Source organism: Homo sapiens, chromosome 10, assembly GCF_000001405.40.
Source record: "Homo sapiens chromosome 10, GRCh38.p14 Primary Assembly".
Lineage (NCBI taxonomy): Eukaryota > Metazoa > Chordata > Mammalia > Primates > Hominidae > Homo > Homo sapiens.
Genome location: NC_000010.11, coordinates 258,507 through 804,881, shown reverse-complemented (window position 1 = coordinate 804,881; position 546,375 = coordinate 258,507). Strand labels below are relative to the sequence as shown.

The 546,375-nt window shown below is 48.3% G+C and overlaps 2 protein-coding genes, 4 long non-coding RNA genes, 1 other non-coding gene and 2 pseudogenes across 19 annotated transcripts, besides 44 other annotated features; 7 read left to right on the top strand and 2 right to left on the bottom strand.

Moving 5' to 3' along the window:
• Window positions 15,843-15,987: an enhancer, noted in NCBI's record as "145 bp enhancer 225 fragment used in the MPRA reporter construct; PK_construct_2169". NCBI's record gives its function as "activates an SV40 promoter by MPRA in HepG2 cells {active_cell/tissue: HepG2}" and the evidence as "EXISTENCE:reporter gene assay evidence [ECO:0000049][PMID:23512712]".
• Window positions 15,908-15,921: a transcriptional cis regulatory region, noted in NCBI's record as "HNF4 motif; enhancer activity is reduced when this motif is scrambled". NCBI's record gives its function as "necessary for full MPRA enhancer 225 activity {active_cell/tissue: HepG2}" and the evidence as "EXISTENCE:site-directed mutagenesis evidence [ECO:0005528][PMID:23512712]".
• Window positions 16,283-17,204: an enhancer, noted in NCBI's record as "H3K27ac-H3K4me1 hESC enhancer chr10:833618-834539 (GRCh37/hg19 assembly coordinates)". NCBI's record gives its function as "activates a minimal SCP1, AML or CMV promoter by ChIP-STARR-seq in naive H9 embryonic stem cells {active_cell/tissue: H9 hESC(naive)}" and the evidence as "EXISTENCE:reporter gene assay evidence [ECO:0000049][PMID:30033119]".
• Window positions 44,452-44,951: an enhancer, noted in NCBI's record as "H3K4me1 hESC enhancer chr10:805871-806370 (GRCh37/hg19 assembly coordinates)". NCBI's record gives its function as "activates a minimal SCP1, AML or CMV promoter by ChIP-STARR-seq in primed H9 embryonic stem cells {active_cell/tissue: H9 hESC(primed)}" and the evidence as "EXISTENCE:reporter gene assay evidence [ECO:0000049][PMID:30033119]".
• Window positions 58,138-58,637: an enhancer, noted in NCBI's record as "H3K4me1 hESC enhancer chr10:792185-792684 (GRCh37/hg19 assembly coordinates)". NCBI's record gives its function as "activates a minimal SCP1, AML or CMV promoter by ChIP-STARR-seq in naive and primed H9 embryonic stem cells {active_cell/tissue: H9 hESC(naive and primed)}" and the evidence as "EXISTENCE:reporter gene assay evidence [ECO:0000049][PMID:30033119]".
• Window positions 58,638-59,139: an enhancer, noted in NCBI's record as "H3K4me1 hESC enhancer chr10:791683-792184 (GRCh37/hg19 assembly coordinates)". NCBI's record gives its function as "activates a minimal SCP1, AML or CMV promoter by ChIP-STARR-seq in naive and primed H9 embryonic stem cells {active_cell/tissue: H9 hESC(naive and primed)}" and the evidence as "EXISTENCE:reporter gene assay evidence [ECO:0000049][PMID:30033119]".
• Window positions 78,577-79,077: an enhancer, noted in NCBI's record as "H3K4me1 hESC enhancer chr10:771745-772245 (GRCh37/hg19 assembly coordinates)". NCBI's record gives its function as "activates a minimal SCP1, AML or CMV promoter by ChIP-STARR-seq in naive H9 embryonic stem cells {active_cell/tissue: H9 hESC(naive)}" and the evidence as "EXISTENCE:reporter gene assay evidence [ECO:0000049][PMID:30033119]".
• Window positions 103,919-104,419: an enhancer, noted in NCBI's record as "H3K4me1 hESC enhancer chr10:746403-746903 (GRCh37/hg19 assembly coordinates)". NCBI's record gives its function as "activates a minimal SCP1, AML or CMV promoter by ChIP-STARR-seq in naive H9 embryonic stem cells {active_cell/tissue: H9 hESC(naive)}" and the evidence as "EXISTENCE:reporter gene assay evidence [ECO:0000049][PMID:30033119]".
• Window positions 104,420-104,920: an enhancer, noted in NCBI's record as "H3K4me1 hESC enhancer chr10:745902-746402 (GRCh37/hg19 assembly coordinates)". NCBI's record gives its function as "activates a minimal SCP1, AML or CMV promoter by ChIP-STARR-seq in naive H9 embryonic stem cells {active_cell/tissue: H9 hESC(naive)}" and the evidence as "EXISTENCE:reporter gene assay evidence [ECO:0000049][PMID:30033119]".
• Window positions 113,904-114,839: an enhancer, noted in NCBI's record as "H3K27ac-H3K4me1 hESC enhancer chr10:735983-736918 (GRCh37/hg19 assembly coordinates)". NCBI's record gives its function as "activates a minimal SCP1, AML or CMV promoter by ChIP-STARR-seq in naive H9 embryonic stem cells {active_cell/tissue: H9 hESC(naive)}" and the evidence as "EXISTENCE:reporter gene assay evidence [ECO:0000049][PMID:30033119]".
• Window positions 115,214-530,681, top strand: DIP2C (disco interacting protein 2 homolog C). 9 transcript variants are annotated; one of them, XM_005252428.5, is made up of 39 exons: window positions 115,214-115,388; window positions 318,352-318,423; window positions 319,934-320,101; window positions 332,333-332,443; window positions 363,886-364,011; window positions 381,849-382,058; window positions 385,683-385,817; window positions 388,994-389,113; window positions 390,772-390,969; window positions 395,865-395,956; window positions 405,663-405,773; window positions 414,019-414,142; window positions 414,509-414,618; window positions 414,789-414,891; window positions 417,073-417,137; window positions 420,243-420,336; window positions 420,736-420,855; window positions 422,121-422,235; window positions 435,249-435,388; window positions 438,471-438,607; window positions 440,300-440,508; window positions 441,571-441,685; window positions 442,191-442,392; window positions 446,945-447,054; window positions 448,376-448,456; window positions 455,428-455,551; window positions 456,120-456,241; window positions 459,772-459,883; window positions 459,964-460,073; window positions 463,553-463,683; window positions 475,281-475,449; window positions 477,706-477,876; window positions 493,316-493,345; window positions 494,790-494,851; window positions 516,461-516,518; window positions 518,535-518,609; window positions 521,436-521,610; window positions 523,559-523,682; window positions 527,305-530,681. In XM_005252428.5, exons 1-39 carry the CDS (start codon window positions 115,304-115,306, stop codon window positions 527,555-527,557), a joined length of 4,869 nt encoding a protein of 1,622 aa, XP_005252485.1. In that variant the 5' UTR covers window positions 115,214-115,303; the 3' UTR covers window positions 527,558-530,681. The 9 variants fall into 9 exon arrangements, with proteins under 9 accessions (XP_005252485.1, XP_005252484.1, XP_005252483.1 ...); XM_011519429.4 differs by lacking the exons at window positions 115,214-115,388; window positions 493,316-493,345 and adding exons at window positions 290,012-290,989; window positions 291,259-291,441; XM_005252427.5 differs by lacking the exon at window positions 319,934-320,101.
• Window positions 132,947-133,447: an enhancer, noted in NCBI's record as "H3K27ac-H3K4me1 hESC enhancer chr10:717375-717875 (GRCh37/hg19 assembly coordinates)". NCBI's record gives its function as "activates a minimal SCP1, AML or CMV promoter by ChIP-STARR-seq in naive H9 embryonic stem cells {active_cell/tissue: H9 hESC(naive)}" and the evidence as "EXISTENCE:reporter gene assay evidence [ECO:0000049][PMID:30033119]".
• Window positions 135,307-154,847, bottom strand: DIP2C-AS1 (DIP2C antisense RNA 1). 5 transcript variants are annotated; one of them, NR_187391.1, is made up of 4 exons: window positions 154,704-154,847; window positions 154,440-154,591; window positions 142,764-142,856; window positions 135,307-142,091 (listed from the first exon to the last, which is right to left on the bottom strand). It is a non-coding gene; the product is annotated as a DIP2C antisense RNA 1 (long non-coding RNA). The 5 variants fall into 5 exon arrangements; NR_187390.1 differs by having other exon boundaries at window positions 154,440-154,847; NR_187392.1 differs by lacking the exons at window positions 135,307-142,091; window positions 142,764-142,856 and adding an exon at window positions 152,227-154,094.
• Window positions 140,372-140,899: an enhancer, noted in NCBI's record as "H3K4me1 hESC enhancer chr10:709923-710450 (GRCh37/hg19 assembly coordinates)". NCBI's record gives its function as "activates a minimal SCP1, AML or CMV promoter by ChIP-STARR-seq in naive H9 embryonic stem cells {active_cell/tissue: H9 hESC(naive)}" and the evidence as "EXISTENCE:reporter gene assay evidence [ECO:0000049][PMID:30033119]".
• On the top strand, window positions 150,450-179,710 carry LOC124902361 (uncharacterized). The gene has a single exon (XM_047426106.1). The coding sequence runs from the start codon at window positions 156,211-156,213 to the stop codon at window positions 157,963-157,965; it is 1,755 nt and encodes a 584-aa protein (XP_047282062.1). The 5' UTR covers window positions 150,450-156,210; the 3' UTR covers window positions 157,966-179,710.
• Window positions 153,524-154,346: an enhancer, noted in NCBI's record as "H3K27ac-H3K4me1 hESC enhancer chr10:696476-697298 (GRCh37/hg19 assembly coordinates)". NCBI's record gives its function as "activates a minimal SCP1, AML or CMV promoter by ChIP-STARR-seq in naive H9 embryonic stem cells {active_cell/tissue: H9 hESC(naive)}" and the evidence as "EXISTENCE:reporter gene assay evidence [ECO:0000049][PMID:30033119]".
• MIR5699 (microRNA 5699) lies at window positions 163,104-163,193 on the top strand. Its single transcript, NR_049884.1, has one exon. It is a non-coding gene; the product is annotated as a microRNA 5699 (primary transcript).
• Window positions 164,254-165,160: an enhancer, noted in NCBI's record as "H3K27ac hESC enhancer chr10:685662-686568 (GRCh37/hg19 assembly coordinates)". NCBI's record gives its function as "activates a minimal SCP1, AML or CMV promoter by ChIP-STARR-seq in naive H9 embryonic stem cells {active_cell/tissue: H9 hESC(naive)}" and the evidence as "EXISTENCE:reporter gene assay evidence [ECO:0000049][PMID:30033119]".
• Window positions 171,818-172,752: an enhancer, noted in NCBI's record as "H3K27ac-H3K4me1 hESC enhancer chr10:678070-679004 (GRCh37/hg19 assembly coordinates)". NCBI's record gives its function as "activates a minimal SCP1, AML or CMV promoter by ChIP-STARR-seq in naive H9 embryonic stem cells {active_cell/tissue: H9 hESC(naive)}" and the evidence as "EXISTENCE:reporter gene assay evidence [ECO:0000049][PMID:30033119]".
• Window positions 173,627-176,318, bottom strand: DIP2C-AS2 (DIP2C antisense RNA 2). Its single transcript, NR_147612.1, has 2 exons — window positions 175,985-176,318; window positions 173,627-175,023 (listed from the first exon to the last, which is right to left on the bottom strand). It is a non-coding gene; the product is annotated as a DIP2C antisense RNA 2 (long non-coding RNA).
• Window positions 174,784-175,743: an enhancer, noted in NCBI's record as "H3K4me1 hESC enhancer chr10:675079-676038 (GRCh37/hg19 assembly coordinates)". NCBI's record gives its function as "activates a minimal SCP1, AML or CMV promoter by ChIP-STARR-seq in naive H9 embryonic stem cells {active_cell/tissue: H9 hESC(naive)}" and the evidence as "EXISTENCE:reporter gene assay evidence [ECO:0000049][PMID:30033119]".
• Window positions 177,893-178,684: an enhancer, noted in NCBI's record as "H3K4me1 hESC enhancer chr10:672138-672929 (GRCh37/hg19 assembly coordinates)". NCBI's record gives its function as "activates a minimal SCP1, AML or CMV promoter by ChIP-STARR-seq in naive H9 embryonic stem cells {active_cell/tissue: H9 hESC(naive)}" and the evidence as "EXISTENCE:reporter gene assay evidence [ECO:0000049][PMID:30033119]".
• Window positions 178,685-179,477: an enhancer, noted in NCBI's record as "H3K27ac-H3K4me1 hESC enhancer chr10:671345-672137 (GRCh37/hg19 assembly coordinates)". NCBI's record gives its function as "activates a minimal SCP1, AML or CMV promoter by ChIP-STARR-seq in naive H9 embryonic stem cells {active_cell/tissue: H9 hESC(naive)}" and the evidence as "EXISTENCE:reporter gene assay evidence [ECO:0000049][PMID:30033119]".
• Window positions 184,514-185,013: an enhancer, noted in NCBI's record as "H3K4me1 hESC enhancer chr10:665809-666308 (GRCh37/hg19 assembly coordinates)". NCBI's record gives its function as "activates a minimal SCP1, AML or CMV promoter by ChIP-STARR-seq in primed H9 embryonic stem cells {active_cell/tissue: H9 hESC(primed)}" and the evidence as "EXISTENCE:reporter gene assay evidence [ECO:0000049][PMID:30033119]".
• Window positions 232,592-233,449: an enhancer, noted in NCBI's record as "H3K4me1 hESC enhancer chr10:617373-618230 (GRCh37/hg19 assembly coordinates)". NCBI's record gives its function as "activates a minimal SCP1, AML or CMV promoter by ChIP-STARR-seq in primed H9 embryonic stem cells {active_cell/tissue: H9 hESC(primed)}" and the evidence as "EXISTENCE:reporter gene assay evidence [ECO:0000049][PMID:30033119]".
• Window positions 233,450-234,309: an enhancer, noted in NCBI's record as "H3K4me1 hESC enhancer chr10:616513-617372 (GRCh37/hg19 assembly coordinates)". NCBI's record gives its function as "activates a minimal SCP1, AML or CMV promoter by ChIP-STARR-seq in primed H9 embryonic stem cells {active_cell/tissue: H9 hESC(primed)}" and the evidence as "EXISTENCE:reporter gene assay evidence [ECO:0000049][PMID:30033119]".
• Window positions 247,198-247,771: an enhancer, noted in NCBI's record as "H3K27ac-H3K4me1 hESC enhancer chr10:603051-603624 (GRCh37/hg19 assembly coordinates)". NCBI's record gives its function as "activates a minimal SCP1, AML or CMV promoter by ChIP-STARR-seq in primed H9 embryonic stem cells {active_cell/tissue: H9 hESC(primed)}" and the evidence as "EXISTENCE:reporter gene assay evidence [ECO:0000049][PMID:30033119]".
• Window positions 247,772-248,345: an enhancer, noted in NCBI's record as "H3K27ac-H3K4me1 hESC enhancer chr10:602477-603050 (GRCh37/hg19 assembly coordinates)". NCBI's record gives its function as "activates a minimal SCP1, AML or CMV promoter by ChIP-STARR-seq in primed H9 embryonic stem cells {active_cell/tissue: H9 hESC(primed)}" and the evidence as "EXISTENCE:reporter gene assay evidence [ECO:0000049][PMID:30033119]".
• Window positions 262,642-263,142: an enhancer, noted in NCBI's record as "H3K4me1 hESC enhancer chr10:587680-588180 (GRCh37/hg19 assembly coordinates)". NCBI's record gives its function as "activates a minimal SCP1, AML or CMV promoter by ChIP-STARR-seq in naive H9 embryonic stem cells {active_cell/tissue: H9 hESC(naive)}" and the evidence as "EXISTENCE:reporter gene assay evidence [ECO:0000049][PMID:30033119]".
• Window positions 271,195-271,696: an enhancer, noted in NCBI's record as "NANOG hESC enhancer chr10:579126-579627 (GRCh37/hg19 assembly coordinates)". NCBI's record gives its function as "activates a minimal SCP1, AML or CMV promoter by ChIP-STARR-seq in naive H9 embryonic stem cells {active_cell/tissue: H9 hESC(naive)}" and the evidence as "EXISTENCE:reporter gene assay evidence [ECO:0000049][PMID:30033119]".
• Window positions 280,744-281,244: an enhancer, noted in NCBI's record as "H3K4me1 hESC enhancer chr10:569578-570078 (GRCh37/hg19 assembly coordinates)". NCBI's record gives its function as "activates a minimal SCP1, AML or CMV promoter by ChIP-STARR-seq in primed H9 embryonic stem cells {active_cell/tissue: H9 hESC(primed)}" and the evidence as "EXISTENCE:reporter gene assay evidence [ECO:0000049][PMID:30033119]".
• Window positions 289,867-290,367: an enhancer, noted in NCBI's record as "H3K4me1 hESC enhancer chr10:560455-560955 (GRCh37/hg19 assembly coordinates)". NCBI's record gives its function as "activates a minimal SCP1, AML or CMV promoter by ChIP-STARR-seq in naive H9 embryonic stem cells {active_cell/tissue: H9 hESC(naive)}" and the evidence as "EXISTENCE:reporter gene assay evidence [ECO:0000049][PMID:30033119]".
• Window positions 297,346-297,925: an enhancer, noted in NCBI's record as "OCT4-NANOG-H3K4me1 hESC enhancer chr10:552897-553476 (GRCh37/hg19 assembly coordinates)". NCBI's record gives its function as "activates a minimal SCP1, AML or CMV promoter by ChIP-STARR-seq in primed H9 embryonic stem cells {active_cell/tissue: H9 hESC(primed)}" and the evidence as "EXISTENCE:reporter gene assay evidence [ECO:0000049][PMID:30033119]".
• Window positions 304,257-305,203: an enhancer, noted in NCBI's record as "H3K4me1 hESC enhancer chr10:545619-546565 (GRCh37/hg19 assembly coordinates)". NCBI's record gives its function as "activates a minimal SCP1, AML or CMV promoter by ChIP-STARR-seq in primed H9 embryonic stem cells {active_cell/tissue: H9 hESC(primed)}" and the evidence as "EXISTENCE:reporter gene assay evidence [ECO:0000049][PMID:30033119]".
• Window positions 313,152-313,679: an enhancer, noted in NCBI's record as "H3K4me1 hESC enhancer chr10:537143-537670 (GRCh37/hg19 assembly coordinates)". NCBI's record gives its function as "activates a minimal SCP1, AML or CMV promoter by ChIP-STARR-seq in primed H9 embryonic stem cells {active_cell/tissue: H9 hESC(primed)}" and the evidence as "EXISTENCE:reporter gene assay evidence [ECO:0000049][PMID:30033119]".
• Window positions 333,959-334,474: an enhancer, noted in NCBI's record as "nonconserved acetylation island sequence 51". NCBI's record gives its function as "activates a minimal heat-shock promoter by reporter assays in Jurkat T cells {active_cell/tissue: Jurkat}" and the evidence as "EXISTENCE:reporter gene assay evidence [ECO:0000049][PMID:17135569]".
• On the top strand, window positions 374,378-374,643 carry RN7SL754P (RNA, 7SL, cytoplasmic 754, pseudogene; annotated as a pseudogene).
• Window positions 388,161-389,360: an enhancer, noted in NCBI's record as "CDK7 strongly-dependent group 2 enhancer chr10:461462-462661 (GRCh37/hg19 assembly coordinates)". NCBI's record gives its function as "activates an origin of replication core promoter dependent on BRD2, BRD4, P300/CBP, MED14 and CDK7 cofactors, with strong dependence on CDK7, by STARR-seq in HCT116 cells {active_cell/tissue: HCT116}" and the evidence as "EXISTENCE:reporter gene assay evidence [ECO:0000049][PMID:35650434]".
• Window positions 431,540-432,047: an enhancer, noted in NCBI's record as "H3K4me1 hESC enhancer chr10:418775-419282 (GRCh37/hg19 assembly coordinates)". NCBI's record gives its function as "activates a minimal SCP1, AML or CMV promoter by ChIP-STARR-seq in primed H9 embryonic stem cells {active_cell/tissue: H9 hESC(primed)}" and the evidence as "EXISTENCE:reporter gene assay evidence [ECO:0000049][PMID:30033119]".
• Window positions 434,789-435,728: an enhancer, noted in NCBI's record as "H3K4me1 hESC enhancer chr10:415094-416033 (GRCh37/hg19 assembly coordinates)". NCBI's record gives its function as "activates a minimal SCP1, AML or CMV promoter by ChIP-STARR-seq in naive H9 embryonic stem cells {active_cell/tissue: H9 hESC(naive)}" and the evidence as "EXISTENCE:reporter gene assay evidence [ECO:0000049][PMID:30033119]".
• Window positions 439,887-441,086: an enhancer, noted in NCBI's record as "MED14-independent group 3 enhancer chr10:409736-410935 (GRCh37/hg19 assembly coordinates)". NCBI's record gives its function as "activates an origin of replication core promoter dependent on BRD2, BRD4, P300/CBP and CDK7 cofactors, and independent of MED14, by STARR-seq in HCT116 cells {active_cell/tissue: HCT116}" and the evidence as "EXISTENCE:reporter gene assay evidence [ECO:0000049][PMID:35650434]".
• Window positions 459,099-460,298: an enhancer, noted in NCBI's record as "BRD4-independent group 4 enhancer chr10:390524-391723 (GRCh37/hg19 assembly coordinates)". NCBI's record gives its function as "activates an origin of replication core promoter dependent on BRD2, P300/CBP, MED14 and CDK7 cofactors, and independent of BRD4, by STARR-seq in HCT116 cells {active_cell/tissue: HCT116}" and the evidence as "EXISTENCE:reporter gene assay evidence [ECO:0000049][PMID:35650434]".
• On the top strand, window positions 463,690-469,857 carry LOC124902362 (uncharacterized). The gene is made up of 2 exons (XR_007062030.1): window positions 463,690-464,103; window positions 469,030-469,857. It is a non-coding gene; the product is annotated as an uncharacterized LOC124902362 (long non-coding RNA).
• Window positions 480,121-481,320: an enhancer, noted in NCBI's record as "P300/CBP strongly-dependent group 1 enhancer chr10:369502-370701 (GRCh37/hg19 assembly coordinates)". NCBI's record gives its function as "activates an origin of replication core promoter dependent on BRD2, BRD4, P300/CBP, MED14 and CDK7 cofactors, with strong dependence on P300/CBP, by STARR-seq in HCT116 cells {active_cell/tissue: HCT116}" and the evidence as "EXISTENCE:reporter gene assay evidence [ECO:0000049][PMID:35650434]".
• Window positions 489,836-490,335: an enhancer, noted in NCBI's record as "H3K4me1 hESC enhancer chr10:360487-360986 (GRCh37/hg19 assembly coordinates)". NCBI's record gives its function as "activates a minimal SCP1, AML or CMV promoter by ChIP-STARR-seq in naive H9 embryonic stem cells {active_cell/tissue: H9 hESC(naive)}" and the evidence as "EXISTENCE:reporter gene assay evidence [ECO:0000049][PMID:30033119]".
• Window positions 495,510-496,459: an enhancer, noted in NCBI's record as "H3K27ac-H3K4me1 hESC enhancer chr10:354363-355312 (GRCh37/hg19 assembly coordinates)". NCBI's record gives its function as "activates a minimal SCP1, AML or CMV promoter by ChIP-STARR-seq in naive H9 embryonic stem cells {active_cell/tissue: H9 hESC(naive)}" and the evidence as "EXISTENCE:reporter gene assay evidence [ECO:0000049][PMID:30033119]".
• Window positions 497,686-497,735: an enhancer, noted in NCBI's record as "active region_2892". NCBI's record gives its function as "activates an Ori minimal core promoter by ATAC-STARR-seq in GM12878 lymphoblastoid cells {active_cell/tissue: GM12878}" and the evidence as "EXISTENCE:reporter gene assay evidence [ECO:0000049][PMID:35858748]".
• Window positions 521,000-521,069: an enhancer, noted in NCBI's record as "active region_2891". NCBI's record gives its function as "activates an Ori minimal core promoter by ATAC-STARR-seq in GM12878 lymphoblastoid cells {active_cell/tissue: GM12878}" and the evidence as "EXISTENCE:reporter gene assay evidence [ECO:0000049][PMID:35858748]".
• Window positions 522,757-522,846, top strand: RNA5SP298 (RNA, 5S ribosomal pseudogene 298; annotated as a pseudogene).
• A 2,081-nt stretch (window positions 530,682-532,762) lies between the features above and the next one.
• LOC107984191 (uncharacterized) lies at window positions 532,763-544,710 on the top strand. The gene is made up of 4 exons (XR_007062029.1): window positions 532,763-534,090; window positions 541,224-541,349; window positions 541,505-541,678; window positions 544,673-544,710. It is a non-coding gene; the product is annotated as an uncharacterized LOC107984191 (long non-coding RNA).
• Window positions 534,525-535,033: an enhancer, noted in NCBI's record as "NANOG-H3K4me1 hESC enhancer chr10:315789-316297 (GRCh37/hg19 assembly coordinates)". NCBI's record gives its function as "activates a minimal SCP1, AML or CMV promoter by ChIP-STARR-seq in naive H9 embryonic stem cells {active_cell/tissue: H9 hESC(naive)}" and the evidence as "EXISTENCE:reporter gene assay evidence [ECO:0000049][PMID:30033119]".
• Window positions 535,034-535,543: an enhancer, noted in NCBI's record as "NANOG-H3K4me1 hESC enhancer chr10:315279-315788 (GRCh37/hg19 assembly coordinates)". NCBI's record gives its function as "activates a minimal SCP1, AML or CMV promoter by ChIP-STARR-seq in naive H9 embryonic stem cells {active_cell/tissue: H9 hESC(naive)}" and the evidence as "EXISTENCE:reporter gene assay evidence [ECO:0000049][PMID:30033119]".
• Window positions 539,415-540,614: an enhancer, noted in NCBI's record as "CDK7 strongly-dependent group 2 enhancer chr10:310208-311407 (GRCh37/hg19 assembly coordinates)". NCBI's record gives its function as "activates an origin of replication core promoter dependent on BRD2, BRD4, P300/CBP, MED14 and CDK7 cofactors, with strong dependence on CDK7, by STARR-seq in HCT116 cells {active_cell/tissue: HCT116}" and the evidence as "EXISTENCE:reporter gene assay evidence [ECO:0000049][PMID:35650434]".
• Window positions 544,711-546,375: the final 1,665 nt, after the last annotated feature.

The following is a 546,375-nucleotide window of genomic DNA, read 5'->3' as shown; positions in this document are numbered from 1 at the left end:
CCACGCCGCACGCCGGGGATGTCACCAACACCCACTTAGGCCATGGGAAGCCATCAGCTTCCAGATTCTGAACACAGAGTTTTATGGTACCCTTGACAAGAGCAGTTGTAAAGAAGCATTTAAGTAAGCATTTTCCCCGGGTGAGGAGAATCGGCACAGCTTGAGGTGTGAGACACTGGTACTTCTGTGCAAAACCCGCCCTGTGGACAGTGGGTTTGTGGTATCCTAAGGCTGGGAAGGCATCTCGGAGGTTTTCTCCTTGCTGCAAAAACGCCTGTCACTGCCCAGGATACATATTTTGACCTCATCCTTCCTATTAGAAACTCAGGCGGTCCCGCCCCGTTGGCAGCCAGAGACCTCAGGGTGGCGCCTGGTGGAGGGACCTGCTGGGGAGGTTACCCTTCCTCAGGGCACCCACCATCCCCGGCGTAGGTCTACAGGGTCCTCCCTGAGGAGCCAGGGCCGGGCTCATCTGTGTCACATCATGCCTGCTGCTCTGCTGTCGCACTGGAGCGGCAGAGGCAGAGCCCGCCCCACCCTGCAGCTCCGTGTGACCCCGGCTGTGACCTCCCGGGTGGGTGGCCCTGCCGCAGGAGAGCCACTTTCAGAGATGCCCTGAGTGATCGTCACCAGCTGCATCCTGCAAACTTCATCTTGCTGTCCCTGTGGCTTGGAGAGCCCAGTCAGCTTTGCTTGTAAACATACATGTTACTTACAGTTGTATTTGGTCATGCCAGATGAAATTACTGTTTTTAGAGGTCAAAGTGAGCAAGTAGCAACTTTATATGGTTCCAGCTAATATTTATGTTACATTTATGTTCTGATGAAACACTTTTGTGCTACTGACCCATTTTTGTGGATGACTGCAGAAAATATACTGAAACTTAATGATGACAATGAAAACCTCAAACCTAAATGTAAAATAAAAAACATGAAAAAATGGTGGCAGAGCTCACCATCTTAAATGCTTTAAGAACATAGTATTTCTGTAAAAATCATGATTTTTACATTTCAAGTTTGTTAAATTTTTTGCTTCTTCCTTCTAAACTACAGGCGGCTCACCCACCAACCCTGTGTTCACTCCCACTGGCCACGAATGGGAGGGAAGGTGGCGTGGCCCCTCTGCACAGGACTGGCCCTCCCTCCCAGCAGGGCTGAGCCTGCAGAGGGCACAGAGTGAGCTGGGGGGTGCCCTGCCAGTGACTCAAGTTGGGAGGGGCCCTGCGTGGCAGAGTCTAAGGGGCCACCTGTCCTAGAAACATGCACATCTCGTGGGCTGCTAGTGCAGAGCCCCGAGGAGCTTCAAGGTGAGAAAGGCCAGAGCATGCTCCCAGCCCAGGACCGCCTCGGTGCCCACACCTCCCTTCTGTGCACAGACAGGACAGGGCAGGACAGCCGATGGGAGGTGTGGAGAGGTGGGGATCATGGGCCCTACCCGTCTAGACAGCAGGAACCTAGGTGGACCCTCCACGTCTCCAGGAGAAGCCGCCTTCGTTTCCTGAACAGATGGCCCCACCCTCGTGTCCTTCGCCCGCCTGACCTCTGCTTTGGCAGGAGGAGGTATTTCCTGCCCTGTTTAGATGCCATTCGAGCCCGAAAGACCGGACCTGGAGAGACAGGGCTCGGGGAAGACTGGGTCAGGGTGGGGAGGAGACAAGCTTCACGGTGTGCTGGCCGTTCCATGGGAGGAAAACCGCCAACCCCCCTCTTGGAACTGCCATATGGGCTGCAAGATGGCTGCAGCCTGGATGCCGAGCTGGGCCTGTGGGAGCCAGCCCCACCGGGGTGCGCAGGCCTTCCTGCAGGTCAGCAAGCCGGCCGGTGAGTGCCAGGCAGACACCCCCACAGGCAAGAACCCCAGGCCCTCTTCTCAGTAAACCCAGAGAAGCTTCCAGCCCCACTCTGGAGGGGCTCCTGCAGTGTGAGTGGGAGCGTCCTGTTACCCTAGAAAAGCCCAACAGGAGACAGGGGAAGCGATTTTTGAAATATTTTATTTGACTCTGCCCAAAATAGGACCATTTCAACACAATCTATGTAAAACATGATGAAGGAGACAGTTTGTGTTGTGTGGCCGTGACTGTGTCAGACGGCACGGGGCTGAAGGGTGGTCCTGGCTGCTACAGGCCAGAGCTGTGTCCTGGGGTCTTGTGAGACCTGGGGCAGCACACCGGGTTCACGCCCCTGGAGGCCTGAGGCTCGTCATCCTTGTCCCTGGCTCACAGGCTGGAAGTTGTGGGTAGAGTGGCTAATTGCTGTGGTTCCACACTTCTGTCCTGGGGACATCGGAGTACTGCTGGCTTACTGTGCACAGCTGATCCCCAAAGGACTCTGATGTTTGCAGCCACGTGGGACGGGGTGGAGTGTTCATTTCTACATTTTATTTTGTAGGATGGCGTCTCCCTGTAGGCCAGGACCGCAGGGCCCACATTCCCACCAACGGTGTATAAGCATTCCCTTTTCTCTGCAGCTTCCCAGCATCTGTTGTTTTTTGACTTTTTAATAATAGCGATTCTGGCTGGGCACAATGGCTCACATCTGTAATCCCAGCACTGTGGGAGGCTAAGGCAGAAGGATTGCTTGAGCCCAGGAGTTTGAGACCAACCTGGGCAACATAGCAAGGCCTCGTCTCTACAAAAAATAAAAATAATTAGCTGGGTGTGGTGGCACACACCTGTAGTCCCAGCCATTTAGGGGGTTGAAGTGAAAGGATCCTTTTAAGCCCAGGAGGTGAAGGCTGCACTGTGCTGTGATCGTACCACTGCTTTCCAGCCTGGTCAACAGACCAAGACCCTGTCTCAAAAAAAACCTCAACATCTGAAAGCATAGCCATTCTGACTGGTGTGAGATGGTATCTCATTGTGGTTTTGACTTGCATTTCTCTGATGTTTCGTGATGTGGAGCATTTTTTCACATTTGTTGGTCACTTGTGTCTTCTTTTGAGAAGTGTCTGTTTATGTCTTTTGCCCATTTTTAAATTGGTTTATGTGTTTTTTGCTTGTTGATTTCTTTTTTTATAGATTCTGGATATTAGATATTTGTAGAATGCATAGTTCGCAAATATTTTCCCCTGTTCTGTAGTTTGTCTGTTTACTCTTTTGATAGTTTATTTGGCTGTGCAGAAGCTGTTTAGTTTAATTAGGTCTGTTTCAAGTTTTGTTTTTCTTGCAGTTGCTTCTGAGGACTTAGTCATAAATGCTTTGCCAAGGCCGATTTCCATAATGGTGATTCCTATGTCTTTTTCTAGGATGCGTATAGTTTGAGGTCTTACATTTAAATCTTTAATCCATCTTGAGTTAATTTTTGTAAAAATTTGTGCAAGTAGGGGTCCAGTGTCATTCTGCATATGGCTAACCAGTTATCCCAGCACCATTTGTCAAATAGAGAGTCCTTTCCCCATTGCTTATTTTTGTCAACTTTGTCAAAGATCAGATGGCTGTGTGTGACTTTATTTCTGGGTTCTCTGTTCTGTTCCACTGATCTTTGGATCTGTTTTTGCACCAGTACCATGCTGTTTTGGTTACTGTAGCCTTATAGTATAATTTGAAGTCAGGTAATATGAGGCTTCCAACTTTATTATTATTATTTTTTTGCTTAGGATTGATTTGGCTATTCCGGCTCTTTTTTTGTTCAATATGAATTTTAGAATAGTTATAAAATTTTTCATAATTTTTCTAGTTCAGTGAAAAATGATGTTGGTAATTTGATAGGAATGCGTTGAATCTATAGATTGCTTTGGGCAGTATGGCCATTTTAACTATATTGATTCTGCTGGGCATGGTGGCTCACACCTGTAATCCCAGCACTTTGGGAGGGCGAGGCAGGTGGATCACGAGGTCAAGAGATCAAGACCATCCTGGCTAACACAGTGAAACCCCGGGGGTCTCTACTGAAAATACAAAAAATTAGCCAGGTGCAGTGGCGGGCGCCTGTAGTCCCAGCTACTCGGGAGGCTGAGGCAGGAGAATGGCATGAACCTGGGGGCGCGGAACTTGCAGTGAGCCGAGATCATGCCACTGCACTCCAGCCTGGGCGACAGAGCGAGACTCCATCTCAAAACAAACAAACAAAAAAAGCAACTATATTGATTCTTCGAATCTACGAGCATGGAATGTTTTTCCATTTATTAGTGTCATCTGTGATTTCTTTCATTAGTGTGTTTTAGCTCTCTTGTAGAGATTTTTCATCTCCTTGGTTAGATGTATTCCTAGGTATTTTTTTTTTCTGGCTATTGTGAATATGATTGTGTTCTTGATTTGGATCTCCGCTTGAGTGTTACTGGTGCATAGGTTTTGGTAAAAGGCTGATGCTGGCCTCGTAAGATGAGTTAGGGAGGGGTCACGTCTCAATTTTTTGGAATAGTTTCGGTAGAATTGGTACCATCTCTTCTTTATGTATCTGGTAGAGTTTGGCTGTGAATCCATCTATTCCATGGCTTTATTTGATTGGTAGGTTACTGCTTCAATTTCACAACTCAATATTGGTCTGTTCAGTGTTTTTTTGTTTGTTTGTTTGTTTGTTTTCCTGTACAATCTTGGGAGATTTTAAGTTTCCTTTGTTAATCCAGCTAGCGGTCTATCAATCTTGTTTAGTCTTTCGAAGAACCACTGTTAGTTTCACTGATCTTTTGTATGGATTTTTGCATCTCAAGTTCATTCAATTCTGCTCTGATTTTGGTTATTTCTTTCCTTCTGTTAGTTTTGGGGTTAGTTTGTTCTTGTTTTTCTAGTTCCCCTAGGTGTGATGTTAGATTGCTAATTTGAGATCTTTATAACTTTTTGAGATAGATGTTTATCACTACAAACTCTACTCTTATTACTGCTTTTGCTGTATCCCAGATATTTTGGTATATTGTATCTCTGTTTTCATTTCTTTCAAAGAAATTTTTGATTTCTGCCTTAATTTTGTTGTTTACCCAAAAGTCATTCAGGAGTAAATTGTTTAATTTTCATGTAGTTGTGTGGTTTTGAGAGATATTCTTGGTACTGATTTCTATTTTTATTCCACTGTGGTCTCCGAGTATGATTGGCATGATTTCAATTTTGTTTGAATTTATTGAGACTTGCTTTATGGCCAAGCCTATGGTCAATCTTAGAGTGTATTCCATGTGAAGATGAGAAGAATGTATTTTCTGTGGTTGATAGGTGAAGGGTTCTGTAGATATCTATTGGGTCCAATTGGGCAAGTGTTGAATTTAAATCCAGAATTTCTTTGTTAGTTTTATTCCTTGATGATCTGTCTAATGCTGTCAGTGGCGTATTGAAGTCCCCTACTCCTATTGTGTGGCCATCTAAGTCTTTTTGTAGGTATCGGTGTACTTGTTTTATGAATCTGCGTGCTCCAATGTTGGATGCATATATATTTAGGATAGTTTTTTTGTTGAATTGAACCCCTTATCATTATGTAATGCCCTTCTTTGTCCCCCCTGCTTTTTTTTCTGTTGTTGGTTTAACATCTAAGAATAGTGACCCCTGCTCTTCTTTGTTTTCCATTTGTGTGGTAGATCTTTCTCTAATCCTTTACTTTGAGCCTATCAGTGTTGTTACATGTGAGATGGGTCTCTTGAAGATGGGTTTTGCTTTTTTATTCAATTTTCCACTCTGTACCTTTTAAGTGGGGTGTTTAGACCACTTACATTCAAGGATAATATTGATATGTGAGGTGTTGATCCTATCATCAAGTTGTTAGATGGTTGCTTTGTAGTTTCTATTGTGTGGTTGCTTTACAGGGTCTGTGGGCTACGTACTTAAGGTATTTTTGTGGCAGCAGGTATCATTATTTTGTTTCCATGTTCAGAGTTCCCTTAAGGATCTCCTGTAAGGCTGGTCTAGTGGCAATGAATTCCCTTAGGTCTTGCTTGTCTGAAAAAGTTGTTATTTCTCCATCACTTATGAAGCTTAGTTCGGTGGGAAAGAAATTCTTGGTTGGAATTTCTTTTCCTTAAGAATGCTGATAGTAGGCCGCCAGTCTCTCTTGGCTTGTAAGATTTCTGCTGAGACATCTGCTGTTAGCCTTATGGGGTTCCCTTTGTACATAATCTGAACTTTTTCTCTAGCAGCCTTTAAGATTTGTGTGTGTGTGTGTGTGTGTGTGTGTGTGTGTGTGTGTGTGTGTTGACCTTGGGCTGTCTGTTGACTATATGCCTTGGTGATGTTCATTTTGAATAGATCTCAGAGGCCGACATGGTTTGGCTGTGTCCCCACCCAAATCTCATCTTGAATTGTAGCTCCCACAATCCCCATGTGTCATGGGAGGGACGCAGTGGGGGTAATTAAATCATAGGGGTGGCTTTTTCCTACGCTGTTCTTATGATAGTGAAGAAGTCTCATGAGATCTGATGGTTTTATAAAGGGCTCCTGCACACGCTCTCTTGCCTGCCACCATGTAAGATGTGCCTTTGCTCCTCCTTTGTCTTCTGCCATGATTGTGAGGCCTCTCCAGCCATGTGGAACTGTGAGTCCATTAAACCTCTCTCTCTTTTTTTTTAAATAAATTACCCATTCTTGAGTATTTCTTTATAGCAGTATGAAAATGGACTAATATAATAAGTTGGTACCAGTAGAGTGGGGTACTGCTATTAAGATACCTGAGGCCAGGCATGGTGGCCCATGCATGTAATCCTAGCACTTTGGGAGGCCGAGGGAGGCAGATGATCATCACCTAGGTCAGGAATTTGAGACCAGCCTGGCCAACATGGCGAAATCCCGTCTCTACTAAAAATACAAAAATTAGCCAGGCGTAGTGGCGAGTGCCTATAATCCCAGCTGCTTGGGAGGCTGAGGCAGGAGAATCACTTGAACCCAGGAGGCCGAGGTTGCAGTAAGTCAAGATCGTGCCACTGCATTCCAGCCTGGGTGAAAAAAGTGAGACTCCATCTCAAAAAAAAAAAAATGTGGAAGCAACTTTGGAACTGGATAACAGGCAGAGGTTGGAACAGTTTGGAGGACTCAGAAGAAGACAGGAAGATGTGGGAAAGTTTGGAACTTCCTAGAGATTTGTTGAATGGTTTTCACCAAAAAGTCCAGGCTGAGATAGTCTCAGATGAAGATGAGGAACTTATTGGGAACTGGACAAAGTTGATTCTTGCTATGCTTTAGCAAAGAGACTGGCAGCCTTTTGTCCCCTAGAGATCTGTGGAACTTTGAACTTGAGAGAGATGATTTAGGGTATCTGGTGGAAGAAATTTCTAAGCAGCAAAGTGTTCAAGATGTTTGGTGCTCTTAAAAGCATTCGGTTTTATTCCTTCACAAAGATATGGTTTGGGATTGGAACTTGTATTTAAAAGGGAAGCACAGCACTAAATTTCAGAGAATTTGCAGCCTAACAATGCAATAGAAGAGAAAAACTAATTTTCTGATGAAAAATTTAAGCCAGCTGCAGAAATTTGTATAAGTAACAAGGGGCCAAATGTTAATTGTCAAGACAATGGGCAAAATGTCTCCAGGGCATGTTAGAGGTCTTCATAGCACCTCCTCACATCACAAGCCAGGAGGCCTAGGAGGAAAAAATGGTTTCGTGGGTTGGGCTCAGGGTCCTGCTGCTTTGTGCAGTCTGAGAACTTGGTGCCCTCTGCCCCTGCAGCCACACCTGTGACTGAACATCCAGGCATTTCCATACAACCTCTGAAATCTAGGTGGAAGTTTCCAAACCTTATTCTTGTCTTCTGTGCACCTGTAAGACCAACACCATGTGGAAGCTGCCAAGCCTTGGGGCTTTCAATCTCTGAAGCCATGGCCTGAGCTGTACCTTGGCCCCTTTTAGCCATGGCTGGAGCAGCTGGGACACAGGGCGTCAAGTCCCTAGGCTGTACACAGCAGGGGGGCCCTGCGTCCAGCCCACAAAACCATTTTTAACTCCTAAGCTGCCTTGAAGGTCTCTGATACTCCCTGGAGACATTTTCCCCATTGTCTTCGTGATTAACCAAGTGTTACTTATGCAAATTTCTACAGCAGGCTTGAATTTCTCTCCAGAAAATGGGTTTTCCTTGTCTACTGCATTGTCAGGCTGCTAATTTTCCAAACTTTTATCCTCTGCTTCCTCTTGAACACTTTGCCACTTAGAATTTTCTTCTGCCAGATATTCTAAATCATCTCTCAAGTTCAAAGTTCCACAGATCTCTAGGGCAGGGGCAAAATGCTGCCAGTGTCTTTGCTAAAGCATAGCAAGAGTCACCTTTGCTCCAGTTGCCAACAAGTTCCTCATCTCCATCTGAGACCACATCAGCCTGGACTTTCTTGTCCATATCACTATTAGCATTTTGGTCAAAGACATTCAACAAATCTCTAGGAAGTTCCAAACTTTCCCACATCTTCCTTTCTTCTGAGCCCTCCAAGTCTCTAGTAAGTTCCAAACTTTCCCACATTTTCATATCTTCTTCTGGACCCTCCAAACTGTTCCAACCTCTGCTTGTTACCCAGTCCCAAAGTTGCTTTCACATATTTGGGTTCTTTACAGCAGCACCCCACTTCCGGTACCAATTTACTGTATTAGTCTGTTCTCACACTGTTAATTAAGACATACCTGTGACTGGTTAATTTATAGAGGAAAGGAGGTTTAATGGACTTAGAGTTCTACATGGTTGGGGAGGCCTCACAATCATGCCGGAAGGCAAAGGAGGAGCAACAGCACGCTTTACATGGCGGCAGACAAGTGAGCTTGTGCAGGGGAACTGCCCTTTATAAATCCATCAGATCTCTTGAGACTTACTCACTATCATGAGAACAGCATGGGAAAACCCACCCCCGTGATTCAGTTATCTCCCAGCAGGTCACTCCCACAACACGTGGGGATATGGGAGCTGCCATTCAAGAAGAGATATGGGTGGGGACAGAGCCAAACCACATCAGAGATGTTCCCTGGATTTCTTCTATCTGGATGTCTACCTCTCTAGCAAGATTAGGGAAATTTTCTTGAGCTATTCCCTCAATTACATTTTCCAGGTTGTTTACTTTTTCTCCCTTCTCAGGAATGCCAATAATGTGTAGGTTTGGTCACTTTAAGTAATTCTGTGTTTCTTGAAGATTTTGTTCATTAAAAATTTTTTTTCTATATTTTTGTCTGTCTGGGTTAGTTCAAAAGACTGGTCTTCAGGCTCTGAAATTCTTTATTCTGTTTGGCCCAGTCTATTGGTAAAGTTTCAATTGTATTTTGAAATTCCATGAGTGTTTCAATTCCAGAAGCTCTGATTGATTTATTGTTAAGATTTCTTCCTTCATTTCCTGGGTGGCTTTAGAAGTTTCTGTGTGCTAATTTTCAACTCCGTTTTGCATCTTGTCGAGCTCCCTTTGTAGCAGGAAGAGCTGCAGACAAAACCCCTCGAAACACCGAGTTTAGGAAAGAAAGGGCTTTATTTGGCCGGGAGTGTCAGCAGTCTTATTCTCAAAAAACCAAGCTCCCTGAGTGAGCAATTCCTGTCCCTTTTAAGGGCTTACAGTTCTAAAGGGGTCTGTGTGAGAGGGTCGTGATTGATTGAGCAAGCAGTGGGTATGTGACTGGGGCCTGCATGCACCAGTAATCAGAATGGAACAGAACAGGACAGGGATTTTCACGATGCTTTTCCATACAATGTCTGAAATCTATAGATAACACAAGCAGTTAAGTCAGGGGTTGATTTTTAACTACCAGGCCCAGGGCATGGCACCGGGCTGTCTTCTTGTGGATTTCATTTCTGCCTTTTAGTTTTTACTTTTTTCTTTGGAGGCAGAAATTGAGCATAAGACAATATGAGGGTCTCCTCCCTTACCTTGAAATCCATGCCTACATATCTTACCTGTCATTTCTGAGTTTCTGTTTTGGTCAGGGACCATTGCTGGAGAGCTACTGGGATCCTCTGGAGGTGTCCCTACGTTCACATTTTTCATGGCACCAAAATTCTTCTGCTGGCTCATCTGGAGATGCTGGCACTTCTAATTTTTGTAATTATTTTCTTGCAGGTAGGATTTTTCTCTTCTTTCTCCGTAATATTATCTTTTAATCCCTCCCCCACCCCCTGGTAGGGGGCTGTGACTGTTGTGAGTACTAGGTGGGGTCTTTTGGCTTTGCCTCTAGAGCCTTATGCACTTCTGTCGGCAGGTTTTATATCGGGGTGTGCAGTTTGACCCACAAGCCAGTAGATGGTGTGTATGGGTAGGAGTGGCTGTGGCCACTGGGGCTGGGTATATCCTGGATCTTTGTTTACTGGGAGAAGCTTTCTGTTGCCTTAGGCAATGGGCTGATACTTGGAGTGCACAGAGGTCTGAGCTCCCTGCTCAGCCCAGAGGTGGGGTGGGGAGGAGGGGGTTGTAGGGGTGCAGGGCTAGACTGGACGGGTCCACCACCAGGTCCTCCGTTGGCCAGCACAATCACCAGCACCAAGGGAGAACCCAGGGGGCGGCCACTAGGTACACAGAGGTGGGCCCAGGTGTGGAGCTGGGAAACCTTCTCGGCCCCAAGCCTAACTGTGTTCTTAATTTTCAAGGTAATTTTGGCTATTCTAGGTCTTTTGTATTTCCATGTAAGCTTTAGTGGCAGCTTGTCGTTTCCTGCCGGGGTTCTGATCGGGATTGCAGGGAATCTATACACCCACTGGGTAGGACTGATATTGGGTAGGACCGACATTGGGTAGGACTGACATTGCGTAGGACCGACATTGGGTAGGACCGACATTGCGTAGGACCGACATTGCGTAGGACCGACATTGGGTAGGACCGACATTGCGTAGGACCGACATTGGGTAGGACCGACATTGGGTAGGACCGACATTGCGTAGGACCGACATTGGGTAGGACTGACATTGCGTAGGACCGACATTGCCTAGGACCGACATTGCGTAGGACCGACATTGGGTAGGACCGACATTGCGTAGGTCCAACATTGGGTAGGACTGACATTGCGTAGGACCGACATTGCCTAGGACCGACATTGCGTAGGACCGACATTGGGTAGGACCGACATTGCGTAGGACCGACATTGCCTAGGACCGACATTGCGTAGGACCGACATTGGGTAGGACCGACATTGCGTAGGACCGACATTGGGTAGGACCGACATTGGGTAGGACCGACATTGCGTAGGACCGACATTGGGTAGGACTGACATTGCGTAGGACCGACATTGCCTAGGACCGACATTGCGTAGGACCGACATTGGGTAGGACCGACATTGCGTAGGTCCAACATTGGGTAGGACTGACATTGCGTAGGACCGACATTGCCTAGGACCGACATTGCGTAGGACCGACATTGGGTAGGACGGACATCTTGACGGTATTAGGTCCTCTGATTCTCTATTTAGGTCTTAATGTCACTGTTTCACTTAATTTCAGTGTTTGGTAGTCAACATACTCAAGTCTTACACACCTTTTGTTAAATTTATCTGTAGAGATTTCATATTTTGATGTGATTTTTTCCATTGCTTAACTGTTCATTGCAAGCATATAGAAATATGGTTGGTTTTTTAATATTGAATTTATTTTCCTTCAACTCTCAGAGCTGGTTCCAAGCCTGACTTTTATTCACTGTTGCCTCTGAACACCTGGGTTGAATCTTCTACTCTCTGCATCCTTTGAACTTGTTTAAAATGTGCATGAGCAGCTGTCCCCTGCCCATTTTACGGAGTAGTGAGGGTCGAAGGAGCCCTTTGAGAAGGAAGCATTCTAGGCCTAAAGTACTAAATTGTTTACACAAATATCACAGATCCTGGTCCACCCAGGCCCTAGTGCTCGGCCAGCATTTGGTCCTGTGACAGAGCTGAGCACCAGGGGAAAGTCGGAAGAACTGTTTAAAAATGCTTAATAGCATGGTTCAAAGTTGTGTGCCATTTTTTCCTCAGACTCGTTTACTTTAAGGAAACAAAGCTATAGAGGGTGAGTGCTAGATGGGAAAACCATGGCTGTGGCTCCGTTTTTGAAGTCTGCAACATGTTACACCATTTCTTCTGGTTTCCAGCCCCTTCTCATCCCATTTATGTTTTATTTGGACTGTTTTTGATACACCAGAAATCAGTGACAGCAATAGAACAGCTGTTATCCAGCAGCCCTGACTTAATTTGACACAGCAGTGACTCAGAGTGTGGTCTTTCGGTGCAGCTATCTCCAACAATAAGCATGAAAAGAAACATTAGAGAGCTTTTAAAACACTTTTATTTTTAAGGTTTTTTTTTTTTTTTTTTTTTTCTGAGACACGGTCTTCTTCCATCGCCCAGGCTGGAGCGCGGTGGTGCCATCATGGCTCACTGCAGCCTCCATCTCCCGGGCTCAGTGGATCCTCCCACCTCAGCCTCCCGAGTAACTGGGACTACAGGGGTGCACCATTACACCTGGCTAAAAATTTTAAATATTTAGTAGTGTTCTGTTTTCTAATTCATGTTATTCCCGTGGATGGCCCAGTCCTGAGGGCCACCCCTGCCCAGTGGTGCTCAAGGCTTCACAAGACCTGACCCTTCCCAGTGAACGCTGACTATACTGGGGCCGAGCATTTGACTGCAACACAGCCAGTTCACATGCTGGTAAGCAGCCTGGGACCTATGCTTGTGAGTGAAGACTGGGCCACCAGGTCTGTATTATCAGGTGAACACCCAGAGAGGCACACAGACCCTGTGTGAGCAGACGTCGTGGTGGGAGAGGAAGGGGCCCCACACAGCTGCCCCGCACCCACAACCCTGATGGACAAGCTGTGCCCACCTTTTTGGGAGGACCGACGCCCTGCAGTCTGATCAATACCCGCAGCTCTTGGCCGTTGGCTGTGTCACAGCTGCCTGGAGGCCTGGCCCCTAGATTTCTGATGAAGAACTGACTTTGAGAACTACTGCTCTACAAAGATGACAATCCAGTTTTATTGTTGACATATCACTAGTGAGTCGGCGTGATCTGTTTGGCAACTAGGTGCCTGCACACAGGCACACATACATGCACACCCAGGTAGATGCGCACACATCTGTGCTCACTCAGATGCACACACAGGCACACGTACGTGCACACCCAGGTAGATGCACACACAGGCACATGTACGTGCACACCCAGGTAGATGCACACACAGGCACACATAAGTGCATACACAGGCACAGACATGCACACACAGGCACACACATGTGCACACACAGATGTGAACACATACATGCACACACGCACAAATACATGTACACACACTGGCAGACACAGGAATGCATGCACGCACTCATACATGTACACATACACATGCATGCACACACTCATAGATGTACATAGAGACACAGGTACACATACACGCACACAGGTGCACACATGCACACACATGCACACTCACTGGGCTGGACTGGGGGGCAGGTGTGGGCTTCAGTGCATCTGCATCTGGATCCTCCATAGCTGTTCCTGGCTCCAGGCTTGCCTGTGGCTCAGTGACTCAGAACCACCTGGGAAAACTGTAAAGCTGGGGTGCTCGGCTCCCTGGGGGTCTGGCCTAGCTGGTCCGGTGGCAGGGTTGGAGTGCACTGGGAGCTCTGCGGCAGACCCTGCACAACTCTGTGACTCGCTGGCAACAGGCTCGCCTTGTCTCGACTCCTTGCCTCGACTCCTGCCTGTCCTTCCTTCCTCTGTGAAAGGCACGTCACAGTCCAGTCCTCCTCAAAGTGTGGCCCAATCCGCATCCCCTGGGTGCTGTCAGAGCTGCAGACACCAGGCCCGGCCCTGTGCTCAGGCAAGTCCCTGAGACAGGGATGCGTGGCTGAGACGCCGACAGACACATCTCTTGGAGGCTTTGAGAAGGAGCCGATGGCTGTCCCTAGCAGAGAACGACCCTTCAACCCAGGCAGGAAGCCCATCTGAGACTCCATGTGCTGGACCCCAGTGCCTGTGCTATGGCGTCTCATCACAGACACTAGTGCGCAGGCTGGTGATACAGATGCCGCGGCCAGCCTGGAAGGAGCCGCCTTGGGGACGAAGATACTTCTGAGGACCCCTGGAGGCCTCTTTCTTCCTGGCCCCTGGCTGGCCTCACCCTTAGATGACGGTGCTGGAGGAGGGGAAGTGCAGTGCAGCGGACACAGATGGTGGTCCAGGTAAGAAGCGTCACCCCGACAGTGCCTGGGGGCCCAGCTCAGGGATGCCTGCTGCAGACCACCTTTCCTAGAAGCTCCACCTGAAAGGTTTTTTTTGAGACAGGCTCTGTTGCCCAGGCTGGAGTGCAGTGGCATGATCTTGGCTTACTGCAGCCTCGAACTCCTGGGCTCAAGTGATCCTCCCACCTCAGCCTCCTAAGCAGCTGGGACCACAGGTGCACACCACCATGCCTGGCTAATTATTTTTGTAGTACAGGGTCTTGCCGTCGAACTCCTAGCCTCCCGAAGCACTGGGATTACAGGTGTGAGCTGCCATGCCCAGCCCTGAATGGTTTTTAAGGCGTGCACACACAGTCTTAGAGCTGGATTTTTCCAAAGCCGGCTATTTCAGCCCTGCTCCACGGGCTCGTCAGGTCCCTTTGACTAGGGGTCTGTGGCTGCCAGAAACAGGTTTGGAGGCCGGGACGTGACCTCCTGCTGAGGGCTGACCAGCTTGCTGGGGAGAGACCCGGCAGGGAGACTCACTGGCCCTACAGCTTGCTGGGGAGAGACCCGGCAGGGAGACTCACTGGCCCTACAGCTTTCCCTGCAGCTGGGCCTGGCGCAAAGCAGCTCAGACTTCAGCCTCGCAGGCCACACCCCTCCCCATCGGTGACTGCTGCCCTGAGTGAGGCCGGCACACGGCCCCCTCCTGCGTTGTCTCCAGGTCTCTGTCCACTGATCTCTATCCTGGCAGCCTCTGCCCTGCCTCGCCAGTGCCTGCTGGAGGTCAGGGGGCGGCTGTGGGCCTGGGCACGTGAGGGGCAGTGACTGTGCCCGCTTGGATGTGTGCATGGAGTGGGCAGTGCAGGAGCCCAGCGAACAAGGAGCATGGGGCTGGCATTTGGCCTGGGAGGCCTGGCGCATCTTCCTCTTCCTGCCCTCAGCGCCTCTGCTCCGCTTTCTAGCCATGTCGCACTCGGGGATAAAACCGAGGACATTTGGGGAAATTCTTGGCATCACGTATTGGAAAGGCAAAGGGGTCCCAGGCTCCATCTTCGGGTGCTGTGGCCTGAACTGTGGAGCTCAGACCTCCCCACGCCCCGGTTGCCTCGTGCAGACAATTGGGCCAGGAGGGGGTTCTGCATGCGGCAGATCCAGCCACTGCCAGGGCACCCAGAACCACGCGCGCAGGTTCAGTGTCAGTGCCAGAGAAGCCCGGCCCAGCCGTCCCTGTCCGTGTGGTTGTGGCTTCAGCAGACCTGCCAGTGGCCAGTGCTGCCTCACGAGGGCGTCTGTGGCCAGGCTCACCAGAGACTGGAAAGTTCCCGGAGGACAGGGGGACGGACACCACGCCAGCTGGAGCGATCTTCTGGTGACGAGGCGGCTCCACCATCCAGTGGCAGCTCCTTGATGTTCTTACTGTCATCGTCCCCAAAAATCCCAACAGAATTCCACGTCAGGAAACAAAAAGGAAAGACACACCCGTGGCGAAGGCCCCAGCCCCACCCCCTGCCCAGATAGACAGCCATCGGCGTGCGACAGAGACCCAGGAGAGGCTCCCTTGCCCCCTGCGTCCACACTGGGTGAGCCTGCAGCGCTGGGCAGGGCACCATGGACACCTGGCGAGGAAACGCAGCGGCAACATCTGCCTGCGCAGCCTGTGGCGGGGGCTGGTGTCGAAGGGCGCATGGGCCTTGCAAAGGGGCCCCAGCCAGCGCCCCCTGGCCCCGGAGCAGAGCTCTGCAAGGTAGGACTTCCCCGCGGCCTCCCAGGGCCATGTTTGGTTTTGCTGCCATTCTGGGAAGGCTGTGTGCCTCGCAGTTGTGCTCTGGGCCGAGTTTGTCTTCCTGACCCGTCACAGCAGCCTCAGCACTTTAATCCCGTCCAACGTGGCAACATCAAGGCACGTCCGTCAGGGGGACCTTTGAGCCCAGCGGGGCCAAGCGGCCTCCCAGCTGGAGCGCACAGAGGACAGCCAAGCCGACGTCCCCCTGCCCCAGAGTGGCCTCTGGAGCCAGCGCTGTCTCGGCAAAACATCACCCACCAAGTTATGTTCATGTTGGTTTTTAATTACATTTGTTTTATTTGCGGCTATTCGGCTTTATGGCGGAATACAAGTCAGCAAGAGCTTGTGCCCAGTTTTATTAAGCTGTTTGTACAGCATAAGTAGCCATTAAATCAAAACCCTGGGCAGTGGCAAGACTTTCGTTTCTGTTAAAGAGGGTCTGTGTGTGATTTCAGTCTGAGAAACACTGGGCCCCCGTGCTCCACGGTGACCACCTGCCACACGTGGGTGGTTTGGCAAGAGAAGCCATGTGGTGTTTCCTCCGAGTCCACACCAGGATGATGGTGCGTTAGCGATATGTGGTCAGAGGACACATCACCGTCAGAATTAACCCCGCCCGTCTCACGTTGCTTTTTAATGTGACTCCCAGGAAGCCTAGGATCCCCTGCGCAGCGCGTTCTGTGTATGGAGCAGCAGCACGAGCTGAGGCTCTGCTCCCGGTCCTTCCCTAGACCCCCTGCAGCTGCTGCCACCCTGGGTGCTGACCCTCCAGCCAGGGGTCTCGGCTTGGGCCCTGCAGGAGCGTGTGGCCCGGTCCCATCACCAGCGGGTCTCTGTGTCCAGCTGCACCAGCTCCTTCGGCTGGGGCCCTCCAAGGATGGCTGGGGCTGTGGGCGGCTCCAGGCCGGCTTCTGCCGTGCACCTGGTTTCTAACCCACCCGGAGCCATCCTACTTCCTAAGCTCTGTCCAGCGCCCAGTGGCTGGCCCAGCCTGGGATGAGGAACGTAACGGGGATGTGAGGTCAGTGTGGGGAGAGTGAGGGGCCTCCCAGGGCGGCTCCCACATCCTGCCTGTCCTGGCAGCCTCCCAGCCAGAACTCCTGCGGGGTGAGTCTGAACTTCCATATGGACCTCCGCCTGCTCCCGCCTCTTTGCCATTCAACCCCCGGAATCTGTGAAAAACAAAATAAAACTAAAACCCAACTCTCACCAGGCACGGTGGCTCACGCCTGTAATCCCAGCACTTTGGGAGACCAAGGCAGGTGAATCACTTGAAGTCAGGAGTTTGAGACCAGCCTGGCCAACATGGTGAAACCCTGTCTTTACCAAAAATATAAAAAATTAGCCAGGCGTGGTAGGGCACGCCTATAATCCCAGCTAATTGGGAGGCTGAGGCAGGAGAATCGCTTGAACCCGGGAGGCGGAGCTTGCAGTGAGCCGAGATCGCGCCACTGCACTCCAGCCTGGGCGACAGAGCGAGACTCTGTCTCAAAAAAAAAAAAAAAAAAAAAAAAAAGCACTAGTAGAAGCTGCCACCAGAGAGAGGCTCACATCCAGTTTTCACAGGACGCAAGAACTTTGCAGCAATGGCTGTGATTTCGCCCGTGGCTGGAGGATGTCTCGAGTCTGGACGCTGCCTCGGTGCGTGCAGCCGGGCTGGTGAGCCTGTTTCCCGCAGTCTGTGCTGCGCCCCAGGGATCTAGCAATGGCCGGCACCGTCCCCGCCTGCAGAGGACCTGGCAGCCAGGCAGAGCGCGTGTCAGCCCCAACACCGCAGACACCAGGGATTTGTTTCTGACAATCTGGAGGCTGGAAGTTCCGGGCCAAGGTGCCGGCCGACCTGGTTCCTGGAGCCACCTCGCGCCTTCCCTCTGCACAGGCAGGGAGCACGTGGTGTCTGTTCTTCTCCTGGAGGCCACGGCCCATGGGATCAGGACCCCACACTCCCGGCTCAGTTACCCTAACTACCTCTGAAAAGGCTGCGTCTCCAAATACCACACGTCGAAGCTGAGACTTCAGTGAATGGATTTGGGGGATGCGGTGCTGCCCGTGGCTGCACCTGTGACAGCTGAGGAAGGGACAGGTCTGGGGTCTGAGAGGAGGGCGGGGTGGTTCTGCAGAAAGTGGGGAGGAAGAGGCAGTGCGTTTAGGTAGGGCCTCAAGGAGCAGGTGGACTCGGCCGCGGACAAGGCGAAGTCATCCAGCAAACATGGAGCAGCGTCGTGTGCGGAGACACAGGGACCCTGGTAGCCTGAGGCCTGAGAGCCGGCTGGGGGCAGGCGTGGGGTGTCCACCCAAACGGCTGCACAGAGGGTCTGAGCTGACCCTGAGGGCAGTGGGCAGTGATGTCAGATTTACATTCAAGGCGGTCTCCTGGGAGAAGAGAAAGGCCTGGACCCCGTGCTGGCCACACCCTTACCCGAGACGAGGACCCCCGCCCCACCCCGCCCCCGCACCACAGGCGCCCATGGGAGTCAGCAGAGGCTGGAAGTCGTGGTTGCCTTTGAGCGGGGGAGGGAGGGCGGGGTGGAGGGGCCACGCTTCCCCCTGCATACTTCCCCCTGCATACTTTGGGGTCTTTGGTGCTGTGCACAGTTCTTGCCTATGAAAAGAGTAAAGTAAGTTAGCTGGGTGCAGTGGCTCACACCTGTAATCCCAGCACCTTGGGAGGCTGAGGCAGGCCTACTGCTTGAGCCCAGAAGGCTGAGGCTGCCGTGAGCCATGATCACGCCACTGCACTCCAGCCTGGGTCGAAGAGCAAGACCTCATCTCAAAAACAATTTTTTTTTCCCCAGGAAAGTAAAAGAAATCAATGACCTTTCATTTCATTTTTAAAAGGAAGAGTCTGCACTTGAGAAATGGCATCCGGTGGCAAGGCTGAAACTTCTTCTTGGAGGGGCTCCAGCTGCAATTCAGTTGGGAAAGCTCCTCGAAGGCCGCCTTGTGTCGGCCATAACGCCCTGCTTAGAGCCCTCGCCCTCCCCTGTCTGTGTGCGGCTGGAGGCCTCGTCCGCCCAGGTGCTCTCCCCAGCCCTCCCTCGGTCCTGTCCTGACCTTAGAGATAAGGTGCCCCTGGACCCTGGAGCTTCTCCCCTGGCCGGCCAGCCCCGCCCGGCTCCATCCTGCAGGACGCCATGCATTGAAATCTGGGGACTGGCCTTCAGGGTCCTCCTTACCTCTAGGCCACTTTGTAGCTTAACATTTGTGGTTCGCTGTAAAGTAAATACCCCCCCACGAGGACTTCCCTAGACACTCAAAGCTGGTCTCGAGGTTCGGATCCTACTCCCAGTGTGTTCTCTGTGGTGAGACCCCTCACCCCCATCAGCCTACTCCGCCTCCCATTTATTTATCAGTCCCCCCTCTCACTTGCACACTGGTAAGGAGCACCTCTGGGCCGGAGACCCCACGTGCTCAGGCAGCTGCCACAGGCATCTTGCTTTGAACAATAAAATTGGGCAGAAATGACTGTCACCTGTGGGGGCACGTCAGAGTCGGCACTGACCCTCCAGGCTCCTCCCAGGGCTGCGCGGGGACATGAAGGAGGGCAGTGTCCTGGGGGCCGATGGACCCCTCCAGCCAGCACGCCAGGGAGGCAGGAGCTTTCGCCTGCCAACGCCCTGCCTTGGGGTGTCTGTTCCACAGCCCACCCTGGCCTGTGCTGACACCCCGCAGCTTTCCATGCGGCCCTGAGATGCTGATGGGGCAGGAGAGCGGGCAGGAGGGGCAGGGGGAGGAAGCTACAGCAGCCACTCTTCCCAGCAGGAGACACGGCGGGTGCTGCGGGCAGGGGGCTGGGGGCGGCCAGCTGTGAGTGAACTGGGGACGTTGCTCTCTGGAGCCTTCCTGGAACAGTCCTCGGAGGCCCTGGCCGGCTTCGAGGGCACAAAGGCTGCCCCGCAGCACACGCTGTATGGGGCACACAGGGCTTCTCCGGTCCGGCCCCTGCAGGACGCCAGGTGTGTTTCCTGGAGAAAGGTGCCAGCAGCCTCGGCCCGCATTGATCAGCCACGAGCCCCTCTCGTGCTCACCAGGGCTCCTCAGCGGATTAAACAGCAGAGAGGGGAGCCAAGGGCCCGCCGTGAGACGCTGGGAAGCAGCTGCCGGTGGAGTCGCTGTCGTCAGCGCTCGGAGGAAAGCGCCCAGTGGGTACGTGGCGCAGCCGTGAGCCGGGGATGACTCAGGCCCGATTCACAAAGGACCAGAGAAGCCCGATGCGGGGACGCCGGGGACGCCGATGCCACTCCTGCCCCGGGCGCTGCGGGGGCGGGAGGAAGACGCATCCCCCAGTCCCCTAGACCCGGGAGGCTGGAAGCTCCCACGCGCAGAGGGGCCAGCGGGGAGCCGGCCAGGGGTGTGCGTAGGTCCTGGCTTCTCACTGCTGTGTGCAGAGGCCGGGCTTGGCTGGGAGTTCAGACCCCGGGGCGGGAGGTGGGGGGCAGGTGGCGTCTGCTGCTGGGGATGGGAGGGAGGCTCCCGGAACGCCGGGCGTGGGAGCGGTGACAGCTCTGTCTGCGTCTGGCCTTGGGAGACAGTTTGTCGCCTGCAGGAGGCATTGCAAATCCTGCCCCGGCTGCCGCCTTGGCCCTGTCACCAGGTGCTGGCTGGTCTGGGAGGTGGACAGAGGGACGGGGCCTCTCAATTACCCCCGTCACCAGGTGCTGGCCGGCCTGGGAGGTGGACAGAGGGACGGGGCCTCTCGGTCACCCCCGTCAGCAGGTGCTGGCCGGCCTGGGAGGTGGACAGAGGGACGGGGCCTCTCGGTCACCCCCGTCAGCAGGTGCTGGCCGGCCTGGGAGGTGGACGGAGGGACGGGGCCTCTCGGTCACCCCCGTCAGCAGGTGCTGGCCGGCCTGGGAGGTGGACGGAGGGACGGGGCCTCTCGGTCACCCCCGTCAGCAGGTGCTGGCCGGCCTGGGAGGTGGACGGAGGGACGGGGCCTCTCGGTCACCCCCGTCAGCAGGTGCTGGCCGGCCTGGGAGGTGGACAGAGGGACGGGGCCTCTCGGTCACCCCCGTCAGCAGGTGCTGGCCGGCCTGGGAGGTGGACGGAGGGACGGGGCCTCTCGGTCACCCCCGTCAGCAGGTGCTGGCCGGCCTGGGAGGTGGACGGAGGGACGGGGCCTCTCGGTCACCCCCGTCAGCAGGTGCTGGCCGGCCTGGGAGGTGGACGGAGGGACGGGGCCTCTCGGTCACCCCCGTCAGCAGGTGCTGGCCGGCCTGGGAGGTGGACGGAGAGAGGGGGCCTCTCGGTCACCCCCGTCACCAGGTGCTGGCCGGCCTGGGAGGTGGACGGAGGGAGGGGGCCTCTCGGTCACCCCCGTCACCAGGTGCTGGCCGGCCTGGGAGGTGGACAGAGGGTCAGTGCCTCTTGATCACTCCTTGGCCAGTCTAGTCCTGGCCTTTGCTGCACACAAATGGGATGGTTTGAGGGACAGAGCATCTTAGAGCCTCACAGGTTCCTTCCAGCTTCAGCACACAGCAGCCTTCTGTGCAGAAAGCAGATTGATTCCTGTGTCAGAAATCGGTGAGGGTGCCGCCTGCTCCACGGGAGAATGAGGGCAGCTTGTGGATCAGAGCGGCAGTCGCTGTGGAGACGGGGGCCAGGTCGGGCCGGAGGAGCGCTGGCCGCTGGGTGGGAAGAGTCCAGGGCCCACTGGTCACAGCTGCCTGTCTCAGAGTGGACGGTCCCAGGGTGGACGGCGGCGCTGGTGCCCGGCCCCTCCTGCTTCCCGGCACAGGCACTCCTCACCTGGAGGAACAGGCAGGTCCTCACCCCAGGGCCGCGCTCTGGTTCAAGAATCCCTTATCTTCTTGTGGAGAGGAGGAATCCTGTATTTCCTGGTGGTCTCCGAAGTGTGGTCTGATGGAAATAGGATGCCAACCGCATTCAAGAAAGGAGAAACAGGCTAAGCTCATCTTAGTTCATTCACCCAATACATCCAAAGTATGGCCACTGCACACCGTCAGCACAAGAGATTGCAACGTGGTTTCCGTGCTGTTTTCCACACTGAGCCTTTGGCCTTGCAGATCACACCGGGTGCGTCTTGGGAGCCCAGCTCTGCGGGGCCAGGTCCGCACCCGGACTGCTCAGGTCTCCACTGGGCAGTGTCATCCAAGATGCTTTCACCAGCTCCCCGGGGATTTCTGGTTGGAGGGAACATGGTCACTCTCAGCTGAGCTCCTCCCACTGCTGAGGACCCCAGAAAATGACCAGGAGTAGAGAGGGAGGGCACAGGGGGGCCCAGGGCCATCCAGTTCCCAGCAGCTCCGTTCCTGCCACTACAGGCTGCCACACTCAGCTGCATGTCTGCTGTGTTGACACTGCTGCCCTGGCTGGGGCGAATCAGCGCCTCTTCCTTCTGCGGCATGTCAGTCTCTCTGCCTGGCCCTCCTGAATGTGGTGGGATACACATAACGTGACGTTTGCCATTGCAACCATTTCTAAGTGCATAATGAGTGGCATTAAGCACATTCGCGTTGTTGCACATCCCATCTCCAGAACTTTTTTTCTTGTAAAACTGAAACTCTGGTCCCATTGAACAACTCCTTATTCCTGCTCCCCCAGGCCCTGGAACCCACCGTTTTACTTTCTGTCTGTGAATCTCATGACTCTAGGGACCTCATGTGAGTGCAATTACACAGGATTTGTCCTTTTGGGACCGGCTGATTCCACTCAGCATAACATCCTGAAGGTTCATGCGTGCTGTAATGTGTGTTAGAAAAAGGCTGGAAATTATCCCACTGCATGAACAGACCTCATGTTGTCCATTCGTCCATCAGTGAATGCATGGGTTGCTTCCCCTCTTTCAGCTGCTGTGTGCAAATAGCTGTTCCAGACCCTGCTTTCAGTTGGGGCGGTGGCTCATGCCTGCAATCCCAGTGCTTTGGGAAACCGATGCAGGAGGATCACCTGAGGCCAGGAGTCTGCCACTAACCTAGGCAACGTGGCAAGACTCCATCTCTACAAAAAATTTAAAAATTAGCTGCATATGTGTATTAGAGCGTTCTCACGCTGCTAATAAAGACATACCTGAGACTGAGTAATTTATACAAGAAAGAGGTTTAATTGACTCACAGTTCAGCATGGCTGGGGAGGCCTCAGGAAACTTACAATCATGGCGGAAGGGGAGGCAAACATGTCCTTCTTCAGGTGATGGCAGGAAGGAGAAGTGCTGAGCAAAGGAGAAAAAGCCCTTATAGCACCATCGGATCTCAGGAGAACTCAATATCACAAGAACAGCAGGAGGCTAACCACCCCATGATTCAATTACCTCCTACCAGGTCCCTCTCGTGACACATTGGGATTATGGGAACAACAATTCAAGATGAGATTTGGGTGGGGACACAGCCAAACCATATCAACATGGTAGCGTGCATCTGTAGACCCAGCTCCTTGGGAGGCTGAGGGAGGAGGATCCCTTGAGCTCAGGAGGTTGAGGCTATAGTGAGCTATGGTTGTGCCATTGCACTCCAGCCTGGGTAACAGAGCGAGATTCTGAAAAAAATAAAAGACCCTGCCTTCAATTCTTTTGGGGATACACCCCGAAGAGGGACTGTCGATCCTATGGTAATTCCATCGTTAATTCTTGGAGGAGCCACCAGGCTGTTTCCACAGTGGCCGCCCCTTTCCGCATTCCCACCAGCAGTGCCCCGGCTTCCCCACATCTCCAGCAATGCTTGTTATTTTCCTGTTGTTTGCATGGTCCTCCCTTCTCCATTTACCCACAGAGGCCCCAGGCCCAGGTGTGGGTGTATCCTAGGGGATTAGGTGGGCCAGCCCTGCTCAGCAGAGCAGAGGGCCTCACCTGGTGCTCTCACGTGGAAGCAGGTCAGGACCCTCACCCGTGGTACCAGGGCCACGGAGCTGGCTGAGCACATGGGGTCACCCGCACAGGCTCCGGCGCTCTCACCTGGGCTTCCAGGTGGATGTTCCCATGGCTGGACAAGGTTCAAACATGGTGCCCAGGCCCGTGCTGCCTCCCGCTGAGACTACATCATCTCCACAGGCCTCGTGGTCACCTGCATCCTGGTGGTGGGCAGGAAAGCAGCCCAGGAGGGCAGGTGGGTGTCCCAACAGCGTGTGCAAGTACGGGGGCCAACCTTTCATGAACACATTGAAAAGCAGTCCCATTGCAGGCCAGGGCCCTGCACCATAGACCCTGCACTGTAGACCCTGCACTGAAGACTCAGGTCCCGTCCCCACAGACCCTGCACTGTAGACCTGATTCCTGTCCCTACAGACCCTGCACTGTAGACCTGGGTCCCGTCCCCACAGACCCTGCACTATAGACCTGGGTCCCATCCCCACAGACCCTGCACTGTAGACCTGGGTCCCGTCCCCACAGACCCTGCACTGTAGACCTGGGTCCTGTCCCCACAGACCCTTTACTGTAGACCTGGGTCCCGTCCCCACAGACCTTGCACTATAGACCTGGGTCCTGTCCCTGCAGACCCTGCACTGTAGACCCGGGTCCTGTCCTCATAGATCCTGCACTATAGACCTGGGTCTCGTCCCCACAGAGCCTGCACTGTAGACCTGATTCCCGTCCCCACAGACCCTGCACTGTAGACCTGATTCCTGTCCTCATTACCCTGCAGTGTAGACATGATTCCCGTCCTCATTACCCTGCACTGTAGACATGATTCCCCTCCCCATAGACCCTGCACTGTAGACCTGATTCCTGTCCCCGCAGACCCTGCTCTGTAGACCTGATTCCCGTCCTCATTACCCTGCAGTGTAGACCTGGGTCCCATCCCCACAGACCCTGCACTGTAGACCTGATTCCTGTCCCTACAGACCCTGCACTGTAGACCCGGGTCCTGTCCTCATAGATCCTGCACTATAGACCTGGGTCCTGTCCCCACAGACCCTGCACTGAAGACCCAGGTCCCGTCCCCACAGACCCTGCACTGTAGACATGATTCCCCTCCCCATAGACCCTGCACTGTAGACCTAGGTCCCGTCCCCACAGACCCTGCACTGTAGACCTGATTCCCGTCCCCACAGACCCTGCACTGTAGACCTGATTCCCGTCCTCATTACCCTGCAGTGTAGACATGATTCCCGTCCTCATTACCCTGCACTGTAGACATGATTCCCCTCCCCATAGACCCTGCACTGTAGACCTGATTCCCGTCCCCGCAGACCCTGCACTGTAGACCTGATTCCCGTCCTCATTACCCTGCAGTGTAGACCCGGGTCCCCTCCCCATAGACCCCGCACTGTAGACCTGGGTCCCGTCCCCATAGACCCTGCACTGTAGACATTACCCTGCAGTGTAGACCCGGGTCCCCTCCCCATAGACCCCGCACTGTAGACCTGGGTCCCGTCCCCATAGACCCCGCACTGTAGACCTGGGTCCCAACCCCATAGACCCCGCACTGTAGACCTGGGTCCCGACCCCATAGACCCCGCACTGTAGACCTGGGTCCTGACCCCATAGACCCCGCACTGTAGACCTGGGTCCTGACCCCATAGACCCCGCACTGTAGACCTGGGTCCTGACCCCATAGACCCCGCACTGTAGACCTGGGTCCTGACCCCATAGACCCCGCACTGTAGACCTGGGTCCTGACCCCATAGACCCCGCACTGTAGACCTGGGTCCTGACCCCATAGACCCCGCACTGTAGACCTGGGTCCTGACCCCATAGACCTTGCACTATAGACCTGGGTCCTGACCCCATAGCCTCTCTATTGTACACCTGCGCCCTGTTCCCTGTGGAGCCACCCATGGGCTGGGGCCCTAGTTGAGGATCCTGTCCTGTTGTAGGGCTGTTTGCCCACAGGCCTGTGTGGGAGGCCTTGGTCTCACCACACAGGCTGCGTCCCTCCACGTTCCGCCTGCTGGAAATGAGGCCTTCTCTAAATTCTCGCTCAGTATCAGACTGAGCCTCAGGGAGCTTCTGAAATGCATTTTCCAGCACTCGTCAGTGGTTAATGGAGGACTTGTGTTATGCTCGGCCTCAGGGAGTGGGAAGGAATGACTCACTCTCCTGCCCTGCACCGAAGGTCCTTTGACAGCAACTCAGGCACCTGATGCCAGGTCAGGCTGTCCTCACTCGGGGTCTCTGACTGTGGATGGAGCGGTCGCTGCTTCCCCAGAGTAGGACCCACTCACCTCTCCCCAGGTAGGAGCCGCCCCAGTAGCCAAGGGCTAGAGAACTCGCTGGGCCAGCGCCAGCCGAGCCCCCTCCCCCCAGCTGTGAAGCCGGCGCTCTCACCTGCCCCTCACTCGCGGGCAGGGCGGCCTCTGGAGACTGGTGCTGCTCACGGGGCCGTGCCTTCCACCAAACTGCCAGGCCAAGGTCCTTGGCCCCAGCACAAAACAGGCTTGGGCTTCTCGGCTACCAACATTGTTTCCTCCAGGCTGGACCCAGGCGTCTCCTGAGAGAGCCGAGTTCATGTGAAGACTCTCCCTCCTGCGAGGCTCCCGCCCACTGATCCATCCGGACTAAACTCTTCAGCTCCCAAAGCTGCCCTGGTTCCTGCAGTCTGGGGAGTCAGGGAGTCAGGGAGGACTTGAAGTCACTCACCTGGAAGCCCGTGTGCTGCGGGGCTGAGGTTGAGGCTCCCACAGGAGGAGCTGAGGGTGGCATCTGAGAACAAGTGGTTTATTTGGGAGGTGGCCCGAGGAAGTGAGGCTCCCCACAGGAGGAGCTGAGGGTGGCATCTGAGAACAAGTGGTTTATTTGGGAGGTGGCCCGAGGAAGTGAGGCTCCCCACAGGAGGAGCTGAGGGTGGCATCTGAGAGCAGGTGGTTTATCTGGGAGGTGGCCCCAGGAAGCGGACCGGGGAAGGCACCTTGCCCAGCAGTTTGACCTTGTGGGCAGCTCATGCTGGGCCTGTGGGGCCTCCCGGGGATGCGATGATCCCCACAGGAGGAATCCGTGGTGTTTATCTACCTGCTCCTGCTTGGTGGGGGCAGGAGTGGTTTTCTACTGCTAAGGAGCCCCACTGCGGATGGGATGTTTGGTTGGCACCTTCCAGTCACCTGCACAGCCCCAGGGCAGGCCCTTGGCTTTTCTTCCCATCCTGGCAACAAGAAGGGGATGTGGCTGAAAACACCCCACACCACCATCAACCTCACGTCGACTTGGAAAATGCCGGCGACTGCAGGGATTGGTATCAGAGCCCACGCCAGGGGGAGGCCTGTGGGGTCGGGGTTTCCTTGGTGTCACAGCCCACGCCGGGGGGAGGCCTGTGGGGTCGGGGTTTCCTTGGTGTCACAGCCCACGCCGGGGGGAGGCCTGTGGGGTCGGGGTTTCCTTGGTGTCACAGCCCACGCCGGGGGGAGGCCTGTGGGGTCGGGGTTTCCTTGGTGTCACAGCCCACGCCGGGGGGAGGCCTGTGGGGTCGGGGTTTCCTTGGTGTCACAGCCCACGCCGGGGGGAGGCCTGTGGGGTCGGGGTTTCCTTGGTGTCACAGCCCACGCCGGGGGGAGGCCTGTGGGGTCGGGGTTTCCTTGGTGTCACAGCCCACGCCGGGGGGAGGCCTGTGGGGTCGGGGTTTCCTTGGTGTCACAGCCCACGCCGGGGAAGGAGGCCTGTGGGGTCGGGGTTTCCTTGGGGTCACAGCCCACGCCGGGGGGAGGCCTGTGGGGTCGGGGTTTCCTTGGGATCACAGCCCACGCCAGGGGAGGCCTGTGGGGTCGGGGTTTCCTTGGGGTCACAGCCCACGCCGGGGGGAGGCCTGTGGGGTCGGGGTTTCCTTGGGGTCACAGCCCACGCCGGGGGAGGCCTGTAGGGTCGGGGTTTCCTTGGGATCACAGCACACGCTGGGGAAGGAGGCCTGTGGGGTTGGGGTTTCCTTGGTGTCACAGCACACGCTGGGGAAGGAGGCACCTGGGGTTGGGGTTTCCCACTGACACGTTTCTGTGTCACAGATTTGCACACACGGGAATGCTGGGCGTTCCGGTTCTGCAGAGCACGCAGTGGGCACAGCCTGAAAATCACCTTTCTAAAACGGGCATGGTTTTCCTGACCTCCCACGTCCTCTGCAGCGGCAGGTAGGGGACAGCGGGTCTCTGAGTGCATCCCTGGCTGCCGGCCAGGCCTCGCAAGGGGCGTAGATGGCTTAGATTGGCTGGACTGGACCTGACTTATAAATAATCCAGGAGCTGTGTGATGCCTCCCGGGCCGGGGCTGCCATGGGCCTTGCCTAGGGAAGATCTGCGGGAGGCTTGGCCGAGTGAGTTTGCTTTGATTTCTCAGAGAGTCAGATGGGCCTCTTGGGCTTCAGGACGCCTGGTGACAGCTCGTGCCGGTGTCCTGAACTGACCGCTCCTGCCTCGGAATCAAATCGGGGGCAGAAAAGCCAAATCCAGGCCAGGGGTGACCTCGAACTAAAATCCCCTGGAGAACTTGTTGAAATGCAGGTTCCTGGGCCCCTTCCAGAAAGCCAGCTCCACAGGCGAAGCCGCCCAGGGCATCTGGACGGGGCCCAGGGCCATGCCCTGAGAAGCAAAGTATGATGGTGCTTTTAGAATCGACAAGCTGTGAGGAGGAGAAAACCAAAAACAGGGCTGAGCCTAGAAAGTGCCGCTCATGGGAGGGGCACGGTGGCTCATGCCTGTAATCCCCACGCTTTGGGAGGCCGAGGCGGGTGGATCACCTGAGGTCGGGAGTTTGAGACCAGCCTGACCAACATGGTGAAACTCTGTCTCTACTAAAAATACAAAAATTAGCCGGGCGTGGTGGCCCATGTCTGTAATCCCAGCTACTTGGGAGGCTGAGGCAGGAGAATTGCTTGAACCTGGGAGGCAGAGGTTGCAGTGAGCTGAGCACCACTGCACTCCAGCCTGGGCAACAGAGCAAGACTCTGTCTCAAAAAAAAAAGAAAGAAAGAAAGAAAGAAAGAAAGAAAGAAAGAAAGAAAGAAAGAAAGAAAGAAAGAAGGAAGGAAGGAAGGAAGGAAGGAAGGAAGGAAGGAAGGAAGGAAGGAAGGAAGGAAAGAACGAACGAAAGTACGACTTGTGGTGAGAGCTTGACGGAAGCACCTTCTGCTCCTGCCTCCCGTCTTGGGCTGGCCTTGCCTGGTGGACTTCAGGGACCTCGTCTGGCCATGCAGGGCCTCCCGCCGGGCTGCCAGGGTCAGGGCTCAGCCGAACGCACAGGTGTCGAGGGCTAAGAACAGATCCACCTTGTGGCATTAGAGACCCAGGCCGTCCACCAGGTGACCAGAAGGGCCTCTGATCTGACGGAGAATGATTACCTGAGGCCAGAGGGGAACCGAGGCCAGGGCCACCCCTTTAGACCTGGATGTGGAGGCCTGGGTTGGGCCCAGGCACTCACAGGGCGTCTGTGCCGGCGGCATCTGCACCCACTGCCCGCACCCAGCAACCCCTGACCCTCGCTGCACTGACCCCGGTGCCTGCCCGGCCCCCAGCTTCCTGCGGGCTCCCTCCTGGTTTCGCTCCTTGCTTCCTCCCTGGCTGCCCGCCCCCTCTGAGACTCATGACTCATCTGACATTTCTCAGGAGGCTTCTCTGTGCCAGGCAGGCACACCAAGGCTCTCTTCCAACAATATCTCAGGAGGGCTTGTGGCACCGGCGCTGCCAGCGGCTGGCGCCTCTAAACCCAGCGTGCGATCCGTCTCCACAGCCACCAGCCCTCACGCTGGACACAGGGGCTGAGGCCGGGCATCACAGATGCGTGGAAAGCTGGCCACAGGCTCCTGACGAAGGACCCTTGGACCTCCTCGCCTCCCACCGGATAAGAAGCATCCCCTCTGTGGGCGACGATGCAGTCCAGAGCTGGAGAGGGAGAGACTTCAGAAAGAATGGGACCCAGGCCACTGTAGAAAACGTCTCCTCTCGCAGGCGGTACTGGGGGGTTCTGGGGTGTAGGTGTGGCCGGCACAGCTGACCGCTTCCATCAGTTCCTGAGTGGGTCACTGAGGCTGTGGCAGCAAACCCTGCCCGTCGGGGGATGGCGAGGGTGTGAGTGCTTGGACCTTCATCCTTGGCTCAGAGGAAGTGCTCAGCGCACTTCTCCCGTGTGAAGGTGATGTCTCCGTTTCTGTTGGTTCTTTTGTGAACTGAAATGAGCAAGTTGAAGAGACTAAATAGCTTACTATGACACCCATGTCTCACTGTTATCTTTAAAGACACAGGGAGCATAGTCCCTGTCCACGGGTTAGTCTCGGGGATCTGGGGAGGCCAGTGGTTAGGACAGAGAGCGGCGTGATGGCGTGCATGCTGACGGCCCCGAGCGCGGTGACCCTAACCCTGACACAGCGCCATGGCCCGTCTCCAGGTGTGGCTGCACCTGCCCAAGCGGCGGCAAAGTTTCTGTTTGGGGCCTTGGGCAAACGTTTCGGAAAGAGCTTCAGTGTTAACAAACTCTACTCCCAACCTCCAGTCAGGGCCAGACTTAGGGCCAGTGCCCAGGGTTTGCCCCAGGACACAAAAGCATCTTGAGGGGAAAAAATAATCATCGAGATTATGCAAAACTTCCTGCCCCTTCGCTCTTTAGCAAACCTTGACTGCAGCCTCCAGCCTCGTTTCTCAGGACACCTCCAGCATCTCAGCCCCACCACGAGCCCCCAGAGACGAACCTGGACTTGGGTGAGCTCTGGAGGGATTCGCTGGCAGGGGAAGTGTGGAGCCTGGCCCTGCGCAGGGCTGGGCCTCGCCACCGGCCCTCCTTCCTCAGCATGGGCCTCTGCCCCTGTTCAGGGAAAGTGACCCCCTGCCTGCTGAGGGTGATATCTATGCTTGCATTTCCGGGGTGCACCTCCATTCGCTCGTTTTTAAAACTCCATCTTTAATACCTGGTATTTTCAATGCTGACGCTGCCTGGCAGTCCCAGCTCTATGGTATTTTCAATGCTGACGCTGCCCGGCAGTCCCAGCTCTACTTTCTAAAATGAATAACTGGAGTTGGAGGAAAAAGCAGTTTTCTGAAACTCAGGGCTGCAGCCAACCTTTGTCCATCCAAGAATGTCCCCGAATCACTGGGGCACACCTTGCAGCCACCTCGACATCAGACAGGCCCTCCTGCCTCGGGGGCACGGGGACACGGCCATCGTCTGGAGCACGTGTACCCAGCTTCTCAACACACCGCCACCCGCCTGGCCCAGCCCCTACCCTCTCGCCTCCTGCACCCCTGCAGCAGCCAGAGGCTGGTTTCCCTGCAAAATGCGCGACCCCATCATGTCCCTGCTCACATGCTCCCGCAGGGCCTGCCGCCCTCCCCAGCAGGGCCCGCCACCCTCCCCAGCAGGGCCCGTCACCCTCCCTAGCAGGGCCCACCACCCGCCCCAGCAGAACCTGCCACCATCAGAACCCGAAGATCTCAGGGCGCTCTAGGAGTTCTGGGGGGCCTGGCTCTTCCTGCCAGGGAAAGCACCTCTGACCCGTCTCCTCCCGCATCAGCTCCTGGCTTATTCTCCGCGTGACCCGTCCCTCTCTGTGAGTCATTTGTGTTCCAGGGCAAGGCTGGCCGCTGCCGGGGCCCAGGCACACACAGGCACACTGGGATCATTTGTGAAATAAATGCGTGAATATTAAATATCCCATTTCAGTTACTGCCAAAGTCACTGGACTCTGGATTCCACGTGATCTCCGTCCAAGAGCCCTGGGGGTTGCGTCTACACCTAGGAGCCATGTCTTCCTACCCACGTTAGTGAAGTCTGGGGTTAGTTCAGTGCAAAAACTTACATTTATCAATAAAATGAAATCTCGCCAGGCTGAGCGCAGTGGTTCACGCCTGTAATCCCAGCACTTTGGGAGGCCGAGGTGGGCAGATCACCTGAGGTCGGGAATTTGAGATCAGCCTGACCAACACGGCAAAACCCTGTCTCTACTAAAATACAAACATTAGCCGGGCATGGTGGCATGTGCCTGTAACCGCAGGTACTTGGAAGGCTGAGGCAGAAGCATCGCTTGAACCTGGGAGGCGGAGGTTGCAGTGAGCCAAGATTGCACCATCGCACTCGAGCCTGGGCAACAAGAGTGAAACTCCGTCTCAAAAAAAAAAAAAAAAAAAAATCTTGGCAGAGTCAGTCTTTCCACCTTGTTAGGATCTTTTCAGAGACTGCGTCACCCTCAGCAGGATGGTCCCACCTTGAGTGCCTACACTAATTTGAGGGGTGTCCTCACCTCGCCCCACCTGCTGAGTCACCGTTCCATGAATGGCAAGGAGCAGGGGGCCCAGTGACCCCCGCCTGAAATCCACGGTGGGTCTGCTCCATCTCATCCTCCCAGCCGGCCACCAGCACCCGGGACAAACAGAAGAAGAAGACACCCATGTAATTTTAGATTCCTCGTAGCCATGGTTAAGAAGTAAAAGAAGCAGATAAAATTCTGATAAAATATTTTAAACCACTATATCCGTAGTATTATTTCAACATGTAACCAGTATACAAATCATTAATGAGGTATTTTGTTGGGGGGTGTTGCCGCCAAGTCTCGGAAATCTGATGTGTTTTACGCTGACAGCCTGGCGTCGACCCAGCCCCTCTTTTCAGCCCCAATCTGTGCAGTGAGCTGGTCCCAGCGTCTACTACCCCCAAGGCCCCACCAGGCCTGGCTGTCCGCTTCTCTCCCAGTCACACCTGTGGGGCCTCAGGGCCATTTCCACACTCTGGCCGTCCTCACCTGGAACCCATCTGCGCACAGGTGGGCCAGGGAAGCCCTGCTCTGGAGGCGTGGCGGAGGCCAAGCCCCAGCCAACCCACTTGCCCCAAGTGGCCCCAACAGGGAGAGAGGTGGAGTCTGATGGTGGCCTCGGCCTGCAGGCAGTGAGCAGGTGAGCAACGTGGGGCTCCGTGACCTCCCTCCTCGCAAGCAGCCCAGCCCCTGGGCAGCGGCCGCCGGGAGGGGCAGGAAGCTGGCTGGGGTCCCGGGGCAGCCCCTCCTCCATTTCCCCACCTCCCAGGCACCTTCCCTTTGCAGCTTCCATAGCTGCCAAGCCCGGCCAGGCGGCTGTTTTAAACGCACATTGCAAATGACGCCTTCATCATTATTTTGAAAACCGTCAGAGGTAAAGGTTTGATTGGTCTTTGGCATGAGGGAAAGCACAGTCCACAGAGGAATTTCCCAAGTTGCTTCAGAACTGGGGAAATTTGTGTGTTTGCAAGTTCCCATCAAGACCCCATGAAGAGCCGTGTGGTCTGGTGTTGTCTCTGAAGTCTTTAGTTTTATTAAGTCCCGGGATCCTTGTGCAGGACGTGCAGGTTTGTTACGTAGGTAAACTTGTGCCATGGGGGTTTGCTGCACCCATCAGCCATTACCTGGGTATTAGGCCCCACATGGATTAGCTATTGATTCTGATGCTCTCCCTCCCCCCACCCCACCCCTCCCATCGGCCCCGGTGTGTGGTGTTCCCCTCCCTGTGTCCACGTGTTCTCGTTGTACAGCTCCCACTTATAAGTGAGGACGTGTGGTGTTTGGTTTTCTGTTCCTGCGTTAGTTGGCTGAGGATAATGGTGTCCAGCTTCATCCATGTCCCTGTAAAGGACATGATTCTGAAGTCTCGGGAGCTGTCTCTCTGTTCCACAGTTTTTTTTCTTGTCTTTGACTTGAAGGAACTGGGTCAATTGTCCTGCGGAATGTTCCACCTTCTGGGTTTATCTATGGATGAGGTATGTAGGATATTTTTTAGCAAATAATTCTCTCCCTGCCCTCAGGCTCTGTAGGAGAAGGACGTTTCCTGCCCCAGCACGGCTGGTTGGACGGTGACTTGCATTGACCCAGGGTGGGTGGAGGTGCCTCCCCTTCTCCTGGAGCTTTCCTCTGTGGCCCCTGCACAGCTTGGCTCAAAACGAGACAGCCACAGAGCTACGGGGCTCCCCTCACTCCTGCGGGTGTGACAGACCATCATCAATTTCAGGGTCATTTGTTACGCAGCATGGCTGTGTCCAGAGCTAGCTAACACAGGGGGCTGCGTGGTGCTGTTGGGCTGGCTTCTACATGCCCCTGTCTCCTCTAAGCTGAACGGCAGCCGTGAAGGTGCAGTGTAGCGGAGAGGGAATCTTTCACAGGCGGTGCAGGATACTTTACCTCCTCTCACATGAGGATGCACAGACATCGGCCAACTTCAGCCGCGACTCTAACATTGATCAGTGACATCAGGCTTCTCTTACAGGGCTCCTTGCAGCTCCCGTCCGGGCGTTCATTTTGTGACTCAGTGATGATGTTTGCACAGATCCGTTCTTTCACTGGGGGTTACAATCCCGTGATGCTCTAGCTCTCCAGTCTTTCTCTATTTATTATCTGGAATTCCTCTTTAAAAAGAATATTCCCTTAATATTAAATTAGGATTGTTCAGAAAGAAAGTTTTAACATTTTTCCTTTTCATTGCCAATTTTCTGAGTATAATAAATTGGTGTCCAATTTACCTCCAATGGTAACAAATAAGATTTTTTGTCTTATTCTTTGTGTTTTGCTTTTTATTTTTAAACTAATGGCGTGAACGCATGTTTTGTTAGATCATGTCTCAGTCAATACAGTCATGCTTCCTTTTGACCTTAAGCCTTCCCATCACTGGCTGCGGAGCCCACTTCCCAGAGGTGCCTCTGTTCTTAGTCTAACTGGCCTTTGCAGCTTCTTTGATTTCCAGGACACAAAGGTGTCCTTGGGCTTATCTTGCATCTCCCCTGCCCCTGTCCTGGACCTGCCATCCTCCTCTGAGCCCCGGCTCCCCGCTGCCCCTGTCCTGGACCTGCCATCCTCCTCTGAGCCCCAGCTCCTCCCGCCCCAGTCCTGGACTAGCCATCCTCCTCTGAGCCCCAGCTCCCCGCTGCCCCTGTCCTGGACCTGCCATCCTCCTCTGAGCCCCAGCTCCTCCCGCCCCAGTCCTGGACTAGCCATCCTCCTCTGAGCCCCAGCTCCCCGCTGCCCCTGTCCTGGGCTGGCCATCCTCCTCTGACCTCCTCTGAGCCCTGGCTTCTGCCGAGGGGTTGGTGTCCAGCAACCGGAGCCTGAGTGTGGGATGGCTGCCTCTGCCCTCTTGCTGCTTCCAGGCCGTTCACTGGCCAGAGTTAGGGAAAAAGATGATATGTGTATGCTAATATTTCCAACGCACATTTAACATTCTAGGGTTTTTACTGTTTTAAATGTTATATTTACATCTTTGTGTGAGTCCATTCGGGCCGCTGTCATAGACTGGGTGTCTTGTAAACAACAGTCACAGTGCTAGAGGCTGGCAGCCAAGGTACTGGCAGAATCAGTGTCTGGTGGGGGCCTGCTTCCTGGTTTGTAGACAATGCTTTCCTGCCTCACACATCCTCACATCGTGGAAGGGGAGAGAGAGCTCTCTGGGGCCTCTTTCATAAGGGCACTAATCCCATTCACAGGGGCTCCACCCTCATGACCTAATCTCTTCCCAAAGGACCCACCTTCAAACACCATCCCCTCCGGGGTGAGGATTTCAGTGTATGCATTTTGGGGAGACACAAACATTCTGTCTGCAGCTGTCTCTGCTTTTTGAGATGGAGCCTCGCTCTGTCACCCAGGCTGGAGTGCGGTGGCATGATCTCCGCTCACTGCAACCTCCGTCTCCTAGGTTCAAGTGATTCTCTTGCCTCAGCCTCCCAAGTTGCTGGGACTACAGGTTTGCACCACCACCCCCAGCTAATTTTTGTATTTTTAGTAGAGACAGGGTTTTGCCATGTTGGCTGGGCTGGTCTCGAACTCCTGACCTCAGGTGATCCACCCACCTCAGCCGCCCAAAGTGCTGGGATTGCAGGCGTGAGTCACCGTGCCCAGCCGTCCTTTTTTCTTACAATGAAATGTTCCATTCATTGTGTGGATTCCCTTATTGACCTGCTCTCCCAGTTCTCCAAGTCTCGCACACATTGTTCAATCCAGGATTGAGTATCAGTTGCCGTTATATTTACCAATTTAAATGAAAGCGCTCAACAACATACACGCATTCTGGTTGCTCCAAATACTCATCAGCACTTGGTGTTGTCAGTCTTCTAAATCGTAGCCATTTAGCAGTGTGCAGTAGTCTCTCATTGTGGTTTTCATTTGCATGTGATTAATCTGCATAATGTTAAGCATATTTTGGTTTTTTTTGGCAATTTGTATATTTTATGAAGTGTCCAAATATTTTTCCCAATTAAAAAAATGAGTTGTTTGTCTTATCATTGAGTTGTAAGAGTTGTTTCCATATTCCAGGTACAAGTCCTGTGTCAGAAATTTTCTCCCAGGTTGGGGCTTGCTTTTTCATTTTCTTAATGGAGACTTTCAAAGTACAGAAGTTTGCATTTTAATCTGTGCTTTCTGTGTCTTTATTCTTTGGCTACTTTTTTTTTTTTTTTTTTTAAGACAGAGTCTCACTCTGTCACCCAGGCTGCAGTGCAGTGGTGTGATCTCGGCTCACTGAAACCTCCACCTCCTGGGTTCGAGCAATTCTCGTGCCTCAGCCTCCCAAGTAGCTGGGATTACAGGCATGTGCCACCTCACCTGGCTAAGTTTTGTATTTTTAATAGAGATGGGGTTTCGCCATGTTGGCCAGGCTGGTCTCAAACTCCTGACCTCAAGTGATCCACTCACCTTGGCCTCCCAAAGTACAGGCATGAACCATCATTTCCAGCCCTTTGGCTACTTTTAAGATTTTGGTTTTTTATTATGAGTTTTGAGTATTTTCATTATAATATGTCCTGGTATGATTTTCTTTGTATTTATCCCTGAGGGGTCATTGAGTTTTTGGGTTCTAGGTTTATATGCTTTTTTTAATTTAGAAAATTGCACCATTAAATTTCTCTTCACCCCCATCCCCAAGCTAGGCTTCCAGTTACACACATTTAGACCACGTGATGTAGCCTTGGGTGTTTGAGGCCTCTGCTCAGGTTTTCAGTGTTTTTCTCTCTGTGCTTTATTTCGGATAGATTCTTTTGCTGTGCCTTTAAGTTCACTGATCTTTTCTTCATCAATGTCTAATTAGCTGTTAATACCATTTAATAGAATTTTTGTTTTAGCTATTGTAATTTTCATCTCTGGAACTTTCATTTAGTTCTTTTTCTATCTTTTATATCTTGCATTTTTCTCTCCTCATTATATTCTTGAGAATATTGAACACATCTATAATAACTATTTTAAGTCTTTGTGTGCTAACTCCGTAATCTCTGTCACTTCTAGGTCTGTTTCTATTGACTGATTTGGCTTCACATCTTCTCGCTTTGTTGCATGTCTGGTAATTTTGTTTTAGATGCCAGCCAATGTGAATTTTAGATTTTCAGACTCTAGATTTTCTTGTATTTCTTTAAAAACTATTGAAGTTATTTTCAGTCCTGCTTGATCTTTTCAAGTCTTGTTTTTAAGCTGTTTTAAGGCAGGTCTAAGTTAGTCTTTCCCATAGAACTAGTTTAGGCTCACTACTAAGGCAGTTTACTGACGGCCAATGGACTCAACACAGTCTCTCCCTCCTAGCCATGGAGGATGTAAATGATTCCTCACCTGTGAGCTCTGGACGTTGCTTCCCTTATAGCTCCCCAGTGCCTTTTCTTTCCCTGGAATTTGCTGTTTGCAAACTAAGGAGTTTTGCCTTGGTCATGAGCATATGGTTTCCAGCTGAAGACTCAGGAGAACCCTTATGGATCTTTCTGAGCTCTTTGCCTGAGTGATTTTCTCCTCTCCAGTACTCTGCCTCCTTTATTCAATGAGCAAGGCCAGGTTACTCAATGAACAAGGCCACCTGGCCTTGTTTTCCTTTCCTTTGCCAAGATCACAGTCTGACTTCAGGAGCCAATCTAGGCTGCTTGGAGGACTGACATCTCCACTGTTCCCCACTTCCTAGGGATCACAGTCCTGCACCGTCTGCTGTTCAGTGCCTGTAAACAGTGTTATGTACTGGGGTTATTTTGCAGATAGATTGTTAAATACATGTTATCTAATTTTCTAGCTGTTTTAGCTAGAAGTAGAAGCCTTGGTTTTATGTTTAATGATGATCTTTTTCTTAATTATGAAAATATGTGTTCATTTTAGAACATGTAGAAATCACATATAGACATAAAAAAGGAAAATAAAAATCACATACAACACACACACAAAAAATAACCTTTTGGTGTATATCTTTCTGGTAGAGTCCCTGTGAGTATATGTGTATGAGTGTGAATGTGTATATATACATACACTGGCTTTTTAATTTTTAAAATTCTTTTTGATATATTCTATTTGTACCTATTTATGGGGTACATGTAAAATTTTGTTACACTCATAGAACTTTCTGGAGGGGTCCCTATGAGTATATGTGCCTGTGTAATGATTAAGTCGGGATACTATGAATATATGTGCACGTGTAATGATCAAGTGGGGATACTATGAGTATATGCGCACATGTAATGATCAAGTGGGGATACTATGAGTATATGCACACGTGTAATGATCAAGTGGGGATACTATGAGTATATGCACATGTGTAATGATCAAGTGGAGATACTATGAGTATATGCACCTGTGTAATGATCAAGTGGGGATACTATGAGTATATGCACACATGTAATGATCAAGTGGGGATACTATGAGTATATGCGCCTGTGTAATGATCAAGTGGGGATACTATGAGTATATGTGCCTGTGTAATGATCAAGTGGGGATACTATGAGTATATGCACACATGTAATGATCAAGTGGGGATACTATGAGTATATGCGCCTGTGTAATGATCAAGTGGGGATACTATGAGTATATGCGCCTGTGTAATGATCAAGTGGGGATACTATGAGTATATGCACACGTGTAATGATCAAGTGGGGATACTATGAGTATATGCGCCTGTGTAATGATCAAGTGGGGATACTATGAGTATATGCGCCTGTGTAATGATCAAGTGGGGATACTATGAGTATATGCACACGTGTAATGATCAAGTGGAGATACTATGAGTATATGCGCCTGTGTAATGATCAAGTGGGGATACTATGAGTATATGCACACGTGTAATGATCAAGTGGAGATACTATGAGTATATGCGCCTGTGTAATGATCAAGTGGGGATACTATGAGTATATGCGCCTGTGTAATGATCAAGTGGGGATACTATGAGTATATGTGCCTGTGTAATGATCATGTTGGTATACTTAGGGTATTAGTCACTTGAGTACTTATTATTTCTATATGTTGGGTACATCTGAAGTCCTCTAGCTATTGAAAAACAATGCATAATTGTTAACTATAGTTAACAACTATAGTCTCCCTACCCTGCTATCAAACATTAGACCTTACGTTTTCTAATTGTGCATTTGCACTGTCCCCTTCATATGATTAACTTTTTAAATTTCCACATATAAGAACATGTGATGTTTGTCTTTTTGTGCCTGGCTTATTTTACTTAACACAATGAACTTCAGTTTCATCATGTTGCTGCAAATGACATGATTTCATGCTTTTTTATGGACAAATAGTATTCCATGGTGTGTGTGTGTGTGTGTGTGTGTGTGTATGTGTATATCACATTTCCTTTATCCAATCATCTGTTAATGAACACTTAGACTGGTTCCATGTCTTTGCTACTGTGACTAGTGCTGCAGTAAACCTGGGAGTGCCATGTATCCCTTTGATTTTTTTCCACTTTGGATAAATTCCCAGTAGTGGGATTGCTGGATCGTATGGTAGTTCTATTTTTAGGTGTTTTAGAAATCTCCATGCTATTCTCCATAGTTCCTAAACTAACTTACATTCCCACCAACAGTGTGTAAGAGTTCCCCTTTCTCCATATACTCACCAACATCTTCATGCTGTTCTTCCTAGTTGCTAAACTAACTTACATTCCCACCAACAGTGTGTAAGATTTCCCCCTTCTCCATATACTCACCAACATCTGTTATTTTTTTTTTCTTTTTAGTAATAGCCATTATAAGTGAGGTAAGATGATATCTCATTGTGGGTTTGATCTGCATTTCCCTGGTGATAAGTGATGTGGAACATTTTTTCATATATGTGTTGGCCATTTTTATGTCTTCTTTTGAGAAGTGTCTATTCTCCTTTGACCATTTTTTTTTTTTAATTGGATTACTTGTGTTTTTACTGTTGAGTTGTTTGAATTCCTTCCTTATATATTCTGGATGTTAGTCCCCTGTTGGATGAATAATTTGCTAACATTTTCTCCTATTCAGCTGGTTGTCTCTTCACTCTTGATTGTTTCCTTTGCTATGCAGAAGCTTTTTATTTAATATAGTCCTATTTTTGTTTTTGTTGCCTGTGCTTTTAAGGTCTTTACCATAAAATCTGTGCCTAGATCAATGTCCTGAAGTGTTTCCCCTATGTTTTCTTCTGGTAGTTTTATAGTTTCAGATCTTATGTTTAAGTCTTTAATTTATCTTGAGTTGATTTTTGTATATGGTGAGAGATAAAGGTCCAGTGTTGTTCTTCATATGGTCATCCAGTTTTCCCAGGACCATTTATTGAAGAGGGTATCCTTTGCCCAGTGTATCTTCTTGATACATTGTCAAAGATCAGTTGGTTGTAAATAGGTGCATTTATTTCTGGGCTCTCTATTCTGTTCCATTGGTCTACATATTTACTTTTATACTAATACCATCCTGTTTTGATTACTATATCCTTGTAATGTATTTTGAAGTCAGGTAATGTGATGCCTCCAGCTTTGCTCCTTTTGCTAGGATTACTTTGGCAATTCTGGGTCTTTTTTGGTTTCATGTAAATTTTAGGATTGCTTTTTCTATTTCTGTGAAAAATGACACTGGTATTTTGACAGGGATTACATGGAATCTGTAGATTAGGGAATCATGGTTATTTTAATGATATTCTTTCAATTCATGTGCAGGCAATGGCTTTCCAATTTTTATGTCTTCTTCAATTTCTTTCATCAGTATTTAGTAGTTTTCCTTGGAGAGATGTTTTACCTCCTTGATTAAATTTATTCCTAGGTATTTTATTATTTTTTGTAGCTATCATAATGGGATTGTCTTCTGGATTTCTTTTTTGACTATATTGTTATTGGCGTATAGAAATGCCACTGATTTTTATGTTGATTTTTGTATGCTATAACTTAATTTGTTTATCAGTTCTAAGAGTTTTTTGGTGGAGTCTCTTGGTTTTTCTAGATACGAGGTCATGTCATCTGCAAAAAGGGGCAATTTGATTTCCTCCTTTCCAATTTGGATTTTTTTTTTCAAGACAGAGTCTTGCTCTGTTTCCCAGGTTGGAATGCAGTGGAGTGATCTCAGCTCACTGCAACCTCTGCCACCTGGGTTCAAGTGGTTTTCCTGCCTCAGACCCCTGAGTAGCTGGGATTACAGGCACATGCCACCACGCCTGGCTAATTTTTGTATTTTTAATAGAGACGGGGTTTCACCATGTTGGCCAGGCTGGTCTCAAACTCCTGACCTCAAGTGATCCACCCACCTCAGCCTCCCAAAGTGCTGGGATTACAGGCATGGGCCACCACGCCTGGCCACTCAATTTGGATATCTTTTATTTCTTTCTCTTGCCTGATTGCTCTGGCTAGGAATTCCAGTACTATGTTGAATAGGAGTGATGAAAGTGGGCATCCTTGTCTTGTTACAGTACTAGAGGAAAGGCTTTCATTTTTTCCCATTCAGTATGATGTTAGCTGTGGGCTGGTCATATATGGCCTTTTAATTTTGAGATATGTCCCTTCTATGCCTAATTTGTTGACAGTTTTTCTCATAAAGGAATATTGAATTTTATCAAATGCTTTTTCTGCATCTATTGAGATGATCGTGTGTTGTTTTTTTTTTTTTTTGTCTTTCATTCTTTTGATTTGATGTATCACATTTACTGACTTGTGTATGTTGAACCATCCTTGCATCCCTGGGTTAAATCCTACTTGATCATAGTGTATAATCTTTTTGATGTACTGATGAATTCAGTTTGATAGTATTTTGTGGAAGATTTTTACATCTATGTTCATCAGGGATATTGGCCTATAGTTTTCTTTTTTTAATTGTGTCCTTGTCTGGTTTTGCTACCAGGGTAATGCTGGCCTTGTAGAATAAGTTAGGGAGAATTCCCTCCTTTTTAATGTTTTGGAATCATTTGAGGAGTATTGGTACTAGTTCTTCTTTACACATTTGGTAGATATGACAGGGAATCCATCTGGTCCTGAGCTTTTCTTTTTTGGTAGACCTTTTAATACTGATTCAATCTCACTACTCATTATTGGTCTGTTAAAGTTTTCTGTTTCTTCCTGATTCAATCTTCATAGGTTGTACATGTCCAGGAATTTATTCATTTCTTCAAGATTTTTCAGTTTGTTAATATAGTTGTTCACAAAAGTCTGATCTTTTGTATATCTGTGATATATTAGTTGTAACATCTCCTTTTTCATTTCTGATTTTGTTTACTTGGGTCTTCTGTCTTTTTTTGGTTAGTCTAGCTAGTGGTATATCAATTTTGTTTATCTTTTTGAAGAAACAACTTTTCATTTCATTTATCCTTAATATCGTTTCTTCATCTCTATTTCGTAAAGTTCTGCTCTGATCTTTATTATTTTTCCTTCTGCTAATTTGGGGTTTGGAATGTTTTCACCTTTCTAATTGCTTGTGGTTCATTGTTAGGTTGTATATTTGAAATCTTTCTACTTTTCTCATGTCAGAGTTTATTGCTGTGATCTTCCCTGAGCACTGGTTTTGCAGTATCCACAGAATTGGGTAGGTTGTATTTCCATTTCCATTTGTTTCAATACATTTTTTAAATGTCCATCTTCTTTATTGGCCCAGAGGTCATTCAGGAGCATGTTGTTTAATTTCTCTGTATCTTTACAGTTTTTAAACTTCCTCTTGATATTGAGTTTTAATTTTATTCCATTTTTGGTCTGAGAAAATACTTGATATGATTTTGATTTTTTAAATAATTCACTGAGACTTATTTTGTGACCTAACATATGGTCTGTCCTGGAAAATGTTCCACGTGGAGATGAGAATGTGTATTCTGCAGTTGTCGAATAAAATGTTCTGTAGATGTCTCTTAAGTCCCATTTGGTCTCAAGTCCAGTTTAAATACAACACTTCTTTGTTGACTCTCTGTCTAGAGGGTCTGTATAATGCTGAGTAAGGTGTTGAAGTCCCCCACTATTATTGTATTGGAGTCTCTCTCTTTAGATCTAGTAATATTTGCTTTATAAATTTGGGTGCTCCAGTATTGAGTGCCTACATATTTAGTCTTATTATATCATCTTGCTGGATTGATTTTTTTTATCATTTTATAATGACCGTCTTTGCCCTTTTTTACTGCTTTTGACTTAAAGTCTTCTGTTTTATCTGACATAAGTGTAGCTATTTCTGCTTGTTTTGGGTTTTTGTTTGCATGGAATATCTTTTACATTCCTTTACTTTCAGTCTATTTGTTTAAAGTGCAGTCCATATGTGCAATACCTGTAAAGTGCATTTCTTATAAGCAGCATATAGTTGGATCATGCTTTTTATCCATTCAACAAGTCTATGCCTTTCAAGTGGAGAATTTAATCCATTTATATTCAAGGTTATTATTGATGTGTGAGGTTTTGTTCCTGTCATGTTGTTAGTTGTTTTCTGGTTTGTATTCATTTTTCCTTTCTTTTTATCTTATGGGTTGTTGTGGTTTGGTGGGTTTTATGGGTTGTGGTTTGGTCATACCATTTGAGTTCTTTCTCTTCCTCATTTATGTGTTTGCTTTACTGGTAAGTCTTATATTTTCCTGTGTTTTTATGATGGTAAATGTCCTCTTTTCACTTCTAGGTAGGACTCCCTTGAGCATTTCTTGTAGGGCCATTCTAGTGGTGATGAATTTCCCCAGTGTTTATATAGGAAAGACTTTATTTCTCCTTTACTTATTGAAGATAATTTTGCTGGGTATACTATCCTTAGATAGCAGGGTTTTTTTTTTCTTTCAGTATTTTGAATATGAATATAGAATCTTATTCTCTCCTGGCCTGTAAGGTTTCTACTGAGAAACCCACTGTTAGTCTGCTGGGGGTTCCTTTGTAGATGACTAGATTCTGTTCTCTTGCTCTTTTAGAATTTTCACTTTATCTTTGAACAATTTGACTATAATGTGCCATGGAGAAGATCTTTTTGCATTGTATCTGTTTGGGGATCTCTGAGCCTCCTGTATCTAGATGTCTAAACTCTTGCTAGGCTTGGGAAGTTTTCACTTATTATTTCATTAAATAGATTTTCTAAACCTTTTGTTCTCTCTTTGCCTCTGGGATACTGATAAATATTTGGCCACTTTATGTGTCCCGTATGTCACAAAAGCTCTGCTCATTCTTTTAAATTCTTTTTTCTTTATTTTTGTCTGACTGGGTTATTTCAAAAGATTTGTCTTCAAGTTCTGAGATTCTACTGATCTATCTAGTTAATTGTTGAAGCTTTCAAATATGTTTTGTATTTCATTTAGTAAGTTCTTCACCTCCATAATTTCTGTTTGGTTCTTTTTCATGATGTTATCTCTTTGGTAAATTTCTCATTCACGTGCTGTATTGTTTTTTCTGATTTCTTTGCATTGTTTTTTATTTTTCTCTTGTATCCCACTGAGCCACTTTAAAAATCTATATTTTAAATTCTTTTTCCAGGATTTTGTAAGTTTGTTTTTTGTTGGGGTCTATTGCTGGAGAATTATGATGTTCCTTTGGAGGTGTCATATTTCCTTCCTTTATTCTGTTTCACATTTCCTTATGTTGATATCTGCAAATCTGCTCTAATAGTCACTTCTTCCCATTCGTTGAGTGTGGTTTCATAGGGGAGGATTTTTCCTGAAAATGTATCTATGGTGCTGATTGGATAGGGCCCTTTGGCTTTGATTCTGGGTGCATGCAGTAGTGTCGTCTCCATATTTCCTCTTTAGTTGTAAACAACATCGGTGGTGTCTGTGATTTCCTTTGTGGCTTAGGGTGTGGTTATTAGTGGAGGCTGTGGTGAGGCTTTGCTGGGGACTGGAATCCCAGGTGGGGCCAGTCTTCAGGCCCCAGTGGTGGCAGTGGGGGACTGACCATGCCTGTCCTTGGGACCCAAGGGGGCGTATCCTGGCACTGGTGGTAGCAGGTCCTGGTGGGCAATTTGGGGCTTCCAGGTAGCTTATTTGGATGCCAGTAGTGGTGGTGGTGGACCAGGTAAGTGGGTGGTTCTTGGGCCCCTGGTCAGCCAGCATGGCATGGGTGATGACAGTGGCAGGACGGCCCTCTGGGTCCCAAGCAGTGCATGCTGGTGCTGGTGGTGGCTGCAATGGGCTGGGCAGGCCAGTGTCTAGGCCCGCAGGTGGTACAGGCAGGTAGGCACCAGCTGTGGTAGTAGCAGCAGGGTGGGTGGGCCCAACCTCAAGACCCCAGGAGAAGTATTTAGGTGCTGACAGTGATGGACTGGGATGGGCAATTGCCTGGCACCCAGACTTCATGCTCTGGCATGGGGTGAGGGCACAGACGGCCAGGCAGGCTTGTGCTCAGGCCCCCCAGTGATGTGTGCAGGCGGCAGCTACGGTAGTCTGGGGCAGGGTCATCCCCAGCACCCCCCACGGAATGCTTGGTTTGGGGGCAGTGGCGACCATGCTGTTGCCTTCCACTGGGGAGAGTAGGACCCCCTTCACTGGTGGAAGCTTAGGCAGGTGGGTGGAGAATGCACGTGCCATGTACACCTCAGTCCTGGCAGCACCTGCACCTCAGTCCAAGCTGTGGCAGCCCGCGCCTCGCTCATGCCTCAGCCTGGCGCCACTGAGCCCCAGGACACTGCTTCAGTCCACTGGGGGTGGGACTCCAGCGCAGCACCTTGCTGTAGCTGCTTAGGTCTCAGGGAGTGTGTGGGACCCCTGAGACTCCCTCCCTCGGGCAGTGCCATCGCACAATCTCCTGGCAGCGCCCTGTCAGGTCAGGACCTGGGTGGTCAAGGGGGCTCTCCTGGCGGAGACTGCAGGAGTCCACGGTGGGAATGTAGGCTGCTGAAGGTCCCTCCTTCACCTTTCCCTGCACTAGGGGGTCTGTCCCAGCCCCCACAGTCCTGGGGCAGCAGCAGCCTTGCTCCCCTCTCTTCCTTGCTTTAGGAGTGTCCTGCCACTTTTCTGATGAATTCCAGTGTTCCCTCTTGGACAATCTACTCAGAATGTGATGAGTTACTATTTTGCTTCTTCTTAGTGAAGGAGGCAAATAACTAATGCCTCTAGTTAGCCCTCTTGGAGCCCCTCTCCCCAGTACCTTTTTTTTTTAATAAAAATAAGATGATATTGTACATACTATTTTACAATCTGATTTTCCTTTTTTCAGTTTCCACATCACTAAAGTCTGAGACCATCTCTCTCAGCTCTTTACTCATGAACCCCTTCATCTACCATCCTCCCCACTTCTGTCTTTCTTACCCTAATTATTTTGCAAAACTTCTCTGTAGAGTCAATTCCACTCCTCAACCATGCCAGACATTGCAGTGTACACAAAGGAGATAGAGGCCATGGTCTGCGTGCTTGAGGAGTTCAGGATCTCACTGGGAGAAGACAGAGGAATGCGTGGCTGTCTGGAGGGCAACAGCAACGTGCAGGTGGACACCTGACTGGCTGCGATTAGCCAAAGATGCATCAAGTGGATGCCAGAGTGGGAAGAGTTTAAAAAAAAAAAAAGAGTCACAGACCAAAACAATTAACTCTAGACTCTCACAAATGTCACCTTTTAATTAACTTTTCAGCTATTGAAAGCTTTGACTGATACGCTGGTCAGTTTTTCTCTTGTTTTAGAAAGGACTGTTTTGCCTGGCTTGAGCTGTAAAACCTGCCAATATCCCGCGGCAAAGGTCGGCAACACAAATTCAGAATGCTGCTAACAATGTGTTCACTCAAAATGCAAAGCAGGAGATCACCCATCCTGCGTGGTGCAATGTTTTGGTAACAGGCAGTTACTAGGACTCTCAGAGGTATGAAAGGGAGAATTTTACTTGTGGGATGGTAGTCACGGAGGGGGAAACAAATCCCCATTATGTGAGAGGTGAAATAAGGTAAATGGCTAATATTGAGAAGTCTTCTCTTTTAGGAGGCTGTATCCTTTTTTTTTTTTTTTTTTTTTTTTTTTTTTTTTTTTTTTTTTTTTTTCTTTTGAGACGGTGTCTCGCTCTGTTGCCCAGGCTGGAGTGCAGTGGAGCGATCTGGGCTCACTGCAAGCTCCACCTGCCGGGTTCACACCATTCTCCTGCCTCAGCCTCCTGAGTATCTGGGACTATAGGCACCCACCACCACGCCCAGCTAATTTTTTGTATTTTTAGTACAGACAGGGTTTCACCATGTTGGCCAGGATGGTCTTGATCTCCTGACCTCATGATCCGCCCGCCTCGGCCTCCCAAAGTGCTGGGACTACAGGCGTGAGCCACCGCACCCAGCCGGCGGCTGTATTCTTTAATATGCCAATTACATTTCTGTATTTTTTATTACTCAGATGATTTCACATTTTGTGTCCTATTCATCAGATATTTATATGTATAAATCACAAACATTTAAATTTACAAATATGTTTGGGTCTATTCCTGGGCTCTTTCTGTCCCCTTGGTCTATCCTGAGCCAACACCACACTAGTTGGTCCTTATAACTTGACAAATCTAGATATTGGGCAGGTCCCCACCACACTCCAGATATTGGGCAGGTCCCCACCACACTCCAGATATTGGGCAGGTCCCCACCACACTCCAGATATTGGGCAGGTCCCCGCCACACTCCAGATATTGGGCAGGTCCCCGCCACACTCCAGATATTGGGCAGGTCCCCGCCACACTCCAGATATTGGGCAGGTCCCCGCCACACTCCAGATATTGGGCAGGTCCCCGCCACACTCCAGATATTGGGCAGGTCCCCGCCACACTCCAGATATTGGGCAGGTCCCCGCCACACTCCAGATATTGGGCAGGTCCCCGCCACACTCCAGATATTGGGCAGGTCCCCGCCACACTCCAGATATTGGGCAGGTCCCCGCCACACTCCAGATATTGGGCAGGTCCCCGCCACACTCCAGATATTGGGCAGGTCCCCGCCACACTCCAGATATTGGGCAGGTCCCCGCCACACTCCAGATATTGGGCAGGTCCCCGCCACACTCCAGATATTGGGCAGGTCCCCGCCACACTCCAGATATTGGGCAGGTCCCCGCCGCACTCTAGAATTGGGCACGTCCCCGCCGCACTCTAGATATTGGGCAGGTCCCCACCACACACCCCTTCAGGAGTGTCTTAGCTACTTTTGGTTCTTTGCCTTTCAACGGGAATTTTAGAATTCATCCAATTCCACAAAATCCCTTTTGTGATTTTGATTGAAATCACTCTCAACCCATATATCAATTTGGGAGAAAGCAGCATGTTTGCGATCTTCAATCTTCCTAGCCATGAACGTATTTATCTATTTTAGAGTATCCTTTAGTGGTCTTCAGAAAGTTTCAAAATTTTCTCTGTACTGGTCTTGCAAATAATTTGTTAGATATATACAGAGTTGCCAGAGGTACATCTCCACAGTCTTTTTCATTTTTTGCTAAATACCAAATGGCCAGGGGGCTAAAGAGATGTTTGGCCAAAGCTGTGACCGAGGCTGAATATCAGAAAACTAAATAAATGTCTGAAACACAAGAATAAATATTAAATTTTATTAGAATTTTTATTTTATGCAAAATATTTCAATTTTGTTATTAAAATTTTAGTATCAAAATTTTGTTTGATGTTACGGTATAGGAAGTCGATTGCCAGAAGTGACAGTTGCTTGTGCCCTGGCAGTTACCACAGTGCACATTTGCAATGCCTTTACTTTCAAATTAGGTAAAAAACACAAAAGCAAGATATTTTTGAGGTGTATCTGTTTTTCTCTAAAACTTTCGTCTTCACGTTTTTAATGTATTTTCAATTTGCTCGTGTATTTAGTTTTGAAGACAGATTGTTGCTCCGTCATCCAGACTGGAGTGCAGTGGCATGATAATAGCTCACTGCAGCCTTGAACTCTCAAGCTCATGGGCTCCAGTGATCCTCCCACCTCAGCCTCCCAAGTAGCTAGAACTACAGGTGTGCACCACCACACCCAGCTTATTATTATTATTGAGACAGCGTCTCACTATGTTGCCCAGGCTGATTTCGAACTCCTGACCTCAAATAGTCCTCGCACTTGGAACTGCCAAAATGCTGCAATTATAGGTGTGAGCCACCATTCCCAGACTTATTTATTTATCTATTTTTAATTGACAGATAATAATTGTGTACATTTATGGGGTATAGTGTGATGGTTTGATCTATGTATACATTGTAGAAAGACTCAATCAAGCTAATTAACATATCCACCACCTCACCAACTCATCATTCTTTTTTACTGTGAGAATGCTTAAAGCCTATTCTTTTAGCAATTTCGAAGCATACATTATTATTAACTGTGGTCACCGTGCAGTGCAGTGGATCACTAAAACTCATTCCTCCTGCCTCACTGAAATGTTGTACCCTTTGATCAGCATTTCCCTTTTCCCCATCCTTCTCCTTCCCTACTTCACCCCTCAGCCTCTGGTAACCACCATTCCACTCTCTGTTTCTCTGTGGGATTGACTTTTGAAGATTCCACACGTAAGTGAGATCATGCAGTATTTGTGTTTCTGTGCCTGACCTATTCAAAGTAGCATAATGTCTTCCAGATTCATCTGTGTTTTTGAGAACAACAGAATTTCCTTCTTTTTTAAGGCTGAATAGTATTCCATTTTGCATATGCACAACGTTCTCTTTATCCTTCATCCGTCGATGGGTGCTGAGGTTGCTTCCGCATTTCAGCTACTGTGAATGGTGCTGCGGATGAACCTGGGAGTGCAGACGTCTCTTTGACGTGCTGATTTTAATTCCTGTGGCTCTACAGATGGCTCCTGACTTGTAATGGTTTGACTTACAATCTTTCAACATGACGATGGTGCAGAAGTGATGCACATTCAGTATTATTGGGGCTCTGTCCCAGTGATGCCATCATACGTCGAGGGTCGACTGTATACCTAAAGGTGGGATTGCTGGATTGCATGGTAGTTCTATTTTCAGTTTTTTGAGGAACCTCCATTCTCTTCTCCATAGAGGCTGTACTAATTTACAGTCCCACCAACAGTGTACAAGGTTTCCCTTGCTACACATCCTCACCAACACTTGTTATCATTCATCTTTTTAAAATAATAGCCATTCAAATAAGTGTGAGGTGATACCTTATTGTGGTTTTAATTTATTTCCCTGATGACTAGAAATGTTGAGCATTTAAAAATATTCCATTGGCCATTTGTATGTCTTTTTTTTTTTTTCGAGACAGAGTCTTGCTCTGTCACCCATGTTGGAGTGCAGTGGTGCAATCTCAGCTCACTACAACCTCCACCTCCTGGGTTCAAGTGATTCTCCTGCCTCAGCCTCCCAAATAGCTGGGATTACAGATGCACCACAACACTTGGCTAATTTTTGTATTTTTAGTAGAGACAGGGTTTCGTGATGTTGGCCAGGCTGGTCTTGAACTCCTGAGCTCAAGTAATACACCCACCTTGGCCTCCCAAAGTGCTGGGATTACAGGCATGAGCCACTGTGCCTGGCCTTGTGTGTCTTCTTTTGAGAAATGTCTGTTAATGTCGTTGGCCTATTTTAAAATCAGGTTATTTGTTTTTTTGGTATTGAGTTGTTTGAGTTCGTTATATTTTTGAGTATTAAGCCCTTATCAGATATATGGTTTGTAAATATTCTATCCTCATTTGTAGGTTGTCTCTTCATTTTATTGTTTCCTTTATAAATGACATTTTAAACAAATTACATTTTCTATTTATTGTTAGTATATAGACATGCAATTGAATTTTGCATATTTGTTTTATACCTAGCAAATATGACAATTTTAAATAATTTTGACCGTTTGTCTATGTATTTTGGAGAATCTTTATGAAACTACCATAACAGCTATACATGACAGTTTTGTCTTTTCCTTCACAGAATTACACTTTGTATGGCTTTTTCTTGTTTCAGTGCAATGATAAGGGTCTCAACAATGCTGAATAGGAGCCTGCCTACTAGGCATCTTTGTCTTGCTTCGGACTTTTAAAGAGATTGCTTTTTAACATTACTTCATTCATTACTAATTTTGCTGAGTTTTGCACAGATAGCCTGGGAACAGAAAATTGCAAACCCCATATTCCTTGATTCAATGAGTCTTATATACTATTATTCAGCCTGGCTCCAAAAAAATCAAGTGCATGCCAGAGATTAGGGGCCTCTTATTAGCACTTGATATAAAAAATCTTGGGAAGGTGAAGATGTTTGACTCAGGTAGGATAAGAAATCGAGGATGAAACTTGGAAATATTTGCGGGATATTTGAAGATGCTGAGACTATAAATATTTATTTTTAATTAAAAAAACTGTGGCGAAATACATATAACATAAAATTTACCATGTTAACCACAGTTTTGTGGCTTTAAATACATCCGTTGTTTTGCAACCACCACCAATATTCATCTCCACAGCTCTTGTCATCTTGTAAAACTGAAACTCTGTACCTATCAAACAGTAACTTCCCATTCCTCTCTGTCCCCAGCTCCTAGTTACGCCATTCTGCTTTCTGAACCTATTACTTCGACTACTTTAGGTGCCTCTTCTAAGTGGAATCATACAGTATTTGTCTTTTTGTCTTTTTTGTCTGGTTTATTTCGGTTAGCACAATGTCTTCAAGTTTCATCCATGTTGTAGTGTGTGTCAGAATTTCCATCCTTTTTATGTGTATTAGGGTTATCCTGGGAAACATAACCAGGAGGATAGCTATCCATATCTAAATCTACATCTATAGAGAGAGATTTATTATGGGAATTGGCTCCTGTGAACATGGAGGCTGAGAAGTCCACCATTTGCAAGTCAGAGAACCAGGAAAGCTGGTGATAAAGGAGTGCAGCCTGAGTCCGAGTTCCTAGCGTTGGTTCTTACACTTTTTCCTGGCTTTCCAGGGCTCCCTTGGGGCAGCAAGTGCCTGGAGCTGCCTATCCACCACCTTGCTGATGACACTTCCAGGCTTTCTTTTGGTTAGAATTTGCATGGTGTATCTTTTTCTATCCTTTTACCTTTTAACTGCCTATATCACTACATTCAAAGTCAATTTATTGTAGGTAGAATATGATTAGGTCATTTTTAGGTATTCTGACAATCCCTCTTTTCATTGGTGTACTTAGATGATTTACATTTAGTGTAATTATTGGTACATTTGGATTTAAGACCATGATTTCATTCGTCGTTTTCTGCTGTTCCCTATTCTCTATTCACCTGTTTCCCCTTTTCATCTTTCTTATTATTTGAACACTTTAAATATTCCATTTTAATTTATTGTGATTCTTAAACTCCACCTCCTTGTACAGTTTTTTAAGGACTGCTCTGGGAACTAGAATGTGCACATTTAGCTTTTCACAGTCAAGTTAAAATCACCATTTTAACACTTTAAATGGAATGCAGAAAGTTCATTACTACATACGGCACTTCACTCCTTCTCCTTTATGTTATATTTATCTTGTATGTTACATCTACATACCTTGAAAAAACAAATCAGACAATGCTGTAATTTTTGCTTTCAACTGCCAAACATTTTAGAGAATGCAAGAGAAGACTAGTTTACAGTAGCCCCTCTCATCCAGGTCAAACATCTTAGAGAACACAAGAGAAGACTAGTTTACAGTAACCCTCTCATCCAGGCCAAACGTCTTAGAGAACGCAAGAGAAGACTAGTTTACAGTAACCCTCTCATCCAGGCCAGACATTTTAGAGAACACAGGAGAAGACTAGTTTACAGTAACCCTCTCATCCAGGCCAAACATCTTAGAGAACGCAAGAGAAGACTAGTTTACAGTAACCCTCTCATCCAGGCCAAACATGTTAGAGAACATAGGAGAAGACTAGTTTACAGTAGCCCTCTCATCCAGGCCAAACATCTTAGAGAATGCAAGAGAAGACTAGTTTACAGTAACCCTCTCATCCAGGCCAAACATATTAGAGAACATAGGAGAAGACTAGTTTACGGTAGCCCTCTTATCCAGGCCAGACATTTTAGAGAACACAGGAGAAGACTAGTTTACAGTAACCCCTCATCCAGGCCAGACATCTTAGAGAACACAGGAGAAGACTACTTTACAGTAACCCTCTCATCCAGGCCAGACATTTTAGAGAGCACAGGAGAAGACTAGTTTACAGTAGCCCTCTCATCCAGGCCAGACGTCTTAGAGAAGGCAAGAGAAGACTAGTTTACAGTAACCCCTCTTATCCAGGCCAGACATCTTAGAGAACACAAGAGAAGACTCGTTTACAGTAGCCTTCTCATCCAGGTTTTTCCTCATCCAGGTTTTTGCTTTCTGTGGTTTTAGTTATCTGAGGTCAACCATGGTCCAAAATATTAAATGGAAAATTTTAGAAATAAAGAATTCGTAAGCTTTAAATCGCATGCCTTTCTGAGGCATGCACACCATTGTTCTTCATCCTACCTGGGATGTGAATCGTCCTTTTGTCCAGCGTATCCGTGCTGTATATGCTACCCACCTGTTAGTCCCTCAGCTGCCATCTTGGTTATCAGATCAACCGTTGCAGTATCCCAGGGCTTGTGTTCCAGTGACCCTCATTTTACTTAATCACAGCCCCAAAGCACAAGAGCAGTGATGGTGGCAATTCAGATGGACATACCAAAGAGAAGCAGTAAAATGCTTCCTTTCGGTGAAAAAGTAAACATTTTTTACTTAACAAGGCAAGAAAAAAGTTATATGCTGAGATTCCTAAGATCTTATGGTAAGAACAAATCTTCTACTCATTAAATTATGAAGATGAAAAAAGAAATTCGTATTAGTTTTGCTGTTGCACTTCAAACTGCAAAAGTTACAGCGAGGCTGGGCGCGGTGGTTCAGGCCTGTAGTCCCAGCACTTTGGGAGGCCAAGGCAGGCAGATCATTTGAGGTCAGGAGTTCAAGACCAACCTGACCAGTTCAACATGGCGAAACCCCATCTCTACTAAAAAATACAAAAATTAGCCTGGCATGGTGGCACACACCTGTAGTCCCAGCAACTCAGGAGGCTGAGGCAGGAGAATCACTTGAACCCAGGAGGCGGGTTACTGCAGTGAGCCAGTAAGTGCTTAGCTAAGATGGAAAAGGCATTACATTTGTAGATAGAAGACACGAACAAAATTGTGTTCCCACGGTCGGCAATCAGGTTCAGTGTCATCCATGGTTCCCGACATCCACTGGGGGTCTTGGAATGTATCCCCTGCAGGTAAATGGGACAACTGTATTATATTTACCCAGAAGGTCCAAATGCTTTCTTATTATTATTATCTTTTTGAGACGGAGTTTCGCCCTGTCTCCCAGGCTGGAGTGCAGTGGCGCGATCTCAACTCACTGCAAGCTCCGCCTCCTGGGTTCACACCATTCTCCTGCCTCAGCCTCCCAAACAGTGGGGGCTACAGGCGCCCGCCACTACACCCGGCTAATTTTTTGTATTATTAGTAGAGGTAGGGTTTCACCATGTTAGCCAGGATGGTCTCAATCTCCTGACCTCATGATCCGCCCTCTCGGCCTCCTAAAGTGCTGGGATTACAGGCGTGAGCCACCACGCCCGGCTGGTGATGGTCCAGATTCTTTCTAATGTTATTTCCTTCTGCTTCAGGAACTCCCATTATCACTTCTTCAGGAACAGGTTTGTGGGCAATGAATTCTCTCAGTTTTGCTTCATCTGAGAATGTCTTTATTTCATCTTCATTTTTGACAGATATTTTTCACTGGATATAGAATTCTAGGATGACAACCCTTTTCTTCAGCACATTAAAAATGTTCCATTTCCTTCTGGCTTCCATGGTTTCTGAGGATAAATGGACTGTCATTTGAAAGCTTGTTACCCTATAAGTAATACGTCATTTTACCCTGGTTGCTTTCAAATTTTTTGTCTTTGTTTTCAGCTGTTTAGTTATGATGTGTCTGAGTGTACATTTCTTTAGGCTTATCATATTTTGAGTTCACTGCACTTTCTAAACCTCAGAAGACACTGAGATTTAGATTTTTGTCAAATGGAATTTTTCAGCCATCATTTCTTCAAATGCTTCTTTTTTTTTTCTTTTTTCTTTTTTCTTTTATTTATTTATTTATTTTTTATTATTATACTTTAAGTTTTAGGGTACATGTGCACATTGTGCAGGTTAGTTACATATGTATACATGTGCCATGCTGGTGTGCTGCACCCACTAACTCATCATCTAGCATTAGGTATATCTCCCAATGCTATCCCTTCCCCCTCCCCCCACCCCACAACAGTCCCCAGAGTGTGATGTTCCCTTTCCTGTGTCCATGTGATCTCATTGTTCAATTCCCACCTATGAGTGAGAATATGTGGTGTTTGGTTTTTTGTTCTTGCGATAGTTTACTGAGAATGATGATTTCCAATTTCATCCATGTCCCTACAAAGGACATGTACTCATCATTTTTTATGGCTGCATAGTATTCCATGGTGTATATGTGCCACATTTTCTTAATCCAGTCTATCACTCATGGACATTTGGGTTGGTTCCAAGTCTTTGCTATTGTGAATAGTGCTGCAGTAAACATACGTGTGCATGTGTCTTTATAGCAGCATGATTTATAGTCCTTTGGGTATATACCCACTAATGGGATGGCTGGGTCAAATGGTATTTCTAGTTCTAGATCCCTGAGGAATCACCACACTGACTTCCACAATGGTTGAACTAGTTTACAGTCCCACCAACAGTGTAAAAGTGTTCCTACTTCTCCACATCCTCTCCAGCACCTGTTGTTTCCTGACTTTTTAATGATTGCCATTCTAACTGGTGTGAGATGGTATCTCATTGTGGTTTTGATTTGCATTTCTCTGATGGCCAGTGATGGTGAGCATTTTTTCATGTGTTTTTTGGCTGCATAAATGTCTTCTTTTGAGAAGTGTCTGTTCATGTCCTTCGCCCACTTTTTGATGGGGTTGTTTGTTTTTTTCTTGTAAATTGGTTTGAGTTCATTGTAGATTCTGGATATTAGCCCTTTGTCAGATGAGTAGGTTGTGAAAATTTTCTCCTATTTTGTAGGTTGCCTGTTCACTCTGATGGTAGTTTCTTCTGCTGTGCAGAAGCTCTTGAGTTTAATTAGATCCCATTTGTCAATTTTGGCTTTTGTTGCCATTGCTTTTGGTGTTTTAGACATGAAGTCCTTGCCCATGCCTATGTCCTGAATGGTAATGCCTAGGTTTTTTTCTAGGGTTTTTATGGTTTTAGGTCTAACGTTTAAGTCTTTAATCCATCTTGAATTGATTTTTGTATAAGGTGTAAGGAAGGGATCCAGTTTCAGCTTTCTACATATGGCTAGCCAGTTTTCCCAGCACCATTTATTAAAAGGGAATCCTTTCCCCATTGCTTGTTTTTCTCAGGTTTGTCAAAGATCAGATAGTTGTAGATATGCGGCGTTATTTCTGATGGCTCTGTTCTGTTCCATTGATCTATATCTCTGTTTTGGTACCAGTACCATGCTGTTTTGGTTACTGTAGCCTTGTAGTATAGTTTGAAGTCAGGTAGTGTGATGCCTCCAGCTTTGTTCTTTTGGCTTAGGATTGGCTTGGTGATGCAGGCTCTTTTTTGGTTCCATGTGAACTTTAAAGTAGTTTTTTCCAATTCTGTGAAGAAAGGCATTGGTAGCTTGATGGGGATGGCATTGAATCTGTAAATTACCTTGGGCAGTATGGCCATTTTCACGATATTGATTCTTCCTACCCATGAGCATGGAATGTTCTTCCATTTGTTTGTATCCTCTTTTATTTCCTTGAGCAGTGGTTTGTAGTTCTCCTTGAAGAGGTCCTTCACGTCCCTTGTAAGTTGGATTCCTAGGTATTTTATTCTGTTTGAAGTAATTGTGAATGGGAGTTCACTCATGATTTGGCTCTCTGTTTGTCTGTTGTTGGTGTATAGGAATGCTTGTGATTTTTGCACATTGATTTTGTATCCTGAGACTTTGCTGAAGTTGCTTATCAGCTTAAGGAGATTTTGGGCTGAGACAATGGGGTTTTCTAGATATACAATCATGTCATCTGCAAACAGGGACAATTTGACTTCCTCTTTTCCTAATTGAATACCCTTTATTTCCTTCTCCTGTCTAATTGCCCTGGCCAGAACTTCCAATACTCTGTTGAATAGGAGTGGTGAGAGAGGGCATCCTTGTCTTGTGCCAGTTTTCAAAGGGAATGCTTCCAGTTTTTGCCCATTCAGTATGATATTAGCTGTGGGTTTGTCATAGATAGCTCTTATTATTTTGAAATATGTCCCATCAATACCTAATTTATTGAGAGTTTTTAGCATGAAGGGTTGTTGAATTTTGTCAAAGGCCTTTTCTGCATCTATTGAGATAATCATGTGGTGTTTGTCTTTGGCTCTGTTTATATGCTGGATTACATTTATTGATTTGCGTATATTGAACCAGCCTTGCATCCCAGGGATGAAGCCCACTTGATCATGGTGGATAAGCTTTTTGATGTGCTGCTGGATTCAGTTTGTCAGTATTTTATTGAGGATTTTTGCATCAATGTTCATCAAGGATATTGGTCTAAAATTCTCTTTTTTGGTTGTGTCTCTGCCCGGCTTTGGTATCAGAATGATGCTGGCCTCATAAAATGAGTTAGGGAGGATTCCCTCTTTTTCTATTGATTGGAATAGTTTCAGAAGGAATGGTACCAGTTCCTCCTTGTACCTCTGGTAGAATTCGGCTGTGAATCCATCTGGTCCTGGACTCTTTTTGGTTGGTAAGCTATTGATTATTGCCACAATTTCAGATCCTGTTATTGGTCTATTCAGAGATTCAACTTCTTCCTGGTTTAGTCTTGGGAGGGTGTATGTGTCGAGGAATTTATCCATTTCTTCTAGATTTTCTAGTTTATTTGCGTAGAGGTGTTTGTAGTATTCCCTGATGGTAGTTTGTATTTCTGTGGGATCGGTGGTGATATCCCCTTTATCATTTTTTATTGCATCTATTTGATTCTTCTCTCTTTTTTTCTTTATTAGTCTTGCTAGCGGTCTATCAATTTTGTTGCTCCTTTCAAAAAACCAGCTCCTGGATTCATTAATTTTTTGAAGGGTTTTTTGTGTCTCTCTTTCCTTCAGTTCTGCTCTGATTTTAGTTATTTCTTGCCTTCTGCTAGCTTTTGAATGTGTTTGCTCTTGCTTTTCTAGTTCTTTTAATTGTGATGTTAGGGTGTCAATTTTGGATCTTTCCTGCTTTCTCTTGTGGGCATTTAGTGCTATAAATTTCCCTCTAGACACTGCTTTGAATGTGTCCCAGAGATTCTGGTATGTTGTGTCTTTATTCTCATTGGTTTCAAAGAACATCTTTATTTCTGCCTTCATTTCGTTATGTACCCAGTAGTCATTCAGGAGCAGGTTGTTCAGTTTCCATGTAGTTGAGCGGTTTTGAGTGAGATTCTTAATCCTGAGTTCTAGTTTGATTGCACTGTGGTCTGAGAGATAGTTTGTTATAATTTCTGTTCTTTTACATTTGCTGAGGAGAGCTTTACTTCCAAGTATGTGGTCAATTTTGGAATAGGTGTGGTGTGGTGCTGAAAAAAAATGTATATTCTGTTGATGTGGGGTGGAGAGTTCTGTAGATGTCTATTAGGTCCGCTTGGCGCAGAGCTGAGTTCAAGTCCTGAATACCCTTGTTAATTTTCTGTCTCAATCTGTCTAATACTGACGTTGGGGTGTTAAAGCCTCCCACTATTACTGTGTGGGAGTCTAAGTAATAGAGCTGTGGTGGGCTCCATCCAGTTCGAGCTTCCCAGCTGCTTTGTTTACCTAAGCAAGCCTGGGCAGTGGTGGGCGCCCCTCCCCCAGCCTCGCTGCCGCCTTGCAGTTTGATCTCAGACTGCTGTGCTAGCAATCAGAGACTCCGTGGGGTAGGACCCTCCGAGCCAGGTTCAGGATATAATCTCGTGGTGTGCCGTTTTTTAAGCCCCTCGGAAAAGCGCAGTATTCGAGTGGGAGTGACCCGATTCTCCAGGTGCCGTCCGTCACCCCTTTCTTTGATTAGGAAAGGGAACTCCCTGAGCCCTTGCGCTTCCCAAGTGAGGCAATGCCTCGCCCTGCTTCGGCTCGCGCACGGTGCGTGCACCCACTGACCTGCACCCACTGTCTGGCACTCCCTAGTGAGATGAACCCGGTACCTCAGATGGAAATGCAGAAATCACCCGTCTTCTGCGTCGCTCCCAAATGCTTCTTTTTGCATCATACGCTTTCTTCGCTTCTTCTGGGACTCTGGTAGCATGAATATTAGACATTTTGATGTTGTCCTATGAGTCCCTGAAGCTGTCATTTTTTCAGTCTTTTTCTGTCTCTGTTTAGGTTGGATAATTTCTGTTGGTCCTTCTTCAAGTTTGCCGTCTTTTTCCTCTGTCATTTCCATTCTTCTGCTGAGACTATCTGTTGAGTTTTAATTTTTCCATGATAGTATTTTGTTAAAATTTTTTCCATTTGGTGTTTGGAAAGGCAGTCACATGCATGAAGTCCTTTGACCCCCTTTAGGCTGCATAAAGATGAGCATTGGGCCTGGAATACTTCCTTACCATGAGGTAACGAGCCCACGCAGCCTGTGTTGGGCTCATCACCTTGGGTGGGAATATCTTTCCCTTTTTCAAGCTCCATGTGTGCTTTCTAATTTAATTTAATTATTTATTTATTTTTTTGAGACAGAGTTTTGCTCTTGTCGCTCAGGCTGGAGTGCAGTGGCGCGATCTTGGCTCACTGCAACCTCCACCTCCCGGGTTCAAGTAAAAACCTGGGGCTGGGCGCGGTGGCTCATGCCTGTAATCCCAGCACTTTGGGAGGCCGAGGCGGGCAGATCACGAGGTCAGGAGATCGAGACCATCCTGGCTAACACAGTGAAACCCCATCTCTACTAAAAATACAAAAAATTAGCCAGGTGTGGCAGCATGTGCCTGTAGTCCCAGCCAGTTGGGAGGCTAAGGCAGGAGGATGGTGTGAACCTGGGAGGCAGAGCTTGCAGTGAACCAAGATCGCACCACTGCACTCCAGCCTGGGTGATAGAGTGAGACTCCATCTCAAAAAAACAAACAAAACAAAAAAACCTGGGACACTCCCTAGTAGCTGGGATTATAGGCATGCACCACCACACCCAGCTAATTTTTGTGCTTTTAGTAGAGACAGGGTTTCAACATGTTGGCCAGGCTGGTCTTGAACTCCTGACCTCAGGTGATCCACCCACATTGGCCTCCCAAAGTGCTAGGATTACAGGCAAGAGCTACTGTGCCTGGCCTTATATTAAGTAATTTTGGATTGTATGTTGGACAATTTGAATATTATGGTACAGTATTTGAGGTCTTGTTTAAGTCTTATGAAAATTGTACATATGTTTCAAGTCAGATCTATGCATGCATAGTTCAGAGGTGAGCCCAGACGTTCATAAACAGCTTCATGGATTTGGTGTTCTGAGCTCCTTTTCCTCCACGATGTCCTGGTGTTCTGAGCTCCTTTTCCTCCACAATGTCCTGGTGTTCTGAGCTCCTTTTCCTCCATGATGTCCTGGCACTTTTCAAATGTGCTGGAGCTCCCCATTTCAATCCTCCAGTCAGAAAACTGGAACTTTCTTCACCTTGTCCTGCTGTCCACCTCATGCCACTGCTCCTGCATCCAGGGCCAGCCAACCAGAGAAGAGAAGAAAGGAAACTGAGGTGTGTCTCCACCCAGCCCAGTGCCTCCACCCAGCCCAGTGTCCCCACCCAGCCCAGTGCCCCCACCCAGCCCAGTGTCCCCACCCAGCCCAGTGCCCCCACCCAGCCCAGTGCCCCCACCCAGCCCAGTGTCCCCACCCAGCCCAGTGTCCCCACCCAGCCCAGTGCCTCCACCCAGCCCAGTGCCCCCACCCAGCCCAGTGTCTCCACCCAGCCCAGTGCCTCCACCCAACCCAGTGCCCCCACCCAGCCCAGTGCCCCCACCCAGCCCAGTGTCCCTACCCAGCCCAGGGCCCCCACCCAGCCCACTGTCCCCACCCAGCCCAGGGCCCCCACCCAGCCCAGTGTCTCCACCCAGCCCAGTGTCTCCACCCAGCCCAGTGTCCCTACCCAGCCCAGTGCCACCACCCAGCCCAGTGCCCCCACCCAGCCCAGTGCCACCACCCAGCCCAGTGCCATGGCTCCTCCACGTGGAGAGGAAGGTCTGGCTGCCCACCAGTTTAAGCTCCTGTGGGTGGGTCCTTCTGGCTGTTGTTGCCACTGCTGCCACCACAGAATTACTTAGGGATTAGGACGTGAGCGAATATATACATATATACATATTTGTAATGGGAAATTTCTGAGTGTTAGGAGACCCCTTTCTAATGACTCAACCCAAAACTTGAGGGCATCTGTGGCTGTCTGTATCCATACCCTGTAGTCTAGATTTTAGGCTGTATTGAGTCTAGGCTGGATGACGCTGAAGGAAAACATGGTAAACTCACTGCCCGTTCATGATATTTAAAATTCTGTTCTTCTTCCCAATGTGCCTGTTACTATTTACTGTTCAGAGACTTCCATTCGCTGCTCCATACGTCATATTCAGGTTGTTTAATAGCTGCTGCATTTAGTGGGAAAGACAGGAAGGAGAGTTCCTTTAGAACAGGAACCGGGATTCGACACCCTTCACTCTCACATCCAATCACAGCTGCCGTTTTAATACGTCACATGAAATGTGGAAACTCCACAGTCACATAGGTCAGTATTTCTCCCGCCCACATTCTTTATGGTATCGTTGTTAGACGTATTTTATTTACACCTATTATGAACTCCACAAGGTAATGTTGTAGTATTTGCTTTAAACAGTCACATGCAGTATAAAAGAATTAAAGGCAATAAAGAAAAAAACATCTTTTGTATTTGCCCAGATATTTACCATTTCTTCTGCTCTTCATTCACTTCTAAGGATCCACATTTTCATCTCATCTCAACTCCTTTCATTCTGAAAGAAATTCTTTTAGCATTTCATGTTGTGAGAGTTTACTGGTGAGAAATTGTTTTCTTTGACATGAAAACGTCTTTCTTTCTCTTTCTTTCTTTCTTTTTTTTGAGAAGGAAAACACGGTAAACTCACTGCCAGTTCAGTGATTGATTGACTGATAGATTTTTGACACAAAGTCTTACTCTGTCGGCCAGGCTGGAGTGCAGTGGTGTGATCTTGGCTCACTGCAACCTCCACTTCCCGGGTTCAAGCAATTCTTCTACCTCAGCCTCCTGAGTAGCTGGGATTACAGGGACCCACCACCATGCCCAGCTAATTTTTGTAGTTTTAGTAGAGATGGGGTTTGACCATGTTGGCCAGGCTGGTCTCGAACCCCTGACCTCACGTGATCCAGCCACTTTGGCCTCCCAGAGTGCTGGGATTACAGGCATGAGGCACTGCGCCCGGCCTGCTATTCGTCTCCTGAATTACAATTTCAAAGCTGTTTTATATTTTTAGATCCTGTCAAGGGTGGTGTGTTCTCGCTCTCTTTCCTCATTTTCTAGGCAGACGCACTGCCGGTTACAGGTGAGCTGTCGTGCCTTCAAGGTTCATCCTTCTGTTTATGCTGCCACTTGGCTAAAAATCTATTTTAATTCTTTTCATTTGATTTCATTTTCATTTTATGGAGAAAATTGTAGCCGCCGTAAATAACGACTGAATCTTCTATTTTCATTTCCCTTCCTGTTGGAATATCTCATCTTTTGCTGTTTACTCTTCACTGGAAGCTCCTCCCCACGACCGACCCCCTAAGCCTCCCCAGACCACGCCATGGCCGCCTGAAGATGGACGCGTGGCCTGGTGGGGGGTGTTTAGCACACAGTAGGGTCGTCTCATTTATTTCTTCTCCAACTTGACCAGTTCAGTTAAAATGGCCAAGAAGAGCACACCCTAACAACAAAGCTTTGGAAGAGGTTTTTAGGTAAAAGCAGTAAGAAAGGCTTCGCCAGAGACTGCTGCTGAAAACAGATGAGGTGGAACTAATTTCCAGTGCTAGATTTTTGGTTGTGGTAAGAACAAAGTTGAACAGAGTTTTATTTTAAAATTATTCAGTGAAAGTACAATGAAAATAATCTAAGTTTTCTTGGCTGAAATGGCAAACTAAGGAATTAAGGTAATTACATGGATAGTTCAAATCAAAATTTGCACTTGGAACATCTGGATAATTAAGTACAAAATGAAGGTTTTCTTTTCTTGAATTACCTGCAAAACTGTTTAATCTTCCGTTTCACCTTGATGTATGTAACAGTGGTCTAGGCAATAATATTTTTTGAAAGAAACCGGTAGAGAAACAGGGAAAGTATCGGAAGAGGTAATTCACAGAAGAAATTCAAATAGCCAATATACATATGGAAATAAGTTATACCTCAATATTAGGCTGGGAAATCAAAGTGAAAGAAATGATTAATATGATTTTTTAAACCTATCAGATTAGCAAACATTTAAAAAATTAGTATCCAATGTTGGTAAGCCTGTGGTGAAGTAAATGTTCTCATCTACCATTGGAGGGACTGCACATTAATTCACATGATTTGGAGTGTGGGGTAGATGGCAACATGGCCTCCATCAACACCTTCCACCTGGAAGTCTGCAGCAATCTCCCCTGAGACTGTGGCTCACGTCTGCATACAATAGGATATTATTTAGACTTAAAAAGAACTTATTTTGCAAGAAAATATTGAGGTGAGAATTCTGTAGGTACTCTTTAAATAATAGTACATGAGTTCAATAGTTAGGTTTTTTTTTTGACCCAGTTAATGATTTCTTTTGCTATTTGTATTAAAGTGTGTGGGATGTACGGATGAGTTGAAATGTGTTTCTAATGTTAATATATAGGTAGGTTTAATGTTATATAGTTGTGATTAATGGGTCATTGAAATATGAGTCTTTGTTAATTGTTTGGATTTTCTCATGGGCCTTTGTGGCAGGTCTTTAGGTGTCCTCATTATGTATGTATTCTGCCTTTTGTTCTTATGGTAATGCTATGTTTCTGTGTAAAAGACTTTCTTTCAGCTGGGTGCGGTGGCTCACACCTGTAATCCCCGCTACTCGGGAAGCTGAAGCGGGAGGATCTCTTGAGCCCAGGAGGTCAAGGTTGCAGCGAACTATGATCCGCACCACTGCACTCCAGCCTGGGCAGCAGAGCGAGACCCTGTCTCAAAAAAAAGTCAGTTTTATTCTCTTTGCTAATAAAGAATCAGAGTCAATTTATGTCTGTAAAATTTACCATATAGTCTCATATGGATTATTATTTCCACCTGTCACCCTTTTATCATTATTTCTGGCTGTTTTCACAGTTCACTTTGAATTAAGGAGGGAGACCTGTGAGGGCACAGCAAGTCGTATTTGAGCTGAGGGAGAAAGAATTCAGTCTCAGCATCAAGTATGGTGACAGCTGGGGATTTTGCTTAAAGCAGGCTGGGAAAAGAAGGAAATTCGAACGCAGGCTGCAACACGGATGAACCTTGAGGACGTCGTGCTGAGGTGAATTAAGCCAGACACAGAGGACAAAGGGGCAAACGCTACATGATTCCACTCACAGGAGGTCCCTGGAGTTGCGTGAGATGCACAGAGAAAATGGAAGGGTGGGTGCCCGGGGCTGGGGGAGGTGGGCAGGGAGCAGGTGTTTAATGGCAAAGAGTTTCTGTTTGGGAAGACAGGGCCCTGGGGATGATGGTGGTGATGGTCGCACAGCAGTGCGTGTGTGCTTGGTGCCACTGAACTGTTCACTTAAAAGTGGTTAATTTTATGTTATATGTGTTTTGTTTTTTGTTTTTGAGACGGAGTCTCACTCTGTCGCCAGGCTGGCGTACAGTGGTGCCATCTCGGCTCACTGCAACCTCCGCCTCCCGGGTTCAAGTGATTCTCCTGCCTCAGCCTCATGAGTAGCTGGGACTACAGGTGCCCACCACCACGCCCGGCTAATTTTTTTTTTTTTTTTTTTTTTTGAGACAGAGTCTCACTGTCACTCAGGCTGGAGTGCAGTGGCACAATCTCGACTTAGTGCAACCTCCACCTCCCAGGTTCAAGTGATTCTCCTTCCTCAGCCTCCCAAGTAGCTCAGGTTACAGGCATGCATCAGCACACCCAGTTAATTTTTGTATTTTTAGTAGAGATGGGGTTTCACCATGTTGGCCAGGCTGGTCTTGAACTCCTGACCTCAGGTGATTTGCCCTCCTTGGCCTCCCAAAGTGCTGGGATTACAGTCATGAGCCACCATGCCTGGCCTGTTACGTGTATTTTATCACAATAAAAATAACAACTAATGGAAATAAGTAATAAATCCTCAGCATAAAATAAATTCAAAAAATATAAAAAGTGTAAAGTGACAAGTGAGATGCTCCAGTTCTCCCGTCCTTCCACCATGTGACACTGACACATGCGATCAGTTAGAAGTTAACCCCGTTAGACTTCTCCCATGTGCTCATGTGCACATGCACACACAACACACACAGACACATACATGCACAGACACACAAACACAGACACACACACAGACACATACACACACGCCCAGACACACAGACACATACATGCACAGACACAGACACATACATGCATGGACACACACAGACACGCACACAGACACATACATATATGCACAGACACACAGACACATACATACATGCACAGACACACACACAGACACATGCACAGACACACACATGAATGCAGACACATACATGCACTCACAGACCCATACATGCAGACACACAGACATGCACATGTACAAACACACTCAGACATACATGCACACGCAAACAGAGACACATACATGCACAGACACATACACACACATGCACACACATACAAACATACATACATGCACAGACACACAAACAGACACATGCAGACACATACATACATGCACACACACAGTGTTTTTTGTTTAAAAATGAGGTTATATATTATTCTGCCACTTTGTTTCTTTACTTTATAACATATCACAGGTGTTTCTTCCTGTCTGAGGCTAGGTATCTTTTACAATTATTTCCTGAGCAAGACACTTGTGAGACCTCAGTCTCAGAACACCACCTCCTCATATCCACCTTTTTAAGACCTTAGAATTGTGCCCAGCACACAACAGATGCATGTGGGATGCTGGATACATGGACACAACCCTGAGGATCACATGTGCCTCAAAGGACCCAAAGACGAGTTGTGGTTTATGGATCAGGTGACCCAGGCTGTAATGCAATGCGTCCTTAGTGGCAAAATTAAAACCTGGATGTGTTACAGGTGCTTTTAGTTGAAAGTTTATTTAATTGAAAGTTATTCCCTTAAGACACACAGTTTACACACATCATGCTTAGAGTCTGGAAGTAAAATTCACATCCTATTTTGGATGGATTCATTAGACTTTCCCTCACACACCCCCCAATGGTTTCCTTGTGTTGATCTTTGGATATTCAAGATAAAGTGGCTTAGTGATGCTAGATCTGCAGCCTCACTCTGTCCCGGGTCTGGAGCCTCACTCTATCCGGGTCTGGAGCCGCACTCTATCTGGGTCTGGAGCCTCACTCTATCCGGGTCTGGGAGCCTCACTCTATCCAGGTCTGGAGCCTCACTCTGTCCCGGGTCTGGAGCCTCACTCTATCCGGGTCTGGAGCCGCACTCTATCTGGGTCTGGAGCCTCACTCTATCCGGGTCTGGGAGCCTCACTCTATCCAGGTCTGGAGCCTCACTCTGTCCGGGTCTGGAGCCTCACTCTGTCCCGGGTCTGGAGCCTCACTCTGTCCCGGGTCTGGAGCCTCACTCTGTCCGGGGTCTGGAGCCTCACTCTATCCGGGTCTGGAGCCTCACTCTATCCGGGTCTGGAGCCTCCCTCTGTCCCGGGTCTGGAGCGTCACTCTGTCCCGGGTCTGGAGCCTCACTCTGTCCCGGGTCTGGAGCCTCACTCTGTCCCGGGTCTGGAGCCTCCTTCTATCCGGGTCTGGAGCCTCCCTCTATCCGGGTCTGGAGCCTCACTCTGTCCGGGTCTGGAGCCTCACTCTATCCGGGTCTGGAGCCTCACTCTATCCGGGTCTGGAGCCTTACTCTATTCGGGTCTGGAGCCTCACTCTGTCCCGGGTCTGGGGCCTCCCTCTGTCCGGGTCTGGAGCCTCCCTCTATCCGGGTCTGGAGCCTCACTCTGTCCCGGGTCTGGAGCCTCCCTCTATCCGGGTCTGGAGCCTCACTCTACCTGGGTCTGAAGCCTTACTCTATCCGGGTCTGGAGCCTCCCTCTATCCGGGTCTGGAGCCTCCCTCTATCCGGGTCTGGAGCCTCACTCTACCTGGGTCTGAAGCCTCACTCTACCTGGGTCTGGAGCCTTACTCTATTCGGGTCTGGAGCCTCACTCTGTCCCGGGTCTGGAGCCTCACTCTGTCCGGGTCTGGAGCCTCCCTCTATCCGGGTCTGGAGCCTCACTCTGTCCGGGTCTGGAGCCTCACTCTATCCGGGTCTGGAGCCTCACTCTATTCGGGTCTGGAGCCTCACTCTGTCCCGGGTCTGGAGCCTCCCTCTGTCTGGGTCTGGAGCCTCCCTCTATCCGGGTCTGGAGCCTCCCTCTGTCCCGGGTCTGGAGCCTCCCTCTATCCGGGTCTGTAGCCTCACTCTAACTGGGTCTGAAGCCTTACTCTATCCAGGTCTGGAGCCTCACTCTATCCGGGTCTGGAGCCTCACTCTATCCGGGTCTGGAGCCTCACTCTATCCGGGTCTGAAGCCTCACTCTACCTGGGTCTGGAGCCTCACTCTATTCGGGTCTGGAGCCTCACTCTGTCCCGGGTCTGGAGCCTCACTCTGTCCCGGGTCTGGAGCCTCACTCTGTCCCGGGTCTGGAGCCTCACTCTATCCGGGTCTGGAGCCTCACTCTGTCCGGGTCTGGCGCCTCACTCTGTCCGGGTCTGGGAGCCTCACTCTGTCCCGGGTCTGGAGCCTCACTCTGTCCCGGGTCTGGAGCCTCACTCTGTCCCGGGTCTGGAGCCTCACTCTATCCGGGTCTGGAGCCTCACTCTATCCGGGTCTGGAGCCTCACTCTACCTGGGTCTGAAGCCTTACTCTACCCGGGTCTGAAGCCTCACTCTATCCGGGTCTGGAGCCTCACTCTGTCCCGGGTCTGGAGCCTCACTCTGTCCCGGGTCTGGAGCCTCACTCTATCCGGGTCTGGAGCCTCACTCTATCCGGGTCTGGAGCCTCACTCTACCTGGGTCTGAAGCCTCACTCTATCCGGGTCTGGAGCCTCACTCTGTCCCGGGTCTGGAGCCTCACTCTGTCCCGGGTCTGGAGCCTCACTCTACCTGGGTCTGAAGCCTCACTCTACCTGGGTCTGGAGCCTCACTCTGTCCCGGGTCTGGAGCCTCACTCTGTCCCGGGTCTGGAGCCTCCCTCTATCCGGGTCTGGAGCCTCCCTCTATCCGGGTCTGGAGCCTCACTCTGTCCCGGGTCTGGAGCCTCACTCTGTCCCGGGTCTGGAGCCTCACTCTACCTGGGTCTGGAGCCTCCCTCTATCCGGGTCTGGAGCCTCACTCTGTCCGGGTCTGGAGCCTCACTCTGTCCCGGGTCTGGAGCCTCACTCTGTCCGGGTCTGGAGCCTCACTCTGTCCCGGGTCTGAAGCCTCACTCTATCCGGGTCTGGAGCCTCACTCTGTCCCGGGTCTGGAGCCTCACTCTGTCCCGGGTCTGGAGCCTCACTCTGTCCGGGTCTGGGGCCTCACTCTGTCCCGGGTCTGAAGCCTCACTCTATCCGGGTCTGGAGCCTCACTCTGTCCGGGTCTGGAGCCTCACTCTGTCCCGGGTCTGGAGCCTCACTCTGTCTGGGTCTGGAGCCTCACTCTGTCCGGGTCTGGAGCCTCACTCTACCTGGGTCTGGAGCCTCCCTCTATCCGGGTCTGGAGCCTCACTCTGTCCGGGTCTGGAGCCTCACTCTGTCCCAGGTCTGGAGCCTCACTCTGTCCGGGTCTGGAGCCTCACTCTGTCCCGGGTCTGAAGCCTCACTCTATCCGGGTCTGGAGCCTCACTCTGTCCCGGGTCTGGAGCCTCACTCTGTCCCGGGTCTGGAGCCTCACTCTGTCCGGGTCTGGAGCCTCACTCTGTCCCGGGTCTGAAGCCTCACTCTATCCGGGTCTGGAGCCTCACTCTGTCCGGGTCTGGAGCCTCACTCTGTCCCGGGTCTGGAGCCTCACTCTATCCGGGTCTGGAGCCTCACTCTGTCCCGGGTCTGGAGCCTCACTCTGTCCCGGGTCTGGAGCCTCACTCTATCCGGGTCTGGAGCCTCACTCTACCCGGGTCTGGAGCCTCACTCTACCTGGGTCTGGAGCCTCACTCTATCCGGGTCTGGAGCCTCACTCTGTCCCGGGTCTGGAGCCTCACTCTGTCCCGGGTCTGGAGCCTCACTCTGTCCCGGGTCTGGAGCCTCACTCTGTCCCGGGTCTGAAGCCTCACTCTACCTGGGTCTGGAGCCTCCCTCTATCCGGGTCTGGAGCCTCACTCTGTCCCGGGTCTGGAGCCTCACTCTGTCCCGGGTCTGGAGCCTCACTCTGTCCCGGGTCTGGAGCCTCCTTCTATCCGGGTCTGGAGCCTCACTCTATCCGGGTCTGGAGCCTCACTCTGTCCGGGTCTGGAGCCTCACTCTGTCCGGGTCTGGAGCCTCACTCTCTTCGGGTCTGGAGCCTTACTCTGTCCCGGGTCTGGAGCCTCACTCTGTCCCGGGTCTGGAGCCTCCCTCTGTCCGGGTCTGGAGCCTCACTCTGTCCCGGGTCTGGTGCCTCACTCTGTCCCGGGTCTGGAGCCTCACTCTGTCCTGGGTCTGGAGCCTCACTCTATCCGGGTCTGGAGCCTCACTCTGTCCGGGTCTGGGTGCTGGTATCCTGGGTCTGGGTGCTAGTTTTCAACTTCAACTTCAGGGAAATTGCTGTGCTTCCATTTTTCTCCTTTTCCTCTTTTTTTTTTTTTTTTTTAAACTTGGTTTTATTTTAGGTTCAAGGGATACACGTGCATGTTTGTCCCATGGGTGTATTGCGCACTGAGGGGATTGAGCTTCTAGAGTGCCCATTACCCAAACGGTGAGCGCTGCACCTGACAGGTAGTTTTTCATCCCTCGCCCCCATTCCTCCCTCCCCCTTCTCAAGTCCTCAGTGTCTGTTGTTTCCTTCTTTATGTCCATGTGTACCCACCATTTAGCTCCCACTGATAAGTGAGAACATGCAGTATTTGCTTTTCTGTTTCCGAGTCAGTTCATTTAAGATAATGGTCTCCAGCTCCAACCACGTTGCTGCAAAGGATGTGGTTTCATTCTTTTGTATGGCTGCATAATATTCCATAGTTTGGATGTGCCACGTTTCCTGTATCCAGTCAACCATTAATGGACGCTTAGGTTGGTTCCATGAGTTTGCTACTGTGAGTGGTGCTTTGATAAACATACAAGTATGGGTGTCTTTTTTGTATAATGATTTCTTTTCCTTTGGGTAGATGCCCAGAAGTGGGATTGCTGGGTAGGATGGTAGCTCTATTTTTAGGTCTTTGAGAAATCTCCATACTGTTTTCCGTAGAGGTTGAACTAATTTACATTCCCAGCAAAGGGCATAAGCATTCCCTTTTCTCCACATCCATGCCAACATCTGGTGTTTTTTTTTTTTTTTTGACATTTTAATAGTCATTCTGACTGGTGCAAGATGATATCTCGATGTGGTTTTAATTTGCATTTTTCTGATGATTTGTGATATTGAGCGTTTTTTCATGTGGTTGTTGGCCATGTGTATTTATTCTTTTGAGAAATGTCTGTTCGTGCCCTTTGCCCAGTTTGTAATGGGGTTTGTTTTTTCTTCTTGTTGTTTGAGTTCCTTGTCATTTCTGATATTAGTCCTTTGTTGGAGGCATAATTTGTAAATATTTTCTACCGTTCCATTTCTTGTCTGTTCACTCGGTTGATGATTTCTTTTCCTGCACGTTTCAGTCTTTCATCCATCTGGAGATAATTTTTGTACATGATAAGAGATAGGAGTCCAGTTTTATTCTTCTGGATATTGACAGCCAGTTTTCCCAGCAGCACTTATTGAATAGGATGTCCGTTTCTCATTGTTTATTTTTGTCAACTTTGTTGAAGATCAGTTGCAGGTATGTGGCTTTATTCTGGGTTCTCTATTCTATGCCATTGATCTATGTGTCTATTTTTGTACCAGTACCACGCTGTTGTTACTATAGACTTGTAGTATAATTTAAAGTCAGGCAACGTGATGCATCTGGATTGGTTCTTTTTGCTCAGGAGGAATGCTTTGGCCATTCAGGCTCTTTTTTGGTTCCATATGAACTTTAGGATTGTTTTTTCTAATTCTGTGAGAAATGACATTGGTACTTTGATAGGGATTGCATTGAATCTGTAGATTGCTCCAGGCAGTATGGTCATTTCGATGATACTGATTCTTCCAATTCATGAGCATGCGATGCTTTTCCATGTTTTTTGTGTCATCTACAATTTCTTTCATCGTGTTTTGTAGCTCTTCTTGTAGAGATCTTTCATCTCTTTGATTAAACGTATTCCTAGGTACTGTATTGTTTTTGTGGCTATTATAAATGGAATTGAGTTCTTACACCCCTCCCTGTCCCACCTCGCTGTACACTCAGACACACTCAGAAACACATGTACATACACACTTACGCTCACACTGAACTCACACACTTAGACATGAGTGTATGACATGACGTCTTTCACACACACCCACAAACTCTCACAAACACACATGTACACACACACAAACATACAAAACATGCACACTCACACTCGAACACACACATTCACATGCACTCACCCTCAGACACACACAGTACCTTTGGGATATAAAAACAACTCCCAGTCTCCCTCCTCGTGGAAGAAAAACTGGTCTCAGATGGGATTGGGAGAAAATTCAGCCGCAGGACATCAGAGCAAACCAAGCTGCCGACTGCCCACGAGCACGAGGGAGGAAGAGGAGGAGCGAGACAGGAGGAGGGAGGGAGTGGGTAGGGAGAGAAGGAGAAGGAAGAACGAAGGAAGAAAGGAGGGAGAGAGGAAGGGAGGAAAGATGACAGGTGGGAAGGAGGGAGAGAGGAAGGGAGGAGGGAGGGAAAAGAACCGGGTTAGCAAAACATGAAGAACCCAGGCTAGAAGAAACATTGCAAAAGGAACAGAAGTAAATTCCCTTCAGGGCTTCCCACTTGCTGTGGAAAATATTATTATATGAATGAAATAAAACAGCAGTTCAAAGACGAGATGGCAAAACAACAGGAAGCCGTGGAGAGCTAAGGAAACAATAGCATCAACAAAACAAAACCTTCCCGGTTAATTTAATTTAATTACAAACAAGGGAAGAATAAACATGACTGGAAAGTCAAGTTAAAGGGGAACTTGAGATGATGAAAGAGACAGCGGGAAACGCCCAGGAGCCGAGAGCGGTGGCTCAAAGGTGGAGAAGGAGAAGGTGTGTGTGACCCATGCGAGGACAATGCGCCCTGGATAGCGACTTCAGAGAAGGAGCAGAACACGTATTCAGAGATAGCAGAGAAGAGATTTTCCTTTCTAGAGACATCTTGAATAACATTCACCACATGTTGACAGTGTTTATTTCTGATCAGTGGAATTTGGGATGATATTGGTTTTTTAAAAACGAGACTTTCTGGTATTGCTCCAAGTTTTAAATGTACATATATCATTATTTAACAAATTCATTACCTAAAATGTGTGTGCCAATGGAGATAAACAGCTGACTTCAGACAATGAGGGAAGCTTTTTGCTTTTCATTTATCCTAAAAATTTGAGCAGACCACGTTTTGAAATGTTCATCTCCATCAAATAAATAAATCCTCCATAATATTTATTTCCAATTTCTATATTTTTCAATGTTTTCCTTTCAACTTTTAGGTCTGGGCATACACGTGCACGTTTGTTGCCGCAGGTAAATTGCGTGTTGCTGGGGTGTGGGTTACGAATGACCCTGTCGCCCAGGCACTGTGCACAGTACCCGAGAGTGAGCTTTCAGCCCTTGCCCTGCTCCCTATCCCCCTGGTGTCTCCAGTGTCTGTGGTTCTCATCTTCGTGTCCATGTGTGCTCAGTGGTTAGCTCCCACGTGAACATGAGAACGTGCGGTATTTGCTTTTCTGTTCCTGTGCTCGTTTGCTAAGGATGATAACCTCCAGCTCCATCCATGTTCCCATAAAAGACATGATCTTGTTTTTTCGTGGCTGCGTAGTATTCCGTGGTGTGTATGGACCCCATTTTCTGTATCCCGCCCACCACTAATGGGTATCTAGGTTGAGTCCATGTCTTCGCTAACATGCGAGTGCAGGTGTCTTTTTGGTAGAGAGATTTGTTTTCTTTTGGATACATACCCAGTACTGGGACTCCTGGTTGGAATGGCAGCTCTGTTATAAGTTCTTTGAGAAATCTCCAAGCTGCTTTCCACAGTGGCTGAATTAACTTACATTCCCACCAACATCGTATATATAAGTGTTCCCTTCTCTCTGCAACCTCACCAACATCTGTTATTTTTTCTTTTTCTTCCCCTCCTTTCCTTTCCTTTTTTTTTTTTTTTTTTAAGATAAGGTCTCACTCTGTTGCCCAAGCTGAAGTGCAGTGACACAATCTCAGCTCACTGCAACCTCAAACTCCTGGGCTCAAGTGATCCTCCCGTCTCAGCCCTTCAAGAATCTGAGACCACGGGCACGTGCTACCACGCCCAGCTAATCTGTATTTTTTGTAGAGATGGAGTCTCACCATGTTGCCCAGGCTGGTCGCAAACTCCTGGCCTTGAGCTGTCTTCCTGCCTCAGCCTTCCAAAGTGCTGGGATTATAGGCATGAGCCACTGCACCTGGCCAGAAAAAAAATGTGGTTAAAAGTTTATAGATAACCCTCACTTTAATAATGGGTAAAATAAGCTATACAAAGTCTGTTAGCACTCACGTCCCAGCTGGAGAAAGGTCTTTGAATATCAGTTTCGCACAAGGTTTGAGTAGGGGTCTATTAGCCTCTATTTAATACATTGTACTCAGTTTGAGTAGGGGTGCATTATCCTCTATTTAAATATATTGTATTCAGTTTGAGTAGGGGTCTGTTAGCCTCTGTTGAATTAGGTTGTACTCAGTTTGAGTAGGGGTCTATCAGCCTCTATTTAATTACATTGTACTCAGTTTGAGTAGGAGTCTATCGGCCTCTATTTAACTACATTGTACTCAGTTTGAGTAGGGGTCTGTTAGCCTCTGATGAATTACATTGTACTCAGTTTGAGTAGGGGTCTATTAGCCTCTATTTAATTACATTGTATCCAATCTGTGTTTACACAAATTTCACAACTTTTTTATGGCTCCATGAAACAACAATGACTTTTGGTAGATTTTTCTTGTCTCTTCTGTTACATGGCCTTCATTTTTTTCTTTAATATCACCCTTATATCTGTCTGAGCTGGGAATAAGTTAATAAACCGTCTTTATTCAACACTGATTCTCAGAAAAGGGCAGAGGCAGGTCAAGGCCTAGATTTTCTGATTGCGACATAGAAATAGGATTGCCTGAAAAACTCAATAAATCTCTCCACTTTTCCAATGGGAAATTATTTGAAGAACAAGGCACAAAAATCTTCAAATATTGTCTCGATGAAATCACATAACTGCTTCTTATTAAACTTGTAAGACACTTTACAAAGAGTAATTTTACTCTTAATGGCACATTAATGCAGGTATTTGCCAAATCTGGACCAAATGCATCTCTTGTTTGCTGCTATTGAATAAAAGAGAGGGAGGAAAAAATACTGATAGTAAGGCCGCCACTCCTACTATTCTACTTGCGAATAAAGAAAGAATAGGCCAGGCATGGTGGCTCACGCCTGTAATCCCAGCACTTTGGGAGGCTGAGGCGGGCGGATCACGAGGTCAGGAGATTGAGAACATCCTGGCCAACATGGTGAAACCCCATCTCTACTAAAAATACAAAAATTAGCCGGGCGTGGTGGCACACACCTGTAGTCCCAGCTACTCAGGAGGCTGAGACAGGAGAATCGCTTGAACCCGGGAGGTGGAGCTTGCAGTGAGCAAAGATCGCGCCACTGCACTCCAGCCTGGCGACAGAGCAAGACTCCGTCTCAAAATAAATAAATAAATAAAAAAGAATATTTTACCCAGGAGTTTTATTTGACTTCGGAAAAGGAGAACATGCAAACACAGCCTTGAGTGTCACTCAGCTGCCAGGTTTCTCAGGATCAAATACAGAAGGTCAGGCGGGGGGTAGTGCCTGGTGTCAACGCTCATGCAGTCATGATGGACGGCAGAGGGGACTCCAGAAGACGCTGGCAAGGACGGGAGAGGGCACGTCAGCAATGCAGCCACCCCGCCCGACTCTAAGAAAAAGCTGTTGCTGAAGCTCAGGGCAGAGGGTCCCGTGAGGCGTGCGTGCCCTCACTGATGCTGCAGCCCCAGAAGGCATGGTCACGTTGTCTCGGTCTGGCAGCCGCTCTGGCCTGCAGCAGCCCCCACAGTGTGATCTGCTAGAGGTCCGCAATCGTCCCAGGTGTTAGCTTCAAACCCCAGACAGGTGGAAGCTCCTTGCTGAGGGGGCCTGGTTTCCACAGCCCCTGTGCACTGTACAGCCCTCCCTCGGGTCGTCGGGCACACAGTGGCATCAGGAATGTTTTCTGCTTGCCATCAGCTGGTGGATGTGCAAAGCAATCAGAAGTTCTCACTGGCAGCCTCAGAGCTGGCTTAGGAGTGTCTGACTTGCTGATTTTTAGGGTTTTCCGCAGAGACACAGGCACTATAGGAGCTCTTCCCAGGACGGCCCACAGAACCAGGTGCACAGCAGAGCAGCCAGATGACCGGCAGGTGTGCCCTGCAGCTGCGTCTGTCCTGGTCCTGCCACTCACGCTGCAGAAATCATAGCCTGAGACATGTTTTATGACAAGTTCTGGAAAATTGCAGTGAAGCATTTTGTTCTAGTCAGGGCAGCGTATCACAACCCCTCTGTGTGCAGTGGAGATGGCGTCTTCAGGAAGGGCACGGCAGCATGGGGAGGGCTGGGGCGGGCACAGTAGCACAGGGAGGGTGGGGGAGAGCATGGTGGCACGGGGAGGGCTGGGGAGGGCACGGCTGCAGGGGGAGGGTCAGGGAGGGCATGGCGGCACGGGGAGGGCATGGCAGCACAGAGAGGGTGGGGGAGCGCATGGTGCAGGGGGAGGATTGGGGAGGGCATGGTGGCACAGGAAGGGCATGGCAGCACAGAGAGGGTGGGGGAAGGCATGGTGTCTTGGGGAGGGTCGGGAAGAGCATGGTGGTACAGGAAGGGCACGGCAACACAGGGAGGGTGGGGGAGGGCATGGTGGCACAGGAAGGGCATGACAGCACAGAGAGGTTAGGGGAGGGCATGGTGGCTTGGGGAGGGTCAGGAAGGGCACGGTGGTACAGGAAGGGCACAGCAGCACAGGGAGTGTCAGGGAGGGTATGGTGGCACAGGGAGGGCCAGTGGGGAGCTGCTCTCCCAGGCCCAGTGGGTGACACGCCCAGGCCACAGCAGCAAATGGGCCTTCTGGAGTCCAGGCCTGGTGGAGGAGCCGGGCTAGAATTCTGCAGGCTCATGGCTCACCCGACAGCCAGACTAACTCCAGACACACGAACCAGGCCACGGGGACCAACCAGCCACACCTGTGCCCCAGAGGTCTGAAGGGCACAAGTGACCAGCAGAACTGCTCAGCAGCCTGGAGCAGCTCAAACGCCAACCACGGAACCGTGGGCAAACGCGGTGGCTGTGTCGGCCACTCAGTATTAGAGTTGTTTTGGGGTAGTTGCCATGCGTGGTGAATACAGATCCAGGCATCTTTTTAAATTATTATTATTTATTTATTTTCTCTTTTTTTTTTCCACGATGGAGTCTCACCCTGTTGCCCAGGCTGGAGTGCAGTGGCGCAATCTCAGCTCACTGCAAACTTCACCTCCCGGTTCAAGTGATTCTCCTGCCTCCGCCTCCTGAGTAGCTGGGATTATAGGTGCACATCACCACGTCCAGCTAGTTTTTATATTTTTAGTAGAGATGGGGAATTCACCATATTGGCTAGGCTGGTCCTCAACTCCTAACCTCAGGTGATGCACCTGCCTTGGCCTCCCAAAGTGCTGGGATTCAGGCCTGAGCCACCGCGCCCGGCTGAGATCCAGATACCTTTGCTGCATTTGCACGAAGGGACTAGGTGGGCTAGTGGCTGGGTATAAAGGACCGTCACTTAACAGCCATTTAAATAAAAGTGTTGCCGCTAAAAAAATGCCTGGCAAACCTGTTCTGGTTAAATGTCTTGCTTAACTGAAATTTCTAGCATAAATAAAAATCCACTTTTTTAGAGAATTTGAAATTTGTGATATTCAAATACAGGATAGTAACGTGTACAAAACGTGTGTCACATTAGAGCATCCTCCGGCTGCCCAGGATATGCTCAGGGATGATGGCTTCATCCGATCGAATTCACAGAGTGGGCCTGTTGTTCTCATTTGAGACTGAGTCCATTCTTTCCTCTTCCATGAAGACTTTTCCCCAACAGTTAAATATTTCAGTTTCACCTGTTGTTGTTTCACAGCTCAACATGAAACATCAGATATCCCTCTTTGTCCCCCTGAGGATATTAGCTAGGTAGATTCTTAACATGTCCTGCTCCAATTCTAATATTAGCTCTGCTGCCCTGGCGGCAGCTTCTCTCCTGTTGCAGTGTTTCCCTGCAACGGTGCCGGCTTTCCTTGGAGTTTGGTGACGATTGATATGGATGTGGCTTTGTGGTTGGCTGCCTGCCCAGCTCCCAGGGGCGAGGGGCTCCTCCTGCCCCAGCCCTGCCTGTCAGTGCCCCCGCCTGTGGCCCCACCGACCGTCCCATCCACCCCATCTGTCCACATGGAGTTCACACGTGTCTGAGCCCTTCTTGTTCTTCAGGTCAGTCCGGATGCCTCAAATAACGTCTCTATCATTTCTGTAGCTCTGGTGTGGGAAGAATGAACATGAGGGCATGCTCAGGCCAGCACCTTCATGCTTTAACCGTGGTGCAGGTGTGTGCCTCGTGCTTCAGGAACACCGTGACATCTACCACCCAGGTCCACGCAGACACGTGTTGTCCTGCGAGGCCTGAGAGGCAGATGTACACAGTGGACAGAGGGAGCCTGGCCTGGCCCTCCAGCCTCCCCCAGCACTGCCCCTGGCCAGCATGGGCTGGCCCCGGGTGACCGTCCAGCGAAGGTCATCGAGCCACAGCAAGGGTGAGAGTGGGACCGAGTCTCCAGAGTACGCGCCTCCAGCGTCCACTCCACGCCATCTGCACGGTGGTGGTTGGTTAGTGGATGGGTAAGCTGAAGGGTGCGTGAATGATACGGTGCTTGGTGAGTGGATGAGTGAGCTGATGGGTGCGTGAATGATACGGTGCTTGTGAGTGGATGGGTGAGCTGATGGGTGCGTGAATGATATGGTGCTTGGTGAATGGATGGGTGAGCCGACGGGTGTGTGAACCATACGGTGCTTGTGAGTGGATGGGTGAGCCGATGGGTGCCTGAACGATACGGTGCTTGGTGAATGGACGGGTGAGCCGACGGGTGCGTGAACGATACGGTGCTTGGTGAGTGGACGGGTGAGCCGACGGGTGCGTGAACCATACGGTGCTTGTGAGTGGACGGGTGAGCCGACGGGTGCGTGAACAATACGGTGCTTGTGAGTGGACGGGTGAGCCGACGGGTGCGTGAACGATACGGTGCTTGTGAGTGGACGGGTGAGCCGACGGGTGCGTGAACGATACGGTGCTTGTGAGTGGACGGGTGAGCCGACGGGTGCGTGAACGATACGGTGCTTGTGAGTGGACGGGTGAGCCGACAGGTGCGTGAACCATACGGTGCTTGTGAGTGGACGGGTGAGCCGACGGGTGCATGAATGAATATGGGAGAACACAGGGTGGCCGTCGTCATGGGGCTGGGTGAGGCTCGTCTCAGGGTAAGCAGCTTCACCAGGGAGGGTTGTGGTCTTGCTCAGTCCTGGAGGTGGCTGGTGTCTGCCCCACAGCTGCTGGCCATGAGGACATGCTCGGCCCGGGCACATCCCCTCCACACCCTCAGTTCCTAGGCATGACGCTGCGTTTTGATGAATGTGAGCTGAAATATGCTGTTTTGAGTAGATCAGACACAGTCAGTGTTTCCACTGCACAGCAGCTCGGGAAATGAGGGAAAAGGCGAAGACCAGGACAGTGAAAGGCTGAGGAAGTCAGGGAGGGTGGGGCCGATGGGACTTCAGAGGCCAGCAGGGATGTGGGCTGGGCCTGGTGAAACATAGGGCTGAGGCTTGGGCAGCGCCCACAGGGAGGACCAGGGAGGGGGCCGCACCCGCCTTCTGCGCCTCTCAGCTAGGGCTTTTCCTGCAGAGTAATGTCAGCGAGAACGTGCTATGAACATGCAGACACCCAAAGCAGGGAGTGGTGCTTTCCCAGGATCTGCAGGCAGAATATTCGGGTCCGGGGCAGCTGCTGGGTGGGCTCCAGACACACCCTGCTGGGCTCTGGGCAGGGCTGCTGCCTGGCCCTGGGAAGGGCTGGTGGTCGGCAGGCCCTGGGACCCTTGGGGCCGGCACTGTGCTGTTAAACATCCAGGACCCTCCACAATCGAACAAGGACTGGAGGCTACATCAGAAAGCGTGTGTTTCATCAACATAAATCCAGGTAGAACTCGTATTTGGCTCCATCCACGGCCCTCCCATTGCAGGCCGACGCCAGCCCAGCCCCGGAACTGATCTCATCTTGCAGGAGTTTCTGAAAGAGCTGGAGATGCTTCTACCCCTCCTAGGAATACTACAGGTTTCTAAACATAGAGGAAATGCACCAGCACGTTTTCCTTTAAGCTTCTGAAACCCAGATATCAAAAACAAATAAGTTAACGGGTAATTATTTTCTTTACTCGACCCAAGGATTTATATAGAAAGTTTATATTAAGATGGAATTTCATCTACAAAAGTTTGATGTGCCTAGATTTTATTTTATTTTATTTATTTTATGACAGAGTTTTGCTCTTGTTGTCCAGGCTGGAGTGCAATGGCAAGATCTCGGCTCACTGCAACCTCAGTCTCCTGGGCTCAAGTGATTCTCCTGCCTCAGCCTCCTGAGTAGCTGGGATTACAGGCACCCATGACCACGCCCAGCTATTTTTTTGTTTGCTTATTTATTTATTGAGATGGAGTTTCCATCTTGTAGCTCAGGCTGCAGTGCAATGGCATGATCTCAGCTCACCACAACCTCTGCTTCCCAGATTCAAGCGATTCTCCTGCCTCAGCCTCCCAAGCTAGGATTACAGGAATGCACCACCACGCCTGACTAACTTTGTATTTTTAGTAGAGACAGGATTTCTCCATGTTGGTCAGGCTGGTCTCAAACTCCCAACCTCAGGTGATCTGCCTGCCTTGGCCTCCCAAAGTGCTGGGATTACAGGCGTGAGCCACCATGACCGGCTATTTTTAATATTTGTTCGTAGATGTGGTTTCACCATATTGGCAGGCTAGTCTCGAACTCCTGACCTCAGGTGATCCACCCGCTTCAGCCTCCAAAAGTGCTGGGATTACAGGTGTGAGCCACTGCGCCCGCCTGCCTAGATATTAAATAACGTAAACACTCAACACAGATTGGACCCCCTCCTAGATTGATGCAGGATGTCTGCTTTAGTGAAGCATGGCCTTCGTGGGTCTGAGAACAGCCAGACGGCCACCCTGAGCTTCGTCTGGAGTGACTGGACCGGGCAGCTGAACTGACTTGCTGCAGCCGATTGCACAGGGTGGGTTTGTGGCAGGAACCTGGACACACTGATCCGAGAGAATGGGAGATCAGAGAGCACTGTGGGGTGTTGGGGGTCCAGAGGGACGGAGGCTCTGTCTCCCACCACCGCATCCCCAGAGCTGAATACCAGTGTCCAACACATAGTAGGTGCTCACTAAACATGTACTGAACGTGTGGACAAATTCAGGGGAGAATGGATACACAGAGCACTTGTGTGTGAAGCAAAAGCCCAGGATTCCACGTTCTGTCTGTTACGTCCTGGCCACGTGACCATCTCTCCACACAGTGGTACCCCTGACACGTACTGTATCCATGTCACGTGATGCTGGGCATGGTGATGATGGCGTGACCTTTTCCCACACAGTGAAACCCCTGACACGTACTGTATCCCTGTCACATGACGCCGGGCGTGGTGATGATGGCGTGACCTTTTCCCACACAGTGATACCCCTGACACGTACTGTATTCCTGTCACATGACGCCGGGTGTGGTGATGATGGTGTGACCTTTTCCCACACAGTGATACCCCTGACATGTACTCTATCCATGTCACGTGACGCTGGGCATGGTGATGATGGCGTGACCTTTTCCCACACAGTGAAACCCCTGACACATACTGTATCCCTGTCACATGACGCCGGGCGTGGTGATGATGGTGTGACCTTTTCCCACACAGTGAAACCCCTGACACGTACTGTATCCCTGTCACATGACGCCGGGCGTGGTGATGATGGTGTGACCTTTTCCCACACAGTGATACCCCTGACATGTACTCTATCCATGTCACATGACGCCGGGCATGGTGATGATGGTGTGACCTTTTCCCACACAGTGATACCCCTGACATGTACTCTATCCATGTCACGTGACGCTGGGCATGGTGATGATGGTGTGACCTTTTCCCACACAGTGATACCCCTGACATGTACTCTATCCATGTCACGTGACGCTGGGCATGGTGATGATGGTGTGACCTTTTCCCACACAGTGATACCCCTGACATGTACTCTATCCATGTCACGTGACGCCGGGCATGGTGATGATGGCGTGACCTTTTCCCACACAGTGAAACCCCTGACACGTACTGTATCCCTGTCATGTGACGTGGGGAGTGGTGATGATGGTGTGACCTTTTCCCACACAGTGATACCCCTGACATGTACTCTATCCATGTCACGTGACGCTGGGCATGGTGATGATGGCGTGACCTTTTCCCACACAGTGAAACCCCTGACACGTACTGTATCCCTGTCATGTGACGTGGGGTGTGGTGATGATGGCGCCACCGTTGCTCAGCGTGCTGCACGGGCATGTCCCCTGTTGCTGTCTGTCTCTCGCCACTAGAATTCATCCTCCACAAGGGCGGCAACTTTGTTTTGTTCACTGCTGATTCCCAAGACCTCACACATCAGTTAGCTACAGCAGGTGTGCAGTCCGTGTGTGCCGAATGAATAGAGTGAAAGAGTTCTGGTCACCTCCCCTGGTTTCCAGTGCCCTAGTTTTGTGCTCATTCCTATCTTATCGGTGGTTGTGGCGATGCTGAACAGAAACGTTATGTTAATAACAAGGCCCAGAATTAATGCTGGTAGCTGGCGGGCAGTGGGAGTCACTGCCACATGGACAGTTGTTACCAGCATTTCAGGTGGTGTTGAGTAAGGACAGGAGAACATCTCTGCCCGCGTCATCTTTTGAATCTCATTTTCAGTGAGTCCTTCGCACCTGGTTGCTGCGTCAGGTGGCCAGACTGTGGTCACCTCACCGCCTCTTCCCTGCGCGGGTGCCACCTGGCCCAGGACCACGGTGCCCCTGACTGCCTCTTCCCTGCTGTGTTCTGCTGTCCCTTTGGTGCTCTGGGAACTCCGCTTACCCCATAAGCAGCCCATGTAGGGGTGGAAGGGACGTCACCCTGTTCCTGGGGCACAGGACGTGGATCACATCGCTTTACCTGCACTGCTGCACCTGCCTCACCTGACCAGTCCAGACCAGATGGAGGCCAGCGAGAGGGAACTGGACACCTCTGGGCAAGGGCGCCTGGGGGCCACACGCTCTCTTGCTGAGCTTCAGAGTGAAGAGCAGGTGGAGGACGGAGATAAACCCAGGCTGAGCCGTGCTTCCCCAGGCTGGACCCACTCCTGCGCTTTCCAGCTTTGTGAAGCCACCGTCTCCCCTTTCCGGAACTCTAGTTTCAGAAAATAACCAGAAATATGCAAAAAGCACAATGCACAAGGGCGGTCCTCAGGGGCTTATTAAAATAGCAAAACACTGAAGCAAAGGCAAGTAGATCACTACGCAGCCAGTAAAAATCACGCCGCACAAAACTATTTGATAAATATTCTCAATGTGTCATTTTGGGTTTATTTGGGTTTTGGTATGTTTAAGTATTGGTATTTGCTTGGAAGAGCAAGCTTAGTTTTTTTTCCCCAAATATAAATATATTTTATTTGTCTGGGTTTACTGAGGTAAAACTGACAAAAATGAATACGTATATTTATCATGTACAATGTGATGTTTTGATAGATGTATGCATTGTGAAATGACCACAAACTAGCTAACTGTTCATCACCTCACATAGTTATCTTTGCCTGTGTTTGGTGAGAACATTTGAGATCGCCTGTCCTGGGCCGGGCGCGGTGGCTCACGCCTGTAATCCCAGCACTTTGGGAGGCCGAGGCGGGCGGATCACGAGGTCAGGAGATCGAGACCACCCTGGCTAACACGGTGAAACCCCGTCTCTACTAAAAATACAAAAAATTAGCCGGGCGCGGTGGCGGGTGCCTGTAGTCCCAGCTACTCGGGAGGCTGAGGCAGGAGAATGGCGTGAACCCGGGAGGCGGAGCTTGCAGTGAGCCGAGATCGCGCCACTGCACTCCAGCCTGGGTGACAGAGTGAGACTCTGTCTCAAAAAGAAAAAAAAAAAAAATTAGCAAATATTTCCCCCAACCTGTAGGCTGCCTTTTCATTTTACTGTTTCCTTCGCTGAGTAGGAACTCTCTGGTTTGACGTAATCCCACTTATCTATGTTTGCTTTTGTTGCTTGCTATATTTTATTATGAAAGTGCTGCATTATTATAAACGGCAAATAATTTATAAGATGATATAAATTTGAAAGAGAAGCTTCCACTGTAACCTGGCTGTTGCTGCCGGTTGTTGCCAGCTGGTTGGAATGTGGGGGGCGGGTGAGGCCAGCTCCTCATAAGGTCGGGGTCCCCAGGGATGATCGTCCTTAGAAAGTTGTTGTTTTGATAAAACTCTTTCTTAAATTTATTTTGGAAAATATAAGGCATCAATCAGAAGTGGGAAATTGTGTTTTTATATTTAATTATATTTTTGAACAATTAATGATGTTGACGAACTGCTGTCACGTTAGAAGGTATTTAGTAGAAATGTACAGTGAGGAAGGAGTGCTTGAAGAATCATCTGGGGAAACGTGAGTTTCTTCCATCTGTCCTCTGTTATTTGTAGTGAAACCTAGGAGGCGGTTCTTGTTGGCAAACACAAATGGTTCTAGTCCTTTTTCTTTCATCAAAATTTATTGGCAGCGACTATGTGCCCGTGCTGTTGTAGGTTACTCTTAAGACCCCTGTGCTCTGGAGGCCTGGCCTCTGAGGCTTAGGACCTGCCCGTGTAAAGTCAGGTACGAAGCAGAAACTTCAGCTCCAGTATGTTTTGTATTTCTATCTCTGTCTCTTTTTACTTCTACAAAATGCCATCTCATCCCTTAAATCATGGCACCGAGAATGAAATACACACTCAAAGGAGATTTGTTTCTGACCACACGAAAAGGCTCTCCCCGCTCTTTTTTGTGTTTAAATGATTAGGAACCTAAAGTGGAAGTTCGGATAATTAATTCAAGACTCCATGAAGTGTACAGGCGAAGATCATCTCTTTCCGGCCCTGCTGCGGACACTAGTGCAGTGAGCAGATGCCTTCTCAGTTCCGCAGCCGCCCTCTGAGCCGTCTGATTCCTCCACGTGGACCTGGGTTTCCACACAAGCAACGAGGAAGGCAGAGCCACACACACTGCGGATAAAAAGGTAAATTCCACAGTTTAATTTCTAATCCTTGGTCCTGTTGTTTTTTGCTTCCTGAGTGAATAACCTGGACACCCGAGGTGGGAACGTGAGCTGTGGACCCTTTGCAGGCAGTTTCTGGATGTTCGGGTATGTAACTAGAGGGCAGTGCCAGCGTGAAAACTGTCAGGATGCTCAAAAGGAGAGTAATTTTCTCCAAAATATGGAGCACCTTCTTCCAGGGAGGTGTAGAGACCGGATGAACTGTTTTGGCAGGACCTCAGGACAGTCAAACCACAAGTCTCCGTGGGCTGCGGGCCTTTCTGTTGGGCTGTGTGGTCTTGAATACTCGTTTTTGCCATCTCTTCTTCAATTCTGTGACTCAGGCAGCACGGATGGCAGGGACCAATTCTGCCTGGACCAGCGTGGGTGCTGTGTTGCGACGGTCAACGTTGTCTTCTCTGCTGAGCAAGAGCAGAGCCACCTGTGTTCTGAGGTTAGCAAAACTCACAGTCCACCTTCTGCAGGATGCTTTTCCACGGCACCCAAATCCTTCGTGTATAAAGCATCGTTTTCCAGGACAACTCTTTCTTTAAACTTTTTTGTAGTAACTGCTCTCCAAATGGCATAATGCTTTCCATAAATGTCACCTGAGTGAGGGGATCTCCATTGGAATGAGCTGTGTGTGAGCAGGTTACAAAAGCAGAGAATATGTGCGTCTGCCTACTCTGCACCAATGAACAGCAGGAGTCGTGGTGTGATTTGCAAAATCCACTGCATACTAATTAGAGATTCCCTTTGCTGATTTATTATTATTATTATTATTGACAGTCTTGTTCTGTCACCCAGGCTGGAGTGTAGTGGTACGATCTTGGCTCACTGAAACCTCTGCCTCCTGAGTTCAAGCGATTCTCCTGTCTCAGCCTCCCAAGTAGCTGGGATTACAGGCACCCTCCACCATGCCTGGCTAATTTTTGTATTTTTAGTAGAGATGGGGTTTCGCCATGTTGGCCAGGCTGGTCCCGAACTCCTGACCTCAGGTGATCCACCCCCCTCGGCCTCCCAAAGTGCAGGGATTATAGGTGTAAACCACCACACCCGGCCCAATTCTATTTTTTTAAGTAATAATGACTTTGGATGGAGAATGAAAAAAGCCCATATTCTTTTATAGTAGAAAAAAAGAATAAAATGTTAGTGTTGCTCTGTATACACAGGCTCCTGCAGCAAAGTGGAGCAAAGATTCAGAAACATCATATTTCTTTTCTTTATTCAAAGGACATTGAAAATTGCAAATATTGTAGACACTACACACCCAGAAATTGGAAACAGATAAAATTGACTGGCATATTGATGCAAGCCAGGCAGGACTGGAAATTTTCTTCCTCTTTGTAGGCACAGAAGCATATACACAAGTGTAGATTTTGCCAGAGCTTCTGATTTATCCATTCCTGATTTTTATTCCATTATTCTTAGATGTGCACCTGGAAGATATTCATTGTAAGACTTCTTCTAGACTCAGGCAAACGAAAACTTTAGCTCTACCATTTGTATTCACTGAAACAAGAACACTAAGATATTTGCTAACTCAAAGCAATTGAAATATTAGCTTGTCTTTGGTTCACAGCTGTGGCCCGTTTGGCTGGAATGTGTGATTGGTTGTGAAGTTGCACCTTCCTGTGAGGTATTGCTGATGTTATTCTGGAGAGGGGGAAGGTTACCATACCACGCTCTGTCATATCACAAAGATGAGAGGGATTGGTTTGGCTTGAGCAGACAAAGATATATTTCATAGAGTGGATGTGACGTGATGAGAAAGGAGAGTTGATGCTTCTGGAATTTGGTAATGCCGTTAGGCTGAACCTTCCCACTGAAATGAAATCACACAAGGCCTGCATCTGGGGAAGGGAAAATACCAGAAAGCACTAAAGATCTGAAACTTCAAGGTCAGTTACTGGATGGACACAGAAGGGCTTGGGAATTCCAGGGCCATGGGCCGCCTCTGTCTGGAGGGAGGTATTTCCCTGGATGGACATAGAGGGCTAGAGAATTCCAGGGTCATGGGCCACCTCTGTCCGGAGGGAGGTATTTCCCTGGATGGACACAGAAGGGCTAGAGAATTCCAGGGCCATGGGCCACCTCTGTCCGGAGGGAGGTATTTCCCTGGATGGACACAGAAGGGCTAGAGAATCCCAGGGCCATGGGCCACCTCTGTCCGGAGGGAGGTATTTCCCTGGATGGACACAGAAGGGCTTGGGAATCCCAGGGCCATGGGCCACCTCTGTCTGGAGGGAGGTATTTCCCTGGATGGACACAGAAGGGCTTGGGAATCCCAGGGCCATGGGCCACCTCTGTCCGGAGGGAGGTATTTCCCTGGATGGACACAGAAGGGCTTGGGAATCCCAGGGCCATGGGCCACCTCTGTCCGGAGGGAGGTATTTCCCTGGATGGACACAGAAGGGCTTGGGAATCCCAGGGCCATGGGCCACCTCTGTCCGGAGGGAGGTGTTTCCCTGGATGGACACAGAAGGGCTTGGGAATCCCAGGGCCATGGGCCACCTCTGTCCGGAGGGAGGTGTTTCCCTGGATGGACACAGAAGGGCTTGGGAATCCCAGGGCCATGGGCCACCTCTGTCCGGAGGGAGGTATTTCCCTGGATGGACACAGAAGGGCTTGGGAATCCCAGGGCCATGGGCTGCCTCTGTCCGGAGGGAGGTATTCCCTGCACACCCTTGGCTCTCAGGGTGGAGAGGCCTGGGGCGGGGACGGTGAGGTGAGGCCTGCTCAGGGTGGGAAATCAGGGGAAGACTCATCCACATCAACATGGTGCCCGTCCCTTGCCCGGCCCTGGGAACTCCCAAGAGAGAGATGCCCAACACCGAACCGACTGAAGGAGAAGGAAAAGAGCCTCCCGGCCGGGATTTGTTCTGCATGGCAGACTGTGATTTCGTGAGCTCTAGGAAGGCTTTCAGGAATAACACTGATCTCACACATTTGCTTTCAGAAAACAGGAAAAGCACCAGCACATCCTAACTTGTTGTATGAGACCGGCACAGCCTTGATGAGAAAACCAGGTGAAAACATTGCCAGAAAGGAAAATTAACTGCGGGCTAATCTCCCTCCTCAACACAGTGCAGAAACCCTTAACAAAGTATCAGCAAGTTGAGATCAGTAATAGAAGGAGGAAAAATACCTCATTACCAAAGTCGATGTATTCTCAGAATAGATGTAGCCTTAGAAAACCAATCAGAATAATTCATCACACCGATACGTTAAAGGAGAAAAAGAATATGATCACCTTAGAGATTTATAACAAGCATTGGACAGAGTTCAGCATGTGTTCCTTATTTAAAAAGAAGCCTCTTAGCAATCTAGAAACGGACAGGAACTTCCTCAATCTGATAAAGGATGGCTGCAAAAGGCCCACAGCAAATGTCATACTTAATAGTGAGATGTTAACAATTTGCCTTAGAGAGGAAGACGAGATAAGAGTGTCAGCTGACAACACTCCTTTCTAACTTTGTGAGAGAGGTCCCAGCCAGTGCAGCAAGTGATAAAAAGCAATAACACTTATAAAGATTATGAAGGAATAAATAAAAGTACCATTATTCACAGACTATCACGCACATAGAAAAACCAATCTAGATAAATTACTAGAATTAACAGTAATCGAGTTTGCAAGGTTATTGAATATAAGGATTAAAGTTACATTTCTGTATTCAAGAAAGAAATTAAAAAAAATTTTTTTAGGCCAGGCGTGACAGCTCAGGCCTGTAATCCCAGCACTTTGGGAGATCGAGGTGGGCAGATCAGGAGGTCAAGAGATTTAGACCATCCTGGCCAACATGGTGAAACCCTGTCTCTACTAAAAATACAAAAATTAGCTGGGCATGGTTGTTGGCGCCTGTAATCCCAGCTACTTGGGAGGCTGAGGCAGGAGAATTGCTTGAACTAGGGAGGTGGAGGTTGCAGTGAGCTGATATCGCGCCACTGCACTACAGCCTGGTGACAGAGAAAGACTTCATCTAAAAGAAAAAAAATTTAGATATATAACTAAAGTAGCATCAAAAAATGTCAGATGGCTAGAAATAAATCTAACAAAAGGGCCTCTCCAGGTAAAGTTATGAAACTTCATGTGAGACACTGGAAGAGCCTACAGATACAAAGCCATGAATGTTCATGGATTAGCAGCACCACACAGGTGCCACACAGACCCCACACAGGTGCCACGCAGATGCCACGCCATCATCTGGGCCCTTCCCACGTTAACTGTGCAATTTCACGTGGCCTCAGTCACACTTCCACAGGTTTTTCATTTGTTTGTTTAGTGACATTTTAAAGCCACCTCTAGAATGTATATGGAATTGCAAAGTGCCATGGGTAGCCAAGACAGCCCTGAACACTGTAGGAAGACCGGCTGTGTTAAATGTGAAGTCGTGTTGTAGAGCTGGGTAACCACAATGTGCTAATGGTAGGCGAGCCAGCCACGTGGGTAGAAGAGAAAACTCAGAAACAATCATGTGTGTGTGATTTATGGCTGTGTGAGGATGCACTTCAGGTCAGTGCAGCAATGGTGGATTTTTTTCAACAGACAGTGTTGGGAAAACTGACTAATCAAAATAGTTAAAAACAAACAAAAAGGCTGGGCATGGTGGCTCACACCTGTAATGCCAGCACTTTGGGAGGCCGAGGCAGGTGGATCACCTGAGGTCAGGAGTTCAAGACCAGCCTGGCCAACATGGTGAAACCCCATCTCTACTAAAAATACAAAAAAATTAGCTGGGCGTGGTGGCATGCACCTGTAGTCCCCACTACTCAGGAGGCCAAGGCAGGAGAATCACTTGAACCGGGAGGCAGAGGTTGCAGGGAGCAGAGATTGCACCACTGCACTCCAGCCTAGACGACAGAGTGAGACTCCATCTCAAAAATAAATAAATAAATAAAAATAAAGAACTCTTTTAACTATATAAACAAGAATGAATAAACGGAGTGAACACTGACATGTCGAATCCAGCATCCAGAACCACACTCAGAGCCGCACACAGCTGACTTCCCTTCTCTTGGGAACATGGTCTGCTCTCTTGGCTCCTCATGTGCTGGGTAATTTTGGCTCCTCATGTGCTGGGTAATTTTTCATTGCATTCTGGTCATAAAAACTGAGCTGGGGAGTTCGGAATCGGTTATTTTCCTCCGTGATTATTGCTTCCTTTGCTTGGTAGGTAGTTTCTTTGGCTGGGCATGAACTTAAAACTTGTTTCTTGAGTGGCAATTTCAGTCCATTCATCTCCTCTGTCCTCAGCAGGGTGACTGCGTCTGTTGTATGTGTGGTTCAGGATCAATGGGTTATGAGGAAAGGTGGAGTCTGAGGACTGCTTCTCTGGCTTTTTCACTTACGGGATTTCCCTGCCTTGGCATTCAAATCCTGTTCCCAGCCTTTCCCGTCGTTTCCCTTCCCAACAAAGGCTGCAGGCTCTTCCCCATGGGTTCTCTACCTGCCTGTCCCTGTGCTCACTGTGTGGACTGTGCTTGGTCTAAACTAAAAGCCCGGACATGGGAACTCACTTGCGTAGCTCCTATGCAGCTCCTCCAGAGGGTGGCCTGACCAGGATCCTGTCTGCTTGATTGTGCCACATTTGCTTCGGGTGGAGGATGCTCACCTTCTGTGGTAGGTGCAGGTGTTATTATTTTCTGCAGTGGGGGAGGGGGTCACCTGGTAGAGTCTTAGTCCAGAACTAAGACCAGAAGTAGAAAACATCAAGATCTAAACATGGAAGCGCAAGCTTTTGGAAGGGACTATTGGAGGATGTTGCCGTGGCCTTGGGGGAGGGAAAGATTTCCCCAACAAGACACAGTATGCATCAACCACACATGAAAAAAGATTGCTCAATTTAACACACTAAAATGAAGAAACTTATCCATCGAAGCACACCATAAAAAGAATGAGAAGAGAAGTCAGACTGTTGGAAATGATATTGGAAAAGGACTAGTATCTAGAATACATAAAGAACATCTATAAATCACAGCAAAAGGCCAGGATGATCAATAGAACATGAGCCAAAGACTTGAATGAGCAAATCACAAAAAGGCTGATGCAAAAATGGCCAATCCATCTGTCACTGTGTTTGATCTCATCAGCAAGCAGAGTCCCAAACCACAGAAATGCTCAGTGGTGCTGCCATCTCGCCATCATGTCAGTAAGGTTTACAGCTTGACACCATCACGTGTTAACCAGGATGTGGAGTATCAGGGACCCTCAAATCCACTGAAGGGATTGTAAATGGATGCCATCACTGAGGAACGGCCTCATGTTATCCAGTAAAGTTGAAGACAATCACACCAGCTCTCCCCCTAGGAATATACCTCAGAGATCTGAGTGTGAGTCTGTGTGTGTGTCTAAAGATCTGTGTACCAGCATAGTGTCTCAAAGTGTCATATTATTACTGTTAATAATAGCCCCAAATTGCAAGCCACCCAAATGCCCATCAATAATAGAATTGATAAGTAAGCTGAAGTATATTTATTCTATGGGATTCTGTTCAACAATGAAGATAAGAGAATGGCAGTTATAGATAACAGTGTGGATGAATCTTACAAATATAATGATGAGAGGGAAAAGCAGTCCCAGAAGAGTGTATAGCATGGGTGGCTGGGCACTGTGGCTCCCACCTGCAATCCCAGAGCTTTGGGAGGCTGAGGCAGGAGGATCACTTGAGGCCAGGAGTTTGAGACCGGCCTGGGCAGCATAGTGAGACCCCGTCTCTACAAAAAATCTTTTAAAAAATAATACATAATGTGATTCAATTTATGTAAAATTCAATAACATGCAAAACCAAACTGTATATTCTAGGGAGGTACACACATGTAAAACTGTAAAGAAAAGCAAAGCAATGACCACTAAAAATGTCAGATACCTGTTTGAGGTGGGGGTTGTGATTGGCAAGGGACGCATGGAGACTTGTAATGTTGTCTTTCTTGTTCTGGGTGGTGGCTACAAGTTGTCAGATTTACCAACCTTGACTAAATTGCATATAAATGTCTGTACATATTTGTGAATGTCAACATTACAAATATTATGAGCGATGACTATGTTGTAGTCTTAAAATCAACAAAAGCAAACCCGTGAAGCATGTATTTTAAAGGGACGGCACGAGGAACACATCTGCAAACTCCTCTTTCTGGCTCTTCTCTTCCTTGGAGCCTGGAAAGCTAAAGCTGACCATCAGACACTGCCTCAACCATCCAGGTAGGGGTGGATGTCCCTGGCTCAGGCACTTCTTTGCAAGAACAAGTCCAAGCTTCAAAGGAAGATGTTTCTTTTCCCCTTTACACTTCTCCTCTTTCTGCAGCCACAAGGATGGTGCAGTGGGAAGAGGGGAGGGTCTGGTTCCCAATGGCAGGGCTGAGGTACCCTGTGGCTGCGTGCCCCTACCTCAGGGCTTCCTGTTGGGTCAGAGAAATGGTGTTCTTTGATGTTGTTGAGTTTTCTGTTAGGAGAAGCTGTTACTTAGACAATGGCCTGGAATGGAGAGGACACATCCTAGTTGAAGCTCTGCAATTTAACACTGCAGATTTAATGTGAGGCAAGTCACTTAACCTTGAGAATTCTTCTGTTTCTTTTAAAAAATCAATTGATTGGTTGCTTCAGAAAATCTTTAAGGGTCCTTCCAGCATATGAGTCTCTGATTGCGTAACTGTGCTCACTTTTCCACATTTCCTGGGAAGAGTGCTATGCAGTAGCTTAGGAGATTTAGTAGTAAGCAATGCAGGGACTGTACTGTCTGAACTTCTATTATCTTGATTCCGTGAACTATTTAAAAACAGAGCAATAAAAACCAACTAGGACCTGGAGGCCTATAAAACAATACTATTCAATTTTCTAAGAACACTTATTCAAGGAGAAGAATATATTTTAATAGCTATTGAACTGGATTCTTGCAGAGCCCAGCCTAATCTCCTGGTAATGTTAGGCGTTTTTAGAACCTGCGTTAACTCCTCTGGTCCATAATCCAGAGAAAACTGAAGTAGTGACTCAGAACTTTGACCTTTTGTTTTGAGACAGAGTCTCACTGTGTCACCCAGAGAGAGTGGAATGCAGTGGTGCAATCACAACTCACTGTAACCTCTGCCTTCCAGGTACAAGCGATCCTTCCACGTCAGCCTCCTGCAGCCCCCGCCTTCCAGGTGCTATTGATCCTCCCACCTCAACCTCCTGCAACCTCTGCCTCCTGGGTGCAATTGGTCCTCCCACCTCAGCCTCCTGCAACCCCCACCTCCTGGGTGCTATTGATCCTCCCACCTCAGCCTCCTGAGTAGTTGGGACTACAAGTGCACACTACCACACTATACTAGTCTGTTCTCACACTGCTAATAAAGAAATACATACCCAAGCCTGGGTAATTTATAAAGAAAAATAAGTTTAATGGATTCACAGTTCCACATGGTTGGGGAGGCCTCACAATCATGGTGGAAGGTGAAGGAGGAGCAAAGGCAGGTCTTACATGGTGGCAGGCAGTGAAGCCTATGCAGGGGAACTGCCCTTTATAAATCCAACAGATCTCATGAGACTTTTTCACTTTCATGAGAACAACACGGGAAAAACCCACCCCATGATTCAATTACCTCCCACCGGGTCCCTCCCGTAGGGATTATGGGAGCTGCAATTTAAGATGAGATTTGGGTGGGGACACAGCAAAACCATATCACACACCCAGCTAATTTTTATATTTTTTTTGTAGAGATGGGGTCTCACTATGTTGCCCAAGCTGGTCTCAAACTCCTGGGCTCAGGTGATCCTCCTGCCTCAACCTCCCCAAGTGCTAGGTTATAGGTGTGAGCCACTGTGCCTGGCCTATATTTTTTTCAAAAAACTTTAAAAATGTCAAAAATATGAAAAGACAGTAGGAACCCAAATTACAGTACAAAAGTCTGTAGAGAATTTTCAAGCGTGTGTGTATATTAAATGTATGAAAGGGTCTGTGACCATCAAACCAGGCTTATGCCCTGCTGGGCCCACACTAGATCTTGGTTCCTCGGCCACTTGGGACAAGAGGAGGAGAAATCAGCTCCAGTACCCAGAGTCATAAAGAAGAGCCTCCTGGTGCGAGGCTGGGAACCCAAAGGGAATCACACACACAGCAGAGGTGAGCCGTATCTAAACCTACACTCCACGCACCTACAGGGGATTTTCAAGAAAGCTGCTTTGGAAATGAATCGACAGGAAAGAAATCGGGGAAAAAATTTCCAGAGAATTTCTCTGGGACCACAGACCAGCTCCTGCGTAGACTTGTACTGGGTACATGTGATCTATGACTGGGAGGCCAAGGAAAATCAAGCCGTGGAGTTGACTTGAGATGGTTGAGGCTGTAAGTGCCCCTAACATTCCTAGAAGGAAACAGGAAAGCTTGTAAAGGAGGGTGTATACATTCGGGATCTCGGGTCACCAACAGCAGTAAATTCCAAGATCAGTGGCCAGCAGGTAGCCATTTAATAACATCTATTGGACACTATAGCCAATTGCAGAAGACACATATTTTCTAGTAGGGATTACAAGATACCCAAAGTAATGGCGATGCGGTGGTGGGGAGACAACATGAATGAGAATCAGGAGAAACAAAAATAACGGAAGCAGAACTGGACAGGTTTTAAAGAGTGAAATGATCAGATATGCATTTTGAAACAACCAAACATAGCATGTTTAAAGAAATGAAATAAAAATTTGAAATTTATGCAGAGAAATTTGAAACTATAAAAAATAATATGGTCCACTTAAGAACAGAACTTCTAGGCTGGGTGTGGTTGCTCACACCTGTAATCTCAGCATTTTGGGAGGCTCAGGTAGGAGGATCGCTTGAGGCCAGGAGGTCAAGAGCAGCCTAGGCAATAGAGTGAGACCCTATCTCTACAAAAAAAAATTTAAAACTTAGCCAGGTATGGTGACACATGCCTGTGGTCCCAGGTACTCAGAAGGCTGAAGCTGGAGGATTGCTTGAGCCCAGGAGGTCGAAGCTACAGGGAGCCATGATCGCACCACTGTGCTTCAGGCTGAGCAGTAGCAAAGAGACAACAGAACTTCTAAAAATAAATATAATAACCAAAATTTAAAGCTCAGTGGATACACTATAAGACAAGAAAAAAAGTCTTAAGATCAGCCAATGAAAATAGATCATGTAGAAATAATTGGCAATTATGCACAACTTTTGTTCTTGCAAAAGATATTTCGGGGTAAACAGATTAATGTCATGCAAAATAGACTGCAAGGCAGAAAGCGTTGGGTGGGATAAGGATGCCTCACGATAATGAAGATTTCAATTAGGAAGACACAGTTATCTAAATGTGGATGTACCTCATAAAAATAACGCCAAAATATATAATGCAAAAACTTGATAGCCCTATGAGGAGAAATAGACAAATTCACAATTACAGAGGTAAATTGTGGTACACTCCTCTCAGTGATTGATAGAAGTAACCAGATAAGACACAAAAGGATGAATAATATAAGTAACAAACTAGATTTGATAGCATCTATTGGACACCATAACCAATTGCAGAAAACACATATTTTCTAGTATACACAGAGCATTTGCAGACATGACTATAAGGCAAGATTTAAAACATTTCAAATGATTTACATAATATCCAAATATTCTCTGATCATAATGTAATCAAGGGAGAACTCAATAACAAAAACACAAATGGAAAGATATCTTTGGAAATTAGAAACACTATAATAAATAAATCATGCTATATAATTAATTATAATGAAAACTGAATTTTGAATTGAATAATGAAAATGCTACATATTAAAACTGTGACTGAAGCCAAAGCTTAAACTAGAAGAAAAAGCTTCATATTCATATATTAGAAAAGAAGAAATGCTGAAAAGAAGTTTAATATCCATCAAAGAAGTTTAAAAAAGCAAATGCAAAATTATCCAAAAAAGGAAAAAAATTAATAATAAAGATAGGATCAGTAATCAAAGGAAACGAAAACGAATATACAATAGGAAGGATTGAGATATATAAAAGTTTATTCTTCAATAACACGAATAAAATGGACAAAACCTTGTGATATTTACCAAAATAAAGAGAAGGTACAAATACCAATACTGGAATAAAACAGGGACTATCACTATAGCTGCCACACACAAACGTCATAGAAATAAGGCATTACTAACAACTTTAGGCCAATGAATTGGAAAAAAATAGATGAAATGGGGAAATGTTTAGGGAAGTATACCAAGACTGACTTAAGAGGAAATGGTTTTTTTTCCTTGTGATAGTTTGCTGAGAATGATAGTTTCCAGCTTCATCCATGTCCCTACAAAGGACATGAACTCATCGCTAAATGACGAGTTAATGGGTGCAGCACACAAACATGGCACATGTATACATATGTAACAAACCTGCACGTTGTGCACATGTACCCCAAAACTTAAAGTATAATAATAATTCAAAAAAAAAGAGGAAATGGAAGACTACAATAGACGAAAAACCTTCAAATCCTTACATCAGTAGTACATTTCTTTCCTTAAAACTCCAGGCCCTGCTGCCTCACAAGGTAGTTATTCCAAACACTCAAGGAAAAAACAACTCCATTCTTACACAAACTCTTCCAGACAACAGACAAAGAAGGAACATTTTGGAACTTATTTTAAGATATAACAAACCTTGATACCAAGGACAAATAAATAAGGAATATTTCAGGCCAATTTCACTTATGAACATGAATGTAAAAACTTTTAAATATAGTAATATAGTAAGCCCCAGAATAATATCATGAAATCAAAATAAAAATCAATTGAATAAAATACATGCCCCATTATTCTGAAGTTCATGAATAGTCAAGTCAAACTGGCACAGCTCACTCATTGCAGTTTTAGAGTGAGAGCTGCAGAATTCCAACCATGCCCTGGTTCCTGTTGTTGTTTTATATATGTGGATTTTTCCTTCTTTTCTTTTCTTTTTCTCTCTTCATTCCTTTCTAATTTTTTGGTCAATTTTTGGCTTAAGTATCAGTGGGGAAAATTCTTGTTCTTGCGGCTGACTTGGCTTTCAAAGACCCTGGCATAGATTTCAGAAATCTGATTATTTGGAGTTCATTTATCAGCCTGACTGTGGCTTTTACGTTGGGAGAATATTGGGATGCAGAGACCTATCCTTTACTTCATCACCTCTCAAGATATCTTTGACAAGTGCTGTGGTTTGAGTGTGTCCCCCAAGGTTCATGTGTTAGAAACTTAACCCCCCATGCAACAGTATGGGGAGGTGATGGGGTTACGAGGGCTCTGCCCTCATGAATGGATAAATGCCATTATTGCAGGAGTGGGTTAGTTATAACCCTTCTCTTGCTCTCTTGCATTCTCTGCCCTGAGATGACACAGTACAAAGGCCCTCACCAGACACCAGCACCTTGATGTAGGAATTCCCAGCCTCCAGAACTGTGAGCCAAATAAATTTCTGTTCATTATAAATGATCCAGTCTATGGTATTCTATTCTAACATGGAAAAGGAAATATCTTCACATAAAAACTACACAGAAGGATTCTGAGAAACTTCTTTGTGATGTGTGCATTCAACTCACAGAGTTGAATTCTATTCTAGCAGACTAAGACAGAAAACTAGTAGTGAGAAATCAGATCGTTGCTATAACAAATACCTGAAAATGTGGAAGTGGCTTTGGACTGGGAAATGGGTAGAGGCTGGAAGGATTTGGAGGTATGTGTTAGAAAAAGCCTGGATTGCTATGAATGGGGTGTGAAGGGCAATTCTGGTGAGGGCTCAGAAGAAAAGGAGTGGGGAAAGCCTGAAACTTCCCAGAGATTCCTTAAGTGGTTGTGACTAGAATGTTGGTGGAGATATGGACAGGACATTCTGATAAGGTGTCAGGCAGAAATGAGGAACAAGGTTTGGAAACTAGAGGAAAGGCCATCCTTGTTATAAAGATTCAAAGAACTTATCTGAATTATATCCATGCCTCAGGCTTTATGGGGAGGTGGACTATAAGAGCAGTGAACTAGGATATTTGGCAGAAGAAATGTCTATGCAAAATAATGAAGAATTTGTGTGGCTACTTTAAATCACATACAGTCAGATATGAGATAAATGACTTAAAGATGGAATTCATAATTAAAAGAGAAGCAAAATGGAAGGATTTTGAAGTTTTTCAGCCTGACCATGTAAAGAATAAAAAGGTGAGTTTGGGAGAGCAAACCAAGGGTGTGGCCAAGTGACTGTTCACTGAGGAGATGACTGGGGAGAGAAGGAATCATCAGGACAGGGAGAATGACCCTGAAGGCACCTCCAAGATCTTCAAGGCTGCCCCCATCACTGACCGGGAGCTCCAGGGAACCCACAACCAGTGCAGTGCTCAGTCACCGCAGCTGTGGCTGCAGCCATGGCTCTGGAAAGTACAAGCTATAAACCTTGGTGGCATCCATGTGGTGCCAATTTTTAGGCAAGAAGAATGCTAGAGCTGTGGGGCAGCCTCCACCTAGATTTCAAGAGATGTCATGGACAGCCTGCGGCCCCAGGCAGGGACTTGTCACAGGAGCAGAGCCACCGCAGAGAGCCTGTACTGGGGCAATGGCAAGCAGAAATTCAGGGGTGAACCGCTGCAGAGAGGCCTCACCTGGGCAATGCTGAGGAAAGGAAAAAACTAAGCCACCATTTTTTGTAGATAAAACAATTTTATCTGTAGTACATTAAAAAATATTTTACAGATAAACTATTGGAATTAGTAAGAACGTTTATGGGGGGTTACCAAAAACAATATCAGTATAAAAATTCAATTGTATTCTATATAAAAGCAACAAATAGAAAATGTCATTTAAAAATATACCATTTAAAAATCACCAATAGCATCACCAATAGCAATTATAATAGATAAAAAAGAATAGTGTGAAAAACTTTTATGAGAAAAATTATAAAACTTTACTGAAAGACTGAAAGACATTGCTGAAAACCTAAACAAATGCAGAGATGTGCCGTGTTGTGGAGAATCAAAATGCAGAGAGGTGGTTAATCTTTCAGTTGATTTCTAGATTCAGTTCAATCCCACTCAGATCCCAGGAGGTATTTGGGGTGAGGGAGGTACACATGACAAGGTAATTCAAAATATGCAAAAATTCCAGGCACAGGAAGAGCCAAGGCATTGGAGAAGGAGAAGAAGGGAGGTGGGGAAGGAAGGCACAAGAGATCTTCTGCTATCAGTTTTGTGGATGTTATTGGCTGCATTAATACCATGTAGTATTGGTTCAGGAATGAAAAGATAGATACGTGGAACAGAATAGAGAGCTCATAAATGCTTGGCAACTTCTGGCATAGAAAGCAATTCAGAGTTCTGGGGGAAAAGTGCATTTATGTTCACCAGCGTATCATATATATGATAGTATGTAACCACATATATTATACTACTTATGAAATTATAGTATATTTGTCCTATAATAGCCAAATCTGGAAACAGCCCAAATGTCCATCAACAGTAGAATGATAGAATGAATCAATACACTCTAATATATTCATTCAAAAAATATTTAGTTAGAGGAAAAAAAGGTAGGCTACGTGAAACAGCATGGATGAATCTACCAACCTAAAGGAGAGTGGAAAAAAATATATCAACATTATACAAAGTTCAAAAGTAAGCAAAATTAAACCATATTTTACAGGGATGCATGCAATGGTGGTAAAGAAAAGTATCACTGTGCAAGTCAGGAGAATGGTCTGTCTTGGTAGGAATGAGGGAATTGCAGTCAGGAAGTGATGCATGAAGGACTTTTAGGATGACAATCATGTTCAATGTCTTGACTTGGCTCATGGTTAGTTGGATTTTCAATCATTTAAGTGCTACCTGTAACATTTATTCACATTTCTATATATTTTGCAAAAGAAATGAAAATCAATTTTAGAACCTGGTTGAGAATTAGTTGGATTTCTACTTATTTGTTAAATATCAAAGTATTTATGCACATCTCTGCATATGTTATTTTTCCCCATAAAAATTGTGTACCTGCATAATTAGACTTCCAATGAAGCAATTTCCAGACTGATTCCATTTCCTACGGGCAAGTACACTGTGCTTTTCTGATGTTTCCTTTGGTGTTCACTTCACATTTCTTTTTTCTTTTTCTTTTCTTTTTTTTTTTTTTTTTTTGAGACAGAGTCTCACTCTGTCGCCTGGGCTGGAGTGCAGTGGTGCGATCTCCGCTCACTGCAAGCTCTGCCTCCCAGGTTCACACCATTCTCCTGCCTCAGCCCCCCAAGTAGCTGGAACTACAGGCACCCACCACCATGCCTGGCTAATTTTTTGTATTTTTAGTAGAGGCGGGGTTTCACCGTGTTAGCCAGGATGGTCTTGATCTCCTGACCTCGTGATCCACCTGCCTTGGCTTCCCAAAGTGCTGGGATTACAGGCGTGAGCCACCGCACCTGGCTTCACTTCGTATTTCTAAATAGTAAGCTCATAGTGCTAGGTCTTTATTTTTAAATTTTAGATACTACTTATTGACAGTCTACATCCCCCAGATGAGGACTTGGCTGTCTTTTTTTTTTTTTTTTGAAACGGGGTCTCACTATGTTGCCCAGGCTGGTATTGAACTCCTGAGCTCAAGTGATCCATCCACCTCAGCCTTCCAAAGTGCTGGGATTACAGGTATGAGCCACCTCGCCTGGCCCAGTCGGACTTGGCTTTCTAATTTTCCTCTTGCTCTCTATGCTCACACACAAACATTTCCTATCCTGTTCCTCCCTAAATATTTTGGTTTTTGTTTATGTCAATTCTCAGAATTTACATTATTATGACTATGTAAATATCATTTATCCCCAAAATAATTCAACCTCCATCTCCTCTCAATATGCCAATTCTATCAGTTTCATTATTTTTGTTGGAGACATCCCTCCAGAAATACTTATCCTTTTCCTCCAATCTGGACTTGTGTTTACATTATATGCACATGAAAATATTTTTCACAGACTTCTACTGCCAGCCATGACACAGACTTGTCCACTGGAAACAACTACAGCATGGGCAGCACAGGAGACGAGGCATTTTAGGCTTTGAAAAGTGTGTGTTGGGAGTGTCATCTGGTTGGGCATCTCGACCATGAGCTCGCCCACTTTATTTATTTTTTTTAAAGGCAAGACTGGATGCAGTGGCTCATGCCTGTAATCCCAGAACTTTGAGAGGCTGAGTTGGGTGGATCACAAGGTCAGGAGTTTGAGACCAGCCTGACCAACATGGTGAAACTCTGTCTCTACTGAAAATATAAAAACTAGCCTAGCGTGGTGGCACATGCCTGTAGTCTCAGCCACCCAGGAGGCTGAGGCAGGAGAATCGCTTGAACCTGGGAGGTGGAGGTTGCAGTGAGCCAACATTGCACCACTGCACTCCAGCCTGGGGGACAGAGCAACACTCTGTCTCAAATAAAAGCAAACAAACAAACAACAACAACAAAAAAAAAAAAAACAAGAAAAATGGGCATCACAGGGGAAGAGAAACTTACGAGATGAGCCCTTGTTGCCTGCCACTGCTCTGGCTTTCTGCCTGGGTGCTCTCCTGCTGCAGGGGAGGGAGGTAGAGTCAAGCAGGATGGTGATCTCCTGGAGCTGAGAAGGAAGAGACTGAAGTTCAAGTTTTTGAAGCGGTTGGATTTGTTTGGTGGGGTTTCTGAGAAGGGGAAACACACAGATAGAAGCCCCCAGAAACATGCATGGGGCTTCAGCATGGTCCCTCAGCTCGAGTCTGGGCTGACAGGTGAAGGGCAGGACTCTGTGGGGCTTAGCAGGTATTGCCTACTGCAGGCCATGAGCTAGTGGTGACAAAGGAAGCAGGCAGTTTTGGGAGACACTGGAGTACCAGCCTCAGCAGTGGAGAAACCTCACTGAGAACTTTGGAATGGAGTTGAGTTCCCAGAAAGGCCAAACTTTAAGTGTAAGTCCCACACTCTAGAGTAAGGATCATATCATAAAAATACTTTCTAAACCAAAACAGACCCACTCTAGCAAAGAATAGACCTAAGGCTGAGAAGACCAAAAGTAAGTACCACTAATTCCACTGTCTGCCAGAACAAACACAACACCCTGTAAAGAAAGAAGACATGAGCTTCTCTGTCTACAACATATTGTACACAATGTGCAGCATACAACAAAAAATTACTAGATATGGCTAACAGTATGGAGGTTCCTCAAAAAAACTAAAAATACAACTATCGTATGATCCAGCAATCCCACTGCTAGATATATACCCCAAAGAGAGGAAATCAGTACATAGAAGAGATATCTGCACTCCCACTTTATAACTGCACTATTCAAAATAGCTAAGACTTGGAAGTAGCCTATGTCCATCAACAGATGAATGGATAAAGAGAATGTGGTACGTGTATACAATGAGTACTATCCATCCACAAAAAGAATGAGATCCTATCATTTGCAACAACATGGAAGGAACTGGAGGATATCATGCTAAGTGAAATAAGCCAGGCACAGAAAGACAGACTTTGCATGTTCTTACTCATTTATGGGAGCTAAAAATTAATCAAACTCATGAAGATGGAGAGTAGAATAGTGGTTATCAGAGGCTGAGAAGAATAGTGACGAGTGCAGGAGAAAGTGGAGATGGTTAATGGGTACAAAATACAGTTCGAATGAATAAAATATAGTAATTGATAGTAGACTGACTGCAGTCAACAATAATTTAGCACGTTTAAAATAACTTAGAAATGGGTATGGTGGCTCATGCCTGTAATCCTAGCACTTTGGGAGGCTGAGGCAGGTGGATCTCCTGAGGTCAGAAGTTCAAGACCAGCCTGGCCAACATGGTGAAACCCCATCTCTACTAAAAATACAAAAATTAGCCCAGGCGTGATGGTGGGCGCCTGTAATCCCAGCTACTGGGAGGCTGAGACAGGAGGATCGCTTGAACCCGGGAGGTGGAGGTTGCAGTGAGCCAAGACCGCACCATAGCACTCCAGCCTGAGTGACAAGAGCAAAACTCCATCTCAAAAAACAAAAAAACAACAAACTTACAAAGTATAGTTGGAATGTTCATAACACAAAGAAATAAAAAATGTTTTAGGCAATGGACACCCCATTTACCTCAATGTGATTATTTCACATTGCATGCCTGTATCAAAATATTTCATGTACCCCATAAATGTATACACATACTATGTACCCATAAAAATAAAGAATTAAAAAATTTGAAAAATTAGATGTGCAAATAAATGAGGAAATATAAGCCATCGTCAAGAGAATATGCAGTTGAAGGAAACTGGTCCCTAGATAACCTAGATGTTGGAATTAGCAAGCAGCCCTCTCCAGAAACTATGACAAATTCACATCTTTGTCACGGCTACTGGAGTGAGTGAGCAAATGGGGAATCTCAGTAGAGAATTCTAAACTACAAAAAGAGGGGAAATTAGAAAACTGAAAAGCACAATATATAAAATAAAAAATTAACAGGACAAGTTTAACAGAGGGTTGCAAATGTTAGAAGAAAGGGTCAATGAACTATTTAATCTGCAGAACAGAAAAATTATTAAAATAGAACATGAACAGAGTCTCATAATCTTTAGGACAATATCTATCTCTCCAACACAAGTGTGAGAGAAGTTTGGAAGGAAAAGAAAGAAAGGAGTAGAGAAAATATGTTGGAAGAAGAGCTGAGAATTATGTGAAGCTTTGAAAGACAAGAACCCACAGATCACAGAAGCCCAGCAAACCCTACGCAGGATAAATATGAAGAAAACAGCACCGAGGCACATGAGGGTGAAACTGTTGAAACCAAAGGGAAAGAGAAGGTCTTGAAAGCAGCCAGAGAGAGATGACAATTCTATCCAAGTGGATGATAACACGAATTAGGGTTGATTTTTTCAAAAACAACGGAGGCCAGAATACAATGGGATAAGATTTTAAAGAGCAGAAAGAAGCAGCTGTCAACCCAGAATTCTAAATCCTGTGAAAATATCATTTAAAATTGAAGATGCAGTAAAGATATTTCGCTCCAAGCATAATTGTATTACAAGAATTCTAAAGGAAGTTCTTCATGACCCTAGATAGAAATTCAGATCTATAGGAATGGATGAACAGCCTCTAGAATGGTAAATAGAAAAGACTTCATACTTTACATTTTTTCTTCTAATTTTTCAAAAGTCATATTACTGGTAACCCAAATAGTATCTCACTGCTTTGTGAGGTTTATAATGTACGAATATATAATATATATGACAACAATACAGAAAGCAGTGCAAGGACATGTAAGAAAAAGGGAGTTAAAATGAGATACTAAAAAATTTTGACTAGTCCAAAAGAAGTCAGGAAAGGAGGAACAGAAAAACAAAATACCGAAAACAAATAGCAAAATGCTATCCCCAAGTCAAACCACGTCATCACATTACAAGCAAGGGTTATCCAGAGCTTAGCATCTGCTATCACCATGGATCCTTTCTTTTTGTTTTTCCTAAAGTTAATTGCCTTATTTGTCCTATTAGATTAGTTTCTGTGTAGCCATTTGTAATTTTCCCCATTCCTTAAAAGAGGCTCTCACACAATTTTCAGCCAGGCTAATCACATCCGTTAATATGTCAATTCCAGTTTTTAATTATTTTACTTTTGCAGGGAAGACATCTTCCCATGCGTCATATTTTCTTCCGTGTGGAGGGAGCTCTGTTCATTCCTAGCCTTTCTTTACATACACACACAGGTGCATGCTTATGCGTGCACACACACCACGCACAGGTGCACGCCGATGCCTGCACACACACCACACACAGTGCATGCTCATGCACATACCCACACACAGTGCAGGCACAGGCATGCACACACAGCACACACAAGTGCACACTCATGCATGCACACACACCACACACAGTGCACGCTCATGCATGCACACATACCACACACAGGTGCACGCTCATGCATGCACACACACCACACAGTTGCACGCTCATGCATGCACACACACCACACACAGTGCATGCTCATGCACACACACCACACAGTGCACACGCATGCATGCACACACAGCACACACAGGTGCACACTCATGCATGCACACACACCACACACAGTTGCACGCTCATGCATGCACACACACCACACACAGTGCATGCTCATGCACACACACCACACAGTGCACACACATGCATGCACACACAGCACACACAGGTGCACACTCATGCATGCACACACACCACACAGTGCACGCTCACGCACACACACCACACAGTGCATGCTCATGCACATACACCACACACAGTGCACATGCATGCATGCACACATAGCACACACAGGTGCACGCTCATGCACACACTGCCCAGGAGAGTGGAGGATTGACCCGACTGTTGAGAGTGAAGAAGAAATGGGTGTGCACAGTCCGGAGGTGGCTCCTCTTCTTCCTCGAAGGGGTGACTGTGTGTGCAGGAAACTCCCCCGTCTGTTCTCCAGGGTGGTCTCTGCTTGACAGAGGAGCCAGCCCCAGTGCAGAGGGGCTTCCTGTTACTGCAGCTCATTTTTATGGGCCAGTACTAGGAAGTGCGCTTCTCTGAAGAGCTAAGACACATTCACTAGTAGAAGTTTTATGATAATGAAAGGGAATATTTTGGTCTCAGAAAATTATAACCAGAGGCACTGTCTGTCGGAGTAGCCATCCATTTACTAAGGTGACCTGAAATGTGTGATGTCAAATGAAACTGTCTGGCAGCCCATCAGTTAATCAGCAGATGAGATGAGCAGGATCCGTTTCTCATATTCTAGAAATAAAACCCGTCTCTTTTGTAATCGCCTGTTCGTTGCCTTTTAGTTTCTTTGTTATTCAAAAATTGTAGAAGTTGTGTACCATATGTTACTAATAATTTCTTCCACTGCACTCCACAGCTTTGGTTCATTCATTTACCGTGTGAGAGTTAACCCTCTGTAGTTTCCGATGCTCAGGATGCAAAGTCTCTGCCTAAATTTGTTTTCCCTCATATTAACATCTGTTATGGGGTGAACTGTGTCCCCCAAAAGAAGATAGATGGAAGTCCTAATCCTTAGCACCTCAGAGTGTAGCTATTTTGGAAATAGGGTGTTTGCAGATTTAGCCATGTCAAGATCAGGTCGTTACTGTGGGTCCTAATCCAATATGACTGATGTCCTCATAAAAAGGGGACATTTGGAGCCAGCACAGTTGAGGGAAGACGGCAGTGCGGTCATGGAGTCAGAGGCTGGAGGGATGCGGTGATGAGCTGCCAAATGCCAAGCACTGCAGAGCTCCCAGGAGCTGGAAAGATGGGAAGGATCTACCCCTCCAGGAGTCAGGGAGAGCAGGGCCCTGCTGACAGCTGGATCTCAGACGTCCAGCCCCAGGACTGAGACAAGACCTTTCTGGGGTTTTGTTTTTCCTTTTATTGATTAATTGACTGATTGACAGGGTCTCCTTCTGTCACCAAAACTGGAGCGCAGTGGCACAATCATAGATTACTGCAATCTCAAACTCCGGGGCCAAGGTAGTCCTCAGCCTCCTGAGTAGCTGGGACCACAGGCACGCCACCACGCCTGGCTAATTGTTTTCATGTTAATCTTTTGTAGAGATGAAATCTTTCTGTGTTGCCCAGGCTGGTCTCAAGGGATCTGCCCTCCTTGGCCTCCCAAAGTGCTGGGATTACAGGCATGAGCCAGCGTGCCTGGCTGATGTCTGTTGCTTAAAGTCACCCAGTTTGTGGCACTTAGCTATGGCTGCCCCAGGAATCTGATACAATGTCTAATTTCCAATTTTTAGTATATATGCTGCTGAAGCGAGCACAGTATCTAATTTCCACAGCAATGTTTAAAAACAGCATTTTGGGCTGGGCGTGGTGGCTCACGCCCGTAATCCCAGGACTTTGGGAGGCCAAGGCGGGCACATCGCTTGAGGTCAGGAGTTTGAGACCAGCCTGGCCAAAGTGGTGAAACCCCGTCTCTACTAAAAAATACAAAAATTAGCCGGGTGTGGTGGCACACGCCTGTAGTCCCAGCTACTCAGGAGGCTGAGGCAAAAGAATCGCTTGAACCCAGGAGGCGAAGGTTGCAGTGAGCCGAGATCGTGCTATTGCACTCCAGCCTGGGCGACACAGTGGGACACTGTCTCAAAAACAAAACAACAAAAAAACCTACAGCATTTTGCATCCCTATTGTTTAAAAAAAATCTGATTTATCATATCTTAAAAATCATGAGTTCAACTCTATTTCTGTCTGCATTTGTCTTTTGCTTCATCCATCTCTTCCCCTGTTGCTAACACGGATCTTTCTCCGTGAGAGCACACCCTCTGTGTTCCTATCCCTTGTCTGTCCTTCCCTCCGTTCCTGACCTCTTTCTTTCCACCCTCGAATCTTTTTCTTTCTCTCTTTCCTGTGCTTCAGAGTATTTTCATCTAACGTTCTGCGGAGGCCCATGGTTGGAGGGAGTGACAGCCGCGCCTTCCCGTGAAGGGAATGGAGTAGGTGCCACACAATGGGCGTGCCCACCGGAGACCCGAGCAAGAGTGAATGATTTTCAAATTAACCTCCTCGTTCTTCACCTTCCTCAGGAACACGCTACTCATGGTACTTGCTAAATTCTGCTTTGCTCTCCTGTGAGTTTTTTGCACAACTACTTTTTCCTGGGGTCTAAACTCCTTGAGAAACCACGTGCAGCCCTTGGTGAGGCTGGAAAGGAGGATGCTAGAGGGGCTGCAGGAAGGGGTGCGTGGGTCTGAGCCTGCGGGGCTGGGGCAAGCTGTTACGGGGGCTGCAGGAAGGGGGACGTGCGTCTGAGCCTGCGGGGCTGGGGCAAGCTGCTTTGGGATAGGCGGTCTCCTCAGTGCCCTCCCCTGTAGCTGTGGGGCGTCAGGGGGTGTCTGGTGCAAGTGCTTTGGCCAAGACTCTGTGACTGTCTGCCTGGCCACGCTTTCCCATCTGGGGTCAGATTCCCGAGGAGCCTGTGCGTGCGGAAACCTTGGCTTTGGCGTTGCATGAAGGCCCCGCGGGGAAATGTCCTCAGTGAGCATCCAGAGAGGCGTTCCAGGAACGGGGATCCAGGGCCCCGTGTGCCCGTTTCTCTCTGAGCCAGGGCAGGGTGAGGAGTGGGGAAGGAAACCGGAGCCTGGTCAGGCTCACGGAAGCCGCGTGCAGAGCGTGACAACCTGCCAAGATCCCCCACGCCCACACCGGAGGTCTGACCACCAGAGGGAAACCACCAGCCGGGCAGCACCTGGGGCGGGGGAGATGAGCAGCTGGTCTGGGAGAGGCCCTGGCCATGCACTTCGAGGGCTGAGTGACACAAGGTCCCCATGGGCAGGGGAAGGGTTTTGAATCAGATCTTTTGGACAATCCATGGTTCCTTATAAACTAACCTCTCCTGGCTAAAAAGGCCTGACTTTCCAGGGGTGTCCACCGGCTTCTGTTTCCTTTTGTGTCTGTCGCTGGGACTACAGGCCCTACACGTGTGTAAGCTCCTGAGCCACGTCCTAGGACTGTAGGACCTACCTGAGTGTAAGCTCCTGACCCACGTCCTGGGACTAGGCCCTACCTGAGTGTAAGCTCCTAAGCCACGTCCTAGGACTACCGGCCCTGCATGCATGTAAGCTCTTGAGCCACATCCTAGGACTACAGGCCCTACACGTGTAAGCTCCTGAGCCACGTCCTAGGACTACCGGCCCTACACGTGAAAGCTCCTGAGCCACGTCCTAGGACTACCGGCCCTGCATGCATGTAAGCTCTTGAGCCATGTCCTAGGACTACAGGCCCTACACGTGTAAGCTCCTGAGACACGTCCTAGGACTGTAGGCCCTACCTGAGTGTAAGCTCCTAAGCCACGTCCTAGGACTACTGGCCCTGCATGCATGTAAGCTCCTAAGCCACGTCCTAGGACTACTGGCCCTGCATGCATGTAAGCTCCTCAGCCACATCCTAGGACTACAGGCCCTGCATGCCTGTAAGCTCCTGAGCCACGTCCTAAGACTACAGGCCCTGCATGTGTGTAAGCTCCTGAGCCACGTCCTATATGACATCCAGCACATGGCTTGGCAAAGGATGCTGTCTAAAATTCTTCATGAGTCCACACAAAGCAAATGGAGTCATAAAAATAAAACAAAAAAGAGTAACGTAGAAAATAAACCAAAAAACCCTGAATCATGTACATCCGATGTTCTCCTCAAAGATCACACAGGACCCTCACCCTTTGAGACGCCGTCTGCCCAGACACACTGCTTGCTAGATATGAGGAGCTGTGGGTCCCCAGAGATCACACAAGATCCTCACCCTCTCAGATGCCGTACACCCGGACGCACTGCCTGTTGGATGTGAGCAGCTGCGGGTCCCCAGAAATCACAAGGGACCCTCACCTGCGAGTTCAGAGATCACACAGGACCCTCACCCTCTGAGATGCCGTCCACCTGGACGCACTGCTTGGTGGATGTGAGCAGCTGTGGGTCCCCAGAGATCATACAGGATCCTCACCTGCGGGTCCCCAGAGATCACACAGGATCCTCACCCGCGGGTCCCCAGACATCATGCAGGACCCTCACCCTCTGAGATGCCATCCGCCTGGACGCACTGCTCGCTGGATATGAGGAGCTGTGGGTCCCCAGAGGTCACACAGGATCCTCACCTGTGGGTCCCCAGAGATCATGGGGGATCCTCACCCTCTGAGACGCCATCTGCCCGGACACACTGCTTGGTGGATGTGAGCCTGCGGGTTCCTGGTTTCTGCCCAGCTGACATGTGGTGGTTCTCAGCGAGGCTGCTCGGGCGCTGTAGGCTGGGTGCCCCATCCTCCAGCGGCTGTCATGTGGCCATGGGTGGGTCACAGCCACGCGTGTTCCCAGTGTGATGAGCCGATGGGTGGGCTGCTCTCTGCCCACACCCGGCTGGCCCAGGCCGTTGTCTTGCCCTGAGGACTGGCCCTGTGGTGTCCTGAGTGGCAGGGCCAAGGGCTCTGCTTCTTCCTGTGCTGAGGTGGTCACCCCGTGACAGGTTCTGTCTGCAGCGCACACCCTCCAGGAGGCACCTGCCCCCCAGCCCCTGCCTCAGGCCCCGCTTCCTGGAGCCCAGCCTAAGACATCGGTGGCCAGGACGGCAAGGACCTGAGACACAGTGCCAGCCACAGCAGCACTCCTGCCTGAGTGGGGTCTGGATGTTCCGGGAGGGCCCTTGTCTCAGACTCCCCCAGACCTTTCTCGACAAATGAAGCTTCAACCTCTGGTTTGCCAGGTGATGGTTAGGCAGCCTGGTCTCACAGCTGCTGGACTCCCTGGATCACTGTGGCCTCAGTGTGGACAGTGGAGCCTCACGACCCTCTCTGTTTTTCTTTGCTTTTGTCAGGTGTGGGTGTGAGATGGCCCAGACTTGGGCCACAGCCACAAGCTTCTGTGACTCACGCAACTCAAGAGCACTGTAGTGGGGTCTCACCGCAGAAGCCATCTGGGAATGCTCTTGACTTGGGGTGTGTGCGTGTTTTCCCATTTTGAAGAATAAGGTCAATTTTAAAATTTTCTGACACTTTCTCGCTTTGCCAATTTTTGATGGCAAAATTTTAGTCTCCAGCCTCTCCTTTCTACTTCAGAAGCTTGTGTGTTGCTTGTCTCAGCTGTTAGTGGATATGGGTTCTGAAAATGGTAATTAATTTTAACAATAGCTTAAGTAAGCCAGACATTAATCATAATTGGCAAAGGAAATATGCTGTAAAGTATTATATAATCTAAGATAAAACAGGAGCAATTTTTGCATAATTTGTTATTTTGTACTGCCTGTGTTATCATTAGCACAGTGATTAAGAATTAACTGAAATTACTCAAATTACCAGAAATAATTCAATTATCGATAATTGTATATCGATGTATAATAACATATACAACCAAACACTTAGGTGATTTGCTCAGGATACATTTCACAACTTGTTTTTCCATCAAAATATTTTTGACTCACAGTTGAATTCTCAGTACTTCCATCAATTAAATGGAAAAGCAAATTAATTGTAGTGTGGGAATCTCTGGGAGTATTTCTTGCTTTTTCTCTTTTACTAATGTACTTGTTCTTCAGTAAATAGATTGGATAGTTTGTTACTTCCAGAGGAAGACAGTAACCACCAATAGACAGGAAAATGTACCTCTGGTTTACCAAACTTAGTCATAGTCACATTACAGAGTTAATTCTATAATGTTGTGAAAAACACCTGTGTCACAAAAATGTTAATGATCTCTTGACTGCATAGATGAGTTGCGTTCCGGAGTCTTAAGTTGCTTTCTAAATACTAATTAATTAAACCCAAGCTTTCTGTGTCAGGCGATTACTCACTTTTGTCCTTTCCTTAGTCTACCCAAGCTGAATTTCTGATAATATGGTAAGACAAGAATGAAACATAACCCAAAACATAAGCTTCCAGCCACGGTTCTGTGTGGAAATTGCAGCTTAGGAAGATTTTGTCACAATGAGATGGTAACCCCTGCTTCCCCCGGCCATACAGAGGATTGAAGATGTAAGTACCTGGGGGACGCCAGCCACAGTGTTTTACCACCTACTCTTCCAGTAGCTTTGGAAAAGGAAAAAAAAAAGTCACAGAATTGGGGCACACAGGGGAGAGTGCAGCATGAACAATTTTCCATTAATCTGATAAAGAGGGAGGTAGTCTAGGTGCAGCTCTGAGATGCATTTCTGCAGGGGAGCCACTCCCTGAGAGCTTTGTGTTTCCTTCCTGTTAGCGATCTCATGAATAAATAAACTCTCTGCCTGGCACCGATACCTCCAGCCTGCTCTGATTCAACACATTCCTTTGCTACTCTTTCCCACCCCAGTCAGATTTCCTGAAATCTCGAGCCCATTACACGTAAGTAATTAATTTTTCACTCATTAGAATTGGCTTGGAATTCAGTGAGACAGAAAAAAATAGGTGAGGTCCTGGAAGTTAGGGTAAATAATGGTGACGAATTACCCGTCAGCAGACAGTAAAGCAAGACCTAGAAACGGGTCCTCAAATACTAGCTGGCATGGTAATTAATTAATTGTTTAATTAGATACATGTAGCTGTCGCTCTGTGGAGCTCACAACACTGTTTTCGAGACTTGTCTAGGCAAAACTGTGGAGTAGCTCAAAAACGTGACTTTAATCCCTGATGGAAATTTCGGGGGTTTGGCAGAGCTTTTGAAGCCAACAGCCCTGGGAGTCTATTTGATTCATTCTAATAAACATCTATTGGGCACCTTCATTCCTGCCTGGGCAGACATTTGAACCAGGTTTTTACACTTAGGAACACGTAAGATGGCAAGGTGTTCACCAACCACACGTTCCGCAAGGCTGCTCACAGGTGGAGCAGAATGAGACCGAGGAAGGGGCTGCTCCTCTCCGCTCCTGTGCTGGTCTGCACTTCCAGACAGAGGCACTATGCTGTTTGTGGTGTCAGTCAACACAATGGGACAATTATAGATAAGCCAGCCACCAGACAAAACACACACATAAATGACCAATCCCAGGGAGAGCAGGTGGATAAAGAGGTGTGTAATTCCACAGGTGGGAGAGAATCTTTCTAACCAGGAGATTTGGGAAGGCTGCATGGAAGAAGTGGCGTTTGAACTTGGACTGGACTGGGTGAAATTCCGTGTGCGGCTATGACTCAGGTTGTGGGGAAGGGGAGACGACAGGAGGGAGCACATTAGAAAAACAGACACCACAGGTGGGGACTCTCCATGGACAGCTGGGAATTCTGCAGCTGAACCTCGGAGCTTGAAAGAGACGGGAGGAACAGAAAGCAGGAGAAATGTTTAGTGCAGGGCTCGTGAGACCATTGGTGTCAATTAAGGATTTCTTCAGTTTGCAGGCATAGAATCATGGGTTGTACAGCAAGGGGCCTGTGGTCTGTGCTAAGAGGGACTTTTTAGAAGAGTGATCTGACAGCCGTGGTGGGAAGACTGGAAGGAGGCTCTGAAGGCCTGACATGGGCCATAGCCAGAGGCCTCGACAGGAGCAGGTGGCGCACAAGAGAAATGCTGTGGGTAGAAGTTCTTGAGGGGACTCAAAGTGAAAGGGAGGCTGCTCTCAGAAATAATGTACATGGGGGAAAGTATTGGTAGGTAGGATGAGTTTGATTGTGGACAGCATGAATTTCAAGGAGATGGTAGGAGTTCCAGATAAAGATGATATCTATCAGGCTCCTGGAAATGGCAGTCTAAGACCGAGAGCCCACACTCACACGTGTAATGTGTAGGTGCCCAAAGACCTGCTGAAAGGAACCATCAGCTCAAAATCTGAGTTTGCAATTGATGTGTTTAATGCAAATTACAAGTTTTCTTTGCAACCAACATCAGTCATAGGATCATATGCAAATGATTAAGGCCCATCAAAAAGAATATATATATATATATATATATATATATATATGTATTTTTTTTTTTGAGACTGAATCTCGCTCTGTCACCCAGGCTGGAGTGCAGTGGTGCGATCTCGGTTCACTGTAACCTCCACCTCCCGGGTTCAAGTGATCCTCCTGCCTCAGCCTCCTGAGTAGCTGGGACTACAGGTGTGTGCCACCATGCCCAGCTAATTTTTTGTAGTTTTTAGTAGAGATGGGGTTTCACCATATTGACTAGGCTGGTCTTGAACTCCTGACCTCATGATCCACCTGCCTTGGCCTCCCAAAGTGTTGGGATTACAGGTGTGAGCCACCGTGCCTGGCCCGCGAATATATATTTTTTATTCCGACATTATACCGCCCTAAATGGACTTGACACCATTTATTGCTTGGAATGCACAGTGCATCTTTGCTGTAATGAAATGAACTCAGGGCTTTGCTTTGGAGACTGGGGTTTGAATCCTGGTTCTGCTCCCCTTTCTGTCTCTAAGGACTTTTATCTGTGACGTGTAGGGGCTGTGTGGGATCTTCCCCACGGCCCCTGCATTGCTGGTCGGTCTCTTTATCATGCAAAGGGGAGAGATGATGGTGGGGCCACATGCTTGTGCCACCCGTATCTGTTGCATTGAACGCAGTCTGGAGCGAAGGACGAACCCACGGCGCACACCAGGCGGAGGCACACGGCTCGGCGCAGGAAGCACACGGGTTTGGGGTTCCTGTTTCCCAGCTCATCGTCGAATGTCATTCTCACAATTCCCCACTGAAAGGACCGATCCTTACAGGAAATGCACACACCTCTGGCGGTTGCCACCACTGCTAGATCCATGGGAAGGGCAAAGGTGGGTGAGGCATGGGCTCTGTCCTCCAGGCGCTTACACTCACAAAGAATACAGAGAAGATAAAAAAGGTCAAACGTGATGAGGGCGGGAAGTGGCCGGTGCAGGAAGAGAAAGGAGAGAGATTGTTCTGGACCTGGGGTCAGGGATGGCTGTGGGTGGCAGGGGCAGAGAAGGGGCAGGCTCTCCGGGGTGGAGGCCGGGAGCAGAGGTGCTGCGGGTCAGCCGCGTTGTTTGCAGGAGCCGGAGTGTGGAGGCCGCAAGGCTGCCGTGCAGGTGGGTCCCGGCTGGTGGGGGCTCCGGTCGAAGCGGGGTGGGGGGGTGGTGGGGGGTAGGGGTAGGGGGGTGAGGTGGGGGACCTGTGTTCCTGCGGCCCACTCTGAAAGGGGAGTGAGTGCAGCTGGGCCTCCGGGAGCCAGCGCTGGCCAATGTCCCGTGGAGGACGGGGAGGCGAGGAGGTCTTTAGGAAGCTCTGGGCCTAAGGGAGGGGCCGGGCTGGGAAGAGGGGGTACAAGGATGAAAAGGAGGCCAGGTCGTCGGGGCTTTGTGCAACAGACTGGGGAGGATGTGTGGAGACAGAGGAAGGTGATGATGAAGACAACGGGGGCGGTTCTGAGAAGCAGAACTTCCAGTGACTAAGAGTCACTGGAAGCAGCTGGCTTCATTTAGGGTTTGTGGCGTTTGGGGTGTCTAGGGGCTTCCAGGGAAGTTTGCTCAGTGGACGGTTGGAGATGCGAGGGCCTCCCCAGATGGTCAGGACTAGAGGCACAGACGGGGCTTCAGCCTCGCCGAGGTGGCACTGAGGCTGGGAGCTGATGGCCCCACAAGGAGAAGGACGGTGGGAACCCTGGGGCCTGCAGCCTGTTCCGGGAGGGCTGGAGCCAGGCTTTTCGGGCCCACCTGGCATTTGGAGATTAGGTGACCCAACCTTGTCTTCCCATCCCCTTTTCACAGATGGGGACACTGACCCTCCAGGCAAAGGCTCAGAGTCGCTCAAGGTCATCTGCTGGTCGTTGCATTCGAAACTTCCAGCCTAGCGCTCCGTCTCCGCCTCTTAAAATGTTCATTAACAAAAAACCAGCCCTCCAAGACCCGGGGCACTGCGAGTTTTCGCGCAGACGTCAAGCTGCGGCTCCAGGACGTGATTTTCGCAGGGAGCCGGGTGGACCAGGCTCTGGGGCCGGGCCCGCAGGCTCCGCTGGACGCGCAGAGCCCAGGACAGACAAGACCGCCCCGCCCCGCCCCGCCCCGCGGGCCCCGAGCCCCCAACCCGCCCCCGAGCGCGCCCCCGGGAGCGCGCGCTTCGCCGACGCGGCCGCGCGCCCCCCCGCGCGCTCCCGCTCCTGCGCGTCCTCGCGCCCCGCGCGCGCGCGCCCTGCCCCCGCGGCCCCGTGACGCGCGCGCGCAGAGACGCTCCCGCCGGGCCGGGGCCGAGAGCAGCAGGGCCGGGTCCGGGTCCGCAGCGCCTGCGGGGAGGGGCCGAGCGCGCGCGGGGCGGGCCGGGGACCGTGGGGCGCGGGGGCGCGCGAGGCGGCCGTGGCGGGGCCGCGCTGAGGAGGCGCCGAGGGGAGGGAGGTCCCTGCGCGCCCGCCGCCCGCCTCCCGCGCCCGCGCCGCCGCCTCCTCCTCGGTGCGGTTCCGCCGGGCGCGAGGAGCCGCCGAGACCTCCGCCTGCGAACAAAGAGGAGGCCGTGCGGGGCGCGGCGCCCGCGGAGCATGGCGGACCGCAGCCTGGAGGGCATGGCGCTGCCCCTGGAGGTGCGGGCGCGCCTGGCCGAGCTGGAGCTGGAGCTGTCGGAAGGTAACCGGGCCCCCGCCCCGGGCCGGGCCGCGCTGTCACCGGGGAGGGCCGCGCGCGGAGGGCTGGGGGCGCGGGGCCTGCGGCGGGGCGGGGGCCGGGCCCGGAGGGGGAGGTGCGACCCCAGCCCGGAGCGTGCGCGTCCCCCGGACCCCCAGACCCCGCGCCCTAGGGACGTTTGTGAGGCCGCGATCCCCCGCGCTCTGGGGACGTTTGTGGGGCCGCGATTCCCCGCGCCCTGGGGGTGTCTGTGGGGCCTGGGATCCCCTCGCGCTCTGGGGGTGTTTGTGGGGCCGCGATCCCCCGCGCCCTGGGATGTTTGTGGGGCCGCGATCCCCCCGCGCCCTGGGGGTGTCTGTGGGGCCTGGGCGCCGCGCGGGGACGCAGGATGCAGCGGGCCCGGCGGGATCGGCCTTCCCGTGCGCTCTGCGCTGGAGCCGCGGCGTCCTTGGTGCAGCAGCGCGGTGCGCGCCACCTCCTCGCTGGCGGGTTCGGCCTGGAACGCCCGGCCAGATTTCAATGCGAAACTTGTCGTTGGACCCCGGGTTCGATCTCTGGTGGCTCAGGCCGTGCAGCGGTCCTGGCGCGGCCCGGGGGATCCCACCCCCATTGTTCGCGGGCGCTGCGCGGGGAGGGCTGGGCGGAATCGTCAACCTCCCCCCGGGCCGGGCTCCGGCCTTGCCGTCCTGGTCCTCTCGTAGGAGGGTTTGTGGCAGATCAGCCACCGCGGTCTTATGGAGGGTTGTGTACGCCTCTTATTTGCTCTTCATGGCGGAGATCATGTGCTCAACTGTCATAAGTTTCAGATCGGGCTTTGCCAGGTCTTTTCCCCAAAACCACTGAAGTTCCCAAATCTGAAATGTTTGATGTGCATTTAGCCGTCTCTGGGCTCATCCTGGTCAGGCCATTCCTGTAACGTGGGGTGGGGTGGGGGTGGGCCGGCGCGTCTCACATTTATATTTGGAGCAGTTTAGCATGGTGAACTTTTTTTGGGTAACGGTTTTGTGAGGGCCGGCAGCCAGAAAGTAAACTCATTCGTGCCAATTTTCACCGGCAGGGAGGAGCTGGTGTTGACTTTATGTTTTCCTTTTTAACACTTTCAGGGCAAAGAAGGGAGTGAGCAGGGGCCATGGTGTGCAGCCAACTGCCTTTCCAGACTTCTGGGGACGGGAAATGGTACTGTTTTTCAGTTTCAGATGTGGGGTTCCGCGAGGTGTGTCAGTGTCCTGTAACGTGACACAGTTGGCGGGGGGCAGAGTCTTCCAGGCCTGTGGGCTTGGCTGCTGCCCTCCTGAGGAGCTGAGGATGAGGAGGGCATGGCTAGGAGGCGGGAGCTGCCGTGTGCAGGGTTCGGATGTAAACTGGTAAGTAGATTGTGCAGTGCAGACAGCTCGTTTGGTGGGTAAGGAGTGTATCATTTGCAAAAGGCCCACCCTGGTTATCTGATTGTGTCAGCCTTGGGTAGGTTTCCCGGCTTGCGTCTCGGCCCAGGTGCACCCCTGCCTGCAGCACCCTCCGTGTTCGCTGTCTCAGGACAGGGGCTTCTGTGCTGCCTGCATCACACTGATGTGAAGTGTCAGTGCCCCATCCAGGTCAGCAGAGCGTAGCGCCCCTGAGCTCAGCAGGGCGAGCCCCATCTGAGGGTTCCCCCACCCACTGCTAGCCCAGAAGTTGGACCCACATTTGTTCCCAGAGTCTGGGATGTCTATGGGAATGGGTGTCCTGTGTTGGGCATTGTGGCCTTTTGAGGTGACGACACTTGCCTGTCAGTTGCTCTTGGAGGGTGAGTGATACTGTCTTGCTGCCCAGATGATGGCAAAGCCACTTTCGACGAAGGTGTGCTCAGCCGAATTCCCTGTGAACACCTTGCGTCTGTACAGGTTTTTTAAAAAGGGCTTAATGAGTTAGTTTCTTATTGAGAGACCAGGCAGAGAAAGGGGTGTGTGTGTTTGCATGCAGGAAGCCTAATTATATTTTTCCTTCCACATGAATCTTGCTGAGATCTGAGCTACACATTTAAGAAGAAAGGGTGAGAGGGTTGCTCCGTGGCTCTATTCAGCCTCTCTGCACCCTCCGGCCTGTGCTGGCCCCACTGCCTCATCTGTTTGCTGGATGGTCTTTAACTTTGCTGTGAAGTGTGGGTTTGCCCAGGTTGAGTTTATGGGGGTAGTGCTGTAAGGTCATTTGGAATTCTCTGTCTCATAACCACATAAAACAGTTTTACAGGCTTAAATTAGATGAATCAACTTGTTTTCCAGTATTGCTTAATAGAAATCCAAGAATTGAAGGATCAAAATTCTGTGTTTCTTTATGTTATTGGACTTCAAAAATTCCTCAATGTATCTGCTTTCAGAGTGAAAGCTGAAAACAGCTGTTAATGCTGAATTATTTCCCATCTTCAATCAAAATTCAAGTGGAGAGAATTCTTTAAGTTGGTTGTCATCATTTTATTAAAATATCAGAAAATATTATAGAAACATATGTGGAATTTCCAGTGCTCATTTCCTACAGAGGAGGATGGAAAAAGTTCCGTTTTAAGCACATAACATAGACTGAAGGAAAGAGTAGAGCATTCCCCTGAGGTTCCTGTGTGGGCTGCCAGCCTGCGTGGGTTACGCATTGTGTGGGTTTCTAGACCCTGGTCCAGTTCTGCTGTGCCCGCCTGCTGGGCGCCATTACATGCACTGCTGGTGTCCTGCTTTGCAGGGCTGCAGGGGCACTTCCTGCTGCGGGGCCGAGGGCTCCATCCTTCTTCCACTGCCTGTCCCTGTCCCGTGCCCTGTGCCCCCTCACAGGGGAAGGTGAGGCCAGCTCACACCACAGAGCATGCGGCCAGCAAAACACAAGGGCTCTCTGTGGGGAGAAGTGCTGGGCAGCCCTCTTGTGGGAGCTGATGGCCTCGAATCCATGTGGGGATACATTCAGGTTGTGTGGCCAGGGGGGTCATCTCCTCACATACTTGGGTCTGAGTGTGAGCCAGGGAGGAGGCCATGCAGGTAAGGAGGCCACACGGTCAGGAGGCTGTGTGGGTGGGGAGGTTGTGCGGGTGGGGAGGCTGTGTGGGTGCGGAGGCTGTGCAGGTGGGGAGGCCATGAGGGTGCGGAGGCCCCTCGGGTGAGGAGGCTGTGCAGGTGGGGAGACCACGTGGGGGGAAGGCTGTGCTAGTGGAGAGGCCCCGCAGGTGGAGAGGCCGTGAGGGTGCGGAGGCCCTGTGGCTGAGGAGGCCCTGCAGGTGAGGAGGCCATGAGGGTGGGGAGGCCTCCAGGTGATCTGGAGCTCCATTCTGGGGAGGGTCAAGGAATGAGAGGGCTGTGGCGGCTGCTTTCTCATACTCCTTTCCCCAGAATATTTTCTTCTCCCTTCTCTTCCCTACATTTTTGCCCTTTATAATTGGGTATTCTTTTTTGTGGCTTTAAAGGGCCTAAAAATAATTTCATTAATAACTGATACTTTACATGGAATTGCCAAACAAATTGGAGTGGAAGCAGAAAACTTCCCCATAAAGACAAACTCATGTCTTATTTATTTTTTAATTTTTGAGACGGTCTCACTCTGTCTCCCATGCTGGAGTGCAGTGGTATGAGCTCAACTCACTGCAACCTCCGCCTCCTGAGTTCAAGTGGTTCTCATGCCTCAGCTTCTTGAGTAGCTGGGATTACAGGTGCCCGCCACAATACCTGGCTAATTTTTGTACCTTTGTAGAGATGGGGTTTCATCATGTTGGCTAGGCTGGTCTCGAACTCTTTACCTCAGGTGATCCGCCCGCCTCGACCTCCCAAAGTGCTGGGATTACAGGCATGAGCCACTGTGCCCAGACTCATGTCTTATTATTATTATTATTATTTTAAAAAAGATTGCATTTAGCTGTTGATTCAAATTAGGAAGTAAGTTTCTCTGTTGACTGGTCACTGATCTTTTTGGGCAGTGCATGCTTCAGAAGGAGCTCTTTCCCATTTGTTTAGGAGGTGCTGAATTATTTTGATAGAACTCATAATATAGCCTGCAAAAATTGTTGGTTTTTGGTGGAAGAGAAGTTTTGAAAAATAGGTGCCATGCTTTGTACTCTGTGGCTTTGGTAATTGTCAGCGTGTTCCATGCCCACTGACTCCATCCTCCATGCTCTGCTCTGCTAGTTAATGTAGCCGATTCCTTCAGCGAGCAGTTATGCTCCACAGTAGTGCAGCCTAATGTTTTTTCAGCAGGGGAGAACCTGCTTGCAGAGGGAGGTGAAGGCTCGCGCACGTGCCAGGTCTTCCTGTGTTGGTTGAGGGACCTGTGTGCGTGTGTTTATATATATATATATATATATGTATATATATATATATATATATATATTTTTTTTTTTTTTTTTTTTTTTTTTTGGGGACCAAGTTTCACTCTTGTTGCCCAGGCTGGGGTGCAGTGGTGCAATCTCGGCTAATTGCAACCTTCGCCTCCTGGGTTCAAGTGATTCTCCTGCCTCAGCCTCTCAAGTAGCTGGGACTACAGGTGCCCGCCACCACACCCGGCTAATTTTTTGTATTTTTAGTAGAGATGGGGTTTCACCATGTTGGCCAGGCTGGTCTCGAACTCCTGACCTCAGGTGATCCCCCTGCCTCAGCCTCCCAAAGTGTTGGGATTACAGGCGTGAGCCACCGTGCCTGGCTGTGTGTGTTACTGTTAGCACATATGAATACGTGTCAAGTACAGAGACATGGTCTTCACACAGCCTGCACGTTGCTGTCGCCAAAGAGGGGATCCTAAAATGATGGCCCAGTGGGAGGTTTGTAGGTTTTGGGGGTGGCTTTTTCAGGACACTTGGCACAAGGTCACAGATATTTGTGGCTTTGGAATGGAGTTCTGCCCTCGGCACCCCCAGCCCTGTGCATTTCTTGGAGGTTCCACCCTGCACAGTGAGGAAGTCACACGCCTGTGTAAGAGCTGACCAGGGGACCACCTTCCAGAGCCTAAGAGAAGGTCCTGAGGACTCTGTACACATTATTTTCATTGAAAAGAAATAGTTTACTCTGAAAAAACAAACGTGGGAAAGCTGAGCTTCATTGAGCCTCACGGACAGTTTGTTGTAACTGAGAGGAGGGTAGGAGGGTCAGTGGGTTCAGGAGGGTGAGGACTTCTTGGCCAGGTAGCGTTGTTACATCTATCTGAAAGTCACAGATAACTAAGTATCAAGTCGTCACAGATATTTAAGTATCCTGAATGAGATGGCTACCTGCATGATGCATTGAAAACATCATTACTGGTTGCGTGCAAGATGCATTGAAAACATTGTGACCTGCACAGTGGCAGCACTGATATGTGTGGGCTTTTGAACGTGTGGACTGGAATGTTAAGAGTCCTTCAGAGTTATGACAATAGTTTGATTTGAATGTTCTTTTCTTGGCGAATAAATGCTATACATCAAATTTAGCCAGGAAGCTAGGAAAGCGAACCCACATGAAGGGCACAGGCCCATAGGCTGCTCCAGGTGCCGTTAGGGGCCCGAGCCACGCGCTTCCCGCTCAGCCTCCTGAGAGCCATGACGGCGTCTCTGTTCTGCCTCACACTGGACTTGCTAGTTTCATATTCTTGTTATGGTTCCGAGGCTACAAGCGGTTGGATTCTGTGAGTCACTGTCTTCCTCCTCCCAGCTGCTTTCAAATGGGTCGTCTCTTTTTTTAGAACTGATTTTTTTTAATCAGTGATTTATGGGGTGAGTTGTAGCGCTCTCCTGAACTGCAGAGGGAGCGCACTGAGGAACCTGGGTTTTGATGCTGTGCACATTGGCTGAGTCACCAGCCCAGGGCCCCGTCAGTCCCATTATTAAGCTCATTTCTTGCTCTTCTCATCGTTACTCAGACGCCTTTAAAAAAGCAAACTCCTGCTTGCCGTCACTGGCTGTTTGGCAAATGGGTGTTTACCCTGGAAAGACGGGCATTTTGTCCTCTGGAACGTCTATGGCGCCCTTTGGTGACGTGGTCGGTTTCTGACCACTCTATCTTGTGGGTGTCCTTCCTGCTTCCACCTTCCCTTCCCGAACGCCTCCACCTCCAGGGCTTTAATCTTCCTTCTGTGTGTGTGCCATGCAGGGTTTATGACTATTGTGCCAAAAACTTGCTACATCTCAAAAGAAGTAATTGCATCCATTTGTTGGTGATGATCATAAACAGTGCCCTTTAAGGGAGACTAATTGGTAAACCCGGCTGCTGTGGGTAGAAAGACAGCGGTGGCTGCGGAACGAGGGCTCCGCCTCTTCGGAGCCTGCACAACCGTCCTGCCTTCTTTCTTCAATATCCAGTAGGGGAGTTAATTTTAATAAGCCCTTGAAAGCAACAAGGCAGGAAAGTGCTAAGACATTGAGTTGTGAGATTTACAATTACAACCAGCAGCCTCTCATTTTCCCTTCGCTGGGGGTTGCTGCTTCGGTTTTGGGCTGCGGGGTATGTTGGTAGTGACATCGGCCCTTTGTGCTGCGCGACTCATGAATTGAGATAACTTTTTACTAAGTGCTTTGTGCAGTAGGTATGAAAATGGGGAAAGAAGGAACACTGTCCAGGGTAGAGAGGCGTGGAGAGATGCTGTGACTGATGGTAGGTCTTTTCTTTTGGGCTCCTGGTTTTAAATCATTTTTTGTTTCGCTAATAGCTTGGAAGATGGTTTTTGTGTCTTAATTCAAAGATTGAAGACTGTGGGCCGGACCCAAACTAATTCCATTGGCATCAGAGAGAGGGATTCTTTACATATTTATCTATAGGCACGATTGATTTTTTTTTTTTGCTGAATTATCTGGTTAGTCAAATCATATATTAGAGAAGTAATATACCATTAAAAATTAAAAAATAAAAAATGTATCTGTAAACATATCCCCCTTCCATTCCAGTCTTTGTCTCTGTGTAATTTTAGAACCCTTGAGCCATGACGTACATAGAGTTTGTATTCTTTTAATATCTTGCTACTTCATCGTTTTAATGTTTAATCTTTGGGTTGATGTATCACAGTTTACTTGACCATTTCTTACAGGTGTTTGGTTTAGTTTTTTTTTTTCCTTTAACTTTAATGTAAATTTGGGTGTTTGGCTGGTAGTTTTAGCAGGATTTAAGGCAGAGCCTCAGTTAAGGCCTTGTATCGATTTATGGTCCCTAGTTTGAGGAGGGAGGTGGCAATCTGCCCTTTCTTCTAAAATTGGTATGTTAAATCACAATGGACATTTACTTGATTTTGAGCACTTGGGGCTCCCCTGGGGTTCACTGGTGTTGCAAGGTCAGGGCTGGGGATCTTCTGCTGGAGAGGCCCCAGTGTGCCCAGCGCAGGGTCCTGAGTGCGTTGCTGCAGGAAGAAGCCCTGGCCTTTGTCCTCCAGCGGCCGTTGCTCTGGGAAGAGCTGGTTGCTCCAGGAATGAGGTCTATGCTCTGAAGCCCATGGTCAGCAGACCAGCAAAGGTCAGCACAGAAGACCTTATTATGTGAATCATTCATTTAACAAGCATTCATGGAATACACACTCCATGCAGTTGGAACTTAGAGTGGAAGGCCATCAGCTCACTGTTGCCTGAGCAGAGGCTTGGTCTCTGGGTCCCTGTTGCAGCCTCTGCTCCTAGGAGATACACGGTGAGTGTTGGGGGGCCCTCCACAGGCACAGTTGCCGAACAGGGACCTCTCCCAAGGGCCTTAGCCCTGGGCCCTGAGCTCTGAAGAGGAGGAAGGCGTTCCTGGGGCCAACTTCCCTTCTGGATGCTGAGCTCTGCACAGAGAGAAACTCTTCCACAATCACTGCAGTGAAGTTCATAAAACAAATAACACTTTAGAGACTGGGGTCTGCATTCCCTGGAATTTCCGTGGCCGTAGATGGTGGCTGTACCATGTGACTGAGGGTCTGTGTTCCCTGGAATTTCCGTGGCCATAGATGGTGGCTGTACCATGTGACTAAGGGTCTGTGTTCCCTGGAATTTCCGTGGCCATAGGTGGTGGCTGTACCATGTAACTGAGGGGCTGCATTCCCTGGAATTTCTGTGGCCGCAGGTGGTGGCTGCACCATGGGACTGGGGTCTATGTTCCCTGGAATTTCTGTGGCCATAGATGGTGGCTGCACCATGTGACTGAGGGTCTGCATTCCTCGGAATTTCTGTGGCCATAGATGGTGGCTGTACCATGTGACTGAGGGTCTGCATTCCCTGGAATTTCTGTGGCCACAGGCGGTGGCCATACCATGTGACTGAGGGTCTGTGTTCCCTGGAATTTCCATGGCCATAGGTGGTGGCTGCACCATGTGACTGCGGTCTGTGTTTCCCAATATCCGTGGCCATAGATGGTGGCTGTACCATGTAGCTGAGGGGCTGCATTCCCTGGAATTTCTGTGGCCACAGGTGGTGGCTGCACCATGGGACTGAGGGTCTGCATTCCTCGGAATTTCTGTGGCCATAGATGGTGGCTGTACCATGCAACTGGGGCCTGCATTCCCTGGAATTTCCGTGGCCACAGGCGGTAGCTGTACCATGCAACTGGGGCCTGCATTCCTTGGAATTTCCGTGGCCGCAGGCGGTGGCTGCACCATGCAACTGGGGTCTGCATTCCCTGGAATTTCCGTGGCCACAGGCGGTGGCTGCACCAGGCAACTGGGGTCTGCATTCCCTGGAATTTCCGTGGCCACAGGCGGTGGCTGCACCATGTGTCAGGTCCTCTGTCTCAGGAGTTGGTGCCATTGTCTCTATTACTCCCTCGCCTGACACAGAGCGGCAGTTCTTGACTTTACCACTCCCAGGAAGCACACAGGCAAAACAATTCAGAACAATCTGTTTTGAATCCTTGTTTTATTTCCCCATTCCCTTTCTCATCGCATGGAAATTCACATCCCTGTAAAGCTGAAAATGGTGTGGATCTCCCCTGATGGTCTTTCCAAGGAATTATCAGCAGGTAAACTAGACCGTGTGGGCCAGTTTACCTGAAATGAAAACAGAAACGTCACTGGGCTTTGCTGGGAGATTCAGCGTCTTTGTCAGTGATAGAATCATCCTAAGCAGGTTGTTTGTTGTGCTGCAGATCCACACGGTTAGCTGTGTCAGGATTAAAATTACCCAGTGCGGACAGTGTAGCTTAATCCTCATGGAAGGGTGTCAAGTACATTGAAGAGCAGCTGCCGAGCCTGCCATTGTTGGGAGAGGGGCAGGTGCATCTCTCGCTTGGCCCAGTGCTGCAGGAGGCCGGGCTCATGTCAGGCCGTGCGTGTGAGCGGGTTGGATTTTTAGCATGCTGGGACGGTAAAGCACAAACATCTATTTTTAACTTGTGGGTGACCTTCTTCTGTGCTGCTTGAGTCTCTGTGGGCCTTTCTCTGCTTCCTTCCTGAGGAGTCTGTGCCAGGGTCCCAAGCGTTCTCTGGGCTGCACTTCTGTGCCTGCCTGCTCAGGAGCCTCCTCCTGGTGGCTGTGGGACCGGGCTGGGCCCACACTGTCAGCATCGTCCAGGGTAAGCAAGCCCATCCCTCCCCACCTCAGTGTCCCCAGCTGTTGAATGGGGCTAATAAACCGACTGTCAGGATTAATGTGGATCAGATGCGCTCATCTCACAGCCCTGCTTGGTAAATAGCCGCTTCCACTCTGTCCTCCAATGTGGTCCTCCATTTATTTTCTTTACCTCCATTTATCCAGGCGATTCCAGGTGACAGTGACTATCAAGAAGGGCGTACAGAGGAAATCTGTGGAAGGGAGCTCGAGGAGCAGATATGGGCGCAGGGAACGCAGTGCGGGGAGCACGGGTGCGGGGATCATGGGCATGGGGAGCACAGATGGGCGTGGGGAGGACGGATGCAGGGAGCATGGGCATGGGGAGCACAGATATGTGTGGGGAGCATGGGTATGGGGAGGACGAGTGCGGGGAGCACGGGTGTGGGGAGCATGGGCATAGGGAGCACAGATGGGTGCAGGGAGCACAGGTGTGGGGAGCATGGGTGGGGGGAGGATGGGTGCGGGGAGGATGGGTGCGGGGAGCATGGGCGTGGGGAGCATGGGCGTGGGGAGCACGGGTGTGGGGAGCAGGGGTGTGGGGAGCAGGGGTGTGGGGAGGACGGGTGCAGGGAGCCTGGGTGTGGGGAGTACAGATGGGCGCGGGGAGCCTGGGTGTGGGGAGCATGGGCGCGGGGAGGACGGATGCGGGGAGCATGGGCGCGAAGAGGATGGGTGTGGGGAGCATGGGCGCAGGGAGGATGGGTGCGGGGAGCCTGGGCGTGGGGAGCAGAGATGGGCACAGGGAGCACGGGTGCGGGGAGCAGGGGTGTGGGGAGGACGGGCGCGGGGAGCCTGGGTGTGGGGAGTAGAGATGGGCGCGGGGAGCCTGGGTGTGGGGAGCATGGGCGCGGGGAGGACGGATGCGGGGAGCATGGGCGCAGGGAGGATGGGTGCGGGGAGCATGGGCGTGGGGAGCAGAGATGGGTGCGGGGAGCACGGGTGTGGGGAGCATGGGCGCGGGGAGGACGGGTGTGGGGAGCATGGGCGCGGGGAGGACAGGTGCGGGGAGCATGGACATGGGGAGCAGAGATGGGCGCGGGGAGCACGGGTGTGAGGAGCATGGGCGCGGGGAGGACGGGTGTGGGGAGCATGGGTGCGGGGAGCATGGGCGCGGGGAGCATGGGTGGGGGGAGGATGGGTGCGGGGAGCATGGGCGTGGGGAGCAGAGATGGGTGCGGGGAGCACGGGTGTGGGGAGCATGGGCGCGGGGAGCATGGGCGTGGGGAGCATGGGCGCAGGGAGGACAGGTGCGGGGAGCATGGACATGGGGAGCAGAGATGGGCGCGGGGAGCACGGGTGTGGGGAGCATGGGCGTGGGGAGAACGGGTGTGGGGAGCATGGGCGTGGGGAGCTGGGCACAGGGAGGACAGGTGCGGGGAGCATGGACATGGGGAGCAGAGATGGGCACGGGGATCACGAGTGTGGGGAGCATGGCTGCAGGGAGGACGGGCGTGGGGAGCATGGGCATGGGGAGCAGAGATGGGCGCGGGGAGCACGGGTGTGGGGAGCTTGGGTGCGGGGAGGACGGGTGCTGGGAGCACAGGGTATGGAGAGTGCGTGTGTGCTTCCTCTGCTCTGACAGATGCTGCCGAACACGTACTCTGTGCTCAGATGGGTCAGAGCCTCAGTGCCTCTTTTTTAAAAAATTCTTTCTTTTTTTAAAGATAGGACTTCTCTCTTCCTGGTGGCCCCTTTTAGTCGATACTCTTTTAAGCCTGCTTTTCCAGAGGAAAGCTGGGAAGGATGGCCTATATAGGTTCCAGTCTGGGCATATCTGGAAGAATGGCCTGTTTTAGGTTTGAGTCTGGTGTATCTGGGGACATCTTTAAACTTCCACTCAGAGTTCCAGAGCCACCTGTAGGGACTCCCCAAATGTCTGCTGGGACTTTCCCCACTGCTCGGGGATGATGAAGAGCAGGACCTCACCCTGCCACGACCTCTGAGGTCCTCCTTCCTGGAGGGCAGTGCCTTGGTGGCCAGTGTGTGCAGGAGGCTGGGCTGGCACCTTCGGGCTATGCTCTGCAGCGGGGGCTCATGACATGGGCATTCTTGTGCTCTGCACTGGGACTGGTGACGTGGGGCATCCTCATGCACTGGACCACGCCGGGTGCACATGAGCCAGACAGCTCCTGGAATTCGGAGCCTGGCTCTGTCTCAGGCCACCCACCTGTCTGTGGCACTTCTGGGGGATTGTGGGGACTGTATGAGTCTGGGTCTCCACCCTCACTGGCTGGACACCTGGCCAGGCTGGGGCTTTATGTTTCACCATCCCCTGTTCCGAGTTGTGTGAATATTTATTTTCATTACCTACTCTCATAAGCTTTCCTTTTTAAATAAAAAAATCAGAGACAGACTTTGAAGTTCCCTGGCCCCACCCTTTGTGGACCTAATGGTATTGCAGAAATTATGGCTTCAACTATGTATAATAACTGGGACTACTTTAAAAGTAACATAAAGGAACAAGGTGGAGTGTCCGTTTCAAGCAGTACATCATGCTGGATTCTTAAGTGAACATTATCAGGCTTTCAACACATTTTCTCTTTTTATTTACTTTGGAGAATATAATGGATACTCAGAAGCTGTTGGGATTTAGTAACAGGAAGTCATCCTTAAGGAGCTATTTAAGCAAGGGGGCAGTTGGAGTAAATGTAAGTTATGAACACACACCTATTCCAAACCAGAGAAATAAAGGCTTCAATTGTGCTGGGGTTGAAACTTGGTGGCTAGTGTGTCTTTCCTGCCCACAGTGACTGTGGCAGTGCTGTGGGCAGGAAATTCTGGAAACAAGACTTGGTGCCAGTGGTAGTTTTTGTGGTGATTCATTTGCTTTCAGCTCAAGTGACTATAGTCTTCCTTGCAAGTGGTTAGGTCTCCACCAATGGACCACAACATTGACATAGGACAAATGAGAAATAGCACTTGGGTTTTTAACAATTATTCTTTTTAATGGACACATTATAGTACATATCTATGGGATACAGCGTGATATTTCAATACATGTTTGTCATGTGTAATTAGCAAGTCAGGGTAATTAGCATGTCCATCATCTCAAACATTTGTTATTTCTTAATGGTGGGAATCTTCAAAATCCTCTCTTCTAGCTGCTTGAAAATATACAATAAGTTGTAAACTATAGTCACCCTACAAGGCTATAGAACACTAAACCTCATTTTTCCTATCTAGATGTAATTTTGTATCCATTAGTTAACCTCTCCCTTTCTCCCTTCCCGCCACCCTTTCCTGTCTCTAGAATCCACTATTCTACCCTCAGAGGGTAGAATATTATTTTCCTCATAGAGATCTTTAACCCTCTTGGTTAGATTTCTTCTGAGGTATTTTTATTTTTATTTTATATTTTTGTAGCTAAATGGGATTGCTTTCTTGATTTCTTTTTCCACTGGCTCATTGTTGGTCTATAGAAATGCTACTGATTTTTATATGTTCATTTTGTATTCTGTAAGTTTACTGAATTTGTTTATCAGTTCAAAGAGATTTTTGCTGGAGTCTTTTTTTTTTTTAATATATAAGAGCATATTGTCTGAAAACAGACAATTAGAGCTCCTCCTTTCCACTTTGGGTGCCCTTGATTTCTTTCTCTTGCCTGATTGCTCTTGACTAGGACTTTCAGTACTGTGTTGAATAGGAGTGGTACAAGTGGGCGTCCTTGTCTTGCTACAGATCTCAGAGAAAAAGCTTAGTGTTTCCCCGTTCAGTATTATGTTAGCTGTGGGTTTGTCACATATGGCCTTTATTGTGTTGAGGTATGTTTCCTTCAGTGCCTAGTTTGTTGAGAGTTTTTATCATGAAGCAGCGCTGAATTTTATCAAATGCTTTTTCTGTATCTATTGAAATGATCCTATGGCTTTTGTCCTTAATTCTGTTGATGTGATGTAGCGTGTTTATTGGTTTGTGTTTGTTGAGCCATCCTTGCATCCTGGGAGAAATCCCACTTGATCGTGGTGTATAATATTTTTGATTTGCTGTTGGATTCAGTTTGTTAGTATTTCGTTGAGGATTTTTGCATCTGTGTTCATCAGGGATATTGACCTATAGTTTTCTCTTTTTATTGTGTCCTTGTCTTACTTTGGTATCAGGGTAATGCTGGCCTTGAAGAATGAACTTGGCAGAATTCCATCCTCTTCAATATTTTTGGAATAGTTTGAGAAGAATTGAAATAAAAATTTGTAGAATTCAGCTGTGAAGCCACCTAGTCCTGAGGTTTTCTTTGTTGGGAGACTTTTTATTATTACTTAGTCATACATGTTACTCATTATTGGTCTGTTTAGGATTTCCGTTTCTTCTTGGTTCCGTCTTGGTAGGTTGTACACGTCCAGGAATCTATCGATTTCCTCTAGGTTTTCCACTCTGTTGACATATAGTTGTTCATAATAGTCTCCAGTGAGCCCTTGTATTTCTGTGGTATCAATTGTAATTCTCTTTTTCTGTTTCTAATTTTACTTATTTGGGATTTCTTTTTTTTTCTTAGTGTAGCTAATGGTTTGTCTATTTTATTTATCTTTTCAAAAAACCAACATTTTTTCCCATCTTTTGTATTTTTTAGTTTAATTTTATTTAGTTCCTCTTTGATCTTTGTTATTTCTTTTCTCCTACCACTTTTGGATTTGATTTGTTCTTGCTCTTCTAGCTCATTGCAGTTCATTGTTAGGTTGTTTATTTTAAATCTTTTTTTTAATGTAGGAGTTTATTGCTATAAACTTTCCTCTTAATACTGCTTTTGCTCTATACCGTAGGCTGTGATATGTTGTGTTTCTGTTTTCATTTGTTTCAATAAATTTTTAAATTTCCTTCTTAATTTCTTCATTGACCCACTGGCTATTCAAGGGCATATTGTTTAATTTCTATGTATTTATACAGTTTTGAAAGTTCTTGTTGTTGATTTATAGCTTTATTCTGTTACAGTCTGAGAATATCCTAGATGTGATTTCAATTTTAAAAAAATGTATTGAGACTTATTTTGTAGCCTAGCATGTGATTGATTCTAGAGAATGTTCCATGTGCTGAGGAGAAGAATGTGCATTTTGTATCTGTTGGATGAAATGTTCTGTAAATGTCTGTTAGGTCCATTTGGTCTATACTGTACTTTAAATTCGATATTTTGTTGTTATTTTCTGTCTAGATGATCTCCAGTGCTGAAAGTGGGGTTTTGAAGCCCCTACTATTGTTGTGTTGGTCTCTCTCTCTCTCTCTCTCTCTCTCTCTCTCTCTCTCTCTATATATATATATATATATTTGAGATGGAGTTTTGCTTTTGTTGCTTAGGCTGGAGTGCAGTGGTGCAATCTCGACTCATTGCAACCTCCACCTCCCAAGTTCAAGTGATTCTCCTGCCTCAGCCTCCCAAGTAGCTGGGATTGCAGGCATGTGCCACCATGCTCGGTTAATTTTTTCTATTTAGTAGACACAGGGCTTTACCATGTTGGCCAGGCTGGTCTTGAACTCCTGACCTCAGGTGATCCACCTGCCTCTGCCCCCCAAAGTGCTGGGATTACAGGTGTGAGGCACTGCACCCCGCCTCTCTATTTAGATCTACTAATATTTGCTTTATATATCTGGGTGCTTTGTTGTTGGGTGCACATATATTTGTAATTGTTATGTCCTCTTGCTGTGTTGATCTCCTTATCATTATATAATTACCTTTTTGTCTCCTTTTTACAGTTTTTAACTTAAATTGTGATTAATCTGAAATAAATATAGCTACTCTTGCTCACTTTTGATTTCCATTAATGTGAAACATGTTTTTCCATCCTTCATGTTTAGTCTATGTGTGTCTTTACAGCTGAAGTGAGTTTTTTGTAGGCAGCATAGAGTTGGTTTTTCTTTTTTTAAATCCACTCAGCCAGTCTATATCTTTTAATTGGGGTGCTTGGGGTTATTTTGCTACTGATATCACAGTCCAGACATTAAGATTTTCTCACTTAGTTACTTGTACACAAATTAATATGAAAAGGAAGTAGAGTTTTTCTTTTGTCTCTTTGAAGATAGTGATGGATTATTATTTTGATTTCCATACAAGTGAGGGACTCACCGTCCCTGTTGGGATTTTAGAATTCATTTCCTGTTATTAGGAACAGCAATGATCTGTAATGGGTTCCTGGAATCCTCCAGTGATGGTCTCAATATCTTAAAAGTTTCCTTTCATGCCTCATTTTCTGTTTCGCCCCTAGTAGCCACGCACCTGGGGCAGGAGACGGCCTTGCATTTCCTTGTTTTCTTGATGACTGGTTAGGTTTAGTGTTTGACACAGTTAGGATTCTGGATAAAATCAGCCCTTCTGGGAAGTGTGTAAGTCAAACAAGGACGTTCTGGTGGCGTTATACAGGTTTCCCATGCCCCATGAGTACAGGAATAGCTCCCTGGGGAAGGAGTATGGGCACATGATGGCAGGGAGCCATTCTTGGATGGCCCCGTCTTCTGCAGGAATTCTCATGCAGGGAGAAGCAGCACACGGCGACTGAGCGGGTGGGGATTCTGCTGATAGTTTTGATTGTTATGATTTGCTCCTGAAAGGTGATGTGGGATGAAGAGCAATATTTAGAATGCTGACATTCCTTGAAACAAAGATATAGAAAAAATCTTATAATTGTAGGGTGCCTTTTAGTTTTCAGCCGCTCTCATGTGGATCCTTTTTCGTCCTTCTGAAATGCTTTCCCAGGAGACAGCATTGCTCTCTTTGTACAGATGAGGAGACTGGGTTTCAAATGGTTAGGAATTCATCGCAGGCATTGGAATCTTTGGTTTCCTGGAACATTTTCTATTCAAGTATAGACCACGTGGCCTCTAAAGGCTGGCTCACTCTTAACACCAAGATTGGGGATCCAGCCTCACCTCTGGGGTGGGCGGCAGGAGCTCCACAGCCATCCTGGGTGCTCTGGGGTGGGGTGGCTGAGCTGTGGCAGCCCCTCCCAGCTGAGCAGCAAGGCCGGGGAAAGCTCATTCCATCCCCCTTGGTTCTAACCAGGTACAGGCTTACACTGCACATTTCCTTAGCTGGGAACCTTTAGAACTTTACATTTAAAATCTAATCTGTGATCCAGGGGGTTGATACATGGGTATTCACTGTACAATTCCTACATTTTTTGTACATGTAATTTTTTTTTATGTGTGTCATGGATGACAAAAGAAATGCAACCCCTCCGAGTTAGCTTTTCTGTATAGCACCTTCTAGAATCAGGAGGCTGGGCAGGGTTTAGTTTCATCAGAAATCTTTATGTTTCTGGTCAAGAGACGGCACTATTAAATTCTTGGTTGTGTGGTTTCTGGAAAAGAAATATTCTAAATGAGTTCCAGGAATCACCTCTGTGGCATTTCTACAGGAAAAGTGACCACTCTTGAAGCTTCGCCATCACTCACAAGAATGATTGTGATGGTTTCTAAGCGGTCGCCAGCCAATCTTTAGTTCTTTTATGCAGAGTGCTTTCATTCGAAGTGAAGTGCCCTTCTGTTTAATGGTGACCTCCAGTTATTACAGGGATTGCAGCCGCATTTGATGGATGTGAACCTGCTCATCTCTGGCTCCCCAGCCTCGCCTCTGGGGTGGGCGGCAGGAGCTCCACAGCCATCCTGGGTGCTCTGGGGCGGGGAGTCCCTAGTGGGAGTGGACAGTGCATGGCCGGGACGTTCCTGTCCGATGTTCCACACTGGCGTGTGCGCGTCTCTGGCCTGTTTCCTTCGTCCGTGGGTCTGTGGCGTTTTCTCCATGCGTGCGTGTGTGGCCTGTTTTCTCCGTGCGTGCCTCTGTGGCGCGTTTCCTCCATCCGTGCATCTGTGGTGTTTCTTCCGTCCCTGCGTCGGTGGTGTTTCTTTCGTCCGTGTGTCTGTGGTGTTTCCTCCGTCCATGCGTCTGTGGCCTGTTTCCTCCGTCCATGTGTCTATGACGTTTCCTCCCTCCGTGCGTCTGTGGCCTGTTTACTCCGTCCGTGCGTCTGTGGCGTTTCCTCCGTCTGTGTGTCTGTGGCCTGTTTCCTCCTTCCGTGCGTCTGTGGCTTTTCCTCCGTCCGTGCGTCTATGGCCTGTTTCCTCCTTCCGTGTGTCTGTGGCCTGTTTCCTCCTTCCGTGTGTCTGTGGCCTGTTTCCTCCTTCCGTGCGTCTGTGGCTTTTCCTCCGTCCGTGTGTCTATGGCCTGTTTCCTCCTTCCGTGTGTCTGTGGCCTGTTTCCTCCTTCCGTGCGTCTGTGGCGTTTCCTCCGTCCGTGCGTCTGTGGCCTGTTTCCTCCGTCCGTGCGTCTGTGGCGTTTCCTCCGTCCGTGCGTCTGTGACGTTTCCTCCGTCCGTGCGTCTGTGGCGTTTCCTCCGTCCGTGCGTCTGTGGCGTTTCCTCCGTCGGTGCGTCTGTGACGTTTCCTCCGTCCGTGCGTCTGTGACGTTTCCTCCGTCCGTGCGTCTGTGGCGTTTCCTCCGTCGGTGCGTCTGTGACGTTTCCTCCGTCCGTGCGTCTGTGACGTTTCCTCCGTCCGTGCGTCTGTGGCCTGTTTCCTCCGTCCGTGCGTCTGTGGCCTGTTTCCTCCGTCCGTGCGTCTGTGGCGTTTCCTCCGTCCGTGCGCCTGTGGTCTGTTTCCTCCGTCCGTGCGTCTGTGACGTTTCCTCCGTCCGTGCGTCTGTGACGTTTCCTCCGTCCGTGCGTCTGTGGCCTGTTTCCTCCGTCCGTGCGTCTGTGGCGTTTCCTCCGTCCGTGCGTCTGTGGCGTTTCCTCCGTCTGTGGATCTGTGGTGTTTCCTCTGTCTGTGAGCCTGTGGCCTGTTTTCTCCGTCCACGCTGGAGGCCGTCGCTTCTCTCTAGTCACCACTTACTGATCGCTGTGTGCTGAGCCTGTGTCAGGCGTGTGGCATGTGTCCCCTGTGTGGCAGGGGTTTGCGTGACACACAGGGACACACGCTCGGGGAGCCGCAGGGATGGGGTCATAGCCACGTAGCGGAGCCCTCGGTCTGAGGGGCTTGGTGCCCACCCAGCTCTTCCTGAAGCGGCCTCGGGGCAGATCCCAGCTCTGCTTCCTCTCCTGGAGGCACCTCATGAAGTAAATTAAGCAAATCCAAGGTAGGAAACGGTTTTGAAATGAGACCTGGTTTCAGGTGTGTGTGGTCATTTCTCTCTACATGTTTACTTCATATACCCTGAATGATATACTTTTCCACCTGGTATAACAATTAATTACCAGCCATTACTGGTACAAAATTCCATGAAGAATATTTGAGGAAGACATAGTCTCAAAAACATGCTTCATTTTCACAGCTGTGATTTGCATGGTAAAGCTGTCAGGACTGTGACTTTCTTTTGTTATCTTATATTTTTAGACCCTTGAAAGGAAGTTATTTAGTGATTACTTAAAATTGTGAAAATAATCTAATGATTAGAGAATCTCATTAGAACAAGTATTATATTTTCTGTTCCTTATGTAAATGAAATCATCTTAATCCAGGCCGATGTTGGCAGGAATGGTCACGTTTAAAATGGATAAGATGTTAATGTGATGTGCAGCCGTCCCCCTATGTTGTCTCTGGAACATTCCAGAACATCCATCTCAATTCTCACTTGTTGACACCCTACCCTGTTTTGTGATTATTCTTGTTTGCATCAGAATTTTGAATCCACGTACCTGAGATGATACTTACGTATGCGTGTACACATGCATGTGTGTGCATGTGTGTATGTGTATGTATGTGCATGTACGCGTGCGCATGTGCATGTGTATATGCATGTATGTGCGTATGTGTGTGCATGTGTACGTGTGTATATGCATGCGTGTATGTGCATGTACGTGTGTGCATATGCGTGTGCATGCATGCGTGTGCGTATGTGTGCATACATGTGCACACATGTACACACGTGTACATGTTCATGCATGTGCGCACGTGCATATGTGTACACGTGTATGCGTGTACATGTATGAGCATATGTACACGTGTGGATGTGTGTGTATGCATGTGTGTGTGCACAGATATGCCTTTTCCTTTCATACAGGCTGTTTTGAGTATTGCTGTTAGGCAGTGACAACTTTCCGTTTCCTCAGTCAGAAAATGGGTAGCTCATCATTAATAAAGATGAACATTCGATATCAGGAATCCCTAAAAACAATGGAAATTGTCATATTAAATGAATAAATTCCAAAACAAAGATAGTGTTCTGTACTGTGTGTTTACATTGAACTTTCTTATAAACATTGGTATGAATGTTTCCCACTTATTGGAAATCACATGACTAGTTTAAGCTGAAACGTGGAATATTCTGTCTTCAGATCACTTTTGCATATTTATGATTGATCTGTTCTGCTGTTCTGGAAGCTCTGAAAACCACTCGGTCTTACCCTAGCTGGTGCCACAGTTGTGAGAATTCAGGGAAACAAGGTGTTTGCCAGTTTAAGTATTTTAGATGTCAAGCTGCCTCTTACCTGCATCATAAACCAGTCTTAAAGAAAGACACAGTGTGACTTGTAGTGGATTATATCAGTTTTATTTTCTGTGGCTGAATCATCACTCTACATTGTGAATTAATGTTATTTTTCGGCTCATCTTCATAATGCAGGGAGGTTCTCCAGTGTTGAGTGCAGGTTCAGTGAAAGCGCTAACACTGTTACCACGGGCTTAAACGGACTTGTTTTCTGAGGCGATAACCCTGGAGTCAGGCATTCAGTGTCTGCCCATCACTTGGTTCCGAGTTCTCGGTCCCCTCTTGCTCTCCTCCCCCCGCACCCCCTTGCTTCTGTCTTGTCTTCTTTTTGACTAACAGGCCCTCTGCAGATGGTGTGTTGGGGGCCGGGGTCTGCTGTGAGTCTTTGATAACCTTGGGAAAGAACTTTTTCTTTGGAGCAAGACCCCTCTCAATAAACTTTCAGTAGCCCAACTATTGTCCGTTGTGTGAACTATTTGTGGAAAATGCTCAGCATTTTTCCTTGGATTCTGGCTGATCTTTCTCCACCTGCCAATTTCTCCTCAGTTTGCCGTGTCTGTACCGTCACCAACCCCGTTCCAGCCGCGGTTACATGTAAAGTAATTGAAGCAGAGCTCTGCAGATGAGAGAGTGTGTGTCGCCCCCCGAGTTCCCTTCCTGGCCTCTGAGTGTGAGTTGTGTTTTGTTCCGAGGGATGACTGAGGCTCCTGGCCCCTGTTTTGGAGCACCCCACACCAAAGTGGGTGTAAAATGAAAAAAGGGTTTATGCTATATTATTGTAATTCATGGAGCAGATGATAAACATGCTTGAATCTGAACAGCAGCTGAAAATGAGGACATGTTACCAGTTTGGATGTTGGATGACCTTCTTGAAAAAAGCTTTTGTCATACTTTAGAAACTGTGCATGTGCTGTTTTCTATTTCATACTTAGAATCTGTACAGTATGTGTTGTATGAATGTGTTGTATGAGCGTGTTGTGTTGTATGTGAGTGGCATGGGTTGTATGTGTGTTGTATGTGCATGTTGTGTTGAGTTGCATTCATTGTATGTTTGAGTGTTATGTGTTGTATGAGTGTGTTGTACATGTATTTGTGAGTTGTATGTTTTGTATGTTGTATGAGTGTTGTGTTGTATGAATGTGTGTTGTATGAGTGTTGTATGTGTATGTTGTATGAGTTGCATGTATTGTATGTTGTATGGGTTGTATGTTGTATGAGTGTGCTGTACGTGTTTGTGAGTTCCATGTGTTGTATGTTGTATCAGTGTTGTGTGTTGTGTGAGTGCCTTGTACATGTATTTGTGTTGAGTTGCATGTGTTGTATGTTGTATGTGTTATATGTTGTATGTTGTATGAGTGTGTTGTACGTGCATATTGTGTTGTGAGTTGCATGTGTTGTATGAGTGTGTTGTATGTGTATGTTGTGTTGTGAGTTGCATGTATTATGTGTATGCAATACACATATATGTTGTATGAGTGTTGTGTTGTATATGTTGTATGTTGTGTTGTGCATGTTGTGTTGTGCGTGAGTTGCATGTGTTGTGTGTGTTGTATGAGTGTGTTGTATGTGTATGTTGTGTTGTGAGTTGCATGTGTTGTCTGTATGTTGTATGAGTGTTGTGTTGTATGAGTGTTGTACATGCATGTTGTGTTGTGAGTTGCGTGTGTTGTGTGTGGTACGTGTATGTCGTGTTGAATGTGAGTTGCATGTGTTGTACATGTGCTGTATGAGTGTGTTGTATGTGTATGTTGTGAGTTGCATGTATGTTGTATGTGTTGTGTTGTATGAGTGCATTGTATGTGCATGTTGTGAGTTGTGTATGTTGTTTTGTATGAGTGTTGTGTGTTGTATGTGCATGTTATGAGTTGTGTGTGCTGTATGAGTGCATTGTACATGTGTGTTGTGTTGTATGTGTTACGTGTGCTGTATGTGTGTATGTGTTGTACGTACGTGTTGTGTTGTGAGTTGCATGCATTGGGTATGTGTTGTATGAGTGTGTTATAAATGCATATTGTGTTGTGAGTAGCATATATTGGGTATGTGTTGTATAGGTTGCATGTGTTGTGTGTGTTGTGTGTTGTCAGTGTTGTATATGTTGTATGAGTACATTGTACATGCATGTTGTGTTGTATGTGAGTTGCATGTTGTCAGTGTGTGCGTTGTGAGAGGCGGGGGCATCCACGTGACTGCTCCTCAGCAAGTCCTGCCGTGCAGCCCCTTCTGAGCGTGCGTCCTCCCGAGTAGCCTAGAAGCAGCAGCATGTTTGCCTCTGCCCCTCCCCAGGAGGCCTCAGCCAGGTCCTGTGCTCAGCCTGCCGTGGGCCATCTGCCTCTCTCGTCTCTCTCTCGTCGTCATCCTGCGCCTCCTCCCAGTCCTGAGTAGCTGGGATTACAGGTGCCTGCCACCACGTCTGGCTAGTTTTTGTATTATTAGTAGGGATGGGGTTTCACCATGCTGGCCAGGCTGGTCTTGAACTCCTGACCTCATGTCATCCGCCTGCCTCGGCCTTCCAAGGTGTTGGGATTACAGGCATGAACCACCGCACCTGGTCCGTCTGCCTTTTAGTTACAACCTGTGTGTTTTCTGTTTTAAATTTCATTTTTCCAGGTCAGAGCAGTAGTTTCTTTTTCGTGGTGTTGCTGTGAATGTCTGTTATGATTAGGAGACTGGGTGGGTGCCCTCTCCCTGGTGCCTGGCTCTTTCACATGAGGTGGGGGTCAGCTTAGCTGCTTCTGATTTTGGGAGGCGCACTGCTTCTTGGGGCAGCTTGCCGGCCGGGGTCTGCCTGTGGTATTTCCTGGGGAGCTACATCTGTCCCCGTAGGCCTGGGGAAGTAGGCAGGCCCTGAGTACACGCCTCAACACACGTGCCTTCCACCAGCCCCCAGGCCCACGTCCAGACCCCAGCTGCGTCCTGTGGTAGCCAGTTCAGCTGCTGCCACCACGTTTATTGAACTTTTAATAGCTGTGCGCAGACAGGCCACGGGCAGACAGGCCACGGGCAGACAGGCCACGGGCAGACAGGCCACGGGCCGACCTCGTGGCTTTGCTTACCCCCAGTTCTATGTTACCTGTGTGCAGAAACCGGCTGCTCCCGGAGTCCTGCAGGCTTGGTTTCCCCGGCCCCGACTCAGGCCACAGGATCTCAGTCTTGGGTGATTCTGCTGCCGCGGGCCGGGCTCTGGGTGCCAGTGGATTCCCCACGCGCGGTGTTACTCCCGTGTTCACATCAGTGCGGGAGGGCGGTGAGGGAGGGAGGCGGGGACGCTCTGGATTCTTCTCCCTGCTCCTCACCAGCTCTGAACGCAGACCAGCCGTTCGCCTCGTTGCTTTTCCAGGGATGTTGTGAGTCTTTCGTGGGTAGGGAGTGATGCCCTTTGCTTTCTTCTCGCTTTCCCGGTAGGTGCTGAAGGAATAATTAATAATAATAAGGCCAGTTCGGAGAAAACAAAAACTCACAATTACATATGTCACCCGGACTCGTATTATTCCAGATAGCCCTTCTTTCCCACGAACTCACAGCTGCTCTTCGTTCCTCCACCGTAGCCACGCGTGGAGGGAGAGCTGCGGGACCTGGGCCTTTCCAGGGTGCTGCCGGCCTGCGTTGGTGACGGCCAGCGCTGAGAAGTTAGAGCACCCCATAAGTGCCACGGCAAAGACTTCGGCGTCTGTTGGGGGAGGAAAGCGCTTCTTTGAGTGATTTCCACTTGATTATTTACCTCTTATCAGCAGATTGTGTGGAAGGATGAGTGAATTCAGTGTAAGATTTATGGAGTGTTCCTGTAAGAGATAAGCCTGGCTCTTGTTTTCCTTTCGATCTCGTATATTTCATCGGGTTCGTTTGATTGATGTGTTTTGTTTTGGGAAAGCGGCTGAGGAGGAGTCACGTGAGTCTTTGCTCAGGGATTTTCCAGTGTGGGAATCTGGCGCTGTGGTTTCGCGTAGCGTTTGGTTCTGGAGGGTGGAGGACGATGTCCCAGTCCGCGTGTGCCTCGTCACGTGGCGGCGAAAGCATGGATTCCACGAGTCTTTTGCTAGAGAAAATCCAGGCGCTCCCAACCAACTGTGTGTGCTTTCCTTTTGGAAATGTCTCTAACTCATATACTGAACTTAGAATTTATTTAGTGTTTCTTATGTGAAGTTTCCTGGAACTACTGAAAATATTTTCCATGCTAGATGATCGCGTTACTGGACTCACACAATTAAAACTTTTTCTTTAGATTACATAATTATTTATTACCTATCCCCCGTTTTTCTTTTCAGTTAAAAAAGCACCACCTAGAACAATGTCCTAATGATGCCACCATGATTAGTGTTAGAATTTAGCTGTAGAGTGAGGTTAATAATGAATTAACAATCACTAGTATATAATATAAAGCACGGTTAAGGTATATATGTATATTTTATGAACCATCCAAAGCAAAAAATAAATTAGGGTCAAGAGAACTCACAGGTGCAGAAGTGTTATTTTTATTTTCTGTTTTATTCAGGAAATTTAAATCTTTAAAGCTGTTTTTGTTTTGTTTTGTTTTGTTTTTTTAAATTTCAAGGTCAACTCCAACAGAATTGATCTGTTCCTCAGCAGACCTAGGGGAGAGTACAGGTGCTGAACAGACCTGGGTATCTGCTAGTCGCGATTCAGTAGATATTTTCTTGTTAGTTGGTAATTAAAACATCGTTATAAAGGTTTTAATGTACTTTTTGAGCTTTATTACTATATATTCCTTCAGGAGTCTGTGAGAACTCTCTACTTTGTTTTTTCCCGTCTATTTAGTATTAAGTTAGGAGTTTTAATTCCTTCTACCCTGATATTTATTTAAAAATTCCCTATATATTTGTAGATATATATTTGGTTCATTTTAAAATGCTTGATACATTAACATTTTAAAATATCAAAAATATTTCAGAATATACATTTTTTAAAATGTAAAAAGTAACAGTATAAAAAATTGAGATACATAAATTTTAAAAAATCATCCTTACAACTCTTAGTACCAATGATTTCTCTGTAGCATTGTAATGTTGATTAACCCGGACATATAACAATGATCAATAGTGTTAATGTGTCGAGTGTATAACTGGGCTTATGTGTGTCATTTTATTGGATGATTTATTAACCACATGAAACAGCCAGTGTTACGAAAAGGGACGTTTGAGGTTTAAAGCCTTTCCTGGGTCCCGCTGGGGGTGAGGTGGGTCTGGGCCTACCCAGGACTGCTGATAACAGAACACAGCGGACTTGGTGATTTTTAGTCAAGAACTCACAGAATTTCGGTGAATCTCCCCAAACCATTCCTTCTTTTCTCTCTCCTGGAGCAAAAGAGAATTGTTAGGTTCACGTGTTGTGTCTTGTGAACGTTTATCGATTGCAAGACCCCAGAGTTTGCACAAAAGGCAGATGGGAGTTTCTGTGTGGAGATACCCTGAGCAACGTTGAAAACACTGGATCCTTTGTGTCCGGGCTTTTCCCCTTGGCACTACGGATGCTCTGGCCCAGAGGAGCCTTTGTGGGAGGCCGTCCTCGGTGCCTGCGGTGCTGAGTGTCACCCCTGCCTCCCACCCTCTGGTGTGGCCCCCTGGAGCCCTTGTGGGGAGCCTTTGTTTTTTCCCGTCTTTGTTTTTTCCTCCTGGGAGGAGGCTGTCCTCGGTGCCTGCAGTGCTGAGCGTCACCCCTGCCTCCCACCCTCTGGTGTGGCCTCCCGGAGCCCTTGTGGGGAGGAGGCCGTCCTTGGCACCTGCGGTGCTAAGCGTCAGATCCCTGCTTCCCACCCTCTGGTGCCATCAGCATCCCTCCTCCCAGTAGAATCGCCCCTGCTTGAGAGCCGCTGCCTTAAGTGGTGGCGTGAGACGTGCAGGTTTGTGTTTCTTCATTAGGAGTTTTAAATTTCTGAAAATCTAGTTGTGATGACTGTGAAACATACCTGGATGTGGACCTTCGAGTAGACAAGCTTCCGGATCTGTCATGGCACACGCATTTCAACCTGCCCAGGCGTAAATCCGCGTACAACTTTATTTCTCAGACATCTCAGCCTTTTCGAGGCACGGCTCCTGCTGTCTTTGCGTAGCTACTTATGCCTCTAAATGCTTCTGTGTGCTGGAAGCTGCTGTCCTGTCCCTGCTTCCTGGGATGCAGGGCTGTGGAATTTCTGCTGTGTTCCATGAAGGGTTAAAGCATTCCAGGGAAGGAGATTCTGAGATCTCCCTTTTTAAAGACACTTTTAGTCAGGGAAGTGCTTTCCAGCCATGTCCGTCTGTTCTCTCCTGGGATGGACAGGGCAGCTACTGTCCCTGTTCCCGAGCCTCAAAAGCCATTACGAAGTTCCAGCCAGGCCTTTACTTTCCCAATCCTATTTCAGCTGATCTCAGCCTTCCCTTGTAGATCTTTCTATTCATTTAGTTGGCATCCTTGCTTTCTTGTACCATCTCCCAGTTTTCCACAGTTTATTTACACTGGACATAGAATTGCAACAGAAACTCACCCATGCTGAGGTAGGGCTGCCCCAGGGATCTCCCCCTCTGCAGACCAGGCTGCCCACTGGAGAGTGGTATCACTGGGTCACGGTCACCATCTGCCCCAGCAGGGTCCAGAGTGTTTAGAGTCTTTCCTGGACATAGAAACCCTTTTGTGTGACGTTCAGATAAAACCAATCAGCATGTTCTGTTAATCACAGAGGTCGGAGCTGAGAACCATTAGCGTACATCCACCTCTCCCGAGAGTGTTCACGCCTCTTCCACGTGGGGCTAGGCTGCTGCTGAGTGTGGTTCTGCTGGCTGTGGGTGTGGCCTCTTTCCTCAACCACAGCCATCGCAGGCCTGCCACAGTTTTGGTTCTTCTAAAAGAGAATAGGCAACACAAGAGAAATAAGATAAGTTAGATTTGAAACCTTTAAAAATTATTTCCTCAAACATTGTATATATTTTCTGCCCATACCTAATTTGATAACAATTTTAAAAAGATGAAAAAGAAAAAAAAATTCCCCCATATCAAGTCTTTGAAAGGCATCCATCTTAGTTTTTATCCAATCAATTACTCTCTCTTTGGAGTCATATTTTATTGGTTTAAGTAATGTGTAACAAGTACACTGGCATAAACAGATTTAGGAGCAAACACAGCTGCTTCATGATTAGCGTTCAGCTCGCGGGGCCCAGCTGTGGGGGTGCAGCCTGTGCCTGCCTGTGCGCCAATAGGGCTGGTCACCTTGAACATCCAGGAGTGTCTGGGTGAGTGAGGTCTGGGCAAGGCAGCATCCATACACCTGCGTAGTTCTCACTTTGTCCGCGTTATCTGGCAATGCCACAAAATTATCAAGCAAGTGTTCTCCAAGTGCGTATTCACTTAGCGTTTGGAAAGTGCATAGGTACCTCATACAGTACCTTCAGGAGGAGCTAGGAACCCAGGAATGAGAGCAGGTGTGAGGCCTGTACTCTTTGTGTATAGATAAAATATGCATGTGCCTATCTGAGGGCAGAAAGTTAGATTGGGGTCAGAATGTGGAAGTCCTTACCTGTCAGATACTAGGAAGCCACTGAGGGCTTCGGAGAGAATCGTGCCTTTGATGTGCGGTATGCTGTGGAGCCACGGGGGACAGGCCAGGCTCCTGCGGGGCACTCGCCATGGCGAGAGGAGGAGAGAAGGCAGCCAGTGAGCTGAGCGATTCAGTGCCTGGGTCAGGAGGGGAAGAGGGAGTGCAGGAAGGCAGATGAAGCTGTGAGTCTACACCCTGAGGTCGGCGTTGTGCTTTGCTGGAAATCAGGAGGAGAAGCAAGTGTGGACCTGATTCAGAGATACTTAGAGACACCACCGCAAGCTGCGAGTTTGGAAATATGGAAGGAGGCTTGGGGAAAATCCGGACCAGGGTGGATTTGGGAGCCTCCTACATAGAAGTGCAGGTCAAGGAGCCAGAGTGTGAGGTGTGCATGTCGGGAGAGAGGAGGCCAAAGGAAAGCCCACATTTGGAAATGGAGGAAGGGTCGGAAGACCCAGAAAAGGCCCTGCTTAGAGTCCAGAGAAGAGCTGCACGGTGCAGTTCCCTAAAGCCCAGAGCCGAGAGTTTCCAGGACAAAGTCCCAAGTGTTGCTGAAAACCAGGGGGTGGGACTCCAGCTGGAGGCAGCGAGGGGAGCCTGGTGGCCCTGATTCCTGGGAGCAGCCAGAGCCTGGGGGTCACGGCGGAAGCTGGTGAGAAGCGCAGGGAGCAGGTGGAGATGGTCCTTCGAGGCCTGGAGCCTCACACGGGTAGCCAGCCGTGGACCAAGACACAGCTGAGGAGGGGCCTCAACCCAGAGCGTCTCCAGGTGGAGGAGGGAGCCAGGAAGGGCAAAGGTACACGGAAGAAAGGGGGCAGGCATGGAGCCAGGTCCCCAGGGAGGCTGCAGTCTTCTCTCTCTGTTCAGGGACTGGTTGTTGGTTATTCTGAGTTCTCAAAGTCATCCACTCGGTGCGGTCCAGAGAAAGATCCCAGGGGCCTCAAGCCTGGAGCAGGCCTTGTGCTTTTCCCAACACTGTGCGTGTTGACTCAGGGTTACTGTCAATGGCTAATTCTAGTGTGTCTTTTGTTGAAGTCTGCAGAAAAGCCTCAACCAGCACCAGCTTTTGAAGGACTTACAAAACTTGTGTTCTTCTGATTCTGGGATTTTTGCCTGAAATGCCTCGTATATTTTTGGCTAGGTGTTGTTAGCACTTGTGTTACGGCATTTGGAGCTCTGTATTTTTGTGATGTGCTAGCTGTGAGGATGTTTAAAATTAGATTCCTAGAAATCAGGTTATAGGAGCTCTCGGCCACGCTTCATGGGTTATGTTTTGACACCTCATAGTGGATCCCGTTGCGGTGGCTATTCTTAGTATTTGTGGAACACCTGACTCTTGATGCTAGGAGAATGTTATTTGTTTTCTTTGTAAGCCTAAAGTCTAATGACCTTGTAGAGTCTTTATACCCATCTCTTATAAATCAGCTTTAATATGCTTGAAAAAGTCCTCATTGTGCCCTTGAAAAGCAGGTGCACATTTTAAAAGTCATCCTTTTAAAATCCTTTTCTCCAGTCTGTGCCCTTTGTCTGTTTCGTTTCCTTCACTGCAACATCATGAAACAGGGACAAGAGCTAGAATCTGTTTCATACACAGAGCTTGAAACAGGGACAAGGGCTAGAATCTGTTTCATACACAGAGCTTGAAACAGGGACAAGGGCTGGAATCTCCATTTCATACACAGAGCTTGAAACAGGGACAAGGGCTAGAATCTCCGTTTCATACACAGAACTTGAAACAGGGACAAGGGCTAGGATCTCTGTTTCATACACAGAGCTTGAAACAGGGACAAGGGCTAGAATCTCTGTTTCATACACAGAGCTTGAAACAGGGACAAGGGCTAGAATCTCCGTTTCATACACAGAACTTGAAACAGGGACAAGGGCTAGAATCTCTGTTTCATACACAGAGCTTGAAACAGGGACAAGGGCTAGAATCTCTGTTTCATACACAGAGCTTGAAACAGGGACAAGGGCTAGAATCTCTGTTTCATACACAGAGCTGAACTGGGCTGAGCGACCTGCTCTGCTGACGTCTGTTTCTGTCATGAGAGGGAACCTAGGCCTCTTGACATTTCCTTTTGTACATTTTCAAAAAGATTATTTTTTCCTCTCTCTGGTCCGTTCCACTGTGAGATTCTCTCCTAAGGCTGTTTCTTTGCCTTCCATTTTGACAACTATGATTTAGTTTCCGAGATGATGAAAGGGTAGTAAAAAGGCCTGGGAAAGAGAAAGCAGGAAGGGAAGGAATTATCTCATGATTTTAGTCAGAAGGAAATCACTCAGACAGAAACGCTTTTACAAGTGGTCAGATCCCGGGAAGTGGGATTGAATAAGTGGCATCGTATCACACAACCCTGTTTTACATTCTTGCTGTTGCCAGGGGTAACGAAAAGAACGAGTATATTCATTCCGAGGTCAAATATATATCTTTGCTGACTCTGACTATAATTAGCAGAATTCGTTCAATTCAAGTTTGAGAATACCTTTACAGAAGAGGGTCTTCAGGCATGTGTGCCTATTTCTATTCGTATGTTCACATGTATTTGAGTATGAATGTGTGTATGTGTGCTGTGTGTGAGACCTCATTATTTGAAATCAAGAAATGTGCAGTAAAGTAGAGTTTATTAATTACAAGAAGTTACATTTGGGGGATAAACCATTTTGTATAGAATTGAATAATGGGGTCTTTGAGGGGTGTATATATGTATGTGTGTTTGCATTTATGTGTATGAAAGTGTGTATTGCATGTATATGTGTTGTGCATGTATGTGTCTTGGTACTGTACAGATGCATGCATGTGTATATGTGTGCATGTGTATTTGTGTTGTATGTATGTGTGTGCATGTGTTACATGTTTAGGCATGACATCGCACACATGTGCAAGTATGCATGCGTGGATGCTCCTGTGTATATAGTTATAAATGTATATGTGTGCATGTTATGTGTATGCATTTACATATGTTTGTGTGTGCCAGAATGTATATGCATGAACATGTATGTATATGCATGTGTGTTTGAGTGTTGTATGTGCATGTATGTGTTACATGTTGGTATTATGAATGTGATTATGTGAATGTGTGTGCATGTGTGAATGTGTGTATTGCATGTATGTGTGTGTGCGCATGTGTGTGTGTGAGATATGTGTCTGTGCATGCATGCATATGCACATTTGATTTGTGAGTCCTCTCTGGGAGGGCCATGTTCCTGGAGAGAGTGCATGGGATCCTCCGCTGTCCTCTCAGGGAGAGAGATATTTTAAAGGTTTGAGCCATTAGGTAAACACGCCTGATGCTCTATAAAATATATATTTACATATACCATTGGGGTTAAATATATGTTAAATGGGTGCAAAGCTGTTATATTGCATTAAAAGTCATGTTAATACTTCCTTGTTAAAGGCTTTGTGAATGATTTCCTGCACATGAAACATAATACACCACACAGAATTACAGTGGGTCAGTGGTGATATTTGCCAGGAGGTCTGGCTAATGATTGGTATTTCTAGTTGCAGACATGCAGTTTGAGCTTTTCTGGACTTAAAGGAGGGTCACTGACTGCCCACTGAATGATGCCAGCAGCTCTGCCTCATTCTGTCGGCTTCATCCAGAGCTGGGACAGCTGCTCTCAGATGGATTGTACTTTTCTCTCCATAAAGGTCTGCAGCATTTGTTAGCAGTCCAGTAGCAGACCCAGCGGCAGGTCCAGGGTCAGGTCCAGTGTCAGGTCCAGCGGCAGGTCCAGGGGCAGGTCCAGGGGCAGGTCCAGTGTCAGGTCCAGCATCAGGTCCAGCGGCAGGTCCAGGGACAGGTCCAGGGGCAGGTCCAGGGGCAGGTCCAGCATCAGGTCCAGCATCAGGTCCAGCGGCAGGTCCAGCGGCAGGTCCAGGGGCAGGTCCAGGGACAGGTCCAGTGTGAGGTCCAGGGACAGGTCCAGCGGCAGGTCCAGCGTCAGGTCCAGGGACAGGTCCAGCGGCAGGTCCAGGGGCAGGTCCAGGGACAGGTCCAGCATCAGGTCCAGTGTCAGGTCCAGCGTCAGGTCCAGGGACAGGTCCAGGGACAGGTCCAAGGGCAGGTCCAGGGGCAGGTCCAGGGTCAGGTCCAGTGGCAGGTCCAGCGGCAGGTCCAGCGGCAGGTCCAGGGACAGGTCCAGGGGCAGGTCCAGGGGCAGGTCCAGGGACAGGTCCAGTGGCAGGTCCAGCGGCAGGTCCAGGGGCAGGTCCAGGGACAGGTCCAGCATCAGGTCCAGCGGCAGGTCCAGGGGCAGGTCCAGGGTCAAGTCCAGCGGCAGGTCCAGCATCAGGTCCAGGGAGAGGTCCAGCATCAGGTCAAGCGTCAGGTCCAGTGGCAGGTCCAGTGTCAGGTCCAGCGGCAGGTCCAGGGGCAGGTCCAGGGGCAGGTCCAGTGTCAGGTCCAGCATCAGGTCCAGCGGCAGGTCCAGGGACAGGTCCAGGGGCAGGTCCAGGGGCAGGTCCAGCATCAGGTCCAGCATCAGGTCCAGCGGCAGGTCCAGCGGCAGGTCCAGGGGCAGGTCCAGGGACAGGTCCAGTGTGAGGTCCAGGGACAGGTCTAGCGGCAGGTCCAGCGTCAGGTCCAGGGACAGGTCCAGCGGCAGGTCCAGGGGCAGGTCCAGGGACAGGTCCAGCATCAGGTCCAGCGTCAGGTCCAGGGACAGGTCCAGGGACAGGTCCAAGGGCAGGTCCAGGGGCAGGTCCAGGGTCAGGTCCAGTGGCAGGTCCAGCGGCAGGTCCAGCGGCAGGTCCAGGGACAGGTCCAGGGGCAGGTCCAGGGGCAGGTCCAGGGACAGGTCCAGTGGCAGGTCCAGGGGCAGGTCCAGGGACAGGTCCAGCATCAGGTCCAGCGGCAGGTCCAGGGGCAGGTCCAGGGTCAAGTCCAGCGGCAGGTCCAGCATCAGGTCCAGGGAGAGGTCCAGCATCAGGTCCAGCGTCAGGTCCAGTGGCAGGTCCAGTGGCAGGTCCAGCGGCAGGTCCGGGGGCAGGTCCAGTGTCAAGTCCAGTGGCAAGTCCAGCAGCATGTCCAGTGTCAGGTCCAGTGGCAGGTCCAGCCAACTTTCCACATGGCCCATGTGAAAATGTACCCACTCCCTTGCATTTTTTAAAGCAGTAGTTATTAGTAGAGCCTACTGCCATTTCTCCTTGAGTTCCTCACAGTGGATGTTAAGCATTTGCTTTATTAAAGCAAAGTTCCATGCTCTTTGTGCTAAGTCACCTCTGCCTTTCTGTGAGAGGCTAGAATTGGGATCGACCCTCAGCTGTGCCAGAGCCTTGGTACCTGTCTCAGTTCTGGAATCTACTCTGTCCTTGTTGCCTTCCATTCACCGACAGCCGTCTGTCTTCCTGTCACTCCTTCAACACGGAGTCCAGCAGTGTGCACACAGGTGAGCCTGTGTGGATGCTGGTTTCGTAGGATCTTATCGGGACCTCACTCATCTTTTCACTAGGAAATCAGACACTGCAAAGGACTTACAGAAAAGCCCAAAGAAGCCGTATTGATAGAATCATAGAGACAGAATTCTATAACCATAGGAAACGGCATTGATTATCATGAAATGTGCACTTACGTGTGGCATAGTAAAACATCACATTTGAATACCGCACTGGGTAAGAGCTTGGAAAAGAGATTATGAAAGTATAACTGGCTCTGCTCTTATGTAGTGGGACATGGTAAAGCGATGCCTGATACTGTATAGAATGGAACAAACAGGATAGAATTATACAGAGTAGTGCAGAATAGAACAAATAGTAGAGTGTTCGATAAGGTAGCATAGAGTAGAAGAAACAGTGTAACATATAGTATAGTATACAATAGGAGAAATGGTATAGCGTTATATAGGGTAGCATAGAAGGAACAGTGTAACATTATATAGTATAGTGTACAATAGGACAAATAGTATAGCGTTATATAGGGTAACATAGAATAGAAGAAACAGTGTAACTTATAGTATAGTGTACAATAGGACAAATAGAGTGTTCTATAGGGTAGCATAGAATAGATGAAACAGTGTAACATTATATATATAGTATACAATAGGACAAATAGAGTGTTCTATAGGGTAGCATAGAAGAAACAGTGTAACATTATATAGTATAGTGTACAATAGGACAAATAGTATAGCGTTATATAGGGTAGCGTAGAACAGAAGAAATAGTGTAACATATAGTATAGTATACAATAGGACAAATAGTAGAGTGTTCTATAGGGTAACATAGAATAGAAGAAACTGTAACATTATATAGTATAGTATACAATGGGACAAATAGTAGAGTGTTCTATAGGGTAGCATAGAATAGAAGAAACAGTGTAACATTATATAGTATAGTATACAATAGGACAAGTAGTATTACATAGTCTAGAATAGAACAAGTGGGATAGTATTGTAGAGTATACAGTTGAACTAACAACGTAGTATTGCATAGCATAATGTAGTCTAGATTAGAACACACAGCATGGTATTAATATTACATAGCATGGTGTGCAGTAGTAGAGTCGCAAAGCACAGAACAGAGAGGACAGTGACTATTACATAGCATAGTGTGGAATAGCAGAGTCGCATAGCACAGAACAGAGAGGACAGTGAGTATTACGTAGCGTAGTGTGGAATAGTAGAGTCACATAGCACAGAACAGAGATGGCAGTGACTATTACATAGCGTAGTGTGGAATAGTAGAGTCGCATAGCACAGAACAGAGAGGACAGTGTTCTGTAGCACTGCTGCAGGATTTTTGCTCTTTAGCTCAGCTGGGTCCGGGTTCTTGTCTCACAACCAGGAAGAAACAGACACATGGACATCGAAGACTGAGTGCAGTAGAATTTATTAAGCGAAAAGGAAAGGTCTCAGCAAAAAGAGGGGTCCTGAGAGCAGGTTGCTGGTTGCCCCCTTCCCAGTTGACTACAAGGGCTTTTACATAGAAGCTGATGGGGCTGGGCTCCCTGTTTGCATAAGGAGCGAATTTCTGGTGGCTCCACCCCATTCCCCCATGTGTATGGGGACCCTCAGTCTACTGTGAGCATGTTTAGGCAAGCCCCCTGAGCAAGTTCCCCTATCTGCACAAAACATGGGCTGGAGGCTGTCTGGGACCCTTCGCTTACTGTCTGCCTAAAGCAAGCTGGCTAACTCCTTTCAGTATAGAAGAAAATAGTATAGAATAGAACAGATAGTACAGTATTATATAGTGTAGAATGAAACAGTATAATATTGTATCGTAGAGAATGGAATAGTATAGAATAGAACAAACCGATCATAGTAGTGTAGTATAGAATAGTAGCCTCGCGCAGCATGGGGCAGTGTTGTGCTCCATACTACAGAGTATAACCACCAGGAGAGCGTTCTTCAGTGGGGCGTTACTGGCCCTTCATATTTCTTTAGTTCTATGAAAATGAGGACAGGGAGATAAGAGGGGGAGGAGGTTGGCTTTCTTACTTTTAAGGCACTCATTACTTCCTGGGGATCATTTGATGGTCCTCTTTGGTAGTGTTCTGTGAAGCAGTCTGTATACTCTGTGTAGGATGAAATGAGATGTTTTCTGTAAACAGTTGTCTCATGCCTGGCACATGGCAGAGCCTCCGTGGATCTTGCTGTTGTGAATACACTGATGACGTCTCTACAGTGCCCTCCACGCTATAAATACTGTGCATTGTAGGAAGTCCGGGCCTTTTCAAAGGCTGGGTTTCATTTTAACAAAATTGGAAAGCCGTGCATATTTGGAATGGCCAGATCATCCTGCACCTAAATGACTTCACCTGTCCAGCTGGGTACAGAAACGGGCTTCTGTCTTTTGTCCCATTCTTTCATCTGGCAGTCTCTTCTGAGAAACCTTGACTTTGTTGTCAGAAAAACACTGATTAGCATGAGATCAGATAGCAGCTGTGAAGAATGAAAGCGTCACTACCAATCTCCGGCAGCGTCTGATAAGGAGAAATGCACCTCCCTGCGTGCTGCCAAGGTTTATGGAGCAGAATTCCCTGACGCCACTGCCCTCACTGCCTGTGCGTGCATCTGCTGTGGGGTCATTTCCTTATTGGACTTGGCTGGGGACCTCCTGAGGGGTGGATGGGTCAGGACTGGGTAATTTGGGGAAGGTATTCGTGGTGTTCCTGTTTGCAGTCTGTGTCCCAGTTGGAAGAGATGCTTTTAGTGCATCCATTAATCCAGACATGATTAGCAAGGGTGTCTCTCCCAGGTAAGAGTTGGTGCGTCTCTTCTGAGTGTCTTTCTCAAGTCTGTTACAAAGAGAACTTTGGTTTCTCAAGGTTTAAGAATTAATGTCAAAGAGCAATTTAGTGTTCGAGTCACCAGCCTTGCTGTGGATGATTGCTGAGTCCTCGGAGGTTAGGGCCACAGCACAATTGGTGGGCCGTCTGTTCCCCACCCTGGTGGAGACTTTCTCACCCAAAGAAATGTATTCTGTTAGTATGTCTCAATTAGAATATTTTAGTAGGAGACAGTTATGGCTCTTGTTTTAATTTGTAGTGGATGATTACTGTAGCAGGATCAAGGTTGAGACTTGCAGCGTAGCTCATGTAAAGCATTGATTTTAAACACCCAAAATATATTGCCAGCTTCGTTGCCGTGGCTCCAAGGGACTAGGAATGCATATGTTGTTTTTTGTTATTATTTTTTATTTTTATTTTTGAAACAAGAGTCTCGCTCTGTCACCCCGGCTGGAGTGCAGTGGTGTGATCTCAGCTCACTGCAACCTCCACTTCCAGGGTTCAAGCAGTTCTTGTGTCTCAGCCTCCCGAGTAGCTGGGATTACAGGCACCCGCCACCATGCCCAGCTAATTTTGTATTTTTAGTAGAGACGGGGTCTCACTGTGTTGGCCAGGCTGGTCTCAAACTCCTGACCTCAAGTGATCTGCCCACCTTGGCCTCCCAAAGTGCTGGCATTATAGGCATGAGCCACTGTGCCTGGCTGCCATGACCATTTTAAATGTGGCATTGAATATCTGCTTTTTTTTTTTTTAAGGCAGTACAGACGTCACCCCTCACACCTCTGTTCTGGGGCTGGTCTGGGCTGGCCAGGAGGGCTTCCAGGCTCGAGGCCGCGTCTGAAGTGTTGTTGGACAATGTGGAGCTGTGACCCCTTGGTCTTTGGGGACGTGGGGCACCTTGAGATGCCCACAGTCTTGCGAGGGTTTATGGCTCAGTGTGTGGCTGCTGCGAGGTAGCTGTGGGCGGGGAGGAAGGAGAGCAGGGTCCATCTGTCCTGGTGTGGAAAATGCCCAAGAAAGTCAAGAAATGGTACAAAAAATCATCATCTGCCCTGGTGCCATTTCTGTTTAAAAAAAAAAAAATCACTCTGCGTGCGGTTCTGTGCTTGAGGAGGATAGAAAATACCTAGAAAGACGCACAAAGTGTTCTCATGGGGTCAGCACCGGGAAGTGGGATGGGAGGCTTGGGAGTGTGTGGAAAGGAGGACATGGTGTTATTTTGTTCTGTTTTATTTGGTAGAGCAAGTGATCAAAGTGAAGCTTGAGTGATTGGCGCAGCTTGGCCTGGCCATGGGTAGATCCCAGCATGTCCCGCCTCCCACTGCAGCTCCGTTTCTCGGTCACGGATGAGACAGGTGGCCTGAGGCTGTGGGCGGAGGAGGGGCAGCCCGGTGTCCCCAGCAGGTGATTGTCCAGGCTATTCTTGGGCCAGCCTGAGGGAAGGGGTGGAGGAGAGCTGGGAGGGTGCACAGTGCGCCCCCCCGCCACCCCACCCCGGGACTGGAACTCAGTTCTCAGCCTCGGGCTGGGAGGTGAGCCCAGGCTGCTGTCGATGGAGGAAGATGCCGAGGAAGATGCCCTCAGGATGGAGGAAGATGCCAGTGGAGTTTGGTCAGCAGCCAGCGTGGTCTTTCCCGCAGGGGATACGCAGTGCGCCCACTTGCAGGAAAAACGCTGCTTTAGTTTTTGAATTTTGCTCATTCTGTTTATCGTGCTGCTCATGCTAAGATTTGGATATCGTTGGTAGGAATCAGTGTCAATTGCATACAGTTGACTCTTGTACCACACAAGCTTGAGCTTTGTGGGTCAACTTATATGTGAATTTTTTCAACCAAACTCAGGGAGAAAATACAGTGTTCCTGCCATGTGAAACGTGTGTCGGAGGGCCGACTCTGTACACGCAGGTTCGGCAGGTCCACTTGTGGGGCGTGAGTGTGCCTGGATTTGGTGTCCATGGGGTCCTGGAACCGACTCCCTGAGTACAGCGAGGCCGTTTGCAGTAGCAGGTGGTTTCTTTTGTAGTTTCCCCATTGGTTTCGCCCCACACCATCTCTCTCATGCCGCAGCTGCTGCTGATGATGACTGATGACCTGGGTGGGCGATGCCAGGCCCCCTCTCAGCTCAGGCCACTTCCTTGGAGAGACTCCTGTGCTAAGGGCACCATTTAGCAAAAGTCCAGATTTTGGGATACGGAAAATTTGGGGGACGTGAATTCACTCAAATAAATGTTCAAAGTTGGCCTCAGAGCCTTGCGTTCTTGTTTTATAAAAGATGCACCTTTTGGGGGAAATACTGCTTAACAACATTTAACTGGAAAGGCACTGAAACAAAGTTAAGCTTTTTTTGCATAATACCTTCACGTGGATACGGATTTTCATATAATTGTAATTGTTACTCATACATTCTACTAAGTCTTCTGCTATTTTTACTTAACGACTTAACATACTTGTTCATTCAGTCACGAGTTTGGTTGTTCCACAGTTTGCTGGGGCCTCCCTGGGACCTGAGCACAGTGCTGGGGATGCAAAAGTAGGTGGTTCCTGATGGGATCGTGTCCACGTTGGTGGCTCTGCTTGTAAGGAGTCCACGTTGGTGGGGGAGGCCGACTGGTGACCGGAACCCACGCTGTGACGCCATCATTGGTGTGATGCAGGTGAGGACAGGGTCTGTAGATATGCGTGGAGGACGGTGGTCCCAGACCTGGGCAGGTGGAGGTGCCCCTGAGGCCCCCAGTGGACATTGACTGAGTGTGGCGAGAGCTGGCCAGGAGAGAGTTTGGGAGGTGTGGGAGAGACAAGAGCAGGAGGGGTGGCAGGGGCTAGGATGGAAAGGGGCTTCTGCAGAAACGGGGGCTGGGGCCTGAGCCCTGGCACCGGGAGAGATGGAGAGAGGGCAGTGCCGGCTTTGGAAGAGAAACAGCCAGAGCTGTGTAGCCTCGGGGTCCTGCATGGACACACCCTCAGCTTCCCCCGTGAGGCCCACGAATCCCAGGGGGAGTTTGTGTTATGCCACGGACCTCTCACAAGTGGGGGCTGAGGCAGAACTGAGGACATCTGGGTTCCATGGTGGATCAGCCAGGATTCTGGTTGCAAATTACAGAAAACAACTTAAACTTATGCAGGGAAGTGAGCATGAGGGGGGGTCGGCCCAGAGCACTCTGGCCAGAAGCCATCTGGGCTCTAAGGCTGGGAGGCCCCTTGCCAGCTCACGTGCTGTGGAATGGCTTCCCCGCCTCCGGCCCTCGGCAGGTGGAAGGTGCTGCCTGGCAGCCCCTGCAAACTGAAGGGGCCCACGTCCCTCCTGGCTCTGCATCCCATTCTCAGGGACACGGCTGTCATGGGGGGACCAGCTGGGGCAGGGGAAGAGTATAGGGAACCCAGTAGAAGTGGCCGTGGACTCTCTTAGGAACGATAACCGGGTCACCTACCATAGATGAAGATGTTGTCGGCCTGCGTTCTTCTCGTGTTGGTCTGGGGCGTGTGGCTGCCGTGGGCTGGCGTTATCCACAGCCCCGGTCTGGGGCTTGCAGTGGCTGTGGGCTGGCGTGGTCCACAGCCCCGGGCACCATGGTCCCTGGCCCTGAAATCGCATCCAGTGCTGTGTCACCTCGGGCCAGCTGTCTCCTGAGGGGAAGGGAACAGGGAACAGCCCTCCCCGTGTGGCCTCCCCAGCACCACCCACCCCGCAGGACCTCCAGTGTTGACTCTGCTGGGGTCTTCTCTCTCCTGGGGGGTCCTTGTCCCAACGGGAGGACTCCATGGGCCGCAGGAGGTGTCAAGCTATTTTCTCTCCTGGAACTGGGTTGCTGGCAGCTCCCAGATGCAGGAGGAAAGGCTCAGAATTGCCTTCCTAATAAGGAATTGTTGATGTGAACTTTGGACGGCAAACACTGCTTACATTTCCTTTTCCGTTTTGATGTGTTAATGGTGTGCGGCAACGCCGTGACGCACGGGGACGCAGGTGACGGGCACCCCCCCACAAGGGGACCATGCACCTGTTTGATAATAAGGCATGCTTCTCTTACTGCAAATAAAAACTTCAATGGTTTTCTGCCAGAAAGACCCTGTCTTTTATGTAGGATACATAGAGGATCATTTGGCAAGTGATTGGGGATTTTGGGTTAAACTAAAAATAAATTAATTTCATTTTATAGCACTCTGAACACATTTGAGTTAATTATTCATCGAGAATTTGAATAGCACACACTGTTCTGACTTCCGACTTCCCCCAATGAATGGCATTTGCTGTAACGTGACAAAACCCTGAGTCTTAGAATTATTGGGTAATGTGAAAAAAGGAAAAGTTGGTTCTCTGTTGTTTTGCTTTAAGGAAATTATATTATTTTACAGTCACTTAGTTTTCTCCTTTCCAATAAGAAAAATTGCTTTCTTACTACCTGAAAATTCGTGAAGGTCAAGGGGACACACCCTGCAGTGCATTAAAAGCCACCATCAAATGTGGACCTGGACTCAGTTTCCCTCTGTTCCCTCCCACCCTCAAATGTGGACGTGGACTCAGTTTCCCTGTTCTCTCCCACCATCCAATGTGGACGTGGACTCAGTTTCCCTCTGTTCTCTCCCACCCTCAAATGTTGACGTGGACTCAGTTTTCCTCTGTTCTCGCCCACCATCAAATGTGGACGTGGACTCAGTTTCCCTCTGTTCTCTCCCACCGTCAAATGTGGACGTGGACTCAGTTTCCCTCTGTTCTCGCCCACCGTCCACTGTGGACGTGGACTAAGTTTCGCTCTGTTCTCTCCCACCGTCCAATGTGGACGTGGACTCAGTTTCCCTATGTTCTCTCCCACCATCCAATGTGGACGTGGACTCAGTTTCCCTCTGTTCTCACCCACCCTCAAATGTGGATGTGGGCTCAGTTTCCCTCTGTTGTCTCCCACCATCAAATGTGGACGTGGACTCAGTTTGCCTCTGTTCTCTCCCACCATCCAATGTGGACGTGGACTCAGTTTCCCTCTGTTCTCTCCCACCCTCAAATGTTGACGTGGACTCAGTTTTCCTCTGTTCTCGCCCACCGTCAAATGTGGACGTGGACTCAGTTTCCCTCTGTTCTCTCCCACCGTCAAATGTGGACGTGGACTCAGTTTCCCTCTGTTCTCGCCCACTGTCCACTGTGGACGTGGACTCAGTTTCGCTCTGTTCTCTCCTACCGTCCAATGTGGACGTGGACTCAGTTTCCCTATGTTCTCTCCCACCATCCAATGTGGACGTGGACTCAGTTTCCCTCTGTTCTCACCCACCCTCAAATGTGGACGTGGACTCAGTTTCCCTCTGTTCTTGCCCACCCTCAAATGTGGACGTGGACTCAGTTTCCCTCTGTTCTCGCCCACCATCCAATGTGGATGTGGGCTCAGTTTCCCTCTGTTCTCTCCCACCATCAAATGTGGACGTGGACTCAGTTTGCCTCTGTTCTCTCCCACTGTGAAATGTGGACGTGGACTCAGTTTCCTTCTGGTCTCGCCCACCATCCAGTGTGGACGTGGACTCAGTTTTGCTCTGTTCTCTCCCACCATCCAATGTGGACGTGGACTCAGTTTTGCTCTGTTCTCTCCCACCATCCAATGTGGATGTGGACTCAGTTTCCCTTTGTTCTCGCCCACCGTCCAATGTGGACTTGGACTGTTTCCCTCTGTTCTCGCCCACTGTCCAATGTGGACGTGGACTCAGTTTCCCTCTGTTCTTGCCCACTGTCCAATGTGGACGTGGACTCAGTTTCCTTCTGTTCTCGCCCACCGTCCAATGTGGACGTGGACTGTTTCCATCTGTTCTCGCCCACCGTCCAATGTGGACGTGGACTCAGTTTCCCTCTGTTCTCTCCCACCGTCAAATGTGGACGTGGACTCAGTTTCCCTCTGTTCTCTCCCACCGTCCAATGTGGATGTGGACTCAGTTTCCCTCTGTTCTCTCCCGCCATCAAATGTGGACGTGGATTCAGTTTCCCTCTGTTCTCTCCCACCATCCAATGTCGACGTGGACTCAGTTTCCCTCTGTTCTCTCCCACCGTCAAATGTGGACGTGGACTCAGTTTCCCTCTGTTCTCTCCCACCATCCAATGTGGACGTGGACTCAGTTTTGCTCTGTTCTCTCCCACCATCCAATGTGGACGTGGACTCAGTTTCCCTCTGTTCTCTCCCACCATCCAGTGTGGACGTGGGCTCAGTTTCCCTCTGTTCTCTCCCACCATCCAATGTGGACGTGGATTCAGTTTCCCTCTGTTCTCTCCCACCATCCAATGTCGACGTGGACTCAGTTTCCCTCTGTTCTCTCCCACCGTCAAATGTGGACGTGGACTCAGTTTCCCTCTGTTCTCTCCCACCATCCAATGTGGACGTGGACTCAGTTTCCCTGTTCTCGCCCACCGTCCAATGTGGACGTGGACTCAGTTTCCTTCTGTTCTCGCCCACCATCCAATGTGGATGTGGACTCAATTTCGCTCTGTTCTCTCCCACCATCCAATGTGGACGTGGACTCAGTTTCCCTCTGTTCTCTCCCGCCGTCCAATGTGGACGTGGACTCAGTTTCCCTCTGTTCTCTCCCGCCGTCCAATGTGGACGTGGACTCAGTTTCCCTCTGTTCTCTCCCACCGTCCAATGTGGACGTGGACTCAGTTTCCCTCTGTTCTCTCCCACTGTGAAATGTGGACGTGGACTCAGTTTCCCTCTGTTCTCTCCCACCGTCCAATGTGGATGTGGACTCAGTTTTCCTCTGTTCTCTCCCACCGTCAAATGTGGACGTGGACTCAGTTTCCCTCTGTTCTCTCCCACCGTCAAATGTGGACGTGGACTCAGTTTCCCTCTGTTCTCTCCTACTGTCAAATGTGGACATGGACTCAGTTTCCCTCTGTTCTCGCCCAGCTTGCCACCATGGCTCATTTCACTTTCACTCAGGAAAGGAAGAAACATTGTTTTTAATAGGTATGAAGGCAGTTGTTTTTAACCTAAGGAACAGAACATAATTCTAGCAATGGAAATTACCAACCGAGTCTGTGTGAGGTTTGGAAGAAAAAAAGGATTTTCACTTCCACACTCTGTGTGTGCCCACCTCCCCCAGTTGAGAGTCACAGATTTAATTACTTTAATTTTGAGCTTAAAATAATTTGACAGCCTAACAAAAACTACTACAGTCCTATAAAATTCTGCTTGTGTGTTTGGTTTTTCAGTTGCTTGGCTTAATATGGTGAATGAATGCATTATGAGTTGTTATTTTAGTAATTGCTATAAAAATTAATGTACGTTATAGCCAAGTGTTATAAAATTAATTTAACAGCAAAGTAAAACTAAAGCTGCATTGATTTCTCACTGTACTTGTGCTTAAAGACGGCTCCATGAGGCAGGCCCTGTGATCCTGCAGGCCGGCAGGAGCAGGTGCTACCTGGCTGGTGCGGTCGCCACCCGTCCCCTCTTGCTGCCAGGCAGCTTTGCAGTTTCCAGGCTATGGGGGAGTCGAGGCGGGTGGTCAGTAAGAGACAGTGGGGAGTTGGGTGGTGCAGGTTGGCGTGGGGTGGAAGGAGGCGTGGAGTGTGGGTGTGGAGAGCCTGGGGGAGGCTGGACAGCAGCTCCAGTACCTGCACAGGGGGACAGGGTGCGGGGGGCACGGGGCAGTGAGTCGCTCCTGGAAACAGCCCTTGGGGTTTTTATAGATGGGCCTGTCGTCAGCTCTGCACCACATTCCTGCTGGGGCTGGGTGGAGAGTGGAGGCCTCGAGCATGCGTTTCTCCAGGTGAGGGCCCAGCTGACACAGCCAGTGTTTCCTGGAGGCCCCTCACCTGGGAACGTGCCCCTGCTCTTCTCAGAACAAAATAAATCTTAAACTCTACACATCACCTTTCCAGAAAGTGTTTAAGTCTGTGTGCCTGTTAACTCACCTAAATTTAAAGAGTAATGATACAATATGCTTCTTTTTAGGGGAGAAAACTTAGCTGATTTAAAAGATAAAATCAGAGGTCGGGGGACGCAGCATTTTGGGGGAGACAGGGTTTATGTCCTAGTGGTCAGCAGTGTTTCCTGAACTATTGTGTTTGCTCTATTATTACATTACAGAAGTGACACGTCAAACCTAGGGAAATAGGCAAAATAGCCCCCCCCATTCAGAGATAAACGTTATCAACATATTCATGCACTTCCTTCTGTTTTTGCTGTTTGCTTTTTAAGACCACGTTCATAGGATGGGTATATAATTGTTTACAGTGACTTTAAAAGCACCTTTCTTGTTAAAAAGAGTATTTTTTCATTCTGGAAAATTTAGACAACATGTTTTGTTTAAAAATTACTTATAATACCACCATCAAGTCATCAATGTTTTTATACATTCTCTTGGTCTCTTTATGGACTTAATATATACAATTTAACAGATGGGAAATAACATAATTTTATGAGTAAAATGTTTCTTGGCGTTAGAGATGGAGCAGAGAGGAGGCACAGGGCTTCCTGCTGGCTGAGGTGTGTGGCCAGGGTGTGACCAGTGGCCTCCCAAGTTTAGGGTCTGCATGGAGAAGGATTTCTAAATCACCTTACACCACACCCCCTGCAGCCGTGTGCCACTTTGATAAGGGGGTGTACTCTGATAGACTTTTCAAGACAAGACTCTGCTGGATCTGAGGCTGTTTTGGCTGCTTCTGGAGACTCAGCTCTGGAACGTTCATGCCAGCTCTCCCTCAAGACCCCACGGATGCCATGTCCTCATCTTTTGGAATCCAGTGTTGTAGAGGAGAAGTCTGAGGCCAGTTTGATTTTTGCTTCATGGTAGGAAACTGATGTTTTCAGGCTTTTCCCCTTTATTTCCATGATGAAGATGATGTCCCACCTCATCCGGAGGGGTCTTTCTTGTCTTGTCGGGAACATCCAGCTTTTAGGTGCCTCTTCAGGTCCTCAGTCCCTTTCTCACCTTCCTCACAGTCCTCCCCATCTCATCCATCTTCACTGTAATTCGGTTATTTTTTCATTTTTATGCTCACTTTCCCATGCGACTTTTGTTCTTGTTTCACAGATGCTGGTGCTAAATTGTATGTCTGAGGCCCAGGGGCCGTGTTTCATTCTGTCTGCCTCTGCATGTACTTTTGAGAAGTAGGGGCAGGGTTGCCCCCTAGATGCTGTTTCAGCTGGACCTGCCCAGGCTCCCTGAAGTGGGGGCATTGGGCAGAGCCCATGTGGCTCTATGGTGGGCCGTGTTGCTGAACCCTACGTCTGAGATTTGGGGGCCGTGTTTCATTCTGTCTGCCTCTGTGTGTACTTTTGAGAAGTGGGGGTGGGGGTTGCCCCCGGACGTTGTTTCAGCTGCACCTGCCCAGACTCCCTGAAGTGGGGGCGTCAGGCAGAACCCGTGTGGCTCTACGGCGGGCCGTGTTGCTGACAGAGCAAGAAGCCGCGCTCCCAGGACGCGCCTGCAGCTGTGGGCAAGTCTGGGATTGTGATGGGATCGTTTCCTTCTCTAAAATACGTCTCAACTATTATCCAGAGGGTTGGCTGTAGGCTTTCAACAGCTTCACTCTTCTTAGTGACCAGGAGACAATTCACTAAACAGAGTTGCTGTCAGGGTTTAATTAGTCAGGAGTTTCTGCCAGAGGCTGGCGGGACAGCTCCCTCTGCAAGCCTCCTGCAGCCTCCCCATCCCCACTCTTGGGCCCGGCCACCTGCCTTGGTCTGCAGAAGGTGCACATTCTCTGTTCTCCTGAGGGGCTCCTGGACTTCAGGACAGCCTTGGCAAGCTGATGTGTAACTCCCAGTCTCTTCTCTTTTTTAGTAAGGAATACGCTCACGGAATCCTGACCTTCTAGATTGTTTCATCTTTTTAAAACAGCCGCAGCTTCCTAAGCCACCTTGTGTCTGAGTGTGAATCACTTATTATTTTTCACTGCAGAATGAACAGAACTGGAATCATAGGATTTAGAGGGTGATAAAAAGACAGAGGTTAGGATATTCTATTTTCTCACCTCTTCCATACACTTTTTCCTTAAATACACCCTCATACGTCTGTGAAGTTCTTCCCAATTCTGTAACTTCACTCCACCCTCAGGTGGAACATTTGTGAACAGTAACAAGTATTGATGTGTGCAACTCTGCAACCCAGCTGGAATTAATGCTTTTTATTTATCAATGGATGGTCATTGGATGGCCAGAGGGATTCCCTGTGCATTGTGGGGGCCCAGTGCCTGCTTGTGAGTGACATGGACATAACGAGGGTTAGGGAATCTCAGCCTCTGTGATTCGAGTAGTGACATCAAGGCAGGTGGATGACTCTTTGAGCTTGGCATGCTCCTGGGTGGCACAGCACAGGTGACGTGGACTGGGGCAAGGGCTTGTTCCACGGGCTTCTGTGTTGTTTTTTGTTTTTGTTTTTTTTTGAGATGGAGTCTCACTCTGTCACCCAGGCTGGAGTGCAGTGGTGCGATCTCAGTTCACTGCAGGCTCCGCCTCCCGGGTTCGTGCCATTCTCCTGCCTCAGCCTCCCCAGTAGCTGGGACTATAGGTACCCGCCACCACGCCTGGCTAATTTTTTTGTATTTTTAGTAGAGACGGGGTTTTACCGTGTTAGCCAGGATGGTCTCGATCTCTGACATCATGATCCACCCGCCTTGGCCTCCCAAAGTGCTGGGATTACAGGCCTGAGCCACCGTGCCCGGCCTGTTTTTTTTTTTTTGAGACGGAGTCTCACTCTGTTGCCCAGGCTGGAGTGCAGTGGCGCGATCTTGGGTCACTGCAACCTCCACTCACTGCAATCTCTGCCTCCCGGTTCAAGCCGTTGTCCTGCCTCAGCCCCCAAGTAGCTGGGATTACAGACATGTGCCACCATGCCTGGCTGATTTTTGTATTTTTAGTAGAGACGGGATTTTGCCATGTTGGTCTGGCTGGTCTTAAACTGTTGGCCTCAAGTGATCTGCCCACCTTGGCCTCCCAAAGTGCTGAGATTACAGGTGTGGGCCACCGTGCCCGGCCCTGTGTTTGATTCTTAAATCTTCTTTTTCTTTTTAATCTTTCTCTTTCTGGAGGACCACTCAGTGGATATGAGGAAGAGTTCACAGATGTCCATATTACATTCCTTTCTTAAATTAGCCTCCCTTGAACACTGCTGTAGGGTACAGACGCATGAAGGGCTGAAAGGGTGGTTGTGTCCCAGTAAGTGTGAGAGTGGAGCTGGTCTGTGAGACCCCGGTGCCGGTGAGGGCACCCGTGTGCGATGGCCTGGGACGGGGGTGTGCGGAGCCCTGACCGTGGCACACGCCCTTCAGCTTTGATGTTTCAGGCCCTTGCTCTGGTCATCAGTGAGCAGAAGGTCTAACAGCAGTGATATTTATCACTAGTTGTGTTGGCCAATGTGTTAGGAGGGTGAAGCTGTTTGACTTAAGCTGCTTGATTGGTTTGCATTTAAATAGACACCTGGTGGCCTGGTGCCTGGACACTTGCTCTGTGACCTGCCCCGTGTGGCTCCTCCCTCTGGCATGCATTAGATGAGATGGGCGTGTTTAGGGCGATGTGGCCCTAGACTGGAATGCATTCGAAGTGCAAACCCTGCCCCACCCCAGACCTGCCCCACCCCAGTGTGACGTTAGGAGGCGGAGGCCCAGCATCCTTCACCTGCCCTCCAGGTGGGTCTGAGGATGCTGAGGTTTCAGAGCACTGCTTTGCTAGCACACCAGCGAGTCCTGCTTAAAGAGGCCAGGATCTGAAAGGGCAGGTTACCAAATTGTGTAGCAGAAAAATAGAAATGTTTCCTTAGAAGGGGTGTAGGAAGGAAAATAATTTCCTTCATCATATCTGGAAAAGATTTCAAATTAGTAGGCACTATTTGGAATTATTAGTGGTCTCCTGTATTTCTTTCTTTCTTTCCTTTTTTTGATACAGGGTCTCGCCCTGTTGCCCAGGCTGGAGTGCAGTGGTGCAATCTTGGCTCCCTGCAACCTCTGCCTCCTGGGCTCAGGTGATCCTCCCACCTCAGCCCCCTGAGTAGCTGGGACTACAGGCGCGCTACCACACCTGGCTCATTTTTGTATTTTTTTTTGTAGAGATGGGGTCTTGCTATGTTGCCCAGGCTGGTCTCGAATTCCAGCATTTCTTCTGCCTCAGCCCCCCAAAATGCTTCTGTACCCCTGCCCCAACAAGGAAGGACAAGAGGTGTGAGCCACACACACGCCTGGCCTCCTGTCTTTCCTTGTTGGAGCAGGGATGTAGAAGCACTTGCCGCAGCCGACTTGAGTACATCTGACTTTACTTAGCTTTCCTCATGGGTAGCCTGGCAGTGCTGTGCACCAGTGCTGCTGGCCAGCTGTTTTTTCAATGTACTGGCAGAAAATCAAGCTGACACCCGGGTTCCTTTCTCCCTGGGTACTGACCAGGTGGGAGAGGAGGGGCGTTGTGTGAGTATCATCTTCATGAGGGCTGGTGGGGGAACATCAGCTTTAAGGTGCCTGGGATCTAAGGCATGGAACCCAGCAGTGCAGAGGAACGTAGGGGATGTAGCCTCGGGAGCAGAGATGTGCGGGCCGGTGCCCTCGTTCCTGGCGGGGTCTGAGTGCAGGAATAGGTTGGTGACCCAGCCGAGGTCACAAGACCTGCCTGGATGCATGGCTGGCGTCCGTGCTGGCCCCAAAACTGCCCATTTGGGGATTCCCCTCAGTCACAGACTCACCTAGGGGTCCGGAGAGCGTCCCCACTATGACCTCAAAGAACGAGGTGTTGCCTTGAGATCTTCCAAGGTGAGGGTAGGATTTTTTTTTTTTTGCAATTAGCAATAATTTGTTGTGAATGATCTTGGACCTATTTTCCACTTCTTTGTATAGGAAGAGAGACAGAATAAAAAGTCTCAATGTGCCAGATGCCATGTAATGAAGCCATGGGGTTAACGTTGTTGATTATTACGTAGCATCACGTTAATTGGAACATATTCACACGTGTCCACAGCGTGTGCGTGTGCCCAGTCCGATGAGCACGTTGGGTTAGGGTCGCTGCTGGTTCATGCAGCCCCTCTGGGTGGGGCTGTCTCTGTGGCTTGGCCAACACCCTTGCTGCTGCCACTGTTGGAGTCTCCAGCCTTGACCGGCCTTGCTGCCCCCAGGTTCTCGGAGCCTGCGCACCCTCTTCCCGGCGCCCACCCTCTTCCCGGCGCCCACCCTCTTCCCGGCGCCCACCCTCTTCCCCGCGCGCAGCCTCTTCCCCGCGCGCAGCCTCTTCCCCGCGCGCACCCTCATCCCCGCGCGCACCCTCTTCCCCGCGCGCACCCTCATCCCCGCGCGCAGCTTCTTCCCCGCGCGCACCCTCGTCCCGGCACGCACCCTCGTCCCCCGTCGCGTCTACCCGGGGTCTGTCGTGTGTTTCTACTCTGGCCATGCCCGCCTCTTGCTGTGAGCTAAGTTTATTGAGGTGCAGTAAGAAACCAACAGAGGGGAGCAGAGTCCGAGGCTGTCAGGGCGCAAGGGAGCCTTGGGCATCTCTTCCCCAGCTCTGGCGACCCACCCTTCGGGTTGAAGTGCAGGGGAGAGGTGAGTTCTAAAGGTAAGGCTGCGGTGATTTCCTGAGCCTTAATTATCTAACACTTGGCCATCTGCCGTGTGACCCCATCGAAGGGCACCTCTGGGGACAAAGCAAAGCCCTTGGTGGCCGTGGGCGGGGCGGCCGTGCCTGTCTGTGTGTCCTGCACCGGGAGCCCCGCCAGCCGTGGGGACGTTCAGGCACTTGCCACCTGTGGGAGGTGTGTGTTAGCCGCGTGGTAGGTGCGGATGCGTGGAGGGACAGGCACAGGCCCACAGGCGTGGCGGGTATGGGAGATTTAGCCGCGTGGAGATGCGTGGAGGGACATGCACAGGCCCACATGCGTGGCGGGTGTGGGAGATTTAGCCGCGTGGGGATGCGTGGAGGGACATGCACAGGCCCACAGGCGTGGCGGGTGTGGGAGAAAGCGCGCAGAGTGCCCAGCAGATGCCGCGTGGTCAGCGGAAGCCTTGGATACAGGCCGGGCGGGGGAGGGACATCTGGAAATACGCTTTAAGCAGCATCAATGGATAATGCTGTGATTTTCCTTCTTTTCGTGGTCCAAAACACGTTCTAGTGATGTCGCTGATTTGTGTGTACCTGGGACAAGGAACTAAATATATTAGGGCCTTGATGTAATCTGTAAAACAGGCACAATATGCCTATTTCAAAGAGGCAGTGGACATGAAAGACTGCTCTAAACTATTCAGTGCAATGAGAATGCTTCGTTGTCATTAGCAAAGTAAAATGCCTCCAAGGCGAGCTTGCCATGCGTTTAATGACCTTGGACGTGAGCTTCCTAAACCTGCCAGAAAGTGCTTCCAGCGTGGCTTCATGCAGTGGCTTCAGTGGAGAATGTGCATATGCGGCTGATACTGAGAGCCGGGCAGCACCCTGACAGCCTGACACATCCCCATGTGTGGACCGTGAGCCGGGCAGCACCCTCCCAACCTGACGCGTCCCCATGTGTGGACCGTGAGCCGGACAGCACTCTCCCGACCTGACACATCCCCATGTGTGGACCGTGAGCCGGGCAGCACCCTCCCGACCTGACACATCCCCACGTGTGGACCGTGAGCCGGGCAGCACCCTCCCGACCTGACGCGTCCCCACGTGTGGACCGTGAGCCGGGCAGCACCCCCCGACCTGACGCGTCCCCATGTGTGGACCGTGAGCCGGGCAGCACCCTGATGGCCTGACGCGTCCACATGTGTGGACCGGGAGCCGGGCAGCACCCTCCCGACCTGACGCGTCCCCATGTGTGGACTGTGAGCCGGGCAGCATCCTCCCGACCTGACGGGTCCCCTTGTGCCCATTGTGGGACCTCCATCATGCAGGCAGGTGACATGCATCAAACTGAATGCAAGGAGGAGGGTCCAGGATTGTGTGCGGGCTCCGTGTCTCGTCCTTCTGAGGCCTTCTGGGAAGCCAGGAGGGCAGTGGGGTCTTTTGTGTGTTTCCTCCTGGTGGCCGTGGGTTTGTAGAAATGGCTTTTTGCAAAAGGGCCCGGAGGCGGAATTAGAGCCTGTCCTGGAAAGGATGATGCCTTCGCGGGCACCTCTTTCCATTACTCCAGTGCTCCCGTGATTTTAAATATGTGCACCCTGCAGACTTCAGCCTTCTAGTGTCCTGGGTGAATAAATGCCAGGATTGCTCCAATGCTGGCAAACCTGAAACAGGAATTTCTCTGCATTAAGTTTGTCACCAAAATGGGAGGTAAGGGGAGAGGGGAAGGAACTTCTTGGCCTCGTCAGCCCTTTTCTTGAAACTCACAGTCAAACTTTGTCAAGTTCTAGGTGATAGTGCTTGAGGCGATGCACTTATTTATGTTATGTCTTGTTTTCTGAGTACGGTGCTTCGAGAATTTAAATATTTAGGTGAAATTGCCATGCACAGTTGAATTGGCACCATAATTTGACTCTCTGTAAAGCCTTTTGGTTTCCTGTTAGAGTGACCATTTTTTGAGTCAACTGAAGCAAACCCTGCTGTCAGCACGAAGGAGCCACTTTATAGTTAGGAGATCAAATTAAATAGAATTCTCCTAAATAGAGCGTGCTCTTTTCATAAATTTTAAAAATTCATTTATTCATCAAACACATACTGAGTACTTATCACCCTGGTTGCTAGTTACTGTTCATATATGTTTTTAAGGAATTACTTCCACCTAGCTCTGAAATAACATTGCATTTAGAATTTAGCCCAGAGGTGATTAAGCATGAGCTTTTCACAGCAGTCCTGTTTTCATTTTTACTTGAGAACATGTTCTCAGACTCGGTGCCCAGCTGACGTTACCTGTGCATTGCCCGAGGCACACACCTGGCCGGGGCTGTGTCTCGGGGGCTTCAGAAGAGGAAGGAAGGGCTGCCAGGCATCTGGCCCTTCCACGTTTCCCTGGTGGAGGGATTAGGCCTTGGGCAGGAGTCTTGGCTTGTCTTAATGGATGAGCTTGTGTCTCTCAGTCAGCTCTGCCTTGGTGTTAAGCTCTGGACTGACTCTGACCTCTGAGTGGCAGAGGAGAGGACGGTGATTTAGAATCAGTCATGCAGACCAGGGCACTCAGCGGGTCTTGGGTAAAAAGTGGTGGCAATCGATTGCTTGCCCTTTTGGGAGAACTGTGTGGATTGACTCCTCTGAAGACCTCTTTGTTTTGATTTTATCTTGAGACTTTGTAGAAGCAAAAATGCCTTTAAACAAAATTAAATGATGGGCTTTTGTAATGTTTGTGTCTCCCCAAGATTCACAATTGGAATCCTCACCCCGGAGGAGATGGTGCTAGGAGGGGGAGCTTTGGGTGGTGAGGAGGTCATGAGGGTCTCATAAATGGGATTTGTGCCCTCATAAAAGGGACTACAGAGAGCTCCCTCGCTCCTTCCACTGTGTGCGGACCCAGTGAGAAGGCGCCGTCTGTGAACCAGGAAGCCCTCACCAGACAAACCTGTCAGGTCTTGACCATGGACTTCCTAGCCTGAGAGCTGTGAGAAATGAACTTGTGTTGCTTGTCAGCCCCCGCCCAGCCTATGGTGTGTTGTTACAGCAGCCTAGGTGGACAAAGGCAGGTTGTGAATTTTCTGTTGTTTGTCAGTCCCCGCCCAGCCTATGGTGTGTTGTTACAGCAGCCTAGGTGGACGAAGGCAGGTTGTGAATTTTCTGTTGCTTGTCAGCCCCCGCCCAGCCTATGGTGTGTTGTTACAGCAGCCTAGGTGGACAAAGGCAGGTTGTGAATTTTCTGTCAGATTTTCTGGCTTCAGATACCTGGTAGGGAAATGTCACCATCTTACGCAGGTGGGACCGTGTGGAATCAGACGTTATGTTATGATTTGACCCTGTTCTTGCCCCACGCCTGTGCAGTTCACACCTCCAGGTGTCTCGGCTGCCCGCGGCCCCTCCAGGTGTTTCTGATGCGGGGATGTGGGTGCTGGTGCACACGAGTCCCATGTGGTGCCGGTCGCAGCTATGCCGTCGGGGAGCAGGACTAGGAGCTCCCGCCCCTCGTGAACCAGCAGCCTCACCGGGAAGCTGCTGAGAAGTGTATGACGGAAGGTGATTGCGCCTCGAGACTGAAACTTCCTGTTTACAGGGAACTGAGGTGCATAAGAGGGAATTTAATGATGCCCTGAGAGACAGATGCATCTGGGGGACGTTCTGCAGGACGTTGGCCCCAGACTCTCGAAAAGTCATCACAGATAAAGGGTGTGAGGCTGTCCCTGACGAAGATGGGGAAGGAGAGTCACTCGGCGCAGTGTGTGGCCCAGATAGAAAAGACGTTTTCGGGAGAATTGTGCTTATTGAATATAAAGTGGACAGCGATGCTCTGAAATGGTTCTTGTCTGCCGATGATGGTTCTGCGGCTGCAGAGGGTCCTTTATTCTTAGGGAACGCGTGCGTGAGGACTCGGCGAGGTGGCAGGAGCCTGTCACCTTCAACTGGCTCCAGAGGAGAAACGAATCTGTCTCTCTGTATAATCTACAGAGAGAGAGAGTGAGAAAGCAAATCTACCGAAATGTTAGTTGTCGGAACTCCACGTGGAGAAAACTTGGCCACTCATTGTACTGTTCTTCCACTTTTTAAATATGTTTGAACATTTTCATAATGAAAATGTGGGAAAGTAAAAATACATCTGGAAATTGGTATGGAAGTGAGTCAAGCCAAGCACCCTTGGGTTCAGCCGGGAAGAGCCGACGAGCCGACGAGCCGTTGGTGTTCTGTCGACTTGTGGGGATTTCCTCCTCCTGGGTTCACCACCTAGTTTTCCTTGTGATAAAGTTATTTTGTATGTAGCTATGAGCACAGGTTGATGCTGGAAACACACATGTAGTGTGGATTGTCATTAAGAATGTGGAGAACTGGCTAAAGAAACCACTTGTACAGTTTTGAGATGAGCACTGCCTGCCTCAGCATCTGTGGTAACGGCTTCACTTGGGTGCAGAGCTTGGCAGAGGTTTGAGTGACTCTATCTCGATGATCGTCTGTCAGAGGACAAGGTTAAGTGTCACCACCGAGGACCCCGTTGAGCCTCTGGGCTGGAAGTAACTTCCCCTGGGCCGGTGAGGCAGCCTCTGGGGGTCTTTCCTGACAAGACCCTTCACTGAGCTGCAGTTTGGCCACCTCTGCCCTCGCCTCCCTGACTGCAGGGCCTCGAGGTCTCACCACCTCCAGCCTGAGCGCCCAGTGCCCAGGGGCAATTTCCCGCCTTCCCCGGGGGCTCAGGATGCTGGCTCCTGGGGCAGTGCCCGCAGCTGGGCCCCTCCTCCAGGGCTGGCCACGGCCTCCTGCTGTGTCATACCAGCTGCTTCCCCGCAGCTGCAGCCCACACTGCGCGGCCGCTTCTGCTTCTGTTGGATGAGGAGACGCAGGCCCTCGCCCAGGCCCCCATGGGCCCTCAACGCCCCAGAGACCCGGCTTCCCGGCCTCGCCCCTGCTGGCCCTAAGGCTGTGCCACCTCCCCCTGCCCAGTCCCTGGTCTCTGTACAGTGTCTGTCCAGGACGTCTATCCATCCATCCTTGACAACCTGTCCAGATGAGGCCACTGTTATCCCAGTCTGTGAGGGGCGATCACAGCCCAGGTGCCGGCCGATGTGGAGACGCTGATGGACTTCAGTGTGCAGGAAAGTGAGTTCCTTCATATCCACAGCCAGCTGGGAGCCCACCCCATTCACAGGTGGATTTGCCTTGTTTTTTGGCCCAATCACCTACATTAAATCAGAAGAATCACAGTTCCCTGCTCTTCTGGTTTTTGTGACTGTCCGCCTCTCTCCTCTGCCTTGGATTGGAGGGTGGGGTGTGTCATGGGTTCGTGGAATCCTCTCTCTGTTCTTGTGTAGCCACCAGGGACTGTTATCCAGGCTGATTCCACAGGAGGAGTTTGGGGTGAGTTCCTGAGCGAGAGTTGGGAAGACTGACGTCTGCGTAAATCTTGCTTGTTCGTGGTTATTCCTCTCAGTCTTCTTAAATTCTGAAAAATTGGGGGCCAATTAGAAATAAGGATTTAGGTATGGATCGGTGAGGACAGAATGTTGATCTAATTGGCTTTACGTTGTGTGTGATAATTTTACGCTACCCTCCGGAAGAACTTAAGATGTTGACAGTGTCGTGAGAATCATTTTTTTCTTTTTCTTTTTCTTTTTCTTTTTTTTTTATTTTTGAGATGGAGTCTCGTTCTTTTTGCCCAGGCTGGAGTGCAATGGTGCAATCTTGGCTCACTGCAATCTCTGCCTCCTGGGTTCAAACAATTCTCCTGCCTCAGCCCCCCAGTAGCTGAGATTATAGGTGCTCACCAACACACCCAGCTAAATTTTTGTATTTTTAGTAGAGACAGGGTTTCACTCTTAAGGACGTTGTTCAGTAAGTACTAATTGGTGGCCTGCCGTTGAACTAATTTCAGTGTAGTACTGACATCATCAGCCACGGCAGAAACTTACTTGGCATCCCTGGAAGAGAGGGCAGGGAAGCATAGCAACCTGAAACCACCTCATTCTCCAGCGCTACTTCCAACTCTGAGCTGATGGTCATTACGAGTGGATCTGCCCTGGACAAGTAGTTTAGTGTAGCTGCCTTGGACGGGCAGGTGAAAAGTAACAAACCGCCAGAAAACTCAGCTAATAAAATGTTAGGAGAGACTTGGGGCACCAGGAAGGGGTGAGGCCTGTCTGTGTGCCATCTGTGTGGAGCCTCAGTATCTAGGGGACAGCGTTGACGCTGAGCCCCAGGTTTTTATTAGTGTTTCCCTGAATAAAACGCCACTCCTGAGCTGTGGACTGGGAGGCTCTTTCTGATGATTAGGCTTCATAATGCGGGATCACTAGGCAAGGTGGATGTGAGGGCCATAGGATCTGGAGACTGTCCAGGACTGCTTTCTGGAAGGCGGCCAGCCTGCTGGAGGGGGACAACAGGCTTGTCCCTTCAGCAGTGAAGCCACCAAAGAGAGTCTTTTTGAGAATAAAAGAGAGAAGCTTTTAAGGAAAAAAAGCAGTTTCTGTCTCTGTTTGGGAGTTGAGTGCATTTTCCTGCATTTATTCAGAGATGTTCGTCAGTTCCCACTGTGTGCCGGGGCCCCGCTATGGGGTAGGGTCACCCCACCGCGTACCTAACCCAGGAAAACTCGTCTGCAGTTATTTCAGAGGCTGTTTGCATTTCTTGTGCTTCAATGGGTGGAGGGAGTTTTTCCTCCTACTGTTTTTAGTCAGTTTTCTTAATCTAGCCTGTTACTGGGATAAGTTCCAGAGCCGAGCAGTTTTAAAAACAATCTTTGCACCTTGCATGGAGAGCAGTCCATCTGTGGGTGGTTTGTTCCTGGAGGTGCTGCAGTGGCCTTGGGTGACGCGAGGGCCCCCTGGCTCAGGATGGGCCGAGAGAGGAATGCGTGAGCAGTGGGCACCGGCCGGAGGCAGGGGAGGCGTGGCCACCTGTGGCTCGAACTCTCCCCATCCACTCTACGGCACCACCTCGGACTCCCCGCGTCCGCTCTGCAGCACCGCCTCGGACTCCCCGCGTCCGCTCTGCGGCACCGCCTCGGACTCCCCCCGTCTGCTCTATGGCACCGCCGGAATGTGAACGCTGTTGCCCTGGACGTTTTCTCTCTCTGCTCAGTGCCCAGGCTCTTGGGTACACAGGCGGCCCCGGGTTTTATTTGGAAAGGGTACAGAGAACAGTGAAGTAACCCACGTGCCTAAGCTTTGATTGACATGAAGAAATGTAGAAGCTGCTGAAATCCTGGTCATTTTAGAACAAAGTATCTTATTAACATTTTTCTAAAAGAAAGAAATCATTAAAAAATTGATCCCGGTTGAGGTAGAAGGATCTCGTCCTCATCCTCCTCAGTTCCTTCCAGAATCAGCTTCGAGTTCAGCTGCAGAACGGGTTCTGGTGGTGGCTGGAGCAGCCCAGGAGGGTGCCGTTGCGTCTGAGTTCACACCGGTGCCTGTGTGGTCTCCAGTTACGGTGCTGGCCGTGGAGTCTGGGTTCACACCGGTGCCCGCATGGTCTCCAGTTACGGTGCTGGCCGTGGAGTCTGGGTTCACACCGGTGCCCGCGTGGTCTCCAGTTACGGTGCTGGCCGTGGAGTCTGGGTTCACACCGGTGCCCGCGTGGTCTCCAGTTACGGTGCTGGCCGTCGGGTCTGGGTTCACACCGGTGCCCGCGTGGTCTCCAGTTACGGTGCTGGCCGTGGAGTCTGGGTTCACACCGGTGCCCGCGTGGTCTCCAGTTACGGTGCTGGCCGTGGAGTCTGGGTTCACACCGGTGCCCGCGTGGTCTCCAGTTACGGTGCTGGCCGTCGGGTCTGAGTTCACACCGGTGCCCGCGTGGTCTCCAGTTACGGTGCTGGCCGTGGAGTCTGGGTTCACACCGGTGCCCGCGTGGTCTCCAGTTACGGTGCTGGCCGTGGAGTCTGGGTTCACACCGGTGCCCGCGTGGTCTCCAGTTACGGTGCTGGCCGTCGGGTCTGAGTTCACACCGGTGCCCGCATGGTCTCCAGTTACGGTGCTGGCCGTGGAGTCTGGGTTCACACCGGTGCCCGCATGGTCTCCAGTTACGGTGCTGGCTGTCGGGTCTGAGTTCACGCTGGTGCCCGCGTGGTTTCCAGTTACAGTGCTGGCCGCTTGTACCTTTCTGGGAAGTTAGAAGGAGGATCATTTCATCGCCTCCCTGTCCTCCCACACCTTGACCTATACTGGGCCACCGCGAATTCTTCCTTTTAACTGTTTCTCTCTTCACAGGCAACACTGGCGTTTTGTGGTCCACGTTTGCCTCTTCTGAAAACGGATTCTGTGTTGCTTTATAGAATCACATGGTCTCTTTTATGAATTTCGCTTTTCTTTCATAAAATAATCGTGCTTTTATCTCTTCAATCTCAACTCTGTTCCCTGGCACAGGCTCTTCCCAGCTCAAAAATTAAAAGTAATCTTTGATTACGCTTAATACTTTCTAAAGTTTTGAAGTTTATCAGCATGTGGGTTACAGAACATTGACTATTTATTTAATGGAAAATTACATTCTAAGTAGAGTATTAAAGTGAAAGGGATCTTTTGATTTTATTAAAATATTCAGGTAAACATATGAAAATGCCTTCGCCAAACTTCATGCTTGTATATCATGAAAACATTAAGCTGCTAAGCTCTCTCTGCTCCCGGGAATGCATTATTAGAGTATGTGTTTGAAGGTGTCATTCCAGTCTTAGTTTTAGGTATTTTTTAAAGGGGTTGGCTGGAGAAGTGACATTTAGCATTGAGTGAATGTTTGATAAAGATTTGTCTCTATATAAAAATATTTAAAAACAATCTTTAGCGTTTCCTTTCAGGGTTCACCCATTAAAGAATGGTCTTGTAAAAAAAAAACATGTTAAGAGTGTTGGCGCCCAGAGGTGCTACCCTGCCCACAGTTTCATCATCCGCTGTCGCCAGGTGACACGTCCAGTGTTTAGCTGCATGTCAGACGTGGCCACAGGGCCACAGGACATCCCTGCGGACGGATGTTCTTATGCAGATTAATTAGGATGGAGACTGCTGCAGAACTGTAAACCCCCCAGGGGCTGACGGAAGCCTGGGAACACCCGAGACACCAGAATCCGCTGCTACAGTGGGTGGAAGGAAACCTCCCTGGAAGATGGGACATGTAATAAGGAGAAAGTACCAAGGCACGTGGTGCTTTGAAAACTGAGATGTTTTAATTAAATTAACAATTAAAATAATTTAATTATGTGAATTATTTGAACTCATTTTAGTTCTTTTTAGGAAATTAATACTTTAAGCAAGTTTGTTTTTGTGAATCGTTTGAATTAATTGAGTCAGCACAAATGTTAGCATTGATATCTGACCCCCTTCCAGGGTTGGGGCAGAGGAGATGGGGGCGGAGGAGCCAGGCCTCCAACCCGCTTTCCCCTGGAGCTCAGCCAGAATTCCCCATTGAGGAGCCCTCAGCTCCCTGAGAGCCAGGAGCTCTTGCGGAGAAGCCACTGTCTGCACGCCACCTGCTTCGATGACCCTGCTCTGCCATCCCTGTGCTCCAAGGGCCGGGCCCTGCCGTTGCCTGTGCCAGACGGGTCTCAGGGAGATGCCGGCCAGCAGGTATGCATGGCGAGGCCTGGGCATCAAGGCCCGGATTCTATGGCTGCCAGTTTCATTCTCTCGTTGTTTGTCCCCCTAGCAAGACTTATGAGGTTCCTTGAGGACAAGACTCCCTCCTGCCACCTGGTCTGTTTCCTGAACATTCACTGCACTAGCACGGCCCCGGGACGCAGCCCTTGGGAATCAGGCCGTCGGCCATGGTAGAGCGGCTGGCACTGCTCGGCACCGTGACGGACGTTGGCCGCTGTGCTTCACTTTGGGGACATGTTTAAGTACAAAACTAATTTTAAAATTTCACCATTATTTCAAGACAGCTGAGAGCATATTAGCACAGAATCCCTGGTCTAAATGAAATCGAAGAGTTCTTATTAATTATTCATAATGCCATGAATATGTTACCTTATTTTTTATAATTGCCAGTCTGTATAATTAACCTTTCATTTGGTTAAAGTACTTAACATTAAGTAGAGCTATAATTACAACTGTTTTTAAAAGTATATGGAAGAATGTTTAAATGTTTAATTAGAACCACTTTTTTTAGCTTCATAAAGAATTTTTTTTACTTGTCAACAAGGATCTTTAATTATTTAAACCAAAAGAGCAGAACAGACCAGAAAAGAAAAACAACTAGTCAAGCTGGGAACTGCAATGGTGGCGTCGTTCCGTGAGTCTCGGGTTTTGCTTCTTGGGTTTGTGGTCAGAGTCCTTACCTTTGATTTCCTAACACAGGTTGTTAGAGTTGGAAGTGAGTGTGGAGATGAGTTAATCCGACTTTATTCTTTCACGGATGAGAAAGCGAATTATCTTCAGCAAGGTGGGTGCAGGTGTGGCCCCCGGGGGACACTGTGGGGAATAGGCCGCCCTCGTGGGGAGCCAAGTTCGTCGTCTCCGGGACAGAGCCCAGGACACTTCCACGGCTGGCTGGCCTCTTCCTAGAACCCCACACATTGCAAAGGATGGAGTCCAGATCTATACTGTAAAGAAATGAGGGCAGTTACAGAAAGCACCACATTCTCGGCTGAGTGGCTCTGGGCACCCCAACGTTGGGACACCTCAGCATCATGTATGGCGATCCTCAGGCTGTGCCCAGCAGTGAGGCTGGGCCTGATCAAGGCTGCGGTCTCCACCCTGAGAGCGAGGGCTTCCTTCCCCCAGCGCGGGTTAAAGCAGTGAGGCCGGGCCTGATTGAAGCTGCGGTCTCCACCCTGACAGCTTGAGCTTCCTTCCCCCAGTACGGGTTAAAGCAGTGAGGCTGGGCCTGCTGGAGGCTGTGGTCTCCACTCTGAGAGTGAGGGCTTCCTTCCCCCAGTGTGGGTTAAAGCACCATGTGTCCACCTATGCAGTGGCTGGTCCCAGTGTGCCCTGAGGGGCAGAAACCCTGGGTCCTGCCGCTGGTCTGGGGTATCTACTTCCCATTCCTGCAGTTCCTGGGAGTGTCTGTGTGTCCAGGGGGCTCCGATCCCTGCCTCAGGACCACGGGTGAGGGGTCAAGATCGCCCGCTTTGGAGTTGGCCCGGATCTTGGTTCTGTGTGGCTCTGGAGCAGTTTTGTCCTCAGGAGAGGGATCCTCACAGCCGCCTCTTGGGACCATGAGGAGAATTAATAGGATGACCCCCAGGTAGCTACCGTAGCCCTGTGCAGGGCCAACCGTGTGTCTCCACCGCCAGTTCCTTCCGTCTGTGCTCCCACCAACTGTCACATCACCAGCCTTTATTTTCTTTTTCTTAGACCCAGACAGCGAGTGCCCCACTGGCCTCGGCAGCCCCTTCTCTAACTTGTCCTCAAATCAGTTCCTCACGGACAGCCCTGACCAGCCATTGGCATGACCAAAACCCCACCAAATAGAACCCAACTTTCCTATTAAGCTGTGCAGAGCAGTCCCAGCCCCACTTCCCACAGGCTGACCTCATTCGCCATGGGATCCGTGGTTCTCACCTGGGGCTGGGGGTGCCCCTGGCATCTGGTGGGGAGTGTCAGGGATGCCCTTCCAGGTCCAGGATAGTCCCCCAGCTGGTGGCCGACAGACAGCAGCACACAGCCTGATGTCCCTGTGGCTTCCGGTTCCCCGAGGCCAGCTGTGCTTTGCTGCCTCTTCATCTTCTCAGACGGGTGCCCTCTCTCCACCTTCGCTGGTTAGCAATGTTCATCCATTAGAGCTCAAAGCACTGCCTGCTGGCAGCACAGCCCCTTCTCCTGGCCCTCCGTCCGCCTGTGCCCCACGGTCTGTGCCGTGTCCCCGCCTTCCGCCTGTGCCGCATGGTCTGTGCCATGTCCCCGCAGGCCCATCAGAGCGAGGCTCCCAGGGACAGAGCGTTTCCTGTTTGTGTCTCTGTCCCACCCTCTCTGGACCTGGCATGATGCCCGTTGCCAACAGAGGTCTTGGGTTGATTGTCACCAAAGCAGATAATCTATATGGCTGTAAATGGCTGTAAACATGCTTGATTGGGGTATTTTTTAAGTAATTGGATATGTAAACATTTGAATGTGACACAGGTGGATTTTTGGGCCAATGGTCTCGTTCTTCAGGGAATAACCACAGGCCCATCCACAAGGACCATTTCTGGCTGATTTATGGAACACTGTTCTACCTGGTTAATTTTGGACGTTATCTCAGCCTGAGAGGTAGGTCAGCAATGTGACGAAGAGCACTGGTTTGAATCCTAATCTGCTACTTAGAAGCTGCATATTTTCCTGCCACGTTCTGTGCCTCAGTTTCTTGCTTGGTTAGGTAGGAAAGGTATGAGCTACCTCAGAGTGGTGAGTGAGGCCTGCATCGAGTGTCCGCATTAAAGTGCCGAAAACTGGACCCAGAGTGTTGATATTTAAAGACCTTTAAACATTCCGATGCTGCATTTTAGTACCCCGGTAAAACAGCAAAGTCGTTACAGATGCAGACACAGACCCTGGGTGAGGTGGGGGACTGATGGTGGGAGGTGGGTCACCAACCCCGTAATGAGGGCGTGGTCTGTTCGAGGCTGAATGAAGTGCACGTCTTCACGTGTACCACGGTGGTGCCTCTCGTGAAGTCCTGTAAGCGTCCACGTGGCTGAGCCGTGCGGTCTGTTTGTGACGTCTGGCAGGAGCAGAGCTTTTGGGCGCAGCCTCGCTCTTGCGTGCACGGCCCTCAACGATCTCAAAAGTCTGAGGCTTAAAGCAGGCTTGGGGTTTCCCTTACACCTCCCGGACATCTAATTTGCCTGGCAAACATGTTATTCTTGGGTGTAAAGGTGAAGGAGTGGGTGACTCTGGTGAAAGTGTACTAATTACTGCACTTCTGGGTCAGTGGCGCTCGGTTGAAGACACTGTCTGCCCTGGGTGGACATCTCTGGTGTGGTGAGAACCGGCGGCTGGATGTCGCGAGGTTGCCAAGAAGATGCCCGCTTTTTCCTTTTTCCTCAGTAACAAAACCCTACTTTGTTTAGGGAAGCAGCGAACCCAGCTGAAAATCCAGTTCTCTTGTACGGCAGAGCGGCTGGTGACACAGGTCCAGATGCTGGGATGCTGATGGGGGGTTTTGGAGAGGGAGGTGTCGGGAGGGTTTCCCGACCCACAGCAGCCCTGGGCCCTTGTCCGGCCTTCTTGCCCGGGGCATGACGCCTGGAGGGAAAGCAGCTTCGGGGGCCTGAGGGCCACAAGGCAGAGTCCTGGTGTGTGGGGCAGGCCTGGGCCAGGCTCCTTGGAGGATGTTACAGAGCCACTGCGTGTGCGGGGACCACCCATCTCTGAGCCCCACGCGGATTTTCCTCCATAGCCGAGCGAAATCCTGGTACGGCGAGCGAGGCAGTCAGAGGCACCTTTTGTGGAAGGAGGACAAAGCTGGAGGGAAGGAGGTTTTCCTAAAAGGCACAAGGCACTGATACTGCGTTAGGAGTAATTCCTAGGAGCGTGGTAGCTGGTGGGTGGAAAACTGTAGCCAAAGAATAAATGGGAATGGCCCTTCTTGGTATTTAACTGATTCGTTCACGAATGGTCCAAACAGTTGTAGTGAAAAAAACATTTTGGACACCGATGTTTTCATCCTGCCTGACGATCGGCGTGACCGTGGGGTGTTCCATCCTTCCTGGGCAACAGTGAGAGGGCCTGACAATCGGCGTGACCGTGGGGTGTTCCATCCTTCCTGGGCAACAGTGAGAGGGGCTCAGGCCCTTCTGGCCCCATGCAGGCATTTCCCCAGGGTGTGTCCCCCGTCCTGAATAGGCCGGAATGCCTCTGGGTGCAGCTGAGCCTCTTGAAAAGGGAAGAGTCATGTGACATGCTCTCGGTGAACAGGAAAATGAGGGAGGACAAGGAGAGGGGCCTGGAGGTGAGGAGGATGGTGACCAACACCAGGGATGGGATGGAGGGTAACCCCGGGGACGGGGGACGGAGGGTAACTCCGGGGACGGGGGGACGGAGGGTAACACCGAGGATGGGGGATGGAGGGTAACACCACTTCTCCAGGTGCCTTTGGGGGATGCTGCCGCCCCTCCCACCCCAGAGTGAAGTCAACAGGATTCTGTCCCCAGGAGCCCCAGAGCCTGGCAGCTGGGATTGGCCCAGTATGAACCACTGTTCACTGGCTCTGCACCCTGGGACAGGCTCCCTGGTGTTTCCGCCCCAGTTTCCCATCTGGACAGTGAGACCCTGACTGTCCCCGTCACAGGTGCACATGGAGGCCTGGACTCTAGCATGTCATCGGCACTCGTTAGTGTCAGCCCTCGTTAGCGTTTCTTTTGTCGTGGTCCATGGACGAAGTGGATCTTGCTTTGTGTGTTCACAGACCTCCTGCTCACTTTACCTTCTGGGAACACTTTGTAAATAGCTTCGTATGTGGGGAGGACTCAAGTGATTAATTGAATATTTCATCAGGTGCAGTTCTCTGTGTCCCAGCTTGCAAAACGCTCTTTTGACACAACATTTGGTGAAATTTCCAGGGACTCCTGTGGTCAGCCTCATGGTTTCACTCTGTCACTTTCTAATGCAGTGTTCTTTGGGAGTCTTTTAAATTAGGTGCCCTCATTTAAAAGTAAGTTTTATAATATGCAGTTTCAGGTTACTTCTTTACCTTTGTGTCTTAGGCAGTGGCTCCCCACCTGTGAGTAGTCAGAAAGGTTCACGCAGTTTTCCAGGGCGGCCTTTGCATTTACTGGAACTATTAAGAGCTCGTTCCTGCTTCAGCCGTGATTGAAGCGCAGTGTGCGTGAGGCCGTGCATGGCTTAGCATCTTCTGCAGGCTAGAGGTCACTTTCTGTCCTTCCCCGAGCCTGCTCTGCTGTGCTGAGTGTTCCCTGTGGGCGACGGTCACGCTGTCTGGCACAGGCCACCGAGGCCACAGGGCAGGCTCCCCGTAGGGGAGCCTGCAGAAAGGCAGAGCCCGGCCTCTTCGCGGCCTTTCACAGGGAGCAGAAAGCGTAAGCCTGTTATTAGAGCTGTGCTAGCCCAGAAAGCCTCCGAACAGTGTTTAATTTAGGAATCGGCTCCTACCAACTGCCCATTTTTAGGATGTATTTGAGTTTTTGTGATTTTTTTTCTGCACTGAAGCTACTGTGCTGGCTCTGAGTCACTGTCATGGGACTTCACGTTGCCCTGACGGGAAGCGGCGGGGGAGGAGGGCTGCGCAGAGGCTTGCGGCCGTGATAATGAAGGGCTTGTTGCCTCTTGGGACAGTGAGTTCAAGCTGTTTGTAATTGTCAGCGTAAACAGTGACCCGCTGAGGACACGGCTGTAATTCAGGGTGGCATGGTTGATTGTCATCGTTAATATCAGGCACCTGCGTCTAAAATGACGGTGCCCATAGTGCGGCTCCAGGAGGGCTGGGCAGCTCCTGCCCAACACACATGCTCCTGGGCCCTGGCAGCCAAGGTTGCGCCGCCGGCCAGGCCTGCAGCTGTGGGTGCAGCGGGGCCTTCAGGGCACCGAGCGCCTCCCTCGTTTGCTCGTGGGGCCCACCCCTCTGTCCCCAGTGCGGCTCCCCCCCCGGGTTCTCCCGGCCACATGCACACCTCCGTCTTCACAGCTTCCGTAGTTTTCTCGTGGGTGCCCCAGGTGAGCTCCTGGGGAGGGTTCATGTGTCAGTCAGGTTCTCTCCAAGCGTCCCTGGCTCGTGGCTCAGCAGGTCCCTTTCAGATGAGTCAGCCAGCTGTGTGCCTGCATATTCAGCATACTTGTCAGGGGGCTGCCTCAGGTCAGAGCAAGACCGACGCTCGCCTCCTCCGTGGGACTTTGGAGCCCGCCCTGGAGAGACTCCAGCCACATCCAGAGGGGCTGCCCGGGCCCCCGTGGGCTGGTGGGAGTGACTTCCAAGCCACTCAAGGCCCCACTTTGTGTTCGTACACCCTAGAAAGGCACTTAAAGAGCCGTGTTCTGGTGCTGTGTGCCTCTTGAGTGAGGCACAAAAGCCTGGATGTGGAGCTGAGCGGGCGCTGCCTTCCTCAGGCTGTGCTTGTGTTTTGGGGCCCCTGGAGCACTTGTGGCTGTGATTTTTGATGCTGTCTGTGGGCTCCCCTAGACGGTCCCACCTGCAGCGTGAGGGCCCCATCTGCAGCCACCGAGGAGCTGGCAGGTCCGGCTTTGGTCCCACTCAGTCCTTCTCAACTTTGGTGACAGAGGTGACAGCAAAGCTTCAGCTGGGAGCCCCAGGCCTTCCCCGCTTGGGACCCTGGGACCGAGATAACAGATCCCTCCATCCATGTGCTGGGGGCCTCGCCGTGCGGCTCCCTTCTCTGGTCAGGGGCTGCGCCCTTGGGCTGGGCAGTTCCCGAGTCCTCGCACTCAGGGGCTCAGGGCGGGTCCCGGGTGCAGAGAGAAGGAGCAGGGTGGCGGTTCGAGCCCAACTGTGTTGGCTTCATCTTTGACCTCTTGTCTCTAAATATATTTGCAAAGTTTTCCAGATGAAAACTCAGAAGGAATTTTTAATGACTGTATAATCTGTGAAGGCTGTGGAAGCCAAGTCTGTCCGCCTCTTTCATCCACCTCACTTCTCACTGTTGGGGCTGATTTTGGCAGCATTCATAGGGGCATGGATGCAAGGGGCAGTGGCCAGCCCTCGGCCCTACATCCCTCCCCTGCTCCCCTCAGCCCTGCATCCCTCCCCTCTTCCCCTTGGCCCTGCGTCCGTCCCTCCCCTCCTCCCCTCCTCCCCTCAGCCCTCGGCCCTGCGTCCCTCCCCTCCTCCCTTCAGCCTTGCATCCCTCCCCTCTTCCCCTCGCCCCTGCGTCCTTCCTTCCCCTCCTCCCCTCAGCCCTCGGCCCTGCGTCCCTCCCCTCCTCCCCTCAGCCCTGCATCCCTCCCCTCCTCCCCTCAGCCCTGCATCCCTCCCCTCTTCCCCTTGGCCTTGTGTCCATCCCTCCCCTCCTCCCCTCAGCCCTCAGCCCTGCATCCCTCCCCTCCTCCCCTCAGCCCCACAGCATTTCGGTTTCATCCCCTTCTCTGCACCCGTCCTCATGAAAACCTAAGTGCGGCTGGAGGGAGACGCCTGTGCCCATTCCCGTGACCTCCCTCGCCAGCACGGCTGCAGCGTCCCCTTGGCAGGCATCCGTCTGGTGCTGCCTCTGTGCCCCCTCCTGTCAAGTGCGGCTGGAGGGAGATGCCTGCGCCCGTTCCTGTGACCTCCCTCGCCAGCCCGGCTGCAGCATCCCCTCGGCACACATCCATCTGGTGCTGCCTCCGTGCCCCCTCCTGTCACCTGATGCTCGTGCTCCTGAATCTTCACACGCGTGCTCCGTGCAGCCACCTCACTGGCTCCCTGGGAAGGGTGACAATGTCTCACGCCTGTCAGAATGCACCTCTCTGTGCACTGAATATTCCAACACAGAATCATTCCTCTGTGATGATTTATGCTTTGCGCTGTAGAATTGGAATAAAGAAAAAGTGAATTTAGACATTACAGCCATCAGGCTGAAGCTGGGTAATTGCATTAGGGAATTAAATGAGAGCATTTGAGCTTCTCGAGCTCTAATTCCACATCTTTGTATCCCCATCACCCCATACCCAGTGTCTAACACAGCTCTTGATCTAGTAGTTTCTTGATAAATGCTTATTGAATTGAACTGGACTGAGCTTAACATTCCCACCTGGAGTTAGAAGCCAGTCCCTGAGCAAGTTACATTTAGAACGTGAAGAACGTGAGTTTGACGTTACTGTGGTAAGGGGTATCCTACACGTCATAATTCCAAGTCAATATCGGGTATTTAGTCAAATGGACTCAAGCATAGAGAGGCATTGGCCCATCGGCGAAAGGGCAAGGCATGGTGCTTTAGGTCCAGGTCCCTGATATCAACTATGAAAATAAAATGTTGTCAACTCCAATTACAGCCCTGTCCTCAGCTGGTCACTGTTTATGCTAACAGTTATAAACAGCTTGAACTCGCTGTTCTGAGAGGCAACACGCCTTCCATTCTCACTGCAATGCAGCTGCTTTGGTGGATGGAACATGCCTCTCTTCCCTCCCTCCCTCCCCCTCCTCCCTCCCTCCCCCTTCTTCTCTCCCCCTCCCTCCCTCCCCCTTCCTCCTTTCCCCCTCCCCCTCCCCCTCCCTCCCTTCCCTCTCCCCCCTCCTCCCTCCCTCCCCCTCCTCCCTCCCCCTCCTCCCTCCCCCTACCATCTCTCCTGGGCGAGGGGTGGAGGAGAAGAGACTTCTGGAATCTTCCGCTTCATCCAAGCAGCTTGGGGGCAGCATCAACAGCTGCGACTTGGCAGCCCCAGCAGGTGCCTCAGGGCAGCCTTTCTAATGGGAATCCTGGAATCATGTCTTTCCTTAATGTGTCCTAAAGGCTGGAGGACACAAAGGGAAACAATGCTCAATGCTCAGTCCTGTGATTTTGTGTATTTATTGGACTTACTTTGAAATTAAACTAAGACACACGGTAGAGCATTAAAAAAAAGAAAAAACAGGCTATGGTGTTTGAAAAACAAACAAAACCATTTGGTTTGTTGGTTTGTTCTTAGACCTTCACAGTAGATTCTAGGTCACATGTTTCAGTTTATCAGCGAATGACATCCTCTCCGGAAGCCATGTCAACCTCTTGTTTGATGATGTCAGCCGCAGCAGAAAGAAGCACTCCGTAGGCCCCGTGCTCAGCACCTTGGCATGAGCTCCTGCCGTCTTTTGTTCATGCTCATCACAGCTCTGTGCAGTGGGCGTCCTCCTGATCCACGTGGGAGGATGGAGGATGGAGGCGGAAGGGTGAGTGATGGCAGGATCACACGAGGGGTCTCCCCCGAGATAGGGAGGGGAGCCGGCCCAAGACCTCAGTGCCCATCGCATCCTTCCTCCTCCTCCTCTTCCTCTCTGTGACTGTTTGACTCAGGCTGCAGGGACAGATGTATGTGCAGAGTGTGTGTGCACCCCTGGGGGGTGTGTGCTCATATTGGCATAGACTCGTGAGCGCATACAGAGCGTGTGTGCACACCTGGGGTTGTGTGCTCATATTGGCAGACTCGTGAGCACATAGTGTGTGCACCCCGGGGGTGGTGTGTGCTCATATTGGCACAGACTCGTGAGCATGTACAGAGCATGTGTGCACACCTTGGGGGTGTGTGTGGGTGTTGGCAGGGACAGATGTGTACAGAGCGTGTGCACACCTGGGGGTGTGTGCTCATATTGGCACAGATGAGCATGTACAGAAGGTGTGTGCACACCTGGGGGTGTGTGCTTATGTTGTTTGGTAAGTGGCGAATACGTGGCCCGTTGCGTCGGGCGGCCCTGTGCCTGTGTTGAGTCCGTCAGTGGCCCCTTGGGTCGGGGTCTCCCTCTCTGAAGACTGCACTCAAGTGTCTTGAGGTTTCAGATTCTTCCTCTCCAGGTACTTGGGCCTCCTCAGGACCAAACGTCAGAACCAGCCAACTGAAAACTACAAGAACGTTCAAATGCATCTTCAGTGGGAAAAACAAAAACAACTGGAATAATCTTCCCACATGACCCCGTGGTTAAGCCGTTAGATACTCCAGCCGACAGATTTAGTTACTATAAAATTCACACCAATTAAAATGGTTTTGAGAGTTGCAGAGCTTTACCACTAAACGTTGAAATAATTGAAGCGTTCTGCTCCACTTGCTTACAAAGCAGGGTTGGGGATAACTTTCAGTCCAAAGTAGCAACCTTCTAAATCCAGCTTAGATGCGAGGCTCCCACTGACACAGGAGGAGACAGTGGCCCTTGTTTATTCTCCCGTGTTCAGATACTTTGTCATTTTTTTGTATCCTGATCATCACTTCTGCTTTTCCAATTCAAACTAAAGGTAGTTTAGTTCTGTTTTGGAGAAGCTGTGGTTAGTGGTTTCTTTTCATGGTTTGCTTAATTTCTTGTCTGGTGCTTAAATTTACCCAAATGGACTTTTCTTTAGTACGACGGTGCCATAGCCCAGGGCTTCTCCCTCCGTATCTGCCCCTCAGGAGGCCCCCTAGGAATGGGTGCTGGAGATCCAGCCCCTCTCCGTGTGCCGTTTTCTTTGAGTCCAATGTAGGTTTGGCTCAGAGAAGAAAACAGGCCTGTGGTTTAGGTGCCTCTGACTGCTTGCTTGTGAAACGTTTAATGATAAGGCGCCTTCCAAACTAATTTTACACATTGATAGTTGTAGCTTGAAGTATCACTGCAGTTGTAAGAACAAGAAACACTCCCATAAAATAGATAGGCAGAAAAAAGCCATAAAAATTGAATAAAGCACAAATAAAATGGCCTTGTAAGACTATACAAGGGGAAATGCTCTCCGTCCAGCCAGATCGGCTGTGGCGTCCTCCGTAAATACATTCAGCCACATGTGACCCTGATCGCAATCACTACTGTGAATTGTGATCCAGAATGTTCTTGGGGGCCGACACCTGGGCTGTGCCAGCAGCTGCATCTGATTGGGTGTCTTGCCGGTGATGTGCTTAGTGCAGCCAGCTGGGCTGAAGGGGTGGCCACCCCGTGCACTTGCCACGTGCAGCTGTTATTCTAGTGATGGAGCCGTGAGTGGTGTAGCTTGTCCACCTGGTCTACTTAAAGTACAGGGAACCCATCCACGGGCGGGTGCCTCCCAACACGGGAGCTGCCATTTTTATCCAGGACTCTCTGGCGCTGCAGAGCCCAGCCTGCCGGTCCCTGGGCCCATGGGGAGGCACCAGAGGGCTCTGCTGGGCCATGGAGGTCCCCGACCAGGTGGTCACTCATTGCTTGTGGAGTGGTCCATGGCCCATGAGTTTATTCCTGGGGTCTGTGTGGGTGAGGGTAACCAGGTTCACAGCTGGGCACTTACCCCTTGCACAGGTGACACTAGTTAAAGTGGAATCTATATTAGCTCGCACGGGAGTGCGTGAGGAGCTGGGTGGGAGGGCGGGCGGGCGGGCTTGGTCCTGGCCCTGGCATAAAGCCTGTGCTCCCGATATTCTGCGTCTTCCTGTTGAGGAGCCGCCAGGGCTGCCGTGGGCTCTGAAGATGGTGGGTGCCATAAGGACCAGGGGATGCGGAAGCCTCTAGAGGCTGAGGGAGGCAAGGAGACGGTCGCTTCCCCGGAGCCAGCCCTGCTGACATCTCGACGTTAGCTGGTGGGACCTGTTTTGGATTCCAGTTTCCAGAAATGTGAGAAAATAAGTTCGTGTTGTTTGGGGCACTAAGTTTGGGGTGATTTAATAGAGAAGTAGTAAAACTAGCCCACGAAGGTGCACGTATTGAAATGTGACTTGTCCAGGTGTTCACAGTGGCGTTAGGGGGACGGCATCAGTGTTCTGGGAACTGCAGTTTTACTGAAGGAAGGGGGCTCACCGTGCCTTTCCTCACATAACTGAAGGTATGTCCGCCTGCCACACAGCTCAGGAGACAGCGACTAGAATTCTGATTTTATTTCTTATGGGAAGCAGGCCACAGTCAGAACACAGTGAGGGCTGAAATGAGCTTCCTGCAGCCTCAGCTGGAAAGAAGAATTGGAAGTATTTTTGATGTTTTTCTACACAGACCTGTCCTTTCAGGTTTTGTTAAGTTCTGGAAAAAGGGAGAAGCCAGGCATACCTTGGCGAGGGACAGTGTTTCTGGCGATCGTGCGGCTTCAGCCTGAACGTGGCCGTGTGGCTGAGCAGTGCGGGAGGGCTCTGGTCTGCACGTGTCTGTGTGGACCGAGGTCACGGGGTATTGTCCCAAGCACTTATCCTGATCTGGCAGAGGCTCTGTTCCCAAATAATTATTCCACGGTTTCAGAGGCTGTAGCTGAGTGATAGTCTTTTAACTTTGTTGCATAAAAGCAAACAAAGTCTGTCATGAGAGTCTAAAAATCATTATTTAGTAGTCATGACTAAATTCATACATGGAGCTTTGGGATGGAGTGAAAGCCACCGTCACCTGGCGTGGACGCTGTGTGGTATTTTTAGCATGGTGGGCGCCTGCTCGTGCCTTGAGCTCTGTCTGCAGTGCGAGCGACAGCTGTGCATTTGAGAAATGTGGGCAGGTCAGCTTGCTCCTCCAGGGGCCTGCGGGCGTCCGGCTCAGGGGCCTGGGACGAGGCCATGTCAGTGGGAAGGAGCTTGGTTGTGTTTCAGCAGATATGTCTGCCTCTCCAGGCCTGCAAGCCAGCCAGAACCCAGTTTTCCTTTGGTCATCTAATGCCAGAAAAAAACCTGTTTCTTAGAGATTCTTGTAATTTATATTAATGAACCATTTGACCATACATAAGAAAATATTATCAGAAAAATGCATGAGGCTTTACAACTTGGCAGATGTGTAACTCACATGATTGAATCAAACTGTTGAAGATACTTGTTTCACTTGAGGGTTTTTAGCATTTTATGTGCAGACCAAATGCCAATAGCATTCTGAAAGAGTATTTTGGAATTTTAAACACACAATCACAGAGTGGGACAGTACTGGGTCCTGGGATGCTGGTGAGGTGGACGTGACCTCAAGCTCTTGGAGCTCACAAGCAAGCAGGATTCCTAAATTGTCACACCTGCAGTGCAGGGAAGTCAAAGTGGATTTCTGTAAACGAGGTATTAGTGCAATAAGGAACAGATGAGTGCCCTTGGAGGGCAGTTTTTGAGCCTCCCAGACACCTGGGGCTGGGGGGGCGGTTACCCACCAGAGCCTGGATGGTGGAGCTGGGTTTGCTGGTTGCCCTGTGTGGCAGGTCATTACGTGCAACAAGGAGCAGGTGAGCGCCCTTGAGGGTGGTTTCTCAGCCTCCTTCGGAACCGCAAGTGGAAGACGCCCCAAGCAGGGGTGGGGGTGGGGGGGTGGTATCCACAGGAGCCTGGACAGTGGGGCTGGGTTTGCTGGTGGCCGCTACGTGGCAGGTCACTGCGTGGAGCAATGGGAGGTGGGTGGAGTGGGAATAGAGGACACACCCTCCACAGCTACTGTTGGGAGTTGGCCCTGGTGGCAGAGGGTGCATAGAAGGATTCCCATCAAGGGCAACACGGCTAGGGTCCCACGTGTGCTGGATGCCGTGATATGGCCATGTGTGGTCTCAGTCTCCACAGCCACCCTGGGAAGTGGGTTCAGTTACCATTCCCATCTCACATTTGAGAAATCTCAGGGGCTCACATCACAGCTGAGTGGGGTGGAACTAGTGTCTCAGCCAGGACGTTGGCCCTAGAGCCCAGCTCTTACCCCGCTGCTATTTGCAGTCCCCCAAGTTTGTAGAGAGGCATGTGCGGTAGTGGGGGGCGGAGGTCGTGTATTTCAGGGGGCGGCTGAGATACCAACACAGTAGGGGCGGGGGGCAGGAAATAAGTCAGGCGGGAGGCACAGAGGCAGTGCCTGGGAGGTCTGCATGGGGTCTGGGTGTGGGGGCACCTCTGGGCCTGTGAACCCCGTTGTGTGCTCCTGGCTTGCCTAACCTTGGCCCTTAGCCATGTGCTACGCATTTTATGTGAAATCTCAGTCCCTCCCTGGCTTTCTTTCCTTAAATCACGGAGTCTCAGTGGGGATGGGGGGTGGTTGGTGGTCCATGGAATTTGCCCTCCACCTCCCCATCCTTGTCCTGTCTGGCCTGTTATCTGAATCTGTCTTTTCAGAGCCTGCAAATGAGTAGAGGCCACGGCGGCCTCTCGCTGATGGGCGTGGCTCTCAAATATTTTCATCAGAATTGTGTTAAATGCTGATTCCTAGGCACCCCATTAGACTCTCTATGCTTGCCTGGCCTGGGTACTTTGAGGAAGGTACACAGGGTTGCTGGGCTATTCCAGGAGGGAATTTGCATTTGTAGAATGTCCACTGTGGTCCTTCCCGCACTCTGCTCTCCACGCACACGTGGCATTAAACCTGGCAGACCTCTGGGTGCTGTGCTGGTGAGGAAGCCCTGGCTGGGCGAGGGGCTGTTGGGGCTCAGACTTGATTCCTGGTCTGGGGGCTGCCTGCTTATTCTGTTCAGTGGGCCCGCTGATGGGATGCCCTGGGAAGTCCCGCTGTGCAGAGACAGGCTTGGGAAATGCAGACCATGGATTTAAAAATTCCTAAAATAAGAAAATCTTTTATGAACAAAGCAAATTAATTTGCGTCTGACTGAAGACAATCCTTGCTTGAATAATTGGTTTGTTTACAAAATGGGTCCTATGGACAATAAACACAGATTAAAGTTTTCATTCATGCTTGTCTGTAACGTAAATAGGAGCTATTACTGCCACCTAAATTAGCTTTAAATTTTGTATCGGATTGCGGTCCAGATTACAAACGGCTGCTTGATAATCTAATTGATAAAATCGAGGAATTTAGTACTTGGAACCCAGAGTGAAGAGAACAGAATTGCTTTTGTTTCTCAAGTGTGTGTGACTGAGGGATGACCTGGGTGAAGAGAAGTGCCTGGAGTCATTACACTCAAGGAGGAGATCTGCCCCAGCCTTTCTCAGCGTCTTCAGGATAAAACAAAAGGGTGATAAATGTGGAAAAATGCAGCACTGAGTTTGTCTATGGTCTGAGCTTCTCATGTGGTCATTAATGTGAGCGGGCTGTATCTGTGGAGCCTCCCTACAGGCACAAAGGAATCAGGCTAGAGTAAGACGGCCGGCAAACTCTGGCATCTGGGCTGCGTGTCGTTTCCTAAAGCCCTTTTGGGTGAAGTGACACAGGCGCAATGTCTGTTTGGAGGAGTGTAATCTCACGCATGAGACGCAGATTTTAAACACTAAAGTCAAGAAGCTTGGTGGGAGTGGCTGTCTTCCAAGTGGGTTTCTGTGTTGCCATGGATGAGGCATGGATGTGTCATCTGTCGGTGAAATGCGCTGGTGAAGAGGCTAAGCAAACCCTGTGTGTGTGTGTGGGGCGGGTGTGTGTGTGTATATGAACCTACATCTCTTCTGGCATCCGAAGTAAATAGACGTTTTGTAAAACTGGTGAATTTGATGACTCTGACCCTAACCCTGAGAGTTGAAGTCTGGTGCAGTGTCTTGAGCCCTCTTCTGCATTGAGGGTGAGTGACTGTAAATGACTGATTCCTCAGTGGCGAAAGTTCAAATTTAGCGTCCCTGAGGAAGCCAGACCTCATAGTCACCTGTGTCTCCATTGTAAACACCGTGGCCCCTATGCGGGTGGCTGCGAGTTTCCAGGCCCTCCTTGCAGAAGCAGCCATGCAGTGCTTGGTGATTTGATAACATCAGCCACCTTCTGTCTTCTGTCTAATCACGGTACAAATGATTTTCCTACAGGGAAACAGATCTCATTTCTTCCCCGATCGTTGGGAGAAGCAGCCCGCCTAGGGACCGCACCGTCCTCTGCACTTTCACAGTGAAGCCTGTGTCTCTCTCCGAGAAGTGTCACGTGTGTCGTGGGAATCACGGGAATTGCTTCCTTAATTCTCCTTTCTTAATGAGGGCTTGGGACAGCGCTGCCTGTTTCACATGGGACGAGCAGCTGGTGGTTTCTGGCTGGCGTGGGACCAGCGCTTCGGCTGTGTCATCACATCTGGTGGCCTGTCCAGCTGGGTGTCATTGTCTCTTGTCTCTTGGCTGAGGCAACTGTGATGCCATGGGGGTCACGCTTGTGTCAGGGCCAACCCAGTTCTTCCCATGCACACCTCTCCTGCTGGAGTGCTTTTCCTTATGATGACGTGTTGGATCAGTGTGGAGAATGCAGAGAGGCTCTGGGCCTCTCCTTCCCATACCTACTCCCTGGAGCCGCGATACCCGGCAAGGGAGCCCGTAGCCAGAGGCTCCTTTAAATTTCATTAGAATAAAGATTTGATTACACAGCTAAACACACTTGAAAGGAACTTTATGGATCACATTCAAGACTCAGCCCTTCAGGCCCAGTGGCCATGTTTCGGGGCTCAGCAGCTGTAGGTGGCTGTTGTCTTTGTGTCGGCCGAGCAGATTGGGACGTTTCCAGTTCAGCAGGCAGTTCTCTTGCACGGCTGTGCCTGTGGTGAGGGCACCTTGGCTGGAGAGCCTCGTGGGGGGATCCCTTAGGCCTCTGGCTGCAGCCAGGCTGCATGGTTCCTGTGCCCCGGGTCCTCTGCAGGCCGAGACGGATCCCACCACAGAGCCGGCACTGTTAGACTTGGGTACTGTGTGCAGACAAAGAGGTGCATGTCCAGGCCTGGCGGGGGCTGGGGTGACTCTGGCCTCCTTGGCCAGGCTCCCGTCTCCGAGTCTCCAGGGGAAATGCACCCATCATCCACACCATACACTGGAGGAAAACTGCAGGCTTCTCTGTGTGGATGGTGAATTGAGATCACCAAGTGTGACTCGGCTTGGGCTCCTAGCCACCGTGGAACCCAGTGATACCTTTTAGGTGGAACCTGACATGCCTCCATGTGTGCATGGCAAAGAGAATGCAGCGTTGTCAGCTTGAATCCAGATGTGTGCCTGTTTTGAGGTGGAAGGTTCTGGGAGCGTTGGCTGTTGGTGACTGTCCTGCCATGGAGGACGTTGAATGCAGGCACTGGTTTAGGATAATGCCTGGTTTCCTGGTCCTGTATGTGGGTATCCCTGAATATCCTGGGCTGGAGGAAGGCAGGGCAGATGGGAGGGTGACAAGAGGTCAGGTGTTTCCAGCTGTGGGGAGTGATGCCATCAGATGGCCGAGATCAGGAGGGTGGCCGGGGAACCAAAGCAGGGGTGTGTGGAAACGCCATGTTTCCCGGGGCACAGGGAAGACCTGTTGAGATCAGGAGGGTGGCTGGGGGACCAAAGCAGGTGTGCGAAATGCCATGTTTACCAGGGTGTGGAGAGGATCTGTTGAACTCCATTCCTGGGCAACAGTTCTTCCATTCTCAGGAATCTGCCATTGTAATTCAGTAGCAAATTCTGCAATTGCTCTAATTACCTGCTGTTAAGTCCCCATCCCAATTACCATGAATTAGAAACAGTGACAATTATTGAGAGGTAAGGAATCGCATATTTCCAGGGTGGAGACGAATGCAGTTGTTTGCCTGGTCAAGCCTTGCCAAGAAAAACCAGTGGAACCAGTTTTAGGTGCCTTGAGTTCCCTCCAAATCGGATTCCTTAGTGGGCTTGTGTCCACAGCTGCTGCAGTTCCTCCCGGGCCTGGCAGGCACGTTCCAGACATTCACATCTCAGCTCAGATGCAGGCGTGCACATTATTTATAGAAAATCGCACTGCACTGTGATCGGCTCTAGCTGACGTTTTCTAGGTGGGAGGCGGAGGCCGAGGACCTGTAAGGGACTGTCCGAGCGTCCTCTCACTGGCTTGGAGCAGGTGCACATCTGTTCTTCAAAAGTTCTAATGGGATGAAATTAGAAATCTGAATTTTAAAAATTCACATGTTATGAACTCTGGTAATTTCCCCTGAAATGAGTGACTGTTTTTTGCAGACGAGGCAGTCAGCCTGTAGCTCTCCTTAGAACGGTCCTAGACCTTGGGCCATGCTGTCCTGTGACCTCTTCCTGGGTGTGGGATGCTCTGCTTGAAGCAAAACTGCAGGAAAGAACGTGGTCAGCGTTCATCACTGCTGCAGCCAGCTCAACGTGCACACCCACTGGGAGGGGGGCCGGATCCCTTAAAATTTTACATGCATTTAACAGTAAACCAGCAAGTCAGCCAGTGCTTTCCGTAACCAAGCTGCTTGGCTCATGGGAACCTGACACTTCTTGACTTTCCGGAAGAGAATACTTGCTTCTGTGGAGCGTCAATATTTGTCTCATTTCTTGAGACTCTGTTCAAAGCAATGAACATGTGTGTAAATTAGGACCTTTTTGTGTAAATTGGGCCACAGAGCTCTCTAGACACAGTCGGCGGAGTAAACGGCTGTGAAAGATGCCACCTGATGTGAGCTGTGGCCGGGCCCTTTGGAACCTGGGATCCCATCTCCAGCCTTTCAAAGGACGTAGAGGAATATAAGATGCAGATGGGAGGGTTCATATTTTGGGCATCTCTGTTCTTTTGAAATCAAAGTGCAAAGAAAAATTTTGCCTTGAGGTCTTACCCCACACTTGTTTTTCTCCTGAGGTTTTAAAATTTCCTTAACTGTGCTTTTTCTCCTTCCATCCTTGGGGAACTTCTTTCCATCTTCATATCTTCTTAAAAGATAGTTAAATTCAACATTGAAATGTAAACACATGCTTTCATATTATTTTTCTTTTAGCTGATATATTTGACATCGGTGAAGAATTAAGTGGGTGTATTGGTTTATTTTTTTTTTTTGAGACGGAGTCTTGCTGTGTTGCCCAGGCTGGAGCGCAGTGGTGTGACCTTGGCTCACTGCAACCTCGCCTCCTGGGTTCACGCCATTCTCCTGCCTCAGCCTCCTGAGTAGCTGGGATTATAAGTGCCCGTCACCATGGCTGGCTCATTTTTCGTATTAGTAGAGACGAGGTTTCAACATGTTGGCCAGGCTGTCTCGAACTCCTGACCTCAGGTGATGCGCTCACCTTGGCCTCCCAAAGTGCTGGGATGACAGGCGTGAGCCACCGCACCCGTCCTGGGTTATTCTTGATTTTAACTATAATAGATCCCTTAAAAAAAAGCTGTCTGAAAATCTTGAAATTAAAGAGCTTACTTGGACAGGGATTCGGACACCAGTTGAATGGCCCAGCACAAACCATAGTTACATGGGTCACTGGGCCTGTTAGATCCTAGGGTATTTGAAGTCGTGGGGATATTTGCATTTCTGCCTCTGAATATCATGTTAGTACGAATTCAGCTGGTGTTTGAGGGCCAGGCTCAGATCTGGGAGAACAAGAGCCCCTGCTCTCATGGCACTGCTTTCCTACGTGTGTGCCTTAGGAAAATAGCATCGGATGATTTTTCAGTGAGTGGGGAAGATGGAAAAAAAGGAAGCTTAAGATGTTTAATTGTTCAGAGCAAGGGAAGTGCAAGGAATGCTCAGCTTTTCTGCTGCTAAAGAGGCCCTGGTGGGAGGCTGTTTCAGAGGTGGGGTTTCTCTGAGAAAGGTGGTAAGAGACAAATAGGATGCCCCATCTGGTTTGCCAGAGATGGGGAAAGTTAGTTTCCCAAAAACAGTCTGTGCTCTGGCAAAGGCTTCGGAAAACCAGCTAGAGTGCGGGACCTTGATGGCCGCTGGGTAGAAGGAAAACATTGCTGGTCCTGCGGCCTGCGCTATTCTTCCACTGCTATAAAGAACTACCTGAGGCTGGGTAATTGATAAGGAAAAAAGGTTTAATCGGCATACTGTTCTGTGGGCTGTACAGGCTTCTACATCTGGGGAAACTTACAATCAGGGTGGAAGGTGAAGGGGAGGCAGGCACGTCTTTACATGGCCGGAAAGAGAGAGTGAAGGGGAAGGTGCCATGCACTTTCAAACAACCAGATCTCATGAGAACTATCATGAGACAGCACTTGGGATTGTGCTAAACCATTAGAAACCTCCCTCATGAGTCAGTCACCTCCCACCAGGGCCCACCTCCAACACTGGGTGTTAGAAAGCACCCCCGTGAGTCAGTCACCTCCCACCAGGGCCCACCTCCAACACTGGGGGGTTAGAAAGCACCCCCGTGAGTCAGTCACCTCCCACCAGGGCCCACCTCCAACACGGGGGGGTTAGAAACCACCCCCATGAGTCAGTCACCTCCCACCAGGGCCCACCTCCAACACTGGGGGGTTAGAAACCACCCCCATGAGTCAGTCACCTCCCACCAGGGCCCACCTCCAACACTGGGGCGTTAGAAACCACCCCCATGAGTCAGTCACCTCCCACCAGGGCCCACCTCCAACACTGGGGGGTTAGAAACCACCCCCATGAGTCAGTCACCGCCCACCAGGGCCCACCTCCAACACTGGGGGTTACAGTTCAGCATGAGATTTGGGTGGGGACACACAGCCACACCATGTCTGGCTCCCCGTTCTTACCTGCACTTGCTTCGCAAACGATTCTGTCATTGGTTTATTTTTGTTTTTGTTGATACATAATATATGTACATATTTTCAGGGTGCATGTGATACCTTGATACGTCCCTATATTGATCAAATCTGGGTAATTGGGATGTCTTTCACTTTAAACATTTTCTTTTCCTTGTGCTAGTAACATTCAAGTTATTCTCTCCTAGCTGTTTTGAAATACACAGTAGGTGACCCACTGACATTCCCCTGCTGGTTTATCAATAGTAGATCTTGTGCTCCTGTCAGGCTGTGTGTTTGTGCCCCTTACCAGCCTCTCCCCATGCTGCTTATGAGTGGGCCCTGCTGACCACCTACTTTTGGCCTCCATGACATCTGCTGTCAGCTCCTGCTCATGAGTGAGAACATGCACCATTTCTTTCTGTGCTTGGCTCGTTTGCTTAATGTAATGTCCTCCAGCTCCATGCTGTTGTGGATGACAGGGCTCTCTCCTCTGTGTGGTGGAGTACTGCTCCTGTGTATGCTCAGGCCACATTCCCTTCATCCCCTGTTGACCGGCACTCAGGTGATTCCGGATCTTGGCTGCTGTGGACGGTGCTGCATTGAAGCTGGGAGCAGTCACTGGCTTTATATTTGGGGGACGTGAGCCACTTTGATGTTCTCAAGCAGCCTGTCCCCAAAGCCCTCGGTGGAATGCCGCATTCCTTTGTGCCCCTCGCTTCCACTAGGAAGAACCGCTGGGAAGGGGCTTTGAGTGAACGCTTGGGTTTCTGTCTCTAATTGGTACCCGGCTGCACTGACCAAGCAGGGGTCCCAGTGACCCTGGACATTGCCTCACATAAGATCCAAAGATGCAGTTAGGTTCTTTTTAACTTCTTAAAAAATGCTTTTGACCTGGTTAACCTATAGCATTATCAGTTAGTGTTTTTGATATTGGAAAGGTGATGTATTTTATTTTCTAAGAAGGAAAGAAACACAAGTTATCCTGTTAAATACTCTAACCACAGACTAAATCACATCAAGGAAAGAGGAACTATTTTGGGGGGAAATTAGCCCTTCATGTCAAAGATAAAGGAGATGACTTACATTGTTTTTTAATTGAGTTAATTATGAAATCTTAAGTGGGTTTGAGAAGATGAGCTGTGGATGCTGAAAGGAGAGACTGATGCTGATTGAATGTTAGTCAGCCCTGATAGGATGTGGCTAGTATTTCAAGCTTGCTCCAGTATTGTTTGATAGATTGTAAGTGAATGTAAAGATCTATTTGATGCTTTTATTTTACAAAATACTATTGAGAAAAAGTTTCTGACAGCCAGGGAACAGCCTTCAACCAATTTCTTCCTAATTTCCATCACCAGAAAAAACTTGTCCTGTTAATTCCAGAATTTACTTTTGGAAAGTTCCTGTAAGGAGAGCAGAGGTATTGGTGGTTGAATGGTGACTTGAATTTAGGTGAAGATCATTAAATATTTTTGTAGTCATGTTTGTCTTGGTGGTTTTAGCAATTTCATATTAAATTTAGAACTGCGAGTCATAAAAACCAAACGTGGTCTTACCCTTTGCTTTTGTGATACTCCTTTTGTTTATATGACTATACTGGTAAAGTGATGACAAAATCATGCTTATAGGGTTTTCTTCTGTGTAGATATTAGGATTTTTAGGGGAACAAATTCTTCTAATAGACATTGTGCCATGTGTTGGGGTCCTTTGTATATTAGTCAAATCACTGTAATGAGAACCACTTGCAAGTATATTTCTATACAAGATCTTTTATATGCTGACTCGTGGTATGTAAAATCCTTCATCCTCTAAGAAGACTAAGCAATGGGTTGGAGGAGAGGTTTATCCCCCATTAGGTCTATTCCGAATGCCCAGAATTGAATGCAAGTACGAATTGTTTTTGAAGTGGTGTGTGTGTGGGGGGATGTGTGTGTGTGGGGGGGATGTGTGTGTGTGGGGGGGGATGTGTGTGTGTGGGGGGGGATGTGTGTGTGTGGGGGGGGATGTGTGTGTGTGGGGGGGGATGTGTGTGTGTGGGGGGGGATGTGTGTGTGGGGGGGGGGATGTGTGTGTGGGGGGGGGGGGGGGGTGTGTGTGGGGGGGTGTGTGTGGGGGGGTGTGTGGGGGGGTGTGTGTGTGGGGGGGGTGGGGGGGTGTGTGGGTGTGTGTGTGGGTGTGGGGGGATGGGTGTGGGGGGGGTGTGTGTGGGGGGGGCTGGGGGTGTGTGTGGGGGGCTGTGGGGGTGTGTGTGTGGGGGGCTGTGTGTGGGGGGGGCTGTGGGGGGGTGTGTGGGGGGGCTGTGTGTGTGTAGGGGCTGTGTGTGTGTGTGTGTGTGTAGGGGCTGTGTGTGTGTGTGTGTGTAGGGGCTGTGTGTGGGGGGCTGTGGGGGTGTGTGTGGGGGGGGCTGTGGGGGTGTGTGTGGGGGGGCTGTGTGTGTGTTGGGGCTGTGTGTGTGGGGTGTGTGTGGGGGGGGCTGTGGGGGTGTGTGTGGGGGGGCTGTGTGTGTGTTGGGGCTGTGTGTGTGGTGTGTGTGTTCCTTTTTAGGTTATGAGAGGGAGGTAGATCAAAGACCAGATTTGCTGATGAACATTTGTGCATATTCTAGTGGAGAAGTCATATGACTTGACCGCACCTGCGGACTCCGATTTTGGTTTCATTACGGTGTCTGTAGCCGCAAGCCTCAGCCACCTCTGGGACCCACACTGAGGGGCTGTGGTGTGGGTTATTACAGAGTCGTACGTCTTAGCGAATGACACAAATGGCCTTGTGGGCCTACTTTGGCTTTGTTTGAACCTGTAGATTGTTAAACTAATTTTAGTTTAACATTTTGAAGATTATAAATTGTGATTCTTGTCTAAGAAGAGGTTTCCATTGTCTCTGAAGACAGAAGCCGCAATACAGATGGTCTCTGGCTCACAATGTTTACACTTGTGATTTTTCAACCTTATGGCGTGAACTAGTCACACTCATTGCATCGTTTGGGCCGAGATGGGCTGCCTCTGGATGAACCCGTTGTAAGTCGAAACTATTATGTCAAATGCACTTTCTATTTAGGATATTTTCAGCTTATGCTGGGTTTATCAGAACAGTTTAGCCACGTGGTAAGTCAGGGAGCATACGTGCTCATAAAGGTAGAGACGATCTCATAGATACCATTTAAGATATAACGTCTCTGATGTTATAGAGGGATACAATGAAAAAAATCAAGTGGGACTTGGAAGTCTTGGAGGGACTCATGTAGGCGGCTCCTGGAATGCAGACGTGAGCACCACTGGCTTCTGGATAATGAAGTCTGTGCCTTCTTAGCCCAGTGGGTTATCAGCTGCTCTCGAGGGCAGAGGTCCAGCAGCTCAGCTGAGGACCGTTCCTGTGTTTAGGTGTTTGAGCTGCCTTAAAAGAGGCAGGTCAGTTCTCACTGGTGTCTTCGAGGCTTTAGGCCTTCTGAATAAGCAGGAGGAAGGACGACTTTGTAGAGCTTTGGAAATCTCAGCGGACTTCAGGGCCATCCTCCTTGGCAGGAGAGCCCCACCGAGGTGAGCAGGGTGCCGTGCAGGCCGTGCTGGGCCCAGGCATGTACGGACGTTAAGGGCCACGGGACACAGATCGGTCTTGGTTCCTAAGTGATGTTGATGGCCACGCAGCATTTCTGCCACGTACATGAGTGCAGGGACTTGGGTTTGGGGTGTGCGTCCTGGCTGCCTAGTTGCTTGGAAGGCCCCTATTCAGACCCCAGCCTGAGTCACCATGACAGGCCTCCAGCTTCACACGCCACACGGAAGCTGTGGCGTCCGTCACTGACGCCCACCAGATGTCAGATGTCAGATGTGCGTGTGTAGCTTCCCTGGTCTCGGGTTGGGTCTTGTTTTGAGGTTATAGAAACGTTCTTTAAGAGGGGTTTTGGATTTTTTGTTGTTTGCAAGGAGGCAGCAGAGTGCTTAAGCAGTGAGATCCCTTTCCTAATGAGAATTCAGATCACAGCACGTAATTACAGCAGTGGGGCCATGAGATCCCCTCCCAACCAATGAGAATTCGGATCACAGCAGGTAATTACGGCAGCGGGGCGAGAGATCCCCTTCCCAACCAATGAGAATTCGGATCACAGCAGGTAATTACGGCAGCGGGGCCGTGAGATCCCCTCCCAACCAATGAGAATTCAGATCACAGCAGGTAATTACCGCAGCGGGGCGAGAGATCCCCTTCCCAACCAATGAGAATTCGGATCACAGCAGGTAATTACGGCAGCGGGGCCGTGAGATCCCCTCCCAACCAATGAGAATTCAGATCACAGCAGGTAATTACGGCAGCGGGGCGAGTGGCCGTGCCCTGAGCTGTGTGGCTGTGACTGGTGTCTTCCCCCTCGGACAGAGCGTGCTGGGGCCTCAGTGGTCCTCTGGGGGGGTGGGTGGAGCCCATGAGCCAGGTGCTGCTGGGCCGTGGCTGGCACCCCAGCCCAGGGTTTATGCAGGACTCGTTCTGAGGACAACTTAGAACCCAGAAAGCAGCGCGAGGAGAAACGGGTTCGTGGGTTTCTGTATCTTTGGTGCTTCCCGGTCTCCACGCTGCGCAGGCTCCGGGGGTTCTCGCCAGGAAGACTTGCACAGTCGGACCCCGGCGTGGAGTGGGGCTGCAGAGAGTCTTACAGGAGCCGGAAGTGGGGGGGAACGTCTCGCAAGTGGGACCTTTCAGATGGGCCCAGCAGGATGCATATGTGGAAATGGCACGGCCTGAAAGGCTGCAGTGGGCTCCGTTTCTGCTCTCCTGAGAGTCTCTGCCCGGTTTTCTTTGGTTTTTGTCTGTTTGGAGGACGCTTCCTCCTTTCTTGGGCTTACCCAGCCTTCTGAGCTTCCTTGTTGAGTATCATAGCCCTGAGAAGGCATTTTTATTGCATAATTATGTTATCCTGGTGGCTGGTTAAGTGACCTGCAAATGTGGGTGATTGAGTAGTTCTGAGGGAGATCAATATCTAAGACAGAGGTGGCAATGAAATGTTCAGGCAGGCGTCAGGAATCTGTTCTCTGCTTCATATTGGGGCCCTGGTTTGCTGACAGTCTTCACACTCCATCTAAAATGGGGAAAATAAAGTTTCACAGATTCGGCTTAAGCTGAGAGCTTTCTCCAGCACAGTCTTGTGTGAGTAACAGTTTATGTGGTGCGAAGGGCGGGCATCAGTTGATCTTATTTGTTGTGGTGCTTATGGTAGTTTTTCTGTAAGGAATTTTATTAGCTTGGGCAAGGGAATCATGAGTGATAAATTGAAAGAATGTTTCAGGAAATTCTGGAACCTGTAGTGAATCTGGAATCTGTATGAAATTGAGATTTGGAGTCTCACGATTTCCTAACGTGTCCCTGAAACCCAGTAGTTGAGATAGTCGTAGAGCTTCAGTTCTGCTGCCCCCGTTCCCCATTTTAAAAGGAACACGTTGCTTTCATCTAGAAGGTTCTGAGCTCTGAGTGCAGCCGGCGGAGTGACCAGCTCTCTGCATCAGAGGGGAAGCCAGGGCTGCGCTCACGGCATCGCGGCAGCTGGGAGCCGACCCTGGACCTCAGGCACGCATGATGCTGACCATTTTCTGTAAACTCCAAGGTTGCAGTGGTCTCCTTGGTGCTTTATAGTCTTCTGAAGCTTTTGATGTGTCTGCACTTCATAGATCTTTCGGAAGTAGATGGCCTTTTCCCCGCACCCTTGGGCTGAGTTTTATCAGAGGCTGGTGTGTGGGAAGCACCATAGCCACTTCTGACAGAAACTCGGGTGCCCAGCCGAGGTCAGAGTGGAAATTTGTGCTTTTCCTTCGCTCCAGTATGGTCTGGCTTCTCCCTGCTTGGCCAGAAGAAAATCATGCTTATCCAAGTCATAGGCAAACCCCCTAAATTAAACATTTGTCTTTTTTCTTTAATATACCCATTTAGTTTATATGGGACAATAGATTGACAAATGTCTTTTAGGGGAAAATTAATTTAATTAGAGAACTTTTTGGATAAAAACTATAATCAAGAGAAGCTGTTTTGTAATAAGATCTAGTTAAATACTAAAGTTGAAAGCTCCTTATATTTGATCTTAAACTTGGGCCCAGGGTGCGTGTCCGCACGCTTGCGCTCATGACGCCAGGCTCAGCTGTGAACTACAGGCACACTGTACTTACTTTCTGGTTGCTTTTTTGAAAGTCTTATTGCTTGGCCTCTCCGACTCAGATGTTGAGTTACATTGATTCTGTTCCGAATGTGTTCATCCCTCCATCTAGGGTCCACTCGTCTTTCAGGGAGCAACTGCCTTCCTCATCTTTGTCTCCTATGGTATTGTATATTTAATAGTCAAATATTTATAGGTTGCATGGGTGACTGATGTGTTCATTAGGAGGAAAACAATGCCAATTTTTACGTCATTATAATGGACTTGTTAAATGCTTGTTAGTGTAATGAAGTTTACATGGCAAAAGAGGCTTTGGAGATGTGACTGCGTAACAGACAGTGAGATGGGGGAGGACCCTGGATTGTCCAGGTGGGTCCAGTGTCCTCACACACATGCCTTGATGAGAGGGAGTACGAGGGTCTGCCTCAGAGGAGACCTGAGGATGAGGTAGAGGCCAGAGGGGGTGTGGGGCTGAGGGCAGGGCTGGGGGGTGGGGTGGTGTTGTGGGGCTGATGAGGGAGCTGGGGCCGGAGGGGCTTGGGGCCAAGGGTGGGGCAGTGGTTGGAGGGGTGCCGGGCCGGAGGGGTGTGGGGCTGAGGCTGGGGCAGTGGTCGGAGGGGTGTGGGGCTGTGAGCCAAGCTGCATGGTGGCCTCTGATTTGGGAGACTCCAGGCAGGAATGCAGCCTACTGACCCCTTGACTTCAGCCCTGGGACTCCTGACTTTCAGGGCTGTGAGAGGAGGTCTGCGTGTGTGGTAATTTGTTGCAGCAGCAATAGGAAGTTAATGCATTGTATCTATTCACCTCCAGACCTTTGAAAAGTAACCCTGTTGTATCAGCCTTTTGTGTGCCCTAAATTATAATGAGATGGTTTGTGGGAAATAGACACAAACGATGGCAGAACAGATAGTTGGACAGAAACAGTGTCTTCTGTGGTTCTATGATTTGGGTCTTTAAAGTTAGATTTCGATCACAGTATGGTCTTGTTCCAGGTATACCTGATATACTTGTTCAGAGCTCCTGGGGGAGTGGTCTTTAACACATGACGTGTTAGGATTAAAACTTCAAGCACATCAGAGACAGAGGTCCTGAGTCAGTGTTAGGCGACCTTTGAATAAGGGTTGGGGTATAGAATCTGCCCACATTACTAGTATGAAGCAGCAAAATCTCATGGTTGGTTTTTTTTTTTTTTTTTTTTTTTTTTTTTTTTTTTGAGATGGAGTCTCATTCTGTCACCCAGATTGGAGTACAGTGGCGCAGCCTCGGCTCACTGCAACCCCCGCCCCCCTGTGCTCAAGTGATTCTCCTGCCTCAGCCTCCAAATTGCATGATTTATTTTCCTGTTTTATATACTTAGTATATGAAAACTCTGCAGACTTTATTAACACAAATGACATGCCAGAACTTACATATGATAATCCAGCATTTTCCCGTGCAAATTAGTGGTGATGTGGAATTCCTGGGCTGGTTTGGTTTTATAAGACGTAGGGTGGATTCTTTGCCTAATTTCTATGGAGCTAACAATTGTTAATCACCCAGCACTCTTGCCTCCCCCAACGGCTCCGGTGAGGGGTGTTATCACCACTGTTGTGTTGAGAGGCGGGAGACTGAAGCTTAGACGAGCAGGTGACATGTTGCTGTCCGGCCTCACCCACCCTGTAGTTTCCTGCCATGGCCCAGCTATCTTTCTGCGAAAAAGGATCGACACCCTGGTTCTGGGTAGAATTCCTTGTGAACCCCGTTTCCATTCTCCAGGGAGTTCTTGCTTTATGGTGGTGGCTCACGGGAGGCCTCTGGCCCACTGAGAAAGTGGCTAATGTTGTAACATGACTGTCTGGGCTGCTGTAGATTGGGTGATCTGTAGCTCACAGCTCTGGAGGCTGGGAAGTCCGAGGTCAAGGTGCCTGCAGATCTGGTGCCCCAGGACCTGTTGCTCACAGACGGCAACATCTCACTGGGCCTCACGTGGCGGAGGAGCAGGAGGGCTCCTTCAGGCCTTCCAACAAGGACACCAACCCCGGTCCTGAGAGCGAGGCCTCCCAAAGGCCACACCTTTTAACGTATCCCATCGGAGATTGCTTCAGTGTGCGTGAGGTTTTGGGGACAGACATTCAGGCCAGAGCCATTGCTCTGCTGTGGTGTTAGGGCTGCGATGGTATCATTACTGCCACAGAGCCACAGCCTTCTCAGCTGCATTTGCTGCAAGAGGAAGACACAGGTGCCTGTGCAAGTTGGGGTTCGGTGCAAGAAGCGGAGACCCTCTGGGAATCAGAATCAGCAGGAGGAACTTAAGGGCTTTGAGAACTGACACTTTAGGACTGCAGGAGTTTTCTTCAGACTGTAAAAACCTTGGTGTGTGACAATACTGAACGTTGCCTGAGTCCTGAAATCCTGTAAACAGTGATGGTTAAGACATTCCCCGCCCCCACCCCGACCTTATTTACTGCAAAAAGCCCCTTCCCATGTGGCTTAGGCTGACTTGCAGGTGACCCTTTACCAAGGACAAGGCCAGAGTCAGGACTTCAAACACCCATTCTCTGCCTCATAAGTGATTAGCTAAACTGCCGGTTCCCACTGATCAATCAGAACAAAACGCGTGTTAGCCAAATCTTGGTTCCTCCCGTTCTCTCCTTACCCGAGCCTGAGGCCCCTCTGGAGAACAGGCAGCCTCTGAGGAAACCTCTGATCCCCGATCAGCCACCCCATCGCCTGCGTCCCCAGCCGCTTCCTCCTGGCCTTGTTCCCCCTTCCCTGTGAAGGAGAGAACAGTTTCGGCTGGCCCTGAGATGCTGGCAGGCCTGCAGTCAGGGCAGTGGGCGCCTCCCACCTTGAAATGGTCCTTCGTGGTGCAGTTCTGCTTACGGGGTAGACTTTGTTGCCTTCCACAGAGGACAGTTAGGGTGGGCAGGAAGGAAGTCTCTGCCACAAGTCTGCATTCCAGGCTGTTTCCAGAAGTGGGAATTCTCTCGTGCCCTGGAGTCTGGGAATGCATTTTTAGTTTCCCAGCTTCAGGTAGAATTGAAATTGAGTGAGCCAACCCACCACATCCATCTGGAGCCAGGAACTAGTGCCGTTTTAAAGCGGCAGTTTCTCCGTAAGATTACAAAAAATGCACTTAGCACGTTTCTTACTTTGACATATGCATTTGGACATCTAAAATGGGAATGGTGGTTTTTGAAGCATGGATGTAGTTTTAAATTTTGAGTGTTGTAAACCTTAATGTAGCTTCCTAAAATTTTTGCCTGATTATCTAGAGATTTACTGAACCTTTGGAGTGGTAATGAGTTTATCTGTATGACTTTGCTTTCTATGATGCAATGAAAGTACTATAATTAAAACCTCTACAGTTGGGTGCAGCAGGCGATTGGCCAAAACAAATTCTGCCTTTTGGTTTTTCTTAACCAAACAAGGGAGTAAAGAGTGTAGGCTGAAGTGGCAAATTCATTTCAGAGTACGCCAGAGCCCTCAACGATTGACTGAGCAGCCTTCTCAGGTGAACATGTAACGTGCCATGAGTCTTGGCAAGGCTGGCTACCCATGTGTGCACGTGACACCACAGAGCCACACCTGGGAAGATGTGGTTTCTGTAACAAGCTTTGGAAAACCTAAGTTCAACTTAATTATCCAACTTTGTTACAGAAAAAGCTTTGACCAGATGGCCAAAGACCTGATTCTCTTATGGTTGAGACGTGGTTATAAAATTGCCCTTACTTGGTGCCAATCAGTGTTTGTCCACAACGATACTCCTCCAACCTCACTGAATAGTTTGGAGAATGAAATGAGACTGTGAAAATCTCCTTAAGGTGAAAAGCGCTCTGGGGCACCCAGGAATATCCACACACCCTGGGCCATCCTCTTTAAGGTGGAAAGGGCTGTCGGGTCATTGAGGAGCATCCGGAAACCCTCTTTAAGGTGGAGAGGGCTGCTGTGGGGTCGCACGGGAGCATCCGCACACCCTGGGCCGTCCTCTTTAAGGTGGACAGGGCTTGTGGGGTCGCTCCGGAGCATCCGAACACCCTGGGCCGTCGTCTTTAAGGTGGAAAGGGCTGTCGGGTGGCTCCGGAGCATCTGCACACCCTGGGCTGTCGTGGCCGTCCCACTTGCTGCTCAGTCACCTCCATGTTCCCACATTCAGGCTTTGGGACACTCTTATTAGCAGCTCATCCCCTGGGCTGGCTGAGGAAGGAGTGGGAGGTTGTGCTGAGGCTGTGTCACCATCTGCCCTGACATGAGCTGGGCAAGGCAGCGGCAGTGACTCCAGAGGAACCTGGTCACTGAGGGTTCCAGTAGGAAGTGCAGAGGCTTGGGGTGGCTCTGCCGGTCGTAACCAAATGTCTTCCCTCTTATTTCCACGATTCCTTCTAGTTCTGTGCCTTGTACTACAGGGTCTCTGTGTGCCCATAAATACATGTTAGTTATGATACAGGTTCCTCTTTCCCCTCTGCCTGGAGCTGGGCCCGGGGAATGAAGTGCAGACCTCCTTGCCGCTGGATGCCCGCTGGCATGAGGCACTGCCTGCCCTGCTAAGGCCTAGAGAGAGTCCTGGAAGCCCCCTCCTGCACACCCGGCCTCTTGAGGTGTACACAGGAGATGGATGAGCTCCCCCTGTCCCACACTGAGCAGAGACTGGGGAGGCGGCGGCAGCACTGTCCCCCACAGTGCATCCTCAGTGCATGGAGGAAAGTCTGTTCATGCTTAAAACACAGCTCGTCCCCTCTCCTCAAAAGCAGGATGACAACCGCATTTACATCCGGAATCTTAAAAAAGGGCCCGTTGGGACATGAGGGTTGCAGTTGAGTACTTGCTCCGAATGCACTGGAGCTCTGGGCTCTGTGGCCCCAGGGGGTCCTCTGTCCACTGAGGGTGCTGGGTTACCTGGAAGGTCCCTCCAGCCTCTGCGATTTTGCCCTTTTCAGGTTAACATGTCGTCATTTTCCTGAACAGCACTGCCTTTCGTTCACTGACCCACGAGTGAACAGCTGGTCAGATGACCACTGCTGCTTCCTTCGACTGGGAAGTGGTGACATGATTATACTTCCATGGAACTTGGTTTGTTCTTGGTCTAGTAAGGGTTCAGTTGTATCTTGATGTTTAATCTGCAACTCTGAATTGGTCTTTTGATTGCAAAGAGATTGCTTGCTGGATTTGTTTCTAAATATTTCATGGATAATAGGAGAAACTCACTTACCTGTGTGTTCCTGTAACGTGTTTTTGCCGGGTATTTAAATGGGTGTCTTAGTAAGCCCTTAGCCCACTTTCTGTGTGTGGTGGATTCATTCTAACCATTCTGTTGAGACCAGAGGATGTGGGGTGCTGTCTCCCTAAACTAGGGGGAAATGGCATTATTCTGCCCTCCTCCCTGGGAACGCTGGGGTTTCTGGGTCTCTAACTTGGCTCCCACGCTGGGAGAGTGGCTGTGGCTTCTGGAGCCTGTTTTGTGAGGGACTGACTCCTTCACTTACTTTATTCCACACGGTCTTCGCCGCTTTATGATGCAAGGATGAGGGAGGTGGGCCCGGGGGCCGTGCCTGTGCCTCAAAGGCTCGATGCAGAAAGTCGTTGTTGGAAGGATGTTCCTTGAGGCAGTCTTTTCTACTTTTAACAGAAAAGTAACTATTCACATGGCTCTATTCTGCTAGTGATGTTTCAAAATAATTGATGCAGAGTTACAAAGATGTCGGAGACACCCATGACCCACTCCGGGCTGGGGCCAGGCCTTCTGCTCAGATGCCTTCAGACCACATTCAGATGCCAAAGATTCTTGCTTGGTTATTCTCAAACTTAAGAGAATCTAAAACACAAGCCACGGTGTGGATTTTCTCTTGAGCTCTCATGCCTTTAATTGCTTTGTATTTGGGGAATGAATGACTTCATCAAGGGGAAAGAATTTGAGGAAGCAGCCTCTGAAGCTAGGAGGGGGTGGGGAGGGGTGGCGTGAGGAGCAGAGGGAAGAGGAGCTGTGGGGGGAGGAGCCAGGCTGGGGCCTCTCCCCATGATGCTCCCCTACCCCTGTCGCGAGGCCTCGGACTGAGACTGACTTTCCCACAGGAAATGCATGTGATGATTGCATGTCGGTTTTGTGGGCTGGCCATATGGATTGAGGGAATGTCCATGTTGTGATTCTTCATTGATTTGAAGGTTGGAAAGGTTTGTGCTCAATGCAGGGGTCTCTTGGTGCGATGGGAAATGTGATCGCAGCTGCCCTCGGGGTGGGAAGAGAGGCCCTTGGTGGCCGGTGCCGGCTTTCACCTTCCTGGGTGAGCTGCCCTTGGGGTGGGGAGGGAGGCCCTCGTGGCCCTTGGTGGTGGCCGGTGCCGGCCTTGGCCTCCCCCAGTGAGTGCTGCTCCATCCCTGGTGTCTCCGACTCTTTGCCTGGCACTTTCCTCGTGGGAGGCCGTGATCCATCAGCCTTGTCCACGCGTGTCCTGCAGACTTGTGCTGACTCTGCAGGTCCAGCGGTGGTTAGAGGAGGCCCTCCTAAACGTTTAATGATGGCGCTGCTGAGTGCATGAAGCCACGTCAGCCCCAGAGTCCAGGTAGGGAACCGTGGGGTAGAGGGAAGAGTGGACAGATGGGTGCTTTCCTTGGCCCCTGGGGGCATGGCCAGGTCCACGTTCAGACCTCCTGGTTTCTCCCGTATTTCCATAAATAGCCAGGAAAGGACTCAGGACCCCTAGGACCTCATGGGTGTAAGCTGTGTCCTCGTGTGGCCCCAGCTGTGGCCAGTGACGTTATTCTCTTTAACCTCAAGCTTATTTTGTATAAAAACATGAAGGGACAGAAGTAGTTCAGGAGCCTCTGAAGACTTACGTAATTGTTAGTAGGCCTACTTTTATGATTTCTTACGTATTAAGAGCAAATCATGAAACAAACTCATTTCTGTTTGAAGGAATCTTTACTGTTCTCATTTTTGTGGCAAGTGACATTGATTCTTTGCATAGTGACAGCGTTAGTGCACTCCTGCCCAGCCCTGCTGCCCAGCGTGTCCTCGGCACACACCTCTGTCCATTGGTCTCCATTCACCAGGTCTCCATTCACCTTTCCACCTAGAATTGTAGGGGGGCACTGGGATATTGGGGCTAGAAGGAAACTCTGAAGACCACTTCTAGGGGCAGCTTAGTCAGGGCTCTCCAGAGAGACAGAGCCAGCCCGGTGTGTGTGTGTCCAGGGGGAGGCTTGCTGCAGGGGCTACGGAGGCCAAGAAGCCCCAGGACCCACTGCCTGCAACCTGGAGGCCTGGGAGGGTGTGGCTCAAAGGCTTGAGAAGCGGAGGGTGCAGATCCCACCCAGGTCTGAGGAGCTGAGACCCAGGAGCACCGGGGGCAGAAGACGGATGCCACTGGCCTGCAGCCAGACAGGTGGAGCGAGCCCAGCCTTCCCCGCCTTGCTGTTTTACTCGAGCCCTGGAGCCCTGGGTGGACAGGGTGGTGCCCCCTACACTGGCGAGGATGGGTCTCCACTTAGTCTCCACTCAGTCCAGAGGCAAACACACATCTCACACAGAAATAATGCAGAACCAGCCACCTGGGCACCCCGGGGCCCACTCAGGTCGATACACAAAACCAATGCCACGTGTGGCCCTCATGTCTGCATGTTCGCGTCACTATGCGCATTGCTCAGTCATCGCCTTGGTGAGCTTGAAAGCTCATTGTGTGGTTCTGGGTGTCTTTGTCCTGGGCAGTGGTGGTGATGACAGGCTCCCCACCACCCCAGCTCAGGCACAGGTGATGCCACCAATGGCTCCTTATTTCTCAGACGCTTGAGCCGGGTGCTCTGTGAAGCCAGTTCCACTTCCCGCAGCATCTGTTCCCTATGCCGATTCCATTCACAGTATGTGCCTTCCTTCCTTGGGGTGCAGCCTTCTGTCAGGGAGGAACTGTGTCCTATTCACCTACGTCTCCTGTGATGTATCTCATGGCTGAATAAGTACCTATAGGATACCTCGGTGGCAGAATGATAGGTTCATTGGAAGGAAAACTTAATACTTTTTTTTTTTTTTTTTTTTTTTTTTTTTTGAGATGGAGTTTCGCACTGGTCGCCCAGGCTGAAGTGCAATGGCATGATCTCGGCTCACTGCAACCTCTCCCTCCCAGGTTCAAGTGATTCTCCTCCTTTAGCCTCCCAAGTAGCTGGGATTACAGGCACCTGCGCCCGGCTAATTTTCGTTAGAGATGGGGTTTCACCATGTTGGCCAGGCTGGTCTTAAAGTCCTGATCTCAGGTGATGCACCCACCTTGGCCACCCAACGTGCTGGGATTACAGGCGTGAGCCACCGCACCCAGCAACTTAATATCATTTTTTATCATTTATAATGGGCTTGTTCAATACTTAGGTTACTTTTATTTTTTAAAACGTTATCTGTGACCTTTCAGCTTTTCATAGCACTTCTCGCGTGAATCTTTAAAAAAGGTCCTTTAGCCGTGGGGAAGGAGTTATCCGTTTGAGCAGAGGGAGGCGGAGGAACAGGCCTTAGTGGGTCTGAGCACAGGCAGTCACCCCAGCCTTGGTGCTTATTTACGTCTGTTTTCCATTCACCATAGCAGTGTCCACTCTTTGTCGGCTTAAAAATAAGCTTTTTCCTCCGCTTTCTAATCAGAACAGTTAGTTTGTTAACCATCCCTTTATCAAGAACGATGGCTGTCAGGCCTCAGATTATGACACAAGTAGTAAGTGCGGCTGACCCTGAACAACATGGGCTTGAGCTTCGAAGGATCATTTACGTTAATTTTTTTTCCCAACCAAACCCTTATTGAAAAAACCTGACTTTGTGGAGGGCCGACATTTCCTACATGCAGCTCCACAGGGTGGGCGCGGGTCCTGCGGACGCGTGGATTTCGGTAAACCCGGGGTGTCCTGGAACCGATGTCCCTGTGTAGATGGAGGGACAACTGGAGCTTTTTAAAAGTTTGTGTCCTGCCTTGTTCTAAAAAGGCTTCAAGGTAGATGCAAAATCATTTCATTCTTTCAGTTCTCTTGGTGGGATATTGATGTTTGTTCTTCAGTGTCTCAAATCCTGAGTGAGAAGAGTTAGTGCTTCAGGGACAAAGCCACAGTCTGGAAACACATATTGAGATACTCACTTTTTCTTCATGGTTTCACAAAAGGTTGTGGTCATATTTTATTCAGTTGAACCATAGGAAACTGCCAATATTTGGCTGTTTTTGGCCTACAAAATGGCAAGTTTGTATATTAAAACCAAAGGCTTCCTGGATGGGGAAAATAGGAACTAATAAGAACCTGAAGTTTTCTGTCATGGCCCACGAGTCACAGGTGAGTAAACCTGCGTGAGGGGACGTTGGCTGTACAGTATTTTCTTTGTTTTGAGACTGTCAGAAAAAGGTCAGTTTGATTCCGTGTGGGCCCTGCGCCTCGCCTTTGCTGCAGAGGGGATTTGCCATTTTACCTCTTGTCCCGAGTGCCCAGGAGGCTGATGCCATGTAGAAGACCTGCGGGTCGGTGGATGTGAACGGGCATCGGACACACTGCACCTTGGGACACATCTGAGAAGTGCGTGCTTTGCACCAGGTCTGCGGTGAGGGCGTGTTCTGTCTCCTCTCCCTTCTCTGGCTTTGCAGGCCTTGGAAGTTGGTCCTGGGAAGTGAAATTAGCTAATGCTAATTAGCTCAAGGTCAAAGCCCGAATCAGGCTCATCATTTCCTGCAGTGTCCACAGCAGCAGGTCGTAAATTCGACATGATCTGAACCCGGAGAGTCGAGATTCCGCCCTGGTTTGCGGCTCGGTTGTGTGTGGTCTTGAGAAAGTGAACATGGGTTTTCTTGACTCTGAGGGGGCCGACGAGACCTGCCCTTCACTAGGGGTGTTGAAGCATTGGGCCTTCCTGTCAGGAAGCAGCCAGGGACTCGAGAAAGCACCACGTGCCCTCCAGTTCCCTTACGTTGAAATGGTTTATACTCAGCCACGTTCCCTTATGTTAAAATGATTTGTACTCAGCCATGTTCTCTTACGTTGAAATGGTCTGTACTCGGCCATGTTCCCTTACGTTGAAATGGTTTGTACTCGGCCATGTTCCCTTACGTTGAAATGGTTTGTACTCGGCCATGTTCCCTTATGTTGAAATGGTTTGTACTCGGCCATGTTCCCTTATGTTGAAATGGTTTGTACTTGGCCATGTTCCCTTATGTTGAAATGGTTTGTACTCGGCCGTGCCAGGTCATTTTGGGAGGTAAGTGGGGAGTTTCATGTGGGGTTGTGCAGTATTCTTAGGTGTCAGGTGTGAGAGTTGAATTTGTAGAAGCTGTGCAGATAGGAAAGGGCCTGGCAGGAGTGCTATTTACATGGAGCTGACTTAACCGAGGTCTGTGCTCTCCCTGGGTCCATGTCTGGCCGTTCTCTCCCAGTCTGCAACGGGACCTTCACGTGACTCAGCACCGTCGGCCCCTCTGTCATCCCACTGCGTAAACGTCTGAGGATCTGTGCACGGCTGCTCTGTTAGTGAGTTGTGATAATGAACTGAGAAACGGTGAACACACCCTGAATTGGTTGGCACTGGTTCCACGGCCAGTTCCGCCGTGGTTGGAGTCATTCATGATAAAGTGTGCTGGACTCCTACACAGAGCTCTGAAATTCAGAGGCCCTTTAACTCGGCAGCTAACCAGCTGCTGCTTTCAGAAGACATTCGAGTCCCCTTTACCTGCCAGGGTGACCCTGGGAATTTGAAGGTGAGTGAGACAAGCTCTCCCTTTCTTGTGGACTTTACTGTCCAGAGGGGAGACGGATGTGGATGGTAAAGGAGGCCCTATCGGAGGTCAGTGCATGTCGGTTTTATTTCTTCAGCACTTGCTGTGTTCAGGTGGTGCCCCAGGCCGTGTGCAGAGCATCTGGGGACCCCGCCCGTGACATCCCAGGCACAGCTAGGATATGTGCCGTCTCCATGCTTGGCCCAGCTTTTGGGGGGAAGTACCGAGGAGGGCCCCTGCCTCTGCTGGAGAGGGTTGGAAGTCAGGGCAGCCTTCCACGAGGAGATGATCGCCAGCTGATTTCTCCAGAAAGGGTGGGGGGGGGGGGGTCCCGCGTGGGCAGAGCAGGGCGGCATGCACAGACCCGGGTGTGGGGTCTGCTGGGAGACAGCGGGGGTGAGGTGTGAAGGCAGTTGGAATTTACAGGATAAATTATCACTAAGGTGATGTTGGGAAAACATATAAAATTGGGACTCTCTGGGGTAAACGTGGACTTAGGGTTACACTGGGCGTGGGTGTTTGCAGGCTCTGAAGTCAGATTTAGGAAAGTGGGGCAGAGCTGAGCCCCAGATGACGATGAGACCACCCCGGGGGGATGTTGAATGAGGCAGGGATGGAAACCCAGTGAGTGTCCTGGGGTTGGTCCTGCAGGAAGGCGGCAGAGGAGACCAGTGCCCTCAAAGGTGTGGGGACTGCCTCTCAGTGCTGGGATTGCAGGCATGAGCCACCGTTCCCGGCCACTACTGGCATAATTTGTAAGCTACTCTCTCATACCCACTCCCATATATATATTTTTAAAACCAGTTTTATGGCTGTATTTCTTCCAAGAGAACCAAACTGTTACCTGTTTGAAGTACAAATAACAGTGACCTCGTGTTTAAAAACCAAAAATGCCATTTTGCACAGAAGTTTCCAAATACCCAGTTGGTTTGAGCCTTGCAGTGTCATACCTGCTCTCAGATTTCTACACGAGCAGGGACGGCTCGTACATCTTCAGGTTTCCATTCTACTAACTTAACTGGAGCTGTATTCTCATGGTATTTATTTTGAAGCTTGTCAAAGGAACAGTTGGGAAAAATTTCACATTTTTAGAATTTTCATAGTAATAGTTATAATTTACAAAGAATTAAAAATAGTGTTGTCATTATTTTGCTTTTTTCTAGATGTGCCTCCAAACAGGGTTGCTAATTAGTTTCTGAATCCCAGGAATTCAGAACCATACCCTTTCTAAGCAGACACCTGTAATCGAGGAATTCCACCTAGTCAGTTCACTTTAAGCATTTTAAAAATATTTTCTTTATGCTAGTTGGTACCTGTGGCTATAGTTTATTTTCACTGCTGAGGAATATTCCATGGTGGGAACAAACCGTCATTCATCTGTTTTCGTATCGATGGACATTTGGATTATTTTGGGAGGGTATGTATGTCTATTCAGCCTTCATTTTTTTCAGGATTTTTTGTAGAAGATAATGTGGTGATATAACATCCGCTGCTACGGAGGCAACATGAGCCCTCATTACAGCCACACAAACTGTCACGCCTTGTTACCAATACACAGAACCATTTTCTTCAGTTGAAACACAGCAGAACCTGAAGTCATCTGAATGGGTCCTCCGATTATTACACTTGGAATTCACTTTATATTAATATGCTTCCTAATTAGCAGAAATATCAATTATACAGAAATGTGAGAATGTCTAATTATACGTTTATAACAGAAAAAAACCTCTTGTTGAATACCCCAGAACACATGGCTATGAATGTGTCTCCCTCATGCCCTACCACTGTTTTCTTCGCTTGAAATGTGAAATGACACTTGAATATGGTTTTCTGGCGACTTAGACTCGCATCGTTCTTCAGAGACAAGATGTAAAGCACATGGAGACTTTCTGCTGTTTGTGGAATGTGATTTCCTGGTCGCCTCATTCAGGCCGCCGCTGTCTTCCCCTCTGGCTGCCTGCACTGTGGGACGTCTGAGGAGAGGTCCCTGTTTCATCCTGTGGAAGTTCTGAAAAGGAAGGAGAGGAGGGTGTGGGGTGTGGTACCTTTGTGTTGGTCCCTTGAGCTTTTATTTGGAGTCTCGGTTACCTTGGTGGTTCCTGCCTTCATGTCCCTAGCTGGTGGCTTCGTCCTTGTGTCTAACTCACCGGCAGGCAGATGAAAAGGGAAGTTGTATTTAGCCAACAGCTTGATCTTATTCTCAAGGCTCAAATCGACTGGGTATTTGTAAACTTCTGTGCAAATTGGCATTTTTGGTTTTTAAACATGATGTTTTATTTGTACTTCAAATGGGTAACTGGTTCTCTTGGAAAAAATATAGCCATATAACTGGTTTTTAACAAAATAGGGGAGTGGGTGTGAGAGAGTGGCTTAGAAATTACACCAGTAATGGCAGGGCATGGTGGCTCACACCTGTAATCCCGGCACTTTGAGAGGCCGAGGCAGGTGGATCACCTGAGGTCAGGAGTTTGAGACCAGCCTGGCCAACATGGTGAAACCCTGTCTCTACTGAAAATATGAATATTAGCCAGGCGTGGTGGCGGGCACCTGTAATCCCAGCTACTCGGGAGGCTGAGGCAGGAGAAACACTTGTACCGGGAAGGTGCAGAGGTTGCAGTGAGCCGAGATCACGCCACTCCACTCCACCCTGGGTGACAGAGCAGAGACTCCATCTAAAAAAAACAAAACAAAAAAAACCAGTAATGGAAACCTGACTGTTATCTGTGATGGAGGTGGCGGCTTCTTTCATTTTTTAGTGACAGGATGAATTGGATGTGTGTTTGCAGTGTTGATCTTGACAAGGGAAATGGTCAGAACCAATGTGCCACCCAGCTTGGGCCTTGCCACCGGCAGAAGAACCTGGTGGGGGACAGACTGGAGGCTCGGAGACCGAGGGGGGAATTCTCACGCCATGAAGCTGGTGCAGTCACTGCTCCTGGACTCCTGCTGGAGGGAGGCGGCCCCTTCACCTCGCAGGCTCTGGTGCGGTGGAGACCTTAGGACGACCTGCCTAGGTCATCAGAATGGTGGCTGTAAGATATTTGAGTTTCAATAGCGTTTCTGGGTTCCTTCTATTTTTAATCTGCTTTCTAGCACTAGGTAAGTGAAGATATGTAAAGTAAAAACCCGTCTAACTTGTAGAGATATAGTGTTGTGTAGGAGCAGACTATGGCCTCTGGCTCTGTTTAAAGATTGTAGTAAACTCTCATCTGGCATGGTCAGGGTGCAAATTATCTTGTTGAATCGAAATGTGAATGAGTCAAAGCTGGCACCTGCATCGTTGATGAAACACCTGATTTTAAAGGAACATGTCGATATGCCGTAAGATACCAGCAAGTTCCTCACTGAGGTTCGGCGTGGGTTCGCAGGAACTGGGCCTTGTGTCACCAGGGTCACCTCTGGGAGAAGATGCTCAGTGTGGGCGTTAGTCATTTAGCCTTTCCAGAGCCAAGGAACAGCTTGCTGTGGTTTTTTTAGAAGCTGTATTTTGAGTCAGTTTGTCCCACTTGACTCGAAGGTGCTGTGCTATTTCAGACCTTTGCCTTGCACCATGTACTCATTTTCTTGTCCCCTGATAACTACCTTGGTTGCCCCTGGCCTGACATTCGAGCCTCGTCGTTCATGGACGCAGAGGCTCAGTGGTGGGGCTCAGGCCGTGACTCCGGTTTTCACAGTTCCGTGCCTCTCACTGTGGTTTATCACGTCACTCCCGGGACCTCCCGTTTAGAGGAAGAGTGTCCATTTCCCACAGGCCCTGTGTGATGTGGAAACCACTCCTACCTTTCTCCTGTTTGAACTATACTGTGAAAGGTATTTCTCTTCTAGTCAACCGTCAGAATCTTGATACGGTGATTTATGTAACTTATCACACGCTTCTCAGCAGTTCTTATGAATTTCATTCTGTTGTGAAATTATTGCAGTTTTAATGGCTACATTGGTCTCATGTTGTGGCCCTTGGTAACTACCTTGAAATGAATTGCCTTCCCCCTTGTGTGTTAAGGTTTCACCTGGGAGCCTTTGAGGCCTCACCTCTGCATAGGGCAGTGCCTCTACTCTCCTGACAAGAGGAAGAATCTCATTAGAGTATTTCTAGTGTGGTTTTTGCTTCCAGACAGAATTACTTTTTTCACAAAGAGACATCCACTGAAGTCGTAAATTATGCTCAGGAGGGACACACGGGTTAGCTGACAGAGTGGAGTCCAGAAGACCCAAAGATGCAAAAGCAGGTCAGTGGAATTTGAGTCTTTTCAACAAATGGTGCTGGAATTATCGGACAGCCATATGCAAAAGAGTGAAAACAAGGAGAAATTCCTGTATGAAAATTAAGGTGGACCATAACCCTGAATGTAAAATGCCAAACTAGAAAACCTGTAGAAGAAATGGAAATCGTCGAGACCTTGGGTCTTGACCTAGGGTTAGAGCTCTTAGCCATGATAACCAATGATCCATAGGGAAGAAAACAAGGAGACAAGACTTCATCAAAATTAAACTTTTAATATAAAAGACACCCCTAGGGAATTGAAGAGACACATTTTCTGCAGACAGGGAGAAGATGTCTACAAATCATGCAGCTGGCAAAGGACTTGTGTCCAGAATGCATACAGGACTCCCAAAGCTCATGACTGAGAGAACAAACCACCTGACTTAAAAGCGGGCAGAGACCTGAACAGGTGCTCCATCGAGAAGGACGGGGAGGGTGGCCTGAAAGCATCTGAAATGACCTTCAGTGCGACTGGTTTCAGCGAGATGTGCATTGCAGCTGCGGTGAATTTTTTTACACCCCTGCTGGAGCGGCTGATGGAAGGTCTTCAGCACCAGGTGGTGGTGAGGACAGAGGCAGCCGGGACTCCTGTGTGATGCTGCGGTTCAGCATGGTGCAGACGGCTCAGCAGTTTCTTACAAAACTGAACTCACACAAACGTGGGGCCCGGTGACCCCACTCCTGGGTATTTACCCCAGAGAAACAGAAGCTGATGTTCAAGAAAAACTGTGTCCAGATGTTGAACATGGGGGCTCTTGTCAGTGGCTGGGGTGAGAGTACCAGCCTGGCAGGCTGGGGTAGCCTGTGGGGCAGTTCAGGCACCACCCTCCCCGCCTGCGGGACGGCAGCTGGAGGAGCTCGAAGGCTGCCTGCCTCACGACTGTCAGCACAGCAGCCCCTCTTGGCCCTGGAGCAAGCTTTGGGTCCACGAGCCTCTGCGCTTGGACTTGCCTCCTGGGACCTCTGCCGGGACCTCTGTTACTGTCCTGATAGGGCCCTGGTGTCACTTTCCCGGCAGGGACCCAAGCCGCAGGCAGCTGCGACCTCAGATTCGGTTGAACTTTCCCTGACCTCTCATTCCAGCATGAGTGCTCACCTCACCCAGTGCGGAGCCTCAGGTTCCCTTGAGACCCCCGGAGATGGAATCTCCCAATTTAACAAGACAGTTGATGACAAGATTTGAGCAGCACTGATTTGACTCAGCTTCCAGAGTTTAAGTTCCCAGGACACAGTCCTGGTCCTTCCCTGCCCTCCTGTGGCTGGTGTGGATGTGGGGTTTCCGGAGGGTCAGGGCTGAAGCAGTGGCTGGTGTGGATGTGGGGTTTCCGCAGGGTCAGGGCTGAGGCAGTGGCTGGTGTGGATGTGGGGTTTCCGCAGGGTCAGGGCTGAGGCAGTGCCTGGTGTGGATGTGGGGTTTCCGCAGGGTCAGGGCTGAGGCAGTGGCTGGTGTGGATGTGGGGTTTCAGGAGGGTGAGGGCTGAGGCAGTGCCTGGTGTGGATGTGGGGTTTCCGCAGGGTCAGGGCTGAGGCAGTGGCTGGTGTGGATGTGGGGTTTCCGCAGGGTCAGGGCTGAGGCAGTGCCTGGTGTGGATGTGGGGTTTCCGCAGGGTCAGGGCTGAGGCAGTGGCTGGTGTGGATGTGGGGTTTCAGGAGGGTGAGGGCTGAGGCAGTGCCTGGTGTGGATGTGGGGTTTCCGCAGGGTCAGGGCTGAGGCAGTGGCTGGTGTGGATGTGGGGTTTCAGGAGGGTGAGGGCTGAGGCAGCGCCTGGTGTGGATGTGGGGTTTCCGCAGGGTCAGGGCTGAGGCAGTGGCTGGTGTGGATGTGGGGTTTCAGGAGGGTCAGGGCTGAGGCAGTGCCTGGTGTGGATGTGGGGTTTCCGCAGGGTCAGGGCTGAGGCAGTGGCTGGTGTGGATGTGGGGTTTCAGGAGGGTCAGGGCTGAGGCAGTGCCTGGTGTGGATGTGGGGTTTCAGGAGGGTCAGGGCTGAAGCGACTTGTTATTGATCAATGTCTTGAGGATAGCTGGGATTAATGACCTTTATAGGACTGTAGGTTTGGGGTATTTTTATTTCATTTTATTAAATGACCTGGATTTCACATGGGGTGACCTATGGCAGTGTGGCCTCCCACGTGCCCAGCAATCCGTGTGCTGACGCTGTTCCTGTGTGTGATCCCGTCATCCCACGAGGTGGCCACGGTTATCACCGCGTTTTACTGACGCGGAACTTGGAGAGCAGAGGGTTTAGGAAACTCCTGAAGTCATGGTATCAGCGGGACCCTGGGTGGTCCAGCCTTAGACCCTGCACTGTTTGCCCCTCGCCACGCTGTCAGCAGGGACCCGGGTAGTCTGGCCTTAGACCCTGCACTGTTTGCCCCTCGCCACACTGTCAGCAGGGACCCGGGTGGTCCGGCCTTAGACCCTGCACTGTTTGCCCCTCGCCACGCTATCAGCAGGGATCCGGGTGGTCCGGCCTTAGACCCTGCACTGTTTGCCCCTCGCCACGCTGTCAGCAGGGACCCAGGTGGTCCGGCCTTAGACCCTGCACTGTTTGCACCTCGCCATGCTGTCAGTGGGGACCCGGGTAGTCTGGCCTTAGACACTGCACTGTTTGCCCCTCCCCATGCTGTCAGTGGGGACCCACGTGGTCTGGCCTTAGAACTCATGCTGGTCGCCCCTCCCCACCTTGTTGTGGGGTTTTCCCCACAAAATGTGGGGGGCAGCATTTGATAGCTTGTGAAACAAGACCAAGGCTTACCATGAGTGGATAAGCCATTATCTATCTGAGATCCAGAACGTTCCCTGGACCTGGCCTTGCAGATGTCACCTAAAGGGAGGTAAAAACATTTTCATTGTGGTCATTGGGGCTCTTGAGATGGTGTTTTTCCCAGTGAAAGTTTCCTCACAAAAATCTGTTAACTCAATACTATGTGAACAGGAAGAGATGTGTTGGGCTCTAGTTAAATGTCTCAGAGCCACAGAAGTAAATGAGGGCACCTTCCGAGCACAGCCTCCCGGAGGAGGCCGAGAAAGTTTGCCTGGAGGGTTTACCATGAAGCGGGACTTAGGGCTGGTCTGCCTGGGGTGGCCTCTGGCGTGACGTAGGTTAGTGAAGTAGTGAGGGGTGGTGGCGTGAGGTTGGTGGTCCCTGAGGAAGCCCCTAGCAAGGCCGCTTGTGGTGGGGTGGAAAACTGCTGTTCAGTGGCTGTAATCCTGGTTTCATGTGTCCGATATGCATTCCTGCACTTGGATCCCAGCCAGGTCAGATGGCCCTGAAAGGACATTCAGGCTGTGATGGCTGCGTCCATTCTCAGCATCTGCAGGGCCTTCCCATGTGTGTTTCCATTTTCTTTCAGAGGCTCAGCACAATTTAATTCTCTCTCCCAGAGAAGTTGTGAGAAATAGAAGGAAACGTGGAATGAAGACGTGGTTGAGGGAAGTGTGGTGTGGTCTTGGACCTTACTTTGCCTTGGTTGGTGCTCAGGAACTCCACCTGCCCTTAGAGTTGAGCCGTTTCTGCCCAGGAGTCCTGCCTTTAATCCTGTGTCTCCTTGAGGCCCGTTGAGACACTGCAAGAAGCGTCATTACCAAATTGCCTTTTCCTTTTACAGCAGTTGGATATATTTGCTGCAAAACAAAGGAATAACCCCCCTTAACCCTCTAATATGGTGATTAAATGCATTTAAGTATAGATAAAATTCAGTCTTGAATGGCCTGGTGTTTTAATCATCTTTGGGTCATGTAACTAGTGTTGTTGGTGATTAAAATCTGACAGCTTTGTTCTGCCACAATCCTCAGTTTTGAATGATGATCTTCCTGGTTGTACCTTGCAGCGGCGTTTGTGGCAGTAGAGAGCAGAGTGGTGGTTCCCAGAGGCTGGGAAAGGACAGAGGTGAGGCCCCTGCAGGACGCCGGTGTTCCTGGTTTAGGGGATTTGGGCTCAGCCACCTTCCTGTGTCCATGTAAATTATACCCAGGATCATTTCACTCGCCCCGCTTCAGTTGAGTGTTGGAGCTTCAGGATGTGTGTGCCCACATCACCTGGGCCGTGATCCTGGAGCCAGGTGAGACGGATTTCCCGGTTTTATAGAATTACTCTGGGATTATTAAAAGCGCTTGAGGCATTCAAATGCGATTTACTGAATGTAATACTATGTGGAATACTCAGGGCTGTGTGTGTTTGGGAACACCCGTCTTCTGAGCGAATTCAGTAGGGAATGGAGAGAGGCCTCCTGTCAGCTTGGTCCTCTGTTTCCAGCTTGTGAGGGCGATGCCCGCTGGTGTCCCAGGGAGAGAAAAACAGGGTGGCGTGGGATGGGGAACGCTTGCTCTGACGAAGTCAGTGGGAAAGTGTCTACACAAACGTCGGTGTTCTCCGGGCTCATAGAGGTCAAGCTTGTTTTGTGTTGAGGGAAAAGTACCCTTGTTCCTTACCATTTGAATGGTGTCCAAGGCTCTTTCTGCTGGAGAGGTGATGCCCGTGAGTGGGGGCCAGGTCGTGGGCCCTGAGATTGAGAGGTGATGTGCGTGAGTGGGGGCCAGGTTGCGGGCCCCGAGATTATCTGAGAGGTGATGCGCGTGAGTGGGGGTCAGGTCGCGGGCCCCGAGATTGAGAGGTGATGCGCGTGAGTGGGGGTCAGGTCGCGGGCCCTGAGATTGAGAGGTGATGCGCATGAGTGGGGGTCAGGTTGTGGGCCCCGAGATTATCTGAGAGGTGATGCGCGTGAGTGGGGGTCAGGTCGCGGGCCCCGAGATTATCTGAGAGGTGATACGCGTGAGTGGGGGCCAGGTTGTGGGCCCCGAGATTATCTGAGAGGTGATGCGCGTGAGTGGGGGTCAGGTCGCGGGCCCCGAGATTGAGAGGTGATGCGCGTGAGTGGGGGTCAGGTTGCGGGCCCCGAGATTGAGAGGTGATGCGCGTGAGTGGGGGTCAGGTCGCGGGCCCCGAGATTGAGAGGTGATGCGCGTGAGTGGGGGTCAGGTCGCGGGCCCCGAGACTAGAGAGGTGGTGCCCGTGAGTGGGGGCCAGGTCGCGGGCCCCGAGATTATCTGAGAGGTGATGCGCGTGAGTGGGGGCCAGGTTGCGGGCCCCGAGATTGAGAGGTGATGCGCGTGAGTGGGGGTCAGGTTGTGGGCCCCGAGATTGAGAGGTGATGCGCGTGAGTGGGTGTCAGGTCGTGGGCTCCGAGATTTGGAATCTGTCAACTGATTTCCTAAAAACACAGATGCTTGGTAAAGATGTTCCTGATTAGCTAAAACATTTCAACAGGACATGATGGCTGGTGGTTGTTTAAAGAGTATCACAATTTTCCTGTTACTTTTTAAATGCCTGTTGAATAGGGGAGTATTGGTGTATATTTTTCTTTTCCTGTCTGCATAGTTGATGTTTTGTTTTTAGTTATGTGGGGGTGCAGTTAGCAGGATTTAGAAGTAGTCTCAGCCCTGGGGAGACTTCAGGGCAGCCTCAGAGTCAGTGCTGAAGGGATGCAGGGATTTGGGGGCCACCTCCTCCATAGGACAGACACCAAGGGACAGAGGTCAGTGAGGTCACAAAGACGGACCCACCCAGCACCCTGGCCCCCGCGCCTCTCTCTTTCACATTTGTGGCTGCTCAAAGCTGCTCTCCTTCTGCGTCATTACAGGCGATCTCTAGGCACGTGCTTGGTTCTTGGAGAAGTGGCGTCTGGCTGTGGTCAGTGTGGGCCCTCAGGTCTTCCATGTTTTTGGCTCACATCAGTATTGGGCAGTGGTGTGTTTTTGTTTTGGAGCGATCGGGTGGATTTCGGCTTTGATAACTCATTTAATACCTGTTTCTGCATCGGGTGTTCTTTATTTTATTACAAGGAGGATGACCGTGGCAGAACTGCTTCCGGCTGTTGAGCGCTGGCTGAGAGCTGCTTGGCGTGCACAGATCGGTTTCAGCACAGTCTCGGGAGCAGCCCCGGGCAGTGCAGAAAGCGAGGCCCAGGTGAGGCTGTGGGACACAAGAGGGCCCTGACCTGTGTGCTTTCAGCCTCTGAGCCGCCCCTCTCCTGACTGCTTACAAAGTTATATCGATACTGAAATCTGAACATTGAAAGTTCACTAGGAGAATGCCATTTCCAGGGATGTTACTGTGAACCTTCCGTAAAGGACCTTATGTAGGATAATGAATTGCCTTTTAATGCAGGTACCAAACAGGCTCCCTGGGATAATTCATTCCATATAAACTTTTTAAAAAAATGTTCCCAACTAGCTATCCTATAATTCTCTTTCTGCTAAGAGAGGTGCTCCGTTCTCCTTTGCGCTTTAGTGATATGCCGTGTTTGCTTTGCATGCCCCTTGGCTTTTCAGAAGAAAACTGCGTTTGCAGATGCACTTGGAGTACAACGTTCTTTTTCCTATGAGTGTATTTATGGTGAAGGCTCCATTGGAGGAGATATGCTCATGCATTTCTCTGTGTGTTGTGGGGGATAAAAGTAGTCACTGATTCTTGCAAACCTAGAAGATGCCCAAAAGGTAATACATGTGAAAATATGTGGCAACTGCCATAAATCGCCATGTATTATGTGTGGCAAAGTGCTGTGTGTTTTGTTTATGGAGAAAATTAGTCTTCCCCATTTTCCCAAGAGGTAACACTTGAATATACATCAGAAATTTTATTTGAAAATGGTACCTTCCTTCTATTGTTTTGAGACTATATCATAGGAACTTAGGTATATAATTTTCTCAATTAGAACCTCCAGGTTTTGTCATAGCCCCTTTGTGTCATTACAGTGTCTGATTCCACTATATTTAAACCAGGAAGAGGCCGGCCACGTGGCCACGCTGGTGCTTCCCAAGCACAGGGTCTCACAAGGGCGTGAACACTTGGTTTGGAGACACGCTTTTCTTCCTGATAGAAACGCTATCACACCATTCTCTAGTCTTCTGCGGTGTTTCCTCCACCTAAACGCATCCAGTTTCTGTTGGTTTTTAGTTTATTTATATTTTCTGAGACAGGGTCTTGCTCTGTCACCCAGGCTGGCATGCAGTGGTGTGATCCCAGCTCACTGCAGCCTGGACCTCCCTGGCTCAGGCGATCCTCCCACCTCAGTCCCCCAAGTAGCTGGGACCTCAGGCGCGCACCAGCATGCCTGGCTAACTTTCTTTTCTTTGTTGCAGGGATGGGGTCTTGTTATGTTGCCCCGGTGTGACTCTGTTTTATGTTAAGTGTACGGTGGGTTTTTACGGAGAACCTCTGTATTTGGGTTGGGTGCATGGCATCCTGGTCAGGGAGCTGCCCTCAGGCTTCCTTTCTGCCCAGCAGGGTCACGAGTGGTGTCTCCACCTGGGCTGGTGTGGGTGCTGGCCGGTAGGGCTTAGCCCTGGGCTGCAGACTGGTGCCAGTCCACGGTCTGTTAGGAACCGGGTTTTTGTAGCAGGGGGTGGGTGGCCGGTGAGTGAGCATGACTGCCTGAGCTCCGCCTCCTCTTGGATCAGTGGCAGCATTAGATTCTCATAGACACTGGAATCCTATTGTAAACTGTGTTCTCATAGACGTTGGAACCCTATTGTAAACTGTGCGTGAGGGATCTCGGAGGTGCTCCTTATGAGGATCCAATGCCTGACCTGAGGTGGAACGGTTTCATTCCAAAACCACCCCCCAGAAAAATTGTCGTCCACGTAAACCCATCGCTGGTGCCAAAAAGGCTGGGGACAGCTGGCCTAACATGTGCTAAGATGTCAGTAGATTTTTGGACTCGGACCTCAGTTGGAGAGGATTAGATTTTGAAAGGTGGGGGATTGAAGGCTTCTCAAGGACAAGTTTTCATCTCCAGTAGGGCCTGGGCAGAACCGGGTAGAACTGACCCAGAACCTGACAACCAGCCAGCCCCGGCTCACTGCCTGCATCCTGTGTGTGCAGCCTTGCTGTTTGATTCTCTCGTGGTGGTGGGTTCCATCCATGGCCTCAGAGGGTAATGGAACCCATTACTTCAAGGCTGACCTTATTTAACTTTACCAAAAATACATTAAAATCATTTAGTATAAATCTTCCAGATACTTGTATCTTTTCTTTTTCTAGAGGCTTTTAAGTATTGCAACTTAAAAATCTTCAAATATAACTTTAAAAAAAACCTCTAAGTACATTTTTGATTAGCACCTTTGACAGCTTAACATGTTAAGTAAATTCCCTTGACTTTTGTATTCCTAGAAACTCATATTTGCAGAAGACTGCCTGTATTTTGTCAACAGTGGCCACTGTTTGACCATCATACTTGCCATCTCTCATTTAGAAAGTTGGGTGTGGATGTATTAACTTTTTAGACATACAAACACATGGGCTGTTTTTGTTGTTTTTTCCCCAGCTGAATTCAAGAAAGGGAAACAAGTAGACTAGAGTAAGTATCAGAAAGCGTCTAAGTGGCCAGGTGGGGGATGTCCACTTTGTGGTGGGGAATCCTACTTTGGTGTTGGATTGCATTCTGCCAGACATCGCTCCTAGAAAAGCTGACCCTGAAGGGCTTGGTGTTGCCCTCACCCTGGGACATTGGTCTCTCTCACCAGAAAATGAATAATCTGCCAGAATACTGTGAGTCAAATTGTCAGAACTCGATTAAATAAGAGGCTTTGTCTCAAACGCCAAAACATGAGGACACACTTCTAATTTTTTAAGGAGTGCTTCATCGTGAGTCAGTCCTGACGTGTACTATGTTAGGAAACCTCTGAACTCCACAGTCAAGCCAGAGCTCTGACAGAAAGTGGTTGCGCCCTTCTCACTGTGTTTTTGTCACTAGCTTTATTCATGAAAATTATTTCCTTAAAACCCTCTTTGTATGACTTCTATTACAGTTTGGAAAAAAAAATTATGTGGAACTGGAAGCCTTTCTGCAGCGTTAATATTCATGGCCTGTTCTGGGTCTCGGTATATGTGTACTATACAAATGTGTACTTGTATGTGGTGTATGCGTACTATGTATTGCCATTGTACATGTATTTACAATGTATAGGTATGTACACTACATGTGTCCTACATGTGTGCATGCTATGGGCATGCATGTACATGTGTACATATGTGCATAACTATGGGCACTATTATATCCACACTATTTGGACATGTATCTGTACTGCATATGTGTACATACATGCATGTATTTAACGCCATATATGTACCTGTGTACATACACCATATGGGTATTTGCACATTTGTGTACTTATATATATACATGTGTGCACACTGTAAGCATGCATGTACACTACGCACACTGAATAAACTTGTGGATATGTGCACACTAATGTACGCATGCTGCATATGTACATACACTATGTACTGCATATGTACATACTTTACACATGTATATGTTAGTGTACTGACATATATACATTATATATATGTGCATATGTATACACTACGCATGTGTAGGCATGCTGTAGTGCACTGTACATCGGATATGTGTACACTATATGCATGTATATAGATGTTATACCTATGTACATACAAATGTGCATGTGTATGCTATATGCATGTACATACAGGTTATAGTATACCTGTGTACACTGGATAGAGATGCGTGTACATGCTATTCATGTACATACATGTTATAGTGTACCTGTATATGTACATTGGCTATGGCTGTGCTTTATTCATGTACATACATGTTATAGTGTACCTATATGTACATTGTATGCATATAGATTGTGTGCTAGATGCATGTACATGTGTTATAGTGTACATATGCATGTACACTGTACAGATGTGTGTACATGCTATGCATGTACACATTATAGTGTACCTATGTACATATGCTATATGGATATGGATGTGTATGCTCTGCATGTACATACATTATAGTGTACCTATGTATGCTGTATTGATATGGATGTGTGTACACTATGTGTACATACATGTTATACTGCACTTACGTACATACACTATGGATCTGGATGTTTGCTCTATGCATGTACATGTTACAGTGCACATGTTTGTACACTATTTGGATGTGTATGCTCTATGCATGTACGCATGTGTTATAGTGTACCTATGTATGTACACTTTATGGATCTGGATGTGTGTATGCTCTCTGCATGTACACACATAGTGCACTTATGTTTGTACACTGGATCTGTATGTGTGTACGCTCTATGCATGTACACATGTGTTATAGTGTACCTATGTACATACGCTATATGGATCTGGATGTGTGTACACTGTACACACATAGTGAACTTGTTTGTACACTACATTTGGGTGTGTGTACACTATGCATGTACACACGTATTATAGTGTACCTATGTGTGTACACTACATGAATCTGGATGTGTGTATGCTGTATGCATGTACACATGTTAGTGTACCTATGTACGTACACTAAATGGATCTGGATGTGTGTATGCTCTATGCATGTACATGTTATAGTGCACTTAGGTTTGTACACTGTATCTGGGTGTATGCTCTACGCATGTACACATGTTAGTGTACCTATGTACCTACACTACATGGATCTGCATGTGTGTATGCTCTATGCACATACACATGTTGTGCACTTATGTTTGTACACTGGGTCTGGATGTATGTACGCTCTACCACATACACGTTATAGTGTACCTACATATGTACACTACATGGATCTGGATGTGTGAATGCTCTATGCACGTACACATGTTACAGTGTGCCTATGTGCACACACTGTGGATCTGGATGTGTGTATGCTCTATGCACGTACATGTGTGTTAGTGTACCTATGTACGTACACTATATGGATCTGGATGTGTGTGCTCTCTATGCATGCACACATGTTATAGTGCACTTATGCTTGTACACTATATGTAGTTGGATGTGTGTACACTATGCATGTACACATGTTACACTGTACCTATGTACATATAGTATGTGGATCTAGATGTGTGTGTGCTCTATGGCAACAGGAATAGGGCCCCTGCAGGGATCCCGGAACACACCATCTCGTTAGCACCGGAGAGTATAGGATGAAAACAGTTGTTCATTACAAGCTAGTGAAATTTGGCAGGTTAGTAGATGCTTTGCAATGATTTAGGAACCAATCACTTCCTTGATGTGTGTGTTCCTGACATCATAAACAGCTCTGTGAGGTGTGTTTCATCCCCAGATGAGAGAAACGAAACAACAGGGACTTGGTGATTTCAGTGAGGTAGAACTAATATAGCAGCTGTCTAGCTTTCCATATCACAACTTTGTCAGCCCTCAGCTCAATAAATGAGAAGTCGCCACTCATCAGGAAACGTGTTCATTTTCTACTGTTCTTTATTCGTGGAGTATTTACTGCCTTGTGTTCTTCATGATGTAGCAAAATCCCTCCTAGTGTTGTGAATATAAACAGTTCATGACAAATGCAGTATCTTCTTTGTTAACGTTGAAAATGATATGTAAGTTCATCTTCAGGTACTGTTTGGAAGGATGAGAAAGAAGATATTTAGGATAAAAGAAGAATAGAGAGCTTTCGAGTAAACAGGGAAAATAAGGACTTTGTGCAAAACATTTCCAAATGTGGAATTTGAGAATAATCTCAAATCTAAGATTGTAGTTATTTGGATTTTTAAAATTAGTACTTAGTTTTCCACACCTTTGGGAATTTCACCCTTGATGGAGGATTGCAAGAATAATCTGATTTTTCAGAACAGAAGGACAGTCTGTCTCAAAGGTAAATTCCAGGTTCTACCATGGAGAAATAGAAATTGCTCCCAACTTTCCAAAAGGTTCTTAAGTTCTTTCTTCTTTTGTGGTTAAAAAAAAAAAAACACAAAAAAACAAAAGAAACAAAACAAAACATCTCTGGGTTTAGTCTCAGCCAAGTTCCTCTTACTAGGTTGCCTTACATTTCTCCCAGGTGTTCAGAGTCTTCATCATTACTAGTTATTTAGCTTGTTAAAAGCAAAACCTTGTATTAGTTAGATCTGAGCACCTTGAAGGCAGGGCTTTGTTTTATACTTTAAATAAGCAGCAGGCTGATGGCAGGGCTGGGGCCCTTCATCCCATCATGCGTTCCTCTGAGCATTCAGAGTTCTCACTGCGTGCTGAGTGTGGTGTTGGCTCTTGAAGGTTTAAATAGGAATACGAGGCTCTGCGACTCGCGAAGCTCTTACCACCTTCATAGAGAGCTTGGTGACGGCTTAGCATGAGAAAGTACACACAACAGGTGTGCAAACTGTTACGGCCACATAGAAAGGGTACTGACTTAAACGTGACTAATTTCTCATGCTTATTTTTGCCTTTATTTCTAGTTACAGTACCGATACTTCTTCTTCCTCTAAATTTTTGCTAATCGCTAGTGAATTAGTGATAAACTGTATTTACATGTTCTCTAAATCCAGTGACTTAACTGGAGGTCATTCTTCTTGTACCATGTGTCAGTGCTATGTCAGGATGGCTCAGTTTTACCTTGTCAAAGGATTAATTGCAGTAGGATGCAGCCATACTGGAACTTACTCATTTATGGAATATCTGCGCTTTATTTTTTGTTGTTAGTCACACTTGAGGTGTGTTCAAATGTAAACATGCTGAGCAGTGTTAGAAAGATATACAAGATTGTAACGAAGTAAGAAAAAACTGGATCAACTACCAGCTAATGAATTTTATATTTTAAGTAAATGGAATGTGGACCTTGGCAATTAGTTTTCATCTTGCCCTCTTATTTTTTTTTTTATTAGACAGAATCTTGCTCTGTCACCCAGGCTGGAAGGGTGGAGCACAACAGTACGATCTTGGTTCACTACAACCTCCTCCACCTCCCAGGTTCAAGAGATTCTTATGCTTCAGCTTCCCAAGTAGCTGGGGTTACAGGCGCGTGCCACCATGCCTGGCTAATTTTTTATTTTTAGTCGAGATGGGGTTTTGCCATGTTGGCCAGGCTGGTCTCCAACTCCTGATCTCAAGTGATCACCCACCTCACCTTCCTAAAGTGCTGGGATTATAGGTCTGAGCCACCATCCCTGGCCTGATCTTCTGTTTTAATATTGGTTATTCAGTCTCAATGATAGCACCTGGTTGTATTAAATTGGAGTAGAAAGCACAATTGAAATGAATGTGGTTGTGTATGTACATGCTAATTTAGCGCTCATGGCAGCACTGTGAGGTGGGCATTGTTTCTGAAGGAATGCCGGATGGGCAAGTCAGGGCTTAGATACGGGACTTGTGGGCAGTTACTGCTGTCCCATGGCTGAGACCAGGCCTGTCTGACTCCTGTACCCTGAACGCTTCTTAACATTGCCTTTCAACACACGTATGAGTAATTGTCAAGAGTCAGTGAGTGCTCGAGTGTGATGTGGTCTGTGGCGTTTGCCTCGCAGTGTTGCTTTGGCTTGGGATAACTGGGCGACAGCTCCCTTCCTTCTGCAGCTGCCTGGGAGTCCCAGGAGAACCCCACTGATACCATTTATAAATGCTGGACATGTGACATTCTGCTTGGTGCCAGCACATCTGGAATCCGACAGCGTAGTTAGATTCTTGGTCAGCAAACCCGTACAGGAGCGTGTGAACTCTGCATTTGCTTCTCCCGGACAAAGGTGAGTTCCTGGTCACTGTGCTGGATGGCAACAGGTGTGGCCTCAGGAGCAGGACAGAGACTGGCACCCACGTGCAGGAGTAGCATCTGCAAGGAGGTGGGGGATGTGACAGACACAAAACCACTGAAATCCTGAAAGTGCGAGCTCAGCTGTTACCATGGAGGAGAGGCGCAGGTAAGACCAGATTGTTTCTCATTGTTGCACGTTTCTGAAAATGACCCTAAATTGACTCTTCTTTGGCTCCTTGCGCTTCCTAGTTGGGTGGGAGGAAACTGTGCCCCTGGCTCTGGCCCTGCTTGCGGCGAGATGGAGGCTGCTGTAGCTTGCCCTGCCCTCCCTATGACTTCCTCTGTGCTGTTCTCCTCCAGGAACAGTTCTGCTGAGCAAGCTTGGACTCTGCTCCCTTCTGCTCTTGGATGTCATGTCTGGAAGGCTTGTGTTCTTTTCTGGGTTTTGATGATGCTGAGCTATGTTTTTGCAAGGATCACACGTGCCCATAGCAGGGAGAAGCCCCTTTGCGACTTCAACATCTTGACACTCTCAGCAGAGCTCGCTGTCGAAGTTGAGAGACTTTTGCGTTTGTTTTGGCAGAAGCTGAGTTTCAGTCCTAGGACGGCCTCAGCACACTTGATCCCAGCTCCTTTCTCTCACTGCTCCCCTCGTGTATGGCAGAAATCATATGCCCTGAAGTTTACCAGTCCCTTCATTTGAAAACTTCAGTTAATGTATATGATCCTCAAATGAGAATTTTACTTTTTATAAAAGCAATCACAAAGACTGGATTTTGCGATACCAGTGTTTTATGTGTAGATTAATTGTACTCACAATAAACTTTGTCTTCTAAGTATTAATAATTCCATGTTTCAGATTAGCATGGAATCATGCCCTGGAGTAGTTTTGCTTTTCCGCTGTTTTTGGCGAAGGTAAAGTTGAGAACGTTGTGATATTAGCTGTAGTGAGCCTTTAGTTCCTTCTGTCTATTTTCCTTGAAGCCAAGACCAGCAGACTGATTGATACCAGTTTGTGAGCGCCTGGCATCTCCTAGGCCTTTCGTGGGTCTTCCCTCTGCTGTCTCGTGGGCAGAGCAGTCACTCGTGGAAGGTGAACCTGAGAATCTGTGGAATTACATAAACTTCATAGCTCTCTTCTGTGACAAACCGAATCACATTAAACCCAGTAAATTGTAACAGCAGGCTTTGCACATACAAAGCATTGAACACCAGAACAGGAAACCGCGTTGCGATGCTTCTGGTCCTGCACAAGACCTCTAGTATCATAGCACATTGAAGATAGTGGCAGCATTGAGTGTTTGGAAATATTATGTACCATGGCCTTGATTTTCGAGGGCCTGGATAAACACCTCTGTGGTTATGGCAAACTTTATCAATGGGAGCTGAAGGTTAGTGCTGGGGCAGATTGTGTTTCAAAGAATCAGGGTCTCTTGAGTATGTTTCGGTTTTCCCATGAAGAAGAAAGATGTTACCTGTTCTTTCCTGGACTGTGGCTATCAGGGTGCCCCACCACGATCACTAATACATGTACCCTGTTTCCATTTAGCTGGGCTTGGGCCAGAGTCCTTCCGTTGTCACACGTCATATGAGGCTGTCTGCTGAGGAATTGTCTTCTGCTTCATCGTTAGCATGTTGAAATATTGCTTTCCAAAGCATATTCTACTTTATCATTTGTATTTATGTAAAATAATGGAATGGTTATTCTAACCGTGCAGTTTCCTATCCTTGGTTATTTAATTGCGGAAAGATAACAGTGGGTTTTATTTTGCTAAAATCTGCTAGGAATTGTGCAAAATCTTTGTGAAATGCCCAATTTCCTAGCTTAAGTTATAGATGTTTGTATATAAGAGAAAAAGCCTATTGCTAAAAGCAGCAATGTCTTTATCGATGCAAAAAGCTTTAAACTTACTGGCCGTGTAGTCAGTAAAATGCATCAGAACGTGGCAAAAATTGAGAAAAGCATTGAAGTTTTAAAATCTGCTATGCAGTTTTCTTCAACTCCCTTGCAAGATACTTAATTTGAGTAGAAGACAGAATAAAGTGTTCCCGTTGAGGAAAGTGACAGGGAGGACCGTTCAGAACGTGTTTGGAATCTGAGCAGTCCTGTCACGCTCTAGTCTGTGATGTGGTGGTGTGTCCATGGTACCACTTTATAGAACTTGAAGAATGCTGCTTCTGTGAATAAAATACATTTTATTCTTGGCATTTCATTTGTGAGTTTTGAGATGTGTAAAACGTGTTAATGGTTTCTTTCTCTTACACAATTACTTGTTCTTTTTTTTTAAGTACCTACAAGACTCTGAAGCACATAATCACTTAAAAAGAAAAGAGGAAAAAAAAAGCCGGCGTGATGGCTCATGCCTGTAATCCCAGCACTTTGGGAGGCCGAGGCGGGCGGATTGCTTGAGCCTGGGAGCTTGAGACCAGCCTGGGCAACCTGGTGAAACCCCATCTCTACTGAGAACACAAAAATTAGCTGGGTGTGAGGGTTGCACACCTGTAGTCCCAGCTACTCTAGAGGCTGAAGTAAGAGAATCGCTTGAGCCTGGGAGGCGGAGCTTGCAGTGAGTGGAGATGGCGCCCCTGCCGTCAAGCCTTGTTGACAGAGGGCGACCCTGTCCGAAAAACAGCAACGATAATAACATGTGGGTGAACTGCCCGGCTGCGCTCTGTGTAAACTAGAGTAGAATAAATCCAGTTATGTTTGTCTTTTATTAGCATTGAAATTTTCTTAATCATCCCTGTTTTTTCATTACATTGTAGCAATATATTGCTGCTTAGAGTCTGGAACAAGTAGGCTTCTCTTGATCATCAGGTTGTTACTGGATTGCTAAAACTTGGCATGATTTTCCCTTCCTTGGATGTGAGTTATAGAACTTTGCCTTTTGAGGTGACATGCTGCATTATGACAGCAGACACAGGAACTCCCAAATAATTCACTTACATGCTAAAATGTACGTGCTTTGTAGCATTTCCCTCCGAGAATGAAAATGGTACCTCTCATTCGTGGGTGGATGATGCTATTTGCTGAAAACATGTTTATTTACTGCCTCAGTCCGCAGTTGGGTAGCCCTGTCCTTTGTAGGATATTCAGGGAGCGGGGACATCTTGAGTCTTGAAAGTCTCTCTCTGCGAGATGGCAATCTTCCGGCTGCCTGTTTAGCGAGTCCCGCCGGCTGTCATTTACTGGAGAGTGCAGTTTCCTGGCTGCCCTGGTCTTTGAGGGGAGGGAGACTGAGGGGTCATTTTCTCACCTGCACCAACGTGTTTATTAAAGCTGGCTTGTGGATCATTTGGAGGAAAACCCGCATCTGTGACTTTCAGATGAATGGAAGTCATTTTAAAAAACTTTTTTTTGTCTATTATGGAGAAGTTTTGTCCTTGTGATCTGTGAATACAGTCACTGGAGAGCAGAATGTTGACCGTGTGAGTGCTTACAGTGTACATACAAAGTCACATCTTCACAAGTATTACATTAAAAAGTGACAAATAATAGAAAACTATTTTTCTCATTACAACCTCGGTAAGAAGCTGGCAGTACTCTTTTGTTTTTGGAGGGGTGTGATGGGAATATTGAGAGAGTGTCATCAACATTAGACTCACCCACTCTGCAAATCCTGTGCTGGCTGGAATGGGGACCCCGTGATGGAAAGATGCAACCCTCTGCCTGGACGGAGTTGAATTTTTGTGGCGCTCAGGATGCACAGTTAACTGCAATATAAAGGCAGAGTGTGAAACGCTGTGGAGGCTGAGAGAAGAGATGTGGTTAGCAAGTATGAGTGAGATGTTTGGGGCGTGTTAGCAAAGCTTGCTGCACACATGCCAGGTGCTGTCTGCACACGTGTGATCCTTAGAACACTGGCGTGTGGAGCCATGAGGCTGTCGAGGGCCCCAGCTCCCGGCAGGCTGAGGGAGTCTCCTGTTACCACTAGGATAACCGTGATCGAAGGCTGTCACTCAATCCCGAGAAGGGTCTCCTTTCAGAGAGGAAAACACCCCTAGAGCCTCGGGCAGAATTCAGTGATTTTTTATTATAATGTTGCTTAGATTTCGCAAACATGAAACCAAGAACATATTTCGGAATGCTTATGGTTCTTTTGTAACCATGGATACAAAATAATTCGCAGTTGATGGACAGTTTTTGGAAGCTGAACTGCTTACATTATGAGCACGGTGCTCTCCCTACTGCCCTGGGCCTTGCTCTGGTTTGCTGGGGAAGCTTTGCAGGGCCTCTTGGCTGGGATACCTCTCCCATGTCCCATGTTGCTACCCCTGGTCACAGCCATACTGCTGGGCACCAGCGCCGTGAGGACACTGAGTGGACACGGAGCCCACGGGGCAGCAGCTGGTCATGAGGTGGCATCCAGATGGTCCAAAACACGTTTCTGTTCATTAAGAATAATCATTGCAATAAAAACAGAGTGAAAGAAAACCCTCTACTGACCTGACTGAGAATGTGTCAGCTGAGTTGGATGGGGAAGTGCAGTGAGGAAGGTGAGGGCTGAAAGGAGATGAGGGAGGGAGAGGAAAGGAAAGAAGGGAAGTGAAAGGGGGAGGGAGAATGGGAGTGAAGGAGGGGGGATGCAGGAGGAGAGGAAGAGAGAGGGCAGTGGGCAGGAGCCTGGGAAATGAGCCCCGGAGCCGGTTCCCGACCCTCGCGGGTGCGTCACAGCTGATTTTCCAGGAGAGGCGGCCTGGCAGGGCTGACCCTTAGGAAGTGTGATGGCCGGGGGGAGCTGATTGGCCCTCAGTGGGGCTGTTGCTGACCTGAGATGTGGTCGACGTTATCCCGAAGAGGTCGTCCGCACAGCCACTGTTTGCTGTCAGGTTGGAGAGAGAAGTGCTTCTCCCTGTGGGTTCTTTCTGTTTTGTGGATTTTTCCCGGTTTAGCTGAGCGGCCTGTCATTGGAAATGTCAGGGATTCCTCACATGTCTCCATTCTACAGAGCAGTCGGCCAGCTTCAGATCCTGTAATTGTGGGGGCACCACTCTCGTGTCGTTAGGCCAGTGCCGGTCCAGCGTGGAAGCCGCAGCCCAGGGCGCTGGGAAGCCTGCGGGGCTCTTGCTGCCGGGGCTCCGGTGGGAGTCGTGCGCTGGAAGAATAACGTCTGTTGAGCAGAGCCTGGCGAGGAGGGGGATGCTGCTGTTGCAGCAGTACATGGAATTTCAAATGATGAATGAAACACGCTTTTAATTATTACCAGAGCTCCATGCTCTGCGTTTCTTCAAATGGAAATGTTGTGCTGAAATGAATTTGCTGTTAATCGGTTGCCTCATGCAAGGTAGTGTGCTGGGAGCAAAGTAGGTTGTGGACTTATCTACAAAGCTTCCTCCTCTCAACAGACTTTAATCAGTTGGATGGTGCTACACAGGAATACGTGAGAATTTGTGTGAGAAAGGCGATAGGTGCAGACCTGTGTGACTGGCAGGTCGGGTGGTAGGGGAGGTTTGAGAGAAGCTTTTGGCTGAAGTAGTGTTGGGTGCAGGTACTGAAGTGTGATGTCTGGCTGGATGGAAGAGCGCAGGCCTCTGGGCTGCGGGAAACTGGTAAAGGAGGAGGTGGAGAGATGTGGGTCATGTCTTAGGAATGGTAGCAATTCATGCAGACCCAGGATCAGTCTCCCACAGGGGAGGAGTGGACGTCAGGACCTAGGGAGTGTGGGGTTGGGGGTCATGCCCAGGCCTTTGTGGGGCTTGCTCCTGTGTCAGCAGGGCCCTGTGCTTGGCCTCTTTAAAACTGTTTCCTGATCCATAAAATGGGCACGACAAAATCCACCTTGTGACACTGTGAAGTTTAAATGAGATGATCTACATAGTGTCTTCCTTCCCTTCCTGACACGTCATAGACTCACAGCTATGGTGGCAATGACAGGCTGGATGGAATGCTGGAGCTGCTTTGTGCCTGATGAAGCCACATGGATTTGTGCAGTGCTATGACTATCTCTGAAAGCCTTTGGTCGTGGCAGTGGCAGCCTTGAGTGGCTCTTGGCATACTTCAGTCTGTGGAGTGCAAGGTTGGCTGGAGCTCTGAGGCCATTGATACTATCCAGGGGTGAGCTGATAGGACCCTAAAACATGGGGGAAGGCTGAGAGGACTTGGCTGCCAGAAGCACTGTAGATTTCTGGCTTCCAGAACTTGCTGACTTATGGACATAGGAAGGTAAACCCAGATGGCTTCAAAATTTTAAGTCAGGAGGAAAGGTGTGCGAGGGTAGAATTGCTGACTAGGTCATGGTTGCCATGTCCTTGTGGCCATCCTCTCTCCTCCCTACCCCTGCCTTTGTGGGTAGGAGGGCCTGAGCCTGCACAGCCGTCTATTTCATGGTGACGATGGCTGATTATTACCCTGCAGTAAGAAGTCTCTCCATTTTATTTTGCAGCAGTAGTTAAATAAATTTAAGGAGTGATGGTGTAGTGGTATTTGTTTTGTTTTTGCTTTTTTTTAAAAAAGAATATAAAACAAATGAGTATCATTTAACCGAATGTTATTCCCAATTTCACTGATCACTTTAAGAGGCCACACATGCTTTGGTTTGTTATTTTGCGTTTGAGTTTGAGCTAGTTCATTTTCTCACGGGAATGCCAATTCGTTATTCTGTTGTCACACATCATTATGTATCTCAAATTGTATTACTATAATACTTAGCTGAATTGCCTCCCTTGTTTTGGCTTTTACAAAACTCAAATCTGTGTTAAACACAGGATGGTGCATCTCCATTGAGGGTTGTTCAAAAGTGTGACTTTTCCTGGCATGCTTGAGAATCAATGACATTATTTTATAGAAACACTTTGTAGCTGACAGCAAAGCTAGAAGCTTCTGTAAAGGGCAGGGTAGGCAATGTGTTATGCCTTGTGGGCCACGGAAGTCTCTGCATATTCTTTTTCTTTTGTTAAAACTTTGAAGTGTAAAAATCACTTCTGGTTCCCTGGCCAAGGCTCGGGGATTGTGGTTTGCAGACCCTTGACCGCACCTTACCTGAAAGCTGATCTCCCATGCAGTGAGCAGGAGCCCACTTCATTGGTTCAGCCAGGAAGCCGCTGCCCTCATGCTGGAATTTACTTCAAACAAACTTTGAAAGCTCTGGCACAGCTGTTCATTTCCTCCTTGTTGCAGGCCATCTAAAATACGGAGCGTGCCTTGGCATTTTTGATTTTGTTACTCTTGAACGGCTCTGAGATGGCTCATTGCAGGTAGACATTTGCAGAAACGATCAGGCAGAGCCACAGCCATCTTGCAGATCAAGTGAAGGTTTTTTTTTTTTTTTTTTTTTTTTTTTTTTTTTGAGACGGAGTTTCCCTCTGTCGCCCAGGCTGGAGCGCAGTGGCGCGATCTCGACTCACTGCAAGCTCCGCCTCCCGGGTTCACGCCATTCTCCTGCCTCAGCCTCCCGAGTAGCTGGGACTACAGGCGCGTGCCACCATGCCTGGCTAATTTTTGTATTTTTAGTAGAGACGGGGTTTCACCGTGTCAGCCAGGATGGTCTCGATCTCCTGACCTCATGATCCGCCCGTCTCGGCCTCCCAAAGTGCTGGGATTACAGGCGTGAGCCACCGCGCCCGGCCTCAAGTGAAGTTTTTTCCGAAAGCTTGTTACAGGCTTAAATTTCTGATCCCTTTCCTTCTACTGATCTTGGATGATTCGTTTCTTTTTGCTCTCATTTGGGTCTATGAAACTTGTTGAACAGCGTCTCACCCCACGGTAGAACTCTAGCTCTGATTTCACGCATGAGTCGGTATCTTCACTCCTCATTTGCAAGGAGAAAGCACTGCAGGTCCTGTGTGGCTTCCATCCCCTCCCTGCACGGGGATTGATGTGAGAGGTGTTTGAGGTGTGTGAACTCGCTACCCCTGGAGCCTCCTGGTTCAGTCCCTGGGCCGCACTCCTCCCTTTTGGGGGCTTGGTGGTTTCTGCTGTGCTTGTGCCAACACAACAAGGCTGAGTGGAGCTCCAGGGCTGTGACAGCTCACGCAGCTGTGGCATTAGTGCAGAGAACTGCGGGGATGCAGCTGCCCTTGCTGTGATGCTTCGAGTGTTGTAGTCGGTGTGGGAAGCTCGGTGGGACGTGGATGTCCTGGGATGGGATGGGAGCCTCCCCTCAGCCTCTATCAAACACTTCTCGGCCAGGCGCGATTGCTCACACCTATAATCCCAGTGCTTTGGGGAGCTGGGGTGGGTGGATCACCGGAGGTCAGGAGTTCGAGACCAGCTTGGCCAAAATGGTGAGACCCTGTCTCAACTAAAAATCAGCAGGGTGAGGTGGTGTACACCTATAGTCCCAGCTACTCTGGAGGCTGAGGCAGGAGGATCCCTTGATCCTGGGAGGCGGAGGCTGCAGTGAGCAGAGATCACACCACTGCATTCCAGCCTGGACAACAGCGAGACTGTCACAGAAAAACAAAACCAAACTTTTCTATGTCATGCTGACTGGTGCTCACGGCTTGTAAGCAGAGGAGAGAATGTTTGTTTGGCAGAAATATTCAGATGATTTAGGAAGTCTTTTCTGATTAAGAGAATCAACAGCCCAGTTAATTATCTGCTAACTTTCAGTTGTGTTGTGGCTGGGAGCAGGGGTGGCTGTTAAAACAGATGCCTGTCTTTGGGAGGCTGAGGTGGGTGGATCACGAGGTCAGGAGTTCGAGACCAGCCTGACCAACATGGTAAAACCCCATCTCTACTAAGAATAAAAAAATTAGCTGGGTGTGGTGGCATGCACCTGTTGTAATCCCAGCTATTCAGGAGGCTGAAGCAGGAGAATTGCTTGAATCTGGGAGGTAGAGGTTGCAGTGAGCTGAGATTGCACCACTGCACTCTGGTCTGGGCGACAGAGTGATATTGTGTCTTAAAAAAAACAAAACAAAACAAAAAACCCCCCAAAACCGGTGCCTGTCCTCCTTCCGCCGGAGTTGGATTTGATTTGGCAGCTCTGAGATGGGCCCTGGATACGTGTAATTCCAGATTCTCAGATGATGCTGATCTGGGTTTTGTGCAACCAAGTTGAGTCTTAACGTTTAGCTTCTTTCCAATTACAAAGAATTATTTTTCCCTTTCTGAATAGGTCAGTTCATCTCAAAGAGATTTGAGCCACCGGAACATCAGTTCTGAGATGGCTCCCTCAGCATTTGATGGTGTATGGAATGGGATTTCTCTCATCCAAGCCTTGGTTCAGAGGCAGTACGTGCTGTGGATGAGATGTCTCTGTGGCACGCTAGCTGTGCATCACAGCAGCCATAGACGCTGCTCCGCATGGTGCCTGTGAGCCAGGCTGTCTGTCCGATGGGCCTGACTTTGAGCAGTCGTGGGCCACGGCTGTACCCTGCTTGGGACCCTCAGAGGCACCGTTGTTGTCTTTGAGAACACCGCCTCCATGGCGAGAGACCCAAGAAATCTTGGCCAGGGGTTGCTATGAAGAAAGCCTGGGCTTCTGTGTGCTGGGGCTCATGGGCCCTCGCCTCTGGAGAGGGCAGGAAAAGGTGCTGACACCTGTCTCCTCAGCAGCAGCATCTGTGTTGCTATCTGAACGTGTAAGTGTCAAAGTCTAACTGAACTGTAAAAATATCAGTGTGCGGTGTGTCTGTGCTGTTTGTGGTGTGCTACTCGAGAGGAAAGGCAACTGTAACACTCCAGGGTTTGGTGGCGCCTCTGGTGGGTCAGCGGCTCATGCACCAGGTGAACCGGCAGCAGCAACACTGCTTCTGAGGAAGGCCTGGTGCGGTTACCCCGCGAGGGTCACGTGAAAAAGTATGTTGGTAAGATTCCTGGCCAGGCTTTTAATAAATGGTAACTACGATTACAGTTTAAAAAGGGGCAAAAAATTGTTTCTTCAGACACTCTTAATGGTAACTACGATTACAGTTTAAAAAGGGGCAAAAAATTGTTTCTTCAGACACTCTAAAATGTAAACTACTAAAGTCCTAAAATAAGGCATTGATTTTAGAAGTTTCTATTCTTAGAGCATGTCCCAGTGTTGAGATACGTGGTTTTTTTGTTTTGTTTTTTCTGGTGAGTTTGGAATCCGCCCCTCTCTGTCAGGGTTCTGACAGTGTCTGAATGCCGGCCTTTGCAGGAGTCCAAGGTGCTGCCTCCAGCAGGAGAGTGGGTGACGTGGATCTGAAACAGCAAATCAAAGCCGGGAGCCCACATGGCCCTGCCTGCTTCCCAACGTGTGAAGTGCTGGTCAGTGGTTTCCTTCCACCCTTGGACTCAGTTATTAGGCTGTTACATACCTCGGAGAAGGGCGCCAGCCTGAGAGGGTAACTCCTGCTTTAGTCTCCTTGCTGCGCTCGACTCCGTTACGCGACTGTAAGCACATATTTTTATGCTTGGGTTTTGGGCAACTGCAGGAGTTTGAAATTTAAGTGCATTTGATGATATACCTTTAAAAATGAAGCTTACATGTAGCAAACGGGAAACACACCATTTTACATCCTTATTCCTTTAGCATGTGTGAATTCCATGGTTTTAAATTCTAGGTGAAGTTGGGTTAGTAGTCTGTGGAAAATGCCTCTCTTACGATTGGAAAAACTGATTGTTCATCATATGCCTTGTTTAAAAAGAGCTAAGATGGAAAAAGGGATCTTCTGGGCTGACTGTAGTTGCTGACAGTTTCACTGCATGTGAGATGTGTGGTTTTGAAAGTTTGACTCTGCATTATGGGGTTGTGTGTGTTTGTCTAGGTCTTTTTTTTTTTTTTTTTAGAATGCAGGTACTGTTTCATATTTTTAGGAGTCACATGGTTTCCTCAGCTGAATTTAAACTTGTGGAAGGGCGGTACTCTTAAGGTTCTTAAATGCTGTGTATGTACAAATGCCAGCATGATGCTTTGTACAGAGAGGACATTCACGCTTAGTCTATTGATGGAATGGACGTGTTCTCTTGCCTGTGCTCACTCGAGGCCCTGATACTGACTAGGGGTGGTCCAGGCTCCATGGAAAGCTTCCTAACCAATTAGGGGAGTGATGGAACCGCCCTCTCCTACAGCACCTGGTTTGCCATTGAATAGAGGAAGGGAAATTGCTGGTAGCAAAGGGGACCAGAAAAGTGTTTACTCTTCATCTTCACCAGGTTTCCAGTAGATGTTAAACTCACTGAGTTCTAATGTGGTTTTGCTTGGATTTATTGTAAAGGTGATTGACAAACACAGAGAAGAAAGATTTCTACTGTGTGTGTGAGTCTTCTAGGAAGTCAGGTTGGGAACATATTTGTTGTTTTCCAGTTTCTGCTCACGTGTTATGTGTTTTTTTCTGAGATGGGAAGAGCACTGGGTGGAGGTGGCTGGTGTGTTCGGCCGAGTAGGCTGAGTTCTGTGCAGTGCCTGGTGTCTGCTGGACGCTATGCTGAATGCTTCGGGCATATTGGCTCATTGAGTCCTCACAGAAATCCGCTAAGGAGGGAACTTCTTTTACCTCATGTTAGAGATGAGGAAACAGAGGTCAAAAGGAGACAGGCAAAATGCCACAGAGTCCAGCGGCAGACCTGGGATCAGAACACAGTGCTCAGCTTCTGTGTGGACACCCTTAGCTCTGCTGCGCTTGGCCCTCAGCTACTGGCCAAGATGGAATAACAGGTACTAGACTTGCCCCTGTCCCTGGAGAAAATATGTGGAACAATGGTTCTTAAGGCTTTGGACGTCAGGCAGTGAAGGCCTGTGGGTGAGAAGGGGAGTGAGTGAGGCTGCCCCAAGGTGACGTCCAGGCTGGGGTGTGGGGAGGGTGATCTGTGGTTGAGGAGATGGAGCTGTGGGCTGGAGAGATCAAGGAGATGAGGATGGTTATGTCCAAGAGAGCCAGTGACGTTCACCCAGACGCTGCTGCCTCAACCACGTGCGGGGGTGGGGGGAACGTTCTCCCCCGAGGGCCTGCTAGTGAGTAATGAGAGGACCACCATGGACTCAGACACTTTATATTCTCACAGGGTCTGAGAATTTGCTCCCCTAAGTCTTTTTCTGTTCCATATTTTTTACCTGATTAGTTATGACACATCTTAGCAGATTCCACTTCAGGTTCTGTAGAATTAGTGTTTTCTCAGCTTTGAAATCTTCTCTCAAATAATTGATCCATTCAGATTATTCACAGACTTTAATTCTTCAGTTTCTTCAAATTCAGCATCGATTCCCTGAATGAGCGACCTCAGCAGTGTTGGGATTTTTGACACATTAAGAACTAAGGAAAATGACTCACACTCATTTGCCTTGCTTCTTAATTGACTATTGGTATAGCCCAGTAGTCTGAACTTGTTCTTGACTATTGGTATAGCCCAGTAGTCTGAACTTGTTAAGCAACCATTCTCACCGAAAGACTAATAATCTTTAAAAGTCTCTCTTCCTCTGGACGCATCTTTGGCTGCTGTAATCAAATGCAATGTAATCAGCACTGGTTAATGGCTTTCCTTGCTTTGCTAACAAATGCTCCTCAGAAACTTTGGTTTCTTTTTCATTTTCATTGTTGTGAAATTCTGCTATAATTATATTTTAAGCCTTCTGATTTTTCTAGCTTTCCTGCGAGTTGGAAATACTGTGATGGGTGCTTAGTTTGGGATGTTGACGTACACTGTATGCCTAGCTACTATGCCATTGCATGAATACTGATTTGTCACTTTCTCATGAAGACTCATTTCACCTAGTTTGGTAAATTCTACTAATTTTAAGGAAGGGGGTGGAATACAACTGCTGTTAGGAGGTTTTTTAAAGGATCGGGGAAATATTGCCATTATTATTACCACCATTACGGAAGGAACATAAAAATACGTGCTGCTTTCAGTCATTATGAATATGTAAGTCTGCATCTGTGACTGCAGAAAATGGCAGCCCCAAGCCTTAAAATCGTATGGATGCACCAAGCCCGCCTGCAGGGCACTGTGGAACAGTCTGCATTAGTCGAAGTTGGCCCACTAGCCCTGAGGGGGATGGTGTCTGATTTATGATAAGGCCCTGACTTCAGATTACAGGCCTCCAGATACTGTGATATTCTAAACAAAGACACAATACTGCCCAGAGAGCACTTGTAGGCAGTGTAGGTGAGAAAAGCCTTCAAGGAAGATTACTGCTGCTCAGCTAGGAGGATTCTGCAAGGCAGTAGACTTTATAAGGTTGCACACGTCAATGTTCACAGAAGAGTATTTAGCTATATTCATTCCTTTTAAGCAGCCAGGCTTGTGTGTATTTTTAGGGGCACTCACATGGCAGCTCTTCCACTGTCACTGCTGGTTGTGCACTGTTGTTTGATGTTATGGATTTCTGTGTTGAGTGTGTCCTCTCCAAATGTATCTGTCTCTAGAATATTTTAGAGTAGACCATTTATTGGTTAAATATATGAAAAGCTCTCTGAGGGAACAGAACACTTGTTTTCAGTGAGGAAGAAATCTTTAAAACTGGCCATGCAGACCCTGTTATAAATGTTTAGCAATGGAATGTTTAATGTTTAACACGTAATGTTTAAAGTAGAAATTTTAATTTAGAAATCCTGTTGGAATGCCAACTTAAATTACGACCATCCGTGTGCATATGGAAAAGAATGAGAGTGAATGTACAGAATTGGAATTTCGTCTATTTCGTAGAGATTCTGTAATGTATCAGGTACAAGTCTCACTTCATGATTCAAATGAAGGAGACTGAAATTATAAAAACTGACAAAAACATGCCTTTGAATAGTGAGCCATTATCCTCCTTGAAATAGTGATTCATTCACTAGAAGGTCCACCTGTAACTTTGTCAAACACATTTGTTGCATTAGTGCTCAAGTGAGCTCAATTTTCCAGACAGGGAAATTATTGCTGCTTAAAGTTTGTCCTGATGATGTTGGTGAACAGGGAAAATCCTTTGACGTGGATCCTCTGTGTGTGTTAAACATCAGATGCGGCCTGCCCAACCCTCTGCCTGTAACTGGGAACCTTAACTGTCAGGATCATTGTGGAGAACCTTGAGAAGGCAAAACAAAAAGCCTTTGGAGTAGCAAAAGATGTAGCTGATTTCATGCAGTAAAGCTTACACATTTTTCTTTAAAATGCATCCTTCGGAACGTCCGCTTGCTGATTATTTTAGAATCACTATAGTCTGGTGACAGCAGTTGTAGGAACAGGTGCACGGCCCGGCTGGTGCAGGAGGGTCTCAGCGGAGCCGCACTGCTGACACCGAAGGTGGGGCTAGAGCTGTCACGCGTGACTCGTGCAGATGGCCTTGGCTGACCTCCAGAAGAGGAATTGTCAGTATCTAAGGAGGAAAAAGTGTATTAATTTCATGAGTATTTGCCTTCACAATGGCGAAAACACTGAGTTTTGTGGCACCTGCTCTCTCTGGAATGAGGAGTCTTCCCTTCCTGGCAGACAAGCTCTAGACGGGACCAGGAGTTGTGTTGCTGGATTGAAGAGGTTTCCTTCCTGGGGAGGTGGCCTTCAAGCCTGACTTGAAGGAAGCTGTGACTGGCGGGAAAGGGCCTTGGAGACAGTGCGTTACCAGGAGGGTCAGTGGCTGAGAACCATCCTGTTCCGACTGTTCCCATTGTGGTTTTAGAGGAGTAAACTTGGGGAGAAGCAACAGCCAAAAGCCTTGAGGAACATTCTGTGATGTTGATCACGTTTGGTTGCGTTGTTGCTGAGACTCTCAAATGAGAGGCCCTGGAGGTGCAGGTCTCTCAGGCCTTGGGACATGGGAGAGCTGCTGCTTCAGGGGTTGGAGTCCCCATGCCAGTGGCTCTCAGTCTGCAGAGACTTCTCGTACAGTGGGCAATTGCTGCCTCCAATCCATTGTGAGTCCCCTTTAACCTGCCCCAAAATAAATACACATGAAAGGTACCATGTCAGCAAAGAGAATCAAACTCTGTAAGGTATTTAAAGAGATTTATTGTGAGCCAAATGAGTTACCATGGCCCACGATACAGCCCTCAGGAGATACTAAGAACCTATTCCCAAGGTGGTCAGAGCACAGCCTGGTTTTGTACCTTTTAGGGAGACATGAGACATCAATCAAATAAATGTAAGATGTACATTGGTTTGATCTGGAAACGCGGGGACAACTGGAAGCAGGGGTGTCCAGGTCATAGGTAGATTCAAAAATTTCCTGATTGACAGTTGGTTGAGAGAGTTGTACGATTAAGGGGTTGTGTGGAGACCAAGGCTTTGTCATGTGGAGGGATGCCTCCAGGTAGCTTTGAAGAGAATAGATTGTGAATGTTTCCCGTCAGGCTAAGAGTCTAAGTTCTGTCTAATTCCAGAAGGGAGGCGGGGTGATAAGGCAAGTCCCACCCCCCACCGATCATGGCCTGGACTAGTTTTTCAGGTTAGCTTTGGAATGCCCTTGCCAAGAGTAGGGGCTGTTGAGATGGCCAGGGGGGCCTAGAATTTTAATGCTTTTACAACCAGAAAGTGATTACGTTGTTTCTGTGGATGATAGCCCGTGTGGTAATTAATATTTTATTAGCAGATTAATTTGAAAGTCAATGTGTTTTCAAGTATGTTAATTATTAAGTTATCAGCAAACAGAAAGCTTACTTTGAAACCAGCCTGAGAATCAAGAGGCCTATCAAAACAATGGACTTGGGAGAACTGATTCACGTGTTCACTGCCGCGAGTTTCAGGCATTATGAGAAGTCTGTGTGCTGATACATTAAGTGACTCGAGAACTTAAATCCTGATGGACTCCTACTTAACAGTGACACTTTTTTCTTTTTTTTTTTAAATGGTTGTGTTTAGCTTGTCTCTTGTGTTGTGCAGCTTTTGTCTTCCAGCCGCTGAGCACTTTAGCTTTGTGTTCACATGGCCTCATTCTCCGAACCTCCCCTCTTTGTGACTCCTCCATCCTGTCCACCTTGATCGCGTGTCTTCTCCACCCCTGTGGGTTTTATCCCGAGGACTGCTCTCTGCTGTGCGTGGAGGGATGATCAGTGGACACTGGCTTTATTGACTCATTTTACACCTAGCTCCCAGTTTCTAAAATCATGATTGTCTTGGTTTCCCTGTGAAACTGGGAGTCAGGCCTTGGGCGCAGTGCTGGGTGTCTGTGACAGGGCAGGAGGGAGAGGTGAGAACCGGAGGGGGTGGGGAGAGAGGTGAGAACTGGATCGGGGGGAGAGGAGAACAGGAGTGGGGGGGAGAGGTGAGAACCGGAGCAATGAGTTCATCAAGGGGAAGGAACACCTCCCTGAATTCCTGTGTCTGTTTTAGGTTAAAGACGAATGGCCAGGTGGGTGGATGTCTCACCCGGTGTGGCTGGACCGTGCTGTGCTGAACCCTGAGCAGGGGCCCCAGCAGTGGCCTCCTGCCAGGCCGGGGCCATGGGGCTCCGGGGCTGGGCTTCCTCCTCTGGGGTGGGTTGTGAGGGCTTGTGCATGGTGCAAGAGTCTGCACAGCTGCTGTGTGACCCTGAGGGGCATGTGGGTAGCTGGTCTGTACTCCTTACCTGGAAGAACCTGAGCTCATCTGGGCCAGAGCCTTTGGGGAGGTAGGAAGGCAGAGACCTGGAATTCCTGCTTTCTCCAGACACCAAGAAAGCCCAGTGTTGCATCTGCTCTGAGGTGCTGTCAGCAGCCATATATAGTTGTTGATTTTAACATGAGGGAAGGTGCCGATTAACCCAGGTCTGTGGGGAGCTTTGAGGAGTCCAGGCCCTGGGCTTTTAAATATGTTCCTTCCTCAACAAAAACAACAAAAGACCCCTGTGGCTGATGCCGACTGTGTGTGGGGTAGGACACACCGAGCTTGTGTGGGGCTTCCCCCGGCGTTCCCCCGGCGTTCCCCACCGCCCCCATGGACACCAGCTGTTCCAGGCCGAGGCTTGTCCTGGTTAGACCCTCGTCGTGGGGTCTGTGGTCCCGGATCGAGGGCCCAAGCACTTCTCTCATTATTAAAGTGATTCACCTGAGATGTACAGCTGCCTCCAAAGGGTCTCATGAGCATATGAGATACAGCCAGTGCTGCTGCCCCAAGCTCATAATTCTAGTGGAAAGGAGAAATTTTACTTTTAATGTGCTTGTGTGACTCAGATGCAAATATTCAACTCCCGTTAAACTTGCAAGACCTTGAAAACCTCTGAGATTCCTTGGAAACCACTCCTTGGCCCCACGACCTAACTCACCTGTGGAGGGGGTGGGGTGGTCTGCCGGGGGAGGGGTTGGGCTGTCGGTGGGGGAGGGGTCGGGTGGTCCGTGGTGTCTGGGGTCCTGCTGTGTTCTCCAAGTCTCCTTCTATTTCATCATTAGCCCCAGCTCTTCAGTGGGAGAGCAGATTCACTGACATTGCCATTATTTTGTTCCTGTGTTGCCTCTGTTAACTTAAAATAATCAATATTTACCAGAAATAATTGATGGCGAGATGGGAATTATTGGTGATTCCCTGACATAGGCGGCCTGTATAGATAAGCATGTTACAGTGTCTGATTTCCGAGATGTTGGTCCACACCTTCTCAGAAACACACTTTCAGGCTTAGATTCCTGTGCAGGAGAAGCTGCCTTTCCCCGAGACGCGATGGTGGGCCCCCGCACTGGCATGGCAGGGTGGTTGTGTGACTGGGCTGGGCTGGACGTGCTCCTGTCCCCCTGCGCTGGGCGCCCGCCTCCACCCCCCGTATCTACATCGAGGGTGCCTGCCTTTGTTCCCCCAGCTCGTGGTGATACAACTGCACCTTCCTTTACGCATTTCTGAATAGAGATGATTAGGTCTGGGGGTCGAATCTCAATCCGTGAGATGCATCCAGGTAAATTATTCACACACATGACTCGAGTCCTCCCATCCTGGTTCAGGGTCAGGAAGCGGGAGGTGGGTTTGGAGACAGCTGTGTGGCCTCAGGAAGGTTCTCTCAGAACCTGTTTCTTTCTCTAGCAAAGTAAGGATTCCTACCTCACTGGGCTTGACGCATGCTCAGTACTCAGATGCTGTCTAGTCTTTATCATAGTTAGTATTTGGGGAACAGCGTGGCTGGTAAGACAATGCGTTATCTTTCCAATTTATAGAATGTCATATGAGGCAAGCGTGAAACCAGGACACTACCCTAATCTGAAGATGCTGTTGCTTACTCTTCTTAAGCATTTTATTATAATTCTGTCATGTGTCCGCCCTGTCATGTGACGGCACCCTGTGAGGTTGCCAGGGAGCATCCCTCCTGCCTCCAGCCCTCCAGGGTTTCGCCCTCTGGGGTTTCCCCCTTCCCCGCCCCCTTCCCCGCCTGCCCCTGCCCCCTCCCCCTGCCTGCCTGCCTGCCCCTGCCCCCTCCCCCTTCCTGCCTGCCTGCCTGCCTTCCTGCCCCCTCCCCCTGCCTGCCTGCCTGCCCCTGCCCCCGCCCCCTCCCCGCCCATCCTCCCCCTCCCCCTTCCCACCCATCCTCTCCCCCTTCCCCTCCCCTGCCCTGCCCATCCCCTCCCCCGCCCCCACCCCCACCCCCACCCCCACCCCCACATGTGTATGTGCCTGTGCACTCACCACCCTGTATTGGGTCATATGTTGCATTTTACAGATTGTTGTTTTTCACTTGGTATTGTGAGCTTGTAACGACTTTGTGAAGAAAAGGGGGTCCTGGCAGCCTTTGGCTTTGAGAAACGTGATGTCGTGGGAACAGATGAGACAGCCCAGGTGAGGCCAGCAGAGGCCATCATGGCCTGGGAGCCTGTCTGCATCCACTGTCTGTTGCTGTGTGACAAGTGACTCCAAAACCTAGTGGCTTAAGGCAACACACACGTATGACTGTACAGCTTCTACAGGTTGCAAATTTAGGGCAGCTCTGCTGAGTGGTTCTGGCCCTGTCCCCCTGAGTCACGGTGAAGATTCTGTCCAGGGCTGTGGCTATCTGTAGGTTCAGCTGGGCTGGAGGTTCTGCTCCAGGATGCTGTGCTGACGTGTCTGCTGGCGGAGGCCTGGTCCTCCACACCGGTCCCTCTGTGGGGCTGCCAGGCACATCCCTGCCCAGGGCTGCTCCTTTCTGCAGAGACATAGGAGTGCTGGTCTTACGCCCAGTGTCAAGGTGGCCGGTCTCCTGGCCGTGTCCCGTGGGCCACACTGACCAGCTTTGAGCTCTGCAGGAGGGAGCACACAGCCGTGTGGGACCATCGAGGGCTGGCTCCTGGGCCATCTGAGAAGCCCTGGCTGTTGTCTTAAAGCTGAGGAAAATGGCAGAATCTGGCTGTGAGCTGGAGAGAGAGAGGAGAGAGTGCATGTAGGTTTGATGGGCTGTGAAGGTCAGGACAGGGCTACGAAGGACTCAGGTGCACAGATCCCTTCCAGGGTCGGGGCTCACAGCATGTTCCTCTCTGTGACTCAAGGCACACACTTGTTTAGGGTGGTTTTCTGTCTTTCGCTTGATGCATCAAGAAAAAACGTTGTTTTCAATGTGGTAGGTGTTGGGGGTGAGTCTGGGGCTGTTGATTCCAGCAGAATATCCTGAAATGGAAGTGTGGACAGGATGCAGGGCCAGGCCCCAGTGGGCAGGGTGGCAACATTGTGGAGGGAAAGGGGTTTGTTTCATGTGTCTATAGCAGATGGTGACACGTTGGAGTGACTGGGTCTGTGAGGGAGGAGCTGTGTTCAGTCTAAGGCTGTTGAGTTTGCTGAGGAACCTCCAAAATGTCCTGGTAGAGTCAGGTGGCCGCTGCCAGGGCGTGTGGATCCCCCTCTTGGGAAGGTGTGGGTGGCTGCGTGATGACACTCTGAGGTCCGAGTGTCAGAGATGGTGGTGTGCGCAGCGGGGCCCAGGACAAGCCTGGGATCCGGCTGTGGGAGGGGTGGGTGGGTGCCGTCCTGGGATCCGGCTGTGGGAGGGGGTGGGTGGGTGCCGTCCTGGGATCCGGCTGTGGGAGGGGTGGGTGCCGTCCTGGGATCCGGCTGTGGGAGGGGTGGGTGGGTGCCGTCCTGGGATCCGGCTGTGGGAGGGGTGGGTGGGTGCTGTCCTGGGATCCGGCTGTGGGAGGGGTGGGTGCCGTCCTCGGATCCGGCTGTGGAAGGGGGTGGGTGGTTGCTGTCCGGGGATCCGGCTATGGAAGGGGGGGTGGGTGGGTGCTGTCCTGGGATCCGATTGTGGGAGAGGTGGGTGCTGTGAGGGAGTCTGCTGCGACTGGACTGTAACAGGATTTCCTTGAGAATTTGAGGTGTGTTGGGGGCAGGGTCAGGAGCAAAGGCTTGTTTCCCCTACTCAGCGGCTGCTGCTGCAGGGCCGGGCAACAGTGGAGGTCATGCAGGAAGGGTGTTCGCTGAAGACCGTGTTCTGTGACTTGAAGATGGGTGTTCCTCCCGTGGGGGTGGAACGGAGACTGGACGCCGTGTGGCTTGAGAGTGGCATCCTGCGTGACCTTGCGTGTAGTGGGCTTACAGCAGAGCTAGTCCTTCCTCTATAGATTCTTTTCATAGTTTGCCTGCCTTTAGATTCTCTGATTAACGCATCTGAGGTGGGTCCCAGGAGTCTGCCACCTGCCAGGCCAGGAGGTTCCCCTCACGTGGCTGGTCCCCAGATACCCTGAGAGACACGGCTCAACAGGATCACCTGAGTTTCCTAAATATGAGTCACCTGCCTTCTCTTCTGTTTGCTTTCATGCCTCCCCCAGGGTGGGCCAGTCCTGTCAGCCACAGAGATACCCGCATGCTGGGGTTCCAAGGAGATTGGGGGTGTGCCTGGTCACCCAGGGAGATTCGGCGACTGAGGATGCTCTGTCATAGTAGCCAGCGTGTCCTTACTCTTTCACCGTTAATGAAGTTCGGTTATTAGGTTTTCCGACGCACGATGTTGTCCTTATGAAAAATTGGTGATGAAGGAAGCAAACGTGTGGGAAAATGATCCTGCCCTTAAAACTGAAAAACAATAAAACAGCAAAGAGCCCAGAAGAGCCCGTGAACCTCCTCATGGGGCAGTGAGGAGAGACCTCAGTAATGGCTTGGGAAAAAAAAAAAATAATACTGAAGAAAACATAAACTAAATTTTGGGTCTCATATGGGTAAAGAGATTGTGGTTTACATTTTATAGGCATGCATTTTTACACTTATTTTTCTTTGTTGGAATTAGAATTAGTTGTGATAAACATGATTTTTTTTAAATGAAAAAATTACTTGGGGTCAGTATATGAAGTCTAATCCCTTTGTGATATTTCTGTACTGTGAGACTCCATATACAAAAGTGAAGCCCAGACTCTGTCTCTGACGAACCAGAGAGAAGTGGTCATCTCCTGCAGGCCAGTCTGGCCTCCAAGTGTCTGTCTATCCTCTGTCTCGGGCACACCTGCATCACTGGTGCTTCCTGCCAGGCTGTGACTCTGTGCCCAGGTTTCAGGAGCACCTGGAAGTTTTCCTGATGCCTTTTGATGAAGGACTCACTCCCCACTGCCAGGCAACTCGGTGATTGCTCCCCAGGCTGTATTTCTCACATGGGGTGCAGAATCTGTGCGCGGTGTCCTGGCCCTGGAGCCAGTTCTAGGACTCCACGGCAGCCTTGCCTCTGCCCCTCATCTGGGAACAGGGCAGTGGGGAGGAGAAGGGAACCGGGGTCTTGCCCCTTCTGTGTCTCAAGAACACGGGAACACATGGTCCCACTTCCTCGCACCATTCACAGCCCAAGGTTTTGTGAAGTATTTAAGTTATTTTATAACTTATAACCACCCTTGACAGTGATGTATTTTATATAAGCAGCACATAGAAAGTGGTAATTTAATACCTTATCAAGCAAGATCTAAACAATAAGGATCAGATATCACTGTAGAAAAGGTTACTTTCTCCAGGAAACATTTATCCACTGCAGATGGAAATGAATCACTGCTTCCTCCTTGGCTGCTTCTGATGAGCCTGTGAAATTCTGTCCTGTTCACCACTCTTACAGTTACAAGCATATACTTTTTCTCCTATGATGTATATTTCCTGCCTGTTCGCCACTGTTAGTTACAAGCTATACCTTTTCTCCTGTGATGTATATTTCTTGCTTGTTCACCACTCTTAGTTACAAGCTGTACCTTTTCTCCTAAGATGTATATTTCCTGCCTGTTCGCCACTGTTAGTTACAAGCTATACCTTTTCTCCTATGATGTATATTTCTTGCCTGTTCGCCACTCTTACAGTTACAAGCTGTACGTTTTTTCCTATGAGGTATATTTCTTGCCTGTTCGCCACTCTTACAGTTACAAGCGTATACGTTTTTTCTATGAGGTATCATTTCTTGCCTGTTCACCACTGTTACAGTTACAAGCGTATACCTTTTTTCTATGAGGTATATTTCTTGCCTGTTCACTGTTAGTTACAAGCGTATACGTTTTTTCCTATGAGGTATATTTCTTGCCTGTTCGCCACTCTTACAGTTACAAGCGGTATACCTTTTCTCCTATGAGGTATATTTCTTGCCTGTTTGCCGCTGTTACAGTTACAAGCTATACCTTTTCTCCTATGATGTATATTTCTTGCTTGTTCGCCACTCTTAAAGTTACAAGCTATATACCTTTTCTTCTATGATGTATGTTTCTTGAAGGCATGGACTAAATCCTAATTCCACAGTATTCAATGCACATACTCAAGAGATACTTGTTTGAATGATTGGGTTAATGGAAAATAGAAGTGGTGACTTAACTTTCAGTTCATTATGCCAAACTTCAAGTGTTTACACGCAAAATTTTATGGTCCTTTGGATAAACTGGGCTTCTGTGCAGGGTGGTTAGAGATTGTGGGAGTGCAGCAAATGGCTCTGTGGCTCTAGGCTCACGAAGGGCTTGAGGGACTTAGTGGCGGCACCTGTGTTGAAAACTCAATTCTGCAAATCCTTCTTGAGTGACCAGGCGCCACACACGCAGCCCTGCTTCCCAGCTGATTTCTGCAGAGGCTTTTTCTGAATGCCCCAGGTGAACATGAATTCAGCCAGCACTGCTGGGCTTGCACAGCAAGCCAGGTGCAGGGACGAGGGAGAAGAGGGGCAGGACCCAGCTCTTCCTGGGCCCCAGTGCCCATGTGGGGATGCTGCCTGGCCTGGCTCTTCTTAGGGAGGTCAGGAAAACAGTGGCATGGAGGGTCTGTTGGCACGAGCCTCTTGGTGAAACATGGATCCCAGGTCTGTGTGGGAGGCAAAATAGAAATTTATGTGGATATCCTCAGTAAAATAGGAAATACTGGCTTCTTCCCTAGGGTGGCTGATCCCCTCCCTCATCTGCTGAGCAAAGGCTCGGCCTTCTGGGCCTCCACAATGAGCTTTTCCCAAGCTCTGTCCACTCCGTGGAGATGGCGGGAGCCAGGGCAGACATGGGGTGTTCGTCACTTTTTTTTGAGATGGAGTCTTGCTCTGGCGCCCAGGCTGGAGTGCAGTGACATGATTTTGGCTCAGTGCAAGCTCCGCCTCCCCGGTTCACACTGTTCTCCTGCCTCAGCCTCCCGAGTAGCTGGAATTACAGGTGCCACCACCACACCTGGCTAATTTTTTGTATTTTTACTAGAGACGGGGTTTCACCGTGTTAGCCAGGATGGTCTAGATCTCCTGACCTCGTGATCCGCCCGCCTCGGCCTCCCAAAGTGCTGGGATTACAGGCGTGAACCACTGCACCCGGCCAGGTGTTTGTCACTTTTTGAAAGCTACATTTGAGGAATGAAATAGACTGAACAGAATTACTTATTTTTGAATATTTAATACTTAGTCTATGAGAACACTTAAATATAGTTAATGTATTCGAATAATAAGGAAGAAATTTCCCTCTCTGTTTCCAAAGCAAAAGTATAAACAACCTTTTACTTGGCAGGGACTTCACTCTGTTTCTAAAAAGCCAGCAAGCACCGTTCCTGAAATAGACCGATCTGTTCCTCTGCATAGACCCTATTAACATTTTAGCTACATCTCTGCTGTATCTTGATATGATAGATTATAGAAAATGTCTTGCTACTGGAACTTCACGATGCTTTCCTTTTAAACATCAGGTAGAAAGTATGGATAGTAAATCTCAGATTAGTTGCCATTCTTGGTCTTGGTAGAGCTGCCATCGACAGCCTCCGTCAGTTACAACAGAGTGTGTCTCTCCAGCAACCCAGCTTAGATTGCAGACTGAGTCTGGCTCACCCAGGATTCAGTGCAACGTCTTCCGAAGCTGTAGCCACCACTCTCAGAAGAGACTTGAGAAGCCCTCCCTTTGATGCCTGCATGTGGCTGTTCTCAGATCACAACAGCTATAGCAGCGTCTCAGAGGATGCTGGCAGGGGTGTCCTGGGTGTGACACCACGGCAGGGGCCTGCAGCATCTGAACGAAATGGGCCGTGACATTGAGCGGCCTAGGGGAGTCCACAGCCGCATTTCAAAGGTGCAGTGGCCCGAGGTTGAACCCCAGAGCCTGGCTCTGAGGAGCCTGGAGTTGACCTGTCACAACTCCATTGAGAGAGCTGGCTGAATTCTGTACCTGTGTGGGCAAGATGGCTGTGTTTGCTCTTGGACCCTTCCCAAGCCAGGGCTAGGGAGATTGTCTGCACAGCTAGTGGGAGCTTGACTGTTCACACTCGGGGCTGAGTCCCTCACCTTTCTCTGAGCCCAGGGAAGATGGACATGCTGCTGTGACACAGCCAGCCTGGCAGGAGGGAAGGCACTTGTGGGTTTGTGCACCGAGGCCTCCTTCCTCTTGAGCCAGGAAGGGCTTTTGGGATCCTGCTTCCAGCTGCTTTCCCTTGCTAGGTTATTGGCCTCGGGGGCCAGGAGAAGCCGAGTGCAGACCTGCAGCCTGGACCCCTTCCACAGCCTCCGTGGCACCTGTGGTAAGCGGGACGTGGCCTTTGGAACTCCAAGCCCTACCCTGGCATGCCTGCCCCTTGGGGTGTCTCAGGCACCTGCTGTATGCCAGGCTCCATGGCGGGGTGGGCGGCAGCCAGGGCTGTGGGGAGGAGGGGGCATGGTACGTGGACGATGTTGAGAAGCATCAGGGAGGCGCTTGAGGCAGTGTCAGCAGAGCCGAGACCTGCAAGGAGGGGACTGGCTGTGGGTGTTGGAGCTCAGAGGCTGCCTCTACCAGAGCCACAGTGTCTAGTGAGGGCAGAGGGAGGACCGAGGCCCGGGGAAGCCGTGTGCATGGTTTGCATCAGGTATGTACCAGAGCCACAGTGTCCAGTGAGGGCAGAGGGGGAAATCGAGGCCCGGGGAAGCCGTGTGCACAGTTCGCATCAGGTATGTACCAGAGCCACAGTGTCCAGTGAGGGCAGAGGGGAGACCGAGGCCCGGGGAAGCCATGTGCACGGTTCGCATCGGGTGTGCAGGCCTGACTGGCTGTGCTGACCTTCTCAGTCCCGGCCAGGCCTGGGGTCCCAGAGGGAATGGAGCATCCCTCTTCTTGCTTCCCTGTTGCTTCCTGGTCAAGGGATGCTTGTTTATTGCAACTCTGGCAATTATTCTGAATATTAAGAGGAGTTTCACAAAATCGTAGGGGGAGAGGGGCTAGGGATTCATTTTTTTTTCTCCACCTGATTTTACAGGAGGCTTCTGCCATCCCTTAGTGTGAAGGCAGAGTGCAGACGCTCTGCGGTTATTTGTCCAGGAGGAGAAGAGCTTCTGGGAGGTCACAGATCTGATTGTTGTAATAGCACTGACATTTTTAAATGGGAGAATGTTGATATCTATAGTAAACAGAGTAAAACTTCAGTAGCTTCAATATAAAGATGCCGAGATGATCTTAGAGCCACTTTGTCCATAGATCCTTCTGCGGTGTGGAACTGCAGCGTCTCTCTACCAGCCTCTGTGGTCAGTGGCCACCTGTGGGTAATTGAATGCTTGAAGTGCAAATGAGAAACTGATACTTCTAATTTTATTTAATTTTAGACAAATTTAAATAGCTACATGGGCCGGGCACTGTGGCTCATACCTGTATTCCCAGCAGTTTGGGAGGTCAAGGCGGGTGGATCACGTGAGGTCAGGAGTTCGAGACCAGCCTGGCCAACATGGTGAAATCCTGTCTCTACTAAAAGTACAAAAATTAGCTGGGCATGGTGACAGGCACCTGTAATCCCAGCTACTCAGGATGCCAAGGCAGGAGAATTACTTGAACCCGAGAGGCAGAGATTGCAGCAAGCTGAGATTGTGATACTGCACTCCAGCCTGGGCGACAGAGGGAGACTGTCTTAAGAGAAAAAAAAAAAAAAAAAAGCTACACGTCCCTTGTTGCTTCTGTAGGACACCGCATGGTTCCAGAAGGTAGACCTTGTGTTGGGGACTCTGCATTGTCAGGCTGGAGACACAGTCTCCCTTCCTAGCAGTGTGGGCCCCTGGGCTGCCCTTCTACCAGAAGGGATGGTGGTGTCTCTAGAGGTATCTGTGGACTCAGATCTATGTGAATTAGTGACTAGTGTTACTCACAGATACTTAATTTTATGGGTAAATAAATACCTGGACTTGCTGCGAGCTTTCAGGGCAAGAATCGGGAGTAGGGAGTGAAAAGTGACGAGGGCACCCATGGCTTGTCCCGCTGCCTCCAGCACCTGGTCGGGGGGGGCCCTCCGCTCTGAAGCCCCCGGCACCTGGTCGGGGGCACCCCTCCCCTCTGAAGCCACCAGACCCTCCTGGCCTGTGGTGCTGCTTCTCCAAATGCCGCCCTTGGCTGTTTCCCAGGAGTCACTGGCGCCCAAGCAGGCTGTATGGGTCACTTCTGCGTGGTTTTGGGGTGTTGGTGAAGCTCATTGGTCTCGTCTTCCTTCTCATGTGCCACATCTCACCTGTTGGCTTGTGGATGGGCCCGAGTCCGTGTGTGGACGCGTTGTATCTTCTCAGGCTGTACTTGGTGCTTAGGTGACAAGGACGTCTTAGAGCAATGGACTGTCTGCTCCAAAGGGTGCTGTGTGTTAATTGAGACATAGCTTACTTGTGGGGTTTAAATTTCCTGGGTGTTGGAGGCAATTGGGGAAAAAAGGTCTAAAAAGGCCCCTGGGGATGAGGGAAGCAATAATGAAAAAGTAACTTTATCGCACTTAGCAGTTGATTGAATTTGAACGTGAATTTTGCATTTTGGGGACTCTTAAAGCTACTATTTGTAGGGATTCCTTGATGAGCTGCTTGTTTTCTGTCAAGTAGAAAGTAAAGTGGATCGGTTTTGCCTTTAATTCTGACTAACTAGAATCTACTTGGCTTTTTCCCCCATTCACGTTAGGGTGGGGGATTGGACTAGAAGAGCTGTAGGATCTTTATTTCTGATCTTAAATGAATTTTTTCTTTACTCACTTTTTTTTTTTTTTTTTTTTTTTTTTTGTGAGCTGCTATTTTTTCCTGCAATGCACTGTTCTTTGGTTTGGGAAATGTGCTATATTTGTACCGTGCTTTAAACATACACAATGGTTCTAAATAACTACTTTTCTTTAAAGTTAGATGTAACATCTTAATTAAAATGTCATCCATAAATCAGGCACAGTCTGTGAGGTTGTGCGAGCGTGAAAGCTCCACAGTCTGAGGCCTGGAGACCCCTCTTGTCGCTTCCCTCCAGCCATGTCTCCTCCCCCGGCCACATCACCTCTGGCCACATCTCCTCCCCCCACCACACCATGTCACCCCCATAACCCTTGCCACGTCACCTCTGGCCACATCACCTCCCTCCCGGCCACATCACCTCTGTCCTCGCTGCCTGCCTGCCTGCCTGCCTGCCTCCCTCCCTCCCTCCTGGCCACATCACCTCTGGCCTCACTGCCTGCCTGCCTGCCTCCCTCCCTCCCTCCCTCCCTCCATCCCGGTGGCCTCCGCGGCTCCTGCTGACTGCCCTCCCGAGGGGCTGTTCGATGCTCTTTTCCCGTCTTCTGCTCCTGAGTGGGTCTCGGGGCTGGATGTTTCACAGGATGCAAGTTTCTTCCCTTCCAGCCGTAGGTCTCTGGGCGACAACTCCAGAGAGGGCACCAAGCTCTCCTTACCCACCTGGGGGCCCTGAGCCCTGACCACCAGGGCTTTCCTGTGGGGGGGGGGGTGGGGCAGACTCGTGTGAATTGGACTGAAAAGGTGCTTCCAGGAATCCTTGTTTTAGGTGCACTGGGGCAGAGGTGGGGACAGGGGACCACCACACCACCTGGTTTGCTCAGAATTTGGTCCTGATCACAGCCAATGAGGCAACACAAGCACCTCCTAAATGAAGCATTGCAGACTGCTTTTACATGTGACAGTTGTGATGGCTGAAAAAGGCTTCACACAATGAGTGGGTTTGAGCTGCATTTGAAGGCAGAACAGGTCCCTGCAGGTGGAAATGAGAGATAAGGGTGACCCAAGCCATCAGCAGCTGCGGGTGGGGTGGTGTGGGCTCCCCAGGGATGGTGGGCATGGATGAAATGCAGGAGAGGGCAGGGGTGCGATGGAACAGCAGGGCAGCGTTAAAATCCCCCTGCAGAGAGGGGACGTGACTGAGATTTTATCACATGTATAAACTGAGAGATGATTTGAGGATGATTTCTGGGAGCCTGTGGGAAAAGCACGTGGTCATCATCAGTTCTCTGGATCTCTGAAAAGTCATGCCTCTGCCTATCTTGTGAGCTATTGTGAAGATCAAATCGGATAATCTTCAGCAAGCCTTGTAAATGCTAAAGCTCATGACAGAGACTGTTCCAGCCCCTTTTTCTCCACCCTCCCTTCCTCCTGGATAATGTGAACCCTGCTGGGTACCTCACTGTCTGCCTGCTTTCCTCCTCTGTAACATGAGGCCTGAGTATTTGCTGGGTACTTCGCTGTCAACCTTCCTTCCTTCTCAGTGATGTGAGCCCTGAGTATTTGCTGGGTACCTCACTGCCTGCCTCACAGCTGGCTGTGGCCCTGTTACACACACTTGGCTGGCACATAAGCAGAAGTGCTCGCTGGGCCTGGGAGGGCTTTCTGATGTGTGGGTGCATGCTTCTCCCTGTAGGCTGGAGCTGCAGGAGCCCTCCTGGATCAGAGGACCAAGGCTGTGGCCTCGCGATGGGGGCTGGGGGAGCTCCCTGGGTTTATTGTGTGGGTGAGAGCAAACTTCAGTCCCGCTGCAGCACCGGGATTCCGGGTTCCCTCTGGAATGTTCTGAATGAGAAACAGGAAGTATGCAGAGGTGCGTCTTCCGAGGATTTGATGGTTATCTTAGCTCAGAGGCACCAAGTGCTCTCCCATGAACCTGCAGAACCGCTTCTTCCACTAATGGCCTTCTTTATCTAAAGAATGACTTACAAACTCTGCCACTTAAGAGATAGGTATTTGCAGGTGTGGCCTGAAAAATGAACAAATTGATTCTTTCATCTCAAGGAAAATACCTTACGTTATTCCCAATGATAGCCATTGGAGCTTTCCAGTGAATATTAAAATATACAAATCTTGTGTCTGCCACTTTCTCATGTGATCAGTGGTGATATTGATGTGATTTTTTTTTTTGACATAATGAAATGTGGAAGCTGCTCATAACTCTGAACCAGTGTTTTCTAACCAGTTACAAAATCGTGTGCTGGTAAAAGAGCCACTCAAGTGCAGGACAGACCAGTCCGCTTAAAAGGAATTGGGGCAGAAAGGCCCGTCGACCAGGGTCCAGACTCTGCGTTGCAGACAGCCTGCATGGAAGTGCCGCTTGTGACATTTGGCAGCAGAGAATACCTAAAACTATGTGAAAGCACAGTGAAAAATACTTCTTCCTAACTGTATATAGCATGGGATCAGACATTTTTCATAAACTTCAACCAGAGTTCTGCAGCCCACTGAACGCAGATGGAGGCATGAGAACCCTGCTGTCCGAGGTGCAGAGAGGCGTTAGGTGTTCTCACAGCAGCACAAACTGTTGCCACACTGCTGCTTATTTTGGAAAATGGTTTTTTCTTTAAGACTGTGCTGTTTATTAACATGTAATGACTTTATTATTTTAAAATAAATTTGTTACTTTTTTTTTTTTTTTTTAAGAGTCTTGCTCTGTCACCCAGGCTGGAGTGTAGTGGCGTGACCTCGGCTCACTTCAACCTCTGCTTCCCGGGTTCAAGTGATTCTCCTGCCTCAGCCTCCCAGGTAGCTGGGACTACAGGCACCCACCACCAAGCCCGGATAATTTTTATTATTTTAGTAGAGATGGGGTTTCACCATGTTGGTCAGGCCGGTCTGGAACTCCTGACTTCAAGTGACCCATCTGCCTTGGCCTCCCAAAGTGCTGGGTGGGATTACAGGCATAAGCCCACCATGCCCGGCCTCATGAGAAAGCTTTTTGTGATCTTTAATAAACTGTAAAGGGTTCCTGAGACCCAAAAGTTTGAAAACCACCGGCTTAAACCGACAACAAATTGTCCATGATTCTTCAGTGTACCTTCTAATCTGTTGATGGAGAAAGGTTGTAAGGGGTTGCTTTACTTTTTTCCTTTCGCAACTTAGTGGTGCTGGGACAACTGGATATCCACATGGAAAAGGATGGACTGCACCCTCCCTCACCCTACACAAAAAAATAGCTCAAAATGGATCCAGTGTAAGAGTCGATACTGTGAGACCCATTTTGTCAGTCTGCTGGGTACCGTAACAGACACCGCAGACTGTGAGGCTTAAACAGCATCTTATTTCCTTTGTTCTGGAGGCTGGAAGCCTGGGGTCAAGGTGCAGGCAGGGTTCGATCCTCCGGGTCCTCACCCCATTCTGTGTAGACGGCGTCTTCTCTGTGTCCTCATGGGTTTCTCTTATGTGTGTGCAGCACTGAGGACTCTGTGTGTCTAAATTCTCTATTATAAGAACACCAGTCATGGCTGGGCGTGGTGGCTCACACCTGTAATCCCAGCATTTTGGGAGGCCGAGGTGGGTGGATCACCTGAGGTCAGGAGTTACAGATCAGCAGTGAAACCTCATCTCTACTAAAACTACAAAAATTACCTGGGCGTTGTGGCAGGTGCCTGTAGTCCCAGCTGCCCAGGAGGCTGAGGCAGGAGAATTGCTTGAACCTGGGAGGCGGAGGTTGCAGTGAGCTGAGGTCATGCCACTACACTCCAGCCTGGACAGAGAGAGTGAAACTCAAAAAAAAAAAAAAAAAAAAAAAGGGAAAACACCAGTCATGTTGGATCAGGGCCTACTCTTAAGATCTTATGGGACCTAAATTGTCACGTTAAAGGCCCTGTGACATTTTGAGTTTCTAGGGGTTGTGGCTTTAACATGGGAATCTTGCGGGGACACAGTTCAGCTCATTACACCCTTAGGGGAGAATCCAGGTGAAACTGTTACGTTGAATTAAGCAATGGTTCCTTAGATGAGATGTCTAAAGCATAACAAGCAACTGAAGGGGAAAAGACAGTATCAAAATTAAAAATGTTCATTTCAGAGGTTACTATTAAAGTAAAAAGACACAACCCACAGAACAAGACACATTATCCCAATAAGGGCCTGATATCAAGAATATCTTTAAAAACTTACTCAGCAATGAAAAGAAAATCCAATTTAAAAATGGACAAAGGATTTGAATAGACATTCTCCAAAGAAAGATACATAAATGCCTTAAAAAGCACATGAGATATTTAACAGAATTAGTCATCTTAGAAATGAAAATGAAAACCACCGTGAGATACCACTTCACAACCACTGGGATGGGTAAAACCCCAGTACTGGACGGTGACATGTTGGTGAAGATGGGAAAATTGGAATCTGTATATATTGCTAGTGGGAGGGGAAGGAAAATGGTACAGTTGCTTTGGAAAAGTCTGGCAGTTCCTCAGAAAAGTTAAGCATAAAATCACTGTACGACCCAGCAATTTCACTCCCAGGCATATGCCCAAGAAAACTGAAAACGTTTTTACAAAAAAATCTTATGCAAGAATCTTCATAGCAGCATTATTCGTAACAGTGAGTAGAAACAGCCCAGATGTCTGTCAACAGATGAGTGGATAAAGAAAATTTGCACACAATGGAGTATCACTCAGCCGTAAAAAGGAACAAAAGAACATGTGCTCCAATGAGCCTTGAATGTGAAAGATGCCAGCACCAAAGGTCACACCAAAGGTCAAGCACTGTGCAATTCCACTCACCTTGAACGGGAAAGATGCCGGCACCAAAGGTCACACCAAAGGTCACGCACTGTGCGATTCCACTCACCTTGAATGTGAAAGATGGCAGTACCAAAGGTCATGCTAAAGGTCACGCACTGTACGATACCAGTCACCTTGAACGTGAAAGATGCTGGCACCAAAGGTCACGTCAAAGGTCACGCACTATGTGCCCACTCACGACAGGCGTCCAGAGTGGGCAAATCCAGAGAAACAGAAGTCGGCTGGCGATTGCCAGGGGCTGGCGGAAGGAAGCAGCAGGTGCTGACTCTTAATGGATTCAAGGTTTCTTTTGCGGGTGGTGAAAAAGTCCCAGAATTAAATACTAGTGGTGATTGTTGTGCAGCTTTGAGAATATGCTAAAAAGACTGAATTGTACCCTTTAATATGGGGGATTTTATGGTTTGTAAATGCTTTTCAATGTAAAAAGAAACTAAAGAACTTATTTGGTGTTGATATTTAGAATGCGAAAGAGACTGTATCCAAAACATGTTACTATGTAACTCATGTCCCCAGAGAGTTAAACTTCATTTTCTGAGGATCTTAAAGGATGTGTTTGAGCCTAGGAGACACAACGATCCATACTATATGTTACAGCCTATCTTACTGATTTCTATCTCACGTAACAACCGTATTCAGGGAAAACGGACATGTAAACGTGAGCTGAATGCTCTGCAGAAGCACTTTCCTCTTACCCAGATGGTCTTTAGTGGTGCAGTAAGAGATGTGGTCACGGCAACGTCAGTTTAATTTCCATGGCAACAGGAATTTGGCACATCTGATGAGTTAGATCTCCCTGCACAGCTCCTAACAGGGTTACCCATTTCTGTGTGGTGTCTGTGTACGTTCTCGCTACTGAAATCAGTGATGGCACCTGCACAGACACTTGCCCGGAAATGCGCACAAAGCTGGTGAAGGCAGAGGACAGGCGAGTGGGAAGCATGGTTCAGCCCTTGCAAAGGAGACGGTTATTCCTAACGCAGAAGATTCAGGAACACGATCCTTGCGAAGACTGGTGATGTCCATGGATCTCACTGCTGTCCAGTTGTATCTGTGCAGCGAGTTACCAAAGCTGCCAGAGCCGCATGTGTTGGTATCGGTGTCATCATCATCACTCAATGTTTCTGACTTTTGGTATTGGTGTCATCGTCATCACTCAATGTTTGACTTTTCCTGGTGCTGAGGATGACTGCATGTGGCAGAAGCAAAGTGCTGGGCTTAGAAAAGAACTAGAATCTGATGATCTGTGGTATATAGAGAGGCAGGGTCAGAACCCCCCACTCCCCAATCCCGTAAGAACTGGGATCTGATGATCTGTGGTATAGAGAAGGGGGGAGGGTCAGAACCCCCCACTCCCCAATCTGATAAGAACTGGGATCTGGTGACCTGTGGTATAGAGAGGGACAAGGTCAGAACCCCCCACTCCCCAATCCGATAAGAACTGGGATCTGATGACCTGTGGTATAGAGAGGGACAGGGTCAGAACCCCCCACTTCCCAATCTGATAAGAACTGGGATCTGATGATCTGTGGTATAGAGAGGGGCAGGGTTAGAACCCTCCATTCCCCAATCCGATTGTTGAAGAAATAGTTGGCTTGGGAGGGTTTTTACTCTGAAGGTTGAAGCTGTGCATTTCTGGAGCCTGGGCTGTCGGCCGTAGTGGCTGGGGAATGCTGGGGCTGTGGTCGTCTGGCCGCTGGCAGTCCTGCTGGTGGGTCCTGCCTCTTTGACACCGTTCCTTTCTGAAGCTTGTTTTCCCCAGTGTTGGAAGTAGCAGCACTGGAGGAATGGCCTTCTTCCTACAGCAAAGCTCTGCCAGGAGAGGAGGAGAAGACATAGAGCATCTGTTGAGGGACATGACGTTCTGGGCACTGCACCATGCTTTCTGCTTCTCAGCAGTGCCTCCTGGTTGATGTTACCGTCACCTGGCATCGCCCAGGAGGTAACTCGCAGAGGCAGGCAGGGAGCAGAAGGAGCTCAGGAGGGAGTGAGCCGTCACAGGGTGGGGGAGGTTCAGGAGCCAGCAGGCAAGTGGGATGTGGCCTCAAGGTGTTGCTGGGTTGGTGAGGGGTCTTCTGGGACTTTTCTGAGAGTGCAGTCAGTTGTAGGGGTGGGTGCCGGCTCCCGCAGATAGAAGAGCCAAGTGTGCAGGAGACCAACGTGTGCACTGGGAGTCCCCAGGGGCGTGTCCTGGCACGCGGCCCAGAGGCCCCTGACAAGGCTCAGTGCACCAGGCACACAGCGGATTGTTGGTGCTTGACCCGACGAGAAGGTGAGGAAGTGAGGTGAGGGGGGCCGAGAGACAGGTGCAGGGATGCACTAGACAGGGTGCAGTCAGGTGGAGGGTCATGCTGTGGGGTCTAGGAGAGACAGGTGTGGTCAGGTGAAGGGTCACGCTGTGGGGTCCAGGAGAGATGGGTGTGGTCAGTGTGGAGGGTCATGCTGTGGGATCCAGGAGAGATGGGGGTGGTCAGGTGGAGGGTCACTCTTGGGGTTCCAGGAGAGACGGGTGTGGTCGGGTGGAGGGTCACGCTGTGGGGTCCAGGAGAGATGGGTGTGGTCATGTGGAGGGTCACGCTGTGGGATCCAGGAGAGATGGGGGTGTTCAGGTGGAGGGTCACACTGTGGGGTCGAGGAGAGATGGGTGTGGTCAGTGTGGAGGGTCATGCTGTGGGATCCAGGAGAGATATGGGGGTGGAGGGTCACTCGGGGGGGTCCAGGAGAGACGGGTGTGGTCGGGTGGAGGGTCACGATGTGGGGTGCAGGAGAGATGGGTGTGGTCAGGTGGAAGGTCAAGCTGTGGTGTCTGGGAAATGTGTTTTTGCTTTTGGCTGAGCAGCTGGACCTGAGCATGTCTGTGCTTTGACATTTAACCTGTGCACTGTCCTCGGCAGGGTGTGTGTGTCTGTGACAGAGGACACCTCAGCCAGAGTGGATGTCGGCGGTGGTGGCCGGACTCAGGGTCCATGAATGTTGCGTGGTAGAACGTGTTTGGTACATTCTCAGCTCCTGCCCAGGTGCCTCCCAAGCATCGGGTGTTGTGGCTCCCCAGCATCGGGTGTTGTGGCTCCCCAGCATCGGGTGTTGTGGCTCCCCAGCATCGGGTGTTGTGGCTCCCCAGCATCGGGTGTTGTGGCTCCCCAGCATCGGGTGTTGTGGCTCCCCAGCATCGGGTGTTGTGGCTCCCCACATCCTTCCCCATCTGCGTGTAGCACGACCACCACCTTCCTACCATGTGTTTGTCCTATCACGGCTGCTGTGTCTAATGCATGCTTTGCTTTCCAGCTACTTTACTATAATCAAAACCCTTGAAAGACTTTACCTGTGTTTCAGAGATGACAGGGTATTAGTCTTTCATGATTGCTCTGAGGATTTCCAAAAGCAAATGCACCTTACAGGATGCAAGAAATGGCAGACAGTAATTAGAGATTACTTTTCTCAGTTAGTCTTTTTATTGTGGTAAAATTACATAGCACTGTGACCATTTTTAAGTGTACGATTTGGTGGCATTAAGTGCGTTCACACTGTCATGCCACGATCACCGCCATATTCTTGGTCTCCCCAAGCTTGAAACTTGGTCTACCAAACACTAGCTTTCCTCCTACCCCAGCTCTGGTAAGCACTACAGATTGCTTATAGAATAGGCTTTTTCAGTGAGAGAAGGGGCAAGGAGAAGAGGACTCAAGACTGTCTTGAGATTTGAGGAAGTGTTTTAGGTTTTGCTCTCTGGTTCCCAGTGTAAAGGAACTATTGAAGATGTGGGAAGGTGGAAGCTCTGTGTGATCTCAGGAAGTGCTGGGCCGGGCAGCTTTCCCCCTGTGACGGGGGCACTTGCCCTCAAACACACCTGAGATAATTGTGTGAGGATGGTGCTGCGTTGTGACAGCTCTGAACTTGGTCTCCTTGAAAGTTTCCAAGTACATAAGCTTTGGCGGTTACCGTCTAGTGTCTGCGGGAGACCTAGAATTTGAACATTGTTGACTTTAAAACACGCACATCATTTTTATAACACTCTACCTGTTCTCATAAATAGGAAATATGCTGTGTCCTTTTTATTTTGCTTTAATATTCTGTGTTGCAGTAGCAGTAGTTGCAGTGGATGCTGCTTCTGATTCATGGTTATTGCCAAACACAAGTTTCTAGAAACCATGTGAAAAGTGAAGGGGAAAGTGGCTTTCTGCAAATGGCTTTTTTGATCATCTTGTTTTTTTCTGGAATATCTGTGGTGTCAAACATTTTCATATTTAGGGGTTTGTAATGTGTTTTATACTGGTTAGCGTTGAAATCCCATGTTTTTGCATATTGTAGGTCTGCTTTATCCTGTTATTCTATGATATAGCTGTTTTTGAAAACTGTTATTTCACTTTAAAAACCAAAGCAGCTTACAGTATGAGTGTGATTCCTTTAAGAATTTAATTGTAAAATTGATTTGTGTTCAATAAACTTACTGGAATGACTAGTTAGATCAGTGGACAAAAAGATAAGAACATGTCAAGTCTCTGGACCAGGAACGACTTCCAAATAATACACGTGACACACAGTAATTTCTTAACAAAAGATTAGATTTAGTACATAACTTTTTAAAACCTCTATATTTTCTATTATAGCCATTCCACAGTGCCCATGGGGGTGGGTTGCAGGACTGCCTATGGATACCAAGGTCTGTGGGCACTCAGGTCCCTGGAATAAAATGGCATAGTGTTTGCATATGACATATGCACATCCTCCTGTAGACTTTCAGTCATGTCAAGATTGCTCATAACACCTATACCATGTACTTGCCATGTGAATAGTTGTTAAACTATATTGTTTAATGAATAATAAAGTCTGAATGCTTAGTACAAACACATTAAAAAAATATTCTTGATCTATAGTTGGTTGAATCCACAGGCCTGGAACCCCAGGATAGAGTACAAACTCTAGAAGCAAAATAAATATTTAAGAATCGAATACAGCAAAGATTAAAGGATTAATATGAGCACTCTATGAAAGGTTTGCTTAATTGATGAGAAATGCCATAGGAATTCAGTAAACCCACAGAATGATGTGAACAGACAACTCGCAACTGAGGTCATATAGCAGATTCACAAAACGCACGGAATGACGTGAACAGACAACTGAGCTCGTAGAACAGATTCACAAAACTCATGGAATGACGTGAACAGACAACTCGCAACTGAGGTCATACAGCAGATTCACAGAACACACGGAATGACATGAACAGACAACTCACAACTGAGGTTCATATAGCAGATTCATGAACACAGAAAAAGTTCTTAGTAGTCATGTACATTTAAATTATGTGCTGCTTTTTGCTAGTGAGCACATTTTTCAAAGTCATATTACCCAGTGCTTACAATTTTTTTGATATAATTTAGAATTGTGATAGTATTAATAGGTACAGTTATCTTTTGTTAAAAAGAAACGTTTTCAATAAGAACCTTAGAATGTTTATATCCCTTCCTGGGTAATTTGAGGTTCTTAGACTTATTTGTGAGGTTCTTAAGTTTGGCTAGAGAACAACAACAAAAACCCAAAACACTGAAACCCAGAGGCTGACAACATTGACTTAGATCTGAGAGCACAGGCAGGCCCCATCATTTCCACGTTGAGACCCTGAACCATCCCTCTCTCACCCTAGCCCCTGTACGGTCCGGACTGGAAGAGTCCAGGATTGTGGCACCTGTTTATGATGAAAATCTTCAGGAGACTGGGCACAATGGCTCATGCCTCATGCCTATAGTTCTAGGGCTTTGGAAGGCCAAGGCTGAAGGATACCTTGAGGCCAGGAGTTTGAGACCAGGCTAGGCAACCAGATAGCAAGATCCCATCTCTACAAAAAAGAACTAGCCGAGTGTGGTGGTGCACACCTGTAGTCCTAGCTACTTGGGAGTGGGAGGTGGAAGGATCTCTGAAGCCCAGAGTTTTAGGCTGGTGTGAGCTATCATTGTGCCACTGCATGCCAGCCTGGGTGACAGAGCAAGACCCTGTCCCAAAGAAAACTCCTCGGGAAGCATTTGTTATCCACAGAGGATACAGAGTCTAGAAACAAAAAGCTTAAAAATTTAAAATACATTCACAGCCAGGCACGGTGGCTCGTGGCTGTTATCCCAGCACTTTTGGGAGGCCGAGGCAGCAGATCGCTTGAGGCCAGGAGTTCAAGACCAGATTGGCCAACATGGAGAAACCCTGTCTCTACCAAAAATACAAAAAATAGCCAGGCATGGTGGCGCGTGCCTGTAATCCAGGCTGCTTGGGAGGCTGAGGCAGGAGAATCGCCTGAACTTGGGAGGTGGAGGCTGCAGTGAGCCGAGATCGCCACTGCACTCCAGCCTGCACTACAGAGCGAGACTCGGTCTCGGGGGAAAAAAAAAAATTCGCAGACGAAAGATAACTGCTCGATATTTAGGGAGACCCCAAGAGCTTTGCTTATTGCCAGAGCAATGGGTTTGCACCACCTAGAGTTGACTTACCAGCCTGTGTCTCGTGTCTTCCCTCATCCCTCTCCTGTTGTCATGTTAATGGGGGAAACACAAGCCTGGCTGAAACATGGGTGATACCCGTGTCCTGGGTGCCCTGGGCACAAGTGTGCGGGGGAGGGGGACGGGGGGCAGGATGCTGGGTGCCCTGGGGACAAATGTGTGGGGGGCAGATGCTGGAGCCAGGTCGTAGTTACTTGTGTTGTCTGAGCTTCCTTGGGCATTAGAGGGCTACTTGTGGGAAGAAAAGAGGCGAATTGAAAGGAACCGGAGTCTGCGCCAGGGTGATCCTTATTAGTTAACGATGGGTATTTTAGAAACAGTTTTAAATAAGAATCCTTTCAGTGGAGAGAGTGCACTTGCTCTGTTTGAGTCATTTACCCCGAAATCACAGAGATTCTGGTCCAGGTCAGGTCTGGGGAGCTGTGCAGGGCTCTAGATCCCACTGCCTCCTTCATACGGCCTTGCCTCTGTGTGGTGAGGTTGTCACAGGGGCCAAGATCCCACGCCCTCCTTCATACGGCCTTGCCTCTGGGTGGTCAGGTTGTCAAACTCACTCCACCCTCACTTCTTCCCCCACAGAGGGAATCAGACTTCACCTGGGACCTGGGTGAGTCCCTTCAGGCTGCCTGACAGGGTGCAGTGAGGAGAGCCTGGGGTGAGATGCAGGACACAGCCAGCCTCATGACTGATGCCCACCTTCTTTTGTTCATCTTCTATGACTACAAAATGGGTGGTGGTGTCACGGCAGGGATGATAAGTTCTGGGAAAAACAGAATAAAGAACTGGCGTGTGTTAACTTTGAGATACTCAAGTAGAACACAGAACTGGGGGGTCAAGAAGATGGTTTCAGATGACTGCCTTTTCCCTTTGGATTTCCCACACACTCTTCTGTTCACGTGGAAGCTGTTTGCTGGAAAGAAGGTTTAATCAGTTAAAACCGAGTCATAGCTTAGGCTTCCAAAAACAGCACTCACTGTCTTTGTCTTAGCACCTCTCAGGATGGCCCCCCCTCCACAGAGCACTGGGAGTCAGTCCCATGAACGAATTCTGAATCACATTCACTGTCTGTCCGGCTCCTGGTATTAAATTGTGTCCTCCCAAACTTATGTCCCAGTCCTAGCCCCCAGGACTGTGGTGTCCCTGTTGGGAGCAGGTCTTTGCAGATAGATACAACGCTGGCCCCCCTGGGACTGTGATGTCCCTATGGGGAACAGGGTCTTTGCAGATAGATACAACTCTAGCCCCCGGGACTGTGACGTCCCTATGGGGAACAGGGTCTTTGCAGATAGATACAACTCTAGCCCCCGGGACTGTGATGTCCCTATGGGGAACAGGGTCTTTGCAGATAGATACCATGCTCTCAGGAGATATCCTGGATATAGGGTGGGTCCTACGTCCCAATGGCTGGTGTCCTTGGAGAGGAAAGGGAAATTTGAGACACAGAGAAAAGGGCTGTGTGAAGGCAGAGGCAGAGATGGGCGTGATGTGGTTTCAAGCTGAGGGACGCCTGAGCGCACATGCTGGAGGAGGTAGCAAGGATCCCACTTGGAGCCTGCGGTGGGAGCTCGGCCCTGCCCACACCTTGATTGTGGACTTCTGGCTCCCAGACTGGGAGAGAATCAATTTATATTGTTGAAGCTGCCCAATCTGGGACATTTGTTATGGAAACCCAGGGGAGCTGACGTACCATCCATCTGAAAATACTCTTTGCACCCGAAGTGTGCCTCAGGATGGAAGCTTACGGGAGCAATGGGAGAGAAATGTTGAAAATGTGGCATTTGCATACATATAAGTATGTGTATATGTTTATAATAATTATTTTGACCTAATTCTCAGAGTACACTGCAAGAGCAAATGTGACCCAAGGTGTCGTATTTCCTGGAGTTAACACCAATAATTCTTTGAACCAAACCTATAGGCTCCCTTTACATATTTGACATAAAAGATTTGAGTGCAGGTGTATGACTGCCATAGCCCACATACAGTTTTTATGATCAGACTGTAACATTGCATCTTGAGAAAAGATGGTAATATAAATGGACAAATAAAGAACTTGAGGTCAGCAGTGACGAGTGTGGGATCACACTGAATCTCGTGTGTTTCGCTGTGTCACTGCAGAGTGTAAATGGGAACCATTTTTAGCTTAAGGTAAAATAGGTAACAGGAAACACTACAGAATGGGTACAAAGGCATGCCCCTCATTACCAAAGATTACAGCCAAGTGTCTGCCTCCTGGGGAAGGATCTGTTCTGTGGGGAGTACTAGACGTGGATGATTTCCAGATGTGTGAAGGGAAATGCCCCCCGAGAAGCGTGGCTTTGGCCGGAGCATGTCAGATGAGAGTTAGCACAGCATGGAGTTTCCACAGCGCCCCTCTCGCCTGCTGCTTGTCTCCTCTCCCCACCCCTGGCCCTGACTCTTACCAAGGGAGGAAAGTTCAGCTCCAGCTCAGCCCACGCCTAGGGCTGTGGGTCTCTAGGGCAGGTGCCACCTTCTCCTGAACAGGCTGCGGTAGAGGAGGGTCTGGCTGTACTTGAGATGTGAGAGATGCTCTGATCCAGCATCCTGCAAACCCGGGTGCTGAAGGTTCCTTCTGTACCATCCTGCAGGGAGAGAGGGGTCAGTTCCTGCCTCCCCTCAACCCAGGCTGACTTCTTGTCTGTTGTGTACACCGAGCTCTTAAGAGTACCTATTGTTAAAAATAATCATCCAGGCCGGGCGCGGTGGCTCACGCCTGTAATCCCAGCACTTTGGGAGGCCGAGGCGGGTGGATCATGAGGTCAGGAGATCGAGACCATCCTGGCTAACAAGGTGAAACCCCGTCTCTACTAAAAATACAAAAAATTAGCCGGGCGCGGTGGCAGGCGCCTGTAGTCCCAGCTACTCGGGAGGCTGAGGCAGGAGAATGGCGTGAACCCGGGAAGCGGAGCTTGCAGTGAGCCGAGATTGCGCCACTGCAGTCCGCAGTCCGGCCTGGGCGACAGAGCGAGACTCCGTCTCAAAAAAAAAAAAAAAATAATAATCATCCAGCAGACAAACACTGTAAGATGACAGCCTGGGAGGGTAGATGGGGCTGGAAGGTAGTTTCCTGAATAACAGGGTTCAGTTTCCTGTGTTGGCGTCATTTGACCCAAGGCCCCCAGATAATTGAAATATTGTCAATCAGCAAAACACCGATGTTGTATCTTTTTTTAAAGGAATGTGCGCTAACTTCTTTCTAACAGGGACCTGACAAAAAGAGAAGGATTTCTTCACTATAAGATGAAGGTCGGGGCTGGTTGGCATTTGCCATCTGTGACTAGCAGGGACCCAGGCTGCTTCCCTCCTGCCGCCCAACTCCTGACCATCTGGCTCCTGCCTCTGTCCCCACCAGCAGGAAGAGGAGTGGGAAGGCGCCTTTTCCCCTTTAAGGGGATGAAGTGAGAGTTGCACCTCCCCGTTTCGCACGTCCCCGGGGTGATTCTCCAGCATGGGTGGGAGTTGTGTTTGGAGGCCTGAGCCCTGTGAAGCTAGGGTTGCTGTTACCTGAGCAGCAGAAGCATGGACTCTGGGAAGTGGGGTCAGGGGGCGGCCTCTGCTGCATCCGCAGGAGGGGCTCCTCGTCCCAGTTGACCATCGTCACTGCAGAAGGGGGCGTGGGCTTCATGGTCCATTGATAAATAGAACGTTCCTCTTTTTTTTTTTTTAAAGCATGTCAAACCCTAATTCCTTCAGCCTTTACTAAAGTGGCATTTTATAATTCCATGTGATTTCATTATTATACCTGCAGGAGAGAATGCTTCCTGTAAACCAGAAGTGTCTCTGAGACAGTTCTCAGCCCATTTAGAAAGTTCATTTTCCCACGGTTCAAGACGGCCTCAGGAGGGTTGAGGACACATCTGTGACACGGCCTCAGGAGGGTTGAGTAGGTGCCCGTCACTAAGCAGATACGCATTTATCTCCGTGTGCAGGGGGTGACTTTGAGTTCTGTTCTCTGTCCATGAGAAATTTCCCTGTGGACTAGTTGTGAGGGAGGTACGTGGCTTTTTTTTTTTTTTGGTAGGTATCTCTGTTAGGAAGAGCATGGGGAGGCAGGTTTGCCTAAGCTGTTCCCTACCTTTTCCCTTTAGCTTAGTAATTTTGGGGTCCTGAGATGTTTTCCCTTCACACTCCTGAACACACTGGCACTCTAAACTGTTGTAGGAGGCCATCTAACCTATTTAGAAGAATAAACTATTTGGAAGGATTTGAGCACCTTTGTCCTTGAGAGAAACAAGCCTTTGTTTAGTTTGCCCCGAGGCTGTTATGGTGCCCGGGCTGTGCGGCCTTGAGAAAGCTGTGTCCCCCTGAGCACCTGCCTGTGGAATCTGGTGGCTGTGAAGTTAATCCGGCAGCTAGATGTTCTGGAAAGCAGATTGCCTCGTAAAGTGTTGGTGGTGATGATTCTAACACGGGAATTTCAATGTGTTTTCCACCCTTCTTTCTTTCTCTCCTCATACCGGAGATGCTGCTGCATTTGACCTTAGGCTTCGTCGAGGGAGGGTCAGTTCTGACACTTTCTTAGATACTGACCTTGAATGGACAGAATTGAGATTCAGGAAAACCCTCGAGCTGTGAGAGTGTGCTGGGATCTATGTAAGTGGGGTTTATGTGGGAAACTCAGTAATAGTTTAAGAAATATCAATTCCAGGCTGGGCATAGTGGCTCACACCTGTAATCCCAGCACCTAAAGACCCTGATGCTACAAAAAATTAAGTAGGAGTGGTGGTGTGCACGTGCGGTCCCAGCTACTCGGGAGGCTGAGGCTGGAGGATCACCCAAGCCTGGGAGGTTGAGGCTGCAGTTGAACCGTGATAGCACCTCTGTACTTGTGGTGCACTGTGCCTGAGCGACAGAACAAGGACCCCCGCCACCACACACCCATACTCTCTCACACACCCATACTCTCTCACACACCCATACTCTCTCTCACACCCATACTCTCTCTCACACCCATACTCTCTCTCACACCCATACTCTCTCACACCCATACTCTCTCTCACACCCATACTCTCTCTCACACCCATACTCTCTCTCACACCCATACTCTCTCTCACACCCATACTCTCTCTCACACCCATACTCTCTCTCACACCCATACTCTCTCTCTCACCCATACTCTCTCACACCCATACTCTCTCACACACCCACACAAAATACCAATTCTAAATGGACAGAAACGAGGTCTTCTCAGTGGAAAAACATGCTGTTTTGGTTGCTCTAAGGTAGATGTTGACTCATTTGCCAGCAAGAAAATGCAGCGGCCAGTTTTGCTGGGACCACCTGTTAAGGCTACCCTGGGCCTCATGGTTTGAGAAGGGTCTGTCCAGGGGAGAGAGGGAGTGGCTTAAGGGCCTTAGAAGCCAGTTCTGGTTCAGCATGACTGCGGGGGTGGAGGTGGGGGCAGGGCTTTCCGGGACATGAGTGGGTAACTGGATGGGCTTCCAGGATGAGCCCCTGTGACTTTGGTGGGTTTACATCCATGCAATACAAATCCACAGGCTCTTACTCTAGAAGCTTCTGCCGGGGCTGATGGACTGGCCTGGGGACAGAGGGTGCTTTCTGGTTTAGGAGGGAGCACTCAGTCACTTCTAGGATTTATGGCACTAAAGGGGACTCGTCATACTTGGAACAGCAGCCATCTGCATTCTAGACTTGGTTCTGGGCGAAGTATTTTGGAGCCGGTTGGTACCCTGTGTTCTCTGTTTATCTATAAAACAAAGTTAGAGTTATAACTAGTTAAAACTTATTTTAAAAATTTTGCCACAGAATATGGTAGTTGTGCTGGAGCTGGAAGCTGCCGCGTGCTGGAGTTGCAAGCGTTGCCTGCATTGGCTGCTCCTCCCAGCGTGTCTGTGTTCTTGACACGGGCACCCGTCGAGGCAGCTGTTTGTCCGTGTTCCTCTGAGGTTCCACAGACTTCATGGTCCCGCGGCAGAGCGTATGATATCTGCTTGCATCCTGATTTCCCCACACCCCAGGACAGGCCAAGAATTCCTTACACACAACTGTAGAGGGCCCTATGGTGTGGGTTTGCCGGTGACACCGCCTTTCCCGAGCTCGGCCTTTACCTCCAGAGTTGGCTTTAGGGCGATAGACGCTTCCGTCAGACTGGGGGGCCCTGAACCTTTGGTGTTAGGAATTCGGTGAACGGCACGTATGATACCTCGATTCTTTGCATTTGTAGCAATAGTTGTTAACAACATGACCATGAGATGTACAGAGGAAGGAAAAAGGTTTTATTTTCAGAGTAACAGTCTACTTTGGGAAATGTGGTCTCGGGGGAACTGTAAGCACACGCCCCTCAGGAGGGGAGGAGACCGCGGCATTTAAACACACGGGAGTTTGTTCGCTGTGTGTGTTCATCAGGTTCGTGGAATGTCTGAACGTTTACAGGGAAAGTGGGGTTTGTTCGCTGTGTGTGCTCATCGGGATTGTGGAATGTCTGAATGTTTACGGGGAAAGTCACAGCACACACGCAGTGAGTTAACCTGTAACATCTGTGTTCACCTTGGGGCGAGCGTAACATTTGAAATGAGGTGGACTCAGCGCGTCACGACCAAAGATGAGCTGTTGGGCGCAGACGTTTATGTGCAGCCTCTGTCAACAGCCGAGACTGGCTCAGGGTCTGCAGCTTTTGGCGGGAAAGGATGCTCACGACGCCCTTCTGTCCAGTCGGGGCTGCCTGCAGGGTCCCAGGGTGGGGTGTCTGGTCGGCCGGCATCGGGAGTCTGCCAAGGTCCCGTGGGCAGCGTTCCTCTAAACCAGGCTGCTGTCTGACTGTGGAGGAGACTTCATGCTGGTTAACAAACTGTACAGGAGTTAGTGCCGTGGGGCTTTGGGGCCAACCTTCCTCCCTGTGATGCCGCTTGCATTTCTCTCTGGGCCTCATTGTAGCCACAGAGAGTCCATCTCGTCTGACAGCAGGGGGTGCCATGTTGACATAGTAATTTATTGTATTAATCAACCTTTTCATTACTATGTTAGTAACAGTCTTTTTTTTTTTTTTTTTTTTTAAGAGATAGGGTCTTGCTGTATTGCCCAGGCTAATCTTGAACTCCTGGCCTCAAGCAACCCTCCCACCTCAGCCTCCCAAAGTGCTGGGCTTACAGGCTTGAGCCACTGCACCAGCCTACAGCCATGTTTTTAAAAGTCAGCAGTTTAAAAACCCTACTCCTCTCACCCCCTCAAGCAGGCTGGTTGGCCTTGTACAAACTGGGGTGTCACGACCTTGGCCCCCCTTTTATTTTTCCCTTTCTTTGGCCTCAAGTTCTGATAAGAACAGCAGTTACAAAATGGGCATTAGGTGATTCTTCCATTAATAAAGCCAGAATTCTCATCAGTTAGAGATGTTTGTCCCCAGGAGTCCAGAAAGCTGTTTTGAATCAAGCCCATAGCAAATAAGGAACAAAACCCTTGGTCCTCTGCTTAATATCTGGGAAATGTGTTAGTTGCTGACACCCTTTGATCTGTGCTCACGTGCTGCATCTCCTCACGGGAAGCAAAGTCGCCCTGTGGAATAAAGCCCGGCTCACGGTGGCATGTCCGGGATGCTCCGGGCTGTCAGTCACTTAGACGGCGGCAGGCGTGGAGACTCGGCATCGTGTGCAGAGCTCGGGCAACCGGAGTGCATCCACCTTAGAGACCACACAGCCGGTCGGCAAGGTGGACGTCCAGGCAGATGGCCTGATGGGCCCGCCACGTGGTGGCGAATTAGGAATTTGTTAGCAAAGAAATGAAACTTGCCTGTTGGTCCCAGCTTCTTTGGGAGGCTGAGGCAGGAGGATTGCTTGAGCCAGAAAGTCAAGGCCGCGATGAGCCATGATCGCAATACTGCACTCCGGCCTGGGTGACAGAGTGAGACTCCACCTAAAAAAATAAAAGCAAGCTAAACCTTTCCATAGCAGGAGGGGAGAATTTATCAAAGTAACTGCAACAAAAATCTTAGATGATGTAATTTCAGTGGCTAAGTGAGCTATCCAGCCCATGTGGCTGGCTCACAAAGATGCAACGGAGCCAGGTGCTGCTGCAGCTGCCCTCCCACCCTGATCGTTTGTGGATGTTTTCTGTTTTACGGTGTTTAGGATCTGTCTCCTGTCTTTTCTGTTTTCCCATATCTCCCTTTTGGATACATAGCTCACTACTTTATGGCTAAGCAACAGTAAAATAGGTTGTCTATTTTGAGAACTAACTTTTGTGTCTTTTAAGGACGGAAAACGAAGCAGGTGACAGGAGCATGGCAACGTGGTGAATAGATTTAGTTGAATATTTAAATACTTGGCACCACTCTGATCCCTTCTTCCTCTCTCAAGCTTAATTACAGCCGCTGCCTTCTAGGACAGAGCACTTTCAGCTCTGTGAGTAGGAATTAAACATTTTCTAAATCAGAAGTTTTAGTTAAGCAGTATTTTACGTGAATACCCAGTCCATAAGTGCTCACTGTACTGGTGTGTGGTATAGAGGAAGACCGGGTCTATGGTGCAGTGTCCCAGTTCCCATCTATGAGATGGGGGCCATGAGATGGCCTAGAAGAATGTTCAGATTGTGGGATTGAACGGATCTGCCCCACTCCTGGGAGCCTCGAGTCTAACTCGACTTGGGCAGGTTCTAGGGAGATGCCGGCAGCGCCGTCCTCACAGGTCACTGGGAGGGGTTCTGGCACCATCCCCGTCAGGTGTCTCATGATCAGCTCAGCTTGCCCATCTCAGAAGCTGCTGGTAGTGTTCTCGTTCCTGTTGTTTCTTGCGTGTTATTTAGGTTCTGTTCATGTGGGGACCTAGGAAGTTCCACAGTGAGAGGAGAGCTGCTGAGTCGCCTTCCTGCCTGGACGCCAGCCCCACGGAGGATGGTAACTGCTTGAGGTTGGCTTCTGCCCCCGGCCTCACCTGTGGAAGCACTGATGCAGTGGTACTTTGCAAGCTCCTGGGGCACACTGCACCGTTGTATGGATCCACAGGATACTGTGGTATCCAAGCACGTGCTCCCGGAGGAGAGGACCCTACAGGTGCTGATGCTGGGAGTCGGCAGAGAGTCCAGCGAGTGAGACTCACTGTGACGTGCACAGCTGCCATCTGCACAGCGCCTCCTGAGTCCAAGATGGTTGTGTGATAAGTGCACAAAGCGCATCTCCAGCAAAAAGCCACTAAGTGTCCACATCCGGGATATCCACCACTATGGCTTTTTGGTGTTAATAAGATGAATGTGAGTAGCAAGTGGTCTGCGTTCTGGGGGAGCAGCGGGCGGTCTGCGTTCTGGGGGAGCAGTGGGCGGTCTGCGTTCTGGGGGAGCTGCGGGCGGTCTGCGTTCTGGGTGGGCAGCGGGCGGTCTGCTTTCTGGGGGAGCTGTGGGCGGTCTGCATTCTGGGTGGGCAGCAGGCAGTCTATGTTCTGGGTGTGCGTGACGGTGCCACTGCGTTTTTGTTTTTATGTCTTGGTGAAAGGCATGAATGGCTCCTGACTAGGGTAGGTAAGGATGCTGTGACCAGGGACTCTGCAGTATTGTAGCTTGAGGAACCAAGGAGGTTTTCTCTCTCGCAAACCCTTCAGGGGGGATGTTCCAGGCTGGTGACTGCTCCATGAGGTATTCAGGGATCCAGGTTCCTTCCAGACACCTGCCCTACATTCCCAAGGACACGACTGTCCTTGCTGTGGTTGGGGCTGGGTGATTGCCATGCTGGCGGGGGAGGCTTAGGGTGAGAGTGGCCATCATTTACCTAATCTACATAATTACGTGGAGCTGGGAGTAAAGTGTAGCCGTGGCCTGGAGGATGGACGATGGATGTTGGTGAACAACTGGCTGCACTCACCGCAGCTGGCCCAGGGACGGGAAGGATGGCTGATTATGCCATTCAGCGGTACCTGGTTCTTTCACATTTGACTTTCTTATGGATTTTCTGTTGTACAGAGGAGAGAGCCTGTGGTTCTAGGCCAACCATCTCACTCATCTCATAACATCTTGTATCCCTTAGCCAACATTTATGTCAAGTTTTAGAAGTCCTACAAACTGGCAAGCATTTCTCAATCTGGTGTAACCACTGGATTTTATATCTGTGTCTGCATCTGTATTTACATCTCTGGTTATTTGACACTCTGTAGTACATTTGTAATCGGTTCCATTTGGTGGAAGTTACTTTCAACAAACTCTTGCTGCTACTTGAATTTTCAAGGTTGCAAGTAGAAATGAGGGAATAAACACCACATCTTTTTGCTCTAATTTTAAAATTTGTTGTTCCCCAAATCACACCATAAGTACAAATATTAAAAATTACAAAAGCAGCGGCTGAAGTCAAGGTTAAGGCATTTCTGGGTGATTTTAGCTAATCAGCAATATTTGCTGAGGTGTGTGGAGCAGAACAACATGCCAAGAAGCCCAGAAGCGGGGAGGGTCGGGAGGCCAGGCCATGACTTCAGAGGTGCTGTTTTGTGAGGGAGAGGAGCTAGATGCAGAGATGATAAACAGCTGCAGATGCACCCACTGCCGCACTTCGCACGGTACGGGGCCTTTGTGAGCTGAGTTATGAACCGGGTGAAGGCTGTGCAGGCGTCGGAGAATCCAGGCCAGATGCGATGGGTGGAGGCTGGGTAGAGGTGAGGAGCCAGACAGCCTCACTGAATGTGTGGTGGCTCACTGCAGACAGCTGTCCCCCAGGACGGCTGCCCTTACCCTGTCCGCCTCCACCTACTGAGGCCTATAGGTGTCGCAAGTGTGTGGTTTCTAAACAGACTTGGATGAGTTGCTTGCTGCCTGATGCACCTGGACAGGCGGAGGGCTGGTTATCCATGATGGCACCAGGGACTCTGCCGGGGACTGGCAGGACAGAGCCTCAGAGCACGGCACCAGTTCCCTGGGAGAAGATGGTGCTGGCGGGACGGAGGAAAGAAGAGGCACACAGTGCTGAGGCATGAATGCCAGTTTGCTCTTAGACATGACACAAATGCCTTCCGGAAGTTTCCACATAGGCGCAGTTAAAGCCACCAGTGTGGACGAGTCCTTAGATCAGGAGACCCAGAACATATGTGTATTTGAGATCCTTCACGTGCTGCCATCTCTTCAAAGAGGACCACAAGGTCGTCTCTAGTAATGTAAAACTAACATAAAAGAATTTTTTATTAAATGCCACGGATTTTTTTTTTTTTTTTTGGTGGGGTAGGGCTGGTGTGTGACAGAAAAACAGCGGATACGGTGACACAGCTGGTGGGTGTTGGTTCTGGGCCCCAGCTGTGCAGCTGTATGAATAGAAATTAGTCTCTACAGTGGTATGAACCTAAACACCTGGATTACATGTTTTCATGTATTTAACATAAATAAATGCACACATTTATATGCTAAACACACATTTTTCTAAATTTTATGTAATAAAATTCACACCTTCAAGTATTTAGCATAGAAACAGCTGTGCAGCATCTCCCTGCCCACAGCCACTTGGACGTTCAGAGTGGAAACCACGCGGCTGTGGGCTTTGTGAGTGGTGAGCCGTGCACAGGTGTGCTGCATTTGCTGTGTCTGCTGATGTGAGCCCCGGTCGGTCCTGTTTCAGGTGGACGCTTTCCTTTGTAATTCCCTTCTCTCATTCTAAGTTCAGTAAACTTGGGACCGATGGTGAGTGTAGGCACAGAGGAGCGCAGCATCGGCAATTAAGGAAAATCCACGCCAGGCGTTGCAGAAGGAGGTGGTGTGCGGGGGTTCCACTGCCTGTGTGAGCCATGACTGGTGAGGGCCTCTGGGCAGCAGCTCACCTGGGCTACTTGGAAATGCAGATTCCTGGGCACAGACCTGCTGGGACAAAACCTGAGAGGCCCTGGGTTGACTACCCTCCAGGGATTCCATCCAGGCTTGGCCATCATGTCTCTTGGCAGGTCACTCAGGCCCGGCTGTCTCATTGAGATGCCTGGCCATCGCAGGGTTAGCTGAGTCACCTGCACAGCTGGTGTGGGTGTGCTGATGGGTGTACGGGGCTGGCCTGTCTTCCTTTCTCCACCTACGAAGCATTCAAAGGCCTGTTATCCTACCCTGTTCTCTCCCTGTCCTCAGTGGGCAAGCAGGAGGTTCATTTTCACTTGCAGATGAGGAAAATTCTGAAGTCTTGTAAAGCAGCCAAGATCATATTCAGAATCTTCTTTGTTCCAATCAGCTCGAATTTTTACAGTTAGAAAGACTTTTCCTCAAACACTTTGTATTTGTTCTGTATGAGAAGTGCCGTAGACTTTGCTGTTGTTTTACTAATTAGTATCTGTACTGTGTTCTGCTGTCCATCACAAATGTATGTATTTTCATTCTGAGATACGCTGAGTCTCAGCCTTTGCAATCCAGAGGGATTTCATGTGTGTTCATAAAAGCTTCTATCAGAAACCACATTCCGAATAGCTGTGGACATACAACCTGCTTGTGACTTGGAAATTGCTGAAGTCAAATTCTATCTCGGTTTGAGGCGTTAGGAGCTTTAGAAATTTTGAAATTATAAAATGAAAATGTGATAAAATTAAGTACATTTAAACAAAAGAGATATGCTGTGGGTTTTAAGGGCTGTGATGCATTTAAGAATGCTTTTCTGTATTTTAGATTTGGTTGTCTTTAAGGATGTCATGTTCCATCCAAACTACAAATACATGAGATAATTTAAATGTAAGTTGAACCCTTCAGAATATCCTGGATTTGGTCTTGATCTTCTGACCTTGAAAATGTGATTCTTTTTTTTTTTTTTTTGAAATTGTGATTGTCTTAAACTGTGTGTCTAGACCATCTCCTCTGAATTGCTTTGGAAACATCTGCACGGGCATCTTCCTGTTCTTGAGTATAGAGAGGTGGACATCATTACGCTTTAAAATAGCGAAAGTCCTGTAGAGCAGTTTTTCTTAATCAGTGATGGTATTTAAAAATGAACTCCCTAATGCTTAAACTAATGAGCTATTATTGTTGGAAGTATTCAAGGTAGCAAGTTATAGAATCTCTCAGTGAAAGTGATTTGAAATAAGAAATTGCGAGAGTGCAATGCATTCTTTGTTTTTAAAATAAAACGCTAATACTTAGAGAATGTTTTGTTTGCAAGAATGTAAGATGTTATGTCTTTGTATAGAATTTAAGGATAGTAATTTGCTTCTGAGATCTTTGAGATTTGAAATCTCAACTATGGTTTATCGTCCATGTTTTATACATTTGCACATATACACATATATATGTAAGGTATATAAAAGTAGAGGAAAATAAGCATGTATATATTTACATGTATATACACTTCTATAATGTGTATACTTCCAGTCACATATAGGTCTGAGTGACTGATTTTACTTGATGACCATGAAGGTAATTAAATAATTTTCCTGCTGTTAGCCTTGCTTTTTGCATCTGAGCAGGGACCCTGTGAAGTGTGCCTCCCGCGTTCCAGGCCTCACACAGTCTGTACCAGGGTTTGGAAGCAGGGGTTTTTCTGCAGCCACTTCAAGAAGCAGGTGGTTGCCAGGATTGCCTGGAGCTCCAGGCTGCCTCCAGTTCCAGCCTCCCTGGGGTAGAAGCTGCCCCACTAGGGGCCTTGACATGGACGTTAGGGCCTGGAGCCAGGGACTCCTTCCTGAAGGGGTGCTCCAGTCACGGCTGGGCGTGAGAACTGAGGGCGGGAGGTGGAACCAGCCTCGGGCCATTGCACGGCCTCCTGGGAGTGCTTATGGGAAGCCCCAGCCACCCTTTGCTGACCCCACAGCCAGCATCAAACTCTGAGATCCCCTTGGCCCACCCCTCAGGTTCCTAAAATGCTTTGGGTTTCCTGGGCTGCGAATTTTTAGGTCTAGGCTAAAAGGTCCTGGGACAGAGTCACAGGGTTCTTTATGTGTAAAAGCGACAAGTGTGCTGGTAACTCAGAGCAGTCCCTGCATCCTCGCTCCAGGGTCCTTTGCGTCAGGTGGAAACGGGCGTGTTGGTCACACAGAGTCCCTGCATCTTCACTCCAGGGTCCTTTGCATCCAGTAGAAACGAGTGTGTGGGTGACACAGAGTCCCTGCATCGTCACTCCAGGGTCCTTTGCATCCGGTAGAAACGAGTGTGCGGGTCACACAGAGTCCCTGCATCCTCACTCCAGGGTCCTTTGTGTCATGTGGAAACGAGCGTGTGGGTCATGCAGAGTCCCTGCATCCTCACTCCAGGGTCCTTTGCTCAGGTAGAAACGAGTGTGTGGGTGACACAGAGTCCCTGCATCCTCACTCCAGGGTCCTTTGCATCCAGTAGAAACGAGTGTGTGGGTGACACAGAGCCCCTGCATCTTCACTCCAGGGTCCTTTGCATCCGGTAGAAACGAGTGTGTGGGTGACACAGAGTCCCTGCATCGTCACTCCAGGGTCCTTTGCATCCGGTAGAAACGAGTGTGTGGGTCACACAGAGTCCCTGCATCCTCACTCCAGGGTCCTTTGCTCAGGTGGAAACGAGTGTGTGGGTCATACACAGTCCCTGCATCCTTACTCCAGGGTCCTTTGCATCAGGTGGAAACGAGCTTGTGGGTCAGAGTCCCTGCATCTTCACTCCAGGGTCATTTGTGTAAGGTAGAAACGAGTGTGTGGGTGACACAGAGTCCCTGCATCCTCACTCCAGGGTCCTTTGCATCAGGTGGAAATGAGCGCGTGGGTCACGTAGAGTCCCTGCATCCTCACTCCTCAGGTAGAAATGAGTGTATGTGTCACACAGAGTCCGTGCATCCTCACTCCAGCGTCCTTAGTGTCAGGTAGAAATGAACGTGTTGGTCACACACAGTTCCCTCACTCCAGGGTCCTTTGCTCAGGTAGAAACGAGCGTGTTGGTCATGCAGAGTCCCTGTATCCTCACTCCAGGGTCCTTTGCGTCAGGTAGAAACGAGCTTGTGGGCCACGCAGACGGGGAGAACGTATCTACAAAAGGCTCATCTGATAAAGGCTGTTATCCAAACCATGCAAGGAACTCTCAAAACCCAATAATAAGAAAATGAACCACCTGATGAAAAAATGGACCAAAGACCTTGGACAGATACCCCAACAAAGAAGAGACACAGATGGCAAATCCACATGTGGAAAGATGGTCCGTGTCTTATGTCGTAGGGCGAGGCGCCACTGCGCACCCAGCAGCCTGGCCAAAACTGGAACTGCGACACCGCCGCGTGCTGGTGGGCGTGTGGGGCATCAGGACCCTCACTTGTGGCTGGGAAAAGTGGGGCAGCTGCTGTGGAAGGCGGTTTCCCATGGAACTAAGCACTCCGACCACAGGAGCAACCACAGTCCTGGACATTTACTCAGGAGCTGAAGTTTACTTCCATGCGGAAATCTGCACACAGATGTTGACAGCAGCTTTTATAACTGCCAAAACTTGAAAGCAACCAAGATGCCCTTCAGTAGGTGAATGGATAAACTGTGGTACATCAGAAACTGGGATATTATTCAACACTAAAAAGAACTGGACCACTAATCCATGAAAAGACATGGAAGGATCTTAAATGCATGTTGCTAAGTGAGAGTCCAATCTGGGAAGGCTGCCTGCTGTCTGAGTCCAACGACAGGACAGCCTGGAAAAGGCACAACTGCAGAGACAGTAAAACCGTCAGCAGCTGCCAGGGGTTGGGGAGGGGAGGGGTGAATGGGAGGAGCATAGGGGCTGTTTAGGGTGGGGAAGCAACTCCGTGTGGGGCTGTCATGGGGGATCCATGCTGTTCCACGTCTGTGAAACCCACAGAGTGAGCAGCAGCAGGCTGAGACCTCGTGTGAGCTATGGACTCTGGGTGGTGGTGCTGTGTTGATGCGGGTCTGTCATTTGTACAGACATGCTGGTCCGGTGGGGGTGGGGGAATGATGGAGGCTGTGCATGTGCTGGGGAAGGAGATACGTGAGGACTCTGTGCTTTCCTCCCGATTTTGCTATGAACCGAAAACCGCTTTTTAAAAAGTCTATTGAAAAGGCAAACAAAAAATAGTGCTGGCCAGATAGAATCTGTGTGAGGGTGTCTCCTGTGTTCTACATTCAGGATTTCCCCATTAGAATACACAAATCTAAATTATTCAAAAGTTAAACCTTTGCATTAAGTAACTCACTACAAAGTTAATTACAGTATCAGTGAGCTTGAGCACTGCCAGGATAGCCAGGATCCTATATCTGGACCGGCTTCTCCCCTTACAGGTGCAGTGATGCTCATGGTCTCACCCCAGTGAGCAGCAGGGCTGGGACCACACGTCAGGCTTTGGGGGGCAGAGAGGAAGCGAGACTTGTAAGCATGTGCCTGGGGGCAGGCAGGGATGAGCATGTGGCCAGGGATGATTTTTTGACGAGTTTTCCTTATCATTGAGGCCTTCTCTTAGACTTGGGGAGTCGGGAGTCCCCACTCAGGCACCTCAGAATCCACAGGCTGCTCGTAATCCTCACATTCCAGATGCCTCAGGGGAGGTGTTCAGTTGTTGGGTGCTGTTCCTTTGTTTGCTGCTTGGTGGGATTTGCCTGCAGCATTTCTGGTTGTTTTTAAGAGCTGATGCTTGATCTGCTTAAAATCACATATGGATATTGATTTACCTGTAAAAGTTAAAAATGGAATTTGAGTTCAAAGATTTGTGAAAATGCTCGTTTGTTTACTAATGTATACATTACATTTGTGGAAATATCCAAAAGTCCAGGATTTATATTAAATACTTCTCTTGATTTTTGTAATACCTACTTGTCATATTTCCATTTGATTAATAGATGTCAGAGGGCTTAAATTTTGAGTGCCTGAATTCACTGAATTTAAAACTTAACGTCAAATGTAATTAAACTGAATGTAGCCAACAGTGTATGACTTTAAAAGTATTGATTAAAACATATATAAAAACACATATCCATGAACATGCAGATGGAGGCAACATATTAAACCATGGAAGTAGAATTAGTGTTCTTTTTCTGAGAAGACAAATTGTTAAAAAGCCCAAGGGGTCTTAGAATTTTTTGGTTTCCAACTTATTTGCCCTAAAGTGAAACTTTGGCAGCAGATGGTTGACAGCAGCAGAAGACGAGATCCTGGGCCAGTGCAGGCTCTGGGAGCAGCGGGGGAGTGCGGAAGGAGCTGCAGGCAGAGCAGGGAGCTGCTCAGACAGGTCAGGACGGCCCCAGGGCACGTGGCTCAGTGAGTGAGAAAGGGTTCATGTTTCCTGGAGAGCCCTGTCTCTGCCCACGGAAAACCCAAACTCCTTCCAACTGGGATGTGCATCTCATGTAAAAGTTGTTACTCCCAGAAAGCCAGTGGATATAGAATTTTTTTTGTATGCAGAAATTACTTTAAATTTATTTCTAACTTTATCCTTTTCTTCCCCCATCTTAAATTAATGTCTAGTAACTTTCTGCAGGTAACGCACACGTCTTCGGAAAGTGCTGTATTTCAGTTGCTGTCGGCTCTGATGTGACTTTGTGGCGTCTGATGTTCTGGTTCTGAGGTTCTGCCCAGAGCGCGGCCCTCCCTGCTGAGCGCTGCTTGTTGAAGGCCCGTGTGGAAACTTTGCCTGTAAGCATGTCGACCCCAGCCGCCTTGGTTCTCGGAAACCTTTGGGCCTGCTGAGACTTCACACGACCTTCTAAACTTCCTTGCATGACCTGTTCATTTTAGTGTTACCCATTAATTCAGATGTTTTCCAGAATGTAAGTAAACTGCTGAATGCAGGGTGGGGGCCTCCGTTGGCTCTGGGGAGAACCATCGCTGTTACTCCGAGTGGAGCTTCCTGCCCGCCATGGTGTGCTCCAAGACGGAGAAGGGTTCTTTGGGAGAAGCAGCCATCAAAGGCCCACGTCTCAGTGGCTGGGTGGCTGTGGGTGTGCAGCCTTGTGGCCATACTGGCCCCTCCCCCTCAATGGCAACAAGTAGAGGAGCAGGGGGGAGGCCTGGGATCTGTCTCCACGTCACAGCTGTGCTTCAAGACTGCGTCGTCCGTTTGTAACTAGACATGCAGAGAAAGTGTTAGCGATGAGCAGGAGACGGTTTCTGTCCCTAATGAGCTCAGGTGCGCCCTTGAGAGGGTCAGGTTTCTGTGCGGTTGATCCTGACTCAGCCTGGCTGTGGCAGTGTAGGTGACTGCTGGGCCCCTTGGCAAGGCTGCACCCACTGTGCATCTGAAACGGCCCTCTTCCCAGGCTCGTGGTGCCAGCTGGGGGGACCCAGGCCTGTGCACGTCCTGATTTCCCACCAGGATGGAGGTCCCATGTATGTGTGGGGGAGGGGAGGTGGGGGTCCTGCCTTATTGCCATATCCAATACCACGCGGGGTCAGCACTCAGGAAACGTGCTGCGTGGGTCAGCGATTGAATGAGTTCAGAAACCTCGAAAACTCAGCAGTGCAGGCTTTGGGCATGACCCATCCAGCCCCCGGGGGTCTTTCTCTGAATTTCCTTCCATGGCATCCACCTCATCCCAGGGGCTCCCCTGTCCCCTTACAGCTGTTGGCAGCTTCACAGCTTCCTCTGCCTTCCCTCCTGGGCCCTGGTGTGGCCGGGGCAGCTAGTGGCTGTGCAGACCCTGCAGCCAGGAGATCGTTGGTGCCAGCGGCTTAGGCCTGGGTTACCTGAGCCAAGGACTCCAGTGCACAGCTGGGCTCACCCCTAATGGCTGGATCGGAAGCCCTTGGGCTGCAGGTGGGGGTTGGATGTTGAAGGACAATCTGCAAAGCAGAAGGGGAAATGGGTGTGCTGGATGGACAGCTGGAGGAGTCTGTGCAGAGCCTGGGACCCAGTGCAGATGCAGAGCTGGCATGGGGAGTTTGACACGGCCACCATGGAAGTGGGCAAAGTTACAGGCTTCAGACTGACGTCGAGGGGCTGGTCTAAAATGATCCTCCTTTTCCTTTAATCCTAGTAACTGCTGGAGGTGGGATCTGTGGTGGCGGTGAGGAGAGACAGGGATTTTAATTAAACCTCTTTCTGGAAGAGGGGAGTAGCCATCTCTGTAGGACGGTGAGCATTGTCGTCTCAGGCAGCTAAGGCTGCTGTAACAAAACACCATTGACTGGCCTCTAAACAACAGGAATTTGTTTCTCACAGTTCTGGAGGGTGGAAGGTGGCATGAGGGTGCAGCATGGGTGGGTTCTGGTGTGGGCCCCTTCCTGGTTGGCACACGCCTTCTCTCTGGCCCTGACACAGTGGGAGGGCAAGAGAGTTGCTGGGCCCCTTTCTGAGGCACAAACCCCATTCATGGGGCTCCAGCTTCGGGAACTCATCACCTCCCAAAGACCTCCTGACACTGTCACGTTGGGGGTGAGGATTTCAACCTGTGCGTTTCTGGGGGAAAGCCTGTGTGGACACTGAGCAAGGTCAGAGCTGCAAGTGCGTACACATCAGGGCCAGGGGAGCTGCCAGCGGTGCAAGAGCAGGGTTTCAGCATCAATCGGAGCTGCTTTCCTGGCAGTTGTACTCATAAGCTATCCTGGCAACGCCGCTTTTCACGAAGGAGTCAGTCAGGCAGCAGGGGCAGCAGGTGGTGTTGCCAGAAGCTTGGAACTGACGGGTCAGCAGAGAAGAGGCAGAGGCCATGACCTTGGGGTGGTCAGCAGCACTGGGTGTCCGCCCTCCAGGCCTCATGCCTGTGACTGTGCAGAGACCGAGCTGACCAGGACTTGCTGGCCAGTGTGGCTGTCAGGCTGGTGATATCGGGGTGTGCTTTCCATGTGATGTTCCCTCAACCCCACGCCCACCCCACCAAACTGCCTAGCAGAAATCATGCTGCCTTTCCTTGATGAAACGTTGAGTTTCCTGTGGAGGTGTAGGAATAGCATGATTTGGCTCAAGTCAAAATACTTTGTGGTGAAACTGCACAGAAGAGGATCCTAGGCTTCCATTTGACGTTTAGACAATGCCTGAGGGTTACAGGACCCTCTTGTTAAAAAGCACCAGATGAGAAAGGCTACTGGTTGTTAATAAAGAGACCTTTTATATTATCACAGAGAGGGTGGCTTGAGATAAATTCAGTGTAACATACTTGTGTTTGTAAGCCGTCAATCAAAGGGACCATCTTTCTGCTGGTGACACGTTTCTGGTATTGATTTTGTTCTGAAAAAGGATGAATGGCATTCGGTAGAATCATTCCAAAATTCACTTGGAAGGCGTCCATATGGTGCCTTCTTTTCTTCTGACATTCTGGGTATCATGAGGAATTATTCTTGCCTTCACCGCCAGCAGGAGGCTTTTCCCAAACACCTGCTCCTCTTCGGCGTTGTGGGTGTGAAGGGGTCAGAGTGACCCTGTCTTCATGGAGCTTTCAGACACCAGGACAGTGTGGGGCGGAGCGTCGGGCTTGGGTGGGCCAGAGGCTTTCCCCAGAAAACAGCTGCTGACTCAGGACTGCCCTCGACTCCCCTCCCTTGTTCCTTCACCTAATGTCTGAATTAGGGCTGTGTTCTACCATAGTGGGGGTGTCATGTTAACTGGAAGTGTGCTTTTGTTCTGGGCAGTAAGTAAATTCATGGTACATTTGCCAAGGACAGCAAGGTTTGATTTGATGAATCCAGTGGAGAAATGGAGAAGGGAAAAGGAGAAGGGGCTTGGCTGGATGGGGATGTGTATGATGGGAGCGGAGAGGGGCGGCCATGCAGGCTGGTGGGATGGAGGGGCCAAGTCCGTGTTTCCATGGAGTCTGTCAACGTTTGACTGTGCCACTAGACCTGAACCTCTGTGCTCTACTTTTAAAAACCCCCACAGTGAGGAAGCCCCTGATGGGCCTGAGTTGGTACTTCCTGTGGCCATTGCTGGGAAGTGCCGCGGATGCCTCTCCTGGCTGATGATGGCCCCGGGCCTGGAAACTGGGTTCATCCTGAGCTCTGCGAGGGGCTTGGGTTCCATGCACAGCAGGCACCTGCGCATCCCCCTCCCCCATCCCCCTGTCCCCCCTCCCACCCTACCCCCTGTCCCCCCCCCACCCTACCCCGTCCCCCCCAACCCCCTGTCCCCCCCCACCCTACCCCCTGTCCCCCCCCACCCCCTCCCCCTTTCCCCTCCCTTCCCCCCCTTTCCCCTCCCTTCCCCCCCTTTCCCCTCCCTTCCCCCCCTTTCCCCTCCCTTCCCCCCTTTCCCCTCCCTTCCCCCCCTTTCCCCTCCCTTCCCCCCCTTTCCCCTCCCTTCCCCCCCTTTCCCCTCCCTTCCCCCCCTTTCCCCTCCCTTCCCCCCTTTCCCCTCCCTTCCCCCCCTTTCCCCTCCCTTCCCCCCCTTTCCCCTCCCTTCCCCCCTTTCCCCTCCCTTCCCCCCCTTTCCCCTCCCTTCCCCCCCTTTCCCCTCCCTTCCCCCCCTTTCCCCTCCCTTCCCCCCCATCCCCTCCCTTCCCCCCCATCCCCTCCCTTCCCCCCCATCCCCTCCTTCCCCTCCCCATCCCCCCCCTCCTCTCCCCCGCCTCCCATACTGCCCGGTTGTCCCTAATGGAAGAGAATCAATGATGCCACTTCACTGATCTCCAGGGAAAGCAGGTCAACAACAGGTTATAAACGTGGGAACATTTTGGAAAAGCTGTCATCTGCTTGTCAGCTCCATCTTTCCTGCCCGGAAGATGTAGGGAGAACCTGCCTTCAGCCCACCCTCATCCCATAACAGGATGGAGGACAAAGGTACAGAGACCCAAGTCATGCCAGTGGCTTCAGGAAACCCCCTCGTTTCCTCTCGTCGTGGAAGTGGAAACCATCCCACTGGACTAGATCTTCCTGGGGAAGCCCCTTCACCCCGAAAGCAAGGAATCTGGTTTGAGCACAGACATATTCTTAGTGCCATCACTTTCTGCAGCTAAACTCTCCGTGTGTGGCCTGTTAATCTTGCTAGTTCAGTGTTATTGGGTCCCAGGAGTTTCTGTGGGTTGATGGCAGGTGTTTACCATAGTGTTTAGAGACGAGAATAGAATTTTATCTATTGTGTGAAAATCAGGTGATAACCATTGCCGTGTGATTGCTTGGGTTGGGTGGGGGCGGTGCTCATAGCTTTTTCTGAAGGCTTTCTTATTTTTATTTTTATTTTTTTGAGAGACAGTCTCACTCTGTTGCCCAGGCTGGAGTGCAGTGATGCGATCTTGGCTCACCGCAACCTCTGCCTCCCGGGTTCAGGCAGTTCTTCCTGCCTCAGCCTCTTGAGTAGCGGGATTATTAGTGTATGCCACCACGCTTGGCTAATTACAAAAATTTTTAGTAGAGACAGGGTTTTGCCATATTGGCCAGGCTGGTCTTGAACTCCTTACCTCAAGTGATTGGCCCACTTTGGCCTCCCAAAGTGCTGGGATTAAAGGTGTGAGCCACTGCACCCGGCCCGATCCTGACATCTTTTAAATCTGCCTTCATGAACCAAAAGCCAGTCTATGTTTGAAAATCAGCTTGGAAGAGCCTAGGAGGAGAGGGATGTACTTCAGCTAGGTAAATAACTATGCATATGTTAAAAATATAGGCCACAATCTACCTCAAATGTTAACTCTTCTGCTTTGTATTTTATATCCATTTATGGTTATTCTTTCAGTATTAAGATTTTTAAAGATTCTTTTGACAATTATGGACAAGTTACTATTAAAACTCAGCTGCATTTGTAACACTTTAAAGAACCAATTGGATGACATTTTTTTCCCTGAGGCATTTTGGATAGTTATGTAATTAACGTTTATAATTCTTAATAGTGATAACACTAAGTGTTAAAATTATGGAACAATTTGTTTTTCTGAAAATTACTATCTGCCTGCTCACCAGGTGGGAGCTGATGAGAACGTGGACGTAAAAATTGTTTTTAGCTTGTATAAAAGAAGTTAAAAAAAGCTTGTTTTTTGCTACTACTGAAGTTGCTTAGCTACAGAAATGAGGTTATTGCAGGCACCTAGAATTTTACCCCCTTCACTTCCACAGTGGGAATAAATCCTCCAAGCACAGGAATCCGACATTCTGATATTGAGACTCCTAGGCATAAAGCCCCCCATGGAAGGGGGGTGGTGATTACGTGAATGTTGGCGTTGATACGGGCATCCTCCAAGCCGGACGCAGGGAGCAGGGACGTGCAGAAAGACCAGGTCCCTCAGGAGCCATGAGGAAATACGGTGTTGGCAGCAGTGGTGAGGGTCGGTGTCAGGGGCCAGGAGGAGGTGGCGAAGGGAGCATGTGCCTCAAGGCAGCCCTGGAACCCGCGGTCCTTGGAGTGAGGTCTGGTCTGCAGGGGGACACGGACGGCCATGCGGTGAGGCCCACAGACAGCCTGGACTTGGCTGCCTCAGAACCCTCTGGTGAACATTGCGAACGGCCCTGCAGGGTTGCAGTGTAAATTCCTCGGACAAAGAAGACGCCTGGAACTGTTCCCGGCACGAAGCCAGCACCCTGTGAATGGTGGCCGTTGCTGTTGTGACTGAGTGCCGTCGAACTGGGGGCATTTGTTCTGCTCAGTTCACTTAATTGGGCCAGGAGTGGGGTTGCCATGCCTTCAACAAGCTTGACGTATTGAACGAGAACTGAGTCGATAATGCACTGTGTAAATACGCTCTCCTGGCTAGAGTGAGCAAAGCCCAAGGAAGGGGGGTGGTTCTTCAGTATTAGCAGGTGTTTGTGGTGGGGCCAGCTGTGCGGCTGGCAGGGCGAATGCACCAGGAAGCCTCTGTCCCCCCGAGGTGGCCAGCATTCCTGTTACACATGCTATAGGCAGAAGGTGGGCACTGCTGGGGAACTTGCTCATGTTCCTGTTCTCTGATTGGAAATTCAAGGTTTCTGAGCATCCTACATCTGAATTTGTACATTGCCAAGACTGTACACATTTCAGCACTGTTTTTTCTGCTTTTTGGATCTATACAACCTGGCATTTGGCCGTGGCTTCCAGGACAGGCTGGATGGTGAGTGAAGTCCTTTCCTCACTGTCGATGTTTGCAGATGTCTTTTTGTATAAACTTTGTATTTCTTGAGAGGTTCGATTAGGTTTTTACTTAATGAGACTTTTAAAATTGCCATGCACATGATTCTACCAGTTACAATCGTGAGCTAACGTGAGTTTTTGGTTTTACTTTGATGAATGTTTAAACATGTGCAGGCTGGACATGGGGTGGGGGTGGAGGTCATTTATCTACTTTTCATTTCCTTCTTGGTTATACTTAGTGACTTTCAGGTAAGGTGTGGAAGGCGTGGTACAGGGTGAATTGCAGGCTGCAGTGTGGCGCAGTGGACCGCGGTGTGGCACGGTGGACAAGAAGCATGGGCTGCGGTGTGCTGTGGTGGACGAGAGCCACGGGCCGTGGTGTGGCGCGGTGGAGGAGAGGCGCGGGCCGCAGTGTGCTGTGGTGGATGAGAGGTGCGGGCTGCAGCATGCAGTGGATGAGAGTAAAGGGGAGACTTCCGTCCTTGAGGGAAACACGCGACAAACAATTTTAAAAACTGATCATCTGGCTTACATGGTCCAACAAATTCAGTTTGCAAAGTTTGACTTCTAAGTTATTGTAGTAACTTTTCCCCTAAGTCATTAATTTAGTAGCTTATGTTTATTTCTTTTGTCTAAAGCGAGTCATAAATTCTAACATGAACGACTAAACATGTAATAATTTAGGCATACAGCACCTGAAGGGAAAACTGCCAGTATGCTAAAATATTGGATACAGATGCTTAAAAAATATAATGTAGCACTCTTAAAATGCATGTGCTTTTAGCATGAAACTTGGTGAGTAGTTTTGAGCTATATTTGTAGGAATGTGTATCTTGAATACTTTAGGGCCCCACTGCAGATGTGTGCGTGAGATGTATAAATACTGAATGTTCTTCTCCCTTCCCTTAAATGAAAAACATTAGCTCCCTTTTTTTTTTTTTTTTTTTTTTCCTGAAGTGGGGTCTCGCTGTTGTCACCCAGGCTGGAGTGGAGTACAGTGGCGCAATCTCGGCTCACTGCAACTTCCACCTCCCAGGCTGAAGTGATTCTCCTCCCTCAGCCTCCCTAGTAGCTGGGATTACAGGCACCCACCATCATGCCTGGCTAATTTTTGTGTTTTTATTAGAGATGGGGTTTTGCCATATTGGCCAGGCTGGTCTCAAACTCCTGACCTCAGGTGATCTGCCCACCCCGACCTTCCAAAGTGCTGGGATTCCAGGCGTGAGCCACTGCCCGGCCAGCTCCTTTCTATAATGATGTATACAGTTGTTTTTGCTTTTTGTTTTTTGAGATGGGGTCTCACTCTGTCGCCCAGGCTGGAGTGCAGCAACGCAAATCTTGGCTGACTGCAGCCTTCACCTCCTGGGTGATCACCTCTCAGGTGATCCTCCCACCTCAGCACCCTGAGTAGCTGGGACTAGATACATATCACCACGCCCAGCTAATTTTTTATTTTTATTTTTATTTTTTATTTTTAGTAGAGACAGGGTTTTGCCATGTTTCCCAGGCTGGTCTTGAGCTCCTGGGCTCAAGCAATCTGCCTGCCTCAGCCTCCCAAACTGCTGGGATTACAGGTGTGAGCACCACATCTGGCCCATTTTTTTCCCTTCCAGGATTAGAAGTCAACTTTAAAAAACGCTTCAACCTTGCAAATTTAATTTTCCATAATAATATGCCTCTAGGATAAAAACAAGACAGAAACAAAGAAGTATAGGTGGACTGCAGTTAAAAATTGTCAACACGACATTGCTTAGGAAGGTTGACATTTACAAAGAGCAGGAGGCCCGTTCATGCCTTTGTAAGAAGGCACTGGGAACGGCCGTCTGTGGGCGACCCTAACGTGTGCGGTGTCCTGAGAGGTGATTGTGGTGCTCACGCTTTTACCGAGGGCCTCCCGGGAGTACCAGAGGCTCTTCTCCCGCAGTCGGCCAGCCAGGCAGCAGCAGCTGGAGAAGGAACAGACAGTAAAGGACAGATATACACGGTGTTATCGTGTCACACAGGTTAAAGCCAGGCTCACTTTGTTCTTACAGTTTTGAAAAACTAATAATGAAGTCCTTAAATATGTATTGCATTTCAGGATTTTTAAGCGGTTGTGGGTGTGTCTGTGTCTCTCTCTAGCTCCTGTTCGGTGCTCCCTGTGAAGAGAGCTCGGAGCCGCCACCCTTCATTGTTGAGGTGACAGGGCCTGGAGAGGTGTGAACCCCGTGGAGGGGTGACTGACTTGTGGGGGGAGGCTGGGTCAGTGTCGGGATCCACCTCCCACCACGTTCCTCTAGGGAAGCCACAGTTCTAAGTCTTTATGGGTAAAATGAACCTGGAAGACGTGTTATTTTTTAAGAAGTAAATGCTATGTTCTTTTTTCCTCATACTTCTCCGTGTTTAAGCAGCATTGAAGGATAAGGCACTAGTAGCACCTTGGTTTGGAAACAATCTTGTTGGTTATTTTACGTTGAATCTGATATTAAGGTTGCCTGGTAACAGAAGTTTTCCTTTAACGACATGGAACTCTGTTGAATCTGTTGCCCCATTGGCTGAGCCGCCTGAAATCAGTGCTGTGGCAGCTGAAGAGGCCGCTTCCCCTTGGAGGAAGCCGCTGGATTGGCAGGACACACCGCCCTTGATTGAGGCGAGTTTGCAGGAACTCCACGCTGGCACCTGCTGCTCTCTCCTGCCCCCTGCTGGCTGGCCAAGCAGCATCGCGACAGTGTGTTCAGCGTGAATGTTCACTGGGGCAGGCCAAGGCTTTTGTTCCAGAAACACCGACTTCAGAAACGGCTGTGTGTATTGAGCATGGCAAGAAAGACTTACGTGTGTCTTAAACCTCTTGAACAAAGCACGTCGATGTTTCAACTGCATCTCGAAGGCTAATAGACTTTGCTGTGGTCAATATTCAGGAGAAAATAGGTTTTAATGAGATAAAGACATGAGTGGCAAGTGACATGTTTGTGCCCCCGTATGACTAAGTGATGTCCTGGCTGTCCCACACCACCAGCTCTGAGCAGCCAGCATGCAGATATTGGGTCAATTTAGATATCCCTGATCTTTACGGAGGTTTGATCAGGCAGCTCAAGAGCAGATAAACACAAATGCTGACTGGAAACCCCGGCACACGGAGGCGCTGGAAACAGCAGGCTGCTGTTAACGTCACAGTGAGATGCAGTCAGCTGCTCTCTCAGGGGTGTCAGCTTCTTTTGCTTCTAGATTTCCGTCTGTGCTGCAATAGAGTTTTGTTCAGCTTATCCCCATTGCTCTGCTGTCTTCGCTGTTAAAATCTCAGCCAGCACTTGGCTCTGACCCTGCAGTAATTTCACTGTGCGGCTGCCCAGGCCTGCCTGGCACGGCTGTAAAGCAGGCGAGAGCTTTCCGGAAGGTGGTCACGAGAACCCCAGGCGGGAAAGAGCGTTGCTGGTCCACATACGGCAGTGCACCTGCAGCTGAGCATGTACGTGCACGTTCAGGCTAAATATAGGTGCAGGAGAGAAGAAAACTGCCTATGATTAGTCACTTAAAATGCCGAATACCCAGCCCCTGAGACCCTAGGACACAGAGCAGGGGTCTTGGAGACGGCAAGGTGTGTTGAAGTCTGGTTTTATCATTTAGTTTCTCCAAGCAGCATTTTCCTCATCTCTAAACTGGGGCTAACAACTGCCCCACATAGATTTGTGAATGGAACCAATGAGTGTAAAGTGGGGTAGCCCCCAGGACCTAGAAGGGACTCAGTCAGTTTCAGTGGTCATGCGTGTTGTACGGGTCCCCCAGGAAGGCGATTGCTACAGATAACTCCCTCCGTTCGATGTCACTGAATGTTAAAGTGGGACCTTGGCTTCTGATGTGTCTGGTTTGCTGCAGGCCGCGCTGCACCCCGTGGTTCCTGAGCCCTGGGCTGAAGTAGCCCTGCTGCATTGCCTGTGCCACTTTTGCTGTGAAAGGAGAACTCCTGCCCTGGGAAGCTTCCTCTTGCTGCTTAGCCTGATGAGCACCACAGGCTGCAGCGAGACCCATCTGAAGCGTGGGTTGGGAGGAGACTGCGGCGGCCCTGTCCTCTCCAAGCTGCTCTCCATGCCGAAGCGTGGGCTGGGAGGAGACTGCGGCGCCCCGTCCTCTCCAAGCTGCTCTCCAGGATGGGAGCGACTTTGTGGGGTTTGTCGGCCCTTCTCTGAGGTGTCCTGTGTCTCATGGATCTGCTTATGAGCCCCCTTAGATGCCTCTCTCTCGTCTGGACGAGCACCCTCCAAAACACTGCCTACCACCCGGATCTCCTGGCGCAGAGTGAGGTCACACCTGCAGCCCTTACCGCACAGAGTCCCTGAGATATTCGGCAAGAATGGGAATGGGCTGTGTGTGAGTTTCCGCTGCGGAAGCCGGCTCTGCTCCGTAGTCTGTCTTTGGGGTGTGGGATGTTCCGACCTGCTGTGTCCATCTGGAGCTGCCTCGGGGTGGGAGGGGGAGCAGCGCGGATGGATCCAGGGAAGGACCTGGTTGAATCCCAGCTGCTCACATACTTGTTGCTGGTCTTGGACAAGCTCCTTAGTGTCTCTGAGCTTCAGTTTGTCTGTAGGAGGAGGATGCTGCAGAAGTCTGAAGATATCGGTGCGTGCGGGAATACCTGGCGCGGTTAGGACGGGTTTTCCTTCAGTCTCCTCTATGCCCCTCCCCGGGTGAATCAGTATCCACGCGTGCCACCAGGGAATTACAGTCAGTCTAAAAAACCAATCGACCCCTAGTTGTATGGTCAAGCATCGTGAGTGTCCTTGCCAGGAAATGCCACTAGATATCTTGGGCCTGCTCGTCTGTCCACAGCAGTCCCTGGAACAGGCCGGTTCAGGACATGGGAGGTGGGAGTCAGTGTTCTAGCGAGGACAGGCTGAAGTTAAAAGGCTCATTTACTCTGTGAAGGGGTGCCCAGGATGAGACATCCAAGAGGTGCCAGGTGGCTGACCCTGGAGGTGGACGGTCGGGTCAGAGTGGCCGCCTTCCAGCACTGCTGTTGGAACAGCCGTGTTTTCGAGTGATGCCTTTTTTGGGTCATGCAGCCCTGATCAGTAGTACACAACTTCCCATCTCCAGCCAGTCTCGTCTCGCCATCTCCTGTATGTGCGGTACAGTTGCCTTTAAGTGGCTTCTTCTGGACGCTGCGGTTAGGGTGGCAGCAAGCAAACATGGGAGGCTTTTTTCTTACGTTGACCAAAATACGTGGGGCCAGCTTTGCATGATCCCATTCAGCATCACACTTGTCCATCAGCCACTCACCCATCCATCCATCCCAGAGAGTCCTGGACCAGACCATTGAGTGGTCTTTGCTGCGAAGAGCTTAGCGGCTCACAGGAAATCCGGAACCAGCACAATGGTAACAGTGCAGCAGGACCTGTCATTTATCAAGGCAGTATGCTGGGCCGGATGCGGTATGAAATTATCCAGTTAGGTAAGCACTGTTAGAATTAACCCCCTTTTGCCTACCAGGAAATCGAGGATGGGGGCATTAACGCTGGGGAGCAAGGGAGTAAGGGCACACATGGAGGGGCTGAGGGCCTGGGCACTCTGAGCCTGTGGATCTGCGCCCAGGCTGCACGGGCACCGGAGATGCTGCTCTGGAGTGGGTGAGGGGCTCTGGGGAAAAGATGGAGCCTGACATGGGTAAGATTTGGATATTTTCAGAAGAGATTTTCAGCCTGGAATGAGGGTGTAAGTGACTGAATCGCGGTGGTGAGCCAGAAAGCCTGGCTGCACGAGCTCCTCTGTGGCGTGAGGGAGGAAGGCGTTGGGGGAAGGTGGCTGAGCAGAGGTGCTGGGTCATCAGGAGCTGCTCTGTGCTTGGAAAGGGAGGGAAGGGCAGCACCCTGCACTGGAAGAGCACAGAGACGTGGTTGCAGCTCTTCCTGACCAGGACAGGCACAAATGGTGCTGATGATACAACGCATGGACTCTGTCTTCAGAAAAAGATTGTGGAAAAGTCTTCTCCTGTCTTTTAAAACTTGGGCCCCTCATTTAAACTTGGTGGCCTCAGGTGAATGGTCAGGAACAGTTTCTGAGGATGATGCAGAGATTGTCTGCAGCCTCTGATTGTGCTCAGGTTTTCACAGATGGGGTGGGACATGGGCACTGGGCTGGAATGCTCTAACCTTCGATCTTCAATCGTCAGTACTGAAAGGAATGTGCGGGAACAAACTCACCTGTGCGCATATGTATCGTTTTCAAAGACGGACGAGCTTTTGGGAAATATCTAAAGATTTCAAGTTTTGAAGGAAGCTGAGATGACACTGGAAACATCAGGAATCTTGGCTGATGACCAGGTCCGTCACCGCGCACACAGTCCCTAACCTCGCACGCCTCTGATTGGACACAGCGGGTGACCGGGTCCCTAACCTCACACACCTCTGATAGTGCACAGCGAGTGACCAAGTCCGTAACCTCACGCCTCTGTGCATAGCGGGTGACCAGGTCCCTAACCTCAAAAGCTTCTGATTGGGCACAGCTGGTGACTAGGTCTGTAACCTCGCACAGCTCTGGTTGGACACAGCGGGTGACCAGGTCCCTAACCTTGAAAGCTTCTGATTGTGTGCAGCTGGTGACTAGGTCTGTAACCTCATACGTCTCTGATTGGACACAGCGGGTGACCAGGTCCGTAACCTCACGCCTCTGTGCACAGCGGGTGACCAGGTCCCTAACCTCAAAAGCTTCTGATTGGGCACAGCTGGTGACCAGGTCTGTAACGTCGCATGGCTCTGACTGCACAGTGGGTGACCAGGTCCCTAACCTCGCATACCTCTCATCGTGCACAGCGGGTGACCGGGTCTGTGACCTCACACCTCTTATCGTGCACAATGGGTGACCGGGTCCGTGACCTCACACCTCTTATCGTGCACAGTGGGTGACCAGGTCCTTGACCACACGCCTCTCGTCTTGCACAGTGGTTGACCGGGTCCATGCCCTCACACCTCTGATCATGCACAGTGGGTGACCAGGTCTGTGACCTCACACCTCTGTGCACAGTGTGTGACCATGTCCATAACCTCACACCTCTGATCATGCACAGCTGGCGGGTGCAGGACCCACTTCAGTGAGGGGCTCGTTTCCTGGGTGTGAGGTGGGAACGTTGCGTGGCTCGCTAAGCCCCTCCTCCGTGCTTTGGGGGCTCCAGGCTGTGGCCGGCAAATAGAATGTTGTCCCGGGAGGCCACTGTGTGTTGGGGGATAGGAGGCAGCTGCAGACTGCAGGAGTGCCCAGCCCCTTGGTGCAGGGTGGTGTAGGCATGCGTGTTGCTGGGAGTGCCTTCTGCATGTGAGTACTGGGGATTCTATTCTGGTACGTTGGCGTATCATTCAGCGTCCCCATCACATTTGAGATGAACTGTGCTCTGTGAGTGGCCCTGCCCTGGGTCATGACCACACGCTGGACTTGAGCTGTGGGAGCCACATGGACAGTTGAAAGCCTCAGACCCCAGGGCTACACACACTGAGATTTCCCAACTGCCTCTCCCCAGGCCTTGGGCTGATCCCCCTTGCTGCTGCTGTCCCAACCCCTGACATGGCACAGCTTCCCTCTCAGAAGATGTCATGCAGCTTGTCTGCTCTTCATAAATCTTATGCACATTTGGATGCCTTAGCTTCATGCAGAAGTCCTGCAAGCAGGAGAAAATGGAGCCTTGACTCTGGGCTGGTGGTCTCCAGGCATCTCTCTCCAGCTGCATCCCAGCAAGTCAAGGTTATTTAAATGTGTCTTCCGAAGGGTAACGAGCATGGGAAGCATGTCAATGCCATGCAGTGTGAGGTGGTTCTGGGAATAACAGTACCTAGCAGCACATACCAGCACTCCCTTGTGCTGCCAAATGTGACATCGTGTAGATGTCACAACCTCCTTTTGTCACCTGCGTTCCTAATCCCCTGGATTTCTCAGCTTCTTTACTTCTCCAGGAGAAAACCTGCCCCATTGTCCTGTTACCTCTGAAAGGGAGTTTTTACAGCAGGAGATGATGCTGTAGCTGTCAGTGTAGGCACATGCAGCATCCTACTGTTGTCAGGTGCGCCCAGAGGAAATATGGCTGGGCAGGTGGTCCCCATCTCCTGTGGTGTCAGGGGCACCCACAGGAAGCACAGCTGGGCAGGCAGCTCTGTCTCCCTGGTGTCAGGTGCACCCAGAGGAAATATAGCTGGGCAGGTGGTCCCCATCTCCTGTGGCGTCAGGGGCACCCACAGGAAGCACAGCTGGGCAGGTGGCTCCATCTCCCTGGTGTCAGGTGCCCACAGAGGGAATATAGCTGGGCAGGTGGTCCCCATCTCCTGTGGGGTCAGGGGCACCCACAGGAAGCACCGCTGGGCAGGCAGCTCCATCTCCCTGGTGTCAGGTGCACACAGGAATCACAGCTGGGCAGGTTGTTTATTGCCAGGAAGTACAGCTGGGGATCAGTCGAGAGCCTCAGGCAGGGGGTTAATAGATTGGAAAGGTTGAGAACCTTGGCTTGATCACTAACACACAAATTGTGGCAGTAGAAGGTGGAGATGCCCCTGTCCGTTCCTCAAATGTTTTGCTTTCTCCTGTTTCCTGAAGAGCGTCTTGTTGCCTCCTAAGATAGCTCCTGCGTGTATATCTGTATATCCTTGTAGAGGGACTAGAGACACTGCTGGGAAGTTAGTGACTCTGTGTTGATGAGGTGCCGGTTATTAGTCTGTTGCCTTAAAACATCAGCAATTGGAATTGCTCCTCGGAACATGACTGGACCCGTTGCCGTTTTCTGTACAGTTTTCTTTTGGGGAGATGCACACGGTTCCGGGAAGGGTGCTGGGCTGCAGTAATATGGGTGTGGACACAGGTCCCATCAGAATAGTATCCCTTGGAGGGCAGGGTGGGGATCCCGCGGGTTCACGGCGGTTTTGCTGAATGAATGAATGAATGAATGAACGAACCTAGCACTGAGAGTCACATGAGCTCATATGGAAACAGCTTGGAGTGTTGAGAAATGGAGATTGAAGAGCTCACCTCTTCTCTGAGTATGACGGGGTCAGCACCGCTGGAGCTGAGGGTTTGACATGCAATGAAAGCCGTGATGCAGCCATAGTGCGATTTGGTTTATATAGCTATTGCCTTCTGTTATGAAGCTGAAAAGAACCAGGTTAGCGGCCACCTGCTACTCAGGCCTTATGCTTTCTTAGGAAACAGTAAGATGTACTAAATTTTTAGTGTTAAAGTGACAGAACATGGGAACACGGGAAGCGTCTCATCTTGTCACTTGTGACTTGGACACGGAGCCCGTGGGTGCTTCTCTCCATGGTCAGACTTGGTCATGGAGCCGTGGGTGCTTCTCTGCATGGTCAGACTTGGTCACGGAGCCGTGGGTGCTTCTCTGCATGGTCATCTTGCAGCTTCTGAGTCCCATCCTCGCTCTCCCGGCCTAAGGTGGCTGTGCTAGGGATCACACCTGCAGGTCTGACGGCAACATTGTGTGCTGGGTTTCTCTCCCAGGACTTCCAGGTAGTTCGTGCCTGGAATAGTTCCATGGTAGCAGGGTATCAGCGGGTGGCCAGCCTCGGCACGCCTGCATGGATTTGCCGTCTCGGGGGTGGGAGCCCCATGGCAGACGGCTGTTTCCCTTGCGTGCCTCTTCCAGCGTGGCCTTTATTCTCCACAGGGCGTTGGAACTGATTTTTGCACAACAGTGATTTGACAGTGATTGATACGCTGTGGGTCTCCAGCCCAAGGAGATGGGGATAAATACTCTTTATTGCTCTTTCATGCTCTGGTTAGGAAGGCAGTTAGGTTGAAGGCTGCAGTTACCACCTGTGTGTGTCGTGAGATGAAGAGAGAGTATTTCCATGAAATCCTCTCAGGTTACAGAATTAGACCAGTTGTATCTATAACCCAGAAGTTGAAAGCAGTTGACTTTAAGTGTGATCAGGAATCTGGAATTTAATTTCTGAGTAAAATAATTACTGTGGAAATGAGTCTTTGGACTTGGAATTGAAATCAATGGTTGTAAATTTAGGGTAAGTCACAGTAATGGGTTTAGACAAAACGTCTGATGTAGGCGGCAGAGATTTTCAGGTGTATATAGAACCGTGATGAAAACCATAGGGGACAAAGGAGGATTGTCCTGTCCTGAAAGATGTAAAAATGCGGTTACAAATGCAGACCTCAGTGTGCATATAGAGGCCAGCAAACGTTAACTCGGTGTTTGGCACAGCAGAGGGGTAAGAGCCGAAGGAATATTGCTGGATGTTCTTCAAATGACTCTTCCCTCTCAGGGTGGAAGCTGTGGTTAGCACCCACTGGTTTTGGGTCTGTCAGTGACGACTCCTGGATGGTCAGGTGGTGCTCTCAGAGAAAGAGGCTAGGAACACTTCCATGGTTTTCCGCCAGCTTTAAGATACATCTTTGTAGCCCTTGGTTCCATTTGTTTCTCCCTTGTAGTTTTATTTTGCTTGTTAAATTTATGTATAGTAGCACTGCCACTCTCTTTTGTGGTCAGTTCTTTTAGTTTCCGAGTGCTTATTATGTCCATCCACTTCATTGAAGTGTCTGTTCGATCTTTGCCAGTTTTTAAATTGGAACGTTTATTGTCCTGTTTCTTTCCCTTTCATGTAACTTTTAGCTTGTCTGCATCTACAGAAAGTCCTGGCAGGATTTATGTTGGAATCATGATAAGTCCGCAGGTCGGTGTCCTGGCGGGATTTATGTTGGAATCGTGGTAAGTCTGCAGGTAGGCATCCTGGCGGAATTTATGTTGGAATTGTGGTAAGTCCGCAGGTCAGTGTCCTGGCGGGATTTATGTTGGAATCGTGGTAAGTCTGCAGGTAGGCGTCTTGGCGGAATTTATGTTGGAATTGTGGTAAGTCCGCAGGTTAGTGTTCTGGCGGAATTTATGCTGGAATTGTAATAAGTCTGCAGGTCGGTGTCCTGCCAGGATTTATGCTGGAATTGTGGTAAGTCCGCAGGTCAGTGTCCTGGCGGGATTTATGTTGGAGTTGTGGTAAGTCTGTTGGTCAACGTGGAGAGAATTGGTGTCTTGACTGTGTTGCCGCTTCTCCTTGGACTCGTGGCTCAGTTGAGGTAGCTCTTTCCTTTCTTTCTTCAGTGTTTTGTGGTTTTCTTCATACACATCCTCTGTGTGCTTTGTTAAATGTATACCTAAGTGTTTTTTATACAGCTACTGTAAATAGTGTTGTTTTTAACATTTAGGTCCCAAATACTAATTGCCAATACGTAGAGTACACTTTGACTGTGTGCTGTGACTTGGCTGAACTCAGGTATTGGATCTAGGACTGACTTTTGTAGATCCCTTGGGAATTTTTATACGTAGGCTTTTGGTGTGACTTGAGTTTCCTCCTTTCTGTTTTCAGTTTCTTTGATTTGTGCTCATTATGATGTCTTTTTCTGGCTTTGAGTTTAACATAGAAGCTTAGATTATGGACCTGAGACCTTACTTTTTTCGAATATGAGCCTTTCGTCCTATGAGCTTACTTCCCATCATTATTTTGGCTGCATTTCATAGATTTTAATTTTTGTTTCAGTTCACTTGAAAAGTATTTTCCTTTGAACACTCATGGTGGTTTTATTTAGTTCACCCAAATCTCATTTTAGCAAAAGATAAAAATTCATGTAGGTTTAGTTCCTGTGTGTGCCTCATAATATCTTCACATTCTGTGCATTGACCAGTAAATGATTGGGCTTATCAGGGAGATGGTTGCATGGTATATTGGTGTTGTAAAAACTATGATGTGGGAATTTGAATGTTTTTGAGACAGGGTCACTATCACCCATGCTGGAGTATAGTGGTGGAATCATAGCTCAGTGCAACCTCGACCTCCCAGGCTCGAGCAATCCTCCCACCTCAGCCTACTGAGTAACTGAGACTACAGGTGCATGCTGTCATACCCAATTAATTAATTTTGTTTTTTGTAGAAATGGAGTTTCACTATGTTACCCAGGCTGGTCTTAGACTCCTGGGCTCAAGTGATCCTCCCACCTCAGCCTCCCAAAGCACTGGGATTACAGGTGTGAGCCAGCACACCTGGCCAGGAATTGAAGTGCCACGAAGGTGCAGAGGTTTTATGTTTTGTGTTCTGATATTGCCAAATACCTGGCACAGTGCCTGGCCTGTGGTCGGTGTGTAACGCATATTCCTGAATGAATGGATATTGCGGTGCCTATGTGTTGAATTCAATGTAATTTCACTCAGTTGTGTTTCTCCGTGCCAGTCCTTTTGCCTGTCTGGACTGCTTTGTTCTGCAAGTCACCTTGTAATACGATCATATTCTTCGATCGGTTTTGCACTTTGATTATTGACCTTTTTTTCATTTTAAATGAAGCCTCCCCATTCTTTCTGATCAGATATTCTCATCTTCCCTCTATAATTGGGGTAATATGGTATCAACGCATGTGTTTTCATAAACATATTATTATAAAAATCCTTGAATACATATGTGCTTACATAAACAGGTTTGTTTCATAAAAGTTGGTATTGCAAAGCAGAGATCTTAACAAGTTCTACTCATAATGTATCAATGAGTATAGGACTGCATACATTCTACTTTATTTGCCTTCTAAATAAAGTATATTCTTAATTATTGCCACTTAATAAAGGTTGGGCAAGATCTTCTAGAAAGGATGTTTCCACAAACTAAAGTGTGTACTATCAACATTATTATTTAAATAGCTAGTGAAACCATCAAAATCTTACCACATTTACATGTTGCACCAGGAATCATCTCTGCTTTCCTCCCTGCAACTCAGTATTTTTGACACAATGTGAATTAGTGCACAGGAAGCCTCAGTGTTTCCTGGAGGGTTGCCCGCAGCTCACTGGCCTCAGAGAAAGTCATAATGTGTGTACAAACTTCTCTGGAATAACTTGAGCTTATTACATATAACTTCTGGTAGGTCATTTGCCCCCTCCGCTCTCCAAAAGAAAACCTCAGGCCTCTTAAATTAACTACAAGCCTTTTTGGGACTGAGCCATTATTTTACACAGCAAGGTTGTCAGAAAAAAAATAGCTTTAAGGATGATAGAAAGATCTTAGCATTTTCTGAAGCCTGAAACCTATGGGGGGAGACATCGCAGTCATTCCTGTCCTGATGGGACCTGGCCTGTCTTGTTTTGTTATCCATTGCTTACCCAGATGAGGTGATTTGTTTAAGAAAATCATTGGAGTCATTGAATTAAGCATCCCTGTATTTCCAGCTTTTAAAAGATTTTAAGTTAAAATACAACTTTTTAAATCTTTTATCCAGCGAACATTTGGTGATATTGTGTCTGTGTTTCGTGTGCACTTTGTTTTGTGTAGGATTTCTGTTTTATGTACTCTGTCCATTGCATGGCACACAATAGGTATTAAATATTTGGGGGATGAATGAGGAAATAAAGTTCAGGATAATTTCTATGGCATTTGGAAATTCTCGTGTAAAACCTAGGCACGTACAGTGTTCCCAAACAAGGGCCAAGTGAAAGCTGCAGTATTTGTTTGATTAATTACTAAGGAGCAGTCACTTTCCCTTCATGTATCCTGGACTTGTGGGGTCACAGGACCTACTGAAATAGTACTGTATAACGTCTGCTGGAGCAGCCAAGGGCTGGTGGCTGCAGGTCTCAGGAAGAGAACACAGAAGTAGCCATGGGCCCTGCTCCTGAGACAGGCCAGGGGTTGGCTCTGAACCCACCTTTGCCCCAGACGCTGATGAGCACAGAGGTGGTTGTCAGGGAAGCTGGCACATTGCCTGCAGGGGTCCCTGGCAGGTACAGATGTAGGGGAGGGCCCAGCTGAACCCACATCTGCTGTGAAGGCTTGCAGGAGTCTGCGCTTGCTGAGGGGGCCCTAGTTTTATTCCCTGGGTCTGAACTTGCTCTCAGTGGCCCTGTCTGCCTTCAAAATCCACCCGAGCAAGAGCTGGGCTTAGGGTTGGGGCCCCTTCCCCAGTCCCATTGTGGCAGGGTCAGGTTACTGGAGATAAGTCCTAGTCAGCACCTAGGCTATTAACAAGTTCGAGGGGCTGGCATATCCATGCTTGCTCTATGATAAAGTCAACAATTTGGCAGATGGTAACTAGACATTTCAGAGTTCCTTTAAAATGGTGTTAGTAAAGCCCATGATACGGTTTGGCTCTGTATCCCCACCCAAATCTCATCTCGAATTGTAATTTCCATAACCCCCACATGCCAAGGGCAAAACCTGGGGAGGTGATTGGATCCTGGGGGTGGATTCCCCTATGCTGTCCTCGCGATTGGGAGATCTCACGAGATCTGTTTTTTTGGTAACTGTGTTCCCTTCCTGCGACCTGCAGCCACCAGCCCTTGGCTGCTCTGTCAGATATTATATGGTACTATTTCAGTAGGTCCTGTCCTCCCCCTCGCACACCTCCCTCTCACCTGCCGCCATGTAAGATAGGCCTTTGCTTCCCCTTCGCCTTCTGCCATGATCATAAGTTTCCTGAGGTCTCCCCAGCCATGTGTAACTGTGAGTCAATCAAACTGCTTTCCTTTATAAATTAGAGAGTCTTGGGCAGTTCTTTATAGCAGCGTGAAAACAGACTGATGCAGCCCAGCGGTCCACAGAGGGGGAGCCCAGCCGTCCACACAGGGAGAAGGTGACAGTGCAAATGCTGCTGTCAGGGCTGCGCTGCCAACGAGCAGCCAGTCAGCACCACATGTGGGAAACCTCAGCTGTGTAGCCATTGAGGGGTCAGGGCTGCAATGCTGACAAGGAGTCAGTCAGCATCGCGTGTGGTGAACCTCAGCTGTGTGACCATCGTGGGGTTCAGCCATACTGTTCTCATTGAGCAGCCCATTTTCAAAGTCTGAAAAAGGATAACAAAATAATAGGACTGAAGTTTTCATAGTCAGTGCCTTGCATGAAAACTGGTGGTTGAGAATTCCTCAAGGAAAGCAGAAGTTGTTCTCCGAGTCAGCAGTGCTGTGCGGTGCAGAGCAGCGTTGGTGAGAAATGCCGGCATGCAGATAAGTAACACCATAGAAAATCCACATTCACAGCTCTCAGAAAGCTTGTTTTATCTATAATTAGCTGGCAGGACTCAACAAATGCGCATTGCCTCCTTAATTCGCCCACACAGCAGTAGCTTTTTTCAGGCCTGGGGTGTTACTGGGAAACGGTGAGTGGGGTCCTGGCTCATCCTGAGGTGTGCTGGAGCTGAGAGGAGGTTTTGTACTTGGGGATGGAGGTTGGGGCACGCTTGAGCCCAGAGTCTTGAGGTGAGCTGACTTCTTCATTGAAAAATTATATTCTCTGGGAAGGAATGGGCAGAAACTTCAGGTAAATGAAATGGAAGTCAGTCATCCCTTGACAGAGGTGCATCTCTGACGAGCCCCCTAAGAGAGAGCCCCCTGGGCAGCAGGGAGGAAGAAGCATGACTGCGCTGTGTTCTACACGTCCTGGTGGGGTCTGTCAGCAGGACCCCTGAGGGGAGGCAAGCATCTCCACTGGCGCCTGCTTCTGTGGCCCGGACTGCTGATTGTGAGTGGAATTAGTTCACTCAGGTGTGGAGATTCAAGGGGCTCTGAGGACTTCCTTCAGCTGAGGCATCTCCTGTTAGAGCCCAGTCATTCCCTGGGTGTACAGCGTGTCCCTGTCATCTGCTTCCCCACCCTTTGTGAAGAGACAACCAATGCCAAACAGCAGCAGCATCACTGCAGCCGGGGAAGCCAGCTGGATAGCAAGAGGTTGGGAAAACTCAAGTACTGTGTTTATGAAACGCATGACAGAGGCTGGATTCAGTGGCTCATGCCTGTAATCCCAGCACTTTGGGAAGTCTAGGTGGGTGGATCACTTGAGGAGTTTGAGGCCAGCCTGGGCAACACAGCAAGACCCCATCTCTACAAAAAATACACTGTTAGCCGGGTGTGGTGGTGCCTGCCTGTGGTCCCAGCTACCCAGAAGGCTGAGGTGGGAGGATCACTTGGCCCTGGAAGGTCAAGGCTGCTGTGAGCTGTGACTGCACCACTGCACTCCAGCACAGGCAACAGAGGCAGACCTGTCTCAAGAAAAAATTTTTCATCTCATGACATATGTTTTCCCTGTCCCAACCTATTCCAAAATAGCTAATTTTTTTTGGCGCTTGCATTTTGCATTTCAACTCCAAATGTATGATGAATGTTGCTTCAAGAAATTCTTCCTCTGCATCCCATCTGTATGGCGGAACTAGCCAGGTGCCCTAACATTACCGGACGCTTCTCTGCATGGTCTTACGTGTGTCAGAGGAGCCCTGGCTGCATGTTCAGCTTCTCTGGATCCAAGACATTGCTGTGTGTGGCAGGACTGATCCTCACTACGTACGGTTTGGATTCCTTGTATGAGCGTCTGGAAGAAGACAAGGTCTTGAGCTCGTTGCCGCAGCAAACAGTTCGCAAGTGAAGGACGCCTGCTTCTCCCTGTCCAGAGCTGCCCCATTGCTGATGAAGACAGACTGTGAAGTTGGTCAACAGAGAAGCAGCCGACACAGCAGAATGACCAGGAAGTAATGAGGGGTGTGGGAGGGGAGAGCCTGTATTCCTTCCCCTGCCTGCTGAATGTTAAAAATTTCCAAGGTGCAGAGTTGGCCTTCCATATTCGTGGGTTCTATAGCCCTGGATGCAGCCAAACTAAAAGTGAAAATATTCAGAAAGAAAAGAATGGCCTAACCTGTTCTGAACATGGGTAGACTTTTTCATTATTCCCTAAACAATACAGTACACCCACCATTTACATAGCACTCACGTTGTTTGGGGTATTGTGAGTAAGGTAGAGATTGATTGATTGATTGATTTCGAGGTGGAGTCTTGCTCTAGTCGCCCAGGCTGGAGTGCAGTGGCACGATCTCAGCTCACTGCAAGCTCCATCTCCTGGGTTCATGCCATTCTTCTGCCTCAGCCTCTGAAGTAGCTGGGACTACAGGCACCCGCCACCACACCTGGCTAACTTTTTGTATTTTTACTAGAGATGGAGTTTCACCGCGTTAGCCAGGATGGTCTTGATCTCCTGACCTCGTGATCTGCCCGCCTCGGCCTTCCATAGTGCTGGGATTACGGGTGTGAGCCACCGTGCCTGGCCTGTGGAGATTTTAAGTACAGCAGAGGGCACCGTGGGTTCTGTGCACTCAGCACTCACATTGTTTGGAGTATTGCGAGTAATGTAGAGATTTAAGTACATGGGAGGGCACCATGGGTTCTATGCACTCAGCACTCACATTGTTTGGGGTATTGCGAGTAATGTAGAGATTTTAAGTACACGGGAGGTCACTGTGGGTTCTGTGCACTCAGCACTCATGTTGTTTGGGGTATTGCGAGTAATGTACAGATTTTAAGTACACAGGAGGGCACCATGTGTTGTGTGTACTCAGCACTCACGTTGTTTGGGGTATTTGGGAGTAATGTAGAGATTTTAAGTACACGGGAGGGCACTGTGGGTTCTGTGCACTCAGCACTCACATTGTTTGGGGTATTGCGAGTAATGTACAGATTTTAAGTACACGGGAGGGCACCGTGGGTTCTGTGTAGTCAGCACTCATGTTTGGGGTATTAAGAGTAATGTAGGGATTTTAAGTACACGGGAGGGCATGCATTGGTTCTGTGTACTCAGCACTCATGTTGTTTGGGGTATTAAGAGTAATGTAGAGATTTTAAGTACACGGGAGGGCATGCATTGGTTCTGTGTACTCAGCACTCACGTTGTTTGGGGTATTAAGAGTAATGTAGAGATTTAAGTACATGGGAGGGCACCGTGGGTTCTGTGCACTCAGCACTCAACGTTGTTTGGGGTATTGAGAGTAATGTAGAGATTTTAAGTACACGGGAGGGCACCGTGGGTTCTGTGTACTCAGCACTCAAGTTGTTTGGGGTGTTAAGAGTAATGTAGAGATGTAAGTACACAGGAGGGCACCGTGGGTTCTATGCACTCAACATTTCTTCAGGTATTGCGAGTAATGGAGAGATTTTAAGTACACGGGAAGGCACCGTGGGTTCTGTGTACTCAGCACTCACTTTGGGGTATTGCAAGTAATGTAGAGATTTTAAGGACACGGGAGGGCACCATGGGTTCTGTGTACTCAGCACTCATGTTCTTTGGGGTATTGAGAGTAATGTAGAGATTTAAGTACATGGGGAGGGCACTGTGGGTTCTGTGTACTCAGCAGTCACATTGGGGTATTGCGAGTAAGAGAGATTTTTAAGTACACGGGAGGGCACATGTGGGTTCTATGTAAATGCTGAGCCATTTTCTATCAGGGACTTGAGCATCACAGACTTTGGGATCCTGACCCCTGGAACCCACCCCCACGGACACCAAGGGTGACTGTACTTCAGCATGCTTTATTTTTTTTTTTTTGTTCACTGAGAGAGTCGCTAGAAGAAACAGAATTTTTTCCACACAAACCAACATTCAAAACCTATAGTTTTTAGGGAGGAGGAGGGGAAGGATTTCAGGTTTTTTTCCTGCCCCTTCAAGCTATTAATAACACATTCCTCACCTTGTAGTTAATTTGTATGTGTGGTGAGAATACAGAAGATCCATTCTCTTACCCAGTTTCAGGCAGATGATGCATTGTTAACTGAATTTCAGGCAGATGGTACATTGTTATTAACTGTAGTTACCACACTGTACATTCGATCTCCAGAATTGACTCATTTTTTCTTGAAGTGTGTGCCCTTGACCAGCATCTCCCTGTTTCCCCTTCCCCAGTCCCTGCTAACCCCTATTCCACTCTGTTTCTACAAATTCTACTTTTTTAAGATGCCACATGTAAGTGAGATCATGCAGTATTTGTATTTCTGTGCCTGTTTTATTTCACTTAGCGTAATATCTTCCAGGTTTATCCATGTTTTTGTAAGTGGCAGAATTTAGTTCGTTAAGTTGAATAGTATTTGTTTTGTCCATACACCATGATTTCTCTGTTCATCCACTGATGGATGCGTAGGTCAATTCCACATCGAAGTGATTGTCAATAGTGCTGCAGTGGATGTGAGCATGCAGGTATCTCTCCCTTACACTGGTTTAAATTCCTTTGGATATTTACCCAGACATGGGATTGCTGGATCATAGAGTCCTGTTTCTAGTTTTGGAAGATGCTCCATGCTATTTTCCACAGCAGCTGTTCTGCTTTGCACTCCCACCAACAGCGTGCAAGGGTTCCCTTTGCTCCACATCTTTGCCAACACTGCAGAATTTACGTTTCTGATCCCCTTGGTTCCCCTGACATGGGCACAGGTGGCGTGACTGCTCACTACACCTCTCTCTGAGCTTTCCTTTCTCATGCTGCATATTGACTGGTTGAGCAGCCTCCTCATTACACCTCTCTCTGAGCTTTGCTTTCTCATGCTGCATATTGACTGGTTGAGCAGCCTCTTGGATTGCTTTGACTCTTGGTAGCTTTGACTTAAAAAGGCAACTGAGCAGAAAGCCGTAGCTACTATGCAGCTGCTTAAATGATTCTGCAGAGACTTAAAGTCAGACTCTGGGTGAGGGAGTGTGTGCTTCTAAAATAGGAAGATAATGCTTGATGTGTTGTGGAAAGTTGAGGCTCTGTTGGCCCCGGTGCTGAGGTCACTGCGCGCCTCTGACTCTGGTGTGAACACACAGTGACCATGGAGCTCTGTTGACAGAGATGTCCTCCTCCTGGGGTTTAGGACTCTGGACTGCATGCGCTTTTGTGTTTACTGAGGTTAGCCCACTTCTTTCTGCTGTCAAAGTGATTCCATCTTTGATAGCCTTAGCAGTTCTCTTGTTTCTCCAAAAGCACTTTCTGATGAAGAAGGGGGTCACATAGTGTGTGTTCATGACCATCCCCTGTGGCCCAGCACTCGGGATAGACCACTCTGCCACTCACCTCGGGGTGGTCCAGCGTGACTTTTCAGATCCTGGAAGTGACGTGGATTTTGTTTATTCCAGTTGTCCTCCTCCCCCTTCAGCAGGGCTGTGATATTCTCCCTGCTGGGGCATCTGAAGTGTCTCCTGTAGTTGGAGGTAGGACGGCGGCACTGGGCCAGGCGGTTCTGCACGATGACTTTGTTGCCACCAGTCTGGCCCTTGGCCAGATGCCTTGGGCATCTCGGACTTGCTGAGACTGTCATCTGTGAAACAAGGATGATAGTGCTTGTGGAGTGTTTAAATGACATAGTTGTCTGTAAAGTTGGCAGTAAGACCCCGACTTTGTAGGTGGATAATCGGCCTCCATCCTTTCTCCTGTCCACCTGTCCTCATGCTCATGTTCCCTCCCAATCCAAAGAAAAAACTCTGAGGGGGTCTCTCCCTCTGTCTGTCGGGAAGCGGAGGGTGGAGCGTGAGAGACTTGCTCTCAAGCCATGAGGCCCACGGCGGCCATCTGAGAAGAGCCCACAGCAGGCGGCGGGCCATGCTGGGTATTCTTCTACACGTCAGCTTCTCGATGTCCAGCTGGAAATAATGGAAGCTGGGCTTCATTGTCCCTACCTTGCCCCTTCTCGCTCCCCCCAACACCAAAAAATGTAAATACAACATCCACTGAAACCAACTTACTGCTGAGGCCTGAGATCTGCAAAATTGAGAATCAATGTCATGGGAAAGGGAAGTAGCTGTGTTTAATACGGCATAGTCTTCTCAGAGCTGTCTTTCTACAGGTCGGGTTTCTTTCCTTTTTGTGTGAAGGAGGGATTTCTAACTCCCAGGACACACTGGAGAAATTATGCTTGCCTGAAGAGTTTTTAGCAAGTTATGACAGCGGTTTTGTGTGAAACTGGCATGTTTAAATCTTCCCACTGGCCAGGATGACTGCTGGGGCATCTCCGGGGACCTCGTGCAGAGCCCCCAGTCTTGCCAGGGACTGGAAGGGAGGGGGTGTTTCGAGGCTGCAGTAGGACAGGAGTCTCCTCAAACTCACAAAGCCTCTGCTCCGCGCGGCACACTGCACACGTGCTTTGAATTTTAAAAAATTCCATCGGCATTCATATTTCTAAGCCCTTCAGGGACTGTTAATACTACATTATTCTCTTTTAACATCAGAAGCTTATTTTCAAGACCACTGCGGTGGTGTGAACTTCTGTTGATCTTTCACCTGTTCTTTTGATCCATGTGTTACAAATAGAATGGATTCCAAACATGCTGTTTCCTTTAATCCCCTTTCTAACTGGAGTTCTTAACGTACCAAAGAGAAGAGCTACAGGGGACAATACAAATTTAAAACCAAAAAGGTAAAACTCTAAGTGACCTTGTCCACCTGCCTGGCCCGAGTAAGATCTTACTGCAACAGCATGTCTAAAATGTGTTTCTTTCCTGCTCCTACCGTTAATTAAATATTTGTGTGCGTGTGTGTGTTGTTTGAGACAGGGTCTTGCTCTGTCGCCCAGAGTGCGGGGCGCTAGGCACTAAATAACAATAAATAATGTTTTTTATTAAGCAAAAAGCTCAGGTGAATGTATGAATCCTAGTGCAGGCTTTATGTTTACCCTGGCACCTTATTTAAAAGATCTTTATGGAATTTAAGCTGCCGATGCTTGCACTGGAAATGTGGCAGGGGCTTGTGAGAATGAGGGGGTGATGGGCACAGCAGGTGCAGGTGGAGCCATGGCAGAGCACGGGTGGCCAAGGCGGCAGGGCCAGGTTGGGAAGGACTTGGAGGCCCTGTGGGGAGTTTGGTCACAGCCCAAACAGCAGGGAGAAGCCTCCAACGCAGTTTGGGGAGAGAGGCTCACCACGTTTGCATTCTTGCAGCGACCCTTCTGTCTGCTGTCTGGGGTATGCCTGGGGCAAGGAGCCTCAGCCCCAGAGCTGGAGTGTCTCCGACACGGGGGCCCGCGGCGTCTGGGGTCCCTAGATGGTGGTTGACATCAGAGCAGAGCAACAACTGGGTTCTCAGGGGTCAGGATTTTGAGATTCCTCTTAGCCCCTGTTTTCTGGGGTCGGGATTTTGAGATTCCTCTTGCCCCTGTTTTCTGGGGTCGGGATTTTGAGATTCCTCCTAGCCCCTGTTTTCTGGGGTCAGGATTCTGAGCTTCTTCCTAGCCCCTGGTTTTCTGTGGTCCATCTTCTTTGCCTCCCTCCCCTGACGGGGCGATACCTGTGGCCCTGCAGGGTGCACAGCAGGTCTGTGTTCATGAGTCCTCCCATCAACTTGGACGTCTCTCATGAATTGAATGTGAAATAGATACTGAATGAATGCTTGTTGAACTTTTTTTAAAGATTTTCTTGTGTCCTTAGTGCTTTGAGACCTTCACATCCTGTGTGTTTGATCTCTCCATCTGCGGCAGCAAGTAGATAGGTGCTATCTCCAATATTTTATCCATGAGAAAAATGCGACCCACACTAGTTAGCTGGCCCATGGGGGACCCTGCTGTGCTCAGCTTGCTGGGGTGAGAGGACATCCCAGGTCCTCCTGCCCCTGTCCCCAGTGCAGGCGAGGGGTACACACAGGAGCTGTCACCGGTCTGCAGCGCCTGCTGGAGAACGAAGAAGCCTATCGGAGATTTAAAAACGAGGCTGCGGCCTTGCCTTCCGGGGCCTCCTGGCTCCTTATAAAGCAATAGGCTCAGAGCAGCAGCACCAGGGCTCCTGACAGCCGTAGAATTCCCAACATGGAAACGATTGCTTTGTTATATAAACTATTAATTCCAGCATTAAATAGTCTCCTGACACTGCACATGGAAACCGCCACTGCCGAGTGGGTCTGTGTGCTTGGAGCTGAGCCACGCTGTGGAAGCAGCTCTGTGGCCCGTTTCTTTCATCCCCTAGGGTCACGCGGCTCCCAAGTGTCCGTGTCTTGAGCCTGACGTTCACAGCACTGGCTCTGCACTGGTTCCAGTTGGGCCAGATTGGCTGGTGCGTGCCTGAGGCCGAGAGGAAGCCACAAGGGCCGGGTGTCTGTCTGTTCTGTCATCTTAACCCTGCGTTTGCCAGGCAGACCTTTCCCTGCTTTTGTAAGATTGGGTTTTGCCCTGAAACTCTGGATTGCAACATAAGTGAGAAAAAGAATTGTTCCCTTCAGGGAGGGAAAGAAGCATCATCCCTCAGTCTCATTCGACCTTCTGCTGGTGACTTTGCCTCACTGGGGTTTTCACTTCCAAAGTAGGACTTGTGTGTAAATCTCTCCTCTTTGTGATTTTAATTTCTGCTTCTGAAATTTTAATTCTTACGGAAAGTCTCTGAGAATAACATAAGTGGCGTTTTTTTAATGAAGTAGAAAATGTTTCTAAAGAGATCACTTATTTTTCTCACTGAGGTTACAATTACTGCATTTACTTTTCTGTCATAAAGTGAAAAGGAAATTAAATAAATGGGTACCTTGATGTGGAAGCAGGAAAATATGCTGTTTGGAATTTTACGTGGAAAGCGCTCTGGCAGGGGCTCCTGTGGTTCACATTCTCTGACAGCAGCCTTGAGGGTGTGCCTTAGACCCAGCCTCCCGGAGGGCCTCCCCGGAGACGGGAGTTGACTTTCGAAATAGCCTTGGATGACGTTCCCATCGCTTCCAGGTTTGGGGAAATATGAACAAGCAGGCTGTGAGCAGTGGATACGCCTAGCGGGATAACAGACACGTGATGGCCCCAGCTTAGAAACGTGGGGAAGGATGTGCCCTCTTTCGGAGCATTTGCGCCTTTAGTTTACGTAGCTGCATGCTGATGACCACATGCCCTGATGGACGCAAGGTGAGAGGGAGAGAAGAGAGGCAGGAATTAATTGATCATTCAGCCTGAACCAATGTGAAATGGAGGAAGCCCCAGGCACCGTCAGAGCCACCGTGTCCCTGGTGTGAAATGGAGGAAGGCTCGGGCACTGTCAGAGCCACCGTGTCCCTGGTGTGAAATGGAGGAAGGACCAGGCACCGTCAGAGCCACCATGTCCCTGGTGTGAAATGGAGGAAGCCCCGGGCACTGTCAGAGCCACCGTGTCCCTAGTGTGAAGGTGGAGGAAGCCCCAGGCACCGTCAGAGCCACCGTGTCCCTGGTGTGAAATGGAGGAAGGCTCGGGCACTGTCAGAGCCACCGTGTCCCTGGTGTGAAATGGAGGAAGGACCAGGCACCGTCAGAGCCACCATGTCCCTGGTGTGAAATGGAGGAAGCCCCGGGCACTGTCAGAGCCACCGTGTCCCTAGTGTGAAGGTGGAGGAAGCCCCGGGCACCGTCAGAGCCACCGTGTCCCTAGTGTGAAGTGGAGGAAGCCCCGGGCACCGTCAGAGCCACCGTGTCCCTAGTGTGAAGTGGAGGAAGCCCCGGGCACCGTCAGAGCCACCGTGTCCCTAGTGTGAAGTGGAGGAAGCCCCGGGCACCGTCAGAGCCACCGTGTCCCTAGTGTGAAATGGAGGAAGCACCAGGCTCTGTCAGAGCCACTGTGTCCCTAGTGTGAAATGGAGGAAGCACCAGGCACTGTCAGAGCCACCGTCTCCCTAGTGACAGCGTGGCATTGATTGAAGGTCAGGCCTTGGGCCCAACCCAAGAAGCTGTTCAGGGAGGATACTGTGTAGTCAGCCAGCTAGCTTCTGCCTGTCAGTCTCTCACCTCCCACCACCTGCCATCTGTCCATCATCTCTGTCGTCTGTCTATATGCATCATCTATTATCTACCTGTCACCTATGACCTGATTGTATTCGCACGGGAAACATTGGTTCTTCAAAATAAAGGACGGCATGTAAAAGTGCTGCTAGAAGGTTTGCTCATGTAAACCTGCAGCGAGTCTATCATGGGAATCTGGTGGACCTCTGTCTACCAGATGCTGAGGCAGTCCAGAGTTAAAAATAACTGGACTTTTTCCATGAAAACGTAGCAGGAGTTTGTGAGCCATGAGCTTTGGGGCCTGAGTGAGCCTGGTCTCAGGGCCGTGGCATCCAGCGCTTCGGCTTTGGGGTAGCATGCACATCAAGCCGTCGTCTTCTGCATTTTGGGATAGAATCATCGTAAGTTTCCCCTTTGCCCGCCCCCCAGTAACTGAACAGGTAAATGATCACCCCGCGTCTGCCCAGGTCTTCAGCGCACTCCCAGCCAGTCACTTACCTGCAGGTCTCTCTGCGTCAGGCACAGACGTCTGTGTGTGTGGTACATGTGGTACACGCAGGAGCACCCTGGCTTCAGTTTGTAAGACAACTGGGTTGGGGCACAGTTCTATGGGACATTGTCTGGTTTTAAGGATAACTGTGCATGTGTGTTACAAATAAACCATGAACAGTCATCCACGACATCACGCAAGCTACAGCGTGTGATTTATGCCGTGGGTACCCAGAGGCGTCATCCATGCAGGGCAGGGGCTGGGAGAGGGCAAAGCAGGAAGTAGAGTCCCGTTTCCTTCGGAGAAGGGCACTTCCCAGGCAGGTTATGGAGTCAGGAGGATGTACGGGGCGTGAACATGCGAGGAAAGCCCAGGAAGCCAGGGCTGCGGCCTCTGGGCACCACACCAGCTTTAGAGTGGAAGACTCTAGGTGTGGTTTTCATGGGACATGGTTTTGGAGCTGGACAGAGTTTTGTCTTAGATTTGTGGTCCTGGGTGAGGAACGTGAGTACCATTTGTGCCTCAAATTCTCATCTGTAAAATAAGTTCTTATAAGGATTAAACACTTTCATCTTTGGGGATGGGCCAGCAAACCCTCCTGTGAAGAGCTGCACTGAACTGTCTTGCCTTGCAGCTCGGCAAGGAGCAGGCCGTGAGCACAGAGCGTGTCTCCAGAAGTGGCCTGGAAGCTGGGCTCAGCCTCGAGACTTAGTTCCCAGACCCTGGTTTGGGGGAAAATGCGGGGCATGGAAGTTACTCAGTGCTGCCACCCTTTCCCACCTCCTAGGTTTTGAGAGATGATAGTAACCTAGGATTTATTAAAGTCTTGTCTGGAAATTTTCTTTGCTGATTGACTGGGGGCTCGATTTAAATCAAGCACGTGCACATGTGGCTGCTTCTGTGGTTCAGATTTTGGACATTGTTTGTAAAACGGGTTAACAAGGCATTTCCAAAAGCAACTGAGCGTCTCCGTAGTGGGCAGCTGATGGCTGCCGGTGTGGAGTGCCCGGCAAGCTTTAACATTTCTGCAGAAATTGTCCTTTGTTGTCAGTGGCCAGCTACCTAGTTAGCATCGGCTGGGCACGGTGGCTCACGCCTGTAATCTCAGCACTTTGGGAGGCTGAAGTGGCAGATCATGAGGTCAGGAGATGGAGATCATCCTGGCTAACATGGTGAAACCCTGTCTCTACTAAAAATACAAAAAATTAGCCGGGCGTGGTGGCCAGCGCCTGTAGTCTCAGCTACTCGGGAGGCTGAGGTAGGAGAATGGTGTGAACCCAGGAGGCGGAGCTTGCAGTGAGCTGAGATCACGCCACTGCACTCCAGCCTGGGCGACAGAGAGAGACTGTCTCAAAAAAAAAAAAAAAAAAAAAAAAAAAAAACACTCATTGATGGGCGGATGCGGGTTCCGTGTCATTTGGTTCTTGGCTCCGTGTTGAGACGTCAGCCTTGTGTTCCGTGGGGGAGACGAGAACCTGTATCATGAGCTGTGAGTTGGTGGAGGCAGCCGTGGAGGCAGAGGCAGCATCCGAGACTGCCCGCCTTTCACTAGGAAAAGTGAGTTGACCAGCTTGTGTGTGTACCTTGATAACTTTTCATTCATTTGCTATATTTTTGTTAAAGCTTGAATTTTTCACTCTTCTTGGAATTATGGTTTGATCAGTCTTAGAAAACAATACAACAGATCCAAAAAAATGAACAGCGAATGAGTATTCTGTGTGTGCTGGAGCTTGTGAATGGGAAGGGCCTCTGTGTGTCGATGAGGTGGCTTTGTCCTGTGTGCTTGCGCTGGCTCCAGGAAAGGCATGGCTGCTGCGCGTCCGTGGCTGTCTGTGAGCTTTAACATGTGGATTCTTGCCTCACCACAAGCACCTTTCTCTTGTCTTCTGGATTTCTGCAGGTTTCACACCTTTTGCTTCTTCCCTTAGCCTTTGTCACTCCTTTTTCAAAAACACTGTGGCGGCTTCAAGTCCTTGTGACCGACCTGCTTGGTTAGAAAACATCTTGTTAATGAAGAAGATGCCAATAGGTGCTGGTGTCGGCCATCCCGGCCCTGGCAGCTGCAGGATCTGTCGTTGACTGAGTTAACGAGAGCCCCGGCCACCAGGCTTGGCTTCCTGTGCCAGCGGGTGGGGATGAGATGGCAGGGGTCTAACCCTGGACCCCATCCGGATAAATACAGAAGGGGCCAGAAACAGGCGTGTGTTTAACAAATGAGTTTTAGTGACTTACATGCTGTGGGCTTTTGTTCGAGAGCAGGGGAGGAACTGAAGTTGTTTGATGTGCAGTGCTTGCTTTTAAAATTCTAACAATGAGGCACACAGAAGATACTGTGATAACTGTGTCTTCTTGGGCACCGTTGAATGATAATGCTCTATCCACGGAGACCATACTGAACTTCATTTTCCTTCTCTTGCAGGTGACATCACACAAAAAGGATATGAAAAGAAGAGGTCAAAGTTAATTGGAGCCTACCTTCCGCAGCCTCCGAGTAGGTAACCCCCATGAGTAGCATGAGTCCTCTCATTTCCCGCATTCACTATGTGCCAGAGAAACATCTGGAGGCAGACGCTCCCTTGCTTCCCAGTCGGCAGGAGGAGGCGTCTGGCGTTCACCCTCCAGGCATTCAGTTCCTTTGAGTGATCACACGTGCTGTGTGAATATACAAGGCACAGAGGATTTTTCTATAAGTGTGCCTAATAGGTGTTTTCTCTATAAGTAGAGATCGGTATTGGGTTGGTTACTTTAAAATGCTATAATCGTAAAAATATGAGTGCATTAGTGATTTCAACATATTTGGTTTAGAGAGCTATTTATTACTATTGATTCTGGTTTAATCCAAGGCTTCTGTTGGTGGCACAGGCCAAATCTAGACAGTGCTGTGATACCCCGCCCAGGACTTGGCAATCGTGAAAGCTGGTTGTGTGTTGAGATGTGGTTGCAAACATCCATGATGATTCTTGAGAAGGGCAGTCGGTTTCCCGCCAGCGTTTCTACGTGTGCAGATTGGCAGCTTTCCTGCACTTGAGCTGGGTTCTGTAAATGTCAGGAAAAAGAATCTCATATTAGATGGGGATTCTAGCACCTCAGTTCCCAGCTGGCAAGCTCAATTCAGCCCAAGAGCGACCTTGAAAATTTGGTAGGCTTGAGGAATGGCTTAAAGCTAACACAAGCAGTTTCTTCCTCAAACATAAAGGCTAGCAACATAAATTTTAAAGGTGGAAATTGAACTTGCATAGTTCTTACCATTGAAAGAAGATTTTAGAAGGTTTAAGGATGCACATGTCCACACCTGCACAAACCCCGATTCTGTTCTTCCCGAGGCCCGTCCGGGTCCTGTTGACTCAGTAAGGAAAGTTTCCTGAGGCTCAGGCTGCAGGAAACGGTGTGGAGATTCTGCTATTGGTAGTTTTGTTTTCATTTCGTGTTTTTCTTGCCTTGATTTTTGAGACAGTGATGTAACAGTGAACATGTTTCTGTGGACCTTGCTTAGCAGAGGCTTAAGTCAGGGATAGACGCCGAGGAACCCGAGAGAAGGGGAGCAGAGGGCTGGGCTGGAATGCTGGGGCGAGAGGCTTCAGGGCAGTGCTGGGTAGATCCCCTGATGGCCTGCGCCCCCTCCCTCATTCTCTTCTCGCAGAGCCATGGGGCGACAGCTGCCCCCGCCCTGTCCCTGTGAGTTCCCCTCTGCAGGTGCCCTCATGTGCTGCAGAAGGTGGGGTCTGACTGTAGGCCACGGACGCTGTTGGTTTTAACTTTCTTGCCTTGCCAAACAAAAGTGAAACAGAAGCGGTTCCTCGCTTGCCAGGACGGTTCTCCAGCGCACCGTGCCTCCCGCGGTGGCCCTGGCCTTAGCCGGGCGCAGAGGGCGGTCGTGCCCTGTGGTCCCCTTGGTGGTCTGTGTGCTGTCCTGCATGGGGTCGGCAGCTCTGCTCAGCGCTGTAACAAATTTAAAAAAAACTAAAGTTTGAATTAATTAGTTTTTTTTCAACTTGTTACAGCAGCGAATGGAGCTGCCGTGGTTCGGTGTAGACTGCAGCACAGTGAAGGAGCGCCGAGGAGAACATTCCGCTCTGCCCACATCGGGGTGTGCGACGTCCGAGAAGCTGCGGCTCGGGAGCGGGTGGCCAGCACCGCAGGGAACCGGCCTCTGTTTTACTTTCGTTTCGGTGAGCGCTGCTTTGCTGAGAGCCAGCCCCACAGCAGGGTACACATTAGAAAAGGGCCACCCGCCGAGTGCCATCCCGTACAGACGTGTAGGGTGTGGCCTTGGGGGCCTGAGGGTCCCATTCTCCAGTGAGCCAGGTCGCTCCACAGGCCCAGAGCTCGCCAGAGACCAGGTCTGTCCCTGTGAATCAGGGCCCAGTTCTGCGTTTCCTATTGAAGTAGAACGTTGCTTTTACAATTCCCCTTTCTCAGTTGGGCACCACTTAGAAAACACTTAAGAAGAATGCGTGACAAATTATAAAACTTCTTAAAGCCACTGGTATTCTACAGACTTTCATCTTATAGCCAAAGACCCAATTAAAGGATGAGCTGATGGGTCTTGGCCTCTGAGATCTGCTAGAAGGAGTGATTTTGAGATTTCCATCTCCAAAGAGCAAAGTAAGGGTTTTTGAAATAGAAAAAGCAGTTAATCATAGAGTATGTTCTTAGAGGTAAGGATTCTGTTCAAAGGTAAGAATTACTTTGGCGGACAGTATTTTGAATACAGGAATTTCATGATGCAAAAAGGGAGTTCAGTGCATTTTCCACCAGAATGAAGAAAATCATATGCAGGTGGAAGTTTTAGGTTCGTGTTCAGGGTTACACTTCAAAATGTGTTTTAAAATCACATACAAGGCCGGGGGTGGTGGCTCACGCCTGTGATCCCAGCACTTGGGGAGGCTGAGGAAGGGGATTGCTTAGGTCCAGGTGTTTCAGACCAGCCTGGGCAACAAAGGGAGTCCCCGTCTCTACAAAAGAAAAAATTAGGCATGATGGTGGGTGCCTGTGATCCCAGCTATATGGGAGGCTGAAGCAGGAGGATTGCTTGAATCCAAGAAGTCAAGGCTGCAGTGAGCTATGATTGTGGCACTGTGTTCCAGCCTGGGGGACAGAGCGAGACCCTGTCTCAAAAAAAAAAAATTGGTAAAATGAAGTCATAGAGGCAAACTTTATTATTACAGTTGGCCACTGGGGTCTCAGAAGAGGACACCCCGCCTCGCCTCCTGGCCTCCACTGCGTTCCTCCTCTCTGGGCCCTCTCAGGAGCCCTCTCTGGGCTGATTCCCTCGCACCCTCTCAGGAGCAAGGGGCAGAGCTGATGAGAAGGCGACAGGGCTGGGTTTTAGCCACGAGGTCCATTTCAGAATTTATCTGCCGGAAACGTGAGGAAAACAGGAGAAGGACGGCCCGGGCCGCCTGATTGAGGCCCAGACACCAGACTCAGGATGGGGGGACTCCGGACAGCGGTGCTAGGGCCCCAGCGAGGCTGTTTCCCTGCCGACCTTCATTTGGAGACGTTGCTTGTGACACGCAAGTGTGCACCATGTGCAGCTGTCCTGGGAAGCAGCAAGGAACGCAGACGTTTCCAAAGCCGAGGCTGCTTTCTTGGTTGGCCCCATGGGACGTGACTTCCTTTGTGCAGGATCTTCGTGGAAAACATCTTTCTTTCTTGTTCCCCTGTGCTGCTGCGCACTTGCCTGTAAGGGGTTTGTGTTCTGATTAACTTCCACCCTTTTTTCCTAACATTTACATTCCTATTCCTCCAGAAACTATTCTAAAAGTGTTTCTAGGATGTTGTTTGGGATGCAGAATTACGAGCTACAATGGGGGTTCTGTTCCCTAGGCCAGCCAGGCACGTCCCAGCTGCTCAGGAGGGCAGCGTCTGTCGGGGCCTCCAGTCGGGATTCAGAAGTGAGCGTTGGTGCTGAGCACCTGCCTAAATCTAGTTGAGGAAAAGACTGTCCGGAGCCAGGAAGAAATGTGAGTTATACATGCAGTGAAAGAAGGGTCAGAGAGGGTGCCTGGAAGATCATCTTCAGGGAGAAGACGCTGCTTAGGGAAGCTGCCCACTTCGCTCTCACCCTTCTGCGGTTCAAACCCATCCCTCATCAGTCTCTAAGCCCAGTCAAAGTTGTAAACCTAGGAAATAAAATCCACTGCCTGGCAGCCTCTTCAGAGAGATCTTAATAACAGTGTCGACTTGGATAACAAGGCCTCACTGCTTGTATGACACAGGCCGTGGAGATTTAGAGAGTAAAATTTCAGTGTGGCTATAAATGGTGGAACCTTCTTTGCTCAGATACAGCTCCTCTTTCTCACAGCAACTTCTTATGTGTTTGTCTGTGAAATGTTTCTTGGTATTGAGTGATTTATGAAGATCTGGTATTCCTCTCCAAGCCCAGCTTGCTTTTCCTTCAATAGCCGGACAGCTTGATGCCCAGGTGCAAGTTACAAGGACTCTGTAAGGGGGTTTGTCTGTGCGGCACAGCCTCTCTCCATGAGGTCACGTGAGCGGCCTCTCCAGGGAAGAGGTATCCGTGGTCAGTGTGAGTTAAGCCCCACACTTTTTCCATCATGGGGTCGCGTGAGCAGCCTCTCCAGGAAGAGGCCTCCCATGGTCAGTGTGAGTTAAGCTCTACACTGTCTGCACCGGAGGCCTCTGGCCTGCAGGCTTGCACTGTGCTGTCCAACTGTTGAGTCAAATCACAAATACGGACTTGTCTCAGTTCCTCCCTGCTACCAGGGCTCCCGATGGCCACGCCGCTGTCCCTCCCGACAGCCATGCCGCTGCATCCACATGAGGAACTCTGCTCAGGCCGTGCACTTGGCCGTGTCCAGGTGGCATTTAAAGCTCAGTTTGGATGCTCTGTCCTGAGGGATTTCTCCCCTGATCCTTCAGTCAGACCATCCGGATTCCCATCTCCATGTCGTCCTGTCTCTGAAATACCACTGTCATAGTTGGGTGGTGGTTACTAAACGCTAAGTCTCCACCCCAACCCCCAGCAGCAGTATGTAAATCACCTGAGGCCCCGGCTGCCTGCTCACGGAAAGTGGACATTGGGCAGGTATTTGCTGTATGGATGTGTGGGTGCGGCACGGAGGGGCTGAGTCTGCCTGTGGGGGTGGGCCGGGGCAGCCCTCACTTCCCCCCGCCCCACTGAGTGACCGTCCCTACCGTGGTACGAGGATGGATGTGCAGTGTCCCTGAGGGCAGACGCCACCGTGTCCGCATGATGCTCAGATCCACGTGAAGCCCTGAACAGGCACCGGAGACCTTCCACTGCCTCAGGTGTCTATCTGGGCTGCAGTTTTATTTTTATTCTTGATTTGGGTAAATTTAAATGGCAGATGGTAACATGTAAGGGCTAATTAATGACTGAAATGACAGAGGGTAACATGTACCTCAGCACCATCCAATCAGTGGAATTTTATTATCTTTTCAGAACTTGGCTCCCATCCCAGTGTTTGATCCTGTGACTGGATCACATGTTCTCATGAGAACAGCTGCTCTGGCCTGAGTGCTGTTGCTTGCAGTGGCTGCCTTGCCCTGTCGCCACGGAGAGGGCTTCCTCTGAGGTCCCGTTGCAGATTCTCCCACTGGGCTTTGACAGTTGTGAGGGAGGAGGTCCCTGCAGTTGGCATTTGTGAATTTTGCACTTTGGTTACATACGGAATGAGAAAGTTTCTTAAGTACGTAAATGCCATTTTGTTCTGTCGTCTTTAGAAGACGTGGCTGGCTGGCCCTGGCCTGTTCACCTGGGCTGGCCGTTGGTTGTTCTGATTCCTCGTGTCAGCAGAGGCTGTGCTTTCCCGGGGCAGGTGCGCAGTGGGTCCGTATTCTTGTTGTGCCATGAGAGTTACAGTCTGGTGACCCCAAGGCAGCGCTTCCTAGACGTGCTGGGGAGGGACCGCCTCCTCACCTGGGCTGGAGGGTCCCGGGGACCTGTCCCGGGCAGGTTGCCTCCACTTAGGGTCTCAGGCCATGTGGCAGCTCACAGGGTAAGGGTGTTTTAAACTTAAATCCCAGAGGAGGGGAAACGTGGGTGTCCAGATGGCATTGCCTGTGACATAGCGTGAATCTTTCTAGACCGCGTTGCTGTAGTGACAGGTGAATCACCTGTGTTCCAGATCAGCCGTGCTCCCGTCGGCACTTCACAGGGTACCACGCTTAGCTGCCGGAGACGTGTTCTGCCACAGGGAGCTGTCAGTTTGATCCCGTACGTTTATTTCCTGGTCTTTTCAGCAACATTTAATGAATCGCATTCCTCGTCTTAGGCGCCAGCCGCTATGGAGGGAGTGCAGCTGAGCCTACGCCATGCGGTGTGTCTCCAGTGGGGAGGGTAGCACCCACTTTGGAACTGCTCACGTGGGTTTTGTGAAAAATCCGAGGTGTAAGCAAAGTGCAGAAACGTGAAGGCCCGGTCCTGATGGTGAGATTGGCATCTCATCCAAGGAGCGTGGACTGGAGCTCGGGCTGGTAGATGAGACCGTCATCCAGTGAGCATGGACCAGGGCTCAGGCTGGCGGGTGAGACTCATCCAGTGAGCGTGGACTGGGGCTCAGGCTGGTGGATGAGTCTTATCCAGTGAGCATGGACCGGAGCTCAGGCTGGTGGATGAGACCCTCATCCAGTGAGCATGGACCGGAGCTCAGGCTGGTGGATGAGTCTTATCCAGTGAGCATGGACCCCGGAGCTCAGGCTGGTGGATGAGACCCTCATCCAGTGAGCATGGACCGGAGCTCAGGCTGGTGGATGAGACCCTCATCCAGTGAGCATGGACCGGGGCTCAGGCTGGCGGGTGAGACTCATCCAGTGAGTATGGACCGGGGCTCAGGCTGGCGGGTGAGACTCATCCAGTGAGCGTGGACCGGAGCTCAGGCTGGCGGATGACACTCATCCAGTGAGCGTGAACCGGGTCTCAGGCTGCCGGATGAGAACCCTCATCCAGTGAGCGTCGACTGGAGCTCAGGCTGGCGGGTGAGACTCATCCAGTGAGCATGGACCGGGGCTCAGGCTGGCGGGTGAGACTCATCCAGTGAGCATGGACCGGAGCTCAGGCTGGCGGATGACACTCATCCAGTGAGCGTGAACCGGCTCTCAGGCTGCCGGATGAGAACCCTCATCCAGTGAGCGTCGACTGGAGCTCAGGCTGGCGGATGAGATGCAGACGTCAGACTCTCCCGTCCCTGGATCACTGACAATTTCCAGTGTATGAGTCCCTAATCAAGTTAAAACATTATAATAGGAAAAGGGTTGCTAAGCAAATATATACTGATGTGTGGCAAAGATTTGGGCTCATGAAAGATGGATAGAAAGGAGGACAGTGTGGGGACGGGCGCATTGGCTCATGCCTATAATTCCAGCACTTTGGGAGGCTGAGGCGGACAAATCATGAGGTCAAGAGTTCAAGATCAGCCTGGCTAACATGTTGAAACCCCATCTCTACTAAAAAATATTAAAAATTAGCCAGGCATCGTGATGGGTGCCTGTAATTCCAGCTCCTCGGGACGCTGAGGTAGAAGAATCACTTGAACCTGGGAGGCAGATGTTGCAGTGAGTGGAGATTGCGCCATTGCTCTCCAGCCTGGCAACAGAACAAGACTCCATCTTAAAAAAAAAAAAAAAAAAAAAAAAGCAGTGTGAGAATTCATGGGGTTAGGGCAGGTGCTTAGAATGGAATTTCAGTCTTACCATTGTATGATGTTCCCATCCCAGTGAATACAAGGAAAATTATTAAATTTCTTACCAGTGTTTACAACAGTTGTCCTGTTTGCTTTCTGGCAAAGTCCTTGATTGCACTTATTTTAGAAAGTTTTACGATGTGAACAAGAGCATGTAATTGAGACCTGGAGAGAATGGGACTGGATTTAGAAACTGCTCTGGGACAGACCTGAAAATACAGAAAAATCCCCGGCAGTTTCACTAAGGGCCCAGAGCAGGCTTCTCCTGCAGGACACTCCTGTGGAGGCCTCTGTGGAGCCCAGAGCGCTTGCCCCTGGGTGCTGGGGAAGGAGGGCAGGAGAGCCTCTTGGCCCTCCTCTCCTCCTCCCTCCCTACCCCTCTCTTCCTCCCCCTATCTTCTCTGGGAGCTAAGGTGAGCCATAGAGACGTTGCTATCTGCACCCCCAGCACGCCCGGACACGCGATGAGTGAGAATAAGATGGGAATTTGGATGTATCTGCACGCCTGGACACGCGATGAGTGAGAATAAGACGGGAATTTGGATGTGTCTACACCCCCAGCACGCCCGGACACGAGATGAGTGAGAATAAGACGGGAACTTGGATGTGTCTACACCCCTAGCATGCCCAGACACGGGATGAGTTGAGAATAAGATGGGAATTTGGATGTGTCTGCAGCCCCAGCACGCCCGGACACGGGATGAGTGGGAATAAGACAGGAATTTGGATGTGTCTACACCCCCAGCATGCCTGGACACTGGATGAGTGAGAATAAGATGGGAATTTGGGTGCATCTGCACCCCCGGCATGCCCGGACATGAGATGAGTGAGAAAAAGATGGGAATTGGGGTGTGTCTGTACCCCCAGCATGCCCTCCCCGTCTGCCCCTCCCCTCCCCCCCTCCCCTCCCCTCCCTTCTTCTCCCCTCCCCTCCCCTCCCTTCTTCTCCCCTCCCCTCCCTTCTTCTCCCCTCCCCTCCCCTCCCTTCTTCTCCCCTCCCCTCCCCTCCCTTCCCTTCTTCTCCCCTCCCCTCCCCTCCCTTCCCTTCTTCTCCCCTCCCCTCCCCTCTCCTCCCTTCTTCTCCCCTCCCTTCTTCTCCCCTCCCCTCCCCTCCCCTCCCTTCTTCTCCCCTCCCCTCCCCTCTTCTCCCCTCCCCTCCCTTCTTCTCCCCTCCCCTCCCTTCTTCTCCCCTCCCCTCCCCTCCCCTCCCTTCTTTTCCCCTCCCCTCCCTTCCCCTCTCTCCTTTTCCCCTCCCCTCCCCTCCCCTCCCCTCTTTTTTCCTCTTCTATCTTCTCTTCTACTTTCTGTTCCCTTCCTTCTCTTTTCTTTCCTTCTTTTCCTTCCTTCTTTCCCTCTCTTTTCCTGTCTTTTCTTTCCCTCTCTTTTCCTTTTCTTCTCTCTCGTTTTCTTCTCTCTGCTTCCTTCACTTCTCCTTTTTTCTTTCTCCCTTCTCCTTCTCTCTTGTTTTCCTTCTCTTTCCTTCCTTCCCTTCTTTCTCTCTCCTTCTTTTCCTTTTTCTTCTCTCTCCTTTTCTTTCTCGTTCTTTCTTTCCTTCTCTTTCTTCTCTCTCCTTTATTCTTTCCTTTTCTCCGCTTTCCTCCTATCTATTCACCACTTCCTGTTCATCTATTTTTCTTCTCTTCCTCCCACCCATCCACCTTCCTCCCACCCATCCACCTTCCTCCCTCCCCATCTCCCACCTATGCACCTTCCACCCATCTACCTTCCTTTCCCCCTTCCTCCCCTCATATCTCCCACCCATCCACCTTCCTCCCCACCTCCCACCTCCCACCCATCCACCTTCCTCCCCACCTCCCACCTCCCACCCATCCACCTTCCTCCCCCTGCCTCCCCCCATCCACCTTCCTCCCCATCCACCTTCCTCCCCATCCACCTTCCTCCCCATCCACCTTCCTCCCCATCCACCTTCCTCCCCTCCCTCCCCTCCCTCCCCCTCCCTCTCCTCTCTCCTATCCATCCACCTTCCTCCCGTCTCTTCCTTCCCTTCCTTCTCTACCTCCTATCCATCCATTCTTTTCTCCATTCGTTCCTCCATTCTTCCTGTGTGTGTTTCCATCCATTTGTCTATTCTTTGCTGACTTTGCTAAGCCTGTTTCTTTGACCTTTTCCTTCTTCCTGTGCTGGCCTCACTGCCTTCTTTTCCTTCTGTGTACCTTGTATCTCCTGCTGTCTGTGCTCAAGTTTTATTTGTGGTCTTGCTGTAATTCTAGAGGAAAGTAAAAATGTCACTGACGTTTGGATTTAAATGGAAATGTTCCAGCCCTCTGTGGGAGCCCTGAGGGTTCAGAATTATTTCCCGAGCCCATCCTGTGGCCAGCTCCACCGAGAGCAAGGTCACCTCCTGCCTGCTTCTCCAGGATCCCAACAGATGCCCCTTTCGGGCGACCTTGATAGCTTTTCCTTGCTCCAAGATTCATTCTTGGATCTGAAATTTTAGCAGTTTCCGTGTTTTCTTAATTTTCATAATGGGATTCCAAAAATGCTTCTTCCTGTTTTCAAAACAAGCCAGATTTTGTTCTTGTAACAGAGATTGAGGCTCTGGACACCACTGCAGGTACCAGGAGAATGACAGCCTCTGCTCTCAGGAGAGGGTGTGGAGGGGCCTGGGAGAGGGGCCCCCATTGCAAATGAAAAGGCAGTCACGGGAGAATGTTCAGACACCGCACAAGGGTGACACCGGGCCGCTCGCACTCATGGATCACTTCTGCACCTGCATTTCCTTGTCAAGAAAACAGCAGAAGTAATAGTCCTGGCTTGGTGCTTTTTGTGCTGAGGAATGAGTGACGCATCAAATGCTTAGGCCAGGGCTGCAGTGTTAGCTACTGCTGCTTCTGTCCAGAGGCAGGAGGCTGAGCCTAGGAAAGTTCACAAACTTGCCTAGGATCCCACAGAATGACAGGAGCCAGACGGATTGGGGCCACGACCGCAGGCATGGGATCTCCCGTCCCCGGAGGACCGGATCTGAGCTGGTGCCTCACGTGGCCAATGCATGATAGCTGAGCAGGTGCTCCTGGGAGGAGAACCTCATCTCCATCTCGGCCGTTTTCTTGCCTCAAGAGACCTTGCTCTTTGTTCTCCAGACTCTTGAGTGTGTGAAGGCAGCCACCCCATCTCCCTGGGGATACCTCCTTCCCAGGGACCATGCCGGCCTCTCTCCCCTGACCACGCCTTCTGTCATAAGGCTTCTAGTCTTCCTGTGATGCTCCTGAGAGCTGGTTTTCAATCACAGTTCCCCAAACTGAACGTGACTGTGAACGTGAGCCCTCAGCAGCGCAGAGCGGTATGCTGCAGTCATGCGTCTTAGTGATTGTTCATGTTTGTGCTACCCAGAGGTATCTGTTCCAGCAGCCATGCTTGGTTTCCCTGTGACGGGGACAGTGGGTATGCCCCTCTGCTGCCCCTGGGCCCTGTGCGGTCACAGGCTGGAATCCAGTTGAGCGACGCCTATTTGTGGCTTTTTTCTTCCAGGAACATATCGTTAAGCCACTTGCAGCCTCGTTTGGAATGACATCAAAGGAAAATGAATGAAGGAAACATGTACATTCATACTCGTTTCTTTTGCCGTCTTATTGCAACCTGTAGAAGCTAGTTCTTCTATTTTATTCATTTGTTTTCAGACTTTTGTTGCAAACTTTACATTTCCACTTAGGAGATATTCACGAGGATGGTATGCAAAAGTAGCTTTCTGAGATCAGACATGTAAGGTCTGTGAGAAGCCGAGCAGCAGCCTGGAACTCCGTGCACCATCGTCCATGGGCACCAAGAGGAGGTTAGGGTTGGAGGTAATCACAGGAAGCCTGTTTGAGTGGACCAGATAGGTGTGGTACTGAGATTGAAGGTGAAACATTAAAAACGTCAGGCCACTGGATACGCTTGGCAACTTGGAAGTGTGCCTTTATCTGTTTCTCCCAACTGTGCTGTCAGTGACTATATAAGTCCACAGCACAAGAGAAGTTAGAGAAATTTGTGGTTCATCATTTAGCAAAATGGAGAAAGCCAAGATGCAGACACGGCGGACAGCCATGGGTGCTGTACACATGGAGCCCAGAGAACGGTGTCCAGGAAGCAGGCGGCCGCTTTTCCTCCTCCTCCCAGCCATGTGTGTTATCTGGAGAAATTAAACTGGGAGGCTCCAGATTTGGGGATGATACTGACAACAGAGGCTCCAGGTTAGAGGGTGAACATGCCTGTGTTGGAAACAGGAGAGGAGAGGGCTCTTCGGGCAAACGAAACAGCCCCGTTGAAGCCTTCCTTGGGGAGAGATTTGGTGGTGTGCCCCCGTGAGAAGAAAAACCTGATTTGCAGCAAAAAGATTATCGAGGGAGAAAAGAAAGGAATGGATATTACAACCTGGCTTGCAGCTCCTCCAGTGGGAATGAATAAAAGATTATTGAAGGAGAAGAGAAAGGAATGGGTATTACATAAGGATTATAGCATCAGAGTGAAGTTTAACTTCTCACCAATAATGGAAATGAAAGGCAATGAATAAAAGTAATTTTCACCCAGAAGTCCGTATCTAGGCGAAAGACTCGGTCTCACTGGGGTAGAAAGAGAAGCACTTTCGGATGTGTGGGGCCCCCAAGTGTTCCTTCTGGTTCTTCCTTTCTGAAACATTCAAGGTGCTCCTTTAGCACGGGAGTGTGGAGAGACGAGGGGGCATTGAAGAGCATGAGAACAAGTGACCAACACAGCAGCCACAGCCAGCGGGAAGAAAGGCGTGGCCCAGTGACGGTAGCACGTTTGGGACTGGGGCGGGGGCTCCAAGAGGACTTCCAGGAAAATTGAACAGATTCTCACCAGGTTGTCAGTGTTTGATCGTGGGCAGGAAGGTATGGGAAAGAGTTTTTCAGTTCTGCTGGAGAATTGTGAAAGGATTGGCAATAGGTACATTGTAAGCCAAGATAGTGGAAAATAGATAAAATATTAACTCCAGAATCATTGAAAAGCGTAAGATAGAACGGTATTTGTAGCACACTGCGGACGCTGATGTTGATGACCACAGTGGCGTAAGGGGTGGTGTCTAAAAAGGACAATTCAGGAAGTCATGTGGTAAGTCCATGTTTATGAATGTAAGTGCCAGGTAGCTACTGTTTTTCATGTGAGACTTGATAATACTCTTTGATTTCCTAAAATGCATCTGTTTGATAAAAAGGTAATTGAAGATCATTTTTAAAAGATCAGTTGTAGATGATGACTGGAAGAGGTTGGAGCAGCAGACAGTTCAGTCCTCAGGAACTGATGGTGATTTGGATGCCCTGAAAGAAAAGCACATGAAACTTAGCAAAATGACGGTGTAGGAGCCATGCTTAACTTAGTTCTGAATTCGCCAGCCTGATACATGAGACCCACACACGCACCATCAAAAGCTGATGTTCAGAAACCACCAGAGTAAGGAATATGAAGTCCACAGACTCTACAACTCTCATAAGAGCCCATCATGGAAAACCAGGGACTAAATATTTCTTTTGTTAACTTAAAACTTTTATTTCTGGTTTACTTTCAATCAGATATTACTGATCCATTTCTGAAGAAGCATCTATTAGTGATTGGTGCTCACTCTTAGAGCAGTTCTTCATGGAACTGTGGGGACGACGTAGGATGACGTCCTTCCTGTGGTATCAGAGCCGTTCACGGAGCTGTGGGGACGGCGTAGGATGACGTCCTTTCTGTGGTATCAGAGCCGTTCACAGAACTGTGGGGATGACATAGGATGACGTCCTTCCTGTGGTATCAGAGCCGTTCACGGAGCTGTGGGGGTGACGTCCTTTCTGTGATATCAGAGCCGTTCACAGAACTGTGGGGATGACATAGGATGACGTCCTTTCTGTGGTATCAGAGCCGTTCACGGAACTGTGGGGATGACATAGGATGATGTCCTTTCTGTGGTATCAGAGCTGTTCATGGAACTGTGGGGTGATATTGTTCCCGTGGTGTCAGAGTAGTTCTTCGTGGAACTGTGATGATGATGTCCTTCCTTTGGGGGCTTAGTTTTGTCTAGTTGTGTTCCTTGCCACCCTGTTATTGCCTGAATGTAATCAATATGTGACAGGTGGATTCACATCAATGTTTTGACCAATACCATTAAACCGTTTTTATCTGACCGCATTAATGTTTTTTGTTATTCACCAAGTAATTGTGATTCATAGTCGAACATAATCTGTTAAAACACTTGGCATCCAATGGAGTAAGTTTCCAGAGAGTAATCTGGAATGAGCAAAGCTGGACGTTCATGGTATGTCCTGGTTACCTGAATTATATTGTTAAATTATTATCTAAGATTTATTTTAACAATTACTTTAATAACAAATATACTTTTAAATTTTCTTAAGAGCTTATACAGCTCATTCTGTATATTTATTACATTAAAAGGTCATAACTTGAGTCTATGTCTTGGGCCCTGTTGCTCTAATCCTGACTCCCAGGAATTCAGTTGCCACCTGTGGCTGAGTTTGTGTCTCTCCCTGCCTGTCAGTGGACCTTTGTGCTGTGAAAGGGACCGTGGCGGCGTCTAGCCAGGAGGGGTCTCCCTGGCGGTGGGAGAGCTTCCTCCTCAGTCCTGGCCCTCCTGTCTGTGGGCTCTGAGGCGCCGCCATGCCCAGTCCCGTGGGTAGCTCTGGCTTTGCTGTGGGGATGGAGGGCATGATTTGTTAGAGTCTGCTGACTCCGCTGAGTACAGTCACACCTCACTCTGCTGTTTTTATTGAAATCCAGGGGTGGACCAAGCTTTGCCGCAAGAACGCCGGGCTCCTGTCACTCCTTCCTCCGCCTCTCGCTACCACCGCCGACGGTCTTCAGGGTCACGAGATGAGCGCTATCGGTCAGGTAAGCACGGGGTGGGGTGATACAATACGTCCATCTGCCACCTGTGCCAGGACGGTGCCTGTGCCCAGCCACTGGGCGAGGCAGAAGTGCAGTGGGCGTGGACCTGCAGCACGCGAGGGGCCTCCAGCTTTCTGCACGGACACACCCTCTCGGGAGACGCCAGTGTCCGGTAAATAGCTCTTCACGTGGTTTACAAGCCCATGTTGGCTACTATTCAGAATTGCATATTAATTAAAAAGATTATAATCTCGTGCCAAATTTTTCTTTTTTAGGTGTCACTGTTAAATAACTTTTTAATCGTGGTTGCTAGTATAGTTTTTTCTTTTTCTTACCATCAGTGATTTGTTTTCTAGGTCTACTTTTCTAAACAGAAATGAAAACCATACATTGTTATGTGTTTCCTGTCTTTCATCTGTGTTTTATGATGCCGTCTGCACAGGGTTGTCTGGAGACTGAGTTGCCAGTGCCACCTGGGCTTGGCCAGCTGAAATTTCATTAATTTAGCAACAGAAAACTTAGGCTGTCGGGCGTGGTGGTGGGCACCTGTAGTCCTAGCTACTCATCAGGCTGAGGCAGGAGAAATGCTTGAACCTGGGAGGCGGAGGTTGCAGTGAGCCGAGATCACGCCACTGCACTCCAGCCTGGGCAACAGAGCAAAACTCCATCTCAAAAACAACAACAACAAAAACTCAGGCTGTGATTAATGTTTGAATTATTCTGAGAGAGTTTTTCCAACATGTAGGTTAAAGTTGCTTCTTTAAAAGAAAATTACCTGTGAATTCTTTTGTAGTTCCCAGGGCACCGGTGAGGGTAGGGGCGATCGCTGGTGATGGACCCGATTCGTGAATCCCTTTGTTTTGCAAATGCCCTTCACTGGCATCCTCACATTGTTCTCACATGGAGCTTTCATGATAAGCAGGTGAAGTCGTGACTGTTGTCTTCTGTGTCAGAAGAAAAAAGTGAGGCTAAGGGATGACGGAACTCACCTGGTGTTCGAGGAAAGCCTGTGAGTCTCGGAACTCACCTGGTGGTCGAGGAAGCCTGTGAGTGTCAGTCGTGCTGTAATGAATCTCTCTGTCCATGCAGGCTCATGTGATTAGCTGCTTCTGCATCCTCAGTTGCCGTCTGCCTGGCCTCCTGGCTCTGCTCCTCTTTCTGGAGAGGAGATTTTATGGCCTCAGAGAGTGTCACCCATGCAAAAGAGGACACACCTGAGAGCCTGAATGAAAAGCTGGTGCCACCTCCTGGGCGCCCCTGCTGCCTTCTCCAAGGAGGCTGTGACCCAGGAAAATGTGTGCGGATGGAATGAAGGAGAATTTGTTCCCAAATCCACCCTCTGTTGTTTCACACCTGTCTTAAGCCCCGACACATATTGAGACCTTCTCTTACTCATGTGGGTGTCTCGGAGGCCCCTGTCGAGTTCAGGAGTGTGGAGGCACCTGCGTACTGTCAGCCTGTGACCAACGCTTCCCTCACTGTGTGTCAGTGCTGCCATGCAGACACCCTGTCTGTGAACACACAACACACCCAGACATGCACGCAGGCTGAGTTCACATGGCTTCAGTTCTCACAGAGGCCAGTGGGGGTCTATCTTCCATTTTATAGATGAGGAAACTGAAGTTCAGGGAGGCTGTCCAATGGCTGACGATCACACGGGGTCGCTCCTCGCAGGAGGATGCAAGCCCATCTTTGGCCGGCCATCTTACCACACAGGAGATCCGCGTCAGTCGCCACTGCGTGTTTCCTACATTCTCTCTCTCTCCACGATGCTGCAGGGGTGTTGATAAACCCTGTGTTTACCTTCGGATCATGCCATCTTCACAATCCCAGCTACTCCACGAGATAAGCATGGCGGGTTGTGGTTGTCTCACGGTCTTCTCTCTTGATAAAAGCCTGAGAGAGGTGGGTGTAGTAGGAGATGGTTATCTCTTGGCTTGGGGTGCGTTTTCTGTTCATCCGTGCACCTTACCTCACCTCTTCAAAGGCAGGAAGGTGTGGAAGAGAGAGGCACATGGCAGAGGGGGTGGCTGAGAGTGGCAGGATGGGTGGAGGAGACCGACACTTCAGCTCAGAGTCTGCAGGCTCTGCTCTGGAGGGGAAGCTAGACCCAACGTGAGAAGCACGGTTCATTTCTCCTGTTTTTGTAAAATTGTGAAATATGGCGCCTCTTCACACACAATCTCTCCCGTTCCCCATCCTGACTCATGTCTCCATCGCCATTATAACCACATGATACTCTGTCTATCTGCATGTCTGTGTATTCGTTATTTACCTACCTGTCAATCATCCATCCATTTATCAACCTCTCTGCATCTGTCTACATATTCGCCAATCATCTACTTACCTATCAAGCATCCATTTACGTCCACCATCCGTCCATCTATCAAACATTTCATCCATTTACCCCACTACTCAGCCATTCTTCCACCATCCACCTCCCCACCTCTCACTTTCTTCCATAAGAATACGAGGTCCACACAGGCCAGGATCTCTGTTCTGTTCATTCGTGTAGGCCAAGCACCTGAAATACTGCCTGGCTTCTATATTTTGAAGGAAGATGAGGGAGTGTGACACATTTGGGGAACGGCAAGAAGTTAGGTAGGAGCGGCTGGGTTATAGCATCTTGTGCATCACGCTCGGGAATTTGGACTTGATCCTGAAGATGATGGGATCCACTAGAATATTTTAGGTGAAGGGACAGTGGGGGCCAGTCAGGGTTTGAAGATCACTTTAGCAGCAGCATGGAGCATGGGCTGAAAGTGGGGGAGTCCAAACAACCCTGAATGCCTGAAACTGATGTGTACTTAAGAGATATCTGTCAGGGCTGGGTGCTGTGGCTCATGCCTGTAGTCCCAGCACTTTGGGAGGCCGAGGCGGGCAGATCACTTGAGTTCAGGAGTTCAAGACCAGTGTGGCCAACATGGCGAAACCCCATCTCTATGAAAAATACAAAAATTAGCCAGGCATGGTGGTGCATGCCTGTAATCCCAGCTATTCCAGAGGCTGAGGTGGGAGAATCTCTTGAACCCGGGAGGTGGAGGTTGCCGTGACCTGAGATCATACCACTGCACTCCAGCCTCGGCGACAGAGTGAGACTGTGTCTCAAAAAAAAAAAAAAAAAAATCAGTACCAGTGAGATTTGAGAAATGCTCAAAAGATAATAGCAATAGGACCTGAAGGTTGGGTTAATATGGAGGAACATGAGAGGAAATCAGGGTGACCTTGATGTCCTAGTTATGCACCTGCACAGAGGATAGTCTCCGATTCTGCACCCAGAGTGACTCCGAGATGTCCAGCTTATGCACCTGCACAGATAATGGTCTCCAATTCTGCTCCCAGGGTGAATCCGAGATGTCCTAGTTATGCACCTGCACAGATGATGGTCTCCAATTCTGCACCCAGGGTGACACCAAGGTGTCAGCTCATGCACCTGCACAGATGATGGTCTCCAATTCCACAGCTCCTTCTCTTTAGGGAATCAAGCTTACTGTGTATAGGTTACAGGTGGTAGAATTTGCCTTACTGTGTAGAAGATACTATGAACGATTAGGAAGACAGTCCTTGAAGTGTCATTTATTTGAGATATAATGGAAAGCACTATTACTCCATGGATGCCGTTGTAGTTTTTAAAAGTTGGGTACTCATCTTTTTTTGTTTGTTTTTGAGATGGAGTTTCACTCTTGTTGCCCAGGCTGGAGTGCAATGGTGTGATCTCTGTGGTGTGACACAGGTCACGCCACAAACTCTGCCTCGTGGGTTCAAGCGATTCTCCTGCCTCGGCCTCTCAAGTAGCTGGGATTACAGGCATGCGCCACCATGCCTTGCTAATTTTGTATTTTTAGTAGAAACAGGGTTTCTCCATGTTGGTCAGGCTGGTCTAGAACTCCCGACCTCAAGTGATCCACCTGCCTTGGCCTCCCAACGTGCTGGGATTACAGGTGTGAGCCACTGCACCTGGTCTCATCTTTGTTTTAATCAATAATGACTGATTGGCATATGGAGCGCACCCCATGACCTTTGCATTGCCTGTGAAGTCTCAGGTGGGGTTCTCATTTTCTGTAGCCAACACAGAGCAACTCCCCTTTATGTGTCATGGCAGCCACCCTTCAGGAAAGCAGGAGGGGCATGGGGTCATTACTGGGTTTCCTTATTCTTTGCTGTTTCTTGCTGTTACAGGAATCTAGTTGTGAGTTCTCTAAATTTAGATATACTATAATTTACTTAGAGTATATGCTCACGTGGTTTTAACAATAAGGTGTGAGATAAGAGGAGCTTATGTTAGTTTATTACCAATAGACAGATTTCACAATTTTCTGTCTGCTTTTTTCTTTCTCCTGAACCGACCGCGAAGACTGGAATCATTCACAAGGAAAGGGCTGTGGCTTCTAGGGAGACTTGGCAGCTCGAGGTCTGTGACCACTCATCTTGCAGTAGAGCTACTGTGGTTGCCCCAGGGACTGAATTTTTTAATTTATATATATTTTTTATTATACTTTAAGTTCTGGAGTACATGTGCAGAACATGCAGGTTTGTTACATACGTATACATGTGCCATGGTGCTTTGCTGCACCCATCAACCCATCACCTACATTAGGTATTTCTCCTAATGCTATCCCTCCTGTAGTCCTCCAGCACCCAACAGGCCCTAGTGTGTGATGTTCCCCTCCCTGTGTCCATGTGTTCTCATTGTTCAACTCCCATTTATGAGTGAGAACAAGTGGTGTTTAGTTTTCTGTTCTGGTGTTAGTTGACTGAGAATGATGGCTTCCAGCTTCATCCATGTCCCTGCAAAGGACATGAATTTACCCGTTTTTTATGGCTGCATACTATTCCATGGTATATATATGCCACATTTTCTTTTTTTTTTTTTTTTACACTTAAATAATTTTTATTTTATTTATTTTTTTTTTATACTTTAAGTTTTAGGGTACATGTGCACATTGTGCAGGTTAGTTACATATGTATACATATGCCATGCTGGTGCGCTGCACCCACTAACTCGTCATCTAGCATTAGGTATATCTCCCAATGCTATCCCTCCCACCTCCCCCCACCCCACCACAGTCCCCAGAGTGTGATATTCCCCTTCCTGTGTCCATGTGATCTCATTGTTCAATTCCCACCTATGAGTGAGAATATGTGGTGTTTGGTTTTTCGTTTTTGCGATAGTTTACTGAGAATGATGGTGTCCAATTTCATCCATGTCCCTACAAAGGACATGAACTCATCATTTTATGGCTGCATAGTATTCCATGGTGTATATGTGCCACATTTTCTTAATCCAGTCTATCATTGTTGGACATTTGGGTTGGTTCTAAGTCTTTGCTATTGTGAGTAATGCCGCAATAAACATACGTGTGCATGTGTCTTTATAGCAGCATGATTTATAGTCATTTGGGTATATACCCAGTAATGGGATGGCTGGGTCAAATGGTATTTCTAGTTCTAGATCCCTGAGGAATCGCCACACTGACTTCCACAATGGTTGAACTAGTTGACAGTCCCACCAACAGTGTAAAAGTGTTCCTATTTCTCCACATCCTCTCCAGCACCTGTTGTTTCCTGACTTTTTAATGATTGCCATTCTAACTGGTGTGCGATGATATCTCATAGTGGTTTTGATTTGCATTTCTCTGACGGCCAGTGATGATGAGCATTTTTTCATGTGTTTTTTGGCTGCATAAATGTCTTTTGAGAAGTGTCTGTTCATGTCCTTTGCCCACTTTTTGATGGGGTTGTTTTTTTCTTGTAAATTTGTTTGAGTTCATTGTAGATTCTGGATATTAGCCCTTTGTCAGATGAGTAGGTTGTGAAAATTTTCTCCCATGTTATAGGTTGCTTGTTCACTCTGATGGTAGTTTCTTTTGCTGTGCAGAAGCTCTTTAGTTTAATCAGATCCCATTTGTCAATTTTGTCTTTTGTTGCCATTGCTTTTGGTGTTTTGGACATGAAGTCCTTGCCCACGCCTATGTCCTGAATGGTAATGCCTAGGTTTTCTTCTAGGGTTTTTATGGTTTTAGGTCTAACGTTTAAGTCTTTAATCCATCTTGAATTGATTTTTGTATAAGGTGTAAGGAAGGGATCCAGTTTCAGCTTTCTACATATGGCTAGCCAGTTTTCCCAGCACCATTTATTAAATAGGGAATCCTTTCCCCATTGCTTGTTTTTCTCAGGTTTGTCAAAGATCAGATAGTTGTAGGTATGTGGCATTATTTCTGCAGGCTCTGTTCTGTTCCATTGATCTATATCTCTGTTTTGGTACCAGTACCATGCTGTTTTGGTTACTGTAGCTTTGTAGTAAAGTTTGAAGTCAGGTAGTGTGATGCCTCCAGCTTTGTTCTTTTGGCTTAGGATTGACTTGGTGATGCGGGCTCTTTTTTGGTTCCATATGAACTTTAAAGTAGTTTTTTCCAATTCTGTGAAGAAAGTCATTGGTAGCTTGATGGGGATGTCATTGAATCTGTAAATCACCTTGGGCAGTATGGCCATTTTCACGATATTGATTCTTCCTACCCAAGAGCATGGAATGTTCTTCCATTTGTTTGTATCCTCTTTTATTTCCTTGAGCAGTGGTTTGTAGTTCTCCTTGAAGAGGTCCTTCACATCCCTTGTAAGTTGGATTCCTAGGTATTTTATTCTCTTTGAAGCAATTGTGAATGGGAGTTCACTCATGATTTGGCTCTCTGTTTGTCTGCTGTTGGTGTATAAGAATGCTTGTGATTTTTGTACATTGATTTTGTATCCTGAGACTTTGCTGAAGTTGCTTATCAGCTTAAGGAGATTTTGGGCTGAGACAATGGGGTTTTCTAGATAAACAATCATGTTGTCTGCAAACAGGGACAATTTGACTTCCTCTTTTCCTAATTGAATACCCTTTGTTTCCTTCTCCTGCCTGATTGCCCTGGCCAGAACTTCCAACACTATGTTGAATAGGAGTGGTGAGAGAGGGCATCCCTGTGTCGTGCCAGTTTTCAAAGGGAATGCTTCCAGTTTATGCCCATTCAGTATGATATTGGCTGTGGGTTTGTCATAGATAGCTCTTATTATTTTGAAATATGTCCCATCAATACCTAATTTATTGAGAGTTTTTAGCATGAAGGGTTGTTGAATTTTGTCAAAGGCTTTTTCTGCATCTATTGAGATAATCATGTGGTTTTTGTCTTTGGCTCTGTTTATATGCTGGATTACATTTATTGATTTGAGTATATTGAACCAGCCTTGCATCCCAGGGATGAAGCCCACTTGATCATGGTGGATAAGCTTTTTGATGTGCTGCTGGATTCGGTTTGCCAGTATTTTATTGAGGATTTTTGCATCAATGTTCATCAAGGATATTGGTCTAAAATTCTCTTTTTTGGTTGTGTCTCTGCCTGGCTTTGGTATCAGAATGATGCTGGCCTCATAAAATGAGTTAGGGAGGATTCCCTCTTTTTCTATTGATTGGAATAGTTTGAGAAGGAATGGTACCAGTTCCTCCTTGTACCTCTGGTAGAATTCGGCTGTGAATCCATCTGGTCCTGGACTCTTTTTGGTTGGTAAACTATTGATTATTGCCACAATTTCAGATCCTGTTATTGGTCTATTCAGAGATTCAACTTCTTCCTGGTTTAGTCTTGGGAGAGAGTATGTGTCGAGGAATGTATCCATTTCTTCTAGATTTTCTAGTTTAGCCACATTTTCTTTATCCAGTCTATCATTGATGGGCATTTGGGTTGGATCCGAGTTTTTGCTATTGTGAACAGTGCTGCAATAAACATACGTTTGTATGTGTCTTTATAGTATCATGATTTATAATCCTTTGGGTGTATACCCAGTAATGGGATTGCTTGATCAAATGGTATTTCTGGTTCTAGATCCTTGAGGAATCACCACACTCTTCCACAATGGTTGAACTAATTTACACTTCCCTCAGTGGTGTTTCTTCACATCCTCTCCAGCATCTGTTGTTGCCTGACTTTTTAATGATAACCATTCTAACTGGCGTGGAATGGTATCTCATTGTGGTTTTGATTTGCATTTTTCTAATGACCAGTGATGATGAGCTTTTTTTTTTTTCTAAGTTTGTTGGCCACATAAATGTCTTCTTTTGAGAAGTGTCTGTTCATAACCTTTGTCCACTTCTTGATGGGGTTGTTTTTTCTTGTAAATTTGTTTAAGTTCTTTGTAGATGCTGGATATTAGCCCTTTGTCAGATGGATGGATTGCAAAAATTTTCTCCCATTCTGTAGGTTGCCTGTTCACTCTGATGGTAGTTTATTTTGCTGTGCAGAAGCACTTTAGTTTAATTAGATGCCATTTGTCAATTTTGGCTTTTGTTGCTATTGCTTTTGGTGTTTTAGTATTGAAGTCTTTGGCCATGTCTATGTACTGAATGGTTTTGCCTAGGTTTTCTTGTAGAGTTTTTATGGTTTTACGTCTTACGTTTAAGTTTTTAAACCAATTTGAGTTAATTTTTGTATAAGGTGTACAGAAGGGGTCCAGTTTCAGTTTTCTGCTTATGGCTAGCCTGTTTCCCCAACACCATTTATTAAATAGGGAATAATTTCCCCATTGCTTGCTTTTTGTCAGGTTTGTCAAAGATCAGATGGTTGTAGATGTGTGGTGTTCTTTTCTGAGGCCTCTGTTCTGTTCCCTTGGTCTATATCTCTATTTTGGTACCAGTACCATGCTGTTTTGGTTACTGTAGCCTTGTCTATAGTTTGAAGTCAGGTAGTGTGATGCCTCCAGCTTTGTTCTTTTTGCTTAGGATTGTCTTGGCTATGTGGGCTCTGTTTTTTGGTTCCATATGAAATTTAAAGTAGTTTTTTCCAATTCTGTGAAGAAAGTCAATGGTAGCTCGATGGGGATAGCATTGAATTTATAAATTACTTTGGGCAATATGGCCATTTTCATGATATTCTTCCTATCCATGAGCATGGAATGATTTTCCATTTGTTTGTGTCTTCTCTTCTTTCCTTGAGCAGTGGTTTATAGTTCTCCTTGAAGAGGTCCTTCACATCCCTTGTAAGTTGTATTCCTAGGTATTTTATTCTCTTTGTAGCAATTGTGAATGGGAGTTCATGATTTGGCCCCCTGTTGGTCTATTATTGGGGTATAAGAATGCTTGTGATTTTTGCACATTGATTTTGTATCCTGAGACTTTGCTGAAGTTGCTTATCAGCTTAAGGAGATTTTGGGCTGAGATGATGGGGTTTTCTAAATAACAATCATGTCATCTGTAAACAGAAACAATTTGACTTTCTCTCTTCCTATTTGAATACCCTTTCTTTCTTTCTCTTGCCTGATTGTGGCTAGAACTTCCAATACTATGTTGAGAGAGGGCATCCTTGTCTTGTGCCAGTTTTCAAAGTAATGCTTCCAGTTTTTGCCCATTCAGTATGATATTGGCTGTTGGTTTGTCATAAATAGCTCTTATTATTTTGAGATGTGTTCCATCAATATCTAGTTTATTGAGAGTTTTTAGCATGAAGGGATGCTGAATTTTATCAAAGGCCTTTTCTGCATCTATTGGGATAATCATGTGGTTTTTGTCATTAGTTCTGTTGATGTGATGGATTACATTTATTGATTTGCATATATTGAACCAGCCTTGCATCCCAGGGATGAAGCCTATTTGATCATGGTGGATCGGCTTTCTGCTGGATTCAGTTTGCCAGCATTTTATTGAGGATTTTCACATTGATGTTCATCAGGGATATCGGCCTGACATTTTCTTTTTTTGTTGTGTGTCTGCCAGGTTTTGGTATCAGGATGATGGTGGCCTCATAAAATGAGTTAGGGAGGAGCCCCTCTTTTCTATTGTTTTGGAATAGTTTCAGAAGGAATGCTACCAGCTCCTCTTTGTACCTCTGGTAAGAGTTGGCTGTGAATTCGTCTGGTCCTGGACTTTTTTTGGTTGGTAGGCTATTAATTCCTGCCTCAATTTCAGAACTTGTTATTGGTCTATTCAGGGATTCAGCTTCTACCTGGTTTAGTCTTGAGAGGGTGTATGTGTCCTGGAATTTATCCATTTCTTCTAGATTTTCTAGTTTATTTGCATAGAGATGTTTACAGTATTCTCTGGTAGTTTGTATTTCTGTGGGATCAGTGGTGATATCCCCTTTATCATTTCTTATTGTGTCTATTTGATTCTTCTCTCTTTTCTTCTTTGTCTGGCTAGTGGTCTATCTATTTTGTTGATCTTTTCCAAAAACCAGCTCCTGGATTCATTGATTTTTTTGAAGAGTTTTTCGTGTCTCTGTCTCCTTCATTTCTGCTCTGATCTTAGTTATTTCTTGTCTTCTGCTAGCTTTTGAATTTGTTTGCTCTTTCTTCTCTAGTTCTTTTAATTATGATGTTAGGGTATCGATTTTAGATCTTTCCTGCTTTTTCTTGTGGGCATTTAGTGCTATAAATTTCCCTCTACACACCTCTTTATCTGTGTCCCAGAGATTCTGGTACATTGTCTTTTGTTCTCATTGGTTTCAAAGAACTTATTTATTTCTGCCTTAATTTCATTATTTACCCAGTAGTCATTCAGGAGCAGGTTGTTCAGTTTCCATGTATTTGTGCAGTTTTGAGTGAGTTTCTTAACTGTGAGTTCTAATTTGATTGCACTGTAGTCTGAGAGACTGTTTGTTATGATTTCCATCCTTTTGCATTTGTTGAGTGTTTTACTTCCAATTATGTGGTCAGTTTTAGAATAGGTGCAATTTGGTGCTGAGAAGAAGGTATATCCTATTGATTTGGGGTGGAGAGTTTTGTAGATGTCTATTAGGTCCGCTTGGCCCAGAGCTGAGTTCAAGTCCTGAATATCCTTGTTAATTTTCTGTCTCAATCTGTCTAATACTGACGTTGGGGTGTTAAAGCCTCCCACTGTTACTGTGTGGGAGTCTAAGTCTCTTGGTAGGTATCTAAGAACTTGCTTTATGAATCTGGGTGCTCCTGTATTGGGTATGTATATATTTAGGATAGTTGGCCCTTCTTGTTGTATTGATCCCTTTGCCATTGTGTAATGCCCTTCTTTGTCTTTTTTGATCTTTGTTGGTTTAAAGTATGTTTTATCAGAGACCAGGATTGCAACTCATGCTTTTTTTGCTTTGTAAATATTCCTCCATCCTTTATTTTGAGCCTATGTGTGTCTTTGCACATGAGATAGGTCTCCTGAATACAGCACACCAACGGGTCTTGACTCTATCCAGTTTGCCAGTCTGTGTCTTTTAATGGGGGCATTTAGCCCATTTACATTTAAGGTTAATATTGTTATGTGTGAATTCGATCCTGTCATTATGATGCTAGCTGGTTATTTTGCCCATTAGTTGATGCAGTTTCTTCACAGTGTCAGTGGTCTTTACAATTTGTTATGTTTTTGCAGTGGCTGGTACCAGTTTTTCGTCTCCATATTTAGTGCTTCCTTCAGGAGCTCTTGTAAGGCAGACCTGGTGGTGACAGAATCTCTCAGCATCTGCTTGTCTGTAAATGATTATATTTCTCCTTCACTTACAAAGCTTAGTTTGGCTGGATAGGAAATTCTGGGTTGAAAATTCTTTAAGAATGTTGAATATTGGCCCCCACTCTCTTCTGGCATGTCGGGTTTCTGCAGAGAGATCCGCTGTTAGTCTGATGAGCTTCCCTTTGTGGGTAACCCTACCTTTCTCTCTGGCTGCCCTTAACATTTTTTCCTTCATTTTAATCTTGGTGAATCTGACAATTATGTGTCTTGGGGTTGCTTTTCTCAAGGAGTATCTTCGTGATATTCTCTGTATTTCTCAATTTGAATGTGGGCCTGTCTTGGTTGGTTGGGGAAGTTCTCCTGGATAATATCCTGAAGAGTGTTTTCCAACTTGTTCCATTCTCCCCATCAATGACTGAATTTTAGCAGCCCAGAAATAATTTTGTTATTGCTTACATAATTGACCTAGTTAATAATTAATCTACTCAGCCATTTAACCTCTACTGGATGTATTTTCTCATTTCATTTCTAAACCCATGACCTTACTTTGTAATGAATTCTTATGAAAGCTCTTCATCATAGTACATATCTTCTCTTTATAAATAGCTTTCTTTTGGAACTTGAGCTTGATTTGGGAAGTAAGTGAATGAGCTGGCATTTATTGAGCACCTAGAATGTATTGGAGTCGATTTTAAGCACTTCATTACCTTTACTTGATAAACTCTCAGTTAGAGCTTAGATTCTAGCTTTAGTTATCACCTTTTTTTCCCCAACCAACAACTCTGGAAAAGAAAACCTGGAGACTTGTGTTGTGCCCATTCCACCCAAGACTGGGAGAGGAAGATCCTAGAGCTCATGTGCAGCATGCCGTTCCCTGATGTGACTGTGAGAGGAAGATCCTAGAGCCCACGTGCAGCACGCGATCCCTTGATGTGACTGTGGGAGGAAGATACTAGAGCTCATGTGCAGCACGCGGTTCCCTGATGTGGCTGTGGGAAGATACTAGAGCTCACGTGCAGCAGGTGGTTCCCTGATGTGACTGTGGGAAGGTCCTAGAGCTCACGTGCAGCAGGTGGTTGGTTCCCTGATGTGACTGGGAAGGTCCTAGAGCTCACGTGCAGCAGGTGGTTCCCTGATGTGACTGTGAGAGGAAGATCCTAGAGCCTACGTGCAGCACGCAGTTCCCTGATGTGGCTGTGGGAAGGTCCTAGAGCTCACGTGCAGCAGGTGGTTCCCTGATGTGACTGGGAGGAAGATCCCAGAGCCCACGTGCAGCACGCCGTTCCCTGATGTGATTGTGGGAAGATCCTAGAGCCCACGTGCAGCACGCCGTTCCCTGATGTGACTGGGAGGAAGACCCTAGAGCCCAGATGAAGGACACTGTTCCCTGATGTGGCTGTGGAAGATCCTAGAGCCCACGTGCAGCATGTGGTTCCCTGATGTGACTGAGAGGAAGATACTAGAACCCATGTGCAGCAGGCCATTCTGTGATGTGGGTGGAGCTACTGCTGTGTCTTTTGATGAACTAAGAACTTCCATGTGTGAGCATGCATGGCTTGGGCTGCCCTCTCAGGGATCAGCATCTGACTTCAGCCTTGCCCCTCCTTTGCAGTAGAATGTCCCGGTCCCGTGTCCTCTGGGACAGCAAGCTTCCAACAGAGCCCAGGGACCCTCAGGGGTTCGAGACCCTCCCAGGGATGTCTGCAGTGTTGTGCTTTCCAGAATGACACGGCCATGTCTCCTGTTGACTCTTTGTCTCCTGAGTGCACAGTGGGTTTTTCCAAGGCTGGCTGTCTGTTTGGGGGTGGGGGAGGGTTCTGAGAGCCAGTGGATTCTGTGACTGTGACATCTTGTTTTTTAAAAAGTTTTGATTTACTTTCTAATGCCACAAATATCAAAATATTAGCCCCACTGGCAAAAGCTTTTTAAGGTTTTCAACAGTCTTTAAAGTGCTCTTTGGGTCAAAGAGTTTGAGAACTATTGTTAGATTTTTAAAGCTTTTTTTTTTTTTTTTTTGAAAAAGTTGAGAGGTAAACTGGAAACTTGTGCTTCTGAACCCATCCTTGAGGCGGATTTTATGCTGAGGATAGTTTAGTGTCAGTTTTGGAAATAGACTTGTGTTCTAGTATTCTTTCAGCAAATGTGCAGGTGATTCTGGGTTCCGAGCACTCTGCTGTGCCCTGCCGGTGAGTCAGGAATGTAGAGGGCATCCTCCTTGCCGTCACGGGGTGCCGAGCACTCTGCCATGTGCTGCCGGTGAGGCAGGAATGTAGAGGATATCCTCCTTGCTGTCATGGGTTCCGAGCACTCTGCCATGCGCTGCTGGTGAGGCAGGAATGTAGAGGACATCCTCCTTGCTGTCACGGGGTTCCGAGCACTCTGCTGTGTGCTGCCAGTGAGGCAGGAATGTAGAGGACATCCTCCTTGCCGTCACGGGTTCTGAGCACTCCGTCACACGCTGCCGGTGACGCAGGAATGTAGAGGGCATCCTTGCCGTCACAGGTTCCAAGCACTCTGTCACGCGCTGCCGGTGAGGCAGGAATGTAGAGGGCATCCTCCTTGCTGTCACGGGGTCATCTGCCATCATGGGGGTCACCGTATAAGTTCCTCCTCTATGCCGAAGTTTAATTTTCTAGACTGAGAAGGTTTATCTTTCCTGAGTCAGTCTGGATTTACTGATTTTGATGAGGTTCCTGTCCTGTGACCTGTGTTCTCTCTGAACAACTCAATTTTCTCATTGATTCCAATACACATAGTGTTACTTCCTTATTTACATCAGAATGATGCTAGGAGAGAAGGCGGCCTACAGTGCGGCCAAGTAGGACTGTGTAGCCACTGTGATGTCCCCAGAGGAGGTGACAGGCTCTGTCTGGTGGGAGCTGCCCTGTCCAGTATGAGGGCAGTAGCCTTGTGGGGCCTTTTACATTTAAATGTGTTAAGATGATATATAAAATCATCCTCCTGCTTCATCACTGCACTTTCGGGCGGGTGGCTGGGCGGCTCTCATGCTGGATGGTGTGGGTGGGACTGTTGCCAGACCTGCAGACAGTCCCCATCACGTGCTGCTCTGGGGCCGCAGCTGTGGGAGGAGAGGCCACAGGCACAGCTGAGGACGCAGCATAAAGATGTCCCACACTACAGAAAGTGACTTTTGGCCAGGTGCAGTGGCTCACGCCTGTAATGCCAGCACTTTGGGAGGCCGAGGTGGAGGAGAGCTTGAAGACAGGAGTTCGAGACCAGCCTGGGTGACAAAGTCAGAGCCCATCTCTACAAACGATGAAAGACTAGCCGGGTGTGGTGGCCACACACCTGTGGTCCCAGCTACCCAGGGGGCTGAGGTGGAAGGATCACTTCAACCTAGGAGCTGGAGGCTGCAGTGAGCTGTTGTCACATCACTGCACCCCACTCTGGGTGACAGAGTGAGACCCTGCCTCTAAAAAGAAAAAAAAGAATTTAATCTTGCTATCTGTGCCTCGTCATTTCTAAAGAGGGAATTTTGGACATATCAATGTAGCAGAAATATATAGGATAGATTGGTTTCATTGGATTGGGTTCCTGACTGAAGGCAGAAACAGGTTAGGGGGCTGTTGTATTTCAGGTGAAAAATGATGAATCAAAATTTGTGAGATGCTGTGGAAATGGTACTTGAATTTATAGACTAAAATCTTTATATTAAGTCAGAAGACATCTTGGAAACTGAAGAAATAAGCATTTATCTTAACATGTTAGAAAAAATTAAGTCCACAGAAGGGAGAAGTGAGACAATAATAAAAAGAATAAAATAAAATAGGAGATGCATAGACTTGTAGCTTCCAGTCCAGCACCTAAGGAGCTTGGAAGTCATCACGCTTGTCCTCTTGAGCAAAAAGCTGTACAAACCGAAAATAAGCAACTCCTCCTAGATCTGTCAAAGAATTGAGATTATAACCTCAAACCATTGTGCCGTAATTGGAGGTGGATATGTGAGCAGAGAGATGGAAAATCTAGGAATCAAAAGGCAATGCTAGAAATAAACACTGTAAGAGAAATGAAGTATGTTTTTGCTGGGCCCATCAATAGCCTGGACATGGCAGGTCAGAGAATCCAGTCCACATGAAGAAAAGACTTAGAGAAGGAATGAGTGAGGATAAAATAAAATCTTCTTGCCTTCACTCTGTCTTGACCATTTTGCACAACTCTCCACACCTCTGCTTTTGTGTGCAGTTTACCAAAGAACGAAACGGTGGAACAAAAATCGTCGTGGAAGGGAACACAGATGGCCCTATGTAGTGGAGACAAAAGGGAGGGAACACAGATGGCCCTGTGTAGTGGAGACAAACGGTGGCCGTGGACAGGTGGAATTCCATGCAGCCTGTCTCGTCTGGCCTCTTGCACAGTTTTGGCTTCTCCCAGGCTTGGCTTTCTTCTCTGTCCTCTTTCCAGACTTGGGTCACACTAACCAGGAGGAGCATCTTAAGCTCTTGCACTTGCAGAGTGTTTTAATCACCAGGAGGCAGCTCCGCTGTGAGTGCTTTGATTCAGTCACTCATTTACTCCTCACAGTCTCCCCTCAGGCAGGGACTCACTGCAGAGTGTTTTCATCTCATTTACTCCTCACAGCCTCCCCTCAGGCAGGGACTCACTGCAGAGTGTTCTCATCTCATTTACTCCTCACGGCCTCCCCTCAGGCAGGGACTCACTGCAGAGTGTTTTCATCTCATTTACTCCTCATGGCCTCCCCTCAGGCAGGGACTCACTGCAGAGTGTTTTCATCTCATTTACTCCTCACGGCCTCCCCTCAGGCAGGGACTCACTGCAGAGTGTTTTCATCTCATTTACTCCTCACAGTCTCCCCTCAGGCAGGGACTCACTGCAGAGTGTTTTCATCTCATTTACTCCTCACGGCCTCCCCTCAGGCAGGGACTCACTGCAGAGTGTTTTCATCTCATTTATTCCTCACAGTCTCCCCTCAGGCAGGGACTCACTGCAGAGTGTTTTCATCTCATTTATTCCTCACAGTCTCCCCTCAGGCAGGGACTCACTGCAGAGTGTTTTCATCTCATTTGCTCCTCACGGCCTCCCCTCAGGCAGGGACTCACTGCAGAGTGTTTTCATCTCATTTACTCCTCACGGCCTCCCCTCAGGCAGGGACTCACTGCAGAGTGTTTTCATCTCATTTACTCCTCACGGCCTCCCCTCAGGCAGGGACTCACTGCAGAGTGTTTTCATCTCATTTACTCCTCACGGCCTCCCCTCAGGCAGGGACTCACTGCAGAGTGTTTTCATCTCATTTATTCCTCACGGTCTCCCCTCAGGCAGGGACTCACTGCAGAGTGTTTTCATCTCATTTATTCCTCACGGTCTCCCCTCAGGCAGGGACTCACTGCAGAGTGTTTTCATCTCATTTGCTCCTCACGGCCTCCCCTCAGGCAGGGACTCACTGCAGAGTGTTTTCATCTCATTTGCTCCTCACGGCCTCCCCTCAGGCAGGGACTCACTGCAGAGTGTTTTCATCTCATTTGCTCCTCACGGTCTCCCCTCAGGCAGGGACTCACTGCAGAGTGTTTTCATCTCATTTACTCCTCACGGTCTCCCCTCAGGCAGGGACTCACTGCAGAGTGTTTTCATCTCATTTACTCCTCACGGTCTCCCCTCAGGCAGGGACTCACTGCAGTGTTTTCATCTCATTTATTCCTCACGGTCTCCCCTCAGGCAGGGACTCACTGCAGAGTGTTTTCATCTCATTTACTCCTCATGGGCCACTCCTCAGGCAGGGACTCACTGTTCCTGATTTGCACCCAGGGAAATGGGGGTGCAAATAGGTTAAGCAACTTGCCCAAGGTCACAGAGGAGCTGGGGTTTGAACCGGTGCGGCCTGGCTCCCGAACCTACGTCTTCCTGCTCTGCTGCTGTGAAGCCACGTATCTACCTTGGAGGAACATTCTCTTCTGTTGACTCATGGTTGTCTTTGCCATTGGACAGCAGCCCCAGGCTGTGTGTGTGCTCACTGTGTAATGCTGTGAGCTTGGTGCAAATGGCAGGAGCTCTAGGAAATGGATTGTGATTTATGACTTCAAAAGATGGAAGTGAAGGGTATGGGTTTTTCTAAAGATTTAAAGCTGTGGATATACATAGTAATCTAGAATACTAGTAACAGCAATAATGACTTCAAGCATAAAGGGCGCATTTGTATACTACCTCTTTCTCTGAGGGTTCCAGGGGTGCTCATGTTTTTATCCCCCGAATATCTCATTGCAATAATGACATCGAGCATAGAGGGTGCGTTTGTATACTACCTCTTTCTCTGAGGGGTGCTGATGTTTTTATCCCTGAGTATCTCATTGCAATAATGACATCAAGCATAGATGGTGCATTTGTATACTACCTCTTTCTCTGAGGGGTTCGAAGGGTGCTGATGTTTTTATCCCCGAATATCTCATTGCAATAATGACATCAAGCATAGATGGTGCATTTGTATACTACCTCTTTCTCTGAGGGGTTTGATAGGTGCTGATGCTTTTATCCCTGAATATCTCATTGCAATAATGACATCAAGCATACAGGGTGCATTTGTATACTACCTCTTTCTCTGAGGGGTTTGAGGGGTGCTGACATTTTTATCCCCTTTTTAGTACTTTATCCCTTTTTAGTATTTTTAGTATTTTATCCCTTTTTAGTACTTTAAGAAACGCTGTTAAATGTATTTTAGTTAACCAATTTATCTAACACTATAAATGTAAGTAGTACCAACAAACTCTTCACTAGCAATAGTGATTTATTCAATGCTGCATGAAGCTGATCCTGAATAAGCCCTTCTCTTAATAGATGGGTGCTTCTGGGTTCTTAGAGTGAAAGGCCTAAAGGGAATGAACTGTTAGCAGCCACAGCAGAAAAAACGAGAAAGATCTGCCTCTTTTGGAGTCACCAAATGCACCTCTATCAATTTATTGCCTCTCAGCTCCAAATTCACCCTTTATTGCCTTCTTCAGAAACCATGGATCTGAGTCCTGCAAATTCTGTTGAGTTGTGTTTGTGAAGTGTGACAGAGGCATGTGAGGACAGTGGTTTCACTTCTTAGTCTCAGGGCTGTGCACAGAGGCTCTAGCAGGTCCTGCTGCTGCTGGGGTCTCTGGCCTCTGTGTTGCATGGCAGCCAGCAGCTCACCCCCAGCTCCGACAGCTTTGTAGGAGCTTCTCCAGCAATATCCCTCCCTGCCTGAGATGGCTGCAGGCAGCGTGGTCTCCTTGGAGCCCCTGTGCTGTGTTTGCCCTGACAGCCCTGAGTCCAGCTGTACCTGTTACATTCCCTCATTCCTTTCTCATTCAGTATTTATGCATCTGCTTCTTTTCTCTTTGCTTTGATAACACGTTAATGCTGCTTTAGGATCCCAAACTAGAATCATCTTCCATTTACGTGAAATTTTAAGCCGTCACTTCCTAGCCTCTCCCTAAGTGGAAGTATCCTTGACCACTTTCAGTGCTCTTCCTCAAAGATACTTAAAAATACTAGACAATCACTGCCCTCTGTCCTGACTGCTGAGCCTCCAGATTATTTTCTCCTATCGTTTTAAGCATTTGTATTTCAGGCATTTGCTGGAGTCTTTGACACTGTATGTCCAGCATGACCAGCAAATCTTGTTACTCTCGTGATGTTTGCACACATGTCTGTTGACTCCGCTGCAATCCTGCCTGGTACCTTCACCCGAGAGATTTCTGTTTCTCATTGTTTCCATTCCACGGCCTCTCATCTGGTGTCTCATTCATGTGGCCGGGTAAAACTGTATTCAGGGCATTTGTAATTAAGGCTTTGGAGGACGCTTGATCAGATGCTGTAATGGATTTCTGATGCTGCACAGCTGCTAGATTTCATTTATCAGCTCATTTTATGAAAAGGATATTGTGTTTTCAAGGGAATATTTGTTTTGTAGCAACCTGTTTACCCATGTTATATTTTCCTAAAAGTTCTTCATCTTATGAGCTCTTCTCACAGTGATCTGGGTTTTATGCAGAGCTCTGTAAACGTCTTTGTTCTCAGCTCATACCCTTTCCAGCACTGTGTGTTAATCCAACACTGCCCCCTTCCTCGCACTGGGGCCTCAGACTGGCCAGGCCTCCCGGTGATCCGCTGGCGTTGGCTCTCAAGGGAGATGGGTCCATCCTGCCCCGTGCCCTGTGGTCAAGTCTATCCCTCTTCTCTCGCCTCACCTGTGGGATTTGGGCCACTGGCCAGTGGACATGCGGCCTTTTAAGCTGGATGTCATAAGAGACCTCCTCAGTAGCGGTGTGTGGTGTTTTCTCTGCAGGAGGGCACCAGCAGAGCCACCCGGCTGTGCTGAGGACCCAGGAGGAGCAGCGAGAGGAACCAGGGGGCCATCGTGGCTTGGTTGCTTCGCTTCCCTCTAGGTGTCACGTTGTGAAAGGTCTTTCGACAAAGCGCTGTCCATTTAATCGCTATTGTAGATGTTAGTGGCCGGATGCTCCTTTCTGGCTTGGATATTTTGAGTTGGACTGGGATTATTAAACACAGCAACAACTTAGCACATGGAGGTAGATTCTGACTCACTTTAGTCACTCATAATTACACTGCGTGCTTCAGAAGCTGCTCTTCACCCCTGGGCAGGTTGTCCTTTTTCCACGTGTTTGCCGTGTTTTGATGATGGGGTTAGTGCGCGCTCTAAGGGTCTGCACTGAGAAGACCCCTTAGCGCTATCCCGTTATCATTATTTGCCTTAACATTGTTCCATGTAGAGTCTGACGGAATCTTCAGGGTGCTGTTTATGGATGTTTTGAAGTGTCACTGTGCCACTGATTTCCGGTTAAAGCAGAATGTAGACATCTTTTTGCAATTGTTTTTAGTGACTCCACTGGTTTGTGTTGCTGTCTTCTGCTGTGCAGTCCACAGTCTGACATCTTTGTGGTCCCCATGCTTCCCTCCTGCTCGTGTTACCCGATCCTGTGGGTCAGCTGTGAGGAAACCACTCTCTGTCCTCGTCTGGAGTCGCCCCGAGCTGGGTGTGCTGGTCTCCTTGTGTCGCCCTGAGCTGGGTGTGCTGGTCTCCTTGTGGGCAGAAGTATTCTTCTGTTACTGTTTTCTCAGTTTTTTGACCAAATGTAGCAGACTTGTGTATGGTGCAAACATTTCTTAAAATGTCTTTTGCCTTTATGGAAAAAAACCCGCATTTCTTCAAGATGTACCTTTCCTGTGTCTCCATCCTTCCCCACATGATTGCTTTGTGTTAGAGGGTGGTGTGTGTGCTCTATGGCCTCATTCCATCAAGCACTATATGTAACCTCTGATGGCAAAAGTGGTTACACTCAAGGCAGAAAACTTCGCAAATGTTGAAGAGAATGAACAAAAAACAATACGTTGTCATCTTGTCATCCTGAAATGGCTACTGTTAATATTTTGATGTAGTTCTTTCAATTCTTTTTAAGTAAAATTGCTTCTAACACAAGCACTTTAATTACATTGATTAAATTATAGTCAGGAAATAAGGAGAAAGTAAAAAGAATATCCAGTTTGGGGCAAAAAGAAAGACCACATAGAAAGAGGCTGTAAAACTCCCTACAACTTGAAGAAAAGCTGGGTTGCGGTGGTTGTGGTTTTGTTTTTACTGCGAGAGACCACATGATTATTCTGGGCACTGAAGGGCGATAGGATAATACCCTGTGAGTGTTTTGGTGGCCGAGTAAATCCCAGTCCCACGTCCTCTTTCCAAGTAGACAAAGTGTTGAGGTTTGAGGTGGTGGTTTGGTAACTTTTTGAAAATCTGTTTGTAGGACTGCACTGCAGAGATTAGGTTAACCTGACTTAGAATCGAATGATCTGTTCAGGCTGTGGGAGCTTTCTATACCAGGTGTACGTACGCCTGTTCCGGATGTGGTGTAGAAGGAACAGGGCTGGGAGGGTTTGTTGCTTCACCAGTCACCGCCCACAGGCAGGGGCTGGGGAGCACAGCCCGGTGCTGCAGAGATGGGCTTTGAGACTCCCTCCCTGGCCCTGAGGAACTCACAGGCTGAATTTAGACGATGCCGTTATTGAGGCATAGACAGTATATTTTATACCCACACATATGGACATATACATACATGTACGCACATACAGACCTGTACATGTCTGTGTGTGTGTAAGTGACAGAACCAACCTGGCTTTTGTGCTATTTCCTTCGTCTTTTTAGTTGCCTCAGTTGAAACAAGATGTGTTCCTTGTTGGAGGTGAGTGGTTTCATTGTTCCAGACCAGTCATGGAAATGCCTGCAATTATCAGTGTTTCTGTTTTCTCTTGGGAAGCTCTTCTGGGAAGGAAGTGTACTTTCCAAGGCTGTTGGTTGGCCTGTCGTCACCCTGGGGGTCTTGGTGTGGGTCACAGACCCAGGTGCTGTGGCTGCTCATGCGTGGAGCTCTGTCTCTCTTGCTGCTGCTAGTAGACAGCTGATCACCAACAAAGTGTGTGTCCCAGTGGCCTTTCAGAAGAATTCTCTGCATCATTTTTATACAGTCTTTTTTATTTTCAATGTCAACATTGTGTGTTGCAGCCAAGTGATATGTTCTGCAGAAGCAGGAAGTGTGGCCCAAGAGAGAAATAAGGGAATTGATCCATAACTGATACCAGCTTTTATACAGTTGAGCCATTGTAATTGATACGTAAACATCTTAAATCTGTAGAAGTGAGTCAAGGTGCCAGATCCTGACAAGTGCCAAATGTCTACGTGGGACCTCTCTTGTGTCGGGTCCACATCACAAGAAGAAAAGTCATTCAAATGCAACACGGGACCATTGTAATTTATACATAAACATGTTAAATCTGTGGAAGTGAGCCACGGTGCCAGACCCTGACAAATGCCGAATGTCTACGTGGGACCTCTCTTGTGTCGGGTCCACATCACAAGGAGAAAAGTCATTCAAATGCAACATGGAGTGGACGTGAAGCTTTCAGAAACGTCCGTGAATCAGAGCGACTGTTTTCCCATTTGCTGGATTCCCCATTCGAGATGGTGAGATTCCTGTTCCAAGGCTCCCTCAATTTCCCAGCACCCATTTCACTCCTTCCTGGAGATAACAATCTCACAATGATATCTTGTTCTCAGATTTTCTTTTTTTTTTTTTTTTGTTGTTGTTGACTGAAACATCTTTATTTGGCACATGACTGTAGTTGTGTGTGTGTATGTGTTTTTATTAATAGTTTATTAATATTTTCTTCATGGAATTAGGTAACTGAATGTGTTTACTTCTTTTTTTTTTTTTTTTAATTATACTTTAAGTTTTAGGGTACATGTGCACATTGTGCAGGTTAGTTACATATGTATACATGTGCCATGCTGGTGCGCTGCACCCACCAACGTGTCATCTATCATTAGGTATATCTCCCACTGCTATCCCTCCCCCCTCCCCCGACCCCACCACAGTCCCCAGAGTGTGATATTCCCCTTCCTGTAGAAAAATCACATATTTCACAAGAATAGGCTGCCTTACTCACTCCTTAGCCTGGAGTAAGCCACATACCACTTTTCTCTTTAAGATACTCACTTTTCAGGACTCTTGATAAATTATTTAAGAGTAGGAAAGTACCGTGACTTTGGCCACAAGCAGTATTATGTATAATATGCAAGTGTGTGCCTTGATAGCCGCAGTCACTAAAAACAAATTTTCTCAGAAGAGAAAATTGTAAGCATTTCTTTACTTGATCGTTAATTTTGTTTGCCTAAATAACATCTTGCCTTTGTATGGGGAGGTGGAGAAGTCGACTTTTGTTACACAAGATGAGCTTGAAAGTCCCTTAAGTGGTAAAGGATGCCGCTGAGTATCGACGGGGGTGAGTGGGTCTTGCTGCCCCACTGTATGTGATCCTGAGTATTGACAGGGGTGAGTGGGTCCTGCTGCCCCAGTGTATATGATCCTGAGTATCAACAGGGATGAGTGGGTCCTGCTGCCGCACTGTGTGTGATCCTGAGTATCGACGGGAGTGAGCAGGTCCTGCTGCCCCACTGTGTGTGATCCTGAGTATAGATGAGGATGAGTGGGTCCTTCTGCCCCACTGTGTGTGATCCTGAGTATCGACGGGAGTGAGCAGGTCCTGCTGCCCCACTGTGTGTGATCCTGAGTATAGATGAGGATGAGTGGGTCCTTCTGCCCCACTGTGTGTGATCCTGAGTATCGACGGGAGTGAGCAGGTCCTGCTGCCCCACTGTGTGTGATCCTGAGTATAGATGAGGATGAGTGGGTCCTGCTGCCCCACTGTGTGTGATCCTGAGTATCGACAGGGGTGAGTGGGTCCTGCTGCCCCACTGTGTGTGATCATGAGTATTGATGGGAGTGAGCGGGTCCTGCTGCCCCACTGTGTGTGATCCTGAATATCGACAGGGGTGAGTGGGTCCTGCTTGCCCCACTGTGTGTGATCCTGAGTATCGACGGGAGTGAGTGGGTCCTGCTTGCCCCACTGTGTGTGATCCTGAGTATCAACGGGAGTGAGCGGGTCCTGCTGCCCCACTGTGTGTGATCCTGAGTATCAACGGGAGTGAGCGGGTCCTGCTGCCCCACTGTGTGTGATCCTGAGTATAGACGGGGATGAGTGGGTCCTGCTGCCCCACTGTGAGTGATCCTGATTATCGACAGGGGTGAGTGGGTCCTGCTGCCCCACTGCGTGTGATCCTGAGTATCGACGGGAGTGAGTGGGTCCTGCTGCCCCACTGTGTGTGATCCTGAATATCAATGGGGTGAGTGGGTCCTGCTGACCCACTGTGTGTGATCCTGAGTATAGACAGGGATGAGTGGGTCCTGCTGCCCCACTGTGTGTGATCCTGATTATTGACGGGAATGAGTGGGTCCTGCTGCCGCACTGTGTGTGATCCTGAGTATCGACGGGAGTGAGCGGGTCCTGCTGCCCCACTGTGTGTGATCCTGAGTATAGATGGGGATGAGTGGGTCCTGCTGCCCCACTGTGTGTGATCCTGAGTATAGACGGGGATGAGTGGGTCCTGCTGCCCTACTGTGTGTGATCCTGAGCATCAGTGGGAGTGAGCGGGTCCTGCTGCCCCACTGTGTGTGATCCTGAATATCAACGGGGGTGATTGGGTCCTGCTGCCCCACTGTGTGTGATCCTGAGTATAGACAGGGATGAGTGGGTCCTGCTGCCCCACTGTGTGTGATCCTGATTATTAATGGGAATGAGTGGGTCCTGCTGCCGCACTGTGTGTGATCCTGAGTATCGACGGGAGTGAGCGGGTCCTGCTGCCCCACTGTGTGTGATCCTGAGTATAGACGGGGATGAGTGGGTCCTGCTGCCCTACTGTGTGTGATCCTGAGCATCAGTGGGAGTGAGCGGGTCCTGCTGCCCCACTGTGTGTGATCCTGAATATCAATGGGGGTGATTGGGTCCTGCTGCCCCACTGTGTGTGATCCTGAGTATAGACAGGGATGAGTGGGTCCTGCTGCCCCACTGTGTGTGATCCTGATTATCGACGGGTGAGTGGGTCCTGCTGCCCCACTGCATGTGATCCTGAGTATTGATGGGAGTGAGCGGGTCCTGCTGCCCCACTGTGTGTGATCCTGAGTATCGATGGGAGTGAGCGGGTCCTGCTGCCCCACTGTGTGTGATCCTGAGTATAGATGGGGATGAGTGGGTCCTGCTGCCCCACTGTGTGTGATCCTGAGTATCGACAGGGGTGAGTGGGTCCTGCTGCCCCACTGTGTGTGATCCTGAATATCGACAGGGGTGAGTGGGTCCTGCTGCCCCACTGTGTGTGATCCTGAATATCGACGGGGGTGATTGGGTCCTACTGCCCCACTGTGTGTGATCCTGAGTATAGATGGGGATGAGTGGGTCCTGCTGCTCCACTGTGTGTGATCCTGAGTATCGACAGGGGTGAGTGGGTCCTGCTGCCCCACTGTGTGTGACAAGCCCTTTGTTTCTGGCCTGGGAATGTCCCAGCTCTGTCAGCATGTTGGGCTGGTGCTGGCTCCCTTGTTAGTTTGCATGCGAGACAAAAATCTCACACTTTTCACTCTTCTTGACATATAGATGCCGAAGCTTTTTACAAATTATTACTACATCAAACCCAAAATATGTAAAAGGGATATGAATATCACAACCAGTTGAGTTTGTTCTCTTGATGTGGTGTAGTTTTGCCTGGCACACTTGGCTCATCATTCAAAAATCAATGTAATTCACTACATTGACAAAAAATAAAGGAGAAAACCCATTTTATCATCTCAGAAGATGCTGAAAAACATCTGTTGAAATTTAATAGTCGTTATACGAATTTCCTGTCACATCAGGAACAGAAGGGATCTTTCTCTGTTTGATAAGGGCCCTTCCTGAAAAATGAGAGCTGATGCCCCTCCTCCATGGTGGCAGCCGGGGCGCTCTGCCCACAGTTGGGTGTCAGGGGATCATGGCCATTCTCCGTGGTTCAGGTCTGCATGGCACTCACTGGGGCCCTCGTCAATGAAGTGAGTCAGGAGAACTAAAAGGCACAGACTTGGAAGGCATGAGACACTTGATTTACCGAAGACACAGGGCCTTATTTAGAAAATTTTAGGAAATCTAGAAGCAACCAGAAATGGTGTGAATTTTGCAAGCATGCAAGATACACTCTTCACAACAGATGTATACAGATGCCCAGTGGACCATGGGACTCTTCACAACAGAGGTATACAGATGCCCAGTGGACCATGAGACTCTTCACAACAGTTGTATACCGATGTCCAGTGGAAGATAGACTCTTCGCAACAGATGTATATAGATGCCCAGTGGACCGTGAGACTCTTCATGACAGGTGTATACAGATGCCCAGTGGACTGTGAGACTTTTCACAACAGATGTATACAGATGCCCAGTGCAAGATAGACTCTTTGCAACAGATGTATATAGATGCCTAGTGAACGGTGAGACTCTTCACAACAGATGTATACAGTTGCCCAGTGGACCATGAGACTCTTTGCAACAGACGTATACAGATGCCCAGTGGGCCTGTGAGACTCTTCACAACAGATGTATACAGATGTCCAGTGCAAGATAGACTCTTCACGACTGATGTATACAGATGCCCAGTGGACCGTGAGACTCTTCACAACAGATGTATACAGACGCCCAGTGGGCCTGTGAGACTTCACAACAGATGTATACAGATGGCCAGTGCAAGATAGACTCTTCTCAATAGATGTATACAGATGGCCAGTGCAAGATAGACTCTTCACAGCAGATGTATACAGATGCCCAGTGGACCGTGAGACTCTTCACAACAGATGTATAGAGATGCCCAGTGGTCCTGTGAGACTCTTCACAACAGGTGTATACAGATGCTCAGTGGACTGTGAGACTCTTCACAACAGATGTATACAGATGTCCAGTGCAAGATGGACTCTTCACAACAGATGTATACAGATGCCCAGTGCAAGATAGACTCTTCGCAACAGTTGTATACAGATGCCCAGTAGACCATGAGACTCTTCACAACAGATGTATACAGATGCCCAGTGGACTGTGAGACTCTTCGCAACAGATGTATACAGATGCCCAGTGCAAGATAGACTCTTCACAACAGTTGTATACAGATGTCCAGTGGGCCTGTGAGACTCTTCACAACAGATATATACAGATGTCCAGTGCAAGATATACTCTTTGCAACCAATATATACAGATGCCCAGTGGGCCTGTGAGACTCTTCACAACAGATGTATACAGATGTCCAGTGCAAGACAGACTCTTCACAACAGATGTATACAGATGTCCAGTGCAAGATAGACTCTTCACAACAGTTGTATACAGATGCCCCATGGGCCATGAGACTCTTCACAACAGTTGTATACAGATGCCCAGTGCAAGATAGACTCTTCACAACAGATGTATACAGATGCCCAGTGGTCCCATGAAAGGCGCTCACCAGGGGTCATTTGGTAAGTACAACTTAAACCCATGAGGTTCCACTTCACAAGAGTGGAGGAGGAGGATGGTAGCAGGTGCTAGTGAAGATATGACAGGCTGGATCTCAGACTGATGGAGACTTAAAACGGCACGGCCACTTTAGCAAACAGTGTGGCAGTTTCTTTAAAATGTGTACATTTACCATATGGCCCAGCAGGTATGCTGTAGATGTTCACCAAGGAGAGATGAAAATGTGTGTCCGTGTAAAAGAATGCACATTATCTCCAGAGTAAATTCTCATAGCCAAAAACTGGAAACAACGTAAATCTCTCTCAGCTGGAGAAACATGAGCAAATTATGATATATTCATACATTGTCCTAGTTCCCATCAGGAAAAATGTACAAAATACTGAAACCAAAATAGGCAACGGCGATGAGTTCCAGGAGCCTTGAATTGAGCAGAGAGTGAACACCATGCTGTGGAGTCCATGTGACGGTGGAGAATCTACACGAGTGTCAGGTGACGGAATAGCGCCAAGGAACACTCCTCATGAATGAACAGTGGCTGTCTCTGGAGTGAACACCATGCTGTGGGCTCCATGTGACGGTGGAGAATCTACACAAGTCTCGGGTGACGGAAGAGCACCAAGAAACACTCCTCATGAATGAACAGTGGCTGTCTCTTGAGTGAACACCATGGCGTGGGCTCCATGTGATGATGGAGAATCTACATGAGTCTCGGATGATGGAAGAGCGCCAAGGAACACTCCTCATGAATGAACAGTGGCTGTCTCTTGAGTGAACACTATGCCGTGGGCTCCATGTGACGGTGGAGAATCTACACGAGTCTCGGGTGACGGAACAGTGCCAAGGAACACTCCTCATGAATGAACGGTGGCTGTCTCTTGAGGGAACACCATGGCGTGGAGTCCATGCAATGGTAGAGAATCTACACGAGTCTCGGGTGATGGAAGAGCGCCAAGGAACACTCCTCATGAATGAACAGTGGCTGTCTCTTGAGGGAACACCATGGCGTGGAGTCCATGTGACGATGGGGAATCTACACGAGTCTCAGGTGACGGAAGAGCACCAGTGAACACGCCTCATGAATGAACAGTGGCTGTCTCACGAGGGCCAGGATTGACCGGGAGGGGATGTGTGGGAACTTTGAGGCAAAAGATTTGATCAGGGTAATAGGTAGATTTCCACTTATCAAAGTGCACCAAGTGTACTTAAGATCTGAACATTTCACTGTGTATACTTTGTACTCCCGCCCTTCCAAAAGAAAACAATGAAAAAATAATTGTAAATGAACACTGAACTCTATTTGATAGATTTTTCACAGTGGTACTAGATAGCAATTCTGAAAGCATTTCTGTATCTCCAGGCTTAAGCAAATAAGCTTAATAAATTAGTGAATATATTGAGGGTAACAGGAGCCAGGTTTCTTTTTTGGCAAGAGAGGTAGAAATAAGAAAAGGCCAAAGCCTGGAATGGATCATGTGGGATTGGGTTGCAGCAGGAGGTACCAGTATGAGCTGGTGGCTCCCGACAGATGTAGACAGGGACAGAAGTGCCTGTGGATGGGTGTGGGTGTACATGTGTGTACACACATGTTGTGTGTTCTGCTTGCTGGCAGTGCCCAGCAGCAGAGACCCCCAGTGACAGCACACCCGGTTCCTAGTCTTAGCTTCCAAACACCATACTTCACTAGCAGGAGCCCTGGTCCAAGGGCTGGGGAATCCGGTGTCAAATCTGGAACCAATTGAGCACCAAAACAAACCATTATAATTATGAATTATGACCCACCAAGCCAGACTCCATGAGTTCATATTGACAGAAGTAAATGAGTGATGAAAGATAAAATGAGTAAATATTTTTAAGTGAATGTAGAAGATCTAATGATTTAGAAGGAATGGCAGGAAATCATCAGTGGATGCTAAAACTAGTAGTGAAGGATCGATGAAAAACAGAATATGTACATAGTGTCACAGTCTCTCCTCCCAAATCTTAATTGCAATGTGAGTAGTAGCATCTTTGCTTTGGAGGAACTTAAGCACCACCTTCACTGAGTTGCCGACATTAACATTGCCACACAGGACAGACTTCTGCGGTATCCCTGCTAAAATGCATACTCTTGAGTCTAGTCCGGAAGATACCAAAATAAAGGACAAGCTGTAAAATAACTAACCTGTATTCTTGAAAATTTCCAATTTCAAGAAACAAAAAAGCTGAGAAACTTGGATTCACGAAGGGTAAAAATCACTTGACAAATAAATGCAATTCATGATCCTGGATTGGATCATAAAATAGGAAGACAAAGTAAGAAAATTATGGAGACAGTTGACACCATTTGAATGTGAACTTTGTATATGACAGCTAAATTTCCTGATCTTGAGGAAAATGTATGTGAGAGAATATTCTTGTGTTTAGGAAATACATTGAAACATTTAGGTATAGAGGAATATAGTATCTGAAATTTATTTTCATTTGACTTAGAAAATTCATGGGGGAGCGGGGAGAGCAGTGGTGTAAGATAGGAGCAGTTGGTGAGCCTGGTAAAAGTTATATGGGAATTCTCTACACTGGTCTTGCAGATTTTCTGTGTATCTGAAATTATATCCAAAAAGTTTAAAATGGAGAATATGCAAAACAAAAAGTGATTTGTGGGAAGTGAGTGGACTGTGTCACCTCACTGATGAGCCCTTCAGTTTTTGGCCATGAGCCCAAGTCAGTCACATATTGATTTTTGACCTGGGAATTAGAAAGAGTGGCCAGAAAACCAGGCTCTTTATCTAGTTAGAGAGAGAAGTACGCACAAAGGCTGACCAAGACCAAGCAGTGTGATGAGCTGATTGTGGGCGTGATGCGGCGGGTCTGGGTCCTGTCTCAGGTGGCAGCTCGCGGGGTTTAAGCAGGAAAGACATGTCTGATTCCCTTTCAGTGGGATCATTCTCACAGCTTCAGAGAAGACTGCCTCGTCCTGGGGACCCTTTCCCCCAACCCGTCTTCACTCACACTGGCCATTTTGGTTGGTGGTGATTTTATTCTGCTAACACCGTTCTCACTCACAGTTTAGGGCCTTTGAGTGGGTTTTTGCCTGTGTCTCGAAGATTCTTGTCTTGAAGCCTGTTATTCTGATTTTGTGTTGAGAGGGTTCTTCCCTGGCTTCACAGTTTGGAGTTGCCACAGCGTCTGTCTCTGCTTTAATTCTCTACCCCGTCTGTCACCTGTCTTGTCCATTAGGAATTGGCCTGCGTGAGATGCTGTGACACTGTCTGCCTTATCACCACTGCGTTCCCAGCCCTTAGGGACTTACAGAGGAGGCACTTGGTGAATGTGTGGAATTAATGTAATGGATTCATAGCCACAAAGCGTGTTAATGGTTGTATTAGTCCATTTTCACATTGCTGATAAAGACATACCCAAGACTGGGAATAAAAAGGTTTAATTGGCCTTGCAGTTCCGCATGGCTGGGGAGGCCTCAGAATCATGGTGGGAGGCAAAAGGCACTTTTTACATGTCAGCAGCAAGAGAAAACGAGGTAGAAGCAAAAGCGGAAACCTCTAATAAACCATCAGATCTCATGAAACTTACTCACTATCACGATAATAGCACGGGAAAGATGGGCCCCAATGATTCAATTACCTCTTCCTGGGTCCCTCCCACAACACATGGGAATTCTGGGAGATATAATTCAAGTTGAGATTTGGGTGGGGACACAGCCAACCCATGTCAATAGCCAACACAGTCCTGGCCTGTGGCTGGTGCTCAGCTGAGCTGTGACCGTGGCTGTGAGTTGGGGTGCGAGGCATGCACAGCCTCTCAGCAGTACAGTGAAAGGATTTGGAGGCTCGAACGTGTGACCTACAAAGAGATCTCCAAAGATCAAGGTCCATTCACCCTAAAAAGACAAATCTCAGTGCAGTTTACAGCCAGTGTTTGCTTATGGATATGGATTCTGTGGTAATAAAATAAATGATTAAAAGTCTGTGAATGAATTTTAATGTCTTTACTGGAATTGTAAACACTGATTTTCTTTCCTCGCCCACCCATCTGTTGGTGAGTTTCAGAAGGTGGATGAACTGTGCTGCAGGGACAGAGAGGAGGGTGCAGCTTGGCCTCTGGGACCTCAGCTGAGCACTGAGTGACTGAGCTCTCTCCGTTTCAGACGTCCACACGGAAGCTGTCCAGGCGGCTCTGGCCAAACACAAAGAGCGGAAGATGGCAGTGCCTATGCCTTCCAAACGCAGGTCCCTGGTCGTGCAGACCTCGATGGACGCCTACACCCCTCCAGGTAAGGGACACGCTCCCCGACACGGCCTCCTGAATGTGCCGGGCACCTCAGAATTGACCTAGCCCAGCAATCAGGGGTTTTTGCTTTCAAAATAATGAAGCAGTAATGCAGATTTTGTGAACCAGAAGTCCAAAAACAGTGTTGTATGAGTTAAACGTGGAAGGAAAAGTAACATTATTATGTATCTGTATAAAAACACATTTTTAACTTTTCATCAAGACTCATACATATGATACATACCAGTAAAATCTCAAACAATTTTATTCATTTAATTCTTTGTAGGGGAAAGGGAAGAGTTTGTACCCCTCTGGGTGGAATTGGACTTTTCTTCTGATTAGGCTGGTGCATACATGTTCTCAAATCTTCATATAAATGTGCTATATTGTTGTATTGTTTTAGAACAAGCAAATTGGACAATTTAGGCAGTTACCCAAATCACGGGTCATAAACTTTGCCTGCAAGTTGCCAGATAGTATTTTAGTTCCTGCAGGCCATAAGGTCTGTCACAACCACTCAACTCTGCCCTTGGAGTGTGAAAGCAGCCATAGGTGATAGCAAGTGGGTATGGCTGTGTACCAATAAAACTTTATAAGAACAGCGGACCAGATTTGGTGCACAGATGTGCCAACCCCGATCTGAATTACTGAAGGTAATAGCCCATTTATATTTGTGTTATGTAATACTGCTTTTATTTAATCTTGAATTTTACATAACTACCCAAATTCTCTATTTTCTCTGCCCAAATAATTATAAACTACATCTCATGATCTTCCCACCCAAGTAAAGCAGAAAGTGTAGTTATCCAGATACTTGTTAGAAACATGGATTGAACCTACGTTGTTTGGTGTTTAGTTTCTGTGATTTTGATTCCAACATTATTCATGTGACAGTTGCAAGCTTGTCTTCTCAAAGGACCTAAATCACCTTACATCCCACTTTGAAGCTACACACCACTTTGACACCATTTTTTTCTCCACTACAAGAGAAACTTAAGGTACAATATGAATAGTTGAAAATGTACAATTTTTTGGGAGTATTTTTACTTTTGAAGTTTAGCTTGGTCTTGGCAAGCAGTGAGACAGAAGGACATGCATCAGATCAGAGCTGAGATCAAGCATATGCCCACATTATTCCAAGTAGCTCCTGAGTATTCACCTTTATACCTTTACTAATGAAGGTACTGAGATTGATAGGACAGAACTTAAAGAGTGCATAATTTGGGGTTTTTGTTGTTTTTTGTTTGTTTTGAGACAGGGTCTTGCTCTATCGCCACGGTCAGAATTCAGTGTCATGATTGCAGCTCTTGGCTCACTGCAGCCGTGACCACCTGGGCTCAGGCGGTCCTCCCACTTCAGCCTCTCAAGCACCTGGGACCACAGGTGCATGCCACCACACCCAGCTAATTTTTAAGTTTTTGTGGAGACAGGGTGTTCCTATGTTGTTGTTGTTTTTCATTTACACATGCGTGATCTTCGTCTAAAGAACACAGTGCCAGCGGGCAAGAGAGTGAACGCCGTGCTAGCAAATGCCAGTGGGCAAGGGAGTGAACGCCGTGCTAGCAAGGTTGTTGGCAAGGGAGTGAACGCCGTGCTAGCAAATGCTAGCGGGCAAGGGAGTGAACGCCGTGCTAGCAAGGTTGTTGGCAAGGGAGCTCTTTCTGCCAACGTGCTCCCTTGGGCTCCTCCTTTTCTTTATTTTAATATTAAGCAACAGCACGTAATTAGGGGCTAGGCACGGTAGCTCATGCCTGTAACTCCTGCACTTTGGGAGTCCAGGGCAGGCGTATGGCTTGAGCCCAAGAGTTCAAGACCAGCCCGGAAAACATGGCAAAATGTACCAAAATGCCTTTTGTACATTTTGTCTCCACCAAAAGTACAAAAAATTAGCTGGGCCTGGTGGTGTACACCTGTAGTCCCAGCTACTTGGGAGGCTGAGGTGGAAAAATCACTTGAGCCTGGGAGGCAGAGGTTGCCGTGAGCTGAGATGGCACCACTGCACTCCAGCCTGGGAAACACAGCAAGACCCCATCTCAATTAGAAAAAAATAACGATAATAAATAGAGACTCTTTAAAAATGATTAGGCCAGGCATGGTGGCTCATGCCTCCAGCCTCAGCACTTTGGGAAGCCAAGGCAGGCAGATTGCTTGAGTCCTGGAGTTTGAGACCAGCCTGGGCAACATTCCAAAACCCTGTCTCCACCAAAAATACAGAAATCAGCCAGGCATGGTGGTGTGTGCGCATAGTCCCAGCTGCTCGGGAGGCTGAGGTGGGAGGATCACTTGGGCCCAAGGAGGCTGAGGCTGCAGTGAGCCATGGTCATGCCACTGCACTGCAGCCTGGGCAACAGAGGAAGACCCTATCTCAAAAAAAAAAAATGCTTAATCCTGTTTGTTTAGTTTATGGTTATAATTTGCCAAAACTTATGGTAAAAAAATGTTATTTGTATGTGTTCTTTGTGTAACTAACAAAATGGACTTAAAAGGATAACCCACTTGAAATATTTTAAACCGAATTCTTGGCACTAACCGGTTATTTAAGGCAACACACATTTTTCTTGACCACTTTTTATAAGAGAAACGATGAGTTTGAAATGGAAGAAGCAGTGTGGTTATTTGCTTGCTTATTTCTCATATTGAATCCAACCACTGAGAGATGTTACTGGGTCATGTGTGATGAATAACCTCATTGTACAGATGTCTTTGCAAAATGCAAAAGAATATTTGAAATGTTATTTTTGTGAAATATTTGGATTTGACTAGCATTTTTATATAAACCATAAAAAACCTTCTGTAAATTTTCATCAGGAGTCCTTGTGATATCACATGGGGTAGTTTTGTACAATCATAAATATCAATATCATAAAAATTTTTTACTCCCAGCTATTTTGTGCTTAGCAGTAGTCTGCATGTTTATTACCCTGCTTACTTGAACAAAATCTTAGCTGCATTTTCTTACCTATTTTTCTTGGTTGTTGGTAACAGTGGTTAGATCTTATCTCAGTTTCATTGCTCTTCAGAGAATATTCTTAAAGTTTATCTTCTATGAAATGACTGGCTGCTGACCAGGATCATAGTTTCTGGAGAAACTCTCATTAGCATTGTCACAATGCTAATATTCCATGGGTGAAACTTTCCCTTAATTTTCAAATGTAAAGATACAAGAATAATTTGCCAAAACTTCTGCTTCTAGCCATGATGAGATAACAGGGACCCAAATCACACCTCTGCCATAAACAACTGTAAAACTGCACAAAACGAATGAGATGGCTGTTTTAAGTCTGTGACTACAGCTGTGCCAGCCAGAACTTGAGGGCAGGAGAATGAATGAGACGCACAGACAGTACATTTGCCCTCTGCCTGGAGAACACCTGCAGACCGTGGCTCAGAGAGCTCAGGTGTGAGTGGAGCATGGCCACCCTACCACGTCCAGGAGGCGGAGATCAGAGAGAGCTCAGGTGTGGGCGGAGCATATCACCCTACCACATTCAGGAGGCGGAGCTCAGAGCTCAGGTGTGGGTGGAGCATGGCCACCCTACCATGTCCAGGAGGTGGAGCTCAGAGCTCAGGTGTGGGTGGAGCATATCACCCTACCATGTCCAGGAGGCGGAGCTCAGAGAGACCTCAGGTGTGGGTGGAGCATATCATCCTACCACATCCAGGAGGTGGAGCTTGGAGAGAGCTCAGGTGTGGGTGGAGCATATCACCCTACCATGTCCAGGAGGCGGAGCTCAGAGCTCAGGTGTGGACGGAGCATATCACCCTACCATGTCCAGGAGGTGGAGCTCAGAGAGAGCTCAGGTGTGGGCGGAGCATATCACCCTACCATGTCCAGGAGGCGGAGCTCGGAGAGAGCTCAGGTGTGGGTGGAGCATGGCCACCCTACCACATCCAGGAGGCGGAGCTCGGAGAGAGCTCAGGTGTGGGTGGAGCATATCACCCTACCACGTCCAGGAGGCGGAGCTCAGAGAGAGCTCAGGTGTGGGCGGAGCATATCACCCTACCATGTCCAGGAGGTGGAGCTCAGAGAGAGCTCAGGTGTGGGTGGAGCATATCACCCTACCATGTCCAGGAGGCGGAGCTCAGAGAGAGCTCAGGTGTGGGCGGAGCATATCACCCTACCATGTCCAGGAAGCAGAGCTCAGAGAGATCTCAGGTGTGGGTGGAGCATGGCCACCCTACCATGTCCAGGAGGCGGAGCTTGGAGAGAGCTCAGGTGTGGGCAGAGTATATCACCCTACCACGTCCAGGAGGTGGAGCTGAGAGAGAGCTCAGGTGTGGGTGGAGCATATCACCCTACCACGTCTAGGAGGTGGAGCTCAGAGCTCAGGTGTGGGTGGAGCATGGCCACCCTACTACGTCCAGGAGGCGGAGCTCGGAGAGAGCTCTGGTGTGGGCGGAGCATGCCACCCTGCCAAGTCCAGGAGGCGGAGATCGGAGTGGGTGCAGGACTGGAGCTCTCCACCCATCCACACCAGCAGCAAATCAATCCAAGCCTGCCCATGGTCACGATGACCCAGCAGTGCCTGCGCTGCCTGCTAAAACAAGAGCTGGAAAGCTTCCGAAGAAGCTTATGGGATCCTGAGCGTGCTCAACACGTTACCCACAATGTGCAATATTAAGCAAACAATCACTGCATACACAGAGAAACCGGAGGTAGAATCTGTGGTCAAGAAAAAGGCAGTAAAATGTGGACACACATGCAAGATGATCTCTGTCACTCACCACACGTGGTGGCTGAGTACATGAAGTGCGCCCGGTCTGAACTGAATTCGCTGTGTGAAAGACACCAGTTAATATAAAAAATAGAAAATATTTTCTTTGTATTTCTTATTGAAAGTATAGTATGAGCATTTTGAGTTAAAAGTATATTAATAAAATTAATTGTACCTGTTTATATATTTATATATATATATGAGGCTACAAAGTAGGTTTAAAGTTCTATATAGGATTCTCATAATTCTGTTGGAAGGTGCCAGTCTAGATGTCTGATACAGCAAAAGACAGAGTTTTTAAATCTACAATTATAAATATTTCGGGAATCAAATTAAAATGTGTCAAAGAACGAAAAGAAAATATTTTAATACTTGAGCCAGAGGAAGGGAAGACACTTTTTATTACAATGGAGTTGGGGAGTTTCAGGTTCCATACGTGATAATCTTGAGAATTGTCACTGCCTCCTCACAGGTGAAAAGCTGAGCAAACTGAAAACTCAGCAGCTCTTCTTAAACCTGCAAGAGACATGAGGTCACAGGCAAGCCACTGTCCCCAGATAGGGTGGACAGGTGAAGTGGAGAATCACCATACACTGGAGCAGAAAGCTCCAAGGAACCCCCGCTGGGATTGGAAAACCTGAACTGGAATTGACAAATTGCTGTAGTGAGGTTGTGGCCAAGTCTGAGAGTTAAAACGTCCAGGAGGCCTGTGCATACAGGGCCATGATTTTGTGAGTTGTACCATCAGAAGCTCAACCAGGTTCTCGAAGTAAATATCAGGGAAGAATCCCCTCATACTTACTACAGGGGACGGAGAATAGGAATCATTTTCAAATATGCAGGAGCACTCTTAACTAGGTCTACCTTCCAGAGAAGCTAGTTAACTAGAGACTAACCTGGTGGGGTTTTATCAAAGCCTTCCGGCCTGGGGAAAAGGAAATATCCAACTCCAACCTCCAGAACTGAAAAGCAAAGAGAACACTAAAAAGCAAAAAAGAACAGAGTATCCAAGCACTATGGGACGACTACAGAAAGCATAAATTATGCGGAACGGTAATACAAGGAGAAGAATGAGGAACAGAAGAAGTATTTTTAACATTAATGGCTGAATTTCCTCAGATTAATGCCAGACACCAAACCATAGATTCAGGAAGCTCCAGAAACACGAAGCAGGATAAATGTAAAAACAACAACGACAAAAACAAAAATAAACTATACTTGGGCATATAATTTTCAAACTACGGCGAATCAAAGATTTTTTAAAAACCCCAACAAAGAAACCAGAGTAATCTCCTTCCCTATAGAGGATCAAAGATAAGAATTCTATTCAACTTCCCCTCAAAAACCACGAAAGCAAGAAGTAGAGTGAAATATTTAAACTATTGAGAGGAAAAAAATGCCATTAACCTAGAAGTCTATACCCTGTGAAATTATCTTTCAAAAAGTGAAGGAAAAGTAAAGACTTTCTCAGAGAAAAATTGAGAAATTTGTTGCCAGTAGACCTGCCTTGCAAAAAGTGTTCATAGTTCTTTAGAGAAAATAGTAGAGGTCAGTAACTCAGCTGTGCATAAAGAAAGGAAGAGCAGAGTCTGTGTACAGGGGCTCACACCTGTCACCCTAACACTCTGGGAGGCCAAGGCGGGAGAATTGCTGGAGGCCGGTTATTTGAGACCAGCCTGGGCAACGTAGTGAGACTCTGTCTCTTAAAAAAAGCCAAACATGGTGGCTGACACCTGTAGTCCCAGCTACTTTGAGAGGCCAAGATGGGAGGGTCACTTGAGCCCAGGATCCTTTTCAAGGCTGCGGTGAGCTATAATGATGCCACTCTACTCCACCCTGGGCAACAGAGCAAGACCTTGACTGTTAAGAAAAAGCATCAAAGAAGGAACAGTGAAGGTAGGAGAAAAACTTTTATTTTTCTTAATAGATTTAATGTAACAGTTCATTCATAATAGCGACAGTGTATTTGATTATATGCTTATGTATATACCATATACACACAGTTAAATGTAAGTGAAATGAATGACAGCAGTGATACAAGGGATGGGAGAGAGCAATTAGGATTTAGGATTATTTTGTTTTTATAGTGTGCTTGCATTATCCAGAAAGCAGTATAGTGTCATTTGAAAGTGGGCTTGGGTTACTTGTGAATTTATATTGCAAATCCCAAGGCAGCCACTTAAAAAAAAGTAACTGATATGATAAGAAAGGAAAGAAAATAGAAAATGCTCAATTAAGACCACAAGAAGAAAGAAAAAAAAAGACAAAAGGGCAACAGATAGAAAATAGTAACAAATATGGTAGATATTAATTCAACTGTATATCATTACTCACTTTCAATGTCAGTCTAAATGCACCCAACTATATATTGTCTATATAAGAAATCTACTTTAGATATAAAGAAATATATATAGATCAAGAGTAAAGGGATAGAAAAAGATATAAATGTTAACACTAATTTATTTATTTTATTTTTTTTGAGATGGAGTCTTACTCCTTGGCCCAGGCTGGAGTGCAATAGCCCGATCTTATCTCAGTGCAACCTCCGCCTCCCAGATTCAAGTGATTCTCCTGCCTCAGCCTCCCGAGTAGCTGGGACTACAGGCATTTGTCATCATGCCTGGCTATTTTTTTTTTCCTATTTTTGTAGAGATGGGGTTTCACTATGTTGGCCAAGCCAGTCTTGAACTCCTGACCTCAGGTGATCATCCTGCCTCGGCCTCCTAAAGTGCTGGGATTACAGGCATGAGCCACTGCCCAGCCAACACTAATTTTAAAAAATGGAAGTGGTGATGTTAATTTGACAGAGCAGGCTTTACATCAAGGGAAGTTACCAGAGATGATTATTTTCTCCAAGAAGATAAAACAATCCTTAAATGTATTTTTGCCTAAGAAAGCATCAAAATGCCAAAGCAAAAACTGATAAACTTCAAGGAGAAATAATCCAGTATTATAGTTGGAGACTTTAACACCCCTTTATCAGAAATGGACCAATTCAGTAGCCAGAAAATCAGTAAGGACAAAATTGAAATCAACAACATCCTCAGTCAACTGTATATAATTGACATTTATAGACTATTTCCTCCAACAACAGAATGCTGAACATTCACCATGATATACCACGTTTTGGTCCATAAAACACACCTTAACAAATTTAAAAGAATAGGAATTAAACGAGTATGTTCTCAACCACAATGAAGTAGAAATAAATAATAGATGACTGGAAAATATTAGGAATTAAACAATACACTTAAAAATAATGCATTGCTCAAGGAAGAAATCTGAAGATTTCTTTAAAGTTTTGAAGTAAATGAAAATGAAAACTTTTTAAAATTTGTGAGATGCAATGAAAGTAATGTTTATAGGGAAATTTATAGCTTTAAATGCATATGTTAAAAAAGATCTGAAATCAATAAGCTCCCACCTTAGAAAACTAGAAAAAGAACAGCAAATTAAATTCTAAGTAAGCAGGAGACAAATAATGAAAGAGCAGAAATCAACACATTGAAAACAGAAAATCAGTAGAGAAAATCAACGAAACCAACAGCTGGTTCTTTGAGAGAAAATCTATAAGCCTTTAACAAGAAAAAGAAATACAGCAGATAAATTACCAATATCAGAAATGAAATAAGGGACATAACTACAGGTCCCATGGACATTAAAAGGATAATAAATATTATGAAAAACTCTATGGCCACAAATTTGATAACGTGGATGAAATGGACCAATTTCTTTAAAGACAGAATCTGCCAAAATTTGAACAGGAGGAAACAATCTGTATAGGCCTGTATCTGTTAAATTGAATCAGTAGTTGATAACCTTTCAAAACAGGAAGTGCCAGGCCCAGTTGGGTTCATTGGTGAATTCTACCAAACATCTAAAAGAAATTATGCCAATTCTCTACAATCTCTTTCAGAACATAAAAGCTGAGGAATACTTCTTAACTCATTCTAAGCATCATTTTAATACCAAAACTGGAACAAAATATTACAAGAAAACATCTCTCATGAACACAGATGCAATAACCTTCAACAAAATATTAGCAAATTAAATCCAACAGTGTAAAAAAAAAAAATTGTGCACCAAAACCAAGTGGAATTTGTTTCACGCATCCAAAGCTGCTTTAACATTTGAAAACCAATTAACGTAATTCATCACGTTAACAGGCTAAGAAAAAGGAAAAGAATTTGACAAAATCTAACACTCATAATAAAAGCTCCCAGCAAACTAGGAACAGAGGTCACCTTCCTCAACTTGATAAAGAATATGGACAAAAAACCTATTGTTAACATCATACCCAATTGTGAGAAACTAGAATTTTTCCCACTAAGATCCGGAAAGGGGATCAGGAAAAACAAGGATGTCTCCTCTCACCACTTCTTTTCAACATTGTACTAGAAGTCCTAGCTAATGCAATTATGACAAGAAAAATAAATACATATTCATTGGGAAGAGAAATAAAACTTTGTTCATAGATGGCATGTTTGCCTATGTAGAAGATCCAAAAGAATTGAGTTTAATATACAAAAGTTGAACGAATTTCCTGTTTACCAGCAAAGAACAAGTAGAATTTGAAATAAAAAAGTGGCTCATGTCCATAATTCCAGCAATTTGGGAGGCCAAGGCAGGCAGAACACTTGAGGTCAGGAGTTCGAGACCAGCCTGGCCAACATGGCAAAACCCCATCTGTACTAAAAATAATAATTTAAAAAAAAATTTCCAGTAGCACTCCCCAAAATGGAATACTCAGGCATAAAATCTAACAAAATATGTTCAAGATCTTATGAGGAAAACTACAAAACTCATTCACAGAAAAACTAAATGGACAGGTAGTCCACGTTCATGGATAGGAAAACTGAATATTGTCAAGATGTTTTCCTTCCAATGCAGTCCCAACCAACATCCGAACGAGTTTTTTTTTCAATATCAACACACTGATTCAAAAGTTTATTTGGAGAGATGAAAGACTCAGAACAGCCACTTCAATATTGAAAAAGAAGAACAAAGTTGAAGACTGACACTATGCAACTTCAAGACTTACTATAAATCAGTGATAATCCAGACAGTGTGGTATTGGTGAAAGAACAAACAAAAGGATCAATGGGACAGAATAGAGAGCCCAGTAAGAAAATATAGTCAACTAAACTTTGACAGAGGAACAAAGGCAATACAGTGCAGCAAACACAATATTTTTAACAGATGGTACTGGAACAACTGGACATCCATATGCAAAGAAAAACACCAAACCTAGTCACAGACCTTACATCTTTCAAAAAAATTAAACAGATCACAGAGCCACTGTCCTCATTAGTATAGTGGTGAAATATTCCTGCCTGTCAAAATAGATGACAGATGTAAAATACAAAACTATAGAATTCTTAGAAGATAAGGTAAAAATCTAGTGACTTTGATTTGGTGATAAGTTTTTAGATATGACACCAAAGGTGCAAGGTGTGAAATAATTGATAAGCTGGACTCCAATAAAAATGAACATGTTCTGCTATGTCAAAGACTCTTAAAGTAATTAAAATACAAGCCACAGACAGGGAGAGGATGTTTGCAAAAGACATAAATGATAACTTTTATTTGAAATATACAAGGAACTCTTAAAAGTCAACAATAACAAAACAATCAATCTGATTAAAATAGGGGCCAGCCAAGTGTGATGGCATGTGCCTGTAGTCTCAGCTACTCAGGAGGCTAAGGCGGGAGGATCACTTGAGTCCAGGAGCTCCGGGTTGTTGTGAGTTATGCCTCTCAGGTGTCGACACTAAGTTCGGCGTCAACCCAGCGACCTCCTGGGAGGGGTGAACTAGCTTAGGTTGGAAATGGAGGAGGTCAGAATTCCTAAGCTGATCAGTAGTGGGATTGCGCCTTGGAATTGTGCTCCAGACTCGGCAACATTTTGAGATCCTGTCTTTAAAAAATGAATAAGTAAAAAATGGGTCAAAGACTAACAGATGGCTCATCTAAGAAGATATAAAGATGGCAAATCGACATATGAAATGACGCTTCACATCATATGTCATAGAGAAATGCAGATTGAAACAACAGTAAGACACCACTATACACCTATTAGAATGCCCAGAATCCAGAATGCTAGCAACACCACAGCCTATGAAGATGTGGAGCTGCGGGAATTCTCTCTCATTCATTGCTGGTCTTAAAGCAAAATAGAACAGCCTTTAGGAAGACAGCTTGGTGGTTTCTTACAAAACTAAATATACTCTTTACCATATGATCTAGGAATTACACTCCTTGGCATTTGCTCAAAGGAGTTGAAAACTTACGTCTACATACAAAGCCTACACATAGATATTTAGAGCAGCCTTATTCATAATTGCCAAAACTTGGAAGCAACCAAAATGCCCCTCAGTAGGTGAATGTATAAGTAAACTGTGGTACATACAGACAATGGGATATTATTGGATGCTGAAAATAAATGAGCTCTCCATAGAAAGACATGGAGGAAACTTAAATTGACTTCTTTCACTTAGCAATATGCAATCTGAAAAGGTTGCTGTATGATTTTAGCTATGTGACGTCCTGGGAAAGGCAAGACTATGGAGACAGTAAAAAGATCAGTGGTTGCCAGGGTCCAGGGGGAGGCAGCCAGGGTCTGTGGGGGAGGCAGCCAGGGTCCGGGGGGAGGCAGCCAGGGTCCGGGGGGAGGCAGCCAGGGTCCGGGGGGAGGCAGCCAGGGTCCGGGGGGAGGCAGCCAGGGTCCGGGGGGAGGCAGCCAGGGTCCGGGGGGGGAGGCAGCCAGGGTCCGGGGGGGAGGCAGCCAGGGTCCGGGGGGGAGGCAGCCAGGGTCCGGGGGTGAGGCAGCCAGGGTCCGGGGGGGAGGCAGCCAGGGTCCGGGGGGGAGGCAGCCAGGGTCCGGGGGGGAGGCAGCCAGGGTCCGGGGGGGAGGCAGCCAGGGTCCGGGGGGGAGGCAGCCAGGGTCCGGGGGGAGGCAGGGATGAATAGGCAAAGCAGGAGGATTTTTTAGTAGCATGTGATCTCTGTATGATACTGTGATGGTGGATACATGTTATACATTTGTCCAGACCCATATATTGTACGACACCAAGAATGAACCCTGATGTGAACGATGGAGTTTGGGTGATAATGATGTTTCAGTGTAGAAGCATCAGTTGTGACAAGTATACCACTCTGGTAGGCAATGTTGATGATAGGGGACGCTGTGCACATGTGGAGTTGGAAAGGATAAGTGAGACATCACTATAAAGCTGGAAAATATGATAGAAGAAATTTTGCTGGTGGGTTTAACAGGTTGGAGAAGGAAGATGAAGTCTGTGAGCTTGAAGAGGGATGAAAAGAAATTAACCAAAGTGAAGACCAGAGAAACCAAAATTAAATGCGAACAGAACCTCAAGCTCCTGTGACACAATGTTAATATCCTTGTAATATAAGAAGGAAAAGAGAAAAGAGCAGGAGCCTTTGAAGAAATGAGTCAAAATTTACTCAGATTGATGTCAAACACCTGTGTCCAGCCCCGAGAAGTTCAGTGAACTCCAAGCAGAACAAGTATAAAAAGAATCACATCCAGGTTCATGATAGTCAAAGTGCAGGATTAAGAGGAGATCCTGAAAGGACTCCGAAGAAAAAGACACGTTACACTCCAGAGAAGCATTTGAACAATGCATGACTTCTGTGAAGATACAATGGAGACCAGAAGACCATGGAAAGACATTTTTTAAAGTACTAAAAGGAGAAGAAAGGGCTGTCAACTCATATCCGGTGAAAATCTCCTTTATAAACACGGATGAAACGACACATTCACACACATGAAAGCTGAGAGAATATGTTATCAGCAGAACTACACTATAAACATGCTAAAGAATGTACTTTAGGCTGATTGCAAATGCTATCAGATGAAAGGTTAGCTCTATGAAAAAGAAAGGACCCTAGAAATCAAATTTTCTGGAATATAAAATCATAGAACACTTTATGATTTTATGGTTTTTAGTTTTTTATGATCTTAGAATTTTATGATATAAAATCATAAAATGTCCACGCTTCTCTACACCTTCACCTGTTTTGAAGTCCGTGCTGTACCATGCATCAGTAGTTTATTCCTTCTTATTGTTGAATTATATTCTGTTAGATGGATCTAACACATGCTGTTTATTCATTTACCAGTTGGTTATTCATTCTTTCCTCTATTCGGCAATTATGAATAATGCTGCTGTCGACGTTTATGTACATATCTTTGTGTATACGTATAATTTCCTTTATCTTGGGAGGATGCCAAGTAGAATGATTGACTCTTATTGTAAGTTTAGGTTTAGCTTTTTAAAAACTGCCAAATTGTTTACAAAATAGCTGTACCATTTTACATACTGCCACCAGCAGTATATGAGCATCCCAGTTTCTCCACATCATGAGAAGCAGTTGGTATTTTGGTATTTTTATTTTTGCCATTCTAATTGATGTGAAATGGTATATCATTGTGTATTTACTTTGTAACAGTTAATGATGCTAAGCATCTTTTAATGTGCTTATTAGCTTTTAATGTGCTAATTCCTATTCATAGCTATTTGTATATGTTAATTGGTAAAATGTCCAGATTTTTTGCCCATGTTTTAAAATGGGTTGGTTGTCATCTTATGGGTTATAGGTGCCTTATACGATCTGAACGACTTTTACAGGTGTAAGGTTTCTCAGTGAAAGGACAAACTGTTCTGTAGCAGACAGAATAATGACCCTCCCCCAAGATACCCAGGTCCTACTCCCCAGAGCTTTTGAACCTGTTACCTTAAGTGGTAAAAGGGATTTTGCAGCTATGATTAATATAGAGATCTTGATATGGGACCACTATCCTGGTTTAAGCAGGTGGACCCACTGTAATCAAGAACGTCCTTACAAGAGAAAAGGAAGAATTGGAGACTGGAGTGATGGACTTTAAAGATGAGGAGGGGCCATAAGTCAGGGACACAGGTGGCCTCTAGAGGTTGGGAAAGACCAAGAAATGGATTCTCCTTTGAAGCCTCCAGAAGGAACGTAGCTCTGCTGACACTCAGATTTTACACTTCTGACTTCTCCATCTGTAGGATAATAGATACGTGTGTTGTTATAAGCCACGAAGATCAAGGTAATTTATTACATTAGCTAGAGGCAGATAATCATCTTTTAAAACTTAGTAGTTTTCTATTTTAATGAAGTCCAGTTTACTAATTTTTATGGATTTTTTGGAAGTTTTAGAAGTCTCATAGTCTTACTGTTCTTTCATTTAGGTCTGTGATCCATTTTGAGTTAATTTTTATCTGTGCAGTAGGGATCTAAGTGGGATTTTTGTTTGTTTGTTGTGGTTTGGTTTGGGGGATTTTTTCCCCCATGCTTTTTCTTTTTGGTGTGTTGGGTACCCAGTTGCCACAGCAACATTTGTTGAAAAAAATACTACCTTTCTCTTACTGAATTGTCTTGAGACGTTTGTCAAAAATAAATTGACCGTAAATATAAGACTTTATTTCTGGGTTTAATTCTGTTCCTTTGATGTATACATCTATTCTTCTGCTAATACTACTGCCTTAATTACTGTGACTTTATGTAAAGTTTTGAAATCAGATAGTGAAGTCCTCCAACTTTGTTTTCCTTTTTCAAAATTATTTTGGCTATTGTAGGTCCTTTGTATTTCCAGATAAAATTGAGAATAAGCTTTCAATTTCACACACACAAAGCCTTCTGGGATTTTATTAGGCAGTGCCTTGAATTAATGGAACAGTTTGGGAAGAATTGCTCTCTTGATAATACTGAGTTTTCCAATTCACAATCATGAATCTATCTCCATTTATTTAGTTTCCATTTATTTGGATCTCCTTTAATTTCAGTAATGTTTTATAGTTGTCAGTGTACACATTTTGTACCTTTTTGTTAGAAGTTTGGCTGAGTGTTTTATGTTTTTGATGTTACTGTGAATGGAACTATTTTCTTAACTTTATTCTCAGGTTGTTTATTGCTAGTATATGTATATCTTGTGTCCTGTGACCTCATCAAACTCATTTTTTAGTAATGCAAAACATTTTTGATGGACTTCTTGCCGTTTTCTACATCCAAGGTCATGTCATCTATGAATAAAGGCACTTTTATTCCTTCTTTTCTAATCTGGATGTCTTTATTATTAAATTTGTTAATTTATTTCACTAGCTAGAACCTGCCAGATAATGTCAAATAAAAGTGGCAAGAGGGGACATCTTTGTCTTGTTCTCCATCTTAGGGAAAACGCCTTCTATTGTTTACCATTAAATACACTATTAGCCATGGCTTTTCATGAATGTGCTTTAACAGGTTGAGGAAATTGCCTTCTATTCCTGATTTTGTTGAGTTTATCTTGAGTTTGTCAGTACTTTTCTATGTCTCCTAAGGTTAACATGCGGTTCTACTCCCATAATTCTATATGGTGTATGACATTAATTCACTTTTGAATGTTAACCTGAATTCCTGTCGCTCTGGTATTTACTTCTAGTCACCGCTGGTCATGCTGTATCATCCGTGTCATATTAGTCACCACTGGTCATGCTGTATCATCCATGTCATATTAGTCACCGCTGGTCATGCTGCATCCATTTCATATTAGTCACTGCTGGTCATGCTGTATCATCCGTGTCATATTAGTCACCACTGGTCATGCTGTATCATCTGTGTCATATTAGTCACCGCTGGTCATGCTGTATCCATTTCACATTAGTCACCACTGGTCATGCTGTATCATCCGTGTCATATTAGTCACTGCTGGTCATGCCGTATCATCCGTGTCATATTAGTCACCGCTGGTCATGCCGTATCATCCGTGTCATATTAGTCACCGCTGGTCATGCTGTATCATCCGTGTCACATTAGTCACCGCTGGTCATGCTGTATCATCCGTGTCATATTAGTCACCGCTGGTCATGCTGTATCATCCGTGTCATATTAGTCACCGCTGGTCATGCTGTATCATCCGTGTCATATTAGTCACCGCTGGTCATGCTGTATCATCCGTGTCATATTAGTCACTGCTGGTCATGCTGTATCATCCGTGTCATATTAGTCACTGCTGGTCATGCTGTATCATCCGTGTCATATTAGTCACCGCTGGTCATGCTGTATCATCCGTGTCATATTAGTCACCGCTGGTCATGCTGTATCATCCGTGTCGTATTAGTCACCGCTGGTCATGCTGTATCATCCGTGTCGTATTAGTCACTGCTGGTCATGCTGTATCATCTGTGTCATATTAGTCACCGTTGGTTATGCTGTATCATCCGTGTCATATGCTGTTTGTTTGGTTTGCTGCTATTATGTTGAGTGTCTATATCATATTATCCTTCAGGTTTCTTGGAAGAGGTAGGTGGGAGTGGGGAATGAAAGATTGTAAAGAGTTGTGAGAAGACATTCTGGGGAGATGGTTGTGCTCCTTCTGGACACCTGGGTGTGTACCTTTCTCAAAAGTCTCAAGGCTGTGTCAATTTTACTTTTATAGAAATTGTGTAAGTTTTCTTAAAAGGCAGAGTGGGCCAGGAGCGGTGGCTCAGGCCTGTAATCTCAGCACTTTGGGAGGCTGAGGCAGGTAAATCACGAGGTCAGGAGTTCGAGACCAGCCTGGCCAGCATGGTGAAACCCCATCTCTACTAAAAATACAAAAATTAGCCGGTCATAGTGGTAGGTGCCTGTAATCTCAGCTACCTGGGAGGCTGAGGCAGGAGAATCTCTTGAACCAGGGAGTGAGAGGTTATTGTGAGCTGAGATCGCGCCACTGCTCTCCAGCCTGGGCAACAGAGGAAGACTCTGTCTCAAAAAAAAAAAAAAAAAAAAAAAAAAAACCCAAGGTGATAGAGAATTTTCAGGCTCTTAACATTGTTGCTTTTCTAACAAGTAAACTTTTAAAAAAATTCCCAGACAGCATAAGTCATGTGACAGTGATAATAAGTGTGTATATTGTTTGCAATTATTATCTTTTAAAAAACAAACCCGTGTCTTAAGATTATTTGCCGTGACTTCTCCTCTCACCCGATGGCTGGAGCTGCTCACCTGAGCTGGCGTCTCTCATAACTCACCTGGAGGTAGGATTCTGAGTGTCATTCTTAAATTGAAGTTTAAATAACAAATACACCAACAATTTATTCCCAAAAACCTTGGTACTGCATGAAAAGTTATTAAATGAAAAATATTCTCATAAATTATAGTGAAAAAATTGATGTATTTTGTTATAATCCAAGATATCCAATCTGCACAGATAGAAAAATCAATAATGAGAATGTATAAGAAACAAATACTGTAAAGGTGAATTGATTTGAGTGTAAAATGTGACGTGATGAAGGTTTGTCGTGTGCCCCGGAGGAAAACGGGGAGGTGGAGGGGCTGCTCCGCGTGAGGCACGTTCTGCTTTCTCTCCTGTTACCATCATCAGTGTCTTGATCCTTAAGGAACTGTATGGGTATCTAACACACACACACCGACGTAGAAATAAATCAGCTGCATGGTTATCTAACACACCAACGCACAAATCAGGTGCATCGGTATCTAACACACCAATGTAGAAATAAATCAGCTGCATGGGTATCTAACACACTGATGTAGAAATAAATCAGCTGCATGGTTATCTAACACACTGACATAGAAATAAATCAGCTGCATGGGTGTCTAACACACACACCGACATAGAAATCAGCTGCATGGGTATCTAACACACCGATGTAGTAGAAAAATCAGAGCCCACAAGAACATCTCAGGACTAACAAGGGCTAAACATACGTCACACTGAGACTCCTGAGAGCCGCACAGGCCCTCAGCATCCCCTAGGAAACGCGGCCCTTGTTCTCTCACTTTGTGGGTGACACAAGCAAACACTTGGTTTCTTCCCAAACTGCTGTGTAGAGGAAATGGGTCAGTGTGTATTTGTCTGAGATGACAGTGTCAAACATCTTATAGCATGTTTATATAAGGTGTGTTGGATGAAAAACTCATTATGCTAAAATAAATGGTTTATTATCTGAAACGTGGTTTAACTTCTCAAGAGTGTATCAAAAAGTCATTGAACAACTATTGAGACTTACGTGAAGTAAATCTGTGTTTGGCGAGGGACTGAGATTGTGGTGCACGTTTTTGCTGCAACATACAGCAAATCACCTTTCTTCTTACACAGATACCTCTTCTGGCTCAGAAGATGAAGGCTCAGTGCAGGGGGACTCCCAGGGCACCCCCACCTCCAGCCAGGGCAGCATCAATATGGAGCACTGGATCAGCCAGGCCATCCACGGCTCCACCACGTCCACCACCTCCTCGTCCTCTACGCAGAGCGGGGGCAGCGGGGCTGCCCACAGGCTGGCGGACGTCATGGCTCAGACCCACATAGGTGAGCACGCTTCACGGTGTCTTTCTGTGCCTGTTGTGTAAACGCCTTTGTGTGTGCACATTCTCTGTTTGCATCGTTGCAGCGGAATCCCTCGGTGGAAAGAGCACAGAGCTCCTCTGGCCCCTGGGGTGCTTTGGCTGGATTGTTTCTGGAAGCTGCTTTACACTTCTCATGCCCAGGTCCCTCCCACAGCTGCAATTCCAGGGGCCTTGTTCCTGGGGAATCCTGCAGCCGTATCCGCTCCCATCTTTTCTTCTCACTTATGCTCCTACATGAAACCTTAACAGTCCCAATCAACAGGACAGGGTTTTAAATGTGCTCGTCCTGACCGTGGGAGTCATTTAAGGAAACGAGGGCTTTAACCACAGCTGCTTGACGCTGCTGTCTGCCACAGGTGTTCAGACTTCTTGGGGGCCGGCACACTGCTTTGTGTAGGTTCTATGACAGGGAGATACTCTGTATGAGAAAAAGCACAAAGTTAGGATCACTGCCCTATGACGTTTGAACATGCTGTGGAAAAGGAGTAAAGTGAGAATTATTAGAGGAAGAGCTGGCACGTGGGGAGCGGTGATGGGCCTCACGTCGCTCTGCCTTTGAACGGTTCAGTAGTAAATGTTTTTCATCAAGTACGGGACTTGGGTTGAATAGGGTTTTGTGTGTGTCTCCATTAAAGCAGTAACCGGAGACGACTGCTTACCACGTCGCCGATAACGGAGCTCGAGCCACGGGCTCAGACCCTCCCGGTATCTCAGCTGCCGCAGGAAAACCTGATCCCTGAAAAAATCATCAGTGGGAAGCAGGTGCACGTCATTGTGATTAAATAGCCCACAGACACCCCAGAACCCCAGAATGTTCACTTCTAGATCACTGACTCCTTTACGCTCAGAGGCGTTTTGGATTGACTTGGGTCTCAGCCCCTTGGTCGCTCACTGAGACTTAAAGCGTCGGCCGTTTTCTGTCTGGAACAGGAGTTTGCTGGCAGGAGAGCTGGGTCTGTCTCACTTTTCCCAATAACTGCTGCTGGGATCTTGAAGTCAGTTCTCCTGCTTTTAGGCTTTTGGTGAGGAAAAAAATGAAAAAAACCATTTCTTTTTTCTCTCTCAGAACTGTTGTGAGTATAAAGGAGAAAATAGAAATACTCTGTAAAAGTTTGTAAAGTAATACTCAAATGCAAAGCAGTATTAAACTTCAGTTTAACACAGTTTCAGGAACATGTACACTGGTTTATGTGAATTAATAACCTGTACTTGAAATCACAGTACGTTAAACAATGAACAGGAATGTGTGACTGTTATTTTTTTTTGTAATAAAATTCCATGTGTATATTGGATCCCAGGATAGTGGCTGAGGCTCTGCCAGCTTTATCGGGCACCTGAACGGGGAGGCCAAACACCATCTCTGCCACTTGGGGGAAGCATTTGTATCCTCGGATTTTATTCAATTTTAAGGAAATGGGCAGAATCTTACCAAGGAAAACACATATTTTTGAACAAGTGAATCACGGCACTTGGCCTCCCTTTGCGGGTTTACCCTTGCAGTACTGGAGGAAGTTTTAGTACAAAGAATGTATCCAAACTATGAGGGGCTCATAACTCATGTACATCAAGGCTCAGTGTGACCCAAATGTAACTCTCGGGTGACCACATTCCGGTAATTTCTAATTAGGCACAAAGATAATCTTCCTAGACTATCTGGAAATTTTCTGTAACTTTGAAATTTTTTTGGAAAAAAAGCAGTGGCAAAATAATGAAACTTAATCAGAAAAGGAAAAATATTTTCTGTGGCAAAACAAAAGAAGTAAAAAGTCAGATTTGCACTTGACCTTGTGAGATAATCAGAAGCCTACAAACAGGAAAGTAGCGTGTGTGATCGTGCGTCTGCGTGCGCGTGAGTGTCCTAAGGAGTCCAAGCACAACAGATGGCTGAGTCACACTGGCCGATCCCTCCGGCAAGGGACAGAAGTGGAGGCTGCAGAGGCTGCTTGTGTCCGAGGGGAGAAAAGCCCAGGGCTGCAGACTCAGGTCACGGAGTCTCTCAGAGCTGGCCACGCTTCTACTTGCTGTTGAAGCAAAATCTCAAGTCCTTTGTGGATTTTTTCCACCAATTTAATTATGCCGGCAATTAAGTAGGGACATCTCACATGTATCTTAAGAGTCAAGCCAATTTGGCATAAGATAGGAAATCCCATTCTAGTTTTCTTTTTCCACTGCTCTACCCGCTGTCCATCTACAAGCTGTGTCCAGCGTTTTCACACCTCGGAGCTGAGAGGAGGCCTCCCAGACGCTACCATCCAAGTCCGCTGAGGACTTGAGGGGGTGTGTGTTGGTTCTGCAGGAAGTCGGGCCTGCCTGCCTCCAGGTGGAATGTCGTGGCACTGACGGGCGGTGTGGCGGGCCCTCCCCTTAGTTCTTGTCTTTTCAGTCACGGGTTCCCAGTGAACGGCATTGCCGAATCTACTTGTGACACCGGACTGACACCGTCAGGAGGGGCCGACGCCGTGTCCAGGCAGCTCGGCACCGCCCACCCGGCCCGATTCTCAGATCACAAAGCAGCGTCCTGTCACGGCCTCTTCTGTGCCTCGATCTTCTGTGTCCTGTTTTTGTGCGTTCAGTTGATTTCGCCGTCTAGACGGCCTCCGGGCACGGTGCGGACATGGGCAGCGTCCGGTGAAGAGAGGCTTTTGGGGATGAGCCCCACTTTCAGCGACACAAAGTACCGCCCTTCTGTTGCGTGGGACAGTGGCGGGGTGATCCTGAAAAGCTTCCATCAGAGGAGGATTCAGGATCGCGATCCGCATCGTGGCGCCCGTCATCAAGATTCTGGGTGTGACGGGCGTCATCAGTGGGCTGCTTGGCACATCTTCCTCAATGCGTTATTCATTAAATAGAAAAGCATGCTTTTCCCCATTCAGCCACGTACGGCTTAACTTTATCTCCAGGGGGTGCTGTAAGAGAAAGAGCTCCACGCGCTCATTGGCCTTACACGATCCTTAGTACACATTAGGGTGTAACGTGGTTTTTTGAATGACTGTTGTTGTTTGTACTAAGAGAAATAATAAAATAATAGTTCTTGATGTCTCCCCCTTTTATGAAGAAGATCCTATGAACTGTATACGTGTTAACTCACATAATCCACCCAACTACCCTACACGGTCATGGCCATTACTGTTCCCATTTGACGAAGAAACTGAGGCACGGAGAGCTTAAGGGACATCCCAAAATCCCCAGAAGTTTCCAGAGCCGGGTTTCCAATTCCAGGCCTTTGGCTGCGTCGACTGTGGCAGACAGGAAACAGGACCCCTCCGTGAACACACACAGGGTTCCTGACGCCCTGCCATTGCCAGTCTAACGTTATTCTAGTTAAAATGCTGCTGACATGGCTCCCGTTAGGAAATTACGTCTGAGGTTTTACCGAACTCTGCTCCATTTGCGGCAACATGAGTTATGCTGGGGTCCCCCTTTGTGCTGGATGTGTGTGGCAGATGCGGCTGAGATCGGCTCTGGCTTTCCATGGCACACCCAGGGTGAGCACCTGTGCTTCAGTCTCTTCCTGGGCTGTGGCTTGTTCCACCTTCAGAGCAAACATCACAACCACCAGAAAATCTCATGATGTGTTTCTTTACAGAAAATCATTCTGCACCTCCTGACGTAACCACGTACACCTCAGAGCACTCGATACAGGTGGAGAGACCGCAGGGTTCCACGGGGTCCCGGACAGCGCCCAAGTACGGCAACGCCGAGCTCATGGAGACCGGGGATGGTACGTCCCAAAGGAGAGATGCGTTTTTTTCTGGTAAACGGTTTGTGCTGACGTCCCGTTCCGTGCCCATGACTGGATGTGTTTCTTCCTGGGGTACAATCGGTTCTGACAAAGCCAATTTATCAGATCTTCGGGAGCCTCTCATGGAAGGTGGCCTAGCCACAAAAATGCAAATATTCTCCAAGTGAGCCCACAGTTATTCCTTGTAGGAAAAATGTAAATGTTGTAGGAATTTAGTCATGAGAAGAAAAAGAAATTTTAGAATTTGCTGCCGTTTTTGCTGCTGAATAACGGTGGTTCAGCAACTGAGAAATTCTTGTACAGGTGTGTTAAGACCATGAACAGTCACTTAGAAGAGCAAGATGAAGTTAAATGTACAACAGAATTACTGTCAGATGGGCTGATATGTTGCTTTAGACTTTGGAGGAAAGAGGGTCTTTTTATCCACGTTGGACAGAGATATCGGTGACTTGGTAACAGGCTGTGGCCGAGGGCTTCTTCCTTCCTTCTTTGTGGCCCAGTCTTGGTATATTCTGACTACAGCGGCTGTTCGTGTCACTCAGCCCCTATTCCATTTAGGTCTCAGTCCTTCCCGAGGTCATAAAAGTCAGGGTAGAACCTAGCGGTGAAATACAATGCCCTTGTGTGAAGCTGCATGGAGCAGCCTTGGTATGCTGTCATCTTGCGGTGCACGGGACTCACAGGCGGACAGGGAGGCCTATCAGAGCCCCGACAGGCACAGTGGACAGGGAGGCCTATCCGAGCTCCGACAGGTGGACGGGGATGCCTATCTGAGGCCTGACAGGTGCAGTGAACAGGGAGGCCTATCGAAGCCCTGACAGGAACAGGTGGACAGGGAGGCCTGTCCGCGCCCTGACAGGTGCAGGTGGACAGGGAGGCCTGTCCGAGCTCTGACAGGTGCAGGTGGACAGGGAGGCCTATCCGAGCTCCGACAGGTGGACGGGGATGCCTATCTGAGGCCTGACAGGTGCAGTGAACAGGGAGGCCTATCGAAGCCCTGACAGGAACAGGTGGACAGGGAGGCCTGTCCGCGCCCTGACAGGTGCAGGTGGACAGGGAGGCCTATCCGAGCCCTGACAGGTGCAGGTGGACAGGGAGGCCTATCGAAGCCCTGACAGGAACAGGTGGACAGGGAGGCCTATCCGAGCCCTGACAGGTGCAGGTGGACAGGGAGGCCTGTCCGAGCTCTGACAGGTGCAGGTGGACAGGGAGGCCTGTCCGCGCCCTGACAGGAACAGGTGGACAGGGAGGCCTATCCGAGCCCTGACAGGTGCAGGTGGACAGGGATGCCTATCCGAGCCCTGACAGGCGCAGGCAGACAGGGAGGCCTATTTGAGCCGACAGGCACAGGCGGACAGGGAGGCCTATCCGAGCCCTGACAGGAACAGGTGGACAGGGAGGCCTATCCGAGCCCTGACAGGCGCAGGCAGACAGGGATGCCTATCCTAGCTCCAACAGGCGCACTGCCACATCCTCACGTGAGGCAGAGCCCAACTGTGCCTTCGTAAGTGTCCAGTTAGTGCGCTTGAAATCGCCCTGATTGCCAGTGCGATGACTTTTCCTGGAATGCCTTTTGGTGTCATTATTTGCTTTAGTTCTCTGATGAGTTCGTCTTTACTAAATTGGCCATTTTTGTTATTCTTGTCATTTTAGTAACTTTGTCGTCTTTCAAGTCTGTACCTTTGCCTTTGTTCCCCAGGTAAATCCTGCGTGGTGTGTTGTGCTGTCTCGGCGTGTCATAGCCTCCCACACCAGAATCCCACAGGGGCCCTTGCTGGGAGGGTGATTCTGGGTCACACCCCAGACGTCATGAGCTAGAAGTTCGGGGGTCCCTGAGGCAATTCTGACATCTGCCAAATTAAGCTTGAGAATCGTTGGCCTGGTGGAATGGTATGATTCATCTGAACCAAATTAGTTGGGCTATTTAATGGGAACATACTATGTGTGGATATTGAGAGTTCTGGATTGTGTGTTTTTCTGTATTTTCAGAGATATGAAATATTTAATGTCTCAATTCTTAAAGTGCTATAGAGCATTTTGAGACTACCTATTAAAAAATCTTGATAGAAAAAATTTCCTTGAATTCTGTTCTATTCCCCGCAAATGTTGAAGTCTGTTTTTTATGGTCCAGTGCGGGGGCGAACAAGGGCTCTGCCTCAGGTGAGGGGAATGGACTGCCAGCTGCACCTACAGAGACCCCTGCACCGTCCAAGCCCACAGCTCTGGGTGATGGTTTCCCAGGTCCTGCCGGCCTGCAGCGTGTGCCTGAGGAGGACGCTTTTGATCTAGTTGTGGCATCAGCGTCTTGGTCCTCTGTCTTGTTCATTTGATTTATTTATCTTAAAATTTGAAAACCTTGACTCTTTCATTGATCAAACCAGTTGATTTTCAGAATGGTGCAGCATTCATTATAATTAGCACAGTATTTTAAAATGGGGCTTTTCTCGGTCCACTTGGATAGGTAGGGGCTAGTATTCTGTTACACAAAAATTTGAATTTAGAGACTTTAACTTCTGTGCTTTAGGATGCATTGCCTGTGTGTGGGCTGAGCTGCGTGGGTTTGGAACGCGTGTGAGGAGCTCAGTCTTTATTAGGAGTGGACAGGGCTTGGGCGTGGTGGTGCTGAAACCTGAGCCCGGGGCTGTGGGATGCTGGGGGTTCCAGACGTGACTCAGCGGCCCGATGTTCTCGTGCCTCCATGAGGCTGAATGCTGGTGTGAGGCTGAATGCTGGTGGTCTCTGGAGAGATAGACGCAGGGAAGGACTTACTGCTCCACGGATGGTCTCACCCTGTTGAGAAGAGGGGGCCTGGGGCAGTGGGAATGAGGAGTCTGCCCTCTGCAGGTGACAATTCTGTCCTGAGAATCAGAGCTGGGGTCAAGCAGGTGTGGCCCTGAGGCTCCTCCCAGCATGACCAGCAGAACAGCACATCCTGGAACGTGGTAGACATTCGGGTCCGATGTATCTCTGTCCGGTCTCCTGCCTAGCCACGGGGCTACCGTACAGCATGATCACCTCGGGCCCTTCCCAGGATCGCATCTAGGATGCAGCCTGTTGTAGCCGCGCTGGGGAGGGGGCTGTGGGACTGTGGGACTGTGGGTGCTCATTGAAGCTGTGATGATCGCTTTCCCCACCCGCTGATTCCTGTTTTTCAGGAGTACCAGTAAGTAGCCGGGTGTCAGCAAAAATCCAGCAGCTTGTCAATACCCTCAAACGACCGAAACGACCACCTTTACGAGAATTCTTTGTCGATGACTTTGAAGAATTATTAGAAGGTGAGAGAACTCTTTACCACACGTTTCTTCCAGATGCTCCTATGGTCCCGTAAACAATGATATTTTTTTCTGCAAGGCTATTTTACTTTTTAAGAGCAGTAATCGTGGCATTTGCCGCATGATGGGAACCCAGGTAGGGAGCGGGTGATGTTCCCAGGCAGCCTTGGTGTCGGCAGGTCTCTAAACCTGGTTGTTAGTCGTCCTCTGTGGGAGTTGATTTTGTTCTGTGACCCAGGTCAGGTCTCTCTCTAAGAACTCTGTAAGAGTATAGAAATACAAGTAAAGTATAAACATGTAGAAAAACAAGTAAACTGGGGAAATCCTTCGCTGGCAGCAAAACTGGCGTGTGAAGTGCTGTCTCCTCCCTCCTCCTGCTGCCTCTCCTTATAGGTGCCGGAGCTGCTGCCTTTGCCCCTGAATGCTCCTGGGTCTTTTTAGACAAACAACTTAAAGTTGAAATAAAGCACAAGAACTGCTCATTGTAGCAAACTTGAGCTCCTTAGTATCTTATGTGTTAAACCACAAGTAGAAACGACTGATTTTGTCAGTCATAAAGTGACAGACAAGTCTGTTCCAGAAATGGAAGAGATAATTTCCATTCTTCACCTCTCTCAAGGATTGGGCAGGTGGTATTTATGATGCACTGATTTTAGTTTTACTCAGGAAAATACTCACTCCGTGTTCCTGTTATTCAGAGTACTTGTAGCAGATTTAAATGTACAGCTCAGGCCAGGTGCGGTGGCTCATGCCTATAATTCCAGCACTGTTGGAGGTCAAAGTAGGCAGATCACTTGAGCCTGGGAGTTCGAGACCAGCCTGGGCAATATGGCAAAACCCTGTCTCTACCAAAAAAAAAAAAAAATATATATATATATATACACACACACACACACACACACACACACACACACACACAAATATATATGTGTGTGTATATATATATTGCCCAAACCTGTCTCTACAAAATATATATACATTTTATATATATATACACATTATATATATACACATTATATATATATATATGTACACACACACACACACACACACACACACACACATACATACACACTCTAAAATTAGCTGGGCGTGGTGGTGCATGCCTGTAGTCCTAGCTACAGGCTAGGACTGTAGCAGAGGCTGAAGTGGGAGGATAACCTGAGCCTGGGAGGTCGAGGCTGCAGGGAACTGTGATCATGCCACTGCACTCCAGCCAAGGCAAAAGAGAGAGACCCTGCCTCAGAAAATATATTTATCATTAATCTTTCAGGACAAAATATAATTTAGCAAGATTTAAGCAATTTGGGGTCCAAAATCACTAGCTGATGTTGGTAATGGAAATTTCAGCATGGCTGTTTGAATTCCAGCCTCTGGGCACAGTGTGCAGCGCAGTTTCCACCTGTTATCAGTTTGCAGCTGTGTGCAGGTCCACCTAAGCGCTCTACCCACATGCTGCCTTGGAAATTACAAGAACTAATTTTTTACCAGCATCCGTGATGCTAGTGTATAGACCCCAATTCTAGAAAAGCATGCTTTTCTGTCAGCTAATAAATGTACAGCTTAAGTATAAATCTCTTGGCTTCTTTATAAAGAATAAAAAGTAGCCATGCTAATGTGGATGCATTTCTCTTGTAACCTCTTGTATTCAAACGATTTAGTTCAACAACCGGATCCGAACCAACCAAAGCCGGAGGGGGCCCAGATGCTGGCCATGCGCGGAGAGCAGCTGGGCGTGGTCACGAACTGGCCGCCGTCGCTGGAGGCCGCACTGCAGAGGTGGGGCACCATCTCGCCCAAGGCGCCCTGCCTGACCACCATGGACACCAACGGGAAGCCCCTCTACATCCTCACTTACGGTAATCCCCAGGCTCACTCTCTGCCCTTTGCCCACCCCCTCGCACAGCCACTCCCGAACGCAGGAAACTCAGTGTCCGTTTACATCCTCACTTAAGGTAATCCCGAGGCTAACCCTCTGCCCTTTGCCCACGCCCTCGCGCAGCCACTCCCGAACGCACGAAGCTCAGTGTCTGTTTAAATCCTCACTTAAGGTAATCCGGAGGTTTACCCTCTGCCCTTTGCCCACCCCCTCGCGCAGCCACTCCCAAACACACAAAGCTCAGTGTCTGTTACTTCTGGTGACTGATTGATTTTGTGCTGCCTTATGTTTCCGCACAGAAATAAATGGAATCTCAAGAAACTCTTTAGGAAAACTATTTGATTTCAATATAAAAAGTTATTTGTTAAATATTTTTTGAGTTAAAACCAGAAATGGCTGCTTGAAGCAGTGACCATAGCTCTAATAAGATGTTAGATCTTAAATACATGTGTGATTTATTGAAATGCATGCTTTCAGCAAAGATTGGTAGTTAGAAAAAATGTCTATCTAAACTTTCTGGTATGTATCACTCAGAAAAATCAAAATCGGTTTCCAAGGGACTTTTTCAGAAGGCCAGAGAAACCGCCTTTCCCTTAAGTCTTCAGTACAATTAATACAGTCTGTAAGCTTTTTGCACATGGTTAACGGTAGCAGAGAAGTGCGTTTCTCTTTTTTCTGTGGATAAGAGGCCATGGAGGGGCAGATTGTCAGGCTATTTTCTGTCTGCTTCAGCTTTACAAAGAAAGTAGTAACTAAAAGGCTGGCATGATGGCTCATGCCTGTAGTCCCAGCTGCTTGGGAGCTGAGGCAGGAGGAGGAGGTCGAGGCTGCATTGAGCTATGATTGTGTCACAGCACTCCAGCCTCAGTGACAGAGCAAGACCCCATCTCTAAAAAATTAATCAGTTAGAATTTTCAAAAGATACGAAAATAACTGAAGGACCAAAATGGTTCATATTGTGTCTGCATGTCTGAGATTTATGTTGATAGCTGAAATTTTAAACATAGCTGTTTCAGTTCTAGACTCTTGGGATAGTACAGTACATAGTTCCGCCTGTTGTCAGTTGGCAGGTTTTGTTTTTAACTTTAGCTTTTGTTGTTACAACACTTTTCTGATTGCAGGTAGGAAAGGAATTGATTTCTACATTAGCCATGGAGGTCAAAAGCCAGATGCTATGTTGAACCGTGGAACCTCAGACCCTAGCCTTTCAGGGTGGGGCTCTGGGAGGCAGCAGCTGTCAACCTGTGCATCTCAGGACAGATGTGGGATTTGGGCCTAGGAGCATATTGGGTTTGGGAGCGTGCGTTTCGTAGCCCCTTTGCTTTTATGGCTTCATTGAGTAGTTTTAAATGGACAGTGTGTGGCATCCATGATGAAGCATAAACTTTATTTTTTTAATTATGCTCTCAGAAATAGGTTTTATTGAGTCAAAAGCATGAAAGACTTTTCTATGTGACCCTCATCTCCGGCCAAATTCAGCCCTGGAGCTAATTGTGTACTTGGAGTCGCTGCTGCATGACAGCTGATGGCCTCTGAGGCCTCCCCGCCTACATGCGGGGAATTCCAGGAGCAGCCGAACTGTTCGGGTGCATGTGTTCACTCTGAGAACTAATAGACGTTCACTTGGGTGTTTTAAGCATGCAGTATGCATTGGCACAGAACTAAGCTTTGGGAAATCAAAGACAATAAGACACAGTTCTCACGGGGCTTCTGATGTCGATCAGAAGGATCGCCACTCTCTGCTGCTGGAACTTTGAACAGGGTTGGTGTCTTTCCCCTTCCTGCAAGGTTAAGATGAATGGGAGACGTAAGACACAGACTGAATATTCATATGAAAAGTTGGATTCTTCAGAACTCATGCCCACAACCAAAGCATTTTAACTCCTTTATATGTTGTATTTTAATCATCTATATGTTGTATTTTAATTATCCATTTTAATTGCAGGCTGTGGGTTGATCTTGGTTTTTACTTGTTAAAGGAATGTAAGAAAGCAACACATTTCCAAATTTAAGATTACAGCTTATCAGATGAAAACGCAGTGAACACTGGAAAGCGCCATCTGCGTAGAAACGCTAACGTAGATGAACGCATGACTGGGTGTTGCTACGATGAGTCAGAAACAAGCTCGTCGAATGAGAATTGTTCTAATACTGAGTGATTTGGTATCGAATGAGAATTGTTCTAATACTGAGTAATTTGGTATCGAATGAGAATTGTTCAAATACTGAGTAATTTGGTATCGAATGAGAATTGTTCTAATACTGAGTAATTTGGTATCGAATGAGAATTGTTCTAATACTGAGTAACTTGGTGTAACTGAAGGGGCTGTATTCTCTAAAGTCCTGCCGTTTCCCCTCAACCCCCAAATTTAGCTTCCTACGAAGCGCTGGGGTAGCAGAATTCCCAGCGGATAAACTTGGGATCAGTAACAGAAAGTGTAGGTGGCTAATGAAAGCCACAACTGAATAAACTTGTAAAACATCATTCTGTTTTCCACTTTAGACTACCCGTGGCATTTCATAATCTTAATAAAAATAAGTCACGCTGTGCTGTTAATTTCCCTTCACGTCCTGCCTCACAGCAGCTCTCTGGTACGCTCTTCCTCTGCCTCCTCTGTGGATTTCTGGAGAGACCTATACGTTCATCTGGCTTTCCTACCAAGGAGATGCTCATGCTCATCTCCCTTTTAACGTTTTATTTATGGTTTTCCTTTTACTCCAGATGTTTCAAGAAATCTACATGCTTGAGCTAGCAGCACGCTGGGCCACCTTTCTGTGGCCTTGCTGCTTTTTTGCGTGGTTGATGGTGTCTCTCTCAAGCTCCCGCCTCCTTCCCGGGCTTGCTCCGGTTCAGCCCTTCGCCACCCACCGCCTCTCCCCTCACCAGTTACACTCTGTTCAGTTGCCTGTTCCTCAGTCAAAGCCAAGCGAAATTACAATTAATATCTAATACAATAGTGCTGACATCACACACATCTCCTTTATGAATCAGTTAAGAACTGCTGTATCTTTATATCAGCAGCTTAACTTCCTGCCTTTTCTCTTTGAGAAGTATAAAAATACCAAATATATTTCAAGAATTTTTCCAAAAGTTTGCATGTGTTTTATCAAACTCTCTATTGTTAACTAGCTTGTGTATGAACTTAGGATGTCAAGACTCTTAGCTGAGAATGAAGTTGAAACTTTCACAAACTAGAATGGTGCTAATTGAGTGTAATTGATTTATTCAGTTACAACACATTGTTTTTCTTTCAGTTGCAAAGAATTGATTGTAATTGTTTTACCCAACTATAATAGTTCCCTAATCTTGTTCACATTAAAGAAATCTGAAGCCACAAAATAATTGTTTTTGTTGGGGAAAAAATACTCCCTGAATTATATCTAATGAGCCAGTGATCTTTTCCAGGAAAATAAAATCCCCTAATAGAATTCCAGATGACTGTAAAGCTGCCCGTCTTGAAGACTGCCTATGGTGTTGAGGATGAGGAGCTAAGGAAGACAGGAGGAGGGAACATGAATAAATGTGTGTCTAGCAATTAAGTGCTCAAGAATATGCTAGAATGCACACCGTAACTTTGTATTTTATTACAGCTTGCCTGCGACATCAGTAAAATGAAGAAACATTTGCTGAGCACGTAGTATGACCGGGAAGTGTCCTAGGAACCAGAACAATCAAAGATAATCATTCTCTTCACGTTCTCATTAGCAAGGGGATAAATACTGTGGTAGATAAATAATAATAACACTAATCTAAGGAACTCTCATTCTGATATGAAATTAATTCAGGGTGTTTTAATTTGCACTGTGTTGTAAACGACAAAATCTGATTTAGTGTTTGGATTTAAAAGAGGGAAAAGATTAAAACAGTGATGGTACTGAAATAGAAAACAGTTAAGATAGCTGTTACCTTTATTACACTATTACAGCATTATCACGTCTTCTAACACCTTGACTACTGAGACGCTCTGGCAGCTGAAGCCTCTGAGACTAGGTTGTAAAAGGCCATTGTGTATTTAAGAACTCATTTTAGGCTTTAAAGTCATTGTTATTTGATCTCAGACTGTTACATTTACCATTATCTTTATCTGAATCCAAGGATTGTGATTAAAAACCCTAAAACCCTGAGGTTAGGAAAGTTTGAAGGTGAGAAACACAGGGCTTGTGAGTTTGGAGCCTCTCGAGGCAGTTTTCTGCTCTGTGTTGCTCACATTCACGTGAGACCGGCTGTGGATGAGGGACGTCACCGGGAGTGACTTTGTGGCAGTGACACCGTTGCGGTGGCCCCAGAGGACTTTCCTCCCTACAACCTTCCCCGCGGTTTCTGTGCTGACCTTGCTGCAGGCACTTCATGCACTAAGAGGGGATTTGTTTTGTGCCGGCCTTGTTCCAGTGTCCAGGCAGCTCTGACTGTTGGAGTCATTGCTTTTACTCCTCTTGACTCCAGGGACTCAGGATGAGTTTGAAGCTTTGATCTGCTAGGAGAAGGTTCTCAGGGCCCTCCCGCTCCCTGATGGTGTCATTTCAGCTGGGCAGATCCCAGCCCTGTGACGACGGTGTGTGCACTGTCCGCGCCCCCCCTCGCCACCCCCACATCACAGACAGATCAGAAGACAGGCCAACACTTGGTTTTAGCTTTTTTATTTTCATTCTCTCTCCTGAAGTTTTGTCTTTAGAATCCCTGATGCTTTTCTACTTTCACTCATTTTCCATTCTTGCCTACCAGTTCCCCCTTTGCTCAGCTGCCCCCACTTCAAGTCGCTTGCAGACCATGATACGCAGGAAGCAGAATGGACTCATGTCCTAGACTTTGACTTGCAGAAGCTGTGCTCTCCGTATGGTTTAATACGCACATTTGTCTGTGATTTGTATTCATAGGCAAGCTGTGGACAAGAAGTATGAAGGTCGCTTACAGCATTCTACACAAATTAGGCACAAAGCAGGAACCCATGGTCCGGCCTGGAGATAGGGTAAGTGCAACTTAAACTGCTGGATCTACAAAACACAAGAGTCCTGTGGGAAAAGGTGCCCACTGTTTAAACATTACAGAGTTCAGCGCCACCTCCACTTTCTATTGGAAAGCAAGTTTTTATTCTTAACTGCTACCTGGTAAGTTACACAGGACAGATACTATTAATGGTGTCTCCATTCTAACATTACATCCTGAGCAGGTAATGGTCTTGTCCATGCTTTATGCCCCAGTTTAGATGTGGAGCTTGGTATAGAAGCTGGTTTTCTTGCATTTATGTGTAGAGCCTTTTTACCTATGTGCTTTAGATGCCCCCAAGATTAGGTTATCCTACCTAAAGGACTCCAAGTGAATTACATAAAGACATCATTTAGAGCTCCATAAACCAACAAGAGCATGAGCTTTGATTACTTAAGCAATACTATAAAGGCATGAGTCTGCTGTGGGCATGTTCAACAGATTGCAGCAGCTCCAGGAGACCGTGGCCTGGGATTCTTTCCCATTTTTTATTGAACACGTTTGGCCTCTTTTAAAAGTAAATTGTAGGTGTCATATTTCCTGATCGTAAAATTTACTACAAAGCTTATAATAATCACAACAATGTGGTACTGGCTTAGAGACAGACACATACACCAGTGGAACAGAATAAAGGGCCCAGAGATAAACCCTCATGTATATGGATAAGTGATTTCCACAGGTGCCAAGATACTCAACGGGGAAAGGACAGCCTTTCCAACACACAGTGCTGGGAAAACTGGACATCCACCTGCAAGAGAATGAAGGCGGATGTTTACCTAACATCATATGCAAAAAATTCATTCAAAATGGACCAAACGCCTAAATGTAAGAGCTAAAGCCAAAACCTAGAAGAAAACATAAAGAAAATGCCTTAGAAGAAAATATAGAGAAGACACCTCATGACCCTGGATTTGGCAACAGTTTCTTGGATGTGGCACCCGAACCACAGGCAACAAAAGGAAAATAAATAAATTGGACATTTACATTAAACATGTTTGTATATCAAAGAGTACTATCAAGAGAGTGAAAAGGCCACCTACAGAATGGGAGAAAATGCAAATTATTTGCCAACAGAGATTAATATCTAAAATATTTAAAGAATTCCTACAAGTCACCACCACCAAAAAAAGCAACAACAACAAAAACGTTTAAATGGGCCAGAGACTTGAGTAAACGTTTCTCCAAAGATTTAGCAGTGGCCGATAAACACATGAAAAGATGCTCAGCATCCTTGATCAGGGAAAAGCAAAGCAAAACCTCAGTGAAATGCTGCTTTACACCGAGAAGCACGGCAATTACTAAACTACTGAAAAGGGCACGTGTTGGCAAGGATGTGGGGAAGTCGGAACCCTTGCGCATTGCTGGTGACAGTGTAAAATGGTGCAGCCTCTCCGAAAAACGTGACAGTCCCTCAAAGAATTAAACATGGAATTACTGTGTGATCCAGCAGTTCTGCTTCGGGGTGTGTACCCAAAAGGATTGAAAACAGAGTCTAGGAGAGAGATGAGTACACTCAGGCTCATAGCAGCCGACTCACACAACCAAATGGTGGAAGCAACCCCAAATCCACGGACTAGATGTGGATTTCCCATTAGAAGGGAGGAAGTTCTGACACATAACACATGGATGAACCTTGCAGATACTATGCCTAGTAAAGTAAGCCAGACACAAAACAGGTATTGCGTGATTCCGTTCCTGCGAGCGTAACTACCCAACAGTTCACCTTGCCCGCTGCCTGGCCAGAGCCGATTTGTCTAGACGGGGATTGCAATGGAGAAAGTGATTCACGCAGAGCTGGCTGTGCGGGAGACTGGAGTTCTATTATTTCTCAAATCGGTCTCCCCAAGTGTTTGAGGATCGTTCAGAGTTTTTAAGGATAACTTGGCGGGTGAGGGCTTGGGAAGTGGGGAGTGCTGATTGGTCAGGTTGGAGATGGGATCGTAGGGGGTCGAACTGAGTTTTTCCTGCTGTCTTCTGTTCCTGGGTGGGTTCGCAGAACTGGTTGAGCCAGATGACCTGTCTGGGTGGTGTCAGCTGCTCCATCCAGTGCAGGGTCTGCAGAATACCTCCAGCACTGATCTTAGGTTTTATGATAGTGATGTTATCCCCAGGAGCAATCTGGGGAGATTCAGACTGTTGGAGCCAGAGGCTGCATGACCCCTTTAGGGTCATGCAGTAATTTCTAATCTTGTAGCTAATTTGTTAGTCCTACAAAGGCAGACTGGTCCCCAAGCAAGAAAGGGGTAATTTCGGGAAAGGGCTATTACCAGTTTTGTTTCAGAGTCAAACTATGAACTGAATTCCTTCCCAAGGTTAGTTTGTTCTCCACCCAGGATTGAACAAGGGACAGCTTAAAGGTTAGAAGCAAGATGGAGTTGGTTAGGTCTGATCCCTTTCAGTGTCATAATTTCCTCAGTTATCATTTTCACAAGAGTGGTTTCATGACATCCCTAGAGTAGTCCAGCTGTAGAGAAACAAAAGCAGAAAGGTTAGGTGCCAGGGACTGGGGGAGAGGAATGCAAAGTTCGTGTTTAATAGGGACAGAGTTTCCATTTGGGAAGATGAGAAAGTTCTAGAGATGGCTGGTGGTGGCAGTTGTATAACCTTGTGATTGTGCTTCATGCTACTGAATTCTACGTGTAAAAATTGTTAGAATCGTAAATTTTGTGTTACCACATAATGAAACGTTAATTGTAATGGAATAGCTCCTTTATCTGTAATGTGGTTTGTAGTCTTAAGAGTTGTTTTAAAAATTCTTTCATAGTATGGCCTCCAGATACTTGAAGTTTCCATATGATAATAATCACAAAATAAACTCCTGTGTTCCTCTAAGATGTCAGTAGAGATACGGGAGCACGGTTTGATGAAATATGTAAAGAGGCTTATTTTGGGCAGGGATTGGTTTGGCTTGGTTGGGTCAGGGGTGAAGGCGCTACTTTTCTAAAATTTTTCTGAGGAAAGATTATCTGAGAAGGGCTCTCGAGGAGAAAAGATGAGCCGGTAGCTCTTGGGCGGGTTCCAGGAAGTAGCGTGGAAGGTGCTGAAGCCTTTCGCCTGGACAGCAGGGCCGGCTGTGTGAGGAGCCCTGGAGGGGAGCTGGGAATCCTTCAGCCGGAAAGGCCTTTGCTCCCCTGAAGAGTTGAGTGTGCGTCTCCTGATCGGCTGATGCCTGCTGTGTGAATAATTAGGTACAGTGAAGTATCAAAGAAGTACACAGAGGATTGAACGGAGGGAAGCCATGTGGGTTTACAAAAATCGAGCGTCTTTGTATTTGTCCAGTATTGTATTGGGATCACTATGGAGGTAGCAATACAACAGGATTTGTGACTGATTCAAATACTGAAGGAATGCCTAACAAAAATGATGTAAGTACAACGTTCTCTTCCTTAAAACAAATTGCAAAAAAATTTTCAGTTTTGATGCTAAAAGAGCCTTTAAGTATTTTACCCTTTTCTATCCATTACTTGTATTGTTGTGTGTGTACAATAATGTACAATTTTATATTCTGCTTTTATTAACTTTGTTATACCACATTTCAGTACAACTCTGCAGTGGTCTATAATATGAAATTTTCAGCATTAACTCTAGTGATAAATCAGTGAGAATTTTAAACCCCTGATAAAGAAGAACTTCCTTTGAGCAGAGGCAACAGGAGCTGGGAGAGGAGGCAGACACGAGGTGCTTCTCGGGAGAGGGCTGATCGCCGTCTGGCCGTGGGGATGACACGCATCCTCTCCGTCTCAGCTGTCTGCCCTTGGTGAAGACTCTGCCTCCAGAGCTGGTATTCTGGGAAGATTAACAAGTCAGAACTGAACATGTTCTCATGAATGGGTGCAACCATCAGTTTTGGATGGAACTTCAACATCTGAATTTTCTAACGTTTCCTGGTGTTTTTTGGTCCGCCTTAGGGGAAGAAGTTGTACAGCAGTGGTAATGTGGAAATCTTACAAACATTTAACTGAATACTGTTTGTTCACCATATCAAGATCTGAAAAACATGCCATCAGCTCTCAGTCCGTCACATGACACTCATGCCTAGTGTAAACCTCGGATAGTTTGAAGAAATAATTGGTTGTGGCTTATCCGCATAGATGTACAAATAATTTTATTCCCTTTCTAATCTCTCTTAGCAAATTGTAGTGGACTATAGAAATTCCATACAGAAAGGAAATATTCATATATTCATAGAATCTACAACTTAATTTTGTGTCTGCCAGTGATCCTGCATTCCGACCTTTCCAGCATGGCCTGCTCCCCTCTCAATGACCATCTGGATGCTTTTATGTCAGCCTGCTTACTTAGATACACAGATGATTAGGATGTTTGTCTAAAACTGTTCGTGATGAAATTACTTCCAGTTAGGACATTTTTCATAAAAAATTGTTTAACTTCAAGAATGAGGCCTGGTGCGGTGACTCATGCCTGGAATCCCAGCACTTCGAGAGGCTGAGGTGGGCAGATGACTAGGTCAAGAGATTGAGACCAGCCTGGCCAACATGGTGAAACCCTGTATCTACAAAAAATAGAAAAAAATTGGCTGAGTGTGGTGGTGCATGCCTATAGTCCTAGCTATTCGGGAGGCTGAGGCAAGAGAATCGCTTGAACCGGGGAAGCAGAGGTTGCAGTGAGCCGAGATTGCACTACTGTACTCCAGCCTGGGTGACACAACAAGACTCTGTCTCAAAAAAAAAAAAAAAATCCAGAATGAAGTAATGCAAAAATGATGCACATGTGCTAAATCATAGGATTCACGTGCTGATGAACACATACCAAACTTGTCCATAAGGAAGAGTAATGCTAATGCTACCACACATGTAAAATCATAGGATTCATGTGCTGATGAAAATGTACCAAACTTGTCCATAAGGAAGAGTAATGCTAATGCTACCACACATGTAAAATCATAGGATTCATGTGCTGAGGAACACATACCAAACTTGTCCATAAGGAAGAGTAATGCTAATGCCACCACACGTGTAAAATCACAGGATTCATGTGCTGAGGAACACATACCAAACTTGTCCATAAGGAAGAGTAATGCTAATGCCACCACACGTGTAAAATCACAGGATTCATGTGCTGATGAAAACGTACCAAACTTGTCCATAAGGAAGAGTAATGCTAATACTACCACACATGTAGAATCACAGGATTCATGGGCTGATGAAAATGTACCAAACTTGTCCATAAGGAAGAGTAATGCTAATGCTACCACACGTGTAAAATCACAGGATTCATGTGCTGATGAACACATACCAAACTTGTCCATAAGGAAGAGTAATGCTAATGCTACCACACATGTAAAATCACAGGATTCATGTGCTGATGAACACATACCAAACTTGTCCATAAGGAAGAGTAATGCTAATGCTACCACACGTGTAAAATCACAGGATTCATGTGCTGATGAAAACGTACCAAACTTGTCCATAAGGAAGAGTAATGCTAATGCTACCACACATGTAAAATCACAGGATTCATGTGCTGATGAACACATACCAAACTTGTCCATAAGGAAGAGTAATGCTAATGCTACCACACATGTAAAATCACAGGATTCATGTGCTGAGGAACACATACCAAACTTGTCCATAAGGAAGAGTAATGCTAATGCTACCACACATGTAAAATCATAGGATTCATGTGCTGAACACATACCAAACTTGTCCATAAGGAAGAGTAATGCTAATGCTACCACTCATGTAAAATCATAGGATTCATGTGCTGATGAAAATGTACCAAACTTGTCCATAAGGAAGAGTAATGCTAATGCTACCACACATGTAAAATCACAGGATTCATGTGCTGAGGAACACATACCAAACTTGTCCATAAGGAAGAGTAATGCTAATGCTACCACATGTGTAAAATCACAGGATTCATGTGCTGATGAAAATGTACCAAACTTGTCCATAAGGAAGAGTAATGCTAATGCTACCACACATGTAAAATCACAGGATTCATGTGCTGATGAAAATGTACCAAACTTGTCCATAAGGAAGAGTAATGCTAATGCTACCACACATGTAAAATCACAGGATTCATGTGCTGATGAACACATACCAAACTTGTCCATAAGGAAGAGTAATGCTAATGCTACCACACATGTAAAATCACAGGATTCATGTGCTGAGGAACACATACCAAACTTGTCCATAAGGAAGAGTAATGCTAATGCTACCACACATGTAAAATCATAGGATTCATGTGCTGATGAACACATACCAAACTTGTCCATAAGGAAGAGTAATGCTAATGCTACCACTCATGTAAAATCATAGGATTCATGTGCTGATGAAAATGTACCAAACTTGTCCATAAGGAAGAGTAATGCTAATGCTACCACACATGTAAAATCACAGGATTCATGTGCTGAGGAACACATACCAAACTTGTCCATAAGGAAGAGTAATGCTAATGCTACCACACGTGTAAAATCACAGGATTCATGTGCTGATGAACACATACCAAACTTGTCCATAAGGAAGAGTAATGCTAATGCTACCACACGTGTAAAATCACAGGATTCATGTGCTGATGAAAACGTACCAAACTTGTCCATAAGGAAGAGTAATGCTAATGCTACCACACATGTAAAATCACATGATTCATGTGCTGATGAACACATACCAAACTTGTCCATAAGGAAGAGTAATGCTAATGCTACCACACGTGTAAAATCACAGGATTCATGTGCTGATGAAAATGTACCAAACTTGTCCATAAGGAAGAGTAATGCTAATGCTACCACACATGTAAAATCACAGGATTCATGTGCTGATGAAAACGTACCAAACTTGTCCATAAGGAAGAGTAATGCTAATGCTACCACACATGTAAAATCACAGGATTCATGTGCTGATGAACACATACCAAACTTGTCCATAAGGAAGAGTAATGCTAATGCTACCACACATGTAAAATCACAGGATTTATGTGCTGAGGAACACATACCAAACTTGTCCATAAGGAAGAGTAACGCTAATGCTACCACACGTGTAAAATCACAGGATTCATGTGCTGATGAAAATGTACCAAACTTGTCCATAAGGAAGAGTAATGCTAATGCTGCCACACGTGTAAAATCATAGGATTCATGTGCTGATGAAAATGTACCAAACTTGTCCATAAGGAAGAGTAATGCTAATGCTGCCACACGTGTAAAATCACAGGATTCATGTGCTGAGGAACACATACCAAACTTGTCCATAAGGAAGAGTAATGCTAATGCTACCACACATGTAAAATCATAGGATTCATGTGCTGATGAAAATGTACCAAACTTGTCCATAAGGAAGAGTAATGCTAATGCTACCACACATGTAAAATAGGATTCATGTGCTGATGAAAATGTACCAAACTTGTCCATAAGGAAGAGTAATGCTAATGCTACCACACATGTAAAATCACAGGATTCATGTGCTGATGAACACATACGAAACTTGTCCATAAGGAATAGTAACGCTAATGCTACCACACATGTAAAATCACAGGATTCATGTGCTGATGAAAATGTACGAAACTTGTCCATAAGGAAGAGTAATGCTAATGCTACCACACATGTAAAATCATAGGATTCATGTGCTGATGAACACATACCAAACTTGTCCGTAAGGAAGAGTAATGCTAATGCTACCCCACATGTAAAATCATAGGATTCATGGGCTGATGAAAATGTACCAAACTTGTCCATAAGGAAGAGTAATGCTAATGCTACCACACATGTAAAATCACAGGATTCATGTGCTGATGAACACATACCAAACTTGTCCATAAGGAAGAGTAATGCTAATGCTACCACACGTGTAAAATCACAGGATTCATGTGCTGATGAACACATACCAAACTTGTCCATAAGGAAGAGTAATGCTAATGCTACCACACGTGTAAAATCACAGGATTCATGTGCTGATGAACACATACCAAACTTGTCCATAAGGAAGAGTAATGCTAATGCTGCCACACGTGTAAAATCATAGGATTCATGTACTGATGAAAATGTACCAAACTTGTCCATAAGGAAGAGTAATGCTAATGCTGCCACACGTGTAAAATCACAGGATTCATGTGGTGAGGAACACATACCAAACTTGTTCATAAGGAAGAGTAATGCTAATGCTACCACACGTGTAAAATCACAGGATTACCAAACTTGTCCATAAAGAAGAGTAATGCTAATGCTACCACACGTGTAAAATCACAGGATTCATGTGCTGATGAACACATACCAAACTTGTCCATAAGGAAGAGTAATGCTAATGCTACCCCACATGTAAAATCACAGGATTCATGTGCTGATGAACACGTACCAAACTTGTCCATAAGGAAGAGTAATGCTAATGCTACCACACGTGTAAAATCACAGGATTCATGTGCTGATGAAAATGTACCAAACTTGTCCAGAAGGAAGAGTAACGCTAATGCTACCCCACATGTACAAGTAACCTGTGTTAAAATAGAAGCAGAGTTCACAGGGCTTAGTGGGAATCCAGAAATAGGGTTGTCTATTAACACTCTATCATCGAAGGAAAATTGTTCTTCGTCAAGATACACCATACTGTTAAGGACCATCAGAAAACATACTGGCCAGGCAACAGTGGCTCACATCTGTAATCCCAACACTTTGCGGGGACCAAGGCAGGAGAATCGCTTGAGGCCAGGAGTTTGAGGCCAGCCTGGGCAACATAACGAGACCCCATCTAAAGATATTTTTTAAAAATTAGCTGCATGCAGTAGTGCTCACCTGTAAGGCAGGAGGATCACTGGAGCCCAGGAGTTCAAGGCTGCAGTGAGCTATGATTGTGCCACTGCACTCCAGCCTGGGTAATAGAGTGAACTTGTTTCTTTAGAAAAAAAATCATAATATCTATTAGTAGGTACCAATATTACTTGGTAATTTACATTAACCACACTTTTAGAACTCTGATAATTCTACTCTTAGGAACTTAGTTCTTAAGAGAGGCTGAGCTGGCAGGATGGGTTGGTGCCACATCCAGGCAGCTACACAGGGAAGACTGCTGCAGGGCCAGGGCCCACAACACATGCACGTGTGTGGCACCAGGGGACTGATGCTGCCACCAGCCCTAGTGCCAGTAACTTGGGCTTTACTCATAGTCAGCCTCCACGAACTCACGCCATGTGTGAAGCAGCCCACTGAGTTCTCTATGTGCATTCTCTCATTTGACCTTGACCACCGCATTAAGACATCAGCTCTATCATTATTCTCACTTTTCAGAGAAGAACACTAAGGCTCAGAGAGGCCACAATTGTGCCTGAGATCCCAGAGCCAAACACTGCCATGGGATCTGAGCTGAGTCCTGCACATGCTGTCCCAGGACAGTTATGAAGACTGTATAGAAATACAAGGAAGTATTTACAAAGCTTAGTGAGAAACAGTAGGATATAACTTCATCTATGTGGAAACGTGTGGGTATGGAAGGTAGTATGCAGAAAATAAAGGCAGTTGTACTCTGGTGACAGTATCATAGACGACTGTTCACGTTTGTCTTCTATATGAATTCAAGGCCGGGTGTGTGATGCTTATTAAAACACAGCTTACTGAAATGCATTTTACATAGGATCTGGTTCTCACTGAAGCGTGCCCTCTCACCTAGAACCAAGCTCTTCCGTGGCGTCTTAGGAAGCCAGGACCCCACGTTAATGCTGACCCGCTCTGGCCTGTCCCACAGGTGGCACTGGTGTTCCCCAACAATGATCCGGCTGCCTTCATGGCGGCTTTCTACGGCTGCCTGCTGGCCGAGGTGGTCCCCGTGCCCATCGAGGTGCCGCTCACCAGGAAGGTAAGGAATGCGCCCTTTGCTCGGTTTCTCGCTGAGTGAGATGGCTTTCACGGTGGCTGTATCCCGGCTGGGTGAGGGTCTCCTCGCTGTTTCTGGGGCCCTGGGTTTCCTTCGGTTGCCTCGATAAGGGATGCGGTCGCTAGTGGGCCCTGCAGCCTGGGATGGGCGTCCTGGAGGTGGAGCACAGCTTGCTTTGGGGTCAAACGTGGATCAGCAGCCTCTTGGTCAGTAAAGCAAGGGTGTTTGAGAATCTTGTTCCTTGGTGTCATGTGCACTAGAATTGGGGTAAATGATAGTTTTTTTTTAATTATTATTTTGAAGGGTGGTGGATGCTGCTTTTGTTCAGGTGTTTTGACATCCAGTCCAAGGTTGACCTATGATTTGTCAGGTTTTATTCTATAATGAAAATAAGCTACTAAACTTGCCATTGTAATTATTGTTTAATCCAATGTAAAGAAATTAATGTGCGTTGTCAATCAAAAAGTATTTGAGACAGGTTTCAATTTAGAATTTTATTTTGCCAAGGTTGAGGACGTGGCCATGCCACAGCCTCAGGAGGTCCTGAGAACGTGTGCCCAGGGTGGTCCGGCTGCAGCTTTTGGGTTCGTACATTTTAGGGACACATGAGACATTAGGCAATACATGTAAGACATATGTTCATTTGGTCTAGAAAGGTGGGACAGCTTGAAGCCGCAGTGGGGGCCTTCCAGGTCACAGGTGGATTCTAAGATTTTCTGATTGGCAGTTGGTTGAAAGAGTTTATCTAAAGCCCTGAAATCAATAGAAGCCAGTGTCTTAGGGTTCGGGGTTGTGGAGACCAAGGATTTTATTATGTGGAGGAAGCCTCCAGGCAGCAGGCTTCAGAGAGAATAGGTGTAAATGGTTCTTATCAGACTTAAAAATGTGCCAGACTCTTAGTTAATTCTCCCCTGGATCAGGAAAAGGACCTGGAAAGGGAAGGAGATTGTCTACAGAATGTAGATTTTCCCCACAAGAGAGAGCTTTATAGGGCTATTTCAAACTATGTCAAAGAAATATATTTTGAGGTAAAATACTTCGATTTCTTTCAGGGCCTGCTATTTGTCATGTTGGTATCTTATTGCTCCAGAGAGTCAGCTTTGTCAGTCTGGAGGTGTCTGTTTTAATGCCATTGCTGGTCAACTGTGTCTGAATTTCAAACAGAGGATGAGGGAGTAAGGGGGGCATGTCCGACCCCTCCTTCCCATCATGGCTGAACTGGTTTTTCAGGTTAACTTTGGAATGTCCTTGGCTGAGGGAAGAGGTCTCTTCAGTTGGTTGAGGGGCTTAGAATTTTATTTTTGGCTTACGCTCATACCAATGTAAGGTTTTAGTCCATGTGGATGGTTTGTTCTTCTGTAAAGCAGTTACGGTAACTGTAAGAGACATGAAGTGGGGCGGCTGCAGTGCAGGTCACGCTGCTGCTCCCTGTAGGCGGCCAGTCGTGTAGGAGGAAGCCAGCAGCACGCGCCCCAAGGGACTGCCCAGGTCTGAACCTGCAATGTGCCTGTGCACACTGCCCTTAAACCATCAGCTCCCTTCAGCACTTTTTTTTTTTTTTTTGAGATGGAGTCGCTGTGTCTCCCAGGCTGGAGTGCAGTGGCACGATTTCAGCTCACTGCAACCTCTGCCCCTCGGGTTCAAGCGATTCTCCTCCCTCAGCCTCCTGAGTAGCTGAGATTACAGGCGTGTGCCACCACACCCGGCTAATTTTTGTATTTTTAGTAGAGATGAGGTTTTGTTACGTTGGCCAGGCTGGTCTCGAACTCCTGACCTCAGGTGATCTGCCCACCTCGGCCTCCCACAGGGCTGGAATGACAGGTGTGAGCCACTGCGCCTGGCCCCTTTAGCACATCTTTAATGTGTGCACAGTGTGGGTGACTCTTCCAGCTCTAAAAGGCAACAATCACAGGTAGCCCAGGCAAAGAAACTTCAGCTGTCTTTGTGGCTACTCCAGCATTAAAGTTTGTTGACTCAATATTTAAGAAAACCATCTGCCACGTGGGTATCTCTTCAGAGTCTGTGCCAGTTACATGGTTGCATTTCAAACTTCCCCTTGGATGGGAAGGGAGAGAACACGGGGTTCCTTTTGGAAACAGGAAAGATGATTGCTATTTTCATTTCCTATGTACAAAGCCAGGAGGTTCATGCTTGGCCTCCTGAGTATGCTCGTGTCTGGCAGAGGCAGGGGAGTCTGTGGTAGCTGCTATGGGAGAATGCCAGTTTCCCCCCCACCGGATTTGCAGCCAGTTTCCCCCCCCCCCACCGGATTTGCAGCCAGCACTCCACGTGTGCATCAGACAGCTCAGACTTCCCGTGAGGTGCTTTCTCATCCCCTGGGTCCCATGGTCTTCACAACAGGTGAGAAAAGTGGAAGGACTGGAGGACTCCAGTCATGCTTACATGACAGCCTCAGTACTATAGTTAACCCCAGTCCTGGGATCTAGTGAGGAGTTTACAAGGCTTCTCTTCAGCTGATGTTCATGTCCATGGTTAGGGGCTCTCTGGACATGCTCTGAGGTCTCTAAGCGACAGTGAAATGATGATTTGCAGGAACTTGTAGGCATGAGCATATGGTGATGGTTCAATAACCAGACACAAAACATTTATCATTGTTATTCGTAACAATTATTCTTTTCTTCACTTTAATAATTTGTATTTATCCATGTTAAAGTGTATAGCCTGGTGTCCTCCAGTCCAGGCTGGTTTGTAGAGGAAAATGATTTGGATAAAGGGGGGAGGTGGTTTTCCTGAGCATGTTGGAGTGCTGCTCTCAGGTTGGCAGAAATGCCATCCTATTATCTCAAATCCTAGGCATAGCTCCAAATACCAAGGTGGCATTTATTTCAGCCATGAAACGTTTCACTGTAACACATTTAAGATGCTTTGAAATAATGAATTAAGTACCTTTGAATGGTAGTAGAGACATAAACCGTACGTTTTGAACAAATCAGAAATCTTTCCAAGGCCACGTGGCTGGGAAGCTGTGGCAGTGATGATGGAGGAAGAGGACAGTTTTCCTCTCCCACAGGAGGACCCAACAGTCCCCCTCAGCTGAGAGCCCCTTGTACCCGAGTAGAGGCTGCACGTTCACTGTGCACAGGGCAGGGTCCACATGGGGATGAGGGGCATCTCGGGGGGACTCTCTGTGGTCCGAGGGCAGGGAGCATAGCAGGAGAACAGTGTGGGGACATTTCAGGAGGCCAGGACTTCTCACGCTGGGAGGTCCCTGGGGACTTACGTGTCAGTGACTGTAACCTGTGCATGTGATGAGGACACGGGGACAGGAAAGATCCCCTGCCTGTCCCTCACCTCCAGGACATAGGGAGGGGCCCTCTGTGGCTATGGTTTTATCACCAAGCACCAAAACCCCTCTCAGAAGAAAGGGCTGACATTCCTGTCTTGCCCTCTCTGTGCCAATATAACCCTGAGGTGACTTTGCCTACAGATGCCTCAGGCTTTGCAGAAAGCTGTGGAGAACGCACAGACCTTAACAAGGCATTTAGAAACCTTTACTGTGCCAACCAGTGGTCATGGGATAGAATGCTAGGGAAGCCACAAGTGATTTCACAGGTGAAGTACAGAGACCCTCCCCTGAGGCCGAGCCTCTCAGGTCTAAAGACACCGTGACTTGATTTTACTTTTTAAATATTATTTTAACTGACAAGTTATAATTATATACATTTATGGGGTAGAGTGTGATGTTCTGATATATGCATACGACGTGGAATGTTTATCAAACTGATTAACATATCTGTCACCTTGCTTACCTCTCATTTTTTATGGTAAGACATTTGGAATATACTCTTGGTTATTTTGAAATGTAGATTACATTTTCATTTATTATAGTTACCCTGCTCTGCAATAGATCTCAAAACCTCTTCCTCCAATCTGAGGCTTTGTCTCTTCTGACCAACATCTCCCCATGTCCTCCCTCCCCCCCATCTCCTCCCTCCCCCAACTCCTCCCTCCCCCCAACTCCTCCCTCCCCCCCAGCCCTCGTGGTCACCATTCTATTCACTGCTAAATGCCACGTGTAAATGAGCTCATGTAGCCTTGGTCTTTCTGTGCCTGGCTTATTTCCGGCAGCCTAATGTCCTGGTTCAGCATACGGCAGGCTTCCCTCCTCACTGACGGCTGAATAGTGCCCACTGTGTGGCACAGTGTCCTTCCTGTTCAGCATACGGTCACCTTCCCTCCTGTCTGAAGGCTGAATAGCGCCCACTGTGTGAGGTAATGTCCTTCGGTTCAGCACAGAGCAGGCTTCCCTCCTCCCTGAAGGCTGAATAGCGCCCACTGTGTGGCCTAGCGTCCTTCCTGTTCAGCATGTGGCAGGCTTCCCTCCTCCCTGAAGGCTGAATAGCGCCCACTGTGTGGCCTAGCGTCCTTCCGGTTCAGCATGTGGCAGGCTTCCCTCCTCCCTGAAGGCTGAATAGCGCCCACTGTGTGGCATAATGTCCTTCCTGTTCAGCATACGGTCACCTTCCCTCCTGTCTGAAGGCTGAATAGCGCCCACTATGTGACGTAATGTCCTTTGGTTCAGCACAGAGCAGGCTTCCCTCCTCCCTGAAGGCTGAATAGCGCCCACTGTGTGGCATAATGTCCTTCCGGTTCAGCACACGGCAGACTTCCCTCCTCGCTGAAGGCTGAATAGCACCCACTGTGTGATGTAATGTCCTCCTGGTTCAGCACACGGCAGGGTTCCCTCCTCGCTGAAGGCTGAATAGCACCCACTGTGTGCCATAATGTCCTTCCAGTTCAGCACAGAGCAGGCTTCCCTCCTCCCTGAAGGCTGAATAGCGCCCACTGTGTGACGTAATGTCCTTCCGGTTCAGCACAGGCCCGGCTTCCCTCCTCGCTGAAGGCTGAATAGCGCCCAGTGTGCCGGCTCTGCCTGCTCTGCATCCATTCGTGGGTCTTTGGGCACTGTGGTTGATTTGTCTTCTTGACCCTTGTGGATAACACTCCAGTGAATGTAGGGATGCCGATAATCTGGATTCCTGATCAATTTCAGTTCCTTTGGCCCAATACCCAGTAGCAAGATTGCTGGATCATATGGTAGTTCTATATTTAGGTTTTTGAGAAATCTCCATACCATTTTCCATAATGGCTGTGCTAATTTGCATTCCCACCAATAGCGTGCAAGGGTTTTCTTTTCTCTGCATCCTCATCAACGGGTATTTTTCCTCTTTTTGATAAACACGTTGTAACCAGTGCAAGAAATGTGAGGTGATGTCTCCTTGTGGGTTGTTTTTTTTTTTTTTCCTTTTCCTTTTTCTTTTTCTTTTTTTTTCTTTTTTTTTTTTTTTTTTGAGACGGAGTCTCGCTCTGTCACCCAGGCTGGAGTGCAGTGACGCAATCTCTGCTCACTGCAACCTCCGCTTCCCGGGTTCAAGCTATTCTCCTGCCTCAGCCTCCTGAGTAGCTGGGATTACAGGCGCGTACCATGGCACCTGGCTAATCTTTATATTTTTAGTAGAGATTGGGGTTTAGCCATGCTGGCCAGGCTGGTCTTGAACTCCTGACCTCCACTGATCTGCCTGCCGTGGCCACCCAAAGTGCTGGGATTACAGGCCTGAGCCATCGCGCCTGGCTTCCCTGTGGTTTTAATTTGCGTTTCCCTGATGATTAGTGATGTGGAGCACCTTTTCATGGACCTGTTGGCCATTTGGGTGCCATCCTTTCAGAAGTGTGCCTTTAGAAAGTAGCAGCTTATTGGTCTTAGAGAACTTTTCTTATTTTTAACTGAAAGAATCTGTTGGCTATGGTGCAAGTCAAAGTGAGGTCAGATGAGCATATTCGTGTAGTTAAGTATGTGAATCCTAATATTGCTTCCATCTGCCAGTCCTACAGCCGCTAGAAGTGTCTTCGAATAAAGACCCTGATGAGAACCTAGTTTTCTGAATGCATCCTGGGAGGATTCTTTTTATTCACTTTCCTGAGATGTAGCACCTGTTTCCCGGAGTTGGCCTCAGATCCAGCCAGACTGAGGCCGACGCCACCTTTCCAAGGACAGAGGACTGAGGCCTGTGAGTCAGGAAAGCCACTAGTCCAGGTGCAGCCGGGTCCCGTCCTTGGGTCACCGGCAGAGGTCGTGAGGCCCACTGAGGACCCGCAGCCCTTTGCTTCAGGTGCTGTGTGCAGGGTCCATCTGTCTGGTCCCTTTCTTTGTTGAGTGTGTGTGCGCGCCTGTGTGTGGGCACGTGTGTGTGAGTGTTGAGTGTCTGTGTATTGTGTGGGGACGTGTGTGTGCGTGGGCGTGTGTGTGTGTGTGCGCTGAGTGTGCGCATCCGCGTGTGTGCATGGGCGCGTGTGAGAGTGTTAAGTGTGTGTGTGTGTATGTGAGTGTGTGCGCGTGTGTACCTGGGCGCGTGTGTACCTGGGCACGTATGTGTGTTGAAGACTCCACTGGGCTGCCTCCCACATGGGTGTGTAGGGTGAGACATGGTTAAGTGCTGTTCTGAGCACACTGGCCAGGGCTGGGCAGAGCTGTGCTGAGGGCTGGCGTCTGACGGGGCCGCGGGGGGCACTCTACACGTGCGGAGGAGCAGCAGGCCCAGCCTCACCTTGGCTGAATAGCAGCCGCATCCTCCCAGGCCTGCTGCTCCTGTGGTTTTCAGTCTCTTCCTTATTTTTTGGGATCTTCTTATGTGTATGATTTTATCATTTGGGGGATTAAATCACGGGCGGACACTACCAGGGCAGGGTTTAGCGAAAGGTTGGCTCCTGGCCTGAGGTCAGCATTCCACCCACAGCCATGAGCGACTGGCCTCAGCCGTTCCTCCGTCTTGTGACAGTCACGCGTGTTCTCCTGCCTCGGCCCGGCACTTCCTGGCTCAGCAGAGCCGCCTTCCTGCTGCAGAAGCTGATGTCGCCCCACCTCTGCCCCTCACCTGTGTCCCTTCAAGAGTCGGGACGTTTGCTAATGTGATGTTCAGATTCACATTAAAGTGACTGATTAGGGCTTTACTTGAGCAAGCAGCATCTGTGTGAAAAGCACCACAAGATGTCCCCGAAGTGGGTTCCATCTGTCCGCAGAGCTCCCGGCGGCCAGATCTTGGGGAGCTGCCCTGCATGTGCTGGTTGGCTCATTTGGCTGTTGCTCCATGAAAATTCCACAGAGAGGCGTTTTCACTGTAGATTTAAATCTACAATAAGAAAAGTACTAAACACTTAAGAGACTACAGCTTTGAAATTTTAAATCTGCCTAATTTACCCAGGTGAAAACACCACTCTTCAGCTCATGTTTTCCTGTTATCAGGGAACAGGTGGGAAGATCCACAGCCAGGCCTCTGATTACTGACAGCAACCAGGCCTTGTAGGGTCCATAATTGAGGGGTTCATGCTGAGCCATCTGGGGAGCGAAGACGGTGACTTGCTCACTACAATGTGGCATTTTTAGGTCCTGGAACCCTGGCTGTTTTGGAGCTTTCAGTTTATTTTATGAATCAAATAATGGAAAACCCACACAGCTGGCACAGCTGGTGGGCGTAGAGAGAGTGATGCGAGTGCCTTGGCTGCTCGCCCACCTGCCTTTGGGCAGCTGGACAGGAGTGACGACTGGCGTAGGTCTGTTCAGGTCTGACCTTCCCAAACCGGAGCTGGCAGCCTGGAGCCACCTGTATCTGGTGTCTCCAGTGGGGCTGCACAGCAGTGGCCTGTTTCAGCAAGCTTCAGTTAGTTCGTTGAGACTGGGCTGCTCAGGGTGAGGAGAAAGTGACCCAGGTCTTCCTTCCTCTGGCCGAGGTGCCCTGCCTGGCACCCATGACAGGTGTGCCTTTCGTGCCTTTGGTCTTTGAGTGTTTTAAAGATCAGGCACTTGGTGTTAGCATGTTAGTAGAAGTGTTTTTTCAGGCCCTGTCTATTCTCTACAGTAATTGCATTGTATAATCATAGTCTTATGGAATTGGAGAGAGCTATAACAGCAGGCTCTTAACGCGACCCGCTGAACGCCAGCCTGCACTGAGCACTTTCCACACCCTCTTCTAATTTATCCCTCAACAAACCTGGGAGACAGCTGTTCTTTCTATACCTGTTTTACACGTGAGGACACTGAGGCCATGCAGTCTCACCTGTTCAGGGTCCCACAGATACCAAGCAGCAGGGCTGGGGGTTGGATCCTGGTTCTGCAGACTCGAGGGTCTGTGTGAACGCTGGAGGGAGGGCCGAAGGCTGGGCGGAGTGGGGCAGGTCGTGGATTCTCAACTCCTCTCTGTTGCCCTCTCAGGACGCAGGGAGCCAGCAGATAGGTTTCTTGCTTGGAAGCTGTGGAGTTACTGTAGCCTTGACTAGTGACGCCTGCCATAAAGGACTTCCAAAAAGCCCAACGGGAGAGATCCCACAGTTTAAAGGTAAGCCACCGAGCCTCCGAGAGCTCGCATGCCCACGTCCTTTGTCAGAAGACGGGTGCGGGAATACGTCACCCCGCCTCGGTTTCAATCCTCTGTGGAATGAAACGTCAGTCACAGACCCACGAGTTTTCACGCGTTCTCGTCCCTGATGACACAGCCGAGTTGCCAGCCCGTGGGGTGACGTGAGGTAACGCATGGTGGCGGCTTGGGTGCTCTTCTGTTGATGTCTTAGATCTCGTGAAGTCCGGAGACACCAGAGATTCGATCTAGTTGACGTGTTTGAAAGGGTACCACATAAATGGGGAGAAATTCTACAGACCGACTTTCAGAGTAACATTTAAAAGGAACTTGTTGTTTATTTCCAAGGTTGGCCAAAGCTGCTGTGGTTTGTCACAGAGTCTAAACATCTCTCCAAACCGCCCCGAGACTGGTTCCCACACATTAAAGATGCCAATAACGACACTGCGTATATTGAGGTGAGTCAGCCTTGGCCTCCTCCACTGGCCCTGAGTGTGGCCTTGGCACTAACGTGTGTTTCTGACGGTTACACGAGTGCCAAAATTCAGGGACTTGGAGAACCTCAAGTAACCAGAAAAACTGCCGTGACCTGTCAGCCCCACTTCCCTCACGCTTTGTCTCGTTTCAGTACAAGACGTGTAAGGATGGCAGTGTGCTGGGTGTGACGGTGACGAGGACTGCGCTGCTGACACACTGCCAGGCCCTGACGCAGGCGTGTGGCTACACGGAAGGTGGGGTGCCAGACCCTGACTCCTTGGGACCCTGGTTCTAACCGGGACACCTGACACGAAGGCCACATCACTCCCACGAGGAGCCATAGAAATAGCGTGAAGTTTGTGCCCAGCTCCGCTGACATGAACTTATTGTTGAGTTAGGATATCAGCTCAGCCTACCATAGCAAATACTACAGACTGGGCGGCTTCAACAGCAGACATTTATGTCCGCACAGCGCGGAGGTCTGAGGTCAGCGTGTCCTTGGGCAGTTCCCAGTGGGGGTCTCTTCCAGGTTTCTCGTAGGAGGTGTGAGAAGATGTGCAGTTAGGAACCCATCCCTACCACCCCACTGAATGCAAAGGACCTCCTGAAAGGTGCGCTCTCCACACAGCCACGCCGGGGCCTGGGCTTCAGCATGTGGATCTGGGGAGACGCTGTTAACGCCGTGGAGCTTCATCCCTGGGTGCACATGAGCATATCTTTAGTTGTAAAGAAAACGCCTGTGTGTCCACCCACCCTCCCAATTGAGTCAGAGTCTCTGCATTGGTGCTCGTGATGTGTTTTCCTTCCCCCGGGTGGGCTGGTATGGGAGGCAAAGAGGGGAAGTGAGTGGAGGGAACTTGAGTGGAGGGAACTGTGGCAACCACACTGAAATGGCACAGAGAGGGGAGGGTGCGACCCCGGGGACCCCAGAGACTCCCCCCATTGGTGGCCTGAGTCCTGCTGATATCCCCTGAAACCTCCTGAGATGTTCTGAGACGTTGTGATGTACCCTGAGGCCCTTTGAGACCCCTTGAGAACCCCCATGCCCCTGAGATCCCTTGGGATGCCCTGAGGCCCTTTGAGACCCCAGAGAACCCCCATGCCCCTGAGATCCCTTGGGATGCCCCAAGGCCCCTTGAGACCTCAGAGAACCCCCAGAGAACCCCCATGCCCCTGAGATCCCTTGGGATGGCCCGAGGCCCCTTGAGACCCCAGAGAACCCCCAGAGAATCCCCGTGGCCCTGAGATCCCTTGGGATGCCCCGAGGCCCCTTGAGACTCCAGAGAACCCCCCCATGTCCCTGAGATCCCTTAGGATGCCCCAAGGCCCCTTGAGACCCCCTCCGGAGACCCCCTGAGGCTCCCTGACATCCCCTTGACCAGGCTCCTGACAGGGCACCGCTGCGGCGTGCACCCCTGCCTGGCGTCTCTTTCTGGAACTTCACGAAGCCGTGGTGGCATCTGCCGCTCCGCTGTGGAATGAAACACTTTTCTTTTTCTACTATTTTTATTATCTGCCCATCCTCATAATCTCCCTTTTAAAAACAGCGTGTGTGTCTCGTGGGTATTCTGATGTTTGGCCATGGAGTTTTCACACCTGGGGACGCACTGCCCCCTGCGCCTCCAAGGTCCAGGGTGGTCACGCTTGTGGAGGTTGGGGAGGGAATGATACGTTCGCTCTTTACTTCACTACTTTCAAAAGGAACTTAGGTTGTTTACTTTTGGCCATTTATTGTGAAAGCCTCCTGTCTATTATCCTCCACACTTTAGCCTTTGGAAGGGGAGGTGAGACTGAGTCACCTGCAGGCAGCTGCTGACCTTGGCTGGCCAGGTGACTTCGGGAGAAAGCTAGGTCTGTTCAGGGCCAGCATGCTCTGTGATGGTAAACCTCATCAAGCACGAGCTTTTAGCACCTTTTTAGAGCCCTCCCCCATAGTCATTGAATAGATTGTCCTCCCCGTCTTCCAAATTGCAGTGCCTCCTTTTTTTATTGCAGCTCCAACCTTGGAGACTTGCAGTAGAGCTGTGTAGGCCCCTGTGTTGCCAAAAATCCACTTCCTCCTCTGTGCGCAGAGGGCATGCCAGCTGCAAAGCTTCCTTTCCTGGGAGACTCATGAGGAAGTGAAAAGAAATCTTTTAAAGAAAAAGGCAGAGAGGGGGAAATATATAAAAGGAGAAGGAACGCTGCGTTTTAAGGTGCAGTGTGGAGAGCTAACGCTGCTCACTCATGTGTCAGGATATCTGTCGAGAAACTCCAGGGTGGCCGGCACTCAAACCGGCCTACTTGGAGTCTACAGAATTTCCACCAAGATACGGCAAAATGATATTTTCCCAAGATCTGTTATTTCCCCTGATGCAATATTGGATTTTGTTTGCATTTTGATCTGTTGCCGCCCTGTCCTAAGTAAAAATCTCCTGACTCCCTCTGTTGTGCAGCTGAAACCATTGTGAATGTGCTGGATTTCAAGAAGGACGTCGGGCTCTGGCATGGCATCCTGACAGTAAGTGAGGTCCCCCCGGCCGTGTCTGTCCACAAAGGAGTCCCCCACCCTGCCCTGCCTGTCCACACAGGAGTCCCCCTCCCCATACTGTCTGTCCACACAGGAGTCCCCTCCCCACACTGTCTGTCCACACAGGAGTCTCCCTCCCACCCTGCCTGTCCACACAGGAGTCGCCCCCCACCCCGCCCTGCCTGTCCACACAGGAGTCCCCTCCCCTCACTGTCTGTCCACACAGGAGTCGCCCCCCCGCCGCCCGCACTGCCTGTCCACACAGGAGTCCCCTCCCCTCACTGTCTGTCCACACAGGAGTGTGCTGGGTGTAGGAATACAAATGCCTAGATTTGCCTACGTTTCACTTGTGCAAGCTGCTTCCTGCCACACTGTGAAGCAGAAAATCGTCACTGTTAGAAGACCGAGGTTGTCCACTAACGTGGTTCACAACTGCACCACAAAGCCAGTTGTGTCAGCAGCCACTGGTGTGAGGGTCTTGGACACGTGGATTGAGGTTACAGCTGCCGAAAACAGCCTTCCAGGGCTCACGTGGAGATCATTATCTTTCTTCCCGCACTTTTGGCATTCAGTATCTTAGAATAACGTCAAAGGTTGGTTCGTGTGTGGGCTACTGTCCCGTACATCTGGTTAGCTGGATGTTTCTGTTTGTTGAGTCGGTGGGGCCTGCTATTGTGTTACTCTGCGGGGGAAAGTAGTTTCCAGATTTGCCCTTGAGGATGGCAGTCTGTGTGTGTTGTAGGGAAACGACTGTCTCACAGTCACGAGTGCCCTGGATGACGTGCCGGGCTTGGGCACTTTTCGTGGGGAAGTAGCCTTGTTATTTGTTTAAGGTGGGCCTGGCCCTTAAAAGCTACGTGGAGCATGACTGCTTAGACGCTCCCCCCATCTGTTTCATATGTGGTAATTTTCACTCATTTTTCTTTTGAATAATTTCTTACGCTGAAGCTTCTTACCTTTTGGAGGTAGAAAATTCTAGGAGTTGTCACATGAGTGATGGGCATATGAATACAGGAATTCCTGTATTCGCCGTTTCTTGGCGAACCAGAATTCATGTGAAGAGGAGCCGGCAAGCATTTCCTAGACCAAATATCTGTGGCTGCAGAGCAGCCCGGCTGGCTTCTTTCCGTGTTACACACAGGTCGTCTCTCAAGTCTGGATGCTGTTGGGGGATAAGATGGAGCAGCGTGTTCCCAGCACCACTGTGTGCTGGTGCAGTGGGGAGCCCCTGCTTTGGGATTGAAGGACCTGGGATAAGATGGAGCAGCTTGTTCCCAGCACCGTTATGTGCTGGTGCAGTGGGAGCCCCTGCTTTGGGATTGGAGGACCTGGGCTTGTGTCTCAGCCTTTCCTTTCTTAGCTTTGTGACTCAGGCATGTCAGACGTGCGTCCAAGTCCCTTCTCAAATCCAAACCTCAGTTTTTCTGTCTGTGAATGGAACGACGATCCTATTTGACGTGGCCGGTGTGAGAATTCTGTGGCCTAAAGTTGAAGCACTCACTCCACCTACACGTTTGACGCATGTGATTCAATGATCAGGTCCCAAAGAACAGACAGCTACATCACTGGTGCCGTTAGTCACTCTCGTCATTAGAACACCCAACTTTCCGGCTGTGACGTTGTCCACACAGCCCTGCTTTCGAGGCCTCGTCGCGGGGCCGCCTCTCTGAGGAGCTCCCGCTGGTGGTGCCAGCCTGCCTGCTCCGTGCTCCGGGGTACAGCTGGCAGCCCTGGCAGGTGCGAGTCTCTCCACTGTCACATCTAAAGCGAGGTCTCTGAGCAGGCAGCAGCATCTTTTGAGACACCCTTACCTCCCCCAGCAGAGTGGCGGGGAGTCGGCAGAGCTCTGGGGAGTGAAGGCACATGCTTTTTTGCTTTCATCTGGAGCTTCCCAAATCGAGCCAGTGGCAGAGGGGTCTCTGCCCTCTCGTCTGCCCCCACCCCGTAGCCTACAAGACTGCAAGAATCCTAGCCCGCCACACAGCCTGCCAGGTGGTGCCTGGTCTGACTGCTGCGGTGTGAGGCAGGTGTGTTGCTGCCGCCCCTGTAGGTGTGAGTCCCAGCCTCTGTGTGCAGCAGCGTGCAGGTACTAGCCAGTGTTTCCCAGTTTATTTTTGTCAGAAGTAGTAATCTGCCGCAGCAAGGCCCGGCCAGAGCCAGAATCCGAGCTTCCCCTAGCCCTGCGATTCAGAGCAGTGTGCGGTTCTCAAGATGGGTTCTGTGAAATAAAAGTTAGCATAACACACCGGGAAGAATTAGGCTTTGAGGATACGAAAGGCTGTTGAAAATGACGATCTGTTTCACCAAAGGTTTCGTCTTAAAAAGATTTGGACTTAAATTACTTAATTCTGTCAGGAGTAGTTTAGGGAAAGCAGTGGAGTTCGAGGGAGACCTTGGGAAGTCGCTTTTCATGGACATGTTTTAAAGGATTACACCCAGACCCTACCGTGTCACATTCATGCAGACCAGCCATCCCTGCCATTCCCACACTGAGGAGCCTCCAGGGTCCTGTGCGACCGCTCCTCCTCCAGGCCTGTGCAGCCCGGTGTCCGTGGTGCTCCCTGAGAGCTGCTGATCCTCGGGTCCCGTGCAGCCTGGCGTCCACGGTGCTCCATGAGAGCTGCTTCTCCTCCCAGCCCGTGCAGCCTGGTGTCCGTGGCGCTCCCTGAGAGCTGCTTCTCCTCAGGGCCCGTGCAGCCTGGTGTCCGTGGCACTCTCTGAGACCTGCTGCTCTTCCGGGCCCTTGCAGCCTGGTGTCTGTGGTGCTCCTTGAGAACTGCTGCTCCTCCTGGCCCGTGCAGCCTGGTGTCCGCGGCGCTCCCTGAGAGCTGCTTCTCCTCCTCCTTCCCTGGGGGCCTGTGCAGTCTGGTGTCCATGGCACTCACTGAGAGCTGCTCCTCCACTATGCCCCTCTGTATTTGCCATCCCTGCCAGCCCCACCCTGAGGAGCCTCCAGGGGCCTGTGTGCATGGTGTCTGCAGCGCTCCCTGAGAGCTCCCCCCTGCCCGTGCGGCCTAGTGTCCATGCCACTGGGTGAGAGCTGCTCCTCTGCGTGCCCCTCCATGCTCACCCTGCGTGTTCCTTTGTTGATTGCAGAGCGTCATGAACATGATGCATGTGATCAGCATCCCGTACTCGCTGATGAAGGTGAACCCTCTCTCCTGGATCCAGAAGGTCTGCCAGTACAAAGGTGGGTCTCGCCGGGCGCAGTGGCTCACACCTGTAATCCCAGCGCTTTAGGAGGCCAAAGCAGGTGGATCACCTGAGGTCAGGAGTTCCAGACCACCCGGGCCAATATGGAGAAACCCCGTTTCTACTAATAATACAAAAATTAGCCAGGCCTGATGGCGCATGCCTATAATCCCAGCTACTCGGGAGGTTGAGGCAGGAGAAATCTTGAACCCAGGAGAAGGAGGTTGCGGTGAGCCAAGATCACAAAAAAAAAAAAAAAAAAAAAAAAAAAAGGTTTGTGGGGGCTGGGTGACCAGTGATTCTTCACCCTTCCCCACTACTCACAATGATCTCTCTTTTGCAATAGGGGACGATCTGACGGTGGCACATGTTAACTTATTTCTATTTTTCTTTTTAGCAAAAGTGGCGTGTGTGAAATCGAGGGATATGCATTGGGCATTAGTAGCACACAGAGATCAGAGAGACATCAACCTCTCCTCTCTGCGAATGCTGATAGTGGCGGACGGCGCGAACCCCTGTAAGTGAGGAGCGTGTGATCTCGTGAGGCAGGCGGGCTGTGGAGTCTTTTTTTTTTTTTTTTCGTGAGGCAGGCAGGCTGTGAAGTCTTTTTTATTTTTTCCCCAGGTTTCATTCTTTGCACTTTGATTTTTCTTTTTCTAATCCTTATCTTAGTAAAGAAATTGTCTTAAAATCACCAAACAGTAATCACTCACTCGGGCCAAGAGGTACGATGGCATAATAAGGACAGGCATTTGTAGACTCCACAGCCCTGGGATTCAGAGGATGTCTTGATTCTGTAGAGAAAGTTCCTTTGCTGACCCTGTTTCCCCGGCTGTAAAACGGTGCTTAAGTCATAAATTTTCATGAGGATGAAGTGAAGTAAGCCCTAAGCAGGTAATAAGGAAATATTCAAGAAATACTTGACTGCTAGTACTTTTTGGTGTATAGTAGTTTTCTTGATCAGTAAATTAATTTGTCGTTTTAAATGTAATTGCGTTATCACATCCTGTAACAAAAATACCCAGTTAAAGTAAATTAGCAGCTCCACAGAATACTATAAATACACCTTGAGAAATATTTCAGCCAACTGAAACAAGAACCTAGCTAGCATGCTTTTGTGAAAAAAGTACATAAAGCTTCAGAAGCAAAGTGAAATTAAAGGTATCTGACCACATTTATGAAACATGCAACGTTCATGTTTGTAAACTAAAGCAGCATAAACTCCTTTAATGCCTGATATACAAAAGCAGACTCATAAACAGGTTTTATAAACAGTCTTCACTTATAGAATTTCATAAATCCTGAGCTAATTTAATGAACAATTGGTTTTAACCCATAAGTACAAAACAATACATCTTGCATAAAGAAAAGTATATCTATATTTGGAGATAGTTTAGCTGATATGTTCTTGATAATTGTGCCTCGACCTCATCATTTAAATTAATAGAGAGGAAAGTTTTCTTCATTTGGTTTAGATTTACCCCTGTCTTGGAACTTCTGTACTGAAAATGGTGGAACAAGTCTCAGAAAAGTTACTAAAGTAAGTTCATCTGTCAGAAAAGGTGTCATAAATGTGGAGGTTGCATTCTTTAAATTCTTGAGTTCTGTTTGAGAATAACCACTTTCAGTGTAACATAAATAATAAATTGTATTAAATATTTTTCCACGCTGCCTAGATCCACTTGTGCCTGAATCCCACCTTCGGAACTATTTTCTATGGTGGGATTTTGTAATCAATCACAGTGCTTCAGCTGTCTGATCATTGTCCCTCTTTCACTCTAGGGTCTATTTCTTCTTGCGATGCATTTCTCAATGTCTTCCAAAGTAAAGGCCTTCGACAGGAGGTCATCTGTCCTTGTGCCAGCTCGCCAGAGGCCCTCACTGTGGCCATCCGGAGGTACTGGGTCATGTTGATTTACGTAGATAACCTAGAGACAGTCCTAATTCAGCAGCGAAGGGAGATCAGGAAATCCTAACAGTTGATGCTGAGGGTGAGGGTGAAAACGGGACCTAACCTTTCAAGATGAGTTTATTTCTGTTTTTATGTGCTGGAACAGATTCTTTTGAACAGCCTAGATTCATTCATTAAAAAACATTTATCGCTCTCTGCAGTTTCACGGTAATTCCTTAATAAGTGGAACTGTCTAGAGGCGCATGGAATCGTAATACCGTGTCCTTGGAATTTACTCCAATTTCCATGTGCGTGTACCAATCTCTGGTTTCTTCTGGGGTGGGATAGGGTCTGTTTTCATCAGCCTGCTTTTCTTGTAGTGTTACCGACTTCCATGTGCTGTGGGATTTACTGGTATATTTATTTTTTCATTGTCTGTCTCTGGTGTATAGTTGATGCCTAATACATATTTTTTGAGTGAATGAAAGTGAAATTTAAAGTAGGTAAATTCAGAGTGCACTTTGCTCTGACAATCTCATGTCATGCACCAGAAGTAAAGCCCAAACCTCTTCCTGTGTGATACGCACACACTTGACATTTTACCTAAGTGGAGCCGTCTGTGGGTTTGGGGTTTTGTTTTCATTTTCCTTGGTCAACGTAGGTGCCACTGACGGCCTAAATATGCTGTTGTAGGAGAACAGGCTCCTGCAGAGAAGTTGTGTCGGCTGTCAACGGCCCATCCAAGGCTGGTCCAGAGGGAAGGTGTGGCAAGAGAGAGGAGGTGTGGTGTGGGGCTCTTGGGGCAGCATGTCCACGGCAATACTCCCAGTGGTGGGGAAGAGAAGGACCATTCCTTTCCTGTGGGGTGAGCTCTGGAGTGTAGAGTGAGTGCAGGAGACCTGCTTGCAACAGGCTTCCCAGAGCAGTGTGTGGTTTTTAAATTATTGCAGGCAGAACTGTGGAAGGGCAGGCATTGACCAGGACACAGACAGAAATAACAAGAGCAGGACGTGTCTCCCTCCCACTGTCTTGCCTGGTGTTGCACGTGGGCACGCATGTCAGGTCGGCTGCGGCCTGCTCCCGTGCAGTGTCTGGAGGAGTGGTCTCTGGACACGGCCCACCATGGGTTACAGCAGCCCCTCTCCAGAGCCACCTCCCTGGAGCTGGCTTCAGTGGTCTTCTCTGGTGTGCCACTTTTCTGATTGGCGTGATTGGGCTCAACACACCGAAGGACCGAAAAGGATTAAAGGTACAATTTTAGCATTCCAGGTTGAATTAGAAATGACAGTGTCCTGAAAACTAGAAGCAGCCCGCAGTGTCCCCATGCCGGTTCTCCCTGCCCCTCCATCACTCAGTCTCATTAAGACTGTCTTTTTATGTCGTTATCATGCATATGATGCATATTTAAACCGTTCAGTGCTGATGCTGTAAGAAAGAATAATCTGTATAATTGGCCATTGCAGTTGGACTCCCTAATTTCCTGAGATGAATTAGGCAGCAACTCTATCTCAGTGGTGAAAATCTTTAGGAGAGAAGCCAATGCTGGTCCTTAGAACCTGTACCTTTCGTTACCCTGATGTTTAAGTTACTTTTGAATAAATTTGATGAAAGCAGCACTCGTACTTGCGTTTCCACCAACACATCCCTCTCTGCATTGTTTTCTGAATGTGTGAACAGAAGGGAAACTTCCCTCTGTGCGGGGGTTTCAGTTGTGTGCCACAGAAAGGTTGGGACAGATGCGTGTTTTTGGAAAATGAGCCAGTGCCTGTGAACTCAAGTGTATTCTGTCTTAAAACTTGAGGTGAATTTCCCATGTAGGAGTGGTCAGAGGCCAGGTTATTAAGTGAAAAACGGCTTTCGTACATTCCGTAAAGCTGTACTAAGTGAGGTCTGGCAAGGCTTCCCTGTAGGTTTTGGCATGAGAACAAAATGAATGCCTTCTTAAAGGTCGTCACGTCCAATGTGGGAGGCAGTACAGCGATCTCATTTTATTTACTCCTTATGTTTTTTAAAGAAGAAAGACAAGTGTTCGGCTGCTACATTCCCCTGTTTTGTTGCAGAGAAGGGTCTGTAGAGGACGGATTATGCCTGTTTGGATGGGTTCGAGGATGGCCGTTTCCTCTGTGTTGTGATCTAAGCATTTGTGTCCTGCGTGTTAACCATCATCCAGGGACAGCCTCTTCTGCCTGTTAACCATCATCCAGGGACAGCCTCTTCTGCGTGTTAAACATCATCCAGGGACAGCCTCTTCTGCGCATTAACCATCATCCAGGGACAGCCTCTTCTGCGCGTTAACCATCTTCCAGGGACAGCCTCTTCTGCACGTTAACCATCTTCCAGGGACAGCCTCTTCTGCGTGTTAACCATCATCCAGGGACAGCCTCTTCTGCACGTTAACCATCTTCCAGGGACAGCCTCTTCTTCGTCTTAACCATCATCCAGGGAGAGCCTCTTCTGCACGTTAACCATTTTCCAGGGACAGCCTCTTCTGTGCGTTAACCATCATCCAGGGACAGCCTCTTCTGCACGTTAACCATCTTCCAGGGACAGCCTCTTCTGCGCTTTAACCGTCTTCCAGGGACAGCCTCTTCTGCGTGTTAACCATCTTCCAGGGACAGCCTCTTCTGTGCGTTAACCATCATCCAGGGACAGCCTCTTCTGCGTGTTAACCATCTTCTAGGGACATCCTCTTCTGCACGTTAACCATCTTCCAGGGACAGCCTTTTCTGCCTGTTAACCATCATCCAGGGACAGCCTCTTCTGCACGTTAACCATCTTCCAGGGACAGCCTCTTCTGCGTGTTAACCATCTTCCAGGGACAGCCCCTGCTCCTGGTATCAAAGCAGAGACTGAACTTCCAGGTGCTGAGTTGCAGCTGGTTGGTTGCTTGGCTTTCAGTCCACTTAATTTAAAAAGGATAACGATTATCTGCAGTAGAATGCAAATAAAATTGCAGATGCATTTGCTTACTATTTGTAGAATTTTGGCCCTCTCTGGAATATGTATCACTTAGTGATTCTCTTCTGCAAAAAAGAAAACAAAAAAGTAGATAAATCAGAAGCTGAGGCACTCACAAGAAAGCCACCCAGTGGCTGCAGGTGCCAGCAGGGCCAAGCATGGACATCTGGGCTATGAGTCAGTCTTCCAGGCGTCAAGGTCCAGGGCCTTCAAGAGCCCCAGGTCTGACAGGGATGCCCACAGCCCACTGGCTGTGGAGTATCTTCATATCACTCTTGCAAGCAACATAGAATGTCTGTCATGCAAAACAGAGCATGTCGGAAAGTTCTGGGGCTCACAGGATCAATGGAACCTCCAGTATCCCGCTTGATAAATACGCAGGATGCACGGGCACTTCCGGGAGCAGCAGCAGCCCTAGTGATGGGGAAGGGGTTGGGGTGGGGTAGCGGGGCAGGGCGTACAGAAGCCAGCAGCAGCTGTCAGGGGTTGTGGGGGGGGGGGGGGGGGGCGTGGCACTCGGGAGCCAGCAGCAGCCCTGGCGATGGGTATGTGGGAGCAGGCTGGCGCCTGGGCCGCAGGTGCTGTGCCCTCTGTCAGGTTGCCCAGCGCTGCAGGCAGGTCACTGCCAGAGCTTATGCCATTGGTTCTCCCCTCACAGAAAGGCCAGTCTCCAAAAAAGAATGACCAGCACTCATTTTAGGGAGGTTGAGAGTCTTTAAAAACATGAGTCGGAGACTTTGAAGGGACAAGGGCTGGTGACTCGCCTGTCCTCACGCATGTCTGTGTCCGTGTCTTTATGCATGTCTGTGTTCACGTGTGTCTAGGCATGTCTGTTCACATGTGTCTATGCATGTCTGTTCACATCTGTGCATGTCTGTTCATTTGTGTCTTTATGCATGTCCATGGGTGTCTAGGCATGTGTGTTCACGTGTCTAGGCATGTGTTCACATGTGTCTTTATGCATGTCTGTTCACGTGTCTGTGCATATCTGTTCATGTGTGTATGCATGTCTGTTCATGTGTGCCTAGGCATATCTGTTCATGTGTGTCTTTATGCATGTCTGTGTTCGTGTGTCTTTATGCATGTCTGTTCATGTGTGTCTATGTCTGCGTTCACATGTCTGCATGTTTGTGTTCACGTGTCTGCATGTGTTCACATGTGTCTTTGTGCATGTGTGTTCACGTGTCTTTATGCATGTCTGTGTTCACATGTATGCATGTCTTTGTCTAGGCATGTTTGTGTTCACGTGTCTTTATGCATGCCTGTTCATGCATGCATGCCTTCATGTCTGTCTTCACCTGTGTATGCCTGTTTTCGTGTTTGTGTTGATGTGTGTGCCTTCATGTGTGTCTGTTTTCACCTTCGTGTTCATGTGTGTCAGCCAAGTGGTGGCAGGAAATCACGTTCTCTAGTGAAGTCTGCTCAGTCTTGCTACGTGAACTGTATTTTCACCTAGGCATTTAAAGTATTTTTTTCTCTTTAAAACTGTCACTGTCCTGTTATATTTTGTGTTTTCTTTTCTCCCGATGTTAGTTTTAGAGTAGAAAAATATTGGGGAAATAGGGGCTTGTGGTGCCTAAACTCATCAGACATTTTTTAAAGGACAAATTGCAAGGCGAAAACCAGGAAACTGTTTCCTGGCTACAAGTATCCCCTAAATCTCCTGCCATCTGACTCTGTTACCATCTCTAGAATGTAGATGATAGACTTGATTTTCTTAAAGCTACGTTGTGAAATGTTTATTGAACTGAAAAACATAATTTTTAGCTTTGTAACTACAAAGTACTATTTGGATACCCTGATATTTTAGTAATGAAAATGCAAAAATCATATAAAACAATGAAACAATAATTCCAGAAAAGATAAAATACCCCCTTGTCACCACAACCATCTTCTAGTTTTTGAAAGTATCCAAGCTCGAAGTTAGCTGGGAGAAAAATCAAAGAAGACGTGTCCGCAGGGAGAAGGGTGCTGTCTGATGCCCACTGGGTGCTGATGGTGCCTGGATGAGTGACAGCGGAGAAAACGTCAGCACAGCCCTGAGCCAAAGTGGATCCGAAGTGAGCACTTCCCACTGCTCGGAAAAGTCAGACCCAGAGTTCCATAATCCCGCATGTAAGAGAACGCAAGATAAACTGTGTCATTTTATCTAAAAAGAGGGATAAAATTTTGCAATTCTCTAACTACAGAGTAGTTTCGAGATGAAAATCACGTGACCCAGACCATGAGAGTTAGGTAGCATCGAATAGCAAACCAAGTTTCCTGTTTAATTTCACCCAACCACGTGCGTTTTACAGTGTGTTCTGTTTTGTGGTGAATTAGATGATGAGAAGTTGGTTTTGGCAAAGGAGGTGCAGCGGGAAGATGGCAGAGGAGGGGCCTCCCCACGGGGTCCCCCCCAGTTCCAGCCCATAACCTCCCCTGGAAATAGAAAGGTGGCCAAGGCTTATGAGAAAGAGTTTGTAAAAAAGTTTATATAGTGTGATCCCGTTTTTGGTAACAAAAAATTAAGTATCTGTAAATAGTATATTCAGTGCAAAAAAAAAAAAAAAACTGCGCTGCACAGGGTGGGTGAGGCAGTAAAGATGGGCAGCTCACTTTCCGTGCTGTGCAGCTTGTAAAATGGGCTGTTTTTAGTGGGCATGCATTGCTCCTGTTAGAGAAAAGGAAGAATATTACATTAAATCAACTCATAACTTAATATATTGGCTGCTTTTACATTGTATCTTTTCCTATTAAAAATCGCAATCTCACTTATCTGTTGTGTTTTTGAAAGTCTGTGTCACGCTAAACATCGAAAAAGGTACATGCACATTTTTCACTGAATTTCCCCTCGCGGTGCGTGTTTCCTGAAAATATTATTTCTGCTGAAATGAGTTCACAAGCTTAACTGCTCCTGTCCTTTAAAGGGCATTTTTACCAGTACTGTGAATTTATTAGTTCATTCTGCTGCTGTGAAAAAGAGTGGCCCAGAGAGGAAAGAAAGCAGAGGAGATGTTCTGTGTTCTGTGTGCGTTGTGTGGCTGCCCCGGCACCTTCATCAGGGCTGATTTACGTCCATCTAAAAGAGAAACCTTTGGTGGTGAATGGTGATTCAAGACCAGAGTAGCTGCCCTGTTTAAAAAAAAAAAAAAAAAGACACTTCCTCGGGGTTCTGGCTGCCAGTTCAGAAGGGAAGACCCCCCCTCCCAACCCCACTCTCAAACAGGCTTCCTGGTAACTTCGCATTTTGTCTGGAACCGGAATGCGTGTTCCCAAAGAAGCAACGTTGTGCAGGTGCTTCGACGCCAGCACAGGGAACGTCGTGTGTGGGATGAGCACCACCTCATTCTTGCTCTGTGCCGGCTCCGTCGGGGGCCGAGGTGGGCCTGGGTCCTTCTCCCTGCCGGCTCCGTCGGGGGCCGAGGTGGGCCTGGGTCCTTCTCCCTGCCGGCTCTGTCGGGGGCCGAGGTCGGCCTGGGTCCCCATCTCGCTGCTCTCGCGCCTGCTTTGTCATGTGGGCAGGGCTTCACCTTGAGGATTCCTCGTCTGTAGATGAGAATCACAGCAGTTAGCTACGTCAGAGGCCCGTGTGAGCATTGAGTGGGTTCATACACACACAGAGCTTGAAAGCACGCCTGGTACATAGTAAGAATTCAACAAATGTTACCGCCGTTACATGACTGCAGGCGTGTTTTGTGTGTGGTCCGTTGCATAGAAATGCTGTGTAAAGATTGCTGGGGAGGAGGGGCCTGCAGCTTAACTCTTTCTTCTCTAAATGTGCCGTTGTTGCTAAGCTGAGGAATACTACATTGGAGATCGCCCGTATAAGATAAAAAAAATGAAAGACCTTGTTGACTCACTTGCTTAAGGGATTCAGCAAATGATGAGCGGCACTGAAGCTGTGCAGGTGCAGTGTGGCTCTCTGTTAAGCCCTAGAACTGGAGGCTGTGAGGCTTGTTCACTACTTGATGTGTTTGTTTTGTGTGAATGTCCCAAGCCTGGCCTGGCTCTGCTTGTGGTCAGGAGTAGCAAACTGCAGATGTGTTCATGAAATTTATAGGAGCTGCTACTTCAAGGTGTTATGCGGGCAAGGCTTATGGAATGCTTTCCAGAGGCTGGAAATGCTATGACAAGTCAGTGGTGCAAATGGTTCAATGGAAGCCATAGTGTACATTCCTCGTGAGGCCACATTGCAAGGTCTGGCCTGCTTCTTTCCTTTTTGTTGGTGTGTTTGCATTGTTATAAAGGAATGTGTGAGACTGGGTAATCTATAAGGAAAAGAGGTTTATTTTGGCTCACAGTTCTGTAGGCTGTAAGAGAAGCATGGCTCCAGCATCTACTCAGCTCCTGGTGAGGCCTCAGGAAGCTTATGATCATGGCAGAAGGCAAAGTGGGAGCCTGCATGTCACATGGTGAGAGATTGAGCGAGCAAGAGAGAGAGAGAGGAGGTGCCCAGCTCTATTCTAAACAACTAGATCCCACGTGAACTCATAAAGTGAGAACTCTCGTGTTACTGCGAGAACAGGCCCACCTGCATTGTTGGACGTCACATTTCAACGTGAGATCTGCAGGCAACAAAACATCCAGACTCTGTTGTCCTTTAGTTTTATTTTGTTTCCCTTTTGCACGTCATCGTGGTATTGTATACACAGGTACGTATTTTGCTCCTTCCATATCTCCAAGAGAGGACTCTGCCTCCTTACATTCCTGGAGATCACTGAGATGGTCCCTCCTGGAATCCATATTCTTCATGAGACACACAAAGCTGTTTGGTCTTGAACACCATTTCACATGGGAACTGAGTTTGGAAGTTGATGAATGGGCGGATACCTTTATTAGCCATTTTTTAATGTACTGATATTGATTATTAAGGTGGATGTTTTTTAAACCCCCTCGAATTCTGCCTATGGGGACTGTTTCTTCCCTTCCTCACCTCATCTACCTACTTGGGATTTTTACTTCTTAGCAAGGTGTTGATGGAGATAAATATCATCTAAGTTTCTCAATAATACAGGGAACACAAATTGGACCAACAAATGGTGTTTTACTGAACAAATTGGGAAGCATTTTAAGTGTTGGCAAGAGTGCAGAGATGGGCACTGCTGAGCAGCTTGGCGCTGTGGTCAGATGCACAGATTCTGAAGCCAGACTGAGATTGGCGCTGGCTCCACTCCACAGCAGTGGCTTTGGGTAGCACTCAGCCCTCCTCGCCCCTGCCCCTGTCTGCTAAACAGGGAGGGTCATGGTGCTGCACCCATCTCCACAGGGTTGCTGTGCAGAATAGGTCATTAAATATATAACCACAACACAATACAGCCAGTGTGAGGTGCTTTTCTAGTAGATGAGAAAATAATACTCCTGTTCTGTTAGTGGGAATGCAAAGTATGTTATTTTGGGAGGATATTTAGGTCTTCTTAAAAATTTAAGTATATGTGCTTTGTGATGCTCCATTTTCTTTCTAGGTATGTATATTACAGATACATTTCCAGCTGTATAAAAATTGAATGAAAGAAAATATATGATCTTATATTTGTATTACTAAACACTGTGTGTAACAAACCAGCTGAATTCAGTGGTGCACACACCTACACAGATGCACACCCACACACAGACACATGGAAAGATCTGCAGATATGTTTAGTGAAGAGAGTGAGTTTTAGAATGTTGGGGTGATCAGATCCAACACCAGGTTGTTGGGGTGACAAAGTATGGTGGAGTCAAAGGAATGAGAAAAGACAGTTTGAGAGAGAAATTGGATCCGGGGGGCTATTGCGAGTATGGAGGCTGCGAAGGCCCTGAGCTCTGGAAGCCCAGACTATTTATTGGTGATCAAACAAAGAAACAGGTGTTGAGAATGTGGGGCTTGAAAGGGCAAGCGCATGATCTTACAGCTGTGACGGTTTAGCATTTTCTTTGAAGCATGTGGAACATATTCTGCTTGAGATAATGGAGAGCAGGTTCTTTTAACTCAGGATACAATCGACCCTGGGAGAGCAAGGAGCCAGCAAGTCTAGACACATTCCAGAGCCACAAGCCCTGGATTCTATCCAAGCCACGAGGGATTTTATGCCCTGGGCTTAGTTTATGGTGTGTCAGGGCAGCCTTCCACCCTTTAGCACAGAGCTTGGTGTTCCAAAGACCACAAGGGGTTTTAGACCGTGGACCCCAGACATGTTCTGAGACTCTTACATTATGTCAGACCTGCAAGCCCTGCCGCAGCTTCTCCCAACACTCAGCTTTTCTGCCAACATAGAATAAGCATCATCTTGATTCTGCTTTTCTTTTAAAAATCAATGTATTGGTATACATACATATTTTATACTTAACTGCATATCTAGGAGTCTAAACTTTGACATTAAAAAATCTGTATGTGGTTATTTGTGGGGCATAGGATTGGAGCAGAAACAGGGACTTTGCCTTTTGACTGTGATGTTTGCCTTGTTCATACTAAGAATGTGCTGACGTTGGTTGTGCTGTTTGCTTCTAAGTTTTTATAAAAAGAAGAGAGCAGTAGACTGATTCACTCAGTGTCCTGGGATCAGAGGCAAAGACCAGGGAGGGGCGGGCACTCAGGTCAGCAGGGGCTATGCTCTGGGTCTGAGTCCTGCCGAGCCCCACCACCCACTTGGGCAGTGAAGTCAACCTTTCTGTGCCCGAATCTTCTCATCTGAAAGTGAGGAATAATAGCCATAGGCTTATGGTGAGTTTTAAGCGAGTCCCTATGCATGAAAGAGTCAGAACCATTTGGCACACGGAGGGTACCCCTGGGGCACTGGTTTGCCATCTGGAGGGGGAGGCATCAGCACCACCAGGTCAGAAGTTAAGGGGTGGCCCCAAACACCACGTCTGTGGGGAGGTGGGGCTGTGAGGCTGCCAGTGTGTCAGGAGTACCCGCGCTTCTGTGCCTGCCTGTGTGCCGGGAGCTCCCGCGCTTCTGTGCCCACCTGTGTGTCGGGAGCACCCGTGCTTCTGTGCCCGCCTGTGTGTTGGGACCTCCTGCGCTTCTGTGCCTGGCTGTGTGTCGGGACCTCCTGCGCTTCTGTGCCTGGCTGTATGCCAGTGTCTTGCACATCTGCAAGGAAAGAATCCCGGGGCCGTGCGTTTTCTCCGACTAGCAAGGGAATCTATCAAATATGAATAAATGTACAGTGGAAGGTTAAATTAATGAAGGTTAACGTGGCTAATATGAACATATTCAGCCTCCTGGAACTATCATTGTATAAGCATAACTGAAAAGTTCCTATAGCAAACACAATTTGTAATCTTAACATATTCAATTATTAAATGTGCAGGTCTTATTTCTCGTTAACTGTGTTTAAACATAGAAAAGAGGATCTTGGCCAGGCACAGTAGCTCACGCCTGTAATTCCAACACCTTGGGAAGCCGAGGAGGGCAGATCACTCGAGGTCAGGAGTTCGAGGCCAGCCTGGCCCACATGGTGAAACCCCGTCTCTACTAATAGCAAAAAAATTAACTGGCTGTGGTGGCGGCGCCTGTAGTCCCAGCTATTCAGGAGGCTGAGGCAGGAGAATGGCTTGAATCCGGGAGGCAGAGGTTGCAGCGAGCCAAGATCACGCCATTGCACTGCAGCCTGGGTGACAGAGTGAAACTGTGTCTCAAAAAAAAAAAAAAAAAAAGGAAAGGGGGTTTTTGTGATTGAGACAATAAAACATACGTTTTTGGGCCCTGAGATAACTTTTTCCCTTCCGGCCCTTGCCCGGCAGGTCAGTGTTCTCAATCTTGGCTAGCCTAGCATTTTGCTTTCATGTGGCTTTTAAAAACAAAAATAAGTGTACCTTAAATTTTTATCACTAAGATAGCGTATTCCGGCTCTCGTAACAAAGTACCACACACTGAGTGGTTTAAACAACAGAAACTTGTCTCACTTCTGGAGGCTGGAGTTGGAGACCCCAAGGTGTCACAGGGCTGGGCGTCTGGACGTGCTGAGGGGGCCCACCCCAGGCCTGACCGCAGCCTCCCTCGGGTGCTGCTCAGCTCAGCCCAGGCCTCACCCCAGCCTCCCTCGGGTGCTGCTCAGCTCAGCCCAGGCCTCACCCCAGCCTCCCTCGGGTGCTGCTCTGCTCAGCGATCCGCCCTGGGCCTCACCCCAGCCTTGGGTGCTCAGCTATCCTGGATGGGTACCTGTCACTCCAGTCTCTGCCTCCATCGTCACGTGAGCTTCTCCCTGTGTCAGGACCTCTCTTTTCTCTTACAAGGACAGAGTAATTGGATTTAGGGTCCATTCTAACCCAGTATGACCTCATCTTAACCTGGTCATAAGATGGCCCTGGCTTACGGTGGCTCAACTTCAATTTCCGCCTTTACAATGGGTTTATCAAGTTGTAAGTCCAGGGGCATCTGTGTCTGAACAGCCCCTGCATCCAAATAAGCTCACAGATACAAGGGGTGATCTTTTGCGGGGACACGATTCAACCCACAGCAGATGCTGAAGCTCACAGTGCCTGACTTCCACGCTGATCTTTGTAGAGGACTCTTGTAGGGTGAGGGGATGGTGCAGGGTGAGGGGATGGTGCAGGGTGAGGGGATGGTGCAGGGTGAGGGGATGGTGGCAGGACCACTGACAACACCTGTGTTTTCATTTTGAAGTTTTGATTTGTTTGGGGTCTCTAGGAATTAAAGGCCAGGAGGATAATGGAAAGCCCGGGGATCTGAGCTCGCCCTATCTAGGTAGTTCCGTGTGGGTTTTCTTATTTGGGGAGACTTTTCTTTTATATCTGGTTAGCTCTATCCTTTTTGATTCTTACATCTAGAATAATTCTTTTTCCAGAGTCTTTCATGCTTTTTTCAATACACCAGTTACTTCATTCAAATGAGATCTCCTTTTCCAAATATTAACTTTTATGTTTCCCCATTTATGTCTTCAGTTTCATTATAAACCATAATATTTTAAAGTTAAACAGCTAACTTATAGTCCAGCTTTTAGGTCTGAAGTGCGTTAAAGATTTATAAATGGAAAATTACAGAAACAATGTGTACCTAAATTGTGGTGACTCACTTAGATAACCGTTGAGGAATTGTTAGTTTTCAGGAATGTAATCCGTGATCTTAGATTTTAACTTATTTGTTCGCAAATTCAGTCAGCAGCTATTCATTGCTAGACATTTTCCAGGGCTGGGATGCAGCAGTGAGCAAAACAAACTGTGGCCGCTCTTGGGAGAGTTGGGTCTGAGGGAGGAGGTCGCACAGGTAGTCAGAGGTGTGTGCTGTGGGGTGGGCACACTGGGTGGGGGGTGTTTTCTGAGGGGACAAGAAGTCCCCTGGAGACAGGGAGAGGGCCGTGTGGACGTCTGCCGGAGGAACGTCCTGGGTAGCAGCGAGAACCAGCACAGAAGCCCCAAGGCGGGAGCAAGCTGGGGTGTCCGGCAGAGGAGGTGGGGTGGGCCCCAGCGTGGTGAACGTGTGCGCAGTGGTCTTCTGAAAACTGCCTTATGCGGACCCGTCTTCTCCTGACCCACAATGCATTCTACAGCTTGCCTGCCACCCAAATAGTTTTCCTTAGAACTTGGCAGCCACAATGGCACAGCGTAAATCTTATTTTAGATTCTTATAAAATTGGGCATACGCCCAGGCAGTCTGCATCTGAATTGAGGCTGGACAGTCAGGATTTCCATCATTGCTGTTCAGTGGTTTTGTCTGCATTCTTGGAGTGGATGCACCACCCTCCAGACATTTGCAAAACTAGAAGAGCAGACCGTGGAGTGAGCAGGAGCCGGGAGGAAAGAGAGAGCTGGTCTGTGCAGGGCCTGGAGGGAGGGGAGAGAGAGCTGGTCTGTGCAGGGCCTGCATAGAGGGGGCAGGAGAGGAGCTGCGTTGGTAGTTTACGGGTGTTCTTGGGATTCCCTGGGAATGTAGAGGCGGAAGCAGTAGACTCGCTGCCAGCTGTTCATAAACAGAACGAGCATCCCCTAATGCAGCCACATGGGCAGCCAGCACTGTGCCTGGGGTGCCAGCACTGTGCCCAGAGGTGCCCAGCCTGCCGCATGTGTGCTGACTGCACATCTGTGATTGTGATGGCTTATCTGCTCCTGCATATTCAAGTTAAAAACTGTCATTACAGGCCCACGGATGACAGTAACCAGCCCCCGGGCCGGGGTGTCCTCTCCATGCATGGACTGACCTATGGGGTCATTCGTGTGGACTCGGAAGAGAAGCTGTCCGTGCTCACCGTGCAGGATGTCGGCCTCGTGATGCCTGGAGGTGAGTGTGGGTCGCGAGCTGCACAGATTAACCAGTTATTAAATGCTTTTCTAACACATGTCACCAAAGCCTGCGTTCCCACGTTCCCGCGTTCCCGTGGTGTGCCCTCAGGCTGAGAGCCTCACTCCCAGTCTTCTGAAGTCTTTGTTAGGCTTCAGACATTTGAGGCAGTGTTCCCTCTCCTGGTAGACGATCAAGAAGATGGGGAAGGGCAGCTTTGCACACTGGGACCTCAGGCTGCTCTTCCCTGGAAGGCTTCGGGGCCAGTGCAGGGTCCACACTGGTGCCTGGGCAGCTTCCCTTCCCTCCCCCAGAGGACGTGCCCATCTGTCACCCTAAGGCACTAGCCAGAGTGGGAACAGCCAAGCTCGGCTTCCGCCAAGGCAGACACATGTGAAAATCAAGGAATGTGAGTTTGTGTGACCATGAAACCTGTTTTCAGCAGTAGAGACCTTTTTCCAAGTCTCAGAAGCCTTTTCCACAGATGCATGAGGAAGCGCCCAGCTGCAGGGCCCGCCGTGCCTCCCCACCAGCCCCACGAGGAGCGCCCAGGCACCTCCCAGGAGCCGCTTTACCATTCTTAGGGTGCACACGCTTGGCGCTCAACTCATGGGGTCACAGGCAGCATCAGCCCCTGGCTGTTTGGCCCCAGAAAGGGAACCCGTCTCTTTTCTCAGCTGGGAATCCTGGAGCCTGTGTCTCCTGCTGAGCCCTCCAGGCATGGGGTGTGGGCTCAAGCCCAGCAGGGTAGCCATGCCTGTGCGAGCAGTGCTGCCGCCTTCAGCAGCAGGTGCAGGGCGCCAGGTCAGGTGGGCCTCAGCAGGGACCCTCGCCCCATGGAGTCTCACAGAGGCAGACCCCTCATGCCCCTTCATGGTGAGCTGCGCTAGGGCCAGGCACTCCAGAAGCTGTCTCGCCTTTCTGTTCGGCCTGTTTGGCATAAAAGAAATGAAGGCAGCCCGTGGCTTCCCTCCTCCTCACTACTCCCTGATTCCCTGCGGACGCCCTCCAGCATCCCCGCAGCTCTGCCTCTGCCTGCAGCCCTCTAGCCCCTGTGTCCAGCCCACTCCCTGCCTCCCAGCTGTGGCCAGGCCCCCCTGGCTCCATTTCTTTAATATTTAATTTTCAAATAAATGGAACTGCATGGTGAAATCTTCAAAAGGTTCTGAAGGACACAATGAAAATGCTCCTTTGTGACTGTGAGAACAACCGCGGGCTTCCCAGGCCCCTGTCAGAGGCACCTGGGGCTGTGCAGCAGTGAGAGCAACCGCGGGCTTCCCGGGCCCCCGTCGGAGGCACCTGGGGCTGTGCAGCAGTGAGAGCAACCGCGGGCTTCCCGGGCCCCCGTCGGAGGCACCTGGGGCTGTGCAGCAGTGAGAGCAACCGCGGGCTTCCCGGGCCCCCGTCGGAGGCACCTGGGGCTGTGCAGCAGTGAGAGCAACCGCGGGCTTCCCGGGCCCCCGTCGGAGGCACCTGGGGCTGTGCAGCAGTGAGAGCAACCGCGGGCTTCCCGGGCCCCCGTCGGAGGCACCTGGGGCTGTGCGGCAGTGAGAGCAACCGCGGGCTTCCCGGGCCCCCGTCGGAGGCACCTGGGGCTGTGGAACAGAAGCCTGCACCCCCACCCCGTGTGTGTCCTCTGCCCTGGGTTCCGGGGTTTTCTCACGTCATGATGGAGTACTGCGTACATACGCATGTTTTATCCTGAGGGTCCTTTGTCAGCGCGTAACGAGCTCCGCGGTGTTCTCAAGGCAGCACAGTGCTACCTTGTGGGGGCACTAAGTTTATTTGAGCCCCCCCGTTTGGTGAATTTCCCTCTTTTGCTGCTGCAGTGAGTGACCCCCTCGTGTCTAATGGAAACAGTTCTAGAAGTGGGAGTTGTGTTTCAAAGAGAACTGCCGATGTGATTTTTGTGATTGTCTTTTCGAAGGTTGTGAAGCTGTACCCTGCCGAGCGGTAAGCAGCAGCACTTCTTTCTCCACTCCTTACCCACCGTGTTACCTGACTTTTGTTTTTACCAATCTGATGGGTGAAGAATCTTTCAGTGTAAATTTAATGTGAACTTTTTTTTTTTTTTTTTCTGAGACGGAGTCTCGCTGTCGCCCAGGCTGGAGTGCAGTGGCGCGATCTCGGTTCACCGCAGGCTCTGCCTCCCGGGTTCACGCCATTCTCCTGCCTCCGCCTCCCGAGGAGCTGGGACTACAGGCGCCCGCCACTGCGCCCGGCTACTTTTTTGTATTTTTAGTAGAGACGGGGTTTCACCATGTTAGCCAGGATGGTCTCGATCTCCTGACCTTGTGATCCGCCCGCCTCGGCCTCCCAAAGTACTGGGATTACAGGCGTGAGCCACCGCGTCCGGCCTTAATGTGAATCTTTCTTCCTGTGAGTTTAACTTATGTTTCCACTGTTCTGTACTCCAGCCCAGCGGGTGCCGGCTGTTTTAGGCTCTTTCTAAACAGCTCAGCTGTCACTAATGCACACTCCACCCTTCTGAAGCCTGAGGCTCTTGGCTCCCTAATCAGATTTGTGGATTGCAGTTGGGGGGTATGTAGGATGTTGTTGGGCAAAGCATGAAAGTGTTGGTGGCACAGACCAGTGAGAACTTATCAGCATTGAACCGTGTGCAAAGCGCTCCAGTGGTGTTCTCGGAAGGGCTCACCTTGCACGGAGTGTGAAATCGAAGATTCAGATTTCCATAAGACATTAGAGGCTTGATTTGCAGAGGTCAAGTTGCACCACGTTGCTGATGTCTGGTGTGGCAGGTGGTCCTGATGTTAGTTCTGAGGTTCCTCCCCATATCTAAATGGCAGATGATGTCACGCCCCTAAATACAACTTGCGCATTAACATTAAAGCAATTGAAATATTTATTGATGTTTCAACTATGAAATTTGACATGTTGCTGCAACAGGAAAACTCATGGCTCTTTAGGGAAAATGAGTGCCTGGCTGACTACCATCCGTGCAGTTTTGCTCCAGACCCCATTCCTGTTCACTGGTGTCGTTCATATTCGCGTCTTCCCTGTTTCCTTTATTCTCCCCACCTGCCCCCTCTCACACTGCATGTGCTTTCCTGTTTGCTTTTAGCCATCATGTGTTCAGTGAAGCCAGACGGGGTTCCTCAGCTGTGCAGAACGGATGAGATCGGGGAGCTGTGTGTGTGTGCAGTTGCGACGGGCACGTCCTACTATGGCCTCTCTGGCATGACCAAGAACACCTTTGAGGTAGGTGGAGGAGAGTCTTACCATGGGCACCATCTGTGGCTCCGTCTCCAAAGAGCCCTTGCCAGGTGCATAGTGATAGACGTGGAATGTAAGATCCATTTTAGCAAGACGTGTTTATATGAATGAAAACGATGGCACTTTACCACTTTTTATCGCTTTTGATAAATTTGTTTTATCAGCATTGTTCTGACCTTATAACCAGTGTTTAAAAGAATAAGCATGCTTTAAAAAGGATCCTTTTTGTTACTTTTCTCACTTTTACTGTGAAAAGTGGATCATTATTGAACGTGCACTTGTGTGCGTGAAGGGCCTTGCCTGGGGAAGCCAAGTGGAGCCCCTTTACAGCCCCTTGGCCTGGGCTACACGTGGCCAGGTACGAACCCTCGCCTGGGGAAGCCAACTAGAGCCCCTTTACGGCTCCTCGGCCTGGGCTAGATGTGGCCAGGTATGAACCTGTGAGAACTCGAGCACACGTGTATGTAACGATCTCAGTGGCACAAGCAAGTATGCATGTGGTGTACACAGATGCGTGTGTAATGTGCGTGCATGGGGCGTGTGCACAGATGTGCTGTGTAATGAAGGGCTCAGACACACGTTCAGTGCTGCAACTCAGAACTCTTATCTTTTTACCAAGTAGGTCCTGGCCTTAGAAGTAGCACAACATTTAAGTTATATGTAAGAAAATATAAATTGTTTGGGGATACATTTCCTAAATGTTTAGAACTTTTGGTTGTTGTTGAGACAGGGTCTTGCTCTGTCACTCAGGCTGGAGGGCAGTGGCACGTTCACAGCTCACTGCAGCTTCAAACTCCTGGGCTCAAGCCATCTTCCTGCCTCAGCCTCCGAGTCACTGGGAGTACAGGCGTGTGCCACCACACCTGAATAATTAAAAAAAAAATTCTTGTGTACATATGGGGTCTCATGCTGTTGTCCAGGCTGATCTCAAACTCCTGGCCTCAAGCAATCCTCCCATCTTAGCCTCCTAAAGTGCCGGGATTACAGGCATGAGCCACTGTTGCTGGTCTAAATGTTGAGAACTTTGGATGTGGCTGAACAGATGTTACAGTACCTGTCTATGATAGCTTTCTTGAGTGTGAATTCAACTTTCTAAAATATCCCTCGAAACTGAGCTGGATACAAATCTAAATAAAAACTCCATCTCCGTTTCTCTGGTTTATCTGCAAGGGTGGAGGAAAAAAGAGGGTTAGAGTTTGAACTGATCTGATTTGCTTCCTTAATATTTTTCTTTTCAGCATACTTCCAACAAGGGCAAATAACATTTTATGAATGAAGAGAGATTACTTTAAAACTAACAGACGTTGTTTAAAATGTACCTTGACTCTTCACTCGTCTTTTACATTGTGGTTTTGTAAACCAAGTAATCAGTTACTGCTGATTGGCCTCCTGTGAGACTTCTGGGTGTTATCTGTTCAGGGTTCAGAGGCAGGAGGCTCCAGCAGGTGAGTGGAGGTGCAGGAACGGATGGGGTCCTGCTGAGGTGGGCAGGAAGTGCTTTTCTGCCTCGAAGACTGTTGGCCACCAGCGGTCACTGTGACCTCGGCCCTAGGGCAGGGTTGCTGGGGTGAAAGGCAGAGCTTAAGCAAAGCAGGTGCCGTGCTCCCAGGAGTAGCGGCGAGGATTAAAACCAGCTGACCACATGAACAGTGGCCTGATGGATGCTGTTTCCCCCAGGTGTTTCCCATGACAAGCTCCGGGGCTCCGATCAGTGAATACCCATTCATAAGGACAGGCTTGCTGGGGTTCGTGGGTCCCGGAGGCCTCGTCTTCGTGGTGGGCAAGATGGATGGCCTCATGGTGGTCAGCGGGCGCAGGCACAACGCCGACGACATCGTGGCCACTGCGCTGGCCGTAGAACCCATGAAGTTTGTCTACCGGGGAAGGTCAGTGGCGTTCTGCAAATCAAGCATATGGTTTCCGGTCGGCCATATTTTTTATGTGGTTTTGAAGGGTTGAAAGTTGCACAGTTTCCTTAAATGTATTGTGTCTCCGTTTCCTCTTCCATGTTATTGAAGCAACTGGACTCTGACCTCTGAGATTTAATCCAGTTCTGAATGTCCAAGATTTTATAGAAATTCCCTGAGCTCCATAAATATATTTCCATTGAACTTCCCCTCTAAGTATAATAGAAATATGCATTAGAAAACTTATTTCTGATAAATAACTGCACAAATTAAAGATCCAGATATCCATCGTGGAGCGGGTTGGAGAGACCCAAGGACAATGGTTCAGTCACAGACTTGTGTGAGTGCAGACGCTCGCCACCTCCCCGCTCTACCAGTTTTCTTCTCCCTGCCTTGCCTGGTGCACAGTGGAGGCTCCGTGATGAAATAAGTTGCCACGGTTCCTGAGTTTTTGCCAATCTGGAGGAAGTCATAAAGTGTTTTAGAGCCTTTTTTCAGTTTGGAAGCTGATGGGAGCAGGAAGTAGATACCTGGATATGATGTTGCTGCCTTTGAATTATCTTTACAGCTACAATCTCTTTTACTGGAGGTGACTGTGCTGTGCTGACAGTATAAGGCACATACACTTAGCAGAAAATCACTAGTTCTGAAACGGCAAATTTCTACTGATTTGGAGACCGTTAACTTCACGGGTGCAAACTCGAGCTGTGAAGGGTGTGACTCCCTAAATTTCAGCAGGTCTGATCATTGCGCATTTGCCCCTCTGTACCGAAAGGCGCAACCTGGTCACCAGAGCCCGCGGGTGCTGTGTGTGGCCTCCGTGGGGATCAGGGTGACCTTGCCTCGGCAGCATCCCTGGGCGCCTCCCACAGTTCTTCCCGTACTGATGAGTGTGGGGAAATTCGGAAGTACAGCGGCCGTTTTGAAGTCGTAGTTGGAGCTGTGTCACTCACTAGTGATGGTTATGGAGCCCCTGATGGCGGAGGGAGGGCTGCATGAGCGTCCCCGGCGCGTGCTCACCATGCTCCTGTGTCCCCGCAGGATAGCCGTGTTCTCGGTGACCGTGCTGCACGACGAGAGGATCGTGATCGTGGCTGAGCAGAGGCCTGACTCCACGGAAGAGGACAGTTTCCAGTGGATGAGCCGTGTGCTGCAGGTTGCCCTCCCTCGCCCTGGGCACTGGTCCCCTGTGTCTTGTTTCTGGCCTCCTTACTTCATTCAGATCATGGTGTGACCAGCTGTTGCTTTGCCCATGGGGTGGCCCTTTTTCCCTTCCCTTCATTTGATCAGGAACTACATCAAGTGTCCAGAAACTAGCTCAGCAGATCGAGGGTGTAGGGACCAGGAATTTGCACAGCTGGTTCCTACCGGACACCTTGGGGAGGTCGAAGTAAGCTTTTTGTTTGATCTTGAGAACATGTTATCTTTTCTCCAAAGTTCCTTTTTTACTGTGTATGGTCTTCCACAAGCCCTGGGTAACATTATTCAGCTTTGGTGAGTTTAGTAGGAAAATCCTTTCTCTTACCTTGGCATTTTTATGCTGGGAACAGTGCTTATACTGCACAGACTTCTGTGTATTGTGGATCATATTTTGCATAATATAAATACGTACTGTTTATACTTCCTCTTATAACATGATTTCCTCTTTATTAACTTTCTAGGCGATTGACAGTATACATCAAGTTGGAGTTTATTGCCTGGCCTTGGTGCCAGCAAACACCCTCCCCAAAACCCCGCTTGGTGGGATCCATTTATCAGAAACAAAACAGCTTTTTCTGGAGGGCTCTCTGCACCCCTGCAATGTCCTAATGTGCCCCCACACCTGCGTCACAAACTTGCCTAAGCCTCGACAGAAGCAGCCAGGTATGTGCACCACTTGGGCAGCTTGTGAGGTGCGGGAGTTCCCTTGGGGCTGCACGGCACTGGGAGGTGCGGGAGTTCACCCAGGGCTGCTTGCAGGAAGCTGATGCTTGCGGGAAAGAAGTGGTTACCCCAAGAAAATAGAATGGGTGGGGGCAACTTGGATTCTGGTCTTCTGGCTGTAAATGCCTTGCTTTTATTCTCTGTAGGCTCAGGGGTGTTAGTGTGGTCGTCAGCACGTAACTTACTGGCTCTGTTCTCCCGTAGCAAAAGCTCATTCTCCTGAAGGACACGGCCACGGTGCTCTCACTTTCTAAGCACATTGGGTTCACACGTATGGTTGCTCTTTCATTTCTGACCTACTTCTAATTTTTTTCTTATGTTGCAGATTTCCTTAAATATTCCTCCTCCATTTCTTTTTTTTTTCCCCCACACCATTGTTCTCATGGTCTCTGGTGTTTGATTGGCACAGTTTGTTTCCGCCCCCTCCCACACACGGCTGTTCTCATGGTCTCTGGTGTTTGATTGGCACAGTTTTCCCCCCACACTGTTGTTCTCGCGGTCCCTGGTTTTTATGATTGACACGGGGAATGTGGAGTTGCAGGGAACAGTATCCATTTCACCACATTCTGTGGGTGCGTGGCCTTCTGTTGGGAGCCGCTCAAGCCATGGGCATCGTCCCTCAGGGAGTGCTCTGAAAGGGTGGAAAACGCTGCCTCTGTCTGCCGCCTCGGGACGTAAACAGCCTTGTGAAGGACACGGAGGCAGTTGCTCTCCCCAGGCTGTTTCTGTAGTATGAAGATTTATAATGGTGTCAGCGCTCTCCAGGGTATCCTCATTGTAAACTCCGAAGTGACCTGATCCTCTCTCCCCACTGTTTGATTGTCAGACACTCTCAACCCAGCAACCCCAGTGACCCACGGTCCCAGCTGGGAAGTAGTTCAGTAGCTGGTGGAGACAGGGTTCAGACAAGTGTTTATGGAAGGAGGAGGATCCTTTGCAAATACAAAGCTGTAATGACTCCATAGCTACAGGGCTCGGCTCACCTGAGCCAAATGTCGAGAAGCCCAGTGACCGGGAAAACCCAGGCGAGAGAGAGCAGCCAGCAGCCTCACGCCGAGGTCAGGAAAACCCAGTGGGGAGACAGAGCCAGCAACCTCACACTGCGGTCAGGAGTGTGACCTCCTGCAGAAAGCCCTCTTCCTTAGGAGTTTAGCTGGGGAATAGTGGCCCAGGAGATTGGAAATCTTTTTACTCTAATAATGTACTTCATTAAATGAAGCTTCATGTGATTGATAACTTGAAAGAAAGAAAATAGTATATATATATTTAGTGTCTCATCTGTTTTTGCTAAACTGAGAGGTTACATAATTTTGTGTCTTTAAAAAGCTTTTTAACAAATATTAACTGGCAGAGCTGAGGCCCTACGTCTCTGCTGAGGGCCTGATACGCAGCTTAGCAGACGTCCCCTGCCCCGGGGCCCCAGCTTCGAACCACAGAGAAGGGAATTGGGCTGGATGATTTCTAAGGCCCCTTCGAATAAACATTTAAAATGACCCTGACAGGTGAGTAGCCATTATTGGAAGCCAAAGCAAACATTCGTTGAGGCCATTTGTGGGTGACAGTGTTCTGAGATGCTGGAAACAGAGACAGCCTATTGACACCCAAATTGCCTTTCTTACTGCATGAATTCATATTTACTCAGTTAATGGCACTGTGTACCCTCAGATTATCTTATTTGAGCACAAAAGTATTAAGAGACCTTTAACTCAGCAGCTGAGCTGGCAAAAATATTACAGAGTTACAAAACAAGGTACAATTCCACAGCTTTAAAGGTCCCTGGGAATATTGCCCCCGAATAGCAGGAAGAGTCTGCTGAGGCCAGAGCCTGGCACCTGGGAAGGGCTTGCCTCCCACTTGGGATTTGTGTGTCTCGCTGCTGTCTTTGAGATAAAACTCCCGCCCTGTGCCCTGAGCGAATTCGCCAAGCATTGCATGGTAGGATATTTGATAATACCAGCGATGCGGCTGCCGACTTGCAGATGGGTGAATCCATTAATGGGAGCGGGAAGAGAAAAGAGACATGAGCCTCAAATACACACGTTTTGGGATTCCTCTCAACTCTGTAGCTTAAATGGCGAGGCTGTGATATACCCTGGGGGCATTTGGGACATGCCCACCTCTCTTCAACAGGGGACACTGTCAGCTGCTGCCAAGAACAGACTTTGAGAGTGAGGTGCAGCTAGAAGGCCTCTGCCTCCCAGGAGCAGTCGGGAAAACAGGCCCTAGTCTGCATGGGGAGGCATTCAAGGTCCCAAACTTCCATTCAGAGGATGCACGTGGAGATGAGGGAACGTGCTACGTCTTCATGTAGCAAACGGGCACAAAATAAGGCTCCACAAAAAGCCTGATCTCTCCTCAAAAGCTCGCTTTCCCTACCCCAGTCTGAATTCTTAAAAACATTACGGGAAACCTTGGAACCCATTTAGGCCAGTTTCCAAGTTGACTTCTTAGAAGAGCCGTCTCGTCTTGCCCAGCATCGGTCACCAAGGAGAAGGCTCAGAGCTTCATCAGCCAGGCGCAGTGGCTCACGCCTGTGGTCCCAGCAATGCGGGAGGCCAGGATGGGAGAATCAGTGGAGCCCAGGACTTCGAGACCAGCCTGGGCAACATAGTCAGATTCTGTCTCAAAAAAAATCTGTTAAAGATGCTTCATTCAGAAGACGCTTCTATCTGGTAGAGATAGAGGATGCGCAGCGGGTGAATGAGGGTCTCCCGGGTGTTGTGTTCTGAGATCGTGCAGGGGCTCCCAGGTGTTTGGAGATCACAGAGGGGCAATTGTTCCCACCACGGGGCAGCTCCCTTCCTTCCAGAGCCTGACAAATTCTTTTGCTAAATGTGAAAAGGCTATTCCTCTTCCATACTTCATTAAGAACTAAGAAAAGAAATTCAGTCTGTTCACAACTACGACGTGAAAATTCAAAAATGATTTGCCGAGTGTAGGAGGCATCTTACTGTTACACAGAGTCCAGACTCGAGGCTCCTACACGTCGCCTAGAACCCAAGGCACCGGCAGGCAGCAGCCCAGACATCTGCTCATAGACCGTTCTCCTCCAGATTTCAATCCTGGCTGAAGTGCCGTGCCTTCTCCTGCGCAGCTGTGATAAGTGGAATCGTTTCTGGCAGCCTGCATTTGAAAAGGATGGCCGTGCATCTGTAGAGAGCCGGTGGCCCTGCTCTCCCTGGGGGCCGGCTAGAGGACGTCAGGCCCTGACTGCCTTGTTCTGGTGCCACCATTTCCGTGAGCTTTTTGGGAAGCCGAGGGACATCGGTTGTCATGGTGATGGGCTCATCCGAAGCCTTGTTCTGTGCCACTGCCCCGTCAGCTGCATCTGGGCACGTGTGTCTGTTTTTGACACGGCTATGAGCAACCTGCTTAGCCATAGCCCTGCTTGTGCAGTAACTAATGCAGCATGTGGCCTGGCTTAGAAACCTGTTACTTGACCTTTATCGGGAATTTAAGAATTTGATTTAATAGTAGCCTTCAAACCAAGGATTAGGCATAAATTGATCATATCATTGTTATTTTACCTGCAATTCTTTTGGTAAACATTCTTTTACTCTCCCTGCTTCCTCTGCTCCTCCCCCTGCCCATCCCCCATCCCTCTGCCCCCTCCAATCCCCCGTCCCCCACCTCCCACCCCCGTCCCCCACCTCCCACCCCCGTCCCCCACCTCCCATCCCCCATCCCCCGTCCCCCACCTCCCACCCCCGTCCCCCACCTCCCATCCCCCGTCCCCCACCTCCCATCCCCCGTCCCCCACCTCCCACCCCCGTCCCCCACCTCCCATCCCCCGTCCCCCACCTCCCACCCCCGTCCCCCACCTCCCACCCCCCCTTCTTCCCCACTTTCCCCAGTTGGTAGTCATCTCATCGCTCATGGATAAGCGATGACTTTATGACAGCCCTTGGTTTATTCTTCCACACCTCACTGTGGGCCTGACAGAACCTAAGACCTTTTCAGTCAGTATAACATACCGAGAAGCGACTCTATCCTGTCCCGTCCACAGTATCACTCTCTGACTCCACCCCACGACATCTGTATGTGAAATGTCCACTGTCTGTTTGTCCACAGCCAGCTCTCAGGTGTGTGGACCCCAGAGAACTCGAACAGACGGGAGCCACAGGTCTCTGCAGTGAGACAAATCGTGGCTTTTAATTCTGTGTGTGTCTTCCGTTTTATTTTTTACAATCATGGCTGTGAGTGCCGGCACACGGGGCTCTCACATTAACTGGAAAGTCAGGCGTGGGCTTGGAGGGCCTCCAGGGAGCTTCAGGGATGATAAAAACATCGTTTCTGAAGAACCTGACCAAGGCTTGTTACACTCCCCCTTCACAATCATTTGATTTCGTTGAATCTCTGTTCTTAGAAGGTTTATTCAAAGCCAGGTCTTTCCAGAAGTTTTCCGAGAGTAAGGTCTTTACCAAAGTGGGAGGTCTAGTCTGAAGGAATTTCTCTTTTGTTTCCTCATGGCCATGTCTCTGTTTCTTTCTAGAAATCGGCCCTGCCTCTGTGATGGTGGGGAACCTGGTCTCTGGGAAGAGAATCGCCCAGGCCAGTGGCAGAGACCTGGGTCAGATCGAAGATAACGACCAGGCACGCAAGGTAGGAGCTGGGTCCCTGAGTCTCCCCGACCGTCCCCGACTTTTCCGACTGTCCCCGACCATCTGCGACCATCCCCGACAGTACCCGACTGTCCCCTACCTTCCCTGACAGTCCGCGACAGTGTCTGACTGTCCGCAACCGTCCCCGACAGTCCCCGACTTTCCCGACAGTCTCCGATGTCGCGCGCTGGTGGTGGACCACCACTGCAGATCTTCCTTTATTCTACCTGTCCTCTCCTGCAAGAGACCATATAATTTCATAAGAAAAATGTGTTTATAGGAGATACAAAGTTTCAGAAAATGTCACAGCGATGCAGAAATCGGTGAGGGGTGTCCAGTCCCACGACTCGCAGGACCGAGGCAAATGTCTGGCAGTCCTTGTCCCGCGCACGGTCCCCTGAACTACTCCTTTCTAGTTTCCCCACCAGCCCGGATTCAAAGCCCACCCTGCCCACAGCAGCTTGCAGCAAGGCTTCTGTCCTGTGCTCTGTGGACTCTAAGAAGCAGTTCAAAACCCAGGTTAGGGGGCCAGGCCTCCTAACAGTGGCGTTAGAAGCCGTGGGAGAAACTCCCGAGGCCCAGACTTTGCACATTGTGCCGTGTGCGTCCACGGTCCCCATTAGAACCGTTCGGCCTTCCTGTTTCCCACAGCCAAAAGTGTGCCCTTGTGTGTGGCCCATTAGGAAATGGGGCAAAATCAGCACCGTGAAATGTTGATGAAACGGATGAAACCTTATCTGTGGGTTTTTCTGTACCCTGATGTGAAATAAGGCTGCCCCTTTTACTGTGGACCAGCTCAGTAGCACACATGTGGTTTGTTTAATTTGTGGCTTCATGCCATCAGGGTATTGCCATTCTAGAAACCTAAATTTATTAGATCCCGCTTTTTAAAACCAGATAGATCTGATTCTCTCACTGTAGCCACCAAAATCCGCTTTGCATCTTCTGGAAGCCCCAGGAGAAGGGATTTCTGTGCAGGCTGCTCCTGCCTATGAGGGAAATGGTTCCCATCCTTGGGCAGACTTTCAGAAAACTTCTCACACCAGGGTGCAGCACCAGCCCTTTGCTTTGTGACCCTGACTCGGGTGCTGTGAACCTAAGTCCCTGCAGGAACAAAGCTGTGGGCACTTGCTTGTCCTGTGGTCGTGTGTGACGGGGATTTTCCCAGCATGCATGTCTTCAACTCCCTGCAGAGAAGCATGCGGTTTTAAGACCCAAAGCACTCAGCCTCTATGGGTTTGAGTATCCAGGTTGCCCCACCTCAGCCCGCACAGCCTGATCCAACCGCACAGCCTGATCCTCATGCCCGTGCTCTGTTCCAGTTCCTGTTCCTCTCAGAGGTCTTGCAGTGGAGAGCACAGACCACCCCGGACCACATCCTCTACACGCTGCTCAACTGTCGGGTGAGGCGCGGAGCTGGCCTTCCCTGGCTACTGGCCTCAAGGGGCCTAGCCTGGTTCCTGGGAGCGCTCCTGCTTCTTTCTTTGAATCCTTTTGCTTCAGTCTTATGGGAATTCTTTTTATGTTTTGCTATTTTGACTGAGACTTTTGTACCTAGGGATTGTTTTTAAACGTAACCATTTGTGCAGTTATTTACACCTATTTGTGTGTACAGATATTTTAGCAACCTATTTACAATATTTCTCCCCCAAAATGAGTAATGATATCTGCAAGAGAGAAATCGTAAGTCTATGAGATATTTGCATTTTTATTTTGATTACTAAACTAGTTTTTGTTTTGTTTTGTGTTTTGAGGCAGTCTCGCTCTGTTGCCCAGGCTAGAGTTCAGTGGCACGATCTCCGCTCACTGCAACCTCCACCTCCCTGGTTGAAGCAATTCTCGTGCATCAGCCTCCGGGTAGCTGGGACTACAAGTGCCCACCACCACATCTGGCTAATTTTTGTATTTTTAGTATTTAGAGATGGGGTTTCACCATGTTGGCGAGGATGGTCTTGAATTCCTGGCCTTGAGTGATCCACCTGCCTTGGCCTCCCAAAGTGCTGGGATTACAGGCGTGAGTCACCACACCGAGCCCTAAACCACTTTTTTATACACCAGAAGTTATGTTTATTGCAGACTCAGGAATGAAAATCATTTCCACTTTGTAATTAAATTTCCTGTTTACACTTTACATGAGAAAACTACACTCATCAAATATTGTTCCACCGTAGTACTTAAGAGTAAGGCATTAAATAAACAAGCTAATACTATTAACAAGAAAAATTAAATGCAAAAATCTTAATATGCTTGTTACTACTTTTTACCATGGAAATAAAGCTTGAAAAATGGAAGAAAAATGTAAGTCTTCTTGACAAGTATAGGTACTTGCAACTCTTCAAAAAGTCATGGCTGTTTAGAATTGCTGAGTATCAAAATCTTAGTGTGCGAAGCAGCAGATTGAAGACAAAAGGAAATGCCAGCAGCATCACGAAATTATTCCCCGACTCTCTGGTTTGAGTTTCAGTTATCAGACCATTCTCTGCACGTGGCTTAGTTCATAGGAACAACCTCTCCTCCTCCTCTGCCAGAGAAGCGCGTGTCGTCTTGACGTTGTCACGGATGCTGAGTTGATCCCAGCCATTGGTCGTTCACTGTATCTGCTCAAGACTGTTTCCCAGGAAGAGGCTTTAAAACCAGGAAGGCCCGTTTCTGCCACCACCTTCTGGCCCTCGTTCGCTGGTGCTGTGACGGAGCCCCTGCCCCACGCTGAGAGCTCAGGTGTGGGGGCCGGAGATCTTGAGGACTGGAGTTGCTGTGGGTCCCTGTATCTGAAATGCCCACCTTCCACTTTTCATCTTTCTCCACTGGACCCTTCCTCAGCCTGTGAATATGGATGATACCCCCTTTGCTAACCCGATCGCCAGGTTCGCCGGCCTTGGGTGCTGTCTTGATTTCCTGCCCATCTCTGCTTGTCTGACTTTGTCCTCTCCCAGTAGTGTTTCTCCTGTAAACTGCCTGTGACTTCTCGTTCCTCTTTCCCTGTGGTCTTGGCAGTTCTCTAGAGATTTCCAGTATCATCTCCAACGTGGTGACCTAAATCTGCAGCACTAACTCCAGCCTCCTTCGGCACCCCAGATCCCTTCTGCTGAAAGTGCTTCCTCCCTCCCCTAATTTCCTCACAGAGGTGGCTACCCCTCCGCAAGCTGCAAGCAGTCAGGGGCAGAGTCAGCTCTCAGTCTCCCTGAATCTCTGCCTTGATGTTGCCTGACACGCTGCTCCCATGTGTGGGGGTTGCACAAGCATGTGTCCAGTAATCTAGAGGTATTGATGGGCAGCTCAAGAAGTAGCAGACCCCCATATACGCAAAGATTCAGACATGATTTGGGTACGTTCATGGGCAACATGTACCATCAGGAGGAGGAAAATAGAGCTGTTCCAGCTGTGCCTGATTTGGGGAAGATCCCTCAGATTGCTGGGTGGTGCCATGGTCCTGGGCTTGGCATCTGGTCTATCTGGCCCTGTGGACAGCCCAGTGTCCCTGAACACCTGTGGTCACCTGCATAGCTGGATGCTGGATCTTCAGGGAAAATGTATTTCCCGGAAATGATTCCGGTTCTCTAAAAAGGGCTTTATTAGGATCAACTGCAAATCCGATGGGGGCCAGATGTAGGGATCAGAGCCATGAGTGATTTACCTTAGGACTGTGTGGAAGGCATGGCCTGAGGATGTCTTTTCCTTGGAGGTGTGAGCTGTTTCCAAGGCTCGCTGGACACAGAGGCAGGCACGCTTGAGCTATTGCTTGTGTTATTTTGCGCCAAGCATCAGATCAGGCATGGGTCCTTCGCTCCTCTGCTGCCTCGTATGCACACTGAAGAGATGCTGGGCCTGGACCAAGGTAGCAGCATCGTCCTCACGGCATTCATAGTGTCTTTCCCCACCTAAATCAGCTTCCCTGTTCAGCACCGTCCAGCGGAAACTCAGTACACGCCACATACAGAATCATGCATTTTCTAAAAGCAAGATTTTAAAAAGGAAGAAGAAACATGAAATTCGTTCCAGTGATGAATCACTCCACACACCATAAGTGTCCGTTCAGCACGTACACCAGCCCCCCAGCCGCTGCTTCCATCAAGGATGCACGTTTCTGCTGATGATGAATTTGGCCCGGTCTTGCTGGCCGTGTAGTCACAAGCTCATTTAAAGTGGTGGAGGCCAGGCACCATGGCTCACGCCTGCAATCCCAGCACTTTGGGTGGATCAGTTGAGGTCGGGAGTTTGAGACCAGCCTGGCCAACATGGTGAAACCCCGTCTCTACTAAAATACAAAAAAAAATAGCTGGGTGTTTTGGCACATGCCTGTAATCCCAGCTACTTGGGAGGCTGGAAGCACGAGAGTCGCTTGAACCCGGGAAGCAGAGGTTGCAGTGAGCCAAGATCATGCCACTGCACTCCAACCTGGGCAACAGAGCAAGACTCTATCTCGAAAAAAATTAAATGGTTGAACCAATGGGTTTGTAGCCAACTCTTTTGACCTTTTTTAACTTATACCTTCTTTAGAATTTTAAAATATAAATTTAGTTTGGCTTTTTCTTCTTGGGTTTTTTTTCCCCCAAGTTGTTTGATTTAATGTGAAACGTTAAAATGGTCCCAAGTTTACAGAAACTGACAGTGAATGTGTGTCCTTAGACAAGGGCAGACTCTTTGTGTTTCCCTGTGTGCCCCTCCGGTCATGCTGCCTCCCAGCACTTCTGTGGGGGAAAAGCCAGCCCTCATTTCTCTGATGAAATGGTTTTACCTAGAACCTTCTTCTTAGCTGGTGGGTTTCAGGACGGAAACCCCAGTGAATGTTGATGAGGATGCCAGAGAATGACGACTGTCACCTGCGGTGAATGGTTGTTGCTTTATGGGACACTCGCCGAGAATGCATCACATTCTTAACACGGAGTTCATGGGAAAATGGAAAGTGCAAGCAAAAGTTACTGGCATTTCTCCTGGGGTAGAGGCTGCATTAGGATTCCTGGGGAGCAAGGCTGAGGAACAGTGTCACGTGTGTGGAGTTGCCGTGTGGTGTAGCTGTGTCCCGTTCAACCACACGGGGTGGGGAAAGGTGGCAAGGAAGAAGGGACACTGCTCAGTCGCTGCAGGTGCCTGGGACTGCCAGCCTGCAACGTGAGCCAGGAGCGACTGTCCCTCCCAGCCAACGGTGGGGTCCAGTGTTCACTCACCTCGTCCTTTCCAGGCAAGAAAGGCGCCCACCTGGTGTGACCCATGGCCCTGCCTGGCCATGGAGCGAGGGGTGTCTGCTCATGTCCGACCGGCTGTGAAATCGTGTGCCTGTCTCCAGCACAGCACTATCTCAAGGGGCTTTTTAAGAACTTAATTTAAATCACCCTGTGAGCTGGCTTTGGGACCTAACACCTGAGAAGGGCACCGTCCTCGTGGAGCGTGCCTGGAAGCTTTGCTGTTTGTTTTTATGTCAGCCCTGAAAGACATCAACCAGCATTGAGAAAATTGTGTTTCACAGGGTTATCAAAGATAAAGGACAGCATGCATGTTACACTCATGCTTTGCAAGTACCTACAGGTGGGGATTTCTGTGCACCAGAATCAAAACATTTTCAAAGACACTCTTGGCTGCTGGCTGTGTCTCATCTGAGCCTCTCAAATCTCAGGACCCAGAATGTGGGCAAACCACAGGCTTTGTCATCTGACAGCAAAGCGGGTGTTTGATAGGAAATCAGCTTCAGCTCTCCAGAGATGGGGAAGAAACAGTTCCACAAGCCGAACAAACCAGACTGGGCACTGCTGCTGCAGGCAGGCCTGGCATGAGAATGGACTGTGGGGGTCGGGGCCTCCCTCAGCGGGGCGGGGGCTGAGCTGATTCTGCCAGGGCTCTTCTCTGAGACGCGTCCATGCTCACAGCGATGGGTGGTGTGCTGGTTTTCCTTGTTGGGAGACCTGCCCCTGGAGTCGGGGTGGACTTGAATGGGTCCCATCAGCACCCAGCCTGGCCGTGCTGGGTGTCTCTGTCCCATGTTCACTTGAAGAGCTCAGAGGACGTTGGCGGCAAGGAGCCGGTGGGCTGGTTGCTGTGAACAGGTGGCAAGGAGCCCCTCTAAGAGTAAATGCTCAGAGGAACAGTCCAGTTTCAAAGGCCCCCAAATCTGTCTTCTCAGCAGGATTTCCCGGACTCCAGCCCTGCGTTCCTTGTTGTCTCTGCCCATCTCTGCTGCCACCTGCTCTTGGGCTCTTCTACTTTAAATCAGTTTCTGTTTTCTAATTTTTTAGGTGTCCTCTAAGTGGGGAAATAATCAAGGAAAATGTGTGGGATGAGAAGGTTGAATTCAGAGAAATGTAAGCTAATCCTCTCCATGGAGGAGACCAGCCACAGGCGGCAGGAAGGGTCTGAAGACCCACCGGGCAGTGACGTGGGCCGCCTCCCCGCAGCCCTGGTCCTGGCCCTGGCGCAGAGGTCCTCAGGGAGAGTATACTTTCCCCACAGACCTCGCTGCGCTCATCGGCTGTCTTGTGGACGTTTTGGTAGAGGTCAGGGTCAGGTGTTCACATCTTGATGCTTCCTGAGACATTATCTTCCACTCACCGTGCCCCGCCATGTGTTTCTGACACGGGCCCTTCGAGCTGGGAGGCTGACGTGCTTTTCCCAGCATCGCCGATGAATAGCCCCAGATACTGTTCGTCCGTGCGGCGTCCTTTTGGTTGCACTAACTCGGCTACCCGCAAGCCCCTCTGGGCCTCTCTCCCTGCGCCTTCACTCTGAATCGCAGTGTCTGGTCCCCGACAGCCATCTCGGGCTCGCTGTGCACTCTGTCCCCAATCTCTGAATCACAGCGTCCGGTCCCGACAGCCTTGCCAGGCCCGCCGCGCGCTCCATCCCTACACTCATGCATTCATCTTTGTAGCTGTGACTCACATAAGAATTCCTGGGCTGGGCATGATGGCTCACACCTGTAATCCCAGCACTCTGGGAGGCCAAGGCGGGCGGATCATGAGGTCAGGAGTTCAAGACCATCCTGGCCAACATAGTGAAACCCCCATTTCTACTAAAAATACAAAAATTAGTTGGGCGTGTTGGTGTGCATCTGTAGTCCCAGCTGCCCAGGAGGCTGAGGCAGGAGAACGGGAGAATTGCTTGAATCCGGAAGGCGGAGGTTGCCGTGAGCTGAGATCGCGCCACTGCACTCCAGCCTGGCGACAGAGCGAGACCCCATCTCAAAAAAAAAAAAAAAAAAAAAAAAATTCCTGAGCCCGGGTGTTCAGTCACTCTTCGGCTCTGCAGTCTTCCTGACCCCATGGACTGCAGTCCAGTTGCCCACTGCTTGAGGGAAGATCCTCACCCTGTTAATAGCTGTGAGACAGAATCTGATCACAAAGAAGAGGTTGTTAAATGACTGTAGAAGCCGTCTTCACATCTGAGAGTGCTGCAAAGGAACTAGGACTGTAAAGTGTGTCCTCAGGAAAAGCTTGTTTCGGTTAGTTACGTGCTTATAATTTGTAATTTATTCACATTTGTCTTTATGGCTTAAATAGGCCAAGATGGGAAGATCACTTGAGGCCACGAGTTTGAGACCAGCTTGGGCAATGTAGGGAGACCCCATCTCTATGAGAGAATTTTTTTTTAAAATTAGCCAGTCATGATGGTGGCACCTGTAGTCCCAGCTACTTGGGGCTGAGGCAGCAGAATTGCTTGAGCCCAGCAGGTCCAGGCTGCAGTGAGCAGTGATCATGCCACTGCACTCCAGCCTGGGAGACAGAGACCCTGTCTCAAAAAACAGCGAATCCCACACTCTTGCGATGTTTCTTGGTATATATCTTGCAACTCACCTTCCCTCACAACCCTCGTGTAAGGTATTTTCCTGCACAAATATGTTTTCTATTTGTTTGTACATTAAAGTCTATGTGAAAATGCGTTTGATAGTTCTTTTCATTCCTGTAGGGTGTGTTTGTTTATTTTGCTTTTGTTTTTTGCTTTCTGACTTCCTTGATTTTTGATGTGGTCTTTCTAAATAAAATTTTTTAATTAGTCTTCCGATGTGCAGGTGTACTAGGAATTCCCACTGCCCACGACAATGACACAAGTCCCAGAATTGCCAGGGTTTTTTGTTCTACCGTTTTTTAATTCACGTAATCATTTTTTAAAATATTGCTTGTTACTCTAAATATATCTAGATGTTTCTTTGGTCTGCACTGCTTACCTAGTTGGAAGAAAATGGAGTTGACCTCTAACGTATATGTAGTTTTGGGGGAGGCTAAAAACGTTCTAAAATTGACTGTCATGTTGGTTGCACAGGTCTGTGCTTGTTCTAAAAACCAGTGATGTATGCTTTGCGCCAGTGAGTTGTATGACGCGTGCGCGCTCTCTGCAAGCTGCTCTGCTGAAGGAATCTTATGTGCTTGTCCCTGTGATCGGCCCGCAGGGTGCGATAGCGAACTCGCTGACCTGCGTGCAGCTGCACAAGAGAGCTGAGAAGATCGCCGTGATGCTGATGGAGAGGGGCCACCTTCAGGACGGCGACCACGTGGCCTTGGTCTACCCCCCAGGTACAGGCGCAGGGTGGGCTTCCCCTGAGAGATGGCAAGCCGGTCAGCCGCGGTGCGAGGAGGTCCCTTACACCCGCTGGTGCCTGAGCCGAGGGTCGCGTCATGGCTGGGAGTCTGCACTGTATCCAGCTGGATGCTAACCAGCCCGTTTGTGTCTGGCTACGACCACTCACAGGCACCAGCCGCATGTGCTACTGTGAGAGGCGTCAATAAAGTGATGCTTTCAATGACTTTTATATCCAAATTTGTGTTATTAGATACCTCAGGTAATTCACTTAATAGTACCTAAATCTTGACTAAATTCACAGTTACAAAGGTGGGTAATTCCTTAGCAAAATGATGTAGACATTAAACCTCCAGGCTGCCTCGTCACCTCATGTCTGAAAGGACAGGTAAATGACAGTGACCGCCAAAGCTGACAAAACCCGCCAGGATGACGGAGGCTGTGAGAAGCTCAGCTGCTCGTTTCCCTGTTGAACTTGCCCCAGACAAGCATTGATGCTGACAGGGAGAGTGTGCACTCAGCAGCGTGGTCTGCTTCAATGATGATGTTTCTCTCCTTGTGTAGGAATAGACCTGATAGCAGCGTTTTATGGTTGCCTGTACGCAGGCTGTGTGCCAATAACCGTCCGTCCCCCGCACCCACAGAACATCGCGACGACGTTGCCTACCGTCAAGATGATTGTGGAGGTAACATGCCTGGGAATGTCGGGGCCTCCACCTGCCTGGAGCTGAGTGTGGAGCTTGCAACGCGCAGACTCTGACATCTCTTGGGGCAGCTGCTGGCTGTGGAAGCCGGGGTGTGTCTGGAGTCAAACGGTCAGGACAGGGTCTCTACCTGCAGGGAGCCTAGAGTCTAGGTCTAGAAGCGAGATGTAAACGTGTGTGGAGGCAGAGGCTGGATGGTAGCCTCTGCAGGGTCTTCCCTGGAGAAAACGGCTCCCAAGAGAGGGCATCACCACCATTCCTCGGGCTTCCTCACGAACCCAGCTGAGCAGACCGACCACGGGAAGAGGCAGGGCTTTTTCCAAAGCCCTCTCCTCAAGATGTGGAAGTTTCCTGCTCCTTTTTGAAAGTATAGATCTGTTTTCCTTCGTCTACAGCTGGAGGAGTTTGAGAGGATTCAGCTATATTTTCCTCGTTGAAGGAGGAAGTACAGGGGAGAACAGTGTGGGCAGAGAATGCACCTGTCCTACCCACACCTGAGTCCCTTTTGGCATGGTCCTGGAGACCTGCACAGTGGCCACTCCTAGAAAGTGTGGCGACGCGTCTGGGTGCGTGTGGGGTTTCCAGGAGAGCTATGCGCGACGCGTCTGGGGTTTCCGGGAGAGCTATGCGCGACGCATCTGGGTGTGTGTGACGTTTCCAGGAGAGCTATGCGCGACGCGTCTGGGTGAGTGTGGGGTTTCCGGGAGAGCTATGCGCGACGCGTCTGGGTGCGTGTGGGGTTTCCGGGAGAGCTATGCGCGACGCGTCTGGGTGCGTGTGGGGTTTCCAGGAGAGCTATGCGCGATGTGTCTGGGTGAGTGTGGGGTTTCCGGGAGAACTATGCGCGATGTGTCTGGGTTGGGTGTATGTAGGGTTTCCGGGAGAACTATGCGCGATGTGTCTGGGTTGGGTGCGTGTGGGGTTTCCGGGAGAGCTATGCGCGATGTGTCTGGGTGAGTGTGGGGTTTCCGGGAGAACTATGCGCGATGTGTCTGGGTTGGGTGTATGTAGGGTTTCCGGGAGAACTATGCGCGATGTGTCTGGGTGCGTGTGGGGTTTCCGGGAGAGCTATGCGCGATGTGTCTGGGTTGGGTGCGTGTGGGGTTTCCGGGAGAACTATGCGCAATGTGTCCGGGTGAGTGTGGGGTTTCCGGGAGAACTATGCGCGATGTGTCTGGGTGCGTGTGACGTTTCCGGGAGAACTATGCGCGATGTGTCCGGGTGCGTGTGACGTTTCCGGGAGAACTATGCGCGATGTGTCTGGGTTGGGTGTGTGTGACGTTTCCGGGAGAACTATACGCGATATGTCTGGGTTGGGTGAGTGTGGGGTTCCCGGGAGAACTATGCGTGATGTGTCTGGGTTGGGTGCGTGTGGGGTTTCCGGGAGAACTATGCACGATGTGTCTGGGTTGGGTGCGTGTGGGGTTTCCGGGAGAACTATGCGCGATGTGTCCGGGTGAGTGTGGGGTTTCCGGGAGAACTATGCGCGATGTGTCCGGGTGAGTGTGGGGTTTCCGGGAGAACTATGCGCGATGTGTCCGGGTGAGTGTGGGGTTTCCGGGAGAACTATGCGCGATGTGTCCGGGTGCGTGTGACGTTTCCGGGAGAACTACGCGCGATGTGTCCGGGTGCGTGTGACGTTTCCGGGAGAACTACGCGCGATGTGTCCGGGTGCGTGTGACGTTTCCGGGAGAACTACGCGCGATGTGTCCGGGTGCGTGTGACGTTTCCGGGAGAACTACGCGTGATGTGTCTGGGTGCGTGTGACGTTTCCGGGAGAACTACGCGCGATGTGTCCGGGTGCGTGTGACGTTTCCGGGAGAACTACGCGCGATGTGTCCGGGTGCGTGTGACGTTTCCGGGAGAACTATGCGTGATGTGTCTGGGTGTGTGTGACGTTTCCGGGAGAACTATGCGCGGTGTGTCTGGGTTGGGTGTGTGTGACGTTTCCGGGAGAACTATACGCGATATGTCTGGGTTGGGTGAGTGTGGGGTTCCCGGGAGAACTATGCGCGGTGTGTCTGGGTTGGGTGAGTGTGGGGTTTCCAGGAGAACTATGCGCGATGTGTCTGGGTTGGGTGAGTGTGGGGTTTCCGGGAGAACTATGCGCGATGTGTCTGGGTGCGTGTGGGGTTTCCGGGAGAACTATGCGCGATGTGTCTGGGTTGGGTGTGTGTGACGTTTCCGGGAGAACTATACGCGATATGTCTGGGTTGGGTGTGTGTGACGTTTCCGGGAGAACTATACGCGATATGTCTGGGTTGGGTGAGTGTGGGGTTTCCGGGAGAACTATGCGCGATGTGTCTGGGTGTGTGTGACGTTTCCGGGAGAACTATGCGCGATGTGTCTGGGTTGGGTGTGTGTGACGTTTCCAGGAGAACTATACGCGATATGTCTGGGTTGGGTGAGTGTGGGGTTCCCGGGAGAACTATGCGCGGTGTGTCTGGGTTGGGTGAGTGTGGGGTTCCTGGGAGAACTATGCGCGGTGTGTCTGGGTGAGTGTGACGTTTCCGGGAGAACTATACGTGATGTGTCTGGGTTGGGTGTATGTAGGGTTCCCGGGAGAACTATGCGCGATGTGTCTGGGTTGGGTGAGTGTGGGGTTTCCGGGAGAACTATGCGTGGTGTGTCTGGGTGAGTGTGACGTTTCCGGGAGAACTATACGTGATGTGTCTGGGTTGGGTGTATGTAGGGTTCCCGGGAGAACTATGCGCGATGTGTCTGGGTTGGGTGAGTGTGGGGTTTCCGGGAGAACTATGCGCGGTGTGTCTGGGTGAGTGTGACGTTTCCGGGAGAACTATACGTGATGTGTCTGGGTTGGGTGTATGTAGGGTTCCCGGGAGAACTATGCGCGATGTGTCTGGGTTGGGTGAGTGTGGGGTTTCCGGGAGAACTATGCGCGGTGTGTCTGGGTGAGTGTGACGTTTCCGGGAGAACTATACGTGATGTGTCTGGGTTGGGTGTATGTAGGGTTCCCGGGAGAACTATGCGCGATGTGTCTGGGTTGGGTGAGTGTGGGGTTTCCGGGAGAACTATGCGCAGTGTGTCTGGGTTGGGGGTGTGGGGGGTTTCCGGGAGAACTATGCGCGGTGTGTCTGGGATGGGTGTTTGTGGGGTTTCCGGGAGAACTGTGCGCGATGTGCCTGGGTGTGTGTGACGTTTCCGGGAGAACTGTGCGCGATGTGTCTGGGTGTGTGTGTGTGGGGTTTCCAGGAGAACAGATCTAATGGTGTGAGCAGTGAGCTCTTTTCTGCACATGTCACAACGCTGTGGATGCACTGGGCCCAGGAAGTGCAGATGCAGCAGCTTCAGGCCGCATGCCCTGCCCCCGTGCCTCCACAACTAGACTCCTAGCTCTGTCCTACCTTAGCCAGCAGGAGGGCTCGGTAACCTCATCTGCCCGTTAAAGCTACATGGTTTTAGTGTATGTAGTAAGCAGGAGACCCGTGTGAAGTGAGCACGCTTTCATCTGGGTCCACGTTCATGGCTCCATTCTCGCTCTCTGATGCCAGGTGAGTCGCTCTGCCTGTCTGATGACGACACAGCTGATCTGTAAGTTGCTGCGGTCCAGGGAGGCGGCGGCGGCTGTGGACGTCAGGACGTGGCCCCTCATCCTGGACACAGGTTGGTGCTTTAGCTGCAGAAGGTGGTTTGCTCACGGCCTTGCTCAGGCTGGATCTGCTGATAGTCATGTTCCTCTCCAGATGATTTGCCAAAGAAGCGGCCTGCCCAGATCTGCAAACCTTGCAACCCAGACACTCTTGCATATCTCGACTTCAGCGTGTCCACAACTGGGATGCTAGCTGGCGTAAAGGTGAGGGGGGTGGCTGCGGGCGGTGGCCATGGAGGCAACTGCGGAGCGTGCTGGAGGTGGCAGGTCACGTGCTGGCTCTCAGCGCCTCTCGTGTAGTCAGACTGAGATGTGGAAAGAGGTATACATACGTGTTTCATTCACGGTATGACACGTATGACCATTTCCATCCTTAACCAGGCTGACTGATTCTGTCCAAATGCCCCAAGTATGTTTTTATGTGAACACTGTCTCAGCTGACAGTAGAACACTGCGAATGTTTTTCTCTTGCTGGTTCTCAAATCCGAACGCTCTGTGATAAATTTCTGCACACTGCACTTTCTAGCGTTTTAACCTGGGCTCTATTAGAAATCATCATGACCCTCTCAGCTCAGATGCCGCCCTTGCCGAGGTGCCGTGCAAACCCCCCCCCGCCCCGCCCCCGCCCCACCCTTGGGGACTTCGCAGCCTTGTGTGCCGTCTGCCCCCATCTGTGGGTCTGACGGGTGAGCTGGCTTTACCTCGCACAGTTCTCACGCTCTGTCCACCTCTTAGTAGAACTGAGGTGGAATACCAAAGTAGCTACAATATGAAATAAAATAATTTTTCAAAAGCTTTTGAAAAGAAATGTTTTCAGATCAAGATGATTTACTTACTGTGGTCTGAAGTTAGCTGTGACCCTCCCACTGTCATAGCCAGAAGAGAAGCAGCTGCTTCCAGTCATACCGTTTCATGGCCCGCTTATAGTCTCAGCGTCTGACGTAGAGTAGACCATCAGAACGTTCCTGGCTGCTTTTCTTTAAGTGGTGTCAATTCCTGTTTCTCTGCTGAAGTCCCGCAAAGGCCCCGCTGGCTTTGTGACCCACAGCCAGGGTGTTGGGAGCAGCCTCTCTTACACCCCATACACGGTTGTCCATGCCCTCGTCTGTGAATTCCCACTGGATCCTGAGGGCAGGGCTGTGTCTTACTCTTCGGTTCATCTCCAGCGCTTAACACAGTGTCTGATCACAAGCTCTCGGTATTTAGTATTTGCTAAGCTGAAGAACTGAATTCTCCACCTAGAAATAGTGCTTTGCACAGAGCAGCAGTTCAGGGCAGGCTTGCTCTAGTTGCTGATCTGAGTGGGTGGGTAATTTTAGGAGGCAGGGTTTGACTAACTCCTAATCCAGGGAGGCAGGAGTCTGGATGGATGTTGTATAAATTCAGTCTCATTTCTCCTTTAAACAAAAATTTGCCTTAAAAGCAAGCTAAAAAGAATTATTTACATTTTACATTTTATAATAATTCTACGTTCCCCTGTATGAATATAGTAAAACAGTTACGAAACCTTCTCCCAGGCAGAACTTCCAATAGTGATGGAACGTTTTACAGTGGGAGGACTCCCACCTCCAAGTTCTCTCACCTCTTGCTGGAGTGATGAATGAATGATGGGGAGCCAGGCATTTGGATTTCCCCAGTTATTACAAGGCTCTGTGCTGGTCCCTTTACAGTTTAGCTCTGGTGACATTCTACTTCAGATCAACTTGTGACATGTTTTTTTGTTTGAGATGGAGTCTTGCTCTGTTGCCCAGGCTGGAGTGCAGTGGTGCGATCTCAGCTCACTGCAACCTCCGCCCTCTTGGTTCAAGCGATTCTCCTGCCTCAGCCTCCTGAGTAGCTGGGACTACAGGCATGCGCCACCACCCCTAGCTAATTTTTTGTATGTTTAGTAGAGATGGGGTTTCACTGTGTTAGCCAGGATGTTCTCGATCTCCTGACCTTGTGATCTGCCCGCCTCGGCCTCCCAAAGTGCTGGGATCACAGGCGTGAGCCACCTTGCCCAGCCGTGACGTGTTTTAAAACCGCAAAAATCAGACCATTTTGTATGCTGCTTTGACTTCCTTTTTCCTCTGAGGTTTGTTTGGCTAGAAAGCTTCTGTGAGAAAATTGATCTTATTAATATATTTTATTGTATTTCAAAATAATTGACATTACACACAGACTGTAGGGGGACTATTACAGGGATTAGGGAAGAGGAAGATGCGGAAGCTCTTCACTGTCTGGTCATGATGGGATGATTGGATTTTAGCCACCATCTCCATGCAGGATGGTGGAAGATAGTGAAGGGCCCTGGAGTGTAGGAGGACCTGGGCTCTAACTCCTAGCTCTAACTTATGTCACAGGCAGCAAAATCTTTAACTTCTGTGAGCCTTCACTTTCTGATCATTAAGACAGCTGAGCCACCCAGCAGGTCTTGCTGGCCACATGCTGCACAGCAGAGGCTATGTCCAGCCGTGGAGATAGCCGTGAATAAGACAGGGCCTCGACCAGCAGAGGAATGCACCGTGGTGCCTCCCCTACCTGTGGGACGGTGTGTTAGAGAGAGGGTCACACGAGGCCAGGCGCGGTGTCTCGTGCCTGTAATCCCAGCACTTTGGGAGGCCGAGGCGGGTGGATCACGAGGTCAGGAGATCGAGACCATCCTGCCTAACATGGGGAAACCCTGTCTCTACTAAAAATACAAAAAATTAGCCGGGCGTGGTGGCGGGCGCCTGTAACCCCAGCTCCTTGGGAGGCTGAGGCAGGAGAATGGTGTGAACCTGGGAGGCGGAGTTTGCAGTGAGCGGAGATCGCACCACTGCACTCCAGCCTGGGCGACAGGGCAAGACTCCATCTCAAAAAAAAAAAAAGAGAGAGAGTGGGTTACACGAGAACCCCTTCCTCCATGACTTGCTGTTCAAACGCACTATTTCAATAGCTAGAGTTGCTAGGTCCTGGAGGACCAACAGTTCTGAGTGAGGTTTACTCATTGAAAATGAGAACTCCAGTGAAAATATCAGCCACTCACATTCCCCAGACACAACATAGCCCAGCTTGGTGACAGTTGTCGCCAGTCCTAAAAACAGCTTTGGGCCTTTGGGGCCAGGTATCGTGCATTTGTTGTTCTTTTGGGTTTTGTTCTCTAAAATTTATTGAAGAGACAGGGTCTCACTCCGTTGTCCAGGCTGGAGTGCAGTGGTAATCATAGCTCACTGCAGCCGGGAACTCCTGGGCTCAAGTGACCATCCCACCTTGGCCTCCTGAAGTGTTTTGATTACAGGTATGAGCCACTGCACCAGGCCAGCATACATTTCATTTGGCCTTATTGTCTTAAAGATGTCTTTGGGTGTCAGGCCCCACGCATTTAATGCGGCTTTATTGTCTTGTAGGTATCCTTGGGTATGAAGTCCCATGCATTCAGTGCAGCCCCGTATTGTCCCGGGTGTCTGAGGGTGTCAGGCCCGATGCGTTCAACACAGCCTTGCGTTCAGTGCAGCCCCGTATTGTCCCGGGTTTCTGAGGGTGTCAGGTCCGATGCGTTCAAAACAGCCTTGCGTTCAGTGCAGCCCCGTATTGTCCCGGGTGTCTGAGGGTGTCAGGTCCGATGCGTTCAACACAGCCTTGCGTTCCCTGCAGCCCCGTATTGTCCCGGGTGTCTGAGGGTGTCAGGTCCGATGCGTTTAACACAGCCTTGTATTTTGCAGATGTCTCACGCAGCCACCAGTGCCTTCTGCCGTTCCATTAAGCTGCAGTGTGAACTTTACCCCTCTAGAGAAGTGGCCATCTGCCTGGACCCTTACTGTGGACTGGGATTTGTCCTCTGGTGCCTCTGCAGGTAAGATGCCTCTCTATATCTTTACATTAAAAAAAATCATGCACCTTCCTCTCCAGACCTTAGACCCAGCCAGGCAACCTAAGCACTGCCCCCACACCCCCACTCCTGCCAGAGGAGGCCTGGGGCTTACCCGTGTCCCTCTACTTCTCCTGGTGGACTTGGCTCTCGGGGAAAGCAGCACCTGGGGTGACTTTGACTTTCTGCAGCAGGGAAGGAGCATTTTGGAGAGCCGTCTGTTGCGGACCTTTATTTCTGACAATCAGAAGACTCCCAGGCTCCAGGCTTGGTTCTTATGCCTGTAAAACCTGGCGATGGTGCTGGGCCTGGGTTCTCGCTGGGCCAGCAGGCATTGCAGGCTGTCACCTCCCTCAGGCTTCACCCCAGCTGTTACTGCGGGGCTTAGGCTGGGCAAGCCCAGAGGTGAGTCCACGAGGGCTGAGCGTTCCCTGGGGTGCGGCACTCTACCCAGCAGCCGGCTCGGAGCCTGGCTTACAGCAGGTGCTCAGCAAGTATTTATGGGATGAATGAATGACCAGAAAAACTTATGGATGTTTCTTGGCTTTTTTGTCTGATTATACATACATGTTCATTGTAGAAATTATAGAAAATATGAAGAAGAAAATAAAGCCATCAACAATCATAGCACCTGATAAAGAGTGTTACCAATAAATACCCACTATTAGCATTGGGCATATAGTTTTCAGAGTTCATTTTCTAATGGAGCGTTTTCAAGCAAGTAAGCATAGAGCATGTCCAGTAATAAACACCCGTGACCATCATCCAGCTTCACATTTCAGCATTTTAGCAGTTTTGTATTATCCGCCTGCTTTCCCCCCTTTTTTTTTAAATGGGTATTTTAAAGCTAACACAAACATAAAAATAATTTCACTCATAAATCTTCTTTACACATTTTATGAATAAATATATGTTAATATATTTATAAAACTGAGACGCTACAGTATGAAATTGGTTATGATTTTCTCAAAATTTATAGTGGATCTTTTATCTTTTTTTTTTTTTGAGACAGTCTTGCTCTGTCACCCAGGCTGAAGTGCAGTGCCACAATCTCAGCTCACTGCAACCTCTGCCTCCTGGGTTCCAGCGATTCTCATGTCTCAGCCTCCCGAGTAGCTGGGATTAGAGGTGCCTGCCACCACGCCCTGCTAATTTTTGTATTTTTAGTAGAGACAAGGTTTCACCATGTTGGCCAGGCTGGTCTTGAACTCCTGACCTCAAGTGATCTGCCCGCCTCGCCCTCGTGCGCCACCGCACCCAGTCAGATTTTTTTCTCCTGTCAACACTCTTCTGGAACAAATATTTTTAATGTGTGACTAATATTTAATAGTATTAAGTTGTATTAAAATGTAATTCTGTATTTTTGAAAAATACCGATATTCTAATTAGGACAATTCAGCTTTTTGAGAAAGCAGATAAAACTGAATAAATGAAATATTTAATGATTTTTGCCTCAATCCAAAATGCCATAACATTGTGAGTAAATTTTTTTTTCTTGGAAAATCGCTCAGAACATGGCCTCAGGTATATGCGCCAAGCTGAACGGCAGAGGTCTGTTCTGAACAACGGCCCTTGTAGGGTGACCGTATTTCATTTGGCAAAGTATACCAGTAAAACTGAAGCCAGCCGATGGAAGCCTCCTGCCTGCAGGCTTACCAAGCCTGGCTCCCCATGGAAACCAGAGAGAAGATGTTTGTTGCAGGGAAAGTAAGTTCTCCGTGTGAACCCACAATAACAATACACTCTTTAAGGGTTTGTCCAGGTTGCGATGAAATTTGACAAGCATCTTTCCTGCAAAATGTTACTAACTCAGAAGTCACAAGATCACAGTATTCTGTTGATTGCCCTTGCAACAGTCAAAATAAATATAGCCATGAATCTTCCCATTAAAAAAGAAAAAAATCTCTATAGAAACAGATCCCAATGGACTTGCTTTTAAAAAACAAAAAAAGCACTTGGGTCCTAGATCCACAATGACTAATACATAAGTTAAAAATAATAATGACTTCCCTTTCCCATGCAGTTCAGCAGGTCTGGGAAGAGAATCAGGCAGAAGAGGCCCTGGGGGTGTAAATTTGAGGACGCCTCGACCTCAGGCTGTGCTCCTAAGAGTGTAGCAGGGTGGGGAGTGTGTCTTGGTGGGGGCAGCCGCGCAGGGTGCCCAAGCCCACGTCGGAGGAGGGGAGTCCACAGAGGGGTGTCCTGGCGTGGGCTGTGGGAGCCAGGCAGGGTGCATTGTGGGAGCCAGGCAGGGTGCAGGGTGCAGGTGGCGTGGGCTGTGGGAGCCAGGCAGGGTGCAGGGTGCAGGTGGGGTGGGCTGTGGGAGCCAGGCAGGGTGCAGCGTGCAGCGTGCAGGTGGCGTGGGCTGTGGGAGCCAGGCAGGGTGCAGCGTGCAGGTGGCGTGGGCAGTGCCAGCCAGGCAGGGTGCAGCGTGGGGGAGTCAGAGCTTGTTCTAAGAATCGGCAGCAGCCGAGGGAGATCGGCTCCGTGTGGGGAATTAGAAATCAGTGCGGCCAGGCGTTAGTCATGGGGGTACGTTCCAAATGGGCGATTTCATTATGTAAACATGGAGTTTGCTTGCACAGACTTGGCTGGTACAGCCTGACACACCCAGTCCGCAGTCCTGTGCAGCGTGTTAGTGCACTGAATGCTGTGGGCAGCGGTAACGTGATGGTAAGTGGTCGTGTGTCGAGACATATTTAAACACAGAAAAGGTACAGTAAAAAGATGGTATAGAAGGTGGGAAAAAAAAAAAAAAACTGTGTAGGGCATTTCCCATGACTGGAGCTGGCAGGAGTGGAGGTTGCCCAGGTGAGTTGGCGAGTTGGTGAGTAAGCGGCACCTGAACGTGAGGCCAGGACACGACTGCACACTATTGTGGCCTCTGTAAATACCAGACACTTTGGCTACGCCAAGTTTGTCAAAAATATTTTTAGTTCTTCAGTAATAAATTAACCTTCGCTTACTGTAACTTTTTAACCTTAACGTTTTAATTTGTAACATTTTTGACTCATCTATAAAAACACTTAGCTTATAACACAAACACATTATACAACTATACAAAAATAATTTATCTCCTTTATAAGCTGCTTTCTATTAAATTTTAAAAAACATTTGAAGCTTTTGTTAAAAACTAATATATACACGCATACACATCAGCCTAGGCCTCCACAGCACACACACAGCTTCCTAGGCCTCTACAACACACACACACGCACACACACACACGACTGTCTAGGCCTCCACAGCACACACATACACATCAGCCTAGGCCTCCACAACACACACACACAGCTTCCTAGGCCTCTACAACACACGTGCACACACATCAACCTAGGCCTCCACAACACACACACACAGCTGCGTAGGCCTCCACGACACACGTGCACACACACAGCTGCCTAGGCCTTCACAGAACACACACACACATCAGCCTAGTCCTCCACAACACACACACACATCAGCCTAGGCCTCCACAACACACACACAGCTGCCTAGGCCTCCACAACACACACGCGTACACACACCGGCCTACGCCTCCACAACACACGTGCGCACACACACACAGCTGCCTAGGCCTCCACAGAACACACACACACACATCAGCCTAGGCCTCCACAGCACACACACAGCTTCCTAGGCCTCTACAACACACACGCACGCACACACACACAGACTGTCTAGGCCTCCACAGCACACACATACACATCAGCTTAGGCCTCCACAACACACACGCACACACAATCAGCCTAGGCCTCCACAACACACACACACAGCTACGTAGGCCTCCACGACACACACACAGCTGCCTAGGCCTCCACAACACACACGCGCGCACACACCTGCCTAGGCCTCCACAACACACGTGCACACACACACACAGCTGCCTAGGCCTCCACAGAACACACACACACATCAGCCTAGGCCTCCACAACACACACACACCGGCCTAGGCCTCCACCACACACACTTGCACACACAGACAGCTGCCTAGGCCTCCACCACACGCATGCACACATCAGCCTAGGCCTCCACAACACACACACACACACAGCTGCCTAGGCCTCCACAACACACACACGCACACACACACCAGTCTAGGCCTCCACAACACACACACACACACACACACACCAGTCTAGGCCTCCACAACACACACACACACACACACAGCTGCCTAGGCCTCCACAACACACACACACACAGCTGCCTAGGCCTCCACAACACACACACACGCGCACACACCAGTCTAGGCCTCCACAACACACACACACACACACACACACACCTGCCTAGGCCTCCACAACACGCGCACACACACCAGTCTAGGCCTCCACAACACACACACACACAGCTGCCTAGGCCTCCACAGGGCCAGGGTGTTCAGTGTCACTGTTTTCCCCTCCACCTCTTGTCCCACTGGAGGGCCTTCAGGGACAGGACGCAGACGGAGCCATGATCTCCTAGGATAACAATACCTTCTCCTGGAAGACCCTCCTGAAGGACCCACTGAGGCTGTTTTACAATTTACTTTCTTTTTTATAAGTAGGAGGATGCTGTAAAATAACAAAGTACAGTAAATTCATAAACCAGTAACAGTTGTTTGTCATCATGGTTAAAGTATTAAGTTGTGTACATAATTGTATATGCTCATCAAAAACCTAATCCACCGTGCCCAAGTAGGCTTCATCTCTAAGATGCTAGGTATCATATGCAAATAAAAAAATGTGATTCATCGTGTAAACAGAACTGAAGACATGATTGTATGTGCTGTGCTTTTATATGACTGGCAGCACAGGTTTGTTTAGACCAGTTACCACCACCAACACAAGTAACGTGGTGTGCTTCAGCATCTCTAGGCAGTAGAAATTTTTCAGCTTCGTTACAGGCTCATGAGACCACCATTGTACACGGACCCATCCTTGACCAAAGCATCGCTATCCTGGGACCTCAGGGATGCTGATTTTTAAATTTTTTTTTAGAGATGGCGTCTTGCCATGTTGCCCAGGCTGGTTTTGAACTCCTGGGCTCAAGCTATCCTCCCACCTCAGCCTCCCAAAGTGTTGGAATTATAGGCATGAACCACCACACCTAGCCTACAAAAACATTTTTTTTTTAGTTAGCCGGGTGTAGTGGTGTGCGCCTGTGGTCCCAACTACTTGGGAGGCTGAGGTGGAGGATCACTTGAGCCTGGGTGGTTGAGGTTGCAGTAAGCTGAGATCACGCCACTGCACTCAAGCCTGGGTGACAGAGCGAGACCCTGTCTCAAGAATAAAGATTGCAACAGGTTGTAACACTTTGAGTAAAATAGGAAATTTTCCAACTATTCAGATACACAGATGAACAAATGGAAAGCTTGATGAGAAGTGAGGATTTCTATAGTAGCCATCCACGAAATAGTTAAAGGAAAGAGAGTCTTCATGGTGGAAAAGCCTGAACCAGCTGGTCCAGGCAAACCTCAGTGATGGTGAAGCCTGTAGCACACAGCGGGTGGGATGAAGAGAGCCGCATCCGCGATACTCCTGCCGAAGATGCCTGTCCTGGATCTCCCCATGTGGAAGCACCAGCCCCCAAGTTAGGGGACTGATTGGACAATGCACCTGCCTAGAATCTTCCCAAAGCCTGGTGTCGTGAGAGTCACGGAAACATCCAGAAACTCGCTCTGGGCAGCGGGAAGCTGAGAGCCGACCACTTTCTTGCAGTGTGCCTGTGCAAACTGGGTAATTGGGGATGGCTAGAGAAACTTGAACAGGGTCTGAGCTGGGACAGGAGGAATGCGTTGGTTTTCTGATTTTGATGGCTTAGGTGTTTATGGAGGAAAATAGACTTGTTTGTTGGAAATCCCCCCTGAAGTGTCTGGGATTACGCATCAGGTCAGTGATTCACCATTAGATAATCCAAGGAGAGAGAATTATTTTAAACGTACTTGTACATTTTCTATAACTTTGTGATTGTTTGAAAGTTAAGTAACACAAATAATTTGTGTCCTCATCCTAAAGCTTTCTTCTGTCATAGAGGATTGTTTATCTGAGACATATGAGTATAATGGTATTGTTTCAAAATATTTTTTAAGATTACACCTGTTTTTAAAAATTGTGTCAGATAGCCTGTATTCATGTATTGGAAGATTCAATATTATTAAAATGGTAGTTCTCCCCACATTGCTTTATAGGTTCAATGTAATTCCTACCAAAATCTTGGCAGGCTATTTTTTGGGGGTTTTTTGGGGCAGAAATTGATAATATCCTGAAGTAAATATAAAGGACCCACAATAGTGAAAGCAGTTTTAAAATAGGTTAACAAAATTGGAGAATTCAGAACTTCTCATTCCTGATTTCAAAAATATTGCAAAGCTGCAATAACCAGAACAATGTACTGGCATTGAGATAGAGTGATTATATATATGAGAAACAGAATTGAGAGTCCAGAAATAAACCCTTATATTTATGGTCAAATAATTTTTTAATAGAGTTACCCGAGCAATTCAATGAAGAAAAGTTTTTCCAACAACAGATGCTGGGAAATTCGGACATTCACATGAAAAGGAAAAAAGATTAAACCTTGACTCAACGTCATATACCTAAGTTAGTTCAAGTGGATCATAGATCTTAATGTAAGAGCAAAAATTATAAAAATTTTAGAAAACACAGGAGTAAATTTTCATAATCTTGGTTAGGCACAGAGTTCATCAAAGGTATACTACATAAATACTGATAAACTGGACTGGAACAAAATTTAAAACTTTTGTATATCAAAAGACAGAATTAAGTAGAAAGACAAGCCACAGTCTGGGAAAAAATATTTGCAAATTATAAATCTCATGAAGCACTTCTAAGCACCTATGTAATAAATTTTTTCTTTTTTTTTTTTTTTTTTTTTGAGACAGTCTTGCTCTGTCACCCGGGCTGGAGTGCAGTAGCTTGATCTCAGCTTACTGCCACCTCTGCCTCCAAGGTTCAAGTGATTCTCCTGCCTCAGCCTCCCAAGTAGCTGGAAGTACAGGCATGCACCACCACACCTGGCTATTTTTTTTGTATTTTTAGTAGAGACAGTGTTTTGCCATGTTGGCCAGGCTGGTCTTGAACTCCTTACCTCAAGTAATCTGCCCGCTTCAGCCTCCCAAAGTGCTGGGATTACAGGCGTGAGCCACTGCACCCAGCCTATGTAATAAACACTCAAAACTCAGAAACAAGCAACATAAACACGGGCAAGAGATCTGAATAGATATCTCACCAGAAGAAGACATACAAATGGCCAATAAGGACGTGAAAAGATACCTAGCGTTAATTAGGGAAATGCAAATTAAAACCACAGTGAGATACCACTTCACACCCACTAGAATGCTGTCACCGAAAACACAGGAAATAAAGTTGGAGAGCTCGTGTTTTCTGACTTCAAAACTTACACTGCAAAGCAACAGTAACCAAGAAGGTGGAAAAACGAATTCTCATACATTGATAGTGGGAATGTAAAATGGGGAAGCCACTGTTTGGCATGATCTTAATTAAGCAGACTTGCTGCATTGACTCAGCAGCTGCACTCCTAGGAGAAAGGAAAGCGAACATCCACTCAGAGACTTGGTGTAAGTTCCCTGGAACCTCGGTCAACACAAGGAAACAATCCAGGTATCCGCTAGCAGGTGACTGAACAGGTGACGCCTGCCACGTCCACATGGTGGGTGCTTCTGCACAGGATGAGCTCAGAAGCACCTGCTGAGGGAGGGAAGTGTGGCTGTGTGGTAGGCAGTGTCCAGAAAAGGCAAATTTGTAAACAAAGTAGAATGATGACTGGGGCTAGGGCTGGAAATGGGACTGACTGCAGATGGACACGGGATCCCTTTCAGGTGATGGGAATGTTCTAGAGTAGTGACCATTTTACAACTCTTCAATTTTATTAAAAGCCATTCTGTGCTTAAAATGAGTGAAACTTAGGGTATGCAAAGTATACCTAAATAAAGCCGACGGGTGTTTTAAAAAGAATAGGCCGGGTGCGGTGGCTCATGCAGGTAATCCCAGCACTTTGGGAGGCTGAGGTGGGTGGATCACTTGAGGTCAGGAGTTTGAGACCAGCCTGGCCAACATGATGAAACCTCGTCTCTGCTAAAAATACAAAAATTAGCCTGGCGTGGTGGCACACGCCTGTCATCCCAGCTACTCAGGAGCATGAGGCAGGAGAATCACTTGAACCCAGGAGGCAGAGGTTGCATTGAGCCAAGAATGCACCACTGCACTCCAACCTGGGCGACGGAGTGAGACTCTGTCTCAACAATAAAAAATAATAAAGTGCTTCATTGCAGTAACTCAAGTGTGTAGGGAGACCCTGGGCTGGATGGCATGCCTGCTGGCAGACAGGGTATGACCCAGGACCCCCAGGTGAGATGAACCTGTCTTGTTGAATTCCCAAGTTAGGAGAGTTTTCAGTTGTTGGTATATTTTGTCAGGTTAGTAATCTGAAATCATCAAATTGCTAATGTGCGAATGTGTATTACTTACCAAAATGTCTATTTTTATTCTTTTTGAAGTTAAGATCTGAAGAACAGCTCAGGTTCCCAACATTCTCAGAGAATAATGTCTTGAGAATAAGCAACCTGCTCTTAAGTAGGTTTGTCTTGTCCATAGCAGAATTTATTGCCAGTGCCAAAAATCAATTTTGGCTAATACAGCAATTAATCAAAATTTGCTGTATTGAGTGAGGTAAGGGCAATTAGGAAATCATGAGTTGGGTTTTCTATTTGTTTCTGCTGTCAAGATTTGTGTTTTCTTAATGTTGATTTCTTATTTATGGTGATGAGGAGGGAGGTGAAACTATATTTAGTTTTCACAAGTATATTTGAAATTCTCTGGCCAGGAATTCACACTGGGTTCCCAAGCCCGTTGTGTGCTGACAATTCTGACAGAGCAAATCATTAATGCTGATGTGTATTTTTGAGGAAGCCACTTCCAGGGACACTTAGAAATGGTTAAAATGACTTTGGGTGTCCGAGGCAGGAGGATTGCTTGAACCTAGGCGTTCAAGACCAGCTTGGGCAACATAGTGAGACCCCATCTCCACAAAAAAAGTTTTAAGTTAGCCAGTCATGGTGGTATGTGCCTCTAGTCTCTAGTCCCAGTCATGGTGGTACGTGCCTCTAGTCCCAGATACTTGGGAAGTGGGAGGATCACTTGAGCCCATGAGGTCAGGGCTACAGTGAGCTGTGATCACACCACTGCACTCTAGCCTGGGTGACAAAGTAAGACTCTGTCTCAGAAAAAAAGAAAAGAAGTGGTTAATATGGTAAATGTTATGTTACATATGTTTTACCACAGTAAAATTTTTAAAACTAAGATGAAATGGCCAGTTTACAGCAGAGTAAAAATTCGAGGCCTGATATTCACCCCTTATGTGCCTAACCCTGTTCTCAAAGTATTAAACCCTTGGAAAGGTCACTATTTGCTAGAAAGTCGTCCCTCGGTGTCCACGGAGGAGATAGGTTCCGGGACCACTGCAGAAAGCAAAGAGCGAGGATGCTCAAGTCCCTGATATAAAATGGCATCATACGAGCACATCACCTATGCACTTCCTCTCTCATGTTTTAAATAATTTCTGGATTACTTGTAATACCTAACACAATGTAAATGCTGTGTGAATAGTTGTACTATGTTGTTTAGTCACTAATGATAAGAAAATCTACAAGTTAGGTATAGATGCAGATTTTTTCATGAATATCTTTGATTCATGGTTGAAGCCAGGGGTGAGGAACCCACAGACACAGAGGGCTATGTGTCCTTTTGAAAAGAATAAATCAAGCTTTGGAATAAGAATGAGGAAAGAAATGGAAAATTGCCCAAAAACGCCTTTGTCACATTTGCCGAAGAGTAGTTTTTCATACTAAGGGTCCCGTTTGAAATAAATTTTGTTAGCCAACCTAACTTCCTTACATTTCTTTAGTTGGATTCTCTTATAAACAATTATGAAAATTTTTAGATGAGATTGGCTACATTAAAGAACTGGCTTTAGTATTATAGCATAGTAGTTAACAAGGCCTAACTCGTTAATCATAGTGCTGTTTCACTGATAAAATTTTGCGTAGGCCTCTTATGGCAGCTCATGCCTATAATCCTAGCACTTTGGGAGGCTAAGATAGGAGGAGTACTTGAAGCCAGGAGTTTGAGACCAGCCTGGGCAACAATACGAAACCGTATCTACAAAAAAAAAAAAAAAAAAAATTAGCCAGGCATAGTGTTGTGCATCTGTAGTCCCAGCTACTCAGGGACTGAGGTGGGAGGATGGCCTCAGCTTGAAAGGCAGAGGTTATAATGAACCCAGATCACACCACTGCACTCCAGTCTGGGTGACAGAGTGAGACCCTGTCTCAAAAAAAAAAAAAAAAAATTGTGTAGGTTGGGCATGGTGGCTCATGCCTGTAATCCCAACACTTTGGGAGGCCAGGCACATCTTACATGGCCACAGCAGGAACAAGAGAGGATTGCTTGAGCCCCGAAGTTCAAGATGAGCCTAGGCAACATAGACCCTACCACTGAAAAAAAAAAAAAACAAGCATGGTGGTGCACACCTGTGGTCCTACTGACTCAGGAGAGGCAGGAGAATTGCTGGAGCCCAGGAGTTTGAGGTGACAGGTAGCTATGATTACACCACCCTACTCTAGCCTGGGCAACAGAACGTTCCCGTTAATTAAATTGTAAATCTTAGAACGTGATTTATCTAGGATATTTTATTTTAATGTATGGTATCTATTGTGAATTCATAGTAGTAAACAAAATTAAAACCATTAAAAATGTAGTTTTGACAAGTTGTTAAATCCACACTTACCCCATCAATTGATAAAATATGTAATCTATCACTTTTTCATTTCTCTAAATCTGTTCTCTAGTATGAAGGTAAAATTAAAGAATCGTTATTTTTCTCTATTTCTTCTGTTTGGTAATTCGTTGGGATCCTTTTTAGTAAAAATCTGATCTTAAAAAGATTGAGTGACTAACTTTAATTACCATAATTGTCTTTTTTTCACCCTGGCTGTCAGTTTTCTAAACCAGGTATAGGCCTGCTCTTTATTAAATTGCTGTTTGGTAAATATTTTAGGTTCTGTGGTCTCTGACCACTCAGCTCAAAGCCACTGGAGACAATATTTAAACAAATGAGTGGTGGTGGCCCTGTTCCAATAAAACTTTATTTACAAAAACAGGAAGTGTCTGTGGTTTGCCAGCTCCTGTTCTGAAGCTGGACTTTTTTTTTTTAAACCGAAATTTGATCCCTGTGTTTTCTACTAAGAAAGAGGATCCAGTTTGCTGATGTCGCAGGTCTGAGAGACATCACAGCATCACAGCGTTTAGTAGTCTTAAATGTGTGTTCAAAGTGGTAGGAACTGCCCCATGATTCTGTAGTACGTATTTGCTTTTCAGAAGGCTTTCGTGAACATGGTTGCAGTTTGCAGCGTTGGCTTTACTGTGCCCTTCTACAGATGGCAGCACGGGCTGTTCCAAGTCCTCCTTTTCCTTGGAGTCAGTGCTGCCCTGAGCCCTCCAGCCTTGCTGAGCTCCAGCCTTGCTGAGCTCCCGCCCTGACAGCCTCTTCTTTCTCTGCAGTGTGTATTCTGGGCACCAGTCCATCCTGATCCCGCCCTCTGAGCTGGAAACCAACCCCGCCTTGTGGCTTCTTGCCGTGAGTCAGTACAAAGTCCGAGACACGTTTTGCTCCTACTCCGTGATGGAGCTGTGCACCAAGGGGCTGGGCTCGCAAACAGAGTCCCTCAAGGTAAGCAGCTCCCTTGGCAGCTCAGTGCCCTGTGAGCCCACAGGGACTCCTTTCTAAGAAGGCACATCTGTGATGGGGTGAAGTTAAAACAGTCCTCCAAAACAAAGCCTGGGTTTAATCTAACGTCACCTGAAGCTTACAAACTGCCTTTATATGAAAATCTTTTTAACGTGAATATTTCCCCACGACCACAGACAGTAACGAACCAGAATGTAAAATATTTTCAATGCCTGTCATTCCACTGGGTCTACTTGAAAGATCCTAAATTTGATTTTTTGTTGGGTGGATTCAGTGTTCTGAAGTGTTCAGTGTTCAGAAGATCTTAGGTGATGTTAACTTTATTTGATACTGGTGTTTAAGAAGGTAGGTTTGAATTTAGCCGCTCACTTTTATTTTCCCTGGAGACCCTGATTTCTGGGTCTGGACCCTAAGCTCAATTCATTTTACAGTTCAGTTAACAGTGTTGTGTTTCATTTTTTAATAATTGCTATTATGTAAGAATAATAGTATTTCCCTCCATTTAAACCAAGGACATTTTGATACGTATATCTTCATGGTAAATTAAGTAGTCCTTAGCTCCAAGTAACTAGGAGGGAATAATCATCTGACCAGTTTTGATAAAATTTCAACTGACTTTGTACTCTTTGGATGTGTGTATGTCTTTGTATATACATGGATTGTGTTTGTGTTTCTGTCATCTACACAGAGATCAATAACGGAACAGTACATTTATCTGTCCTGCATTGTTTTCCTAATGCATAAAGCTTGGACAGGAAAGCAAAATGCAAGATAACTTTATGTAACATAAGTAATTGTGCAATCATTTTAAGTTTTTATATAGGAAAAAGTTAGCACTATTCATGTTCATCTATATTGTATTAGAAAGTGAGTACATTTTCATGACCTTCCTGTTGGCACATATATAAATAACCAGAATAAAATCATGACATAGTTGAGGGTCAGTATGCAATTTACGTATTCATTTCATCCTTACAATAGCTCTCTGAAATAGGAGCCCTTATTGTCTCCATTTTAAAGCTGAGGAAACTTATGTCATAGAGAAATTAAGCAACCTTTCCAGGTTCTTAGGCTGAACGAACCTGGAGCCAAATTTAGAATCTTTGGCTTCAGACCTGCTGTTGCAGCTGCATGCTGCTTTACCTCTCAGACGTGCGCGCGTGTGAATATGTAATTTGTGTCACCCAGACTTGAGTTTTTCCTGTTTAACTCTGTGTGTACAGTCGTGTCTGTACACTGAGCACGAATGTCAAAGCCAGCTCGAGCTGTGCGTCCTCCTTGCTCAGGACCCTTGTCGGTTGTCCGTGTGCCGAGGCTGCCTTGAAAGGGTTCGCAGGGCCTGACGGTTGGGGTTTTGGTGGCCGCCCCCTTAGCAGCTCTGGGTTCCACTCCAAGACGCAGACATTCACGGCTCGCCTTCACATTCACAAGCCATTCCTGTCGCTCCCTTACTTTCCCTCTGCTCGGCCCAGGTAGTGCCACAGAGTGAGCTGAGCTTAACTCCTTGAATTCCTGTATGACTTTTTCTGTTGTGCTCGGCTGACTGAATTTGGTGTGGAAACTGAGATGTTGTTAATCTTTTGCTTACTGTGGAAACAGACACGCTTGAGAATGAGAAGAAATTCTTGGCGTAATGGGACATAAATGGAGCACTGTCTATGAAGTCATCCAAAAATTTTAGTTTTATATTCCTATATATTAAAATGTAGGTTTTCAGGCTGGGTGTGGTGGTACATGTCTGCAGTCCCAGCTACTTGGGAGACCACAAGGTGGGAGGGTCACTTGAGCCGAGGAGTTCAACTCCAGCCTGGGCAGCATAGCAAGATCCCATCTCTTTTACATGTAGATTTTTCCCGTTCCTCTCCAGTGTGTGTTCTGGTACATCCATGCCCAGAAGAATGTATCAGATGGCTCTCTTTTCCCGAACGGCCTTTCATCGTCTCAGCCAGGAAGTTGCTTTTCCTCAACCTTTTTCCTCATAACAGTTCTTGCTGTGGCTCCAGGTGGTTGTTTGAGACGTGTTTGTAATTCCATTCTTAATCATTTGAATAGTTGTGTGAATGTTTTTTCACCAACTCCTGGTTTGTTATATTGAAGAAGTGGACACAGGTGGCCCTGGAAATGCATAGCTGTGTTGAGTTTTCCAATGTTTACGTGGGGATCTGTGGGAAGGAGTCTCTGGCTCACTCCAAGCTCGACACGTGGGGGCTGACTCGGTTTCTCTGTCATCATCTCCAGGCGCGAGGGCTGGACTTGTCCCGAGTGAGGACCTGCGTGGTTGTGGCGGAAGAGAGGCCTCGGATCGCACTCACACAGTCGTTCTCAAAGCTGTTTAAGGACCTGGGCCTTCACCCGCGGGCCGTCAGCACCTCGTTCGGTTGCAGGGTGAACCTGGCGATTTGCTTGCAGGTGAGATTCGGCGACATCACAGTGCTGAGTGGGAAGTGTGGCTCCCGGGGTGGGTACAGCACAGACTGGCTCCACTCGTCTCCCTCGGCTGATGCTTAGCTACATCCAGAAGAGATCTTTCAGTCACACGCATGCGGTTGGTGCAGATCTCTGTTTCTTTAAACTACAGTCTACGTTCGTATCCATTATTCATAACAAGCATTCATAGGACTTACTCTGTCCTGGAACATTTTAACTTTTGTGACAGGGGTAGCAGTTTGTCCAGACCTCTGCTGTTCGACTTTTTAAAGATTAGATACTAGACAGATGAAGAAACCAGTCCCTCGAAGTACTTAGTCCCACGCGTGTAGACGATCGCTGTAGGAAGAACTTAATGACATTGAGCAGGTTCTGGGATTTGCTGCTGCAATGGCATTTTAGAAACCGCAAAGCCGCACTTCTGGGAAACAGGCGTAAGTGAAGCAGCTCTAGCAAGACAGCCTTGCATTAACAGTGGCTGACAAGCTGCAGGCAGAGCTGCGGATTTCCTTCCTGGAAGAATAAGGGCTTCCCTCTCAGCAGGTGCTGGTGAGGCAAACGGTTGGTGTGCATCCCTCCACCTCCCTCTCCCCACCCCCTATCCTACTTGTGATCCCAGAGTGATTGCTTAAGGTTGCTGCTGGGTGAGCCTCCGAAGGCTCCCTCTGCCCTTTTCACGCCTGTCTAGGTGCTTGGAGTTAGCCACTAGGTCAGAGGAGGGAACCTCCTCTCTTCCCGAGATCACTTCAGAAAAAGTAGCTGCAAAAAGCTTTTCTTGATTTTTCTTTTACTTTTTTGAGACAGGGTATCACTCTGTCACCCAGGCTGGAGTGCAGTGGCGTCATGGCTCACTGCAGCCTCAACCCCCTGCCCCCCGCTCCCAGGCTCAAGCAACCCTCCCACCTCAGCCTCCCACGTGGCTGGGACTACAGGTGCACACCACCACGCCTGGCTAATTTTTAAATTTTTTGTGGAGACGGGGTTTCACCATGTCGCCCAGGCTGGTCTTGAACTCCTCAGCTTAACAATCTGTCTGCCCTGGCCTCCCAAAGTGCTGGGATTACAGACGTGAGCCACTGCACCCGGCCTTTTTTTTAATTTTCATAAACGTGGTGTTCCTTGCTTCTGTCTTGCTTCTCTTTTAATTATTATAATAGCTCCATCTTTAAGAAATTATAAATTACCAAATTTCTCTCAAGAGTCAGTTAAACCTTGTCCTATGATTAAAATAATACCCTTTTCTAAGAGGTCATCTGAAGAATTAGATTTATCTCACCAAACTAGTTCTTAAAATATTGAAGTTTTCTCTGCCTATTCACCTTTTTCTGTTCCTCATAAATGTTTATCGCCATCTATCCCATTAGGAGAAATAGGAAATGCAGAAGTCTGCTTCTTAAGTTCAGCAATAGTGTGATGTCTCACTTGTCTCCATCCACCAGTGACAGGGACCCCCGGGCAAGAGGAAATCAGTGATTTGTGAGAGATGGCACTGGCCATGGCGAGGCTGCTGCTTCTGGCTTTGTCTCTTAAAATGTCAAGGTGGCGCTGAAGGGAGAGAGCAGAGAGTAACCCGTCGCATCGTGCCCTCCAGCAGGTGACAGAGTTCAGCGTGTGGTGTAAAATTGGCCTCTTGTAGAGTACATACATTTATTTTCCTCTTTACTTTTTCATTTATTTCCATCCACCTGGATCCAAAATGTTTTTTTTTTGTTTGTTTGTTTTTGAGATGGAGTATCACTCTGTTGCCCAGGCTGGAGTGCATTGCCGTGATCTGGGCTCACTGCAAGCTCCACCTGCTGGGTTCACGCCATTCTCCTGCCTCAGCTTCCCCAGCATCTGGGACTACAGGTGCTCGCCACCAAGCGCAGCTAATTTTTTGTATTTTTAGTAGAGATGGGGTTTCACCGTGTTAGCCAGCATGGTTTTGATCTCCTGACCTCATGATCCGCCTTCCTTTGCCTCCTAAAGTGCTGGGATTACAGGCATGAGCCACCACGCCCAGCCCCAAAATGTTTTAAGATGGTTTACAAGGAAGGAGTACGCTCAGTAGGAGAAGATAAAATACGTGAAAAAAGAACCAAAACATGGAGATGAAAGAAAAACAGCGCAGGAAAGGGACAGAATGAAGAACAGAGTTGGCGTGCTGGTGTTTTCCACAAGGCTTCTGAAGCGTGCCACCGTCCTTACCTCGGCACCAGGGCGGGGCCTGACACGTGGTGGATATTGAATGAATGTGCGCCGTGGGAGTGTTGAGCACGGTTCTGTATTCTTAATAGGAAATGGCAATATGTTCTTGTGCAGAAGACAATTCTGTCAATATGACCGCTAAATCAAAATTCAGTATTCTAATCATGGGTCATGGCGTTATTTTGCAATCTTGGCAGCATCTTTAAGCATTTTTGTCCATGTTCAGTTTTCTACTTGACCTATCCCTAACTCCTTTCGGTCAGCATTTCCTTGTCTGCATAGTATTGGAAAATAGTTGGAAGTATCCAAGTGTCTACCAGCAGAGAGAAATTAAATTTATGTACAAAGCAATGCGAGCTCACCTCCCCTTCCCAGAATCTTTGAGGGCAGGTGTGCTTCGGAATTAGGTTTCTGGCTTTGTGAGAGGTGATGTGGCACAGATGCCATGCATGATGCCACAGCTCAGTATCACATGTGCCAGTGTTCCTGCAGCAAGGAAGGGTGGGGGCCCCAGACTTGAAGGGGCTCATGTCAGCCTATGTCAAATTTTACTACAAAGAAACTTATGACAAAGTTTGTGCCATCATCAAACATTTCTCACAGTCAGTGAGTTGGACGGTAGGCATGTAGATAATTTTTTCAGGAAGTGACTCATTTTAGTAAAAGCGAGCAGTGAGAGGATAGAGTGCCACGAACACGGGGAGGCGTTCTGGGGGAGGGCAGTCAGGAACGCTTCAGCAGAGCACAGTGAAAGGGCGGAGTCGTGCGGGCGAGAGTCCAGCGAAGGCAGCCGTAAGTGCAGAGGCTACAGGCAGAGCTGGTCTTTGGAAACACTCATTTTCTAGAATCTGCAAAATTAAAAAAACCTGATGGTGATAGAAACAAGCAGAGTGGAGAAGCCCAGGATCCAGCGGCAGAAACCACCTCTCGCTCCCTGGCTCTCCATAGAGCCCAGCACACAGGACATGCCTGGTACATTAAATGTACGGACCACACTGCTCATGAGTCCTAATAAGGAAAGCCTGAAATGTTTCTGAATTTTCTATACATTGAATTTATTTTTCTTTATAAAAGAATATTTTAGAAAACAAAATCAGAAAATACACTTTAGCTTATAAATAACAGTCATAAACCCATCTACCCTGAGATAATCACAATTAATCATTTGATGTAAAAAATCAAAAACACAAAAAATTAAGACACTGCCAGAATTCCAAACCTTGTACCTAAATATTTAAAGATGTTGAAAAATGTAGCTTTCAGTTTGAAGCAGCAGCATCGTGAGTGAGTGTGGAAACGGGGGTGTCTGCTCTCAGACTGACTGCGTTCTAACAACGCTGGTCTCTCGCTGGAGCCCCGCACCCCCGACTGACTGTTCTAACAGCGCCGGTCTCTCGCCGGAGCCCCGCACCCCCGACTGACTGTTCTAACAGCGCCGGTCTCTCGCTGGAGCCCCGCACCCCCGACTGACTGTTCTAACAGCGCCGGTCTCTCGCTGGAGCCCCGCACCCCCGACTGACTGTTCTAACAACGCCGGTCTCTCGCCGGAGCCCCGCACCCCCGACTGACTGTTCTAACAACGCCGGTCTCTCGCCGGACCCCCGCACCCCCGACTGACTGTTCTAACAACACTGGTCTCTCACTGGAGCCCCGCACCCCCGACTGACTGTTCTAACAGCGCCGGTCTCTCGCCGGAGCCCCGCACCCCCGACTGACTGTTCTAACAGCGCCGGTCTCTCGCCGGAGCCCCGCACCCCCGACTGACTGTTCTAACAACACTGGTCTCTCGCCGGAGCCCCGCACCCCCGACTGACTGTTCTAACAGCGCCGGTCTCTCACTGGAGCCCCGCACCCCCGACTGACTGTTCTAACAACACTGGTCTCTCGCCGGAGCCCCGCACCCCCGACTGACTGTTCTAACAGCGCCGGTCTCTCGCCGGAGCCCCGCACCCCCGACTGACTGTTCTAACAGCGCCGGTCTCTCGCCGGAGCCCCGCACCCCCGACTGACTGTTCTAACAACACTGGTCTCTCGCCGGAGCCCCGCACCCCCGACTGACTGTTCTAACAGCGCCGGTCTCTCGCTGGAGCCCCGCACCCCCGACTGACTGTTCTAACAACACTGGTCTCTCGCCGGAGCCCCGCACCCCCGACTGACTGTTCTAACAGCGCCGGTCTCTCGCCGGAGCCCCGCACCCCCGACGGACTGTTCTAACAGCGCCGGTCTCTCGCCGGAGCCCCGCACCCCCGACTGACTGTTCTAACAACACTGGTCTCTCGCCGGAGCCCCGCACCCCCGACTGACTGTTCTAACAGCGCCGGTCTCTCGCCGGACCCCCGCACCCCCGACTGACTGTTCTAACAGCGCCGGTCTCTCGCCGGAGCCCCGCACCCCCGACTGACTGTTCTAACAACACTGGTCTCTCGCCGGAGCCCCGCACCCCCGACTGACTGTTCTAACAGCGCCGGTCTCTCGCCGGAGCCCCGCACCCCCGACGGACTGTTCTAACAGCGCCGGTCTCTCGCCGGAGCCCCGCACCCCCGACGGACTGTTCTAACAGCGCCGGTCTCTCGCCGGAGCCCCGCACCCCCGACGGACTGTTCTAACAGCGCCGGTCTCTCGCCGGAGCCCCGCACCCCCGACGGACTGTTCTAACAGCGCCGGTCTCTCGCCGGAGCCCCGCACCCCCGACGGACTGTTCTAACAGCGCCGGTCTCTCGCCGGAGCCCCGCACCCCCGACGGACTGTTCTAACAGCGCCGGTCTCTCGCCGGAGCCCCGCACCCCCGACGGACTGTTCTAACAGCGCCGGTCTCTCGCCGGAGCCCCGCACCCCCGACGGACTGTTCTAACAGCGCCGGTCTCTCGCCGGAGCCCCGCACCCCCGACGGACTGTTCTAACAGCGCCGGTCTCTCGCCGGAGCCCCGCACCCCCGACTGACTGTTCTAACAGCGCCGGTCTCTCGCCGGAGCCCCGCACCCCCGACTGACTGTTCTAACAGCGCCGGTCTCTCGCCGGAGCCCCGCACCCCCGACTGACTGTTCTAACAGCGCCGGTCTCTCGCCGGAGCCCCGCACCCCCGACTGACTGTTCTAACAGCGCCGGTCTCTCGCCGGAGCCCCGCACCCCCGACTGACTGTTCTAACAGCGCCGGTCTCTCGCCGGAGCCCCGCACCCCCGACTGACTGTTCTAACAGCGCCGGTCTCTCGCTGGAGCCCCGCACCCCCGACTGACTGTTCTAACAGCGCCGGTCTCTCGCTGGAGCCCCCGCAGGCCTTCCCTGACTGTGCACTCTGGTGGGGGACGCCTGATGGAGAGAGGGAAGAGTTTTATCTCCAGGAGATAGGGAGCAAACTCAGCAAAGAACATTGTCCAAAAGAGAGAGGGAGCCTCACCCGTGTGCAGCAGGGCTTAGGATGTGTCAAGGGCATCACGGTCAGAGGGGGTCCTGGTCTTCGGGGAAGGCTGAGCTGCACAGTTCATGAGTGTTATGACTGCAGGATTTCAAGGCCTCACCGGTGCTCCTGAGCAGTGCTGCATCCTCAAGGGCGAAGCCGCATGCAGTTTTTCCAGTGCTGACTTGGCGCCTGGACAAGCACTTTTTAGAACATACCTGACACAGGAAACATTACAGGTGTACAGAGACACATTGGGTGTTTGTTTTTACTTTGCAAAAATCGGCTCTATCAGTGGCACTCTGGTCCTCCCACCATCCAGCCCCAAGCGTCTGCCTCCCCTTCGTGCAGTTGTTCCTAAGCCACTTTCTCATGCAGTCTTTCCTGCTTCATAACCCGGACACTGTGCTCGGCCTGGATGGACTCTCCTCTGCCCTCATCCTGCTCCGCCCGGGTCCCCTCCATGGGGCCTTCTCGAACTCTGTCAGCTGCGGTGCTCTCTTTCCTCTGAATTGCCAGTGTACTTTGTTCCTCCTCCTTCACACTTTCCAGCTGCTTTTTAATTATTTATCACCATGTCCATGTCGCTTCTGCTCTGTGAGTAGCTGTTTTACAGAACACAGTTTTTTCTTTGTTGTTGTTAGTGTTTGTAGAGACAGGGTCTCACTATGTTGCCTAGGCTGGTCTTGAACTCCTGGCCTCAAGTGACCCTCCCACCTCAGCCTCCCAAAGCACTGGGATTACAGGCGTGAGCCACCACACTCAGCTAAGAGCATGGCTTTATGAAAGAATCTCCCTCCCTGAGTGTCCAGTGCCATCTCACATCATCACAGTCACTTCTGGATGTTGGATACATTTTGTCAAAGTACTGATACTTGATTTTTTTTTTTTTTTTTGAGACGGAGTCTTGCTCTTGTCATCCAGGCTGGAGTGTAATGGCATGATCTCGGCTCACTGCAACCTCTGCCTCCTGGGTTCAAGTGATTCTCCTGCCTCAGCCTCCCAAGTAGCTGGTATTACAGGCACCTGCCACCTCGCCGAGCTAATTTTTGTATATTTAGCAGGGACAGGATTTTGCCATGTTGGCCAGGCTGGTCTCAAACTCCTGACCTCGTGATCCTCCCACCTCAGCCTGCCAAAGTTGATTCTTTTAAGTGCCAATCTGTGTGTGTAAATACAATTCACATTAGAGAAATTAAACATATCCTTACTTGACTAGAGTCTAGTCTCCCGTGGAAAATGACTTGGCATGATGAATTTTCTCAAAATGAACCCCTGGTGTGAATCTTCACCAGCTAAAAGCTCATATGCCATCTGTAACTGTTCCTTGCAAATGAAAACCCAGGGTTTACTATTCTTCAACCTTCTAACAGCATTTTCCTCTCAAATAGGAAGTCTGGGGCTTGCACCTTAAGAGTCATTCACGCTGGAAAAATACATTCTTTAGTCATTGCATTGGACCATTGGATTCAGACAGCATCTAGTTAGGTCTTCCCATGCTCTTTAAGGGAATTCTTAGTTGTTTTAAGATGAGAGATGAAGGCCCTGAGAAGTGAACTTTCCTAATTGACAAAGCTAGGAGGTAAAAACAGAACAAAATTTAGAAGTAAAAGCTATTTGTTACTCTTAGGAGTAACATTTCCCAGTACCTTTAGCTGGAAAAATGACTTTAAAAGAATTTCAATTTACTAAATTTATGATAAAAGTGGACATTAGAAAGATCAAATTATGACTTCTGTGTTTAATTAGCTTTCACATAAATTTCTCTTAGTATTATTAGAAGGTGTCACTTATTATTTGGAAATATATTTCTCACAGCCACAATTACTCTTCAAAAATGTAAGCTGGAAGGTCTTTTGTTGCATTAGATTTAGAGATATTGTTCACTGTAACAGAAAAATTGCATCCTCCTTCTAGTAGAAGCAGGGAAGAAAAACATGAGGTCTTCTGTTTTCCAAAAGAGACCGCGGTTGTTTATTTATTAGGAAAAAAACATAAACAGAAACTTGGATTTCTATTATATAGAAAAATAACTGATTTATCTGAGAGGGCAGCTTTATTATAAGTAGCTTTGTGTGGGATTAAATCAACAGTAACTATTGCAGTGACCCTTAAATCTTGAAACTCACACAATGAAAGAGAAATACAGCCCCCCTAGTAATAGAAGGAGTCATGGATTGTTGAAAGAAGTGAGCCAGGCGCGGTGGCTCACGCCTGTAATCCCAGCACTTCAGGAGGCTGAGGCGGGTGGATTATTTGAGGTCAGGGGTTCGAGACCAGCTTGCCCAACATAGTAAGACCCTGTCTGTACTAAAAATTCAAAAATTAGCCCGGTTCATTGGCACGCATCTGTAATCCCAGCTACTCGGGAGGCTGAGGCAGGGGAATTGCCTGAACTTGGGAGGTGGAGGTTGCAGTGAGCCGAGATCGTGCCACTGTACTCTAGTCTGGGTGACGGAGCAAACAGAGCCAGACTCTGTATAAAAAAAAAAAAGAAAAATGTGGAAGGCTCAGGAGATGATGTAAATCTTAATTCTCAAAATAAATAGTTGTAATAATAAGACTTTCATTAACTTGAGCTCTCAGTTTCCTTGTCCCCCTACACTGCTTTTAGGTGAAGGAAATAAATAAGGTGCTGTTGGGGATTTTGAAAGCCTCAGGGAATGAGCCACCGTCAGCAGGAACTTTATGCCCTTTCCTGCTGACACACGGCATCCCAGCCACGCTGGGGATCATGGAAACCATATTCCAGGTATCCTGCACGTCAGCCAGCTTTCTGACCTGTAAGCAATGGAAACCTCCTTTGGCAGTTTGAGGCACCAGTGAGTGGCTCTCAGAACCACCAAGGGAGTAGGACCAGCGTTGGGAACCTGCCTATGGGAACCGCTTGTGCAGCAGCTTGTTCTTGTGAGGACACCACACCTTGAAGTCTGCACTGCTGACCTTGTTCCTGGACACGAGACTTCCCCACCAGCATGGCATTCCCCAAACCTGGATCGTGTCTGGACACCTTCACTGCCGACAGCAAGAGCCCGATTGGTTTGTGCTGTAAATGGATGTGACTGGTTGATCGTCTCCCCACACCCTAGCTTCCAGGAAGGCTGGGAAGGGACTTCTGGTATTTTTACTTCCTACAGAGCCACAAGGGCTCTGTATTCAAACAGGACTCAAAAAGTGGAGGAGTTCTCCCGATACAGGAGGACGGTTGAGATGTATGGTGACCAAAGTGTGGCAGCGGTGGCTGCTCCCACCCCTCCCTTTCGCCATCCAGCATCACTGTGTTCTCGTCCTGCCCTTACGCATCTCCATAGCCCCAGGAAGCCACCGTGATGCAGCTGCTGCTTTTACGTCTACTCAGGCACTTGCCCTTCATGCAAAGGGGAGACAAGCCGAAGCCTCTGGAATTACCATGACCGTCATCAAACCCACGACTTCCTAGGCGATGCCTCCTCTTTCTCTGGTTCCATCACTGATATTCTGTGATCTACAGATGGAATTGTAAAATTTACAATTGAGGGATGAAGAGAGAGAAAAGAAGAGGAACATTCGAATTCTACCAGTGTTTTTGGATGTCTCACGTGCCCTAGGCACTGATGGACACTGCACTGAACAGATAATCATGTTGGATCTGCAAGGTGCTAAGTGAGTCTTTCCATCTGTCTCCAGGAATGTTGGAGTCACCGCTGGAAGAGTCTTAGGGACCCAGGAGATCATGATGAGGGTCTGAGGGGTGTAACTGCACAGCTTCAAGTGTTCGCCTGGCTTTCAGCAAGGGATTCTCTATCGCAGTCACAGAACATGCCTGGCTTTTAGTCTATGTCTTGAACCAAAAAGCAAGAATCTGAGTTCATCATTCACTCAGTAAGTTCAACAAAAACAGCCGTGCCGTGTCACGTCTGGGTGCTTTCATCTGCTCTGTGGCTTGGCAGCCCCTAAACTAAAGCCTTCCCACGCCCTCTCTCTAAAGTGTCAGAGCATGGCGTCCAGGCTGCCAGCCTCATGGTGCTTTCCGCACAGCTACTCAGCTCTGCTGTGCCACTCAAAGCAGAAACAGGCAATATGTAAATGAGCAGGCATTGCCGTGCTTCAGTCAAACTTTACGAAAGCCAGTGTTTGGCTGGTCCTGATGACCAGCTTGCTGGTAGACGGCCTGAGCTGAGTTCACACTGTCTGTGGCCCCCACCCCACCAGTAATCCATTCCAGAACCCCCATTTCCTGACAGTTTGTCACCTGCATCAATGCCTGATGACAACATACAGATCCATCCATTTGATGCCAACCATAGAAACAAGCTCAATGTGATTTTTGCAAATTTATTTTTTAAATATTTTGGAATTCCATTTTTTATTGAGATGTAGAAGTCACAAGAGACTCTTGTTCCAACCATAACCGTCGGAACAATCTGGTTAATACACAGACTCATCGTTTCTAAGATCCATCAGAGAGCTGAAGACTCAAATGTAGATGAATTACATTTCTTCCTAGGAGAAAAGAGACCTGTATGTGGTTTTTCCCATGGCAGAGGAGCCAGGAGAAAGAATTTACCATAAAAAATGATAAAGCAAAAAGTTTCTGAACTTTTTAAAAAACATAAATGGCAGTATGTTATTTGCAAGGTAGATGAGAATCCCAGGGGAGTCCTAAAAGTGGATGCATTTTCTCTGAGGCACTCTGAACCTTTAGTGTGCAAAAGGCAGGGGCTCCTGAGGGCTGGGAGGTGAGCAGGAAAGCCGCTGGCTCCCGCTCGAGGGTGGCCTGGATCACCCAGCAGAGCCCTGGCTACCCTCCAGGGCAGCCCAAATCACCGTGGGAACTCCACTCACACTTCAACAATGGAGGTGGGATGAGGGCATAGCACATCCCTCTGCAGCGCCCTTGCCCTTCACCATGTGTAACGTATTTGCCTTCCAAAGGCTGGGAGTGTGGCAGTGGAATAGAGGAAGCTGGGGGTGAGACTGAAGAGAGAATCACCCAGTTACCTAAAGTGGGTGGAAGGTCTCCTACTGTTTGGAAAGCAGATCTCTCGCCGTGAAGCATAGAAGACATCCAGTGTCAGTGTTCAGGCCCAGCATCCGGATCCTGCCCATAGGCTTGTAAATTCTTTTCTGGGGGTAAATGTTATTTAATCTTTACTGTTCTTTTAAATACAATCTTCGTTTTTCATAAAACATTGTGTTATATAATCAAAATTTAAAAGACCTGCAAAGAAGCAAGAGAAATGGACTCATGTTCATGAGAGGAGATGGCCCTAGAAAGAGTCAGTAGAAGAGACATGCTGCAATTATCAGAGACTTCGAAATAGCTGTGATAGGTGAGGCCAGAAATTCGTTGAAAAGGTGTACAACATCTATGAAGAGGTGGGGGGTATTGCAGAAAGATAAAAACTATGAGAAAAAACAAAATGGAAATGCTGGAAATGAAAACTAGTATTAGAAATAAAATTCCCATGGTTTAATAGGAGACTAGATACAGCAGAGGAAAGACTCATTGAATGAACTTGAAGTCTGACCAATAGAAATGACCTAAGCATAAAACAAGGAGAAAAGGCATGAAAATACAGTGGAACAGAGTGTCTGAGGCCCGTGGGTCTAACATACCTGTAGTGATCGGAGCCCCAGAAGGAGCGGTGAGAGAAAATGGGGCAAGAGAACAATTTGAAGACCTATGGCCAGGAGTGAAGGGAAGAATCAACACAAAGATTCAAGAAGCTCAGTCAACTCCAGGCAGAGTAAATGAGAAGAATCACACCCAGATGCTTTGTTGTCCAAACACCGAAAGTCAGTGGCAGAGTCAATCTTAAAGTCCCTGCAGAAATAAAACTAAGTAGGGGGAAGTAATAAAAACAACACTGAGTTCTCATCAGAAGTGCTGGAAGCCAGAATACAGTGGAGTGGTGCATGCAGGCTGCTGAAAGAGCTGTTTCTTCTGCAGGAGATCCTTCAGAATGGAAGAGAAAAGCAGATACTTAGCCAACCTAGAGAATCGTTCAGCAAATACGTGTCACAAGAAATAGTAAGAATGTCTCAAGGATGAAAATAAATGATAGCAAAATGAAGCCCAAATTTTTAAGAAGAAATGAAGAATACTGAAAAGAGTAAATACAAGAAAACGTTTTAGAATCTGTCAATATGTAGACATGTAAATATTTTTAGTTTGTTTTAAAAGTATTAACTGTTTAAAAATATGAACAGCTGAGGTGTTCGTAGCATGTGTAGGAATAACAGATGAGACAACAGGAAGTTGGGCCCCGGAAATGCACTGCTGCAAGAATCTTCATTTTCATAGCACATAACACTGTGTGAAGATAGAATGCAATAAATCATTCAAAAAATACACAGAGGGTAAAGTGAAATACCACAAATATTCTATTCATGAGAAAAGGAGGCAGGAAGGGAGGAACAAAGAAAGGGACAAGTAAAGAACCAACAGCAATCGCACCAATAAGGACGTGAAAAGTAAATGAACTGTGGATGATGTGATTGCTGAGGTCAGAATGTCTGTGTCCCCCTCCAAAACTTCTGTGTTGAACTATAATCCCTAATGCAGTAGTATAAGACATGAGGCCTTTAGAAGGTGATTAGATCATGAGGGTGGAGCCCTCACGAATGGGACTTCCACCCTTATAAAAGAGGCCTAAAGGAACATGTTCATCCACTCTGCAGGTGCCTCAATCTGGGACTTGCTAGACTCCAGAGCTGTGAGTAGCCGTTACCTAGTCTAAGGTATTTCACAGCAGGCGGAGCAGACGAGCACAGAGGGACTCGTATCGCCAGACCCAGCCTCGTCCTGATGCCTTCCCATGTGCAGGAGAGGCAGGCACTGGCCACAGACCATGGGAAGGACGGCGTCCAGCTGCTGGGTGATCCGGTGCAGCACAGGGAGGGCCAACCTCCCTCTCAGGCTTCTTTAAGGAAATCCTGGCTGGTGCCGAGTTTAGAAAGATGAGTTAGCGGTGACGAGACCGGGGAGGGAAGAGCACTCTGGAAGCTGAGCTGAAGCCCCTGCAACTTCAGAGGGGTCAGGAAAGATGGGAAGAGGCCAGGGTGGCTAGAAAGGGAGGACGACGGAGGGCTGCACCAAGCACTGGTCCTTTTCCCAAGATCAGTGGGAAATTGTTACAGGGCTTAAGGCAGGGACCTGTCATATTTAGCTACTGGTTTTGAAAAGATCACTGGGAGTACATCATTAAGGCTTCTCTAAGCCGGTAACATTTCCACAGCCCCCAGATTTTAATGCAAATATAAAAATTCTTCTGGAAATAGGAGTACAAAGAAGTAGTCAAATTTTGTGTCATTTTCCTTTCCATTTGAAGAGTGTCATTTGCCTGGAGACATACAACCCAAACCTTTTCTCGTCTTCTCAGACTTACCTAGTGTACTACATAAGCCCAGTATCAGGTCTTTGGAGTTTGTTCGTTCTTTCACACATTTCTATTTACTATAGCCCTATGTGCAAGTACCAGGTTGTGCTAATATTATGGTGTGTGAATTGCTGAATAGTAAAATCACCAGTCAGCTTAAATGCTAAAATTAGTGCTGTTTTGTGTTTTCTGTGCTGATATTTGGGGTGTGAGTCTGTATATCTTCACCTGAGATTTAAATATAACTCATTTGTTCAATAAGCACTTAATACCTAATTGATATAATACTTCTGTGTCAGTAAGAAAGTTATTTTTTGGTATATACATTTGTCCCTCAATGGGGGACAGGTTTCCAGACTCCCTGTGGATACCTAAGTCTGCAGATGCTCAGGTCCCTGCTGGAAAATGGCGCAGCATTTGCATAGAACCCATGCACATCCTCCGTGTACTTTAAATCATCTCTAATGACTTGTGATGCCGAATACGATGTAAATGCTGTGTAAATAGTTGTACTGTATCATTCAGAGAATTATGACAACAAGTCTGTGCCTGTTCAGGTGCAGTTTTTTCGAATATTTGGGATTCAAGGTTGGTTAAATCTAAACATGCGAAACTCACAGATATGGAAGGCTGACTGCTTAACATTTTTATTATATAACTGGATTTTAATGTGAATCCTTTTTTCTCGTTCATATAACTTGGAATTTCAAAAATGCTTTATCTTTGTTTCTGAATGAGCTTTAGTTGGAATGGGTTAATGCTGTTTGTCTGTGGGTCCTTTATTGCAAGTATTTGATCCTTAAATACTGAGGGGCACTCTTTTGCATTAGGGATCTCCGTATTTAAGGGAACACTGGCTAGCATTCTTTGGCAATATGAAGATTTTGTTAAATACTCCCTCAATATGTATCTTGAAATTTCAGACTTTTTACCTCAGGGGTTTTATAATTTGGAAGCAGCTATATCTTACCTCTTTATCTCCTTCATGTATTCTTCTCTATTAATGCTTAGGCCTACTTGGCTTCAGGTGCTGTGTTGCCTCCTCCACGTGGTACAAGATAGGAAATGAGGTACTTAGCCGTGTACATTTTTTCCTGAGATACCACCTTGACCCATTATAACAATTTCTGAACTAGGATAATTTAGAGAGAATGTTGACTTATTTTTATTTTTGTTCCAGTTAATATTTAGGTTTCAAGGAATCATGAAGGAAAGAAATTATTTAAATCATTGCATTCAGCTCAAATATATTCAGTAAAGGTCCACTATGTGTTTGGAGCATACACACCTTTATTGGCGAGTTACTTTATTTATTCATGCTCTGCCTCTCTTTTTCAAACATAAGGGTGCTGAGAGAGAAGAGTAGCCATAATTACCCTAGAGAAGTAACAGAGAAGAGTGGAATCGTGATTTTCTTTTAAAATCTTGAACCATTGCTTATTTTCATAGACTTGGCTCTGTTGTGAGTGGTGGCAGTTTTTCCATTGGGCTTTGTGACCAAATTTGAGCCTGAAGAAAACCACTTAACTCCGTTTCCACTGCTGCAGCTGCTGTCTCTAGTGTCTGCCTGTTGCCGTCATGGGGTTGTGGGTGGGTGCCGGGCCGTACACACAAAGCACAGGTGTGCATCAGTCCAGGCGCCTGTGAAAAATCTTCTACTCTTTGTACTTTTTGGGAATATTTGGGAAAGACAGCTAAGTGACATAGGGAAAAATACCTTGCATCCAAGGAGCTTGCCCAAGTTGATTTCTGGAATTGTCCAGCAGCTGGGGTAGATTATTTAATGCGGGTAGCAGGCAGGGACCACAGCCATGGATGACGAGGAGGAGAAGAAAACAGAAGTTGGTGTCTCTGTTTGGGGAACAGCAACAGAGCACATTTGCTGGGGTGGAAACTCCTCCTGAGGCTGCCGAGCAGACCGTGTGAGAGCCCAGCGCTGGATTCTTTCAGGCTTCAGATGCATGTTGGCCTCTCCCTTTGCCTCATTGTGTAGGTGGATAGAGCTAGTGCCCTACTTGCAGGTGTAAAAGCTCACAGGCTCTCCTTTGTTCCTGGAATCAGAACCTTGGAACTACCTCAACAGATTTAGCAAATGAAACTTGCACTCCCGCGTCCCTCAGAAAGAAAGAGCACCGTGAGTGACACGGTGCAGTGCCACCATTTACCTTCTGTGTCCCTGCGCCGTGGTTAGTCACCTGCTACACCCTCTTCTGTTGCTCCGTGGATATGTTGACATCTTTAAAACATTTCTTTTAGCCTTGTACAGTGGTTAATTTTAATGATTTCCATATTTGATGTTGTTTTTGATCTTCTTTTCATTTTGTTTCCTGCTTTTCGCATTCTCCTCCCCACCCCTCCCTCTTCTCCATCCCATTTTTCACTGTCGGGTCGTATGTGTCTGTGTGTGTTGTGTGTGTTGGTTTCTGTTGTCTGGTGTTCTCTCCTCTCTTCTCGTCCTCACCCTTCTGCTGCTGTAGCCTCACAGGCTGTGGACCCTGGCCGAGCAGGTAGGGGACTTTCCTGTCCATCACACCCGTGCCTCCCTGCCCAGCCCCGCTGCCTTGCCCGCATCCAGCCGTGGGACAGACTAGCAGTTGAGTGCAGAGATTGGCCGGGGGTCTGCAGGCCCTGTGATCATGGGTGCTGCCGGCCGGGCAATGTCACGTTCAGGCCTCACGCGTAGCCGACGCTGTCTTCCCGGGGTGCGCGGTCAGTGGTTCATTTGCCAGTTTGGTTCATCTCTGTTGTACTTAATTCTTCACCTGTTTTCCATTTACTTATTTTTAATTGACCCTCCATGGCTGTATTTTGCATTACTCACTGTGGGCCGGTTCTCTGCTCAGCGCTGGTCTGTGGGGCGGCTTTGCTGAGCAGCCGGGGGTAGAGCTGTCACTGGGAGCGTCCGCCGGGAGGCTGACTCGCATGTGCTGTTCTTTTTCCCTGTCTCAGTGGTGAGATACCAGGGCCCAGGGTTATTGAGTACTATGGTATGTTTTCATGACATTGTCTTTTTTTTTTCTTATATATAAGCAATATAAGAAAATTTTGTGCCTTTAGTACAAAAATTGGAATTCTCTCCTGAAGAATTTTAGTGTAATTCTTCAAATGAATTCTGAAGGGCTCCCTTATTTTTTGGCAAATTTATTGTAGGTTTAGTCTTTTTCCAACCAAGGTATTGTACTGCCTTCCCCAAAAATGAGTGTACAATTTTGGTTTGTAATGCAGCCTTCGTGATGCTGCTCTTCTGTGTACAGAGGTCACTGGTCAGAAGTCAGCATGGTGTAATTTTTCAAGCAATTTATGGTGCCAAGAAAAGATTTCTGGACCCCTGTGTAAAATCAACAGCCCAGTGGAATGGCTCAGACCACAAAGTCCTGCCCAGCTCTCCAGGATAAAATGCCCCTTCCCTGACCTGTGTCTTGGCCGGAAATGCCCTCCTCAGGCCAGAGAGCCAGAGCCCCAGCAGAGCCCGGAGGAGCAAGATGCTCCCCTCACCTCTTCCTCCCTGGCCTGTCCATCCATATCACACATCTGCTTCACTGTCCTGGGCCCTCAAAATACACCTTTTGTTAAAGGTGGATGCATGTGGTAAAAATTTCTCCGCACAGATGCTTCATATCCTTCCAACCTGCTTTTGCAGCGCCGTCTTGGCAGTTTTCAGCCTTCCTTTTTTTGGCACAGTGCGTGGCTTTGTCTCCTTTCTTTCCTATTTTTATATATTGGCGGTCAAGCTGTGTGAATCCAGTATTATCCTAATAAGATATTCCTTCTGGAATTTAGGTTATCACACTGAAAGTTAGCAGGTGCCTTGAGAGGTTGCTGGTCTAAGTGTTTTTAGTTTTATTTTTCACTTTAAGATTTTACAAAAGAAATGTTTCCTAACTAGTAGAAGCACAGACCCCAATCTCCCTCCATGTAAACTTGAGTTAACCACTCTGTTGTTGCTTGCAGGGAACCTCAGGACCTGACCCAACCACTGTCTACGTGGACATGAGAGCCCTGAGACACGACAGGTACTGTACACTTCTGGGTTTTTTCTTTTTTTCCTTTTTTTGTTTTGTTCTGCGGCCTTGCATGCAGGTCTCCATCTAGAAGAAGAGGTGCACACGATGTTTATCTGCCCAGAGTGTAACTGTCTCATGAGTGAAGTGGTGGAGTTAGGCATTGGCTTGAACTTTGCAATTGAAAACTCTGGCCAGGCATGGTGGCTCACGCCTGTAATCCCAGGTATTTGGGAGGCTGAGGTAGGCGGATCACCTGAGGTCAGGAGTTCGAGACCAGCCTGGGCAACATGGTAAAGCCCCGTCTCCACTAAAAATTACCCAGGTTTGGTGGCGGGCACTTGTCATCCCAGCTCTTTGGGAGGCTGAGTCAGGAGAATTGCTTGAAACTGGGAGGCAGAGGTTACAGTGAGCTGAGATTGCACCTCTGCATTCCAGCCTGGGTGACAGAGTGAGATCCCGTCTCAAAAAAAAAAAAAAAAGAAACTCTGTTGCAGGACAGCAGTGGCAGGTGTGATAGCAGGAGTATGGCCAGAGCTGCTTTATCTGACCATCTCACTGGAAGGCAGGCACTCGGTTCTTTTCCTTCCTATTTTATGCACCATTTTGCCCCCGTCGTAGAATGTCAGCATCCTGCCCACATTTCTTTACATGAATGGAAATGTTTTGTCAAGATGCTTGAAATAGGGGTTAGGGGTCAGGTTACCTTCTCTATGTGGCCTCCTAAGCGCCCCCTGAGAAGAAAAGTGGAGTTCTTGGTGAGAGTGTGAGGACTCCAGAAAGCAGGCATGGGGTTGAGCAGGATGAGAAGCCCTTTAGAGGAATCTCTGCCCGCCAAGGAGGACCCACTAAGATGCCAGAGAGGAAGGAAAGAAGGCGTCATTTTTACTGCAGACTTCCCCCGTTGAAACAGATCATCTTCCACTTGGTGACTGTAGAGGTGCCCGTTCATTGTTGCTTAGGTGAAGTGCGTGGGACATGGTGCCTTCCCTTATCGCCGTCAGCAGCCGCTCCGTGACCTGTTGCTGTGTGTGCCTGTGCCCCCAGGGATGTCTGACATGCCTGGAGGCATTTTCGATCAGCACAAGTTGGGCAGTGGCTCAGCTGGCATCTGGTGGGGGGAGACCAGGGGTGTCCCAACAGCCTGCATGGGACGGCCAGTGGCTGAGAGCTCACACGCCAGGGCCAGGAGCCACGCCCGCCCTGACGGTTCACACTCGTAGATGCATGCCTGGCCCTGTGGCTCTTCCATCAGGCCCTCTGGTCGACAGAACCACTGGCTGCACAGTTATAAAATCACAGAAGAGTGGTGGCCACGTAGGAGCCCTCAGGAGGCCCTGCAGGCTGAGGGCCAGAGGCAACGCCTGCCCCCAAGGCCACCAGCTGCCAGGGACAAAGTTCAGTCTGGAACACTTAGAAAAATCAGAAATGTAGTTTTAGATTAGGTAACTTGTTTCTGGGCATACAGTTTTCTAAATAATCACTTCTGGGCATTAAAACAAATTCACCTGACTCCCCATAAGAATTCTTTGGAAAATAACTCATAATTATATAACTTCCTGAAGGAGTGAGCAGTAGCTCATCAATAACACATGTATGCAGTTCTGTCTGTGGCCTGGCCCTCAAAGCGTAACCTTTTCCCTGACTAGGCTGCTAGCTGCTTTGGAAAGCATCTGAAATGGAAGTGAGAGTACATAGGAACAGGAGCTGGCGGTGCAGTTCACTTTCCCACACACCACTGCATGCCTCTGGTCGGCACCCACGCCGCTGACCGTCGCTGCTAGCTGGCCTAGGCTCTCACCCTTGAGCAGTGCCGAGGGGAGCTCCTCGGATGCCAGACATCTTCATGAGACTCAGACCTGGCATTTTACATACAAAGAAGGAAAGCAAAGTCTGGCTGTAAAGTGACTTCCTTTCACCGGGCCCCGCCCAGGCACCCCCAAAGCCTCCCTGCTGCCCTCCAGATGGACCGTGTGCTGGGCCCCGCCCAGGCACCCCTGAACCCTCCCTGCTGCCCTCCAGATGGACCATGTGCTGGGCCCCGCCCAGGCACCCCCAAAGCCTCCCTGCTGCCCTCCAGATGGACCGTGTGCCGGGCCCCGCCCAGGCACCCCCAAAGCCTCCCTGCTGCCCTCCAGAGGGACCGTGTGCCGGGCCCCGCCCAGGCACCCCTGAACCCTCCCTGCTGCCCTCCAGATGGACTGTGTGCCGGGCCCCGCCCAGGCACCCCTGAACCCTCCCTGCTGCCCTCCAGATGGACCGTGTGCCGCTCTTTCTCCCGTGCCCTCGGGTGGGACACCACGCTGCCCTTCCCTCCCGGCTTCTGGGGCTGCTCTCACTCTTCTCATTCCTTTCTGTTTTTTTCTCCGCGATGTTCTCTCTTTGACCTTTCTAACCAGGTCTGTCTGTGGTCCCCTCCGTCTGGCTGGGCCCCTTCTCCCTTACCCCCCCACTGCAGAGAATCTCAGCGGCGTCCCAGTCTTGCTCTCCGATGCCCTCACCACCCACTCACAGTCCGCAGCCCCCAGCCCACCTCCAAGGAGTGTGGCCCCAGGGGCCTTTTCTCCAGTCCTCCAAGCCAGCCCCAAAGCCCTCTCCTTCCTTAAACCTCCCTTAAATATTCCTAGGTAAAAATGTCATCCAGCTTTAATCTCCAGCATCACTTTCAACCTTTACCAGCATGTAATATGCCTGGTGCTGCAGCCACTGGCAGGGGGCTCTGGGTCACACAGGTCAGAAGTCAGCTCCTCTGGGACGAGGTATTACACTCTGTAACCTCAGTTTCCCTCTTGCCTTAGTCTGTTTCCATTTCTGTAAAGGAACACCTGAGGCTGGTGATTTATAAAGAAAAGAAGTGTATTTGGCACACAGTTCTGCAGGCTGTACAGGAAGTGTGGTGCCTGCATCTGCCTCTGGTCAGGCTTCAGGGAGCTTCACTCATGGTGGAGGGAAAGAGGGGCCACAAGTGCAGAGATCACGTGGTGGGAGGAGGGGACAGACTGTTTTTAGCCACCGGCTCTCCCGGGAGCTGGTAGAGCAAGAACCTGCTCACCCCCAGGGAAGGCCTGCATCTATCATGACGGATCTGCCTGCATGACTCCGACTTCTCCATTAGGCCCCACCTCCAACCCTGGGAATCACATTTCAGCAGGAGCTCTGGGGGTGCTCAGAACAGGTGCAGTAAAGCCAGTCTTCCCAGGCACCTGTGAGGACAAAGTAAAGGAATGCTGTGAAGAGCCAGACTGGGGCAGATGCTGTCACTATGAGCTCCGGCAGCTGGATGGTGACAGAGGACTCACCTCTTCTGATCCACCGGCCCAGGGCTGCTGACCACAGAGGGTGAGAAAGTCGACAGTCCAAGGCCAGCAGTCGGGAGGCAGTGAAATGAGAGCCACTAAAAGCACTGATCTTATTTCTTTCTTGTTACTCTTCCTATAAAAATGGGATGGTGGTTTTCTCACTTGATCTGCATTAGGCTCTGTCACAGGATTAATTACTGTTCCTGTTGCTTTAATGGCACACTCACTTGCGAGCTCCAAGGCACCTGCCCAATTATCGTCTAATTACTCTGGAGAAGGTTAGCTTATTGGTATGCACATGCAATTTCCTTGAGAGAGAATATGAATGTGCACACGCACAAGAAAGACGGCCTACAGAGGAAGACCACCATTGTGAAAGTCAGTTGTCGAACAGGGGTATTAGCCATTTCTGCTTGGTTTTCTGCCCCTGTTTCTGATGCCCTTTTTATTCTTGGAGCCATGGTGGGTGGGACCTGCCTGCATCTGTGACAGGTCACCATGGAGAGCATTTCTGCATCATAGAGTGAGGGGACACACTCTCCCTGCTTCTGGAACAGATTACAGTCCCACATGTGCAGGAAGGAAATGATGAAATTGTGTTGAGACTATTTGCAAGTGACTGTTCAATTTTAAAATATTTGTTACAGTGTAATTCATTTAAAATGAAATCATAAGTCTCTCAATGACTTCCAATTTGGTCTTTCCATGAATACTTGAGTTTTTCAGACTTTAGATAGGAAAAAAATATAATATATATATATATATATATATTTGTCTGCATTTGAAGATGCGGTTTTAAGGCTGGGAATGGGCTCACACCGGTAATCCCAGTGCTTTGGGAGGCCAAGGCAGGAGAATCACTGGAGCCCAAGAGGTTTGAGGGCAGCCTGGGCAACATAGCGAGACTCCATCTCTACAACATTTTTTAAAAATGAACTAGGTGTGGTGGCATGTGCCTATAGTCCTAGCTACTTAAAAAGCTGAGGTGGGAGGACTGCTTGATCCTGAGAGTTAGAGGCTACAGTAAGCCATGATCACACCGCTGCACTCCAGCCTGGGCAATGGAGCAAGACCTTGTCTCAAAAGAAAAAGGAACAGTTTTAGCAATTTTTTACATCTTAAGAACATTACATTGGTGTAAAGTCCTAGAATGAAAACTTTCTTAGCTTCCTCCGGGCTTGTAACCTGAAGTCATAACTAAAGGGTATTACCAGAAAAGCATAGATACTAAATTAATTCCTACTCATTGGTTAGCCCAAGTATCAAGATCCTGAGAGCAGGGGCCACAGAATAGAAGTACATCAGTAAACTTGAGACTTAGCAGCAGAATGGAGGGAGTGAAGATAGAGACAAAGACAAACAGCTTAACAGGAGCCTTTCACCCGATCAGGTCCTTGTGTGTGTGTCTCAGTGCATGTGTGAGTGTGCTGTGCATACATGCATGTGTGTTTTGCAAGTGTGTGAATAGTGTCTGCACATGTGAATATGAGTTTGTACATGTGCGAGCTTGCCTGTGTCATGTGTTGCATGGGTGAGTGTGATGTGGGTACAAGTATAAGTGCATATATGCATGAGAGTATGAGTTTGTGCAAGTGTGTTGTGTATATATGCTGTTGTGTGTTACAAGTGTACGTGTGTGCAATACTGCATGTGTTTCAACTGCACATGCATGTGCATGAGTGTAGTGTGTGCTGCAAGTATAGACACGTGCATATATGTGTCATGAGTGTGTTGCAAGTATGTTGCAGTTGTGTGACTTTCAAATGTGTACACATTTATGGCTTTGCACGTGTCGTGTGTGTGCATACAAATATGTAGCAGATATTTGTGCACACGAGTACATGCAAGTATGAGTGTGCATGTGTGTGTTGCATGGGTGGGTGCCTGTATGTGGTACAAGTATATGAGGGTTTGCAAGAATGCAAGTGCACTCCCATGTGCATGTGTGTGCAAGTGTGAGTTTGCATGTGTGAGTGTAGTGTACTGTTTTATGTGTGTGTAAGTATGTTACATGTGTACGTGTGTGCATGCAGATGAGTTTGTGCTAGTGTGTGGGCTATGTGAGTATTGTGTGTGTGTTGCATGTGCACATGCACACTGAGTCTTAGTATTGCCTTGTATTTTGTATGTGGAGTTGTTACAAGTATACACACATGCATATATGTGGAAGTGTGTGTGTGTGTGTGTGCATTCGTGTGCATACATACATGTGTACATGAGAAGGATTTGCTGGGAGGGGGCCAGAGTTCTCCAGCTGGTCTTTAGTCCCTTCATCATGGCCTGTGGTCTTAGCAGACTGAGAGCTGGGCTGTCTGTGGAGCTCGTGTCCCTTTGCTGAATTAGTCATGTGCTGCATAGTGCTGTTTCTGTCAATGACAGACCACAGTGGTCCCCAAGACAGTGTCCCCTAAATGAGAGTGGTTCCGTAAGACTGTAATGAAGCTGAAAAATTCCTGTGAAATGGAGTTTATTGATGTTGTGGCCATCATAATGCAATGCGTTATGTGTTTGTGGCAATGCTAGTATAAACCTCTGCTGCCAGTTGTATAAACGTATAGCATGTAGGATCATACACAGTACGTGCATAATACTGGACTGTGATAATAGACACCTGTGAAGCCGGTTTATGTACTTACCTTTAATGTCGTTATCTTAGAGCATATTCTCTATACTTAACAATAAAAAAGTTAACTGTAAGACAGCCTCAGCAGGTCCTTCAGGAGGAATCCAGCAGAAAGCATGGTTCCCACAGAAGATGACGGCTCTGTGCATGTCATTGCCCTAAAGACCCTCCAGTTGGACAAGATGTGGAGGTGGAAGCCAGTGATTTCAGTGATCCTGACCCCGTGGAGGCCCAGATTAATGTGTGTCTGTGTATTAGTTTATAACAAAAAAAAAAGTTTAAAAAGTAAAAAACTTTCGGCCAGGCGCGGCGGCTCATGCCTATAATCCCAGCACTTTGGGAGGCTGAGGCGGGCAGATCACCTGAGGTCGGGAGTTCGAGACCAGCCTGACCAACATGGAGGAACCCCGTCTCTACTAAAAATACAAAATCAGCCGGGCGTGGTGGCGCATGCCTGTAATCCCAGCTACTAGGGAGGCTGAGGCAGGAGAATCGCTTGAACCTGGGAAGCAGAGGTTGTGGTGAGCCAAGATCGCGCCACTGCACTCCAGTCTGGTCAACAAGAGCAAAACTCTGTCTCAAAAAAAGAAAAAAAAAAAGTAAAAAACTTTTAATAGAAAACTTGATATAAAGATAAATTATTTTTGTACAGCTGTACAATATGTTTTAATCTGTTTTTATAAGTGAGTCAAAAAGCTTTAAGGAATTTACAACATAGAAAGTTACAGTAAATGTAGGTTAATTTATTTAACAAGGGAATTTTCTTATAGATTTAGTGTAGCTTACGAGTACAGTGTTTATGAATCTACAGCCACGTGCGGTGATGACTTAGCTCACAAGTGCAGTGTTGATCAATCTACAGCCTCATGCAGTGATGTCTTAGCTCGCGAGTAGTTTTTACAAAGTCTACAGCCGCACGTGGATGATGTCTTAGCTTACGAGTACAGTGTTTAAGAATCTACCGCCACGTGTGGTGATGTCTTGGCTCACGAGTACAGTGTTTATGAAGTCTACAGCCGCGTGCGGTGATGTCTTAGCTTACAAGTACGGTGTTTACAAATCTACAGTCGCGTGCAGTGTTGTCTTAGCTCACAAGTACGGTGTTTACGAACCTACAGACACATGCGATGTCTGACCTCACGAGTATGGTGTTTACGAATCTACAGCCGTGTGAGGTGATGTCTTAGCTTACAAGTACAGTGTTTACAGAGTCTACAGCCACGTGCAGTGATGTTGTAGCCCTTTGTGTGAACTTACCACTCACCCAGAGCAGCTTCCCGTCCTACAAGCTCTGTTTATGGGTAAGTTCCCTATATGGGTGCACCATTTTTTATCTTTTCACAGCATGTTTTACTGTGCCTTTTCTATGTTTAGATACACAAATATTGTTGTATTACAATTGTATGTAGTCACATGTTGTCCAGGTGTGCAGCCCGGGAGCACTTGGCCGTACCATACAGCATAGGAGCGTAGGAGGCTACCCCATCCCAGTGTGTGTAGGTCCACTCTGTGGTGTTTGCGTGATGACACAATGGACTGACAGCTCATTTCTCAGGATGTTGCCTTGTCGTTAAGTACATGACTGTACTTTTTACCTCCAGCTTCTCAGTGTTTCATATGATCCTCAGGTGACTGTCCCAGCAGTGTACCCAGGAGCCTCACCCTCACTCCCCCGTCCCTTGGGTACCAGAGCTGAGCCTCAGGGTGGTTTGGCTGCAATGAATTTAACAGGTGCTTGGATTAAGCTCAGGACCCATTGTCTGGCCTCAGATCTATCACTTTCTGGCCATGTGATCCTGCACACGTTGCCTTCTTGTATTTTACTTTCTCTGCCTGTGAAATGGCAAAAGCAGTGCCACTCCTAGAGTCATTAGGAGGATTCTTGGTATGCGTCAGGTGCTTGGGACAATGCTGGCCAGCTGTAAGTCTCAGTACAATTATCTGATACAGTTATACCTTTACATGGATATACAATTATGTGTATGTAGTCATGCAAATGCCTTTTTTCTTATTAGTTTATAGTTTTTCCTTTATTTCTGCTCTGGCTGTCTTCAGGCATGAACCCAACTTGAGATGATCATCGGGTAAGGGACAGTAGGGCTTTCACAATTCCTTAAATAGAACTTGCAGTCTACTTGAAAACTTGCAGTCTACTTGAAAACCAGTGGGAAAACCGAATGAAAAATAAAAGAATTCACTTTCACACCATGTCACTTGTGGTATTTGGACACAATCTCCTGCGAGGCTTTGCCGTCCTCCTGGTGTCTGGTTTGCACTGCTCCCACTTCTCTTGCCTCCCGACTCTCCAGACATCCCCTGGCCAGGTGTGTGTGTGAAAGGAGAGCAGTCATGGAGCACTGTGGCCACCCTGCAAGCGGGCGAGGACGCGGTTACCAGAGGCGGGCTCCCGGGTCCTGCCCCTCCAAGGTGTGTTTTCAGGAGATGGAAGAGGCAGGCTTGTTGCCATATTTTTGTCTCTCCTTTTTTAGAATTACCATCCATATCCCAGAGAGACTGTGTCCATGTTTAAACTCATTAATATTTTTAGTCTTTACATCCCATTCTCTAATTTCTTCTTTCACTTTGCCGTGTCAGTGTAACGTTAAACCTTTTAGGGCCTCAGTTTATCTCCTAAATGAGACAAGCAGCGAATGAGCAGTTCCCACCCACTGTGACCCGCTGCAGCTGCCTTTTCTCCTGACCCCCTCCACCTTCCCCAGACCCCAACCATCTACCGTCTGCTTAAGGCCCTTGGGCTGACCAGCATCCCCTCCCTCTGACATCACCAGCGTTTCCTTGTCTCTGAAGTCGTTTCTCTGCATGTAAACATGACGTGATAAATGCTGTCTAAAAACAAAAACCCTCCTTTGACCCTTTTCACCCGCGGCCACCCCACGGCCCTCTCTCCTGACAGCTGAACACCTCAGAGGGTCTGGGTTCATCTCCTGCTGGCTCATGAGAGACAAAGCCCCATGTCTCCACGGTTCCCTGGTGGCACCCGGCAAGGCCACCTACGACCCCACCCTAATGTTCCACGCTCAGTGCCAGTGGATGCTGCTGAGCCTACCCTCCTGCTGGAAACTTGCTCTTCTCTTTGGCTTTAGGGACTACACACTGATAGTTCTTTTGTTGAAATAAACAGAAAAGCTTATTTTTCTGTTTAATAAAAGATGTCTTTTATGATTTAATAAAAAGATACTTTTCAAGTCCTTTCTGTGGAGAAGGAGTTGCCCGGCTGCTTAGAGCGAGTTCCGGTTTCTCCACACGCTCAGGGCCGCCCCTGGATCCGGTTTCTCCACACGCTCAGGGCCGCCCCTGGGTTCCGGCTTCTCCACACGCTCAGGGCCGCCCCTGGGTTCCGGCTTCTCCACACGCTCAGGGCCGCGCCTGGGTTCCGGCTTCTCCACACGCTCAGGGCCGCGCCTGGGTTCCGGCTTCTCCACACGCTCAGGGCCGCGCCTGGGTTCCGGCTTCTCCACACGCTCAGGGCCGCGCCTGGGTTCCGGCTTCTCCACACGCTCAGGGCCGTGCCTGGTTTCCGGTTTCTCCACACACGCAGGGCTGCTCCTGGTTCTGGTTTCTCCACGCACTTAATATTGTCCTCATTAAATCTCTACTCTCCATCCCTCTTTTCTCGGCCCCTGGTACCCACCATTCTACTTTGTCTATGAATTTGACTACTCTAGGTAGGTACCTCATGTAAGTTGAGTCCTGTGGTATTTGTCTTTTCGTGACTGGCTGATGTTACCTAGCATAATGTCCTCAAGGTTGATCGATGTTGTAGCATTGTGTCAAAATCTTCCTTTTTAAGATTGAATAATATTTCCTTGTACGTATATACCACACTTGGCTCATCCATTGTCTGCCGATGTTCACTTGGGTTGCTTCCACCTTTGGGCTGCTGTGAACATGGGTTTATAGATACTGTTCAAGACCTGGTTTCAGTTCTTCTGGGTATATACTCAGAAGTGGAATTGCTGAACCATACATTAGTTCTATTTATATTTCTGGAGGAACTGCCATACTGTTTTCCACAGCCGCTGCATTGTTTTACCTTCCCGCCAGCAGTGCACGTGGGTCTGGTTTCTCCGTGTGCTCACCAACAGTAGGTGTTTTCTATTTTTTTGAGAGTAGTTATCCTAATGGGTGTGAGATGGTATCTCGTTGTGGCTTTGGTGTGCGTTTTCCTAGTGATGGTCTTGTCGAACATCTTCTCTTGCTCACTGGCTATTTGTATACCTTCTTTAGAGAAATGACTATTCAAGTTTTTCCACACTTTTTAGCTGGAGTGGTTTCTTTGTTTGGTTTGCATTTAGTTTTTTTTGGCTATTGAATTGTAAGAGTCCCTTACACATTCTGGATATTAGCCCCTTAACAGATATGTGATTTGCAAATCTTGCTTTCATTTCCTGGGTTGCGTTTTCACTCCGCTGATTCTGTTCATTGTGTCCTTTGATGAACAGAAGCTTTTAATTTTGATGTCCAGTTTATCCTCTTTGTTTTCTGCATATACTTTTGGTGTGGTAGCCAAGAAATAAATGACATATCCAACACATGACTGTTCCTTTAACAGTCTACAGTTTTATCTCTTACATTTATGTCATTGATCCACTTTGAATTAAATAATTTTAAATATTTTTTAAAGGCAGGGACACTATTCTTCAAAAATGTCAACGTCATGAAGATAAAAAAGACTTTGGAAATCTTCCCAATTAAGGCAAGCCAAAGAAATGACAACAAAATATTAAGCCTGATGCTAGGGTGAGCCCTGCACTCAAGGCGGAGCTGTAGGGACATTACTGGAGTAATGGGAAGAATTGGAAGAGAGGCTATAGATTAAATATTGGATCAATATTAAAATTACTGAAACTGATAACTGTTCTGTAAGATAGTATTCCTATTCTCAGGAAATCCACACTTACCTTGATGTATTTAACTTATCCTCAAATGGTTCAGAAAAAACTGTGTGTGCACATTGTGTAAGATGGGGTGGGCAGTGCAAAGTATAAAGCAGATGGAACATAATATTAACAAGCAGTGAACCTGGGTGTTAGAAGTGTTCTTTATACTGTTTTCATTCTTGCAAGCTTACTATCATTTTGAAATTAATTTGAAAAAATTTTTACACATGCTCATAAACATATCAAATCTATAATTATTTTTCAAGTCTTTCTAGTCTTACTCAAAAAGGGAAAGTTGATCCACATTAGTCACACTTCATGGTGGAAAGTGACGGAAACCAAGTTGGACCATTTCAGCAAGCGAAGATTGAAGTAGGAGAGAGGTGCCTGAGGAACTGGAGGGTTGGGTGGAGGTGCAGCCCAGTGACAGGGAGGGTCTGGAAGCAAAGCCCAGAAGATCCTCAGGAGTCCCCTTGTCACCTTGCTTCTCTGCCCTGTGCACACTTCTGTGCAGATGGATCAGCTCTCTGTGCTCATTCCACCTGGGAGAATGCTGCAGCCCCACGGTCATTAGACCTCCTCTGTCAGACGGCTGCCCATCACAAGCTAATGGGCCTGAGGCATGGGCTTGGTCACCCAGAGGCAGGAGGCTGTGCCCTCCATGAGGCCAGCAGTGTCGCATCTCAAAAGCCAAGAAGAGAGCACACACCCTCTCCTCTCTGGCATGGGCTGAGCAGAGCGATGCCTCCAGAGAGGGCATGTGGAAGGGACGGGGAAAACCTGCAAACGTGACCCAGCTAAGTGCGAGGTCACCATCAGTGATGAGCAGGGGGGCTTTGATATGACGCCATGGGAAGGGCGCTCATCTCTAAAGCCCTTTTCCAAAATGCCTGTGATCCGTGTCTACCCATGAACAATGTTAGACAAGTCCCAACCAAAGGGCAGCCTACAAAACACCTCACCAGTCCCCTCAAAACCGTCAAGGTCAGCAAAACAGGGACATTTCTGAGAGACTGTCACAGTCCATAGGAACTCAGGGAGACGTGACGGCCAATTGTCATGTGGAATCCTGGGTAGGATCCTGGGACAGGAAGGGGATATTAGGGGGAAATGAGGAAGGCTGAGTAAAGGATAGATTTAAATCGTCTCACTGTTGGCTTACTAATTCTAACTAATGTTGGATATGTGCGCATTCTGAGACTGGGGCATATTGTAGGGCAGTGTGGGAGCTCTACCATCCTGCTCAATTTTTCTTAAATCTGAAACTCCTAAAAAGTGTATTTTTAACTTTTTATAAAATTAACACATAATTGTGCAACTCATAGGGTATATGTTTCAATACATATAACATGTAGTTAGCAGATCGGGATATTAGATCGGGAGCGTGCATCATTTCTTTGGGAATGTTTGGTATCTTCCTCCTAGCTATTTGAATGATAAATTACTGTTAGTTATAGTCATCCTGCGGTGGTACAGAACACTGGAACGTATTCTTCCCAGCCAGCTGTGATTTTGTTTCCTTTAACAAATCTCTCCCCATCCCTCCCTTCCCAGCCTCCAGTATGCACTGTTCTACTTTGTATTTCTATGAAATCATCTTTCTTTAGCTTCCACATATGAGTGAGAACGTGTAGTATTTAACTTTCTATTCCTGGCTTATTTCACTTTATTTAGTGTCCTGCGCTTCCGTCCATCTTGCTGCAGATGACAGGATTTCATTCTCTGTTATGGCTGAATCCTATTCAATGTTATATACCACACCTTCCATATCCATTCATCTGCTGTTGGACTCCTGGGTGGATTCATATCTTGGGTATTGTGAATCAGGCTGCAGTAAACAGAGGAGTGCAAATGTCTCTCCAGTACACTGATGATTTCATTTCCTTTGGATAGGCGCCCAGTAGTGGGATTGTTGGATCGTATGGTAGTTCTGTTCGTAGTTTGGTGTGTGTGTGTGTGTGTGTGTGTGTGTGTGTGTATGTGGTGGGGTGGGGGGGGGTTGGTTTTGTTTTGTTTTGTTTTGTTTTTGAGACAGTCTCACTCTGTTACCCAGGCTGGAGTGCAGTGGCATGATCTCGGCTCACTGCAACCTCTGCCTCCCCGGTTCAAGTGATTCTCCTGCCTCAGCCTCCTGAGTAGCTGGGACTACAGGCCACTACGCCCAGTTAATTTTTTTTTTATTATTATACTTTAAGTTCTAGGGTACATGTGCACAACGTGCAGGTTTGTTACATATGTATACATGTGCCACGTTGGTATGCTGCACCCATTAACTCGTCATTTACATTAGGTATATCTCCTAATGCTATCCCTCCCCCCTCCCCCCACCCCACAACAGGCCTCAGTGTGTGATGTTCCCCTTCCTGTGTCCAAGTGTTCTCATTGTTCAATTCCCACCTATGAGTGAGAGCATGTTGTGTTTGGTTTTCTGTCCTTGTGATAGTTTGCTGAGAATGATGGTTTCTACCTTCCTCCATGTTCCTACAAAGAACATGAACTCATCCTTTTTTATGGCTGCATAGTGTTCCATGGTGTATATGTGCCACATTTTCTTAATCCAGTCTATCATTGATGGGCATTTGGGTTGGTTCCAAGTCTTTGCTATTGTGAATAGTGCCGCAATGAACATACGTGTGGATGTGTCTTTATAGCAGCATGATTTATAATCCTTTGGGTATATACCCAGTAATGGGATGGCTGTGTCAAATGGTATTTCTAGTTCTAGATCCTTGAGGAATTGCCACAATGTCTTTCACAATGGTTGAACTAGTTTACAGTCCCACCAACAGTGTAAAAGTGTCCCTGTTTCTCCATACCCTCTCCAGCACCTGTTGTTTCCTGACTTTTTAATGATTGCCATTCTAACTGGTGTGAGATGGTATCTCATTGTGGTTTTGATTTGCATTTCTCTGATTACAGCTTATACAAAAATTAATTCAAGATGGATTAAAGACTTAATGTTAGACCTAAAACCATAAAAACCCTAGAAGGAAACCTAGGCAATATCATTCAGGACATAGGCATGGGCAAGGACTTCATGTCTAAAACACCAAAAGCAATGGCAACAAAAGCCAGAATTGGCAAATGGGATCTAATTAAACTAAAGAGCTTCTGCACAGCAAAAGAAACTACCATCAGAGCAAACAGGCAACCTACAGAATGGGAGAAAATTTTTGCAATCAACCCATTTGACAAAGGGCTAATATCCAGAATCTACAAAGAACTTAAACAAATTTACAAGAAAGAGTCAAACAACCCCATCAAAAAGTGGGCGAAGGATATGAACAGACACTTCTCAAAAGAAGACATTTATGCAGCCAAAAAACACATGAAAAAATGCTTATCATCACGTCTAGCTAATTTTTGTATTTTTTTAGTAGAGATGGGGTTTCACCATATAGGCCAGGCTGGTCTCGAACTCCTGACCTTGTGATCAGCCCACCTCGGCCTCCCAAGGGTATGTGTGTTTTAAGGAGCCTTCATACTGCTCTCCATAGTGGCTGTATTAGTTTACATTCCTACCAACAGTGTATAAGAGTTCCCTTCTCTCTGTATCCTCACCAGCATTTGATATTTTTTGTCTTTTTGATAATAGCCTTCTTTTTTTTTTTTTTTTTTTTTTTTTTTTTTTTTTTTTTTTTTTTTTTTTTTTTTTTTTTGAGATGGAGTCTCGTTCTTTCGCCCAGGTGGGACTGCAGTGGCGCTATCTCGGCTCACTGCAAGCTCCGCCTCCCGGGTTCATGCCATTCTCCTGCCTCAGCCTCCTGAGTAGCTGGGATTACAGGCGCCCGCCACCGCACCCGGCTAATTTTTGGTATTTTTAATAGAGACGGGGTTTCACTGTGTTAGCCAAGATGGTGTCAATCTCCTGACCTCGTGATCCACCCACCTCGGCCTCCCAAAGTGCTGGGATTACAGGCGTAAGCCACCGCGCCCGGCCAATAATAGCCATCTAACTGGAATGAGATGATATCTCATTGTAGTTTTGACTTTTGCCTCCCTAGTAACAATAAGTATAAGCAGCTGAGCCGTCCTTGCTGCTGCTCTGCCTGTGGAGTAGCCATTCTTTTATTTCTTTATTTTCCTAATAGACTTGCTTTCACTTAAGAAAAAAAAAAGACTTCCACTTCTCTGATGATTTGTGATGTTGAGCATTTTTCATGTATTTTCTGGACATTTATTTCTTTTGAGAAATGTCTGGATCATTTGCCCATTTTTTAATCAGTTTTCTTTTTGTTTTTTGGGTTTTTCTTTGCTGTTGAGTTGTTTGAGTTCCTTATATATCCTGAATATTAATCCCCTGTCTGGTGAGTAGTTTGCAAATGTATTCTTTTATTCTGTAGGTTGTTTTTTCACTTTGTTTCCTTTGCTGTGCAGAAGCTTTTAAGTTATTTATAATCCTATTTGCTTATTTTTGCTTTTGTGGCCTGTGCTTTTGAGGTCTTATTCAGTAAGTATTTTTTTAAAAACGAAGGAGTTCCCAAAAATAAATTTTTTTTTTAATTCGATGCAAGTGAATGTCATGGAAACTTTATGAATGGACATAAATTGATAAACAATTTATCCCACTCTTTGCCACAGAAACGTTAATGCATTTTTTTCTTCTCTTTTTTTTTTTTCTTTTTTTAGATGGGGTATCACTCTGTCACCCAGGCTGGAGTGCAGTGGCATGATCCCAGCTCACTGTGACCTCTGCCTCACAAACTCAGTTGATACTCCCACGTAGTTGGGACTGCGGGTACACACCACCACACCTTGCTCATTTTTGCATTTTTTGTAGAGATGGGGTCTCGCCACATTGCCTAGGCTGGTCTCAAACTCCTGGGCTCAAGTGATCCTCCTGCCTCAGCCTCCCCAAGTGCTAATGTTACATGCACCCAGCATATTGATGCACCCAGAGTATTGATGCATGTGATTAGGGTCTTAGGTAGCAGGGGTCTGTGCTCGGGATTAGCGTTCAGAAATCGAGCACCTCTGAAACTTGGAACCCATCTGGCCTTGGAAGAAGATGGAAGAGGGCAGTTTGGGCTGCAAGGTCGGCTCAGTCCACACCTGCAAATGGTGTCTTTTATGGGAAGAAAACACAGAGCTCTCTTCCACCCGAGGGAGAGAAAAGGGAAAAGGATGGACAGAAGAGTTTGGATTGGAGAGGGTTAAGTTTACAATTTTATAAATGAAAAAAGTACACAAAGTATGCTTTGGTACTTCATTTGTGCAATGCGGTTAGGTTAGATGAAAACATTCCTCTGTTTTCTCTCGTTGCTCATTTTTTGGGTGATTGGTATCTGTTTCTGGACTTCCCTGATCCAGATCTTCTTCCCCTTAGCCTTTTGTGGTGGCCACCGTGGGCCGTCTCATGCAGTGTCTGTAGCTTTTGTTAGGGCTTGAGTCCTGGGAGGACCTCCTGTAGAAATAATAGTGCATTTGTTTTTGGTTTTGTTTGTGGTTTTGGATGTGTGAACATGATGCCTGTTATTTTTAAGCACTGTTGTTCCTTGTGATTTTAATGCTCTTATGTGCTTCACTGGTTGCAAAGTAAGTGGCAAGATATTAAAATCCCAACTTTGACAGTAACACTTGCCTCATCCTCTGTGTACCTTAGCTGCCAGGAAGCTGCAGACTAGACTCAGTCACAGCATCTCTGTTAATTAACTTGAAGTTTTTGAGTATTTAATTTCCCCTCTATCTTTGGGGATTTTTAAAAGCTTATTGTTCAGATGGTCTTATTATATTGGGTATTTTAAATGCTTCAAATTAATTTTGGAAGAAGGTGTAGTTTAAAATATTAAGTAAAAGTTTTGGTTGTTTTTTCAGCGGCACATTCATAAATGCCATCCTCACACGGTGAGCGTGGCTGTGCTGCAGCTCAGCTTTCCATGACCGGGTTTCCCTGCGTCCTGTTTGCTCCCCTTGAAATGCCACAGAGTTGGCACTGAGGACAGCACCAGCTCCGTCTGCATCTGGTCTGTCACGCTGGTTTTTGAGATTGAAGGTGCTGAGGATGCTGGACCCTTCAGGTCATGAGTGACCATCAGGCCAGTGCTGAGTAGTGGTGTGGGCAGGCAGGGTGGGCTCCCAGTGGATGCTCTGCTGACATCTGCATCAGATGCCCCACCCCAGGGCATTGGTCAGGGGCTCCAGCTGCACTGGTCCGAAGCAGTTGTCTTTCTGGCGGGGGCAGTGCTGCCGTATGCCGGCGCACTTCTGTTGGGGTAGAGAATGCTATTTGTTTCTTGGTTGTTTTGACGTCTCCAGAGCTGGGGTGCTGATGGATTCTCTGCCAGCTAGCGGGTGCTGCCAGGGGGTGGTGGTCCTAGGCAGAGGGCAGCTGTGCTCATCCGCCTTTGCATGGCTCAGACAAGGCTCCTTGCCCCTGGGTGAGAATCTCAGTTGGAGGAAGAAAGAGTCTCTTCTGTAGCTTTGCAGGGAAGGATTAGTGAGAAGTTCAACCATGGCTCTCTTTAGACAAATGATGAAAAACCTGATTATCTCAGCAGCACCTTCCCACCTGTTCCCAGGAGGCCAGACGTGTGATGCCAGGAGGCACGAATGAAGAATGAAGACCTCACAGACCTCTTGTGACAGCCATGCATTCGTTCCCCACTCGGTTGCACGGCGCCATCAGGGCTTCAGCCTTCCGAGACGTCGCTTCTAGCAAAACAGGTTGCTAAGTTTGAGTCCATTTGAGGGCAGTTCAAGGACAGGGCAAGTTAGAGGCTAGTAGCAAGTTCCCTCATGTCAACTCTCTATCTCTGCTTTTCTAGCAAAAGTCCGAACTTCAAGTCCACTTGACAGCGTAGGATGAAAAGACAGTTTATTCCCCGCAAGTCCAAGATTTATACTGGACTGGAGAAGAAATAAGGGGTGAGACAGAGGCCAGGCTGGAAGAGTTTATTCAGACACACAGTTAAATTGTAACCTTGATGTGAAAGTAGGTGCACTGTTTAAAACCAACTTTCACCTAGGGAAGGGTGTCAGCAGTAATGGTTCGTGGAGCCGATTTGGGCAGCAGTAATGCACGTTGGAGGCAGCAAGAAAAGTGGCACAAAGTTCCGGATCTGGAGCTGACAGGTTTCCTCAGCCCTGAGTTGTCTAAAGCTGACTTTGCAGTGTGACCTGAGCGGCAGGTGCTCTCACAGAAGGTGAGCTCTGCTGGACGCCAGCCTCGGCACAATGGCTCTTGGAAGATGAGAGTCTTCTTACAGCATGACTTGGTCCTTTTGGTGGCTCAGTCACACTTCCCGCAGGAGAGGGCCAGCCTGGCTGAGCCTGTATTTCTCCCTCCCCCATGGAGTCCTCCTGCTCCCCTCTGGCTCCCGGAGTCCACAGACCTCTGCATCTCCCTCCAGCAGCCCACCTCTCGTGTGCCAGGCAACGCCTTGGTGTTAACCTTACAACCTGGTTCTAACTGAGAAGTGTTAATAACCCCAGCTACTTATAACTCACGCACCACAAGCACTTCAGATTCATAGCTCATTTAATTTGCCCAAACCTGGAGATGTCTGCATATGATCCCCAGTTTGAGAAAGTCAGCACCGAGCAGCACACTTTGACCCGGGTCTTAACTCAGCCCACTCTGTAACTGTGGAGAACACTACTTTTGAGAACAACCAAGATCACCTGGTTTCATTTCTATGAGTTCTTTGCACATGGAGGGAATCAGCCCTCTGATGTGTATGTTACAAATATATCTCCTAGTTCTTTAGGAAGACATCTCTTCTGCCCTTAGATACGGGGTAGCTTTTTTCCTCTCTTGGCTGTGTGGATATTGTTCCCCTTGGTGTAGAAGAAGGAATTCCTGTGTGGCATTTGCTAGCAGGATATTTAGCTTTTTCATCCAGCACCGACCTGAGTGATTTAGCACCCTGTGCCTGTTTTCATACAAAACACACCTTTTTCACATGAACCAGAGAGGGAATTCTTGATGATCTTCCGTGTTTTCAACACTTCAGACAAGGTTCTCAGCTGAGATTCCGTCTTGCTTCGCTTCCTGAGGCTTAGGATCAATATGGGGGCAGAGGCTGGAGAGAGTGAAGGACATACGGCCGGAGGGTGAGGCACTGGCCAGCACACACCTGCCCAGAGCCTCACCTGTCTTGTTTTCCTCCATGCCCCCTTAGTGGCTGGGCACAGGCCAAGGTAAAAACACACAGGGATGGAGATAAGGAAGATCTGGGAATGCTGCACAGCCTGGGCCCTGCCTGGCAGAGCCCTGGGGCATTTGCCCATCACTTTTATAACTCCAGAGCCTTGTTTCCTGAGTGACCCCCTTACCCTGTCTGAAGTCATCCCTGTAGCGACAGCTCCCAGAGCTGCCAGGTGCATCTGATTCCGGCCAGCGACAGGATCTCAAACGTCCTAAAGTAGAGATGACTGAGGATTGGCCGCAGAAATGGAGATGGTGTGTCCTAAACAGCCCTCGGTTTTGGCTGAGTTTCACTCCTTGGCTGGTCACCTGGCCTTTGTAGGATGCTGAGGTGGGGGCCTCTGACCCCCTCCTAGTTCTTTCCCTCTCCTCATCATCTCCAGGTGCCCCTTTCTCACCGCTGCCCCGGCCAGCTTGGCCTGGCTTCTCTACTGCTGTCTTCATTTGGGGTGAAGCCCACGGTTCGCTGGCTTTTGACTCCACTTGGCCGCTCAGATCAGGGCACATCTGCGGGCCTCCTGGCACGGAGGAAGGAGTCAGCATCATTGTCCTGGCATGGCCATGTCCTGCCGACATCCCAAGTATGTGCATGCCACCTCTGGCTGTGAGCTTCTCCGTGGTCAGTGTCCAGAGGAGAGCACATTTGTGTTGCACCGCAAATTCTAGGTATTCTCATGGCAAGTCCTGAATTAGCATAATGCTACCAGGCTCCTAAAAGTTCTTTAGTTTCTTGCAATTCTGTGTTAAAACAGCCAGTTAAGGCATTTTTGGAGGTTAGCGTCATCAAGCCTATCGGCGTGTTCCGTAAGAGTTTGAATCATGTGAGCTGTTTGGCAGCCCTCATCAGCTGTTGGCATCAAGGTTTCCATTTAAGACAGACACCACAGAGTTAATGGTTGTCATCTGATCTGAAATGGCTCCAGTAAGTCTTTCTCCCTCATCAGACTCCTGCTGATGCACACAGGCACCCTCCCCAGCGTCTCCTCTCTGTTCTCCCGCAGAGGAGAAAGTGCTGCTGGCCTTCCCTGTTTCCGCCACAGAGGATCCTCCCCGGCACGGGTGCTTCTGTCTGCAGCAACCGGAGAAGACACAGCAGGCTGGGGGGAGGAATTGTCCTGTGGCCTCAGTCACTCAACAGCCAGAGGAGATGGTGCCCCTGGCTGCAGACAGCCCTAGGTCTGGCAGGAGCAGTGCAGCCACATGTCTGGCACGTGGAGGACGTCAGGCCGGTGCCACCTACCACACTGCTGGGTGCCTCCCACTGTGGCAGCAGAAACACCCCCATTCCCAGAGGGGTGCGCACCCTCCGTGGCCTCCCTCGTGCCACGCAGAGGGCTGTGCTGGACTGGTCCCTCAGGGCCCGGAGACACTCAGGCTTCTTTCTTGGTACCTCCTGCCCCTTCCCTACCCCTCATCCTCCTTCTTGGTACATCTGTCAGTTACAGAGGAAGACTGCTGTGTCGAGTGCATAAGAGTGGGTTCTTGGTGTGTTTCAAATCTCAGTGAGGGCTGGGCATGGTGGCTACACCTGTAATCTTGGCAGTTTCTGAGGCTGAGACAGGAGGATCATCTGAGACCAGGAGCTTGAGACCAGCCTAAGCAACATAGTGAGATCTCCTCTCTACAGAAACTTAAAAGTTATCCAGATGTGGTAGTACACACCTGTAGCCCTAGCAACTCAGGAGGCTGAGGTGGGAGGATTGCTTGAGGCCAGGCGGTCAGACTGCGATGAGCCATGATTGTGCCACTGTACTCCAGGTTGAGTGACAGAGCGAGACCCTGTCTCTTTAAAAAAAAAAAAACATCACTGGGGGATGGTAGGAAGGGTGTCTCAGGAGCCCACAGGCCCCCTGCCCGCACCCTGTCCCCAGGTGGGAGGCATGTCGTCCTGTGATTCACCATCTTCAAGCCTTCAAGCACTTTCTCCTTTGCTTTATTTTGTTTAAATAAAAAAAATTGCCCCTTAGGTGAATGAAGAGTGTGATGGTCCACTAGGCACCTGGTAAAAATGCAAAACCAGTAGTGAAGGCCTCAAAATAAATAATGCACCTGGGAGGACTGTTAGCGAAGCTCTGGTTGTGGCCTGCTGCGATGTCCTTGGCAGTTCTTAAGATTAAATTATCATTATGTATTCTTTGAAGTAAGAGTTTCTTTTCTGAGTACCTTTGCCGTCAGGGCCCAGCAATTCTCTCTGCTCCTGTGGCTGCGATGCACGCGCTGTCTTGGGAGGGCTCTCGGCCGCTGCACACCTGGCCCTGCCTTCCACCCGCAGGACAGCCGTCGGTGCTTGAGGACCAGGCAACACAGTCGTGGGTGACCCGCAGCTCTTTCAAGGAAACTCTGTAATCCGTGTTCTTTTCCTTTTCTGAAAATGCTAAGTGGACTCATGGTTACTTTCAGCTCAGAGTCATTTTCCCAGTTACTTTGCAGGTTTGAGAGATGCGGCTTCATCTGCCTTCTCTGTGGCCCTCGCTTCGGGTTCAGTTTCCTCTGCTGCTGGGCTGCTCTTTCTGCAGCTTCGTCCTTGCTGTTGGATGATGCTCAGAATCAGCTTTCCCGGACAGCTGCCAGGCTCGTGACCTCGTGTGAATTGGTGAAGGGGAAAACTGGACAGCAAACACATCTAGGAATATTTTCTCTTTCTGTTTGCAGAGTCCGCTTAGTGGAAAGAGGATCCCCTCATAGTCTGCCCCTGATGGAATCGGGAAAGGTAAGTATTATAGGAAGAGGCACGCATTTCTGTATCCGTTCGCTTCTGACTGTATGGGCTTTGAAATTTTAGGAAATGTATTTTTTAGAATGTTTTTTCCAAAACAATTTCTTGAAAGTAACATATCAGTGAGTATAGAAACTCAAAATAACAGTGTTTTAAACAAGTTAGACTTTTTTCCTCAGGTAAAAGTTAGGAAATAGGCATCTCCTCCTCCATGAAGCCAGCAGAGGCCCTGGTGCCTTCAGCCTCGTTCTGCGCATTGGAGCCCAATTACCAGGGGCCCCTCAGGAGCTGAAGCGGCTGCTTCCGCTCCAGCCATCATTTCCACATTCCAGCCAGCAGGAGGAGAAACAGAAAAAGAAGAGAACAAAGCATGCAGACCATAGAGAAGGTTCCCAAGCTGTCCTACACTGAAATTCCATTGATCAGAATGTGGTCACATGGCCACACCTAGCTAAAGGTTGGGAACTATTGAGATATCAATTCTGAATATGTAAAGGCCTACCTAAAAATCAGGGTATCTATTACTATGAAAGTAGAAAAGAATGGTTAACAAGAGACAACCAGTAGTTTCTGCCACAGTGGGTGTGTTTTTTGTTTCTGTTTTTGTTTTTTTGTTTTTTTACTAGAACTAAAGGGCAAGAAAGATATTTAAACACCTAAATAAAGACTCTTTTTTTTTTTTTTTTTTCCGTTTCGGCCCCAGTTGTCAGATTCCTTCTCCATTGACATAATTCTAAGAGCATCTCATGTTGCTTCTATTATAAAGTTGCCTGCATGGCTGCAAGTTAGAATGCTTCACAGAGTTGGTTCCAACAGTAGGAATGTGCTCACCATCCATCCTAACAGTCTGGCGGACCATAGTCAGCAGCAGAATCCAGAGCCCTGAAATCTCACTTCAGACTTAAGTGAGATTTAACAGTGTGACTATTCCAAGACGTTCTGTGTTTTTACCATAAAATGTTTTGCCTTTATCTCAATCATAAATGTTAGATGAGCTGATCTGAGGCAGGCTATATTCAGGATTTCCAGAATAAACCTTTGATTCCTTATATAAGTGGTATCAGTGGAATGTGAGATATTTCTAAGGTAAACTTTAAGAAGGAAATTCTGGCCAGAGCCAGTGTCTCATGCCTGTAATCCCAGCACTTTGTGGGGCTGAGGCTGGAGGGTTGCTTAAGGCTACAGTAAGCTGTGATCATGCCACTCCAGCCTGGGTGACAGAACTAGACCCTGTCTCAAAAAAAAAAAGAAGGAAATGCTTAGTACTGACATCTATTACAGTAAAAGATGTTTACCTGCAGGAAAAAGTTCCCCAGTATCTTGAGTTGAAAATTCGGTGGAGATGAGCTGGAGATCCACACGGACGTTCTAACGAAAACCTGCAGACTTCACCAGCAGTTGACCCACAATCTTTCCCTTCTGGCACCACCAGAGCAGCTGCCTACTATATCATTTTGCCAAAAGCATTTTGGGTTATCTTCGAGTCCATGCTTACCCCTGAAAACGTCACTATGTGACTCCCTTCCTTCAGCGATTACTGCAAGCATCACCCTCCATCCATGTGTGTGCCATGATGTGAGATGTAATATTGACTCTATGTAAATATCTTAAATAACTTCATTGAAACAACTGAAAATTCCCATTTTTCAAGGTCAGGCTGTGTTAAACATTATATCATTTACCATGTTTTTGTTCAAACATTATTTTCATGATTTTCAATAGATTTCTCTTAGCTTTATTGAGGTATGACTGACAATCAAAATGTTTAATTTTGAGGTCACCATAACAGCATACAATATTGACAGTTACAGTGAGAATGTGATTGTGAGGCTGTGATTGTGAGGCTGTGGTTGTATAATGGGTCATAACTATGTGGCATATAGTTTTGATTTAATTGCTTTCTAAACAGTCTTGAAAGGAAATGGCATAAAGATGAGATTGAGGTTGGCTTGTGTGTAGTCTCTCCCTGTATTCCTCCCATTGACAAGAGACTTTTCCTCTCCCAAATAGATACTTCCAGGGGTTCGGATTATAATTGCCAACCCAGAAACAAAAGGACCGCTGGGGGACTCACACCTTGGAGAGGTGAGTTGAGTGTCCTCCGAGATCCAGGTTACTTTTCTGTTATGTATCCTTGGCTTGCCTTGACACCATCAGAACTGCTCACATGCCCTCCATCTGCCACACACCGGTTTGAGCTGAGTGAGTTATGATTGCCTGGGAAATAGCGTGAGGTAAGCTTTATGGCTCAAATGAGTCCATGAAAGCTCACAATTACAAAATGGCACTTCCTTAGGGAAGTATAATAGATTGTCCTCAAATAATTCTGAAAAGATTTAAACACATAATGTGTATGGACTGAGTTTCTTTATTTCTTGGCTCTTGAGTTTGCTTTCCACGTTCCTGCTTTTATTACTGAGAAGTCCTTCACCAGGAAAGTGGCAGAGACCTCCACAGGAAGTAGTGTACAAACAACAGCATCAGGACACAGTAGCCAAGAGATCATGTGTTTATTTCAGATCAGAAAGCAAACAGTGGAACTTGACACCTTTGCCTCATTGTGTTCAGAATGAGCCCGCCCTGGCTGGCTCTTAACTCCCTGCCACTGTGCCCCTCCGCACTGGCGGGATGCAGCTAGAGAAAGACGCCTCGTGGAGCTGTGTGGCCTTGGTCTCCTCTCTTGACACCTCATCTCAAGCAGGCCCTGGCACTGCTGGGCGTCCCCAGTCCGAGAGGCCACTTGTCTCATGCGTCCTCCTTCCGCCGCATTCTCTCTGGCACTGAGCTTCCTGCTTCTATGAGGAAGCAGAGGGCACTGGAGAAGAGCATGTCTGGAGCCAGCCTCCTCCCACGGTGGCAGCACGTGTGCCCTCCCTCCGGTTACCCCGGCCTGCCGTGCCGTTGGACAAAGCCCCATGTCTGGCCAAGGACACCCTCACTCCCCTTATCACCTGTCCTGTCCCATGAGGCGCCCCCCTTCCTGAATGGCTCCCAGCAGCACATGTGGGAGGCGTGCTAAGAACTGGCATCTTATAAACAGCACCAGCCCTCCTCCTCCTCAGCCCTGGACGCATCCCCAGCACATGCAAGAGCACGTTTCTACACGCACGTGGGTGAACACCTGACCAATGAGCAAGCCCTCCCCAGTTCTCACGTCCCAGCTTGCTTTGCTTCTTGGGCCTTGTGTTTTTTTTTTTTTTTTTTGGCCCCTCACTTGACCTCTCTCAGTCACATACATGAAAGATCAGAACTGCGGAGATAAAATTCTGTGCAGCTCTCACTTAGGAGTTTCCTTTAAATGTGTTCCTAGAAACAAAGCTGGAAGCAGAGCCTGCTTCTCCGGCACCTGGAGGGTGTCCTCACGGGTGCTGCCCGAGACGTAGGCTGGGCCAGGGTCAGAATTCTCTTCCCTCTGAGGGTGGCCAGAACTGGCGAAATTTCCAGGGTGACTTTCTTATTAAGAATGTGTGTTTTTTCCGCTTTATGAGGTTAATTGAGAAAGTTATATAAATTAAGGAATGCACTGTGATGCTTTGATGTATATACATATTATGAAACAGTTACCACGACCGAGTTCTATTATCCATCAGCTCACATTGTGTGTGTGTGTGTGATGAGAACATTTAGGATCTATTCTGTTATCAAATTTCAATTAAGTGATATAGTATTATTAACTGTAGTCACCGCACTACATTTTCTCCCCATAACCTGTTTGCCCTCTAACTGAGGGTTTGCACCCTTGCCCGTCATCTCCCCCTTGCCACTCTGAAGTCCCGGCTAACCACCGTTTACCCTCCGCTTCTATGAACTCAGCTTTTTAGATTCCACATGAGTGAGGTGGTGCAGTATTTGTCCTTCTCTGTTCTGGCTTCTCACTCAGCACAACGTCTTCCAGGTACATCCATGCTGTTGCAAATGGCAGCATTTCCTCCTTTTTTATGGCTGAGTAATATTCAGTTGCCTTAATGAGAATTTTCTTTGTGTTAGGGAACAGAGGACGGCTGTCATTTCCCTGATCTGATGGTGCACTGTCTCTCTCAGTTTCACTTTTTCATTTGTTGTGCAGGCAGTGAGTGCCTGCCATATGTGAGGCACTGCTCTGGGGACGTGGGTGCAGTACTAAACCAGTTTCTGACTTCCTGGAACTTGACCACTTTTCATTGTCAGTAAAATAATGGAAACAGCCAAGCCCAGAATGTCTCCACAGCAAACACTCCAGAGTCTACAAGGCCCTGCCTCTCCTGACCCTTGCTGTGTGGGCACAGCTGCGTGGGCATCTGTGGAACTTCACTGGTTTTGCTTTTACCCAGCCCTGTCCATGGTTCTCCGTAACCCACGTGGCTATCGCTTTGACTCACCATATCAGTCTTTGCTTACCTATTTCCCCAAATGTCAGACATCAGGCATTTTCGTTTCCGGTTTTTGGTGTTATGTGCCTTCATCCCTTAGGTTTTGTTTTTCTGTGTGTTGTTTTATTGCAATATATGTCCAAAAGTATTAGCTAACCAGGTGAAATGAGAAAAGAAATCTCAAAGCTTTTCAGCATTGTTCTTGCTCTTTAGAAATAATCATTCGTTAAAGTGTAAGGAATCTAGTGTGACTTTGTTCATTTGATGTGTATATTTTTAAAACCTATTTGTTAAATCTTCAACTAATCTGCTTTAATTCAGTTCCCCATAGGGATGCCTTGGCTGGTTGCTTGGCCACAAACTTGGTAGACTGCCTTTATTTCAGTATCCTCTGTGTGTCTCTCGAGAAACCCGAATGAGATTAACATCATCTTGGTTATTCAGTCCAAGGAAACGTTTACTATCACTGAATATAATGTACTGAATTGTCAAAGTAGTTGTAGTCTCATTTCCCTGGAGATAAAATAATGTCATCCACAGTGACATTTCCCTCCGTTTGCAGATTTGGGTTCACAGTGCCCACAATGCCAGCGGTTATTTCACTATTTACGGAGACGAATCCCTCCAGTCAGATCACTTCAACTCAAGACTAAGTTTTGGAGACACCCAGACCATCTGGGCACGCACAGGCTACTTGGGGTTCCTGCGGAGAACTGAGCTCACAGATGCAAATGGAGGTGAGAGTCCAGGCTGGCGGCCCCCCCCCAACAGATGGGCAGAGAGGTTAGGCTCCTGTAGATACAGAAGCCTTTCCCAAGGTTTACAGCAGCCAAAGCCAGGAGGGCACGTGTGCTAGCTACAACCCAGTGTGAAAAGAACCGAGTTTAAGAGCAAGAGGAAAGCAAAATGCAAATGTGTCCAACAAGCTGAGCTGTGCATCACATACCCTGTCCTGTCCTGAGAACCAAGAGCTGACTGAAAACCGGAGAGGGGCATGGCTGCTGAGCATGGGCTGCAGTGTCACCCACAGCAAAGTGCTCAGAGTCTCAGACCACAGAGTCTCCTCAGCAAGCCTGAAGGCTGCCTGCTCCCACGGGGTCCATCTGAGACAGAAGCTGTCCCAGTGGCTGCAGGAACGTGCATGCTGCTGCTTCTAGGACTGGGTCTGCCCCTGTCAGGGAAGAGGAGGCCGCGAGGCTCTCGGGCCCTGGTGGCCAGCTGTCTCTGCCCATGCATTCATCAGAGAGTAGGGCCTGGTGCTGCTGATGCTGGTGCCTGGTGTGGAGCAGCCAGGTGGACAGCATTGCCTTTGCCCCATCAGAGGAGAGCAGGGTGAAGCCAGGGGTATTTCATGACATGGACATGTAAAAGTGCACTTGTATAGTTAATTCTTTGCTTATTCCAGAATCCTTTCTCACCTCCTTAGTTCTGCTAAAAATAGAGGCAGGACTTGGCTGTTTCACAACAGTGGCAGTTGAGGTTCCTGGTGAGATCTTGACTCACCAAAACCTCAGGGAGATGAGTTTGCAGACATCAGTAAGGCTTCCTTACATACCTCTCTAACATACCTACAATGGCCTGGCCCAACAGGCTATGTTTAGGAATCATACAGAAATATCCTGGCATGACATTTGCATTGTGGGAAATTATAGACTAGTTTGAGGCTACTGCCTGAGGTTCCTGGAAGCTGCAAAAGCTGGTGGCAATTTATAGTCCTAGAGAAAGGCCAGGAAAGCCACGTCCCGCTGAGTCCTGGAAGCAGGGATACCCTGAAGGACGTGTCCCTGCCACAGGAGAAGAGGCAAAGCTGCTGTAGGGGGCAGAGGCCGAGTCAATGTCTCCATCTTTCTTTGTCTGATTTAAATTAGAAAATACTTATCTCTGTCTACGGCCATACCACCCTGAACGCGCCCAATCTCGTCTGATCTCGGAAGCTAAGCAGGGTCGGGCCTGGTTAGTACTTGGATGGGAGAAAATACTTAACTCTGATGTTATTTTATATGTCAATCATGCCTTTCAAATTTTCCCTAATATGCTTACTACCTTATAAAAATTTAGGACATATTTCCTTATTAAGGAAAGATAGGACCTGACCACTTGTTGTCATTGTCATTATTCTGAGGTTTGCAAGAAGGATAGAAATAAATTTCCTGGCTCTATGAGCTAAGGAAATGTTCATGAACAAGAGCAAGAGCTATGCTTTCTTTTCCCACTTATACACAGAATTAGTAGCACAGAGAAGCATGTGTGGGATAGAGTCACAGAGCTGGTCTGACTGTGGCTGCACTGTATCCCGTGTGATCTTGGGCAGACGAGGCCTCAGCCGATGGGTCCACGGAACTCAGACCGCTGGGTGCCGACTTCGCCCCTCAGTTGCTCCCGATGAACATGCAATCAGGCAGTTGACTGGATATCGAAGCTGAGCCAGGAAAGATCTTCTCCCAAAGCACAAGTGTAGAGGGCGCATGGCGGCTTTGCAGCCAGCCTGTGGGGTACTGGCACACGAGCCGAGCACTTGCCAAGGAGCTCCGTGGCAGAAGGAAACAAACGTCCCTGGATCCGTGAGCCCCTTCCTTTGCATCCCTGTCTCACTTGGGGGTCGTTTTTAATCTTTTTTTAAGAAAAGAAGGAAACGGCTTGAGCGGCATTATGGGGAAGCTTACGCAGGCTGTCATTACTCCACAGAGCGCCATGATGCCCTCTACGTGGTAGGGGCACTGGACGAAGCCATGGAGCTGCGGGGCATGCGGTACCACCCAATCGACATTGAGACCTCGGTCATCAGAGCCCATAAAAGCGTTACGGAATGGTAAGTCGTGAGCTTGCAGCTTGTACCCAAATCAGGAGCAGAGTTTGTGAAGCATTGAGAATGTGGAGAGCACGGCGGTGGAGGAGAGTTTTGTTAAGGTAGGGAAGGGGGTGCGATTCAACATTTGACTATAAATCTTTATCTTTTGGGGTTAAAGCAACAAAAGAACATGCCACATGTAGAGTTAATGTACCATATATTACCTGAAAACGATAGACTTCTATTGCCGTGAAAACTACTTGACAACATTTTCCAGGAAGCCAAATTGTTTGGTTTTTAATTTACAAAATCATGATATAGGAAGAAAACAAACCTCACACATATGTAGGCACAGAAAATACTTTTATGACTGTTGACTTGGGAACTGGAAGTAACATGAGACATGGGAAAACTTCAGTGAGAAGGAGAGGCAGCGTTTGTCCAGACCCCAGAAGAGACTTCCAAAGGAAGAATTGCTTGAGTTAAGGCTGACAGTGACAAGGTGTGTGCGTCGCACCTGCTGCCTGGGGGCAGACTCTGCTCTGGGCCCAGGTGAGGACTCTGAGGCTGGGACTTTGTCTTTCTCTCTGGCCCATTTAATCTGTTGTGAAGTGCTGAGTATGTCAATGGTGCTGCCGGAGATTCAGCAGTAGGTTCTTCTGAGGTGTGGGAGTGGATTGGATGCTGGAGTGCCGTAAGTTAAGTCGGCCAGGGCCGGGGAGTTTTACAGGCTTGTTCAGTGCCTTTAGATTGGCAGTTTGGATGAAAAGTGACTCAACACCGTTGGCTTTAGACTTGTTCATTCCCTTGATAACAGACCGGGTGCTAACTGAGGGGCACCTGGTGAAACTGGTCTCAGTCTCAGGTCAGAAACCCTGAGGGAGGTATGTTCTGCACTCTCATGAACAGCTCTTCTGGGTTGAAAGGATGGGTTCTGAGATTGTTCCTTCCTCCTCTTAGCTAGCTGAGATGCAATAAAGGCTGGTACTTACTGCCATTTGCTGAATTTGAACACTAAGGCCTTGGCAGAATTTACAAGATCAAGTCTGCATACCTGTCCGTGTTCGTGTGGCTCAAGTTGGCTAAGCCCCTACTCTCAAAAGTCCTCAGATTGTCGATTTCCTTGACACTTCTCTCCTTGAGTATACAGAGAAGACAGAAACTCTAGGAAGACTTTGGCCCAGAAACTCGGCCAGGGCCTACCTTATTTTCCGTCTAAATAGCTACGAATATCAGTTACAGCCTTCCGTTTTTGTATTTTTAAGAAAACAATTTTAATTGGCTTGTGTGACCTCCCTCAAGCATTTTCTGTCTGGTTTCCCGCTAAAAGGTGTGCATCGAGGGCCTCGCTGGTGCCCTCTGTGGGCTTCTAGACCGTGGTGCTTATTCTGTAACAAATGTCGCTGCTGTTACCTGCCATGTGACCCCCAAACTGGATCTGTCCCTCACCGGGTCAGGGGCTCACATGCCCCTTGCCCACACAGTGTCCTTTGAGTGGACTTTTGAATGTTTGAGATGATCCAGGTACAAACTGCTTTGCTCCACCTTCCCTCTCCCAGCCTCCCTGCACTGCCCCTTGGGGCCACCATCGGCTGCTCCATGCTGAGAAATGCGGCTGTGACACCCAGCGCTGTGGAATGGGACTCTCCATGTTGCCAAATTCAAGCCAAACAAACTTTCTCATTTCTCATCAGTTGTTCTCAGCATTAAATAGCGTGCACAGCTCCTGTAAAAGCTCTGAGAGTCACTGGCACCACCCCATAGGTCCCTGGCAGAGGAGATAGTGGAGCAAGCACACCCTCGGCCAGCTCTGTTCCTCCAGAGAGCCAAGCTGATTCCTCCGGAGAGCCAAGCAGATTTGGATACTCTAGGACTATTCCATACATTTCAAATGCCGTAATAAAAGTATACCAAATGCGCCTGAGACGTCTATATCTGTGATATGACAGATTCACAATGTGGGCTCACATGGGCCATGTAGAGCAACATTTTAACATCACCAGGAGCAGTATGACAGGAATTAAGCGCCAGCACGTCCTCTGGGAAACAGCTCTTAGCATGCTCCATAGGCATGCGGCAGTCACAAAGCAAAATCCAGGAGAACTGTTGAGAATTTCCAGGAAAATTCTCCAATTTTCCCTTTCAATTTAACATAGGTTGGCCATACTGAATAAAATATGCGTTTTTTTCCTAACTGACTTACTCTCCCACTTAGAACAATAGTGAGTTTCCTAAAATATCTCCTGCCTCAAGCTGGGATAGAACATGTTTGTCAGGTGCGTGAGAGCAGATACGAGCAGCCCTGGAGCCTGGTCTCCATCCAGCCCACTCTGCCCGGGAACCTTCTGGCCTCCTCAGCCAAGCAGACCTCAAGTACCAGGCTCTGTGAATGTCAGGGCCCTTAAACAGTTAGTTCCAAAAGCCATTAAATATCCTTTAAACTGTAAAGCACCGGGTTTTTGCTTCTGCCAGTTGGGCAGACTTAATCCTCTGGTGCCTGTCCTGCTGAAAGATGACTCGATCCCAGATAAAACATTTCTGAGTGAATCTTCCATATTCCAGAAGACTTTTCCCTGCACATGGGTTAGCCATGGCTGTATGGCAGCCAGCCCATGCTCAGTGCTTTAGAGAGAGTTGTTACAATGTCCCCACATCTGCGTTCAAGGGGCTGGCTCAGCTGGGGCAAGCAGCTTAGCTGGGCACAGGACTGGTGGCTCTTCTCCACGTGTTTCTTATCCTCCGGACCCAAGGGCCAGCCCAGGTGTGTCCCCATCCTTGCAATGGCACAGGCACGCCAGGAGAAGCCCCCATATCCAGCCCTCCTGGAGCCTCCACCGGCATTCATCTCCCTAACACAGGCTGACCAGGTTCCATGCTGAGCCCAAGCCCCAGGACTGGGAAACACACCCCCACTCAGGCGCACTGCACAGACAGAGGAGCAGGCACCCATGCCCTTGGCCTCCGCACGCACGGCCCTCAGCAGCAGAGCTGGACTCGGGTGCACAGACAGAGAGGAGTAGGCACCCATGCCCTAGGCGTCCACACGCACGGCCCTCAGCAGCAGAGCTGGACTCGGGCGCACAGACAGGAGTAGGCACCCATGCCCTCGGCGTCCACACGCATGGCCCTCAGCAGCAGAGCTGGACTCGGGGCCACCGCACAGACAGAGAGGAGTAGGCACCCCTGCCCTCGGCCTCCGCACGCACGGCCCTCAGCAGCAGAGCTGGGGGTCTGGAAGCAGGAGGCACAGGGCTGCCTTGAGGGTACGAGGCTGATGGCACACTGCACTGTTCAGTGAGGGCATTGGTCCTCCAGGCAGCAGCAAAGAGGCAGCACTGGAACACAGACTCCGCTGGCCAGGTGGAGTGATGCTGTGCTAGAAATGGGAACTCGGGAAGATGGTGAAACAGTCGCAGAAGCCACCGAGAGAGAAGGCTGGTAGGAAACACCGACAGGTGCTGTCGCCAGGAAGTCTGTATGGGGAACGATTAGTGGGCGGCAGACGGAGGACGTGGAGAGGCCGGAGGAGACTGTCGGGCAGTGCTCAGGCAGGTCAGAGAGAGCCAAGTGGAACTTTGAAACCACGGCTATTAAATAAAGCATTAATAAACATATAATGATGGCTTTCTTTTCTGTCTTTTAGTGCTGTGTTTACCTGGACAAATTTGTTGGTGGTTGTGGTTGAGCTGGATGGGTCGGAACAAGAAGCCTTGGACCTGGTTCCCTTGGTGACCAACGTGGTCCTGGAGGAGCACTACCTGATCGTCGGAGTGGTGGTCGTGGTGGACATCGGCGTCATCCCCATCAACTCCCGTGGGGAGAAGCAGCGCATGCACCTGCGAGACGGGTTTTTGGCAGACCAGCTAGACCCCATCTATGTGGCCTACAACATGTAGTCTCGTCTCTTGGCTTCCATGGACTTTTCTAGAGATGTAGACATTGTTCTCCGTGTCCACTGAAGCGTGCAGACACAGGGCAACACTCACCAGAATACAGCCATTTGTGGTGAGAGTGGAGGAGGAAGAGGAGGAGGAAGAGGACTTCTCACAGCAGCCACGATTGGCATGGGGGTGAAATGTGAATTTACCACTGAATTTCGCTCAGAAGGACTTTGGATTACTGCCTTCAGTTTGTTGGAAAAGCCCATTTCAAAACTTTCTTTTCTTTTCTTTCTTTTTTAATTATTGGATAATAAGTGCTTTCTTCGTAAATGTGGTATTTTGTTAAGCCGAAATAGCAATTAAAAAAATATCCTGCCCTCCAGATGGGTTCTTTTAAACAATTTATGTAGTGTGACAAAGAATTGTTTTCTCTGTTTTAATGTGTCATGAAATCTTAATGACATGGATCTGTTACTAATTTAAGCCATTGCTAGATCTCATCCTTTTAGGAAAGTTTGAGGTACGAGAAAACCTTCCAAATAGCACCTTCCAATTAGATAATAGCAGCTTTCTTTGTCAGAAATGTGCTGAAGAAACAAAGGCTGGTATACGGCCTTCGAAGTTAGTATAGAATGAGAAGAAATTATAAATAAGGTGTATTTCGGCAATTATCTTGCAAATATCTTTGTACTAAACTAAAAAGATAAAATAAGTTAACTTCCTCAATATGTAATTATGTACAAAACGTTTAATTTATTTTGATCTCTTTAGAACTATAAAAGAGAAAAACATTCAAGAATATTAAAGTCTTGTAATGTTTGCTAATATAAAAAAGTGTTGTATTATCTTGCGTGGATAGTATCACAACAAATATATATATATGAAATATAAATTCACTAATGAACAAAGGAGATTTTAAAGTTTAAGATGCAGAACTTGTCACTTGCATGGTGTGCCCCCCGTACTCACATACACTCTGCTGTTGCCAGCAGTCGCAGACCGCAGGAGCCCTGTCTAAAAGTTTCTTCTAGAACCAGAGACCAGCAAGTGAAATTATTGCCATCTCAAGGATGGCAAAAGAATTCAAAGCTCAATGTGCACTATTTTTTTCTTTGCTGTGGGACAACAGTGAATGTGTTTATGCCAGCGTGTGCTGATGATACTGAGGGGCTTTAGGTTGGCAAATAGCACTGTTTTCTTAGCTGCAAGAATTCATTGCACAATGTTTTTCATCATTTTTGTTAATGTCATCTTTTTTTGGTCCTTGCTACGAAAAGGAATGCGATTCTGTGGTCATTCGCACTGGGTTGCATTGATTCCCCCTCTGATGGCCAATGTGGAGTGGACAAAGTGTCCGGAACTCACATCGGTGATCGTCCCCTCGTCTTAAGACCCAGCCCGCTCTGTGTGAGCCTCTGGGGCTCCCTCGCTCAGTGAGCACAGTTCCCCGGGGGTTCATGCCAGAGCTCCGGCTGAAGCAAGAAGTCCTCCAGCTGCGTCGTTTGCCGCCTGTGGACGAGTGCGCCCCAGTTTCTGCCCTGGCAGCTCCTGGCCACACCTTCTCAGAGCTCACCTGTGCACTTCTAAATTGAATTGGCCCACGGTGTCCAACCAAGAAGGAGCATCTGCACTCCGAGAAAGATGTGTTCTGTAACTGCCCCAGTGTGACCCCGCAGTGGCTCTCGGTGCTAGATATGCATGACTAAGATTGATGCTGGGCAAAATGTAGATGATCTTTCATTATGTTGTGGGCAGCGTCTTTCTCTGCCTTTGCTATATGCAGTCAGCAGTAAGCCTTTTGCTAAAAGAGTTTTGTTTGACTTCTGAGATCCAAGGCTGATTGTTGTTAAAAAAAAAAAAAAAAAAAAAGTGGCACATTTAAAAAAATGTGTCTGCATATGTGGTGCATCCTTCCATCTCCACAAACCATTTGATTCTTGAAATATTGTTTGACCTCATTGCTGTGTGTGAATATTTCTCCACATGCTTCAGATGCACATTCCTAGTCTCTGCTTCCTAAGGGGGGAACCACCACACATTGGGGGGAAAAAAGACATTTTCCTACACCCACCCACCTTGTTGAAAGGGAGGTAGGTTTGGGGCTTCAGGCCAGGCACTGACTATGAAACATTAGCTGCAGTGTGCAGGACAGCTTTGAGGTCCAGCTGAAGTCAGGAAGCAAAACAAATGTAGATGTCACTTCAAACATAATTTCAACTGTCACCAGATCAACTCTACATTCAAGGAGTGTGGACGCTGCAGTGCAGTTGTGAGGGCAGTTAGCAGCCGCCTCTTCTGCATCCTGTCAACTCTGATTAGTTAGAGTTTAGGCTCAAAAGAGTTGGTGGACTGAGATTGAAATTTGGTTGTGCAAGAGAAAGGAAAGGAGACACTTAGTACCACCAGTTTCAGCAATAAAGAAGGGTCATTCTGTATTCAAAATTGTACTGTAGATAAATCATTCATGAGATTGTAAAAAATGTTTGTCTTGTGACCTTGTGCTTTTGAAGTCAGACAAAACCGTGTAATCAACTTGCACAAAAAGAGGGTACACAGTGAACATATAAACACAGACCTAATCAAACAGGAGCAGATTCCTCATGGTGCTTGTTTATTATATATATTTAATCCTGCTTGACACTTTACCCAAGGGAGATGGTCCCTTTTATCAGTTGAATGTTAGCAGCGTTATTTCAGAGTGTGGTGACTGGTTAGAGAAACTCATGTACTCAACCAGCCACAGTTTCAAACAAAATTTTTATGTGCAAAGGACAGCAACCTTCTTGTATGTTAAACCACCAGTACGCTTTGTACATCTGTGATAACGCCTGTTTTATATTCAAATGAACAAATAAAAGCTTTTATTTTTGTTGCTCTGAAAATAGCAGTTTCTTAATTGGTCCCCTGGAAAGATGTCTGGGACAGCTTTAATCCCGGGAAGGAAGTGACTCCTACAGGGAAATGTATCTGACTCTGTTTACATAATTTGTTGCATTACTTAGTACAGATAATCATACTTTGAAAAATGTTTAAATTTTGATGTGGGCATTTATTGCTAAAAATAATTCCTATGGCAACAAATGTTTTGTGAAATGTTTTTTTTAATTCTTTTAAATATATCTAAATATATTTGTTCACATTTTGCTGCAAGTGTACAGATTATTGGTAATTTGGGGACAAACAGCGTGAGTCCTGTGTGCAAATGCTTTCTATCAGCTGTATCGTAGGGAACCTTTGCGTGTCAGGAAGTACGAGTACTTGACTGTTCCACCCCAAATTGTCTTTATCCATTTGACAACCAAAAGCTGCATCTTTTGCCCAAGATCTGGGAATTCTTATGGCTTTGTCTTTGGGAAAGCAGTAGCAGATCAACTGGCCTTCAGACTAGTGGTTCCATGAAGATAAGTGTTTATTCACAAGAAAAATCAATGGAGCTAGGGCCGGGCACCGTGGCTCACGCCTGTAATCCCAGCAATTTGGGAGGCCGAGTTGGGCGGATCACGAGGTCAGGAGATTGAGACCATCCTGGCTAACACAGTGAAACCCTGTCTCTACTAAAAATACAAAAAAAAAATAGCTGGGCATGGTGGCGGGTGCCTGTAGTCCCAGCTACTCGGGAGGCTGAGGCAGGAGAATGGCATGAACTCGGGAGGCGGAGCTTGCAGTGAGCCGAGATCACGCCACCTGCACTCTAGCCTGGGCGACAGAGCGAGACCCTATCTCAAAAAAAAAAAAAAAAAATCAATGGAACTAAAATCTTCACACATGGCACCAGGTGTAATCTGAGTGCCTTTGTGTTCGAATTTCACTTGCCTCCCCTGACCCCAAACTTTCCTTCAGGACAATCCCACGCTGACTGAGAATGAGGCTTTGGGTGTGTGAAAGTGAACGGCTGGTGTGAGACCTGCAGGGCTGCATCGGATGAAGCAGAAGATAGCGAGGGAGAGATGCTTCTTCACAGGCTCCCGCTTCTCAGATGGCAGCCCTCACCGTGACCGGTCAAGTACAAACCAGGTAACCAGGAGAACTGCTCCCGTGGGGCCTCCTTTGGGCCGTGCATGCGTGCATTCCAGCGCCGGTGTGTGTGTGTGCCAGCGCAGGTGGGTGAGTATAGGATTTGCTACTGTGAAGTTGTGTTCTGCATTCTCCACGGCCCCTCGCACAAGGCTGGGTTCTTAGGATGCAACCAAGAGTAGTTCTGTTGGCTGGCCAGTCCTCGTTTTGTCTTGTGAATCCTCCACGAAACATGTCAGTGCACTCACAATGGTCTGTCCACCTGGACAGAAGCAGTCACACTGCTTCTGTGGAGAGGTTGCTTAGCACAAGGAGTCATTTCCTAACTGCCGCATTTGCTGCGATGCTCAGCTCTGACTGTTGTCTCAGTAGAACTTGCGATTCCTGATCCCTACTGACATACTCAACATTTCTTTCTACCAGAATCTAGAAAGTCATGCTGAGATCCTATACAACCTCTCCTGTAATCCCTGGGTTTTCTTTGTAGAATGAGAATGTCGGCTGGTGTCATTGTCACGTCCCTCTGGCAAAACATATTGCAGGCACAAGCGGCTCAAGTCTAGTGCATACTCTCAGTTGCAGCTCTTGCTGTTTGTTGGTCTGTTATGTTAATTCTATGAACAAAATAACAGGCAAGACCAAGCTGATACCTTAGCAAGTGATGTGGGTTGGCCCCAGTGCTAACGTGGCTTGTCATTCTGCGATGAGGGCATCGTGGGGTGTTGGGAATATGGGCCTGCCCAGCTTGCTTGCTCTAGGGGTCCAGTGGTGTTTCTGCTCTGCACTCCCCAGGTCGCACGCCTGTCTTTACCCCATCTCCAAACGGGACTCGGACTTTCGTGGGCACAGTGAGTTTGTGCCTGAGCTCTAAGGCGCGGTAGCAAGTTCAGCCCCATCTAGAACTGGCATTCAAGGCAGAAATAGGTAGAAATAGAAAGGGCTTCTGTCACTGCCTCTGAGACTTGAGTTTTTTATTTTTTTTTTTTGAGACAGACTCTTGCTCGGTTACGTGGCTGGAATGCAGTGGCGCGATCTTGGCTCACTGCAACCTCCACCTCCCGGGTTCAAGTGACTTTTCTGCCTCAGCCTCCGAGTAGCTGGGACTACAGGTGTCCGCCACCACACCCAGCTAATTTTTGTATTTTTAGTAGAGATGGGGTTTCACCAAGTTGGCCGGGATAGTCTTGATCTCTCAACCTCGTGATCCGCACGCCTTGGCCTCCCAAAGTGCTGCGATTACAGGCATGAGCCGCCGTGCCTGGCCTGAGTTTTTTACTACACCTACTACAAAGACTTCTAGCAAATGACTTCTACAAACCAGCTGGCTCACTCAGATGAGGATCCCAGGTGTGTTTCTTAGAAGCCCTACCAGGGGAGGGAGGGTGCAGGAGGCAGAAAGGTTGAGAACCTTAGGAAGTTTGCTGACACAGCATAGTTGGGCAGAAAACATATTTTGCAGCCCTATTCCAGGAGAGTGTGTGAGAAGCACCTGGAAGTGCGTGTGCCCCTCCCAGGGGGCCCCAGGGAGCTATCCCTTTTTCAGGAGGTGTAGAAGTAGCCAGGTCCAAGTGGATGTCCAGGAATGGGCCTGGCCACTCTTCAGCTGCTGCACGTCTGGGATAGAACAGAGTGGAGGGAAAGGGGTCCTAATTTTTGAGAATGCATGGAATATCCTGAGCCACAAGCCTGGCCTCACAGAACAGATAACCCCCACGACAGTGCATCCTGCTGTCTCTGCTCTGAGCTAAACTGCAGGAGAACCCCGCCTTTAGGGACCTTTTCATCCCAGGAACCCCAGCAACACCTAGGCTCCAGTACTGGGACAAGAATCTGAGCTATTTAAAAATGTGCTTCTGTAGGAAATGATGTCAGAATGCTTGTTTCATAGGTCTGTTCTTTAACAGACAGCTATTCAGCCCCAGCTGTGCAGATCCCACTTCCTGGGAGTGGAGCAGAGGCTCTGCGTGGAGCATCCATGTGCAGTACTCTTAGGTACGGAAGGGATTGGGCTAAACCATGGATGGGAGCTGGGAAGGGAAGGGACCAACTTCAGGCCCCACTGGGACACTGGAGCTGCCACCCTTTAGAGCCCTCCTAACCCTACACCAGAGGCTGAGGGGGACCTCAGACATCACACACATGCTTTCCCATGTTTTCAGAAATCTGGAAACGTAGAACTTCAGGGGTGAGAGTGCCTAGATATTGAATACAAGGCTAGATTGGGCTTCTGTAATATCCCAAAGGACCCTCCAGCTTTTTCACCAGCACCTAATGCCCATCAGATACCAAAGACACAGCTTAGGAGAGGTTCACCCTGAAGCTGAGGAGGAGGCAGCCGGATTAGAGTTGACTGAGCAAGGATGACTGCCTTCTCCACCTGACGATTTCAGCTGCTGCCCTTTTCTTTTCCTGGGAATGCCTGTCGCCATGGCCTTCTGTGTCCACAGGAGAGTTTGACCCAGATACTCATGGACCAGGCAAAGGTGCTGTTCCTCCCAGCCCAGGGCCCACCATGAAGCATGCCTGGGAGCCTGGTAAGGACCCAGCCACTCCTGGGCTGTTGACATTGGCTTCTCTTGCCCAGCATTGTAGCCACGCCACTGCATTGTACTGTGAGATAAGTCAAGGTGGGCTCACCAGGACCTGCACTAAATTGTGAAATTCAGCTCCAAAGAACTTTGGAAATTACCCATGCATTTAAGCAAAATGAATGATACCTGAGCAAACCCTTTCACATTGGCACAAGTTACAATCCTGTCTCATCCTCTTGATTACAAATTCCATCCAGGCAAGAGCTGTATCACCCTGAGGTCTCCCCATTCATGTTTTGGTCAATAATATTTAGTTTCCTTTTGAAAATAGATTTTTGTGTTACTCCATTATGATGGGCAGAGGCCAGATGCTTATATTCTATTTAAATGACTATGTTTTTCTATCTGTAACTGGGTTTGTGTTCAGGTGGTAAATGCTTTTTTTTTGCAGTCAGAAGATTCCTGGAAGGCGACCAGAAATTAGCTGGCCGCTGTCAGACCTGAAGTTACTTCTAAAGGGCCTTTAGAAATGAATTCTTTTTTATGCCTTCTCTGAATTCTGAGAAGTAGGCTTGACTTCCCCTAAGTGTGGAGTTGGGAGTCAACTCTTCTGAAAAGAAAGTTTCAGAGCATTTTCCAAAGCCATGGTCAGCTGTGGGAAGGGAAGACGATGGATAGTACAGTTGCCGGAAAACACTGATGGAGGCGGATGCTCCAGCTCAGCCAAAGACCTTTGTTCTGCCCACCCCAGAAATGCCCCTTCCTCAATCGCAGAAACGTTGCCCCATGGCTCCTGATACTCAGAATGCAGCCTCTGACCAGGACCATCTGCATCCTCCAGGAGCTCGTAAGAAATGCAGCATCGTGGGACCTGCTGGCACCTGGTGAACCCAAACCTGCAGGGCTCCTGGGTGTGCTTGGGGCGGCTGCAGGGGAAGAGGGAGTCAGCAGCCTCCTCCTGACCTTCCCGGGGGCTGCTTTTCTGAGGGGCCAGAATGCACCGGTTGACCTTGTTGCATCACTGGCCCATGACTGGCTGCTTTGGTCAGGTGTAAAAAGGTGTTTCCAGAGGGTCTGCTCCTCTCACTATCGGACCAGGTTTCCATGGAGAGCTCAGCCTCCCAGCAAGGATAGAGAACTTCAAATGGCTCAAAGAACTGAGAGGCCACACATGTGTGACCTGAATAGTCTCTGCTGCAAAACAAAGGGTTTCTTAATGTAAAACGTTCTCTTCCTCACAGAGGGGTTCCCAGCTGCTAGTGGGCATGTTGCAGGCATTTCCTGGGCTGCATCAGGTTGTCATAAGCCAGAGGATCATTTTTGGGGGCTCATAAACCAAAGACGGGTGACACTCTGCTGCCCATATCAGCCACCAGCTCTGTGTTTCCTGGAGGTAGAATTGGGCTGCAAAGATGGGCTTGGGTGACATTAATGGGTTTTAGGGATTCTGTGAGTTAAGATCAAGCCATTAGCCGTTAATGGGCAGTTGCTCCAGAAGGTAACAGGCATGCTGGCCCTGCTTGGTGTCAACTCCAGCTCACTGCTAACCTTACAAGACAGGGAAAACAAACTTTTTCTGTAAAGGGCCAGCTAGAAAATATTCTAGGCTTTGCAGCCCATATGGTTTCTACCTCAACTCGATTCTGAGCAGTAGCGTGAATGCAGCCATAGAAAGCCCCCCAATAAGTACTGTGGCTCTAGTCCCATGGAGCTTTTTTGGGAGACACCAATTGAATTTCCAATGATTTTTCCCATCATGAAGTATTCTATTGATCTTTTTTCTGCCATTTAAAAGTATAAAGGCTATTCTTAGCCCGTGGGTCCTACAGAAATAAATGACAGCTGGAGACAGCCCTCAAAGGAGTTTAATTTTTCAAATTCTGCCTCGTTCATTTCTTCAGCCAGCAAATATTTGAACCCCAACTGCTGGTGCTGAGGATCCCACAGCTCCCCAAGTCTGGCAGCTCTGAGGCATGAGCTCTGAGGGAGGTGCCCACCCTCTCCAGTCACACCAGTGTCTTGGCTTAGCCACAAAGCGCAGATCACGTATTATTCTTTTCTGTCTCTAAGATGAGGGATAAGAGTAGATGATGGTGAAGTTCTTATTTTTCCCCACATACAGATACAGCGTTCTTTAAATGGATCTAACCAAAATATGACCACACTGATGCTTCCTCTGTTTAAACATATTTTTCCTGCCTTCAAACAGCTGGTCCTGATTAGCCTCTGGACTCAGGTGCGATGCAACATCCTTGCCAGCCTGATGGGATGATGGCAGGTAGAGGCAGGGGCAGGAGCACCCATATCTGCCCCCTTTCTCAGCCAACAACTCTCCTGTCTTAATTTAGGAGGAAGGGTGCTGGGTATACTGAACAGGGCAGTCATCCAGGGCTTTAACTTCCTGGAAACAACAATGAGGTCTCCAAAATATAAGAATTCTTTTTCAACACCAAAGTTGAGAATTATTCTGTCTTAATGCTGATTGACAGTCTGTCAACAGAGATGAACAGGTCTGCTGCAAGTTTCTAACACCATGTTTCGAGATAAGTGAAGACACACTTGAGAAGGAGCAATTTTAAAAGACCCTGTGATCCTTTATGGTGTAAATAATCCCTCCCTCGGTTTAAAGATCAACTCAAGTATTTAGGTATTACCATGTTAAGTATTTTGCTACATTATGTAAAAGGATGACTTACAGGGTTACGTTTCTATAGAGAGATGCTTCTTCCCCATCACCACCCAAGTTCAGTTTTGGTTGCGGCCCACTCAACTCAATCGTGCCTTCAATAGCTCCTTGACGTTCGGAGAATAAGGACAGCAGTCAGGCCACCGGCATTTAACGAGTTTCTGCTATGTTTAAAGCACTTAATTTGAGATGGGACTAGGGTTTGAGGAGGTACATGGACACGAAGCACCCCTTCGTAAGTGGACGCCACAGCATGTGTGCAGGGACCACGGCCCCTGAGGTTAGTAATGGCACAGTTAGGAAAGGAAGAAAAAGAAAAATATCACTATTACCTGGTGTCAGCATCTCAACATTTACTGCCTGGGCTGTTAAGAAAAATCTTTTTGTTTTAATACACAAAATGTAATGTTTTAAGTAGATAATCCGACCACAGGGTCCAAATGTGGACACCGTGAAAAGGTGTTCATGGTGAAGTCGCGCTTGCAATCCGCTTGCAATCTTGTTCCTGTGCTCCGGTCCCCACAGCTCATCTTGAGAGAGAACCGTTTTTACTAGTTGCTGCTGTCTTTTCAGTGTTTATGTGAATACAAGCCAATCATGAATGTATATTCCTACCACCCCCTCATTCTAATCGGAAAGGACATGTACTGTGTATTCTGTACCTTGCTTTCTTTAAAGTTCATCCTGATTACTGTCTTTTATAAGGAGCCTGGTATTCCATTGTTTGGTTGCACCGCAGTCCCTATTAATGGGCACTTAGCCTTTTTCCTGTCTTCTGCTATTATGAGTCATCAATTTTTGTTATGATAACAGTGTATTTCATAATTGGCCAAGCGTATCTGATGGACAGATTTCCAGAAGTGGGATTGCGGCACCAAAGAGTCAACATGCTGTAATCTGGTCAGATTTTCCCAGAAAGTGTCCCTTGGTGGCATCACGTTCATTTTTCACTTTTACCAGCAACACTTCACTGACAGAAATTGTGGTGCCTTTATGTGTTTTCCAGTATCCCATGTCAGAAACGGTGGTTTTCAGAGGTGCCTTTATGCGTTTGCCAGTACCCCGTGTCAGAAACGATGGTTTTCATTTGCATTTCTCTTGTCATAAGTGAGTGTATTTAAAAATATCTTTAAAGCCGTTTCTATTTCTCTTTCTGTAGACTGTTTTGTTCATATCCCTTGGACTATTGAATTGTTGAACTTGTCAGGAAATACTTTGAAAGATTTTTACATGGGCAAAAATATATATATTTTTGGATGTCCTGACTAGCTCAGCCATCCAGGTTATCTCTGCATTTTATTGTCTTTGAGCTACTTTACAGCTCTATACATTGTAGAGAACTTATGATAATACAAATTATTCCTGTCCATAGAAATGAGAGAAAAGAATTTTTTTTATATATATACTTTAAATTCTAGGGTACATGTGCACAACATGCAGGTTTGTTACGTATGTATACATGTGCCATATTGGTGTGCTGCACCCATTAACTCATCATTTACATTAGGTATATCTCCTAATGCTATCCCTCCCCCCTCACCCCACCCCACAACAGGCCCCAGTATGTGATGTTCCCCTTCCTGTGTCCAAGTGTTCTCATTGTTCGATTCCCACCTATGAGTGAGAACATGCGGTGTTTGGTTTTCTGTCCTTGTGATAGTTTGCTGAGAATGATGGTTTCCAGCTTCATCCATGTCCCTACAAAGGACATTAACTCATCCTTTTTTATGGCTGCATAGTATTCCATGGTGTATATGTGCCACATTTTCTTAATCCAGTCTGTCATTCATGGACATTTGGGTTGGTTCCAAGTCTTTGCTATTGTGAATAGTGCTGCAATAAACATACGTGTGCATGTGTCTTTATAGCAGCATGATTTATAATCCTTTGGGTATATACCCAGTAATGAGATGGCTGGGCAAATGATATTTCTAGTTCTAGATCCCTGAGGAATCGCCACACTGTCTTCCACAGTGGTTGAACTAGTTTACAGTCCCACCAACAGTGTAAAAGTGTTCCTATTTCTCCACATCCTCTCCAGCACCTGTTGTTTCCTGACGTTTTAATGATTGCCATTCTAACTGGTGTGAGATGGTATCTCATTGTGGTTTTGATTTGCATTTCTCTGATAGCCAGTGATGGTGAGCATTTTTTCATGTGTCTTTTGGCTGCATAAATGTCTTCTTTTGAGAAGTGTCTGCTCATATCCTTTGCCCACTTGTTGATGGGGTTGTTTTTTCCTTGTAAGTTAAGTTTGTTTGAGTTCTTTGTAGATTCTGGATATTAGCCCTTTGTCAGATGAGTAGATTGCAAAAATTTTCTCCTATTCTGTAGGTTGCCTCTTCACTCTGATGGTAGTTTCTTTTGCTGTGCAGAAGCTCTTTAGTTTAATTAGACCTCATTTATCATTTTTGGGTTTTGTTGCCATTGCTTTTGGTGTTTTAGACATGAAGTCCTTGCCCACGCCTATATCCTGAATGATACTGCCTAGGTTTTCTTCTAGGGATTTTATGGTTTTAGGTCTAAATTTAAGTCTTCAATCCATCTTGAATTAATTTTTGTATAAGGTGTAAGGAAGAGATCCAGTTTCAGCTTTCTACATATGGCTGAGAAAAGAACTTTTATCTCAGGAGTATGAATCCTTTTAAACTATTAGGTCCAGAGAGACAGTAAAATCAGGCAGCAGTCACATCACATACACCCCTTGACCTTATGCGTGCATCTCTTGAAACTGCTTGCTGCTGCTACAAGTAGCTATGAATCAATGTAGTGATACCACGTCAGACACTGTACCCCGTGCCCTGTACCCTACAGTTATGAGTCAACCTAGTGACATACACTGGACACCATACCCCATGCCCTGTACCCTATAGCTGTGAGTCAACCTAGTGACATGCACCGGACACTGTACCCCATGCCCTGTACCCTACAGCTGTGAGTCAACCTAGTGACATGCACCAGACACCTTACCCCATACCCTGTACCCTACAGTTGAGTCAATCTAGTGACATGCACCGGATGCCGTACTCCATGCCCTGTACCCTACAGTTATGAGTCAACCTAGTGACATACACTGGACACCGTACCCCATGCCCTGTACCCTACAGTTATGAGTCAACCTAGTGACATACACCGGACACCATACCCCATGCCCTGTACCCTACAGCTGTGAGTCAACCTAGTGACATGCACCAGACACCGTACCCCATGCCCTGTACCCTACAGCTGTGAGTCAACCTAGTGACATGCACCGGACACCATACCCCATACCCTGTACCCTACAGCTGTGAGTCAACCTAGTGACATGCACCAGACACCTTACCCCATGCCCTGTACCCTACAGCTGTGAGTCAACCTAGTGACATGCACCAGACACCTTACCCCATACCCTGTACCCTACAGTTGAGTCAATCTAGTGACATGCACCGGATGCCGTACTCCATGCCCTGTACCCTACAGTTATGAGTCAACCTAGTGACATACATTGGACACCGTACTCCATGCCCTGTACCCTACAGTTATGAGTCAACCTAGTGACATACATTGGACACCGTACTCCATGCCCTGTACCCTACAGTTATGAGTCAACCTAGTGACATACACTGGACACCGTACCCCATGCCCTGTACCCTACAGCTGTGAGTCAACCTAGTAACATGCACCAGACACCTTACCCCATACCTTGTACCCTACAGTTATGAGTCAACCTAGTGACATACACTGGACACTGTACCCCATGCCATGTACCCTCCAGTTATGAATCAACCTAGTGACATCCACTGGACTCCATACCCCATGCCCTGAACCCTACAGGTATGAGTCAGCCTAATGATGCCACACCAGATGCTGTTACTGGCATCCTATAGGTTAATAATGTACAGCCAATCACTCGGCACTGTTGTTTCTGTAAACCGACAAGAATTCCTGACAGTCAACTTGCTGTCAGCCCACTCCTCATCCTCTTCTTTTGCCTTTAAAAACCCACTTGTGGCCAGGCGTGGTGGCTCACACCTGTAATCCCAGCACTTTGGGAGGCCGAGTTGGGCGGATCACCTGAGGTCAGGAGTTCAAGACCAGCTTGGCCAACATGATGAAACCCTATCTCTACTAAAAATACAAAAGTTAGCCAGGCATAGTGGCATGTGCCTGTAATCCCAGCCACCTGGGAGGCTGAGTCAGGAGCATTGCTTGAACCCAGGAATTGGAGGTTTCAGTGAGCCGAGATTGCGCCACTGTACTCTAGCCTGGGTGACAGAGTGAGACTCCATCTCAAAATCAACAACAAAAAAATAAAAAAATAACCCCACTTGTAACTGCTGCTTCTCAGAGCATATATTATCAGAGCATATACTCAGGGCAACTTGAATCTCTGCTCCCAGCTGCAATCCTCAAGCTTGGCCCAAATAAACTGCCTACTTATATTAACTTTGCCTCGGATTCTTCCTTTTAGGTTGACTATCTGGTATAGTCTGCAGGATTTAGAGTGTCTTCCCCTGACCACACGGTGTTTCTCTCTGAAAGCGGCACTTGGTACCAGCACAAACTCTGTCTTCAGAAGTCCCACCAGGTGTTTTGGGTGAGTTCTCCTGAAATTGGGCCTCCCACTGAAACTAGCCCAGTTGTCCCATAGAATTGCTGTTCGTGGTTTCTTTAGAATAAACATAGAAATTGACATTCCCAGTCTTAAAACTTGAGAAACTTACATTGGTCTTACCCGAGTTTCTTTCTCAGGGCACCAACTATCAGGCCTCCCGGATGGTATCAAGGAGCTCAAACTCACCAGGTCACCACATCTGGACAATGAGAGGCCAAACCCCTCACCCGCCATGACTGCCTAACCACCCACCTGCTGCCTGTTGACTGACTCCTCTTCCTTATCCCTCCCTAGTTCCTGTTTTCCTGCATGTAAGTTACATTTCTTCCCTGCTATATAAACCCCTAATTTTAGTCCGTCAGGGAGATGGATTTGAGACTGCTCTCCCATCTCCTCAGCTGCAGCACCGATTAAAGCCTTCTTCCCTGGCCATACTTGTCTCAGTGATGGGCTTTGTGGGCAGAAAGCAGCAGGACCTAGATCAAACCCCTAGCATTTTGGTAACACCACTCTTTGGTTGAAAGTCCTGACTTATTTAGGCTGTTTTTCAAACTCTTTATTTTAAGAGTAAGGGCTTTGCTCTCTGTCTTTGGATAGGAGATTCAGGTAAAGAGCTCCGTAGAGAAAGTTTTTCCACCTCTGTCTCAGGACAAGGGATTTGGGTCAAACTTTTTCTGTCCCTGTCTCACAGCAGAGGTTCAGGTCAACGGATTTGCCGTTAGGCGTTTGTGATCTCTTTGTACATTGTATGCTTTTAAAAATTGCAGTTACTTTTCTATTTTTGAAATGTGGGCCTGATTTTTCATTTGTGGCAAACTCCTATTAAATACCAGCAGGTTTTACATACATTATAGATATCTAGGAAAGGGGACCTACCTAACCAAGGATGATCATAAACAACAATGACCAAAAATGGAAGTCTTTTGAAATACCTAAAATAATTCATTTGTACACACAATTGGAAAAAGCCACTTTTAGAAACAAATTAAATGGAAGACTTCCAGCGGCACCTAAAAAGCTTCTAAAATAAATTCTGAGAAAATCGCCTCCCTTCAGGAGGTAAACAAAGAGATACCTGTCACTACCACCTGAGGAAACTCCCCAGGTCTCTGACCCCCTCCCTGAAACTCCTATTGTGGCAGCTCAGTGTCACCACAAACCCTTCTGGTTCTGGGGGCTGCCCAGTATTCTTCAACTATTCTCCACTCGATTAAAAAGACCACCCAATGAGCAAGATGGGTCTCCAAAAAACACCTTTGTTGCCTAGCTGACAATTGCTTAGGGCAATAAAACAAATAACTATAAAAGACTAATAGTCTAAAAGAGGGGAATGGACAAAAATAAAATTAGATCATTAAAATGCAGATCCAACAAATTTTTTCTGCTTTAGGACTCTAATGACTGACTGATGAAATGCTGACATCCAGGGAATTAGCTAAGTAGCATTCCAGCTGAAATCAGATAAAAAACAACTTTAAATCCTTTAAATGTTCCAACTACCTGCTTTGGATCCCCTGCAAGATTTACCCACAAAAAGGAAGCATGTCCACCCTGTGGCCTAATGACTGGGGTTTGGTGCTTTCACTGCTGCAGCCTGGCTCCTTCCTCATCAGGGAGCCAGTCCCTTTTGGTTTGGTATTTGTGATAGCTTCCAACTTCGTGGGATACTGCTTCGCCACTCAGGAAGGTTCCTTTGGTAAAAATGATTCAAAACACAGAACTATCATCTGTTTGTCCTGGCTAAAATCTGATAAAGAGATATGAATTTTTTTTTTTTAATTTTGAGACAGAGTCCCACCCTGTTGCCAGGCTGGAGTGCAATGGCATAATCTCGGCTCACTGCAACCTCCGCCTCCCAGGTTCAAGCGAATCTCCTGCCTCAGCCTCCCAAGTAGCTGGGATTACAGGTGCATGCCACCAGGCCCGGCTAATTTTTATATTTTTAGTAGAGATGGGGTTTCCCCACATTGGCCAGGATGGTCTTGAGCTCTTGACCTCATGATCCGCCTGCCTCAGCCTCCCGAAGAGCATGAGCCCCCGCGCCCGGGCAGTTTTTTTTTGTTTTTTTTTTTTAAAGCTCTATGGTCAGCTTAATTAAAACTGATATTCAAGCTATATGTGTACGTGTGTGTGTGTTTAAGGCCTTTCTGCTATTGCTCTTGGGGTCTCGTTTTGGAAATTCTTTTTCAGTAGATTGAAACCGTTTTTTAAAAAACTTACGTGTTTGGTTCCTCTGTGTTCACTTCCTTTCTCAAGAACGGCTCTGCCTGTTCTTCTTCCTGCTCCTCCTTCCTCTTTGGTTCCACGTGAAAGGATCTGGAGGGGACATCTCATGCCTCAGACACCTTAATGAGCGCAGGAAAAGGCCCCACTCACTGCTTTCCGGGGTCTTCTGTCTTCCTGTGCAGTCTAGAGAGTCACGGGCAGGGTCCTGTCAGGTCTGAAACCGCATTCTGTGCTGCGTGACCTGATCTCTTGGCTTTGGGGCCCTGGAGATTACATTGTACTGTGGGACAGGACTTAACCTCCGTGTGTGTGATGGCTGCCGTCACTGGTGAGAGCTGCAGTTTTGGGGGTGGCCGAAGGCACTTTTTTATAGTAAATGGTTATTACTACAGGGAGCTACTCATTTCTTTCCATGTTTAGATAAAAAACGTGCATTTTAAACACTTAGAGAAATGTCTTGGTAATGAAGTGTACTGTGCAGGTGTTGTATGGCCCAGTCCCATGACAGTCCTGTGTTTGAAGGGATCTGGGATTCAGTATAAAAGTAAAATCCTGGCCGGGTGCAGTGGCTCACACCTCTAATCCCAGCACTTTGGGAGGCTGAGGTGGGCAGATCACAAGGTCAGGAGTTCGAGACCAGCCTGGTCAACATAGTGAAACCCTGTCTCTACAAAAAATACAAAAATTAGCTGGGCATAATTGCAGGCATAGTCCCAGCTGCTTGGGAGGCTGAGGCAGAAAATTGCTTGAACCTGGGAGGTGGAGCTTGCAGTGAGCCAAGATCGTGCCACTGCGCTCCAGCCTAGGTGACAGAGCAAGACTCTGTCTCCAAAAAAAAAAAAAAAGGTCCTTCCAACTGCCTGGTTTTCACTTTTTTTTTTTTTTTGGACTTTTTTTTTTTTTTTTTTAAACAGAGTCTCACTCGGTCGCCCAGGCTGGAGTGCAGTGGCGCAATCTCGGCTCACTGCAAACTCCACTTCCCGGGTTCACGCCATTCTCCTGCCTCAGCCTCCCAAGTAGCTGGGACTACAGTTGCCTGCCACCACGCCTGGCTAATTTTGTTTTTGTATTTTTTGTAGAGACGGGCTTTCACGGTGTTAGCCAGGATGGTCTCAATCTCCTGACCTGGTGATCCACCCGCCCTGGCCTCCCAAAATGCTGGGATTACAGGCGTGAGCCACCACGCCCGGCCTTGGCCCTGTTTCTTAATGGGCTCTGCCCTGAGTCCATTGGTCCAGTTGGAAAACAGACTAAACCGAAAGCTACCTATACAAATGACATTGGCCTCCCTATAAAATCCTATGGTAAGTTACCTTGGCACCCCTTTTTAATTTTCCTCTAACTACCATACTTCAACTCCTCCTTAACAAGGCTGAAATTCTCTGTGTGTGAGAAATAAATTTGCTACCCTGTTTTCCTCTAAAACTCCATGAGGGCTTGGGCCCTGGGGGAGAGAGAAATCTCAGCCTGTTCCATTCACAGAGACACAGTTTAAACCCAACTGTTCTTTGATACTAGTGATTGTCACCTGACTCATGGCTGACATTTTAAAACTAACGCTATAAGATCTTTATGTCTGTCTGTATTTTTGTATATTCATGTGTACGTGTCTGTCTGTATATTGTTCATGGTACCAAAGTGGCTTATAAATAAATGAGTACTTGTAAATTAAGCAAATAAGCCCAAATGCTTTTCAAGTTCATGTGATTTTAGTCATCTTTGAGAGTTTTTAAATTGTTGGTGAAACAAAAATATCTTCAGCATTTAATTTAGACATTGTGCCTGGGTCTGTTGGTCAGGCAGGTTTATGCCATCTCTGCTAGAGGCTGGGGGTGAGGACACCTCCCTACAAGACAGGTGTGAAGGAGGATGCCCCTCCCTCATGGCCTACGGGGTTGGGCTTGAGAACTGGAACTGTGTCTCTAGGCCAGAGCTTGGGACCCAGGGGCTGCAGTCTCAGCTGGACTCCTTCCCCCGGCATCTTTGGGAGGGGATGTGGAAGTCCCTTGCTGGGACTCTGAAGGCTTCCCACAAACACTAGTGAAATCTGAATAAAAATGCTTGGAAATGATTTATGAAAAGAGTACCTATGTGTATACATGTGTACATTTGTGTATACATTCAAATTTGCAGATAAGAGCCTACCCTTGGGGAAGCTTACATTCTGGCAAGAACTGATTGTTTTTCAGCTCCTTTGTTCTGAGTAAGCTCTCTTTGGCCTAAGGATCCAGAGCAGTAAGAAACTGAAAACAAATAACAAAATTTTTACTGGAGACAAATCCAAAAATGTGTGGTCCTCAGTCCCACGTCTCTTCACCCTCCCATTAGCAGGTATTCAGCTGCTAGAATTATTAAAAGATTCTAAAAATTCAGAGCTTAGTCTTTCCTAATGTTTATGATCCTCTTTAAAGTGAGATAGAAAACAGTGGATTGGCACTTTTAACAGAATTTTTTTTGGTAGAGGTGGGGTCTCACTGTGTTGCCCAAGCTGGTCTCAAACTCCGGACCTCAAGTGATCCTCCTGCCCTGGCCTCTCAAAGTGCTGTGAGTAGAAGTGTGAGCCACCACGCTCATACTTTACAATTTATTCTACTTTCTGGTTATACTTTAATGAAACTTTGAGTGTAGTTTGACATACATACAGACACACATACACACGTGTATGTATATGCATATGTGTCTAAATTCATGTTTACAGATAACTGAAATTGACTGTTCTCAGTGCTAGGATAGCACTAGCATTGTGTGTGTCTGTCTTTGGAAGGATGCATGGGAAACTGGA

Excerpts from the sequence above, each read along its gene's own strand:
- DIP2C (XM_005252428.5), top strand. The coding sequence starts at position 115,304 with ATGGCGGACCGCAGCCTGGAGGGCATGGCGCTGCCCCTGGAGGTGCGG. Across the intron at positions 420,856-422,120 it reads GGCGGACGGCGCGAACCCCT|GGTCTATTTCTTCTTGCGAT; the intron begins GTAAGTGAGGAG and ends CTTTCACTCTAG. Across the intron at positions 459,884-459,963 it reads GCCCCTCATCCTGGACACAG|ATGATTTGCCAAAGAAGCGG; the intron begins GTTGGTGCTTTA and ends GTTCCTCTCCAG.
- LOC124902361 (XM_047426106.1), top strand. The coding sequence starts at position 156,211 with ATGTTCTCTCCCACCATCCAATGTGGACGTGGACTCAGTTTCCCTCTG.